Below are 519,173 nucleotides of genomic sequence, written 5' to 3' on the forward strand. Positions count from 1 at the left end.
TCCCCACTGCTCTTTCAGCACTGGGCTCAACCCTTGCCGACATCCGGACACACCCCCTTGTACTAGACCACGCCTCTGTGCCATCTGCGGAAATGATGTGCTGTGAGTTTGCACTTTTTTAGTACATTATTGTTTGCAAAATGCTGTCATATATAAAAATATTCCAGCTCAGGCTCTTTCTACCACTTAATGACAGTAAACATTGTTATAAGAACACTCCTCAATGTTAGTATTTGAAAATGGCTCACTCACAAGTTACGTTTTTCTTGAAACTGGTTTTTTCAACCGTCTGAGACTCTTCCATGGGTGCGAATGTCCCTGGGCCGTAACAAGTCACTGGTTCTAGGGGAGAGCTGGTCCACCGGCAGAGCTCCTCAGTAGGATGGTGGCAACAGGTACATTGTCCCAGGTTAACAGAGTACCTGCCTCTGGTTTCCAGAAACGTCCACCACATAGACCACATTGCTCTGTACCATACGTAGATCCGTGCGGGTTCCACTGCAGGAGGCTGTGAACTCAGCTCTGTTGCTTGTCTCCTCACCAACCCAAGAGAAGATTTCCACCACGTGAGCCGCTGGTTTATAACGTTTCCTCAGGGGGACTGTTTGGACTGTGAGTGACATTTTCCTCTTCTTTACCGCACAGACCACACATGCATTCCAGGGGCAGGGTAGGGTGGGAGAGAGAGGGACACTGGTGTTTTGATCGAGCACAGGCACCTTCCTGTACATTCTTCCCGACACACACAGCCTGGCCACTCAACACCACAGCTCCTTCTTCTTGGGTTTCTCTTGGGGGTCTCTTTCCTTCCAGGGTACCTCTCCAGTCTATCCAACAGATCTGCACACAATTGAATCCTAGGTAGGGATAAACTCAAAGTCTCTGTCACAGAGTTCCTGGGCCCCATAACAGCCTATTTTACTTTTTTGGGGGGTGGGGGGCTGAGTGGGAGTTCTTTTTATTTTTTAAATTTTTATACAATTTCTAAAGTTTACTTTCCACTTAACAGTTATTACAAAATTTTGGCCATATTCCCATGTTGTACAGTACATCCTTGAGCTTATCTTACACCCAATAGTTTCTGCTTCCCAAACCCTGTGTTGCCCCCCCACCAACTGCTAACCACTGCTCTGTTCTCTACATCTGTGCGTCTCCTTCTTTTTTGTGTATTCACTAGTTTGTTGTATTTTTTAGATGCCACATATAAGTGATATCGTACAGTATTTATCTTTCTCGATCTGACCTATTTCACTTTGCATAATACCCTCCAAGTCCATCCATGTTGCTGCAAATAGCAAATTTTATTCTTTTTATGGTTGAGTAGTATTCCATCATATGTATATACCATTTCTCCTTTATCCATTAATTAGTTGATAGATACTTAGGTTGCTTCTATACATTGGCAATTATAAATTATGTTGCTACAAACTTTGGGGTGCATGTACCTTTTTAAAGTAGTGTTTTTGTTTTTGCCAATATATTCCCAGAGTGGAATTGCTGGGTCATGTGGAAGCTCTATTTTTAGTTTTTTGAGAAACATCCATATTGCATACTGTTTCCCACAGTGACTGCACCAACTTACATTCCCACCAACAGTGTAGCAGGGTTCTCTTTTCCACATCCTCACCAACATTTGTTATTTGTGTTCTTTTTGATGATAGCCATTCTGACAGATGTGAGGTGATATCTCATTGAGGTTTTGATTTGCATTTCCCTAATGATTAGCAATGTTGAGCATCTTCTCATGTGCCTGTTGGCCATCTGCATTTCCTCGTTGAAAAAATGCATGGCAGCATTTTTAAAATGCCCTGGACTTCCCTGAACAGATTAAATTCTCTAAACACAATATAATAGGGAAATAACCTGCACAGAATATGGGGACTTCTAAGGAAGAATATTCTCCATCTCTACAAACCCACCTAAATGAGCCAGCTAAAATTCCCTGCTACAGATGGACTTGAAATTTTGACACTCACTACAATCATAACAGATATAACTGATATTCACAGAGCTTAAATAATTTGCTCCAAGACAGTGAGAGACAAAGAAGGATTGAGACCCAGACAATTGAGCCTTATAAGCATTATAAGTTAAAAGCATGGGTCTTGTAATCAGATTGGCATTGGTTCAAGTTCCAGATATACCAGTTACTACTCAGGTGATTCTGAGTGAGTTTTACTTTCCTTATCACCCAAAGGTTGGACCTACATAAAGTAGTTGTTCACAAAATAGGTAAGCAGAGTATGAAGCTCAAAGCTTGTCACAAAATATATATCCAACAAATATCACCTATTCACATTCTTCATATTTTAAATCCTTTGATTTTACAACATCAGGAATTCCATTCCTGTAAATTTAAGGAGCCAATAAGGGGCAATTTGTCAATTACTGTTGACAAATATAATTTTAAATGGACTCTTACTGAAAACCTTTAACATAGTTTGGGTTCTAAAGATAGAGTGGCAGAAACACATTTCATATAGTCAAGTTGTTTACCAACCGGGGAGTTCACTGTCAGGTTGGGTCATTCAACAATAATTATCTGCTGTGCCAAGATGAGCTGTGTACTAGTGCCCTCAAGAAGCTGTCTTTACAGTTTAGACTTGAATTTACAAATTCTTCCCTCCAAAAAAAAGAAGTCTTTGGGAAAAGGTGCTCCAATTCTGGACTGAGCTTTGAATACCCTTAATAATATAATCTGGTATCTGAAAATAAAGAAATTGTTTCATGTGTAAATGCCTAAATAATAATAAAATAATAATAATAATAATAATAATAATAATAATAATAATAATAATAATAATAATAATAACAACACATTAATTTGCTCCAACTAAAATTTATGAAGTGCCAACATGGCACAAAACACATATCAGTTCTAAGTTGAGAAGAAATTAATTCATTGGCAAAATCTTATCATTCTCTAACTTATCTGTTAGAAGCTCTGAGCTTTGTAATTCAGAGAATCAATTATTACACTTCAAAGCCACTTTTGGACTTTTATTTTTCTATTTATATAAACTAAGATTGAGGCATTGGGCTTTGAAATTGGGTTTCAAATTCAATTTTTGCTGATAACTTGCTTTGTGGTCTCAGGACAAATGTTGCTCCTTCTAAAACCCCATTGCTGCTTTTAATCTATAACATGGAAAAAGCATGGTAGCGAGGTTCAACTTCATCAGGTTAGTGAGGCTCAGAGGAGGCACTGTGGCTGGTCGATGGCAGATACTCAGTAAATGTTAGTATCCTTGTCTGTTTTTATAGCCCTGTTGTCCCTAGTGAGACAAGACATTTGGGACTGGCTAGCAAATCCTCCTGAGGTTTATTTTTTGACGATTCTCTAATGATATTTTAAAAGACCTACAATTCCAAAATCACTAGTTTTTTTCACAGATTTTCAAGCCAAATGTGTGGTAATATTGGGGAAGCAACCATGGGACAGACTTTATCTATGGTCTATCTTCTTTGGAGAATATACATTTAATAAACCCCTGCACACACTATCCCACAAATATCACAATCACAATGGCCGCTGCTAATTTATGAAATATGATACTGAATTAGTCAAACGAATTTTTTAGATTACACAAAAAAATTTAGTTGTAAAAGCAATTCAGTTGTTTGAAATAAATCTTGAAATTTTACTGAAACCTAAGATGACTATCATCAAAAATTGTATTAATTGAAAGTAACAAGCATTTATTTAGTCCCTACTTTCAACAAGAACTTCACATACACTATGTCTTTGGATTTCCGTAACTGTCCCATGGGTTATATAGAATCACTACATTGCACCATTCAAGGCCCAATTATATTTGAAGAGACAAAGGCTAAGATTTTCCAAAAATGAGAAACACTATCAGCCCACACACTCAATAATCTCAGTCAACCCTAAACACATTGAATACAAAGAAAACCACATATGATCATCACATACTCAAATCGTTAAGAATCAAAGATGAAGAGAAAGTCTTAAAAGCAGGAAGAAGAAAATCACACATTATATTCAGGGAAACAATATTAGAATTGATGGCTAGATTCTTATGAAAAATAATTAAAGGCAAAAAACATCTTTAACGTGCTGAAAGAATAAAAAAAATCTGTCAACCTCCTGTACCTAATAGAAATATCCTTCACAAGTGAAAGTAAAATTGGGACACCTTAGACAAATAAAAGCTGAGAGAATTTGTCACCCAAACAAAACAAATAGTAAGATGACAGATTTAAGCCTAACCATAATGGCACTAAATATAAATAGATCCACTAATCTCTTTTTGAAAGATTAGATTTAAAAAACAAGACCCAATTATGTGATATTATTAGAAGTATATTTTAAGTATAAGGACTGAGAAAGGCTGAAATTAAAAGGGTGGGAAAAATATAATCTACCAAAACCAACATAAGAAAACCAATGTTTATTTTGCACTTGATTAACATGAGACAAAGTCAATTTTAAGAAAGGCACACAACCAGAGATTATTAAGATATTTTATAATAACAAAAAATAGTCAATTCATCAGGAAGACAAAATACTCATAAGCTGGTGTGCACCTTGTAGAATAATTTCAAGTTATATAAGGCAAAAATTGAGAAACTAAATTTAAAAATGGAAAAATTTACCACCATAGAGATTGTAAAATACCTCTCTCATTAGTTAATGAAAAAAATAGACAAATTAATCAGTAAGAACATAGAATATTGAATAACATTAACCAATAAAACTAATCAATATTTGTACAACACATCACCCAACAACTAAAGAAAATCCGTATTTTCAAGTAGACATTGAACATTCACTAAAATATACCATACATTAGGTCATAAAGCTAGTCTCAATACATTTTTAAAAACTGGAATTATAGAGAATATATATCAAATTAAGCTAGCAATCAGTAACAAAAAGAAATTTTTTTAAATTCCCAATATTGGAAATAAAGCAACACTCATCTAAAGAAACTGTATGTCACTGAGGAAATTACAATGCAAGTTAGCAAATATTTTAAACTGAATAGTAATGAAAACACAACATGTTAAAATGTGTGGGATGTAGCCAAAACCGTGTATAGAGGGAAATATTTAACATATAAATGTTTATGTTAAATAAAAGTAAAGGTTTAAGATCAATAATCAAAATTCCCTATTCAGGAAGCTGTAAAAAGAAGAGAAAGTGAAATACAAAGAAAGTGGAAGTAAGGAAACAATAAATAGTAGAAATCAATGATATGGAAAAATGTGAGCAGGGTGGGGTATAGCTCAGTAGTAAGTGCATGCTTAGCATGCATGAGGTCCTGGGTTCAACCCCCAGTACCTCCATTGGAAAAAAAAAAAAAAAAGAAAAATGAACAATAGAGAAATTGCAACAAAGCCAAAATGTGGACCTTTGAAAATAACAATGCAATTTCTTAATCTAAAGAGGGAGAGAAGTCATTCACCATCAACATCTGGATAAAAAGGTAGACATTACCACAGACACTAAAGACTTTAAAATAAAAATCAAAGAATTTTATGATATCTTTATCACAATATATTTGACAACTTAGAAATAAGGATGAATTTCTCATAAATCACAACTTTCAAAAATGACATTGGAAGAAATGGAAACTATGAACAGTTGTATACCTATTAAAGAAATTGAATTCATTATTTAAAACTTTCTACAAGGACAACTCCATGTCCAGATGGTGGAAATAATATCAAACCATTTAAAACATAAAGAGAGTGAGAGAGAGAAAGAACGATTTCAGCAACACTACTTTTAGGAAAACCTAATCATAGTGTCTCCCTTCACTTCTAGACTGCCGACTCGAAAGTCATCTGCGTATTCTTTTTTTAAAAACTTTTCCCTTCTTTTTATGACCAAATTTATACTTTTACATTTTATCTACTAGACTCTTATTTCATACACTTAACATTTTCTTTCAAGTAATTCAATTTTTTTCCCAAGTTATAATGTTAATAATTCTTTTGCTCATTACTGTATACCTGCATTATGTTAAGCATTTTGCATATATTAATTGTTTATCCTCATAAGTGGATTCGGGTACTATATTTACAAATGAGGAAGCAGACTCAGAGTTTACTAACTTGCTCATAGTCCCAAGAACTCAAATTCCTCCTCCTCCTTCCAACACGTCACTCACCCAATAACAGTCAATGATTAATGGATCATTCTCAATCACGCTGTCGAGGAGAAGTGCTGCGTAAATTCTGTATTTGGTAGTGTTTTAATAATTAATTAAACCAGAAAGAAGAAGAGAATTTCAGAGGGAATATTTATTCAGCTGCTTTTATTCTTGAGAACCAATCTGCCAAGCTTCAAACTACAGGACTTGTCAGATGGTAAATAAACTCTACTTACTTTATCATTTATAAACTTTCAGGGATTGCTGAGTGTGGATATTCTAGTCCCATATGTTTTTATGTAAAATATTGGGTTAATTTAAAACAGAAGTGAGAAATCTTGCCTTCTAAAATGGTGTGACTTCCCCCACCGAGCCTCTGCTGGCTGCCTAGTCCAAGTCATCTCCACCACTGCTCTGGGCTTAATGTTTTTACTATCATCTCCTCCACCAGCTTGTAAAGTCCCCTTTTAGAAGCATTTATAACAGTGTGGTCAACAGAAAACTCCTTGAAGGCAGAAACTGAATCTTGTTCACTGCTGTGTATACTCAGTATGCCTCATGTCTGGGACATAGGAGGTACTTATTAAATATTAGCTATATGAATAAACAAATAAGATATTTTAATCTCCAATTATGTTATTAACAACCTGCTTTGCATCCTACCTTTAAAATTTCCATTTTGCTCAAATTAGTTTTTTCCTGTCTGTTACTGTAACTAAGAAAAATTTGAAATTCTAGGCCAGTTTGGTTTAACTCACAATCTTTTGTGTATCTACCATTTTCCGGGTCTTTGAGGAAAAGCAATTTCTCTTAGAACAGCCCTGTCCAACGGAAATATAATGCAAAACACAAATGCAATTTAAAATTTTCTAGTATACACATGAAAAAAATTTTTTAATGAATTTAATTTTCATAATGTATTTTACTTAACCCAATAGACTCAAAATATTATTTCAGCATGTAATTCGTATAAAAAGTTATTGGGCTGTTTTACACTCTTTTGTTCATACTAAGTCTTCAAAAGCGTATTTTGCAATCACAGAACATCTCAGTTCAGACTAGTCACATTTCAATTGCTCAATAGGCTCATGAAGTCAGTGGCTACTGTTTTGAACAGCACAGAGTTAGAATTTATCAATAAGACAATTTTATATAGGCAGGAATGAGATTTCCTGAAAAAAAAAATTAAGTGGCAGTCAAATGTAGAGAAGTGGAAATTACTTGCTTCTGATTGGAAAAAGACATCCGTAGTGATTCACACTGAAAAGAAAACAGAACATGCACATTCTCTCTTTCACCTCGTGCCAGGAAGCACGCATAAGGAGAGACCTCTAAAGAGATTGGCACAGAGATATCTCTGAAGAATTGACTCCAAATTTAAATGAGAACCTGACGCTACAATTTGAGGCGTAGTGAACATTGTAACTACCAGGAAGAAAGAGAGACAGAGACCTTCACGTGTTCATCAGGATGGAATGGAAACACCAGTGCTGCCCCTGTTCCACGTACATGACGTGGAAAATCAATCAGACCCCAGAGATCACCGGATCACAACTATGTTGAGACTGAATAATTCAAGGTAACTGAGGTTTTTCTGAACTTTGAAAAATAGATTGCAGATTGTTGGGAATTTGTTACATATGTGCCATGAATAAAATTGACAGAATGAAAGGTATTTTTACCTTGAAAAATCATTAACCTCATAGCTTCCCATAAGAAGCTATCTTTGGAATAAAATTTGGCATATCCAGCATCTCACAGTGTGTCTGGTTTCCTCACACTGCTCTGATCTAATCCTGGGTTTAAGAATTCACACCATGAAAACTAAATTACCATAGATGATTACAATTTGAGCAAATTACCCACAATTAAAGACAGAGGGTTTTATCTGTCTGCAGTAAAAAGGAGGCAATACTTCAAGATCCACTGATTCTCACAGGCCACCGGAGAACCAGCCTATCCAAGTCCTCAAGAAGATCGATCGGTCAGGACCATCAGAGAGAAACTGCATCTCTCAGATTCATGCAAACCCTGATCGAATGTCATCTCACTGGAACGTAAGTCTAGATTCCCAGTCTACTATATCTGAAGCAGAATCCACATGCCCAATCAAATCAGTAAAGGAAGATTTCCAAGAAATGTACTGTTTGGTCTCTGAATTCTTCTAAATGTCACTAAGTTAAAATACTCTCCGAAGTCAATGCAATGCTTTAATGATCATTTAAGAGTCACATTACTCCTCCTTCTACTGAACTGAAATAACAAATTGCTGTAGAAAGTTAGTATTTTCAACATACAGATGATGACCTTAGTTAACTCTGCTGTATGACACATATGAAAGTTGTTAAGAGAGTAGATCTTAAGAGTTTTCATCACGGGGAAAAATTTTTTTTTTTTTTTTTTTTGCTTTTTTGCTTTTTCTTTTTATCCTGTCTATATAAGATAATGGATGATAACTAAAATTATTGCAGTAATCACTTCACAATATACATAACTCAAACCATTCTGCTCTGTACTTTCAACCTATATAGTAATGTATGTCAATTATGCCTCAATAAAATTGGGGGGGAAATCATTAAAAAAATAAAGTTAATATTTAGACAAACAATCTCTTTACTCAGATCAACAATTATCAAAGTATCCTCTGAACCATTTTCCCTGGAACAATTATCTGTCTATTAAAATGAGGCATAAATAATAGTATAAAATATCAAAAGGGATGTCAGAGAAAAACATTGCCATCTCTGAAATAAGTACTGCCGTGTGAAAATGCTTGAAAGTTAAGTTTCCCTAGTGAGTTTTCAGGCATTTCCTAAACCACCCAATGATTGTAAAATGTGTCTCTAATTTAAGAGCCAGAACCAAGGCAAATTTTTAAATTTTCTCAGAACAAGCTAATTTGCTCTGCTTTTTCTCATATTTCTCAAGTCAGTTTAAAAGTTAGGAGTCTTTGCTTGGCTTCCACACATGGACTTCTAGCAATGTGATGTTTTTTAAAAGTACGGTTTCTCTTACACTGGTTTCCATTGCCATAAAGGTCAGTTTGTTCACTGCGGTGACAGCCTGCACCTCGTGGCACAGACTCCATAAATGTCAGGAAGCGAACAAAGAGAAGAGATACTGGAACACTCATAGCCTTAATAGACTGAGGAGGTAGTGGTGGACTGGAAGTTAAATTCATTCAGAACAAAAGAGGCCTTTAGAGTCCTTTTTTCTGGTTGAAAGATCAGAGCAAATGAAGCTAAAACCTAAAATAGAAGTTATTTTATTCTCACGGGTTCTGACATTTTAGTGGTGAGCTGCAAGTTGTAAAAACTGCTACTAAAATCCAAACTGTTAGCACCATATGGAAAAAGATCCTGCAATGTCTTTTATCATTATATCATACATGTGTAGAAAGTCCTTACACTTGAATTATTTCAGAATGTTTTTTTTTAAATAAGCACAATGGCAGGAGGGTTGAAATATTGAGAGGCCAAACAGACTACTATAAATAAAGGGATAGCCACAGACCTTATGCTAGCATGGGATGTTTAAGCGGGCTGCATCCCTGATACTTAGTGACGGTGAGTCTAAGGAGACGTGTTACATCGCTTAACCAAGTATCTCATGGCTGGCCTTGTGGCAGGTCACTTAGGAAGAATTTAAGGAATTTGAGCCTTTATTTAAACCACTATCAGCTGAAACTGGAAGTAGATAAATGGTTCATGCCAAAAGGGGTTTGAATTTTCTTACCAAATAGAAAATATTTTGAAAACTAAATATATATATTCTCCTTGCCTTCCCTTAGAAATGCAATAAATAAGGAATATAATCTCAAAATCATTGAGATGCTGAAATGCAACTGCACTTCAACATAGTCAGGAAAATGATGCGCAGAACAGAACTGCAGAAAGCAGACAGAGGCAGCAGGCGGAAGTGTGTCCATTCAGAAACCCCTCTCGATGTTTCTTCTCTTTCCGAAGTCATAGCATGTTATTCCTGTATTCCTGTAAAAGGTCTTAAATACTCTGGGAACAGCTCCTCCTAACTTAAAATATACTTTGGGCTTTACCCAATCACGGGTTACAAAACAGTTCATTCTGTTACGACCGGAAGTGACGGCTTAAGCAAAGGATGCCCATTGCCTTATTGACGACCATCCTCTGGCAAAAGGATGGTCGTCAATAATCTTCACACGCGACAGAGACCCATCAGTGTTTTGAAGTAGACAGCAGTTTTCTCCTATAAAAGGAATTCAGAAAGTGACTCAATTCTAAGATAAGAAGCATGTTCTTACCTTCATTTCTCTTAGATGGAGCCACATATTTAAATCCCGCCCTGCCAATCACTGACTCATCCTACCATTTATACTTTTGGCTCGGTGGTACACTGCTTCTGTGATGTTTTAAGGAAACCTTGCTTCACAAAACACCCTGATCAACCCACCAGAAACTCTAAAATGAGACAGAATGCTGACAAACCAACATCATTTATTTCCACATTCACTACAATAATACAATTCAAATAAAGCCTCACATCTTTGATATTCATGAAATTGCAATTAATCATTTAATCACTTTTTAAAATAATTGTTTCTTCTTAACTTCTTTCTGTAACAATTTAAATTTCAAATTATCACTCCATTTTAAAATTGGCATGGGAAAACATAATTTCTGTCAATCTTTCCCACTTCCTAATCCAGGACTCTGTCTAAACGCTAATTTTATCTTTGAAGAATCTATAAAAAAAAAAAAAGTTTGCTAAGGAAATTAACAGAAGAATAAAACATGGAGCTTATCCTACTTAAGGCTTGATCTGCTAATCTAAATTCATTTCTGTTTATCCATGAAGATGATTTCTGAAAGACCGTAGTCTATCTTTGTTAATTCTTTGATAATTCTAGTTCTTTGCAATTCCAACAACTACATTTTCTCAGGAGAAATAAAGAGCCAGCTATATTCATTAATTTCATCTACTAGTGTTGTAATCATGCATTTCAGTGATTTTTCCACCACTGTTTTGAACCAATGGGTTTTATTACAACAGCCACTGCCATGATTGTGCAGTGATAACCCCTCAGTGAGCCCATGAGAAGTGTACTCTTAGATCACAAATGTTATGTTGTTATTTCAATAGACCTAAGTCCTCACAAATCTTACTACATTTCCAGGCACATCAAGAACGTACAAACAGCATTTTCAAATCAATAAGGAAAAGACGAATAGCCTATGTCTTTTTTGTACTTTTTTGGGGGAGGGGAGGTCATTAGGTTTATTTATCTATTTTTAGAGGAGGCACTGGGGATTGAACCTAGGACCTTGTGCATGCTAGGCATGCCCTCTACCACTTGAGCTATGTTCTTCCCCCATCCTATATATTTTTTAAAACGGGCCAATTGACATGCAAATAAATATCCAGCTTCATAAATAATGAAAGGGATGCAAAAATTAAGATGCAGTACTATGTATTTTTTTGCATAAGAAAAATGCATTCTTTCAAATGATTACATGCAGTGTTTACAAGGATGCAGGGGAAAGGGGAATCTCTGACATTGCGGGGTTATCCATAGGTACAGACCTACTTCGGAGAATTTAGTCAAAGATCTCCAAAGGTTAATGCCTTGTACTCTATAAATTTCACTCTTTGGATCTTAAGACAAGATCTTGATGTGGAGACAGACTTTATGGCAAACTTACAGTAGCATTAATTATAATAATGTCAACTTGAAAATGAGTTAAGTGCCCAACCAAAGAAAATTGATCAATTTCATTTATTTAACCAGTAAATTGTGCCAGTCACTGTTTTTTGATCACTTTCTCTGCCACCCCTCTGCGCTGGTTCTTATGACACAGTGAGGGGTTCCCATAAGACAGTGGTGATTGGTATAATCTGCATGGAGTCAATTTGAATTCCCACCATATTGCTCATGATCCACAGCTTCTATGCTGACTCCTTTGTGGCAGAAGGAGGTGTGGGCTAAATGGGGTGGTTTCAGAACCATTGCTTCGTTGTAAAACTATCCTCTTGATAGACTGAAACTCAATCAAATAAAGATTATCAACACGATAAGATGACTCTGCTTCATCACTGCAGTTAATTACACAGTTTGGCTTTCTTTCTGAAAGTGTCCCCCACTTCTCCTTTCTCCTCCTGGGACTATCTTGTACATCTTGTGCTTAAAATAGTTTATTGAAGCATTTGAGGCATGTGGCTGGATTGATGGGAAATCAGGGAGCTTTCCCGGGCCTGATCTGTGAACTTTCCTTGCTCTCCCTTCTCCCTTATTTAGCAGTCTTTACCGTTTGATTTGTACCAGGCTTCTGGCTATTCCTCTGTTTTTCCATGTGCTCTGACGAATTTTACAGGGGACTAGCTACACAATTGCCCTCCACTTTTATGAGCTCAGTCATAGCATTGTTAGGGCCAGGTGCTTTTCCCGGCTAACTTTTTTTTTTTTTTTTTTTTTTTTTTTTTTTGCTGTGGGTTTTTAGATGTGGTTTCAATTTCTTCCCTAAGGCCTCAGAGGCAAAGTTTCTTTCGGTGTGTTTAACTGCCTCATTACTGATCATTTTCCCTGGAATATTTAATATCCTTTTCTAATGTCAATGGGTTTGGACCATTCTTTAAGGTGTTTGCTTTCTTAAATATAAATATCCCTTTGCCTTCAGACACAGAATTGAAATTTATAGAATCTGACACTCGACATGTCTCAGAAATGACGGCCATCCACTCCCAGACGCTCTTTCCTGGAGTCTCATGTGTAATGGGAGAAGCCAATCTAACCAGGATATTTGGGCGAAACTGGAAATGTCTTTTTATTGCACTTCAGTGGTAACATTTTATATAATTGGTATATATAAATAGACAGACCTTCCACATGGGATGTGACTTGGAAAAAAAGTTTTGCTTGAATAATGACTCCTATTGAGGATGAAATATTAAAGAACAACTTAATCTCTTTTGAGCCAACCATTTTTAAAATCTCTCTGGTTGGACCTTAAAGGACAGATACTGTACTGAATACTGGAAATTTGCTGAGTAGATAACATGTGCTCTTTTCATACACACAAAATGGTAACAGTGTGAGAGGAATGTTAATTAGCTTGATTACAGTGATCATTCCACAATGCATATGGATATAAATCATCACATTGTGCACCTTAACTATATATGACCTTTGTTTTTAAAATAAAATTAAATAACTAAATAAAAAGGCTAGGAAAACACTTCTGTGGGTTTCAGACTTGAGAACTCATTTGTGGGTTCAACATGCAGTAGGAGGAAGAGAGACCCGGAGTAGTTGTTCAAATTAAAACACAAAGTGAACTTTAAAGATTTAGTCCTGTAGAGATAATATGTATTTGATAACTTTATAAGAAATAGAAAATTTTAAACAGAAACTTAAGACATTATGGATTCTCTCACCTTACTAAATAGCTCCCCCTGGAATTTCTTTAAAGTGTTTTTTAAACTTGAAACTTCGTATCTTAGCATGTGTATAATATTCCTTTACCTTTATCACTTACTATTTCCTAATTTATGGATATAACTATTTCTCTGAATCATTGATTTTGTGTGAATGTGTGAGGATATTGATGCATGAGGAGAAGCAGCTGGAAATATTTTACTTAAAATGTTATAAAGCTACTTACATATTTCCACAGGAATGCTTCTTTTAAAATAAATACTTTGAAACTGTGAACCAACTGTATTGATAACTGGTTTAAAAACAATAAACAATAGATGGAGAAAAGAGGAATTACCAGTGAAAAGCGTTCACAATCAGATCTTCTAAAGACAGGCTTTGGGACTTTTCTCAATTTCATTTTTAGAAATGATTTTAAAGAAGAAATGTATAGTAAGACCTGCAAGTTTAGAGAATAACACTGAGATCTTCTAGACCAAAGCTATCTTGCTAATATGCAGGTTTGATTCAGTGGGTCTGGGGGGGGGGGGGTCTGAGATTCTACATTGCTAACAAGCTCTTGGGTGACACAAAAGCTGATTATCCTCAGACTCTACAATGAGGAGCAAGACGTCTAGAGCAATTGCTCTCAACGCTGGCTGCACAAAAGAAGCACTTAGGGAGGTTTTTTAAATCTCAATGTTCAACCCACACCCCAGAACAATTAAATCAAATTTTCTAAGGATGGGATCCAGGCAGAAGTATTTTAAAAATCTTTTTAGGTGATTCCAATATACAATCAAGGTTGAGAATCACAGTTCTAAGTAGTGAAGGAGGAAAGGCAACTCAAAACACCTAGAAAAAGGTAGAAATAGTCCAAGAAGTTTCAGTGTAGAAAAGTGTAAAGTCATGTGTTTAGAGAAATGTGCTCCCAATCCCACTGACAAGATGACAGACTGTAGACCATCAGTTTTGACTTAGGAAAGGGGCGTGTACGCCCTGCGTGGTGTCTACAATACCACTTACACTATAGCATAATTGCATATTCACTTGTCTCCCCCACCAAGTGCTAGCTTTCTGAGGCGGCAGGAAATAGCTCTTGTTGACCACTGAATCCTAGCTCTCAACAGAGTACCTGGTATGCGGTAGATGCTCACTGAAGAGTTGTTGAGTTCATGGATGGATAGTTACTGAGTGCTTATCTGATGCCAGGCAGTGTGGCAGGTGGTCTGGTTGTAGTAAGAAGTCAGAGACAGGGTCCCATTCTGGCAGGATAAGGGAGAAAGAGGCAATATGCAACTAAGTAAATCAACAATAACTTATCAGATATGGAGAAACGCTGGGTGGAGAATCCAAACCTGGTGATGTGACAGAGAATAGATATGTGGCTACTCTGAATTGAGTGAGGTTATACTCAAACTGAGAACCAAATGACAAGATAGAGCCACCGATAGAAGATCCAGAGGACCCAGTATAAATGCTCACAGGTAGGAAGAACTTAGAGTTCAATGAATAAAAACAGATGACTTTGAAAGTAACAGCAAGAGAAATATGGTAGGAAATGAGGTCAAAGATGCATGTAGAGAGAGGTCAGATTCTGCAGGACTTTAAAGGCAAAGATAAGAAGTCTGAATTTTATTATAAACACAATACAGAACCATTCAATGGAGGACTTTAATCCAGGAAGAACATCTATTGATTTATATTTTTGAGAGATCCCATTAGCAGTTGAGGGAGAAATGGATTAAAGAGGAATCATTACTGGATGCTGGAGACCAGTTAGGAGGCTGCTACTGCCGTCCACGTGAGAACAGCTGTGCCATTTTCTGAGATGGGAAAACTGAAAGAATAAACCATGGGGGAAAAGGTGAAAATCAAGAATCCTGCTTTGATTATGAAACGTCTGTTAGACAGGCAAGCAGAAATACCAAGAAGGGAGTGTCATATACCTTTCTGGTGACCAGGAGAGGGCTCAAGGATGAAGAAAAATATTGGGGGGGGTTGGCAAACATAGGCATTTTATACCAAGGGGCTGGGTGACAACACATAGAGGAACTATACAAATCTAGAAGAGAAGGAACCCTAATATGACCCTGCTATGAGAATCTGTTGGGCAGAAACAAGACAGCCATCAAAAGGTTTAGGATACCAGGAGAGGGGGCGGGTTCATTAAAAGCAAAAATCAGCTAAATACTGCAGAAGGAGTATAGAATACTAGACAACTCAGAGCACGTTGCTAAATTAAAGGTACTTCTTATGTTTTATGTAATATGATTTTATGTAATATGTTTATTTCAAGTTGCTTCTTCATTTATATATAATTGATACTTTAAATTTTGTGAAAGAGAATAAATTCCTTTTGAAACTCATTCCATAAAAAATTTGAGGTTTAAAAATAATTCATGGAGTTAAATATAAGAAAAAAGGAAGCAGTTCTAAGAAGAAAGATGGATTTGGGGGCCATTTTTTTCATATAAATGAGAACTGAATTGTATGCTACCAGAACAAGCTTAAGGCAGGAGTTCTCCCCGGGGTTAGGGGACAGATGGGGCAGGCAGGCTCTCCCCCTTTGGAAGCATCTCAAGATCACTCCTCGATGTGTTGCACCTACAGGAGACGCAGATGCTTCGCATCTCCCTGGTCCACCTGTGCATCGCTGTTGCGGTGAGCAACTAGCACTTCTTGGAGGATGCTGTATTCGTCAAGTGGGTTACAGTGGAAAATCATTGATAACCACCCCCTTGAGGCATTAAAAGATAATGAAGCCTTCTCTGGTACCTACTTTTAAATGTACAGCGAAGCATTAGGAAGAATGGGTTTAAATTTTTTCTAAGAATAACAAAGTCATAATAGAGTCACTATGTTCTTAATTTGTATTTCATTTAAGGATAAAATATGTTTTTAAAACTCTTACCCGCCTGAACTGTTCTCATAGTGCACCGTCTACAACCTTTAATAGAGAATCACTGAAATGGAAAACTTTACCTCAAGGAAAAAGACATAGCACAGTGCCACGTTTAAAATAAACAAACAAACATGGGGATGTTATGGGTCAAACTGTGTCCCCAGAAGACGTACTGAAGTCCTAACTCCCAGCACCTCAGAGTGTGACCTTATTTGGAAATGGGGTCTTTGTGGGTGTAACTCATTAAGATGAGGTCACGCAGGGGCTGGGTGAGCCCTTCATCCGATAACTGATGTCGTTAATGGAAAAAGAGAGAGGTGCACAAGAAGACGGGCGGGTGACGGTGGAGGCAGAGATTGTAGTATTGCATCTACAAGCCGAGGAACAACAAGGATTATAGACGAATGTCAGAAGCTTCCAGAAGGAACCAGGAAGGAGTCTCCCCTGCAGGTTTCACGGGGAGCTTGGGCACCTCGATGTGGGACATCTAGCCTTCAGAACTGGAAGCAAAAAGTTTCTGCTGTTTTAAGCCACCCGCTTCCTGTTACTTTGTGACAGTAGCCCTGGGCAACTAATACAACCACAGCTCTGTCCCTTCCTAGCACTGTGACCCTGGGAAGTCCTTTACTTCTCTGGGCCTCCATCTCTTGTAATGTGAAACGGGGAAGATAGTAATAGAATTGTGGTAAAGCTTAAAGGAGTGAATGTATGTGCAGCAGTTAGAAGAATGTTAGGTTCTTAGTTAAGTTTATATAAACCTTTATTACACTCATAGGAATATGTAAAAGACCTACCACGGTACTTGATCCACAGATGGCATTCAATGAACAGGTTGTTTCTTTTCTACAGTTGTAAGTTACTAACCATTACTAATTTTAAAGCATGGTAGCCTTTATAAAATAATAGGCAGCTTTTTACTATATCAGATAAATCTGGTAAAAGAAAAAAGACTTTTGTTTCAGAAAAGTCTTTTGCAAATTAAAAAAAAAAAAACTAGGGGGGAAATTTTGAATCCTGAGTTTATCTTTGAAGACCGCCTTCATCCCCACACTTTACTACCCAGTTCTTCAGTACAGGGGCATGGAATTGACTCGGCTACTAAACAAAGAAAGTTTTGATTACATAGATTACTTTTCAGCCCCATAACCACCCCCAAATAATATTCACTTAATTTAAATCTGTGGAAGCCTGGGAATTTGTGCTTTGAATTTTGAGTTCCTGATCCTTCCATGCAGACATTTGAAAGCTGACAGAATTCTTAATTTGTATGAATACTGACTTGTTTTTCACCACATATTAAGAGCTCTATGATTTCTTTAAACATTAAGTATGTTTTGATAAATTTCAGAAAGTAATTTCATGTTACACATAATATCAGCCACTAGGACATTAACTTTATATGCACTATTTCACACCCCTAAAATTCATTTGACACACATTCATTCAGAAAGCATTTATTGAATTATTTTGTACAGATCATTGTAGAGGAAAAAGGAAATAGAGAGATGTAAGAAACTAATACACAATACAAGGAAAAATAAAATGCATCCTATAGGAGCATATACATGAGCCACCAATTCTTCCCAGGCGTTCAGTGAAGGATTCATCGTAGATGTAGCATTTGATGGAACTCTTGAAGGATACTGATTTTTAAAACTTAAATTTTTCCTTTTAACTTTCATGTTTTCATAATAATTCCACTGGCTGCCAAGAACTCCAATAAAAAAATTAAAACATCAATAATCCAAAATGGATGAACATTTATCAGTGGTAAATCTAAAACATTTGTTAGAATCCTACTGAGAGCCTTTGACCTCAGAGCACAAAAGCAAAATCCGTTCCTTAAAAGATCAAGTAAAGGACGGTGAAAGAGAGAAAGATGTGCCTGCATGTGCCCATGAGACCACGGTGGCCACCGGAGTCTTCTGACATGTCTTCACGTATCACCTGGCTGAGCTAGTGATCCAAAGAAAAGGGGACGTTTATCATTCCTTTAATTCTAGCAGTGTTTGAAAACTTGAGGTGAAAGACACCATTTTATATAGTCTTCCTTTTGGAGTTTGGCAAAACAAACCCATAAGAGAGATATTGGATTTGTTTTCTTTGGCAGAGAGGCGCGGTCTAAACTTCTTTCAACTGAAGCTCATTACCATCTTTGGCGGGAGAGCAGCTGAGATCATGGCCAACTTGTGCATCCTCTAAGGGACCCAAAAGGAAGCTGGAATCATCTCTGAAAATACTGATATCCACCAGGAAGCTCCAAGAGCCACTACCAAAAAAAAAGAGAGAGAAAGGAAAAAGTATACAAATATATACATTCAGATACATTGGTTTATTGACAAAAAGCCTTTAGCTTGCCGCATTAGTCATCTAAAAATACCAGAGTATAATTGGAGCCACAGAGAGCCACTAACCAACACCAGTTAGGTGCTTAAATTATGAGCTCACAGCCAACCGCAATCCCCTCAAGGGAAGCAGACAATGCTTTCACAGGACCTGAATTTCACACAGGCAGGACTGAGTAATGAATTAAGACCCTCGTATACATAATTCAACACACAAACACCTAGCTAAAGGGTCTCGCAATCTGAAAATCCCATTTTGTCTACCTGTATTTACCTAGAGATACTGACTTTCGGGTTCCATTTTCTATGTTATTTTGAGTTTGGATCTGATAGGAGGCCTTCAAGAAACAAGGTCCTGGGAGCACCCAGGCTCTTGTATCAAACGCTGACTCCACTACATGCTGACCGTGGAACCTTGGTTGAGGCCCTCTGAGCCTCGATTTTCTTGTCTATAAAATGGAGTAAAACAACACTTAATTCCGAGAAAGCTGGTGGGGCAGAGCACATCGCGGTACTGAACGTACACGAGAGAGCTCCGTCCTTCCCACGGCCACTGGAGCAGTTTTCAACTTCTCAATTCAAGTACCGCTCAATTCAAGTTGAAAGTAATGTCGTTTGCTGTGTGTCTGGACTGGTTTAAGTGGGCAACAGAAGAACGTGTTTCAGTTACTTGTCTAACGACCCCCTAAAGCCCTTGGAAAGGCCTCTCAATGCTAAGCTTGAAAAAAGACTTTCTTTAATAACAGAAAGTACATGAAAATGTCTCCCCGTCATGCGATCTCACAGGCTTCTGCAGGCACCGATGACCCTGGGAAGGTGCACAGGCTGACACCTGGACTTTCTGCACTTTGATCCGACCACCCTCCACCAAGAGCTGCAAAGACTGGGAAGAGAAGTGTCAGGTCACAGTGAGACAGACCTGAGAGCCTCTCAGACATGGCATTGCCCCTCAGTGGGACATGGGAAGTCAGAGTTGAGCATTCTACTCCTTGGAGATGTTGGAATGCTCCCACAGGTGAAGGTTTTAAATTAACTTCTACGTAGGTTTTTGACAAGAAAGCTAGGCACAGCTCTTTTTGAATCAGTTTGAATAAAGTTCCCTGAAAAGATACAGGAAGGACGGGGTTACTACTTGTCCCTTCTGATACAACACCCCATAAAGGTCATTCGTCATAGCTTCCTTGGGCTGATGGTGTTGCCTTGGATCTCATCCAAAAATGTCCTTTTCCCAGGCCTTTCCTGTGGATGGCTAGGGTGTACATGACTGTCCACTCTCCCATGGTGTCTTTTGACTTAAAAGGACAGTGAGACAGAGACCAACAGAGTGGGATAGAGTGATGCCACTCACTTTGGAGACCATTGCAAATACTGAATTATTACATGTTTGTACCAATCTTGCAGAAAGTTACCAGTTGCATTTAAAATTCCATATAACCAAGGCGTTGGAGGAAGTTATAGAGTTAAAATGGTGAGCAAAAACCTGACCAGCATATGCAGCTTGTGCACCCAAAGAGCAGTGACCCATCCCTATCTCCAAAAGACTGGAGCACGCTCCTTGGTGTCAGTGGTACAAGGCTTGCCTTTAATGATGCAACTCTTCATGGTTGTGATGAATCGGGGAAAATGTGAAGACGACAATCCTAGCTTCCTCACCATCATGAACGTCAGACCAAATGTTTCCAAATATTCAGATGTCCATGGAAAAACATTTTTAAAGTAAGACAATTTCTAATCAGTACGGATTCTGATCCCCATAGTTAGACAACTTGAGGTTTGGGAAAGGATAGTACCATTTTCCATTGTACTCTGAAACAAAAGGAACTTTTGCTCAAAAAATTAACATTTATTGAGTCTTCTTTAATAATGCTCTATATTCTTACCTCTAAAACGTCTCAGTAAACAAAACAAATAGAAAACAGAATTAGTGATTCCACTGGCTCTCTTCCCAGGCTAAGTACTCACAGCAAATGAGATTTTTATATTTCTAAACATCTGCATTTCATTCACATCTTCTCCCAAGTAGAGAACTTGAGACGGGATAAAGGAGCCACTCTGCCTCCACGGAACAAGGGTACCCTGGCTGAAATGGGCCAAATGTCTTTGAAAGTCCATCCACTGAGGGGAAAAACTGTTAACCACACCTCGCGTTTGTGTATAGTCCTGTGTTTCTTCCTACTCAGCAGATTGTCCCGGGGAACTGCTTAAATTCTTTCGATTTGGTAATAAACAGTTGCCATTTTGACCATTTCCTTTTGTAGACCCACAAACTACAGAATAAATGAATAGCTCCTTTCCTTTGATGGCCTTGCCCAAGGGCCGTTTTAGAACCCCATAAATCCTGTAATTGTATAGGGTCATTTGGCAGTGTGCAGATTTCTCTGCTGAGTCACAGTGAGAAGAAGATCAGGAGAAAACCTTAAAAAATAAAACATCACTGTGGCATTAGAAGATTTACAGTGGGAGCGGACAGCACTGGCAAAACCCCAGCAAGGTCTTCACGACTGGTAAGGAGAAGGCATTGTTGGCAAGGCTGAGCATTAAGCATCCATCTTCTGTATTAGCTGGGAATAAACCTTAGAGCTCCATCCAGTTCTCTTGTTTTTCTCCTGCACATGGCTGATGTCAGGGAGGGTGTGATGAAATTCCAAAGTAGGCTTAGCTGTCAAGGATGTAGACTGAGTAATTTTATGTTCTTTTATGTAGATGGCCGGTAAATGGACTTATTACATGGTAGTGGGAAGAAACAGGCATGGGAAACAGAAAGCACTTAACCACTAGTGCATATGTTGTTTTTTGTTTTGTGTATGTGTGTGTTTTCCCCGGAGGGTCTCTGTCAAATGAATGTGTGTAAAAGCGTTGTAGTACTCTGCCAATTTTTTTATAAACTGCATTTTCGTGTCTCAACAAGAAATCAACATGGGGTTGAAATGCTTGGGGTTTACTAAGCTGTACCATGCTTGTTCTTGAGGGGCTGCTGATAATGGTTTGGAAATCCAAATTATACCTTATTTAATAAAATCTGTGCTAGTCCCTGGATAAGAAACTCCAGTTGCTGTGTTTATAAATGCTTCGAGAACAGGGAAGTGTAAAAACACATATAAAGCATTTCCCGTAATGGTATCAAATTTAAAATGTTGTCTAGCAAGTTGAAACCAGTAATAAAGCTTCAGTAATTAACAGATTAAGATCTATCGACAGACTCTTCATATCATAAATTAAAAGGAAAATTACAGGTCTCTTAAGAAGTTAAGGTTTCTCATAAAGCAATGGCAAGGAATAACTGCACATCTTAACAGAGATTTTTTTTTTTTGGCAAAATAAGCAATGCTAAATTATATGGAACGTGTAATTCTTTTGAACTCTCTGAGGCTGGGAATCCTATAAAATAGAAGCTCCAAGTTTTTGAATGTGATTGCTAATACAAAAAGAAACGTATTAGAAATAACCGATAATAAACGTTGCCTGTGTTGGAACTTCCCGAGGGTTTAGACCAGGGACTTCTTCCTCTCCGTCTCTACTCCTTCCCCTAGGGGATCTCAGACCTTCCCAGTCCTCAACGATCACGTGTGTGCTGGCGAATCCCAGACGCAATGTCCCACTTCTGAGCTTCTACCTGAGATCCAAACTGGCGTAGTCCAGTTTTATCGTGGACTAATGCCTAATTTATCATGCAGCTCAAGGTAAACTTGTCCAGAACAGAACTTTTGATTTTTCAACTTCACTATACACATGTTCACACCACCCCCTACAGCCCCCCAGACACACACACACACACACACACACACACACACACACACACAAATTAAAATAAAAACAGAGCTGTTTCTGTCTTGGTCTTCCCCATCTCACCTTCCTCCCTGTCGCCCAAACCGAAACCTAGGAACTACCCGTAATTATTCTCTTTCTATCACCTTGCGCATATAATCCTTTCAGCAGGACCTGCTGGCCCTCCTTCCGCAACATATACCAAATGGTCCCCCTCCTCTTCCTTCCCACTGCTACGACCCTATTCCAAACCACCATCTTCTCTCTTTGGCACCTTAGAGAGTCTCCTGTTTCTATTCTTGTACTCAGTGCAAGAGAAAGGACTTGGACAGTATTCTGTAAGACTAAGGAACCGACGAAAGGTGCTTGAACAGCAGTATAAAAATTGACCAGCTGGTAAAGTGAATTAGCCGATGAGAGGAACCCAATGTGATACAGGACCATTAGGAAGATGGGTGATTGGTAATTAAATCATTGCTAACAAAGAAGAACAATTTCACTGAAACAAGAGGAGATGATCAAGCGAAGACAGTCACAGACATTAAGGCATCTCCCTAATTCTGAGCCAGTCTGTCTTGTGTCTACAATCAATGGACATGCATTGCAAATCCCAATGGAACACTGTGCATCAATGCATTCACTGATGTAGACAGTTAAGTTGTCAGTCAGCCAACACTCATTGGCCAAGTCTACACCCTGAGACTTCATGTCCAGGATTTTTTCTGGACGGTTGGTCCCATAGGCATGGCTGAGTGCCCACAGGGCTGACGACAGTTACTCGGTGTCCATTTTCTCCAGAGCTCAAGCTCATATTGCATGTCCCAAGGCCCCCGCCACAAATTAAGTTGTTACTGCAAACTCTCTAGCACAGCCCAATGCCTCAGGTAAACAAGGACACTCTTAATAGACAAGATATTCCAAGGTCTTAGAAGTTACCTCCTGGGAGATGGGCAAGGACCAAACTTTTCTTTGGAATATGGAGAGTTGAACAATTCAGATCTTCTGCGTTCATTCTTCACTCCAGCCCCAAACTCACTGGGTGTAAGAAAGTCCTCCCTGCCCCTCAGCACCCATATCCAACTGGTCTCTAAGCTCTGTTTATTCCACCCCTATAGAGCCGTATATCCATACGCTTATCCTCGTCCCCAGCACTTCCTTCCCCAACCCCAAACTAATCAGTTGCAAAACTTACTCATTTTTTCCATAAAGGTTACCCAATTTAATCACTTTTTTTCTTTCTTACTCCTACTGTCTTAGTTTTGAGCTCCGCCAGGTCTTACATTGTCCCTGCTCCGCATCCTGACAATCATCTTCCATAGTGCTTTCAGAATGATTCCTATAAAATAGGGACTTGGCTGTACCATTCTGCTACCTAAAGTCTACTAATAAGCAACAGTAACATCTCCATTTTGTCCACATTCCTTAGCAGAGCCCTGAATAAACGACTACACATTACCTGTCCAGACTCACTGTTTATTGTGTTCCAAACTAACCAAACTGCTTCTTGGTCTGCATACCTGTACATGTTCTGTTCTCTCCATCTGAATTGGTTTTCCCTCCTACAATCCACCCCACATCCAGTCAGCTATTTCCCAGGAGAAGTTCTACTTTTCTACACGAATCAACTCAGGTCATAGTTGCTTTAGAAAGTCTTACCTCCCTTTAAAGTTTGTGGTCAAGTATCTCTTCTCTGATTTTGGAAACATTCTGTGCCTCCGTCAGTTCATATCTCAGCTGACTTCATTCATTTATATCCTTCTGTCTCACTCCCTGGATGGGGAGACCCTCAGTGGCATCACTGATAATGTGTTTCAAGTTGGCATCTCCCAAACCCAGTGGCTGGACCTCAAAAGACATGAAAGAGATGGATTTCTGAAGAGCTGGCATAACTCAAAATTGCTGCAATAATCAAAATAATCTTAACAAAGGATAACAGATATTTTTGTTTCCACACAATGTATCAATAGCATAAATTCATTTTATCCACCCCTTAACTTTTGTAAATATACAATATTTTAAAGAGTTTGGGAGGATTCACATAGTTTCAGTTTTGCATAAAGTGGAAATTTCATATGCATATCATATCATTTCAAATTCACATAATTTAAATTCACAGTAAATGTAATGCCCACATCCCAACACCTTATTTATAGTCTGTTCTTAAAGCTTATTTCCTTCCCAACCAGTCCTGCCTCCTGGTTGTCATTATATTTTATTTACTTTCTTAATCATTTTTTTACTCATCACCATAGTCATCACCAGTATTATTTCCTGAGATCAAATAAAACTGAAAGATATAGCCTTTCTCTCCTCTTTTCCAAGTTATTACAGTTTTTCCCAAAAATATGATGGCAGGAACGCAGGCAAAAACACTTTATATCTCACGTTTTTAAGAAACAGGCTACTTGTCACTCATTTATTCTGTATGGAATATTAGTCGTTTGGAATAACAATCAGAGAGCATACTTTCAAGTTCTATAACTAGCATGATACCAGATTGAATATAAAATATAATCTTACTTAGTGAGATCACACAATTAAGTAATCTAAATTCAGATAAAGCCATCTCTAAAAAGTGGGTTTAAAGACCTTTGGAATTCCTGCTACTGTTTGCATTATTTTTACTGGTTGTGGAGTCCAGAGTTGTTGGAATGTATCGTAGCAATGTTAGTAATTTAAAAAATAATAATAAACTTTTATCATCAAGAGCCTAGAAGTGTATAGGCCTCTTCAGCTGAAGCCTGAAATTTTTCATTTGCATTATAGCCTCTTAAAAGAAAATGCAGGATTCTGTTTTAGCTTTATTGGCTGTCTGGTAGAGCAGCAGTATAAAAATTGGAACAAAGAAACAAGGGTGTTTTTTAACTTTTTTAGCATATAGATTAGTATTAATTACCATGTAATGAGCTGAAAATTCCTGCCAAGAAGCTGAGGTTTGTGGCTCCTTTAATGAGTATTTTCTTCCCACTGGGTGAAGTAAAATTTTTTAAGTGTTAGGGATTTGCACTTGGAAAACATCTCTAAGCTATTTATATAAGCAAGTCAATAGGAAAAGCACATTTTCCATTTATAGCCTTTGTAATGCATTCAGGGGTCTGCATGGCCGTGCGTTGCTTTAAGCGGTGGCACTGGGCGGTGGCACCGGGCAGACTTCAGCACAGCAGCAGTGAGACCAGCGTTCTCCACCACCCAGAATCAAGCCTCCCCAGTCAGCATGGGGGCGGTGGTGGTTTCATCTGTGTTGAGAGTCCTCAGATTCCATTTATTTTCCAAACTGGGAGAAACCACAAAACTGTGCTTTGTTACTGTCACCTCCAAAACGGATTCAGCCTCTAACAGGTCCCCCAACCATTGAGGGACACTAGAAACAAGATGCCACCAATGACATCGTTTTTGATTTTGCCCCAATTAAAATGTTTTTTGGACAGTTTGCCACCACGGCCACCTCTGAGAATATCTTTTGAGGGAGGAGGCGTCTACATAGAAGCAAACATGAACAAAATTTGGTTTGGGGCCCCTGGAGGCCACGAAGATGAACCTCAACCCGCTTCTGCTTAGAAAATACAGCCAACAAATGCCCAGTTTCTGTGCTCTGAACCCACGCTGCACACACTGCTCCAAACCAAGGACGGAGCACACTGCAGATCCCAGCCTGAGAGACGCAGGGCACCTCAGCTTTGGCCTGGCCGAAACCTGCCCTGCACACTGAGACTGCCTGCAACCCACTCCCCACCTGCTTTCCTCCCTCGCTTTCCAGGGCTGTCCTCACCACCTCTGACTTTGTCCCCTTTTTTTTCTTCACAGACCTTGATCTTCCCCCCGGTAAATCTCTTACATGCCCAGTCTTGTCTTGATGTCTGCTTCTGTGAGGCCTCACATCCACGCAGCCATTGTTACCAGCTGTGATGATGGCACCTTGAGTAAACTAGAAACCCAAAATAGCCCTGTCTCAGCAATCATCAAATTTTAATTCTCTCAAGTCTTGTGGTAGAAAGTCCGTTACTGGTGTACCCAAGGAGTCGTCTACCTTTTCGCTCCACCATCCTAAGGCAGGCTTTCCTCCTAAAGGTCACCAACAGGTACAAAACAGTAGCGAGAGCTCCAATCATCCCATCTGCTCCAGGCAGCAGGCAAAAGTAATGGCAGAAGGACCGAAATGGTAATGATCCAGCTCCCTTTAAGAGCCTTCCTAGAAGTTAGTTCCACACAACTTCCCCTTTTGTTTCACTGGCTAGAAAATAATCACATAATCATGTGGCCATGCCTAGTGGCAAGGAGGGCTACAAATACTGACACATTTTATACACAGACCAGTATTGACATCCAGAATAGCATTGGATGTTCTATGACTAAAGCAAAATGAAAGAATAGATATTTGTGGCAACTCACTGTCTCATTTCATGTGGACGTTGAGAGGCAGGGTGATGTCTGGGTCTCTGTGAGGAGGGGGAGGGTCCTGGCCATGAGCCCTACGCATCTTTGCCCAGGAGGGAAGAGCATGACCACGTGACCCCTTCCTTACTTAGTTCTTTACAGACCTAGACTCAGGATTTTAGGGCATAAATGAGTCTTTAAATCATCCTACCTAAAGACAAGTATACAGTCTACGTGTCTTCAAAATTACAGCGTGGTGATTTCATACAGATGGATTTGGATGTCGGAAAGAATTAGAACTAACTCCCAGCTCTTTTGCCTCCTCATGATATGAACTAATGACCAAGCAATTAAGACTTTCTGCCACATACTGAGTACTCAGTAAATGTTAGCTATTGGTTTGATATTTTTACATGAGGTAAGGACTGAACACTTAAAAAAATGGGGTGAGGTGTAAAAAAAACCCTAAAATCTCTTTGGTTTTTAACTTAACCCTTCCTGAATGTTATACCCTAAACACCAAAGCTGTCTCTCTTTTTTAAAGTTATGGTTACCTTTCCTAGCATTTCTATTTTAAATATTTCCAGTCTTCTTATCTTTTTTCTAGATCTATTCCATCAATCTCTCCTTGAGTTTTGGTTTCAATGAGACCTTTTTTCTGCCCTTATTTTTTTTTTCCTTTTCTAGATTCCCAGACCTTTTAGGATGTTCACCAGGTATGCTTTCCAACCCCCACTAACGCTACCGTGCACTCCTGATTTTCTCCTGGCACCTGAGCCCAGTGCCACGATGTGGTAGCAGATACTTACGTGGCCTCCAATGCTATTTCTCTAGATCATATAATACTGACTATAAACCACAACTGTTTTTAAATTCTGTTTTTATGATTTTTTTTCTATCCACTGGCCCGATGCCTCCACTCCGCTAGCCCCTTCCTTTTTATTCCAGTTAAGGCGGCTGGACCTTGCCCCTTCTCTGTCTCAGCCCTGTAATAAAATTAGGGCAAGAAAAGGCTGGCAATGAAATTTTGCAAATCATCACTCATTTCACGTGTCACTCTGTACCCTAGCTCCTTGTGTGTTCTTTCCTACTTTTTGAAAAAGCTAAGAGGGATGAGCCCCACACGGTGAGCATTTCAAGTCTCGGGTGGAATTGACACTAAACTGCACAGCACTGTCATACAGCAGTCGAAGCAGGTCAGGAAGTGGAAACGGTACCAGCGATTGTAAGGGGTGCCGTATGGGGAGCTCTGATTGGAAGTCAATGTCATGCAGCCCATGGTGATGTTCTCCCGAAGCCCCTGGTCACCAGGCCAAGTAATTTACAGCAAAAATTGAGCCCATAGACAGAGCTTGAGTAAATACACTTTGGAAAGTTTGTTTGGGTAAATAGACATTATTAAATTTATAGCTAAATTAGCTCTTTGCATTCTCCCACACTGGAAACCAAGGTACAAATGTATGTTCTGTTATAGTTCTTAGCATCTACACTCCTCTTAAGTTGCCCTGCTTCTCACAGAATAGCAATAGCTTCCAGCTCAACGATGAAAACCAATCCCAACTCAAACCTGAGACAACATGCACTTCATATCCAATTTTCAAACATAAAACATAATTTTATCCAAGCTTATTTTCATAAACAAAAATAGGCACCGAAAAGCATTCTGAACCAAATTAATTTATAAATGTAAATCCTACAATACATTAAACATATTTAATCAACCGAGCTGAGTTCATTCTAAGAGGAAACGATACAGTACCAGGCTTTGATAGTCAACACATGGCAGGATGCTTTAATGACAGTATTTTCATAAAGTCCAAGTATGAGTTGCTAATCTATTTGCCTTGGAGGGAAATGGATGAATAGCTGAGTATGTTATAAGAGTTGACAGGGCTCTGGTCTAAGCATACTTATCATATAAAGAACAAGATGGAAATAATTCTACATTGAAATATCTGCTTTGTGTTGGGTAGTTACATGAATTCCTTCTCTGCTTTCTATATCAGCGTCTTAATTACCATGATGAATTCCTGGCACCCCAAGCTATTTTGTCTTTTTTATTTTATCTAGAACAAGAATTACATGGTGAACTTTTTCATTTTTTTAATGTACTACATTAGTGTAATTTAACAAAATTAATCTGACCAATCCTATTTTTCTTACAATGTTCCATCCTTTTATTTATTTTTTACTAGTCACAATCTTTTCATGTTTAAAGTCCATCTTTCTAAGAGGTAAATGATACCACTTTAGTAACATACATACACACACAACTTCCTTAGGTGTTTTTATCCACAAATATTTCATTTTCTTAATTGGATCAATGCTTGTAACATAAAATCTGCTCTAGTAACCATGGAAAAGAAGAAACAGAGTAAGAACATTATATCAGTTTAGACTAAGAAAAAAGATACTTATTTCACAATGTGGTACCCACCTCAAAACTTCATAGTTTTATTCAGTTTAGGATGAGGATCACATGGGTAAAATGTGTAGCCTCCTTTGAGGGGAAAAATCAGGATCTCTCTAAATTATTTTCTGGTTTAGAGAATTACAAAAAAATGATAGCTTCAAAGAGAAGAACAATTGAATAAAATCAGTGTTGCCATCAGACCCAGAAAGAGAAGTAGGAGTGCTTTAGAGGGCTCTGCATATCACAGACTTATGCACAAAATAAATTTATTGAAGGACACACGCACATCTCTGGCACTCACAATCCAAGCTCAGAGCAGCCCCTAACCAGTGCTGTATGATGTTTACGAGTCAGCTCACAGTGGTAGGGAGAACCTGATTTATAGTATGTCTTTGTTCCCAAGGTGTAAATGTTCCCCCCCCATGGCAGGTTTCAGGCTCCCCATGTGATGTCACTGACCTCAGAGTTGGAAAAGATGCCACCAATGGATTCTCTCAAGCCCGTGTGAGCTGATTCCAGCCCAGCACTGTCTGTGCCTCTGACCACGCCCTCTTGGGACTAATACAGCCAGGCTGTCTCCATATCTCTTGCCTTCTGTCTACTAAACAAAAGATGACTGTGTGCAAACGCTTTGAAGTTTTCTGTGTTGAGCTTCTGATAATGTCAGAGATAGGCCTTGACTTAGAGTGTGGGCAAGATTTGAAAGGTGGAAACTTTTAGGTAAAAGAAAGGACAGATTAATTAGCTTGTCAAATCTGTCCTCTCTGATAGCTAGAAGGCAATAGATTCTCACATAAGGAAACTTCATAATTTGAGCAAGAGTAACATGTTACCGATGTTGCACAAAGAAAAGAAAAAAGAAATCATGTGGATTAGGTTTTAATAATTTATGAATTGTGTATCTTTTTATTTGATCATTTATCCAAGTATCACTATCTCATCAACAGAACATTTAGTCAAGTACGAGAATAGATGCTATCTTTTATGTATTTTGCCAAACTTCAGTCATATTAATCATGTAACTTCACATATATATTTTGTTATATTAAGTCCTATTTGTCAAACCAGAAGGCTAGAATATACTTAACAGGCTAACAATTTAATTTATAACTTTAAATGTTTGGACATTACTAATTAACTAGCTATGTTATTTATGAAATTGCTTTTCAGTATTATCACATTCAATATTATATTGCTAACCAAATGGACCACAAGTTAATCCATTTGGAAAGTTTTTAAACTTATCAAGTATTGTGAAAATATGTATAAAAAATTTAGATTTGAATTTTTAAAGCAAGTTTTTTCTCCCACAGTAATTAAGCGTAGCTAGTGACTATAAATGCAGTCATTTAAGCATTTACACAGATAACATTTTGCTATCTGGAAGCAGATTAAACATTTTGAAGGCAGTAAGCAGTATTTTTATTTTCTTTAACGGTTTTCTGAAAGCCCAACTCTTCTCTCTTGAAACCTTTTTTTTTTTTTGCCCAAAGAATATGGATTTTTCTTAATTGAAACAAAGTCATTCATGATTGTGCTATAAAACCCAAATAGAATCATTGAATTTCCCTGAGTCTTAAATATCTTATCTCAAATAAGAATTAAGGATAGTGCATACATATCACACCCATGTTGTGGTTTTGGGTGTTTTGAGAGACAACACACTGCAGCATGTAGCACAAGGTGGACCTTTACTAAATGTTTCTTGCCTTCCCATCTCTAGATTATAGTTTCCATGGCAATCATTTAGCACATCCTTATAGTCCCATGTACTGTTTAAGTAGATTTTGATCCATGGAGGACAGAGACTATGCCTCCTTCCCTTTTAAATGTCTAACCCTAAACTTGAGGTCAGGTACATTTCCTAGTGTTGAATGATGTCAACCCCTTAAACATAAATATTATTACACCGTATGTTTGTGCTGTGGAACCTGAAATACCAGCCTGCGTGTAGGCAGAAGAAGAGTTTACCTACGTGATGCAATGTGATTGGAAGCAATCCGGTTTTTAAAAATTTCCAATTCTGCAATTCCCAAATCCACAATGTCTCATGTTCCATTTGTAGAATTTAATCACTTTGATACTTCCTTGCTTTGGTCTTCTTTTAATACAAAAGTAATCCTAAGAACTTTAAAACAAATGCGTTCTCTGTGGGGATATGAAGGCAGAAGTACCGTAGGCTGGCAGAGAACTAAAACTGAGGCAAAGAAGAGATTTTGCTAACATTTTGGAAGAAATAACTCTAGGGCATTTACACGGGATGATTGCAAATAGTCTATCGTACAGAACTTGCGCAGTTGGTAACATTGAAATTTTTTAAAAAATAGATATTACACTTTGGAAGTCATAATATTTACTAGCATCTCAAACCAAAACGAGTCTTTTATACTCTTTATTTTTGTTCCCACACTATAACCACTCTACGTGACTCCTTCCTTCCAGCATCGTAAAAAGAAGTTAAAGGAAATAACTTCATCCTCACTCATCACTCTCGTGCTCATCCTGTATAGAAATGCAAATCAGACAGGAAGATGACAAATGCAAGCTATAGAATATCTGCCAAGATCTGGAAAATTGCAAAACTTACATGGAAAAGGATTTAAAAAAGTAAAAATAAGTGAAGTTCATGCAAAGCTTCTTTGTCTTGGTGAAGAAGAGGTGGCTGGAGCAGAAACCCAAGAAGAGGTGGAGTGGGGGAGGTGCTGTCCATTAGACACATATGTTACAGAAGAAGCCAACGTACTTAAAATCAGTGAATTTAAACTCAGGTATTACATTGTGCTTGCTTCTTTGTTTTTTAAGTCGTTGATGTTGTTTTTTAAGCTATTTAAGGCAGTCATTAAAGGCAATCTCTGGTTTATTCTGCACAATGAGCCAGGAAGTTTTGGCAAGGAATTGACCCATTCACGTCCTTGGAAGTGGAGTGTCTTGTAACACGACCATGTTGAGTCCTCTGAATGGAGCGATCGTCTGGAGTGAAAACATGATGTTCGCCATCTACATTGTGGCTGTTCTGTACACACAGCCTATTTATCAGTTAAGTGTCTGCCCAGGGAACTATTCTCTTTGTTTTGTTTCCCTAACAAAAGCCCAGTTTTTAGAGATTGTTTCAAGCCCCTAGGCACAGAATACTTTAAAAAATTCCCTCTCTGGGGATAACCAGGAACAAAAATGTAGAACCTGGTGGGATGCTTCCTCTTAACTTCCTTACTTGCCTCACAAAAGTAGATAATCTAGAAGAGCCACTAGGAACTCCTCAGAGGAGGTTGTGTAGTTACTTAGCATAAAATATTAAGTACTGATGTAGCACTTGTGTGATTCTCAAGGCACTTCCACATACATTGCCTTAGTCAGTCCTCACCACAACCCTATGAGGTATCAAGAAAGGTTTTATTTTGCAGAGATGAAAACAGAGATTTGAAGAAGTGATCTGGCTAAAGCAGAATGGTTAATGGGATTTGAGCCTTGCCTCTGCGTTTCTCAGTCTGCTCCTTCTGCCATATTGTGGTACCGCATGTAGAAAACCCAAGTCATCCTGTAACTTGGGAGCTCTTGGGAGCTTTGTCTCCTGGCTTCCTTTTACATTTTAAAGTCAACTTTAAACCTCTGTTTATGATTCCATTAGTCCTTCATCTTTTCACTTCCCTGTTTTCATGCCTCACTCATATTCCTCATCTAAAAATGTTCTCATTATATCAAAGAATTTTAGGGGGTGGGTAATAGCTCAGTGGGAGAGCACGTGCTGAGCATGCACGAGGTCCTGGGTTCCATCCCTAGTACCTCCAACAGAAAAAAAAAAGGAAGGATTTTCTGTGGAAACTGTAAATTAGTGGAAACTGTAAATTAGTGAACTAAGAAGAGGCACACAATTATAAATGTTCCTTTCATAGTTTATTCTTTGATGTTTCATTCATTGATAAATGTATGGAGCTAAAGAACAGAGCTCTTTGACCCTCTTCATTGCCCAGGGGGACCAGGAAAGCAAGGATCCTGCTGCGTAGCCCACAGTTACAAAGAGGAGTGTGTCCCTGCTTGCACAGGGCAGTCCCAGGTCTGTGTAAGTAGGGACAGTCTCCCACTCACTCTCAGAACTGTGCCCATCTGAACAATAAATTGTCCCTCAGGACCAAGCATAGCAAACCACCTTTAGGACAGACAGAGAAGGGGTTCCTTCTCCTTTACACAGTCCTTCAAAGAACTTACCTTTGGCAAAGTTCTACCAGCCTCCTGGTCACACAGGTATCTGCTCTCTGATCTGAAGCTGCAGTCCTGATCTGCTGGAATATGCTTGTTTCAATTGGATTAATTGCAACCATGAAGAGGGGGAGTGCCCACATGACAGGATGGCATGTTTTCCAAAGGTCATTTATATTTGATTTTGGAGTGCAACACAGCTATTTTTGCACTGTTTTTCTTTGACAAGAATACCCAGATTCTATTCCACAAAAGCCCAGAGTTCAATAACACGTTAATAGCTATTCTTTGAAAGTTGTTTCTTTATTAAGCTTGAGAAACCCCAAGTTAAACAAGTTTTAAAATAAATATTTATAAAAACATTTAATATTTTAATGTGCACTGTGCACCTTTGGGCTGGAGAGATGGGTTACATGGGATGTTTACCAGTTGACTTGATGGTGGAAGACAGTTGGGAAACCAGTGGCATATATGCTTAGATTAGGACAATATGAAAATGGTTTTAATGTGCTCAGCATATGATGGTAATTAATAAATGGTTTAATTGATTTCAATTTCCCAACCATACACTAGCTTAGTGATGAGGAATAACCAAAAATTAGGGTGAGTAACAGTGTTTTCAACTAAAGTAGAAGATCTGCCCTGTGAATCCCTCCTAGATAATCTTAGGAAACACTAGGAAATCTTCCCAGAAAGAGAAGTCATCAGTAGTCACCACATGAAGAATTCATTGTTCCTCACAAATTATTCTGCTAATATTAACTGTTATATGTAGGACAGTAATTAGCTGAAAGTACTGAGAAGTGGAATTTTCCACATTCCTCTCAAATTCGTGAATGAAGTCAGAGTCAGAACTGATATAATTCAATTGCACCTATATGCACTTCTGTGTGTGTGTGTGTGTGTGCGTGTGTGAGACAGAGACAGCTGTCTGTAACTGCTTCAGTTTTGTAGCACTTACCACACTTGTGATTGTTGCTATTTTGTTGTTGTTTCCAACAACTCTGGAATAGATTGTTTTTTCCATCTTGGCATGCCTCAGAACCTCCAACAGTGTCTTCTGCTAAAGCACATAAAGTTGTCCCTCCGTATCTATGGGTTATTGGTTCCAGGATCCCTACAGACACCAAAATCCAAGGATACTCTCATGTACCTTACACAAAATGACTCGTATTTGCCTGTAGCCTAGTACACTCTCCTGTATACTTTAAATCATCTCTAGATTACTTCTAATACCCAATACCACATAAATGATATGTAAATATAATGTAAATGCTATGTAAATAGTTGCTAGCACACAGCAAATTCAGATTTTGCCTTTTGGAACTTTCTGGAATTTTTTTCCAATATCTTCCAACTGAGGTTGGTTGAATTCGAAGCTGCAGGCCAACTATGCATTCTGTGCATACACCAATAATCTCATGAGCAATTTTGAAGGCAAATAATATCCCTAATCCTTGTTTGTTTGTTTTTAAAAATGGCACCATCTGGTCACAGTTGAAGATGACACAAATCTTTAATAAGTGCACAACTCCTGCTTGTAAGATCTGTTTTTATTCATCTGGTAAAGAAAACTCATCTTTCCAAAATATTTATCACATCGCTATCTCACTTATCTGAGGGTCTTTGCTGTTGTACACTTTATAGTGAAGTACTTTGCTGAAATTCCTTGGTGTCCAGGAAAACTATGTCTTGTTCCAAATTAAATTTTACAGCTGCAAAGCTAAGAGAACTTTGTCAAGAAAGATGCTCGTTCAGTTTTTAAGTTTAATTTTTCCATGGAAAAATTCAGCATATCTTAGCCTAAGTCAACTAGAACTCTTCATGTTTTAGATTTAGAGTTCAAGTGTATTTTCCATCTCCTATCCTTTCTCTGCACCACATCTTATTTCTATTTCCACTGGTTATTAAGTTTAACTAGCCAAATTTTAATCTTCTAATTACTACCTCACATTATTTTTAGAACGAGGCTAGACATAAATAGGTGTATAAATAAACAGAAGAACAGGTAAATATTCTTAAGTATTTTTCTTATTAAAACATTTTCCAACCAATTATGAAACTACCCTTGTTTCTCTAGGCCAGATATATGACGTAGCTTTCAAATTTTTCTTTAGAAATTCACAAACGTATGGTGACACACGTAATAAAAAATCTAAATGTGAAACATTTAGCCATATGTGACCATTCCAGGTATTTTATAAGAAAAAAAATACTATTGTGTCCAGTGTACGTTCAGTTTAGCTTAAAGAGATTATTTTGAGCTTTGACTTTCTAAGGTTTATAATATTCCTAACTAATTTTCTGCTTTCTTAAATTGATAACAACTGTAGTCATGAGGGTGTGGTACTTTTTAAAATGCCAATTGCCTACGTGTACTCTTTCAATTCACAGGGCAAGCCAATGAGATAGATGATTTTATTTTTATTTTATATATAAGGGAAATGAGGCCATAAGAATTTAAGTACCTTTCCCAATGTCACCCAACTTGAAAGTTATGGGGCCAGAATTTGAATCCCTGACCCTAAAGCTTATAATCATAACCTTAACGTGTAATATATTTATACAGATTCAAGTACCAACAGCTATACTTTTTAAATAATCTTTTAAAGAAGAATTTGTCAAGTTTAATTTTACTCTTTCAAATATAAGACTCTTGTCTCCAAAAAAATAAATAAATAAAACCATTTATTATCTACCAATGTGAGGGAAATATTTGTTTTAATTAGCAAGATTCTCTTACTAAACAGAGAAACCAAAGTCAAAATTTCTCTTCCCAAATGAAAAAGTCATTAAATTGAAAAATTATCCTTCCATGAAAGATTAAGAATAAAATGGCTCCCAAGAACTTTATTAGTACATTGTTAAATTGGCCACTAACAGAATTTTTTTGTTTCTACTCAGCTGAGAACAATTTCATTTTTCCATCAAACACTAACGATGTTAGCTAGGTTTGAACTTCCTTCCTTTGCTGAGGTAAATGGATTAATGTGTTAAAGCCCAGTGGTTTGGCAGCAGGTAGATTCACCATCATGTTTATACTCGAGGCCCTTGAATTTCATTTTGAAAAAAGGAAAAAAACCCAAGGTGCTTAGATCTGGAAAACTCCTGCAAACAGAAGTAGTCCAGCAAAATCAAATCCATTCGTATGAAAAAAAAATCCTCTATAATCAAAAGATATCATTTTAAGATCTCAAAGGTACAATTGTGTCAAAGTGCCTCCCACCTAGGACCTTCTGCTCTATCTCCAAGTGGACAGTACCCTCTATGTTAAAAAACCTGGTTTCCTTATTTATTTTTGCATTCGGAATAATATGTCTGCCCATCTGTGACTTAGGCACTTTAAACGTGAAAAGGAAATTGGACAGAAGCAAAATTTGTCAGTCTGTAAAATTAAACAATTCTTTCATTAAATTCTGATGGAGCATGCAACATTATTTATTATGCAGTTTACTTTTAGTGACACGCTCATCACTGTTTCTTTTGTGGTGCTAGAATGTTGTGGTCGGGTAGCAAAGGCAAGGGTGTGGGGAGGAGATGGATGGGATGTCTGGATTTGACCATTTTAACCAATGTTTTATTCTTGAAACTCTCCCACACTTTCTAACTAGGAACATTAAATCTTCGTGCTCTGAAGGAACTAAAGTTCATTACTCCAACTTCATGGACTTAAGAGAAAATTTCCTATTGATAGCCTAAGAGAACTGCCCAGAGTCAAACAGCTAAGAAATGGCAGAATCAGGATCAACTCAAAATCCAGCCTGCTTGTCACTATATCTTTCTCTGACCACTATGCCTCTTTTTCCATTATTGGCTTCTCTTCATCTTTATATCACGTGACTAAGACTGGCTGGAAAATTCAGTTCTGAGTCTTTTCTTCAAAGATGATTAGATAAGCCTGGTTGTTTTCCTTCACCCCAAATCTGTATTTCTCATGCTTTTTTTGCACCTGCATCGCACTTCAATTGAATGGTATATATCAATATATGGAGCCTAGCACGTGGAAAACACAAAACATTATTCTGCTCTCCAAGTCAGCATTCCTTCCCACTGCTTTTTACTGCTAGTTTTATCAGTATTTCCCCAGTCACTTAAATTCATAACTGGAAGATGTTAAAAAGTGATGCTATTTGGGGAATCACAGCATGAGTTAAAGTTTTCAAAGAGCAGCACAAGTTTAGTCTTTAAAATATTATGTTACAGATAATAGCATCACAATAAAGTTGCAAATGGTTTCCCACATGCTTCAAAATAATTCCATAATAAAATCTTTCCAAGTATTTTCCATAATGTCTCTCAAATTCAACCAAAGTATTGAGAATTTTTTTCCATCCTCACAGTCATTTCCCTTGCCTTTTCAGATTTTCATGCCTAGCTTATGACAAATAGCCTGTTTTTCTTTCCTTTAGGCCAAGACCTAACTGGTGAGATGACTGTTCTTAAAATCTTCTATTTCATCACTTCTTCATTCAAGAACTTGCCCCTGGCTACGTTGTGCTCACCAGATCAAACTTAAAATTTTCAAACCTCCAAACTAACAACCTACTAGGAGAGCAGAAGGTTTACAGTCAGACAGACCTGGGTCTGAATCTATATGTATCTATATGTCTATATATACGTGTGTGTGTAGTTTCTGTAAAATCAGGATAATCATATTAGCTGTACAGGGTTGTTCTGAGCATTAATGTAAACCCCAGGCACATAGTAGGCACGAAATGATAATAAAAAACTATTAGAGTAACATAAACATTAAAAACATTCCCTTTATACAAGGCACTATGTTAAGTATTTTTCATGTACTAGCTCAATTAATCCTTAAGACAACCTCTGCAGTGGATAGGAAATACTGTTCATTGTTCTCCAGCACCCATTCTCCCCTCTTTCATTGAGTAAGAACCCCTCCACCCCAAGTATTATCCAGGCACATGGGCGCCCAGCTTCAGAGCATACTTCCCAGCTTCCCTTACTCCTGGGTGCAGCCACAAAACTAACTTCCAGCTAATAGAATATAAACGGAAGTGATATGGACAACTTCCTGGTCACATTCTTCATAAAGAAATTCTTTCCTCCCTACTTCGTCTTCCACAATCTCCAGTGAGCTGGAGCATGCCATGGCTATTGTTGGTCAGATGAGGGCAACATTCATGATGATGGTAAAGCAACAAGAGGAAAGAAACCTGGTTCCCCAAGACGTCCTCATGGAGCAGAGCTCCTTCCTGACCTCGGCTACCTCCTACCTCTAGCCTGCTAAACGAGATAGAGGGAAACATTATTGTGTGGGAGCCACTGTATTTTAGGGGGTTCCTTTGTTATAGAAACTTAGCCCATGACCTCCCTAACAAAGGTAAGTACTATTATTAACTTTAATTCACCAATAAGAAATCTGAAACCAATGCAAGAAACCTTGGGAAAGAAAAAGACAAAGCAAAGTAGATGTGGCTCTCAGAAGAGCACTCCTGAATCTGTGGGCAGGGTGAATGCTGAGACCCACCCAAACAGGGCTGATGGAGTCCAGCCAGGCAGTGAGGGGACCTGAGAAGCTGTGGCAGGAAGTCAGCATGTGGACAGCTCGGTGGAGAAGGAGACCTGAGAACCTTCGTTGAGGGCAAGTTTCACACAGTGATGTCACCCATTAAGTGAAGCAACAAGCTTTTAGTCGCATTCGTATTTAGCATCCAGGTTAGTTTGAGCATCTGCAGCTGCAATGGTGAGATTCAGCGGGAGGATTTAACATCATGCCTGCTAGCCAAGTTCGGTCCTCACCTATACTTTGGTTTTGCCAGTTTCTCTTATGTCCCTTTGTCTTTCCTCTGCCAGTCTGAATCCATCAGTTGTCCAGACTCACCTTTCTTAGCAAGCCTGATTTGCTTATATTCAATTCACCAGCAGAAGATTTAGGTCTTTAGTGGAGACGTCAACAAGGATTGCAGGACAATTATAGAAGACTGTCATTCAATGCCATCTAATACAAAGTGAACCTCATTATGCCCAAGGAGACCTGCCGCCCTGCAGACCACTCATCACCTGTTCAGCAGCAAGCCTTTACTGACTGGCAACATCAACGTGTGTTTAAGAACAGGGAACTCTTCCAGTAACACTGCATCCTTCATAGTGTCCTCTGGGGGAGTTATCTGCCTTTCTGTGACTCGGTTTCCCTATTTGTAAATTGAGAAGTGTGCAGATTCACACAGGGCATTTGTGAAGAATGCATGAACTATGTAAAAGCACTTAAAACAGTTCATAGCACGTATGGAGCTCTCACTAAATGTTAGCTACTGCTGTGATTTATTTATTGAGCACCTGCTGTGTGCCAAATCCTAAAGAAATATGGTCATATCCATCATGGAGTGCACAGTCTAGTCAGAAAAGACAGCTACATCCACAAACGTAGGAAGGAATGCGCTCTGGGTGTGGGGATTCCATACAGAGCCTGGGCATCACCGATGGCCGATCACCTCTCTTGTGTGAAGGTCATGAAGGGCCTCAGGGAGGACGCGCATCCCAAGCAGACACCACGGGGCCCCTGGGGAGTCTTCCTGGCTTCCTGACTTATTTGCCAAGTATGTTTATGAGGGCAAAGGTGTCGTAGTTAGAGCACTCAAGTCAGAGTTTATAAAAATGGTTTCTACTCCCAACTGTGGTGCACACTAATGACTGCGGCTCTGGGGGAGAGAGGAAGCTACGCCAGGTCCCCACTGGGAAGAGGGTCCTGATCGGCAGCAGGAGCCCCGTTGGTACAGGCTGGACAAGAAGGGCATGAGTTGTCTTGTATTTACGGCTTTGCTTCACACAACATCAGGGTCAAGGCAGGTAATTGCTTCTGCGTGAATGTAACCTGGCAAAGGAGCCCAGGTTCACTACAGCATTAAGTGATCCCAGTTGTACGTGTGCAAAAAACAGCTGAGTTGTTTCTTCTTAGTAAGTGATTGATTATAATAAGTAATGTAATCTTTTAAAATTTTTTTATTGAAGTATAGTTGGTGAACAATATTATATGTTACAGGTGTGCAATATAGTAATTCACTACTTTTAAAGGTTAGATTCCATTTATAGTTATTATAAAATATTGCCTATATTCGCTGTGTTGTACACTACATCCTTGTAGCTTATTTTATGCCTAATAGTTTGTACCTCTTAATCCCCACAACTGGTTTTTAACGGTTTCAAACTGTGATTTGCTAGAAGCCAGTAAAAATTTCCAGGACCCAAGTAAACTCTGTTGGTTTAAAAAGGCTGAACCTTTTCAGGATCATTCACAGTGTGACGAAGTACCAACTACCCGGTACTGGTCACAGGCTGGGAGGGGGTCAGACACCCTGCACTGTGACATTCTTTAGTTGTGGCCTTGTCCGTCCAGTGCATAGGCGGCCTGTGAAGGAGGGCCACCAGACAACACAAGAACCAGGCGGCAATCAAGGCTGCAGAAGGTCGGGCAAACTGATCTCTCTAGAAGGTTAAGTCAAGGGACAAAGTTACTGCCAGTGGTCAGGAGACAGGGAGCAGTCATCAGGTCTAAGCATGAGAATCAGGCCGGACACGGGAAACACGAGGGTCCAGACTGAAGGATCCGAAGCCCCAGCACAGCGAAAGGAACCTGGGGCCCAGGCCAGGGCTCTTCAACGCATCGTCTTTCATGCTTGCTGCCCGGGAGGGAAGGCCATCTGGATTCAGGATTAAGCTGGGAAGAAGTTCCCTCTTGTAAGAGAGTGAGAACAGTGTCTGTTGGTAAACCCAGAGATCCCGGGAGAAGACAGGCAGCAGAGACCACGATGGATCAGTTCTAACAGATAATTTGCAGTTTTAAAAGTAGAGGCAATGTGCCATGATATAGACAACATTGTGCTTGTTTGTAAAAAAAAAAAAAAAATTGCTGGTGAATTATTTTATCTTTTCTTTTTTTTCCCCCAGGGGACCATGACTACTGCTTTGATTGAGCATGACCTTTTATTGATAGAAGTCCCCTAGGGTGCAAGTAATGGTACCTAGGAGCCATTTAAAACATGTGTACTCACATTTGGCTACAAGAAAGGCACGGTAGGATAGAAGCTCATCATTTCCAAGAGGAGCTATGTGATTTTCCTCTTCAAATAGAGTTCCAGCTTTTCCACGGGTCAGGTGCACTTCTGTGGGGCTGGGTTATCCAGTTTCCCTTCTTGCTCCTAAAATGATAAGCACGTAATATGTTCTTTGGAAACAATTTGCATAATATCTGCTCCCTGTAGTTTTTTCTGTCCTGCAGGAGACTATCTACCTAAGAAAAGAAAATAAAGAATTAAACAAGGGTGTTAATGTTGACCATTCAAACCCACAAGAAGTACACTTTTTCTCAATTTTCAAGTGATTTCAGGTGAAAATTGAAATCTACAGGCTATATACATTGTCACTCAAACAGGGACACTTCCGAGAGTGAAAGGGGGGAGCTGTTGATAACTATGCTGGGTGACAGGCAGATAAACCAGGATTAAATTAGGCAAATAGGATGCAGGCTCACCCCACTCACAAATCAAGAGAAGTAGTTCAGATCTTTCTGTGTATAATAGGAAGGCATCGAAGTGTTTTAAGTAAAGATGACATGATCTAATTTCTACTTTAGAAGGTTATTCTTGTGGAATGGGAGATGCCAGAGTGGAAGAACAAAACTAGACCTCAGACTTTCAATTTATCAGTTAAGTGATAATAGTAGCTTTGATTAAATGGTGATAGTGAAAATGGAAAGAAGGGGGAGGGTTTTCAAAATGATAAATGAGGGGAGAAAGAAAAATGAAACCTAGGTTTGTGGCCTGAGGTGGAGGATGGTGCCAGGAGTTAACGTAGAGACCACCGGAAGAGGAAGGGGTGAGGGCAGAGAAGGAGAGCAGAGCTGTACACTGGACATGTCGGCCTTGACGTGCCCATGTGACACACAGGTGAACCTACCCATTGTCAGTCAGACAGCAGATCCAGACCTCAGAGGTGATGCCCACACCGTAGATACAGAACTTAGGAATCATCAGCCTTTAGCTGTCATTTAAAGCCCTTCTTCTATCTGAAATCTTCTAGACACAGGAAACTGAAAAAGGAAAAGAAGGGAGATGGAAGGAGAGATGGAGAGAAGGAGGGGAGACGAGGGCTCAGGACTGGATGTCGAGGTGCCTTAAATTTTAAAGGCTGACAAAGGTGGAAAAGCCATCAAAGGAAAGTGATCAGCATGTTCGGTCAACAGAGGGCTTGTTTTGTTTGTTTCGATTTTGTGTCTGCTTTTTGAGATGGAGGCACAAGCATGCTGATGGACGTGATCCAGCAGAGAGAACACAGGCGATGACTTAGGAGACAGGGAAGTAAACTAACATACTTAGAAAAGCAATCGAGTCCCACCAGACTCTGACGCACTGTGGGTCCACTGGATGTCTGCGTTGCTGGGGCAGGAAGAAGGCTGCATGAGGATGGAGTGGCAGTAATTAGCAGACACATTGCATGTGTCTCTATTCACATACAGTCTCCACTGTTCCTTACAAAATACAAGTTCAAATGTAAAATTATTAACAATTGCAAGGTGGCAACAGCAGAGCACCAAGCCAAGAGCTTCTAAGAATGAGGCCCCAGGTAACCGCACAGGTCGTGTACTCATGAAGCTGGACTTAAAAACAGATGTGGCCACCCACGGAAAGTACTGGCCATATGGTTCTGAATCGGCCCAAGACATGGCACGGTTGGAAACCTTTTCTCATCTTTCTTAGGATTCCCATGTGGCTTCAACAAAAATACCAGACACACCTGATGAAAATGTGTAGGCTGAAATACAGCCATAAAATATACAGGTCAAAAATACACCACCTACAAGCTGCGTTACAAGGAGTCCATGGTACAGCTTCCTCATAAAATACGGCGTATGACATCTCACAAATATATCTTCTGTACTTACGGTTTTAGACAAAATAAAAACAATATCTTGCATGGCACTCACGTGATAATTAAATGGCCTTAATTTTTTAAATGCGCATTTTTATGTCTCATCTTTATTTCATGGGCAGAAAGCTCATCCAGACGGTCAGCTTCCACGCTGGACACCTGGGAGCCCTAACCTTTTCCTTCACGACCCTGCTGTTCTGTTTCAGCAATTTCGAAGTATGCGTCAGCCACCAACGGTTTGCCCAGCCAGCCCCATCTGTGTTGTGGTTTCTGAAGTTCTTCCCAGTGTCCGGCCATTCATCTTCTGATATTCCTAGTTTCCAGCGTTGCTGAACCTCTGCATCAGTTTTTATGCTTCCAAGACTATTCAGTGGGAGGGGCAGGAAGGGCAAATCAGCGAGCTGCCTCTGGTGCCAATAAATCCACCTGCTATGTTGTCATTTAAAAACAAAGTCACGGATTTTCTGGGGTCAAATAAAACGCACACTGCATACTCTGTTAGAATACTGATTTGCTACACACACACACACACACCACGCACACAAATTAGATCTCACGCTTGTGGGTGACACTGACTCAAGGATACAATGAGGATTATGCTCAAGTCACCAACCTCACCAGCCGCTACTGTGTGTTGGTTCTACAGTAGGAGTTAAATTCCCTGCTGTAACGCAATAAGACACAAATATATTAAAACATAGCGTGCCAGGAGTTGGAAGTGTTATTAAAAATTAAACAGGGGTGAGGGTTAGAGGGGATTATGGGAGGCGGGGTGCTCTTTTAGGTAGAGTCACCATGCACATCCATTCTGAAGGGGTGGCATTAGAGAAGAGACTGGAAGGAAGTGAGGAAGCAGGCACAGAGGCATCTAGGGGGAATGAGCTCAGAGGGAAAGAGGGCAAAGGATCGGAGGCAGGAGCTCAAGTGTCTGAGGAAGAATGAGGAAGCCAGCGGCCCTGGAGGACAGTAGGAGGAGATGGGGTTTGAGGTTTCTTTCCATTGTGATTAAGATAAGAATCCATTGGAATATTCACAGCAAGGAGAGGTGTGATCTATTCCTCCTGAGTGAATGGGAGGCCAAGGGCTGAGGCAGGGGGACCACCAGGAGAAAGCTGCTGCAGTGGACCAGGAGAAAGACGATGGGAGCTGGTACCAGGGCAGCGGTGGGGGCGACAGTGAGGTGTGGTCAGATTTGGGATGTCACCTGTTGGATTTTCTGATAAATTAGATTTGAGGTCTGGGTGAAAGAGAACTGTCAAGGATGACACCAAGTTTTCAGTCCAAAGAACTAGACGAATAGAATCACCAACTACTGTAATTGTACAATTTTTCCTCCTATATCAAGAAATTATGTCATAATGTGAGTGAGCATTTGGTATGATGATAATGGACAACTTGAAGTTAATTCTAATTTACAAGATAAAAAGCATTTTAAAATTTTTATTTTCTTGACTATGAAGCATTAAAGTACACATAATATACCTCACCGTTGACAGTTGTCACCCCAGTGGACATAACTCCACATTTAGGTTTTTCTGCATGTTCTTTTATTCAAAGACTTAAAGAATAAACAGGCATTCTGTGTTTCCCAAATGCAAACTTATTTTAAGCTATTGTTTTAACTGGAAACTAGTTTGGAGAACACTGAGTGTGTTTTTGTAAAGATACATAACCAGCCGAGATTTATGAATAGAGTGATCCTGTGATTCATCATCCAAACGGACATTTTTAAGTATGAAAGCAGGTGTCATAAGAATTACACTGTAATACTGGACATAAACAAGGATGGTCGCAGGCAGTCTGGTTAAGGAGTGTGGGCAGAATAGGCCCAGGAGCTAACGAGGTGGTAAGTCGGTTCCAAAAGGGTGATCTGCTGCAGGGGCCGAGGTGTGTGACAAGCCAGACTTGGTCCTGGCTGGTTTTGCAGCATGAGGTGATTTACCGTAACGGTGGGGCCGGGCCAAAGAGTCTCTAAGCGGAGGCAGTCATGAAGATCGGATGGCAGGAGAACTGTCTGGTTCGGTGCAATACGGCGTGGAGCAGAGAGAACGGAAACTGTGATATCAGCATCTAGCTAAGAAAGCTAAGATCCAGGACAAGGCTGCGTCCCTGCCGCGGTCAGGGAACCCGAGAAGAAGTGCAGTCCCGGCCGCTGTGCACCCGAGGGTTGCAGCCCCATGAGGAGCCCCCCATGTGGCCTAAGGCACTTAAATTGTCCCAAACCTCACCTAGTTATGGGAGGTGGTGACATTCTTAGTGCTCTATTTTCCAAGTCTCGAGGAACCTTGAGAAAGATGGAGGCTCGAAGAGGAATAATGCCGGAAAGAGACCCACCATCTACACCATTCTACATGCAAGGAAATAACAAGACGTGGATACATACCTATGAAACGTCAAAGGCTGCCATCAAAGAGCAGTTAAAATTGGTGTTATGATTTTCAAACAAACAAAAAGCATAGAGAAAAAAATAACACCAATCAGTTTTGCCAAATATATAGAGGTACATTTTGCAGTGTTTGCTTTAAATCGCTTATTTGCCTCTAAGAAGTAAGACATGACAGAATGCAGCTAAATTCCGCTGTTTATCCACCCCAACCCATCATATTTCCCTTCCTCCCGGCCCAGATGTAACCACTATCCAGAACTGGACGTTGCTTGTTCCCATGCACATTTTTTATGCTAAGTATGAATTATACATTAAAATACACTAGTGTTGTACAAGTTTTAAAACTCTATTTAAATCATGTCATATTATTTGTAGTACTCTGCAACTTGTTCATTCTTACCACATTATGTTTTTGAGTTATATCCATTTAGATGACATAACTCTCATTTATTATTTCAATATCTGAAAGTTCATTGTATGAGTACACCAGACTACACACACACACACACACACACACACACACACACACACAGATAGATGAGAGCTAGATATAAAAACTATTGTTCTGTCATTGGCTGTTTAGGTTGTTTCTAATTATTCGCTATTACAAAGAATATTGCAATGAAGATGTCTTCATGGTTCTCCTTGTGCCCCCAGGAGAGGTTTTCTTAAGCAATATTTCCTGATGGGGCAGGATGGCCCCCAGGAGACCATTCAACATTTTGTTGGGATTTTGGTTGTCACAATGATTGGGTGGCACTTCTGCCATTTCCTGGGCTGAAACCGAGAGAGCTCAAACTTGTTCCATATCCTCGAGCAGGACTTTTGTGTAAATGAAAAACCCGTTTATAAGTAATCCGTGCCTAGAACCTTACTCCACGGCATACGTATAACTTTTCTGGGTGTTCCATAGAACTGCTGTGTAAAGTGAGGAAAGGTTATGTTTTGTTCACGGCCTCATTCATAGTTGCTTGCCATTTCGGAGAATTACGTCACCCACAGTAACGTAACTTTTGAGCAGCCAAAACAGCAGCCTGTGTTTTTAAATGTCCCGTTCACAGCATGGAGGAAGGCACGCACCGCCTCATTATTTCTTTCGGTTTAGTGGTTCCCAAGCACGTACCTAATGAAATACACATTTTACTGTGTGACTTTAATTGTCCTTTACGTTTACGTAATAGCATTGTATTCACTTTTATCTGGAATCAAAAAGAGGATGAGGCTGAGGGTGCTACAGAATGTTTGTTACAAGAAGACAGCGTTGGATCTGACAGGCAGAGAGTCATTACCACAGTGTCTATGCCGCACCGTAACTACCAAGGACACCCTTGGCCTTACTGTTCTTTACCAAGTTTCCTTCTAGGGGGATTCTGCTGGTTTTTTGTTTCGTTTTTAGTACTTATTTATTTGTTTGTTTGTTTGTTTTCTTCCAGTTGTCTTGAGACACAGTTGACCAGCAGCCCTGCGTGAGGTTAAGCGTAATGAAGTTTGGTGACTCTGTCTTCTCGTATAGACACAAAAGAAAAGGAAAAGAAAGAATGTTTTTTCCTTAGAATGAGAACTTACTCTCTTGACAATTTTCTTATCTAACATACAGCAGTGTTCATGGTATTAATAACGTTGTACATGACCTCCCTGGTACTAACTTATCTTCTAACTGGAAATGTGTACCTTTAGACCCCCTTCATCCAGTCCCCTCCCACCCCCGCCGCTGGGAACCACACATCTGATCTCTCTTTCTGTGAGTTTAGGTGCTTGTTTGTTGAGGAGTAGCTGACCTACAACCCTACTTTAGTTCCTGGTGCACAACCCAGTGATTCGACATCTCCATAAATTACAACACGATCACCACCGGGAGCTGGGCTGGTTGACAACCCCACCAGCAGAGGTTGAGATCTTTGTTCCATAGGCTTGACAACTCCTGCATTGCCACTTTCTAGAAATTACTGCCTACCTAATGGGGACGACATACACTCTGATGTTGGTTAACTTGCATTTCCCTGATACCAGCAAGGCTGAGAATCAATGACATATGTTTGCGAGCCTCTCGGGGTTCTTCGTCTGAGAATCTCTGGTTCACATCATTCACCCACTTTTCTCCAACTGTTTTTATACATTCCAGACCTAAGCGTTTTTTCATTATATGCTTTACTAATGTCCACCACTCCCTGGAACATCTTTTCACTTTGATTCGGATGGCTTTTATTCTATGCAAGTTTTTCATTTTAATGAAAACAGATTCATCAAAATACTTCTTTTTCTGTCTCCTTTTTTTAAATCTTTTTTTACTTCAAGATTAAATTTCTACCCAAAGCATTAACACTTTGCTTTGTACATACATGTCTTGAAGTGGCCTGGGGTTTATTTTTGTGATTAGGATGAGGTAGGAATCTAATTGTTTCCTGATAAAATAAATAACTCTCCCCAGCATTATGTATTGAATCATCCATCCTTCCCCATTTGTAATACTTCTCCTGTCAAACATACACAGATCTGTTCCTGAACCCTCTCTTCTGTTGATGAGTTTGTTTTTCTAGTCCAGAAACAATACCACCATCTTATTTGGTTCAGCTTTATAACACTTCTCGGTACTTGGCAGGACAAATTCCCCTGCTGGTTCTATGACCCATCTTCAAAATTATATAGGCTCTTCTTAATTCTTTGTTTTTCCATATGAATGTTAAGGTCTGCTGGTCACGTTCCATGGGAAATCTGTAGGAAACTTCATTGGAAATGATAAATTTGGAGAAAAGTGACATCTTTGTAAAACTAAGCTGTTCCATCTATACATTTGTACCCCTTTCCCTTCAATCAAGTCTTCATTTACATTGTGGCAGGTTCTGCTACTTGCCTTCCCAACAAAAGTCTTTCTTCTCTTCCTTAGTAACAAAATACAAATATTTTTTAGAGACGACACCAAGTCTAGGCTCAGGTGATGAACACCTGGTTGACGTTCACCCAGTGTCACCTACCTACTCTCATCACCCCGTGGTCCACCATTTAGTAACCACAGCAAAATAAAGGTCTATACAGGGGTCAGCAAACGATGGACCACAGGCCAGATCTCTCCCACTTCCTATTTCTGTAGAGAAGCTTTTCTTGGAACACAGCCATGCCCATCTATTTACAAGTTGTCTATATCTATGTCACACCATAGCAACAAATGTGACCAGTTGAATCAGAGTCTGACCAGAGGCCACCGAAGCCTATCTCGCCGTTTTATGGAAGAAGTTTGCCAACCCCGGGCTTAGAGAGCATCCATAGTCAGATCTTGGCTTGGCTGGTTCTAGCCTTTTTTCCAGATGCTTGATGTTCCATTCTTTTTGCATCTTAAAGTATCCATGGGGCCCAAGGTTGGCTGAACTCTTCTGGAAAGACTTAAATTCCTGATAAAGGCGATGACTGTAAAAGAAAAGCTTGCTACCACCAACTCTTCCACCTTTTTTCTGCCTCATCTATGGACTTGATGCCTGGAATTTTGAGAGCAATCTTGTAGTCTGGGCAACTGTTACTGAGGGAAGGATGGAGGGCAGGCAATGAGCTGAGAATGGCAGACAGAGACAGCTTCAGAATTTCCAGGTCCCCTCGTTCAAAAAGCAAGGATAAAGTGCCATTAAAGGTACTAAAATATAAAGCTTTTCCCTTTCTTCCATGTCTCTCTCTTGATTTGCCATGATATTTTTAATTTGCGGTTTAATAGAATTCTCAGTTAAAAAAAAAAGAATTTAAAACCTCAGATGGTTAGCATGAATTTTACCATTTTCTTTATATCATGCAATGCCAGTTTTAAATGCATGTGTAAAAGTATTCAACTCATTTGCAGAATCCTGAAATTACAGAATTTCTATTTCGTAGCTTGGACATGCATATGTATTTCATTCTTATCAGGACAGTAGAAATGCTGCACAAGATTAACTTGACTGCATTTATTGTGTGTCTAGAATTGCACACATTCAACCAACACCCTCTACATTGGACTTAGTGATAAGTAAGGAAGGACTGAAAGGGGAAGATACCATGGGTTGCCTTATCTTTCCCTTTTCTTCTCTATGTCATCGTTTCCAGTATAATGAAATGGTGGTATAGGGAAGTGACCTAAGTAAGAGAGGACATGAGAGGGATCCGTGTGTCTGTGTCTCTTAGAACGTCATTGCCTCCTTTCTGTATCGGAAGTAAGGTCTGGTTTGAATGGAAAATGCAGCCTCTCTGGGCTGTTATCTCCCCGACTTAGCTGTAAGACGCCTAAATGGTACTTGCTTTGAGTCTGTGAATGCCCGTCCAGCTTGGGTCAACCAGAGGTAGGATGTCACAAAGGCGATGTGCTGGAATGAGACATACAAGGTACCCTTATTTCCTCCGCTCAAACACATGTCCTGTTGGCCCACTGGACATCATTTACTAAACACAAATGCAAACAGAAAATTATCAAGATTTTCCAAAGACAGAACAGCAGAGCACTCAATCAAGCACAGAACCCTTCTGAGTGTGGAGCCCTGTGCGACTTTACAGATCACGTGCCCACGAACCAGCCCTGATGGCTGAGCAAACAGGCACGAAGGGCCCAGAACAAGTGAATGTTGTTGAGATGCCAAAACTACCTTCAGACTGTTTCTTAACTAAACAATAAATGTCCTCATGACTTAAGTCTGATTTTCTTTTTCTCACAACTGAAACCACTCCATGTCTTTTGTTAGATTCACTCGTAGGCCCATAAGAGTTTTTATTGCTATTATAAACTGTAGCATTACAAATTATATTTTCTGATTATTTATGGCCATGGTAGGTTAACACAATTGATTTTTGTATACTAGTATTTTATTCAGAATCTTTGTCAAGTTTGCTTATGAGTTCTAATAAGATTGTCTTGGATTTTCTTAGATCCCTCTTGGGTTTTAATCACAAATATGTAAATATTGAAAGTGTTGCTTTGTTTTTCCAATTTTTATGCCTTTTTTCCTGGTCTTACTACAACTAGCTTATACCTCCAGTATAACGATGAGCAATATTCCAGCTCTTGTTCCTGACTTCAAAAGAAATTCTTCTATTCATCATTAAATGTGCTACTTGCTGTAGAATTTTGATGAATCCTTTTTATCAAGTAAAAGAAATTCACTGCTATTTCTATTTGACAGAGTTTTTATAATGAAAGGAAGCAGAGTTTTATCAGATGATTTTTCTGCGTCTATTGAAATAATCCAGTGTTTAGCATCATTTAATATTTAATGCAGAGAATTCCATCAAGAAATTCTTTAATGTTAAGCCTTCTTTATATTCCTGAGCTAAACTCAACCTGATTATGAAGCATTACTGTATTATATACACACACTCAGATACACATCCATGCACAAACATGAATAGATGAATCTAATTTGAACATCTATTTCATGAATGTTATTGGATCATAATTTTCCTTTCTTGTTCTGTTCTTGTCTGGTTTTGTTATTAAGGTTATATTAGCCTCATAAAAAGAGATGGGAAGCATTCCCTCTTTGTTTATTCTCCTTATTTATTCAGTAATGCATATGTTTAACAAATATTTATTTATAACATGCTGCAGGAAATGCACCTATAAACGACCTGGATCTTGAGTGAGCTTTTTCCTTAGTTGGTTTTCTTGTTGTTGTTACTTTGCTGTTGCTGTTGAATTTTTAACCACTGATCCAGTATGGTTTATTTCTTCTTGATCCAATAACAGTAAGTTATATTTTTTCCCCAGTAATTTTTCATTTCATTTAAGTTTTTAACTGTATAAATAAGGTCCCTCGTAAATCCATCACAACAATGAATACATGTCATATGTGTATCAGCTTATAAATGTATATTTATTGGGGTCCATGTTTGTCCAGTGTTGATCTAATGTTGATTATAAACACCTTCAGGCCAGGCACTAGATCTAGTCTCCTCTCTATGCCTGGAATCTAGTACATGGTAGATGCTCATGTACCATTTGTTGAGTGAGCAGGTGAACAAATGAATGTCTACATATAGAAATCTATGGAAAGCTTTTCTGTCTCCAGTTCACGTGCTGTTCTGCTATACTTTTTTTTTTTTTTGAGGGGGGAGGTAATTAGGCTTATTCATTTATTTCATTTTAGAGGAGGTACTGGGGCTTGAACCCAGGACCCCGTGCATACTAAGCATGCGCTCTACCACTTGAGCTGTACCCTCCCCCCGCTATATTTTTCTATTTCTATTATTTACCATCTTGTGTTACAATGCAGGAATTAAAACAACTAATTTGAGTAGCAGATTTAGGAAGATTTTGTTTCATTTCAAGAATAGTTCAAACTCACTTTAAACAACCATTTTATCACTTTATGTAATTTTTAATATTTTTAATGACCACTCAGTACACTAAAACCAGATTTCACTGCAACACGTTCTGAAAGTTTTCTTCCTTTCATGAAAATTAAACCTTCCTAACCAAGTAACAGTTGCTAAGGGATTTGGAATGGAGATTAGCATAGATTTGGGTAGCACAAATGATCCTTTGTGCATGGTAAACAGTCTACTTTTCATTTTAAAAATTAATATCCTTTTCTGTGATGCTCACTAAGACTAGTTTGAAAATAAGCTAAATATAATCCTCTTCTTTTTAATTTCCACAAGTCCAGCACCACTTGATCTGATTATGAAATGTCATAAACTCAAGTTTACCGTCTGAGAGCGTAGCGCCTCTGTGTCCTTATGCTGACAGAGTCTTAGGCAATCGGTAAACTTCTATCTCTTCCAGGAGTGTCTGAAAATACACTTAGGGACAAGCAGTCCAAAAAAATCTTAATAGAGAAATATTTTAATTTTGTTGCCTTGGAATTTTGAAAATTACTCAAAAAAAATTTTTTTTTGGTTATCATTTTGTTTTATAGTTTCCCACACCCTCTACCAATTTCCTTCACTTTCGATCCTTATCCCCTTTTCCAAAAGAAGCATCTTCACTATCCTTATTCTCACTGACTGCAAATGTGTTGATACTTGCCCAGGCCCAGATGCAGCTGGGGGAGTCCTACCCGGCTGCTTCTGCTCCGGTCTTCCAACAAAGAAGTCAGCTTCAGGACCAGGTCACCCATGGTGCACGGCCCATGTCTTCTCTCCGGGACAAATTTCCTAGGGTTCATTGAATACCTCTGACTCTCCTCATGCTCTGGGGATCTTCCAAGCTCATAACAAATCTCCAAATCAACAACTTGACTTTACCAGTAAGATCTTTTAACAATGCTCCTCAAAAACTGTTTTACTGTAGCCACAAAGGACAAGATGTGAGCTGTGGAACTTCATAGTGTTAACCAAGAGACAATAAAGCGATCTCAAGATGCAGAGTGAGAACTAAGAACCCACAGCAAAAACACTGGTCAAGATGAATTGTTGATCAGATAGCACTTAATTTATCACCTGAATGCATAAATATTTAAGGAAGAGTAATCTTAAATATTAAAAACCTGAAACTCTGTAAACTTGGTGATTAATTCAGCAGTATTTATGGAGCATCTGCTATATGGTTAGCATTCTAGTAATTCTTGGGAGGGCTACAAAAATTATGCTTTTATGGAGTTTATGATCTATTGAGAGTGATAAGATCTTTCCTATAATCATATTAAAAAATATAATCTGAACTACTTTCAATTCTACGATTTATCTTTCTATCAGAAAAGCAATTATACACCCATGCTCCTATATTTTTCACAGCTCCTACATTTGTGGGTGCTTTTTAGGGTGGAAAAATTTATATACATTTCTGTAAAGAAAACTGTAAGCAACTAAACGACAAAAAAAACACAGTAACACTGGAGACCAAGTCAGAGGGGGAGAGAAATTCATACAATTTTAGGGAAGGGTTCAGCCAGAAATTGATTCTCAAACTTGACTGTACATTGGCAAGACTGGCTACATAATTTGTGGAGCCCGGTGCAAAATAAAATGTAGGAACCAGTGTTGAAGCACAGGAAAAAAAGGCACTAAAGCATTGTCTTTTTCCACATTCTCTCTCTTGACTAGTAAAAATGCTTTTTGTTCAGTATTTAATGATGTTCTAAGTAAAGAAAGTTTTAAATCCCAAATTACTAATTTTTTTCATTTTCTAGCATACAATGCTAGGTTTAAAAGCAAATACAAGACCATTCAACTCATTTGTGGAATCACCAAAATTACCCGATTTGTATTTCATAGTTCATATTTTGTTCTTATTCAGACAGTGGAAATGCCACACAAAACTAATCACTGGTCTTTATTTCACTTTTTGATTCATACACATTCTAACAACACTATCTCTGGCTTCCTGATGACTAAGGAAGGTCTAAAAAGAAATGTTTTGCTTTATCATTTCCTTTCCTTCCATGTAAGAGAAAGTTGTGGTACAAATGAAACAGCTAATATAAGGAAGTAGGTAAGAAAGGGTGTGATAGGGTTTCTTGGTCCTCTGCAATTCTTAAAAAATCACTACCCTGTTTATGTGTTTGAAGCACGTTCTATTTTGAATGGAAGGAGTAACTTTCCTGGGCTGTCACCTCCCCCACTTGCCCAGCAGTCTCTGTAACATGCTGAGCTCACACGCACTTTGTATCCCACGTCCCACTGAACTCCCCGACGTCCACATGCCGCGGGTCCACCAGAGCTCAGTGCTCTCACGGAGCACCTAAGAGTATATACATGAAAGGCATGCCCTGTGGTCCCATCAGACTTAACATAAAAACACCATTTCAAGATAAAACTGTTACAAATTTCAAGACGGTGACAGCAGAGCCTTGAACCAAGCCTGGGTGCCTTCTGAGCACTGGCCCATGAAGCCAACCATGCAAGTTGGACTCGTCCAAGGAGCTTAAATCCCATTCACGTCTGAGAGGAGCCTCTGGGGATTGTGATTTAATTGCAGCCTTGGCCTGCACATCAGAGATCTTACAGATCCTCTAAGAGATCTGATGTGCAAGTAAGGTGAAGAACAACTGGGATTAAAAGGTTCTAGCATTATTGTTCAAAGTGAATCAAAGAACTCACTAAAATTCAGAGAAGTACATATTGGGACTGTGAGTTAACTCTTTTCACTTTACCATTAGAAGGATTTTTTTTTCCATTAAAATCATCCAGCGTACATCAGCGTGTTGAGGATGCACCTTCACAGAGGTTTCACTGCAATGGAAACTGATTCCTATTTAAAGCACATACTGAAAGACTTCAAACTTCTAAATGTTAATTAAAATAACATTGCATGTAAATAATAAAAGAAGGAAGAGGAGGGAGGAGAGGAGGAAGAGAAGAGGAAGGGGAAAAAAGATAGAGAAAACAAGTTAAATGTCCAAAATAAGAAAATGATTAAGTAAATAATGATACATCGTGTAATGAATTACCAGATACCTTCCCCTCCAAAAAAGAGACGCAGCTCTAGGTATACTGACACAGGACAACAAAAAACAAAAACCTCCATGATATATAGTCAAGGAAAAAAGTTTCAGAACTAGATAGGAGCTCATTTATATAAAATATAAGTAAATAAGTCATTCATATATCTGTGTTTGAATATATACGGTAGGAGACAAATCTGGACAGATATCAATTAAAGAGACAACAGTTGTTAACTCTGCATAATGAAGCGTGTGTAACTTTCACTTTTCACTTTATACAATTCTATTTAATTCAATTGTTACAGTTATATATTAGCAAAGACTAAGAAAAGAAAAAATGTTAATGGAAATGCAAAAGAAGTCATTGAATTTGGATTCCAGAAACATATATAGTCACACATTTGTTTTCCACAGGTTATGAAAAACATCACTCCCTATGTTTATGCTTTAGTTTCTCCATCTGAAAAATAGGAATGATGGTTCATAACTCTCACTTCTCAGATATAAGTCAAAGTATCATGTATAGTGCAGGCACTAAATATGAATTCAAGCTATTATCATTACAAACATTTAGTATACATCTAGGCTTTAAAATAATATATTAATACATAAAATATTATAAAACATAACAAACTAATATGGGTTTCCTGATTTGGTTATCAGACAGAATCAAAGTCATATTTCTTGGGCAAAGGCCGCCATCAAAGACCTCATGGGTTGCACTGAAAGAAAGGGGGGGGTGGGGCAGGGGTGATATTTTAAGAAATTTAACGTGAAACAATCTCACTCAAGCTTTGCTGTTGTTCCCAAAGATGTCCTTATTCCTTCAGAAGAAGATAAATGGTTGCAATTGTCCCTTTTAAGATGGAGAATAATCAAAAGGAAAGCACTTCCTCACTAATTTCCATCTCCATAGAAACCACCCAGCTCCCAAAGCCTCTTGTCTACAGACATCAGTCCACAGTTTTCTGATATTAAGCAGTCTGAGCCCAAAGTCTGCCTTCTTTCACACTGTGATACCTTGAAGGGTAAGTTGAAAGAATAGAAAGACCCATGCCAAATTTTTCAAGACCCCACTGCATCCCATTTAAATCCTTCCTGTATTTTATTTTCAAGTTTTGAAGAGACTGTCCTGAACACACGTTAAAAAGGCTCATGTAAAACGTGCCTGTTATCAGAGTGCCCTTAATCCTGAATATCCCCTTCTGTTATTTACACTCAAACGGTGCATGGATAAGAATTTCCTCTCTTCCCTAGCTTTTTTTTTTTTAATATGTATATCCAGACTGTGGGAATTTTTACCTGCTGTGTGAATAAGTCACTTTGATGAGGAAGCGATGGATGAGCGGTATTCACTTCCCAGGTCCCTTTGTTCCTATTCAGATCACAGGTTGGGGGATGTTATGGTAAATAGCCTAAGGCTGATCGAAAATAGTTTAACTCAGTGGCTAATTGGATTTAATAATTACACCAGAGCCTTAAGGGCATTGAAGTCCACTGACCTGAAAAGAATTATCAAATTCAAATTCAGGGGTTAGTTGGACTGATAGAATTTTAGCGATCATTTAAGTCAGGATTCTAACCCTAGCTAATTGCTGGCATAAACTGGAGCACTTTAGGGAAAAAAACAGAATCGGGGCCCACCCCCACCCCTCCCTGCCCCACCATCCCATATCCACTGAGTCAGATTCTACACAAGAATTTGTATTTTTATTCACTTGCCAAATTATTTCTGTAATCAACTAAATTTCGAAATTAATTTTCGAGTATCACCTGTCACACTCTCCTCTGCCCATTTTACAGATGACAATACCGATACACAAATGTCTAGCTCAGAGATGTCAGTGCCTTCCAGACACAGATAATGGCTGAAAGAGATGGACCATGATAAGAGTAAAGAGTGGTGAGGACAGCGGCCACCAAGATGGCACGAAGCTCAAGGGGATAGTGCTGCTCAGCTCTGGTCAAGCGTCTCGGAAAGTGCTGGCCCAAGAGCAACTGATTATCACCCTCCTCATTTTTTTTTATTTTCAAGAGAAACTGGAAATCCAGATTTTTAAGAGGAAATGCCGTAGGGAAAAGAACACATATGTTTGGACTGCATCTTGGTCTTTAACTACCAGTTACCACTCTTCATAGAAGAAAAAGTGACTTGCCTAACATCGTGCAGACAGGTGTGCAACACAGGGCATAACTGAGGTTTTTTGGGATTCCAAGACAAAATTATTTCCTTTACCCTCTGCTCCCATTTCTTCCAGTGATAGCAACTTGTAAAAGTCAGAGGGAGAATGATCTTTAAATTGCCCCCCAACGCTATATTCTATGATTTTATCCCAGTCAACATCCCAAGGTCTTCTTACAATGATTTGTGCATCCCTCTTTTTAAGAGATTTGCTTGGCATTTAAAAAGGCATCGATTGCACGACAGTTAAAAACAACTAATGGCTTACTGAGAATTTAGAATGATTTCCCAATAGTGTCCTCCACTCCAGAGCAACAGTCAGAAGCTGCCCAGTGGCTTTGTTTGTGTTAAACCTGAAATTTCATTTAAATTCAACAGTGAATTTTTAAGTTTACATTAACAGCCTTAAAAATGGGTTTCACGGAATATTGTTTACAACCATAGACAAAAAAACTTAAGTGCCAACACTAAATAGGATTAAACACTGCAAACTTCGTTGGTACACCGACATTATTTTTACCACATGAATGTAACCATTTGCTACCAGCTCTGGCCCTACCAGCCCCAGCAGCATTATTTCCTCCAGTCCCTCCCACTTCCCCGAGTGCTGGGAAACCCAGCGGCCACAGACCACTGCGGAGAAGTGCCTGAATGACGAGCTAACGACAAGACTTCCAAGGCTAAAAGTGTCCTCCTCAAGAGGCATGACATTTCACACTTCACTCTCTCACATCCCTTGAAATTCCATCCCTTACAAATGCATTTTGGTTAAGTAGCTGAACTCTTTTCAAATGTGAAACCCCTGGGAGGGCTGCACCCTAGGGTGGATTTGCTTAGCTGTCTGTTTTAGCCCAGAGCTGCTGAAAAGCCACCAGGTTGTTACACAGAGGAAAAGGAACTTAGGGGCCTGGGTCACGTCAGAGGCTTGAGACCAGGGGAGAGTGGGGAAATCGAACAGCAAACATATCTGGACATTTGGATGTGAAGGAAAAGATAAGAAAGGGACCTGGATATAGTCTAAAAGCAAACTTAATCTTCTGCCAAATCTTAGTGATAGTGCACGGAGGCGGCAGGAAGTCGGCCTAGACACACTTGCTGGCCATACTGAGGATGCTTCAAAGGCCCCAAAGCTTGTTCTTTTCTTATACCTGTCTCTTTCGGCCCCCTCCCACCATCTCCGTTTTCTATCATCTTGAGTCTGTCATTACTGTTTAGTCATTTATGTTGAAATTTTATGACGCCTACTAGAATTTATTTCCAATTCTTATAAAGACCAGTTACGGTTTTTCCATTAAGACCCAAGCCAAGAAAAATCCTTTTATTGACTGCATAGGCACATTTAATTCACTTTTTAATTAGTTAATGATTTTTTTTTTCTTAGGAACATCTCTGTATTATTGATATGTACTAGAAGAAAGAAAAGATTGACCCTTTGTTGTTTTACTACCAATAAATGTTGAAATCACAATTGTTAAAAGTTGCTGACTTTAAAGAGTGTCTTCTTGCCTGGAGTGCCAGCTAAGCTCAAATTGACCCTTTGGAGCAAAGTGTTCCAAGTGCCTATGGCCTTTTTCTTTTTTAATTTAAAAAAAGATGGGCTGGTTTGTTTCAGGGAAAATGAATTAAACAATAATAACTTTAGCACTTTCTTTCTTTCCTCCCTTCCTTTGTTTAAAAATAATTTATTGAACACTAAAGACAGGTCAGGCATTGTTCTAGCCTCTTGGGGTACAAAGATTGAGTAGAACACTGTTCTTGTTCTTAAGGAAATAAACATGTTGATAAAAATCCAAGGCCATTTGTTGATCCCAGAATGAAGGCATCAACAAATCACTAAATCAGAGGAGAGAAGGGTGAGCTTGCTCCCCGCTAGAGTAGTCAGGACAGACGGCAGAGAATACAAGAGAGTCTTGCTGAATAATGAGAGAGTTTTGCTAAGTCAAAAAGAAAAAGGGTATTTAAGCAGGAGGAATAAGCTGTGCCGTGGCATGGTGTGATCGAGGCAGTGTGCGCTGGTTCCCTGTGATTAGAAATGAGCTGTAGACAACAGGAAGGTGGGTTGGAATAGCAATTGTAGCCTAAGAAAGAAGCTAGGGTGCACAGAGGGTTATGCCGTGCTCATAAATCTGGGCTTAACTCTGGAGGAAAGTGGGAGTCCTCGACAAATGTTAAGTGAGACCAAAATTGTGTTTTATGGGTTCAACACCCAGTACCTCCTCTAAAGATAAATAATAAAATCTAATTCCCTGTCCCCTGCCAAAAACAACAACAGCGACAATTTGTGTTTTAAACAACATTCTTTCTAGATGCTAAGGGGGTAGGGGCAGAGATAGGCTAAGGGCAACATTTTCCCACACGTCTATTGTAACCCACTAAGGAAGCCTGAGGAAGGCACGAGGCCATTGTTTTCTCTGCACAGGTATGGCCTCAGGCTGAAGAAGCTCAAGTTACTTGCTCAAGGCAGAGTGGTAAACCCAGGACTCAAACCAGGTCCTTCTGATTCCCGTTCCAATGAGAATCCACTGGCTCCTGCTGGCCTCTCCTTCTCAATGTGCCACCAAGGGCTGTTGTTTGAAGGACACTCACCGTTGGTCAGGCATTCTACCAGGCACATTGCCCTCAATGTCTCAATCCAACCTGTGAAATATAAACTATTAGCCCCCTTTTATAAGTTTTCAAAAAAAAAACAAAAAAAAAACCTGAGTCCTGGAGAGGGGAAGCGAGTATACAAGGACACATTCGTTCGTCACAGAGCTGGGACTCAAAAGTGGACCTGTGTGATCCCAGAGACCTGCTCGGTAGAGTTCCTCCCAACACTGAAGAAGAAAAGCAAACACACACCATCAGCTGGCCACGAAGGAGACACTGACAAGGGCTGAAAAAATGTTGAATGAAAGTTGGAGTCACGTGGCAAATTAGTGGCAGAGCTGGACTTGGAAAGAAAGCAGGTCTCTCCCCAAACATTCTTCCCATGACCACACTTGGCAACAATCTACTTCGGACCGAATTTAGACAGACGATGTTGTCAGACTCACACAGAGAGAAGTTGCAGAATGTCTGACATTGGGTTGAAATCTCTGGCCTTTGAGATAAATCTTTCAAAACCTCATCTCCTTTCCGGTGTGCAGCCAGCCCCATGGGATGGCTCAGTCAGGAGCTGAGCATTTAAATGGCCTAAGAATCAGACCTTGAAAAGTCCCACAGTAGCTTCGGAAAGCTGGGTGAGACAGGAATAAAGACTTGTCGCCTTAAAATAAAGAGCCTTAACCAATTTTTATTTTTTCACATAGAATGAGCTCAGCTAAATAACAGACTATGAAAACACTTTGCAGAGAGAGCTCTGGTTTCAAACCAGACTTTGACCATTCCCTAAAACGCAATTTCTCAGCAAAACAATCCAGAAAAATGTGATTACACCAGAAAGAAAATGAAGGTAGATACTGAGGAGATATTTGTCTTTAGGAATTTAACTACGAAATAATTAAATTCAATGGAGTGTGTAATTATACCAAAACGCAATCTGATCTCCCTAGAAATTTCCCCTCTATTACCTCAGGGGAATGAAGCCAGACCCTGTGTTTTTTCTTGTTTGCATTTTCTGTATTAATCTTGTCATGATTTATAAAATAAACTTTAAAAAAAAGACAATCCCCATATTAACTTGAGGTAGATTTCATATCTTCTGGAGTTCCCGCAGGGGGAAAGAGTCTGTGCTGTCATTGCCAAATGGAGATTTGGGGGGACCTCAAAGCAGGCAACGGTGGCCAGAGGCACAGTGACCTTGGCTGTGGCTTTTTGCAGAACAAAGGCCTTTTTCTCATTACAGGTGCAGAGCTGATAAGAACGGCCTTTTTTTTTTTAAACAGTAAAATTCAGATAAATCTCTTTAAAATGCTCAGGGGCTAACCTCTTTAACTGACACAGAATATGTCTTTTGAAAAGTATATTTTGAGATAACCTTGTTTTATTAACATTTAGTGGCTTATTAAAACTGTACGGAGATAAGGAGAAACTGCATTTTTCAGATTCCAGCTGGATTTTTTTTACCCTTCTATAAACTATGTGACCCACAAATGTTTATTTATTTTTTAATTTTTTAGCTGTTATATAAAGTCGATGCACAGCATTATGTTAGTTTCAGGCATACTACTTAATGATGTGACATTTGCGTACGTTATGAAATAATCACCATGATAATTCTAGTAACCATCTGTCTCCACAGAGAGTTATTACAATATTATGGACCATATTCTTTATGCTGTATGTTACATCCTCATGACATTTATTATATACTGGAGGTTTGTACCTCTTAATCTCTGTCCCCTATTTCATCCACCCACCGTCACACCCCCACACATATTGAAATTATATTTAAAATTATAACTTGAGGGGGAGGGTTAGCTCAGTGGCAGAGCATGTGCTTAGCATGCACGAGGTCCTGGGTTTGATCCCCAGCCCCTCCCTTTAAATAAGTAAATAAAAAAACCTAATTACCTCCTTCCCCCACCACAAAATAAACAAACAATTATAACTTTATCTGCTTTTTCCTTCATGTTTTCATCAGTACTTTGAGAAAGAGCGTTGGTCAATATATGATACCAACAATTTTCCTGAATCTAGTTGTTTTGGTTTAGTTTACTACCTAAGGAATTCATATTTGGGCTAATTTTTTTTTTCCAGCTAATGTTCAGTTGCCACATGGGGAAGTGTGCAGCCTCCAAGACATAACTGTTTCTCTGGGAGCCATTCTTGGTTATATGACAGCAACGGGTTTAAAAAGAAGAAACAGACCTACAAACGCTCTTCTCTCTGCCAGTATCTTTCCCCATCTCTTTCCCAGGCCCTTTGCAGGCTTTGAGCAAAGAGAACCATGAATTACAATTCTAGCAGTAACTCCAAACACTCAGGTATCACTTTCTTGCCTTGAATCTTTTGTCAGACTAAGGGGCTGGTGCTATAGCAAAAGAGGCATCAGTAACACAATGTATCTATTTTCCTGGTTTTCTTGCTGAAAACATTACGGCAATTTTGGAATTCTAGAGGCTGCTGCCCTCAAACACTGAGTCCTCCCAAAGACTTTGCCCTCTTCTCCAGAACTTTCCTCTGCTGTCAGGGCACCATTTGCTTTCCAGGATCCTAACTCGGCCATGACAGCCTGAATCAGAGGTTATAAACTCAGAAAAACATGAAAAGCTCCCCATTTTTCCCTCCCTCTCTGAGATTAACAGAGCAATGCTACTGGCCCCAGCTAGCTGCTTCAAGGATGTATCAATTCCATGAGAAACAGATTTTTTTTTTTTTTTTGGTCTTTTGATGTATATACTTTAAGGCAAGAATTGGGAGTTCTCTGGAGTGAGTTTTCACATGGATGTTTTAAACCTACTAGAAACATCGATTGACATAAAGCATTGGTGACTGTGCTCCTATAAGTAACACCGAATCAAATTCCTGCCTGTCTGGTGGAGTTTGCAGATTAATTCAGTTGCAGAGTTAGTCAGGACCTTTACTGTGATCCTCTTTGGGGAAATAAAAAAGGCAGGGGCCCCGGCTTAGCCTCTCCCGAGTGGGAACAATAGGTCTTAATGAAGTTCTTTTTTTTGAATGACTCCTTTTTATTTCAGTGCAGGAAGGTTTCATGAAGCATAAGGGGGAAAATTCCTTGTCTGGTGTATGTATAAGCACGTGTACTTAATGATTGTGGGTCAAAATATATCACAACAACTTGGTCTTTGAGGAAAGGGCTGGATTTCAGTCTAAAAAAGACAGTTAAGAGACATAGAAGGAGGTGGCTCAGCTGAATCTTTCTGCTCAGGTTTAGGTCCTTTAATCCACAACTTCTCAAGAAGTTGTACCCACGGTCTTCGCAGCCTGAACATTCGTCTGAGCTTCCAGCATGGAAAAAAAAATAATTTGTTTTCTTCCTCTTTTTCCCTGCTCTTTTTTTGGGGGGGGGGGGGTAGGGGATAAAGAGTGAAAATAAAGTGAAGTTTCAAGTACACAGTGAGTAACTGCTGCACAGATTTCAACTGACATTTTTCTGCCTACAGGATGTCTGTGGGCTCCAAGCAATTTAAATTTCAGTTACTCATTGCATATCCCCTCCATTACAATGTCTACATTTACCAGTTCCAAACAGACCATTCCTTATGCTACTTTATGGTTTTCATACCTGTAAATGTATCTATTAACAATTTTTCATTCACAAACATCACTGGCTGGAAACAAAATTTTCTCACAGGGTTTGATGAAGCTAAATGTTACATTTAAATGATTTGAACCTAGATGATCAAATCAGTAATAAATTAATTTTAAACTATTTCATTTTTGGACACTCTTCTAAACATAAGATTTTTGTTTCTCTGTGTTTTCAGATTCTCAAAATATTGCATTCTTCTATTTTCTCTTTTTCATGATTGTATTTACAAATGGTGAAACTTTTGGTCAGAAAATGAGCGTCTGATTCTTTTAACCTTAAGAAATTAGCTGTAGGTTTTCAACAGGAAGTAGTCACATAGAAAAAAGTAATAATAATCCTTCTTTTTTCCTTCTTACTGTTTGATTTAAACTGCTAAGAGGCTGAACACTTTTTTTTCTTTTAACTGACTAAAGCCTCCTACATTTGGTGTAACTTTCAGATGTTTGTTGATGTTGATTAAACTGAAGAGGGAAGAAGGAAGATACTGATTTTAGGAACTAGAAATGAGCTGTATGGGTAATGACTTCTGCTGCCCCTCAGGGCCCTTCACAGGTCTGTTTGCCGGAGTGACTATGCACTGGGAAAAAGAAAATAATCAGCCCTTTATTGGACTCCTGGTCACTGGCTCTGAACTGACACTTATTCCTGGAGACCCAGAACATTACAGTAGTTCTTCAGAGTAGGGGCTCATTGACATAGGTGATCAATGGAGTTTTAGCTCAAGTCCATCTCACAGTGGATCCAATGGGTTCCCAAACCCATCCTGTATAATTAGCAGCTGGAAGAACCCCCACATTGGTTCCCTGACCTGTGGAGTGAGGGCTGTTAGGGTGGGAAATGCCATTAGAACTGCCTCTTCCTAAGAAAATGGTAAATCCAAAGCAATTCTGCATCCGTGGAGGGACCGCAGATATTTGAAAGATGCAGACCCCTTTTTCTCCGTATGTGTGGACAAGGCCCACCAGAAGCTGAAGAGGCCAAGACGGTATCTTCACTCTCCTACTGCAGGGGTGTATCAGGTATCCTGCAATGTCAACATCTAGATGGCAGTGTGAATCACACTGGTTCACTACATGGATGACACTGTGCTGATGGGACACGGTGAGCCCGACGTAGCGACTGCTGTAGACTTACTGGTAAAACATTCATGTGTCAGAGGGTGAGAAAGAAATCCACTTACAGGTCAGAGGCTTTCCACCTCAGTGAAATTTCTGGGGGTCCAATGGTGTAGGATTTGTCAAGATAATATTTTCACTGTGAGAGAGAAGTTGTTGCATCCGATCCCTCCTACAGCCCAGAAAGAGGCACACCACCCGGTGGGCCTCCTGGGACTCACGAGGCAACGTATTCCTCCTTAGCTGTGTTGCTGTGACCCGTTGACTGAGTGACCCCCAGAGTGGCTCGTTTTGAGCGGGGCCCAGAACAAGAGGGCTCGGCATCGGGTCCAGGCTGCGCTTCCCGCCACCCTGCCACGGGGCCGGGAGAGCCGGCAGGCCCGGCGGTGCTGGAAGGGGCAGCGGCAGATAGAAAGGCTCCCTGGAAGTGCTGACAGGCCCCTGCAGGTGATCACAGCGCAGACCCTCAGGATCCGGGGATGAAAGCCTGGCATCATCTGCAGATAACTGAAACCGTGTCCAGGCCCCTGTCCCCCTGTCCTTTGAAGTAAAAGCCTTTGCTTTAGTCTCCCCAGCCTCCCTTGCGTCTCCAAAGGCTGGCTCAGGAGCCAGTGATTGGGAATGTGAAGACATAGACACAAAGGAGAGCTGCTGGGCCGGCAACCATTTAGACTATAAACCAGCCAGAAAGCAGAGTCACCGAACTCCCTGGTCCCCGAAAGATCTAGATAATGGTCTGACACACATTCCTAAGTTGTTTGGCAGGCAGCAGACCCCCACCAGGCGAAAACTGCTGAGTGCGAGCACATAGACCCCAGACCGGCTGGAACCAGAAGGTGGATGATGCTCAAAACTTCACCTTGAGGCCCACGATCAGAGAAGGGCGCACAAGCTGATCAGGCACCCGCAGCCCCTCCCGCCCACGGCCTTTAATCATCACAGCTCTTCAGCCCCCTGGTCCCACAGTTTCAGAATCAGGCACATTTATTAAAGGAAGACCCTTCTATGCTTTTGAGGTGGGCTCACTCCCGTGAGTTTAGCTTCGTTTCTTAAGCTCCACCAGATTCTGGAAGATGTCCCTCCATCTTTTGGAAGCCCTTTGCCGAGTTCCTGAGCCTCTTATCTGTATCTTCAAGCATTTGAGACTCTAAATTTCCTGACATGACTGGCAAAAGCCGAAATGCCCCCTGGTTCCCTCAGTAGCATTCTCCTCCTGTGCCGAGCCCGGTGCTCAGTGTGAGCCCAGAATTAGCAAATGTCTCCAGGAAAGAAAAGGCCTGGCCATCTCCAGCTTCTTGCAGAGGGGCCCCTCCCTCAGGAATGCCAATCCATCCAGTACTTTTCGCTTCCTCAGCTCTCTGCTGTCTTTGAGAAGTTTTTATCTTTGTTTGACTCCTGTAATTGTAGGAGAAACATCTGGGCTGCCATAAAGTACTACGTTCTACCCTAAAGGAGTTGAGGGTGATCTTTTTGGTGTACACATCTGAGCACATCATTCTCCCACTTGAATCCTTTAATGAGTCTCCATTTCTCTCGAGATAAAATCCAGAATCTTTAAAAGTGCTTAGGAGACCTTTGATGATAAGACCCTTGTTTGAATGTGCCGTATCCCCTGATATGCCTGGCCCTTCCCGTGGCTGCCTGCTCCTGTTGACATGTTCTGCCTTCCTGATCCCCTCTTCATCTGACCAATTCTTACTTGCTCTTCAGGACCCAGGTCAGCCCCTCCTTCTTAAGGGAGGCTGTTTAGAACCCTTCAGGCTGATTTAGAGGTTCCCGCTGAAATTCTCTTCTCAGCCACATTGTAGTTACCTGTTTACTGTTCTGTTACTCCCCACTAATCTCTGCCCTCCTCTCGCGATGGGGAATGTATCACATTCATCATCAGAGGTGCATCTGAGAGTAGAGTTTAGCAACCTGGGCTCAGGAGCCAAACTGCTCCTGCCAAATGTCCACTCTGCCCCTTCCCAGCTGTGTGAGCTTGGACAAGGTTTTGCATCCTAGATTCATTATATAAGTGGCAATAACAAAAGTGCTTATCTAGTAGGGTCAAGTTGGACAAAAAGAAAGTAAACCCTGTAAAACAGAGTGTCCTGTGCAATAGCAGAGTCTCATAGAAAAAGAATCATAACAAATAAACACAATGCAAAAAAAAATAAATAAAAAAGAGCACAGGAATTACTGACCCATGACCTCCCCTTACAGTTTAGATAGACGCAAGTTAGTAGGAAACCCATGAGGCAAGGGTTGGGGGTCCTTATAATGTAAGCTAACTCCAGCCAGGGTGTTGTCTCCACCATTCTACCAAAATTGGTCTGGGCGTGTCACCACGCACCTCTGCATTGGTAAATCCAATGGCCAATGCTCAGGATTCACCTGAAGGGTCTATCAGCAACATCTGGCCCAGATAATCACTCCTTCTTCCTTCCTCTACTTTGCTTTCAGGACACCGAAGCCTCTGGGCTTTCCTCTTCAGTCACCCTTTCCTCCACTCTGTGTCTCCTTTGCAGGCATCCCCTCCTCCCCCTGCGTCTAACCTTGTACTTCCCGGGGCTAAGCCCTGATTCCCCCTAATGTCCTTATACTCAGTCCTATGACCATCTCATTTGATTTCCTCACTTTAAATATCATCTAAATGCCAGGGACTCTCAAAAATACCCACTCCCCACCCCCTGCCAAGCCCAGACCTCTCTCCAGAACCCCAGGCTTATCTGTCAGATTGCCCACTTGCTTTCTCCACCTGCCTCTCAAATATCCAGCTCAGCAAATCCAAAGCTGAACTGACGTTTCTCCAAACCTCCGCCCACAGCCTTCCCCATCGCAGTTGCAGTTGGTAGCATATGTGTCCCTGTAGTAGCTCTGACCAAAACCTATAAAGTTTTCCTTGGTTCTGCTCCTTTTCTCACACTCTTCAACAAATCTGATAGCACATCCTTTTGGCTCTGTCCTTACAGGTAGCTGTAAGAAAGTCATCTTTTAAAAATGATTTCCCAGAGGACACACAAAGTAACTTCCATTTACCTCTCACTGTATGGGACTTAGTCACACGTCCGTGCCTAGCTTCAAGGGGGACCAAGAGATGTGGGCCTCGTTGTTATCTGAAAACAAGTCAGGATCTTTTTTTCCTGTGGAGGAGAACAGGTCCTTGGAGTCCACCCCATCACAGACTCTAAAGGACCACTATATATGATGCGTAGGCTGATCTTTTCTAGAAAACTAGCATTAAAACCATCTTCTGAATTCTAGATGCTCTCTATGTTAACATTACTGCACACCCGGGACACGACTTTCCCTCCGTCAGCCAGCCAGCCTTCCCATCTGTTTCAGTCTGGGATCTGTTTCAGAGAGCAGAGTCTCTTTTAGCTAGTATATTAAAGAGCTTGTTGGAAAATTGATTAGTGTTTATTAAATGGCTTATGGAATCTCTGGAAAGGCCAGAGACACATAGGTCTAGACGGGCAGGTATTCCTTGCAATCACGCCACAAAGTGGGGAGCTGTCCTCTATGATCAAGAAGCCACCTGAAAGAATGGAAAGCTCTAGAACCACACCACTACTGTGACGATCAGGAAACTGCCAAAGAAACGCCAGTCAGTGCTGTTCAGGGTCAGCTAAGAAACAACAGCAGAAACAGTGGAAGGAGTGATGCTGCCTTGCTTCCAACTTGAGGCCATCTGAGCATCTGATTGATATACATCACTGACATCCAGAATCCCAGCTGAAGAGTCTGGAAAGAGGTTGCAGTATACAAAATGAGTAATCCTATGTCAAAGATCTGATTTGCGCGTTTACATCTATTACACAAGAATCTCATTTATTAAGCATGGAGAGCTCAAACAAGGTGGCATGGATAACTGAAGTCTGCAGGTAATTGAGGGGAAATTATTTTAACTAGAACTTGCATCCTCCTCCTTTCTGTGATCATTTTAGTGGAAATGGTGTTCAATCAGTGGCAACGTGTTTTTGAGTTTCATTTGTGTTTCTGCGTGCCTCCACCCACGGCGCACTAACAAGGAGGAACAGAGCTGAAAGGAGGAGAGCTGTCAGAATACTTAGCTCACTCAGTTACTGGGTAATCAGCCAAGGGAAAACTGAGCATTGGCTGACCGTTTCCATACTGCGATGTTTACACCAACAATAAAATATTTGAAAATATGGGGAAAGACATGCCAAGCATTCAAAACATTGAGGCTTTTGAGTAAAAGAGTTCGAAACAAATTTCTCAATAGACATTCTAAAGCATAAAGAAAAAAGAAGGGGAGAGGGCCACAAAGGCGTATTTTAACGTGAACACAGCATTGGACTGGAAAGGTCTATAGTGGAATTAGGTTGGGTTCCCGCCCAAAGCGTCAGCCAAGGGGGATCTAGCCTGTCTTTGCTTTCCGGTGAGCCTTGCCTGCCCCTTTGACCAGACTATACGTAAGGCAGGGGTCAGGGGTTAGGCCTCCTGCTAGCTGAGGCCCCAGTTTCTTTCCTTGAATGAGGCTTGGCCCTCTCTTCTCATCCCGCCGACCTCCTGGGATCAGCTGCTTTCTCCCTCACCTCTCAGTTTAGGCACTGACTCCACTCCGAGTTCTCCCCTCCCCTTAGACTGGCACATAATTGCACTCAAATATTTGCTGAATTAATTGATGACTTAACGATTAAGCAGAACAGACTCCCCCACCTGCCATTTCCTTGCTGTCCCCAAAATTAGACAAAGTGATCTTTCAAAGATTAGTGTCTTCAATCATTATAGCAAATGAGGGACAATGACAAGGTTCTAGGTTCTTAGTCAGTTTACTCCAGCATCGTCTCTACTCTCTAATTCCTGAATTCCTTATTAGCTGATACCCAGTAGCCCCTCAGCTAGAACCTTCTCTCCTTTGATGACGGATTTGGGGCTAAGTGGCTCAGACCCATCTCCAGCCCAGAGTGCAGAAGAGCAATGTTAAGAGCGGCAGTGATAACCTAGATAAAGAGGGGACCCTTTGTCTCACTCCAAAGATTCTTCCCTTGTGCTTTGGATCTCTCCAGACCAACGTTAGAATCTTGCTCCTCTCTAGCACCCGAAACTACTACCACTGTTATTTTCCAACAACGCCTGCAACGGTATTTCCCATCACACATGTTCTTCTTACAACATGAGTCTGACTCTTGTGGGGTGTCTGTGTTCCCTTCCCTCGAATTTGTGATTGTGGTAGAAGTGATGTCCTATGCCTTCTGGGGCTAGGTTGTAAAAGGTGATGGAGCTTTGCTTGGGTCCTTGGGTTGCTTGCTCTTAGGAGCCGTGCCATGGGGCAACCCAAAGTGGCCCCCTTGCACAATCACATGGAGAGACCAGGCGGAGTTTTCCAGTGGATAACTCCACATGAGGTCCCAGCCAACAGCCATTTTTAGATATAGAAGTGAAGACACTTCCAGATGATTCCAGGCTCTACTTCTGAGTCACCCAGCCTTTGACAAGCCATTCTCACTGTGGCCAGCCCAAATTCCTAATCTCACAATCCATAAACATAATGAAATGATTGTTTTATACCACTGAGTTTTAGGGGCATTCACAACGTAGCAATAGTTACTAAAACAATCATTCATCTATTTTTTTTTTTTTTTTTACCTTATTGATTTCCTATGATGTGCTTAACATGCATTCTCAGCCCTTACCCAGGTCTACTGGTCCTTTCCTGTGGAGATCTGAAGTCCTCTCTTCCTGGTCTTCAGAGAGCTTGCAGCTGCCTCCTCTACTGCTGCTATACGTCTACTTGGCTCCGGTCCTCAGAAGGCCTTTTCCATGGCCCAGTTCTCTCTGAATTATGTGCTGTTTGTCTGCAGCACAACAGCTAGGCAGTTGCTAAGGCTGGGTCCACCCTTCAGTAATGCTGAGATTTTTCACCTATTATTCTAAGCTGAGGTCTAAGTGTTAAGCTTCCTGGCTGCCATTTGGTCCAGATGGGGACAGTCTCCTCCCAGTAGTTTATTTATCCAGTGTGTTGCCTCCCAGCAGTTCTCATCTCATTGCCCCTCTTTGGCTACATTTGGGGGTAGTTACAACTACACTGTAGGATTATTTTGAGAGGTCAATAGGACACATGTGTCACCTATAATGTTGTCTAGCACACTGTAGGTACTCCATGCATAATAATTTTCCTTGACCCCTCTCTCTAGTTCAAAACTTCTTAAGTTCACACAGGATGTTCTAGCATATTCTTGCTTCTAATCCAAGAAATAGTCCAAGTTCAAAGTCCATTTTTAAAGCCAAAATGATTGTCATGTCCAATGACTAGTATTTGATCTGGATCATTTTTTTAACCCAAGTCGGGGTGGTACTTTAGACATATTTTCAGGAGCCCACAAGTTTATCAACATTTTAAATATTGATTTTCATGATAATCTTATAAATAAAATTCTTTTGCAGTGTAAATGCAAAATTCAGAAAATTTTTCGTAAATTTAATTTTACTTTCTTCAAATTATGTTTCTCGCATCGGAAGTGCAGACATGTTTCCAGTGCCCTAAAAGAATTGTTGCTATTGTTTTAAAATGGACCATGAATATTTAAATAAAATTTTAAAACAATAGATTCGAATCTATAGTCACCAACACCTAAGAAAGCCATGGCAGGGCAGTTCTTCAATCTACAGATCCCTCAAGTTTTTTTAGATTGAATAAATGACATGAACTTTTCTGTTATTCCTCAAACGTGTGTACATACTATTATAATTATCGATTTATTTTGAAGTTCTACTAAATTCATTCATACTCGTTTTTGCAAAATTTATTTCCTCAATCAATGGTTATTGAAAGTATAACTATAATATGGGAATACAGGGAACATTCTCCATGTTAAAAGGGTTTTTCTGCTCAAAAACATTCAAGTGTCAGTTCTACCCATTTCCTCGTTCTGGTGTTGGAGATGATAGATTCAGAAGACCACCGTGGGGAACTAGAGGACATTTTAGGATTGCAGCTTCTAATATGAAGATTGCTTAACAGTACATCATAGCCATAATTTTCACCAAGGGAAAACACAGGTTATTTCATAACATAGGCCACATTATAATGCAGGAATCCTACTGGGGTGTGTATGTGGGCGCATGAGTGTGTGTGTGTGTGTTTCATGGAGGACAATAGCTGTGTTTTTGCACAGATTTCTGATGTAGCAATATACAATATGATGGTGAAATGACTAGGGCACATTAATCAGTCTGTGACAACAACTCAACCCTGAGTCCATCAGGATATTCTTCATAGAAAATATTCATTTCTAAAAAAGAAAAAAGAAGTATTACTGTTAGAACAAGCCCACATTTCAAACAGTTTTCATTTTCCCACCCTTACATGACAATGAATAATTTAGCTAATCTTTTTCTATGGTATTTCTGGCTTATTTCTTAAACAGAAAGATTCCTGTTTCAAAAAAATCTATTAATGTCCACTTTCCTTTCAAAAACCTGGGTGACCTCTAATATGATTTCAATCTCACAGGGGGCAGAGGGAGGGGCTGGCGGTGGAAAACACGTAAAAGTTATTGGTTCACTGCCATTATAATGAAAACCATGTGTCCAGGGAAATTTACAGCCATAAATCTCTCAGTGCACATAACTTCTAATTAAAACCTCATAACAGTCTTTTCCAAATAGTGAACACAATTTTGAGATCTAGTTTTATTTCATTATTTCAGGAATGGATGTGAAAAATGTGTCTGGGGATGTATTGCTACAGTACCATCACTGAGATACCAGAAGAGAACAACAGAGCCACCGTCTCTCAGAAAGATGTGGGAGGAGGGAGATTGTTGGCTTTAAAAACAGAATTAATTTCCAGTGGGTCTCTGATTTTCTATTCGATTAGGAGCGCATCAAATTCAGATCAAGTAGTCCCTCCAGGAAGTGAACATGTATACCCTAGAGAGAATTCATATTATGTTGAATAAAAATGATCTGAGCTATGCCTAGAACACAGCTCACCGTGTATGCTGCTTTGTTGGTCCAGGGGATGGAGTGAATGTGTTGAAGAAACCGTGATGCCATTCTTTGAATCTTCACATTTCACACAGCCCAGTCTGCCTCTTGCCAACTCCTTCTGGCCAATTCAAATAGTGTTAACAAATTCCAGGGAAGACAAGTGTTTTCCCAGAGGAAGACAGATTGCATTGAAGGGCATACAATAGTCAATGATTCCAGTTTAAGCCAAATCTCAAAAACATTCCATGAATGACGAAGAAAATATTTCCTTTCAGTTAGAATCATAAAGAGAGAACAATAATTTGGCCCTTAAAATTGCACGTTAATTGCCTTCTTTATTGAGAATTGTTTCTTGTCTCAGCTGGACAGTATTGATAACGGTTATAAACGTATTTAATCTATTAGTTTAAATGGAGACCTTATCCTGCCCTAAGGAGCCCTCTTTGAACTCCTTTTCCTTCTCCTGAAACTCACGGCTAATCAACAATCATAAATCACTATTAAAATACAGTAAATCAAATGAGCGTATTACTTGCCTTTTAACATCAAGTTGATTCATCAATGATGAATATATTGTAATGCTAGTTGATAGAAATTATAACGGTACTTTTACGGAAGCAAAATAGCATTTAACTATAGGTAATGCAGGTGACAAACCTCCCGCACCAGCTCCACTGCAAAACACACACAATTACCCCTGTGCCAGCTCAAATGGGGTTCCAGTGACTGCACCTAATTTAAAGCGCCCTTTCAGCTTTCCCTTCTAACAGCTTCATAAAAGAACCAGTTAGAGTCTAGCCAGCTTGTGCATATATGTTTAAAATCCCGAAAGCTACATCAGGCAAGCTTGTCAATTTATAGGAACTATCAGAAGCAGCATAACATGGATTTAATGTTTTTTTTTCTTTAAACTATTTTTAAATTAACCCGGCCATTTGTCGTAAATTACTTTCACAATCTGCTTAGAACATCTAAGGCGCGGCCTATCAAAGGTTTCCCAAGACCCTTAATTCAGGCCCGGCCTTGGTGTGAAAGAGCTCAGGCTGCGGGCGGCGGCGAGGAGTCCAGGACGACGGCTGAAGGAGGCCACCTCCGAGCGATCGCTCTGCACGAACATCTGCGGCCATTGAGGTGGCGAGGCCATTACGGCCTGGCCTCTGTGTCCCCGCTCAGCTGCCAGCCTGCACAAGTGCCAGGTGCAGGGGCCTCGCTCGAGAGGAGACTATAGACGAGGGTAATGGTCACAGCGATTACGAACTGATAATTATCCCCTCCCTGTTTCCTCGTTTCAACCAACGGGTTGCTTCACTGCTTATTTTCTCTTTATGACTCAAAATGGGATCCTATGGCTCAGGGCTGATTATATCTTGCTCTCCAGCGAGACTTTTATTTCAAAATTATGTCACATGTAGTTTGTTAGATTGTACCTATTAGCCACACATCTGAAGAAATCACCCTATTGAATATTTCGCCGTGGAAAGTTGGAGGCTTAATGCAAAATGTTATCCTCTTGATATTCCTTTAAAAAAATACATATATATATATATATATATATATATATATATATATATATATATATATATATATATAAATTCCATATGTGGTCCACTTGATTCGTTTTTTTAGTCTGTTTGTTCTAGTTGAGCAAGTTCTCAATTTATCTTTGTCGAGTTTTCCTCTTTTTCACTGGAATAGACTTTAGAAGCCGTATTTTATCTCCATGTACCCATGAAAGCGTGCCACTGGGCTCACATTCACAAATGTGGCACGAATTTTACATGATACAATAAAATCAGCATTTTTATAGTCATGTGCTATATGGCCAAACACTAATTAAAAACAGGATGGAGTTTTATTTCCCCCATTAGTGATAGGAGGGCCAGTGTTTTAGTTGAACAATGGTTTTCATTGCTATGCAACATGGTTATGAAAGGCTGAACACAAAAATATTGTGCAAGCAATAGGGGCGACTCGCGATGTGAGCCTGTGACTAACTGCCAAAACTGAGTGCCGTGAAAGAAAGAAATTTGGATTTAGACGTTTAAAAATTAAATAATTGAAACAATTATAAAATGGGCACCACACTCTCATACAAGTGAATATAAATCCCTTTGTCCATAATCTCAAAACTAAACGAACTTGCCAAGTTTTCATTAGAGTGGGCAAATCCCAACTCTTATAAATAATTGCAACCAACATCGGTGACATCTTAAAAAGAGATTTAACATTTCTGGAAATTTTGAAGCCATGAGGGAAGAAATTATTTTCCGTTTTTTTGTTCTTTCCCTAGAAGGATGAAAGAATAAAAGAAACCTAGTGGGAATATTAAAATCATGCAGAGAGTCAAGCTCAGTTTCTAGATCTGAGATAACTGTGATATATTATGAATACTTCGTAGATTATGTAGAAATTGGTTTGCTCACAAAATTATCATATTTATTGTATTAAATTTTAAAATAAATCTTATCAAGTGTTGTAAAAGTTATTACTGGATTTTTTTTTTTTTTTATAAATAGAAGCTCTTGCTGTTTGAACTTTATGGAATCTAACACTTCTCTCTTAACTTTTTCTAGACTATGAGAAGCAGACCAAGACTGTAAGGAGCTGAGTCAATATTTTTAAATGTAGCCCACAGTGTCAAAGGGATTCAGAAAGCACTTTTTTTAAAGAACCGGATTTGAGAAGAAAAAGGGAAGAGAGATACAAGCTTCACTGACTATTACTTTTGCCATATGAAATATTACCTTGCACTCTCCGCTGGAATTGTATATTCCATATGACATTATTTTGAAGTCACGTTCTTTCTCTCTTGCAGTGTGGAAATGTTTCCATATGTCAGAAGTTGGTCTCACCATTTCGCTGAAGGAAATAAATGAAACAAACAGAATTTTGTGGTCAACTGGAATATAAACACCAAGGAACCAACATCAGGTAGGAATCCAGTACTGGTGGCCCCTGGGAGTTAACCGTCTCCAGTTCCCCAACTCTCTAGGCTCTGACTTGGTTAAGACTGGCTTGTGAATTTTCCATGCAACACTTGATTATTAGAGATTCCACTAGGATTTAGATGTGACTTGTAAATAACCACCTATGATTGAATCGAATACATATACTGTGAGTGTCTAATTCAGATATTGTATCTACTTTGATTTAAGTATTTGGGTGTTTTCACACACCTATTAGTCTAAAGTTGAGAACTATTACACCATTAGCCAAAAACACATTTTCTTTTTTCTTTATTCTTTTTAAAATTAAAAACATAGTACGTTTTACAAATACCAGGTCACCAGGCCAATTTATCTTAATATTTGCTCTTATTTTTTTGCCCTGTTCATTTTCAGCAAACAAAGCGAGATGTTTTTCGTTTGGCTGGCTGGCTTTTTAGTTGAAGTATAGTTGATTTACAGTGTTGTGTTAATTTCTGGTGTATGGCGTAGCGATTCAGAGCAAGATTTTTTTTAATTTTTTAAAATTTTTAAAAATTCTAATTTAGGCTTAAGAATATATACTTGTCATATTTCTGGCTCTAGATCCAAAATGGCAACATCTATAAGTGCACTGAATTCTTGCATCTTCCTTTTACAGAGTCATATGCGTGTCACCTCTAAGTGGAAATACTTTGGCTCTGGCAATCCAGTAATGTTAATGCTGTAATGTTAATAGTCCTAACATGTAATATTTAATGACATGAAACCATAGGATATTTTAAGAAGGTGGCTTCCTAATGCACGTCTTTTGGATGTATTTGTTCTTTTCTCTCACTCTTTTATTCTCTTATTCTCTCATTGGAAACCAAACTGGAGATAATAACATTGAATCTATTCATTTTGTCAATAGTTGTTTAAAACAGCACAAGTAGTTATCCTAGTACCTCCAAGCGCCTGGCATGTGATTCTGTAACCAGACAAACTGCAGTAAACCAGGCCAGCTGAATCTTACACTCAACCTCATGCACTTAGACTGAGCAAATTTGGCTCCTTTTGCTACCCACAACTCCACTCCTTCATAATTGGACAATTACCCTTAACTACTTTTTAAAAGAAGTATATGCCATCTGTCCCATCATGAGGCATGATTTTTGCTTCTTGTGATCATCTGGGGAATGCCAGAGGTGGGGGATGCCAAACACTTTAAAGTACGGAAAATTTTCAGAGGGAAAGTCTATTTTCTCTTGTTTGTTGTGGACATGTTCACTGGTTAAGAATGCTCATAATAGGGAAAGAATTCCCAGAAGTTTTTGGTGAAATTCCAGATCTATAGGGGTTAAAGACACTCAGTTGTAGGGGTCAAGTACAGTTCAAAAACAAATACTGTGGCTGTGGATTTGAGTTAGCTGGTCTTTAAGGGAACAGTGCTAAGTGGTAACTAACTCTTCAATTTAACCTCTCTTAACCTTCTGTGTGTGACTTACAATTTTCTTAGTCATAGTGATGTCACAGTACATTTTTGCTCTGAATTGTCAGACCCGGATGCATAATTAAACTACAAGACCTTCTCTCTCCACCCTAGAAACACCCATACACTACCTCATTTATGAAAAACAGAATAATTATTTTGCTTACTTTTTTTAAATCTTAACTTGATGTCCTTGATTTTTATGTTTTTTTTTTTCCTGGAAACTCAGTGAGTTCTTCAGATTCCCAAGATTTTTATTTTTCCAAAAAGGATGGATTAATAAGGTACATTAATAATTTTACTCTATATTTTTTGGTGACCAAAATTAGAATTATCTTAAAATGTGAGACTCTGGTGTTGCAGACATCTACACCACTGTCTGACCAGCACTGTGTTTTTTCTGGAGCTAAGTCTTCCCCAACTGCAACCATGAGCAGTGGTCATCTTACAGGACTCTCTACCCATTCCCCTCAAACACAGGGCCAATCACATTCTTCCCCAGGCCTTTTGAGCTGAATCCAGTACAGAGAGTTGGTCTGTCTCTAGTGGTGGGAGTCACACCATGATAAACAGTTATTTTTAATGTTCACGTTCCCTGCCCCATAAAGGAACAGAATCATCCACTAGAGGAAATGAGCTGGCAACAGAGAAATTAAAAGGTGAGAGAGAGAGTGTGAGGCAGCTGTCAGCGTTCATGTCCCAAGTTCCAGTTGTCCCTAAAACCCAGACATATCTTAACCCTTCTTGTGTTTTACCTCTTCAATCCTTCCCTTGAGTAAATCCCTCTGCCTGTCTATGCACCTTCAAGATGGCTTTCTGTCACTTACAACTAAAACAAATGGAACTAATACACTTGTGCTAAATCCTAAGTCATGTAGATTTTGAAAATAAGAAAATTATGATTAAAATGGAAACTGAAACTCCTTGGCATTGGTATTTATTTTCATTTACTCTTAAACACATTAATAAAGGAAAAGGCTGTGTACAAGTCCCAGAATTTCCAAGGAGCCCAGCCCATTTTGCCCTCACCTCCAAAATCCTGTATCACACATAGTGAGGTCAACAAATCAACGATTATTTGGTATTTTCTGTTTTCTCAGCACAAAGCAGGGATATAAGAGAAGAATAAAATGTGTCCCATTTGATTATATTTGCCTTATATTACTTTCTTAGTAAGGAGTTACTGCCTTAATAATTTGGCTAAGGTTACATGGGTAGTAAATTCAAATTTATACCAAGATTTAAATGTAGAAAATTATTCAAGTCTAGATTTTTTTTTAATTTAAGCACCAACTCTGCATTATCCCCTTTTAACCAAGAATATTTCCTTCCTCTCTTCCTCCATATTTTATTTTGACAAATTTTCAACCTAATGAGAAGTTGAAAGAATAGGACAACAAAAAATCCATACACTTTTCATCTAGATTTACCAGTTCTGGTACCTTTATTCATTCTCATGATTGATAGATAGATGATTGATTGATTGATTGATTGACTGATTGATAGATACTAAGCCATTTGAAGGTATCATAACACTTCATCCCTGAATATTTTAATATGTATCAGATCTGAAGAATCTAGGCAGACCACATTCTCTCTACCTGTTTGCCTTTCTTACATTTACATCTTTGAAAGTCCTAGGATAGTTGTCTTGTAAAGTGTGCTATCGTCTGGATTTGTCTATCATTTCTTCATGATTAGACTCAAATTAAACATTTTGGCAAGAATACAGCCTGGGTGATATTATAGGCTTTTCCCTATATCACCTCAGGAGGCATATAATTCCATTTGTACGATAGCAATGGTACTGAATTTAATCACTTGGCTAATGTAGTTTCTGTCTGCTCTTCTATTTAAAGGTACGTTTATTTCTTTATAATTAATAAGTAATTTCAGTGTTAATTGCTAATCCTTGCCTGAATCAATTATTATACTGATGATTGTAAAATAGTAATTTTTCTAATTTTATTAGCTAGAATTTTTCTACAGAGAAGAGTTTTGTCCCTGCCTCCCCACCTGTTTTTCATATCATGATAGATTCATGAATGAATGTTTATTGAATGTGTTGTGATCTCTTACTACTATTAGTCATGTTGATGCTTGAATTATTTAGAATTTGGTCAGTGGAACTCCCTACGAAGCCAATTCCTGTGTCCTTTTGACATGTTCTCATTTTTTGAGCACTTTTTTTTTTTTTTTTTTTTTTTTGCCACAAAGATGCTCTAGGCAAACCTTGCATTTCTTTATCCTAGATCAAGATGTAAGTGATAATGGTATTAAAGACCAAGATGGCATTGGAGACCAAGATGTAAGTGATGTAATGATATTAGATCTGATACCATTAGATCTAATACCATTAAGTGATCTTTACCATTAGATCTAATATCATTAAATGATCATAAGTGATCTAATGGAATTACAGACCAAGATATAAGGGACAGCTATGCTCATGGCTTCTGGGGTGTCACTGCCCTAGTCTCTCTCAATGGATTGAGCTGTGAAATACATTTTGTTAAAATGAGTTGATAATTACATCTCCAATTCAAATTCTACACCTCAGGATTTTTCCTTTCCCCATTGTTTATTTGTATGTCCTCCCAGAGCCCTGGTTCCCAATAATATCAACATTATTTACTCATTCACTGCATTCTACCATACATATAAAATCAGTTGATTTCAATGCCAACAAGAAACCTGTTAAGTTCAAGTTTTCTTTGCAATTCTCATCTTAGAACACATACTGTTAATAGTACAGGACTAGAATTCTGTGCATCCAGGGTGGTCATGTTCTCGTTGTGACATGCTGTTGGGTTCATGTGTCCATCACAGTTCTTTTACATAATAACTTCATCTTGAATTCTGAACTTTCAACTGTCTTTATTTTGGCTAAATTATGTTTCTAAGTAACTTTTTCAGGGTGATTTTCTGAGACCTTGCCATATCTCTGATTTTTTCCTGCTGTCTTTATGCATGAGTGAAAATCTGCACCTCCTTGTCCATTTATTAAGTTTATTCCAAATATGTTATAAATCTGATGCTATTGTGAAGTGCAATTTTATCCTATTGTTTTTCTGATTATAATAATAGAATTGGTGTATTTATTTTGAAGAAAGCTACATTGTTAAAATCATCATATAGCTTAAATAGTTTTGATTTTTTTTTTTTTTTTTTGCTTTCCTGAAGGATAAATATATCACCTAAAAGGCCAGACGCTCCACTACTTAAGAACAGATCCACTTCCAAATAGTTGTGCACTATCCCAAACGTTTGCTCGTCCAGAACGACAGCACATGGACAATTGTTACCAGCATCCAATGTCGGCAGGAAGAATTGATGTACTTTTGTTCAGATGTATTAAAGTTATGTAACCTATATAGCACTAAGTTTAAGTATATGTTATACCTGCAGAAACAAAGTCAAATGCAAATGCTAGTAATAAAACTTGAGGGCAAGATAAAATTAGATTAAGTTAATTATTTAGTAGCAATTGCGGTGTCTTTAATAAATTAAACACTGATAAACTACTGGAGTTCGGGAGGATAGCAAAGTAAAAGCAAGCCAAAGGATTTTCCAAACAATACAGATATATTCTTGACCTTGTTTATTAAAGAAATGTAGGGTTAAGAGTCTTCAACTTTCCCATCATTGCCAATGCCATTGTAATGTGTGCTTACTATCCTGGTTGAGAATATCCAACTCTGCTGTACAAAACAAGCACAAAAAAAATGAGATGAATAAAACTCTTAGAAGGGTTCAACATAGACATTAAGCAAGCAGTTTATGAGACACAGATGAAACTCACAGGATGTATTAAGTGTAGATAATGAGTAAGCAGGAAGCTTGAGAGATGTAGGCGGCATACCCAAGACTGATTAAATATACAGGAAGTTAGCAACCTCTAAGACATGTTAAAAATACATGAAATAATTGGAACATATGATGAAACAAACAGGAATGATACTTACAAATAGAAGGAGATGAAAAGACCAAGGAATAATTATAGATCATGTCCCCTCTATGCTGTCAGCCAGGCCATCTATAAATTGGCCACCCACTGGTAGGACCCATCATGGTCTCATTCTGGCCCTACTTGTGCTTTGCTCAAGAAATTCAGATAAAACCCAGAGTTCTGAAAGCTAACTGGCAAATCACAGCAGTGGCCAGGCATATTTACCTGCTTCTCTCAGATTCAGCAGGTGAGTATGTTGACCCTGGGTAAGTTCCATCTGCTGGGCTCCCTTAGAACCACACCATCAGCTGAGAGGACTTAGAGTCAGAAAGAAAGGATCAGGGACCAGGCAGCAGGGCCCCTCCACCCTGCTTGCATGTTCCGTGTTAACCTCTCCCTTCTCTTTCCCCTTACTTCTCCTATGTGTCTTTAAATGATTTAATCCACCATGTTATTTGAGCATTTTCTTTTGGTCTGTGAGCTTCTCTGTCCCATGACCACTGAGTTAGTTTGAGTTTGCCTAGCTAATATATTTCACGAATATTTTCACACAAGGGTAATTTCCCATGTGACAGCAAAATGAAGAACAAATATATTAATCTCTCTAATTATTATCAATCATTTAAAAGGCAAAGTCTCAACAAAGGTCCATTTAATTTCAAAATCTAGTTATTCCCTTTATAAGATAAACAAATTATCCTAGAAAATTAAAAGTAAATGCTTGGTCAAACAAATCAAGTAAACATCAACCAAAGAAAGCATGTTTGTAACATGGATGATAAATTTACATACCAGCAAGTTGACTTCAAGAGTTCCGCAGTTCCCAAATCCTGCGTTTTGTGTCCCCTACACACAGTGTCCCCAGGGCACTGAGGGGAACCTCTGTTGAAATGCCTATAGAAGCAGGGGACTGGCATCTGCTCCCACCAGGATGCTCACTAAGCCTTAGAACCTGACCTTTTGTCTGTTTCTCATCTTGGCATCTCTGGAAGCCAGAGCCTTACTGGACAGCTCACTGCTGCAGGGCAAGAAAAATGTCCAGGGTGTCCAGGAAGAAGATGGTCTGACCTCCTTCCTCCTCTTGGGTCTCTGTGCCCTCAGAAGGTGGGTTCCATGGGTCCACAGGAGAAGTACAGATGGTAGAGAAGATGCCTCTAGTAACGGATAGACCTGAGCCAGCCATGGTGAGGCTGGGGAATTCTCCCTTCCGCTGAGATGGTACCTTGCCCACAGTGGGTGCCCTATGTTCCTTTCTTTCTTTCTTTCTTTCTTTCTTCTTTTCTTTCTTTCTGAATGGAGGTGCTGGGGTTTGAACTCAGGACCTCGTGCATGTTAAGCATGCACTCTACCACTGATCTTTTACCTCCCCACCCACGCCCTATATTTCTTTAATAATAAATGAATGACCAGGCTATCAAGTCACTTTTTGATACACCTTTTGTGGGACTTATATTTCAAGATGCATTTTAATTTTGTGTCTATTTCATTAGCTCTCCTCCTACTTTATCATTTTCTTGAGACTAAAGTCCAGGTTCTAACTCATGACTGTATCCCTGATGAGCATCTTAAGTTAGAGCTTTGAACAGAGATATGAAAGAAGTGTTTCTGAATCAGTAAGTAGATGAATAAATAAATTTTTATCAAAGAGCCAACACAGTTGCCTGAATTAACTTCTACTAATCACTGGCTCTCCATTCCCAACTTAGAACTCAATACTGCCATTACTACTTTTGGTTTTATCTGATAATCTTAGGATGAAAGTTCAGAGAAAAGACCATTATTTCCAAGTGGCAATAAGGTCCCTCTCAAACCTCTTCTGTTCCTATATCTCCATTAAGATACTACCCCATCTCTCACCACTTTTGTACTGTTGATTTCTCAAAAAAGAGTTGTCCACACTTGGATGAAGTGGTGACATTCACTGTGATAGCAAAAAGAAAAGAAAAGAAAAGAAAAGAAAAAAAAACAACGCAGAGGAGAAATAAGTTGGAGTGAGAAAGTAGGGGGACCAAAGTAGGCACAGACCACACACTGGGGATGTGCTGGATTTGAGACACCTGTGAAACTCCGGGGAGAAGATGCCATGTGGGCTGCGCCGTCTTTTTATTCACCTCTTCTTCACTTTTTCTTCTCACTACACCCACCAGTGTGGGTCTATCCCTATTTCCACCTGCATTTCTACGTAATAGACATCAAACAGATGTTTGCTGAATCGGATAAATTAGCATGTCTTATTATTCCCTCTTCTAGTATCTTATTCTTTTCTTCTTTTTGTTTGTTATTTTCTCTTTTCCTTCCTTCTTTCCTTTTCTTCCCCTTTCTTCCTCCTTCAACATATATTTAGTTGAGCACCTATTATATGCCAGAGGCCATGCTGGGCCTCAAGAGTATAGTTTTTAGTAGGTAATTTTCCTCTCCTCTTGGAACTTAACAATACAGAGACTGACACTGATCAGATAAGCCCAACAGTAACATTAATAATGAGCAATGCTGACAAGTGCTGTCGAGCAAAAGCCCACAGTGTGTTGTACCGGGTGTGGTTAATGTAGCCTCGCCAGGGTGGGGGGTGAAGGGAAGGTTCCTTGATAACATGGGCTGAGAGCTGAAGGAGTATTGATGTGAACTTGGGGCCCAAGGGCAAGAGCCAGGAGGAGCCTGGTCGGAGGACGAGTGGTTGGAGCGAGGGTGTTCAAGGCACCGAGAGGTGGGCGTGGGTGCGCACCGAGGGTGAGGGAAGAGCGCCACAAAGGGAGCTTGGCTATCTGTGCATTTGTATTTAATTTGTCAGCTTTTTCTTGACCTTTCTCTCTTCTGATTTTCCTTTCTTGGTGTGTTCTTTTGTGTTTGTTATTTAAGTTCTATTTTTAAATAGCCCAAATATTGGAGAACCAAGATAAGATCAGTGCATTGAATTGCCTTCCCCAGGTTTAGATGTGTACCCTAAATGAAGAGTCGGGAAACACTGGAACTTGGAGAAGAGTTCAAGGGGGTTTATGCTCTTAAAGGCTGACATGACATTAAAAATATCTAAATAGTTCATACCTTAACGAGGAAGCTTTTAAGAGTATCCAGTACCTATTGAGTGAGAATGCATAGTGAATTAGTGAAGGAAAATTTTAGAATCACTTATGTTTTATTCTCTTTTTGGATTTACCACCCACCTACCATGGAGGCTTTGATGATTATGCAAGTTTTTCTTGTGTTGAGTTATGGTATGTATTGTTCCATTTATACCCGTAATGGACGATTGAATAAATATAAGAACTATAAGGAGCACATGTTCAAACACAGAACATTAACAAGGACCATAAAAATAATTAAAATTCTGCATAATCACCTCAGTATACTATTCATCAGAATACAATGCATTCATCTAAGCAATTTTTTTATACCAAGTGCCTCAGAACTAGGATTAAAAAGAGTAAATCTAGTGATTAATATATCTAAATTGACTTTACATTCATTGTAATAAAAATGATATATGTGCACAATATATAACTTGCGGATAGGTGCTTGCAAATGCCACACTTGCATATATTAATCTTTCTAAAACCTTTCGAAAATTGTATGGGTCTGATGAATAGTATATTGGGGTGATTGCTCAGAATTTTTATTATGTTGTATTATGTTCGTTGACAAATCACTCTTCTTTCATATTTAAATTAAATAGCATGGGTCATTTGATAAATCGGGCAATTTTGAAATTTACCTGTATCTTATGAATATTATTAAATGTTCTATCAAATAAACTTTATACATATATTTTTAATAGTGGGATGATATAATTTTACATAAAATAGTTTCTTTATAAATCACTTCATAAAATGGTAAAATGATTATAAAAATTCATGGAGGGGGTCTATGAGATTATTTATTACAACAAGAATTCACTAATCAGAAGAGTTGGAAAACTGTTTTAATCTACTTTAATTATTTCCCAAAGAGTTCAAGCACACATAGCAGATGCACCATTGAAGGAACAAGCACACTAGCTAGGTACCATAACAGTCTCCTCTTGTTTTCTCACCACAATTTGTTTTATCTTGTATAGCATTTTAAAACATACATGCATATACACCCACACCCAGGCAATCTGTGAACATGACATGTACAGATTTCACTGATCAATTGCATATGCACATAAGTAAATGAAAATAGCTCCTAGATTTTTAAGAGAAGAAGCATCTGGGAAATCTTTAACAACTTACAACAATTACCCAAAGAATTGATTTATGCTCCTGGTATTCAAACCGCCAAGGTCAAGGTCAGCCTTGATTGGCATTTAGATTTTCATGTATTTCAAAAAGTATATAATTTTAATTAAGTCCTAAATCACTTTGGAGGAAAGTATGCAAAGAATATTATTTTCTTACTACAAAATCTCAGGGATTTAGCTGGACTCCCTGAGGTCTGTACAAATCGCTTAATCCCTTTTCCTCAGTTTTTGGTTGGGAATTATATCCCTACCATGTAGAGATGGGATGATCAAATACTCCAACATCTATAAGAAGCTTTGAAGTTTGGTAATACGGATGTGCGGGCTGGGGGGCAGCGTTCTTGTTCTCATTGTGCTTCATGACTTTCCTGACCCGGGGTTTCCCTTGATGTGAGCCCACAACAAAGCCGTCATGGCGTTTGTGTGTTTCCACCTGCCACATTACTGGCTGCTTGTGTTTACACACAAAGCATTCGCTCATTGGTAAATCAGTGTGAGCTAAGATTATTTGATATTTTTCAACTTTTCCATTCTTTTAACTTACCTTCAGAGTCACCAGAATTATACAGGTCAGAAATACTCTTACTGCACACACCTTGCCCTGGATAACAACGCTTATTTCACAGATAATGATTTTCACACACATACACACACACAAAGTTGTGGAGTTTTATAGCCCACTTAAATGAATAAGTGACCAGAAGGGCTAATATTTAAAATATGTGTATGTGATGAGATCAAATATTGCCAAATCAATGTGACTTCCTGAAATTCCAGTGAAAATGAGAGCAGGAAGACGATTTCATTGACATCCATTAGAAGAAGTAGCTTTAATAAAATAAGATGTATTTCTCTTTTCCTTTGTCAGTTTTCACTTCAGAATCATGTAAAGTCTTATATTCCAAACTGAAGCCAAGAAACACCTCTCTATTACTATTGAGATTTAACGGATTTTGCCACCCTTTCATAGAACTCATTTGCAAAAAAAAAAAAAAAGTAAATTTCATAAAATGAGTTTGTCACATAAGTAAGGACTCACTTGAAATATTAATCTATTTAAATTAATACTTTTTCATACCTATACATTTCTCTAAAATATTAAACGAAGGATAATTTAAATTGTTTTTAGTTACAATGTGCTATGTGATTATGAGAAGTGCCAATGCAATAATATATATCATACTGAATGCTCTCTACATTAAAAAAATGAACCCAGTCACATCAGTGTAATCTTATTAGGAACTACACATGTATTCAGTTGGTATACTTTGAAAGTTTTGCAGCTCTTTCTTTGTGCATAGTAGGTGTTCATTACTTGCCAAAGGCCTAAAACACGAATGAATGAATGAGTGGACAAATGAATGAATTGCCTTCAGAGATCATATAATATTTTTAATATAAAAAACAGTGATCAATATTATTCTGATCCCCAGCCCTCTCCTCCTCCATTACCATAGAAATACATTTTAATAATGTTTATGTATCATTTGACTGAAGAAGCTAATTCATGCCATTCTGTTAGTTGGGGCTACAGGTGAATAAGATGATTCTACAGAGGCTAAATGAATTGAGGATTTAAAATGCTTATGGGGGAGGGTATATAGCTCAGTGGGAGAGTGCATGTGTGGTAGGCATAAGGTCCTGGGTTCGATCCCCAGCATCTCCATCAAAAAAATTTAGGATATAGCTGATATTTTATAATTTTTTATAAATCCTTTCCTCCACTATTCATTCCATGTTCTTTTTCTGTAAAGTATATTTCTTGATTGATTTCTATATTGATTTCAGAATCAATATTAAGTGATTCACTAAAGTGTCTTATTTATTTGATATCTTATTCACCGTGACAGTGAAATAGGATAAGCAGTGATTTTTAAAGTCAGAAGTATCACAAGAAGGGAACACGAGTGCATGTCTAAAAGAAGTACTTATTCTGGTGAATACAGTCCCTCCAAACATAGCAGATCCAGCCCAAGCCACCTTCTGCCAGAACATGATGCCCTGTCGGGAGGTCGGCTTTGATATTTGCGACAGACCAATGGTGCATTAACTGGCAGTAGTTGGATCCACCTTCATGAAAAGGAGACCAGATCCTTTAGTCTCTGTCCCTGCTGCCACAGTGCTTGTTGACAATCTTGAGGCAGCTGGGGAGGAGACGGCCACCCACAGAGCAGGTCATTACGGCCACTAGATCTTTGAGAACCTCTTCACCAAGGAACCCTTATGATGAACATCCATTTGGGGCAGACATATCCACCCAGTCTAAGAGGTCTAGTTACATACCTCTTCCCCAAACTTTCTTTTCACCAGTCATCCAGTTGTGGCCTCCCCAAGTCCCTGACCATCTGATCAAACCACTCATCACTACCCAAGAATCAGTGGAGCTTCAAATCAAAAGCAAAATCTTCTTCCGGGCCAGTGGAGTGGCAGGTGAAACTCTCAGTGTTCCTCACTTGGCGGATCTGGCTTCCCCAGTATCCCTCAGAGACAGGACGGGCAGGCTAATGCTGCAGCAGTCTCCTGCTGGCTGGTGTGGGCCCATCATGCTCGACCACTCAACTGGCCTTCGCAACACCCCATGAGGAACGGATATAGATTGGAAGATGGCAGAGGAGCAGGCATCCTGGCACCGTGAGCCACCTGTTCTTAGAATAAGTTTGTACCTTCAGGACCTACTCAAGCCACTCAGTGATAACATGCCGCCATGTAAACCCAGATAACAACACATTCACAGTGTATTTTCTACCCAAAGACCTCATGCACTCTTTTGTCACTTCAAACCATATCACTCATAGAAATATCTAAAAATTATTAAATTTTGGATAGCTCACCTAGGTTTTTGTGCAGTCAGAACTTATTATTCTACCAAAAATAATAGTTTTTCACCTAAGAAGATAGTCTATAGTTTAGTCTACTTGTCTTAATTGACTTTATTCTAACATTCACTATCAAATACATTATTATCTTTATGAAACCACTCTCGACTCTAAACCTTTTTTATTGCTTATATCAACAGATAATTTTATATAGATCATATGCCACACCTTCATTTAAGTTTATTCATTTCCATCTCAGCCACTGCATTCGCCTCTTTTTCACTTTTGTATTCCGATCAGACATTCTTCAGCCTGTGCCAAGAGCCGGTTTTGTGTTAAGTATCCTCATCAATGTCGACTTGATTTTAGCAATTTGGCTACTTACACAGCACTTCCAGATTGTGTGAAAAAGTACTTTATCTTTTGCAAAGTACTTTACATGCACGATTTCAGTTTCGAGTCACAATAAATCTAGGAGGTGAGGGAAGCAGCGAAGGTATTCATTCTTTCTTTCATTAATTTAACTTTTTTCACTTACCTTATCAATAAACAAATTTTAGAGCAGTTTTGGGTTTACAGAAAAGTTAAGCAGAGCATTCCCATGTCCTCGCTCTCTCACATACAGTGTTCCTTATTACTGACATCTTGCACTAATGTGGTACGTGTGTTACCACACTTTCTATCACCTACAACTGAAAGAAGGCAGGGTAATATATCTATGTTAATTTTCATTAAAATATATAAAATCGGCTTCAAAATTTTATTTGAACTTAACTGTTGAAGGTCTTCTGTCAGCTGAAAGATACGTAAGTTGCTATTTTTAAGAGACCGTCACTAATTAGTAAACCCTACAATTATAACCCACAAGGGGAAATCCACATCAAAGTCTGAACTTAAATGACCTAGCCCTAAACATCTGGGCCTTTTCATTCCTGCAGATTTTGTAATAAAAAAGAAAAAGGGAGGGAAAAGAATTTTATAGGAAATATACTCTTTAAAATATTTGGATAAATCTATTTTATTTTCACACTTTTGTTTACACAAGCCACAACTAAGAACGTCAAAGCCTAAATAATATAAAGCAAAGGGCAATACAAACTCGATATCATTAAACACTACTTATGGAATATTGAAAGATTCAAATAAAATGACAGCTGTGAGTTTTCTATCTGCTTTTGTTTATCAAAATGCAAATGGAATCAAGTCACTGATAGTTCATATTGTATAATTTATGAATTTACATATAGAAATAATTCATGTTACCAAAATTGAAATATAATCATGATATAGCAATTTGATTTGCAGTGCAAGATGATTTCAACATTATAAAAACAGAATTTAATTGGATTTGAGTAAAGTTATTTCCAAGATATGTATGAGATGACTTCAAAATTGAGGGACAAGGGAGTACAACAAATGTTTCTTCAACGATGTTTTCCTTCCAGCACTCACAGGGATGACGTGAAGCCTGCCCTCTGTAAATGGTGCCATCTGGTCCTCCCCAGAAGAGGCCGCTGACTATGGGGCTGCCCCTGGTCCAAGGCAGGCTGGCCCTCTCCTCTTCAGGCCGATTTTCTGGTTTGAACGCACGTGCTCTGAGGCGTATAAACTGCTTTACTTCCCTTATTAAGACATTGACATAAGTGTCCCTGGCGTAGTGAAGAAAGACTTCAGAATTGAAATGAACCACCCTTGGGGTTTAATGTTCTTGTCATGTAGAGTTTCTTCTTTTCTTTCTTCTGTTCCTTTTCCCTTTCTCTTTATTTTAATAAAGACTATAACAGCAGGGAATACACAGACCCTGAAATCACCAGAAAATGAAATGTTTCCGCAGCCCTGAGATGCGTTCAGTGCCAAGACAGAAACTTAGGTTCCTCTATTGTCCTTTTGTAAAAAAGGAGTTTTTTAAAAAAACACCAATAAAATAGGAATAATTTCAGGGTGATGGGAGACCCCCATGCTTCAGGACACGCTACTCTCTATCATTTGCAGGGTGTTTGGTGATAGAAGAAATTGAAGAAAAAGAGAAAATTTCCAAATCAACTTTCCATCAGCCGAGTGGGTACACTAGAGAAAATTGCAATGGTCGGTTTTGTGTTCATTAAAGTGACTTTTCAAAGGGAGAGACTTCAGACTCAGTGACACCGAGCATCTATTGCTAAATTCATTGGTGATTTTTGCTTGCAACTTTTTGTTTTATGTACTTTTTTCTATTTCTTCTTCAGTGACATAGCTTCATAATATAAACTTACATATGTAAACATACATATACACTTACATACATATATACATACATAGTTACGTCTTTTTACTTCTTTGAATTCAAATTGCCGATGTTTCATTATTCTGGAAAACCTCACTCAAAAGAAATTTAGGGTTTTTAATTTTTAAAAAGCAATGAATAGTTCAATAAATATATACCTATTTCATTTAAAAACTTAAAAAGTAAGCTATCTTATTTATACATGTATTCTTTTTCTCCTTAAAAAGTTCTTTGATATTTTTCAGATGATAACAGTATAATATGATTGTTGTAAACAATGACAGTAAATATAATATAATGACATAGAAATGCAAAAACAATCCTTTCCCATACCCTCCCAATTCTTCAGGAGAACAGTAAACCAAAATTCCTTGGCTGCTATAAAAAAAAATTGCATAAACAGAGCTCTCAGAGTATAGGACAGGGGTAGATCTGCCTAGCAGTGTCTCAGAAAGCTTCACAGAGGTACTTTGTCTAGGTCTGAAAGGGGAGATTATGTAGAGTTTGAATTTATTTTGTTGGTTTCCTAACTAATTCAGTATAATGAGTGTTACGGAGTTTATCTTTGTGCAAATCACTCCACTGGGGGCTGCAGGAACTATGAAGGTGAGATAGGATAAGATTTTCACACTCATGAGGTACAAAGTATAAGAAGGAGTAGGGTAAGCACTGATGCGAACGTCCAGAGGAAGAATCCAGAGTTTGGAGAAAGCAGTCGACGCCACTCTGGAGGTGGGACCTGCTTTACCATCTGTCTGCTCCACTGAATTCCAGAAGAACATTTGCTTTATCTGTTCACTCCTTGTTCTTTCCTTCATTCAACTGCCCTTTACGGAGCACCGACTATCCACCAGACATCGGGCTAAGTTCTGGTTACACGAGATGTCCGTGAGCTTAGGTGAGGGAACAGATCCTGAAACAGGTTCAAAGAAAGGAGAAAAGCCCAGCCAGGTAACCAGGTAAGGGTATAGGAGGGAACTGGGTGGGGAACCAGCAGGGAACAGAGGAGAGGTAGCCCAGGAGAGGGAGTCAAGAAACTGTGAAAGGAAGGCTAGGCTGTGTGATAATTCTCCCCTTCCTCCTTTATTTTTTCCAATGCTTTCTAACCCCTAAATTATTCACCGCCAGTTTTAAGGCATTTTTAAAGCATTTTAAAGCACTTCAAAGTGACAATTCAAGTGCTTACAACGAACCTATGCAGAGCAAGTTTGCTTCTCTGTTTTACAGCAGGAGCAGCTGACGTCCTTCCGGTGCCGATGGATTACCCCATTCGCACCCTAGAGTAAAGACACCCTTCCCGGATCCCGGGCCCGTGACCCTTGTGTGACATTCTCCCACTCCCCTGCTGATGCCTTCATTCTTTCTAAGGACAGGAGTGGAAAGTTCAATATTTCAAGTTCATCTGTGTTGTAGCATGTTTCAGTACTCTGTTCCTTTTTATGGCTGAATAATATTCCACCATATGGATTATAGCACACTTTGCCTATTCACTCACCTGTTGATAGTCATTTGTTTTTACCTTTTAGCTATCATGAATAGTGTTGGAAACATTCATGTACAGGTGTCCCTAGAGACAGAAATCAGATTCGTGGTCACCAGGGATGGGGAGTGGGGAGTAAATGCTTAATGTACTCTTTTTGGGGTGATGACAAATTTCTGAGACTAGCAATGGGATTCCACAACATTGTGAATATACTTAATGCCACTGAATTGTGCACCTAAAATAGTAAATGGCATAGTGGGTGTGTGTTACAATAAGATGAAGGAATAGCTTACTTTTTCATTTCTCTGGCAGAAGTCCCACTTCCTTTCTCCCTCCCATCACTTCTCATTTGCCCAGGCACCTTCCTCCTCTTCCCATTTTTACTCAAGCAGAGCTTTGATTCTGGGCAGCACTTAGGCCTTTGCTTGAAATTGTAGGAAGGAAATACCCAAAGCAGTCTATTCTACAGCAGAGCTTACCTGGCCTGGATGGTCCAGAGGAAATGGCCTTGGAAGACCCACTCAATTCCACCTCCACATCTGCTCTTGTTCGTCTCTCGTCACTCTGCTGAAATCTTCGTTTCTGTTAAAATTGCTCCTCAAATACAGACAACGGCAATCCCACCCCAATTCAGCCCCTACCTTAGACTTCAAGCACAAACTCACCCCGCCTGCACTTGAAGCCCTTCGTGCTCCTTGCTTTGGGAAGAGGAAATGATCCACATGGCTCTGTGTGCTGCTGGACACATGCATCTTCATCAGGATGAGCAGGGAGGCAGAAGGTCCAGGGGCAAGACTCTTGAGGATGAGTGATTTCTTACATGTGATCAGCAGAAGTTCCCGGGAGTTAATAGTACATCCGAGCCGGCATCCAGGCGCGGAACTCCTCCCACGCTACCTCCACCTCTAGGCTTCTTGAGTAAAGGGACAGTGAAACTACTCTGTTAGCACTCTGTTTCTCAGTGTTTGCCTTCATCTGCCAATTGGATGAGACTTATTATGTTTCTGAGGAGGTTTTGTGGTTGTTTTTTTTAGCCACCATGGGTAAGATTTTCCAGCATGCCTAATAATGAGAACTGAACTAGTGCTCGGAATTACAGAAGGATCTTCAGGAACTTAGCATTAATGAACAGGTAGATGATTTGCAGTTACCTGCTACACACAAATAGACAGCCTCAGGTCAAAGTGAGTCTCTAGGGTGGGTTTGCCAGACAAAACTATATTCTAAAACAGAAGATGGGGGTCCCAGCATTAAGGGAGGGAGGAGGGGAGGGATAACCATTGCCTTATAAGCTCGTAGATTGGTTGGTCCTACTAGGAGAGAATTTTGTCTTTAGGAATTACAATAAAGTATTTTGAAATTTTAAATTTAATGAAGAGAAAATGTAAAATGATCAGAATCCTCAAACCAAATTTATTTTCACTGATCTCTAGGGAAAACTTAGCAAATGACATGGATGTGTTTGGCTATTCACCTTCAATTTTAGGGTGAAAGTTTTGATTTACCATCTACTTTATTACAAAATTCAGCTGCTGACACTCTTTTCTATTTGTCTCCATCCCCTCTGAAGTGATTTCTTTCCTCCTGAATAGGAGAACGCCAAAGATAGGTCCCTGACTCAGTGTTGACTGACTGACATTTTTAGACAAGCTTGTTTTGAATCACAGGAAGCTCCTTAGACGCTTACCTAGAAGATAAATGAGTTACCATCTTGTTCTCTGTATCTTTTTCAAACAGAATTTTTTTCAAATAATAGATTTATTGAGATATAACCCATATTCTATACAATTCACCCAGTTACAATTTATACCTTTGGACTTTAGGTGACAGTGATATGTCAACGTAAGTTCATCAGTTGTTAACAAATGTCCCACTCTGGTGGGGGATGTGGATAATGGGGAGTGGTGCGTGTGTGGGAGCAGGGGGTACGTGGGAAATGTCTGTACCTTCTGTTCAATTCTGTGAACCTAAAATTGCTTTAAAAAATAGTTAGTTAGTTACAAAAATTTTAATTAAAAACTAAATTAAATATACACTTTAAAGATCTTCAGTATATTCACAGATTCGGGCAACAACCGACACAATAATTTTAGAATGTTATCATCACCCCCAAAAGAAACTTCATTCCCATTAGCAGTCACTTCCCACTCCCTCTCCCCACCCCACCCCAGCTTCCTGGCAACCACTAATGTACTTTCTGTCTCTATGGATTTGCTTATTTTGGATATTTCATAGAAATGGATTCATGCAGTATGTGGTCTTTTGTGACTGGCTTCTTTCACTTAGCATAATGTTTTCAAGGTTCAACCACACTGCAGCAGTGTCCGTACTTCATTCCTTTTTATAGCAAAGGAATATTGCCATATATGGCTATATCACATTTGAGTTCTCACTCGTTGAATGACGGACAGTTGGCTTGTTTCCGTCTTTGGCTTATTATATGTGATGCTGCTCTGAACATTGGTATGCAAGTTTTTGTGTGGACCTATGTTTTCATTTCTCTTGGGTTCAATATAAATTTTGATTTAATATAGACTAGACCTGACGCTCAGTTACCTGGGTAGATGCTCTGAGTGCTTGAGTGGGCGGGTACCGAGAAGTGTGAGAAGAGGGAACAAAAAAGAACATTAAGGAGTAAGTGGATGGGACTTAGTTCACTGGTTTCCCAATTTCCAAATCCCTCTAAAATAATACCACCTAATATCATAACATTTTAGAATCATCTCACTTTATGTGGGAAGCTGAGAGCCCAGTAAAGTTAAAGAACTCTCTCAGTGATGGTTGAACACCAAGCAGGACTCAGGGCCTATGGTTTATAGTTCTCAGGACACCGCCTTTTGTACCATTTGCAGCCACATTAGCATACTCCGTGATCCGCGAGGTGTCTAATTTGAAAAATTTGCCAAGGACCCTATTTTAAAAAAGTTTAGAATTGACTTGGATTGTCTTCATTTTACTGGAAAGGGACATTCAATCTCTCTGCTAATCAAAGATAATGTTTATGGAGAGTTTACTGCGCACCTTGTACCAAGCTGAGTGCTTTGCCTGAGCTACCATATTTAATTTTGAAAACAACCCCTATTTCACAAACAAGGGAACCAAGGCTTAAAGATAAGAATTTACACAATATAATACTTGGTGAAGAAGAAAGCTGAAGCCAGAAGCGTCTCACTCAACAAGACTCAATTCTTAAGTGTTCTGCTGTGCTGGTAGAAATACCTAAAACTTCCTGTCTCCTTCCTTCACCCTCCCACTCCCAACTGCTGTTTTCATAGGTTATGAGTTTGAGACAACAGACAACCTACGAATGGGACATTCATAAATTGGGAACGTCTTGTCTATACATTTATAACTGTACTTCAGCAAAAATATGAAATCATCCACTTATAAATAAAATCACATATATTCTTCTCCAAAATTATCCACAGAAAGGCAATGTTCTTCATCTGAAACCAGATAAGCAAATGCCTTTTGAACTCAAGTGCAAACTTCAATTGTTAGTGGCTCCTAGAATATTGTGTCCAGTATTCTATAGATTATTATGAAGCCTTGACCAGATTCAGGAGAAGATTGCAGTGATCTGGTAATGAATTGGTGTGGAAATGGGGTGTGAAAGACATGCGTTTGCTTTTCCTTAGTGTTTAAAACATTCTCACATCAAATTAAAGATCGTAGAATGTGTCTGTGTGTGTCCCTTCTAAATGTTAGTTTTTCCATAGGTATGCCCACTTGTTCTTTTTCTTAACTTTAAAAAACAAGATTCTGTTAGTGTTTTATTTAGGGCACGTGGTAGCTAAATAAAGAAGAATAAGAAAATCAAGGGTTCTATATAAACATTATATTAAATTTAAAATCCTTCAATATAATGTTTGGATAACTTCTATGACCAAAGAAAGTTTATGAACTAGTACAGTGATCATATTTTTGAAATGTAAATTAGAACATACAATTCCATAATGACTTTTAAAGGAATGACTACCTTTATTGGCATAAAGATATTTTGCAAAGATATTCAAATTAAATAGCATTTAAGGATGTTTTCAATAAATCACCTTTATATTAAAAGTGATATGTAAAAGATACACAAATTCATTCTATCTGGGAATGGCCCCAGAAAATATAGGACTGTTGGTTTAAACAGCAGGAAAAGAATTTGAGGGCTGCCACTCTCTGATTTCCCCAAAGAAATGTTCTTCCACCTTGCCAGACCCATCGCCTCCTGAAATTCATTCACCTCCTTTAGCTTCTGGCTAAGATCCAAAAATTGGAGATCAACTGTTCTATCAGCAAGGAACAGACGGTTCTCTCCAGAAGGAGCGAACAGCCTTCAGAGCAAACTCAGTCAGGCTCTGAGAGCGCGGTTCCTAGAGGAAGAAGCGTGCCACTTCCTCTACGAGCTGTAATTTCAGGGTTATTCACATCAAAATTCAAGGTTCTCACCCTTTCATATTCCTGAAATCCCCCATTCTAATCATTTGCTTACTAAGGGTGACTTCGTTTTAGCTTTGGTTTTTGTTTTCATTTTCGTTTTCCCTGGTGACTAGGCAATCTGTTATTTTCATGAGTGGTCCAGGAATTCCTTCGCAGAGTATGAATTCCTCCAAATTCCAGCTCTATTGTCCTTGCTCACGACCTTTAGCCCCAGTTTAAGACTTTTTTTTTTTTTTTGGTCATCTGCATTTAGCTTCAGGACATTTTGCCAAACCCAACAGGACAAAGTCTTAACTTTGGCATCACTTGTCAGACCCTGGATAAGCCTATTTCTCTTTTTCCCCCATAAATATAAAAAATGGGTGCCAGCATATTAACTAAGTTGAACTTAAAGGTAAACCAACTTCCCTTCTTTAATGCTCATCAATAATCCTTTCACTTTGTCATGTTTTCTTGCCTCTTCCTACCCTGTTAGACATTTGTTCTTAGAGGTTAAATCAAGCTTCTTCACTCCTGGATTTTTATTCCTCCCATTCTTTGATCCTACATTGAAATCATAATGCTGGATTTGTGACATCACTCTCAATTGTTTTCAGATGGTTTCTCAGGCTGATCAAAAAGAAGGTGAAGCCAGTATATGTTAGTAAAAAAGTAGACCTTCAAACAGGAAGATGGTTCAGAAAAAATATATATATAGGTAGAATAATAATGTGGAGAATACAAAACAACTATAGGTAAATTTCCTTTTCTCTGTATCTTAAATTAGTCTGATCAATTGCACCAATGTATGAAAATTTGAACTCTAAAGAGGCTGGGCAGCTCTCTAAACCCAAACATCAAAAGCTTTGCTTTCATTAGAAAAATTTAAATCCATGATACTTTGAATGGATTTGAAATTCTCTAAAATGAGCTCTAATAATAACCTTTACAAACAGGAAGGAGAAGAACAGTAGGTTACGTGGCTTCATGCTACCATTTTCTCTGGTACATTAGTTTTCCAAAGATGGCATTTTGGCTTGTACCAAGTAAAAGGGCAAAGGTTACCAAACACAAGCCTGGGGAAGCCAGAGAGAGAAGAGCTGTGACAATGGAGGGGGAGATCCAACCTGTCAGCTCTGAATGGATAGAAATAGCATGTGTGAAATGGACAACGAGCCACAGCACGGCACCTGAAGAAGGGCCAGGAAATGAATTCCACCAGCACTCCTGTTTACTGTATTAGAGCTGCAGGTCTTGGGGGTTCATTCAAGATTCATAGAGACAAATGCCTGGGTCTCTGATAACTTTGGTGATATTCCGTCGTTGTTCAGAAAGAAATTTAAACAAATAAAACATTAGGGTGAGAATGGTAGAAAAATGATGCAGAAGAAAACATAAAGAAAGAATAAAAATCACCCGTCATCCAACCTCTCAGGAGGCACTGTCAACAATTTGGTTCATTTGCATCCTCTCACACGCGTTGTTTTACAAAGGTGAAACCAGCTTGCATATGTAATTTTCATTTCTGCCCTTTTTATTTAGTATTATAACCCAAATATTTTACCGTGTCATGAAAATGTCTCTATAACCAGTGTTGTTAATGTTTGTAGAACATTCTGTCATGAACACACAGCCCTTAATTTACTTAACAGTGATTAATTCAACAACGAACTCTTTCCCCATTCCTTTGTCCTATTCCAATATATTTTCCACTGGGCAACTAAGAGTGAGAACTTAAAAACTCAGAGTTGATCTTATTACTCTCCTTTTTAAAAAATTCATTCACCAGCTTATCGTTGCTCATAGAAAAGATCACTGTCCATAGCAGGCTTTTCGGGGTTTTATATCCTTGCTCCTACATCACCGTCACATGGCAAATTCAAAATGCCAAACCTCTACCTCTTCCCAAAACAACTGAATCAGAATCTGCATTTTTATAAGATCCTGAAGGACTCCCACGCACATTAGGATTGAGCAGGGTTGGTCTTCATGATCTGATTCTCCTGTCACTGCACTAGCCTCACTGGGACCAGGCTCCCCAGGGTCCCTGTGGTCCAGCAGCAGGTACGTATCCTCAGTGCTTCACTCACCATGCCCCTTCCCCACAGAGAGCTTTCACAGGTGATATGCACTGCATGTTTTTGTGCCCCAAGATGCATACGATGAAGCCCTAACTCCAAATGTGATGATATTTGGAGATGGGGACTTTGGGAGATAATTCGGTTTAAATAAAGCCTTGAGGTTGGAACCGTCCTGATGGAAATAGTGCCCTTATAAAAAGAGATAGCAGAGAGCATTCTTTCTCTCCCTCTTCCTCTTTCTGAAAACACAAAGAGAAGAAGGCTATCTTAGGCAGAGTTCTCATCAGCACTTGACCATGCTGGCACCCTGATCTCAAATTTTCAGCCCCTCAAAACTGTGAGAAAATATATTTCTGTTGTTTAAGCCATCCAGTGTATAGTATCAGTCTATGGCAACATGAGCAACTAAGACAACAAGTAGGCAGTGTGCTCTCAGCCTGGAAAGATCTGCCCATGACTCTTTACCAAAGTAACTTCCATTTTCCCTTCAGAGTCAAGTTTAAAGGGGGAATGGGGACAGGTCTAGTATCCTGAATACATAATGAACTCTTATAAATCAACAACAAAAAATAAGACAACCCAATTTAAAGATGAGCAAAGGACAGGAATAGACAGTTCTCCAAAAAAGATACATAATTTTTCAACAAATATATGGGAAGATGCTCAGTGTCATTAGTCATCAAGGAAATGCAAATCAGAACCACAATGAGACACCACTTCATGCCCACTCGGTTGGCTGGAGTAAATAAATAAATACCAAGCTTTGGTGAGACTATAGAGAAACTGGGACCTCATACATTCCTGGCAAGAGTATACAATGGTGCGGCAACTGCAGAAAACCAGTTTGCTGGTTCTTCAAAAAAATTAAACCTAGAATTACAACACAACCCACTCACCAATCCCACTCTGATGAGAAATAAACTTATGTCCATGCAAAAACTGGTACACAACCTTTCAGAGCAACATTAACCAGAAGGTGGAAAAATCCAAAAGTCCTCCAATTTATGGATGGATAAATAAAATGTTTTAGATCCATACAATGCAATATTAGTTGGTCATAAAAAGTAATCTAGTCCTGATACATATGACAACACGGATGAACCTTGAAAACATTATGCTGAGTAAATAAGCCAAGCATGGAAGACTGAGTATTGTATGATTCTATTCATACGAAATATCCAGAGTAGGCAGATCCTTAGAGACCGAAGGTGGATTAGTGATTGCCAGGGGCTGGGGCCAGGGGTGGGGGGGACGGAGAGTGACTGCTTCGTGTTATTTTGCTTCGTGGGTGTGTGGTGACCTTTGGGGATGGTAAAATAAGAATATTCCAGAACTAGTTGGTGATGATGGCAGCACACTATTCTGAATGTAGTTAATGTCACGAAATTGTATAATTTTAAATGGTTAAAATGAATTTTGTTATGGGTAGTGTACCAAAATAAACTTTTAAAGAAGAGATGGAGAAGCAAAGGAACAGAAAAGAACCAAGCTGGGACACAAAAACGAAGAGAGGGAGACAGAGAGACCAAGATAAAAGAGGGTTCTTTTAAAAAATGACTTATTTACTGTGAAACCCAACCTTTTTTTTTTTTACACTTAATATTTGATGCTATTGGTCATCGGATCTACCTAAAACTTTCCTGGATTCTCCCTTGCCAGAAAGAAAAATGCTTCTTCCAAACTTAGTCACTGGGCACTGACCTGCAGTTTACATCCTTTCTTTCTCAGAAACTTCATCTTTCCACGTGCCATCATCCAGTTTGTATTTTTAGTCCTCATTTCTCCGCTGAACTCCAGGATGGGTATTTCCAGCTCTCTCACCATCACCTCATACCGAACACATTCGTAATTCCTCCCTGAGAACATCTCCAGTCTCCACTTTTCTCTTGCACCCTTTTGGTCAATCATCTGAATTTATAGAATCCAAAACCCAAGAGAAGTGAGTGAGTCATGACTCTGAAAGGTTACACAAGTCTTCCTTCACTCAGTATTTTCCTTCATCCGGGATCTCCCGTTAGTCACTAAATTGTGTTGACCTTTCCTTCAAATGGTCTTTGTATCCACCTGCACCCTTCCATCCACACTGCCAACCCCCAGATTCGGGTTTCCTCCCTGGCAGGTCCCTGCAAAGCCATCATGCACGGTGGCCTAGGAAGCACTCCTGAATCCACAGAACGTTTGCACAGAAAGGTTTGAGGAGATCATTAAATCTGTTGCACGAAACAGAGAGAATGTGTGAGCCAGCGTGAAATTCTATATCCTGTCTCGGTCTGTGAGGAAGCAATATAGGATGAACGTCAGGATCCTCATGGCTCCCCAGAGATTGTCAGCAGGGCTAGTCTCATGCTTGAAGGGACCAAACAGGGGTATATTCTCATGGAATCTCACCCCAGGGAGCTCAAGGACAACCCTGTGTAGGGTTTGAAGAACTCCACAATCCAGGTCTGTCTGTCTTCCTCCTACCACATGGGTCTGTGCCATCAACACCAAGGAAATAGAAGATTGACCAACAGTGAAGATTCCCAGGATTATTGCTGGGGTATTTCAGAGCCACACTTTTATAGTATGTGGCTGCCTAGAGGAGGGTCCTGGAGGGCCACGGGGGCAACAGAGGACTCTAAAGTGGAACTTGAGGCCTTCTAATGTTCTCATTTCATGGATGGCAGACCCACATCCCAAAAGTACACAGGAACCCATCCAGGAATGCTGAAACAAAGGGGAACAGAGCCAAAATGGAACTAAGATGATCTGCCTCCTAAATCAGTGCTCGTTTCCCTTCCAGTACATCTGACATCAGCCTCCCCTACACAGGACACTCCTCCTAACAGGAGAGCATTTGACATTATTCACAATGTCCTGCCTTCCAAAGCCCAGGGTGAGACAGCTGTGCAGGGGCTGCCACCCTTTTAGCCTTGGGATCCTCAGAGGGTCCCTGGAGGCGGGTATCATGGGTATTCATTGCCATGAGTCCCGAGAAGCCCAAAAGTGTAAGCTCCATCCTGAGCTCACTGTCTTGGTAGAGGAGACAGTGATGCCTACGGATCATTACGTTAGCCTCATTAAGCAGGACAACAGAGGTAGGAAAGAAGTGGGTGAGTAGTAAAAAGAAAGGCATGATTGTCTCTGTCTAGGAGGGGAGAAAATATTCTTAGAAGCGACACCCGAGCAGGACTTTCCAGGATAACTAGATAATGACAGGAAAGTGTGTATGTTCTGCCTACGTGCCAGTGTTTTAATGTTGGCCCTCACTCCCAGCTCCTGGAGTCAGGCTTCCTGGGGAACAGTACTTGCTACTCTGAGCAACTTCTCCTGTCCAGGAACATTGCTTCAGTCTGCACAAAAATACCCAATCCTTAGTCCTTATCTGCTCTTTCCAGGAAAGTCTTCAAAATCAGGGCAGAGAGAAGAAAGTCTCTTATACTGATTAGGCAAAAGAACACACCTCTGTCCAGATTCTGCAGTGGTTTTCTGTTCTTCTGGCCTAAAACAATTTTTTTAAATTATTTTTTCTTTCAGTCATCATGCACTCCCAAATCCAATCCAAGCCTCAGTCTTACAACTGCGTTCCCTCTGCCTAGTTCAGACCTCTACACCGCCATGATGCCTGACCTGTCGCCAATCCACTTGAATTCTGAACCGTCTCCAATTAGTAGTACTTCAAACTCTGATTTCTCTCTCTTCCCCTCTCTCTGGCCCGCTTCCCTTTCTGTTTCTGCTTCATGACCCCACTATCTAAGCCTTCCTCCCCATCTTGACTCTTTCCACCTGTCCTTTTCCTCAACGGCATAAGGCCTTGACCAGCACTGACCATTCACAAAGAGACCCAGATTCAGACTTTTGATAGTATCTCCAAATTTGATTGCATTTACAGACCCATAACTACTCTAAAAGGATTTTAAAAAAAAAGATGTTTGTCATTCGACTTAAATCCATGTCCCATTTCTGGTCCATGTTCTGCTGTATCCTAGGAATTACTATTTTTAATATATCTTATAATCATGGTATGAATGGTACAATTATATTGCATTATGTATTTGTGGGTTACAAGCACAAAGTTTTATATGCAAATATATACCACAAGGATGTATTAAGTTATAGCAGTCTCACTATTTTTTTTAATATACCAGAAACTTTCCCCCAACCTTATATTCTCCTAGACAATAGTATTACTAGCAGGGGGCTGCAGAATTTGGTCCCAAAAGCCACTGCAGTGGATGAAAGAGGGTGAGGGTGAAAGAAGGAAGAATGGCGGAGCCCATTAATTTTCAAAGGTATATAGGAAGAAGCTGGGAACTGCCTGGATGGTTACAAAATAAGTGTATTGCTAACATTAACTTTAGATTAATTTACATTTTTAAACTTTCTATAAGTAACATATAGAAAACACAGAGTGTCCAACTCACTTTGGATTCCTGGTGTCTGGAAACTTAAGAAAACATGTCCCTGATGATACGATGCTATAAATGTGGTTATCTTTGAGACAAGGGTCAGAAGCCTAATTGATGTGTATTTCAACTAAATTATACTGCACGGAGGAATCTCACTCCCTAGATTAGTGAAAGGTCAGCGCTAGGCACAGTTTTGAAACAGGCAAGGATTTTATTTGATGTCTTCCCACCCCTTTCTGTCCTCCCGGCCATATCTCCTACGCAAACTCCAATATCCTCATCATGAGCTGGCAGATTTTTTCTCTGAAGAATAAAGGGCAGATGGTTTTTGTTTTTTAAACTACACCTATAAAACCAGATAAATCTCTATCAGAGGAATTTCAGATATGAGAGGTCAACAGGGCTACGAGTTTTCTGTGAGGATCAGTTCCCCTAAATTTCCACTTTATAATGCTCAGGTTACGTGTAATTCCAAGGTTTTCACAATGGTTCTCAGGGCTTAGAGGGTTCTCGGGGTTATGGAAGTTAGGAGACTTACAGGGCAGTGGAAGTTTGGGTCGGGGGAAGCATTGGGTCAATTTCAGACCCCCAGTGTTCCTATGTCAAAGATTGTGGAAGCCATCCTCTCATTCTTCCCTAGAAGACTGGGCTTCTGTGTTGAGTCTGATATGATATTGAGTTCATTTTAATGAGGTTCAAACAGCAGAAAGAGAGCCTTGATGAGCTCTTTCTTTCTTTCTTTCTTTCTTTCTTTCTTTCTTTCTTTCTTTCTTTCTTTCTTTCTTTCTTTCTTTTCTCCCTTGCAACCACTGCAAACCATGAGGAAAGTATCCTTACAATGTGAACTTGGTTTCTAATACTTGTAACTGCATAATACTATGAGTATCAGAGAACAGTAGCATTTTAGGCAATAATAAAACACTTTAAGTTGTCCCTTTTAAAGACTTTGCTTTCCAGGGCAACAAAATACACATGGTTTGATTGACACATCTGTTCTAAAAATTGATCAGAAGACCAAGATTAGGAACCTTTCCCTCTGTTACTCTCCGTGGGTGTGACATGTGAAATGTTCTGCTAGTTGATGCCCTACAGGGGCATTTGTCTAAAAACAAATTTCTCTTGAATTCAAGTCTTTCCATTTTTCTTTTAATTTTTAAATTACCTCCTCAAAAAAAGTACCTTGAATTTATTCAGGAGACTCTTTCCAGAAAATATCTTATTAATGACTTTATCATCAAATGCTAAAATGTACCTTCCCAAACCCATTGACATACTTTGAAAATCAAGACCCAGGTATATTTTTTCTAGGAAAAACTTATCTTCTTATTTAGTCAATAAAGAAGCTGGAGGTAAATGAAGTATTTTACTTAGGAGTTGGAAATGATTGATTAAGAATAATATTTAGAGGAGGGAGGGTATATAGCTCAACAGTAGAGAGTGTGCTTAATATGCATGGGGTCCTGGATTCAATCCCCAGTAACTCCATTAAAAATAAACAAACAAACAAACCGAATTACCTCCCCCAAAACAAATGAAAACAAAACAAAAAACCATTGATCTAAGTTGAAAAAAAATGGTATTTAATGACTTCCATGAGGATATTTAGCATGTTTTTTAAAAAATCAAATTCATGTGGCTTCTAAGCCCTGCAAAGAATGTAGAAGCTTAGAAAATTGAAAGGCAACCAAGGATCTGCAACAGGGAATGCAGGTACAAACAGATGCACGTACCTGCCTTAATGTTTTTTAATATCACCACAAATAGTACCTTCTGGGTCCTGAGTGCTCCATGTCCTTGGGTGGGAGAATGAGTCCAGCCCACTGAATGACAGAGATGGATCATTCATTGCAGGAAAACTCTTTTTTAGGGTTGTTTTTAAAAAAAAATTCAGCTGAGTACATTTTTAAGGTTTTATTGACTCTATTAAAAAATTCATGAATCAGCCAGCATCCAATCTAGCAGATAAGAAGGAGCTCCAAGGAGCTGTACAAAATGAAAGACTTATCAGCAGAAGGGAGTATAAAGAAGTTACACTAGACAGAAAAAAGAGGATTGGTTATTGCAAAGTCAGTTTCCTTTTGGGGATGGCAGGCGTTTGTCAAGCAGATCACCTCACTAGCGCTGATCAAGCAATTTCTGATTGCCTGGTTTAAGATTCCATTCTGAGACAGTGGAAATGTAATTAAGTGTTGGTTTGGTGATGTGGGGCTTAGCATAAGTGACTCCATTTGGGGCCTGTTGTCTTGTTTTTAAAAGGGTTCACTTGTGTCTCTCATTTCAGAGCAAAAATGGGGAGTAATTTCTCCAAATTGCAAAAACCTCTCCTTCTAGAAGGTACCCTTACACTTCATAAACATTTACATAAACATGAAGACAATTGGACTTGAAGACAATGGGGCTTTTGCAAAGTTGTAGAGACTCTTGAGGAATGACCCTGCCACCTTAAAAGACTCATAAATAGAAATTAGAGAGTCAAAACAAGAACAAATTCAGTAGGGACATAACCTCTGAAGAAAAGAGTTCAAATCCAGGATCTGCTTTTTACTGGATATCTGAGCTTGAGTCAAGCACTTTATGTTCCTAAACCTCATTTCTCCTGTCTATGAAACATAGATACCAATAGGATCTTCCTCATTGGAGTATGGTGATGGTTAACTGATTTAGCCTGGGGTTTATATATTAAAAAGCCTCACTGATAATGAGTGTCCCAAGACTATCAGCTATTATATGATGATAAGGAGGAGGAGGAGGAGGATAAAAATTTGGAACCAGAAACAATTGTTTTAATGGTATAGGTCAGTGGGAAAAAGGCAAGACTAAAGATCATTATCTTTAAATGAAAAACTATGTCAATACTGGCAAGGCTTACATTAGCAGGAGAAAATTAAATACATTTTAAAAATAAAATACCAAAAAAAAAAATCCTTTCAGAGGATAGATCTTTTTTAAATTAATCATGTTTGTTTTTAAAATAAATGAGAATCATGGTAATGAACCTCTAAAAGTGTACTGTTTTATAGCTTTTGGCTTTAATATTGTAATTGATGACATTAGAGGCAATTAAGCCATTAATTAGAAATCTTTACTGATGCAAAGCAGAGAAGAAATAAACCACTTCAACTTCAGCTCCTGACATATTTACATTTGAAATCAAAGCTCTTGTTAAATTAAACCAGAAAGAGCTATTTAGCATAAGAAAGAGTTAACATTGGTTTGGGGATGTTTTTAAAAAAAAACAGTTTGTTGGAAAATACTTGATAAGTCTGCCTTTAAAATCAACTGCAAAAATATTGGGAGCGCTCTTTTGACAGTCTTCCTAGGAAACTTAGCTGATGCGAGAGAAATCATGGTTGTCAAAATAATAAGCAAACTACATTTACAAATACGGAGAGAAGAAGAAACAAAGTTTCCTATTTTCTATGGTTGTGTTTTTTGCACATCCTCGTGTGTGATGACTAAGAAAGACCAACAAAAGGATAGGCTAATAATGTCCATTTGTTGAATATCTTTTTAGAAGAATCTAACAAAATCCAAGCTTTTATTTAGCTCACAGAAATTCCATTAACTTATTGAATAAGGAATGAAAGAAGGCTGCTCACTTAACCAACTTGATATTCTATGGAAATGAACATTTTTTCAAATTAACATCTACAAGCTTTGGTTTCTTGGTAAAGACTGTAACAGTAACCAGTGTGAGTGTGCAACTGTTTTTCCATCAATTACTCAGAAACTTTTACACAAGTACCTACTTTCCAGGAGTGTTAAGTGAGCATTAGAATAACCGTATAACCTGCTGGGAAATGGAAAAGGAAAGTATGTCAGGCGACTATATTCTGCTTTTGAATAGCTATGTATTCAGCAGGAAGTAAGGACCTTCAAGCTAACTACTTAATCTCCCCAGACAAGCTTTGCTATAAGATTGTCCAAGAAGCAGCATTTGCAAATTCTACCAAGACAAGCAACTCACGAGCACTGGAAATTTTTATTGAAAATCTGTTTCATAAATGCATTGTGCTAAATTCTAAACAGAAGGGATATAAAGATAAGACTTTCTAATATTTTGCTCCCTAAGACTTTGTGATGTTAAAATTGATTGGCCTGTGGGCCTAAGAGAAGGAAACACTCCCCCTCTTTTTCTTTTTTTAATTTGTTTATCTTATGGAATTATTTTTGCCCTATGTATTCATTTTTCTATGGTATCCTGTTGTGGTGTTCAGTGATTACTGTTTGGCCACTCAATTTTTTATGTCTTCAACTTGTCTAAGGCTCAGTTTTGTATTTAAAATTTTTCAAATAAATATCAGAAAAGCCATGAACTTGACTTTTTAAAACATGATCCTGGTTGGTACATAGGACAGTATATCTTGGTTAATTTCCTACACATTAAGCAAATACCTGGGACAAATTCCTGCCCTATGTCCAGTTCTTATGGTCCTACAAGGAAAAATTTCAGTTCAGGGCCTGATATCCGTTTCTTCTTAAATCAATACAGCATTAACCTTATTGAGATAGCCTCAAACCTCTAATCCAGTATATTGAAAAAAAAAAAAAATGAAAGTAAGGAAGGTTGATAATGTGTCCCCTGGGATCTATCCCACTTTTTTACAATAAAACATGACCACAAGGAAAATCATTTTATCCAATAATTATTAAGTAAAGCTCTGTGGCATTCATGATTATACCTACTACCAAATCTCATGCCGTTAAGAGCTCTGGGGACTTAAAGAAGAAATGCTGCAGGACCAAAGGTATTTTGTGCATCTGAAGTCCCAGTAATTTAAATTATGTGACACCAATAAACACACTTACTCCAGTTTAAGAGGATCTTTGCAGTTACAGATTTTGTTTCTAACAAAAGTGCATGTGGCTACTGAGAGCAAAAGATGTGAGCTAATAGATTGAATCTTGAGATTTATTCCCCGTTCCACCAATGACTTCCCATATGCTCTCTTGGCCTCACTTTTCTCATCTCTAAAATAAGGGCATTCAATTTTATCTAAAATTTCTTCCAAAAGCAAAATTCTCCTCTATTCTCCGGAGGTGAGTGACGCCCATCCCCGCATCCTGTTTTCTACCTTCATTCACACTATTTACCTTAAGTGGGGAAGTACGTAATACAAACGGAAGACAATCATGTGAGTCTCTAGGTCTAGAATACATCCCGTCTCAAATAGCCCAACCCCACCTCCAGGTGGATCCAATAAGACCTCAAGTTCTTATCACCAAAAATTTTCTCTTACTTGATATCTAGACTTTCTGATATGTCTCATGAATTGAACTGTCTGCTCCAATGAGGACTAACACTCAATGTCTCAAACATTGATTTCCACAAATATGGATTTCACATAGGTTTTAAAATTTTTTACTATCCTATTTGCCATATTTTATTGACTCCAGTGTCTTTTATTAAATTACCCCACTTGTGGGTCACTGTTTTGTCCTGAGTAGTTTAATACCCCACCTCATCCTCCCCAAATTATTCATAGCACAGCAACTCACTCCTTCTCAGCACACTAAGGCTTGTACTTCCTGGAGGGACCATAACTTCAGTGATAAAACCATCCATCTGATATGAAAGTCACCATGGGATCCAATGTCACCTCCCAAATAGCTATGCAGTCATTGAAAACACGAGCAAGCTTGATGCTTGTTGTGTACCGTGTGACTTCATTTAACAAGCAATAATTTCCCCTCTCTTTCTGAGAATGATTTGGTTCAATGTGAATAAAGGCAGTAAACTTTAGCTGCAGGGGAAAAAATGAATGTCTGAAGCTGTGTAGCTCTGAGTAATTTAGGAATACAGGATGTTCCAAATTACAAGATTTATTGTGTGTATACAGACACTTTATATGATATGGCTAGCAATGGGCTAATTATTATACATGGGATTTTAGAAGACATTTGCCGTTTGTTTTCAAGGAAGAAAACCTAAAGGAATGTTACCTTGAAAGAAAAGAATTCATCTGCATAAGGAGTTTCACAGACCCCATAACTGATCACATAAAACACTGGTGATGAGAAATTTTTTCTTTTCTAATACGTAGATTAAGGTGACCTCAGAACCAACCTCTGAAACTACCTTAAGAACAAAATGTTTCAGCAGAATCGGGGGAATCTTAGCCTCGTTATGTCAAAACAGGTGTTGGAAAAGTGGTGGCCCCCGAGTTAACATGAAGTGGAGAAATCTAATGCTACAATTTTGACTTACTCTTAGCGGAATTAAACCCAGCCATAATGAAAGAATTGGCTTCTAAGCTGTCAGCATCATCTCAGTTCTTATAGGAAAGTAGAAGTAAAGTGAAAAAGAAATAAAGTCAGCACAAATTACGAGTGCCCTTGTCTTGGTAAGTTCTCACAATTTCAAGCCTTTGCTGAAGGTCCTCCCCGACTCTACGTGGAATTCTTCTGTAGTCACGCCAGCTTCCGGGGGCCTCCAACAGCATCACCCTGCCGCAGTCCCATGGCTCAGGGCAGCCTGTGGCAGCCAAGATGCTGCAGGTCCCGGTTACCTCCCTCCCCACCAAGCGTCTGGAGCAGCAGGCTCATTCACCCTCACTGATCATTTGTTTACTGAGCTCAAGTTGGGATCCTTGGCCAACTGGCTGCACAAGGGGGAAAGAACCATGGTGTCTTAAGTGCATTAAATCTTCATACAAGCCTGGCTTGGTAAACCTTTACTCTGCCTTTGTCCTCCTTTTTTCAGGCATGACAAACAAGTGGTTTTTCTCCTTCACTTTAATGATTCTTTAGACAAAAAGGAGTCTTTTAGGGCTTTCTCCGAGGCTGATAGGTGTTTCTGTTTAATGAGGTTTTTATTATACTGCATTGGCTTCCCTGAAAAGAAATGACAAGCAGCAAACAGCTGATAATAGAACAAGCCTGGAAGAAACAATAACCAAGTGGGGGAAAAATTAGTGTGGCAGCAGATACACGCGCTGTAGCTCAAGGATTAAATGCCACTTCCATTCTCCCTCGGCCACCATTGTACCAGTAATAATGTAGACGTGGGCACTTATGTGCGGGTTATGTGCGTGCAAAAGATATAGACCCAGCTGAACTGCCATCTGCGGAGGAAGAAGGGTGCTGAGCTCAGTCTAGACAAAGATGAGTGAAGCTCGGAGTGCGGGTTTACAAGGGCTGGTCGGTTACCATGGCAACTAATTGGCGCTAATAAGTAAAGGGACATTTTAACTGTGGGAACAGAATAGGAGGGGCGATTTTTCAATATCACCGTTACCTACAATTAATCTTTCATTTTAGGAGTGCTCCTACTTAATTCCTGTAGTGAAGCTGTACCCTCTGCACGCAACCTCGCCCTGATCAATGTTATACTCAAGTGCTGAATATCATCTTTTAGAACGTGTCATGTTTTAAGTTTGGATCTTTCAAGACAGAATCAATTTCACTTTTTTTTTTTCTTAAAAAATAAACTGTTTGCAGATGGCAAGGAGAAAGGAAGGGAGGTAATGGAAAATTCTTCACTTCTAAACTGACACTGCTGAGCAGGGAAGCTGGTTACAGAGAGACAGGGAGCTGGGATCTTGTCCTGTAGCACCAGCTTCAGGTCTTTGTTTGAGTTGATTTTCCCTAACAAAAGCATTTCAGAACATCAACCAAAAACTGCATACTTGTGGACTCATTTTGCACAACTTTTGAACGGTAATGTTTACAGACTGCACAGAGCGAGAACTAAGCTCACAGCAAACGGGCAGGATCTGTGGCTCCACTTGTATTTTTTATTTTAAAGCAAGTTTTAAGTAGTATAAATAACTGAAGTTATCAATAAAAGAGAAGTAGGGACTGAGATTTAATGAAAAGATTTACAATTGGGAATAGAAGAAAAATGTTTGTGCTAAAAAGCACTGTCAACAGTAAGTGTGGGTCAGAGCCAGGACCACTTGGGAAATGTCTCGCAGAAGGTGTGTTACAAGCACAGGGTTGATAAAACGTGATTCAACACCTTTACAGTTTCTTAGGTTTTACTTTTGAAACTCAATTTACAGTTTAAGAGAACGCAAACCACCTTAATAACGTCTCCAGGGTCTTCCACATCTATGCAGCTGAGGTAATTCAGATTTCCAGACGTGAGTCTGGTTGGATTAACCAAAAGAAAAAAAAAATTTTTTAATGAAAAAAATTGCCCTGCAATAATTGGCACTATTAAGAATTTTATGGTGCCCAAGGGAAGTTTCAGCCCCGTGGGGCTACTTGCCATTGTTGAATGTTTCAGGGTTGATTATGTATTTGGATTTAGCTGGTTAAGAGCAGTGGTTTAGTGTATCTACTATATATTGTGAAACGGACACCTCATAATCACTTCTGGGAAGAAACTGAGCAAATGAATCAGGAGTTCAACTTTTAATACTGTTCTTTTTCCCTTTCTTCTCTGCAGCCCAGTTGTAGGAAAAACTCACTGTGAAAATAATAGTTCTCTAATCCTGTGCTTCAGAAGATTGTACCAGGAGTAATTTTTAAGTATCTTAGTATACTATCACACAGAAATTCCTGAAAAAAAAAAAGAAGTTAGTCAAGTAATTTTGCTAGATATTAAAATAATTCTTTGTAATACAGGCATTCCTAGTATTAGATACCTATTTACAGTCTAAATTTTCATGCTTTAGGCAGATTTAAAGGATTTGTGTGTGTGTGTTTGTGTGTGTGTGTGTGTTTTGCCCCCGTGATCTCCCTCCCAGTTCAAAGAAATTCAAAAAGTGCAATATTTAAAATGTTGGTTTCCCACAGACACTGTCAGGGAGTTGATAAGATTTCAAATTCTTATTTTCTATTTCAGGTTATCAAAATTTCTTAGAAGTCTGATGGAATTTTTTAAATGGTGGTGTTTGTAGCAATTAATTTATTTCCAGATCTCTTTTTGAAAGTATTGTAACAAGTATAGCCATTTTCTGGGTTCAAACTGCTATCCAAGTAATTAGTTCTATAAAACAGTTCAGAGAACTCAAAAAAAAAAAAGAAATGCACACAAGAAGGAGGTATTGAAATGGCCCAAAATTGAAAACATTTCAAAGCAAAATTGTTAATGAGCTGTTTGAGCTATATGGACATTATAAGTGCAATTAACTAGAAGCCAATAAAAATAATCAATGACAGAGTGCAGCCCTCTGGTACCCAGTGCTTTTTACAAAGAGATGTCTGTGAAAGCTGCAAGTGATTAAAAAAGCCACCTTTATCTATGGGAGCGCGTGCTATTTCACATGAGTAGAAACGAAAATGATTTTCATTGACTGTTTCTGAAGTTCAGCCCGTGGCAAACAGTGAAGAGCTGTATGTGGGAATAGAGAATTTTCTGCTTTTAGCTGCACCCCCCCCTTCCTCCTAGGAATGTTGGAAGCAGCCACAATCTAATCAAAGGAAGGTAGGAGTTTAGATTTCAAAATGTAGATGTCACATTTCAGTGCAAACGACTCCTACATTAACACGCTATCAGTATGTCAAGATGAATTTTTTATCTCCTTGGTCAGGGGTGGGGGGTGCCTCGCTGAGAAGATTGCGCTCACTAGGTTGGCAGGAAAAGATTTTGAGTGTTTCTGTGCATCCTACAGAGGTCCCCATCATCCCCCAGGCAGGATTGTGGGGGGAGGGTGGGAGGAGGACAAGTTGTTGTGAAAAGTAACTCACAACTGGCCACCGGAATAATTCATTCCCTCCACCTTCTCTAGAGCACCTCCCACTTCTTCTCTCTTTATAGCCGTTCTTTCTCTCGGAAAATCTCAGGTTACTTGACTGGGAGTTCTCAGACCTCCAGTTTCAGTCCTGCCCTCAGCCTGCAGTCGGTGAGAGACACCCAGCCCTAGCAATTGGATTGGGCAGCCTGTCTTGACACACCACTGTGCTGAGTGCTTGAGGACGTGTTTCACCAGATGGTTGGGGTTAGTGTGTGTCATCACATTCGAGTGGGGATTAGGAGCAGGAAGGCTGCCTTGCTGGAGCTGTGTGGTCTCCTCCAAGGGAGAGTCGCAGGCACGAGAACTCCTTTGCTTTTGGAAGAAGAGGAGGAATTCATTTTCTGCAGCCGCAAGGAAAGCAGTTTTTCCAGGTAAAGTAAAAGACATTCAATGCTTCTCTCTCTCCCTCGCTCTCTCTCTCAACAGAGTTTTGAATGGAATGCTAGCACAGCACACTTGTCAAACCCAGTTGTTGCTCTCCTATCAATGCTGCCATTGTACGGCTGACAGATAGCAGTGAGCGTAGCTTGGTGCTTGGCTGTCTTTGGAGAACTAACACTCCTCATGCCTTGCTCTTGAAGGTGTAGCGAAGAGAACGTCTCTGGAAGCGGTGTGTGAACCCAGCCTTTAATATCCTCATTACAGACTCAAACCAGGAGCTATACGTTGTTCACAAAGGATGCATAAGCCCAAGAAAGCATGTATCTTAGCGTCCAAAATTAAATTTCACTTTCAAACTGTTGCATTTTACTCCTCAATTTGTAAAGGTTCTTTTAAGAGTCTCTCACGGAGTGAGGGGCTGGCAGAGACAGAAAAGCTTTCTTCACTGATTTTTGCAGTGTAGATCCTGTCTGATTTGGGATGGACCAAAGCGTTTCTAAAACAAAGTGGAGATTGGCTCTAAAGTTGGAAACTCCTTAAGAGAAGGGGCAGCTGATAGAGCTGCTTTAAAACAAAAATGCTTAGAGCTTGAAGAAAAGCCGAAAAGGAGGAAGTAAGGAAATGCTCTTTAACTTAGCCCTCTTGCAGCTGCAGGGGAGCAGACGGAGGTAATTCATTTGCAGATCTGTTTGTGAAAGTTTTACAAGTCACTGAAAACTAAAGTAGCATCTCTGTAATGGGTCATTAAAGTCACTACATTTATGGGTTTTAAACAGGCTAGCTCAAGTGTTAATTAAATGTAAATAGATTTTCTGGCTTGGTTATAAACAAACTTTAAAAAAAAAGGTTTTAATTATAAATTAGTCATTGGAAATTCATGGTCATCCAGTGCCCGAGCAACATGAAGTGAGTTGTCATCATATATGCAAGTAGCCGTTAACGTAACGGCTCTGCCAAAAACACAACCAAAATTAAATTGAACCAAATGCAGCAATGGGGTTTAGAGGGAACGCTTAATTTGTGGTATAACAAAGGCCTTTCAAGTGGATGCTCTGTTTTTACAGGGATCCAAAAATTTTTTTTAAAGTTTTTAAGTTTTTGATCAAGCGAGGTGAGTCAGTGAGTCATTTCTGCACCCTAGCAGACCTGCCCTCCTTCCTCAGTGCTCAGATACCTGTGGTGTTCCCAAGAATTCTTTCTCCAATGGGACTTTCACATTGGGTAGAGAAACCCAACACTGTCCTCACCCCTGGAAGGTGAGAGATCCTATGAATAATATTGTATATAAGCTATTCTGAAATAGGGGCTGTTTTGTACATTGAAGGACAGGATTTATGGCTAATGCTCTGGGATTTTTGTATTCAGTGGCATAAAGATGCCTGCAAAATTATGTTCTGAGTTGCATTACATATAATTTTTGCAGCAAGAGAGTTGGCTTTTTAAAATCCTCTTTTAAAATTTTAGAATTAAGATGAAAAGAATTTGTTATTAGCGTGTCCAGTTGTCCTTCAGAGTGTTCTCTGAAACAGCCTCAAAAATCTTCTCCAATGAGAAAACATCCTTATAAGTAACCAAGCGGTTATTACGACTGAGTATGATCCGATTTCCAATATTACATAACCCAAATAGGACTAAGTTCATAAGCTGAAGTCTTTGGGAATTCCAGTCATTCCATTTCAGCTTTACAATGGAACTGGGGTTTAAAAAAAATACAGACAGAAAGTCAAACCAATATGTGGCATCGTGTCAGGGTTAGGACTGCACGCGCAGCCTGTGGCAGGGATGGTGCTGGCTACCGATGCCACTCCTTGATCACAGAGATATTTCAGGAGAAAGTAAGAACCTTCTTGCTGATGGCTCTGCCTCCCTGAGCTGTGGGTGATGCCATCTAACAAAAGCAAGTGGCTGTTTAGCCACGGGAGCCCCACAAGCACATGGTGCTAATGTTACAGACTGACAACCAGGCTGCCTGCCCAGGATTTTGGCAACATGGGAGAATTCTGCACCCCTTCCCGCAAAAGTCCGTTGGACGCAGGATTTAGGCAGGATGGAAGCAAGAAAGGAAGTGTTGAGAAATAATAAATTCACACCTTGAGAAGGCAAAGTAGTGTGTTTTTCCCCCTAACAGGGCTAAGGTAGGGGGCAGTTACTTAGTGAACTGAAAGGGTCTGCTTCAAGACGGTGCCCTCAGGGCACTCCCAGCTTCTTGTCAAAATCTAAAATCCACTGCTCCAGATGGTAAACATTCAGAGACATGTTTATGGCGACTTCCACATAGCTCAGTTTGACATTTGGTTTCTTCCTGGCAGCACTTGGGCCGGTAACACACATGAAGTTCCCATCAGGAGTCTAACAGCTGTGGAAGTGTCTGGGCTCTGGGTGCCCCTCCCAACGAAGTGAAAAAAATCCCTGTGGGGTGGGGGAGGTCTCTATGAGCACAGTGGATGCATCCTGTGATCTAGGCACCCAGTAAGGTGACGAATCTCAGAGGCGAAAAGCAATCAGAACACTTGATCCATTAACTGCCAAAACCCGCTTTGAGAGTGGAGTGGAAAACTAAAAGACATGCATCCAGATAGTCACTGAACTCACGGCAGATGATGAGCGAGAACCTTCATCACAGAACTGAAAAGGCTCCACTCTTTCCCCCTGAGGAAGCTGATGTGACTTCAGGCAGAGTGTCGTGCTGGTTTCTGTTATAACAGTAGAACAAGTGTGACACTGCATTTCGTTCTTAATTATATCCCCATATGGGAATGGACAGAGGCTTGGTTCTTTTCTGTTTTAGATTTTAAGTGGTTTATTCTTTTTTGTTTCAATTTGTTTGGGGGCGGCTGGTATTAGATTTATTTTAATAGAGATATTGGGGGTTAAACCCTGGAACTCATGCATGCTAAGCTTGTACTTCACCACTGAGCGATACCTTCCCTCCTTGATTTATTCTTTAAAAAGCCATAAAGCAAGATTTCTGACACTGAGTATTGAGATTTTGCCAACAATTGCCACGTGGATGAGGCCAACCTATGGGTCAGGTCAGGACATCTGGTTCTTTTCTTCCCCTGAGCAATATTTTTGTGTGGAGAGCATTGAGTAAATTTAAGGGGTTTAAAATGTTTAAGGAGCTAACTCTGAATAGATTATTCTTTTTAATCATCATTATTGACTTCAAGGACCAAGAGGCTTATATATGAAATTAAGTCTATGATCATAGGGTAAATTTACCTTTACTTTAGGTTAGATCCATGGGGGACAGGGAGAAGATATTTGAAAGACAATATTTTATGGGAAAAGTTTGTCCTGAAGTATGTTTCCTATTTAAAATATTTTCAACTCTATCTCGATGTGCTGAAAAAGAGGGGAATTAGCCTGTGAGCATTTTCCCCTCTCTAATATTCCCCTAACTGCCATAGACATTCTACCACCAAGCTCTGTGAGTCCTTCCTTTAAAGTGTCACCCACATCTGGCCCACAGAGACCACACAGTGCAGTGATCACATCACACGTGGGTCATTACAACCACCTCCTAACTGGTCCCCTCGTCTCCACTTCCTTCTTCTGTCCACCAGTTGCGGCTAAGCTTCCTAAAACACTGCTTCCGTCAAAGCATTTCTCAGCTGAGAATCACCACCTGGACTTTCGTCGTCCACAGGATGACGTTTGAATTTCTCAGTCTGATATGCTGGCCATCCGCTAATCACTCTAGTTTTCCATTTCGTTGTCTGCAAAATGAGTTTATCATGTGTGCCATTCCTCTGGTTCTATGTGTATAAGCCTGCATGTAAAACACCCTCAGCACCTCCATATACTCATCCTTCACAGCTTCTGCTTAAGTTCTGCCTCCTCCAGGAAGCCTCCCCTGACTACCGTATCTCCCAGTGATGTTTTCCTTGCCTTCAGGCTGACCATTAGTTATCTACGGGCTGCACTTAGCACAATTACTTTATTTTTTTAATCTTACTTCTTGCTTTGCCTTTTTATCCCTTGACTCCTCAGGTAGAGTAAGATCTCTTAAGACAGGGCCTGGCCTGGTCCGCTTTTGTGCCTTAAGAAGACACTCATAAAGGTGTGTTGACTAGCTCACAGGGACGTTCAAACAGCCAAGGCACTTTCCTCTCTAGTTACCCGACATTGGCCATTAACTGGCTCTAACGGCCTCCTCTCTACCCATAAGAGGAAAGGGGGAAAAATGGTGAAACTTGAGTGGTTGTATTTGGGGACAGCCAAGGAAAAAAATGCCACTTGGGCAGAATGTGAAATTACAGCCTAAAATTAAGCTTGACTATTATATGAAAAATCCTCACCTATGTCAGGTTTCTATAATTATATTAGGAATTACATCTATTAACCACCCCTCTATGGTATAAAATTTCAAATATGACTTTGGAAGCAGGAGAGTACAGCCTTTGGGATCAGGCAGACTTGTGTTCCAGTCCAGGTACCACCTCTCACTAGCTGCGTGGCCTTGGACAGGTGGCTTAACAGTTCAACTCCCTCCTCTGTAAAATGAAGGGAGGGGTTCTCACTTTGGGGAGGTTACTAAGAAAATTACAAAGCCCCTAACTCAGCGCATTTGAAATAAATGGGAGAGAGAGAAGCTTGTAGGTGCCTGTGTAGATATAGTTCTGGTGTGCATGAATGTGTTCACCCCGGACATGTCAGTCATTCATATTATCTATTTAGAGTGCATCTCCTTTTAGCCTTTTTCTCTGCCACCAAAGGTGGGGGGGTGGAGAGAGAGATAGGGGGGAGAGAGAGAGAGAGCAGAAGAGATGCTTTTGGCATTTAGGGATTTGGAGCAACTGAGTTAATGGACCTGCAGGGACAATAGTGACAGATGAATACCCTTTGCAGGGAGAAGGTAGTCCTTGGTCCTGTATTAAAGGATAATCAAGAGCAGATGCTGGGCGGCGGTGCTGGGGGAACAAAGGGCCCGAGCAGCGGACCCCAGCAGGGAGCTGAATTCACCTAAGGGTCATGAGCTCCTCTTCCTCCTGGTCCACTGTTTAGAAAGAAATAATAACTTGGCAAAACATTGTAGAGAGTCAGGTCAAGCTTCCAGAAATAATTGGTAAAGCAAGATACCATTTAGACAAAACAAAGGGCTGGGACCTTTGCTGTCCTTTGACTTTAAACCAAATTTAACAAAAAGCTGAAAGCAATCAGCTCGAGCTCTCGTCTGTTCCAAATGCCCACCATAGAACCCTGAGCTGTCTATCTGCACCTTTTCCCCAGAAGGGCGGCTGCCCGAGGAATTAATCTCACAAAGCAATAAATGCCACCTAGCAAATACATCGTTGGACACTGGTCATTCAGTCTCAGTTGTCGGGACCTTGGGATAGATCAAAGGAGATTCTTTCCAATCCTGATCATCTGGTCTGCACCTGCCCTGGACCGGGGAGAGGAAAGAAACAGGAACTCCTCTCATGAAGAGCAAGGCAGTATTTCTGGAGATGCGTCCCTTCTGCCCAGCCAACACGTCTATAGAACTTTCAGAAAGAAGCATTAACAGTTACACAGTGCGACCTCATCTTCAGTGTAGCAGATAAACTATCTCCTCAAAATGTGGGATTCACGTACGACTGCCCAACAGTGTGTCCAAACTTTGTTAATAAAAAAAAAAGAGTAGCTCTCCACTTGACCTTCAAAGAGAAAACCTTTTCTTATGCTCTGATTTCCCCTTTTCACCACACAACTACAAATCTGTAGGAAGCTGTTCTTGCATTTTCAAAATTGTGACTGTAAGAAACTTGGACATGCCACCATTAACTGTGGCGGGCAAAGCTGGTAATGGACTGTTGTGTTGAATAAATGAGCAGATGCAATGTGTTTCTGGGTGAAAAGGTGGAGTCTCCCAACAGCAATCTACAAATTTCATGTAGTAATAATCAAATTCTCACACAAGAGAGCTGGTGATGGGAGCAGCATTTGGGAACAGGCAAGAGCCCAGATGGCTCTGGGGGAAAATAAAATTCTAAAGTCCACGTGGATAATAAACTCATGAATAAGACTGGACACTTTTGTAGGAGAAGAACCACAGTAGTATGGCGACTTGTTTTATCACATAGCCAGTCAGGTTATAAAATGATAATAACTAGATTTTCTGTTCCTAAGCAGCTGACTCTGATGCAAACTTTTCACCTTCCTCCATATATTTCTGCTTTTGTTTTATTCTCCTCCGTTTTAATCTCTATTCCGTTGTTGGATTGTCCAAATCTTCAGCTCAGCTACAAAGTGGTTGCTAGAGAGAAATTCTGTTGCTACAATTAATTGAAACATTGAACTAGTTTTTTTTGTTTTAATCACTTTGTTCTATGGTTTTTCCCATCTGCAAATAGAATGCAACTTTTCCACTTCATGGAATAAGTTTGTTGCAAGAACTTGGGAAAATCCTCCTCTATTCCTTCCCTTGACAGAGGCCCCAAATACACCAATCGAAGCATCTTCCCATTTTTCTGAGCGATAACAGCTCATTCCTAACAAAATGGAAATCTGAATTAGAGTTCTGTTTACTGACCAATTTTGCAGTATGGTGTTAGAACTCATAGGCAACACCTGCTATATTAACTTAAAATAAAACTGAGGGTTAGACTATTACAAGATATTAGCTCTACCAGAGTCCTGGTGAGGAAAGATGAAATGTCCAGAGGGTGCACGTATTGATAAACTAATTTAGAACCATGCACCTGTGGGCGTTATCTTCAAACTCACATCACTAATATGGCTTAGCATTAAAAATCACCTTTCTATATTATAACACGTCCTCTGAATAGACTTCCTGCCGGCTTAAAGCCTCCTTGTTGACCTTCACCTGCTGATAATCAATCTTCCCCTGAATAGACTGTCCGAGTACACAGATGTGGTTGGCGTTGCCTCCAGAAATTCTTGAAACTTCAGCTTTTAACTTTCATCTACAGAAGTACAGCCTCCCCAGAAGAGACCCCTGCAAATCATGTGCTCCTTTTTTCCTCTAGAGAGCTTCATGCTGGTAAGAAAAAAGAAAGAGTTCTGGAAATAGCAAATGAGTCAAAGCAGAGGGTATGCCGTATTTTTTACTTGAGACACCTAGAGACCTCACATCTGTTATCCCCTCCTTTTCATATATGACATCTATATTTAGTAAAAGAGATCTGGGAGCTATGCTCAATATCAAACAGCTTCAATTACTTTCTGGCAGTTGAGCTGAGGTCCTGAGGAAGAGCCATGAGGTGTCTTTCTCTAATTAGAGCCAAAAGGAACAGGCTTAAGGAAGCTGCATCAGTGTGTTCATTCATGTATTCCACATGTATACAAGAATTTCCTGTGTGTGTACTTCTATCCTAGGGCAGAAAGGAACACAAAATAACACAGGGCACCCTCCTTGCCCTGGAGGAATATCTGTTAAACTGTGAGGGGAAGACATGCACACACAGAATTTTTAAGTAGTAATTCAAAGAATTTGGTGGTTAAGTACCAATTATTAATAGTCACTAAGTTAAAGGGATGTCAACAGAGCCCCCTGTTGGAGGAGTTGGAACTTGAGCGGGGCAAGACTTTGCTCCACATCGTTAAGCAGATGAATCCGAGTGGTGATTCATCTCCATTCTTTTCAAACTCTGCAGGGACAGTTCAGTTACACTCGTTCACTCAGTTTCCTTCTCTATGAAATGGAGATATGGTGATCACAAAGATTTGTTACAAAGGTTAACTGAGAAAATAAAAGTAAGATGTTTAACACAGTGCCTAGAGCATAGTAAGCATTCAGACAGCTATATATATACATTTTTTTTCCAAGATGGCAAAAGGCATCTCTGGAGTTAAGGCTTGGAGTTCAACTGTGTATATCGTTTTTAAACCAAGATGTAGTATTTTTGAATCAGAGGATTTGCATAGATGCAGGTTGGGAATCCAAGAAAGGGAAGCACTGGGCAGAGGAGAAGGAGGAAAGGGGGAGAAAAGAGGAGTCAGAGAGGAAGAGAGAGAAGACGAGGAAGGAGGGGGAGGAAGTATGGTCCTCGGTTGCCTCTACTCAGCACCCTTCTGTTTTAAGCATGTCATCTCAGCTACGTCAAGCCAGATTTGAAAGTGTTGTGACACATCGGGACATCAGGTAGAGGGGCCGGACTTTATATTAAATAGATGCCTTGGGAAGTGTAAGCAGTAGGGTTTTCAGGAACAGGGAGAGAGACAGAGATAGAAATGGGGGAGGGACATACAACTGGGAGGGTGCCGGGAACCCAGAAAAGGAAAAAAAGTTGCCTGTCCCCATCAGCGACACTGTGAAGAACTAAATGACAGTATCAACAACTTGGTGGTTGGTCAAAGAGAGGAGAAGGAAAGACATGTGACAAAGATGACACTGGGGTATCAAGCCCAGGAAACAAAAGAATGGTGACATTGCCTAAGGAAAATGGGGGTGCTGGAAGTGAAATTTCATTCTGAAACACCATAAATATCCAAAGCTATAGTTGGGATAACTTTACAATGCAAACACAGGTAAATATATGTGCATATGAATGTTTAATAATATAATTTTAAACAGATAAAAGCTAACTTTCTGATCATCCGTGGACATACTGTGATGCTTTTTATGACATATTCCCCCTTATATAAAAAGAGTCTCTTCTCAGATTAAAAGTGTTTTTAAACTTTAGGGAAGTGATGAATTTTCAAGTCAGAACAACAAACTACTTCTGCAAAAGACCTATCATTCTCTTCTTTCAACTAAGAAAATGTTGGTGGAGAGGGATATATAATTTTATTAAAGAGAGCCTAGAGTCAAGAAGAGATGAACTATTTAAGTTGCTTCTGCTTACAAGCCTTCAGATTCCACCTTGGTTGACATCCTTTTGCAGAATGTATGAACGACTTATTTTACAAGTGACATAGACACTCTCTTTTTCACTCACGACAAAGACAAATCATTCTTAATTTTAAGGTTTGGGAAAGATTTTCCCACCCACCCCCCTGCCCTTTTTACTAGCTCCTCTTGCTTTACCGTTTTCTTTTATGTGTTTCAGCCACACTTCATTTTAAGCTTCTCTCCAAAACAGGAGAACAATTCTACAGTCACGTTGTTATATTAAACCCATGAATGGTTTTCAAGATCAGGTATAATATTATTCGAGGCAGAAGACAGCGTTTGCCATTTCAAATTCTTGTAATAGACGTTGGGGTCCAGAGGAACGCAGCATGACTGAAAGAATATGTTTCTTGAGTCAGCAAGATTTGGAATGAAAAATGTAGTCCTGTTGCTAGAAATCTGTGGGAATAACACTGACCTGGGGAGACCTGACAGCATTTTGGTTCCTCAAAAGAGACTTGGGTTCTGTTCAAGTTTTTAATGAAGATTTTGGCCAGTTTTATTTTATTCATCTGGGTTTTCTGAACCATGCTCCCAGGTTCCTATGGGAGAAATGCCAGGCCACAGAAGTACTTGTAATATAGTTCTTTGTTAGGGTTGCCATGCATGAGGGTGGCATTGGCATCTCGGTATATATTTGGAAGTTATTCATGGCTGATGACTGGATTGGTCATTCTTGACACATCCATTTCCATGGACCAAAGGGAAAAGATACAACACACTAGAGCCATATTTGGAGCCACACACATCATCTGCAGTGAGCACAGAAGTTGGGTTTAGCTGCCAAGCTTAACACTAGACCTCCTCAGCTGGTATCCACTCAGGTCAGGATGAGCTTGCACGGAGATTAGGGTATGGAACGTGAGCTGATATTCCTAACCTTCTTAATTTCAGGCTGTCTCATCTCAGATTTCAATTCAGGATTCCACTCCTCCATGTTCAGCTTGTCAACCATCTCAGCGGTGCAAAGACTTCTCAAACTGGCGGTGTCCCTGTAAGAAAAGAAAAATGAATGAGTGGAGAGGAAGGGGGAAAAATACCAGTCAAAACACATTCCATCACAGAGTTATGTTTTTTGACACAAAAATAAGGACAGAAAACAGAGAGGAAATAAGTTTTAGGAAACATTTCATGTAGAGAGATTGTTATTCTCATTAGTTATTTTGCTCCAAAATCAGCGATCCATTGAACCGCCCTTCTGGTCAACCACACTAGTAGTCTCGCTGGTGGCACTGGCGGGACTCCTCCAATCCTTCTAACCCCTTTGGAAGTTTCGAAAACTCCAATGAACTCCTTCATGTTTATTTGGCTTCAGGTAAATCACATTTCATCCTGGGCAAGTACTAAATTAAAATGTTACTAGCAATTAAATAAAATGTGCTGGATAGTGGCAGTAGTGTTACAGCTAGGCAAAAAGCAGCATGGTGGTACAGTGGAAAACACATGGGACACCTGGATTCTAGAACCTGACCACCATTAATAATGAGATATTGAGCAAAATATTTAACCTTTCAGGAGCACGCCACCCTCAACCTCTTTACCTTTATTCCACAGGTCCCTCCGTCTAGATTACATTATTCTCCTTAACTGGCTGACTCTGCTCTTCCCTTAAGGCCAGTCTAATTAAATAAAACATTCTCCTTGAAACTAAAAAGGGTGGTGGTGGGGAAATGGGGAAGGACTTTAATCCAGTTCTGCATCACCTCGTACTTCTAAATGGAGCTCCATACTTCATCTCTTCCTTATTCCTGCTCATCTTACGTATCACTGTTAAACTAATCTTCCTTTGGCACTTTTTATCGTGTCCTTCCATGACTCTAAAATAGCCATCTTCCAGTTTTCAACAGCATCTAGTCTGAACAAAGTACGAGCGTCTGAGGACCTGCGTAGTCTCTTCCACCAGACCCATCCCGCTTCCCCCATGCACTTTCTGTTCTTTACTAAGCTGGTCCAACATCACCTCAATTTACATCACTGACTTCTACCACTAAGGATTTGCTCATCCTGGTTTTCTGGGTGGGGGCTGCCCTCCCATCATTTGAGAATGTCCAAATCTCCCCCATCCTTGAAGAAAAATTACCCCGTTACCTCCACGGAACTTTGTTTTTCCAACTATTCCCACCATTCATAATTTCCTTCTCATAGGTGATCTCCTTCATTCAAAATGCTGCCATGTAATTTTAGCTCTTAATTAAATATTAATGTTGCATTTATTGCTATTCTTCATAGATCTTTAAATAGTTTCCTCTATTCTTAGAAACATTGAGGCAGAAGTTGAGTTTTAAACCTCTGCATCTCTCAAACCCAGCTTCAAGGAGCTTTATCTAACATTTGCCACAGGTCCGTATTACACGCTCACAGTCAGGACGGTCAAGGGCAACTGGGATGGAAAATTGCATGTTAGTCACTGAGAAATTCTAGAGAACTAATAAACAGTAAATCTACAGCTATACCAGGCAATTCTTTTGACACTGTGGAAAGCACTATCTCATGCACCAGTTTGCTGCTTAAATTTTTTCTTCCATCTTGTGCCACATCACTCCCAAGACTGCATTTGAGCCAGCTGGATTCCATCCAGAAACAGATTCAAATAGACAATAGGCCAACTAGAATTCCCATCTTCCTTGATTAGATGTGAAATTGTAGAGCTGGGTGTCACTCACATGCCAGCCACTCAGGAGTCTGTTATCAATTAATTTCTCTGGAGAGCTGAACTGAGGGGACTGTGACAAGTCTGTTTTTAAAGGCTCTGTAAAATTATGGCCAGACCAGAATTTTAGAGATAGTGCCAGACAGATAGACCTGTCCTACCTGAATGAAAGTATTCACTATCTGCTGCATGTCATAAATTAAAATGCTCTGTAAACTCCATAGTAAATCGTATTTTTTTTGTACTGGGACTTGATGGTTAAGATTCTTTGACTCGAAATCACATCTCCAAATTGTAGGACAACTTGCTAGTGAGATGTGAGAGGTTTTACCATTTAGAGGAAAGAGGAAATTATCACACATTCTGTCAAAGCTACTGGATCTTATTTTTTGTAGTTTTCTTAACTAATCAGAATTAAGGGTAGAATTTCCAGGAAAGGCATGTAAGATACCACAGAAGCACAGGATGTTAGAGGTATACCTTAGAGATCATCGAAGTAAAATCCCTTATTTTACATCTGAGGAAACTGAAGCCTGCCTGAAAAATCGTAAAACTCATTCTTACCAAAGACAGTTCTATAAGCCAGGCTTTATCAAGAAGTGCGAGGCATTAAATTCCACAAAGAGCAATGGGAATTCATGTGTCCATTATACACTAGAACTAAGGAGAACGTGAAAGTATGAACCCAGCTCTCTTTTTGGACCTTGAACCCTCTTGCTAGTGCTATGATGAAAAATCAAGTCCTGCAGAGAATTCTAGGGACTGGAACAAATACCAGCAAAAACATTTACTGTTCAGATGGAGTCTTCGCGGAAAATCCATTGTAACAGAAATACCCAAACCCTGATCTGAAACCTTGTTTGTAAAGGCACTTTGTAACCTTTGCCAAAAGAATGCCACCCAGGGGGTGATGACAATATTCACCACCACTCCTTCACAACATTTTCACTTGAGTTGAATCATTGGCACTTGCGGTGTTTGAATAGGCAAAGTAGATACATCATTTCATCAAAGTAGATACACCAGAAAGCTGCACCTAAGGAGCTAGTGGGTGGAGTAATGAGCCTGAGAACTTGTGTATTTTAACTCCTACTTCTAACTCCTACACAGCCTCATGCTTCAAGTGATTCAAAATACATTACACTAGGGAACCCTACTGTATTACTACAGTTGGGCTGTCCCTCAGTAACGTCACCCCTTTGAGAAATAAACATTTGTAACACATCCTCATATCCTGGAATTTTCCCAAGAGAAATTTAAGAACCATACTCTTCAGAGCTTAATAAATTATGTGAGTGTATATCCCATTATATACCTACATAATTTATGTTTAAAACTGATTTATTTGTAAAGGAAGTAAAATGAATCATTATTGGATTAGAAATGTATTTCATGGTCATCAACTTACATTCTTCATCTTGCACTATAAAGAATAACAATTTAATAATTCAAAATAGAAGCTTAATTTGGCATACTTAAGTGTGGTTTTGAATTGTTTTGAAAACATAGTTTTGTTTTTCAAACGCGTTCTAGATTTCTTTTTATTGTTGTATCTAAAGAAAGCCATTATGATTTTCAGAGCAAGGAAAGAAATACGTCACAGGAAAAGTTATTTTGTATTTCCATTCAGATTGTTAAGTTACTGGCTATTTCAATCCACTGGAGAATGTGATTGAAAACCTGGTTAGGATGATAAAGTAATCAGGCTGACCAGTACGACATCTGCTGAGGAAAGGGGGAATTCTGTTGTGAATGTGAAGGTCATGCAGCAGAATAATTATGTTTGTCATAGAGTTAAGCCTTAATTACAGTGTGTGCTGAGAAAAGATTCTACAAAAAATTATGTCTTTGGTCCATGAGAACACCTTTGTTCATACTATTTTCAGTTAAGCCTATACATTGACCGTTTCTACAAAACATGCTTGAGTCTCCATTATTGTCTATAATGAAAACTTCACTTTCACTCGCAAAGGGAGTACCAGAAGAAGTAAAGCTGAGCGCTTACCAAACTCTTTACGGTGCCGGTGTTCTGAGATTGGGCAGAAATGGCCCCTGAGTTTCTAGGACCTTTTCTTAAACATGCTGATAATCTCCACCAAAAGAAACAAAAAATGGCAAACTGTTAGAGTGAAAAACAGCACACAAAAAGATGCAAGCCCTTGCAGAAGGACTGTATGTAACTCACGAGCGTCTTTCTTGTTTCCCTCACTCATCACAGAGACTCCTAAGTTAGTGCTCATCTCCAGCTTCTTATGCACACAGACAATGGACTTCCTTCGTTTGTACTCGCCTACACTTTGTAAGTCCTCTGAAGTTTTATGTCATTTGATTTCTCCCAGCTTATGAAACTTTTAATTTTATATAACAATTCATACTTTCTAAAGTGCTTTCAAACATTTCATTTGATTTTGACAACTCTGTGGAGCACGTCACACGACTAAGTACCTGTGCCCCTTTTAAACAATAAAAACAGATCTACGTTCTTAGGTAATATACACCAAAAAATATTTAGGGTTATAAGGCCATGATGTATGCAACTTTCATTGAATTCAAGGAAAACAACCAACCAAAAATATATATTAATGTAGATACATACATAGAAAAAGAAAGTGAGTGACCGATTGACAGAAGAAAGGGGCAAACTGTTAGCAATAGATAAGTCTGAGTAAATGGTATGCAAGTGTCTTTTCTATTATTCTTGTAACTTTTCTGTAAGCTCAGTTCGCCAAACTTAAGGTTTTTCGGTAATTATTTTCAAATAAAAACTTTTTTGTTAAAAGATAGAAAGACGAGGGAGTTAAACAATTTGCATATGCTAATAGAGCTGATTTGCGACAAAAGTGAAGAATCAGAATTCAGGTCTTCTATTTCTCCACATTTCCTCCAAGCCTATGATCTATTTCTGTATAAGCTGAAATGTAATTGCCACTTAAAATATTTGTAAACCACCATTACACCTTTAACCAATCAGTCATCAGTAATCAGTACCAGAGCCCAGGGACAATTCATAATTATTATTTAACTATTATTTATATATCACATTAGCCATTTCAATCATTTTTACAATCCTGTTTTATCTGACCCTCATACCTCTGAATGAAGTAGATAGAGCAGGCATTATTGTACCCATTTTACAGATTAAGAAACAGGATGTGAAGGTTACTTGTATCATTATTATTGTTCATAGCTACTAACTGGCAGTCATATTCTGCAGACAGTACCAGAACCAGTACCCTCTCCAATATATCCTCTTGATATTCCAGTGTCTTTTCATACCCCTAATGACCGTATCTAAAACTTCTAAGGCTTATGCTGTATTCAGCAATAGAAACACAACATTCTCTTAAAAGAACAAAATGACTGAGAGAGATGCCTATGTTTTATTTACTAATATTATATATAATAACAGCAAAGACTTACTGAGTATTTACCTGCTGTGTGCAAGTTAAGTGCTTTATATACATTACCTAATTTCATTTTTTCAGCATTTCTATGACATGCAATTCTCATGGTCCCCATCACACAAAGAAACAGGGTCTGAGAGTTTGACTAACTTGATTGATGTGACAGAACTACGGGGGCTAAGGCAAGACATGGGCCACTACGAGCCCCCTACCATTAATTAAATTGTCCTATTCCACATTTTCCCCTTCTTTCTGTAAGCTCAGTTGATCTCTTAGCCAATTTCTTTTCCGTTTATTCAGTGATTTTTAATTTCTGCAATCAAGAAAATTCTTTCCAGGAACACAGTTTGTATGGAAAGCATAGGTTTGAAAAAGCAGGTCCCACATCTTAATTTGCAGCAGCAGCAGCCCCTGGCATACAGTAAGCATTCAGTAAATGTTTGTTGAATGTATGATGTTTGGAGTTCTCTATTAAAATGCTTTTAAGATGTTTTGATCTAAATACTTAAACACAAGACCTAAAAATTGAGCAGGTTCAATTTGCCAAACCTTGGATTTTACAGCAAAGCACACAGTTTCAAAGCCGGGGGTGGAGGTGGGGGGAATTGATAATAAAAGAAGAAAACAAACTTCACTTAAAAATTTTTTAAGCCAGCCCTTAAAAAATGCTCTGTCAATAATCTGACAGTTTTGACTGCCTGGATCATCTTTTGTAGATAACCTCTTGTCTCTATGAACAAAGGTGATGCTCGTCTCACCGCTGGTTGGACTCCATGACTTTTCCCTTCACTGTAACCAGTCAGGATAAAAGGTGACCACAGCTGGCTTACTACAGCGGCGCCCTTGCAGATGCCGTTCAAGCAATGACACAGGAAGGGACCAGCCAGGGAGCTCAAGATAAGCAGCAGGATACACGGGATACACTTTTCCACCTCCGTTCTTCCAACTCACGCTTCCAGCTGCCCTGGTTGGGTTTCTTCCCACTCCAGAGTTTCCCATTACATTCACTTGCATCCATTTTTCCTCAGACCAGAACAGTTAGGTGAGCTAAGAGGACCACACTCTGCTGCCTCCCTCCTGCTTTATAAGATGGCCTTTGTCCCACCTCGTGCATTCCAGCCCAGCACACAGACACCGTAAGCGCACGGCCTAACCTGACTGCGATGTAAGGGAATTTCAGGGTAAAAAGGGCACTCGTGGAAGTCAGTCACATTGCGTCTCAGGTTTCTCAGCTTGGCACCGGTTTGCAGCATTAAAGCAATTCCTTTCAGGCCTGCTATCACTCCCCCGCTGCCCATTACCCTTGCCTCCCGCTCAGGCTCTTAGCCTCTGGTTCTTCTTACTAATGAACCTGCCAGCCCCGGACACGGGTACTTGCAGATTCTGCAGAATGAGGCTTTTTCCGCCCTCGGGCTCAGCATATCCTCTACCATATTCCCTCAGAGACTGCACCCCCTGCAGTCAGCTGTGTCCCCCACACCTCCTGTCTCCTCATCTGTGCGCCGTCTGAGCTCCGATGCTTGGCCCATCCTTGCTCTCTGACATGTATATTTTTGCATTTGCCATTTATTCCTCCACCTGCTCACAAAAAGGCTGGAGGGGACAGACTGGATTTGGCACTTCTGAATTTCTTGGATGATGGTTCCCTGCGATCACTTTTTAAAATGCATCTGTAATCCACTGTTTTTCAGGCAGAAGCTTGCCTACAATTTCCCACACCCATCCCAACACCTTGATTTTACCGGATCCCCTGAATAACTGTCCCCAGGGCTGCAGTCACAACAGTAACATTCAGGTTCTTATTAATAATTATCACCATCTTTTAAAAGTGATCCTTATTGTTATTGCTTCACATCATTTAACATTTATATTTAAATACAGAAAAAGGGGGAGAGTATAGCTCAGTGGTAGAGTATGCTTAGCAGGCATGAGGTCCTGGGTTCAATCCCCAGTACCTCCTCTAAATAGTATATATAAGTAAGTAAACCTAATTACCTCTCCCTCCAAACAAACAAACACACAAAAATAAATACAGAAACTGAGGCAACTGTGGCCAGGGTCATCCCTTGGCTCACTAAATAAAGGAATGGGTTTTTTACTTGCTCAGGGCAAATAATACAGAACCAGTGCTTAGGACACAAACACGCTAAAAGAATCAGAAAAGGAAGGAGAAGCTGAATGATACTGAGTACCACCACATGCTGGACACTGCTGTTCACTTTCAGACTTCCTTATTCTGAACTAGTCATTCTAGTTATAAGTAAAAGAATCAGACTTAAAAAAAAATTTTACACACCTGTAGGGTTAGGATTTCGACCCAAGTCATTTTGTCTCCAAAAAATCAATGCTATCTCTCAAAAGAAACTTCTATATAAATGCTCAACAGTAAAACCCCATCATTAATTACATGGAAGGATTTTTCATTTGCCTGCAATTTACATCTTTTCTTCCCCCAGTCTAATTACATTGCCAATGCCAGTAAAGGGCTTCTTATCATAATTTATTAGGCTTTTTGGTAAAGAGCTAAATGAAGGTTTGCTGTTAAGGTGGCGAGGAAGAGAAGACTGAGATTCCAATAAAAACTTGCTAACTGGTGTGCAATACCATGCCCATTAAATGGGGAATAACTCTCACAGAATACAGACTGGTCTCTACAGCACTCGTTAAGGGCCGGCTTAAATTTGAACTGTGGGCTCACACCCAAGCCTGCCCTGAAAGGCTGAAACAAACCCCCATGGAAGACACTATTGGTTATTTAGAATCTAGGGCATCACGAAAAACACGCTGTTCAGTGTTGTCCGTAAGGCATCATTACTGTTGTTCCAAATTAGCAAGGCATCCATGCACTTGCTTAAAGTGTTTTCCCTTGATTTATGCGCCCTTGCTTCTTAAATCATTTCCAGAAATTCTCAGGAAATGTGAAAGGAATTTATCAAATGAATGTGTTATCTTTTTCTCCAGCAGAATGTCAGATCACTTCTTGAAAGATCTTCTCCAAATTCTTTAGCTCAAACCAATTTTAACAAACTTGAATATACACCCCATAATTAGGAAGCCAATTTATTCCGTTCATTTGCATCAGTCTAAATAATTTTTCCTGACAGATGACTTCCGTTCAAAGTACCAAGTACTTTTTAATCCTAGGCAGGTTATTGCTAAGGATAAATGATTTCACATTTCTCATAAAGATGCCAGTCATTAAGAATATTAACGCAAATTCCTTCCCCTTGAATAGAAACGAGCTGTCATTTTAGCCATGGTGCTGTGTCAGCCTTTCTATTGTCAAACACAACAAATGATGAGAAAATCAATTTATTCTTTAGAATTAGTCAAGTGAGGAATTCTTTGAAGTGGGGGGGGGGGCAGGGTTTTGCCTGAATTCCATAATCACATAAAAGCGAGCACGGTATATATATTGGTAAAATGTGAAATTTAAAGAGGATTGTTTGCTGTCATAGACCTTCCAGACAGAATCTATCTCTGAAAAAGAATTCCCTACTCCGAATATAGAGGTTTGATGAGCAACAGATGTGGTTTAAACGAATTCTTGTTCAACTGAACTAAGAATATATTTTGATCTGTATGAGGAACAGTCCAGAGAGCAGGGCAGTGACTTGGGCACAACCGGTGTTCAGGTTGGTGGTTGGGGGCGGGGGCGGGGTGGAGTATATTTATTTACTCCGTAAAGCTGCTCTCACGAGGCAAAATGCAAATGAGCTTTTAATGAATACTTTCTACTAGTTGTATGATGCTTATGAAACAAGTTACAATTTTACTTTGTCGTCTAAGATGCGTGGAGGAAAGCATTTCAACGGGTGGCCACAACCTTTAGAATGACCTGTGTCCTGGCGTTGGTTTGCAAGTTCCACAGCTTAGTTTCTCCACCCATAAAGGGAAGATTAGATCATTGTTCAAGAATGACAAGCATTTCATATTTGGAAATGACTGAATAATGAAGTGCTTGGATTCTATAGAAATGCTGAGGAGAAAAGAAGACTAATTTCAAGCCAAAATCCAGTACAAACATGACTTTCCTATTGTAAGCCTTATGTGTAGGGAAAGAAATTACTTCGAAGGCTTTGTTTCTAGGGCTGCGAATTTGGAAATACATTAATATCAGGATGATTCCGATTTTTTTAAAAGATCTGTGTACTATCATCTCTTGTCTGTGGAGATGAGAAACATTCTTTCTGCTACCCTGTCCTGAAAGAATGTAGTTGCTAAAGATTTAAATGACAGGAATGGAAGGGTCATCTTTTGATTCCTTTGCCTTTGGGCAGGACTACAGTTAAGCCGTCTGAGGAAAAAGAACAATGCTGTTGCTCCCAAAACTCTCCAGGTGAGAATAGTAAAAATTAAAAAGAGCAGATGGGAAAGCTCAAGGGCCTTGAAGTTAATAAAGGTCAGTTCCGGATGACATAATTTCAGTTAAAGTCATTTCTATTTGCAAATAGCCTGACGCTTAGCAAAACTCCAAAGGATATGATATTTGGCACTAGTTCTCTGAAAATTCCACTTAATATTAGCATTAATGTCTGGTCATTGTTTTGTTCGCCTCCATTTCACGGGGTTGATGAGGGAGGTAGTCCTGCTCTACGGTGCTGGGATGACCAAACACAGGACATCCGACTCAGGACATGGGGGATCAAGGGCATTGATTAGTCACATATACTAACTGCCCAGGGGAAGAAGACACTTCATGCCATGCAGGGCAACACAGAGGCTGCATTCAGGAACAGCGTGAACAAGAAGGGAGCTGTGGGAAGCAGGCTCTGTAGTAGTAAGACGGTGAGGGGGTGCCCTGATTCCCAGGGGAGGATGTGATTGGCTCGTTGCAATGACTGTGTGGGCTGGCAGGAAAATGAAACTCATTAGGTTGAGGACCAGTTGGAGTACAGGTGTCTAGCTGTAAGGGAACTAGCCAGTGAAGGAGGCTTTCCCACTTGGAGGGAGAGCATATCAGGTAAAAGTAGGGGGAACTCACAGCCCTTTGAGGCCCTGTGAGGCTCAAAGATGTCCAGGCAGTGAAATCTTAGACTTCATGCACCAGTGGTCCACACAAGCTTTGTCAACTTGTACGATGCTCACTTCCCCTCGGCCATCCCCACTGCTCTAAGAGTAATAACTCCACCACACCTACTGCGTCTCATGTGAAAAGTCACTTTTGACTAGATTGATAAACATGGGGGTGTAAACAGTTTTCCAGCAACAGACTCAGGCCAAGGTGACGTTAAGTAGAGGATTCAGGTGGAAGTATCCTCTACTACTCGCTTGGATTTGAATAGAAAGAGGAGAGCCCTGAATCATCCAGACAAATTCCATACTTCACTCCTCGCTTGACTTTAATTTGCCATGAGGTGAATGTTGACCAACTTTAGACTTGGAGCCAAAGAGACAAAAATGGTCTAGCTTGCCAAAATGAAGAATATGCCTGCCTTCATTTTTCAAAAGGAACACTGTCAGGAAACAGTCAGGTCACACTCTCTCTCACTTTCCCTGCGACTTAACGACTGAGGAGATAAAGGACACTGAGGCCTGGGGTTTCAGGCAGAGCTTGGACATCTGAAGTTAAGCCTGAGCCTGCTATAAAATCTTGGGCAAGGCATTTCATCTCTATGGACCACACATTCTGTAGCTTTTTAATGAAGAAGTTAAACTAGACGGAGAGTTTAAAAATACTTTTTTAGTAGCACGACCCTTGTTTAAACAACGTCTAAAGACACTTGATGAAACAGATGGAAATGAAGCTTCTCTGTTTGAATCCAACGAATGGAGCCCAAGCCCAAGTGACTTGGTCTCCCTGCTACCCAAGATTCCTGAAGCACTTCCTTGGAAGTCTAGTGCTCCCTGGAACCCAGTTTGAAAACCAGCAGATGATTTACTATCCAAGGTTCCAGCAGAATGGAAAAATCATAGACTATGGAGTCAGACAGACTAAGATTCAAATCCTAGATCTGTCACTTCCTAAGCTGTATGACCGGATTTCCCATCTGTAATATGAAGATTAAAAAAAAAAAAAAAAAAAAAAAAGCTCTATTTCAGGACAATTACTATGTTAAGAATGCATGTAAGGCCTTTAGCCAGTGCCTGAAACCTAGTGGGGACTCTTCCATGGTTGCTACAATCAAGGTTATGCCTCTGACATGAGCAGACAGGTTACGCTTCTGACATAAGGAAAGATCCTATCCGTGAACTATTAAACTGCAACAGGATCTCTATCATTCCTGAAGCCCAGACCTCAAGAACTGGAGGCTAAAATTCCTCTTTAGAACCTGAATTGGTTTCTATTGTTCCAAGTTAGCAGAGGCGGGAAAATTCTTCTAATTCACTGAACATTCTGTATGCGTGGCAGAGCATGGACCGCATCGACACACCCCGAGTATTTTCAATGACAACGCAGTCAATCCAGCCACCACAGATGGCATTTAAAGCACATTGCTGTCACCAAAGAATAACAGGGGAATGTCACTAAGAACACTTGAACACTAAAGCCACAGAAATCCAGCACCTGACAGCCCACGTTCTGAATTTTGCCCTGGATCATAAAACAGTGCACCAGAGAGCTATTGTCCTCGCGTTGAGCTGCTGTTATGATAGTCCGCATTCTTCCCATAGCAGAGGAATGCCCTCATAAAATGCATCCCAGAAGCCTGCGATTTTGGAAAGTCTCACCTTTCGGTAATTTTCCTGGCATTCTGTGAAGTAAGCGCCACCTCACAGGTCGGACGTGCAGTAGGTGAGGCTCAGTGGATGCCAGCATCCCTGGTATCCCGACAAACACACGTTCTGAAGGAACTGGACTCACGTAAGTTTATTCCCTTTTTAAATGTTGTTCCCCCTTTTCCTTAGCAGAGGCACTAGGGATTAAACCAGAACCTCATGCACGCCAAGCCCGCGCTCTACCACTGAGCTCTACTCCCACCGCTTCACGTGAAGTTCAGACACTCCTCCCCACGATCTATAAAGCTGTTTTTTAATGTATGAAAATTTACAAACATACACGTGAGTAAAGGGTATCACAAACCCTCGGGGGCCTCCTTCACAGCCTCCAGCATCAGTGCTTCCCCGCCACGTGGCGGCGTTCATCCGCGTGCAGGGGGGTGACACACGGCCACTTGGCTCCGAGACTGATGGCCCAGGTGAGACCAGGTCGGCTGCCAGTTAAACTCAGTGAAGTGCCTGTCCTAGGCCACCCCGAAGAAGCACACGAGGCCCCAGACGGATAAAGTCAGACTCACATCAAGAATTACAACCAAGAAGGCAGAGCCAACAGGTAGAAAAGAAGGGAAATCTGGTAAATTCTGTGGGGAAGATGAGACTGGCCCTGAGCTTTGAAGGGAATGGGAGTGAGGACATTCCAGGCTGAGGGGGAGGATGTGAGTAGGGACAGGGAGGGAAGGAACGGAAAGGCCTCTTTAGAGAATGATTCATATTCCAATGCGCGGGAGTAGGTGAGGGGAGGTGGGGCGGGAAGCGGGAAATTCTCGCGGAGACGTGTAGGAGCCTCACGCGCCCGCCCGGATGAGGATGTTGCTCGCCTGTGGGGCGCGGTGCCAGGAATCCCGCAGGAAAACTGGAGGTAGCAGGTGCGGGCACGGAGGGTGGCAGGGAGGTTTGGTGCCCGGACTGAATGAGAACTTGCTCAGACCCAAGCTCCGGCCTGAAGAACCCTCTGGCTGGGTGTTTTGCTCCCACAGGGAAAAGAGCTGAGCCCCACGGAGATCTCACATAGACGGTTCAGCCCTTGGCGCAGGGAACTCCCTGCAAACCATCACTAGGAAAACAAGAGGCCAGGAATAAAGAGAGGCAGCAGAAGCACCTGGTCCGAGGCTAAGAAACATTAGTGTTTACTAAGCACTTGGTCTCTGGAACGGCTGCCTTTCCAAATACCACACCTTCCTCATCCACTCCATCCTGCCACAGGCGGCTACTGTGCCGGCTGCTGGGGAGGGGGAGCCGGCACCGCACGCCTGGGAGCCCTGCCTCCCGGCCCTCCCTCCAAGGAGCCTTCCCGCCTCGCCGGCGGCCAGCTGCAGCTCAGTTTGTTTGCGGAGGTTTGCATGCACATACTGAGTTGCCTTTTTTTCCAGCCAGTTCAGCAGTGTCCCGAAATTCACCCCCAGTGTAACTTCTGCCTCTGCTCCTCCTCTTCTTGGAACTGCCTTTTGTTTGTCTGGCAGCCTTGGTTCTATGGGGGTGTGTGATGATAATAATACAGCGGGCTTATGTAACCCTCTTCATCTCCAGCAAGCACTTCGCAGACAGTTTCGAATGCATCTCCGGGTCGGGATCAGGCCGGGCGGCTTGAGTGGCCGATAGGAAATCCCCACCCGAGGCGCCGAGGCCAGGAGGGAGGGCAGAGGGGGTCAAAGGCCGGGCCTTCGTGGCCCCCTCGCGCCCCCGGAGGTCAGGGAGATAAGGAACAATGACTCGCCCCCAGGAGGAGGAAGGAAGTCCCTCTGCCCCCTTATCTCTGCTCTGCCTGCTCCCCGTTCCCAGAGCCTGTCTCTTGAGAAGACTGTGAAGGCGGCTTTGTAAGTACGATGCGCTCCTTTTTTCTTTAAAAAGAAAGGAAACAAACTTTCCTTACTGCCCTTGTCCATTTCATCTTGTTATTCCCAGGACTGTGTTGCCACTTTCAGATTCTGCCAGGATAGAAACAGTGTTTCTGGCCCAAGTCCACTCAGTTGGGACCCTCCTGAAAACAATATGAGGGGAAAGGTTTCTGTTGATAATTCACTTAACAAAACAGCACCCAGACCAGGTGCTGAAATTGCCCCCCTTTCTCTGCTTCCTGGTCCTGGTCCTCGTGGTGTCTGCCTCTTCTCCACACCTAAACACACCCCACCCTGCAAAGGAGCCCTGGGTATTCCCTGCTTGTTAGACACAGAGAAACGATGTAGCAACTTTGAGCTTCAGTTTCTCTGCTTTCAGTCCCTACAATTTCAGGCAAATATAATTGCTGGTAGTTTCTTTTCCCACTATGAAATAAATCCCATTTTTCAGTATAGGCTTGAAACTTGCACTGGCTTGTATAAACTTGATGAAATACTGTAGACATGTGAATTCTTAAGTTTTTCACTGCATAGCTGAAGGTTCTAAATAGTAAAGGAAAGTGGACACAAATGTCTAAAAGCACTGGCAAAACCCAAAGCCCTGTAATTAAACTACGTGTCCGCGAAGGATCCTGAACTGACAGAGTATTTTTCTCAGGGATGATGGTCAGGGCTTTGAGACATTGTCTCTCAACAAAAGGTGAATTTAAAACTGTAGGGTGACACTAAGATCCAATTTCAGAACACTTAGAAAGTACTAGTCGCTAATTGAGTAAGCCAAGAAAATAAAGTTCTATTTTGGGTAGTTGTACAATCTGCATTTCTAAAACCATGATTATAAGTTGGGGTATTATGAGACATGGAGCATTATTGTCTTTATTTCAGGTAAGAAAACTAAGAAATATAAATTGACAATAATATAGAAGAGCAAGACTTCTCTGCGTGAGTGCTGTGATTAATCCACTGACTTGATTGCCTTTAGATAAACAGATATGAAAACCACATATCATGTGTGTATATGAGAGTGTGTGTGTGTGTGTGTGTGTGTGTGTATAAGAGTTCAGGACACTTAAATGTATGGATTTGTTTAATTAAATGTAAATATATACATATATTCAATCATCCTGAACTCTTACATATCTGTTTTAACTATCTAGTGTTCAGTATTTACATGGTAATATAATATCCAAAATAGACCGAGTGGAAAGATTTCATATCAGATTTCGGAATGCAACAGAGCTATGTATTCATTATTTATTCAACAAACATGGGAAACATAAAATTATGTCCATTTTTAAAATTCCCTTTAAATGCCATTTCCACTTAAAATTCCCTGTGGCTTCTAAGAAAATTTAAGGCATAATTGAAGTTGAAAATAAGACTGGATTCTTGTTGCTTTTATCCCTAAATGTAAAAGTGAGCTGTCAACAGTGACTTCTATACTCTGGTTAATTTAGTTACAAAGATCAGTCACATGATCTCAACGTTAGCCTCAAAGGCGTACTCCATCACAGTGGAAAGAACACAAACTCTGATGGCATCCGGATTTGAGGCTTGGTTTTCCCATTGCTTGGTTATGTGACCAGCAGCAAGATCTTTCAAATTCTCAACCTCAGATTTCACATCTATAAAATGAGACCAATACTACTTACCCCAATGAGAGGATTGTTGAAAGGACTAAAAGAAATAATATATGTAAAATATCTATCACAGTGTCTGAAAATAGCAGTGTTTCAGTCAATTTTAGGGCTTTTCCCCTTATTTTTTTCATCTTTGATTCAGTTCATTTTTTGAGCATCTGCTGTTACCAAGTCCAAACTCATTCTACTCGCCACAACAATAAATCTGGAGACAAGATGTTGGGGCAAGGAATAATGACTTTACCTGAAAAGCCAGCAAATGGAGAAGATGGCAGGCTAATGTCCTAGAGAACCATCTTACCCAAGTCAGAATTCAGGCTTCTTCTATACTAAAAGGGGAAGAGGTGTGGCTGGTTGTTGTAGACTTCTAGTGTTGGAATCCTTTGTTCTGTCAGCTGTCCCCTGTAGGTGAGGTCAGGATGTTCCTGTAAACCTCTAACAAGATAAATGTTACTCTCAGTTCTGTAAATTATCTCTATGTGAATGAAAAGTATTAGAAGCTTAACGGTCAGAGCCTTGAGAATAGGCTACACTGTCTATTTCAGGCTACAGGCAACATTCTTTTACAAAAGGTGCAGAACCAGCATGACTAAGCAGAAGAGACAGAGCGTGGGGTTAAAGCTAAAGGAACAGATCTAATATGGAGACGGATTTGCTTTTCCCTGTTACACTGTTACGTATTGCATGCTCTGCTAAGCACTAGTGATCCCAAAGTGAGTAAGAGTAACATCCTGTCCTGGAAGAGATCATATGCTGAAGAAAAAGACCAAAACAACAGATAATTTTCTTAACAGTATAACACCTGCAAAAAATAGAAGTGTATTGAGATTAAGTACAGAACTGAGGCCAGAGTAGTTCTCTCTTGTGAAAGTCAAAAGAACATTTACAGAGATGATGTTGATTGTGTGAGTTTTAAAGGATTAGCCTGAGGTGTGGAAGGACATTCCAGAAGGGGAGAGCACTGGAGAACAGAATATGTGAGAAAACCTGGGGAACTGGTTTCAGTTGGTGCTGGGGTGTTGAATCTTGGTGGGGTGGCGGGGCGGGGCTAGAGATTTAGTCAGGGGCCCAGTCATGGATATTGTGCTGCTTCGTGCTGAGATGTTTAGACCCATTACTCAGGTAAAACTCAAACTCGTGCTCATGAGTTTTTGGGGACCAGCTCAGGATCCAAACAAAGTTCACTTTATAGGTCACGTCAATATAAAAAGCTTAGGCTGATATGTAAGTCAACAACAACACAAAGACATTATTTGGTTCAATAGACTATTTTTGTTTATTTGGGTTTTTTGTTTGTAGCAATCCCACCTCAGTGATGGATGCACTGCAACACAAGGTCCTGACCTCACCCAGATCTGGCACTTTCAGGAATACTCTGTAGTCAAGAGAGAGGCAAGGATGGACTTTGCTTGGGGCTGAGAAGGCAGAGGGTAGACGTGACTTACATTTTAGGAAGATTTTATATAGGTTGCCTACTATCCAGTATAGAATGTGGCTTGAGCACGAGCCTAGGGAATGATAATGCTATAAACTAGGAGACCAATTAAATTCTCACTGTACAATTGCCTTGTACAGTGAGAAACGTGGAGGGTCTGAGCAGTGTGGGTGGACAATAGGGCACAGATTCCAGAGATATTTAGAAGGTGGAACATTCTCAACTTGGGGACCAAATGAAGGAATGAAGAGAAAGGAAACATCTACAAAACTACTTTTAAGCTTGGGCAACTAGGTAGCTGTAATGGAATACCATAAGACAAGAGGCACAAGTTAATAGAAGAAAATTGAGTTAGCTGGGGTAATGTTGGATTGAGAGGTTAAGCTACTACATTAAATAAAATACAAAGTCATTTTTGAAAAGTATAAAATTGCCAGATTTGTCTTGGAAATTTAGCAAAGGACCATAGAACCAGGCTCTCCCCATTATGCTCAGTTCCCAGAAGAAAGGTCAGCATCCGGGCTCAGGGGGCTCTGAGCTTTCATCTCGTATCCCTGCGGTTGAGTGAAATGCTTTCCCATTCACTTTCAATAGGAAGGCCGTGTCTAGCGCAGGCTGGCCGGTAACTACATATACCCCCCCAAAGAGAGAAACGTGTACTTCCTCTGCACCTTTGGAAATGAGTGGAGACTTGGGAAAAGGTCCGTGGGTGAGTAGCATATTTATTCATAAAGAACACATATTCATGAAGAATTTATACTTATCAAGAAGCCGCCCTTTCCTTAGAAAGGCTTTGTCACTTCCCTTGAACTGGGGACCCACTCAGAGACTAGAGGAAAAGAGGTCACGTCTAAGACTAAAGCAAAGGGGGAGATTTCTTACCTGGCCATGATTTACCCTACCAACATTTCCTCCCCCTTCAGGCTCAGCGAGAAGTTCTTCCCGTTGACTTGAATGGAAAGGAAAGGTGCATCACGCTGGTAAATTTTTTAAAGATAACAACTGGAAAAATCTGAACATTGAGAATGAATAGAAAAGAATCTGATTAGCAGACAGGAAGCTGCGACTTAAAGTCTTTGCGGTCTGATTACTTGATAACCTTCATTTTCTTATACCCGTTCACCCTTTCTAATCTTCTGTGGCAAAGCCTCTATCGGATTTCCTGGATTTCAGAGCTCTTACCCCACCTGAACTTCAGAGCAAAGGCCATTTACTACGAAAGGGGCTTAGGCCCAGCCTTCATGGCTGATCTCACAAAGTCGTATAGTATTTCCTCCTGGTGGGTAAACTGTATCAACACATTTAAAAGCAGGTTTAAGAAACTCTTTTCACCTCTAAATAGAAAGAGTTTTATCACTCATCAGGAAGATAAGATTTGGTTATAATCTGAAGCCCTTCCGGCTTCTGTTAGCTCATTTCAGATCCCCCAACCTCAGAAATTAATCTTTGGTTTTTGAAATGATGAGAAAGGTTTCTATTTCTGCTAAAATGCTTCCACTATTAAAAAAATAATAAGAAAAATAAGGAGTCCCCAGAAGGAGCTGTTACTATCTCAGTTATACAAAATAATCACCAAATATATTTAGAGTAAGATGAGCTTGCTTCATGGGAAAGTTTATTATTTAAAGAAGGAGCAAGATCTATCTGGGGGAATTCCTATGAGCGCAACTGAAAGTATGAGGACCATCCTGAGCTTCCATACATGGTGCTGGCCATTCTCCTTTTAGGCTACTCAAGCCATTTAAAGTCTTGGCTTCACAGGGAAGGGCTCTAACTTCACAGTCTTTTTGGGTTTGCTGACATGATGATTTACTCCAGGCTGGGGGCTGCCCTGAGCCACCATGCTCTCCTGCACAGCGTTTGAAGAGTGGACAGGGTGCAGCTGTGCATCCCCCAGACGCCTGAGGCCAGAGCAGCGCTGCTGAATTTCAGCTTCATTTCTGTGCTCCGTGGAAAGCTGGAAGCGCCCCAGCTCTCCCTTGGGTTTGGCTTCCTGTTCACATGTTTTCTGGTCTCAAGTCATTGTACATGAAGTAACAGCCCCACGTGCGTGCACCGTCCACAATGGCAAGACTTGTGTGGTTCCTGTGTAAGTTTTCTAATGAGGACATTTTGAACCCTTCAATAACTCCTTGGGGAAAGCAGCTTGGAACCAGTTACAACCTTCCAAGGTGCAGGAAGCAAAGAGAAAGACACATCAGCAACAAGACTAAAGCCACTTTTAGGAGACAATTAAAGGACAACTGCTTAAGGAGGATAAACACACATTTGACACATCTCTCTGAACACATGCACATACATATACAGTATAAAGAAATGCCTCCAATGCATAGGTTGAAAATATCAGTTACTGTTTCAACATTTCACTAACTATGAATGGTACTAGTGTTTTCCACCGAGGACTGTTATTTTAATGACATCTCTCTGCAGCAAAATCTGATGAGTTTATGAAGTTTGAGAGCCAGGAAATGCAGGCTCCGTTTCTGAACAACTGAGAAAGCCAGGAGAGTTAAGTTCAATCATCTGCTTGCTTTCCAGCATGGATTCCTGGGCGCTAAGTGTAATAACACACTAATACAGAGGGGACACCAAACCAAACTTTTAAAGTACAGCTCTTAAACTATCGAGCTTAACTTCTTGACATATTACCAGCAGGTGGAATTCTGGCACACACCCACACTCATTTGTGGATGTTAATGTCAAATTAATGGACACATGTACCAACGTTTTATAGAATTTTAGAGCAGAAGGAGATTGGGAAGTCTTCCAGTCTTACCTTTTATTTTACGAACAGAGAAACCGAAATTCCTCTGCACTCTCCCTAAACACACACACGTATATCTGAGTCTTCCTGCATTGCTTCCTCGAAATATTATAATTCTGACTTAAGAACAGGAAAGGACAAAATGACCCAAAGCTGAGGCAAAGGTTCCCTGCTCCATTCAGGTTTGTGTGGCCCAGCTTTAGGGCTGTGAGCTGGCCATTTTTTCTTGCTTCAGGAGCCTTTCAGGGTCTCAGTTTAGATGTATTTAACCAAAATTTGGGTAAACTCCCAAGCAAACCAAGGGTCAATGTGTGACTCAGATCCTGACTGCACAGCGATGCCCAGTCAGTGCACAGGAGCTCTGGGGCCAAAGGATGACCACTGCACCGAATGTAGACAGAGCCCGAGGTACAGCTCTCACTCACCTTCAGACCTGACCAGAGAAATGACAAGGTCACTGGTCTAGGCAGCAGCGGAGACTGCATAACTAAACATTGCATTGGGGGGCACAGATTTTGAGTGTACAGGAGTTCTGGAAGGAGAGAGAAATGAAAACTGAGGTCATCAGCTGATCCTGAAGGGGCGCTTAGAATTTTACTATGTGGAGGGAGTTAAAGGTAAACTTTTCTAGCAGAAGTGAAAGTATGAGAGGATCTCACTCCAGGACCCCGAGGAAGCCAGGCTGGTGCATGCTGTCCAGAAGCACTTGTCCACCTGAGCAATGGACCACGGAGTCCCCGTACTGATTTCCATCATTATCTACTAAACTGTTACTGAAATAAGTAATGGTTATTTCACCCCCCACCCCGACGGTTATTTATACCCCCAAAGAACCAGATATAAATTACTTTAATTATATTTATATAACTATAAATCCACAATAATACACATACAATTACATCATTGAAAATCCAAAATAAATTGCCGCTTAAATGTAAACAGAACCGTAAACCAGTAATGTTCTATTGGTGGGAATAGAATGAATTGGTCAAAACTAGAAATATTAATTTGATTTTCCAGAGGATGCTGTTTTGCTGAGTCTAAAAATATAAGTTTGTTTTAACCAAGTGTTCATTAATGAAATTGTAAAAGAGAGAGAGAGAGAGGGAGGGAGAGAAATACTTTAATTAAAAATTTCTATTGCACATTTCATTCTCCACTTCTAATGAATTATTACAAGTTGGCACATATAAAAGAAGCAAGGATCCAGGCAATCCATCTGCTGGTGTCAAGATTATGGAACCAAGAACTAGGGCATCACCCTGCTCTCCTCTGGCAAATAAAACTTTATACGGCACAACAGAGGTATTGCTCTCTCACATGCATACACATACCACACAGGTATAAATGCCTGCCTCTGTTCTTTCACAGCCTTTAAATTATGACACTAATTTAATAGCACTTAAATATTTCACTATTTCCCACACATTATCATTTTAATGATGACAAAGCAAAGTCTCCATTTACAAAATTTATGAAAACTCTGGTCTCGTGCCATGAAAATGTCTTTTGATAGCAAATTACCACTGCAAGGAAAATTATATCTTTATTAAGGGCTTTAAAAAAAGTCCTATGCAAGTAATAATGATTGCCATGTTTATTGAGTGCTTGTGATGGGCCACGTACTCCTCTGAATTTTTCACATGGATGTTTGTATGTAACCCTCACATCAGCCCTATGGGATAATCGATACTCTTTTTAATCCTCACTTTCTCAGAAGGGGATGCTGAGGCATATTCTCTATGAAGTAGCTCGCTCAAGGTCACACGGCCAGTGGATGCTGCAGCCTGGAATTCAGGATATGCAGATTCCAGGGTCCGCTTCTCCTAGCAGTTAGATTCAGAACAACCGCGGAAAGGATGTTGTTGTTTTGACGTTCGGCTAGTCCAGCATGACCACAGCTAGATCCTTGTAGCCTCACTTTCAAACGTCAACTTTTACTTTGGGAGATCGCAAGGTGCCATGCATAATTATAAACAAACTTTTCTATGTCTTCCCGGCATATTGAGAAAGTGGAGATCTGCATAATGCTTATAATCATTTGTCATGTTATCAGAGACGCAGAAACAGAAAATATCAAAGTTCTCGAACTCACCAACTCCCAGGATGAGTACAAGGGAGTGGTCAAAAAGCCGACTGGTCAAAAGTGTGCCAGATCACGGAGGGTGGCGTCAGTGGGTGGAGGAGTTGGTCTTCTGATGGGGATGGAAAGAGATGTGATAAGGGAAAGGCAGCTTGGGAGGAAGAGTCCTGCAACGGAAGGCCAGCTCCGGGAAGGTCCTGCGGCAGCAGTCTCTGTGAGAGTGAAGCTTCCAGAACAAAGAGAGTCTGGGACTGCCCACATTTAACCAGAGTCAAAAGGGCCAGTTCCAAACAAGGAGATTCCAGGTCTATTGTATTGAAGTAATCTGCACCCGTTACCTCTGAGATTCTGAGATTATTTACTAGTGAAGAGGTAAGAAAGCTCCGAATGAAATGCCTTACTATTATATGGGCAAGAGAAATATTCTTAAATGTAAAAGAGATTTTTGAGTTGTTAAATAGGGTGCATCTTTTTCCTGTTCTTACAGCTTCTATGTCTTATAACTTATGTTTCCTTGTAAGACATATGTACTAGGTCTCTTTCTGTTTCTATTTTATGTATCATATCCGCATTTGTATGTAGTGTGTATACGTTAAAATGTGCTATTCTTGGCAGCAAGATTGCTTCATCAAATACTTAATGCATTAAAATGGGTGTTTCCTCTTATTCAAAGTAGCTAAGTTGATTTTAGTCACTTACATTTTTTCAACTGTCATAAATGCAGAATAGAAACAAATTTAACCACTTTGCTTACTTTGCTGCTCTTCAAATAATAGCTTGCAGTCACTTGAGAAGATTTTATGATTCTGCACATGTTCCTTTAAAATAGGTCTCATAACCTGAAATTAGATGTCATTCAACTTTTAAACTCAAAACACTTTATACACCTTTAAAAAGAAACTCTTTTTTTATTGGCTTTATGAAATCCAGTCAGAGAATAATGTGAAATGACCCTAATGGAGAGTCTTTTCCTCAATGAAGAGAAAGTCAAATGGAAACTTCTTGGAAAGGACCAATTCTTCCCACAATGGTTCAAAGTCTCCTGGAACAACTGTAAGAAACTCAATCAGGATGAAATTTGGCGAAAGCTATTCCTAACGCCGTCCTCCTTTGAAGGTGTGAAAGGGCGTGATCTGAAAGATAAATCACTGATAAAATGCCGCTGATGGCACCTTTGCTGTCTTCTGTCTTAGGTGCTGACGGCCAGCCACCATCATCTGAGGACAGTGAATTTAGCAAATGACATGCAGGCTCTCCAAGGCAGAGTGATTGCAGAAAATCTTCAAAGGTACTCGTATCAAATATTTATCTCTTGATTAAACTTGATTATCAGGTAATTAAACCTGAGTGCTCCATGTCACTTGAAGAGGGGGACGGTTCGTGGATGGGGAATTATGAGAAACTGAGAGCTAAAGGGGACCTTAAATGTAGCAGAGCCATTTCATGAAATTAGTCTTCAGGATGATGAAAGAACCAGCAAAAGAATCGTGTAACTTTATCAACATGTCATGGGCTATTCAGGAAGCTCAGGGATTTGAGAGATTGTTGATGGCCGGCCAGCTATGCCCAGACATCCACAGTTTCAGGCATGAAAACTGCAGATGTCAGCTGTCTCATTCACAGTTTGACTTCACAGTTTCTTGCCTTGGCCAGATACATTAGTGCCAAGAGTGTTGTGAGGCCAGGGCGAGCTACCGAGACCCACCCCAGCAATACAACATTGGTTGCAAAAAACATCCCAGGGGTGTTAATTCATAAGCATTTATAGACCCCATGAGTCTCTTCTTAAATGTCAACATTGAAAGTTGTTCCACTTTGCCCTCAACCAAAACAAACAGGGAAACTGTTGAGTTCCTCCTGGTTTCAAATTGCAGCTCTTCAAAATCATTGCCCTTTGCTTGACTTCCATTCTGAATCTTGTGTTAGCCCAGGTTGCCTTGGGATAAGTCTTTTAATCACCAAAAAACTCATGAACTTCAAACAAAACAGAATCTTCCAAGTGTGACCTGAATTTCAGGTTTGTCTTTTGAGGGTTGATTTCTCCAGCTTGTCTTTCTAATACTTACTGAATTAAACACTTTGTCTTCATACTACAAATGGCCAGGGAATAAGGGAATAGCTAAAAGTGTATGGGAGACTGGGTTAGCTTAGTTCCTTGACAGAAAATCATGAGCACTGGCAGTTCTTCTATAATTTTCAGAGCTTTGTCTGCAGGTGGGTCTGGGGTCTCACCAGGAATGTATTGGATGCTGGTTATTCATAAGTTAAATCAACAGTAAGAGAAGACAAATTGAAGTTTAGGTCTCCTTACTTCAAAACTCCAAATGGGAGAGGAAAATATTCCCCCAAAACTGAAAAAAGACATGTTTAGGAGTAAGTTCAATAAACAGTAGAACCGTGACTTCTTAAAGCTTCTTCATCTTCTTGAGTCAGTTTGCGAAACCTTTTTCTGTGAACGTCTAGTCCAATGCATCAGTTTTTCTGTAGGAAAGAAAGAGATTGACCTTGAGTAGCATGCCATTCAAAATTAACTATAGAAGAGGCTGGAAAACCTTTCATGCTGGAGGCCACCCTATGTCTTCCCAAGAGGTCACTGAAGACCTGATTTTGCAAAGCGTCCATCTCAGACTCTTTTGTGCTATGAAGAGGCCACTTTTCGGGGAGACTGAGTTGTTTATTATCTGTCCTGTGATCTTTCATTTCACACTTTTTCTCCCTTTAACGGGTAACTTCACCACTTTAGTATTATATCCTTTTATTTCTCAGCGTAGCCTTATTATGAGAAAATAGAAATGTGTTGACTCAAATACTGGATCAAGTTAGAATTACTTGCTCAGATTTAACATGTATGACACTTACTTCCTCTAAATCTGCAGAACCCCTGTTAGAGCAGGCTCCAGTCTGCTTTTTCTGTCTTCGGACTGGAAAATTCAAATTCAAAGTCTGACTGGCTGCCGGCTTCAGAGATCTGTGCCCCTCCTCCTCCATCATTTGAGCTGGATTAGGTTGGTAGCTGATCACTTCCCGTGGCCGCATCTGTATTCACCTGGGCACAGTCCTCCCACCTGGCAAATTTTGTGGAAAGAAATAGGTCCTTTCTGTATGTGTGCAAGCCATCTGGTTTAGAAAATAAGGACCATTTTAATGAGTCTTAGGGCTTCAGAATGCTGCCCTGTGCACTTTTGATGGCCTCTCTGTTTGTGTCATTGGGGTATAAAGTCCTTTCATTTACTATTTTTCCAGCTTTAAGAACTGCTTACCTGCAGTTCATTGAATTTGGCATTACCTCCAAAGCACATAATGCAAGAAACAGAACCAGGAGAAGGTAGAAGCAAATCTCAGAGGCTGCCCAAAGCATCTTCTGGCTGTCCGATTGCCGGAAGATTTGCTCTTTTTCCAAGGAGAGATAGGTTGTATTTACATATACTGAGACACCCAAAGGACAACTTAACATCACAGCTTGGGGGAGATTTTGAGGGCTCTTTTCACAAATGTTCACACCTGTGGAACAGACTGTTATTTTTAGTGGAGCCTGGTTTTCAGCTTGAAATACACCTGCCAAAATCTGAATGGCCACTATTGTACCTTCTGGACTCAAAAACTACGCTGTCAGACCAGGTTTGGTGCACACAGATGGGATAACTTAGAATGGCAACTGTGTTGTTTGGAAGGAAATTAAGACCTTTCCTAGACCTCTTGATGCTTATTTGGGATGGAAAATGCTATCTCAAGCATGCCTTAGCTGTGCCTCCTTGGCACTTTGTTGTTTTTTTTGTTTTTTTTTGTTTGTTTGTTTGTTTGTTTTTGTTTTTTCAGTTATACTCAGTATCTTAATTTAAGTATTTTTTAAAAATTGTCCATAGACTGTAATAGTAAACAATGTCTTTTCAAAGAATCAATTTCAGATGTGGACCCTAAAAAAACCACTAAAATGATCCTCGTCTTGGTATCCAAGAGCATTTAAAACTTGCTGCAGATTATAAAGAATTTGGGCATGCTCAGAAGCAGACTTCCTTTGTGACCACTCTTACCCTTAACATTTCTCATTAAAGAGGGCAATTTATTACACAGAATCCTAATGTCAGTTAAAACCATGTATTTGTTGTAAATGCAGTATAATGGCTACCTTAATAGGAACTTTTTTTGAAGTTAAAAAACACACACATGCTTAACCCAAGCCCATAAATCTTTTCTATGTGAATATATGCTATGTGGAATCTTAGAAAATTGCTGCTATTGGACTTTTTCTGACTACAAAGGCAGCAATTTTGTACGGTACTACCTAACATTTATGTAGTTGGAAACTTGGAGAATGTACAATTTTATTCTGATTTTTTTTCACCTACCTTTCTACCCAAACAGTTTAGTTTCTGCCTTGTCTTCATCATTAGTTTAAATTCATGCACCACGTTCCATTACACGGAGATGGGCCATCAGTTGATTGTGCTTTTTTCTCTATAATAAAGAAGTACTCAAAACACTGCAGTCAGTACCTTCCTTCACACAGCTGCTCGCTCTGGTTGCATTTCTCACGCCTGTTTTTAAAATGGTGGCTTCCCCTGCATCATCCTTTCATCCATCTGAAACTAAATACTTTCACATGTGAGTCTTTCAATACACATCAAAGTGACAAAGCCAGTGTTAGTGTGTACAGATATACAAGTGTGCACACATGGCATGTACGTAGTTGAGTGGATCTGTTTAAGACAATACATCCTCAAAGCCGGCAAGTTTGTGTTTAAGGAAAACCAAGCTCCAAAGGGCTGAGAAACGTTCTGCCGCCTTCAGCTGGCTCGTCTCCATTCCCATCTGACTGAGAGCTGTCCCAGCAGATGGCCCTCGCAGTGTGCTTTGGCTGCCAACAGAATAGTGCTTTGTCTCGTACAGCAGAGAAGCAAACTCCAGCACTGTTGATTGACCAGAGGGAAACCCTGGGCTCTTGCCGTAGTGATACATTCAGGCAGGAAGCTAAGAGCAAAAGAGCGATTCTCATGGGGATGAGGAGTGAGGAATGGGAGGGGGGAAGCAGTTTAATTATGATGAGGGTCAGGGCTGGGGGACGGGGACAGGCACAAGTGACCATCAGAAAGAAAAAGAATAGGATGATGTCATTCTTTACTGGGACATTCGCTGAAATGAAATCAGGTCACACACAATGGTCTTGTTCTATGCCCAGACCCATAAGTGTTACAAGAGATTACTTTGTGGTAATGCTTCTCAGGAGGGGTCTAAGGACCCTGTTCACATGAAGATAGCCCCCAAGACATCTTTGAGACAGATAAGAAGGGCAGAATCATTTCAGCCAATGCTAAAAAATGGCTTACACTAGGTTCCCAACATTTGTGTAAGATCATTTAGCCACAGTTTAGAACAGAAAAAAAAAAAGTCCAGATATTTACAACACAGTGAATTTCAAGGAACAAAGTGTAACTATGCAGCTTGGTATCAGGCCAGATCTCTTAAGCTGGTGTCCTTTTCTGTGGGATAATTTTGAATGGTGTTCTGAAGTTAAGACAGAATGTATTTCTCAGCATGAAGTTGGCACTTCCTGAAGAGAGATACTGCCTTGTACCATGCTAAGACATTTTTAGGACTGATTAATTCTGCTTACAGAGGAAGCATTTGATCTAAGTGACTCTTGAATTCCTCATGCCGCTGGTGGCAGATACATTCAATTTTAGGTTCACTCTCTCAGTGGTGTCCTAACTTAACCTCATTCATCTGCTTGGATCTCACAAGAGGGCATCACAATTACAAATGAAGGTTAGAGTTTCTAAGAAGTCACCCCTGGAATAATTAGGTGATAGGGTCAAATCCTGTTGTATTGCATTAATAGGGCTTAAAACAAATAAGTCATTGACGGAGGCCTTTTTTTTTTTTTTTAGGATATTTTTGCTGAATGAGTGTTTATAATAGAACTGGAACACTGTAACCTTTTTACACTGGCATTTGCAGTTTAGAGACTTTGCAAAACTTAACGTTCAGTTTTACTAAGCCACTGGTCTTCAGGTGCATGGAGACAGTCCAGGACAAGGTCTTTCTGTCTCTTGTAGAATATACAAAGATGGAAAAGTAAAATTGGGTTACAGTGGGAGTTCGTGTTTGTTTTACGGTTTTGCTCTCTGATTACTAAGGAATCTCGTGTGGCAATCTAGGGAGCAGGGGAGGTGATGCTACAGACGCCACAGAAGTGTTTGGACGCTGCTGTGGGTTGTGGCTGTCGAAATGGAAAGAGGCACATTTTGAAAGAGTTTTATCTGGGGCGGATTCTAACATGAACTGAGGTGATTTCTGCTTCCTGTATTTTTAATTGGAAGGTAATTAGGCTTTAGGGCCTTTTTGAGAGGGTATCATTATTTAAAAATGTTTGAAGTAAGCAAAATACTTCCAAATAAATGGTCAGCACCATCCGAAGTTCCCAAGTTTTCAAGACAGGGTTTTATTTTCTGTTTATTTTCTAGTAGGTTTAAAAAAAATAATTTAAGTCCATTCGGGATAGCCAGTTGACAGTGGCAGCTAAAATGCAAGCATTTAAGCAAATCCACTATTTACAAAGCAAGCAAATCAGGCATGGCTTCTTACAAGAGGATTTACCATAGCATTAATTCAAACATTATTTGCTTTGACAGTTTTACCAAGAAAAGATTGGATTCATTTTCTGCATTAAAATATATTTATTTATTACATGAAGTAAGAATGCCCCAGCAGATAAAATCCATGCTACAGTATTTGTAGGAGTCTGGTCTGGCCAGACAGGGCGATGCCCAGCAATGACAGTGGCCATGGGAGGATCAGCAGCCAGTCCAGCGCAGTCAGTGCATAGAAACTCAGAGTATCTCTCCTGATGAGAAGTATGCCGGAGTATAACTCGTCGCAAAATTCTGCCATCCAAAGGATCCTGCGCTGAGAGTTGGTTCCCATTATAGGCATTTTGTTTACCATGTACTTTCCACACAGTTAGAATATCCTTGTCTCCCTTCCCTCACTGGGCTGCTGTAAATACGAGATAAAGGATGTAAAAGTGCCTTTGGAGAAAGCAGATGTGCAGAATCGCTCAAACACAACCTGCTGCTACTGCCGTAATATTAAAATGCTAAGGTATTGCATGGTCATCATTAGTTCCCAACAGAATGTGCTTTTCCCAGCCCCTTATTTCTCCCTCCTTGTTCTTTTCGTTTTATACCTCTGCCAGTAGACTAATCCCAGTGTGTATTTTTGATGTTTGGCAAGAATTCAAAAATGCTTTGCAAAGATGGAAGGCTATAGAATCACTCGGATTATGACTACGTATTCAGTGCATTTTTTAAGAAAAGCTTCAAAATGAAGTATCTTTACAGGCTGAAGCAGTAAAAGTAGAAGCGAAAAAAAATTAGCTCCTACTGTGTTATGCACTTATAGTTGTTGAAATTCAGCTAAGGATTGACTCCAAGTAATCTTTATGATTGGAAAAAAAGATGTGTAAGATGAACTCACTGGGGATGGGCGCTATTGCTTTTCATATCTAGTTAATTGGCTCCCGCTTGTACTGAAATGGATTGAGAAATTGTCATCATCTGCATTCCTCAGATGGAGGCCAGGGAGAAAAAGATGACATCCTCTGCCCTCTGTCAGGACTTGTCATAAGACTGCCCTTCTCTCAGGGAAATGCTCAGTTTTCTCGTTGCTTTTTCCACTCCTAAGCATTGATTTATAGAGGAATTTCTTTCAAATGTCAGATACAGCATCAGCTTAGTACTTTGTAAGTGCTGAAATGTTGCTTCCGGGTGAAAGGAGAGGAACGTCATTTACATTTCTCGTTGGGAAGTCCATCTTACATTAAAGAGCTTTCCCTCTGGTTATGGAAGTACTGAGACAGAGTCTGTATGGTGTGACTTGTGTATATATGTATGAATAGCTGTTCCAGGGACAACCAACTCCTAAATGAGACAGACAATGATTCTAACTATCAAAACATTGGGGTTTTTTTCTTCCTGACTCATGTTGACAGTAAGACAGTGCATCTGCCTGGTACTCACTGGGCTGAGCTATTTGGCCTTCGTGGGGGTGAAAATGTACACAGTGATGTGTGTCAGAGTCATGTACAAAGAACCTTTGGGAGCCGGTGGGAAAAGTTCGAGACTTACCACCAGCAAAAGTGATCTTGTCTTCTTAAAATGGAAAACTCTCTGTCTTTTTCTACTTTATTGTGGCATGGGAAAGAGTGTCACGTCGTGGGTGGAAAGAGTGTCACGTCATGGTTGGAAGCACAGATCTGGGAGCCGGGCAGCCTGGGTTTGAATCCATGCTCTATTGTTGGTTAACTGTGTAATTTAACATCCTTGTGTCTCAGTGTCCTTATCTGAAAAATGATAACACTGCCCTTGTTTAGCTGTTTAGAGAATTAGATGATTCCATATGTATAAAGGGCTTAGAACAATGCCTCCAACTCAATATAGTACTTTATGCATGTTAGCTAGTACTATTCATGAAAATTTTAAAAAAACCAGAAATGCATAAAGTGGGTAAGTTCCCATAACGTTAGTCTGCCTCTAGTTCCATACACTTAAATACAGACCACACACACACAACCAACACCCACACAGTCAGTGTACCAGGTGCCATATAGAAACCAGTCATGGACCACAGCACCTTGTGAAAACTGGTGCCAGTCAGAAGTTGGACGTGCACATATACCTCACAAATAATAGCAGTAATGATACCTCATTTACATACTTAAAATGTACACTGGTGTACTTGTAACAGTTGTCAAGAGAGTCGGTGACACAATGAATGGAAACATGCTTTAGGAGTATTATCATGGGAAAAACTTTTTTTTAAACTGAAGTATAATTGACTTACAGTGTTGTGTTAGTTTCGGGTGTACAGCAAAGTAATTCAGTCATACATATATATCTATAATTTTTCAGATTCTTTTCCATTATAGGCTATTCCAAAGATATTTAATATAGTTCCCTGTGCTCTACAGGGACCTTTCTCAGGCTCCAATTACATGTATGTTATAGACTCCTTGATGTGGAAATTGTTCCACAGATCACAGAGCCAGCATTTACATTTCTGAAAAGCCTTTCATTTCAGGTATTATGGTTTTCAGTTCTCAAGATTCTATTTGGTTCTTTTTAAATAGTTTCCATTGATCTCTTCATTATGTTCACACTTTCCTTAACATCCTTAAGCATATTTACAGTAGCTAATTTAATGTCCACATCTACTAATTCCATCATCTCTGTCTTTCTATTGACTGATTTTCTCCTGGTTAGAAGTCACATTGTCTGGCTTTTTTACATGTTTAGTAATACTTGATTGGCTGCTGGATATTGTGAATATTGCACTGTTGAATGTCTGCATTTTGGTGTTTTCGTTTAAAGAATATTGGATTTTGCACTGGCAGACAATCAGTTCACTTGAGGATTAGCTGGATCTTTTAAAGTTTGCTTTGAAGTTGTGTTAGGTCCTATCTAGAATGGTCTACACTCACGGTTAGTTGAGCACTACTCTGAAGACTTGACCTTTCTGAGGTCCCCACTGAATGCCCCATGTGTGTTCAATGAGTACTTTCCACTATGGCTGGTCAGAACTTGAGTATTTCCCAGTCACATGTAGTGTTCATCTTACAGCCCCCTAGTAATTGTACATTGTCTGATAGTTGTCCTTTGCCCAGCTCTGTGGAGCTTCACCCCACACACCTGTAGCTTAGTGGTCAGCCAAGGACTCAAGGGAATCCCATACAGATTTCTGGAGCTCCTTCCCTTTGTTGCCCTCTCCTCTTTTACTCTACCCCACAAATTCCACCTTGCTTCCCCCAAATAGTTTTCTATCCTCAGCTCTGCTTGGGTTCCCCTCTCTGTGCTGTAGTCCACTAAAGTGTCTCTAGTGGGACATACTTTAATTCTGTCCCCTCCCTTCATGGATCACAGCTCATCGTCCAATGTCTTAGATAGTTGCTGCATATATTTTGTTTTCTGGCTCTTCACAGCAGGAGGATTAGTCTCGTACTAGCTACTCCATCTTGACTGGAAATAGGAGTCCCACCACATTAGTATGCAAACTTGACTTTTTGGGTTGTTTTGTTTTGTTCTGTTTTCTCTCCACTAGTCAGTGAGACCTTTCAAGGCAATGAGATGGTCTCATTCAATGCTTAACATGGACTTAGGACAAAGCAGGCACAGTAAACACTGTTGCATGAAAGAATGAATGACTATTATTAAGTGGACCCACAATATTTAGGGTATCTGTATCTAGTTGAGACACTGATGTAAATAGTTGAGGGCTTCTGTAATGTGCTTTTTTAAGCAACAGAGGAAAATCTGTCAAACAACCAATTCCATATAAGCTTTCAATCAGTGCTTGGGTAAACTAGTCCTATGTTAAGATTACTTAACGCTCTTTACAGCTATAACACGCCAGTATCCAGAAACAGGGATCACATGTTCTCAGGTACCTTTAGGACAGTCATGACAGGTTATTCTAGAATTAAGTAGTGGCGGCAGGTTTTACCGTTTGGTCTATGAAGTTGGCAAATGCAGTTATCCGCATTCAGGGATTTTTTTCTGCCTCCGAGTCTATGCCAGGATTATAAATACCCAGACTGTAGTTTCCTTTACCTTAATCTTTTGAAGGGACTATGGTGGTTTTTCATTTGTATGGCAAGATGCATTGAGTTAGTCTTTCAAACGTCTATCTGGCTTTCTTTCTATGATCAAAAAGGAGACTTATAAATTAAGAGTTACATTCAACTGCTATAAACTGCACAAAATTGGGCAGGAAAAGAGTTCTGCATTTTCTTGTTACAGATTTCTCTCTGAAATTTTAATACAATCCCTGTACAAGAGGTTGTATAGAATGAAGTATCTGTACCTGGAAGAATTCAGGATTTATGAAAGTCTCTTAAAAATCAATGATGCTTAGACAGAGAAAGACAAATATATAATATCACTTATATGTGGAATCTGAAAAAAATGATACAAATGAACTCACTTACAAAACAGAAGTAGATTCACAGACATAGAAAACAAACTATGGTTACCAAAGGGGAGAGGATCAGGGGGAGGGATAAATTAAAAGTTTGGTATTAACAGATACACGCTACTATATATAAAATAGGTGAACAACAAAGGACCCACCATAGAGCACAGGAAACTATATTCAATATCTTGTAATAACCTATAATGGAAAAGAATCTGAAAAAGAATACATACATATGTGTGTGTGTGTCACTTTGCTATACACCAGAAACTAATACAACATTGTAAATCAACATACTTCAATTAAAAAAAAAACCTCAATGAAAAAATCTGTGATGCTTAAAATCTCTGGACATGGGAAATTTCCTACAGTTAGAATAATTTTACCTGATTATTTAAAGGGCCCTTAAAATTCAGAAGTATTGCAATCTTACACACACACACACACACACACACACACACACGCATGCACACATACAAACCACATTACTGATAAATTATTACTATTCCATAGGTCAGCTCAGGTTTCATACAATATTGTTATTATCAAAGCCACAGTCTTTTAATTCTCAATCTCATGTGATCCACAGGATTCTTAAAATTCCCTTTTGCTTCTTTTTGACTGTATTTCTGGTTCCCTGCAATGAAAGGCAGCAGTTTTGTGGGTTCAGGGGCTCAGTGGTGAACATGATGCTGGCTCATTCCTCCAGTTGCCTTTGGCACGTCACCTTTTCATCTTTGTTCTTTGCTTACACAACCTACCAGATGGAAATAATAATTTGCTCTCCACACACATGTGTAGGACCCCTGAAATTCTAATATAGGATAACAAAAAGCTGCTTCACTGTTGAGGGAAATTTTTCACAATAATAATTGTACTTGTTTAAAGCCTGAGTGAGATGACATTTAAAGAGCAGTGATTTAAGTTTGTGGTTCCAGAACTGTTCAAAACCGAAGGTTTTATTTCACTTTGTTTTTCTCCAACATTTCCCCCTCTTGATTTACATTCCCCAGTTAAGAATTTAACATGAACCTTTGCCAAAGCCTCAAGTTCCACCTGGTTTGGGGTTGAAACCACATGAAGCCACTGAATTTTGCATAGTTTCCATTTGAAATGATGTATCAGCTTAGTTTCTCTTTCCACGTGAGCCCGGTTTAGAGGAAACTTGGCCAGGCTTTAGATGAACCTGCTCTGAGTTTTGATTTTATATCAGACCCTGAAATGAGGCCATTCACTTAGTTCCGTCTTCCAGAAAGCTCTTATTATAATGTCCCCAGAGCATGCGTAAGAGCTCCTAGTGGACGGCGCAGTCATGCCTTGTTTTACTATAATGTGGGGGAGGATTTCTCAGCTTCTTGGAGCCCATTCTAATTGGGAAACCAGTCAGACTCAATACCAGAGGCTTTTAGTGTCAGGCATACCACTTTAGGGAAAGAATTTCTTTTGAAGTCTCAGCGAAAGAGTTTTCAAGTAAGTAGCTCAGGGAGACCAGGTAAATTCACTTTTTCTTTTGTTCCTTCCTTCACTTATGCATTCATTAATCCAACAACTTTTCACTGAGCACCTGCCATGTGACATGCTATGCCCTGTTCTAGGTACTTGGGATCAACCATGATGATCTAGTACATCCGTGAGCAAAATATTTAGAGAGCCTGATGTCTGTGGAACTTACATTTTAGTGGCAGAAGGTAGAAGATAAAATGAAGCACAATATGTAGGTCAAATACATATGGTGAGTTAGAAAATAATGAGTATTCTGAAATAAAAGAGAAGTCTGGCGAAATCAGGGTAGATTGAAGCGTTAAGGAGAAGTCACAGGGAAAGCCTTACTGAGATGGTAAGACTGAACAGAGACTTGAAAGTAGCAAGGAAGTAGCACCTAGAGATGTTGAGGAAAAGCTTTCCAGACAGAGCGCACACCTAGGGCGCAAGTCCCAAGACATGTACATGCTGGAGGAGCCACAGCGAGACCAGGGGGACAGCAGCAGGGAGAGGAAACAGCAGAGTGGTGGAAAATGAGGTCCAACAAGTAACAGTAGATCAGCACGTGACCTGGGAGCTGTGCAAAGGATGTTGGCAATTTCCCTGGATGAAAGGGAAGAAGCCATTGCAGGATTTTGTACAAAGGGAGAGGGCATTCTGATTTCTGTCTTAAAAGGCTCTCTGTCTGTCACGCTGAGAGTAGATGACGGATGGCAAATGTCAAAAGAGACTTATCACAAGGCTACTGAAAGAGATAAGAGGGCTGCAGATTTGATGATAGCAGTGGAAGTGGTCAAAAGTAGTCAGATGCTGGCTATTCTTGGAGACAGACCTAACAGGATTGCCTGATTGACTGGAAGTGGTATTGAGGGGAGGGAGAAAAGAGAAGGATCAAGGAGGCTTCAAAGGCTTTGGCAGAAGCAACTGAAAGGATAGAGTTGTCATCAACTGAAGTTAGAAAGGCTATCCATTTGGAAGAGTTGTAGGGAGGAAGTTTTGGAAATCAAGTTTGAGGTGTCTGTTAGACCTCCAAGTGGAAATATCACTGAGTGGGCAGGTGGCTGGATTTAGTCTGCATTTGGGAATAGAGGTTTGCATTTGGAAGTCATTAGCGTGATACCAACAATGATGCGAGTATAAACAGAGAAAAGACGGAAAGACTAGCCTCTGTGGTTCTCCAGCATTAAAAGGGCAAAGAGAAGAGGAGAGAGTAATAGAAGATACTGAGAAGGAACCCAGTGGAATGAGGCAAGAAAAAGGGTGGAGGAGTTCCTGGTTTCCTGGAAACTGAATAAGGACAGTGTTTCTAGGAGGAGAGTGAATAACTATGTCCTGCAGGTCCAGCAGGATGAGGATTGAGAACTGACTGATGGATTTATCTCCTTGGTGTGCATTGGTGGCAAGTCTAAGAACAGCTTTGGTGAAGCGGAGGGAGAGAAAGCATGATGGTAGTAGGCGTAAGAGAGAACGGGAGAAACGAAACTTAAGACAGAAATATGACAACTCTTCCAAGGAGTTTGCTTCAAGCAGAACAGAGAAATGTGGGGCAGCAGCTGATGAGAGATGGAAGGTCAAGAATGTTTTTAAAAGATGGGAGAAATATACACACTACTATATATAAAATAGATGAACAATAAGGACCCCCTGTATAGCACATGGAACTATGTTCAGTAACTTGTAATAAACTATAATGGAAGAGAATCTGAAAAGGAATATATATATGTGTATAATTGAATCACCTTGCTGTACACCTGAAACATTGTAAGTCAACTATACTCCAATTTTTTAAAAAAGATGAGAGAAATAGAGCATGTTGATAAGCTAAATGGATTGATGTCATTTTGGGAGGAAGAAAGAGGATCTGAACAAAAGAGGGGAGTGTTGCTGGAGCTAAGAGTTTTTTGAATAGGAGAGAAGAAATAGAAGCTAATGCACAGGTGGAAGAGTTGGCTTCAGGCTGTGAGGGCACGGATAATTCATCTCCAGTAGCTGAGAAGGCATTGTGTCGGGGAGCAGCTGCTGGTAGGTGAGCACCCTGGGGGGGTGCGGGTGGGGGAAGGCCATGGAAGTTCTCTTCTGGTTGCTTCTGTTGCTCAGTGAAGTCTGGACCAAGGTGATCTGCTTGAGTAAGGGGAGGAGTGCTGAGGATGTGAGGAGAGAGGTGGCAGGAAGGACATCTGAGAGAATGGAAGGGCACCTGGACAAGGGAGGATCACATGTGTTGCCTGGCCACGCTTGGGGCCATTCAGGCCAGTACCTTTTTTCTAGGCATGTCAAGTTGCACAGGTACAGATACAGAGCAGGCAGGGAGTTGGACTCGACAAGGGTTGCGGTGTGCCAAGTAGGGATGGCGAAGTGATGGAGGAGGAGGTGGGTCAAGAGTATTCCCAAAGACTCATGGTGATGACTGTGTACAATGACTTTAACCTGGTCAGGCAAGGAATGAGCATGTCAAGGAAGGGAGGGCTGGTCAAAGAGTGGCTGGGTCAAAGGGCTGAAGAGCCCTAGCCAGGTCAGAGAATTGTTGGGGTTGGCGTCGTGGAACGATGAGACACATCAGAGGAAATTGAGACAATCCCAGTACTGCTAAGGGCTGGGGATTGGCCAGACTGGCCCAGGGAGCAGAGAGGGTAGAGGAGAGGTGGTCCAGACAGGTAGAGGTGCTGGTAACTCACATCATGGACTTTGAAATTTCCAAGAATTCAGCAAGTATAACAGTGGAGAGTAGAGAGTGAAACAGGAGCTCAAATCACTTCGAGAGGAGGAGGAATGTCCTGGGGTCAGTTGATGACTGTGGAAGTAATAGGATATGTAATCTAAGAACAGGAGCTAAAATTTTTCATAAGATGAGAAATAAGAAAGCACACGGATTTAAGGAGGAAAGGGAAGAGAGAGAGACTGGCAGGCTTTAAGAAAGATTTTAGCATGGCACTGAGTCAGTGGATTCACCCAAATTTGCATTGAATTTTCTAGAATTTATATTATTCAAAGACAGCATAGTTACCCACAAGCCTGGATAAATCATTATGTTTCATATAAAGTAGCATTTTGCCAAAATGAATTTTTTCCCCTTTCCCTGCCAGAAATTATCAAGTTGCCCAGTAACTTGCTGCTTCTTGTTTTACAGTGAAATAAACAGGAAAGTCCCTAGAAAGGTGTCAAACAATAGAAACACAGAAGAAAGAATCCAGTTTAAGCCTAGATGGTCTAAGCCTGCTTTATGGCAAGAATAAACCGAGTATCTTCTCTGGGAAAAGGAACTGAGATCTCTGAAGGATGGTGGATAGTGCTTTACATGTGCAGTGGTGGTTTCATTACCCCTTTTTACGGCTTTGCATCTTCTTATTTTAACAATAGGTCATTCAGGTGTGAATTTATTTTGATGAGATCTGTACGATTTTATGCCTAGAGAAGTAACTCACAGTATTTATCCCCAGTGATGGCTTCGAGGAGATGATCAAATTTTTATATTTTCATCGTTAAGCCATATTCCATTCTTGACACACAGGAATATTTCCAAAAAAAACTTCCTGGAAGTCAGGAACGGCCCCTTGGTCAGATTCTGTATGAAGCTGAGCCCACAGAGGCTCAGGAAGTGCCCCATGGGACCACGTCACTGGGTTGTGAATCCCATTGTAAGTTTCATTTTGTAGTGGAGATGAATCCTGTTTTCTCTGGAGTGAAACCGAGAAAGATGACCAGGTGGAAAGTTCCCTGGAGTCATTTTCCTTTTCATGTTTATGGGTCACTTCTTTGCCTGCAGTGAGTGAGGGCAAGGGTGACACCAGGTGACTCATTTTAAAAATCAGCAAAGCAGAGGAAACCTTCTACCTTGCACTCTTCTAAGACACCAGGTAAGGAGACAGAAATCTTCAAATGGGAAAAGAACATGAAGCAGAGGATTTTTAATCAATTAGGGATCTTGCTTATACTTTACTGTAAATAGCGTTTATATTATAAATTGCTAAATAGGCTCCCCAGGCAGCCAAAATCCACGATGTGAATTGGATTTTTTTTTGGACTGGTGAATCTCAACCATTCATTCTTTTGATAAATGGCAACGCGTACCTTACATATGCAGGACATAATGCAGATGTAATATTGGGTTTGCCCTGCGGGCTCTGTTCTCAGGAGCTTATGGTCTAAGAGGACCACAAGACTGCCAGTGTGAGCTAAATCTCCCTGCCAGTGCAATTGCTGTAATCTGCATCTTTAAAGGGGTAATGATTGGTCTTCAGCCCTTGGTGCCTGTATCTTAAAACTCTTCAGTGGATAATAACTGCATCTCCATTGTTTGTTAGAATATATTTCAGAAAAATAATTAAGGGTTAATAGTGAAGATTTGCCAGATCCTCTCAAAAACTGCAAAGTTTCTAAGTACAAACTGCTAATGCCAGGCTTCTGCCCATGCTTGCCAGCTTAAGGATGCTCAGGATGGTGGCAGGAAATAGTTCCACAACTTTCTCACCAACCAGGTGATCTGAGTGCAACAAAATCCCCTTTTCATATTAGAAGTGCAGTTACTATGCAGGCAGAGAGCGCTCCTCAAATACTTTCAACAGAAAGGCTCCCTCCCAGAGCTATTGCCTTGGGTTTTAGTGCAAAGAAGAATTTAAATTTATGGACTTTTGCTCCCAGAGATCAACCTGTCTTTTCTTATATTTTACTTTATTAATCAGTCTGTTAAAATCATTTTTTTACCAGTCAATTTTTAAAAATGCTTTCATTTCAAAATATTTGTTTCCTGAAGCTTACTGAGAGAGGTTACATGAATTCCACTCAAGTTATAGGATTTGCTTCATGAGAAAAATAGCAAAAAATATTAATAACCATCTCTTGTTAAGTGTCTGAAACATAATACCAATCCAAAAGTACTTTCAATACTCTAGAAATACCCATAATAAAATGTCAGTGTGAACAGTTCTCGTTTGGCTTCAGCTGGTAACTTGGTGATGGTCTTGAGAACGCCCTCCAGTTTGCTGATGGCTCTGCACCCCCCCGCCCGGAGATGACATCCCAGGCAGGCAGAGTATATAAGCGCTCTTCAGGGCAGATGCAGGCAGTGCACAAGGAGCTCGTATTCAGAGCTTCATTTTAACAGTTTGCAATCATATTCTCAATTTGTAACTTGTCTGTGCACAGAAAAGATGTAAAGAGAAAATAACGGGGGGTGGGGGGACCCGCTAGCTGGCAGATTGTTCCATAGAAGGCCTTGTAGTAGAAACCAGAATAACACAAAACCCTTACAATAGCCATGTCATGGGGGGCAAGTGAAAAGACAAGGTGAATGACCACCAGAGCAAGAGGAAAGAACTGGAGGTCAGAAGGACAAAGGCTCTGCGGAGAGGACCAAAGACGTCATCCCAGATGCTCCAAGCGGAGGATGGCCGCTGTCAGCAGGGTTTCTCGGGCAGCTTAGGGACTGGCAGGCACAGGCTTTTGGTTTGCTTTAAACACCAGTTACATAAAAATCAGAACTGCAGGTGTCTCCTAAGGATGTTTTTCTCTACACATTCCTAAGTGAATAGAGGATGGACAGAAGGATAGATAGATGGATTAAATGAAAAATAAACAAGCATTATCCATACAGATTCAAAGGCTTAAAAATGAATGAGATTCTCATGGTGTGGTTTCTATCCATGTAGTGCGGGCACGTGTGTGTGTGTGTGTGTCTTTTTCTTTGGAGTTGCAGGAAAAATGCATGATGAAAAATAATGCTAGAAAAACAAAATCCAAATATGTTTCACTGGGTTTGGGCAGACAGAGACAAAGTGGAGGGAAATGAGAAAGAAAATTTATAAATAGTCTGATTAACCACTCTCCCCACACCGTATGCTGCAGTAAACCAGAAGAGGGCTAGTTTTGCTAGATAATTTAAGCTAAGTAATACAAATGTGATCTATCAAGCCAGTTTCTTACTTTCCCACTAACTCTTTTTATGTCTAACCCCACAGCCTCTATCTTCTTCTAATCCTTTTCAGTCTTCTTGCCCTTTGCCCCCACATGACCTTTGGCACATTGCCTCCTAACCTTAAAAATGAGGAGTTCAGAGTTTCAGGGAGATTTTGAGGAAACCACCTGCTGTTCTGCTCTGCTCTTCCCCCCACCACTGAATGCAAAGAGAATGACAGAGCGTAGAAATCCGCCAATTTTCTGAACCTCCCTAAATCCCCAGTTCAACAATTCCTGTGATATTGTCATGACTGGTTGGATTTAAAAATTCTCCCACCATGACTCAAATAGAAGAGGAATGAAAAATCTTACAGTCAGAAGTGGATCCTGATTTCTTCTCTCAGACAGAAAAATCAGTGAAGAAAAAGACCAAATTCTCAAAAGAAGAGTCAGTTTCAGATTGTGCTTCGAAATTGAGGTGATCCTTGATTATTTTTTCTTAAATACTTGGTTTTCTTTAATTATGTCACTGGTAAACTTTGGCTTGAAAACTGGAATATTTAGTTACCTAAAATTTTCTTCTAAAAATCCAACTTTCAGATACACAACTCTTAGAATACAGAGTCCTGTCAATGTAACCTGAGATAGGGTGTCATTTAGGTCTAGGGATGGGGGTGAATTAAGACCAGCACACATGGCTTTGGGGCATCAGCCCTGGCGAGACGCAGTCTCGCTGGGGAAGGTGGGGCTGTGGGGAGGCAGAAGGCAGGCAAGGCAGCTGACCAATCGTAGTGGTTCTCTCAGACAGCACTCCCTTGTCTGCTTCAGGTTTCTAACTCAGTTTGGAAAATATCTAGTTGACTAGATGAGGGGCACATGAATTCATGGATCATGGTAAAAAGAAGCAGAAACTGTGACAGGGTCATATGATGTAGGTTGTGAAAATAACTTGATGTTGAAAATGGTAATGACTCCAGGGGCCTTCTGTGTACTAGTCTCCTGAGAACTTCACATGTATTAAGTTTTTTAACTGTCACAATATCCATGAGGTGGGTCCTATTACATCATCTCTACCACTGAGGGAACTTTGGTCCAGAAAGTTTGACTTGTGCAAGTTCTCACAGCTAGCACACAGCAGAGCGCAAATCAAAACCCAGCTTGTCAGACCCCAAAACTCATGCTTACTCTAAGCCACTGTGCTAGATGGGGAAAGAGTGCTTGGGTATATGAAAAGGAAAAAAGAGTGAGGATCTTTGGAAAAAGCCATTAGAAAATTCCTTTGAACTGTCAATGACAGAGCTGATAAACTTTCCAGACACCTCTACTCTCTGATCTTATGAATTATTAGTGGCTACTGTAACTCCAGCTACAAAACTGAGAGGGGACTTCAGTCACTCATGAGATCAACCTTCTTTAGAAGCCTATTAGTTACCTATTGTTGCATTAAAAATGACTCTGTATGTAAGTTGCTTGAAACAATCATCAACATCTTATTTCATATAATTTCTAGGGGTCAGGAATTTGGAAGCAATTTAGCTGGGAAGTTCTGGTTCAGAGTCATTCGTGACGTTGTGGTCCAAGGCCTTACCAGGCCTGTGGTCATCTGAGGAGCTGACTGGGGTTGGAGGGACCCCTTCCAAGACAGCTCACTCACATGGCTGGCACGTTGCTGCTGGCCGTCAGCAGGAGGCTTCAGTCCCTTGCCAGGTGGACCTCTCTTTGCAGAGCTGCTTGAGTGTCCTCACAACATGGCAGCTGGCTTTCCCCAGGGCAGGCGATTCAAGACATCAAGGCAGAGCAGCAATGATTTTTAGGACCTAGCCTCAGAAGTCACACTCCATCATTTCTGCAATAAGCTGCTAGTTACCTGGGTCGGCCCTACTGAGTGTGGGAGGAAATTTCTAAAAGGTGTGACTACGAGGAGGTGAGAATCATGGAGAAGTATGTTGGAGGCTGGCTGGCACACAGTATCAGTTTATTAACGGTACTGTTTGGTGATTTGGGCTCAATTTTTTCAACAGAGAGATGAAATACAAGCAGTAAACACATTCAAACAGTTAGGAATGCAGCGGGCAGCCTGCCCTCCATCTGTCCCAGGAGGCCTAGAGTTTGAGGGTGTCTTTCTGGGCTAGCAACTCATCATCCTCTTGCCCTACTGCTGACATCAAGTGTAGGACTTGCATCTGAGTATAAGTCTCATCAAGACACTCAGCCATCAAGCAGACAGAAAAAGTAAGCATGTTTAAGGCCACTCTCCATATTCAATCATTTATTGGATACATATTAGTGGTCAGAACTACAGTCTGGGCAGAATCTTAGACATAATGAACCATCGGGAGGGCTCAGTCTGTTATTCTTAGGGATCCATTGCTAAAATAAGCCCTTAGAGTTAATTAAATAAAACCACCACCCCTTATTGCAAATGAAAAAATTGACGTCTCCAGCCCCCTCTGTCTCCATCCCAGCCCGTTGAGGCTGCCTTTCTACTGGTGGAGAAAAAAGTGACTCCTCATTTTTAAATATCATGTTCTTTCCCCCAAAACTTGTGTATATCATAAGCCCTAAAAAAGTCTTTCTTTGTCAACACATTTGTCTGCTTTAGAGTTACAATTATAGTAGTTAAGGTGGATGCTGAAAAGTCAATTGTATTGTGACTGAGAGAGGTCCCTCAGAGGATCCTAGATCTTTGTGCCATCTTAGAAGTATTTTTATTCTGGAATTTTTTTTTTTAATGTAGGCACATTGTTTTGTAATTTTTTTTTTAATGTTTCCAAAACAGGCTATTTATTTCCTCCCGATAAATCAGTTGGCAGTGACTAAGAAATCGATGTGACCCGGGGGCTGTAATTATAATCAATGCTTTTTATTTCTCCTTCTCTTCCTTTGTAATTGCCAGGAAGACTTTTTTCTCTTTTTCTGCTTGTGTGGTGGCTTGGGTGGTCAGCTCCGGGTCACTGCAGGCAAGAGAGGCAGTTCTAACCTGAATAAATTACACCACCATCCCTTTACAGAGGGAACGCTTTGCTGCCAAGGCTCAAGAATTCACATCCTTTACAGCAGTCTCAGCTGAAGGCCTGAGACTCACTTGCCAGCTAGTAACCTACTAGAGATAACTTCTAGCTTTGCTGACACTCCAAGAGGTACACAAGTTAGTCAGAAAGCAGGAGAATTAATGAAGTCACCACCTCTCCATTCAAGAACACCGAGGCACAAGCCCTTAGGTAAAAGATCAGATCCATTTATGTGATGAAATTGCTCTTCAGGCCATCATATAACCTCAAACTCTATCTTTTATTTGAAAAGTCCTTTTTTTTTTTTTTTTTGGCCCAAGGGTCTTGTAAGGAAATAAGTCATTCTATGTCTTAAAATAAGTGTTTCAAAGCAGACCCACGAGAAAGCTTAAGCTTCAGTGAACCTTAAAAGAATTTTCAATATGTAGGGGGGAAAAAAATCTTCCATTCTTAAAGACAACGAAACCGAAAAGCTGGATAGCAATATGAATAGCATGGATTCCTTAGCACTGTGAAAAACAGGTCACTAACTCCTTTTTTTCCAAAACAACAACAGATACTTCACCGCTATTGTTAACTTAGAAAGTCAGCTCATAACAAAAAGGAATAGTGCTTCCACGCATCTCTGAGAGAAGAGAATGTAGCGTGCGGTCTTTAAGTGCATTGGACAGTAGGAAAATGAAAACGGAACGCAAGCGGAAAGTGGGCAACTACCTGCTTGACCTGCAGATATCATAGATTTATTAGAATCACTGTACAAATAAGATTCAGGTGTGCAGATTGATTAGTCTGGATGTACTAATATAAGAAAATCACAGATCAGACCCTGAATGCCCGAGTGATTATGAACACTTACTTGACTCTTACTGTTTCTATTACAGTTTTCCATGTGCTTGATTTTATGCACAAGTTGTTAAAAACCTGATCACGGATGCCTACAGTCCCAGCAAGGCCAGGGTGGTCTTGGGCTGTGGAGAGTGGTGACACCTCACGCTGAAGGCACGTGGGCCATTGGGTTCCAAAACCAGACAAGTTGGAAAGAATGTGGTTATTTTTACCCCTAATCTGGCACTATTATGATATGAAAATCAAAGGCTGGTTGTGAATCGCTTAAAACTCCATAAACAAAGTTAAAAGGCAAACACAGACCAGGAGAAAATATTTGCAAGGTTCAGCTGTAAAGTTGACTATTTTCCCCAGCTTAAGGGAGTTTTCTTCTTACTGCTTATAATGACGAAGACCATGACATGGGATGGAAATGATGAGGAAGCTGTCAGTGGTTTAAGAAAATCTCCTGTTAATGACTTTAGTGAGGGCTCCATGACCCAAGCTCATCTTGACGCTGAATGTACTTGATAATGTACGTTTCACATTTTTAAACCCTTAGGTTCGCTTACCTGCAGTTCACGCAGGAAGAAGCTACTAATTAAACAGGCAATTTCCAAGGACCAGATGAAAATTGAAAAATTCAGGAAGCATTTGCAAACACTTTGTTGAGATGTCTATAATATTATCCTACATCTTTGGAGCTCTTTGGGAAACTCCTAAATTAAGAGATACACAATGGCTATTTTCGCTACATCGTGACTTACTGTTAACTCAGTGTTTAAGGGAATTACTTGTATGACATAAGAAACAAAAATGTAGTGCACTTGGAGATGCCAGCTTTGAGGAATAAGGATATATTTCTAGAAGCATCACCAGTCACTTGAAGTTCTATCATACTGAAGAACAATGGCCAAAAAAGTAGGAATATTACATTTCTTTTTACTTATATCTGTTTTATTACCAATTCAAACTTCAGCTTTGATAAAGTCAGCTTGATCTTCCATATGTCATGGACTGCATTTCTTTGATGAATGAATGAATTCTAAGACTACCTCCCTACTCTTTTGAGACTTAGAGAAATAAGACAAGGTAGCAGAACCCACAGGCAATGTGAGGAGGTTGGCGAGATTACAAATTTCCCAGTCCTGTGAAATGAGAAGTACATTGATACAATTGATGTCATACATATTTAATAAGAACTGTATCTTTAAATTGTCATAAGCACAAAAGTCACCATTCATAATTAATTCTTAAGCGAAAAAAGTATAAATAATTCAGATAGGAATGTGCTGATTGGAAGGGAAATAATAGACTCCATAAGGATTGTTTTAATCATAAAAGCAAGCTGTTTTTTAAATTAAAGTTTTACATGATATACGTGTATGTGTGTGTGTGTAATTTAGAATGCTTTGGGTTGAAATAGAAAAAAAATCCAGCTCAAATTGCTTTAGGCAGCAAGAATGTTTGGGTTTCCAAATGATAATTCCAGGGATCACTGCTCACTGCAGCTGAGGCTGTACTGGAGCTTAGTTAAAGTCACCTAGTCTATTTCCTTCCCTACTTCTCTTGGCTCTGCCTGCTCTATGTTTCAACATGTTTATGTCCTCATGTTTACAGTATGGCTGCTGTTGCTCCAGCTTTTCATCCTCAAACTCTTAGGTCAATGAATGGCAGAGCAGTACCTTTGTCTGCAGCTCAAACAACACAGCATTGGAAGTGAGTCTTACCGGCTCTGAATGACTTGACTTTGGTCAATGATTAGCATGCACAAGGTTCTGGGTTCAATTCCCAGTACCTCCATTAACAAAAAAAAAAAAGATTAAAAAAAAAACAAAACTGATGTCTTGCCATTACTACTACATATCAGAGGACATTCAGACTCTTTTTGCAGCTTGCTATTTATGTTTATAAATATCTGTGCTAAGCAGGGCACCCTGCTACTTAAGGTACATTTGGGCGGGGGAGTGGCAGACTGTAATCCATTAGCCACATTATCTGGGCTAAAGGGGGTTGCATTTTAAGATAATCACTTGGCAGACAAAATTACTGAGGATGGAGCCCCAGGACACAGACACTTGAGGATGTTTCCTTTTTCTAGGGATAGTCGGGATGTTGATTCACTAGGTAAGATTCTGTTCATTTAGAGGAGTGTGGTGGATGTATTTTCCAGTTTTTATGCCAGTAAAAGAATAAGCTGCCGAAACAGGACATAGAATGGAAACTGCCAGGAAGTCTGGTGAGGTGGTAGAAAACCATGTTCCCATCCAACGTGGCCCTCCCAGGGAGGCAGTGTGACTGTCCTGGCGCACGACTCACGATGAACCCTGCAGCCGCTAGCCATGGAACGATGGAAAAGCTGTTTAACCTCTCTGGATCTCAGTTCCTTCAGCTGAAAATGGGGAAAATAGTCCTGCCTCTCTGGTTTTGTGGGGAGTTACCACACTGTTCCTGGCACATACCATGGACTCAGTCAGTGTGAGCTTTTATCATAAGCATCTCTGACTCTTGTTGTGCACATCCTTGAGGGCATCTGGGAAGGCTCTCCCTGCGGAGAGAGCAAAACTCTTGAGTTGGGACTTTCAGAGCACCCTCTCTGTTTCTCTCTGCAAGTGGAAGGAGATTAGCTCGCAAACCAGGTGCAAATACCTGGATTTCTGGGCACCCCTGACAACACATGGTACATGGGACAGAGCTTCAGAGGTTTGTTGAATGAATGCTAGCACCCTGGCTGAAAACTGCTTCTCACCTCCCGAGGTATCAGTCGCTTGGTAGTTTCATACATTTCTTTGTAATAACCTCAACTGAATGTCCCGTGAATGGGTTTTTGTTGCCAGAAATTATCATTCAATGTGTATAATTTTGTTAAAAGAGTTTCTTGATTCAGCTTCTCCAAGAGTATTCCATGAGTACTGCAAGCTCTTGTCTAGAAAGTGAGGGAGGAATACGTAGTAATGTTTCCATGGAGAGAAGTTTGGAAACAAAGTAAGGAGCAAAAATGAGACAAAGAGAGAAGACAGAAACCCCTGTGGTGTCTAAGCCTTCCCATGCTTGTCTTCTTCCCGCTTGCAACCCCCAGGTTATTTCCAAAACAAAGTGAGGTAAGCCAGGCCTGAGCCTGCAGCTGGAGACCGGCTAGTGTCCAGGGCTGTCTCTGAAAAGAACAGGGGCCCACGTGTCCGTGAATTCTTCCCTCAACTCACATGCTCACCTCCCTGTCGCCTCACTTGCTGAAAGGCTGAAGGGGCTGCTTCAGAATCCAAATACCTGAGCCTTTATTCTGGGAAAGGACAACTTAAGAGCTCAGAAATGCCTTTTGAATTGATTGGAAATAAAGTCAGACATTCACAGCTTTTCGTTCTTTCTTTGAGTCTACTGAGTAAAAATGATCTTTTCGAGAAATTGAAGTTCATTGAAAAAGGAAAGACTTTTAAAGATGAAAGATCTTGTTGTTTGAAAAAGAGATTTAAATATCCAAACTTTCTCGTTTTACAGCTATGATATGCAAATAGGAAAAGATCTTGTCCTAGGCAGTTGCTAACCAGAATCTTAGGTGTGATTGAAGATACCCAAGTGTGAGATAATCAATTCCTTTTTTAAAAAATATTTTACATTTGGGTTGAAGAAGCATCCATAAAGGAGTTACATTATCATCTAGACATTCATTCTTTTATCCCACAAATATTGACCAAGCCCCCGCGGTGTGCTAGGTTCCGGGTGGGCTCCAGAGGGACAGTGATAGTCCATGTGCACAGGATGTTACTAGAGTTCAGAAGAGGGATGCAGAACTCCTGGGGAAGGGAAGCCGGCGTGTGAGTGGCTGCAGGGAGGTCAAGGAAGTCTTCCTTAATGTCAGAACTTTCTTAGTGAGTAAAAAAGGGATCAAGCATTTTGGTGGGAGTGGAGTGGGTTGGGCAGATGTCATGCTGGTACTTGAATCTAGAAGGCATTTTTTTTTCCTTTTTCCATTTTTTTTTAAATTGAAATAGCCTGTTTACAATGTTGTGTCAGTTTCTGGTGTACAGCATAATATTTCAGTCATACATATGCATACAGATATTTGTTTTCGTATTTTTTTCATTATAGGATACCTCAAGATAGTGAATATAACTCCCTGTGCTGTACAGCAGGACCTTGTTTATCTATTTTAGATATAGTAGTATCTGCAAATCTTGAACTCCCAATGTATCCCTTTCTACCACCTTTCCTTCCTGGTAAGTTTGTTTTTCTATGTCTGTGAGTCTGTTTCTGTTTTGTAAGTAAGTTCATTTGTGTCTTTTTTTTTTTTAGATTCCACATATAAGTGATATCATATGGTATTTTTCCTTCCTTTTCTGTCTTACTTCACTTAGAATGATAATCTCCAGGTCCATCCATGTTGCTGCAAATGGCATTATCTTTATTCTTTTTTATGTCTGAGTAGTATTCCACTAGGTGTGTATGTGTATGTATATAAATATACCACAACTTCTTTATCCAGTCATCTGTCAATGGACATCTCAGTTGTTTCCATGTCTTCACTATTGTATATAGTGGTGCTATGAACATTGGGGTGTGAGTATCTTTTTGAATTAGAGTTCCCTCTTAATATATGCCCAGGAGTGGGATTGCTGGATCACATAGTAAGCCTACTTTTTGTTTTTTGAGGAATCTCCGTACTGTTTTCCATAATGGCTGCACCAACTACATTCCTGCCAGCAGTGTAAGAGGTTCCCTCTTCTCCACACCCTCTCCAGCATTTATCGTTTGTGGACTTTTGAATGATGGCCGTTCTGACTGGTGTGAGATGATACCTCATTGTAGTTTTGATCTGCATTTCTCTGATAATTAGTGATAGCATATTTTCATGTGCCTAGTGGCCTTTTGTATGTCTTCGTTGGAGAATTGCTCGTTTAGGTCTTCTGCTTATTTCTGGATTGGGTTGTCTGGTTTTTGTTGTTGTTATTAAGTTCTATGAGTTGTTTATATATTCTGAAAATTAAGCCCTGTCAGTCGCATCATCTGCAGATATTTTCTCCCATTCCATATGTTGTCTTTTTGTTTTGTTTATAGAAGGCATTTTTAATATTACAGCCATGTTTGGGAAGGCATTGAATTTTGAACAGGGAAGAGACATAGGTAGGCCAGCATCTAAGAAGATTGCTCTGGTGCCTGGGTGAACTGAAGATGAATCTAAGAGGAAGCAGACAGGAGACAGACAGACCATTAGAAGCTGTTACTGTGATCTGGAAAAAGAAGGCATAAACTATGGTAGTGATGAAAGAAATAGAGAAAGGGGAATAGAATTGAGAAATATTTAGTTAATAAAATCAGCAAGATAAATCATGGATCAGGTCTGAGGAGTGGGGAAGGTGCCAGAAGAGATGAAGAAAAGGGAAATGTCCGGCCTCCAGATTCATCCGTCACTGATGGAATGACAGTTGTGCCACGGAGACAGAGACACTGCTGAGACCCAAAGCCGCTTCCCCCTCTGGCGCAACAACGTGGATTGTCTTCTGTAAACAGACACCAAAATATTAGACCATCTGATAGACACAAGGCATTTCGTGTTTAGCAAGTGGTCCACTAATTTTAAGTCATTTGGAAGACAGGCAGAGCCACTGCATTTTAGAAGTGAGAAACTCCTGATTCAGAGAGGTTGTTGACTTCTCCAGAGTCACACAGCTAGTAAGTGAGACAGCAGAACTTCCTTCCGAATCCATCTGTCCGTCTCCCCTTGCAGGCCGAGTTCTATTTCAAGGAGCTGTCCCCACGGCAGGACAGAGGCACAGGCTGTCCGTCTTGATGACGGTGTTTTCCAACCCTCCTGCCCAGGTTTCTGTGTTTGTGTTGCTGAGCATGGTTAAGAGTGCACGTTCTCGCTGTCAGGTGATACCTGAGCACTCCACCCTAGGTAGATACTTACTGTGCCTTCTTTTTCCCTTTGCCAGATAGAATTCACAGCTGAAAAACCAGTGATAAGCTCTTGGATGAAATGTACTCCAGGTAGCTTTCCCAGAACCTGTCACACAGGAGACGGTGGCAAGCATTTCATGAATGAAATCTGTAGGGGCTCATTTACCTCTGTTAGGATCATGCTAAACTAACCCAGATTAACCGAAGCCAAAAATAAAACATAAACTGTGATTTCAGTATGAATCTATAATCTGAAAAGCTCATAACCTTTCCTGTATGGCACAGCTAAAGGATTCCTGAAAAGGGGAATTCCAGAAAGGAGAAGGGAAGAAACAAAGTGTGTATTTGGGGGAAGGGAAGTGGAGAATGATGGAGCAGGAGTGGAGGGGTTGAGGGCAGGGCTTACAGGGAAGAAAGGATAAAGTCTCCAGGTTTATACATTCATTTCTTATTGAACGCAATGAATGAAGTCTTGGTAGAAACGGCATCCGCATTATACAGAAGGATGACGGTAAAGCATACTGAGAATGACTGCCAATTGTGAGACCGGAGCACACCCCATCTGGTCTTAGCCTAGGTGAGGGCAGCTTGGCATTTCCTCTGAGAAGCGCGATGCCAGCTAGTTCCGCCCGGTGTCACTGGGGCTGTGTGAAAGGTTCTCTAACTTTACCTGTGTCTCTACTCAGAAAACTGAGGCAGTGGAATGAAGGGAGATGCATTCTCACTTTTTATACCCCTTGTTCTCCCTAACATGCAATTTGAGGGTTGACTATGATAGATTTACTCTCACATGGAAGGGGAGACATAGATTCGGCTCTGAAGAAGGAATATGGGGCGTTGGTTTTAATCAGGTGTAATGAAAGGGAAGGAAGGGAAAGTACAAAAGAAAGGTGCCCCCTTCTGACAGTAACATTTTTAAAGCAAGCACAGTGATCCCTGAACATGTATTTGAAAGCACAGCTGCCTTGTTTCATCAGGGTACCTCAAAATCCCAAAGTTCTCAAAGGGAGGAGAACCTCTAAAGAAAGTCTTTCCTTCTAAATATTTCTTAGGGAGAGCAAGCCTTTTGATAAAATATGTGGGTACTGTGAGGACAAGCATGTATGGCTAAATAGTGACGTTTGTTTTGTCGTCCAGAGCAGGGGATACAAGACTTACTTTAAAAAAAACCCAGAAAAGTACAGATGGAAACGTTCTAAGCTCAGAATTGTGGACCCACCAATTTGCAGATCACTGAAAACACTTTGAATTTCCATTCTCTTTTCTCAGTGCTTCTGGATCCAAGCCATGGATGGGGAGGAGCTGGGGGAGGAGCTGGGGGAGGGGCAGAGGAGGAGTCGGGGGAAGAGGTGCCCTTCCTTGAACTTGGGGCTTAATGACCTGGAGTTGGGCACTTTCTTCACAACGCAGCACATCAGTGGAAGGGCCAGAGGATACACAAGGTCCTTAGAGCCTTCTTCCCAGAGAGCTGAAGACATACAGTCATTTCCTTTTCTTCCTCCCACACCTTCCCCAGTGGCATAACTTCTCCTGGGAGTCACCAATTTGAAACCTTAGGGGTTCCGCATACCCTGAAGAATGTTGGAGAGGGTTTCACAAATTTAGATGTGTGGGTGGGGTGGGGGCAGAAGACATTTCTTCAGGCTACAAATGCAATTGACTCATTTGAGCAAGTCCCTTAATCTGAGACAGAACTGGCTTCAGGGAAAATATTCATGAACTCACAGGAAACTGCCTTGAATTAGTATTGCATTAAGTGCAACCTGTAGCTCAGATGTGGAAGATTCAGATTAGAAAAGGTATGCGACATCTTTGAAGAGTATACATTTGATGCAAATGGTATCATTGATTATTTGAAGCCTCAGTTTCCACAATTTTAAAATAAGTTAAATAAGATGATTTTTAAAGCCCATTCTTGGCCTTGGGAGCCCATGAGTCGATGAGTCTAGGACTTCTTGAGTCTGTGCTTCTATGAGGTGGAGCTTAAGTGCATTGTCCCATTGATTCTTCTTCTTGGTCAAATCAGACTACTTCTGTTTTTACTCTAAAAACACCACCATATATAACACATACTTACAAATATAGAAATTAAGCCCCTGGTTTTTTTTTAATCTTCTATTTTCAGTAGCTCTACATAATATTTTTTGGACAAATAGCCACATCAGTTTGAGGATCTCACAGCCCCGTTTGACTCTCTGAAGCACAGCATCCTAGGAGCTCCTCTGTGTCGGCAGTGGGTGTGTCGAGACATCCATCTCCTCAGTCTCAGGATGGATAGGAAGGGCCAGACCGGCCAGAGTCTCCTCATCTGCTCCAAAGCACTGTACATAATTGATACTATTATTTTCTTTGTGTGCCATGACATGGAACAGTTTGGGGAAACCAAGCTAGACTAATCAAATTTACCACATAATTTCCATTTCATGGTAGCTAAACAAAACTCAAATTGAATAAGGTATTTGTGTATTCATATTTTTTCCTTCCAAACTTCGCTAGTTTATTAATGGTAATGGTAGATTAATCATTAGTAATTGTTACTGAATCAGTCTTACCAGTCTAAGAAGAGTGTGTCACTTCTGTGTATTATTTTGAGTTTATGAAATCCTAATCTGAGGTATAACTGACAGATAACTGAGACATATATGAGGAACAAATCATTTTGTAAAATTCCTTTGAATCATAAATACTTTGGGCTTCAGGAATTTTTTTTTTAGAAATTCCTTTCTATTCAAGTTAAGGCAGAATTCCTATTTTCAACCAAAAACAAAAGTTATATTTGCAAGAATGAGAAGGGAAAAAGGGAAAAGGTCTGCAGGTGAAGAGAGATAATTGATTTTTTTCTCATGAATAAACATATCCCAATGTTCCTTCAGAGGGGTTGTTTCTGTCACCATCTTTGTATCCAATAAAATTTTTCAGTAAGGTAAAAGAATAATAGAACATCCTAAGCAAATTTTCTAAAAATATTAAAATTCCTCCTTTGGATATGACATAAGAAACTCCATCATTAGCAGGTTACAATGTAACTTCTTTTAAGAAAACTCAGGTAGAGTATTGGTATATTGTCTACAGAAAGACTTTGGGCTTTTTTTTTTTTTTTAAGACACTAAAGAACAATTCATATCATAATAAAATCCACCTGAAGCCCAAAATTACCAAAAGATAGAGGAGTTCATTTCTGCTTTTCATTTCCATAGCTAATAAGAGATTTCTAACATTCTTTAATTGACCCAGAAACCTTAAACTGTCTTAAATATTAGTTTGGAGCTTAAAGCCTGCTGAGAGAATTTCGTGTTCCTTCTTGCCCGTATGGATTTCATAGCACCTACATAACTTGTAATTACACATTTATTTGTGTAGTTCCTTATGTCCTTGAATCTCTCATTAACCACAGGTTTCTTTTTTTCCTATTTGGAGTATAAATCAGACTCTTCTGGTTCGATTTAAAAGGCCATATTTTCCTAACATTTTAAATAAAAGATGGTGGTAGAATGTGGATAAAAATAGTCATGTCAGTTAGAAGATGTGATTGGGAATTTTGACCACACGTAGCAGAACTTAGCCATGATAGGTTTTGTTCTCCCAAGGAAAAGAAATCCAGAGTCAAGCTGTTGAGGCTGGGATAAGTCACTTGGGACCCAGGCTTTTCTTCCCTCTCTGTTCTGCCATGGAGCATTCCATCACTGAGAGTGTCTTACTTTTCAAGATAACTGCTGGAGCTCCGGCCATGTTATGCGACAAATTGACACTCACACTTTTTTATGGAACCATCACAGAAGTCACACGTGATCCTTTCATTACATTTCACTGGAAAGGATTCAGTCATGTGGGCACATAGGGCTGTAAGGGAAAGTAGGAGATGTCACCTGAAGTGGGGCCCCTGCAAATAAAATAAGAATCTTGTTATAAATGAAGAAGGTATTAATAATGATGAGGTAGGCAATGAGCAGTCCCTGCCATAAAATTTAAAATGATTTGCAACAATCAAAAATGAAAATGTATTTTTCCTTCCAATCAATGGTAAGAGAAATTATAAGACCTCAGAATTTGTCTGGAGAAAAATAAGTTGTTGCCATTAGGCAAAATAAAGGAAAGTTATCATTGTATGGGATATTATTTGGGGCTCTCCATTCATCCCCATAGTCAGGCAAAGCAATGACTCAGGTGATGTGAATTTTCAGAAATCACTGGTGGGTCCTGCTGCACACCCCCCCACCCACTCCTACCTAAACAACTAAAAGTTTTCCAGCCACTGTCCACTGAGAAGGTGCTAACTTCCTATAAAGCGGTCCTTTCCTATTTAGTTGAGTTTCATGTCACCTACAAATGCATTTTCAGCAGTGAAATCAATCTAATTTTCTAGTTTGTTTTTGTTAGGACGTTAACATCAATATATCTTCAAGACTTTCCTCAAGTTATTAATCCTCACATTATTTACTCCAAATTATCTTATAGTCATATTGTTTTTACCAAAAAGTTGTTTTTCCCAACTTTTTAACCTAAGATTCTGTTAAAGATACTCTAATCAACATAATAATATTGCTGAAATTATTAGAAAGGAACATTAGCACTTTAAGTCACTGTCTTCCCTTTACTAGGGACATTATTGCATCTTTGTATTTTCATTGGTTATGGGTTTGTGCAGAAAGAATAAATAAACCTAGAACCAATATTCTGCTTCCTTGAGAGTAAGTAAACCTAGAACCAGTATTCTGAGTTGTAGTGAAAAGTTATAATGAAAAGATTTGAAATTGACACAAATGCATGCTTTTTCTTTTGCATGTTTGTGCATTACATTAGTCTGTATATTTTTCACATTTATGTCCAGGGATGATCCAGTTGACAGTTATTCACAAAATAATGGGATAAAATGCAAAAGAACTGATATATTAAGGGAGGAGAAAGCCACCAGCCTCAGAGTCAGAAGACCTGAGTGTGAGTTTTGGTTTCAGCTTTCTGAATTTCCTGGAGGGGATGGCGGTGGATTGGTGAAAGAACAGTAACGCTTGCTCTAGTTCCCTCTATCAAAAAACAAATTTGATAGTTTGTGCCAAAGTCTTTCCTGAATTTTGATGTATTGTGAACATAGAAGGAGTTATTTTTCCACAGAAGAACAGAGATACAGATGGGATTTCAGATGCAGGGAAACACCTGAGGGTATGAAAACTCTTGTTCGTGGTTCAGTTACTGTCAGTGTGAGATCAGGCTTTCAGACGATGACTGTGTATCAGAGGAAGGTGCCAGCTAAGGAATAGTTGTTCACCAACCAAGTAGGAAATATCTAATTTTCATCTACTTTGACTGCGGCTCTTTGGGGTGTGTTTAAAAAAGATGAACATCAGGCTCCACTATGGTCTTCAGGGTGATACCGAGCCACAGGGAGCATTGTGTACACATCATAGGAAGTCCCGGGGCCTTTCAAAGTGTGCTGTCCGTCCAACCTTTAGAAAGAGGTATAATGCCATTGCCAGCAGATTCTGGACCTGGAGTAAACCTCACATTGCGTATAACTATCCATTCGAAAGCAGAGCTCTTTTCCCATTTGCCCCTAACCTCCAGCTGTGCCGCGGTGTGCGTTACCCCGGTGCCCTACAAGACTGCTCGATCAAATGTGTGTGGTCATTAAAGTAAGTGGAATTGAGCAAGAAATGACAGGTAGTTTCTGTGCTTAGTCAACTCTCTAGGAAAGAACATAGGAAATGACAAAGTACTCCCATGGAACTGCACTCCAAACCCAGTCTTCCCTGACTTCGCTTATCTGACAACCTCAACCAGCCAGAGACGGGCAATAAGATGGAATCTAAGAACCCCAGGAAGCGCTCACACCCACACACTTGTCCCAGAGTCCATGCACCAAATCCACCCATGTATCGTGCTTGAGAGAGACCCTCGTGTCTTGACTTTTATTTTAAAGACAGATCTAACCAGCCATTGGGCATCCCCCTAGCATGTTAGCAGAGGAAGGTGGAGTTGAGAGAGGTTAATACACCTGTAATAAGTTGAAGTGATGATGGAGAGGGAAGGCGGAGTTGAGAGAGGTTAATACACTTGTAATAAGTTGAAGTGATGATGGAGAGGGAAGACGTGAAAACAACACTAGGAGAAGTATTCACGAGGAATTCCAAATGGTGCTGGGCCCTGTCACTGATGTGTTGGGCAGCAGCTCTCCACATCACCGTACCCACAGGGAAAGGCGGAATTATTGAAGGCAATACTGATGTTAACAATGATGACCCAGGGCCATAAAACCAAACAAAACAGCGCCACCATTCCCAGTATTCTTTGAAGACTAGGATATACAGGATTAATTTTTGAAAATGCATATCACAGATTAAATCATAATCCTCAATTATTGCTGCCCCTCCCTCAACAGAGAAGTAACCAGAGTTCGATGTCCCCAGCCCACCCCGGGTTCTGCCATGTGTCTTGCTTTGGCCAATGGCAGGTAAGCAGGTGCACCAGGCACCCTGTCCAAAAAGATGATGCTTCGAGCGACAGTCCAGGTTCCTACCAGCTCTCCTGTGCCAAGTGTCTGTCATGAGAACAGCGTGTCTCATCTGGGGGCTGCTGCCTCGGCCAGAGACCTGGACAGGGTGGACTCAGAGAGCCACCGCCTGGGGCAGGGCTGAGCTGCCACCCTGCAGCCTCCATGTCACACAGGGAGAAAGGACCCTTTCTTTTCTGTGATAAGCCTCTGAGCTTTGGGAGGTTTTTGTGCAAATTCAGTGTGCTTGAAAATAATTCCTTTTTGTTTGTTTGTTTGTTTTCAACTCCTGCCTCTAAATAAGTGAGGTATCATAGAGAGTCACATATTAGGAGACCCTCCTTCCCCTGCTGTGACAGATAATCGAGGTGCTGTTGTGACTAGCCTCCATTAAAACTGCACTTAAGGAGCTGCTGGGAAAATAGCCACAAGCAGCTTCGTGCTGTTTAGGAGCCAGGCTGTACCTCCTTCACCCAGGAAGTCGGGGAGGGCTCCTATCAGCGCGCCTCCCTCGGGCTGGGGAGCAAGGCCTGCTGGGCTGAGGGGGGTTCCCAGTGGATGGAGTCTCCGTGGACGGGTGATGTTGAGGGTGATGTCATGAGGGTGTGGTTTCAGGACAGCTGGCAGCCACCTGCCCTCCTTGTAGTAAATATCAGGGGTTGGGAGGGGTAGATCTCTCGGATCACAGTCACAAAGCAGGGAGTCAAGTCCAATCTCGGTGTCTCTGGAGAACGAAGCCCTCCAGCGCTAACTTGGAGCCCGGGAATGACCAACTTCGTGAGTGTGCACAAATTATTTCACCTCCTGCCTCGGCACCGAGGATTAATTAATCATTGCAAGTTACCTCACGACTCCACAATGCTAAATACAAACAGAGGAGACCCCCAAATTCATGGAGCTGTGACTCGTGGTCTTGAATAGTCATGTTCAACCACGCCAGTCCACTCTCTCCCCCAGCAACGACTCTGTTTCACTGAGCTCCGAGGGGTCCGCTTCTGTTCGCAAGGGGAAAGGGGCCCTGTGCGGGGTGCGTGGCTGCAGTACTGATGCCCCGTGGTGTTCTCTGGGGGAGATGCTCGGAGGCACCGTGACAGCTGCCTGGAAACATCCTCAGCATCTGACACCCCTGTTTGCCCCCAAATTTCTCCTCAGCAATTTGACCAGTTCACAATTCTTTAGGCTCCCGAGATCTTTGTTAAGTCAAAATGCAGCCCAAGAGGCAATATAAAAACAGAACAGTTACAAACAAGGTTTCTAGGGTGGGGTGGCCCTGGTTCTTCCCATTGCTGTGTAACCTTGGACAGATTCCTTAACTTCCCTGAATCTCAGTTTCCTCATTTAAGATAAAAACTAAAAATAACAAAGCAATAGTAATGCCTGCTTCACAGGTAAGGGATGGGATTAAGGGAGCTAAGGGCAAGTTTAGTGCATGGCACGTGCTCAACAGATGTTAGTGAAAATTGTTCCTTCTTGATAAAAGGTAAAGTCTGATCCACATGGTGGAAATCGTGGAAGGTTGGAGACCCAGGAAAGCAAGAGGGAGGAGGGTGAAGGACTTCCCGGGAGCATATGGGGGCAGAAGTATTTGAGGAATGAAGGAGAAGTAGACAATAAAATAAAGGGTGAGGGGGAAGGGAGATGGGGAGAAGACCGCAAATTCAAGATGTGTCACTTCTCAGAAGGGTCCAAGGCCCCACGGCCGCCCACGTGCTGCTAGACTGTACACCCTGAAATCCAACAACTGGAAAACCTGGACTCCAGAATCCCTGCCCCTTCTCGAGCGGGACAGCTCAGTCTTCTGAAACAAGTGGCTGCTACAAGATGAAAGACGCACAAAGCAGCCTGGAAGGTTGCAAACTTGACCTCCGCTCTGTCTCGCCCACTGCTCTGGCTCCTAGAAGTTTGGTCCAACATTTCGGATTCCCTTACAAAATGTGTGGCCTTGTCTCTTTCCCAACTCTCGCACGGTGTGAGAAGGAGGATTCAGCTTGGGCTTCTCCAGAACACCGAACGTGTCTTGCACGTCACAGTGCATTGATATCTTCTTGGATCGGATCGTGGCGTTGAGTCAGTTTCTTTTACTGCATCTGTATTTATCTGCCAGTGTCTCAAAGAGGAGAAGACAGATGGGGGTGGAAGGCCCAGAGATGGGCAGAGTCAGCTGGACAGAAGTAGCAAACTGAGGAGAGGCTTCATCAAAACAAGAGAAGTGACTCGCTCTGCTGCCTGACTAGGAATAATTTACCTAAAGGTAGAAAAAAAAAAAAGTTGGTGTTGCTAAATCCATCTTGGTGCCTAAGGATCGTTCAATAAATGTAACAAACTTCAATGCTGCACTGGTCCACTGCCAGACTTCACTAGTTCATGTATCAGGGATATTGGAGCCTAGTTTCTTCAGATGTTGAAAGAGAAATGTATAGAAAGGGATATTAGAGGGTCTTTTGAAAGCTACTCCAATGGACCCTTCTGGGTATTTGCCGAGGAAAGTTTAACACTTTCCAATGGAAAACTCTGTCCATTGTCCATGCCTGGTGAGTGCGTTGGAATGTTTGCCTTTCGGCCACTCTGCAAACGGTCATCTTACAAAACAAACAAACAAAAAATGATCAGCTATGAAATAATTAGCAATATTGAGAGTCCTGTTTTGCGAATGGTCAGCTGTCCCAGCCAATGCAAAGGCTGAGAGATCAACCTGAGGGCACTAATCTCATTCATGGGGGTTCCACGCTTATGACCTAATCACCTTCCCAAAGACCCCACCTCCTAATACTATCACACTAGGGGTTAGGGTTTCAATATGCAAATGGAGGCAGGGAGCATAAACATTTACATAAACTCAGAGGTGCTATGATTATCTTTCAAGAATGCCTCCTTCACATGGCCTCTCTAGAGTGGAGGTTGTTCCCCTCTTTTCTCATCTATGATCTAGTCTACGAAGCTGTGTTCCAAGGAGGAAGAGCAGATTTTCTGTGTCACAGTGTTGCTATTTCACTAGTTTTGCGAGCCCATTCAGTGAACACGTACCTGTTTCTTTCCGTGTGAGTTTCAAGGACATGATGCTGTGTGCAGGAGATCCTGAAATGGTTGGACCAGATGCATATCAAATCTTATCCTTTGTATTTTCATCCATGATTGAAAAGAAATACAATCAAGAAATAGAAAAAGCATCAGGAAAAATAAATAAATGAAACCTCCAGAGATTCGTACCAGGACCAGAAGTCTTGGTAAACTTCGTTGGCAGCCAGACTTACTCAACTGTAAGAACCCAGTTCTCCTAATGAGGACCACGAATATTTTGAACCTGTCATGCTGTTATGTGACACATTTTGATAATGTTTCACCATAGCGAGTCAAAAGAATGATATACTTAGAGATTCACAGCTTTATAAGGGATTTTCTGAACAATCTAAGCTCCTCACTTTTTTTGGTTATAAATACTTGCTTAGTTTTGCTAATCTGTCCATCAGTGAAAACTGTTTTAGTTTCTCCTCCAATTTTATATGCAGATTTTATAGATAAGTCCAATTCAGATAAAAGGGAAGCATTCTTTATTTTTTTTCCTTAATTAATAAGTAAACATCATGCACCTTTGTATGCATCATGTTTTAGTAAACTTACAAAGTATAACTGAAAAATGCTTTCTTTTTGAAGACCTCGGACATTAAAATCAGCCCAAACGTGTTGCATTATAATCTCTAATATCACATCAGGTTTTAATAAGCCTCCTCTTTGCAGCACACATGTGCTTAAGACTTCATGGAAACCAAATCTGTGGAGAGAAGGGATTACTTTAGATTACTTTGAAATATGCATTGTTTGGAATGGCCCCTGGTGACCAGCTTTCATGAATGGCTGATTTTACTTGTGGGGCACATCATCTGGTTTAATTATATCAGCCCCTTTGTGTGACGAGTGCTGCTCTTGTGTGTGCTGAGAAATGAAGGTTGAAAACAAAGTAGTGTAGTTAGTGAGAAAATAAATTCTGGAAGTGGAACACCATTGGGTGTTTGTAGTATCGAAGCCTGGATGAGATCTAAGAACTTGTCCAACTGTAAACCTCTATTTATAAAGATACTCTAGTGACAATAAATATACATTTGCCCCAAATGTCCATAGACATAGACCATAATCTAAGCTTTTCAGGAAGATTATAAATACAACAAATCATAGTTTAGGGTGATGACAGCTCTTAATATTTTCATTCTACAAATTCTTCTGCTTAAAACTTCATGGAAGTCACTCTCTTGTAACAATAGAGTAAAATGTTAGCTTTCATTAGCTAAAATGTTTCCCAACTTCTGTCCTGGAAAAAACTAAGACAAGTCATATTTTAAGTTTCAGGTTGCTGCAGGCCTTCAAAACAAGTACCATCATTTGAATCAGTTTTAGTGAATTTATGGTTTTAAAAATTTCCTACCGTGTCTCTTCAGGTGCTAATTCTTCTGAAAACTTTGATAAATATCTCTATGTCCACGTACTGATTTGAGGGTAGGTACATGAATTTGATTGGACAAGAATGCCATAAATCAGATGGATGTCAAGGAAAACGGAGGAACAATTTATATGCATTTCATGCTTCATGTGCACTTTACGGTTAAAATTAATAAATTAGTTTTCCTAGAGAGGCCTGCTAGTTACTCAATTTGTCGACTGTAATGATATTTTCCATGATTGCAGGCCTGAATTTCTCTTGCAATTTAAGTACAGTGGCTTTTTTTTTTTTTACTTGATAAATGTACAGCTCTGCTTGTTAGTCACTGGGAGATAAGTTTGCAGCTAAAGGAAAGATGACAGTCTGGAGACAGCATGGGGAATTAGAACATGTAAAGCACATGTCAAAGATGATTTTTTCACTAAACACCTGGAATGCTATATTTAACCAACAATACAAAAAAAAAAAAATCAAACCAACATTTCCCAGTACGACTTGCAAAAGAAGTATTTTTGAAATATCAATACGTGAGCTAATCTGAATTATAGGGCTTCCTTGAAAATGGGTCACTGAGCAAAGGAGTTGACTTAGATATAGATGTTTGATTCTTTTTTTTTTTTAAGATTCTCCTGTAAGTGATACATTTTGGAAGGAAAAATCAAACAAACAAACAAACAAACAAACTGGGCCATTCCGCATAATTTGCCCCTAGGTCTTGAGCTGAGGGCTACAATTTGTTGTCTTTTGAAATGCGTGTTCATCTTTCACACTCTGTTTCCCCGGACCTCCCTTTCTTGGTCATGACTGTGTGAGGCCAGCGGGCTCCGTCAGAAGGAACGTGTGTCTCCAACTCTGCTGTGTTTGAAGCCTTAGAAAACGTTAAAGAGCATTGTATTGATAGTGAGCTTTGCAGTGTGGGAAGCCAGTGGGAACGCTCTTGACTGTGGCTTAATTTTTAAAGTAAAATCAGGTGTTCCTCTTTCCCTAATAGATTTGAATGATAAGAAAGTATTTTGAGAAATGTTTCTGAACTACAAATACAGCCTCTAATTGCCATTTTAAAATATTTTCTTCAGCCTGAACGTATCACACAAATTGTGGAAGTTGGGAATACATTCATATTGTGCCGGATTATGTATATCAGAGAAACAAACTAAAATGAAACATATCCCAAAAAATCCCCAAATCTGTTAAAAGATATATTTTTAGTACCTAGGAATGGTAGAAATTTAAGTTACAAAGAAGACTATGCTTTCTTTATTACTTGAAATGGTGTCTGCCTGTGTGAATATATTTATACACATATCTTAAGTATGTGCATGTACATGTGTATCTATTGAGAAAAAAAGATAAATACATAAGGTGCTGATGAAACTTGATGCTTGTGGTATAGACAGGAGTGCTCAGCCAGCACTTCATCTGCACCATCAAATTTCCAGCCCGCTTGTACTTGGATGGGGTCACATGACCGTTTACAGCCAATAAAACACTAGGAGTGATCTGAGTCACTTCCAGGTTGAAGCCCTGAAAGGCTCTCCTGCAAGATTCTCCAGTTTTCTTCTTCCTCTGCTTCTTGGTCCAGTTATTGCCACAAAACAACAGCGCCCCCATCAGCCTGCATCCATGCGTGACTGGGCAGAGCAAAGCTCCCTGTCAGTCTGTCTGTGACTGGTAGTTTAGGTGAAGCCATTGATATTTGCATTTTTTTTTTTTTTTTGTGGTGGTGGTTGCAACAAACTATTTCTGCTGACTTATGCAGTCCCTGAAGATACTTCAATAAGCTGCAAATATATAAAACCAAAGGCAAATTTAATGTAAGAAAACCATATACTTTAAGACGTAGCTAAAATTTTGAGGTCTTTTTAATCAATATACTATCCTTTCCCCAGACCCGTTTTAACTGATGTTTCCAATGCCCCCTTGTTTAAGAACGTCAATAATGTTTTCCTTATTCTCTTGGATCTCATTGCCACCATGGAAACTAGTGACCATTATCAGACCCTTTTAGACACTTTGTAGCATCTGCTTTCAGGAATATCAGGTCCTTCTGGCTTTTTTCATAATTTTTTTAGATAACTCTGAGTTTTTTTGTTTTTTGGGTTGGTTTGTTTGTTTGCTGCTAATTTCTGTTTGAAAGAAGCTGGACAGACCTTAGTCTTGCACTTTGCATTCAATGCTCCTGGTAAGCTCATTCTTATGTTCTTAGTGCCTGCCTTTGTGGGGTGACTCTCAAAAGTACATTCCTTGCTGCAACCTCTCACTTTGTTCTTCTCACTACTTACCTCTTTCTGTCTATTCTCTTCCTCCATGAGAAGACAGAGGGAAAGCCTAGAAAATTTAAATTTCCTTATTTCTATTTTTACAATGCAACAGATCATTGAAAAAAAATCCAATTTAGACATGAATGAAACAAAAACTAAAACCTGTCCCTCCCCCCTCACCGTGCCCCAGGGATAACCAACAGAAACGATTTAGATGACTTTTCAAGGTTCCTTCCAATGTCAAGATTCACAGTGTTGGGAGAAAGAGCAGAAAGGGAGAAAGGGAAGAAAAGCAAACATTGTTGACAGAGGATCTCATCAGTTAGCCAAGAATTTTCCCAAAGGTGTTCCAGGTCAGAGACACACACTTTTCAGCTGTCGTTGGTGGCTGGAAGAGATTTACTACTAGAGGGGTGTAAAAATGTTACTGCACCAGAAGGACACTGCTGTCTATCTTCTTTGCTTGGAGTTGTAATAAATTCGATGGGAAAATAGGCTTTCTAGGGATTAACAGTAGATGAACTTTGCCAGCTAGGGGGTTTTTTAAAGAAGAAATTAGCTCCTTCATGGTTTCACCTATATCATAAAGAAGCTAGCACATCCTAAAGGCTTCCTCTAAAGAAAAAAAGTGGTGTATGGGAAACTTGAAAGTCAAAATTAAAGGAAAAGGGCCCTGTAAACTGACCCAAGGAAATGTGAGAACTATGTAGATTGGCATGGGGGTGGGGCAGGGAGGGCAAATACCGCCTTCTTGCTGTCATAATCCTGTTTTGCTTCACTCTAAGGATAGACTAAGTGTATTCTGGCTAAATTTGGCTTCGAATAATTGCATGCTGCTGGCCTAATCTGCCCTGCTGCTGTGAGTGGTAGCGCTGGCCCTTTTTTTCTCTGTCTTAACCATGGAGTGGCCATTCGTTTGTTCTAGAAACGATTTCTTTGCCCCACCCCTGAGGGATTGATTTCTGTGTTGAGTGGGTGGTTCTGTCTCTCACATACTTCGAGTATGTGGGCATTTGTAAAGTTCTGTGTTATCTTCAGATTAAAAAAAAAAAAAAACCCACAGAACATCATCACTCAACGACTCCTATGTGATCCCAGGCATTTAGAACTTAGGACAGTTTCAAGACTTTAAGAGGAAAAAAAGTGAATTAAGTTTGTAACAAGGGCCTGTGCCTTAGAGATGAAAGGCAGGCTTAACTATGGAACCAGGTATACTAGAGGGCAACAGTTCTCCAACCCTTTGGGCTCGAGATCCCCTTATATTATTAAAGTTGTGCTTTTAACCCTTTTAAATTATTACACGTGTGTTTATGGGGATTTATAGCTATTGATACTTAGAAATTCAAACTGAGAACTTTGAAAATATTTATTAATTAAAAAACAATAAATCTATCACATGTTAAATGATACATTTTATGGAAAATAACTATATTTAACAAAACAAAAAAATATTGGTGACTAAAGTGAAATTGTTCTACATTCTTGCAAAGCTAATATTTATCTGAATAAAAGAATACTGGGTTCTTACATCTGCTTTTGCATTTAATCTGTTGAAAGATACTGTTTTGTTTGAAGTGTAGGATTAAAATTCAGCCTCACGTGGATAAATAGTTGGAACAGGAGAAGAATTTCAAAGGCTTTTTCAGATACTTGTAAATCTTCTTTGATACTATCCCAAAACTTGACAAGTGGTGATCTGTTTTTTTTATTGAAGTAGAGTTGATTTACAGCATTTCAGTGTTCAGCAAAGTGATTCAGTTAGACATGTATATATGTTCTTTTTCAGATTCTTTCCCATTATAGGTTATTACAAGCTATTGAATATAGTTCCCTGTGCTCTACAGTAGGACCTTGTTGTTTATCTACTTTATATGTAGTAGTGTGTATCTGTTAGTTCTAAACTCCTAATTTATCCCTCCCTCTCCCCTTTTTCCTTTGGTAATCATAAGTTTGTTTTCTATGTCTGTGAGTCTGTTTCTGTTTTGTAAATAAGTTTATTCGTATCTTTTTTTAGATTCCACGAATAAGTGACACAAGTGATATTTGTCTTTCTCTGACTTACTTCACTTAGGTAGGATCATCTCTGGGTCCATCCATGTTGCTGCAAATGGCATTATTTCATTCTATTTTATGGCTGAATGTTCCAGACAAGCGGTGATTCTTAAAGGCAACCTGTAATAAGATATCTGAAACTGTATCAGTAAGCTGTTCGTATTCTGTTATACTAAAAACCAATGATCATCTTTTACTTTGAATTTTTTTTACTCATGTATGATTTTGTAGCATTATATTTGGTCTTTTGGGAAATACTGGTTAATTGAATTATGCAGAGTCTAAATGTTAACAAATCTCATTTTAAAATATCAAAAAATAGCACTTCTTAATATCAGCATCGACGTCATCAGAAAGAAAGGATTTACGTATTAGGAGGCTGCCAAGCTCACAGTGGCAGACACCAGTTTTACAAAAATTCTGCTTTTGACTTGAAAGCTAGATTTCTATCATTGCCAACAAATACAACAAATAGCATCAGCTGTTTTCCTTGAAATGACAGTCTCGTTCCATTCATAACTTGAGAAAATGTCTGCCAAAAATCCAAGTCCAAAGAATGCTTTCAAGTAAAAATAGAAAAAAAAAATGTGTTTCGTTCACCTTGCAACTCAAATCACACAAGTACTTTTCCTCAGCAGGCATCACACTTCCGTAGGCAGCAGAAACAGAAAATTTAAGAGAAAAGATGTGTATTCAAGGGTTAAGATTTAATAAAATGAATCATTTTATTGCCTCATCTTAAGTGAAACTGGCTTTTTTTTTTAAAAAAAACTACAAGCGATGCTCTGGACATTCATACAAAAGCAGTCTTACCCACCGTTGCTCTTAGACCATCAGTGCAAATGTCAACAAAGTGAAAAAAGGAAACGCAGTGTCAGTATTCTTATCAAAATCGTCCTGGTCTTATGGATTCCACCTCCCCAAAAGGTACCCCCCAGATTACACCCTGACAACCACTGCGGTCGATAAGCACATAGTCACCATCCCCTTTACCTCGGCACCGGCTGCCCAGACACGGGGACCCCTTAAACCTACCGGGGCAATGAGGGCTTTGATTTGGCATAGGGTTTTCTAGACGAACATATGTGAACTGGACGTTCTGTCCAGTTGGCTTGAGGTCCCCAGTCTTTTCTTTCTTTTATATGTGACTTGAAACTTTGAATGTCACATTCATAGTTGGCTTGACTGCCCAAACCAAATGCTGTAAACTTTCCACACCAACTGGCCATAGCTACAATAGGTGTTTTCATTTTAGGGCTTGAAGAAAAGGCAGCTTGTGTTCTGGTCCTGATTCATGAATTCAGACCCATCCCTCAAGCTCACTTTCCATGTGTGAGAAAAACCTCTTCTGACATTTCTCCCATTTTCAGCTATTCCTCAGGACAAATCGTTAGTCTCTAAGGATGCTTGTCATCTGCCACAAAGTATCCGATTCAAACATTGCATCCTTCTCTCCTTTGTCAAGGTCTGCATTTTGTCTGTCAGGTTTTTTTTTTTTTTTTTTTTTCTTTTTTTCTCCACTTCTTTTCCTTCTGGAGCTGAAAACCAGTCAGTGAGAGGGTGACAGGTTCTGAAAGGTCATTTTTATATACAGAATTGTCTGTGCACTGTTTTCTTCAGCCTGGTGTGTTCTGTGTGTTTTAGTGAAGGAAGATAGGATAAAAGGGAGCGCCCCTGCTGGCCAGAGCTGTCTGAAAGTTTAATTTTCTTTACCACACAATTTCTCAGCTTTTTACATATAAATCCCCTGAATTGATAATACTTTGTGGCAGGAAAAAAAAAATTGTTCTATTCTGCACCTTTAAGTCTCCAGAAAGGGAAGCCACTTTATAGGTAAAACAGGCATCCTCTCCGCTGTCCCTTTTCTTTCTTGGGAAATGATTTTTAATGTACTTTATACAAGGTGCCATTCAGGCTAATTTTCTTTTTCCCAAAGGAAGAAGTGAAGTAAATAAGATTTGAAAATAATAATAATAATAACCAGGAGCATTGAGTGGGGTCCAGGGAATGTTACCAGCATCTTAACTGTCCAGAATGTTCAGTTTCACGTGTGATGCCGTGTTCTCTACGCAGTGAGCCTGACTCTATTTTCTGGGTCACCCTTGCCAGCGGAGATTGCTTTGTACCACAGCAGATGCAAGCATCCCGGCTCACTCTCTCTCCCCACACCCTTGCCGGCTTTGAGAGGTGGGCAAAATGTTGCTCCTTAAAGAACCAACCCTCTTAGAAACTTCTGTGTGTAACTCTTTTCGCCCGATGCACGCTCTGTGGGAGAAAGCCATTGTTTCACTTCTTTCTTTCGCTTTCCTGTCCTTTCGTGCTCGTATCAGTTTTCTCATGATTTAAAACAAATGCCCAGAAACCAAACAGTCAGGGCAGAACAATTGCAGGTCCAGCGTGCAGAGCAATCACTGCAATAACCCCAAGTTATTACAAACACACACAGACACACACCAAACCCTGTACTGTTGACTTTCTCAGAACCACAGGATCCATCAGAGGGGGCTTGCTTGCAGCTCTGCGGATAACGTGGTCAGGGCTGCCTTGCTGCAGACACTGGATTTTTGTTTTAAAACCTAGTTCTTGTTGAGTCTCTCTCTCTCCATCCCGCCCCTCCCTCTGGAAGAATAATTACAGGCTGCAGAGTGAAAAGCATTAGAACTGTTTACAAAACAGCTCATAAAGTTTAAAATAATAGGGGTGTGTGTGTTTGTGTAAAACACAATGTGTATGGCAGAGGGGAGGGGGGAGACAGGTACACCGTCTTTCTTCTTTCTTCGTTCACTGCCTCATGTCACCCTCCAGCATTTAAGGCGTGGAAGTGAGCGATGGAGTCCCGTTCCTTCTGCTTTGCAGTCCTCACCCTTAATTCATTGTGCTTATTTATCTGATGCCGGTTTATTGTTGAGGATCAAAAGACAGACCTTCAGGTGTGTGGGGGCAGAGTGGCTGCTGGAGCAGGCTGCTATCTAATTAACTTTAGGGCAGCCAAAATTCCCATACAGATGCTCCCTCATGACATCCAAGAGGTGGATTTTTTTTTTTAATGAGCCCCTTGCTATCTTTCAGACATCCAAGAGAAAAGCTTTCAGCAGGTTAGCATTCTAAAGTGGAAGGGGCAATTTCCCAACCCTTTCAAAAGTCTCCTCCCATGCAGATTTGCAAAGATTTTACAGCACTCCCCTCTAGATTTGATTTATTTATTTTTTTTAATGTGGAAGGGTCGCCTCTAACCTTCAGCCTCAGAGCCAATCAATCATTTTGCTTTGCAGGTTGAGATCTGCTGCAGCAAAGCCAAACCTCGGTGCTGGCGGCGCTGCACCAGGTCTGGACAGTAGTGGGGCTGGTGCTGACAGTCGGAGGAGGGCTCTGTCCCCTTAGGCGCCGACGCGCTGAGGACGTGGGCTGGACCTGAGGGACCAGCCTAGCCCAGAGGAAGCGTCCCTTCTCCTGGTGATTGATGGAGGACAGTTAGGAGCTTTTTAGAGGCTGGGAAAGGTTGCCCTCCCAGTCACTGACTATGAAGTCTTTGTCAGCAGAAAGAACTCTCCTGAGTAGTGAGTGACATCATGCAGATGACAAATGACAGCTTTGCGTTTCATTCTGCTTGATAAGTACTCAGTAGCCTACACAGGTGAGTCAGTGCTCCCCCAGCACGCCCCTCGTGCCAGCTGCTCCCCGTGCAGCCACTCCGCCGCACTGTGGTGTCACAGGCACTGTCAGTCACTCGTTTCGGGGGGGATGTTTAAAGTACCGTTAAAGTGTGAGCAGAGATGATACTCATATCGCTGTCTTTATAATTATGAAGTGAAGATATTATTGGAGTCATCTGTTAGCAGTTCTGGTTGCTGTTTCCTTGCTTCTCCCTTTTGAAGTACAGATTTTAAATTATATATATTTATATGCATAATTATACATATATATTTATGCTATTTCAAGAAAGTTATTTCAGACCAAAACTCTGTATCAAAATCCTTGACTGACGTTTCCTTTGTATTTTTTTTTTCTCCCCCTTCCAGGACCCCATCTGCAGATGTTCTGAATACCTCTGGGTATAGAAACTGATTATTCAACCAGGATACCCAATTCAAGGTACGGGCTCTCATTAGAAAGCTTTTCCATCTGAGCTCCGTGTTGGAAATTCTATTTTGGCAACGAATTTTGAAATCGGAAAAGTTGGAATGGGAATAAAGGACAAAAGTGAATTTGCAAAATAATCAAGCGCTTAAAAAAAAAAAAAAACACAAAAAAAGACCCAACGCCTGGGAGGGTTTGCTGCTGCTTCTGACTCACGGGCAGCCCTTCCTCTGCCAGGTTATGCGCCAGTTCTCACTGAGTGCTTGTAGCCCTTTCTCTGCAACTGTGTTTGGGGTTTGGATTTCATTTTAGTCTCTCCCTCTCCCTTTTCCTCTGACTGCCCAGACCTGCAGGAACCAGGAGACAGACATTTTGTCAGTTTTGCGACATTGGACCAAACACAATGAAGTATTCTTGCTGTGCTCTGGTTTTGGCTGTCCTGGGCACGGAACTGGTGGGGAGCCTCTGTTCAACTGTCAGGTCCCCGAGGTTCAGAGGACGGATACAGCAGGAGCGCAAAAACATCCGACCCAACATCATTCTTGTGCTCACCGATGATCAAGACGTGGAGCTGGGTGAGACGCTGGATTTTTCGCTTGTTAGTCTCTTTTGCTGAAAGAATTTGCTGACCTTCTGCCTTGTCAGTGTCAGCGAACATTTGGGGGTTTGGCAATTAATTGTAGAACTTTAACCAACAGCCAAGGTCATAAAAGGTACTTGTATTGGTTATAAGGCATTTGGTTTGTGTTTCAACATTACTTTTCTGGTCTTAAGTTTTTGTAGCAGTCTAGGGTGGGGGGCAGGAGACTAGGACGGAGGGCGGGAGTAAGCATGAGACTGTGGAGGTCAAGGATTTGGATTGTGCACCTTGGAAACGTGGTCAAGAAATTTTTTGAATAGGTGGGCAAAGCTGTTTGAAAGAGTACAGGACTGTGAGTGTAACTGGGCGATGCATATGAACATAGGTGGATACAAAAGAAACTTTTCAATTGTCATTGTTATTAAGGTGAATGGTTTATTCACAGCTTGGAATTGTCAGGGAGTTGAAAGTTAACAACATTCTGCATATCTTCAGGGAGTAATGCACCACCACCACCTTCGATAAGATGCTTTTCTGAAGAATTTGCTCACCTGGGTTAATTCTAGAGCACTTAGAAAGCCTGCCAAAGTTCGGTGTTTCCAGCTTAGCTTCGGTCTCACCTGGTGGGTTTCTCACCTTCGCACCTTCTCTATGGCTTTGCCTGTAAGCGTAGGGTCAGGTTCTTCTAGGGTCCCCCAGGACAGATAAAAAGCTTGCCTTTACAGATTGTTGCCACCACTCATTTCCATTCCTGGACCCAAATTCCTCCCTCTCAGGAACCACCCAGCTAGGCTTACCCATCACACTCAACTTGACCGTCTCTAGTATCTTTTAGATCCTTTGTGCCAGCAGAGCATGCTGGGCTTCCTTACAGAGCTCCTCTGGCCAAGGTTTTTGAGGCTAAAACCCTCCAGGCTGGAACCTGATCCTCAGGGAAGGGGACTTTGAGTTCCAGTTGGAAACCACACCACAGAATCCCGACAAAGTGAGCTCTTCAGGTTCAGCTGGAATCAAAGGCACTAAAAGCCAGCAGAGGTCATGATTGCTGAAGGCGATTTGCAGAGTCTGCTCTCTCTCTCTCTCTCATTTACTTTTGAAACAAGACTATGGATTTTCAGGCAACATGCCAAAAATGAAAAGTCTTGTAGGTATGACTTTGTATGTGGCTGGTGGCTGAAGTTTTCATTCACTTACAGAGCAAGTAAAATGAAGCGAACATCTTTGAAGTCACCTTTCTTAACATGTCTCAGATTCGTCCCTTTCAACGAAGTGGTTCTCTTCTCTCCCAGTTTTTCCCTAACTGGTTGGTCACCTGACCCACCTGTCCCCTCTGGTCCCCCCGCCCCCCACCTATTTGCTTTATGCAAGTATCTGATTAAGTCTCTTCTGCTTAAAACCTGCCATGGCTTTCCTTTGCCAAGAGGATTAAGCCCTCTCCTCTGCAGGCAGATGAGCCCTGGACCATCACCCCTTCTCCTGCATCTCTGTAAGTTTTCTTTCCTTTCCCCCTCTTCTGCTCTGTGCTTTGTGGAGACGCCTCCCACCTCCCTGAAGATGTCCGATGGTTTCATCTCCCATTCCTGTATTTTATGCCTTTGTACATCTCATCCCCTCTGCCTTTCCCCTCTTTCTCCACCCGGAAAAGCCCCACCTATTCTTCATGACCCAGTTCAGATGCCTTGCCCTTGGGGGTCTTCCTTCACCGAAACTGTCCTGCCCTCCAGCAGACGGATGGAACTTTCCTTTGCACCACCTTGGACCTGCCCCCAGTATGACACTTAATCCACCTGTCCGTTCCACTTGACCGAGAGCCACTAGAGGGCGGGGAGTGTTTTGTTTATGTTGCAGGTCCTGACTCAGACTGTCTGGGAATATAGCAGGTGCTAAGTAAACTGAGTAAAGTTGACAGGGACCCCATAAGGGCCTGAAAAAGCCAACACAATTCCCAGAAATAAATACAAGTCTCCATCATGATCTGCCTCTTCAACATATAGCCCTTGTCTTTAAAATAAATTAAGGAATTGTTTGATAAATGTATTTTTAATAGAATTCAAAATTTCACCATTATCCTGCAGTTCTTTCATTCATTCAGTAAATATTTACCGAGCAATTACCAAATACTGACTTCTGCTGGAAGCACATGGATATGATGGTGAAGAGTCACAGACCAGGTTCCATCAGCTCAGCTCTTTCCTGAATATTTGCTTTGACTTCCTTCCTTGATTTTCCAGCCAGATACCATGCTAAACATTCTCTCACCTAATCTTCACAATCTTCACAATCTAGCTCCATGAAGTAGTTGTTATTTCTCTCTCCAGCTTATGCTTACGGCAGATGAGATGTAGAGAAGTCGAGCAGGTTGGGATGAGCTAGGAAATGGTGAACCCGGAACCTGGATTTCCACAGCTACACAGTTAGCCGTGACCCCATTCATCAGTCCTCTTTCAACAAATATTTGTTGAGACCTTCCTAAATGCAACCTGTAATTCCTAGGCTCTGAGAAAACAGAAGCATGAGATGGGTCTGATTATCCCGTGGGCAGAATAAGTTGATGGCGAACCACAGTGAGCCATGGGTTAAGAGTTTAGGGAAGACCTCTTTTCTCGGCAGAAAACTTACGTTCTTGGTAGTGGGTACTGTTCGAATGGAGACTTGCCTGGTTGATTGTAATGTTCTCATAATTCTTCCTGAAATTTACTGTTCTAGACTTTAGTTGGCTTTTGGTTTGGGGTTGGGGTTTTTTTTTTTATCATCTTAACCATTTTTGAGTGTACAGTTCAGTAGTGTTAAGTACATTCACATTATTGTGCAACCAGTCTCCAAAACTCTTCTCATCTTAATTAAAACTCAGTAGCTATTCAACATTAACGCCCCCTCTCCCCAGCCCTTGGCAACCACCATTCTACTTTCTGTCTCTATGAATTTGACTGCTCTGGGTACTTCATATAAGTGGAATCATACAATTTTTGTCTTTTTGTGACTGGCTTGTTTCAGTTCAGGTAGTGTCCTCCCTCACTGTTCATCTGTGTAACAGCATGTCTCAGGATGTCCTTCCTTTTGAAGGCTGCATAATATTCCATCGTGTGTATATCCACATTATATTATCCATACATCTGTTGATAGGCATTAATGTGGCTTCTGCTTTTCAATTATTGTGGGTACAGCTACTTCGAATATAGTAGCATTAACATAAGTATCTCTTTGAGGCTCTGCTTGCAATTATTTGGGGGTTTTTACCCAAACATGGAGTTGCTAGATCATCATACAATTCTATTTTTAATTTTTTGAGGAACTGTAATACTGTTTTCCATAGCAACTGCATTCCTACCAGCAGTGCATAAGAGTTTGGGCTGGTCGCGACCTCAATTTCTCCACATTCTTGCCAACATTTGTTATTTTCTGGTTTTCTGATAACAGCCAGCCTCATGGGTGTGTGATGGTATCTCATTGTGGTTTCGATATGGTTTGGGTTTGTTTTTTTTGTTGTTTTTTTTTGTTTTGTTTTGTTTTTTACTTACATGTAATTGTGTTTGCCAAATATTGAATAAATCTTTGCCTAAGCAAAGCTTCTGCACCTGTAATACTGCAGGCATTTTTGGCTTCTGTGCCTCCAGAAGGATATAACAGACCTAGGAAAGGCTTAGGAAAACCATTACAAAAATCGTAGTAGAATACATTTCCTTTTGGGTAAGAATAAAACAATTCTCTCTCTTTCTCTGGAAAGACAAAGGCTGAGAAGGATTGCAGTCCAAGTTTATAAAATCAAGCTGGGAAGGAATGCTCTTATTCTGTAGGGGGGGCCCCTCCCTCAACTTGGAGGACAAATAAAATAAACTTTTACTTCGTGAAGGGAGTAAGACACATAAGGAATTTATTAATAAAAGCACTAGAACCTTATGTGTGGATAACGCTTTGTCTTTTTCTAAAGACCATTTATTACAATTGCATTTTACTGTCACCCTACCCATCTTGGGTGGGTAGGACAAAGATCGTTATCCCAGGAGAAAACTTAATCTGTGCAAAGATTAAGTAATTTAACCAATGGTCCCCAGACTTCTGGATTTGTTTTTTTCACAACTTATGAAGTAGTTCAGATTGTGCCTCTACCTGTAAATAGGGCAGGTTCGTAGACTACATTAATGGGTGGGAGATTTACAGTGATTTTTAAGAGTTTAGGAAAACACAGACAGACATGATGAGCATGAAGTTTGGGCTGATGGTTACCTCTGGGGAAGGAGGGGGAACCAAGAACATCAGTGGTATCCACATTTCATTTTAAAACTTTAAAACTGTGTCTGAAGCAGCTGTGATCAAATGTTAAGCTTTGATAAAGCTAGGAGACACGTTCTTTATTCTGCTTTTCCCTGCATTTGAAATATTTTACAAATCAAAAAGAAGCAAATCAGAAATGCTTGTGGGACTCCCCTAACTAAGAGATTGGGCTCTAAATCTTTCCCAAACGGTCCCTTGGTGCCACTCTGAGAATCCAGGTATTGAGCTCATTAGACCACTGATCTGACTCAATTCTTAAATTCTTAGGAAATGGCTCTGGTGCTAACCTCTCAGTGACGCTGACCCCATGCCTCTCTTAGAAGTAGAATTAAGAAACCTTCAATACATGGAAATACTTCATTTAAAGCAGAAGCCACAGACAGCATCCACAGTCCAGAATGAGCCCACAGTGGCATTTTGCTTGACCAGCACACGTTTTCAAATCAACATTTTAAAAATCAGGTGATTTGACATGAAAAGAAATAAAAATCCAGATTCTGACTTTTCTTGAAATTTCAGAAGAATGAGGGCTTACCTTCCCGTGAGGCAGCCATCAGTTAAATGCTTAAAGGGTGTCAAAGCTCCCCTGTTAGGTGGGACATGGCCTTCCCACGCCATCACGGCCCTCACCACTCTCCACTGCTCCCCAAAGCTTAGGCCAAGGGGCAGCTGCCATCTGCACCATGCCCACGCTGCTGTTTTTCTAACAGTCAGGGGAAAGCTCTCTCTCCCCACATCTCTATCAAATGTGGAAAACTAGAAAGACAGAAGCCCTGTGATTTTTTCTTATACTTGGCTGTCTTCACTTGCCTACCTTCTCTGTCTAGCCCTCGAGGCGTTTTTTTCCTTCCATTCCCGAAAAACTAGTCTCCACTTTTAATGGCCTTTAGCTCTTAAGGGGAAAAAAATAATGAGTCCTCGTGACCTGGAAACATTCCAGACAGATTTATTATCTGCTTCTCGGTTCCCTCTTCCCCCAGCTTGTTTTCCTTCCTCTGGTTTTAGCTGAAACATATGGGCTTTTTTTTCCTACCAATGCCATCATTTGGGTAGAATAAGGTGTATGTTTGATCATGTTATTTTTTTCCTGGCACTTTCGGAATTAAAATATTCAGTAGACCAATAAAGCCATTTTTAATATGGGAAACGTCACTGTTTAGGGCTCCATACTTAACTATTGGTATAAGAAAACAGCAGAGATGTGTGTAGCCCAGGGCATTTATATGTTTAAAGCACAGATCTTACCTTATCGTAAAACAATGGCATCCAGAAACAGCCTGCATGTCTAATAAGAGCTGTGTTTGCTTGTTGCTGTCACTTACCAAACCATGAATTGCTGCAATTCACACAGAGTGTGTCTCTCTATGAAGCCAGGTGTGTGTGAATCCCACATACCTGGGACTTCCTTAAGGGATGCTGATGACAAAGTGTATTACTGAATTTCTGGTTTTGTGAGTTTTTCCGTACATGATAAACAGCCTCGATGAAAATTCTAATGTTTGATAGTGCAAAATATTGAATAATCAATTGCTAAGGTATTTGAATCAGGAAAGACAAATCTTTGTCGTCAAGTTTGACATGTATGTGACATAATCTAAGCTCTCTGTGATTTTGGTACAGTCGTTCCGATTAGTGGGACATTTTCTCCCCCTTGTCCTTTTTCACACATGTGATTCGGAAATAAATGAGTTGAAGTGTGTAGAATGATTTAAATTCCTGGCTTTTGGTAACCTATCACATCCTCCCTCCAAGGACTGTTCCTGGAGCCTTGATTTTTAACTCCACCAAAATTGCACACCTGGCAGACCTTGCAGAATCCCCGAAGAGGGCCACTTCTCCCCTCCTAGTCACCACTGACCTAGCTGCCTCCTGGTCCACAGCCGACTGCTGTCGTAGCATCTCCTGCAGGAGCAATGGCAGATGTCCCCTGTCCCAACCTGGAACTCTGGCACTGGGACAGCTTTTCTTGGCAGCCCTGTGACTCAGCTGTGGCCTGGACCTTCCTTGTCCTCATGCCAGCCCAGTCAGCAGTGCCCCCAGGCCAGCTACTGGACTTAATTACAGTCACTTCACAGCATCCTTATCAGGCTGGCCCCTCAAAGGACAATTTTAAATGATAATGAAGTCAGGCTTTTTGCTTAAGTGGGATGTGGGGAACAGCGTGCGATGGGTGGAGGGGAACTGATGTCTTTTGGCCAGCATCAACATTTTAAGTCTTGAAGCGTAGACGAGGTAGTTGACCTCTGTCTTAGTCCGTGACGACGGCTATTAAAAAAATACCATAGACAGGTGGCTTAGTGGCTTAGAAACAACAGACATTTGTTTCTCACAGTTCTGGACACTGAAAAGTACACGATCAAGGCTCCAGCAGATTCGGTGTCTGGTGAGGACCCGCTTTGTGGTTCATGGACAGCTGCCTTCCTGCTGTGTGCTCACATGGCTGAAGGTGTGAGGGAGCTTGTTGGGGCTCCTTTTTCAAGGGCACTCACCCCATTCCTGAGGGCCCCACCCTCAGTACCTAATCACCTCCCAGAGCCCCCCCACCCCAACATAGCACCTCAGGTGTTAGGTTTAAGCCTGCGAGTCTTGGGGAGACAAAAACATTCGGTCTGTGGCAACCTCTGTATTCTTATCATAGTTTTTGGAATTCAGATGTGATTGCAGAGAGGAAGATGGGAAAGGCCAGAGTCAATTAAACGTGTCGGGGCTGAGGTGGCCACCAGGTGAAATCACAGCTCGGGCCACTAGCTCCTCAACAACCCCGGGAACTAGTCCAGGGCGCCAGTGTTAGCTCCACGTTACAGCAGAGAAACACACACCAGAAGAGGGCAAACGACTTGTTCAAGCTCATCTATGACAAAACCCCAGAGGTGTCCCCACAAGGTCGAGTCCAGGGCTCGCTCCTTCCTCACTCTCATCCTTCTCAGCCCTGCCTCATGACTCTTGTGAATCTTCAGCCTTAAGCTTCATACCATCCCTAGGAAATGACTGTTCTGATAACTGAGAACCAGCACAACTGGCATTTTATTGTTTTATTTTTTTAAACTGAAGTATAGTTGATTTACAGTGTTGTGTTAGTTTCTGGTGCACAGCATAGTGACTCAGTTATATATATATATATTTCATATTCTTTTCTATTATAGGTTATTACAAGATATTGAATACAGTTCCCTGTGCTTTACCGTAGGACCTTGTTGTTTATCTACTTTACGTATAATAGTTAGTATCTGCAAATCCCAAACTCCCAATTTATCCTTCCCCCTCCCTTTCCCCCCCGATAACCATAAGTTTGTTTTCTGTGTCTGTGAGCTTGTTTCTTTTTTTGTAAATAAGTTCATTTGCATCATTTTTTTAGGTTCTACATATAAGTGACATCGGATGGTACTTATCTTTCTCTGTCTGACTTACTTCACTTAGAATGATCATCTCCAGGTCCATCTACATTGCGACAATTTGCATTGTAGACACCAAAGGCCTAAAACCCAGAGAGGGGAGGAATTTCAGATGAACACTGAGCCCTTCCAACCATAGGACAGGACATTGTCCCATGCCCTACTCCCAATAGCTGTAAATACATAATTGTGAGTTTTATTTATGCAAAATAGCTTTTGATAGAATTTCCTGATGAACCATCAATGGTGCTGCCCAGTCACCCACACCTGGGCCCGAGCTACTGAAATCACTTCAGCTCTTAAACAGGCTTTAGTGTCTGTTAGCATCTCCCCTAAGAGGCCAGATGAAGTGAAATACGAGAATGGAGAATGAGACAGATCTTAGCTATGAGCAGACATCATTTCTGTATCTCAGTCTTGAGAACATCCATGTCACAGCCAGTCCTCAGCCGAGACGGAGCTTAAGAGCGTGGACTCTGGAGCAGACTGCCTGCATTTGCATCTGGGCTCCGCTGCTTAGGGTCTCTGTGTCTCTGGGCACAGTGCCTCACCCTTCTGCACCTCAGTTTTATCATCCGTGGTATGGGGATAATAAATAATAGCACCCACTATGAAAGGTTATTGACAGGATTAAATGGGTTGCACGTGTGGAACACTGAGAAGTGGGAACAAGTATAAAATCAGTGAGATTAAATATGAGTCAATATTTTCTCTTCCTGTCTGCCTGTCTTACAGCCTTCGAAGCGATCTGAGCCACTTCGCTCACTTAAAGTGAGGCACCCACTAAAGTGTCTTCCCTGCCTCTGTGTCGGGTCTCGAATACTTTCCCAGGAGCGGTCCACGGACAGGCAGTGTCGGCAGCATCAGGGAGCTTGCTAGAGGTGCAAATTCTCAGGTCCCTCCCGGGTCTTACTTAATCAGCAGCTCAGCGCGGGCCCTCGAGTCTAGGATTTAAAATGCTCTCCAGGTAATTTTTAAAGTTGGGGAAGCATTGCCTCAGAATCTTCTCTTTACTGAGAAACTTCAAGCCAGACACCCACGTTGAGGAATCCCGCCAGTGGAGCGGCCAGGGTCATAGTACCTGCAGGGACCAAATGTCTCCATTGTTCCCTTTGGCCTGGGGACTGGTTGGAAGCAGAGCATTTGTGGGGATTGTTTAGTTCCTCAACACAACCAGCTCGGTTAATTCAGAAACCAGTGATACTTTGAGAGGAGAGTCGCGGCTGGGGCAATTCCAGAGATTATGCCTTGAGCACAGTTTTCATCCTCAGTTTTTATATTATTTGACCTTAGCTCAGATTTCCACCTACCACTCCGTGTTGCATTCCAAATGAGTCTGTCAACTGGAGGTTGCAGCTTTGTGATTCGGGACCTTGGAGGATGGCTTCCAGCTACTTTTTTTTTTAATTTGAATCCAATGAGGCTTATAAGGAAACTCTAAGAGGTCATTCGTTGAAATGAAGAGACTGATAAGCAACAAAAATTGGTCAACAGTGTTTGCTGAGTTTTCCGCAAATTCAAGCCATTACCGTAAGCAATCACTGCAGGTCTCTAAAGAGGAGCGAGGAGTAAGTGAATGGAAGTCCGCGCCTGCTTCGGTCTCCCTCCCCACGCTTGTGTCTCCATCCATCTGTTTGTCTCCAGGATCTTTCCCCCTGGATGACCAACCAACACAAATATGAAACACATTTCTACAGTGCGCTTCTCTGATCTTCTACAGGGCATGTTTGTTTTTAGTTAATTCTTGAGCAACAGTGAAACCATTGCTTTTCCAGTTTTCTTCTCTTGCTGAAAATTGTGAGGTGTTAGTCAGCGCTCAGCCTTCTGATGGATCCCTGCCTCTCTTGGGTCTGATCAAGAGTCAGTCCACCTTAGAGGCACAATCCAGGGGGAGGGTATAGCTCAAGTGGAAGAGCGCATGCTTAGCATGCACAAGGTCCTGGGTTCGATCCCCAGTACCTCCTCTAAAACAATAAAACCTAATTACCTCCCCCCTACCAAAAAATAATAATAATAATTATAAATAGATAAGTAGAGGCACAGTCTGGTTCAAGTTCTTATCATGTGTTGGGTTCAGCGCCCCACTGGCTGTACCACTGACAGGCCAGTCTGTTCTCCCCTTCATGCACATACCCCCATTGCCACAGCTACATCTCTCAAAGACCTTTTTTCTAATCATGTCCTTCATGCCTTTGACAAAGCCAGATTTAACATATGTCTATTCTGTTAAATCCACATATCTCTGCCCAGCCTCCAAGCCGTGTGCTAACTCTGCCTCCCGTTTCATCCAGAGAAGGCTTCATATTCATTTTCATTCCAGAAACCCACGTGCCGTTTTCATCACTCCACTTACTTCTTCCCACCTCCGGGGCACCGCAAGCACCAACCTCCCTGTGCCACCAACGCTGCACTTGGCCCTTCCCATGTTTTTCTTCCTCCTTTCCTTCCATTGGTCCTCGTCTCCGGTGGTAGAGCTCTTACTAAACATTGCCTCCGGTCCCCCCTGTCCTTGTCTGTGCTGTTACTGCTGTAGCCACACTCACGGGGACCTTGCTCTGCAAACATCCCCAAGCGATTTTCCTTTGTAAATTCTTGTCTAGAGAGTTTACTTCTGAAGGTCAGAGGCAGCAGGGAATTTTCCATTTCTTTTGTTAAGGCTGCACCTGGAGGGATCAGCCGGGAGAGCTGAGGTGGATAGAATGCTTGGCACGAAGTGGGCGCATGCCACGTGGTGATCACTGACTACAAAAAGGTTTCTCGATTCTCTGAAGACGAACAGAGGAGGAAAAAGCAGTTTGGGAAGCCTCCTAACTGAAGCATATTTAGGGAACTCTAATGAGACCCGATTAGAAACCATCTTTTCTGTTTCACGTTTCATGTGAACGGTGAAAACTCAGGCTAACCGTGGCCTTTTGGACGGTTGCAGGCCTCTCTTCTGCTCTGAATACTGGCCTGGTTTGCATGACGATTTCCTTTCTTGCTGGAAAACTACACTTTCCCCCTTTCTTTGGAAGAAGCAGGACCAGTTGGAAATGTGAAGCTGCAGGATTCAAATGCGGTGGACTTGGCTGGAGCAGCTCGCAGTGCGTTTCTTGACAAGTCCTGAAAAGACCATTGAATTCTGGTGCCTGAGCTTTTTTTTTTCCCCCTGCAGTATTTGGATGCGTTTCAGCTGAAGTGTTTGGCTGGATAGGGTAATCGAAATGGATTTTTTTTTCTTCCTCAGCAATCTTAGGTACAGTTTCATCCTTTACAGTTCAAATGGAATATTTTGCTACTATGCAAATACTTTTGAGTGCAACGGAATCGTGACTCCTTCACCAGCAAACAACCTATCTTTTAACCTTACATGCAAACAGGTAGAAAACATAAACTGAGAGTGCTCTCTGGACAGAAAAACTGGCAGGTATTTGGTGAGTTTGCTAGGGGGTATCAAGTTACGCTGAAAATCTTTTTTTTTATTATTGTTATTAAATACAGGCATTTTGGAAGGACTTTTACTTAATTGGAAAAATTTTCCCCTCTTTAATTTCACATGATGAAAAACCTATCTAGTCATCTCTGCGGTGTCGGTAGCAGTGCGCGTGTGTGGTGGGCTAGGGGTTTTGATGCTCTGTTTTGATGCTCTCTGATCATCTTCAAAGGGCTGCTGGCCTTTGAATCTGCTCCATAGCTAAAATTCTAGCTTTAATTATCAGATTAGCCTGCATTTTTTTCCCCTCTGTGATTAAGGAAGGGAGAAGCTGAAATGTGTTTATTATTCTGCAATATACTTGAGATGGTAGGATCCCCAATGTTGCATTTTGTTCTGGAAACAAGAGCCGGTCAAATTACAGACTTCTTCAAGCCAAGGGCGGAAAGTGAATAAGTCGGGGGAACAGAGTCATTGAGCGACATGACAGACGCGGGGGTCCGTGTGGTGCTCCCCGCTAAACAGTGCTGGCATCGTGCCTTTCAGGGTCCCTGCAAGTCATGAACAAAACGAGAAAGATTATGGAGCGTGGTGGGGCCACCTTCACCAACGCCTTCGTGACGACGCCCATGTGCTGCCCCTCCCGCTCCTCCATGCTCACCGGGAAGTACGTCCACAACCACAACGTCTACACCAACAACGAGAACTGCTCGTCCCCCTCGTGGCAGGCGGTGCACGAGCCGCGGACCTTTGCTGTCTATCTTAACAGCACTGGCTACAGAACAGGTAAAGGGGACCTTTCCAACCCGTGAGCCTCTGGGAATGCATCTCAGACCCAGGAAAGTGCACTGCATCATGAAATACATGAATTTCCAGTAAGTCCTTCATTGGAAAGAGTCTAGGCTTTGCTCTCCCAGTATCTCCCCATCCTTTGCTTTCCAATGTACCAGTGAGCGATCCCTTAGAGAAGAGTCAGAATGACTCTCAGTGGACATGTTAGGAAAGTGTTGCCCCCATCAGAGCACCCAGCAGTTGGAATTTTCCAGGAGAACCTACAACAGAAGAGTTTTCATCCCGTTAACCTGTGATAACACCTCAACCTCCCAAATCTCGGGGCATCACCGCACAGCTTGGGGCTTGTCCTAGCTGTTGGCAAATGCTGGCTGATCGCGTCGATGAGAAACCAGCAAGTGCTCTGAAACTGCTTAGCACCTACCCCAGGATCAGCGACACAATAGATTATCATAAATAACTGAATGGATAAACCAGTGAGGTGCACCTTATTAACTCATCCATTTACTTACTCGTAACTGATAGGATTTGGAATTTCTGTAGCTTGAATGGGGGTTACTCTTAGGTCTCACGTGTGTGCCTCCATCTTCCTGGAAACGGGGGGCATATCCCAGCAGCTGCAGCTGCTATTTTTGTTTAGCCCACACAGAAGAGGGTCTGAGCTACTCGGTCCTTTGAAAATTGGGGACCTCCTTCAATAGAGGTCTTGGACATCATGCCAGTTTTTCTAAGAAAGAAGCAAAGCTCCTTCCTGTGAGGTCGTGCCCAACGCAACGTTTAGATGTTCTCCTTGGGTTTTCTGAGCATTTCTTCATGAAAGAAAACAGAGATATTGTTAGAGGGGCTGTAATGAAAAAATCATTTTTTCAGAACCCCATAGACTTGCTCATGAGAATTAAGCGGCATCATGCATGCTTGCTGAAAACGGTTTTCAGGTCTAAAGAGTCTCTATTCTGAAGATTTAAATGGGGAGGATTTCAGATTAATGTATTCTCTCAGATCTCTTTAAACATGAAATTAAACTTTCCCACTCGACTCAGGAAATATGTGGCCATTTGCCTCTTTGCAGAGCACCCTGTGGGCACGTCATACTTGATATTTATGGATGAAAATATCGATTGTGAATGTGACAGCACTGTCATTCACACGCTCTCCACTTAAGGGAAACTCCTCCTGTGAAATTCAAGGGTGTCTGCTTATGCTTAGGGGAGGATCTAGGTTACTCAAAATGCCTTATCCTGAGTGTGTTTTCTCATAGAAGTGATTTAGATTTATAGCAACTTTCATCTGAGAGCTCTAAAGCAATTTGCAAACCTGTCAAACATCCCTGTAGGATTCCTACACAGCAAGTGTACTTGGCTCCATTTTATAACTGAGCTGGGGGTTTCAAATATTGTGTGACCAGCTCAGAAGCAAAATCAGAAATGGTCCCCTGATGCCTGGCTCCTGATTCTGACCACCAAATTGTGTTTTGTTCATAAGAAGCATTGTGTGAAGTCAGTGACTTTCAACTTGCAGGCTCCCTATAATGTAGCCCCTAGTAGCAGACAGAGACAGACAGAGAGAGTTGGAACATAGTTAGAACTCTCACCGTATGCAGACCAACGTGGACGGTGTCCGTCGTAGGAAATAGAGATGTGGGTGACCCGGAGAACCTGCCGGGACCTAGAGCTGTCAATGAGGACTTGCTAATTTGTTTCAGGGCTAAATCAAGAAAAGGGAAAAAGAAGATAATAAATTCTGGAGAATTAGGGAAGAGCAAGCAATGTGGCCAGAGCTGACCAAGTTCTGTCGTGTACTTGAAATTTGCTAAGAGGCTAGACTTGGATGTTCTCGCCACAGGGGAAAAAAATGGAAACTGGGAAAGGTGGGAGGTGATGGACATGCTGATGGGCTTGGCAGTGGTTAATATTTCACAGTGTTTACGTATCACAGGCCATAAGCCTTAGCATTTTTGATTGTCAGTTAGACCTCAGTAAAGCTGGGTGGTCGGGGAGAAAGGGAGAGAAGTGGGGGTTAATATTTGATGCTTACCGACTCTGTACCAGGGTCTTTAGCAAAGTTTTCTCACCTAATTCTTCCTGCAATCTGGAAAGGATTTGCCCGTGTTACTAGTGAAGAAACAGAAACTCAGGAGAGCTGATTGTCCAAGGTCACAAGCTAGTCAGCGGCAGAAGGAACCCAGCACAGCTGACTCCAACGTCTTTCCTCTTTCCCATTGTCTTATTTCTTTACATATCTTTCTGTCATGCCTCATTCCAAAGTGCCTGACGGAGACACAGAAAACATAATAGGGTACAGAGCCATAAGGACCCTGTCAATGGAAACCAAGAGCAGGGCTAGTTAAAATAAGGCAGAGGTTAGTGTACAAGTTGCAGGCACACCATGGAGTTGTAGGGAAAGGCTGCCTAGCTGGAGCTCAGCTTCCAAATGGCAAAAGCCAAAAAGGAGCCACCATCCATTACAAAGTTCATGGGGTCACCAAGATAAAAACAAACCAGTTGCTTCTAAGAAGCGCAGTGTATTCTGGGACTTGCCCCAATTATACTGTGCTGATTCCACCCTGCAGTGGATTACAACAGCTTGAATAAAACTCCGAGATAATTCAGTTCAGTTCCCTTATTTTCAGATGAACAAACTTAGACCCACAAGATAAAGGTGCCTTGTTGAAGTGACACATCTGATGCTCTGATAAGAGTGGGCATCAGGACCTAGGTCTTCAGGGGTTTTTGCAGGAGGCTACCCCAACCCCATGGCGCAGGTCTAGGATGAACCTGCAGACTCTCAGGCTTCCCTGGTAACAACTGTCCATCCTTCGGTGCAGCCCAGTGGGGCTGCTTTTGTCAGTTGTCTTCTTCAGGGAGAGGAGATTTGCTCCTGGAAACAAAGTCAGATTCTGAAGCCAACCTTCTTCCCAGGGGTCTAGACACTTAGGTAATAATGGAATTTATAGTGAGTCATCCTATAAAGTAAAAGGAATTCTTTCAGGGAAATGGGATTTTTCCAAACACTTAGCTAGGAAGAGAAAACGGATGATATGCACTTAGGAAAATAAATTTTGATGTGCCTGTTAGTTAATCAGAAAAATTAAAAGCTAGAAGTCTAAACTGCCAGCGATAATGAGTTATACAATTTAAATTCATCTTTGATGGGAAAATATTGACATGCCTCAGACAATTAGGAAGTAAAGATGTCACTGTGACAATAATTATCGATCCAACCAGGGACAGAGACCCATTTGAAAATCCACAAATAAGCACATCAGGCTGACGGACATCTTAGGAAATTCAGAGAATTAGTGAGCAGTGATTAAACCAGCATCATTATTTATGAGCCGCTAAACTAGTGGGAAAAAAGCCAATATATAAAGATTTTATTGTTTTCCCAATAATGAATACATTATTTGCAGTATTTAGCTGGGACCTAAGGAAAACAATGACGGAAAGTGAACTATGTATTATACATAAATATCCACCTAGAGAAAAGCACAAAGCTGCAATCAGTTTTATGAAGAACAACTCAGAGAAGACAAATTACTAAGAGGCTTATTTTGGGAGGCGTCCAGAATACATGGATTTAAATGAACTAAATTGATCCAATATTGTATTTACCATCATATGACATGATTTTTCTTTTTCAGAACTGAGGCATATTTTTGGGGCTGGCTATAACGTAAATTTTTCTGACGTTACTCATGGAAAATATGACTCTACAGCCACTTGAGTGTTTAAGAAGGGAAACTACAGTAACGTGTCTGTTGCATTTTTATGTTTTAAGTGAAGTGAGAACAGTCTATCATAAAGAGAAGTATTCTGCCTATATGCTCAAAAATTGTTTTAGTTTAAATTTCTGTGAGGGTGTATATATATATATATATAGACATGAATGTAAAACCTGGCATTCATTTTAAGGTAAGAGTGATAATCCATGTTTGAGAGTTGACATCGAGTGTTAGTATAAAACCCTGAACCAAAGATAAACAACAAGGTCCTACTGTACAGCACAGGAAACTGTATTCAATACTTTGTAATAGCCTCTAATTGAAAAATAATATACAAAGGAATATATATATGTATGAATGAATCACTAAGCTGTACACCAGAAATTAACACAACATTGTAAACTGACTATACTTCAATAAAAAAGAAGACAAAAAGGGAAAAAAAAAAAAGAGAGAGAGATTCCGAGTTGGAAACAAGAAAATAAATATATTAAAAACAAACAAACAAACAAACAAACAAACAAAAACACCTGAACCAAGACAGAAGAGAACTGGAGTCATGACCTCACTCTGCCTTGAACTTGTTTTGAGAACGTGCCCAGGCCAGGTTTCTAACCTATGTAAGGCAGAGATAGGACCAGACTGATTCCTCAGTTCTCTTTCCTGTCCAAAATTATACTATCATTTTATTACAATCACTGTAATTACATTGATTCATTTAAAAATGGTAGTGTTCAAAGTGTAATCATAACACAGAATATATAAAACCACGTGTGGATTAAATTGTAGTCATACTAATTCTGCTTCCTACCACTGGGGTGGAAGGGCCAATATTTATTATTACCTGCAATAAAATGTTTTGCAGAGAATTCTTTTCGTAGCAAAACAAAGTAGACAAATTAATCAGTTTTCTAATTGGTCTTTTTGCATTACAAAATGTATGTTACTTACAGCAGGTGTATTTATGTATTCTCTAATACAGGATTTTTTTCATTGTAACCTTTTTTTATTGAAGTATAGTGAGTTTGCAGTGTTGTGTCACTTCCTGGTGCACAGCATAATGTTTTAGTCATACATATGCTTACATATATTCCTTTTCATATTCTTTTTCATTATAGGCTATTACAAGATTTTGAATATAGTTCCCTGTGCTCTACAGTATAAACTTGTTTATCCATCTTACATATAGTAGTTAGTGTCTGCAAATCTCAAACTCCCAATTTATGCCTTCCCACTAATATGGGATGTTTTTTAATGTCGAGTTCACTTACAGTAAGACAAACACATATTCTGATTTTTATGAATTGTGATATTATCGATTTTTGCTGAGTACACAAACATGAGGGATAGCATGCCGTAGGATGCCGTTTACTGAGCCACAGTGTGCTTGGAACTATGCCAGACATGGGTCTATGAAGAGATACGAAGTAACACCCCTGTCTTCCCTCCTAGACTTACAACCCAGTGGGAGAAACCAGACTCATGCGTCCAAGGTGACAGAAGAGTAAATCATAATTTTAACTTGGTTCAAAATTATGTACATTTTAGTTACTACCAGTGAATTCCTGCGACCCCAAATCTAAGAATTACGTGGAGTAAAAGCTCAATAAGTATGTCATTTGTTACTTTAAATGAGATACGACTTCTCTACAGCGTCAGGAATCTTTTGTAGTTTCTCTTTGCCGACCTAAAAATAAATGCCTTTGCCTCAAATGGTTCAAGGAAATTTTTCTAAGTATTATGTAACAGGTAATCCTGGACAGAAGCGGCGTGGCCTAAAGTCAACAATCACTATAATCAGGTCTTTCTGACCTTTCTCCCTGTCACCCAGCCCCCCTCCCACCTTCTTAAACAGCTGTGAAGGGAAGTGTTTAATGGCTCCCAGAGAAAAGAAGGACATGGAAGGAGGGGTGGATGGTGTGTGAGGGATATGTTCAGACAGTGGTTAGGTTGACTTGCCAATGCCAAAGGATAGAAAAACTTCAAGCCACACGTAATATAAAGGCAATATGGGCAAGAAAAGGAAATTCACCTTAGGGAGCGGGAAAGAGATCCAGTACATCTGGAGGGAAATAATTAGAAGCCCAGATAATCAACTGCAGGGCGCTACCAGGAAGCGTGATGTTGAAAGAGGCCAGGGGTGATTACAAATAAGCCCCGGCGTTAGGAAGCAACGAGAAAGGCTGAGTAACACAACGCTGACAGCGCTGGGGTGCTGCCTCATGACGCACGGGGTCCTGGTCGCTCTTGGAACCAGTGTGATGGGTGAGGGCACATCTGGAATACTCAGTACATTTTTTACACCCCATTAACACAAAGACACCGAAAACCTGGAGGGAGTTCTGAAGCAAATAACACGGACTATTAAGAGACTTGAAGGAATGGTTTATAAGGGGAGGATTAAGGGAAAGGGCAATAGCCATGGCAATGGGTAGAAAACAGTGCTAAATAATCTAAGGAGTGAAACAATGAGGGAAGGGCAGGAATGACTTGGTGTGGCTTCCCTGGGAGGAAAAAGCCCAGAGAACACAACTCAGGAAAGAAATCCGGAAACTAATTAAGCAGGAAATGTCAGCCAGTGGGGAGAGAAGTTGTTCAGACTGGGGAAGAGAAATACGTAACCTCTTAAGAAAGGTTTTCAGATGCACAAGTGCAGAACTCAAGAGCAGGATTTCCTTGCCCTGCAGAACGATACAGTGTTTCAAATCAGAAGGCAGAATTGAAAGGCTGTTGATAATGGTGATGCTAACCGTAATGTAAGCTCGCCAAGTACTGTTTTCAGCGATTTCCATATATATTATTTTAATCCTCATGACAATCCTACCAGGGTTATTATTACCATCTTCGTGGTTTCACAGAAGGGGAATTGGAGGCACAGAGAGGTTAAGTAACTCGCCTCTGGATGGATAGCTAGCCAAGAACAGAACCAGAATTTGAACTCAGGCAGGCTGGCTCCAGGTTTTATATTCCAAACCACTGTGATCCTTCACTTCTTTGAAAATAGAAAAAGAGAAAAGGGGGGGAAAAAAAACCCTGGGGATGAGGAGCTGGCCAGGGGGAGGAGCTGGGCTGGAGGTTAGGAAGTGGAAGGCTCCGGGAACCAGTCCCGTGCTGAGGTCGTGTTGGTGGGGTGTGGCCTTGGTCTGCTGCCTGTGACTCCCAAGTCGTGTGGCCTTTTGTTGAAAAAGAAACCCATCTTGTGGTGCTGTGTGAAAAGACGGTTGGTCTCTGAAGATAAAACCCCTCACTAGAAGAATTTCTACTGCTTGCGGTCAGTTCAGAGGGAAATTCTGAGTCACATCTGACATAAGACCGTCTGATATTTTGTCCCACTCCAGCCCATCTGCTGGTGGCGGGGAGGGGATCCTGGCCAAATCCTCAAGCAGTGGGTGTTTGCTAAGTGACCACTTGATTGATTCACTCATTTGCAGATACAATATATAAACATTCATCCAACAAATAAACTGAAATTGCTGTGCTTCTCAGACTTGAGTCAACTCTTCAGAGAAGCTCAGTCTGGTGAGGGGGATGCACTTCAGCAACTCGGACACTCTGCTCTCTGAAAATATTTAGACCAAATCAGCCTGTAAAAGATTAGAACTTAAAGGAAAACACAAAATTTAAAAAATCTAGAACTTGAATCCGCAGACCACTGGCGGCTCATGAATCCCAGGTCAAGATGGGGTTCAGAAGAGAAGGATTTTGTCCAGACACAAGCTATCCAACTAAATGGGATTCTGCAGACCAGGAGGGCCCATCCAAGGTTGGGAGAAGGTGAAGTGACCGGAGCTGGTCTTCAGGAAGGTGGCAGTGAGAATGGAAAGACCCTGGGTCTGGACAGGAAAGCTGGTCAGGAGACTGAGCACATGTGAGGGGTGTCGAGTCATCAGAAAGGGAGGGACGGGTTCCAGAGCGCTTACCCCAGTGGAAGCTCCAGGCCATGGTCACCGCTCAGCAAGGGGACCCAAAGGGCAGGTAAGGCAGGGAGATTGGCACACCTGGTGCCACTCTGAGAACTGAAGGCTACCTGAGGAGAGAAGTAAATTTGGAGGGGAAAATTATTCATTCCATTCTGAATGATTGCATTAAGGAGCAAGGAGAAACCTCCAGATGGAGACGCCCTACAGCCAGTTGTAGATCAGAGATGAGAGCAGGCTGAGGTATCCCACGAAGACACAGAAATGATGCGCATTGACTATGCTGGAGATTCAGAAGCGTGTGCTTTAAGAGCAGTCCCGATAAAGTGCCGGGGTTCTGGGAGCTGTTTTCATCATCTCAAGCCAGTCATCCAAGGACTGTCTTTCTTCATGTATATGAGTGGAGGCATCTGTAAAATCTGCTTAATGAAGCCGGAAAGTGGTTTTGACGTGGAAGGCATCTGGCTGGCCACAGGATGTGGCGTCTCCCTAAAACAGAAGATTGAAACCCTTTTAAAAAATCAGAAAAATTAAAACTTGCATGCACATGGGTATGCTTGTATAGTTATAGGTGTGTATAAATATATGATAAATTCACACACATGTACGTACACATATACACGTACCTACATATATGTATATAAAATAAAGTTCTCCTCGTCCTTCCTACTTGAAGGAAAGGCTATGAATTTGGCTAATGGGGTGACCAGACATTTAGGTTTACCCCAAATGGTGACTGTTCTCAGGATATAATTATAGAGACCCCAAAGAGCACCCTCTTTCTCTCTCCAAATTGTGCCAACAATTTACTGCTAACCTTCTGATGGTTATTAGGTAATTGATTGGACTTCAAGGTCTAACCCATTTTATTCCTGAAATCCCAACCTCCCTTACTTTCCCCTCCACCCCCCTCCTATGTCATCTTTGGTGGAGGACAGATTTGTAGTTTCTGTCTTTAAAAGGATCAGTAAGCTCTGTTGCCCAGTGGCCCTTCTTGGATGTGACCATGCCAAAGCTACAGATGTGAAGTCCTTCCCATGGGCTCGTCAATGAGCAGTGCAGTTTCGTGGCACGTATATGTCTATTACACACCATTCTATGAAAATTAGTCATCTGGGTTGTAACTCTACGTTGTCAGAATTTTTGATTTTCAGTAATAAACGTGCATCTGTAAAATACACATAATGCAGACACCGATGACACAAAATACGTGACATAAAAACCCCAACCCCTTCCCATCAAAACGTATTTTACTACAGTTCCTCAGCTGGGAAAATTTGTACTCTCCTGATAAGCAAACACAAAGATAAGCTTTTCAATAGTGTCTTTTTAATAATTCACAGCTCTCAAACAGTAGGTTAGAAAACTTACTTTATCACAAAGGCTGAACTTTCAGTATTCCAAATCTCACCTTGGCTACTTCTCCGATTGTTACATCAATTTAACAAAAAGATATATTCTGCTTTTATCCCAGCTGAACCACAAAAAATACATCCCGGGAAAACTCTCCCACATATCATGATCATTATGGTGATTTTACTGAACTGTGATCCATGTACTTGGGTGCGACTTTTATTTATTCAGAAGGGAAATATGTATGTTACCTTGCCAAATTTGTATGTTACCTTTGGCATCCAGTGTGACCTGGGTTAACTTTAGTTTCATTGTCCTTTTTTCAAGTCATAATTTCATATTGATGCATTTAGTTGTGATTAATCATTTCATCTGAGAAAATAATCCTGTCTTGCCCATTGCAGCCTTTTTTGGAAAATACCTCAACGAATATAATGGCAGCTACATCCCTCCTGGGTGGCGAGAGTGGCTTGGATTAATCAAGAATTCTCGTTTCTATAATTACACTGTTTGTCGCAATGGCATCAAAGAAAAGCATGGATTTGATTATGCAAAGGTAATTTTCAGGCACTTTTACACTGCATCAATTTACTTTGCGCGTAATGGGGAAAAGCCATTTTCAGCGTGTTAGCCTGTCCGCAAGATTGGCTTTCTATGTTCTCACAGTATTAGAATGAGAAATTGTAAGGTAATTTTAAACTCTGGGCAAGAAAAAGACTCTCAAAGAACACTGACTTTGAATAGTGATTTTTTTCCCCCTTCATTAGGATGAAAGGCAATCAGCCTTCGGTGAAAAGTATTATCAAGAAAATCATAGATGTCTCCACTCTGTCTTGTGATAATTTTTGGTTTTTCCTCCCTCTCAAGGACTTGTCCACGTAATCAAATGTTCATCTTGTACTGTTTTGCTTTTCAATGGGGTGAAAGTGTATTTTGTCTGTGCCTTCAGATTTAGATACAGGAGAAAGAGCAGATAAGTGCAATGATCAGAAGTTGGGAAACCGCATTCTTTGTTTTCAGGCTTGTCTGACCAGGCTTTGATATTAACAAGGGCACCTGCCCGATGGCTGCTAGAGTCTGCAGACAAAAGTCTGCAAGGCTGTCAGTCCTAGGATTTCTAAATCAGTTCGTAGAAACTGAAATCAACAAGCCCCGTGGTTCAATCCTAGGATTTCCAAATCAGCTTGTAGGAAATGAAATGGACAGGCATCTCTGACAAATGGACCCTAGATTTTTAGTCTTTTTAAAGTTCATGCAGGTTTTGTGATTGCCAGCTTAAAATAAAACTATTTCCAGATTGCGGGAGTGGCAGGGAAAGTATCTTTGAATTTTGCCCCTGTTAATTAGCCTAAAGTATATCCTCTTTCCTCTAGCCATATCCATCTCTTCCTCATTTACCTAAAAGAAGCTGAGAATCTGCTCTATCTAGCACAGATCACTATGAAAAGCCACTGGTAGGAATCAGAAAGAGGGGGACTTGATTTAATTTGGGCACATTGCTGTCTTTATGCTTGGCCTGGTTTGAGCACAAGGGACTTGGGAGGAGGATAAGGTTAAAGTCTTGTTCTTTCATACTCTTCAGAAAACAATGAATGCAAATGAATTCACAAACATCGCTAATAGGTTTCCAAAACTCATCAAAGTTGAGAGCTGGCAGGGACCTTGGAGGCAGATTTGAGCAGTGTCCTACAAAGTGCACTAATTGTCACTGCTCTCATTTTTTCATCTGTGGGGATGCTTGTCATGCTCCTGGTTCAAGCTATTAACCTTTCTTTCCCTGTTGTCCTAAGGAGAGGAAAGTAATCAAGGTTCCCTCCAAAGAGTAAATCAGTGTAACTTGCCCATTATCACAGCTGATTAAGTGTCAAAGACAACTGTGTCGAAAAGAATCCAAATCTTTTTTTAGGAAGGAAAGGAGTGAAACAGACACTCCCATGGAAGGAGGTGATAGCCTGTGGACTTGTCCCAACAATGACATGTGACACAGATTGCGTTCCTCGGGTGCTGCTTTTGCAGCTGTGCGGGTCTTTGAATAGACATGTGATTAGTCATGCCTAGAAGCCTCTGACTTTTGCTTATTGCTGGGGTGCTTTCTGAATAAACTCTAGACGGGAGCTCCAGGCCAGTGATACACACTTCCAGGAAGCAGGTGTTTTAATTTAAGTTTTCATCTTTTCTTTCTTTTTTATTCCATTTCTTCCCTCCCCATTAGAGTCTTGCATCAGCCCCTCGGACTGCAGGTTAAGTCATTTTGTTAGCAAGTCAGGCTTTAATCCCAGCAGCTGGATCATTTTAGCTGTGCAATTAACAGAGCATCATCTGCAGGAAATCAACTGCTCCCCATATTCAGCGTTTCAAATAAATTAACTGATAAAATGTGCCCGCTTTTCACTGTGCACCCAGATTTTGACCACCACTTTCATTAGTAATCCTCACAGGTGACTTTTTAATTTAAAGAAAAGCTCTTTCCTTTTGTTTGCACATTTATGCATGTGTGTGTGTGTGCTTATGTATTCTGCAACTGTGAATTTGTAGTGGGCGTGGGTGTTTCCTGCCCTTGAAGTAATTAAATTTTTTGGTCAACGAATTACATCAGCAAAACCTGAGAATGAAATATGTATCCGGTGTTTCATGTACTCCAGCATTTGTATTGCCAGATCTGATCATTATCTTGGGTAAATAGGACTGGATTTTTTTTTTCCTAATTGCTAAGTTGTACATTACTTTAAAAAAAAAAAAAAGTGCATGTTACCAAGCTAGCAACCCTGGAAAGTTACTGGCCAGTGATTTTCGGATTACAGAAGAGGCTTTGCTGCTTTGGAAAGTGCAGTTTCCCTTCCTCCTTAAGATCTTACCTCCCCATTCAGTGAGTTGCTTCTGAGGGAAAGCAGTATTCAGATATGATCTGATGAATGTCACCTTTTGTAATTTTTGTTTTGTGTCAAATGTATGTTTCAGGACTACTTCACAGACTTAATCACTAACGAGAGCATTAATTACTTCAAAATGTCTAAGAGAATGTATCCCCATAGGCCCGTGATGATGGTGATCAGCCACGCGGCGCCCCACGGCCCCGAGGACTCAGCCCCACAGTTTTCAAAACTGTACCCCAATGCTTCCCAACACATGTGAGTAACACCTCAGCTCTGGGACCTGCTGAACGTGGCCCCTTCCTGTGCTGTGCACCTCGCTCCTCCTTTTCACCCTTTCCTTTCCCCCTGCATCTCCACGAGGCAGGAACACCGGCTTCTGCCCGGAGACTGTAGAACCAAGGGCTTTGTGTAGGTGGTCTGATTAGGAATCACATTTCTATCATTTGTAGGCGGCTAAATGAAAAGAGAAGCACACTGGGGAGTGGGGGTGATTTTTATCAAGGGTTTCCTTCTGTTGTCTTAAGTAATATGCATGAACATGATCTAATAATAATAATGGTCAAATGGTATGGTTTTGATAGCAGCAGAGTGGCGACCCTGGTCTGGTTTTAGAAACGTGGGTTAATTTCCAGGGCACGCGCTGCCGCAGATGTGCAATTGGAGTTGCTGCAGAAGGCAGCTGGGGAGGGCTGGCCTGAGAGGCCTTTGCAGGTCACGGCTTTAAAATAACCTGATGTTTCTTTTTGAGAGGCAGGAGCCTGGGGGAGGAAGGGGTGGGGAGGCACAGAGGAGAGGGCTCATGGCACATGGGGGCGAGACAGGGCAGAGCGCTATTTTACCCCAGTCACTCTCACTAGCCTAGGGTGGAAAGGTCTGGATCTTAGGCAGCAAAGGACGTGCTTTTGTTTTGTACTCCATCGTCACACTTTCTTCCCCACTGCAGTAATACACAGTCTTCCACACAGAGCAGCTGGCTGTGTCCGCTGAAAATTTGACCGGCGGAGGAGTAGGGAACAGGGAATTGATGTGTTTCCTTCATCACTAAACCTGCACAATTCATTCTTAGTCTGTGCTTAAACATCATCCTTTTCATCCACACTGATTTTCTAGCTATGATCCCAGAGAGAAAAAAATTTGAAAGACTAAATACACTTCCTTATGAAAAGAGATAAGTAACTAGTTGCTGGCTACATATCCCTGGAAAACTCCCTCTATACTTATTTCTTATCTTATTATAAGTAATAAACTGATGGCTCCTGGTCACTGGTGTTTAGATCCTCTCTATCCTATCAAGTGACTGAGAAAGAACGAAGGACAGGAACTAACAATACTTAAGAAGCCAGGATGGAGCATGCCTGGGAATTTGGGGGATGGGTGTGTTTTAATGCATAAAATACTGTCAACAAATAAAGGAGGTTGCCCCAGCACCTGGGAGTATGGCCTAGATGAGCCATTGTGTTTTGGAACCAACCCCATGCATGGGTATACAAGCCTCTGAAAATCAACTTGAGTGTAACCGTGCAGCTGAATTCCTGAATGAAGCCCATGAGTGGCCAGTGGCTCTCCACTACAGATCCCTGACACGTTTAGTGACCAGCTGGTTCAGTGTGAGAAAAAAGTCTTTGCAGTCTTCTTCTGTACCCTAGGACCCACCTTTCTTTTTTCTTTTGAGTCAGAAATCACCTCATGTATCTTCCCTTGTTGCATTAGCAGAATCCCAGCCTAAGGTGACTTTCTACAACCGTAAACCTCACCAGTGTTTTCCTGAGTTTGAGGAGTAGAGATTGACAAAATGAGGGGTTTTATGACTTGTTAGAAGTCAGCCTGCCTTTGAAGCTTCAGGACAAGGTCCTGAGCCTCCAGGAAAATATGCCATTAAGAGGTTCTGACACCTCAGCGGCATGCACAGACAGCAACGCCAGGTGAGGGGGATCTGTAGAGTTCTTAGGGCCTCAGTGATAGCTTAAAAAAAAAAAGCATCTCTGATTCCAGCAATTAAAAATTCTGTTTAGTTCCATAAATATTGGTGAGTATGACCTGTGACATTATACAGCACAGCAGGGATGTAGGCATGAGGAAGACAATTGCTAGCCCTGAAGAAGCAATGACCTAGGACAGAGGTTGGCACATGGGGGCCAATCCTGGCTTGCCACCAGTTTTTATCAATAAAGTTTTATAGAAACACAGTCACGTGCATTCATTTAGGTATTGTCTGTGGCTGCTGTCGCAATACAGCTGCGCAGCTGGGCAGTTGTGGCCGAGACCTCAAGGCCTGCCGTGTCTGAACCATTTACCGTGTAACCCTTTACAGAATAAGTTTGTCCTGGGCCCCTGCTCTGGGCGGGGAGACAGGCAGTTGTCCAGACAGCCTCGTCAGCAGTGGGCCCAGAAGTAGGGATCAGGGCTGGGACGCCAGGGGCCATGGGAGTCTGGAGGAAGAAGCAGGCACGTCTTTTGGAGGAACCAGCAAAACTTCAGAATCCAGGAGGCATTCAAAGTGAGTCTCAAAGGACAGGCAGAATTTCTGCAGGTGACCCTCAGAATTTGCAGTGATGATTTCAGGAATAGACTGTGGCGTGGAAAAGTGCTCACCATGTAAGTGACGCCATCTGTCTTGTGACCTGGGAAGTGGGGAGAGCGATGAGGGATAAAGCTAGAAGGAGCAACTCAGAATATTGAGGATTTGCGTGAATTTGTACATAACCATAAGCGGAGAGTCACTGGGGGGGCACTTAGTAAAGGCAGAGTGACATCCCACGTGACTCGGTCATTTTCACATGCCGTCGTTGGCGTCACTCCTTTCTGGTTCAGATGAACCACCCGCGTGCCTTCCTAGCGAGTCCGTAAAGCGGAATCTGCACGCGGCAGTGGAAAGTGCTCAGGGCTCGGGGGCGAGCAAGTGTTGGGTTCCTAGCTCAGCTGTCCTCCCTGAGCTCGCGGGCAGTTTCTTTAACCTCTCAGAACCTCCACTGTCTTGCCTGTAAAATGGGGGTAACACCAGCACCTGGACATGGTGTCATGAATAACAGTTATGAGCGGCCCCACCTCGGGCCAGGACACAGAAGCCACTGCCTAGATGATAATTTTCATTGATCCTTTCAATTAAGACGAACCCTGTATGACTGTTCTTTCTGGATTTGCTCTTTGTTGACCTCCAAAACTTGCCATTTCATTTGGTTCAACTTAACATGCAGGGGAAGCAGCTAGAGAAAGGACGAGTTGATACTTGTCTGTCGTGAGTTGACAAGGCTCTTGACGAGCTAAGACCCGCGTTGTGACGAGGCCCGCACACCTGGCTATTCAAAAACACAGACAAGAGCGGCACCCACCCGGGCAGGGTTATCTTTTCCAGGTGCAGAATGTGCTACGGGCAAGCGCCGGTCTGCAGAACACCCTTAGCCACAGAAAATGAACATTCCCGCAGTGGGCTGAGCGATTCAGCTTCTGTCCGTGGCTAAGCCCAGGGCTTGGGTGCACCTAGAATGAGGAGACCTGCTGTGTCTCCCGCGACCTTAGAAGCCTTGAATTCTGGGCATCTTTGCTGCAAAGGGCCAGACAGAGACCATGTGCATCTCTTGTCATTAGGAGGGCCTTCCCAGGTTCACAGTTCAGTCCACAGACAAAAGGAGTGGGACAAACTGAAGGCAAGCTTTGCACTGTGGTGCTCAGGGCTCCTGAATGGCTGGCTGCCCGAGCAGGAGCATTAGGGAGGCACTCAAGCAAAGGGATGTGAGCAGTTAAGTACTTTGCAGAGATGTTTGGCAGGCCGTGTGGAAACACAGCAAGAAGCTGTAGACTCTCCCCTGGCCGGGGGATGCAACGCTTTCCTTGAGGTCACCTTCCTTGGTGGTCAAGCATTATCCGGATGCCTTTCATCCACCTGGGGTTAGAGGGGTCTGACCCGCTCAGCCTGGAGCCAGTGGATCATGTTTCCACAGTGTTTGCCATTCCCGACAAAGGAAGGAAGCCGGTCCAGTACCGGCTTGTTGGCTTTACAAACTGAGGCTAGAGGTTACGCCAACCAGCGAAGGATGAGAATGGATTACCAACCACTCGGGAGGGGCGGGAGGCAAAGTGGCTCAGCCACTCATGGCTTCTGAGAAATCGAAGGGGCCTCCTTCATGACAACACAGATCATCATCCTTGTCACAGAGCCCTTCCCTCTGGCAGGGACCCTACTGCACTTCCCAGTAAATCATCTCCCTGGGGTCCTCATTGTAACGCTAGATCCTCATCCTTGCTGGGCATCACTTCTCCCTGCTGGCCTGGGTGAAGTGAGAATGTACACCTGTGAGCAAAACACACACACACACACACACACACACACACACACACACACACAGGTTTAAGGGAAATCTAAAATCTCAATAAAACAATCCACATCTGCTAACTCGCAGGCATTGTTCTGAAAGTGGAGTCTTGAGATAAGCATAGCCCGTCAAAGGGAAACCTCAGTGCAAGCCTCAGAACAAAGTTTTGGAAACACCTTTGTTACCTAAAGTTGGAAAGAAATTTCTTGCCTTAAAAGGAATTTGCCCATTCTCACTTCATTGCTTCCACAAATGCATAAAAGGAAATGCTTTCAGAGATGAGAGGATTTTAAATTCTTCATAAACATCTCTGACTTGGGCAGAATTAATCGCTCCCTTTCCTGCGTTTCCACGTTGTTCTTCTGTCTGTCATTTACTGCACAGCCCATTGCACCGGATGTTTGCCCAGATCTCTGAAGTCAAAATGCACAACTCTAGGGGGCAGTGTTCACACTGAAGACCACGTCAGTGGTGCCCTGCTGGTATGCAAAGTGGCACTTTCCTGAAGGCAGGACGCGGTGTTGCATCCTTACCTCCTTGTGTTTGGTGAGCACGGCTCCCACGGCCTTGGTCCTACAGTCCATTTTTGTTCAGCAAATGAATAAATATGTTCCTCCACCAACTGGGTGACATTAAAACCTCTTTTAAAATAGTATGAAAATAGTTGAACAATCGATTTTATGAATTAAAAGGGCACCTCAAGATAGTATAATTCCATAAATTTTTAGATTAAAAAATGAATATCCAAAGTTTATGTAAAAAAAAAAAAGGCCCAGTGGCTTTGCCCAGGTCACCTAAGTATATAGTCCTGGACCCAGGTGATCCTCCAGCCACCCCAGTACTGCTCAGTACCCATCACAGTCACAATTAACATTGCATGTCTTCCCTGTGAATGTATTTGCACAATTCTCACTGGCGTTTGCAGCATCATTGGAAGACTCTTTAAATTAGTTTTCTGATACACTTTTTTATTTTTAAGTGTTACGATAAACCTATAGTCAAGAGCATTTGGTACTATCCTGAATGTGTTCAAATGAACTCGGGGGTGTGGGGGTGGGGAATAGCTCCACAAAGTCAATTAAATTAAATAAGTTTAATTTTAGTGAAAGCTGAGATGGTGTGGCTTGGGAGATTAAGTATAGAATTTCCAATTTAATGCTTTGAGCGTGTGTGTCTTAAATCTGTACAACTAGCTTATTCTGGGAGTTGAGATCTGTTTCTCAGTGAGTGATGGTCCTGCTACCAATAAGGGTCTTAGGAGTTAGGGGTTTGGGGGAGGGCACAGCTCAGTGGTGGAGTATGTGCTTAGTTTATACAAGGTCCTGGGTTCAATCCCCAGTACCTCCATTACAAAATAAGTAATTACCTACCCCCCACCCCATGTAATAAAGTTTAAAAAAAGAAGTTTTTTCAAAAAACAAAAAAAGAGGGGTTTTGTTGCTGTATGAGACTAAATAACAAATGAAGAAAACACATGTTCAAATATATAAAAAGCTTGAAATACACTTATTTTCTCCAAGGTGACAGCAGAGGCCACCAGCGGTAAAAATGAACTGCTAAGTTCCTTGCATTTCCCCAAGTATGGATTTAATATACAACACATGCATTTCTTGAAACTTTTTCTGTGCTAGTAAGAATTATTCTCCTAAAAGATCCACCCATCAAAATGCAAGGTGACATGCTTGATTTTCAGAATTCTTGTTCCCGTTCTGTCAGTAAGCAATACTAGCAAGAAGGCCAAAGCCTAGGGTGAGTTCGCATCAAGGCCAAGGTGGCCCTTGTGGCTGCAGAGGTCTGAGGGGTCAGAGAGATGCCGTGCTGAGCCATAAATCTAAGCAAACAATGACTAGAGAAGAGCTACCTGCAGGGAGGCCCTGCCGGGGCAAGTGCAGGTTTTCAAGTCTTGGAATAATCTGTTGAGGGTCAAGGTGTGTTCCTGAGAGGGTAAGGTCTGGTGTGCGCGGTTCTGGGCAAAACACGGATCTGAACAGACAACAGAAAGTCTTACCAGGCCAGGCACGTGTGACTGGAACTCTGACACGGATTTTGGGTTTTTGAGGTTTTTGGTTTTGTTTCTAAGAAAGCAACAGAAACTCAAAAATGACAATTTGGTCCTTTGTTCTCTCCATTTGAAAGCAAAGAGCCAGCGTTGTTTACCTTTTTGCTGATGCCTCCGGTGTGCCTGGAAGGGTCAGACTTGATCCTGGATTTGCAACAAATGTAGCCCCTCGGCAGCTGGTGGGGGGCATCTGAGTGGGAAGCAGAAGCCGCTAATATTTTAAATCAGGAGGAAGGCTAAGCCTTCCAGGACTTTATTTTCAGAGAAAGAAATGTATGTATCTGTTCTCCTCCTGCTGACTGGGATTTTGAGGTGCTTGTTGGGGACGGTGGTCCAGGGTGACATCATGGAAGGAGCAGGGGTGCAGCACCTTTTCTGAGCCCCCTGTGTGCACTTTACCTTCTCACTTGTAAAGCGGGGAGGAGGCGCCCTGCCTGCTCCTCGGGGCTGCGCAGCCAGCACATGGGAGCTCCCTGGCCACCCGTCGGTGCAGGTGTGATGTGGTCCCAGCATTTGTCCTCTGGAGTCACTAGAATCCCTTTGGGGCCTCACAAGAACTCTTTGAAGTTGTTGTTCCCATTATGGAGACGAGGAAACAGAGGCTGAGAAGCAAACAAGTGGCTCCAGATCACACAGCCCAGTAAGGAGGCTAGGATGACAATGCAGGTCTGATTCTGAAACATTCTAGAACAATCGGATATGCAGTTTTGCACAGTTTCCTAAACAGCTACCTGCTTCTTTGTGGCTCGTGTTCCAGCTGACAGCTCTGAGTCCTGTTTGAATCATTGTAAGTCAATTCTGAGTTAGGGAAGCAAGCTTTAATTATCGCTGGGGGACAGAAGGCTGCATCTTCCAGGAATTTGGCAGAGCCCAGCAGGAGGCAACTACAGGTCTTCAGCAAAAGATCACTTTTCAACAAGGTTGTCAATCCCAGCGACCCCCAACCTTCCACCTGCAGGTCCCTGAACAGCTGCTGTTCTGGGGGCCGCAGTGGCAGCCTGTCTTCCTTTAAAAGGCAAGTGCTCCCCCCCTCCTCACCCCCTGCTGAGATCCCACCTGGGGTTTCATCCCCAGAGCTGGGAGGTCATCTCCTACATCTAGAAATTAAGAAAAAAAAAAAGGGGGGGTGGGGAAAGGACAGCTTTGACAACAGACACGAGCTCTCCCTTTTAATATAAGCCAGATTTAACAGATGTCATTCTGTAAAGCCGGGAGTCCAATTTGAGGCTCGTAACTCACAGCATCCTTCCAAACTCTTCCTTGAAGCGAGGGGCAGCCCCGCCGAGCACTTCAAGGTAACTGGTGGAAGAGGTGATTTGCCCACTGTGAGCCTGTGTCTTGATTCCCTGTTGTCATTTTTATTTGTGTTGAGATTTTTGTGGTTTAAAAAGTCAACTAGATTTATTTTAAAATTAAGGCAAACCAACATCAAAGGCAGTAAGAAGAGGCTGGTTAGGTACCTTTTAATAGCCGTGTTCTTTTTCAGGGCACGTATCCGTAAATGGTGAGGGACCTTTCGTGACCAACTGGCTATATTTCTCCGACCTCAGACTCCCCCCATGGGTGAAAATCCATTTCTGCTGGGATTTAGAAGCCCCCTCCTCCACCTCCTCCTCAGCCTCTTAATCTAATCCTGTTTGTAACGCGACATGCTGCGTGAAGAATGAGAAACACAGGCTTAAATCCTTTGCTGCCACCCAAGCTCCTGAGATACAAGCGTCTGATCTGGACCGTGGTTCACTTTTAGATACAAAGAAAGCTTTCAGGCCAAAAATGAGACCATTTGGTTCAGGAGTCGTTTACTTGGTAAGCAGAAGAAAGTTAATGTTGGAAGTTTCTCTGAAAAAGAATGGCAGGTGACACCTGAAAGTTTGTTAGTTAGTTAATGCCACAGGATTTTTTTCAAGCCAGATCCTTATATAGAATATATTTGTTTATTGGCTCATGTAGGCAACACAGGTGCCTCCCCTGTTCTGGGCACTTTAAAGTGACAGATAAGGAAGGCAGGCAGGCAGACAGGAAAGAAGGAGATATGGATATATAGAGATAGAGTTGTTGTTTCTCAAGACAGCTTTTTATGAGAGGTTCTTCTTACCCCACTTACAGGTGAGCAAATTGGACTACGCATGCTTTTCCCACTAGACAAATCTGTCTCTTTAAAGGGGACTTGCACTTCTGAGCATATCTTGTACACTTTCAGGGACAGTGTCTCCTGTGCTCAGTGCTACACTGGCATCTGTGCTGTGGTACTTCTGCTAGTTAATCAGCATCCATACAGATCATCAGGGTAACTCTTGGCACCCAGATGGCCAATATGAAGCAGCATTTTCCCACTATCAGAAGGGAAGTTCTGCACATCCACTGGCAGAAGAAAATGTGTGGTAATAGGTGGCATTTATACAGCCCTGTGTTCATGGGAACACCCCTGTGTACAGTCATGCATCTCAAAGACCCCAGGTTTCCCCCATGGGAAATTCACCCCACAGTGGGACCAGAGGAACACGTGGTCACGGCTCCTGGACTCACCAGGCTCACAGCGACTGATGGTTTCTCTAGTTTCTTGGTGTAAATGATGCCACGGGGTCGCCCTCAGTCATCCTTATCCACAGTCTCTCACTGATAGAATCCTCCCCAGAGCAGAGACTGGCAACCAAATTTCTCAGTCAACAGTGCCTGATGCTTGTTCCGTGAGACGGGCTGTTTGCCACGTTGTGGTTCCTAGGAAGAGCAGTCTCAGATGCAGGAACCCCTCGCTTTACTGCCCTTTCATTGTGTTAAAGCAAGTGGACTTGGAACCAAGTCCTGGTTCTACCACCTGCTAACTTTGTTAATCTGAGCAAGTTATTTAACTTCACTAAGCCTCAGTTTTCTCAGCTGTAAGATGGGAATGATAAATCGATTTCCCAGAAGAACTGAGAGAAGTAAATGAGTAGATTTGTGGAAAACACTTAGCATGACACAAAATGATACCTGACATATGGTGACTACTTGCTCGAGTTTTTTAATACTAAACAACTTCCATATGCTTACCGGCTAAGAAGGTGGTTCAGGTACATTACAGTCTGGTGGAGAGGTCAAATGAAAAACAAGCAGTGTCAGAGTGAGAACTGTTCTGGCATAGGCCTGTCCTTTGGGAGTATGATCTGGCAGCATCTAATGGTCAAGGGAGTTGGGTAAGACTTCAAAGAGAAGGTGACACATTTTGTGGGTCCCCAAAGGAGAGTGTGGACACCACCTGGATCCCTGCAGTAGAATATGGGCTTGAGCCACCTGTCCTACAATAGCACTCACCTCCCTGGAGTTAACAGAAATGATGGCCTGCACTTATATTGATCTGTCTGTAATGAATAGCTTTATTGGTAAGCATGTGTCTTGTGCAGAAGTAGACTTGGTTATAATGCCAGCAAATCCAGTTTTATTACTGGTATCTATATGCAAAGTTAGGGATGTGAAAAAGTCATAGAAGCTAGATACATAAGTAATCAATAAAATACCCTAGTAAACTCAAGAGGAAAAAATGTGTTGAAATTCTGATTCGTCATTATTCCACATAACATATTTGTGATTATATTTAATAGCCTAATTAGCAATAAAATTTTATGAGTTAACATCGCTGTGGGAACATTCCCTTCTACATTACTGAGTTTTATCTGTACATCTGTAACATTACCACAATCAGCTTGATGTGTTTTTACACACTTTACTCAGTGAACCTAAATGAATTTGCACTAATTAGATTTTTAGCTGCCAGTCTTGGTTTCCTAAGTTTGAATCCATATACCTTCAGAGGACTTGTGCTGTTTGAGGTGGTGACAACTTCAGATCTCTTCATAAACACAGAAAGATGTGTGGGAGAAAAAAATTCTTTAGCAATGTCTGCATTATCTTTCCTAAATGGTTATTTCACAGGCTTTAACTCGAGCTATTTCTCTAAATGACTAAACAACATATATAGTAAGACTCCTTTCTGGATATTTTCAGAACTCCTAGTTATAACTATGCACCAAATATGGATAAACACTGGATTATGCAGTACACGGGACCCATGCTGCCCATCCACATGGAATTTACAAATGTTCTGCATCGCAAACGGCTTCAGACTTTGATGTCAGTGGATGATTCTGTGGAAAGGGTAAGCATGTGAACTTGCCTCAGTGATAGGTCTTGGTCCAGCTCACCTTGTATAGACCCATCCTGGCCAATCCTATTTCCTGTTGTTGTTGTTTTCTTCATTTTAAGAGAGAGAGAATGTGTGTGTGTTCAGTGAATTTGTCATCCCTCCCTTATCTTGTCCACTACCTTTCCTAGTACCTCTCCAGGCTTGATTCTTGTGGAGCCAATAGCAAGGAGGAAATAAGAATCAAGATATCATTAATTAAGGGCCATAGCCACAAATACCATCAGGAGTTAAACAAATAATGTAAATAACTAAAATAGATCCAGCATAAGGCAATAGGGAATCGTGGGGATTGGGGTGAACTTGAAACTAAGTGCCCCCATCTAAAGCAGGGAGTAACTTCTAAGCTTCAGCAAATTTTTGTCATGTAGAAATGAGGATCCAGTATCAAGTCTTCTGACTTTTAAAAGAAGAAGAAATAAAAAAAATTCATTTGAAATTTCCTGAATTTTAAAACATAACATAAACCAAACAAGACATGCCTAAAACCTCTCTAGCTGGATCCATCTCAGAAGTAGCCTTTTTTAACCCTTGATAACTAGTTCTGAGTGATGATAGTAAAATTTGTATTAACATTGCATTTTTCAAAGTAAAACCTTCAAGTTTGATGGTGCAAGTTGTTTTGCATTTTGTTTGGGTTTTTTTTTCCAAATGGACAAATAAAACCTTTAAGTAGAATGTGCAGATTCAAAAAAGTTACATATTATATAAAGTCAACTATTCTTGGACTTTCTCCCTCCAGAATTGTAAGCAACTAGTATATGGCTAATGGACATGTTTGTCAGCCTTATAAAAGCAACTCTTGCCTTGGAAGAATAATGGGAAAAAGATTTGGGGGAAGTCATGGCAACACTTCTGTCATCCTGCGTCATCACAATTGCTTCTGACCGGTCTCTGTGCTGTGTTCCAGCTGTATAACATGCTTGTGGACACCGGGGAGCTGGAGAACACTTACATCATCTACACCGCCGACCACGGCTACCACATCGGGCAGTTTGGACTGGTCAAGGGAAAATCCATGCCATATGACTTTGATATCCGTGTGCCTTTCTTTATTCGTGGTCCAAGCGTAGAACCAGGATCAATGTACGTAGTTCTCTGTTTGCAACACTCATCTGTCGTAGCTCATGTCCGTCTGAGATAATTCGATTACCAACCTCAGTGTCTGGTTTCCTTTCATCCAGAACCAAAAAGGGTGCATGTAGGTTGGTAATTTAGAAGATGAAAACCTCCTCCCGGCTCTGCCCCTCCCCTCTCCCCACCCCCACCACATATTAAATTAACTCAGGTCTACTATTTAAAGAGAAATGAAAAATAACTGTATCAGTGATTAATTCTCTCAAATTGACCAGAATTCATGTCATGTGGGGCTGTGCACAGACACAGAATGTGACCTTTAGGAAAGTCATCTTTACCTTCTTTGAATTTTGTTTTAAAATCAACCTATGCCATCCTTTTTGGTTTATTATTATTATTATTATTATTATTATTATTATTATTATTATTATTATTACTACTACTACTACTATTATTATTCAAGAAATTTTTAAGAAAATTAAATTTTAAGAAATGCATCTAAATTTTAAGAAACCTAAAGGACAAGAGTTGTATTTCTGTCACCTTCAGCAAGTCACTGCATCCCTTTGTAGCTTGATTGTCCCATTATAAAATGGGTTTCATATGCCCTACCAACCGCAGCAGGATGCTTTGCATAAGATGAGATCACGTACATGAAACAGTTATGGAAAGGGTAAAAGGAAAGAGAGAAAGTAAAATGCAAAAGCTGGAGTGGCCCTTAGAGAGAGTCTAGCCTGGACCCCTGGTTTATCAAAGAAAGAGTGTACATTCCTCTCTCAGAGTCCCCGAGCCTGGAAACAGCAGCGTCGGGGACCAGATCCCAGATATTCTGCGTTGCATCCTTGCGCCTCATCCACTGCTGCATTCCGCTGCATCTTGGGGAGAAGGTGATGCAGCAGGACAGGCTTCTTTGGGGAATGTTACTATGTCTCTCCAGCTCCTTAGAAACACCCTGGAAATGGTCAGATCCAAGTTAGAAGGCTTTATGTCTGAAAGACTAGGTAGCATGGAGTGGATTCAAATATAAAAAGCCTGTGTCCCTTTTCAGAGGTTAGTTTCAAAGCCTTAGGTCAGCAGAGGAGTGGTGGATGGTCAGGTTTCAGAAGAAAGCTTGCATCCTACAAAAACGAAACATCAGGCCACAATTTGTCTGACAGTGTGGCCAGAGGTCAGGGGTGCAGGCATCTCTCCAGCCCAACCTCTGTGAGAGTTGGCTGATCTTGCTCTGTACCATGGCTGCTGGCCACTCAGGCGCCCTCCCAGATGCGGCCACCCGTCCCTAGGTAGACCAGATGAGAGGCAGAGAAGCAGTGAAGGCCACTGAGTCATGGGGTGGAGAAAGTGGCCCTTGTGGCCCTCCCCGCTGGTGCTGGGTCTGGGGCGTAACCATCTGTCCCTTTTCAGAGTCCCACAGATAGTTCTAAACATTGACCTGGCCCCTACCATCCTGGACATTGCTGGGCTCGACACACCTCCCGACGTGGATGGCAAGTCTGTCCTCAAACTTCTGGACCTGGAAAAGCCAGGTAACAACAGGTGCGTCATTTTTCTTCCCTTCAGCCAGCCCCGAGCCCCTGGTGCCCAGAGCCAGCCAGCAGCTGGAGGAAGTGGAGGCAAGATACACTTTGCCGGACAGGATCTCCCCAAGCTGAGTTTCTGTGAATAGCATATTGATGGAAATGCAGTCCGGTCTGAGGGAAGAGAGAGGTGTTGCTTTAAATAAACTGTTAGCACAGATCTGTTTGGAAAAATATCCAAATGCCAACAGTAAATATTATTATTTTGCTTTCAGGTTTCGAACAAACAAGAAAGCCAAAATTTGGCGTGATACATTCCTCGTGGAAAGAGGGTAATTATTGGCTCCTGGGGTGCTTCTGGGAACCAGTCTTAGCGGGCAGCTCTCCCTGCTGGGAATGTTCTTTCCCTTATTTTGGTTTATGAAGCGTGCAGATTTCGCAAACCTAGTCGTAAGACCGAATGGCTTGCTGCTCATCCTTCGCTGGCCAGCAGAGCAATAATTGTTGCGTCAGGGTTGTAAAGGAAATTAAAGACCAAAGCTTGTACGTGGCTGTGGACTTCCCGTTGCATTTCTCAGCCTTAGTTCCTAATTGGATCAATCGATTGACTTTCTCAACCATCCTTCCCAAGTTCTGCCTAACACTTTTCTACGTCTTTCCCCTAGGTGCCTTTCCTTATTTTCCATATTTTGAATATACAAATATATGAGACTGTAATTGTTCCCAAGGTCACTTCTAGGTTTCCTCTTTTGAATTTGGGGGGGGGTGCTTTTGATTTATAATGCCCGTTGTCTTTGTTTTTCTCTATCCATACACTGAGCAAGAGAAAAGCATTTCTTTTCTATCATTGCTTTTTAACAAAAAAGAACTTTGAGCCTGTTGAGCTAAACATTTATGCCCAAAGTTCTGAAATTAATGCTTCTTGGGGGAAATGATTCTTCCTCTCCTGTCCTCTCGTCTTCATAGTACCCAGCTTATAATTTTCACAAGGGACTCGAGACGCTGGACTCCTGTGGACGGGACCTGAGCATCTGTCTGTCTCTTACTATTTGGAGAATATGGAGTCATGCGACAGGGAAGGAACAAAAGAACAAGCAGGTCGAAGCGGAGGTAACTTCGAATCACTTCTCACTAAGAAGTCTTTCCCTTTCTGCCAAAGGAAATTTCTGCGGAAGAAGGAAGAATCCAACAAGAATATTCAACGGTCCAATCACTTGCCCAAATATGAGAGGGTCAAAGAGCTGTGCCAGCAGGCCAGGTACCAGACAGCCTGTGAGCAGCCCGGGCAGGTGAGTGACACAGCCTCTCTGCATGGCCACTCATGTGCTTTTCTGTTTCTAATTTAAAAGATTTTCAACGGGGAGAATCAGGTGCATGTGTATGTCAGTAAGTCTTCGGTAGAGGTCAGTAAGTGCTCACGATGGCTGTTCCCCGGACTGAGCTGTCTCCTTGGTCCAAGCGGGGCCTCCTCATTGCCTGGGCTTCCTCCAGGTAAGAGGTGGTTCTCTCAGAGAGACTTCTAGATATCTACCCAGTTAGTCAACATCAGTTCAAGATAACCCACATATGAAGTGGACAGTCCTGTGGGAAAGATCAGAGACCAGTTCTATCTGAGGAGAACGCACCATCCCTGGGGCCCCTCTCAACTGGTCGTCAGGACGGGTCGAGAGGCTCCTTAGTCGAGGTCATGAGTCGATGCTAAGCCTCTGGGCAGTGAACCACCCCGAGAGAGGTCTTCCCACGCCGGACGGGAGTCAAATGTCATCTCACCCAGAGGGGAGGACAGAATCTGTGGCCAAGGTCGGGGAAGGGAAAGGGAGACCAGATTCTGTTTGTCAGTTGCTTCTACTGAGCTTGCAAAGTTTCTGACATCCAATATTTCATTAGAATGAATCCTCTTCATGAACAGACATATTACTAGAGAATTCAGGGCTACCCAGATTACCAGCTGTTACCAAGAAGAGCTAAAGAATTGCCATGTGATGAATTAACATAGACCTGTTTTTAAGGAAAGTGGGAACATAGGAACACAAACTATTTGGAGCACCCTCGACTGAAATCCGCACTAGCTTGGAGAGATAGACTGTGTCCTGATGAGAGGGACTGAATTTCTGCCTGAACCATTGCAGCTTAGAACAAAATTGGAGGAACAAGAAAAATAACATTTATTGAGCACTTGTCTTAAGTCAGGCACTGTACTTACTACATCTTAGCTCAATTAAATCCTCACATCCATTGAGTGCGGGAGGCAGAGTCATCCCCATTTTGCAAACAGACAGGGCCGGGAACCACAAGTTGTCTGCTTCAAAAACTCAGGCCACTTGCTGCCTTCCATGGTAAAGTTCATTAGCTGGGTAGAGAGAAGTTCAAGTCTTCTGTGAGTCTTTTTTTTTTTTTTTTTTTTTTAACATATCTTACCTTTAGGTAGCCACACAGTGAGCCAACACCAGTCCAATGTACCCGACAGCCCAGCTGTTATTAAAAAAGCCTCACTATTGCGCTCTTCTGAGACGGCCTCTAGCTTATCGAATAGATGTTTGTAATAAACAACTTGGCCCTCGTACTCTCTGTTAGGTCCCCCTGCCTTTTGGTATACAGGAATCCCTTTGAGATGGAAAAAGGTGAGGAGGGAGGGCTAATGAAGGAAGGGATAAAACCAGGCCTTTGTGGCACTCTAGTAAATTTTAATTTTCAAGTGCTTAGTGGAGAAGCTTAAATCTATTCGTTACATTTTAATTGAAAGTCTTCCAGTCCATCTTATGGAAGCTCTAAGTATTATCATGACTAAAACCTCAGCATTGTTTTGTAGCTCTGAAGGGACTTTTATGAGCCAGCCTCAGTAGACTAATTGCACTTCTTCTGTTCAGGAGTTGCAAATGTTCACTGTTAAATATATCTCATGCAAATTGGTGATCTTGTTACTATTTCGGCCTTCTGAGTGGCAGGACTTATAATCCTTTGAGAATAAGGTACCTGACCTACCTTTCAGTATACAGTTTTGCTAACCTCTCCATATGGCTTGCGCTGAAATTTTAACGTATGTCCTCAAGGGCAGATGCAGCAGGAACTAGATGATGGCATTTGGCACAAGCTCTTCACTCATGAGCTGCATGCCAACGATGTTCAAAACTTCACTCTGCTTTTTTATGGTTTTCGAAACTTGTTTTGCCCCCCATGAAATGCTTTAATATCTGGCTCCCTGGAATTTTCCTCTGCTGCTTTATGTCTATGCTAATCAGCCTGAATTCGGATTCTATCACATAAATACATGAGAATGTTAGCAATAGTCTCTATGAGAAGTGCCCGAATTTATGGAGCAAAGAATTAGACTCTGCCTCCATGGTGGTTTCTTTCTATGGGTGGTGCTCAAAGCATCCCTTTAGAATTTGAGAACTTTGAAAACAATTTTGAGCCTCTTCCAGGAGGTCATCACGTCTGTAGGTGCAACCTGACCCAGCTTAGTTGTATTCTCTAGAATCTTTATGCTTTGGTCTTTTGCTCTTTATCTCTGGCTCTGCTTTGAAGATAACTTTTTTAGCTACAATATCACTGACTTTTAGAAGGGAAGAATAAAGTCCAGAATAATGAGATGGTTCGGGATCAAGGCGATAGCTAAGGCTGGAACTAACTTGCTTGGCTGGTCTTCTGGGGATGCGGGTCTCACACCTAGCCTGGCCCCTGTGTCGCTTCCTCGAACCGCCTTCATTCAGAGGCAGCCCAGTCTTCTCTTTGGTTGGACCCTGCACGGGGTGTAGAGGAGGAATCAGCACCCTTAGCCCCATTCTCTTCACTCTTAGTCCCCAGAGAGACGGCACGTGGCCCCCTCCCACCAGCCCCCCATGCCTGGTCACCGCAGGATTGTTCGAGTCAATGTGGATGCAAGAAGTGGAGTCAACAGAGGCAAGACAAATTTGAACTTAAAAGGTTTGGGTTAGAATATTGGCATCCACTGCTTTTCAGTTGCATCTTCTTGGACAAGACAATTTCTCCTGGGTCTCAGGTTTTCTATCATGAAAATGAAGGAAATTGAGTCTCCGTCTTGGGAGGATGAAGTGTTACTGTGTGTGATGTGCCAGAGGCGCTGTGAGGCAGTGGGCAAGGGTTGGGTGTTTGGTGTTGCGGTGGTTCCAGGCCGTCCTACCTGCTCTTTTCATTCCCATGAAGCCAACAGGGAATTAAAATGGGCCGGAATCCCAGACATTTGGCATCCCTTCACCATGTGAACAGAACGACCATCAGGGACTAATTAAGACAGCAGGGACATATGTGTTTGCATTACTTCCACGTTCGTGAATTCGCATGAGGCTGAGTGTGAATTCCCACTGCTCTCTCAGCTGGTGTTACACCCCCAAGCATATTTATGTAAAGACACACACACACCCCCACACCCACACCTACACACACTCATGTACAAACTCAACTTCTGTCTGAAGACTTTGGTTCAACAGAGAACATCAGTCAGTGACAGTCAGTCAACTCTATCTGCACATTGGAATCACCTGGGGAGCTTTTGAAACCACCCATGGGCAGCCTTGCCCCAGGCCAGTCACGTGAAAATGTCCGGCGGTGAGGCCAAGGCGTCTGTACTTCTTAGCTGGGTGAGGAATCTCAGGCCTGGAATCAGAGGAGGGCAAAACTGGAAGGAGACTTTGAAATCTTGTGGTTAAATGATATCCTTTTCCTAATAAGGACATTTAGGTCCAGAAAGCTTAAGCTACAAACGCAGCATCAGAACCTGCACGTGGGGGCTTCGTGTGCAGTCGCTTCTTCCCCGGAACATGCTGCCTCTGCGAAAACGTAAGATGGTAGATTTCCTCTTTAAAATTGTAGATAGCACTGGCCTCCCGGGATCCCTCACAGCATCTAGCCCTCACCATGACCACATCTTGGAATCTCTTAGGCAGCTTTGGAAATGTGATGTTCAAATTCCAACCCAGACACATTAAGTCAGAACATCCGGGGATGGGGTTCAGGCAGCAGTGTTTTGGTTTTGTTTTTGTTTTTTCCAAACTCCTGGTTGGTTCCTATGAGCAGCCAAGATCAAGAACCATTCGTGTTGGGTGAGAATTACTGGGGGGAGTTCCTCTGCGAGGTATAGATAGTGATTCCTTAAATAAGAGCTATGGAAAAGAGGAATCCCCTGGGCATTCAATTTGGAAGTACATTTTCTACATTCTCTGTCCTTTAAGAGGAAAAAGCAGCTTTTTTTCTTTTTACAGAGCAAATATGTCCTTGTGTAGAGTCACTGAATTCCAGCATCTTTGTAATTTAGTTTGCTTTTCTCCTGTGGTATCAATATAAAGTCAAAGGTCTATTAAAATTCTAAAAGGACCCCAGCATCAAGCAAAGGAAATGAGAATGTGGCTTGTTGAGTGCACGCTGGTTTAGCTCCAGGATTGATGTTGTCATCCAGAAATTATCCCTCTGACCATAGATCCTTCTGACCCTCTGTGACCAGCTGCAGGACAGGAATAAAAAGACATTTACTGGTAAGATCTGGCTAGAATTGTTAGTGTGCCAGAAATGGGCTGCCTGTTTCCAGAAACTCACTGAGCCCTGGTTAAGATCACAGCATGGCTCATAGCCATCTTCCCCCTGGCTCTCGTGGTTCCAGAAAGCCTGACCCAGGGACCCAGTATGGAAGGCTCAGCCTCTAAACTTGGCCTCCTCCTCTCTGTATCCTGCACAGAGGAATGAGTCTGAACAGTTGTGCATCTACGTAGATGTCTGGCTTCTTTGCATTTTCCGAAATACAAATCACAGGGTTAAGCATCAAGCCGTATTTAATCATGTTCCAGACAAGTCAGCAATGGACAAACGTAAGGACAGACACTTTGTTCATCATCTACATCATGTGGCCCCGCCTGATTTAGTTTATATTCTCTCATTTCCCAAGACACCCGCCCTGGTCAGGCTCCCCTCCTCCCATCTCCTAAGCATAACATTCTCATTGGCATGTAAGCTGTTGCCTCTGCCTCCCCAAGTGCCATCCCCTCCACTGAGGCCCACGTGAAGCCTTGCAGTCTGTCCCAAACCACTCTCCTTTTGCATCCATGTCCTCATTAATTGGCATCCTGGGTCCACTGTTTACATGGTATGTGACCAGGGGCAAGTTACTTAACCTAACTCTGTCTCAGTTTCTTCACCTGTAAAATGGGCACAATAGTCATACCTGCCTCTGAGGTTGCTGTAAAGATTGTAGGAGTTAAATGCCTTAAGCATGTGGAGCAGTACCAGGCACATAGCAAGCACTCAACAAATGCTAGCTGTTGATGGCTGGCCAAGGTCGGTTCACAGTTTATCATCAGCCCTGACCTGCAAGACCCTTACCTCTTCCAGCATTCCAGCGCTGACTGTTACAAATGGTCATTCAGATGCAAATCTAAAGGAGGTTTTCATTTGCTCTCTCTTGTCCTTCTTTCTCTCCCCTCCACCCCCTCCTATCCCACCTCACCTCATCTCAAAGGAAGCAAGAGATGTTTCCTCAGCACAAGTAACTCTGTTTCCTATTTCACATTTGTGTGAAAAATTGACAATTGCTTGAACTAAGTAGCCATTTGAACAAGGATATTTACGTGGCCTTTTTATACTCCCCAGTGTTGAGATGAAAATTCATCTTCTCAATTGAACTATAATTGACATATAACATTGTACGTGTTTCAGGCATACAACATAATGATTTGCTGTTAGTGCGTATTGTGAAATGATCACCACGGTGTTACTACACATCACCACACAGTTAAAATCTCTTTCCTTGTGATGAGAACTTGTCAGATTTACTCTTTTAGCAACTTTCAAATATGCAATAGAGTGTCATTAACTATAGTCACCATGCTGTGCATTATATCCCCGTGACTTATTTATTTTTTAACTGGAAATTTGTATCTTTTGCCCACCTTCACCCATTTTGTCCATCCCCACCCCAGATGAAAATTCTAAACACATATCCATATTCAGGTAACTACTTTCCATGATGATGGCACTAACCTAAAGGATAATCAGGTTATCAGAAAATTACTGTGCGGTTGTTACATTTCAGAGAACATGATTTGACCTGCATAAGGGCCAAATCCATGTAATAAGACATATAATAATAAGAACTCATTGTGTGTGTGTACGTATATGTGTGTGTTTAAAATTAAGCTTTCATTGCAGTGTACCTTTGAAACAGTTGTAGCCAATTTTTTTCTTATTCATGATCATGGGCATAAGTAGGTATAAACAAGAATACAGTGGGGAGGGTATAGCTCAGTGGTAGAGTGCATGCTTAGCATGCACAAGGTCCTGGGTTCGATCCCCAGTACCTCCATTAACAAAAATAAAATTAAAGTAAAATTTTAAAAATAAATTTTAAGAAAGTGTAAAAAAAAAAAAGGAAAATTCCATTAAAAAAAGAATAGAATGATATCTTAATACATCTGAGAAATATACTCAGTTCAAAATGTGGAAATCATAATAATCACCCAGTGGCTCCTTCTGGGAAAGGGAAGCAACCACAGCTCTGTCATCATCTGATAGGCATTTTACATGGAATATTTTATACCTGAAAACTCTTCTATAAAATAGATACTATGCCCATTTTAAATATGAGGTTCAGATGGGAAAGTAACTTGACCAAATCACACGGTGAGAAGGGTGACAGGGCTGCGTTCAAAGCAAGACCTGTGTGATTCAAAGCTCACAGTCTCCCCACTAAGTACTAATTACTGTACTTAAGACAGGTTACAGCCAGGGAACGTGTCTGCCTGAGGACTGGACAGCCGTGTTTCCAGGTCAATTATAATAGTTCTGCTCTGGAGTCACATACGTAGTGCATCCTTTCCTCAGAGCTCTGAAAACACTCAATAGTTTATCCTCATGACATATCCTTGAGGCCAGGAGGAGCAAGTGTTAGTTTACCAGATGTGGAATCTGGAAGAACAAAGAGATTGTGCAGTTTGCTCCAGGCCATAGAGTTAGCAGCAAAAGAAAATGAAAATTGAGGTCTTCAGATCCCTAACCCAATACTTATCTCCGTTAAAAATGTCTGCCTCTCACCAAGTCTACACCAGGTCAGGTTCTTTAAATAAAAAGCTGTGTGTGTGAAAAAATGTAAAAAAATATATATATATGTATAATAGCAGCTGCCTTTGTCGAGTATCTGCCAGGTGCGAGTCCTTCCTTCCTGTGTGTCACCTCTAACGCTCATGACCCTGCAGACACATAGATTGCATGGCTGACTTGCTCCACGGCCCGTGGTCATGTGATAAAGCTGATATTCAAATCCTGGCTTTTCTAACCTGAAAGTCCAGGTTTTTTCCACTAAGCCACATCAGCACGGGTATGAAATGCCTTTCCCGAGTCCCAGGCAGAATTAGGCGGTACTCACTACTACAGAATCCTACTCCAGTAGATGAATTATGGTGGCACTTTGGGTTATTGTGAAGATTAAATGGATAACATTTTATATCCAGTACTTGGGCTCAGCTAAGAGTTCAGTAGGTGAGGATAATGTGACACACCTGATTAGGTTTGATTCCACCGGAGCAGCTGCACACATGAATCCTTGTACCAAGATAGCCAGCTTTCTCCTCTTCGTCAGGTGTTATTTACCTTAAGTTATGTATAATCCATCAGAACCGTAATTACTAAACAGAGTGATTCCATGCTGAGCTAACCACAGGGAAGGATTCAGGGGTAAGAGGCTTGGCCCTTGGTCCTGAATCCCAAGTTTCAGTGTAGTTGGAAAGGCTAAGATGCAATGATAATAACTTCTGAGTTACTGAAATGGTTTTATCTAGCACCTCGCCTGCAGTAGATGTGCAGAAATACTTGTGGAATGAATGCATGCTAAATTACAGCCAGAGACTAATATGTCAGGGAGGCAGGAGGAGGATTGAGATGTTGTCCCAGAAAGCAGGAAAGGAATTTGCAGGAGTGAGTGGTCAGGGAAGACGGGGAGAATTGTATTTGGCCATTAGCTGATTTACCGACAAACTCCAAGAGCGCAGATTAAGAGCAAGGCAGTGTGACATCCACCTGTATTTCAGCCAGCGCTCTTGTGGAGCAAAGCCGCTTTCTGAGGCTGACTCCACCTCCCATTAGCCTCACCTGAGCTCATGCTTTTATCCAATTCTTCTGCAATGCAAAATTATGTCATTATGTGAAGCACGTAAATGGCTTGCAGCGCATTTCAGAGCAATTCTTTTAAAAATTCTCCTTCTTCGCCTTCCTCTATAAACCCTCTAAGTAAGATGACCATTTTAGTTGCCGCTGTTTCAAGGTTTTATTGCTCAGCTGTAAAAACTGTCATGATATCGAACACTAAAATGACTGTGGCAAATGTGTGGTAATTACATTGCATTAAAATTCCTGGTATCCTTGCCACTAAGAAGATTTTCAAAGCCTCTAGCTAATTAGTCAACCTAATAAGGTCCAGGACTTGTTGAGAGAGTCCATGGTACAGGAAATAGTTGGCATTTTTGTCAGTGACTCCTGTCTTATACAAGAATGTGTGTGGGTGGATGTCTACATGTAGTATCTGTGGGTGCATGTGTGTGCATGTGTGTACATAGGCATGTATACGTGTGTGTATGTGACTTTGTATGATACATCCGTCATTCATGCCAGGGACAGTGCCCGACCTTCGCTGTGGTTAAATTTGACTCTTCAGTAAAGAAAGAGCCTTTTCCTTCATCCCTGGTCGATAGGACATCACCAAGGAATTTGGCTTATGGGAAGGTGCAGACAGTGCTTCCAACAGGCTAAATCACTGAAAATTCTGCCTGCATTTTTGTGTTCTACAGGAATCTACTTGTATCCTCTGTTCTTCCAGGCCAAAAAAAAAAAAGAGAGAGTTTTTTTTTTAATGCAATGTGGTTATAAAACCAAGGAAGGTTTTCAATGTAGTTGTGCGCTTTAAAGTTTAGTATTTGTAGTAAAGTTGATATAAATTGGAACACAAAGAGACATAAGGCTATTATTCTTCAAGAATAAAGTTAGATACGTTTTTCCACCTGGTAGAAAACAGAGCACTTCTTAGGCTTCTGCTTGGCTGTGGATGGAGAATCCGCTGACCGTTTTCTCTTGCTCCTGCAGACATTAAGGCGTCCACTCTTAGGTTTTGAATGCTTGAGGCAGCATTCCAGGGGGATGGCTATGTCTCCAGCCATTTGGATTTAAGACAGGTTAAGATACTCACTCACCATTGATTGCCACACCTTTCAGAGCTATGAAATGTAATCATTTATTTTGGGAACACTTTTCACCAGCAAGGATTCTACATGGCATTTAATTATTTCTTAACGGAGTTGCATTTGTGTTTCTGAAATTTTTTTGGAGTATTTCATAGCACCTCCTCAAGCAAACTGGCCGCATCTCACAGCCCTGGTCACTGGCCTCCAGGTTAAATGGCTGACCCGTGGAGCAGGCCATGTGCGGTTCTCAGCTGAGAGTGTACGAAGACTAAGCCTGTCAGTTGTCAACTAACTGTGGAGAGACAGTGAGGAGGACTGGTCACTCTTAAATAGAGTGCACAGTCCTGCCAGCAGAGCAGGGCTGGAAGTGTTCATCTGTTCAAATGGAGTCATTTTCTGACCCGGTTACATCAGTACGTTTCCAGACACAGATTTGTTTTCACGCTCACACCCAAAAATACATCCCTCCCTTTCACAGACTCATCCATCCGAGCTACTTTGACCTAAATACAACCCCTGTGTCCTCCTTGTGGGATCCAGCCGCAGAGAGGTCCAGTAACCAGCTGTGAATCTAAAACATGGTCCATTTTTTTTAATTTTTATTTTTTATTGAGATGTAGTTGATTTATAATGTTAGTTTCAGGTGTACAGCAAAGCAATGTATATATATATACACAAACATATTTATTTTCAGATTCTTTTCCATTATAGCTTATTACAAGAAATTGAATAAAGTTTCCTGTGCTGTACAATAGGTCCTTGTTGTTTATCTCTTTTATATATAGTAGTTTGGATCTGGTAATCCCAAACTCCTAAGATCTCCCTCCCATTCCCTTACCCTTTGGTAAATATAGTTTGTTTTCTATGTCCATGAATCTATTTCTGGTTTGTAAATAAAATTTGTAATTTTTTTTAGATTCCACATGTAGGTGATATCATATGATATTTGCCTTTCTTAAAACAGTGGTTCTTAACCCAGCTACACATTAGAATCACCAGAGTAGCTTCAGACAAATCCCAGTGTCCACCCTCATGTGAGAACCGCTGATCGGATGGAACTCCCTTATAAAGCTGAATTCACTTTTTTGTTGTTGTCATTTTGGTTTTTAGTTAAATCACCTCTCATATAGTTAGCCCTCAGATGATTCTTGCCTGTGCTATGTTTTCATGGCTTTGTGACTAGGCAGTGAGCTGCCTTCTCTCTTGAGCTCCTGTTTCTCTGGATGGAGAGGTGAACATTCAAGACATTCCGGCCAAGCCACCAAAGAAGGTTGTATCCTGAAATAATTCAATAGCACCAAGAGTGTATAGGGGCCAAAGTGAAATTACAGAACAAATTCTGTACACCGGGGATTTGGGAACAGAGGCAGCTGTGGTAATTCACTGTCTCCTGAAAGCGTGTGACTCCATGAAGAGAAAACGAACTCAACATCGTGGTCCACAGTGAAGGGTCGCACACCATTTTGTACACGAGTATCATTTGTCTGTTGAGCAAGTCATCTGGGACCCCTGGCCAAACTACCTTGCATTAGGATACTTCAAAATCAAGAGGCTTCCCCAGAGTGTACAGAACAGGTGCGATGAGGGAACATGTGAGTTCATTTTACATGGTGCCTGAAAGAACAGCTTTTATTTAGTAATTTATTTATTTATTTTAATGTATATTGGAAAATATATAACTGGCACAACAATATAATTTTACAAGTATTATTACTTTGGCCACAGTTTAGAAATGTATCGAGGTAAAGTATCAATAAATAATTGTACCCAGGTGACATACACGGAAGGGAAAGAAAGCTTGCTGACACTACATTGTATGCTGTTCTAACAACCACGACCGACTTAAAATGAAGGTTATTTATTCTTTTATTTTTTTAAACTTTTTTTATTGAGTTATAGTCATTTTACAATGTTGTGTCAAATTCGAAGGTCATTTATTCTTATCCTAACGTTTGCCAAATTACCATTTTAGGGAGGGAGAAAGGGGGAAATAAGAAGTAAAAGGAGGTTTGATCAGGTCTTTAAGGCGGATATAGAGGAGCACATGAACTGCCCCCCAGGAGAAGCGCTGTTACTTGAGCCAGGTGTGACACCCACGGAACAGGCCGGGGGCACGGAGCCCGATGCTGTTCACACTCACCCGGGAGTAAGCCTGCGGTGTCTGTACTCCCACTGGAAGACGCAGGGCCAGCTCCCCGCGCGTGTGTCTTGGGAAGGTGACGGTTCCTCTCCAGCCAGCAGCTCGCTCCCTGGGGGCGCGGTGTTTGCCGAAAGCTAAGGCAAAGCCGGCCTGGCACGGCTGCTCCTGTCTGGGGTGCAGGGGAGCTGGCTGGCCCGGGATGGGCTCCGATTAACCTCAGCGCTGTCCTCCTCCTGTGCCGCTCTTCCCTGGCTCGCGTTAGAAATTCAAGGGCAGAGAACAAAGCAGCCGAGTTTGTTTTTTCCAGAGATGGGGAATCTGGGGAAAACAGCCCTGATGGCCGTGATCTGTGCCTTGGTGAGTTAAGAAAGGGCTTTTCCTGTTTCATTCAAGACTCTTGTTTAGTCTGTATGCTGAAGCTTTATCTGTCAGTTTTGGGCTCTGGTGTCGTGGGGGGAGTTCTGATTTCCCGTGACTTCGTGGTCATGTGTATTCGCCTGCAGTGAAGGAGGTGACTAAGAGAACGGGGAGTCGCCTCATTCCAGGGTCACTTAAAAGCAGGGCCCTTTTCCTTTGGCTCTCTTGAACGGTGTTGCCTGTGTCCTAAAAGCCAAAGCGTCAGTCCTTAATCAGAAACACCTGGCTCGGATGTAACCCGCTCTCACGGTGGCTTTTGCAGAAGTGGCAGTGCGTCGAGGACACGTCCGGCAAGCTCCGGATTCACAAGTGCAAGGGGTCCGGCGACCTGCTCGCAGTCCGGCAGAGCACACGGAACCTCTTCTCTCGCTTCCACGATAAAGAGTGCAATTGTGGGGAGCCCGGTTATCGCACTGGCAGGAGCCAGAGGAAGAGTCAAAGGCAGTTCCTGAGGAACCAGGGGACCCCAAGTAAGCCAGACCCCGGGACCCTCATGGTGGCCGGCTGAGGCCTTCGGGAATGGACGTTAGGGAAACAAAAAAAGCCTTGATCCACCTACACCTTAGATGTTATCAGTGTCCAGTGTTTAGGGCTAAAAGCAAATAATTATTCTGTTTAAAATATGAAAGCTAAGATGCTTTGAAAGTTTGCTCTGTGACTCTTAAGCATAGAATGAAAATCTATGCAGTAAAAGCACCAGATGCAAAACATACACATACTTATGAAAAAGAAAGAACAAAATATCCAAGATTTCAGTGCTTTTGCATTTAATAGGAAAAGAATACTTTTTCAAAAGGCCTGTCAGTTTTAGGACAACGTATTTTTCTAATTCCTCTTGCTTTGTCTGACAAGGTGAACCCAGCTGAGTTCCGTGTGAAATGCACTGCCTATCATTTTCCTTATAGAAACTATCAGGCAGCTATCAGATTCCTATCATTACAGAGAGGGGAAAACCCACAAGCTGCACCTTCCATAAAAGAATGAGTCTAGTGCCATCTCGTGGCTTAATGTAAAAAGTAACATTTCTGTGATGATGCCTTTCTGTACTGGTTTGGAAAGCAAGAAACATTAAGATAAATTCTATCAAATCAAGAAATCAAATCATTCACTGGAACAGTGGAAGCCCTTAGAACAGGATTTTTTTTTATTGAAGAGGAGTCAATTACAATGTATCAATCTCTGGTGTCATAATGCCCCAGTCATGCACACACATACATATATTCGTTTTCATATTCTTTTTCACCAAAGGTTATTACAAGATATTGTATATAGTTTCCTGTGCTATTAAGAAGAAATTTGTTTTTTATCTATTTTTGTATACAGTAGTTAATATTTGCAAATCTCGAACTCCCAAATTTATCCCTTCCCATTCCCGTTACCACCCCCCCACCCCCGCCCCAGTAACCACAAGATTGCTTACTTTATCTGAGTCAGAACAAGCTTTTTTACCCTTGACTCCACAGATGAACATTATAGGCTCATGAGCCCCCTAGCATTTTATCCAGATTTCTAAGTATATTCTATGTGTATAAGAACATGTTTCTGGATGTCCATAACTTTCTAACAAATTCTTAAAGGAATTCATAACCCAAGAGGCTGAGAAGTATTGACTTGGGAGATTTTCCTTCTTCCCTGAGAGAAAATGCTGGGTAATCATTCACACAAAGATTTCACCAGGGCCCCCCAACACTCTCCCTTAGCAGAAGCAGATCCCCAGTGTCCGGCTTGGAGGCAGGGCAGCCTCTTGGCTCCCAGGAAGTTCTGTGTCACTTCCCTGGCACTGACCATCACGCACACTGGTTTTCGTGTTGAGCACAAACTGAAGCCATGTGGGGGCATATTTGAGAACAGAAGTGGGCACACCTCTTCTCTGAAGTGATGGAACTGGTGAGCAGGCTGAGTGATGCCGCACACAGAGGCATCTCCTCTCAGAGGAGGATCCCTCAGAGAGCACGACGGTTCTGATTCTGCGGCCAGTGTGCTCCCCTCCGTCCTGCGTTAGCAGCAGGCAGGCCACGTGAGGCGGCTGTGCCCCCGCAGAGCCGGAGTGCACCGGATCAGCAGGGGGCGCTGTTTGCCCCCTGAAAGCTCATATCAGGCCCGCAGCGAGCCTGGCAGTGGCCTGTGGTGACCAGAAAACATGTTGGCTTCTCCCTGGCTTTATACTCCATCTGCTGGGGATTTTGTCAGTTGGCTAATCTAGCATTTGCAAAATTTAATTTTTCGTAGAGCAGCCTTCTGTTATTTGTGCAAACAGAAGGTGGCTGGCGCATTTACCTTTTCAAAAAAGCAGCCCAGTGTAGTGGGAAGGCTTTGTATTCTTTGGAATCTGATAGACTGTAGTCGTAGCTCCCACTGCTCTTGGCTGCGTGCCATTGCAAAATATATGTAACATTCAAAGCTTCAGTTTTGGGTTTTTTTTTATCATAATATAAAGATAACACCAAGTTCATGAGCCTGTTTTGGTGATCTGATAAATTGTTAATGTAAGGATTTGTTATAGTAATTCCAGTCTTTCGTGGTTGTGCATTAGAGATAAATACAAGGTGAATATATGTAACAAAAGCTCAATAAATTATAGTCAATACTATTATTAATAGTTTTATCCAAACAAGCCACCTTGCAGTTCACATTGAAAACAACAGAGAAGTTCAGAGCCTGCCCTAAGTGGAGAGGGTCTTAGCATCACCCAGACCTACCCCCTCATTTAAGGGGTGAAGGGCCTGAGGCCCACAGAAACATACCGTCCATCACACAGCTCTGTGCGGGCAAAGCCAGGACCAGAGCCTGCCTCTCCCGGCAGGAATCCCGTTGGACTGGCCACAGCGCCATGTGTGCCCCTCAGCAATGCCGTGTGTACTGCTCGCCCCTTCCCAAAATGCTCACCCAGCCAGGGGACCATTCCTTCCCTCCGAAGCTGTACCTGGACACCCACATTAATGCATCTCCCCTTGTTTCCAGAGTACAAACCCCGGTTCGTCCATACTCGGCAGACGCGTTCCTTGTCGGTTGAATTTGAAGGCGAGATATATGACATAAACCTGGAGGAAGAAGCCTTGCAAGTGCTGCGGCCGAGAAGCCTGGCCAAGCGTCACGACGACAGTCCCCAGGGCCCGGGGGGCCGCCAGGCTGCCGGCGGGGCTGCGATGCCCGCGGACGGCGGCAATGCCGTGGGCCTGCCCGCCACCGTCCGAGTGACGCACAAGTAGGAAGGCCTCGTGTTCAGAGGGTTACGTTCAAAGCCGTCCCTCCACATTGTCACGATGTGGCCCCTTTACAGAAAGGCAGCAGGACAGTGTCCCAGGGCTGGCCGATGGGGTAACTGGGGGTTAAAGGAGCAACAGAGAGTCCAAACAGAAGTGGGTTTAGAGTGTGCTTTGGGTCAATTTCCCGTGACGGCCGATCAGCCGGGCATTTAGCCAGAGAGATGCCGTCACATCTTGACTTCGCAGGCGTGGAGTTCTGCCCTGAAGCAGATACCTTTGTGGGGTCTAGAAAACATGTGGAGACCATCACGGGGACTGGAAAGGCTCTCCGTGCTGCCTGGTCACTCTGGCTCCCAGCAGTCACACAGTCACGGCCTGAGAAATGAAACACAGCCCCAGGGAGGACTGTGGCACCTAGAGAAGCTTCCAGAAAGATGGCGTAGGTTGGGTATGGTTGTGAGATGCAGAAACACCTCACCTTCCAGATCCCAGAGAGCACAGAGGGCCCTGGGAGTCACAGAGACGGTTGCGGGGAGGTGATTCTCTCAGCTTTCTCAGAACGGACTACCCTGGTTCTCAAGTTCCGTCCAAAATTTATGTGCTCTCTCAGTAGAGAAGTATTTTCTTTCTGAATTTGTTAGCAAGATCTTTGTTTTCTCTTCAATTTCATCACTTTAGGGAGGAGGGCTCTGGGAGCTCTGCCAGGATTTTTATCTTTGGGATGAGTCTCCCGGTGCCTGCATCCAGTCATGGTTACACGCTAGAAGACGTACACCAGGATTTCTCGTCAGTATTGACTGACCACTCCCATCCCACCTGCTGTCCATCCCTGGGCTGCTTCTCTGCTTCAAACTTAATGGGGCAGACTCTTTGTAACAAAATGAATGGGATGAATACCCCGCTTCTCATCCTGTATTTCTTCCAATCAGCCATTTCCAAGATAGCTGTGAAAAGCTCATTTTCTTCCTACATTCTTTGGAGGGGCTTTCAAAACTGGAATTTGGGGTGATCTTTGTTCCTGGGGACATGACTATCGAATGTTGCCTCGATCTTTGCCTCGACTCCCTCTGACACCATCCTCTGTCCTCACCAGTAACCAGGAAACATTCCCACTTAATCCTGTCTGAGGCTCAGCTCCAAGTTACTGCTCACATCCAAGTTAAGCATTTAGAGGACAGTGAAGTTCCCTTTGCTATTTCTTATGTTCTTTAATATTAGAATATAAACCTGTTTCTAATGGGTTTTCTTCGTTTGTCTTGGCAGGTGCTTTATTCTCCCAAATGATACGATCCACTGTGAGAGAGAACTCTATCAATCAGCCAGAGCCTGGAAGGACCACAAGGCATACATCGATAAAGAGGTGAGCGGTGGCCGTGTGGGTGGAAGGTGTGCTCCTGATGCAAACTCGCCAGCCCTGCTGTGACTGGTGGGACGTACTGTGTATACGCTCATCGTTTTCCATAATTATGTGAAACATAGAATAACAGAGTATCTTTCTCCAGTGACACACTGATAGTTCTGACTGAAAACAAAACAGAGGGTGAAAAAAGCCTCACCTTTTAAAATCTCTGTGAGCAAAACGATCCAATTAGAAAAGAGACAGCTGTTCGCATTTATTGTAACACATTGGTTGAAATGTGGAGGTAGACCTAGTCTATGGCCAGCCTGTTTCCCAGTTAATTAACATCTCAGATGAGTAGCTGTAATTATAGACTGCGGAAAATAAGGTGAAAAGAAAGGTACCTCATATAGAAAAATGTTGACCTTAAAATGTAATTGTTCACATGCGTGTTTTCCAGATTGAAGCTTTGCAAGACAAAATTAAGAATTTGCGAGAAGTGAGGGGCCATCTAAAGAGAAGGAAGCCTGAGGAGTGTGGCTGCAGCAAACAGAGGTGAGCGTGTGACTGTCCCGCTGCCTCCTCCCAAACCCATCCTCACGCCACAGCAATTTGCTTAGCACTGGGCTTGTGCAATAGAAGGCTTAACAAGTTGAACTCACTTTCACATAGTGTTATGATCTAAACCATTTAGGTCAAATTAAATATGTCATAAACCCAAGCAGGAGATAAAAATAAAAGCCCATTAAGCTAAGATAGTTGCACACGAGAAAGTTAACTGCCTGCCTTCTAGTTTGCTTTCATTCTGTACATCAACTATTCGATCGGATGCACGATGATGAAGACTCACTTTTTAATCTTCTTGCCTGCAGTTATTACAACAAAGAGAAAGGTGTGAAAAAGCAAGAGAAATTAAAGAGCCATCTTCACCCCTTCAAGTAAGGAAGTGTTTGCCACATTTGTGGGGAGGGAAGGAACTTGGACCCGGGGCGCTTAGGAAAGGCTGCCGGGACTCCTGGGTTCCAAGGGGTACTGCCTGGGGAACGCAGATGCAACTGGGAGGGCATGAAGTGGAAAACAAGCCCGCACCTTGCCAGGGCACCGGGGCGATGTGTTTGGAATCGGGGGTTGGGGGGGGCATCACGCGGAGCTGTGCTCTGATTCTGGGTGTGCTCTGTGCCGACGCAGGGACTGGAGACTGGATTGTACTGCAGGCCCTGCTCCCTGTGGACAGAGGCTAGGAGGTGTGAACTCCCTGAACTAGGTCCGTGTGTTCTGTAGATCCACCTGCAACCGTGCTGAATTCTGAATGTTGGGAGTAGACACCATTTTTAAATAACAGTAGAATTTGCACATGAAGGGGATTTAGGATTTGAGCCTCAACAAAATTTGAGCCCTTTATGGTAAAGGCAAGATACTTTAAAAAAAATTTTTTTTCATTCTTTCTAAGCCATATTTGTAGGATTTGTCAAGAGAATTTTAGAAATATTCTAAATTCAAGTCGTCTAACCCAACCAGCCATCGACTTCAGGGCCGATAGGTACTGAGTTGCCAGGAAGTTAAGCCCTTTGCCCATCGAGCGTGGCTAGCAGGGTCCACAGATGCCCATCAACCTGTGTTTCCATCAATATTTGCATGTCAGCAGATCCACAGTACTATGCGTAGCACAGAGAAACAACAGGGTCCTACTGTAGAGCACAGGGAACTATATTCAATAGCTTGTAATGACCTATAATGGAGAAGAATCTGAAAAAGAATAGAGATATATATGTGTGTATAACTGAATCACTTTGCTGTACACATGGAACATAGTAAATCAACTGTACTTAAAGGGGAAAAAAAAAGTCAGTGTTTTTCATGTCAGTAAGGAAGAAAATGTTGATCCTGTGACTACCCAGTCAAATTCTAAGAGCGTTGTCACTTAATGAGCTTGTCTTCACTATCCCCAATTGCATTTTGAGGCCCTCTGAAAGATTAAGACCATTTATTATTGTGTATTGATTACCTTCTGCCTAAATATGTGTGAGAGATTCAGAGCAACGGTCCTTTTTTTTTTTTAATTGAAGTAGAGTCGGTCGGTGCACAACGTTGTGTTAGCTTCTGGTGTACAGCGTAGTGACTCAGTCACACATATTTGCTCCTTTTCACATTCTTTTTCCTTCTAGGCCATTACAAAGTCCCTGTGCTACACAGCAGGACCTTGCTGTTCATCTGTTTTATATACAGTCATTAGTATCTATGAATCTGAGTCCTATATTTCATGGAGAAAGGAACTTTCTGATCATTAAAACATCCCTTCTGTTGGAACAGAGAAGCCGCTCAAGAAGTCGACAGCAAACTGCAGCTTTTCAAGGAGAACCGCAGGAGGAAGAAAGAGAGGAAGGAGAGGAAGCGGCAGCGGAAAGGCGAGGAGTGCAGCCTCCCCGGCCTCACCTGCTTCACACACGACAACAACCACTGGCAGACGGCCCCATTCTGGAACCGTGAGTGGCCCGAGATCCCAGCGCCGCTCCCTGCACAGCAGCTCATGCACCGTGACTTAAGCTAGGAATTCAGCAGCCCCTAACCAGGAGTCTAGAAAGATTCCAGAGGAAAGCATCGTGTCATTTCCTATACTGACAACTAGAATCATTTTGCCCAAAATTCACCTTTGTTTAAAAAAATTTTTTGGAAACATGGGGGTAATTAGGTTTATTTATTTAATGAAGGTACTGGGGATTGAACCCGGGACTTCATGCATGCTAGGCACTGTGCTCTGCCACTGAGCTATATTCACCACCCCTGCCCCCAAATTACTTTTTTTCTTTAGAAATTCTTTTTTTGGTATTTTGTTTGAAAATGCCAAGCTCTCCGAGGTTTTCTTCCCAGTGATATTTCCCACCGGACCCAGCCCCTGACAGAGTCTGGCCCCACAAGACTACTCTGTCACCAAATAACTCAATAAACAGATGGACAGTTTGGCCCCAAATATATCCGTTCCTGCTTTATTTCAAGTGCAGACTCTACATATAATAGAAGGAAGTCAAAACTCCTTATATGCAGGGACTGTGTCCTGCTTCTTCTCAGTCCCCTTCAATACCCAGCCCTGTGCTTGCAGAATTACAGGGACTGCACGATGTTGGGTTTTACACAGAGTCGCTGGGGTGTGGAGTGATAACCATCATGCACTTTTAGGGGGGTGCTCATATTTGCCTTAGTGGTCTGCACACAGGATCGACTGAGGCCACATAGAAGCAATCCCTCAGTTCTTGTGGCTCCCCCGCTGGTGGAAGGCTTGCCGTCCCACGGGGTGGCTACCGCACCGAATCTTCTAGTTGAAGGGATCACAGGAGACCACTTGGGTCAGTGCTTCTCAAACTGGGATTGGAGATTCACAGGAAGCCACAGACCACTCCTGGGGAGCTTTAGGGCCTATTCGAGATCATTTCCCTTCTCTTTCCATTTGGATGCATCTTGATTTCAGCATCCATGTTTGCATTTAGGTTTACATAATGTTTACATAGTTGAGGCTGAGTGAACTGAGACGTAGTGTTTAGCTTTGGGGGCTGAGGGTCACTGGGCTTGCGGGGGTTGGGGGTGGTCTGTTCTCCATCAGGCCTTGGGCCCAGCACGATGAACACACAGGGAGCCAGACACACCTCATTCTCTGCCCTCAAGACACATATTCCGAAGGTGGGTAAAGAAAGAAAGTAAATGAAATAAATAAAATAATTACAAGTTGTAAGAACGCTGTGAAGGAAAGTGTGGTTCGAGTTTTTTAAAGGGACCCTTTTAGTGAGGGTGGGCATGACCAGCCTTTCTGAAGAGGTGAAATTTAAGCCGAATCTAAGGGGTGGAGAGAAGAAACCATGTGAAGAGGGGGTGGTGGGAAGGATGGGTGAGAGGGGCAGTGCCACAGGCACGGGGACTAGCAGGAGCAGGGGTCCTGAGGAAGTGATGAGCTGGTTGTGTCCAGGACCAGTAAGCCCCTTTAAAGATGAAGTATTGAGACACATGAGGTTTAGTTTGCTCCCAGCTTATAGAAGGTCCCTCAAACCTCTGTCTGCTTCCCCCAATCTGAGCTGAGGCCATCCTCCCCAAGACATTACCATTTCTCACCTCTGCCACTGCCGACCCTCCGTCCCTCTCCAGACTCCTCTCTTGCCACTCTGTGCAAAGAAGTTAGTGGTCATTTCATGACAAATGTTTCTTTTAGGATAAAAAGCAAATTCCCTAACAAATCCCGCAAAGCCCTGTGTGCCACGTTCCTGTCTCGCTCTGGTCCTATTTCCTCCCACTCTCGCCCTCTTTGGCAGCTCAGCTTTTCTCTGCCTCAGGTGACCTAAGCTCCCTCCAGCCTCAGGGCCTTTGCACATACTGTTCTGTCCACCTAGAAGGCTTTTGACCCTATGCCCACTCCAAACCCTATGCCTATCACAGACCTACTCACCCTTCAGTGTTCAACTGTATTGTTGCTCCTCCCGGCGACCCTCCCCACATCTCAGACTAGGTTAAACCCCTTTGCACATTCTTCCAGCATACTTTTTCTCCATAGGACTTACCACATTTGTAATTACATTGGGTGGTTTTTTATTTCTTTCTTTCTTTATTTTGCTTTTGTTTTTGCTTAACATTTGTCTTTTCCACTGGACTGTATGTTTCTCAAGATAAAAGACCGTGTCTGTGAGATACCGAACCCTCTGACCCAAGGGAGGTGCTCAGTAAATATTAGGTGAATAAACAGGCAAGCAAGCCACCTGGCCCAGGATCAAATCAATGCATGTCAGTTTAACTTGTGAGTGCCTGCCGCTGGGTATCTCAGTGCTAGTGACATGAGGAGTGGTAAAGTGAGTGAGGGAAATGGTCTCCTGCTATTAAGGATCTTAATTTTAGGGAGCTCCCTGACTCTTTGAGAAGCAAAGAGGGGACGGGATCTCAGTAGCAAATTGGATGCTCTTTCTAGTATACAGTGTATTACTAGCACTCACGATACTGGTGTCCTAGCACAGGGGTTTTCAGAATGTTTTTCCCAGTGAGCCACTGTAAAAAGTAGTTTCTGTTAGGATCCTGTACACATATGTACACATATGTGTGCATCTGTGCATGTGTGTATATGTGACCATTTGTGCCCCGTGACCACCTGATGTTCAGAACAAGCTAAGGCACCAGGTCTATCACTTTATTAAGTAACCAATTTTCCCTTTAAAAAAAAAAGATTAAAATAACCATAAATAGAAACCCTGATGTTTTCCTTCCCCTTCACCAGGCAGACACCCTGTCCTGGAGCCCAGGGCCCCGCAGAGTTAAGGGGAAGGCATATTAACGGGCCTGAAACGTCACCTTCACCTTCAGCCTAAAATCACCTTTGTAGATCACCATTGTTTTTTCCATCTTCGCCTAATTTCACAGCAAATTTGTATACAGAGGGGGGTAAATAGAGTTATTTTTAACATCCTCCCACATAGTACTTACAAAAAAGAAAATGTGAACTTTAAAGTGTAAAGGTAAGGAGACGTCAGAATGGCGAGGCTGCTCCGTTTTTTCATTCTTTTTTCCTTTTGTCTTTCTTTCCTATCACAGTGGGTTCTTTCTGCGCTTGCACGAGTTCCAACAATAACACCTACTGGTGTTTGCGGACGGTTAATGAGACGCATAATTTTCTCTTCTGCGAGTTCGCCACTGGCTTTTTGGAGTATTTTGACATGAATACAGATCCTTATCAGGTAAGTCGTTATGTTTTCGTCTTATGAAGGTGATTGAAAATGGAATAACCAGGACACGAGCTTTAAGATCTTGTCCCGGCCTCTTCACCCGCAGCTCACAAACACTGTGCACACGGTGGAGCGGGGCGTTTTGAATCAGCTACACGTGCAACTCATGGGCCTCAGGAGCTGCCAGGGGTATAAGCAGTGCAACCCGAGACCTAAGGGCCTGGAAGCTGGTAAGGAAAAAAGAATGTTGCCCTCTCGTACCTGGAAAATTCTTTCTGTTGTCAAGTTTTCTGCCTTTGAAATACACAGTTGGGCATAGAAGACGTAGAAACATACAGTTTGGTCTATTTACAGGAGAAACTCTCCGGGCAATTCCAAACACACTTTGTTCTCTAAATTTAGCTCTGGGTGCACTAATGAAAACTTTTATGCCCCCCAAAGATCTGGTGAGTGTTTCATTCCAATCTGTCCTACCGTTGCGTTCTCTTAGTAAACCTCAGTGGCTGACAGAAACATCCACTGGAAGATGGGATGAAAGCATTGGGGGGTCTATTTGTCATTGCTGTCAGCAATCGTAAGATGCTGTCTCGGTAAACCAGGATATGCTTTTTTTTTTTTTTTTTTAAGAGAATTTGGATGGAAACACACAATGCCCTATTTCTGCTTATCAGAGTTTGGAACTATCCCAATCGGATCCCTGCTCGTGACACATGTAATTAGATTTCTTTTGCCAGTATTTCCCATCTGAAACTGGCGATGTTTGAGCGAGTCGTTGTCTTGAGATCTGAAAGCTTGAGAGGGCCTGTATGGAGCCAGCCAGACACTCCCTTCCTGGTCTGCAGCCTTAACTCACTTGTTTCTCCTTTGGCTCACGGAGAGGCAGTTCTTTTCAGCATCGCTGCCAGCTCTTGCCAGGTTAATGAGAATTCTTCTTTTCTCGTAATTCCTATAGAAATGTAAACACCAGACGTCCATAGAAGGAAGGAGAGAAGCCAAAGCTAGCCGAGGGCATTGGCATCGGCACAGCCCGCCAACCCACAGGGGCAAAGAGCTGGACCCGCAGGCAGCGGGGAGCGATTTGCAGGAAGCCTCTGGTGTGCAGCTGGGTTTTCCCAGTGTCCTTAAGAGCCTGTGTCTCTGTGGTTCCCTGCAGAGCCAGCAACACCAGTGGGCAGCTCCCCGGGGCCATGTGACTTGATGGGGATGGGAGGGGGTGGGAGAAAGGCATTCTGAATGATCAGCATCACCCCTGTCATTTCCACCACTGTAGGACCCTGAAGGCTTTCGAGCTGGGCGTCCCATAAGAAATTATAAATCCCGTGGGAGTTCCCATCGCAGCTGTCAGTCACCACCCTTCAGCTAACACCTTAGTGGATTTCATCACCAGCCGCAAAAGTCATCTTGGTCACTGACCCCACCCAGCTTCCATCTTTGCAGATACCCTGCTTATCTGTTGACCTTTTCCTCAAATCTTACCCTCCCCCCTCCAAAAAAGCCCACTAAGGCCTGGAAACTGAAACCATTGTTAGAGGCACTAGAAATATTACACCCAGATATTCCCCCCCAAAGAACACAGCAGCCTCGGTGCTGATGACAGGGAAGCTCAGCTTAGTGACATCTGACAGAGCCTCCAGATGGGCCTGTTACAGCCGTTAGGCTTCAAGTAGTCCTGTCTACCTTCGAGGCAACTCCTGAGGGAAATGATGATTGGTCCTTTCTTCCAAGCATTTGGTCTAAAATAACCAACATTTAATTAACTATTAGAGACTTACACGGGCTCTTGGAAGTACCTGTCTTACTACTTTTAAGTGGGCTCTCCTCTCTCACCCCCACCCATATTTCACGTGAGCTCTTCCATGGTTTATCTGAAACCTTTTTATTTATAGCTTTCAATCCTCATTTTGAACCTGTCTAATAGAAAAAGTTCTGTTGGACTCCGGCACTGTCTGTACTTAACCCAGTATGTTTCCTTCTAGGATTTAGACATTGTGCATGAAACACTACATAGTGGATGGTTTGACGAGTTCTAAAGCTAACATAAATTACTCTTATATTTTCCTATATCAGGAAATAAAGATGGAGGAAGCTATGACCTTCACAGGTATTCACATTTTTTATTCTCCCCGGCAGCTTCTTTCCCAATAATTGCATGATCCAGCCATTTTAACTAATTTCTGTTTCTTACTTTGTGGCCCAGAGCATAGCTTGGGGTGCATGCATGTTCTAACAGCCTTCTCCACCGTATTGTGTCATTGGGTACTGATCTGTCATTTTGCTTTTAAATCAGCTTACTGTCATCACAAGATGTCTCGAGCATTTACTCACTCCCATGCTTGTTTGCTTGTTGGACGGTGCTTTTAAGCATGGAATGATGTGAAGGGGGGAAAAACCCCAGAATAACCATTGGGAGCCCTGGGGAGAAGATGGGAGAATTATTTTCTCAGGGGTGCTTACATGTTGATTTGGTGGAGAGACGTGGTGGAAACTAGAGATTTTATGAAACAACGTCAGAATCACAAGAAGAGTGATGGGAATTTTAAGGGCATTCTAGGCTGAAGCTGGAGGAGAAAGAGGAGCTTCCTGGTTTACAGCCCTTAAAAACTTTGCTGGTGAAAAGCAAGGGTGATAGGATTCGGAAGAATCTGCCGGGCAGCAGTAGTTGAAGAGGGGGTGTAGGGGTTGGGGTCAGGGCATCTGGAGTCCAAATGCACAGAAAGGTCTCAACACAGCGCGAAGACAGTAGCACCTGACACAGGAAACCTTTATGAATGGCCCTCAGCCCGGTATTTTTATCCCCTTCCAGCCCCCACCCATCCCTCTTACCTGTCTGTGCTCTCGGGGAAGGGAGTGGTACCCAGAACGCCTGGTGGGCGTGTTGGTCCTTGCTAATAACCTCCTCCTCCGAGCTTAGACCTCAGGCAGGTCTGTTAAAAACATGCTGTGTGGGGCAGGAGGGGACTGTCCTTACCACCTTACTACAAGGAAACTGAGACACAGATGTATCAATGCCTTAGTTCAAGAATCCTCTTGGGAGAACATCCATCAGAGGAAGTTGGACTTAATCCACGTCATCTGCATTGACACTGTCTCAGAGAAACAGACTATCGCCACTCCAGGGCACCCTGGCTGCCCCCAGTCACCCTTCCAGCCTCCTGAGATTTGGTCTCCGATTCCTCCTTTTAGAGGGCAGTTTATTGGTCCAGGAGAAGCAAAATGAGTGTAGGAAAGGGGATGGGAGAGGCGTAAGCAAACAAACAAGACAAAGGCAGCTGGAATTTTGAGGATCCTTGACAACCATTTCCGTATCTCTTCTTTTCCTCTTCCCTCCTGTCTGTCTTCTCTCCTTTTCCCGCTGTGCCCCGACATCGACCCTGTGTCCTTCACCCCCTAGCACATGTAGGACAGAGCAGAAGAACCCTGTCTTAAGCTGGGCTCACCCGGGACGTGGGTGGACGAGGTAACATCTCATATGCCAGGACTGTTCTGCCTGCTTCTCAGGGGTCACGTTAGGACATTTCTGAAATGTGACATTTTAAGCAGACTTAACACTAGATATTGACTTTACAGTTATTTTATGATGCACTCAGTTCTGCAGCCCAGGGATTTTCAGTCTGGCCCTCTTTGATTTCTGTCATGAAAGAGGTCACAGGCTATTAACAGCTTATCTGAGACACAAGTCTGGTCAGAGCTGAGTCACAGCATCCATCAAGCCGTTCTTCCAGGACAATGTGGAGATGAAGACTGCACGCCAGTTGCAATTAAATGGCAGGGACCTGGGGCTCCCCGTCCCTGATCCCTGTCCCCAGCCACTGAACGGGGCCAAAGCCATCATTTCTGGGACCGTTCTGGCACACCCTTGGTAACTTCAGTTGTTGATGGAGTTCCTTCTCTGACAACGGGGCCAGTGAAAGTGTGTGTGCAGGGTGATCTAGTGTTACCTGTTGCTTTTTTTTTTCTTCTTCTTCTAAATTTCTTACCAAAGGACAACAAACCTGAAGAGCCTCTGTAACTCAAAATGACTGGCATTTTTAGCCTCCACCATTTTATAATCTATGAGGTAAACTCTCTTTCAGCCGATAGCCATGGAAATGATCAAGCCAAGAGCACTTACCTGTCACACCTGGGCTCTCCCTGGATGCTCAGGGGCAGCGTTCAGTGTGGCCCTCCCTGCTCACGGCATCCTGTTGGACTGTAAGACAATAGTTGCTAAGCAAGCTGCCAGAAACACTGCTGCCTCAGTTCACCAGTCCACAGCCCTCCAGGGAAAGGCGCCCCTCGTGGGATTTTTGGAAGCCTTGATGCTTTCAGATTTTTATTTATTTTTTTTAAGAAAACTAATTAAAATAGGTTTTTAATCATGAAATTTGATGACACAAGACTTTGAGAAAAAAGATTACAACCAAACCTGAAGAATTTGGAATTTGAAAATCCAAGGGTATTCTAGCGGAGAGGGTATATAGCTTGGTTGTGGAACGCGTGCTTAGCATGCATGAGGTCCTGGTTTATTAATAAATAAACAAACCTAATTACCTCCCCCCCAAATTTTTCTTTTTAAAAAAGAGTATTCTAGAAAATGCACCTTGTATCAAATTGACTAAATAAGAGTTTTTAAACTGCCTTCAATTTTGTGGACCTTCAATAATTAATCCTTAGACTGATTTAGAAGATCTTTTACAAGCAAGCCTGTTTCCTGTTCAGCTTTTTTCCTTTTTTTTCTTTTTTTTTTTTTTTTTGGCGTGGTAGGTGCACGAGGCTGGGGCGGCTCAAATGCTTTCTTATTCACCCTGGTCATTTTCCAAATGGGACAAGGTCAGAGTCAGAACACGGCCCGGAAAGTGACCCCCATGACTCAGGAAATAATTGTTGGCTTGAGTTGCAAGTAATTATTTCTGTGCTGCAAAATAGGATAGGATGCACAGGTTGATGGGGTGTTTATTTTTCCCACCGCCTATGAAAGCTGGTGCCGCTGTCCTTTGATGAGCTCTTGGCAGTCGTGGTGTGTGTCTGGTGGTGGTGTGGGCTAGACGGTCAGTTCTTGGCAGCCTCAGGCTGGCGGGGCTGCTTCCTGACCCTTCTGCCCCACGCCTTGCAGCCAGCAGATCACATCGTGCCCACTCTCAACAACCATGCTTCCGTCCACATTGCTTTTGCTTGGGTTTTTTTTTTCTTCACACGCCCTCACCAGCCTCTTAGAGCACCATGTCTGCCCCTGTCAAAGCACTTCACATCCTGTACTGTAATTATAAGGTGTCACCCTGTGCTCCTTGAAGCTGTCACCTTGCAGAGAGGTGGTCATATACATTCTGTCCTTTCTTTGTTGAGTGGATGAAAGAGGAGTCCTTTCCCCCTCTCGCTTCCCCCTGTATATTAAAGCTAAACAAAGGTACGTGCCGTTCTTCGGTTTGGGGAGGATGTCAGAGTTCTGCAAATTCAGCACTTATTTTCTTCTTCTGCAACACGAGAAACAGGCCACCTGGAGAAGAATCTCTGTTAGAAAAGTCAAAGTTATGAATGTTCTCTGAGAGCTTAGATTGATCCTGAGCAGGGTGGTCGTTGCGGTGCAAGGAAAAACTTACCCACCTGTTGGCATGATCTGTCTAGCAGGGCTTTTGCTGGGTTTTGGTGCCTACCTGTCCCCCCATGGCACACTCCTGTCTAGGGTGCAAACTGCACAGCATGCACAGCGGCCCTGGCCCCGACCCACCCCCTAACAGCCCTGAATGCAAGTCCCCTCACTGTCTTAGGAAGCCAGCCTCCCCTCCCGCCCAAACCCTGGCCTTGACTCATCTCTCGGCCAGGCTCCTTGAACAGGAAAGTCCAACAGTGCTAGTGAGGCATCTTGAAAGGAAAACAGAGCCCTGAGAGGTGACTGAGAGAAGAGACCCAGGGAAGGGGAGCCCCAGACGCCAGCCATTAGTCACGACTGGAGCGCGGTCACACAGTCCTCATCTCCAAGTGGCCCAGGGCTGGCTCGCTAGCACTGCTGAGCCTGGGGAAAAGCAAACAGATGTATCAGGGCAGATGCACCTGGCGAGGTGCCTACACTCCCAGGGAGCAAGTTGTAGGTCAGCCAGAAACCCATTCAGCATGGTAGTTTCCTTGATCGCTGAGAACTGGCAGGATGTTTTAATTACATTTTAATACAGCTCTTCTCCCCACAAGTTCCAGTTCTGAGGGCGCTCATTTGATTTTCAAAGCTGAGATGACCTGAGCAGAGCATCTGTAATGGCTTGAGTTTTAAGTTTTGTATGTTTCAGTGATTATTTCTCCCTCATCATTTTCTATTTTGTATACTTGAAATTTCTCCCCTTTTACTTAATTAGGAAAGCTAGTGACTGTTTGATACTTTTTTTTTTAAAGAATCAGGATTTTGACTTATTAATGGATAGGTCGTTTTTCTGTTCTTTACCTCACTGATTTTACTTTCATTTTCATCACTTCCTTCTTTGCACTTTCATTTGGTTTATGTTGTTCTTGCTTCAGCTGTTGAGTTTGGGGCTTCAGTTCATTTACGTTTTGTGATAAAAGTGCTTTGAGGCTATGAAGTTTCCTCTAATTACTGCTTCAAATGTATCGTAAGGTCTTAACTTGTGCTTTCGTTAGCATTATTTTTAAGAAATTCTGTAATTTTAGATTTGTATTTCCCTTTTTGTCCAGAAGATGTTTAATAGAAGGTTTGTTCATTTCCAGGTTAAAGGGCTTTTTTTGTTGTTTTAATTGTATTAATTTCTAGCTTTATTGTATTTTGTCAAAGGGTTGTTTATAATATTTCTACTTTATGCAACTTACGCAGTCTTTGTGACCTAATATATAACCCAATTGTGTGAATTCCCGTGTGTGTTTGAGAAGGTGGAACCTCTGTTCTCAGAGTATGTTACTATTGGCTATGTATTTGTGAGAACTATCTGACTGATTATATATTGAGATCGTCCATATTTTTATTTATTTTGAGTCCATTTTACCTCTCTTGGCCGGAGTATCTCTCATTACTATGTTTCTGTGTATTTCTCATTGCATCTTTTAAAAAATATTTTCTAGCTTATTATTTATTTGGGGGGAGAAGGTAATTAGGTTTTTAATTAACTGATTAATTAATTTTAATTGAGATTAAAATTTGCCGGGGATTGAACCCCCTCTAGCACTGAGATACAGCCCCCATTGCATCTTACATAGACAGCTCCTTCTTTATAAAGATGGTTGCCCTTCTCCCCCACTTTTGAAATGTAGTAGGCTTTGTATTTTGTTCTGTTGGTTGCCTCTGAACTTACATATTTTTTAATGCCCCTAATCCCTGCTTCTCATTGATCCTTTATTACCTCGCTGGTCCATTTTTGACGGTGTTCCGTGGCTCCCAACTATCGCGTGAACGACACTCAGTGACCTTACTCTCTTCCAGCTTTTCCCCTTCTCCCATTTTTTTTCTACTTTATTTCTACATGAGCTCTACTTTTGTACTTATTGTTTCTTCACCCTTCCCCTCTCTTTGTTTTACTCCTGAATCTGGCAAATGTTTTCACTGCTCACCATCCATCCTTTTTGCTGAAGTTTCCCCAGTGACCTCTTGGCTGAATGAAACCCATCCTCTAGAAGACTGTCCTAGAAGAGCTGATATGTGCCGTGTTCTCCGCACCCTTACGTGTCTGGAACTGTTTTTCTGTAGCCTTGATACTTGAAGGAGCGCTTGGCTAGATACACGGTCCTTGGTCCGTACTTTAATTTCTGATTTAAGATGGCTTTCGCATCCTCCGATGCTTGATTGGGAAGATTTAATTCACTTATCAGTGTTATGTTGTGCTTTCCTCCACTTTGTGGTTTATTTTGGCAGGGGCGTTTTTATAAGATGACGGAGTTTTCATTCTTATTTTCTATTTTCTTTTATAATAACTGTGTCTATATTTAGACTGCGCTCATTGATTTCATGGACTTCCGGTATTTACAAGACACATGGTGTAAGAGGCTCCTTTTCTGCCAGTGTCACCAAGTATACTTTCCTTTTACTTTCTTACTTTGTTATTATTTGGGGATGGGATTGTAAGAGGCTGTGTGTTTCCTCCAATATTTTGTTTTTCCTTTTTTCTTACAGGACCTGAAATGTCCTCTCTTTGGCTTCCTTTTTGCTTTGTCACCCCATTTCCAAAGGATGTTCCTCTCTTCCTTTGTATGCTTTTCCCCCTGAAGGGATGCATTTTAAGACTGCCACCTCAATCCGTGTGCACCTCTGAGCCTCTCTCTCGTCAGTACCGCAATTTACCAAGAGTCTGCACAGCATTTTACCCTTCAGGTTGACATCCTTTCCAGCGATGGTTTCAAATCAGTCTGTGACTCCATCCTCAATCCCTTCTACTCTGTTCTGCACTGGTTTCCTAGGGCTGGTGCCCAAAGTGGGACACCCAGCTCTACTGGGATTTCGTATTAAATCTCTTTTTCACTTACAGGTGATTCTGAAGACTACAGCATTCTCTGCCTTCTGGTTACACTGAGGGTGTGGGTTTGTGTGGTTCTGCTGACTGTTCCTGCCAATCTGTGTTGCTTTGTGGGTAGTTTATCATTTTCACTGAGGGCATCTCTTTCTAAATGGTACTTGGACACATCTGGAGGAAAGATGTTGTTTCCTACAGAACTATAGTCATCTTGGTGATGTAGAAAAATATGAGAGAAAGCTGGTGTATTGTTTGCATGCTGTGAAAACCACTCAATGATTAATTTATCTAAAGGATAGAACTTTTAGGGCAAAAAAAAAAAAAAAAACCCAGAGAAACAGATCCATTTAATTTGAAGAGCTTAATTGCATGCAAATGTGTTTTTATGCTGAGTGCCGGGGCATATGAAATAAAAATATCTTTCTAAGTGTTTCCTATTACATTAAGATACTTTGAAATCCATCATTCACCCAGCAGCTCCATAAGTAGTAAAGGTTTTTTTTTCATACAGCTATTCCCATGCTTGACAGATGAGGGATCAAGACTTGGGGAAAGTCACTCACACGATTTCCTGGGTGCAGAGGTGACCTGAGTAAACCCAGGAGTAACACACAAGCCCCCTGACTGGTAACGCCAGTGACTTCCAGCACCACCTGAGCCCAGTCGTAGAAGTTTTCACTCTTTCCATCCTCTTTCCAATTTTCATTTTCATTTAATCACTTTTGTCATCCAAGGCCATGCCTTGATAACAAATCACTAGGGGAATATGCTTTTTAGTGTCATATTTCGAACAGATTTGCACCATAAAAATAATATAAGCTGCATCTCCAGTAAATAGGAAATACTTTCTCCACTAACGATCCACCTTCATCTCTTTTCACAGAGGACAGCTGTGGGAAGGATGGGAGGGCTAACCTGCCCCGTGTCACTGCAGATGTCACCTGGCAAGGCCTGGAGGATTTACATAGCATGAACGGAAGTGTCTCTGAGGACAGACAAAACTATAGACCTAGTGTGGCTGACTGGACTAATTACTTGAAGGATGTAGATAGAGAATTTGCACTGCTGAACAGTCACCATGAACAAAATAAAGCAAATGAGACTAAAAGTGCTCGAAGTGGTGGGTTCCTGGCTGCATCTGCCAAGCATCCCCTGCCGGCAAGGGTGGCCTCCGCTGAGTCGGATGAAGACCCCAGGCGCAGGGCTGGGGAAGCACGTGCTTTGCCCTTGCCAGCTGACCTTCCAGCCCTGCATTCGAACCGACCAACATTCAGTCCAGACAGTAAACTTGAATGGAATAATGACATTCCGGAAGTTAGTCGTTTGAATTCTGAACACTGGAGAAATCATAAAACTGACCAATGGATGGAGCATGAGGAGATCAATGATGTTGAAACCGATTTCAGCGGCGACAGCCTGATGGAGCTGGGGCAGCCCAGGCACGGGGACCTGGAAGGAACTTCGCCAGGACGGTCGTCCCGAAGAAGACGTTTTGCAAGATCAGCTGCATCTTCCTGTGCATTCTGGTGTTGATTCCACGCATCATGGGATCCAAGTGTCCACCGTGGAGCAACCTGACTCCTCCAGCAGCACCGAGAGGATGTCAAACAAGGTGGAGAAGAATCACAGGAGGGGAAGCTTCCAGAGTCTAGAAGGCAGTGCCTCCTTTCCACTCTCCTCTGATTAGATGCCATGTTACCTTACCCTAAACACAGTATTGTTTTTTTTTAACTTTTTCTTAGTAAACTAGCAAAGGCAATCATGACAACCAGCATTCCAATGACCCCAGGTACACACGTGCAGTCGAAGTTAGTGCACACGTGAGCGGCACACACACACGGGAACTCGACGTCTGAGTCGAGTCGAGTCGAGAGTAAGGTGGATTTGTGGGGTTTTGTTGGTTTGTTTGGGGGTACTAAAACAGTATTATCTTTTGAAAGTTGTAGGGAGGGACCTGCATATATAAATGGTATCCAGTCAAGACGGCTAGAACTGTGCCTTTCTGAGTTTCTGAAACTTGACATCCTCCGTGAGCCTTTCAGCCCACCTCCCACTGCCTGCGTAATGTGGTTTTGATTCATTTTTTAACCACTGGAATTTTTCAATGCCCTCACTTTTAGTTCAGCGATTTTGCACTTTGAGATTGGAATGCCACGTCTCTTTGGTTAGTCTTATTTTTTTTTAACAGGCTTGTCACAGTCTGACTGCCTGCTGTCAGTGTGGCAAAGTGAAATGGACCCCAGGATGACACACAGTACGGATCACATATTGTTCACTCTGCGCTTCTGCCAGAAACTGATGCGTGTGTTTTACCTCGACTTGCTAAAATTGCTTAGCAGAAAGGCATGGCTAAGGATGTTGGCAGTAAAAATAAATAAATAAACAAAATAAACGTTACCTGCTCTTTCTGCACCCAGCCTCAAAGTGTTCATCTGCTTAAGATTTCTAAATTTTTATTATTTTCTTAACAGGATAAAAGGACTGAAGACTTTTTTTTTCCCCATCTTTGTTTTGTTTTCTTGACCTGGCTAATAAGCTTAAGTGTTGAGAAACTATGTTTAGTTTTGAATTTATGTAAAGAATTTTTTTCAGTAAAACAAACTCATGAATGTTTCACAATTTAAATACAACATGTGCGTGGTATGATTATTTTTAAGGCCTTCACAAGTTCTGATTTTTTTAAGGCATAGTGCAAAACTGCATTCGAAATTTTGTATCCTCAAAAATATTCTTGTCATGTATTAGATTTTTAAATACCAGCAGAAGGATTATTACCTCAGTAAGAGTTATCAGTATCCTAGCCAACTTCCCAAGAAGGTTTTTTGTTTGTAGCTTAATAGTAATTTTCATTTTATTTTTAGAGAATTCAAACGCATAGGTAAATTATGTTTTCTTTAAGTGTTTAAGGTAAACTCTTTTAAAGAAAATTTAATATGCTATAGTTGAATCTTTGATAACTTTAAGTCTTTATCATAGACTCTGTACATATGTTAAAATTAACTAGCTCTTTATCAGATAATGTGTGTCACCGGCTGAATGACAGAAGAAACATATTTATGGTTGTGAATGATGTGCTTTGTAAAAAGGCTTCAAATTACTAGGAAGCATACTGTGTTTTTTTTAATCTTGTGTAATATTCTGTGATACTTTTATAGAACAATTCTGGCTTCAGGAAAGTCTAGAAGCAATATTTCTTGAAATAAAAGGTGTTTAAACTTTACCTGTTTCAGAGAAATGAACTTGACCCAGTTTTTGTGGTACGCACCCATTCCTTGCGAGTAAAACTGAGTCCTGATCTCAATTTGCATGATTAAACATTAGCCGTATTTGTTAAAACTGACCCAAAGTCAGTGTCTTATAGAACATTCTCAAATTAACATGATTTCAACACGGATGTGCCTCCATGATGTCCAGGGCAATGTGCAGACGCAGCCCCATGGCAGCTGCCTGGGTGTGCAACCTGGGCGGCTGCACTGGGCCAGCTGAATGCTCTACTATCGCCATCTTGAAATGTTCAATCATTTTTGAACAAGGGACCCCACATTTCTATTTTTCATTGAACCTACTAATATGTATCCAGTCCTGGGAGTTTTTCAAAAGCAAGAGGACAGACCCATAGAATGCAGCTTGGGTTCTTTGGGGACCTCACCACCATCTAAGACCTCATGTTTTCTGACAGACAAGTTCTGCACACTTTCTTCTGCACCACGTCTCCTGAGGAGTTTTCTCCCCTTCAGAGAGAGGGGCTAACAATCTTGAAATGTCCAGAGCTCAGAGGTTAATAATAAAGGAAAAAAGCAAAGGACTTTGGGATTTGCCTGTTCCATCTTTGGATCGTTAAGGAAACCATCTGCGCTGGTTCACTAGGGCTGCCATTACAGAACCACAGACTGGGGCTTACACAGCGGGAATTTATTCTCCCAGTTCTGGAGGCTGGAAGTCCAAGGCCGAGGTGTGAGCGGGTTTGGTTTCTCCCAGGGTCTCTCTCTTCGGTGGGCGGAGGGCCACCTTCTCCCGTGTCCTCACATGGCCTTTTCTCTGTGCATACACATCCCAGGAGTCTCTTCTTATAAAAACACCAGTCGTCATATGGGATCAGGGCTCCACTCTTATGACCTCACTTACCTTTACCTCTTTAAAGGTCTTATCTCCAGGTAGAGTCACACAGGGGATTGAGGCTTCAGCGTATAAACTTCGAGGGGACGCCCTTCAGTCTGTAACACCCCAATCTCATCAAGAGAAAAATCCAAGATAGCCATGCTGTCCAAAGACACATCACTGCATCACTGTGACCTGCTCCTTGTTCCATTCCTGTAAAATGTGATTAGGCCAAATGTTGCTACCCTGGAGAAAATTCCGCTTTAGTTCAATAACTATTTCTGGAGTAGCTACCCTGTGTAAGGGGCACAAGAAAGACTATTTCAGGTCAAGGGCCCTTGGAGACTGGCTGGCCAGTTGGTCTCATTTGATCCATAAAGAAGCTGACGCCCAGGACGGCTGGGCTGATTTCCCATCTGCACATGCCCCGTGGGTTTAGAAGATGAAGAGGTTCAGCAGAGGTGAGGGCCAGCCCCTTTCTACTCTCTCTGTTTGAATCCATGCACACGCACATGCACACACACACACACACACCCCACATCAGTGAAGAGAGGCCACGGTGGCCCATCTGGTAAGGAGTAGTGGAAAGAAACATTGACATGAAATTTCAGAAGATCAACCTCACTGCAAACTCTAGTTTTTAATCTCTGTATGGACTTGGGAAAGTCACATGCCCTCTCTAAAACAGCTTCTTTGACGATAAGATACGAGGTTCTAATTGAGGATGGCAAATGCATAGCGCATGGGCTTCTTTTCCCAAAATGTGCCCCGGAAAGACACTGCTGATTCATCGAGACACGTCTCCGTTAATCCCAAGCGTCCGTGCCCTTAGATCCCCCAGCGCAGCCAGCTGCTTCTCCAGGCAGCGACTAGCCACACTGCTGAACTGGTGTTCCTACTGGCCTGCAAGACAAAAACCTAGTTGCCACATCCAAATTAGATAATACCTGAGGCTCCTCTGAGTCTTCTTTTTAAAAAAATTCCTGTGATTGTAGCATCTGCAGGGAGTTTTGGTTAAGAGAGAAGGAATGAGGACTTCACCCTCCCACTCCATGCCGGACATATCCAAACATGCTGACCTCCCAAAAAAGATTTTTAAATGCTTTATAAAAGAATTTTATTCATTTTTTTTTTAAATTGAAGTATAGTCAGTTTGCAATGTGTCTGGGGCCAAAGGTGAGAGAATAACTGGCCACATTCATACCTTGTTCCTTCCCCCATTTCTGACCAAGAAACTCACCTAATGTGCCCACTGTTGGCATTGGTCTAGTCAGCTCACCTTCCTCCCAGTTATGCCATGGTCATTGAAGACTTCACCAGCACTGAGGACTTCACCTTGGGCCCAGCAGCAAGCCCGCTGCTGAATGAAGCTGGTAGAGAGAATGACTTTCAAAAGTTAGATTTCTCCTTTTGGGACTAGGGTGTCCCTGCTGCCCGGTGTTAGGGAAAGCACTGTGGGGACAAAGGGTGCTACCGACGCTGAGGTCTTCCGTGCTCAGCGTTGCCTCACTTTTCTGCTGTGTCTACCTTTGGTTCTGCACATCCGGCCCCCACACAGGTGGGCAACCCAGGACTCCAGAATCTGCATTCTTGCCCCACAAACCTCTCCCCCGATGTTACCTCACTTCCCAGCCCCAACAGCACAGGTGACCCAGGGCTAGGGTGGAACCGTTCCAACCACTAACAGGTTTCAGCAGAAGAGGAGAGAACATCAGCCTTGCCACCCTAAAATGTGTCTGGTGGCTAGAAGCCCACAACTCAAACCAGGAACCAGAAGGGCCGAGGGATCAGTAGAGCATGTGTTTTCCGTAGCGACCATTAGGTGTCACGCTAGTGCAACTAGAGACCTCTTTGCTGGGAGCCGGGACCCGGGCCCTGGCAAAGCTGCTGTAAGGCTCCCAAGGATGCCATTTACATTGATTTCTAAAGTAGCAGCACGACCATTTCGACAAGGAAGCATCTAGAACAACCAGATCCATGGCAGGCTCACTCTTTCTTCAGTGCCTAGGCTCTTAGCCATGCCAGCACACCAAAGAATGGTTCAGCTTTCTACTGATTTTTGCTGGTATTTTGAGTTGGAACTGCATCAAACTTTGACATTTAAATTCAAAAGTGAGCGCCCAATATTGATCTCCTCGCTTCCTAATGACTCTGCGCAATTAAAAATGGTTTTTTTTTGGCTCCCATTTGCTGAAGCTACAGAGGCCATCTCTGCCCAGCAGGCAATTTTAAAAAGAAGAAAGGAACTGGATGCTCTTGACCAGCTCTTGAAATGCTGAGGTTGTACCAAGCTGCGACTAGAGCAAGGAAGATGAGTGGCCACATTCCTAACCTTTCTGCTCCCTTCATTTCTTCAAGAGAAAATTTTTTTCCCTCTGTTTCAAATGGCACAATATCCAAAATGGCTCTGCCTCTCCCTTGAAAGTGTGGGATACTGAAGAGATTCAAGAGAAATCCTTTTGCTTAAATGGCACACAGAGTTGAAGAGAAGATGGTAGCGTTGGGCGGGAGTTACTATTAGCTCTTTGCATAAATGGCTCCCTTTATAAATGCACAAAGCCATGGAGGAAAGTAAAGGTTTGCCCAGAAGTCAGCACAGATGCACACACTCCTGCCAATAATCCATGTATCTTGGGCCACTGTGACCTTTTAATATAGGTGTATGCAAGGGAGTGATGGAGTGAGAAACGGAAACCAGTTGCCCTGTGTTCCACCTGGAGAGTGCTCACGGCTGGGTTCTAAATGAACCACTTTGCACTTCAGTCTTTGAGTCATGCTGGTTTGTTGTTTTTTTTTTTTTTTTTTTTTTTTTTATGTCTGTTATTTCCACAGCTCCTTCTGCCTCTCACTCAAAAATTTTAGGTGCCAATGTTCTTAGAAAATTTTGCTGACCATCAGAGGAGACCTCAAAATCCAATGCTTTTTCACCGTGGTTGGAGTCTGAGCAGAAGTTCTCCCTCCAGTGTCAGGCCAGTTCCTGGGCCCCTTGAGTAATGAGTAGCTTCTTTTTCAGTAGACTTTGGGGAAAGGCAGTCTTTAACGGCTTTGTTGACCAAGTTTTAATAGTTACTCCTTTGGAAATTATTCTTTTTTATGCTTGAGACTTTCCCTTGTTTTAGAATAATGAGCTGGACTCCTTTGGAAATATCCTTAATCCATCATGGTCAACTGTGTGGCCAAGAATAATAGCCATGAAACACCTGCCATCCCCCCCCCACCTCAACATTTCCAAGATCCTAGCAGTTAGGCAACAATGTGGCACTAGTTCAGACCAATGCATTGTGACAAGTGTCACTTTTGGGCTGAGGAAGGAAAAAACCCTTTACCTTTCTCTGGGCTCTTACTTTCCTTATCTTAGCAACCAAAACCAACTCTGAAAGTTCCAGATTGTGTAGCTTCAAGATGGGGGAGCCTTGTCAGGCTGGGCCCCTGAGGGACTCTGTGGAACAGGTCCACATAGACATGTCCTATAAATGAGAACTACACCTTTGTGCTATGAAGCCACTGAGATTTGGGCATTGGCATTACTTAAGCATAAATCAGCCTATCCTGGTTAACATCAACCATATGCAAGGCACAGAGTTCTGCCACCCCAAATTCTGTTTGAATTTAAATAGATAAGTGGTGAAATATTTAAAATTATTCTCTTTAAGTGACACAGTGGACAATGTGCAACTGCAGGCTCCTAAAACTAAAGTCCTAATTGTTTACATGTAGGACATTTGGCTTCATGGCAGAGTTATCAGTTACATAAGGAGTTCATTTCTGCCATTTTCCAGAGTTAAGTTGAGGCCCATTTATTCCCATCAAACCCCTGTGTCTTTACAGTGGGAGATCACACTGGCATCATTGCTTCATCTTTTAAACAATAAAAATCCTAAGAGACAAACTAATTTCAATCCAACACACTTTATTCTTTTTTACTTTTTTTCTGAATTTTCAATGATCAAGTATTCAAGAGGTTGTAAACCAAAGTTTATTAGTACATTGACAATAGATTTCATTAAACGCAGGAAACTATACATCTTTTAAATTACCCTAAGAGGTCTCCAAATAAATATTCATTTTAAAAATCACAAAATCAAAGTCCTTTATGCAACAATGCAAAACACTCTTTCATCACAAGCACACCTCTACACACAAAAACACACACGCTCAACACACACTCCACTAGGATCCTAACGCCAGTTTATCTGACACAGTATTACATTTCCTTTAACTCAAGAGTTAGAGGCTGACCTGTCTGTTTCATGCTTCTAAATTAATATTTGGAGTTTGGGGTGGAGGTATGTATTTTAAGAAAAATGCCCACTGTAAAGTCTTACCAATTATTCTTCTTTTTCATTTCTACATACAAACTTGAAACTTCTTTTGTTCACCCCTTTGGTTTAATACGTCCCTGCAATGACTTTAGTTTTCAATAAGATCTTCAATTTTTAACATGTAATAGTGGAATACCAGAAAGAGACAACACCTTCAAAACCTCAACATTAAAAAACACCTAACATGGGTGTAAGGTTTTTTTGGAGAAGAAATAAGAAAAGATTATCTGAAATATTTTCCTCCTCTCTGAAAGTATTTTTAGCATCCGATTATTCTTGCTAAAATAAATATCAAAAGCGCTGAGTTTTCCATTAGAAAAAAGCATTACCCCTTACACTCTTCATTTTTGCAGCGTAAAGTTCATGGATTAATTGTAATGTAATGAGTGCTTGTTTTCTGAGAAGTTCTCCAGATTTCCAAAAGCAAAGCACATGCAGTCCCTTATTGGTGAAATGCTGTGAATTCAGTGGTGCATTTTCATGGTGAGCATGCTTCATCAAATACTTTTAGCACCGGGGCATTTAGTTTTTAATGTTGCAAAAGCAAATACCCAGGGAGGGTCTTCATCATATTTGACCCTTCCAAGGCCTGAGTGAAAACGAACTGCTTAAAATAACCTCTTCAAATATACACAGATCTAATTCCAATGTAGTAAGGAGTCTGGGACAGACACAGCCAGCAGCATCCCAGAAGACAAGGAAAGGAGAGAAGACAGAAAAGATAAAGTGCGTGAGGCCACTGACTCTGCCTTGCCAGTCATGGCACTCCCTTCCACTCTATGAAAGAGGAAGTGCAGACACATGTGTGTGTAAAGGATAGCTCCCAGTTTGCATAACAGGATTAGCAAACCTGCAGACTAGGCAATTCTGGGATTATGCAGTATTTTGATATCTATCTGCTACTTAGAATATTCAGTTTGAACCTATATATCAATAGTTATATTCATATTTCTGTACCACTTACGATGTTTTAAGTACACACAAAATCACAAAGTGTAATTGGCTACCGTCCTAGGCTTAGGCTGTCCAGCTAGTCCTGGGCACAACTAGAGAATTTCTGCAAATGCTTCAGGTCCATTCATGCTATGAAGCTTCTCCCTGGTGCACCTGTCATTGATAACAAACAGGCTCCAAAAAGAAACTTTCTGACTCCAAGTCCACCAAAGAATGCAAGAGTAAGGGAGAATTTTCTGGCCAAATACATGTAAATTTACCCTGAAAATCTAAACATGAAGTTTTGATGTTTCCTACAGCTTTTTTTTCTATTTTACGCGAAGAAATAATAACTTCCCTACATTCAGAAACATAACCCTGCATCAAAAACTGAAATGCTGCACCTCACTATCTCATAGTCACACCTTGCCTGTGTTAACTGAAACTACTGTACATGTTACGTACTGTAAGCAGTGAGCAACGAGACAGAGAAATGGACATCTGAACCCTGACTTGGCCACTCTGTACAATCCTAAACAACTTGCTTTACCTCTCTGAGCCTGTTTTCATGATCTCTTTTAAAAACAATAAAAATAGCTACCTTGCAAAGTTATTAGGAGGATTAAAGTGCGTGATGTACATTAACTGCTTGACAAAATGCTCTGAAAATAGTCAACATTCAGCTAACGCTGAATGTTTCCTCTCTGGTGTCCCTTTCTTTCCCCTGTCCTAGTTCTGAATGACTTTGGGCTATTTTCAAGAGTTAAATCCACCTGCAAAGGATAACGATTTCAAGCTAACGAAGATAACCAAAGTAATGTGCACAAACGCCCACTCCACCCTCTGGGAGTTTCTAAATTAATAGGCTAGACTCAAGGATGTTATATTTGCATATTAAAGCCAAATAATACATTAATCTACAGAATTTATAAATGAACAAATGGCCTTTCCAAAAAGCAACTAGAAGCCTAAGCTCACAGAGAGTTATAGTAGGAATTGTGACTCTAAAGTAACATGGCCAATTTGTTACCAAGCATATAAGGACCTCATATATACAATTAAACAGCGTCATCTATCAAATGGTCACTTTAGTTGACTGTAATATCCCAATGATGCTACCAGAGCCCAAAGGGTTTTGGGGACAACTCTTAATTGGTACATTTTTCAAATCTTCAGTCCCCCATGATTTTTACTACTTATTCTACATTCACCAACAATATACGAATGATACATCTGCTATCTATAATCACCAGATACTTGAGAAAGTGCAATATTAACATTGCAGTGTACAGTTTGGGCCAACTTCTTTGAATTTTGGCCTACTCAACCCAAAGGATTGCACAGAGTGGCAGGTGGTGACTGGGCAAGAGGGCGCCTGACAGAGAAGTGGCGCTCAGTCCACAATGGCTGGACAAGGTGGGGGAGGGGAAAGCCCCAATTGTGCCTGGTGAGTGAGTCCATTTCCTATCCCAGATTTCTAAGAGCCTCTCCTTTCCACAATGTGCTACCAAGAAGAAAGGAATTCTAAGTGTTGGAACACACAATCTTGGCTACAAAAAAAAAAAAAAAAAAGAAAGAAAGAAAAAGGGCCAATCCCACTAAAACTCTCTCAATACAGGATCTAAATGATCAGAGTAAAATTACAAAAACACCACCTTTTCCCAATCTACGTATCTTTAGCTCCAACATGAAAGGAAACTTTCTCTTCTGAAGGATCAAAGATCTCCCACAAAGAGTAAAGGGCATCACTGAGGCCCCAGAGTGGACATGAAGATGATCAGCAGTATCTCTGAAGACCTTCAGCAGACACCACGTTGACCAAAGTTGGACAGACACAGTGTAACCATAGGCAACGGTGGTTCTTATGACTTAGCCAAACGAGCCTGTTCCAGAGGAAGTACGTCCTTGTCACCTGAGACCACGGACTCCACCCCTTGTAGACATTGCTTAGTTTAACAGCAATTACTCTCTCCATAAACCGCACACAACCAAGAGAACTGTCTGACCAAGGCCATTCCCAGGTAGAGAGGAAAACAACCTTGAACCCGGGGATAGTCACACAACCCTGCCTGTGCAGCCATGCACGGAGGGCAAAAAGCCTGAATCATGGGTCAATTGCATCCCTTCTGAGGGAGAATGTCCACCAGCTGAGGAAACCGTTCCCCAAGTCAGCCTGACGTAAGCTTAGGCTCCTTGGTGGTAACAGTTCACGATCACATTGATATCTGTACGTCATAGTCCCTCCCAAATCTGAGTTGTCATTATGCTTTTTCTGAGCAGCCAGAGGCCATGAGTTAACTTGCTATCAGTCCACAGTGCTGTCAGGAGGCATCGACCTTAAGAACCACATGGAAAATATTTTGTGTGGCATCCAAGTCAAAGTGATGTGCGGGGGGTGGGGACTGAAAGGATGATGGATAATGAACCCAAAGTGCAACAGGAAGAGAAAAATCCTCTCGGAACCACTGCAGGAAGGTTACAGTGGGAAGCAATTAAAGGGAGGGGTAAAACCATCCTAACTCTGATAAAGTAGGATTCGGTGTGACCAATCAGTTCAAGTTAAATAATTTTCAGTCATTACTTAGGATCATAATCTAGGTCCAGCTGCTAGGTTTCTCCCTCCTGCTGTGTTTAGAGTGATTTTTGTATCTCAGGCACAGCTTTCCTGATGAAAGGACTCCACTTTAGGAACAACCACAGCAATCTGCTGTTCATAAAAAAAGAAAACTGCAGAGCTGCTCACACTTCCAGGTGTATAACCAAAACGATCAGGTGAGACTCAGTCTTATTTCTGTGGGGTTTCTCTTTCCAACTCTTCTGAGTGTCAGGGTTGCAACTATTAACCACCCTTAAGGGGGCCCTTAAAAGCTCAAAGGATTTCTGCAACAATTCTCTTTGGAGGAGAAAGCCATCCATTTCTTTCCTTGTTATGCATCTCAAACTACAGTTCCCAGCCATATTATTTAGCATGCTAGTTTTAAAGCCTCTGATGAAAGAATCCTGGGGTTTCTATTCAAGCTATCAGGTTGATGACTCAGTAGCATCTTTAACCCCTTTATGGTGGGGTGGACAGACTGAAAGAGAATGTGTTTTAATGAAATGAAGTAGCTGTTCCCTTTGTTACACTATGCACATGGTTCCTTTGAAGCGTTTGAACAACTCTACCTGATTGGTAACTCTGCTATGGCTTAAAGTGCAATTAACAGTACTTTAGGGAGAGTTTAGCTTCCTCTTTTAGTACCTGCTCTAGTCTCCAAAAGCAAAAGTAACACGCTGCACTTACATTTTCCCAATCGGATTGCATAGTTGAGGCAAATTCATTTGTGCTTTGTAGCAGAACTCACAGTAGGTGTTCGTACCTAGAAACTTTGATTTGTAAATGCAAAGTCACGGTCAAGCTCACCCTCATCCAGAGTGTATGTTACTGATACGCACCGCCATCACACGTCCCACGATTCTGTTAACCACGCACCCAGCCTGATACCACATTGGAGCATGAGCATCAAATGAACATCTCAGAAATGGTAACAAATCTATCTAAATGCCTCCTTCGTGGAGAGAAGGCGGGGGAAGGCTCAGTCTTGTTGAGGTATCCAGCCCTCAATCAACAGTGGCTGTGTCTACTGAGTTTTGTTGGTTTGAGGATTGTGTCTTTAGAGGTTAAAAAAAGAAAGAAAGAAAAGAAGGCACGGGTGTTTCTCAAGTCGCCATATTCAACTCAACCAACAAAGCGAAGTCTTCCACTTTCAAGCTTCAGGAGGGAGGCTGCAGAGCAGCAGAGCTTTCTTCCAGCCCTGGGTCTGGGGAGGAACTTATTGCTTCTGGGAAGGGCCCTGGATAGGTCTGCGCTGTGTATTGGATCCCTTTTTGCAGACCGGTCTCTTCATGGAGTTCTCCCTGGGTGCTGAAAATCGGGCAGGACCTAGTCCGGGCACACTTACTGGCACTGGCAGTGCGGCCCACCACCGCGCTCACGGTGCTCAGTGGGAATTCTCTCCAGCTCCGCCTCTGCATTTCTTCCTCCTTGTATTTAATGGAGTACCAGGCCAAGAAAATAAAAACAAAGCCAACAAATTTGAGGCCGGCTGCCAAACCAAAGTAGACAAAACGAAAGGACGTGACGTTGTATTCCCAGCAAGAGCCTTGCACGCCACACTCCTGTTGCCAGAGCATGCAGGTGGTGTCAATAACGGCTCCAAAGTAAATCGGAGTAGGAATGTACGCTAGAATTGTAGGGGCAAAGAAAAGGAAAAACAACACATCTTAGGAGAGGACACCGATCTGTAAATTAACAGGATGCTTGTTTGCTCTAAAGCCCATTCATGATTTATTAGCATTTATTATTATTAGACATATTATGATATAAAAATGTCTAAAAATCAATAACACATTTTAGGCATAAACATTTCTATTGATAAAAATGCAATTAGGGAATCCTTTTAAACTTAAAAATCAGATTTTGTCATTAAATACACAAATGGCCATATTAGAATCCTTTGTGATCCACAAAAATTCAGTACACTTAGTTCTTGAGGGTTGAGTTCTAGTCCTTGGATGCAGGAAGAGTATGAGGAAAGCATTGTTCCCTGAAAGTCGGAAACCACATCAAATGGCAACTTTATAAAGGCGCCTGGAGTACAGAAATAATTAAGGCATAATATTCACCTTTAAAGGTTATGAAACATCTGGGATGAGTAATAGCTTCATTGTTTGGGCTGTGCGATTCACATTCCTGCACTCTTTATCCAAGCAGACTTCCTTCTTCACATGCTACTCCCTTTGGTGAAGTCAGTCCCTATCCCCAACTTGTTCACCTTGCAAATATCTGCGCTTCCTTTAAATTCCTAACTAGTTCAGATGCTACTCTACTCCCATTGCACTTTGTGTATAGTTCCATTTTCTCCACTATCACCCAGTATTTTAACAGCTTGTAAGTCTGTCACCCATAAGCTCCTTGATGGCAGGGTCCATGCCTTTTATTCTTTGCATCCCCAAGGACCTTGGATTCACAATAAGACAGCCCATGGATTCACAATAAGGGTTTATGAAAGGAAGTGATCAGTGGCAGGAAGGGAAGAAGAAGAAAAGAGAGAAGGGAGGAAGGGAAGTAGAAAGGGAAAAAGGGGGTGACAGGTGGGCTGAGCCCAGGAGGCTGTGATACATTTTTAAACACACCGTATTCAATTAAAATGAGATACAGTCACTACAATTAAAATGTAGCATTGTTGGGGTGAAATAGGTGAAGGGGGTTAAGAGGCACAAAACTTATATATATAAGTCACAGGGATGTATTATACAGCATAAGGAATATGGCCAACAATATTGTAATAATATTGAAAGGGGACAGATGGTTACTAGACTTTTCACAGCGATCATTACATAATGTATGCAAATGTCAGATCGTTATGTAGTACACCAGAAACTAACATAATATTGTATGTCAACTATGTTTTAATTTTTTTTAATTTAACATTATAAAAAAAAATACTTAAAATTTTCTTTTTGCTTTGGAACTTGGAGAAATTGGCTGGTTGGCCTAGCTATACTTTTTCACAATCAATGGAACTTAAGGTAAGGCTGAATTAAATGGTAAATGCCTGATATGTCTGTTCCTTCATTTTTCCTCATGCTGTGGCATCCTTCTGCTGACTCACCTTTACCTCCAGATCCATATCAAATCACCCAACGCCCTGGCATCACAGATAGGCCAAGCAAAAAGGAGGAAGTATTTTTTTCTTTTCCTCTTCAGTTACCCCTTTGCTAAGCAAATTTCCTTCTTTGAAAAATAACTTGTTTGTTTTCAATGAGAAGTAGAAGTCAAACTTCTTAACTATATATCAAATTATGCCAGGATTTCATTGAACCAGTATTCTTTGCCAAATGGTACTTTCAAAGTGTTAATGGCACCAAAAAATAAGGCACCCAGTTCAATGCAACTGGAAGCCTTTGATGGTCAGTGACAAGTCCTTGCTCTTGGTCTGAGCCATCAACCACAACATTTAGACAAAATGAGAATTCCAGAAAGGATTCATGTTTCCAAGGGTCTGATGGTACCATTTTAAAGTGTTTCCTCCTTCAAAACTGAAATAAACAATTTGAATCAAAAAGTAAACATTTTTTTGACAATGATACTGACTACTGGGGGAAATAAACAGCTGAAGAAAATGACAGACTGCCACTTAAGAAAGAAAAAATATGATTGATGATGAGGGATCCATATAAAAATATACTGAAACTGATCAAGGGAATGGACCACTTCACATGCTGTGTCCGTCGTGCCCCAAGACACCACAGGTAATGCAGTGTTTGTAAAAATTAGAATGGCATCTTTCATGTCCAAATAAACTGTGACTTCCCACACTGACACAGTGCTGATGAGCTTCTCTTATTAATGAGTAAAGCATAGTCCCCATATATAATTTGGAAATCTTTTTTCTTTTTAGGATTTTTTATTTCTTCCCCTCAGAAAACTTGATATTATCCTCTTTACCTAGTCCAATAAAATTACTGGAAAAAAGTAAGGAATTGAAATTTTCACACACACCAAATGAGCACCAATTCCCATCACTTTCACATTATAAAAGGGACAAAAAGAGCCTGGATCATATGTCCATAACACTTGCTTGGTCGAATATTTCTTACTATACAGAACTCTGGGGAATTTAGCCCAAGTTTATGCTCACAGTGAGAAAGAAACAGATCTAAAGTCAGTTTTGTTTTGTTTCATCTGTGACAGAATTGGTCAGCTTTTAGACCAAACCAGAAAATGAGGAAGTTGCGCCCCCACCACTAACCTGTAAAATCCTAGCTACTACTAACGGTAACAAATGACTTGACTTGCCATTTTTAAAGGGCAGTGAAAATTTGCCACCAGCAAAGAGGAACTAAGAGGCACTCTTGGAAATTCAGGAACATACCAAGTGTTCGCAATAAAACAAACTGCATTCCCAGGGCAAAAGGTCTCTCCTCATCTTTTACAGACCTAAGATAAAGAGGAAGAAAGAAACATTTTAAAATAGTGATCTGAAGAAAATGAATGTCAAACAAGACTGCTTAGTTGTAGGACTAGGGACAAAAGAGATGCTGTTGGGCCCAAATGGCTAATTTGCTAGAATTTACTAACAACAGCCGAGCAAGACTGCTTATGGCTAAATCAGTGAATAAAGGTCTTCCCAGTGAAGACGCCAAAGAAACTCCGATTAAGTCTACTTGTTTCTGTGTCAGTAACGGTGCAGGGACAAAGATTCAGAGCTGAAGGAACAGAAGTGACTCTGGCTGAGCTTGCAAAACCAGTTCCATTAAAATATATATACGGCATTTTATCCTAACGACGGCTGTTCTTTTTCTCTGCCTGCACTTTTTAGAACGGTAGGTGTGCACACTGAAAGTTACTCCCGTAATTTCTCAAGGAAAAGTATAGAGAAAAAAAAATTTTTTAAATGGTCTCAATACTTCAATAATAATTAAAATTTTTTTAAAGTGAAAAAAAAAAAGCCCCAAAATGTATAGGAAACAAGTCAAAAGTTAGAAAAAGAATGAATTCCTCCCAGCCACTTCGTTTTTTCTTCTTTTCATAAAACTTATGCTCCAAGTAATTCCCCCATGGCAGGAAGATTGCAGTCTACTGATTTTGTAATTAGTAAAGATTAAAGGGCTCCTTTTCTTAAGTTTTCATTTGGAAGCTAACTGGTGACTGGCCACGTTTGAACATTATAAAATGCGCAGCCTTTATCTGGGTTATTTAATAGCTCATGTAGAGTATTAGATTATTAATGACTCACATTTTTTAATTTGAAGTACTTTATCCTTTCTATCCCATACACAGAGGGTTCTCAGTATATAATGTAAAATTCCCAAGGACCAGTCATCGTTTCCCCCAATTTCTTTATTTTCTCAAAGCCATTTCCCCAGTGCTGCAGACCCTGCTGCTACATAAGCATCTGCGATGGAGGAACCAAGTGAGTAAACCCAGGAGACTTTCAGGTGCTGTTTTCTTACTGTCAAGGAACAAACTGGCTGGGAATCGTCTAACTCAGCATCCCATAGAAGGGAAGCCAGAATCTGCAGAATTGGCACACGAGCAGCCCAACCAGCCTGCTCAGAATGACATCTCAGCAGGTGCTTCCCACCAGGTGCCCAGCATTGTGGGGTACTGAGGAGCCAGGGAGGACAGAAAAGGGAGGAGAGAGACTGAGACCCCTCACTCCTTCACTGCACTGCATCCCAGTCCCCCTAAAGATGCTGTGAGCATGCTCTTTTCTTCACCAAGCTGTCCCCTTCCTTCCTTCACCCACTGCAGCCTTTACCTCAAATATGAACACTCTGACCTGAATATGCTAGTGTCATTTTAAACAGGACTTCCATTAAGGTAACTTCCACGTTCTCTCTTATAAGCAAAAATAACACAAATGGGATATATAATATGGCAAAGAAAGCACAGCACGAACAACTCAAAAATTACATTTCCCAGTCTGCCCTTTCCTTGATTCAATTCCAAAATTTTATATGATAGTGAAATTAATGAAATCAGCATTCTGAACTGCAAGCCCAGCATAAGCGGTCACTGCTCCTGGAGGAAGTAACTCCCTGCAAGGCTGGAGATAATATTCCTCACTGTGTGCACGATTTAGCAACTTCACCAAACAACTTCCTGCCTCCCCCGGGGCCAGGCTGCTTGTCGCTAACACGGGGATGGCTTTCGGCTCCTGAAATTGAACCTCTTATGGGAGAGACTTCAGGAGCCAAAGGCATCCAAACGAAGTTTCACTAAACAATTGGGATGGAACTCATCTGAATAAAGAGAGTTCTGGAGTAGGAAATGTTACAAATGTCCTCTCCCTTTCTCGACATGGGAAAACTCCCTTCTTTCAAGTTCACCAGGAAAAGGAGCACTTTGCCCTGTGCAATCTCACTTTGCCCTCCCCACCGCATTACCACATCAGTCCCCAGTCTAGGATGTGAATTCTGGCCATTCTGAGTGTAGAAGCCACGCTAGAAGCTGAACGCTTACCTGAGTGTTACTATGATGGCGGATGGCTGGGCACACGCTGTGATGAAGGTCACTATGAAAAGGAAAACTAAGAATGGGATGAGGGTATTGCAGGACCGTTTACACTTCCCGGACACAGCATAGCCGTTCTCGTTGAGATACGTCTTGACAATAACCACGCGGAGCTGACTGCGCTGTCCCACCGTGGGTGGAGTGATCACCTGCCGGCTTTGGACACAGGTGCATTCTGTGTAATTCCTTATCTAAGGGGGAACAAAGATCCGCTGTATGCCAGTCAAAGGCGAACTTCAGCATAGGAATATTAAGATAAAGTCAAAGTGCTCTAAAATAATTCTAGCATTCAAAACTATGCAGAATATTTCAATGAAAATATCTTCCTCATTGGTAACAGTAAGGGATCCAAAGCGTGCCTCTTACAATGTCAAAACCTGCTGGTCAAGATGGTCTAAACCTCAACTTTGATAAGAAGCTCTCAACGCTCAATTCTACTCCATTCACATTTTTGGTTGTAACCATATGCCCTTTCAACTGCTGTTTAATTCTTGGGCTCTCTGATTAGCGAAGTCCCTCAAAAATAGGAACTAAGCCTTATTTTCATTTATGCTCCCCAGAGCGCCTAGCACAACCCTGAACACAGTGCAAGGCCTAAAGTAAACATCTGTTAAATAAATACAGAGAATTCACGCCGCAACCGTGAGGACTTCAGTGCCAATAACAGATCATTGGCTGTTTCATTTGAAACCAGCTAATTCAATGGACTGAAAAGGTGTTTCAAATGAAACAGCCAGTTAACCTTCCTGCCTATGACATGGCTTTTACTGAGTGGACGTCAGCTGAACTCACTGTCATTGTGACCTCTGGGCCACTAAGAGAGGCAGGAGGAACAAATGTGAAGACGGGGCACTGTTTGGCCACCTGTGTGCCAGGGGCTGCTGGCCTCCTTCTAAGAATGCGGGCTGTGCCCCAGAGGACTCGATCACTCCCAGGGAAGGACTTAGCTACCGAGCAGAACAGATCTCATTGTCCCCTTCAATTCGGTCACACCAATTATATAATGGGGAGCCAGCAAGAGGAATTCTGTTTATCACAACAGTTTAAAACTCAGAAATCAAATATGACATCCACAAAATATACAGTCAAAGGAATAATATCTCCTCATCTGCACAGAACAAGCAAACTCACCTTAGCCTTTTCATTAAAGCAGCCCCTACAATCCGTTCTTATGCAAAGCCTGAAATCAGGCTCAATAAAGAACAGAGTAGAATATGAAAAACTTCTCCCACAGTATTACAGCCTATTTATAATTTGCGAGGAAGGGAATTCTCAAAATAGCCTATTCTTGAACTGACAGAAATATCTTTACTCTGGAAGAAAGTCTGAACTGACAGTCTATGAAAAATTGTCACTGCCCATCTTCACAGACTCTGATCAGGGTGGGTGCTCTCCAATTCTCTTCTGTCAGCACCAAATGTGGTCACCTTGACCTTCAGGTCCATCACAAGGGCCCTGTGAGGGTGACCAGGGAGAGATCCAGCACTCAACTTTATCAAGTTTCGCTGGGCTGGCACCAAATGTGAAGAGAGGGGGGCTGAGGTGGAATCAGATTACTACATTCAAATGCTCCAATCATCCCTAGGAGGGTAAAATGATAGCATGGCATAATTTTCTTTCCTCTGGGTTTTGGTCAGAAGGTATTCTGTAGACTACTTGAAGTTTCTTGAAAAAGGGAGACTAAAGCCAAGTGTTTGCATATGAAATCTAACGGCAGCACAGGAACTTGTGAAACATACTCACCCCAGTGCTCATATTGCCACTGTTAACACAGCCAGCCAGACAAGGGTTAAAGTATGTAATTCCATCTGATCCACAAACTGGCTCATACTCGTGGATTTTACAACCACAATTAACATTGCAGCTTCCCGTCAGATTCCTGTGAGGCATGGTCAGAGAAGGTCTAAGAGAAAAGAAGCAGGTCATGAGCCACACGTGCGAAAAGGAAATTCACAGGACAGTTCTTGATGTTAAGTAATGTGTCCACTGAGGAAAAGACACCTCTGTGAAATCAAAGCTATGGTACGATGAAGTAGCATCCTAGATAATTCTGTTCATGACTTTGAAACAAAACATAAAGAGAAATGTTTCAGTTTTCCAGTCCGAGAGATTCAGTACATTTGTAGCACATTGTTTAGCATGCCTCAATTCTCCCCTCCATCTCGGTGCTGTGGATCTGGACTCAGCAGTTCTAACCCTCATACAACTACTTACTTACTATAGACACTTGGCTCTATGTCTTAACAAATCAGGGTCTCAATTTCTTTAACTGTAAAATGGAGGAGATACTTCTCTGTGCCAAATTAATAATATTGTTATGAAGGCATAAACATGGAATCTATCCATCACAGTAGTCAACACAGGCTCCTTTGACCAAAAATCTTCCTTGCCCTGGGATAAATGATCAAAGAAAGACATGAGACTCCAGAAAATCAAAAGGAAGTGATTTTTTCAAAGACCATCAGGAACCACAGCACTAGTTTGACTCAGACGACCAGGGAAGGACGAGGCAACTTGCCTTCCCTCAGGACGCCCGGACGTGGATTCACAGACAAACGTGATGCGTTCTGCTTTCACATGAGATCACAATATAATACGGAAAACTCGAACAGAATCACAAGCACTGTAGAACACACCTGTCCTTGTGCAAAGGGACAGGACATCATCTTTCCAATAAACGAAAACATTTCTGACAAGTTAGCCTTGCAAATAGAAGCTCATGTTCACACAGAGTCAATGTTAAGTGTTAATTCCAAGCGAGGAACAAGGCTTCACTAACTAAGGCTTCTAACTGCATGGTCTAAGCTGCAAGCATGAGTCACACAGAACATCTCACTATAAAAATCATGCAATTATAGAATTAGAGAGATGAAAGGGGTCTCCGAGGTTAACCAGCACAACTAGCTAATTTTAAAGACTAGGAAACTGTGAGCAGCGTAATGACATGCCCCACAATCCTTGAGGCTTTAAGGAAACCAGCCACGGAGAGACCAAATGAGCAAAAAAGGGATTAAGAGCAAATCTGCTGTCTAATCTTCATTAAATCAATTGCTTAAGAATCGATGTTTATTTGAAGTAATACACAATAATAAAACAGATGGTGGCTTAACATAAGTAAAAATCCCTACTGTGGAGCCATCACAGCTGGGTATGTAAGGACACAGTTGCTCTCCAATCACACACACACTCACATACACAAACACACTGTGTCACACCACCCCACCCCAAAACCTAAAGAAGGGATGGGCTTCCCCATGTGACACACTCCCACTGGCCTCCACAAATCAAAGAGGAGACCTTAGCCTTCTTTCTTGCTCCTCTTCAGTCTCTCCCTGCTAAGAAATATGACAGATAGGAGTCCATTCATCTTATGTTCAAGCCGCATGGATTAAGAGGATATGACTCGGACAACAAAAAACCTTTTAGGCAAAATACACTAGTCAACTTAAAAAAAAAATGGTATCTTTCTCATAATTGTTTAAATCTTTACCAATTTATCTGTCTTTAAGGAGACTTCAATTAGAATGTTTCTCTTCAATTCTACTTAAGTTCTTGGCTTTATAGTAAAGTCCTTCCTTGGCCAGACACAGCTGTGCAGCTTCAGGTTTATAAATATTATCATCATCACAATCATCATTATCACTTAGAACTAAAATTGACCGAGTCCTACTTTTACTCCAGGACTTGGGCTCTGAGATCTCTATGTGTTACCTCACTTATTCCTCATGAGAACTAAAATTATTGTGACTGTGCCTCCAACTTTCAAATAAGGAAACTGAATATTTGAGAGGACAAGGTAGGTACTGTCAAAGTTCACAAAGCTAGTAAGACTCAGAGCAGGACCTAAACCTAGTTATCTCTCTCCGTAGTGTGGACCCTTAGAGCCCTCCAGCAGGGGGCCAGCTCTGTGTAACTCTCCATAGTTTTGCTTTCTCCAGCACGCATCCTCTGGGTGTTCATTCTGCTCCTTCTTTTTCCTCTAATGCAGCTTTCCTGGGACCCAGCTTTCACTATCCCTGAGCATCAGAATCAAAGAGCAAGTTCAAGGCCACATCTACAATTCACAAGGGCCACGGACAAAACCTAGAGAGACCTCACATTTGTAACTAGAGATCAGAATGTCTACATCACACGGTTGTTGGGAGGATGAGATGAGTAAATGGATATCCAGGGTCCGGCGTGTTCCCAGCACCGAGGCACTAAGACATCGGTGTGCTCTCTTTCTCTACACAGGGCAGAAGCAAGAAGGAGAAAAAGTAACACAATCACAAGCACAAAGAGCACAAAAGGCCTTCATGATGGTTTTCCTTTTGAAAAGGAAGATGACATTTTCTGAGTCTCCTACAGAGAGTAGTGGGAAAACAACAAGATGGGGGTCCAGTGTCAGGCCCGTCATTTAGTAGCTGTATGACCCTGGGCCAAACCTAACAGTCTATGGCTGTCAGTGCCCCTCCTGACATGAGCAGAGAGAAAGCATAATCAATGCAGGGGAGAACATGATGACACAGGTGACAGCTCAGGCTGACCCGAGGACTGCCCTCATGAAAGTTACGGCTGCTGCATCCAGCCATTCACTTACTGTTAAAGCTTCTTTGGGCTTTGCAGTCAACGAATTCATACCAGACAGAACTTGAAATTTATATATGATAACCTCCAACTTATACAAACCATCTCTTTAAATCCAGAATCATTTTAATAAAATGATGCATCCTTCGTACAATGTTTTGAAATGCTTTTATTTATTACTAACATAATACATACTCATTGTGGAAAATTTGGAAAATACAAAAAAGGACAAAAAATCAAATTGAACTCACACATAATGCTGCTACCCAAGAATTTCCACCATTATGCTTTTAGTATATTCTTTCCTTTGGGTCTTTTTTCAATAGCATATAAATTAACGTTAATAACACAGTGTTGTCAAGACTTTACAGAGAATCCTAAATTCTATTTTTCCTGCTAACATTAGATGATGAACATTTTCTATTGACTGTGTTAATACAAGGCTACGAATGGCAAATTTGGTCCTGAGCTTACTAATATTCATAGGTTCAAGGCTCATTATGTTTAAATAGACATTATACATTTTTACAGAGTTCCTCTGATTTGTTTAGGTATCAGTTACAAAATGTAAAACTTATTGGAAAGAAACTTTTCTTACATCCCCTCGGTATTCCTAAAATAAAGCAAAACAAATTTTGTTTGCATCTCCCAACTAGAGCCAAAAATAGACTGAATCATATACTTATAGCTAGAAACGAACTGTAAGCCAATTAATAAAAATAGCCAACATAATCCAAAAACACACATACCTAAGCTCCTTAAAGTAAACTGTTTTTCCTCTACTTTTCAGGAATTTCCTTTAAAATTAGTAATATCTATGATGAACTAAAAGTCTTGAATGGCATCAAAAAAAATTAAACAATAGGAAAAAAACTTCAGTAGGTTAAACTGTCTGCGAAACATAGAAGAGATGAATGATTTAATTAGGGAGTTTAGGAACAATCTGGCCAGAAAGGCTAGTTGCCCAAGGGCTGATGGTACAGTACTAACTAAACAGTGTCAGGATGGCAAGTTCAGGAGTGGGGACAAGAGGATGAGATGTACCTTTGGGAAACTGCAGCAAAGCTCTGAATTAACAGGCTGTATTTAATTTCTACAGTCTTAGTACCATGGGGGTAATAAAACTATAACAAGGGAAGTAACTTCAGGAGAAAAGCACAACCTCTAAGATTCTGGACTTGTGGACTGGTGGACCCCTCCATCCAAGAGTCAGTGATGAACCCAGAAAGCTGAGAGAAGGTTTCTTTGTCATTTCATAGCTCGAGAAATCATCCCCAGAAAAGATCTGCCCCAGTAATTCAAGTCTCAAAACCAGAAGAGAATATAATAGATTTTAGTTTTAAGTTCAAAGAGATGACACTTGATAAATGAAAGATAATACAGCCAGAATTATTAAATGATTTATCAAGACTGAGTATACTGCTGAAAAATTCTGCACATGGACATCAGATTGAACCCCATATGAAAAAATTATTTGAAGGTGAAGAGCAAATAACTCACAGTATACAATGTGTTTATATAAAGTGTCGCTTAAGCTACAATTTTCATGGTAAATTCTGGCTCCTTTGGCTGCAAAATGATTAGGACACACCTGTGTGAAATACAGTTCAGCAGACACAGAGGGGAAGCAAAACACATTTCTTAATTAAAACTGCAGGGAAACTATGGGTGCTGGGGGTGTAATTACTCGAGTTGGAAATGGGCCAAGATATTAACTAGACTTCGTAGGATCTCTCAGAATGAAAAATCATTAGATTCTCAAATCTGAATTTCTTTTTTTCTTTAATTTTATTTTATTGTGGTTAGAACACTTACCATGAGATCTACTCTCAACAAAGTTTTCAGTGCACAACACAGTGTTGCCGACTATAGACCCAAAGCTATACAGCAGATCTCCACAGCTTATTCATCTTGTTTACTGAAATGTTGTTCCCACTCTAAACTTCCCCCATCCCCCAGCCCCTGGCAACCACAACTCTGCTCTTTGACTCTATGAATTTAATTATTTTAGATTCTTCATATAAATGGAATCACGCAACATTCGTCTTTCTGTGACTGGTTTATTTCACCTAGCACAACGTTCTCAAGGTTGATCCATTTTGTCGCATATTACAGAATTTCTGTTTAAGGCTGAGTAGTAGTCTATTATACGTATAAATGACATTTTCTTTATCCATTCATCTGTTGATGGACATTTAGGTTGTCTCCACATCTTGGCTATCAAATCTGAACTTTCTAAGGGAATCACTATTAACACATCAGGTTCATTCTACAAAAAGAAACTGTGACTCCACTTTGGCTCAACAGGAGAAGTGTATCTTCCTAAAACATCCCAACCCCATTCTAGGCACTAAGGTGTCTCCTGAGTGACTTAAAGATGGGTTAGTCATTAACTCCCTGCACGTCGGAAAATTCACCATGCTGGTGAACCCGGAGCTTCTCACATAAGCTTTAATAAATGGAATCGGCTTACATATTGTGCTTCCTTCTCTGTGTTTCTTGTCTCCTTTTGAGACAAGTTAATAATCAAAAGTATTGCACGCAAAGTCAGAGAAACCTGGGTTCCAATCCTAGCTCGATCATTTTCTAGCTGCATGACATTAAGCAAGCTATTTGATCCCTCTGAATCTCTTTCTCCTCATATTTAAAATGAGAAAAATAGCATTCAGTAGTGATTTAACACTTGCTTACCATTTGCGGGTTTGATCCCATGTTATCCTCTCTATAACTCTAAGGGATCAGTACTATTATTAACCCACCTCAATGATGAGGAAATTGAGGCACTGAGAGGTCAAGGAATTTGCCAAGAACCTTATTCAATCTTCGCAGCAATTCAACAAGATAGATACCATCAGTGTCCTCACCTTAAAGATGTGGCAGCCAAGCTCAGGAAGGTTACATCATTTGCCCATACTCACACGGCTAACATGTGGCAAGGCCAAATACCAGTGCACTACTGGAAGAGATGGATGCACTCTCTACAGCTTTCTAAGCAAGGAGGTGGTGCGTGCACTTAGATGTGTGCTTATATGAAATACAACACATAAAACAGGACCACAGTGTAGCTCTCAAAAAGAACACACACTCTAAAATAGATAATCTGGGCTTCAGTCAGTTCCACTCCTTATTAACTGATGGCTTTGGGCAAATCACTTACTCTCTAAGCCTCAGTTTCTTTAACTGAAACATGTGGCTAATAACACATACAGCAGAGTGATGTAAGCATTGTATATAAAAGGTATACCCAAGTGCCAATCACTATACCTGAGCCAAACAGGCGTCTAACAAAAACTCCTCTCTTCACTATTACTCCCTTTATCTCTCTCTTTACTAGCTTTAAAGGTGAAAAAAAAAATCCCACATGCAAGTCTCAAAATCATGCTGAACAACAGTTTTTACTAGGCTGGCCAACCATATACTGATGAGCAGGTTGTGCACTGCACAAGAGCACCCAGCCAAGGCAGCAAGGAGAGGCTGACATGTACCCCATACCCTGCTTAGAAAAGGGGCCCCATTTTTCTTCACACAATAGTAACTGCTACTCTAAAAGGGTCAAACCTGTGCAGCTCTACCACCCAAAAGTGCTGCCCATAATTCAATTTTAGACAATCTTCCTAGCAGTATTTGGAGAGCTAGAGAATTTCCCAAGGAAACTGGGGTTTTCTTTTGCTAATTTATAAACGGTGAAATCTGGCTGCAAATACTAGAATGAATGAATCCCTCTGGCAGCCTCCGGCACTCCTAATCAAGTTTTTTCTTTGTGGAATACAATTAAATGAAAAGAAGTGTACCATAAATCATGGATTTTAGATCATTACAATCGTCATTCACATCAAGTCCTTACTAGTTTCAGCATCACTAAGTAACAACCCAGCGCAGAGGTAGACGCCAGATATTAATCTTTTTAAAAAGAAAAAAAGAGTTGCTTTGCAGGATCTAGAAGGGAAGGGAGTAGAAAAAAGAAACTCACTTTTTTCAGCACACACGAAGTGCTAGACTCTGTGTTAGGGAGTGTCAGAAGCCATCCATCAGGGAATCCTCAAAGTCAAAGCTCTAAACATTTGCCTCTAATACCTGAATTCTTCAAACTGGAGGTTGAAGACCGAGGAAGGAGAAACTGACTTTTCATTTTTCACCTTTCTGCCATATTTTAATTTTTCCAACCACATGTGTTTTACTTTAACTATGCCTGTGACCAGGTGTGACTGACACTCCTGCCATCTTGTACATGAGGAAACCAAAAGTCAACGACACTAGATAATTTTTTGCAAGGTCACACAGCTAGACAAAGAGGGTGCTAGTACTTGCTTTTGAAAATAATACCATCTTCAACAAAGGAGCTTGAGGGGAGAGGGAAGAAAAGTCCAAGGAATTCTTTGGGGATCTCTGTTTTCTCACTGATGAGGAATACTAGGTTGTCCCACAAGAAAAACAAGACTAGTGTAACATCTGAAAAAAAAAACTTGAAGAAAGGTATCTTTTTTTTTTTAATGGAACAACCAATACAAGGCATAGGAAGGGAAGCTGACTACGGCCAAGTAAATGGACTGCTCAGCAAAGATGAGGGCCTGCTAAGGTTGGAACTCATAAATCTGTAATGGAGCCAATGAGCACAATTATATAATTTTTTCCCAGTAGTGCTGGGGAGTCCAGAATCAGTTGATTCAGGGTTGGCAAGACTGATGCAGTGTTAAGCAAAAGCTTGAGAAGTCTGAAGGGGACTTGAAATTTAAAAGCAGGTAAGACACTGAGTCTGCCTTCCATCTGTGAATAAAAAAACATTGCCTGCCGAATCAGTCAACACGGGCTGTTGCAACCAGCAAGCCACCCCCCCCCCCACCCCGTGCTGAGCCCTGAGGGGACTCAGGATGGAAACCGGAGGCCCTACCATCAAGCCTTCAGTCTCTGCAGCCGCCCCCAACGGCGTCCCCTGAGGGGACTCATGATGGGAAGGAACAGGATCCTGGCCCCAGAGAGGTAAAGTGCACTTCAAAAGAACGATTTCAATGAGCCCAGACCCTCGTGTCTTCTCACACACAGAAAAGCGCTACACGCATTGACGTGAGAGATGTCTGGTTTTCCTTATTTAACAGTAATCTCTTGATGCTCCGACTACCTGGTGTTTGTTGAAAAACCCCCTATATATCCTGGCTCCTCCCCCGCCTCTTCAGAGCAGTCCCTCAGAGCGATCTGAGAGGCTGTCTCCTGGGCTTGAAGTCCTCACAAAGTCTGCCAAATAAAACATAACTCTGAACTTTTAGGTTGTGCATTTTTTTCAGTCAACACAGCCCTTCTGAGAATACACTTAAAATAAACGCGAGTATGAGTAAAAGGAATAAAGCTAGAAAAAAGAAAGGGCACGAGTGACACCAAACCCCGTGAAAATGGCAAGTGGGCAGGCAAGGGCGAAAGCGAACGAGCAGAGGCCGCCTCGGAGCAGCGGAGCAGCGGAGCAGCGCAGCCCGCCCCCCGGGGCCCCGACGAGGCGCGGAGCTCGAGCTCAGCAGGCGCAGCGGGGGCAAAAGTGAGCGGGAAGCTGAGAGTCACGGGGCTCACGGGAGACCAGAGCAAGAGAAGGCTGTCCCGGTGGACCCTTCCATTCTCTATCCACCCACTTCCATCCCCAATTCAGAGCCCCGAAATTCGTCAGAAAGCTCTTCCCTAAAGAAACTGGAGTGGGGGAGGGTACAGCTCAAGCGGTAGAGCGCACGCTTAGCACGCAGGAGGTCGTGGATTCAATCCCCAGTACCTCCGATAAAAAAAGAAAAAAAAAACTAGTAATAAATAAATAAACCTGATGACCTCTCCCCCCGAAAAAAAAATAATAATAATAAAAATAAATAAATAATTTTTAAAAGAGAGAGGGAAAAAGGAATTGAAAAGAATTTTAAAAGCTAAGCGTCTACCTTAGATGTTGACAACTCAGAATAAAACTCCCTCATTCTTGTATGGGGGGTGGGGAGGGACACATAACCTGAAAGATGCTAGACTGAGAATCGTCAACCTGTAAAACCCAGAGTGAACAGACAGAAAAATCGACCCTTAAACTCAGATGATAAAATGTGAGGCACAGAAACAAAGTAAAAACAAAATTTGAATTATATGCACAGAAAGATCTAGAAGACATTACTCCCAAGAAAACAACATCATGGTGTCAGGAAAAGGGGACACTCAGAATACAGCAAAGAAAAAAAAAATCATTCTCAAAATTTTAAATTTACATAAAGAATAAAAAATCAGGTTTAGAAAAATCTCTTCTCATGGCAAAGGATGTATGAAAAATGAGAGAACAAATTAAACACACAAGCCACCTGTGTATAAATTCCAACGTCTGAGTAACAGGTGTTCTCAAGAAGACAGGGATAATGAAGAGGAAAGAATGAGTAAAGCTATAGGAGAAGAAAGTTTCCCTGGGGTAAAAAAATGTGTGTGTGTGTGTGTGTGTGTGTGTTAAATTAAAAGGGTCCCAAGAGGGTCAAATACGATGAATGAACAAAGTCCTGGGCCAAAACATTCATGCATCCATCCATTCATGCATGCAAGAAGCATTGTTTTAGAATGATGACGGAGGATTAAGTTAAAGTCTGCAAAATGAACAGTGGGACCCAGGCCCCTTCCGGCCACCACCCCCCAGCTCTAGAAGACCAGCAGCCACGCTTCCTACCCTAAAGCCACCCCAACATGGCCCGAGCCGAGAGACAGGAGCACCTGAAGCACCTCATAATCATAAACTGCGAACATCAAAAAAGGATTTGAGCACAACTTGTGAAGCAAATGCTGAACTCCTCGTTTACCGAGACGGGAAGTCATAAATACGATCCCAACTTGGTTCATTTATCTAGAGGTCAATACTAGAAGAAATAACTACAAAGGATTTTAAATTATTACCCCTGGGAAGCAGGGTTCGTCAGGAGACTACTGGCTTTTTCATACTTGTTTATTTTTAACACTTGCTCTATTTTATTTTATTTTATTTTATTGGAGGAAAGAGGTAATTAGGTTTGTTTATTTAATTATTTTTTTAACGGAGGTACTGGGGATTGAACCCAAGACCTCACGCATGCTAGGCGTGTGTTCCACCACTTAAGCTATATCCTACCCCACTCCTACTAACTTTTAAAATTCTATTTATGTTTTCCAGTTATAATAAAAAACAATTTGATAGAAATCGAAATTATTCTTAATGTATCAGTGATGACTAATAGCAATGCTAACCATCACTGGGCACTTCCTGTGTGCCAGGAGAGCCGGGAGTTTACACATGTTTCTGGTGTAACCCTTTCCTGCGACCTTCTATAGTCATTAACTACTGCAACAGACTAAATGTTTGGGTCCCTGAAAAATTCGTATGTTGAAAGCTAATCCCCAACGTGACGGTACTCGGAGGTGGAACCCTTGGGAGGTGATTAGGTCATCAGGGTGGAGCCCTCAGGAATGGGATCAGAGCCTTTAGAAGAAGGACCCTAGCGGGATGCCTCACCCTCTCCACCTTGTGAGGACACAGCAGATGAACCAGGAAGCAGGCTCTCACAAGACACCGAATCTGCTGGCACCGTGACCGTGGACTTCCCAGCCTCCCAAACTACAAGAAATAAATTTCTGTTCTTTCTAAGCCACCTAGTCTGTAACTAAGATCTGATATGTGTGATCTGTATCTCAGTTTTGCCATCAGTAAAATCAGGATAATAATAGTACCTACCTGATAGGGCTGTTGTAAGGATTAATGAGTTAATGTATGTATAGCATTTAGAAGAATGCTTGGCATGCAGTAGTGTTAATATAAGGCTTAGCTATGCTCTAAATATTAAGATGATGATGATGATGATGATGATGACAGAAAGATCTCCAACCTATATTGTTACACTTAAAAAAAAAAAAAGCTCAGTAAAGTAGGTATGGAATGCTGCTATCTTTTGGATATAAAACAGGGAACATTGAAAATCCATTATTCATTGTTTCTTGTATACAGAAGCCTTGGCAGGAGATACAAGAACTGAATTAAAGTGGTTACCTGGTTCATTTTTGGGGAGAAGTGGGGTGGGGGACTTAGGTTACACCATATTTTCCATTGAATTTTGTTTTGAAACTATGCGAATGTATCATCTATTCAAAACAGTACACTAAAGAAAAAGAACAGTTTCCATTATGCCAACAAGCGTGTCCTCCTCACGTGCAGTAATCCAAGTGTACACTCTGTGAGGGTCAAAAGGGACATAGTCAAAGGAGAGACCCCAAGGGTGCAGCCCCACAGGGAGGGATGAGCACAAGCCGGACCCTGGGATCCAAACACCGCAGGGCTTTGCACTTAAATCATGATCAGGATGAGATGAAGCACTTCCAAGATACTTACCCCGTCGTGTAAGGGATGTTTATGCCCCCTAGATTAATACTTTCACATCCAACAATAAACAGGGTTGAAAAGCACAGTAAAGACACACCACTGCAGATCATTGCTAGTTTTGCAGACTCTCTTGCACCAAGTTTCAATTTTTTTATGATGTAGCCTCCCAGGACAATCCCAACGCCAGCACTGGGGACAATGATAACACCTGGAGAGAAGAAAGAAAGGACGGGGTTAATATGAAGCAACGCAAACTCATTCGTTTTCTAATTATTCTGTTACTACTTACTTATTAGCACTAAGGTAAAGAATTTTTTAAATACTGTAATTAATAAATCTTCAATGTTTGTGATTTTACGGTATAATTTATTTTCAACCCATACAACCAACAAAGGACTCACATCCAGAATGTGAAAACACTTACAAAGTCATAAAATGAAGACAAGCAGAAAGCGAGCAAATCTTAAATGGCCCTTCGCTCATGAGGAAATGCAGCTGATCCATTGAGACAGAAAGGGGCTCAGCCTCCTTACGATGAGGGAATACAGATTCAAGCCACGCTGAAATACGGCTCCATGCCAATGATGTCGGTAAAAACTGAAAAGTCTGACAAGACCACATACTGGCAAAGATACAGAGCAAGGGGCACTCTCCACACGGCTGATGGGATGTAAATTGTGGCAAGAGCTTTGAAAGACAGTTTGGCATCACCTGGTAGAGCTGAAGAGATACATGCCCTGTGACAGGCAATTCCATCCCCAGATCCACACCCTGAAGAAACTCATGCATGTAGGGACCACCGGAAATGTACAAGATCCCCAAAGCACCACAACAGCCCCAAATAGAAACAAACCAAACGTCTATTAATAGATGCATTACATGCAGTAAAGTCACGTAATGAGCAGTAAAGTCACGTAATGAGATGCCACAATACAGTAATAAAAATTAAGAGACGTAATTACATATGAACCCAATGTCGGATGAAGGATGCAAAACACAACAGAAAACATGACCTGACAGTATCTGTATAAAGTTCAAAAACAGGTGAAACTAAATGAGTTGTTTAGAAATGAATATACAGGTAGTGCAACTATGAAGAAAACCCAGGAAGTAATTACCACAAAGTCAAGATAGTCGGAGGATGGGTGGGATCAGGAAAGGGTACAGGGGGCTCCTGGAGGGCTGAAAATACTCCATCCCATGACCTGAGTAACAGTTACACAGTGTTCAATTTATGATTACTTATTATCTCTAAGTTTTGATTAATGCACTTCTGTATACATTATATTTGACAATAAAAAAGAAAAAAGCAAAAGAAATAGTCACATTGCCTGCCCCATGAACCTGACAATCTAAAAGAGAAACAAACAAAACAAATTAGAGTCTAATGAGACAGTTATACCAAGGGCAGGGAGAATACAGGGAAAGAAGCACCTAAGTCTTCCCTGGGAGAAATCAGGGAGGACTTCATAGAAGAGGCAGTATTTGAGCTGACACTCAAATAATGAAGCAGAATCTGTCCAGTGCACCAGCACAGAGAGATATCCTGCACAATGGGAATCCGTGCAAAGAGGCATGAGATAACAGAATTGAAGATTCAGAGTAGCTCAAAGCACTGGAAGTGTGGAATGCAAGCCCCTGGGGGACATGGGCAAGAGACACAAGGCAGAGTGAGACCATGAAGGATCAGGGAGAGTTGCCCAGGTCGTACCTCTGGGCAATGGGAGGCCTGGAAGAATCTGAGCCAGGGTCTGAGAGGACAGGAGGTGGGTGTGACAATGATCGTTGCCGGTGGTGAGATGGAAGACAGCTAGATGGAGTCAAAACTAGAGTCAGAGATGTGGTCAGGAGGGTAACTACAAAGGAACATGTGAGCCGTGGTCAAGCTCTACCCTGATAGCACAGTTCATGAGCTGGGAGGAGGAGGGGAGAAACCCAGAAGGCGGGAGGGATCCAGAAGCAGCTCACAAATGCCATGGCAGACGCACCGAGTGTGACGGGCCTGTGGTCCCATCAGGGAGCCAGGCCTCACACAGCTGTCTCTGGGCCCCAAGCCCAGGAAGACCAGGTCTGGGGCACTTACAGCCGGTGGTGGAATTCATGGCATAGACAGGACGTTCCAATAAGACTGAAATCAGAAGAGCAGAGTCAGATGAAGACAGAAAGGAGATGACTCCATCACTGGAGAGCTTGCCAAGAGCAATGTTCAGGGCGTTGTGAAGCTAGAAGTCAGACTGCCATGGGTTGAACCATCAGCCATGGGGATTAAGAGACTGGAATTCAGACTCTTTCTACAACAGACTAGAAAAGGAAAAAATGGGTGTGGGTCTAGAATTAGAGTGGGACTAAGGTAGATCTGGAGCTTTGGGAGTCTGTTTGCTAATAGTATGGAGGGGATTTAACCATATTTATATGCTCACAAAAGGGGGGCTAAAAAGGAATGAGTGGTTGAATGTGCCAAGGCAAGATCCTTGAGAAGTCAAGAGAATATGGAATTAATAGCACAGATGATCACACTAGCCCTGGAGAGGGAGGAGAGATGCCTGCATCTGGGCTGGGAATAAGATTCGGGAGGGGTGGGTGTGGGGGATACATCAATGGGTGGGTGGTGGTGCCTCAAATGGTAGTTTTTCTGTTTTGTTGTTATTGTTATTTTGAAAACATCATGCAATACACATTGTAATAGAACACTTGAAAAACACAGAGAAACACAAACCGCCAGCTTACATTCTGGTATATTTCACTCCAGTCTTTTTTCTATGCTTTTTTTCCACCTCAAGAATTGATAACATGCTGTAGATTCTCTCTGTGTGTGTGTGTGTGTGTGTGTGTGTGTGTGTGTGTGTGTGTATGCATGTGTGTGTGTGTATATATATATATATATATATATATATATATGTATATGTATATGTATATCTGTATCTATATCTTTGGGTTTTGTTTCTGTTCTTTTCTGAATAATTGAAAACAAAACTAACTCCCAGAGAGAAGGGAAATGGAGAACTTTAAATACAGCCAGAGGTTGGAATAATCATCGTAGAAAAGCCAAGGGAGCATTAAATTAGAATATGCAAGAGGCTTTGCAAACAGAGAGAACTGTGGGTCCAGATGATATTAAATTCCAGAGTCTGCAGCTGCATTGATGTGCACGCTCGGATGATTTGTTCCTGCGTGTTCAACGACCCAAGTGAAGGAGCAGAGACGGAGCGTTAGATTAATCTAAGTCTGAGTTTTGCCTGGGTTGCTAGCGGGGGAAAAACAGTATTCATCTTGTAATCTTCACCACGGTCCTGATTTTACAAAACCAGTAATGGCCCTTTTACAGACAAGGAAGTGACTGGCCCCACAGTGGACACAAAGGAGGGAGAGACAGAAGGAAAATTGAGGCCTCTGATCCCCAGCCCAGCGCATGGTCCTCAGCACCGCAGCTGCCTCTTAGAACCAACCGGTACCTGGAATGTTTTAGGGAAGCTGACCAGAGCTCTAGGCTTAGATAAGCTGGTTAAGAAAGTACCCTCCTCATTAAGGAACCGTACACATCCCACCTGTATGAATAAATAGGCAAAGCTTTACCTTTAGAGTGAAAATGGTCCACTAATAAAATTCCTATTTCAATTCAACAGTTTGTGTAATTATAGTGACGGTGCTTGACCCCAGGATCTCCACACTCACAGCTGAATCATCATTTAAAAGCGGCATTAATGTATTTGACTCTACATCCTAATTAGTATTCAACTCTAAAAACAGAAAATCTGTCATTAGCAAATATGAGGTTACATCAAACACAGTGAAGATCTATTAAAATTTTCCCCCGATGTCCCCGTCATCTCCATGTCACAGCACGATCAAAACAGAAAGATTCTGGCTACTCGTTCATGCTGATCAGTACAACGCTCAGATCTCCAGCTTGAGTCAGAGACCCACATGTTTCATTGTGGGAACTGCAGGCGTATGGAATTAGGGAAGATTTGGTGCTGAGTGGAGGGTGAGGCAGGGATAGGGAGACAGCAGAATCTTCTTACGTTCCCTTCTCAAAGCCCCTGGCTCTGCAGAACCCAGCTTCAGTTAGCTTGTGGAGAGCACGGATGGGCTGGGGGTCAGCTCCTCCACCCACCACCCCGCGGCCATCCTGCTGCTAGCCCTGTCTGAGCTCAAATTCATTCACCTCCTTGGTTGGTGCTTTCCTGCCCTTCCCAGTGTCCCCTGACCCCAAGCAACCCTCCTTCAGCCTCCCACCTCTGAGCCTCTGCTCCTGATCCAGCCCCTCTCCCAGCCCCAGCCAGACAGTTCTGCTGCCCTGAGTTTCTGTTCCTGGCATCCTCTACTGGCCAAGACCCAGGGAGGGCAGGGGACAAGACAGTGGGGAAAAGGCATCAACTGCACCCAAGGACGTGTGTCTGACTGATGGGGAGAGCAAGGACAGAGCAGCGTGGAGAGATGGGTACCTGGACCATGCCTGGGGCCCAGCCTAAGGCACAGGTGGTAGAGGATGGAGGTCAATGCAACTGCAGATGTCTGAGACAGTTCCAGGTAAGAGCGTGGGGCCGTACAGATTCCCTAAGTTTGAATCTCTGCTCTGACGCCTACAAGCTGTCTGTCCCCAGGCAAGTTCTGAACATTCCAGGCCCTGGATTTTTCTCATCTGTAAAATGTGGTTCAGAATAGTTTCTTCCTCATAGGTTGTTAGGACTAAATGACTTAAGACCTATGAGGTGATAAAACAGTGTCTCACCCATGGCACACCCTCAATAAACGTCAGAGAGCATCACAAGTATGAACGTCCTTATTATCTGCCTACTATTAATGAGTTTAAAATTTGCACAAGTATATTGGAATTATAATTAGGCAAATGTCCATATGCTATTTAACCTATAGAACTGAATTTAAGCTACTACTTAAATGGTCCAACATAAACCTGTGTGTGTTCTTTAATATGTAAGCCTTTGTTTGATATCTAGCTACTATGTCTTCTTTTTATTTTTACTATGTCTTCTTAAACACATTAACCTCTGTTAGCTTTTCAGCTACTGTGTGTATATATCTGAATGTAAAGAACTCATCACTGCATTAAGTATTGACAAAAGAGGACCCTGCTCTGTGCATAAGACGTCTGTGAACATCCTACTGCTCAACCCCAGGATCTCCTTTATCTACTCATTTATCCAAGCAAATTGATGTGTTAATTGTCCGATTTCCTTTCTTTCTCTTATTTCAAGCACAACCCCGTGACATTCAATTTTCAAGTTTTTCCTCTGGGTCACAATACCACTTGCCCTTCTAAAGCATGGCTGGACAGAGTCAAAAGGTTTTTATGAAAAATGATATTCAGTGAATTACCAAATATTAAAGCTACTGGTGGAATTTTTCCCTTTCTTAATTTTTGTCAGTTTGTGGACACTGTCTGTATGCCTAAGCTTAAAGCAGCATTTAGATCACAAGAAAACCTTGAGCTGGAAAAGAGGAGGACAAAACTTGGAGACCCACTCACCATCAAGAATGTTTTGGGCTCAGGGAGCTGGAATTGCACTGCTTTTGCTGTTGTTAAGAACCACGATTTGCTTTCGCAGTGCCCAGTGCCAAACGCTGTCACGAGGCCAGCCAGCCACCACCTATTTGGTTGACTTCCCTCTTTCCTACTTGACTGTAAGCTTCCTGTGCATGATAATAAAGATAATAATATCTTTATTATCTTCACACCTTTCTGGCACTTACCAAGGCCTGGTGAACGTATGGATGAATAAACTAATTTTGTTACTTAGAATTTATTACATAAAATCTTCAAATGACTTATTCTTTTTCATTTTCAACTATTCCTTGAAACAGGCTGTATCTTGTTTTACAAACAGGAAATCTAAGATCTAATTTGGAACTAACATAACTTGCTAAAACTGGCAGGCACTAAATATCCAGGCTGATGCCTGAAAAATCTCACTGTTACCAAAATTCTGATTTGGGCATTATTAGCAAAAGCTTTACCGCCAAGCCACGATGGGTGACAAAAGCATGGAAGGTCAGCAGCCCTCAGACACCTCTTTTCTACTGTGAGGTCACAGTGGTGCAGCATGTCTGAATTAAGTTAGCAGAGTCTGAATCTCAGAACCTTAGATGTCCGCATGCTCTTTTCTCTAAATTCACTGACTCTTTCTGTGTATTTCAGAATTTTGTGTATCCAGAATTTTCTTTAGTTAAGTTGAAAAATAGATGGTTGGCAAACCTAAGACTACGAATCAATACAAAACATCATTATAAGCCATTATGACTTCCGGGTTCTGCTGCTGTCTTGGGGGAAGGTGGCCGGACACAGGGGAGGGGAGGAGAAAGAGGGGGGTGGTGAGCATCTGGAAAAGAAGGAAGTACAATGCATTCTCATTCCCATTCTCTCTCTTTTTTCTTTCCCTCTCTCCCCCTTCTCTCTCTTTCCATACACACACACACACACACACACACACACACACACACACACACACTCATGTTGGCTATATGCCCAATACGGTGATAACTAACTGTATGTATAGTATTTCATTTAATTCTCAAAATAATATGGATTTTGAGTTGCTGTGAAATCAGAATGTGGCTTACAATCAATAGTATCTCTACCCTGCGTCATAGCCTAATTAGAAGCATTGCTGCTTTCATAGTAACTCAAAATCATGGGGTACCTTACAGTTAAGGAGTATATAGGAATATAGCTTCTTTCCACATCACAGGTCCGAGGAATCGTCAAACAAGTGACAGAGCAGGGAAATCTATTTAACTTGTTTTCATCTGATTAACAAATGTATTTAGCTTTTCCAAAAACTATGCTTCTAACCTTATCATACAAAAATGTTTTCCTGTCACCCAAGGCTAATTATTTTACCCCTTTTTAAGCTTCCACTTTACCGTGCAAATATTTTCTTATAGGAAAGAAGTAACAATTACTGTCAGAGGGGAATAGAAGAGAATATTTTTCAAGTTCAAACCTTGAAGCTAGCAAATTTTAAACGAGAATTTAAATTTTATCTGAGAATAGACAGTCTAGCAAGTACACATTTTCACAACCTATATGTACATCCAAAAAAGTCACAAAAACATAATATAACTCTTTCTCTTTCATATACATATCTCAATATCACCCTTGCAAAAAATCTCAGAAATCCCTTCCCAAACTAAAAACGAGGTCTAAATAAGAATTAATTTATAGTATCTTTTTTTTTTTTTTTATAATTCAGTGGCTGCTCTAAGACAGAGATCAGACTATTTCTTTGAATCCGTAACATTTCATAGCACAACGTCGAGTCAGATTGTAAAGGAGAGGCAGCAATGTGTTGATCCATGCCCCGATTGATTGGATTAGGAGAGGCAGCCCCTGTGTGTTCAATGGACAGCCTGGTAGGCTTCTCTACCAGCACCTGGAGAGAAGCCTATAGGTTGAGGGGAAGGATCTACAGGGGTTCTTTTAGGAATTCTGCTGCCCCTCTCCAGCTTTCGTTAGAGGACACAGTGCCCGAAGCAGATCTGTCGGGCCACAGCATCCTGTGGCAAAGACCCCATGATGGCCACAGTGTGGCTCAGATGGGACCACCCGCTGCTCATCAACAGAGCATGCTCGGAAATGTCTATCATGGCGCTGCTAAGATGATTAACAAAGCTTTCCAAGGAATTACCCACTTCTCAAAACCATAGCCTCCTTAGTCACCTCAGCATGGAGACAGCAAACAAAGCTCAAGCTGAACTCCCACAAGGGCAAACGGGTCTCATTCAACCACAGTAATGCTCTCTTCAACTCTGCCAAACCCGGCAAACACCGTGCGGTGGGAGAGAAATATGAAAACCCCAATCTCAGGGATTCAAGGCCTTGAGAGCACTGGAGGAAAGGTAATAAAAAGGTACACTCAACAGACAAAACAACCCCACTTTTCATTTCAGGTTTCTGCAAAGCTCTGGCTGAAATAATACATAAAATCAGATACCAAGCTGGGCTGTGAAAGGGATTCAAAAATCAAATCAAATTAATATTTCATCCTTTATGGCTTAAAAATCTCAAAGAGTTTTCTGCCTCCAGGCAATAAAACCACAGAGGGCAAAAATAACTTGAAACGATGAGATGCAAAAAATCAGAGTGTTTACTTCCGTTTTTCACTGGCTCTGGAAAACTTAAGGTGAAACAGCAAAAGCTTTAAATAAATTACTGCAAAAGAAGCAGGCTGGCAGGCGAGGGGAGCCTTCTGTAGAGGAAATTTCACAGAAGACTAAATAGGGTCTTATTAACTTTTTCAGTTATCAAAATAAGCTCAAAGGAAGACCTCAGGTATTAAGTTACTGTACGTAGTTTCCGTTCATAGAGGCAAGGCCTGCAGATGTGGGCCAGTGCCAATTGCAAAACCCCCTTGGAGGTCCTTTGGGTGAGATCCATTTTCCATCAGCAGTTTTCAATGTCTCCCCTCTTCCCTTTTTGTCCAAATCCAGCAGCCCTCAAACTTTTCCCATTGAAGAGAATTGATCGTTATTATGCACATGAATAGCTCAGCCACAAAACCTGACAGAGCAGGTCAGGTAGTAAGTAAGCAGATTTTTCAAACTCCATTTATCCGAAAAAATATTTCTGAGACAAACTTCTACACACTTCAGTTATACTTTGCTAGAGTGTTCTTGCCCCACCAGGGCCAAGTGGAAATTCATTAAAAGCTGTCTGAATTCTGCCAAGTGACTGAGGAGGACCTGAGCAGCCATTCTATACAGGTCATCAACTCACTAATCTAAACACGCTGTGTTTATTTTTCTTTCTTTCTTTTTTTATTGATGGCTTCATGGAGCTGTAATTTACATACCATACAACTCACCTACTTTAAGGAGGGTTTTTTTAGTATATTCACAGAGATACGCAACCATCACCACCATCATTTTTAGAATGTTTTCATGACCGCAGAAAGAAACCCTGCGCTCATTTGCTTTCACAGTCATTTCCTCCCAAGCCCCTCCCTCAGCCCTAGACAACCACTAATCCACTTTCAGTCTCTATAGATCCGTCTATTCTAGACATTTCATGTAAATGGAGTCATAAAATATGTCTGGCTGCCTTCTATCACTTAGCGGAATGTTTTCAAGGCTTATCCACGCTGTAGCATGTCAGTACTTCATTCTTATTTGTGACCCAAAGCATAATCCTATTGTACTAATAGATTATATTGTATTTATCCATTCATCAGTTGATGGACATTTGAGTTGTTTCTATTTCTGGCTATTAGGAATAGTGTTGCTATGAACATTCATGGTCAAGTTTTTATGTGGATGTATGTTTTCATTTGTCTTGGATATATGCCTAGAAATGGAATTTCTGAATCACATGGTAATTCTATATACTTCAGGAAGTGCCAAACTGTTTTCCAAAACACCTGCACCATTTGACCTTCCCCCTGGCAGTGTGTGAGGGCTCTAACTGCTCCACATCTTCACCAGCATTTGTTATTTCCACAAATCATATTTGATTATAAACATCCAAGTGGGTGCAAAGTGTTCTCACTGAGGTTTTGATTTGTATTTTCCTGATAACTAATGAGGTGGAGCATCTTTTCATGTGGCCATTTATATATCTTCTTTGGAGAAATATCTATTTGGACCCTTTGCCCATTTTTAATTGGCTTATTTTTCTTTTTATTATTGAGCTTTAAGAATTCTTCACATATAATAGTGTTCTATATATAGGATACAAGTCCCTGATCAGATATACGTTTTGCAAATATCTTCTCCCATTCTGTGGGTTGCTTTTCAACTTTTTTGATGGTGCTTTTAACATATAAAAGTTTTTAATTTTGATAAAGTCCAACAGCTGTTTTTTCTTTGGTTGCATTAGCTACTTCAAGGTCACAAAGATTTAGTTTATGTTTACTTCTAAAAGTATTCTAATTTTAGCTCTTACAGTAAGATCTTTGCTCCATTCTGAGTTAATTTTATATATATACGGTGTGAAGTAGGGGTCCAACATCATTCATTTGCATGTGTCTATTCAGTTATCCCAGCATTATTTTTTGAAAGACTATCCTTTCGTCATTGAATGGTCTTGGTATCCTTGTCGAAAATTGGTTGACCATAGATGTATGGTCAATTCTATTCCAATGACTTTTAGATCTACTTTAAGTCAGTACCATACTGTCTTGATTGCTGTCGCTTTTTATTAAGTTTTGAAATCAAGAAATCTAGGTGCTCCAACTTTGTTCTTTGTCAGGATTGTCCTGGCCATTCTGGGTCACTTGCATTTCTAAATGAATTTTAGGATCAGCTTGGCAATTTATTCAATGAAACCAGCTGGAATTTTGATGGGGATTTTGTTGAATCTATCTGGGGAATACAGCCTTCTTAATAACACTGTGTTCCAATTCATGAACATGAGCTGTCTTTCTGTTTATTTAGGTTTTCTCTAATTTTAAAACAATATTTTGTGGGTTTCAGAATATAAGTTTTGCGCTTCTCTTGTTAAGTCTATTTCTAAGTATCTCATTCTTTCATGCTATTGTAAATGCAATTGTTTCCTTAATTTCCTTTTTGAATTGTTCATTGCTAGCATATAGAAATACAATTGATATTTGTGTACAAGCATATTTTGTTTTATAGTGCTTTGCCTTATTTTGCTTCCCAGATACTGCGTGTTTTATAAATTGAAGGTCTGTAGCAACCCTGAGTCAAGCAAGCTTACTGGCACCATTTTTCCAACAGTATTTGTTCATGTTGTATCTCTCCACATCACATTTTGGTAATTCCCACAATATTTCAAACCCTCCACCAGCAAAAAGATTATGACTTGCTGAAGGCTCAGATGATGGTTAGCATTTTTTTAGAATTTTAAAATAAAAATATTTTATTAATGTATGTATATTGTTTTTTAGACATAATGTTATTGCACACTTAATAGACAGTGTAAATATAACTTTTATATACACTGAGAAACAAAAAAATTCATATGATTTGCTTTATCACACTCTTTGCTTAATTGTGGTGATCTGGAACCAAACCCACAATATCTCCGAGGTATTTCTGTATTAATCTTGTGTCTTGCAACCTCACTAAACTCATTTACTAGTCCTGATAATTTCTAGGGCACGCCTTAGAATCTTCTCTATACCAGATTGCATAATCTGTGAATAGAGAGAGTGTTACATCTTTCTTTCCAATCTAAATGTCTTTTACTTCATTCTCTTGCCCAGCTTCCCCAGCTAGAGTCTCCAGTGCAATGGCAAATAGAAGTGCCAAGAGCAGACCTTGTCTTGTTCCTGATCTGAAGGAGAAGGCATTCAGTCTTTCAGTAAGAAGTATGATGTGAGCTGCAGATTTTTTATAGATGCCCTTTATTGCACTGTTTTTAATTTCCCATCACTTAAACAGTAGTTGAGCTAAAATTCATTTTTGTTATTTACAAACATGTTGTTAAGCATAACTTTCAGAAAGCTTAAAAAATATATAATTTTAAAAACATATATTTAATTCAACAGAAAACATTTTTTTGAGAATCAACCATGTCCTGGCTCTACTAGACTCTGAAGACACACAGTGAATAAAGCTGACAAAAAAATCCTGCCCAGGCTGAGTTTACAATCTACTGTGGGGAAAAGAGACAATACACAATAAACCAATATCTAAGCAAATCACACTGAATGTTAGAAGGTGAAAAGCACTACAGAGACAAGTGTTCAGCCTAGCAAGGAATATCAGGAGTTCTGGGAGAGGAGCTACATCTTTAGATGGGGCACACTGGTCTCACTGATGAGGGCCATTTGAACAAAGATGTAGAGGAGAGGAAGAGCAGCACACACAGAAAATAAATGATCCACCAGTTGCACCATTTTCATCTATCAATTAAAATGAGTTCACCAAGGCTCCCTTGCAACTAAAGGTCGCTATGTGATAAGTTCTGCATAATGCGATATAAGCAACAGGAGTCCATCCATTCATGCCTTTCTTCACCTTTCCTACAATCCTGATGCTTGCAATACAGAGATAATGGCTGGATCTCTCCTTTGGACCAAGATTCCATGATGAAGCAGAAGCTGGAAGCACTCTGTGTGACTATACCAACTCTGAGTGCCTAACAACACATTGATTATGTGAATAACTATCTCTGAGAACAAGGCTGGAATAAGAACAGCAACAAAAAACTTGCAGTGTCACAAATACAGATGTCCTATTGGAAAATCTTATCAAAGGACACGGACATTTACCCAGCTGTCCTCCTCTCCTCCATCACTGACTGACTGCACCAAGTTCAACTGCCTTTCCAAAAGGGTTTGCTACTTATATAGAACATATTTCAAACAAATCTAAGGAAAGTGTTGCAAAATAATACTGAACCACTCTATATAAAACAATTATACACACATTGTTCCTTGCCTAGGTAAGAGAAGCATGTGCCTATGTTTCTGAATATCCACTTTAACAAAAAAATTATATTCCTCTTTATTGCAAATAGAGCTATAAGAAAAATTTCAATAGCGTGACTTGAAAAAAATTAACCATTAGCCTGAAATCTAATCAGTCTAACAGTAACAAATGCAAATAACCCCATGTTCTAGCTTCTGGCCGATGGAAAGATGCCGCAACAGGAAGTTGAGCCTGGCAGCAAAGCAAATTTTCCATGGTCCATCCTGAGGTGGTTCAGGTTTCAAGAGGACATCACTTCAGCTTCTAATAATGTCTAAGCACATGCTTCATTATTTAGTTGAAAAGAGTAAGGTATTTCCTGCCTGTGTGGTAATAACCATATCCTGGCCACAGTTAAGGGCCAAGATATTCATTAGCTCTGGATGTGATTTTTATGAGTTAACAGCATCTCTGAGGAAATGAGAAATAGTAGCATGAACTGGGAGTCAGAACAGTCTGTCTCCAGCCCCAGTTTGCCACTGCCTTGAGGCCTGAATCCTTCCATTAGTGCCTACACCTTTATTTATCCACCTACAAAACTGGGATAATATTATACTCCAGCCCCTACTTTCCTCCCTTCCTCAGCTCTTTCAATAATAATCTCATTTCCCCTCTCCTATTATGGAGGACAGAATATTTGATGAATAGAGATGAAAGCCAGTGTCATTCTCATTAATAGTTAATATTTATGTTGTTCTTTACACATAATAAGTAATTTTTAAACTTTCTAAAACTTCAAGAGCCCTGTAAAGTGGATATGGTTACACCCTTTCACAGCTGGTAAAACTGAAGCCAGAGAAATTAGTTAACTCACCCAAGGTTCTGTGGCCAATAAATGGCAGAGGGAGAGCTTAAACCGAGACCTTATGACCCCTAAATCCATCGATTTTGTTAAAATATGTTGACTCACTACAAAGCAAGCAGGGATCACCCCCATGTTAGCAGGACATAGACCCGCTAACATGGGACCATGCCCAGTAGAAAGTTCCTGAGTTCTTAAAAGGAGAAATGTAATCATCAAGTGAACGTGCTCCTTGATGGTCCCTCCAAAAGAAAGCAAGTAGTGTAGCAATTCAACCTCGGTTCCATCTCATGCACCAAAGGAAAAAAAAAATCAATATGTCTATAAAAGAAATTTAAAATGCCAAGGAAAGCTATTATATATATCCAAAGTGAAATAGGAAGACACTGACTAACATGAATGCCTCGAAAAAGAAGTTGCTCACAAAAGATCAGAGGATTTTGTTGGGTTGAGGATGTGGGGGAGACAGTGGGATGTCTGTTAGTTGATCTTCGGTGAAAGATTATCTAATTCAATCGCTCATTTCAAAGAAGAGACTGAGGACCAGAGAGATTCATGTTTACATTCGTTCATTATCAGATCTGTTGGGTGAATCTTGGATACTGATTTAACCAAGGACATCATACATTCAGTAGAAATGCTCTTACATCTGCTCCTGACACTTTATTCTTTCCCTTGGGTTTTCTGTCCTTTTGAAAACCTCCCTAATCTTTCTCAACTCAGCTTTATACAAAAAAATGCATCCTGCTCTGCGAACAGAATACGGTGTCTTTGATGACTAAGTCTCTCCAGAGGGCTCTGGGCCATTCTGAACCTCAGAGATCATCAAGGGGCAATAAATGTAGATGTAGAAATCTGTAGAAATCTGATCTGAATGTCCTCTGAGCCAGAAAATCCCTTATTAAGTGATGTTTGCCATTGGGGGGCTGTGTGTGCACGCATATGCATTCATGGGAAACATATCCCAGATAGAAGGACTCTGCTATTGTAAATCATCAAAGATGAATGAAATGAAAACACTTCATCTAATTGAGAGATTTGGCCAACTGACATTTCACTATACTGTGCTCAAATATATAAAAATTAAAACATTTAAAATGTATTTTTCCCTTCTAAGAGTTGTTAAAAATAGACTTATTGGAGGTCGAACAATAAGGGAGAATAAATAAATCAGAGATACAAAGATTTAACCCTCATTCAACACCAATTCAACTGAAATCAGGTTCACATATAACGTGTTACACTGCACATTTATAATTTCTATTATATATATCTCCAAGCCTCCTGCCGTTCAGATGAAATAATCCTTAACCTGCATGTTAATATCAAGTCTCTTGCCTTCTCTTTCGTTTTCCCACTACCTTTGGCCATTTTTAATCTCTTCTTACTCTTGGAGTTAATTTCTCCCAGATAATCTTCCCGATGAATGTTTCCCCAAGTCCTAAGTCCTAGCTTCACTCTTCTGCCTTAGGTTCCTTTTTCTGAGAGTATCATTAAGCTAGTGCTGCGGTTGCTACTAAGAGCTCCTTTCCAGGCATTATGTTAAGCATACCATCTACATCCCCTCACTTATTCGTCACAACCTCTAACTCTCATAAAAGTGAAAAAACTTGTCCAGGGACACAGGCAGCCCACTAAGGTCACCATCCTGTACGGTCCTGGAGGGTGGGGCCCCTCGGTGTTCTCATCATGATTTTTCTAGCACTTGGCACACTGTGTCAGGCCCCTAGCAGAAACTTTATAAATACTTGTGCATGGACAACAGATGGATGGATGGATAGATGGAGAGGAAGAATAAGAATTTCAACAAGATCTGTCTCCTTCCAAAATTGACTCTCTTGACTACTGTACTGTATGTCTTACTCAACACATTCAAGCTGGAGAGGAAATTAATTGGTTAATGAACAAATAGGATCTGAGTATCTCGACTGATTGTCCACTATAACCTTCTACAAAAGTTCTAATTGACATTGAAGAAACACAAGTGTAATTCAGAGTGATAAATACTTCTCTGCTCAAAAGATACAGAACCTATCATTGTCACTCTTAGCTCCTAACATAACTGTATAACACTGTACAAGCAAAAGACTCCAGCAGCTTCTGCAGTATGTCCGTTTGCAGGGAACGTCTCTTCTCCCCCAGAGCACATCCAGTTTGAGTGTAGTGTTCACACATCTCACAGTCAGATGTCATTATCTGACCTTGGAAATAGCTTGTGATGTTACAGTACATTCACACCTGATACAGTCTACTTGCATTTAAAAGGTTAATTTAAAAAATATTTGAATACATTTGTAAACTTAGTACAAAGTGAATTTCAAACACTACTCTCCTAAAATTAAAGAACCGGCGTAGAAAAGCTGTTAATGCTCTCAGAAGAACGAAACCAACCAAAGCATGTTCATGCCTCTCTTGCATCGAAAGATGCAATGAGTCTCAAAGGCTGCAATTTGCATTCAGTGGCACTACCTTGAAACGCATCAGCAAACTCCAAATCAGTGGTTGAAGATGGGTGGCGAATATTTCGTTAATTAGATGACCATAAAAACTACAGTAACTTTTCTTCAGATAATAACACCCTAACCTAATCTTCTTACTACAGAAATAAGTATCTTGATTATTCTCCAGTGAAAAACAAAATAGAGTTTTCCAGAGCTACTTCCCTTGTAAAAACGAACACATGTCTAACTCTTTATAATTCTTCACGCAAAGGGCAGAAACCCAGGAAAGCAAAAGTGATGCTGAAAGACTACAGTGCTCTGCAAACGAATGCTGTGGACCCTGGTTCAGTGGCAAAGGCTGCGTAGAGTGAGTGGAAGTAGAATCTTAGAATATCATTTCTCTGAAAATAGTTTTTAAAAGAAAACCTAACTGGAAGTGATGACAGTAGAATATGCCTGTTATAATAGTTCAATAAAAGTCATATACGAGTATTTCTATACTCCAAGGAGTAAGACTCCAGCCTCCTGGCTCTCACTTATATTTGTGTGTCTTCAAGCAAGTTATTTAAACCTCTCTGGACCTTTGTTTCCTCATCTGGAAAATGGACATAATCAGTAATACCTACTGTATGGATTAAATGATGTTTTCTATATAAAAATACCTCAGCGAATAGCATCAGTCATTTTATTGGCATCACTATTATTACAGAGGCTTCATTCTCAGACCTGTTCAAGCTGTTGAACTTCAAATGTACGGCGCTACCACCATCATCATAAATAATAACTTTGTTTCCTATAATATGTGATCAAGTTGTACTTTTCCCATTTCTGTTGCTGGGCCTATTTAAAGTTAGGTAAGCTTCAGAGCAAATCACTATTTACTACTTCACTTGATCCGCGCAACAACACTGACACAGAGAAAGACGGGGAGATACTGTCCTTATCACACAGATAAAGTTCAGGGAGTTGAGGGACTTGTCCAAAGTCACAGGGCGAGTAACCAGCAGGGCAGGGTTCACCGCCATTCCATCTAACCCCTCCTGCAATGGCTCTTCCCCTAATTCCAGGCTCTTCCAAAATACTAACTTCATAATATTTAATTTCCATCAATACATGTGACCCTAAGAGGGCCAGTAGAAAGACCACGAGCAGGGAGAGTGTAACGCGAACACAGATTCACAGCTGCACACACACAAACTCCAGCGGGATGAACTGGAATTGGTGAAGGTGTTTCAAGGATCCTCTCCTCAGTGTCACCACCTCCTCCCAGGGCACAGAGGCCCCCAGTGTGATGATAACATGAGCCCAGTGGTGCTGAAGGTCCCAACCCCAGTACCAGAAAGCATTCACCTCCCCCTCACCGCCGCCCACCCCACCTCCCGCCCACTTGCCTTCAGAGTCCTCTCTATTTCTGTCCTAGGCAAGCCTTTTTTTTTTTTTTTTACCAGAACAAAGCTTATCCTTCCCTGCTCTTTACTCAAGCTGCTCCTCTAAAGAGTTAATGCCTTTCCTCCAAACTCCAAATGATCAAATTCTGCTTTTCCTTAAAAGCCTAATTAAAAGCCATTTTAAGGGATGCCATGAAATGCAACTCAAACACACCACTCCGCCAGGCAAAATAATCCCTGTAACACCAAGCTTCTATTAATTTATTTAAATATCTTTTTCTAAACTTATATTGTAAGCTTTCTCTCTCCTCTTAGATCTGTAAGCAAGTAAGCAGGGTCCTGGTATGAGTCTTTATACTTCCCCCCGCCTGCCCCCGTAAACACACACAAACACACACACACACAACACAGCACAGTGCCATGCACGGAACTGGTGCTCATGGCTCTGCGAGAGGGCGGGTGAGCAAAGGGCCCATCTTTTGCTGCATGCATGGAACTTCATCTCTACCACATAACACAACACAAGCAAATTGTTACGGAGGTTTAGGTAATTTTTTAAATGAAAAAAGAACTTTTAACTCGAAAACTATGTCAGATGAGAAATTAAAACTATTTTTTAATTCTTGTTCAGATACATTTCTTAATTCATGTCACTTACATGCATAGAAAGCACTTTAAATACAAAAGATTAAATGAAATTAAATAAGTCCTTCAAAAATACAAATCTCTGCTTAGAGAGGAAGAAGGATTCAACTGACACAGATTCAAAAAAAAAAAAATCAAGGCGAGTTTTAAAAAGAATTTGTCATCCCTGTTTAATCTTACTGTGATCTGACAGACCACCCTCTACTCTTCATCAATCTGAGTATTTCTTGACTATTAGTATTTGTTATCTGTCTGGAAAGGAAGGAAAAACTATGTGATCTGGGAATGAAAGGCCTTTTATCAAAACACAGGAGACTACCATTGTATAAACTGCATTGGCAGTGATTAACAAACAACAAAAACAACAACAACAACAAAACTGCTGGTGACAAAACCAGAACAGTACTGGGCGCTGTGTGATAATGTTTCTCTAACCCAGATGTCAGAAAGTGGGATGAACAAACTCCGTGTGTTAGATTTACTCAATCCTGCCCCTCTTCACCAAGGAGGCCACGTTCGGTGCGTACTGCCTTAGCCACACCACAGAACTCTGCAGCCAAGCACCCAGGTCCAGCTGAAGTCTTTGTTCCATTTTTCCACAAGGAGCTGTTACTAGCCTCTGCCTCTACCAGTAATTAAGAGATGGCCTTGGTCTATATACATTCAATACACACTGATACCCACCCAGCTCGGCAATGTACCACTCCCAGCAACCCTCGAAGTCAAAATGGCGATGACCAGACAGCTCTGCTCCCGAGTCTGGTTGGAACAGGGACACACAGGATGGACTAGCAGTGTTTCCCAATGTGGTCCCAAGGAACACTGTTCACGAGAAAGAATGCTTTAAAAAAAAGTTGGAATTCATGGTTAAGTAAGTTTGGGAAAGACTGCACTTTGAACCTTCCTTTGGGAGTTCCTCAATGCACATTGGCATATTAAGGGTTACGAAAAGTCCTGCAGCAAAGATCTCTGTAATATTGAAACTTAATTTGGGAAAAGCTGAGACTACAATGGACAATTATGTGGCATCAGATTGAGCCACAACTCTTGGTTTCCCCATCCAAGAATTGTCGTTCAACAAAGCTTAGTATAAGAATTAAGCTAGAAATGGGATGTTCAGGATTTCTCACACCCGAACTCTAATGTAATCTGTAAAATTTACCAATTTTACCTTAATATAAGGAAAACATGTATTTTTTTAAAAACCAACAGAGAAAACCTATTTTTAGGTGACAATTACAAGGTCCACAGCAGGACACTCTTTATAAAAAGATTTGCTATCATGGACCCACAACCCAATATGTATGTCTTTTTATGTGCAAAGTGAAAACAAAATGATAGAGAACAAAATGATTACCCAGAGATTTCAAGTCAACTTCTCTTTCTACAATAATAGTTTTGTGTGTTAATTGTCAGATAGTCCGAGCTTGCTGGGTTTAAATGTGGACGTGGAGGAGGAAATGGGAGCCACGGCCATCAGGAAAAGGTCTCATAATTCTCCACTTAACTGTTTATATTTTATAATAAATTGAGCCTTAGGAAGATACAGTCATTTGACCATCTTGGAAACCACTAATGAAACATCCAGAATATTATATGAAATACACTGAAAATCCCAATATCTGAGAATTCATGTTGCCACATTTCTGAGCACCCGATTTATTATGAAAAAAAGATCTGAGCACTAAGCACCATGGGCACGTGGACCAAAGTCTTCGAAAACTCAGTTTTCTCAGACAGAAAACATCAACCAAAACAAAATTCACAGACCTCCTTTCTAACTTCAAGCATCTCCAGTAATTCAAATAAAATCTGTTCATATTTATGAAGAGAAAATCTTAACGCTATGAAACTGATCTGTATTTCAGGTTACCAATTATTTAAAATTTCTGTATTTCAGATTATCAAGTTTTTAAAATTTAACACTTTGAGACTCAAGTCAACCCATACAAATATTTATTCAGATTTAAGTTTAAATGCCTTGCCTGTCTCACCCTTTTTAATTGAGAACCATAACAACACAAATATGCAAAGTTCTCCCTTTTCCAAGACACCATCGGGAAAAATGTCACACAGATAATTCAATCAGAATCAAAGAGAAAACCTTCAAAGACTTCCTCCTCCCAAAATCTGAGGAGGGAAGGTTGCTGCTAATGAAGTTTTTAACACTTTATGATGTTAGAATGAACTTTCTCCTCACTCTTGGCATTCTCGTTTAGTGGACAGAAATGACCATGGTTTCAAGGAGTTCTAACGGCAGTGCCTTACCAGTGTAGATGCTGGCATTGGAAGCTGGAATACCAAACTGTGACTCGATGAACTTGGGAATGAAGGTAATGAAAGCAGTTACAATGGCACTCTCAGCTGTGTATGACAAACTCACAAAAAGGAATGTCATGTTGCTTAAGATCCTGACAGCTGCTCTTGGTAGGTCTACAAAATGACAAAAATGACAAATGAATGTTATAAACAAGGGATGGAAAATAAAATAAAATTGAATTGCTTTTGAAATGAACTGGAAATAGCCATTCAGCAATACAGAAAACCCTAATGACTGATTAGAACTTATCCCCTTTATGAAATAGATTGGGGTTTTCTTTTTAATTTTTCAACTAGGATAAGGAAATTGAATAAAGAATCTAAAAACATACCCATACACAAATGTCCTTATCAGAAGTAATCAACCTATGACTCCTGTTTCAAAAATTGCTTAAAATAAATGACTTGCAATCATTATTGATTAAAATGATGCTATTCTTTGATGAGACCCTAAAGTCTACTAGTACATGTGTAAAGTTACTGCAATATAATCTGTAATTACGGGTTCCACTTCATCCCACTAACACTTCCCTGAGAAGGCGCACTTCTGAGATGCCACCTCCCTGGCCTGACACGGCAGACGCCCACAGCAGAGGAACTGGTCCATGATGGTGGACACCTGTTCTTCCAGCCTCTTTGTAAAACAGGACAGAATACAGCTAAAGGGCATAAGGGACAAGGCCACCGGGTCAGACACTCCCAGGGACTTTGGACTGGGGAACAGAAATGGTCTCCAAAGGAGCAGGACAGCCCAATGAAGGGAGTCACGTCTCATTTTTGAGTCTAGGAATTTATTTCATAGAACTTCCACACACATGCTTCAAGATGTATGTGCATTTTCATTGCAGTGTTGTTTACAACAGCAAAAATGTAGGGGAAAAAGCTAAATGTCTATCAATGGGAAATGTTTAAATAAACTATAGCATAGCCATGTAATGAAATACTATGTAGTAATAAAAAATAAAATGGAGCTATATGTATGGCATAAGAGGAACTCCAAGAAATATTTTTATTGATGAAAAAAGCAAGAAATATACATATACATGTGTGTAAATATATATATAATATTTAGGTAAAAATCAAACCAAAACAATGTATTTATATACAGTCAAATGTATTCTTTTCAATATATATAACACCAAGAAATTCTGGGAATGGGATTAAGAAGATTGGAAACAGAAATTTAAAAAGATTATTGGGTAGATGCTGTTGTATTTTTTGCATGTTTGTAATGTGAATTAACTCACATGTGTGTGATTTTTACATGTCTTCATAGAAAAGGTAAAATCTGCATTACTTTGACATGCACAGTCTCACTTATCAGAATAATTATCTCCTTATGCTACAACATATTAAAATCATTCCATAGAAATTAAGCAACCACTGTTATTAAGGCTATAATTCATAGCCTATTCACCAGAATCTAAGATTTCAGAAGTCAAGACTATTTGCAATGATCATTGTAAAGTGTAAACTAACTTTAATGTTCGATAGCATCATTTAATTGTTTCAAGTTAAAATAAGTATTTTAAAAGAAACCTTAAGATGCATACTTTACTTTCTTAACATGGATAAACACACCAGAAAAAAAATATATATATATATAATCAAAGTACTTCATAAAATTACCCAATATTCTCTTGTAAACAGAGCAAATCAAAGTGTCATTTCCAACATTAAAAATTAGAAAGTTCAGAAGATTTCCTATCAACATTTAAAGATTCAAATTAAGTTTAGCTGGTCTATTAAAAGCCAATGTTTTTAATCTAAAACATCTGGGAAAAATATAAAATAAAATGTTTAAATCCAAGAAGATAACAGATGTATCACATGAATATTTTTAAAGATACTAGTCATATAAAACTGGTTTTTCTTTTATACCCATTTGGTATGGTAAAATAGCCTTCTAATTTCAAAGCTAACTAAAAATACACATGATGTTTCTCTTCTTTTATTACAAAAAAAAAATCCCTATTGTTATTTAAGGACAATTTAGCAAAAGTTTAGACTTTCTACAACTTTAAGTTAGCTTCCTTCTATCTTCCACCTTCCTCTTCCCCTTTTATTGGAGCTAAACTTTCAAACTACATGCCCTGCAGGAGTGGGGGGCCAGGTCTCCAGGGTTGTGTCTTTAGCTGGTGGGGCTAGTTATTTGTTTACATACAGGGGTAGGGGAGTGAGTAAATCAGTAAATACACTGAGACTAATGGGAGTCAGTTTTCTAACCGCCAGAGAGGAGAGTTACAAATACAGAAAGGGGACAGTTACATTGGAAAGGGAGATAGTGGTATGAATTCATGAGCTGATAGATAGACAGATAGATTGTGTGTGTGTGTGTGTGTACACATACACTTCCTGTTACCAACAGGGCTTAGAAGTAATGACACCCTGGTAGCAATGAGCCCACCTAGCACCCAGTTCTTGTTTGCTAAATGCCATTTTCCACTGAAAGGAATCAGAGCTCCTTGAAGAAATGTCTAATACACAGTTAGGTAAGCTTCCTTCAGGCATGAGTGATACAACTGTTGGCTGTGGGTTCAAAGTTAAGGAACCAACAATATATATTAAATAAGGTGTCTTTGAAGATAAACACACCTGAAACAAGGTTATGTATTGACTGATGATTACGATTTAATAGGAATCGAACCTGGATCTCCCCCAGAACAACACTCCAGTTTTCAATATCTTGTTTCCCATGACTTTATAGAACACAACTACTGCAAATAATAAGAATCAACTGCATTTACAAAACTATTATCCCACAAAGTATTTTTAAGTTACATACAGATTTATGAAATCAATACACTTAGTAACTTTCAAGTACAGAAACCTGGCAGATCCAATCTTACCCAAGACATAAGAATGTACCTAACTGCTAACAGGGTAAATTGACACTGTGTGGCTTCTATGATGAGGCACCGAGCACAGCACCCTTTCAGTGGTATGTCTACAAGGGAGACATCAGCAAACCCAAATTGAGGGACATCTATAGACTTACTAGCTTATACTTTAAAAAAAAAAAAATCAAGATCATAAAGATAAGGGAAGATGAGGAACTGATCCAGACTGAAGGAAACTAAAGGACACCACAGTGAAATACAACATGTGATGGTGGACTGGATTTTGGACATTTTTGTTGGGATAATCAGCAAAATTTGAATGGGGCCTGTGGTCTAGAGAGTGACCCCTGTTAATAGGTCTCATAATTTTTCTAACATAGATATTTTGGGAAATAATTTCTCTTCTTGTGAAAAAAAAAAAAAAAAAGATTTACCTGAAGTTCAGTAGCCCATTCAGTTGATTTTCCTTATTTTTAAATGCCAGTAAAATAAGCACCTTTTAAAAAATAATTTATTGAGGTGAAATTCACATGATGTAAAACTATTTTAAAGTCAACAATTCAGTATAGACACAATGATGTGCAACCACTATCTCTATCTAGTTTCAAAATACACTTTTTTATTATTAAAAAATTTAAGCATTGATGCTCAAGAATGAGGTTGGAATTCACTTTTATTTTATTTTTTATATTCTTAAATACTTTCTAAATGTACTACCATGAACATGTATGGCATTTATATTCCAAAACAAACAAATGAAAAAAAAAACTGCAATTTTAAAAGGAAGCAGAAATATGTCATCTTCCAAGAGAAGTCATCCCTGACTCAGGCAGCTAACTTAAGAATTCCTTCTTCCTCCTCCTCCTGTAATGGACATACTTCCTTAAAATGTACATACCTCTATTTTAAGACATATTTTATTAGGTTTATTTTCCTTTCTGCCTCTGTCCTGAGTTCTTTGTCCTGTAGTGGCTCAATAAAGACATTTGTAGAGGGAAAAATAAAGCAAAGAGAGATGTTTTCTTAAGATAGATACTGCCAGCCATCTCTTTCAGTAATTAGAATGATACTTGAGAACCAGTCTAGTCACTTCCTTAAAGTCTTAGATAATATCAAATTCTTAGATAAAAGTAAAATATGAGGGAAATATCAACTGAACAAGCAGATAAAGGGGCTTGAATAGACTAAGTCAAACCAGGCATAGAATTCACATTGGTCACAAAGAGACCAGGAGTAAAAATGGAAACACCAGAGCGGGGGTCATTGTTATATAAAAGGTTGGGATTTCTATTGATAAGTTATAAAATAACATGACATGTCCAAAACACAGGGTGCTTTTCAAAGCACATGGGCAGGAGGGCTCAGCTTCAAGGGCTCAGAAAAGGCCTCTGGAGGGTGGGGAGAGGGAAGGTGGTAGAAAGAACTCCATGTGATAATTATAGTGGAAAATCGGGCCAGATGAGAATGTGCTCTGGAGAGGTAGGGGGTATAGCTCAGTGGTCAAGCACGTGCTTAACATGCACGAGGTCCTGGGCTCAATCCCCACTACCTCCATTTAAAAAAAGAAAAAAAATTGTGAAACAAGAATGTGCTCTGGCTGTAACACATAAGCTTTTATAGCAATCACTTTTTTTCATATTTTATAACACTGACATCTTTAAACCCTTGCTGGCTGGGGAGAGACTGGACAACCAATTCTTAGAGATAAGCAAGGGCTCAACTGGGAGCACAGTTTTTGTAGGGAAACCAACCAATCCTGAGTCTACAGCCCCAACCGCCTCCCTAGCTAACCCTCACACACCAAGCCAACCCTCACACACCAAGCCTGTATTTCCTCTGCCGTGAACCACCCAGGGCCAGGAACCAGACAGCTAGACATCATCCCTACAGCCCAGGGCCTACTGGAATTACTCAGATTAGCCAACAGTACGCTGTTTACTCTGCCCTACCTGGCTTTCCCACGGAAACCCCGATAAAGGCTCTGTCCTTGGCCTTCCCCTCGCTCCTGCTTTTGCTTCCTGACTAGAACCTGGTGCTTTCCCTGTGGCCCTGCATGGCATGGTGTGTCCCCATCTCTTGGGGAATGTAAGTGAAAATTCTTTTTTCAATGGCGTTGACCTCCTCATGTGGTCACTTGGTCACCTCCATAAAATATAATCCTACAGGTACAGGAACTGCTTCCTTTAACATCTCTCCACAAAATTTCCTTTACCTCTAATCTTTTAGTTCTTATTATTTGTATACTTTTAAGCCTTCAGATGCATCAAAAAGCTGATGGAAACATGTCACTACCATGTAGTGAAAACCTCAACGACCCCCTTTAATAGACACAGCTTTTCGATGCCTGTTACCCTGGAACATCGAACTATTTCTGGTCCTGTCTCTCTGTAAAAGCAAAACCATAGTTGCTCTTCATATGAAACAAGGCCAACGCAGGACCCACGTGCCCTCAGCTCCTGTCCATTTTCTCTAAAACTAATAACCCCCTGGGCTCCCCAGTCACTAATCCCCATGAAAGTGTTCCAGTTTCTCATCCTCATCAACAACATACTGGCAAACAGCATTCCCTGCTTGCCAATAAAAAAGCAGAAGGAAGTGGAAGACCCTGGCACACCACAGTCACCACGGGGCGAGCACACAGAGCTCCTGAACCACTTGCCGGCAGACAGTGAACAGAAATGGTGGCCAGCAGAGCCCAAAATCATTATGGTTCCTGGCCACAGTACTATCCTGCTTGTTTAAATCAACACTAATGAGTATTTTTACATATCTTTCTAAGTAGATGCTAATCTAATGAGTAGTAGCCCCACAACTAATTTGCACTGAGTACTAAAAAAGTGTTTTCTTTTTTAGAAATTCTTCGCCATACCTGTTACCATTTACATTTTGCCTCATAAGCTGCAGGTCCAAATCTAATGGCTCGGCTTACCATAAGAAAATATGCGTACAACAAACTAAATATAAAAGAGAAATGAAACAAAGGGTTAGAAATAGAGAACATGAAATGAATGGATAAAGATGTGGCATATATATATATATAATGGAACACTACTCAGCCATGAAAAAGAATGAGATTTTTGCCATGTGCAACAACATGGATGGACCTAGTGGGTAAGATAAGTCAGACTGAGAAAGACACACATTCTATGTTATCACTTATATGTGGAATCTAAAAAATAAACAAATGTATATAGCAAAACAGAAACAGACTCACAGATACAGAGAACAAACTAGTGGTTACCAGTGGAGGAGGGAGGGGCAAAATAGGAGTAGATGATTAAGAGATACAAACTACTATGTATAAAATAAATAAGCAACAAGGATATATTGTACAGCACAGGGAAACAGAGCTATTATTTTGTAATAACTTTAAATGGAGTATAATCTATAAAAATATTGAATCACCATGTTGTACATCTGAAACTAATATAATATTGTAAATCAAGTATACTTCAATTTTTAAAAAGAAACTTAAATAATAAATTCATCATATTTCCCTGAAAAAAATGAAATAAAGAAGATGTAAATAAAGCAGAACATCAGAGCCAAAGAAAGGAATTAAATTCTTCAGATTCTTCCTGGGCTTCAAATTTGACTCTCAGCATTCCAGCCACCAAAAGCAAAAAGTTGTATACTCATTATTAGCAAAAACATTCCAATTTCCCTGTGGAATACAGAGCTTTTCCTAACTACGTTCTAGAGCAGTGACTGTCACAGTGTGGTCCCTGTCCCAACAGCATCAGTATCACCTGGGACTTGTTAAAAACACAGAGTCTGAGGCCAAACCTCAGGCCTCCTGAGTCAGACACTCTGGGCTGGGGTTCAGGACTCTGGGTTCTAAGCAGCCCATGTGCTTCCTAGGTGGGCTAGGTCTGAGAACCACCATTCTCAAGAAATAGAATTTTACATAAAGGGCACTGAGATATGCTCTTAGGGCAAACATGGGGAGTTCAAGCAACAGTTTTCAATAAAAGCTGCCAACCTGAAACTAAAATGCAACGCAGCCAAAAATCAAAGGCAAAATGCAAGAGGGCTAAGACGGCATGGCCCAGGGTCATGGCTTTTGGTGATCCCTCTCTGCTGAGTCAAGTATTGCCTCTAACATACTCCATGCTACACTGGGTTTTCAAACACCTAGCAAAGGGCCACACGCTACAGTTCTGGATATTCTTAGGCAGCTCAAATTCAGAATTTATTTCTTCTGCCCCTCTATTCTCTCCATCATCTGAGGTTGAAACCCTGAACCATCTTTGGTACCTCTCTCCCCATCATTCCCTGATCAGCCGCCACATCCTATAGACACACCTCTTCCTTCCCTCCTCATCATTCAATAATTCATTCATCAAATATTGACTGAGCGTCTACTAGATGGTATGATTTCATCAGGGAACATGATGAGCAAAAAATCCCCTTGCCTTTTTGGAGCTTACTTTCTTATTGCTGAGGCAATAAATAAGACAAATAAGTAAAATGCACAGTATGTTAGATAGTGATGAGTGCCCAGGAGAAAAATAAAAGAGGGAGAGAGAAGAAGGTAGACATTTTTAAATAGGGTGGCCAAGAAAGGCTTCATTGAAAAAGGGCCATTTGAGTAATATCCTGAGGAAGTAGACTGGGGAGAAAAAGTTCCCAGCAAAGGAATGGCAAGTGCAAAGGCCCTGAGGTGAGAATGTGCCTGGCACATCTGAGGACCAGTGATGAGCCCAATATGGCTGAAGGAGAATGAACAAATGGGACTGCAAGAAGGAGATGGGGTCAAGCAGGTAACCAGGGGTTAGATCGTGGTCCTGGTAGGTCACGTAGGGAGGGGACTCTTCTGTAAGATGGGAGACCATAGAAGCTTGGAGCAGAGGAGTGGTGTTTCAGCAAGATCCTTCTGGCTACAGAGTTGAAAGCAACTGAAAGGGGACAAAGGTAGAAACAAGGAGACCAGCTGAGCAGGCTACTGTCTTTTCCTTCTCTACAGGCCAAACCATCATCACTTCTCCCTTGGGCTCTGTCCATAGTATTCTACCTGCCCCACCCCAAGTCCATTCCACTCCCTTCCCTCCCTAATCTAACCTAATTAAGCCAAATGCTGCTCAAATCTCCCCACTGCCCAGTGAGGGCAGATTCAGTTAAAGGTGAGAACTCTAGCTCTCTACGCACAATGTGGCCCTGCCTTACCTTCCCAAACTTACCTCCCAGGCCTCTGCCATGTATCTCTGACATACCGACCACAATACACGTGTTCAGCATTTTCAAATACATCTCCACAGTCTGACCTTCTTGCCTGTGCTCTCTCTGACTGGAATACTCCCACTAGCCCACCTCCACTTACTGAAATTCTCCAGGTCTTCCAAGGGACATCACAAATCCCACCTCCTCTAGGATACCTGTCCTCATCCCTCAGCTAGACACTCACTCGCTGCCTTTCACCCTCACACCACTGTGTCTCGCCTTTTTTTTTTTTTTTTTTTTTTTTTTTGGCTGTTGGTGTATTCTTATCTGTACTTGTCCTGTCTCCCTCAGTGTACTACAAGTCTCTGAGGGCAAACTACAGCTTACTCATCTTCACATCTGCCCACAGCTTGGAAAACAGCAGCTTCTGGAGAGTGAATAGTCATTGAGTTAGATGATGACAACATAATTCTCTAGTGATCAAAATTCTGTAAGTTCCAATGGGCTCTTTAAATCAGTTCTTCACCTCGGAGTAACTACTTTACTTAGTTAGGGTTATAAACATAGCATACTCAAGAAAGATTTGTTTGATTTTTGTTCTGAGATTAGGAGTTTTGTGACCCAATAAGGTGAACAGCTATCAGTCTGTCCAGGACTTTCCTGGTTTTAGCACTGAAAGTCTTACATCCTGGAAAACCGATCACTCCCCTTGCACACCAGGTTGGCTGGTCAACCTTGAAATGAGCAAGTAATCTGTAGCTTATTCTCTTTACTTATCAAATATGGATATCAATACTTATCTCCATGAGTTGTTGAGAGGATTAAAAACAATAAAGTGTAAAGCCCACAGCACAAACCTGGCTCATAGGAGAAACTGAAAAACACTGGCTTCTGGTAATAACTTTTTCCTGGCTGTGAGTACGTGGAATGCGAGTCTCCTTAGACCAAAAGCTGTGACAGTGGCTTCAGGAAGTGCCTATTTTGGTCTGACAGACTGTTTGGTGATGACAAGGAATAATGGTTTTTCTGGACCAAAGGACAGTTCCGAGCATTTGCTAGTTCATTCTTAAGTCTTCTAGGGATGAATTTTGGGTCTTTATTGGATATATCTTATGAACATAAAACTTAAGTTTATAGGAGTTCTCTGATAAACCTACGCACACAGTGGCCTAATGTAAGAAAACCCAGTTGGAGAATTCAGACTGCAAGCAAATGGATTTGGCCGTGTTTATTCACATCCTGAGGAGCCTCCCTTTTATTCATCACAGGGTTCCTTTCAATTAATGGAATTTCTCTCATCGCAGCTTTCTGCTCTGATGCAAATACTCTGTTCTGTGCTGTCCAATATGGTCCCCTAGCCACGTGTGTCTGTTGAGACTTTGAAAGTGGCTATGGCAACTGAGGAATGCGATTTTTAATTTTATTTAATTTCAATTAACTTAAATGTGGATTGCCTTCCTGTGGTTAGGGGCTGTATTGGAGAGACGGGGTCTCCAGTACGTTGGAGAGCACTTATGGTAGCCAATTAACTGAGAAGCTAAGAAGAACGTGGGCGGAGACACCGATAATTCTATTTTAATTCAAAGGCAGAATGAGCTGTTTCTGAAATTTTGTAATTCAATGGACAAATAAAGATTTATTGACCAAAAAAACACACAGTATTCTCTACCACAGACGAAAGCCTAGCGGAGAAACATCTGTTATGCTTTATGCTACTTAATCATGCAAGGCAATGAAGCTTAAAATGTTAAAAGCGGACACAAAAATTTAAATTCTCTTATGATTAACTGCTACCAAAAGTTTTCTATGTAGGAAGATACCCAGTTAAATTCAGAAGACTTTTATCATGCTGGACCTCAGACCTCAGGGAAATTGATCCACTTAAGTATTTTAAGTGTTTCTTTTTATTAGTAAGATGTTGATGCAGTCAACGCTAATCTTTTTCTGGAAAGGTGATGCAGACACACTGAAAATTCTACTTTGTCCTTTGTGGTGTTTTAAAACAGTCTTATTCCTGCATAATTTATAATAAGAAACACTGAGTCAGATTTTTCCCAGTGTCTATCATTAAAATGTGGAGGCAGAGGGTGGGAAGTATAGTGTATTTTCTTCTTGTATTCTCTGCAATAAAGCTTCCCAAAGAGCACCATTCTGTATGACCCAAATCATTTTGTTTTAAGGAAATAAAATATTCTAACTTAGCTATGTTTCCACCTTCTCTTTAAGGAAGCTAATACTGATTTACAATTTTCAAATATAGAATAAAGACTAAGAGGAACCCTGCTCCTGAAAACAGGACAAAGAGAAAGAAGATCTGGGAATCAAACTCAGATTTAACTCAAAATGATATCTTAACAACCATTCTTTAATTCAAGACCTCAGTAGAATCTCAGCTTTGTAATACAAATTATGTCTAAGGTAGAATGATTCCCAAAGATTTAATTTATCCATTTGAAAATCAGATTAAATATTAGACTGTCACTTCCAATAAATAATAGGTATCAGAAATCAATATGTGCCAGATATATATGGATTAATTTTAAATATCAGAGTTGAACATTGTTCCAACATCAACATTATTTGAATAATTTTTAGCAAAACATTCTCACTTTATAATCCCATTTAAACAGGATTCTTCTCTAACAAGAGGAAGCATCTCTTGAAGTCGAGATAAAATTAGAGAATCCAGTGCAAGTGGAAGTAATAAAAGGAACCAGCTCTGGTCCTAACCAGGAAGGCTAGCTGTAGAAGTGAGACCAGTCATCATAATTAAGGCATAGAATAAAACAGTTGAGAACTGATCAGAAATACTGACAAAAAAATCAGAATGAAAATGGATTTTATAAACTAACTCCCCATCACTGTCAAAAGTCTCCTCTTATTCTTTCCTTTAACAGAAAATATCCTGAACCATCAAATTGAGCATAGAAAAAAATGGAGACGAGCAACCCCTAGCAGCACAAGAAGGGATCAGATCAAACAGCGAATAGATTCAATTTTGAAAAATAATTTTAAAATGCATGACAACTTTAAACACTTGAGCCTGCGTGCCTAAGTGAGCTTCCCCCAGAAGCAGCTCCTGAGTCAAGGATAAAGTGCATGTAGTTTAGATTCGGAAAAGGCTGGACCAGGACTGCGACGCGATGCATGGGAAGAAAGGGCAGCTTACAAAGGAAGTAGAAACATACCTCGGAACTGTCTCACTATGAGGGGGTGGGGCTGGGATGTTTATCAGCCATTGATTAAGTCAGTTTTAGCGGTGGGAGAACAGGGTGTTAATTCCTTGGCACTTGAAGAAGCCAAGTGGTTTCCCAGCCTACAAAGAAGACCTTCAGGCAAAAGAAGACCTTCAGGCAAAGAGGACCCGCAGACCTTCAGGAAGTATGCACAGAGACAGTTCCCCACCAGGAAGACTATAAGGTCCCGGGTACAGATGGGGCACTGAAAGCATCGTTCACACTGCTTCCTCCAAAATTTCACATTCGAGCCACCTACTCCTAAGCTATAAATACGCAATTTTAGCTTTGCCCTTACTTCTCCCCTTGACTCTACTTTATATTCTCCATAAATTAAGACTCTTAGTCTATTCTCGCATATTAAATTCTTTAACATCAGCTTTGCTCTCAATTGAGTTATTAAAAAAAAAATCACTCCTTCAGTAGTATTATGGTCTGTAATATGTCCATGAAAAATGATGGACTGGTCCATGGGGTAAGACCTCGGGCCACGCTAGCATTCAGAGAACCTTTTATGTTGCAAGAGCAGCAGAAATCACTGTGGCAGTTGCAAAAGTACACATCGTCCCAAAATAGTGGGGAGGGAGCGGGGAAGGCAAATCGAAAACTTAAGTGGGAAGAAGCATTTCCAGTGAAAGGTCACTTCACTGCTTGGAACACATATAGTCTTAAAAAAAAAAAAAAAAGCCCAATCTAACTATTCTTAGGCTGCAAGGACAGTTCACAATATATCAGCAGCTTCCTTCTAGGTCTGAAAGGTTCCTGTTTGCTTTTACTGTGGATGTAGTCAAAGTAAGAGGATAATGTGCCCAGGTACATTTTACCCAAAACAACCTCGGCTGATGGAAGCATTTCATAAATATTATGCTTCACAATTTAAAAAAATCAAATCAGAGAATTTGGGAAATAGGCAGGAACTAATGGGACAAGGGCATTATAGATTTCTTGGATTAAAGGAACTTATTGCCACTCAACAGAGGTATTGAATACGGAACAAAGACGACCTGGTTAAAATGAGATTAAGTTGTGTAGAACTGAGATTGCCTAATCTAGCTTTAGTAACGTCATTATTTTTAAGAGAAATAAAAACGAAAAAGTAGACCAGTACACATCACTGAAAATTCTCTGGATGTTTTCACGCCTGGTTTGGAGACCCATCCCCCGGCTTCTCCTTCTCCAAGTCCACTTACAAGCATTTGACAGAACCACTGCTGAACGAGGTCCGTTCCCAGGGGTAGGTTTCATATTTATGTAAAAATCAGGCCACACTACCAAACCCACCATTCCCTGAAGCAAACCATCCATTGTACAACGCAACAAGTATTTTAAAAATCAGACATCTCTAATTACAGTAAATGATAGATACATGAAGTCTGTCCCTTTAACATCTAAATCAGTGCTTTCTCAAGCCATCTGTGATGAAGGACCATTTTTTTGTTATTACTTCTACTCTACTGTTACTGATACTTTCACAAGATGCATTCATTCAAGATGAGTGAGTAGAAAGTGAACTTTTTAAATGTATAAAATTTAAGCCCCAGTTATTACTGTCATTATTGGATTCAAGAGACACAAAATCACTCTGTCAAATTTCTTTTTAAAAGCTTCTCAGCACTTACTCTCATTTCAGCCTTTATCTTGTCACAGACCAGTAGCTGCTGGTGGGCAGCACTGGCCTGGCTCCACGCTTTTGAGTAGCACTGACCTGAATAGCCAGGCACATACTTTTTCAAAAGATATACTTTACCTCTGACATTCTTTCCAAATCCTATAGAAGAAACTTTTTTGTCCACTTGTTCACAGTTGTTTGGTTTCTCCTTCACAACATCATCATCGCCGACAACATCAGGAGAATATTTTTTCTTTTTCTTTTTCTTGTGTCGAGGTGGAAGCTTTTTTGGAAAAGTAAACATTGGGAATATCACAAGAAACATTGCAATGGCACAAAGGAGGAATCCACTCCACCTAAAAAATCGGGAAATGTGAATAGTATTTACGGCTTTTGTATCATGAGTGAGAACAAATTAGCAAAGCAGACGTTTATGATGATAAATTCCTCCAGAGAAAACTTTTTACCTTCATCAATTGTACAGCAGTAAGAAGTTAGGAAACCTGAGAAAATACAGGAACCCTCCCTTTCTGCAGTATAAATGAGAAATCTACCCAATGACCATACCACTACTATAATGAATATTATCATTAGCAGCCTGACTGGAATTTCATTCAAGGGTTTTTGAGCACATACGTTGTTAGTTCTGCTGACTAACACTGTTAGTTCTACTACAATGTGCATTTTATTAGAAATCAATGGCTCATAAATTTAATAGAAAAATAATATAAACTGCATAGCATGCTTTATGGACCAATACAGATACTTTTTTCTCAAGAGAAAACCATTAATACCTGGTGTGAAGTCATTTCAATTGCTGATGGCATTTAAATATTTTTCTGCAAGCACTTGAGACGGTATTGACCCTTCTGAGCTGGCCTTCCCCAAACTTAAGCAAGTGAGAGTGCTGCTAAAGACATTTACACTTGCTCTTTGCCATCAAGAACTTACAACCTAGTTGTAAGCGAGCTAAAGATACAAGAAAAAGTTCCCAGAAATGCAAGAATGTCCATGATTAAGTGTTAGATCATGTTAGATCACAGAAGATGAACGCTATACAAGTTTGGAGGGGAAATCAATGGGTCAGAAAGCTTCTGAGGCAAAGTAGACCTGGAGCTACGTAGAATTGAGATTCTGTCTTTAAACTCATCTAAGGTTGCCATGCTGCAGAGGTTAGGAAGTGAGTACCAGCGTAGATCTCAGATTCTAGTCTTGTATTAGAACCATGTGGTAAGGCCTTGGGCTTCTTGCCTGCATAATTCCCCAAGGGCAGTTTTTCAGTCTCCTTCCAGCCTTTCCTTAGCAAATAGAGGTCCCTGGTCATGCCTGAGATGGCCTAACATGCCTTTCCCACTAGGATTCCTCAGCTCCAAACTCTGCCTCAAAGCTTCGAAGTTCATAAATGCTCAGATTCTGGCCTTGGTATCAACATGTTACCATCGGTTGTTATCAGAATGCAAGCAGCATTCTGAGCGTTCATGTTGACGACAACCCAGTGAGAATCCAGATCAAGTGCAAAGTGAAAATTCATTTTTTAGAAAAATAAGTGTTTCTATTAAAATGCTGTTATCAGCTGCTAAAGGTCACGGTTTGGCTGAGAGGATGATTCCTAGAACCAGTCATTAACAATCCACTGTGCTGTTTTCAAAGATACTTAACATTATATCCAATTAAGATATTAAATAATCAGAAAAAGGTTTTATTTTGAGAAGACGGCTCAAGGCAGACTTCCAGCAACCTCAGTTATTCAGTATATAATTACGAACACAGTGCCTGACACAGGTTAGGTACTCAAAAATTTTCCTAAATAAATAAACTGAATGAGATAGGTTTTTAAAAACCAGAGTCATCTGTCTGCAGGGAGCAGAGCTATAATAATATCTGGCCCTGTTTGTACTTGGCTGCATACAAGGCCTTTACTAACCCAGCACTGCTGTTACGGTTCTTGAATTGCTTTTTGCAAACTCTGCATTCAAGTCCCCTGAACCCCTTACTTCCCAGGATCTGTCACGCTCTCTCCAGAAGAGAGCAGGCAGCCGAGTGTCAGGGGCAGTCTTGAGCTGTGGTTTCAGACAGACTTGGGTTTTTATCCTGTCTTTACCACTTACTAGCTCTAAGATCCTGAAGAAATTAGTCAGCTTTTCTTTCTTTCTTTTCTTTTCTTTCCTTCTTTCTTTCTTTCTTTCTTTCTTTTTCTTTCTTTCTTTCTTTCTTTTTGCTGTACAAATACTAGCTAGGTTTTGCTGCTAAATAGTTATAATGCTTATCACTAATCATACACAATAGGAAAAAGACAAAAGAAATGGAAAACATTTGCAAAATATTATTAGTGAGAAATTAGACAATTCAAGAAAAATCGAAGACATTTTATATATATATATAGAGAGAGAGAGAGAGAGAGAGTTAGCTTTTCTGAATGGGCTGTCTCATCTGAAAGGGGGTAATAATAACTTTGGGGGGGTCATCAAAATTAATAAGACAACATATAAGACCTAATAAAATGCCTAGCCTCAAATCAGCAATCAATTCATAGCAGCTAGTTTTGTTTTTAATAACAAACTCAGGGCCCCCACCTCCACCCAGAGCCACTGACTTAAAATTATAGGCAAACATTAAAGACGCCCTCAGAGTAGCTCGAAAGGAGAGCAAATAACAGAAGAAGGGGGAGAATTACAGTGAATAAATAAAAATAATGTAAAAGTCTGGGGCCTTTTCTAAGCAGAGCAAACCAGCCCACATTCTTCAACATTCTCCAGGAACATCAAAGTTAACACATGATACAACAGTGGTACTAAAGAGGATGCTGAGAAAAGCTGAGTCAGGCAAGAAAGTGTGCATTATATGTGGGAAACAGCTACATCAGTCAGAGCTAAAATTGAAAAGCCACGGCCCTGACTCCCTCTCATGAACCATTGCTCAGAGACACTCCCTATTGAAGGGAGGACAGATAAGCATATTGTCTAAGACCTCCCCGCTAGACTCAGTTCCCTGTCCATCTCTCACTGATTCTGTGGCTTTGGGCAAGGTATTCAAATTGGTGAGCATCAGTTTCCTCATCTGCATAATGGGCATACCATTAGTGACTACATATGGTTGTTATAAGGCTTAAATGAAAATGCTTGTAAAGCATTTAGTGTAATGCTTGACGCATAGTAGGCACAGAGTAAATATCAGCATCATTCACTCAGTCTTTCCTTCACTCTTCCAGCATCTATTCACCAAAAACCCTGTCATTACCACTAGGCATCATAAAAAATAACATTGTATCAGATAACACTGTCTCTGTTCAAGGTAGATGTCTGTTACAAACAGGGCTGCTCAATAAACAAAAATTCATTTCCAAAGAGACCCCTATTATGCATTTCTAGATGGACAACTTTACTGTTTGCAGAACTGCTATGGAGCCATTGAAATGAATAAAACCACTTGAACACTGATTAAATCCAAAGGATTGACTAACAGCAAACACACATTATGGAGCAAGAACTATTTACAGCTCCACATACATAGACTCATTTATTCCTTACAGCAACCCTACTGCAAGTAGGTACTGCAACTACTTCCATTTTATGGATTAAAACAGAACAAAACCTGAGGCTCAGAGAAGTTAAGTAACTTCCCCAAGGTCACACAGTTACTAGGTGGCAGACTGGGGTTTAAACCCAGGGGAGTATAGCTTGAGGGTCTGCACTCAGTCACTCCACTTTGCTACCAATTGGGTTGACGTCCATTAGAAAACTTCTGGAAAACAGCGTAAGGCCTTGTGTCCTAAAGCTCCTGCCTTCTCCCTTCTCCCTGCCCCTGAGCTGGTCCCCCACGCCTCTCTCTCCCCCTCCAGATGTTCCCTTATTGCCCTGTTCTTCTCATGGATCCTACAGAGAACACAGACTGTACATGGGATGTTCACAGACACATTTGAATAATCTAGTTTTCTGGGAATTTTTTAAAAAATCCTTACTTTGAATTATTTCAAAGAAGTGCAAAGAAGACAGCCATTGAGACCAAAAATTTCACTATGGATCAAGACCTTAAAATTCCTGTGTTATTCCCCTACTGCTGACAAGGGAACTCCCTTTTGAACAATTAGAAAATTCTACCAGGCAAGGCTCATCTAGGTCTCAGCACTTCCATTCTCAAAGAGTATTTACTTATGAAAATAAGAAGTGTTCTATAATTTAATTAACATTTATTAACTGCTTAGAAAATACTGCTAAACATTATGCCCACATACCTCAAGCTATGGGGTTATTATCTTATGATGAAACACAGAGAGAACACAAGTCATCTAAGAAACTCTTTAGAAAGTAATTACTTGGCACTAGTTTCTAATAATGAAATACTCTCTCTGTTTGAAAATGAACACTTCTTTTCCATGTATATCTACTACTAACCCATGTTAAATGAATTCGGGATGCCGACACATCCAGTTAGTGCTTGCAGTCATGAAAAAATAACTTCTTATGTTCAAATTGAGGACTGAGAAGAATTCAGATGCAGCCCTGGGTAGATGGATAAATAATCTACCATCCAAAGTTGGAGCTCTCATTCTAAGTCCTAAGCGTACTGATTTAGCAAAACAGTTAAAGGATACTAAGGGAGAGAGCAGCTGAATCTCCAGCACACCCAGGAAACAAACAATTACTGAGTGCGAGGATTCACTAAGAGTGTGGCAGTGGACAGTGGGGGAAGACGAAGCAGAAACACAAATACAATGAGGAAGTGGGGAGAAAATACTTTTTTAAAGGCACAGAAAAGATAATGAAAGCTATGATTAAAGTACACAGGAAAGTCCCAAGACAGCCACGTTCCCCTTTTCCTTTACTCGGCTATGAAGAAAACAGCTGTCTGAATCCCAAAGAATGTGGATGAAGCCCTTGCTCTCAACTCTTCCAAAAGAGTTTCTTAGGTGATAACAGATCACCACACCCTGCATGGCTTAGAGCAACACAAATGTATTATCTTATCATATTATCTTCTGGAGGTCAGATGTAAAAAAGTGGATTGGCAGGGCTGCATTCCTTCTGGAGGCTCCAGGGAAGAACCAATTTCTTTGCTTTTCCCAGCTTCTGCAGTACCCCTTGGCTCGTGGTCATTTTCAAAGCACATCACCCCAAACTCTCCTTCAATCATCATAACTTCTTCTCTTACTCTGACCCCCCTGCCTCTTTCTTTCTTTTATAAGAACCCTTGTAGTTGTATTGGACCCATTTGGATCATCCAGGATAATCTCCCCATCTCAAGATTCTAAATTCAATCACATCTGCAAAGTCCTTTTGCCCTGTAGAGGTAGCACATTCACAGGTTCTGGGGGTTCAGATATCTTTGGGGATTATAATTTCCACTATCTCTGTAAAAGGCATGAGTGAGAAGGTCCAAATGGACATGGATATCTTTGAGGATTATTATTCTGCCTACCACCCCTTCCTGGGTGACATTTAGCTATTTTTTGTCTTCTCATTCTGGAAATTTTTATTTTAACCACAAGGGGTCTATGACTCTATCATAGTAACAAGTGAAATAAAAGATTTAGCAAACAATTCTTACCAGTTTCCAATGAAACGAGGATCATTCTGATTAAGATGAACGGGATTTCTGGGGTCAACATAAAAACCAATAAGAAGTCCACCTAATAAATATCCCACTGCAGGACCAAGTGCGCCCATGACATACATGATGGCTGAGAAGACAGAAGGGGAAATGTGAAATGTAACATCGTGTTATTTGTTTCAGTAGCTGTCTAATGTCAATCACACCGTGCATAGGTCACAGATAAATCCAGTTAACAACTTCCCAAAACAGAGAACTTTAGCAGTTGTGTCTGTGTTAACATTGGAGTTTCAAGCTGTATCCTTTATTTAACTGTTGCCTATTGTCCTCTTAGAACATCAGAATCACCTGGAGAACTTTTTTTGGTTACTTCTGAAAGTAAAGATCAGGCTAGTTAATGAGGCAGTCACTGAATAACCAAGAGAAGGTAACAGGTAGTCTCTCAAGAAAAAGAATAAAAGTAGATGTCACTTGTCACAGCTAGAAGATTCTAACAGGTTGAGGGAACTCAAAGGACAGTTTTTCTGGATTCAGTTGAATTGGCAAAGCTGCTTAAATATCCTCAAATCACTAATATTTTTCAAATCACCACTTTAGAATCAAAGAACTCACAATGCATTAGGGTTATTGTTAATTGAGAAATCTTACTTAAAGATTAATCAAGCTCCTTAAAAGTTGTGAGTGAGAAGGTCCAAATGCAAAACACCAACCCACAGCTGAAATAGAAAAGTTTTTAAAGCACAGATCCATGGGGGAGCTTACTGTTAGTAGACCAGAAAGGTGGTCATTCTATCCAAAAAATGTGGCCATCAAAATGGGCATTATAGCACAAACAACAGCAACAAATTCACTGTCATTTCTTCACATTGCTTTCACTGCTGTAATTAAAATTTTTTAAATAAATAATATTTTGCCAAGTTTTAAATTTTGAGGTAGGATGTAAAATTCCTTGAAAGTCACAGAAAAATCCAACCACCCTCCAAACTCACTTTTCCTCCTTTTAAGACCCAGTTTGGGGACAAATCCATAAACATTTCCAAGAGTTTACAAGGCATGAAATAAACTCAGGTGATAACTTGCTTCTCATTCCTGTTGCTGTCATGCATTTTAACCAAAAATTAAATAAATGATTTGTCATATCTTTAAATAGTACCAAAAAGCAAATTGGACTTATCATAATAGCTTCACCTGACTTCATGCTTTGCGACCTAAATAAACGTTGAATAATCTTGTCCCTCCTGTTATAACTGCAGACGGTGATTTAACACCTGCTCTCACTCTCCTCAGCATTTCCAAAGAGAAAGTGCAGTGTTTATTTATTTTACAGAATCATCTGCTTGTAACAGCAAGACATTAGGTTCTTCTCCATCTGTGTTTGGAAATGAAGAACAGAGGCACGGCCACAAGTGAATGGCATTCTTCAGAAGCATGCATTTAATAATGTAAAATTAGAATTCTGATAAATATCTTGTTAACCTCTTTGTTGATAACCTAAAACTGAACTCAAGATTAGAAAGTATTTTTTTTCAGCTCCAGGTTTCCCATACGCATATGAAGATAAAATTGATGTTTACACCTCCAGGCAAAGCAGCGCCATCTACAACTTAAAACTGTAATGAGGCCAAAATGTGACATGAATCATCTTCCTGAAATAGTTCTTCTGGCGTGAAAGGGACTGTCTTACAAACACAGATGGGGAAAGGGTATTTCCACCACACTGTTTATGCCCGGGGCACTCGAGCGCTGCATCTTGGAGAGCCAAGAAGTGACGTGCAGGATGTATACTGGCAGGACCACGCGATGAGCTGGTGAATGGAAAACCAAATAAATAACATTCACCGAGAAACCCCAACTGCTTTAGGACAAAGAGACAAGGCTTTTTTAAATTCAGCTATACATAATCAGAAAAATTCATTTTTATTATATAGCAAATAATTTTAAGTCCAATGGAATCATTCTCACTGACAGAAATCTACATGTACAGCTACGTAAGTATATCTACAATTACACTACACGCTATACTATGTAACAGAGTGCAACCACTATGCTCTAAACAGAAACACGCTTATATATGTATGGATATATATCAATAGCTGTATGTGTATGTATAATAACTTACTGATACGGTCTCATTCAGTACATAAATCATTCTGGCCACTGAGTTAACATTTATTAATTCGGTAACTAATGGCCTTCATTCAGAGCTTATCAGAGGAGCAAACTGTTGAAGTACATTCAACCACTAACAGTCCCATTCAAAAAGTCCCCATCACGCTTCACTGCCCAATGTAAAAATTCTATTTGGAGTTCAAGGGTGGGACAAGTTGGCCAATCTACTGCCTGTACTCAGGGCTCCACGTGGACTGACTCGGAACAGGCCTGGGCAGAGCCACCTCCCTTCCTCTGTGGCTCCCACGGTGCAACCCCCCGCCCCCACCTTTCTGTCTGAACGCTACCCAGTCCTCCAGGCCCCACCACGTCCAGCACTGACCACCCTCCCCTGAGTGCTCTCTCCCTCCTCAAAATCCCTGCAGACAATATACTGTCTATGCCAGTGGCCTCCACAACTTTTCACTGCACATCCCACCAGTAAAATGTTGTAAGCCTGGACCCCTGGTGTACTTTTCAGTAAAAGACTGTGTATGTACCATTCGTCTCCGTCTCACAGCTCAAATCTGCATCAGTAAACCCTGCTGGTTCTACCAGCAAACCATGCCCAATATGCAGCTCCTTCTCCGTGCCTTTACTGTGGTCCAAGCCACCATCATCACCCATCTGGAAAACTGTTCTGAGTTTTCCAGTGGGTAACATGCCTCTGTCCTTACTTCCAACGTATTTCCAACACAGCCATCTAAAGGAGCCTCTAGAAACACGAGCCAGATCACATCACTTCTTTGTTCACCCGCTCCAGTGTCTTCCCATTCCACTCCCAGTAAAAAGCCAAAGGTCTTTTCTGTGGCTACAAGGACCTCCCACACGCTTGCCCCACACCTATTATCCATTTGGTCTCCATCCCTCTCCTGTTCACTGGGCTCGAGGTGCACTGACCTCCTTACGCTTCATCCTTCCAGGAGCAGTGCCACGTTAGTGTGTTAGTACTTGCTCTGGGTGGGGGTTTTTTGGGGTGGGGAGTGTGTGTGTGTGTGGGTACTGCTCTGCCCCTAGATGGCCACATGGCTCATTCCCTTACTTCCTCTAGGTAGTAACTCTGTTCCTTCTCACCGAGGCCCTACTGGGCGATGCTATCTAAAATCTACGACTCTTTCCCCGACTCTGCTGTATTTTTGTTCCCGGCATGTATCACTCCCTAATATACCATACATTGCCTTGGTTCATCTTATTTGTCACCTGTCCTCCCCGACTAGAATGGATGCTTCACACAGTGTCCCCCATACCCAGGAGCGCAGGAGGCATCAACCCCGTTCACTCCCATTGTTCATGACCTTCAACTCTCCCAGTGAGTCTGAATCATCCACCGTCATTAAGAACAGCGGATGTCAGTGACACAGTTCTCCCTCAGTGTCTATCATCTCTTGAGACACTAGCTAATGACATAGATGTCCATCCATATTTCATACAGTGAACTTGATTAATTCCATGGTTTTTGACTGTGTCTCATCAGATGTGACTATTCCATCACTGGTTTTCTCTGGGAGGACTGGCTGTTCAACGAGCTAGCAACAGACACACACACGTGTAAGTTCCAATCCTGTCTTCCTGCCTGCCTCCCCACCTGAACGGTCTCACATACCCCCTAGGTTGTGCACAACTCCCCTTTGAGGGAGCACTGGACCATTCCATTCTTCTGAGATGAAATGTACCCTGCTCTTTACTTCCACTTCTCCCTTCAAATATTTGTCTTCTCTTTTGAAGTAGCTCTTCCTCCTTGACAGGAGAAATCATATCATGTATAGTACTATGCAGTAGTTAAAACACAGGCTCCAGCCTTCTGGAGTTTATATCCCTGCTTCAGTTCTTCCTGTGTGACATTAGCCAGTTGCTTAACCTCTCTGAGCCTCAGTTTCCTCATCTGTAAAATTGGGATGGTAAAAGTACTTACTCAAGGGGCCGTTATAGGCATTAACTGGGTTAATTTTTGTACAGCATGTGGAATATCTGGCACATGGTGAGGGCTATATAAGACTATGCTGGTTTCATTGTTATTATTTTATATTAACTGATGCACATAGTTTAGTGTTTGGGCATGGGAGGCATTCAACAAATATTTATGGGTTGGTTACATATCTGTATCAACCATGTCTTTTATTTTCTGTATTCTTACATTTTGACATCTGAGGATTTACAGACCCCAGAGGGACTGCCCTTCCCAGGGTTAGCCAACCCCTAGGATGGCAAACAACTCTAACAGTGAGAGTGCACTTTTCAAATACAAGCCAACCAATCCGGAGCCCCAACTCAAACTACCTCTTTTACTGACTTCCCACTCCAGGCCACTATCCACCTCCCTAGTCCCCCAGAGGCCAGGAACCAGAACCAGGGACAGCGCCCGCACCCCAGAACCCGCTGATATTCAGACTAGCCAGTCCTAAGCCAGCTCACCCGCAGGCCTCACCCATTCCTCCCTGGGGAAATGACAATATAGGCTGGAGCCCACAATCCCTCCCTCTCTCTACCTGCAGCTGCCCCTGCTGCTTCCTCGTGTGGCCCCACGGTGTCATGTGCCCCTTCTTGGCAGCCGTCAGCAGCAGACTGTCTTTTCCCTGGCAATCATCTCCTAATCTGTTGGCCTCGCTAAACCTCCAGTTTTCTATTCATACACTGTGTTTTAGAACGACATCACGGCCACGGTTCCTCTAGTGCAGGACCTGCTTTCTCAGTGACCCACGTGGCGGTGAATGCTGCTGGGAACGGATGCTGACAGGGGTTTAGATGACAAGTAAAATTTAGGCTCAGTGTCAGGACCTGGGATTGCCACCAGGACGGTCCTGCAGAGAAACGTCTTGCATCCTTGCCTCACATGACTAAAAAACCCACCTGGGACACAGGCAGAGGAGGTCGCCCTCGAATGTGTCTCACAGCTACTACGCAGACCAAGAGGATGTGAAACTCAAGCCACATGTCACCACAACACAGTAGCAATGACACCAACTCGCATTCAACTTGCATTGTTTCTTGAAAATGAGCCAGGGCTCTTCCGAGCACCAGGGCACCATGCGGCAGGGAAATCGTCCCTGGCGCATTCCTTCACTCACAGGCACAGGCAGATAAGAGACTTCTGATCTCAGTTATTTTGAGCAGCAAACGTTTTTTTTTTCCTTTTAAGTGATTCAGTTATTTTGACACAGGCCTGACAGCAAAGGAACAGCTGCCACCACAGTCAGGGAAGAGTCTATCACTTTGCTGAAACATCCTGGTAGCATCTTAGGTCACAAATGAGAAAAGGATGGAAATGGATTTGAGTAGATTCAGAATATTTTTTCCTCACTACCAGAGCAAGCAATAGTTGTTCTAAACTCACTCTCTTCTTTTAGAAATATTTTCAAAGTAATTTGTATTCCAAAAGGGAACTCACAAGTATACATGGAGGTAGTCGGTTGGATTTAATACCTGGGGCATGGGAGGCATTTAAAACGTCAAATTGGGTACCTGTGAGTGACCGCTATCTATAAACTTAATCCAGTCCTCAGGAAGGACCGTAAGAAAAGCTACCATGAAAGCATGAAAAAAAAAATTAGGTCAAATTTTTAAATAAAAACTTCTATAATTTATAATTTTATTTATAATTTATATTATTTTATTTATAATAAAATAATAAAAATAAATTTTAATTATAATTTGAGGGCAAAAAATGTTTTACTAATAGTTGAGAATGGAGTCACTTAGAACACAAACAGAAAATGCGTTAAGAGAATGATCAAAATATTAATGACCTCATGACAAACTAACTTTACTAGTTATCCAAAAAAATAGAAGCCATGAACCATGAACCATCCTAACTAAATAAACTAGCAATGACTGGAACATGACAGCACTCAGCACAGTTACAAAATCAGTGAATTGGTTATTTTCACCCATAGCTGGAGCAGAGCTACACAACTGGTACGTGCCTTCAGATAGCAATTCACCATGTATATCATGATGACATGAATCACTGCATTCAGTTTACAGAAAAACAGAAATGTTAATAACAGTGATTGCTAACTACGCTTTGATACATAATGCAACTATTAATTTTAATGTTTACAATAAGTTTTTATACTTTGAGGACATACTCATTTGTAAAATTTAAGTGAAAAGAATACAAAATTCTGTTGACAGTGTTATGATTATGTCAAAAAGCATACACTTAAAAAAGGCTGTGTATGAAAAACCTACTAGGACTTATAAGTGAATTTAGCAAGATTGCAGAATACAAGATCAATACTTTAAAAATCAATCATATTTCTATATACAAGCAACAGTCAGAAATTAATACCTTTTACAACAGAAACAAAAAAATAAAATACTTAGAAATAAATCTATCAAAAGATGTGCAACATCTATACACTGAAAATTACAAAACATTGAAATTTTAAAAGATCCACATGTAACCAAGCCATTCTCCCAAAATTGACCTGTAAATTCAATCCAACTCCAATCAATATCTGAGCAGAATTTTTGGAGAATGTGACAAATTGATTCTAAAATTCTTATAGAAATGCCAAAGCCAAAACAACTTTGAAAAGAGAACAAAGTTAAAGAACAATGATCACCTGATTTCAATACTTATTTATAAAGATTCTGTAATCAAGACGATGCAGCATTGGCTTAAAGATAGACAGATCAATGGAATAGAAAAAAAGTCCAGAAACAGACCCACACATATATATGGACAGCTGGCCTTTGATAAAGGTGTAAAAGTAATTCAATCAAAAAAGGATAGTCTTTTCAACAAATGGTGCTGAAACCAGTAGATATCCATATTAAAAGTAACTGAAAATAGATCATTGACCTAAATGTAAAACTTAAAACTAGAAAACTTCTACAAGAAAACAATTAGGGAAAGTATTTTTCAACAGACACTTTACCAAAGAAGATCTGTGGATGGTAAATCAGCATCTGCAAGACGTTCAGCATCAGCAGGGAAGTGCAAATTAAAACCATGATGAGATACCACCAAACTCCTACTCAAACAGCTAAATTAAGAAGACAAATTTTGCCAAGTATTGTTGAGGACGTCAAGCGACTAGAATTCTCATGCGCTGCTGATGTGAAACGTAAAATGTTACAGACACTTTGGAAAACAGTTTGGTAGCATCTTAAGGAGTTAAACATATAACTATCATACAATTCAACCATTTTACTCCTAGATATCTTCACAAGAGAAACAAAAGTGTATGCCCATACAAAGAGTTGTATACAAACACTCAGAGCAGCTTTATCTGTAGGAGCCAAGAACTAGAAACAACCAAATGTCCATCAAGAAAGAGGTGAATGCATAACCTAACTGTACTGTATGTATATTCATACAATGCAATCCTGTTTAGCAATACAAAGGAACTATTGATACCCGCTAAAACATGGGTAAATCTCAAAATAATTATGCTAAGTGAAAGAAAGCAGATATAAAACAGTACATACTGTATGATCCAATTTATAAAATTCTAGAAAACACAAACTAATCTAAAGTAATTAAAAAAAAAAAAAAAACAGTCTGTGGTGATTGGGGACGGATGGGGACCAGGCAGAAGGGAGGAATTACAAAGAGGTTCAAGGAAGGTTTTGGCAATGTTGAGTATGTCCTGCAGTCTTGACTGTGGTGATGGTTTCATGGGTACATATATACGCCAAACTTTATCAAATTATATACTTTAATTATGTGCAGTTTATTTTATGTCAACTTCTCAAGGGAAAAAAAGACAATTTTTCTAAAAGTGGGGTCTGGTAATGGTTACACAGTTCTATAAATTTACTAGAAATCATTGAATTATATTCTTCAACTGGGTAAATGTTATGGTATGTAAATTATGCATCAGAAAATCATTTAAAAAGACAGACAAATATCATATGTGGTTATATGTGGAATCTAAAATATGAAACAGTACACCAGAAACTAACACAACATTGTAAATCAACTATATTTCAATTAAAAAATATATATATCATACAAATGAACTAATTTATATAACAGAAAAGAAAGCCATAGAAAAGAAACTTATGGTTACCAAAGGGGAAAGTGGTGGGTGGGGGAAGGATAAACTAGGAGTTTGGGATTGACAGGTGCAAGCTACTTTGTCTAAAACAAACAACAAGGTCCTGCTACACAGCACAGGGAACTACATTCAATACCATGTAATAAACTATAATGGAAAAGAAAAAAAAAGATGAGAAGGAAACACACTATATACTGAAAGTTGTTAGCTCAGGGTAGTGAAATTACAGTGGGGTTTTTTTGCACTTTCTTTATAACTTTCTGCATTTTCAGTTTTTCTAACTGAATACAAATTTTAATAAGCCAAAAAAATTTTTGAATATGTCTTCTGGAATTAGTGCTTTTATTTCTTTAAGATACTAATAGCTAACAAATGCATCATCTTTGTGTAAATTTATGATAAATATATTTTTAAAAACTGGAAGGAAGCCTTTACAAGTTAATGGACTTGTATTTGTTGTTATATCTGCAGCACCTCCCACAGGAGCGCCTGACACATCATGAACACTGAGTGCGTCTCTGATGAATGAGCACACAGTGTTTTTAAAGCAATCCTCCAATTTTTCTTATGACTGATCTGCCCAATACTTCATGGTGACTTCTCCCAGGCTAAATTATTATATATATAATTAGGGGTCGGCAAATCCAGTAAACGAAGTTTTATTGGAACACAGCCCTATACATTCATTCCCATATTGTGTGTAACTACTTTCAACCACAGCAACAGAGTTGTAGTTGCTGCAAAGACCCTCAAACTGAAATATTTACTATGCAGCCTTTCAGAGAAAAAGTTTGCCTGGGAGAGTGGGAGGTACAAACTGATGGGTGTAAGAAAGGTTACAAGGATGTACTGTATGACACAGGGAATATAGTCAATATTTTGTAATAAATGTAAATGGAGGGAAACCTTTAAAAATTATATAACAAAAATTTTAAAAGTTAATTTTTTTAATTAAAAAAGGAAGAAGTTTGCCAGCCACTGTAGTAAATAATGACAGTCATTTATTGCACATTTACTATCAGCTAAATGTTTGCATATAATTTTTCTTTTTAATTTTCACCTCTGAGGTAGTTATAACTATCTAAGCTATGGATATAAATCACAGAAGTATGGGTGAGATTTTGTTTAAATGCACTTCTGGAAAAGCCACTTTTCTATATATGTTTTATTTTATTTTTAACCAATTATCTATGTAGATTATAAAAGTAAAGGTAAGTAATATTTATATAAAAAATTCATTTGTAAAGTCCATCTTTTCAGGGTTGGCAATTTATCAAAGATTCAACTTTCTAAGAATATAAACCCCAAGTAATATTTTAGTTGAACTATAATTCATTGTGAAGTGGAATAACTATCTTACAGAAACTACACTAGACACTTGACATCTTTTGGCCCATTTGACACTAACAACTTCATGGGGGAAAATATTTTTTTTTATTCCCAATTTACAGATGAGAAAGCTGAGTCCCTGAGCAGTTAAGTTTAAGGAGCCAGAAATTAGTAAGTGGTAAAGCCAAAATTAAACTTTGGCTCCATCTGAAACCAAAGCTTATCTTCTCTCCATTTATGGACACATGTCTCCAAAATACAAAAAGAAAGCAACAAGAGTTTAATTATAAGAATTATATAGTTCTCTACTGCTGAAGAAATGAATCCCATTAGAGCTGAAAATCTCAAATATTTTTGAAACTGTTAGTAGCAGGAGTTTTTTAAACATTCTAAATGAAAAAGAAGCTCACTATTTAAATTCCCTTCTCCAGTTTCATCCCAAATTGGCTGCCGTTAAGGATGGCAGAGAAATGTACATTAGCTGAGAAATACATTCCAAAGATGTCGTATGACATTTACTTCAATAGTTACAGTGAAGACTCAGAAGAGGGTACCAGCTGTTAAGAGCAGATTAAATTTACCTCATGGGAAGGGGAAGTCACTGCCAAGAAACACCTTCCAGGTAAACAGCCATAGGTAAGACACAGCCCCAGTTTGCTTTCCAGGCACTCAAATAAGCATGACTTCTGTAGGAAAGATCCAAGTCTAGAGCAACACTCAGACACAAGTGGAATAATGTCATGTGCAAACGTCCCTGCTGTCACCAACATCATCATGGCCATCCATTGGAATTCATAGACATTCAAATGATATAAACTTTTTAGGTCACCTTTAATGCTACTCTCCCCACCCTCCCCCATCAATCCACAGGAATTAGTTCTATCACAGTCAGACTGCTTGCACTAGGGTTCACTATAAAGCTTATTCTTGTATTTAGAGAAGGGTTCACAAAGTCTACAGTTACTGACAGGAGAGCTAGTACCAAAAGATAACACTGGGCATTTATTGCATGTAAGATGCTGTGCTAAATGCCTTTATATGTATTTTCCCACTTTATCTTCACAGCAACCTTATGAGGTAGGTACTATTATTGCCCTAATTTAAGGCATTCTCCTTTGTAACCATCTTATGGATGAAATGTATTCTAATAAATTCATCTAAACTAAAAATAGATACTCTCTGACTCTCTGTTAGCTAACAATAATGAAGGCAATAAATTACCTAAGGTGATATGCCTAAGCTTTTTGTGTTTCTTCTAACACACAGCACTTTTTTTAATCTGTAAAGTTTGTTTTCTTAGATTATCTACATATTTTTTATTGAAGTATAGTCAGTTTACAATGTTGTGTCAGTTTCTGGTGTACAGCACAATGTTTCAGTCATACATTTCAATATGTATATTCGTTTTCATATTCTTTTTCATTATAGGTTCTACTACAGGATATTGAATATAGTTCTCTGTGCTTTACAGTAGGACCTTGCTGTTTATCTGTTTTATATACAGTAGTTAGTATCTGCAAATTCCAAACTCCCAATTTATCCCTCCCCACCCCCTTCCCCCATTGGTAACAGTAAGTTTGTTTTCTATGTCAGTCACATAGTACTTTAGCTTAGAGTAGTCAATTCTCATTGGAAAGCTGGTCTACAGTTTACTTTTATAAGAAAGAAATAGGACAAATGACCAATCTAACATGAGGCATTCTGTGTTAAAATAAAAAGTAATGTTCAGTGTCATTCTCTCGGGGCAATTATGATTCAGCTCAATATTCGGGCGGTTTGTAAAAGATGGGCTTCAGCATGAGTGGTCTGTGTAGGTCTCTGTCAGGGGCTGACTCTGTGATCTTAGGCAAGATACTCAATCTCACTGGACAAGCCTCTTCATCCATAAATAGGGGATCGTAATTTATCCACTCCCAAGAGTTAATGAGGGGCTAAATGAGATAATGCACATAAAACCCTTAACACTTGCTAAGCACTCAGTCAGCATTGGCTGTAACAATTATCAGCATTATTACTTCTATTATTATATTTAACTTCATACTTAAAATCATTATTCTGAGACAATACAGGACTTTAAAGTATCTTCAGAACCACCAAAGGGTGTTATATTCAGTACCATTTTAGTGTTAAGTATATTTTATTGTTTCCAAAGTGTTCGGTTATGGAATTCATACATCTGGTTATCAGATCATCAGAATATTCAATTACCCAAAACACCTTATTCCTTAATCATTAATCAATCAGTAGTTACTTGTTGAAATTATATTGTCTGAACTACCTGGTGTTAAATATTATGAGTGAGAGAACTATCATGCCCTTTCTCCAAAAAATGTTAGTGGGAGCTCTTTTGGGGAGGAACAAAATGCACAAGAAAAGAGAAGTGGCAACATAAGACATTCTGTTAGTGCTACAACGTGGGCCCAATAAAAACTACAAGAAGATATAAGGAGAGAAATGGAAGAAAAAATCTAATGCTGATTAAGTGCCTCCTCCTAGATTTTTAAACACAATAGATAATCTTCCCAATGAAATATCTGAAAGGTAAGTTTAATTAGTTCTCACTTTACAAAAGGAGTCTGACCTTTGACACGTTACATACCCAAGCCACAACACTAAGTCAGCAAACTAGAGTGGCAGATTCCAGCCACAGTCTGACTCCAAAACCCACGTCCACTGCACCAAACGGCCTCCCATGCGATTTAAATGAAGTCACATTTTACACCCAACAAATACCAAAATCAAAGCATAAAAACATTAAGCTATCCTTAGTGTTCTCCCAGAAGAAAAGATATGATTAATTTATACAACAGCCATATAATACATAAGAAACCATAACACTAAGTTCTAACTTTTAAAAAGAAAATCCTGAATTGTCACAGGAGCTATTATAATTTTCAGAGCAAAGTTATCTTAGAGATGTTTTCATGAATTTACTACGTTACATTTTTAAATTTATTCATGCACTTTATCAAGCTCTCGAGGACATTTCCAGACTAATCTCACCACTTACGGAGCATTAATTCTGAGACTTGACTAGAGATAATATAGCTACTATGTAATATTGAATAGTTCAAAATGAGAAGTTAATATACTTCTAAAAATAGCAAAGAAACTAGCATATAAAAATGTCAACTGTGGTCATCAAGAAGGCTTTGAGTCCTAATTCTCTAATTTTGTATTAGGGATGTTGGGAATAAATAACATCATTTTATATGTGGCAACTCTGTTAGATTTTAGCCCATTCTCAGAGACACAGATTTATCACTAACCTTATGATCCATCCAGTCCCTCAATTTTCAACTACTCTCAGGAAATTTCACCAATAGGCAAATATGCTGAGGGGGGGGGGGGGAACAGATACTTACTAAAAGCATCTTTAAAAATCAGAATTCTTTTAATAAATAAAGAGGATAAATTGGGAAAAAATTAGAATTCTGAGCTGTGCCTAGCAAGCTTCAGGGCTTAAACTACAACATTTAATTAATATTATACACCAAGTTTTCATAAGTGTCCTGCATCTTTGTAGCTCAGCTAATGGAGTTTTGGTAATGCTATTAAATAGTAAGAAGCCCTAAAAACAATCAAGTATTTTTGTTTGTTTTTTAATTTTTTTTAACAAAGGCACCGGGTATTGAACCTAGGACTTTCTGCATGCTAAGAACATACTCTACCACTGAGCTAAACCCACCGATCCCCCCATTTTTTTTTTTTTTTGGTGGGTGGGAGTAGTTAGGTTTATTTATTTTTTAATGGAGGTACTAAGGATTGAACCCAGGACCTTGTACATGCTAAACATACACTCTACCATTGAGCAATACCCTGCCCCCCAATTATTGTTGATTATTGACAATTATTGAGAATCTCTAATCCCTCTAACAGGAAAGGCAGTGCTGTTCTGGATCAACTCATGCAGGGAGCTTCCTGCCCAGGTGTGGGTATCAAACTCCAGCCCTGGAGAATTCATGCACTATGATACATCCACCTCTTCTTGTAAAGAGTAACTTTATTCTTTCTGACTTCTGATACATTTCTGATAAATTGAAATTCAGACCTATGCATGCCCTAAACTGATGTACCATTTCCTCCAATTAGAAGTTCTGGTGGTTAATTTTGTGTGTCAGCTTGACTGGTCTATGGGATGCCCAGACAATTGGCAGAACATTATTTCTGGATGTGCCCATGAGCGTGTTTTTAGAAGATTAGCATTTGAGTCAATAGGCTGAGTAAAGAGATCCACCCTCACCAATGTGGGTGGGCATCACCCAATCCTATAGGCCCTAATAGAAGGAAAAGGGCGGGCAGGCAAATTCTCTCTCCTCTTGAGCTGGGATAGCCATCTCCCCTTGCCCGCAGACATCAGAGCTCTCGATTTTCAGGCTTTCAGACTCCAGGACTTAACACCAGCAGCCCCTCAATTCTCAGGCCTTTGGACTTGAACTGACTTACATCACCAGCCTTCCTGGTTCTCCAGGCTGCAGAGGGCAGAGGGTGTGACTTCCCTAGTACCATGTGCATCAATTCCTATAATAAATCTCCTCATGTACATATAGACCTCCTATCAGCTCTGCTTCTCTGGAGAACTCTAACACAGATTGGCTTCAAATATCTTCCTTCATGCCCTGTGATTATCATGATTAAGTCATATCCAGCCACTGACCTGCCTATGCACCATGCTAATTAATCAAAATTGTCTGTGCTAGATAAGAACGTGAATTCAGGTCCATGGGCCACAGCCCAAACCCTTGAGGCTGGATGTGTCCTGGAATTAACACTTTTTCACATTTTACAAAAGTAAAGGGTGAGTGATGCTCTATATTATGTAACTCCCCCAGCAGAGTCTGGAACGGTGCTCCAAAATCAGACATGTTATGACTTCTGTGACAAAATAAATGAACAGTCATACTAAGCGTGATTTTAAAACTAGCCCCTATCAGATCAGGCTGGGATTGGCCACGAAATGAGATGCAAAGCTACCTTTTGGATTTCAAAGATTTTAATAGAATGGAAAGTTTTAGTAGAGGAGCAGCAGCAGTAGAAAATGCTTGAAATTACCACAAAAACAGATATGAGGCACCAGCTTTACATCCCTCAAGAGTGTTTAACTAGACCGATAAAAGATTCCTTCCTGAACCATGAATCAAGCCCAATATTGGTATTAGCCCTTTATTTCCTCCGTCTCCTCCATCTGAACATTACTTCTATGTCTCTTTGATTCTAGGATTTCAGTATCATTAGAAATATACATATCAAGTCAAGAGGTAGATTTAAAGGGGAAAAAAAAATCACATAATTTCAAATTATTTCAGGAGATTCGGACAGCCACAGGATCAACCCTTAGGTTACTCACTAGTTCTGCTCGTTCAACCAAAATCATATGCTGACAAACATCCCTTTCAGGCGGCTTCGCTTCTTTTAGTGAATTTCCCTATGATCACCCCATAATTCTGAAATTTGTGTCTATTCTGATTACCACAACAAGGAAAAGCTTGATTTAAAGCATAAAAGACAGTAAAAGAGCTCAAAGTATTCTTACTGGATTGGACAGTGACTTACTGAGTCCAAAACAAGCATAGAGTCCTGGGTAAATCTCATTACCTGTCCTAGGTCATGGTCACCATAAGCAGCTTAAGTGACCTGGGCTTCCTAACTGTTTACTCCACATTTACCCTAGTAATTTGGATTAGTCTTCATCCAAACCCTGCCAGGTCAGCTTGAAAAACACTGGCCTACATCGTATCTTGTGGAATTTTTGTAAATGTGAGACTCTAAGGGTCACAAACATTGTCATGTGTGAGACCACATTGATGGTGGTAATCCCCTCACATCTGGTGAATAGCTCACAATAACAAACCTGGTATAAATTGATTACACATGCAGTTATCATTTTCAACATGCATTTAATTCAAACAATAAATCAGACACCATAACAACATAATGTATAATCATTTTCTTCCTTAAATAAGATCCTTCCCTACTGTGCATCTTAATCACAGAACAAGGGAATCATTCCAACTAAAATCATAGCCTTGGTACAACTTAAAATTATCTTCTCACTAATATGAAAGCTGCTGTAGCGAATATCTTAGGTTGGATTCCCCCAGAAGCAGACGTTAAGATAAGGATTTGAGTCCAAGTAGTTTAGCGTGATTCTGGAACACATGCATACTGAGTTTAGGGATACCACACACAGTGCTGGTTCATCTAAATACCATCTGTCTCCGAAATACCCTCAAACATATATATTTATTTATACACACATAATAGTCTATTTCAGTACAGTGTGTGCGTGTGTGCGTGTGTGTGTGTGTGTGTGTGTATGTGTGTGTTCCTTGCCCCAAGCAACACATTCTGTTTTCCAGCAGTAGAAATTGGCCTGGGACACAACACTGTGCCTCTTGGCCAATGAATCTCAGCCAATGACTGGGGTGAATACGTCTGCCCAGTGGCTGGCTTCTCTTTTGTCCATTTATGTGTGAACAACTTTGACCCATATTGTCCAAAAAAGAGTATACAGGTAACTCATGCTGGACTTGTGACCCAAATAGACCTAGAAGGAGAATTAGCCTGGACATGGAAAGGCAAGGACCTGTAAGTTTCATGTAATCTCGAGAGTCATCAAGGACATGGTCAAGGATACAGAGGGCGAAGCTCAGCAGGCGAGTGGGACTGAGGAAGGAAGCCCTGTGATAGTCTGAGGGCGTCATACACAGAACTGCAGCCCAGAAAGACTCAGGACAGAACTAAGGCCAGCGGCAGTCACAACTTCAGGGGATTTGAAGAGAACTCAAAGCCATTGCCAAGGCTGCCATTACATGATGTATGTTCCTTTCAAATGTTACTAACATCTTTAAAAAAAAAAAAAAAAAGGAAAAATAGCAAAGGGCTGGGATCTCCCTGTTTCGCTGGCATCAAATGGTCCAAGCTGAGGCTTCCTATTCCTGCCCTCCATTCCCCACATCCCAGAGGTTCTCTGATCGCATCTGCTCACTCTCTCGCTCTCTGCTCACTGGGAAGGGCCAGCCTTGGGTGTTGTGGGGTAAGTTTCAAGAAAGCACACACTGGAGGTGAGGACACACATACAGCCAGCTGGCATTATCACTCTGCAGGAAGGGAGAAAGGGGAATGTGAGCTCTCTGCAAAACCAGGATGGCAGCTGTCAGGATAAAACAAGTGAGTGCTGTAAGTCCAACCCACGGATGTACCGAGTCAGGAGATGTCCTTGTCTGCTCAGGCTGCCATTGCAAAACATCACAGACTGGCTGGCTGCAGCAACAGACTATTTCCTCAAAGTTCCGGAAACTAGAAGTCCAAGATCAAGGTGCCCTCGGAGCTGGCTTCCAGTGAGGGCTCTCTTCTGGCTTGCAGATGGCCGCCTTCTCACTGTCTTCACATGGCCTTTCCTCCATGCACCTTCCTCTTCTTTCAAGGACACCAGTTTTACTAGATCAGGGTTCCAGCCTTTGACTTCATTAACCTTAGTTATTTCCATAAAGTCCCTATCTCCAAATACAGTCACACTGGAGGTTAGAGCTTCAATATGAATTTTGGGGGGACACAATTCAGTCTATAACAGGAAGTAGGAGTCTTTTTTTAAAAAAAATCATTATATTGTTAAATTACAGTCATTGAAAATTGTGCTCTGGGTGGGGCAGGGTATAGCTCAGTGGTAGAGTGCATGCCTAGCAGCTACACGGTCCTCAGTTCAATGCCCAATATCTCTCTTTTTAAAAATAAATAAATTAAAAACTTCAAACTACCTCCCCTCATTTAAAAAAACTGTGCTCTGTTTGTTCACTAGAAGAAAAGTATTCAATTTATGACAAAGATTCAATACATTAAAAAAAAAATCTGGGATGAAATTCTCCCCTCCTTCCACGTCTGCAGTGCTGCTCTGCGGTCTTGCACAGAACACACAGCCAACACTCACTATGTGCCAGGAACCATGTGAGGTCCTTGGGCTCATGGAAGAGGACAGAAGCAGTAACTTCCACAGGGAGCTCACGATTTGGTGGGACAGCATCTGGGTCATAAACAACACAAGCATTTGCTTCCTGTCACTAAGATTTTACTAGCTGGAGTTTATTTCATTTAAAAATATCCTATCCTCAACAATGTAATGGCTTTCTCTATGTAGTGAATTACAGAAGGTTCACTTTGGGAGATATTCAAGCAAATATTGATCTGACCATTAAAGGAAGACTATCAGGATAAACAATACTATAAATAGCAAAGTTGAAAATAAAGTCAACAAGGAAAATAGCTAAATTGAAACTCTGTCTTTAATTGAAGCCTTTGCATTCATACATCTATTTTTATCAAGTATTAAAGATACAAGAATAGCTCAATCAACAACCCATAGATGACCCATCTTCTGCAGGACACTGGGTGCTAAAAAATGTAAGCACTCTCAGAAACATTACAATTTAGAGAGACAAGGGAAGCAGGTGCACTGTTCAAAGGCACAGAGACTAACACTGTTTCAAATACAAGAAAAGCACAAGCCAGTGATTAACCGCCAAACAGAGCTACTGCAATTTACAAAAGCAAAACTGTGAACACTTTGGACAAAGATATTCAAGGATGAGTAAAATTTAGATATAACGGGGACAGAAGAGCACATGAAGAAATATGGTTAGAAAATTCCATAAATAAGGTAACGAGTAGAATATTTGGGAGAGCCGGGACAGAGCCATTGGGGAGAGCCTTCAACATCACGCCAGAAGATTAGATTTTATCCTCAGTAATGGGGAACCTGAGGAGCCCCTGGAAGTGTTCTAGCGAAGGGATGATACAATCGAAGTATTATTTTAAGAACATCCGTCTGGCATCACCATGTAAGGGTTGAAAGAAGTCTGTAGACAAGAAAACTCCAATAGTCCAGGCGTGAAATGATAAGGATCTGAACTAGGCTGGGTGGGGGAGGGTCATGTGAGAGGGATTTAGGAGAAAGAGAATTTATAAGACTTGGTAAGTTATAAGAAACCAAGAGATTCACTGGTCTTCACAACATGTGGGCAAGAGATGGAAAGAATCATTAACAAAATTAAAAAGTCAAGGTGGAAAGCTGGTTTCAGAGCAGGTAAAATCCAACAGAAATTGATCACAAAATGGTGAGGCCAAAACAGCAATCATAGGATTTAGTGTGGACACAGGCACATACTCTTTTGGAGAATAATCATAATAAATATGTCATTTTTACAATAGTATGAAAATATTTTTTAATAGAACTTTTTCTGATCACAAAGCAACTCAAGTTCAAAGAAAACACACTTGGTACCAAAAAAAAAAACCAAAAACAAAAACAAAAATACAAAAATCGCTCAGAATCCTGTTACCCAGAGATGACGATTCTAACACTGTGTTTTCCTTTCAGTATTTTTTTTCAATGTCAATAACAAGAGACAAAGGGAGGAGACAGAAAGGAAAACATGGCTAAGATTTATTGACTGCCTAGTACATTCCAAGCATTAGTCCAAGCTCTTGACACACATAAAGGAACTTATTCTTCACAACAGCCCTAAGGAATAGGTACTATTATTATCCTTTTTTTGCAGATGGAGAAACTGGAACCCAGAGAGTTTGAGAAAACTGCCCAAAGTAACACAGAATTGGACTCTGAACCCAGGTAACCCAGCCCTACCTACCACGTATATTGCCTCTTGCACTATGTGATTTTATAATGTATATCAGTTTGGATACAGAATAACAGAACCTATGCTCATCCATTCATTCTTTAACCAAGCCTGTAAACTCTGCTGTTCATAGGAGCAGCAGAATTCCTTAGGCAAACGCCATTAAAGGAGGGGCTGCCAACTGGAAACCTCTCCTAAAATAATTATTTTCCCAATAGCTGGTCTTCCTGTAGTCTCTTGAGATTTCCCCAGTTCACTGAATCCAGTAGTCAGGATTGGCTACATAATGTCGCTGTAACAAGCATCCCAGAACATCTTAGGGCTTATAACCGCAAAAGCTGATTCCTTGCACACAATTCATGATCCATCAAGGGTCATCAGAGAGATATGCTCCGTGACTTCTGGCTCCAGAACCCAAGTTGACGGCACCAGAATGTTGCCACTCTGGTGACAGAGGAAAAGAAGGTTCCTCAGGATCTTGCTGTGGCACTTAAATACTCTGGCCTGGAAGTAGCACCCGTCACTGCACATGACTCATTGGCCAGAACTCGTCAAATGGCCCCACCCAACCACAAGGAGACCAGGAAGTACACTCTGCCCAGAGGGCCAGAATGGGGAGGAACACCTCTGACTTCACATTACCTGAATGCAGTTCACACCGAGTCCCTGGAACCCTCTGGTTCAAGCCACACCTTGACAAAGACTCTATTGCTAATATCCTTTTAAGGCAAAAATGGTCAATATAGATTGAATTAGCTGTAAAGGAACCTTTATGGCACCAGCTTAAATTCACAGAGTCATTAAAGAGTATCCAGGCCCCTTCTATGAATGTAAAAAATGAAGCCCAGAGACACCAGTCCAAAGTCACTCCAACAAGTAACAGACTAAACTTCAAGAGTTTATTCTTTTTATGATTCCCTCAATAATCCTTCACAAAGCATGTAAGGAAAAGGTATGTTTCACCTGTTGAGAGATGTACCATATGTACTGGAATCAACCACAAACTTCATTAAAATTGAAATCTGTGTTAAAATATTTTTCAGGAAAGTACATTATCATAGATCTTACTGTTGATAAGTTTCTTATTTTCCTTACCAACATTTTATGATTCAGTGTTTTAAATTCTCTGACAGATTTTATTTTAATTTCTAGTCCGGGAAGTGTATTCATTGGCAAGCAAAAAAGAATCTACATGGCGGTATTTGATGAATAGATCTTTATATGTCTTGCAGTATCTTTCCTTTGCTTTTACTTAGCTGACACAAACTCAGTAGTCAAACAAACAAAAAAAAAGATGAAAGCAGGACTCACTCCCCCACAGTGGCTCCAGGGTCATGGGAAAGTAGACAATGCAGTCCCTTCATTTAGTGCAGAAAACTGACACCCACAGAGTTCAAGCCACGTGCCTAGTTCCCCCACTAACACCGAGTTAGAGCAAAGTCTCATCTCCAGGCTTCCAGCTCCAAACTCAGTGTTCTTTCCAGCACCCCATGTTCCCCCAAGCTTCCTTGTTTTGGACAAGTCATTCCATTTCTCTGGTCTTCAGTTTCCTTCACGGCAATGAGGGAGAAAGACTCACTAGATCAAGATTTCCCAAATGGGTTTCAAGAAGACCAGCCTCTGAGATGACTGTGGAATTAAAAGTTCTTTGGTCACACAAGTTTGAGAAAGACTAGATGCCTTAGTCCTCTCCTGGACGGCAACAGAGTAAAGGCTATAAGGAATTCTGCAGTCAAGAAAAAGACGGAATGTTGCTGATGCCAGGGCTTCCCCAATGCATTTGGTAACAGGAATGTTTTCGTGTGTTACTGTCCTCAGTGTCCTGACTCCCTCTCTGATCACTCTTCCTCCTCTGCTCACTCTTCTCCAGTAACATGAGCCCCAAACACCGCAACCACTTCCAGTCTCAGGCCTTCAGACCTGCCGCACCCTCTGCCTGGTGGGCTCATCTCCCCAGGAGATCTTCCCTGGTCACCGTGCTCCCACGCTGTCCTGCCTGGCCTTCTTCATCTTCACGCCTCCTATCCCTGCCTAGAGTTACAGGGTGCACTGTCAGCCCCCTGCCCTGGCATAGAGGCTTCCGGAGAGCAGGAGTTGGTCTTGTGAATCGCTGTAAACCCAGCACCTAAAACACTGTCTGCAAAGAGGAGAGATGCAGTAAATATTTCTTGAATGGATAAACCAATGAGCCATTTAGTGAAGCCGGGGCAAACAGTGTTGTGTAGAACAAGGGGAATTGTTGCCAGACCAGGCACCGGCATCACCTGGACACTTAACAGAAATTCTCAGCCTCCACCCCGGACCCACTGAACTAGACCCACTGGGTGCAGTGGGTGGGGGTGGGGTGGGGGTGGACAGCAATCTGGGTTTGAACAAACCTTCCAGATGACTCTGATGCCCACTCAAGTTTCAGAACCACTGGTCTAGAACATCTTTAAGATCAACCCCTGAAATTCTGGAATTCTATGATTTGTGAGCAATTCTCTTAAGGTCCTTTGAGCATTTTACAGGGGAATAAACTAATTTCTCATGTTTCCTGAGAGCCTTAGAATTATCATATATGGTAACATACTGGCTTTTCTCTCCAGTAGAAATAAAGCCCTAATTAACACACAATGTCCCACTGAGAATTAATCAGTTTAACAGCTACCCCAACGCACTTGAGGGTCATTTTACCATCTGTTATAACAGAAAAACCAGTTGCCCTGGAACAATTAAAGCTCTCTCTAACAAAGGTTGAGTTCTTCCCCCAAAATAAGAAATATTCACACGCACACAACACATACACACACAGAGAAAGACATTCTTATTATGAATCAGTCCCTTGATTACATTCCCAATGATAATGCAGAAAATCCAATTAGTTTTAATACTGAAAAACACTCCAGAGAATAATTTACATGCTCTCATTTCTATCTGTTGTCCCTTTTCGTTAACTGAAAATGGACAGCAGGGTAATTTTTGATAAAAGTTCTACTAGATGTAAAAGCAAGCAAGCATTACTGAGAGCAAAAAGCCAGGGGTGTAAACCTCATTTACAAGTCACAGCACTCTCTGGGCCTCCACAGTCTGGCCCAAACATGCTAACGTGCTCACCCAGAAGCTCTCTTCCTGCCAGACTGATAGACTTGAAAGCTCCTCACCATGCTTTTCACACTGCCCCACCTGCTCTGTGTGTATCAGACCCCCTCAGCCTCTCTGGCCCGGCTCCATCCTGCCCTTCACTCAAGGTGGACCCCTTTGCAGACCATGTCTGCAAATCCAGGCCAAAAGTCTGGCCGCACTGGATTACACCATTCTCATCAGATGTGAGTGTGTTTCATCTCCTCTTATGATTAGTATCAATGAAAGAAGAGGCCCAGGACATACACATTTCTGCGCTCTCCCTCACCCATTCTCCTCCTGAACCTGCCATCTGGCATCTTTGGTTCATCTCTTGGTTTCAACTTTAGCTAAAAGACTATCGATCTCTACAGCTCTCAAGGGATTCCAGCAGCCAAGTGAGTCCCACCTCCCCTCCTCACTTCCTCACCTCCCTGCGGGGAAGAGAGGGAGAAATCTGAGCGGGTAGCCAGGAGGGAGTCCTGACTGGCAGGAACCGTGACTACAGGATGAGGGGGGTGGTTATGAGATAGCGCCTTCCTTGTGAAGGAGGGCGGAGACCAGGGTAGACAATATGTCTGGCATGGTATATGAGAGTTTGTCCCTGTCCAAGACTTTAGAATCCCCAGGAGAAGATGTAAGATAAAGCCAGGCCTGAAAGCAAGACATTTTTGTTAGGATCTAAAATCTGTATCTTAAAAATCAATCAGAATTTCGGCTTCCTGTATTTTGTGAGTTTATTTTCCTGTGGATCTCAGGATTTGTGGAGTCTTTTACAAGTTTCAGCTTATTTCAGTATGCCCCAAAAAAAACAAAAACAAAGGAAGGGGTTGTCTGTCCCATAGTTATTACCACATTAAACAGGCAGCTACCCACCCCATCCCTCCACTTCAGGATGAGTGTGGAAATGATGCAGAAGCAGAAGTGAGACATCCTCAGGGAAGATAGACAGGCATGTCGGAGCCCCCTGGTGAGTCACTCACCCCACCTGCAGGGCCTCCTGCCAGAGAAACCTTGAAGCTTCTGAGTTCTCAAGGCAGCGATCACTGCACACGAAAGGTGACTTGAGTTTACACCCCGAGACCACAAAGCATCACTGCTCAGGACACGCTGGGTTCCAAAAGCCACACCCTATGAGCCACTAAAATTCACTGGACTGCAAGCAATCAACCTGTTAAAAATATAGCTTGGCACACAGGAGGGTTTCTAAAATAAACAAATTTTGGAAAAAGCCTCTCATGGGTAAATCCCAGTGGGTACTGTATGTTCCCAAACAAACTGCTACCCGCCTTTCCTGAACATCCCCAAAGGGAATGAGAAAAGAAGAAGAGACTCCAGGTTCCTTTTCTACAAGACTCAAATTGAGCTTTGCTAGACCTGAGGATCCCAACATAAGAGCTAGTTCCATATTTAAAACCACTCAAGTCAATAAAAAATAACAAACATAAAAATTAAAAATTAAATACACAAAATAACACAAAATAAAAATTAAAAATAAATAAATAAGATAAAAATTAAAAAACACAAAATAAAAATAAACAAAATAAAAATTAAAACACAAAATAAAAATTAAAAATAAATAAATAAAATTTTTAAAAAAGAAAAATACCATATGAGATCACTCACATGTGGAATCTAAAAAAGAAAAAACAAAAACATAAATACAAAACAGAAACAGACTCATAGACATAGGATACAAACTTGTGGTTGCCAAGGGGGCTGGGGGTGGGAAGGGACAGACTGGGATTTCAAAATGTAGAATAGATAAACAAGATTATACTGTATAGCACAGGGAAATATATACAAGATATTATGGTAGCTCACAGCGAAAAAAACATGTGACAATGAATATATGTATGTTCATATATAACTGAAAAATTGTGCTCTACACTGGAATTTGACACAACATTGTAAAATGACTATAACTCAATAAAAAAAAGTTAAAAAAAAACAAAAACCACTCAACTATATTTTATATATATACATATAATCTTCATATATATTATCTTTATATATATATAAATTTTTTTATAATATATAAAATCTTAAAACTAGGCAGGGAGGAAGTACAGTGAGTTTTGCTAGGAGGGAATCTCAGCCATTACTTCCATGGACTTCCCAGTATGTGTCCCACTGGTTTGCATTCAGATCCCCAAAACAACCCACAACAATCTACTTAACATACAGTATTACGCACCAGAATTCCAATATATGCACCAGGAACAGACCTCACTCCCCCAGCTTAAAAAGACTTCAGAGGTTTCCCCGATACAACACATGTGCTGGGAAATGGGGACCAGCTCATGGGGACCAGGGCTGGGGAAGCCCAGGGCTCAGTGTCACATAAGTTTCAGAAATGTGAAGATTGAAGTTGAGAAGCTACACATGGCAGATGGGAAGCCAGAAACAAGAAGACGAAGCCGCAGCCATTTCTTTGATAGGTAATCGGTTCTGTCTCGGATTTCTCCAGAATAGTTTCCAACCCCAACGGTTCAAAACAGGATCATCTAGGAAGCTCTTAAAAGATATAGATTCTAGGGCCTGACCACAGCTCTGCTAAATTAGACCCCAAGTGCTGGGTCCAGGAATCTGCATTTTTAAGGATGCTCTAAGAATCCTGCTCTGGGGTTTTGATATTAGAATGATGGACTGACATTTCACATGTCACAGCTCTCCAATATCCCTTAAGCCACATTTTCCTCTAATGGATTTTAATTCCTATTTACATACCTCCTCTGCAAACGCAATGCCATGTGGTTTCCTTTATGTATAGCACTTACCATGATTTTATTTATCAGTTACTTGTTTATTGTTTGTCTTCTCCACTAGACTAAGTCCCACGAAAGGATTTTGTATTCGCTCATTTCATTTCATCTTATTGCCACATCTATAATGTCGACTGAGTAGAATTACTTCCTTAGATCTTTGGGGAGTTATTGTGTCCTTATTCCTAAGTCAATGAGATGGACCAGAGCAGCTGGGTGGCCCAAGATCATGTGATAGTTAAGCGGCAGGGCCACGTCTCCCACCAAGACTCAGGTTCCACCTTCACCCCCTTCCACTCTCTCCATGCTGCCATGCTTCAACAGATATCACAACTTTATTCCAATTTATTAATTATCAAACTTGCTGACGAGCTGGCCCATGGGTCTCAAAGTCTCATGTTTATTTGCATGACAGGCAACTGTGCAACTCTGAGACACATATGCCGCTGGGAATTTATGTAGAAACCTTGAACTCATTCTACACATTTAACAGAGAAACAACACACATAATGTAAAGTGGGAAAATGAAAGTTCACTGGAAAACTCTGGCATAATACATTCTAGCTCTGGTAAAAAGAAAAAGGCATATTATGAGAGGAAGACTAGTTAGCTACAAAAAAAAAAAAAACTCACAAAACTGATAGTAACAGAATCCTTTGCTAGAAAAAAAAGCACATTTAATGGAAACCTGAATATGGATGGAGGTTAATGAATAAAATAGCATGAGTTTATTCTAACCTAAATAATTTATAGGAAATTAAAAGGAATATCTAGGAAGAAGAATTCTGGAAATTAAATGGATGAAAATACAATAATAATGTTGAAATGACCTAACTGGTCATTAAAAGTCTGATTTTAACTATAATGAAATTAGAAACTCAACCATTTGGGACTAGTAATACTTTGTTAACACAGACTTTGACATATTTATCCTATCCTGGAGAAATGACATTTAATCATGACAGCTGGTTGAGACTGTACAGAATCACAAGGGAAATCAGCTACTGAACCTATTAACACATTGGCAATTTTTTTTTTTAAGAAATCAGTGAATTTTTCAAATTAAATATTTACACAAAGTATTTCCAGCAAATATCTCATAAAAAGAGAGGGCAAATCATAACAAATTAGGTAATAAAATCAGTGGTAAAATATCTAGCCATTTTAGAAAAAATTGATTTTTTATTGAGTCACTAAATAAGCATAGTAATCTTGGTAAGCATTTAACCATAGGCCTCCTAGGGTTCTTCCTGAAACATTAATCTTGATTGAGTCACATTAGAACATTCAAAAGACTTTAAATCATCAGTAGGAGTAAATTGAAGCAAAGGGTAATAACTAACCAATAATGATTTAGAGTTAGGGAAGGTCAAAGTGGAAACCCAGAGACCTGGTAGTGAGCTTGAATTGTGACCAATGAAAAGGTTAAAAGCCCTCAAATTAAGAATCAGATACCACATTAAAAAAAGAGAGAGAGAGAGAGAAGACTCAAAAGAGAGAGAACCATTGATTAGCCAGATTCTGTGATCAGTGAAAAATAAACATCTGGAATTAGAATATACATGTGTGAGATTTTAATCTATGGATATGCTCCTAAAAGCTACAAAATATATTTTTTATAATCATAGCTAAAGGAATTCATAACAAGCAAAAAACCTTATTATAATGAGAGAAATATACCTTCCCACCTGAAAAAAGGATGTATTCTAAGTTTTTATTTTTGCATAGAAGTTTTTTTTTTTAAACAAGACAAACCTACAGGCTCAAAAATGAGCCAGCATAGTTTGAAATCAACTCGTTAAGAAAATGTGCAATAATCAAATGTCCTTTTTTTAGCCTAATAACTCTAAGTAAAAAGAGTAACAGTATATCTTTTAAGTATATAAAAAGATATCAAGACCAAAGAGGAAAAAGAATACTTTTTTAACCTAAACCCAATTGCCAATGAGATTATGAATATTTTGTTTGACATACAAATTGGGGGGGGGGGGGGGCGGAAGACAAGCAACCTATCAGAATATAGTCAGATATGCTCTCTCGTATCCTCACTTCCAAGATGACCAAGAAAAGAAAACAATGATCGCGCCAAAAAGGGCTGCGGCCATGTGCAGCTTATTCGCTGCACCAGCTGTGCCAGATGCGTGCCCAAGGACAAGGCCATTAAGAATTTCATTATTGGAAACATAGTAGAAGCCGCAGCCGTCAGGGATATTTTGGAAGCAAGCGTTTTCAACGCCTATGTGCTTCCCAAGCTGTGTGTGAAACTACATTACTGCGCGAGCTATGCCATTCACAGCAAGGTAGTCAGGGATCGTTCTCGTGAAGCCCGGAGGGACCGAATATCTCCGCCCAGATTTAGACCTGCAGGTGCTGCCCCACGACCTCCACCAAAGCCCATGTAAGGAACTCAGTCCTTAATGACTGAAGAAATATTGTTCTCTGGAAAAGAAAAAACTCAATAAAATGGAAATTATACTTAAAAAAAAAACATAGTCAAATATGTCAAAAGAAAATTTGAAAAGACGTAGGATCATTGGAGTCCCTTAAAATCAGCTTGGTTAGAATATTTAAACACCCTACCTTCCTAAGGCTACTCACAAGATGATTATTATAATTACCATACCATCATTATTATGATAAGGTGATGGTAATTTTTAGTATACATTTTCCATATACTGAGATACAGTTAATGACCTGAGATAGTTTTGGGGATCTTTTTTTTTTTGGAGGGAGAGTGGGTTTTGTGTTTTGTTTTCGTTTGTTCTTTGCAGTGAGGATGGGTAAGCATTGCTCCTATTCCCTGCCTCCTGGAGGTCAGCAAGTAACTGCATTTGCAAGTTGACAGGACAAGGTGCGAGCAATGCATTATGGAACAAAGTGACGGTGTCTGACTCACATGGAACTTACAGTCACAAGCCTCATTAACATTGGGCTCTGCCTGCCCAGTGAGTTCACCAGCTGCAGACACAAGGTAACCCCAACCGAGAGGCATAGCCGTGTACAGTGGAGCACCTGTATGTGGCTGAAACGTCAGAATTCCACCCTGGACAATGGAGTCCAGTGCCCCAGACCTCAGTGGAGGCTCTGAGAGCTTGCTTAGGCACTCAGCACACAGTGAAACTGCCAAGCCAAGAGAGAGAAAGCTCAGCATCCTGGTAAAGCCACAATGAAGAGCCAAGGAAATGGTCCACTGGAATCCACAGGGACCGAGCAGATTGAAGGAAAGGAGGTCCCGGGCAATGAGCATATACAGGAGGTGCCGGGCACAGCAGGCTGGCTGAGAATTCAGGGTAGGAAATAGACCCTGCGGAGATTTTCTGAGCCACTTGCCAGATGTTAGTGTAGCCTAAAGCCTTAAAAGTGGGTAGGGAGGGAGAGGGGGTCAGTCCCCACAGTAAAGACAGAAGGAAGCCAAATAATAACAAATACTTATAACTCAACCATTTCCTGTGACATCATGACCTGAATCACATGGCTTGTTGATATGAATCCAAACTTTGCTTCAGAGATCACCCCCTTCAACTTTTTAGGCAAAATAAGTAAAATTAAATATAGAAAATCAACTAATTAGGCATTTGCTCCCTTTCTTTGCCCAGGCAAACTCTGAATGTGGCCCCACAGGCAGTAAACTCACTAGGGAGAGAGAGTGAGAAGGTACAGGAGGCTTAAGCAATAATCTATAAAATATCATTTGACCATGAAAAAATATGGATTAGAGGAAACGCAAACATTCTGAAGCCAGCAACAGCAAGGTCAGGTCATGTTTCTGGGAGATGGGATGAAGCCATTCCTTTATGTCACTATTTCTTCTACTCATTTTGTTTTTCTTCTGCTCCCCCAACTCTAATACACACACACATACATGCATGCGCACACGTGATCGCAGATTGCCCTCTATGAAAGGTGCGCAAGAAGGTCCCGTTCTATGTTTCCCAGGCAGCTCTCTGCAGCTTCACATAATCCATCCCACCTTCCCGTCTATAATAAACCACAGGAGCCAAGACGTGAGGAAGTGGACCACCAAGGAGAGTCACAGGCCCACTGCAGGAACCACAAAGGCTGTGAAGTCACCAGACCTCGCTGGCTGAAGACCTGATCCGAGATTCTGAAGTCTAGAATAGGACAGAAAAAGCACAAAGACAGCCCATGAGCACGTGTTTAGGGCTACTTCCCTACACCCCTCGGCAATTACATTTGATCACAGCCTAAATCTTCCATCATAAGTACCAGAAGCTCAGAGCAAGAACATCTTGTGAGAAACTATTTATAACCCAAAGGCTTTGTCTTCTTTCTCCCCGTGGTCACTCCTTCCTTTGTAGGGGAGATTACAGACCCTCCAGACCCAAGAAAGCCCAGAGTCCAAGCATCCTGATGGGGGCCTGGGAGAATGGAGTGGATGCCTCCGGGGGAGGCACTGCCCAGGCAAGAGCACCCCTGATGTAATGGAACCACATGCCTCGTTCCACTCACCCAGGGCCTGCCTAACACACCAAGACCCAAGCCGGGGCAGTCAGCACAGGCAACCTGCTCAGAAAAGCCACAAGAGGAGCTGAGCCCTGCCAGCTATGATGAAAGCCAACCCCACTCTCCTCCCGAATAGGATGAATTTTTTTTAATAATGACAGCCCACTTTCTAAGTGTTTAACCACGTGCCAGTGTAGGTCCTGTTTCAAGTGCATCACATTAACTCTCAACTAGCCCAATGATCCCAGGCTTAACAGACGTGGGATCAGGCAGAGAGAAGCCACAGAACCCGCCCCAGGTTACACCCCTGGCCCTGGCCGAGCTGGGATTCGAACCCAGGCAGCCTGGCTCCAGCAGCCACAATCTTAATCCCAAAATTCAACCAGCCTTGACTATGCTAGCTTCTGGATCTACGCCACAGGAGGTTCAGAGAAATCAGAGTATAGTTCAGGAAGACCCTTTGAGACACTCTAATTCAATTCCATCAGTTTATAAATTTGAGAACTGAAACCCAGAGATGTCAAGTGACTTACTAGAGGGCACACAGCTCACACAGAATATTAAATCATCCAGAATAGATGGTGCTAAGTAAGTAGTCAAATGAGACTGTAAGTTCCTTGGCGATCAGGAGCCACTTTTCAGGGTTCGTTGTAGAACTACAGTATACAGTATACAATGAATCTTCTCTTCCACTGTTCCAAACCCTAATTCAGCTTTGGAAAAAATCACCACAGATTAGATTAAAATCCAACGATTAATGGAAGTAGCACACCCATCAATCTTCCTTTCTTGCATTTAGCCACCACGGCCTTCCAACAATTCAATTAAAGAAATTAACACTAATTTCTTTTGAGAGTTTCACAAGAATGAAATAACCAGAGACACCTTAAAGACCAGCAAAACCAAATTTTAGAATCATTACCCTAAGATTTATTTTTTTCTCATAGGAAATGTTTCAGATTTATCTCAGAAAGTTTTTGCATCTTGTTAAAAGCTGCTGCCCTTCCACCTAAAGGAAAGCCATTAAAATGCAGTTCAAATCAGGAAAGGTTCCCCCTCCAGCTGAAATTAAACACCAGGGACATAAGCATATTTCTAGACAAAACAGTGGCAAATATCTTTTACCCAGTAATACAAAGACACTTTGCAAACTAGGACTATTGGTCCATCTTTATACATTGATCAGAAGCTAATTTACAGCCAGAACATTAGGTCTAGAATTCATTACACACATTCTTGTTCACCTAAATTTCCCTGCCCACCTTTCTTTAAAAAAAAAAAACAAAAAAAAAACAACTTTACTTCTATGTCCTTCATAAGAACTCAAAGCCAGAAAAATAGGAAAACATCTGATAAGACCAAAAATCTATTATTATTATTATTATTATTATTATTATTATTATTATTATTATTATTACTACTACTACTACTACTATTATTATTATTACTACTACTACTATTATTATTATTATTATAGTTAAGAATTCTCACATGCTAGAAAGTCAGGAACTGTACAATTCAACTTCAGACACTTGCAAATTATGTCATTTCATCCTGCTGAAAATATTAATTACATGAATATGCTCTTTACTTTTAAGCAAGAGTAACCTGCACCTGCCTTTCCCGGTTATATTAGGTAACAGGGATTAGCATTTTGCAGGGTGACAGTTTCACAAGCCATCGTAACTTCCAGGAGGCGAAGAAGAGTCTGAATTTACCATCAGGTAATGCACAGCTGCCAGAAAAAGGAGCAAAAGGAATGTCTGACTCCCAGGGACAGCTGTCACATGGCGACATCACTCAAGCCACCAGCGTGGGGAAGAAATGCCCAGGACACTCGCTTCTGATGGCTCAAGAAAAGCAGAAGAGGCTACAACTCCTCTCCAGACCCGAGTCCTAAGCTCAGGAACAAGACCATACCAAGCCAGGCTGAACAAGGAACAGAACTAAAGAACTTGAGGCCACAGCATCTAAGAAACCACTAACCTTGCCTCCTCGTCTCCTCTAAATATAATAAAATCAAGAAACTCAGCAAAGTCGCACCAGAAGTTGATAAACTTTTCCCTCCCCTTCTCTCTCCTTATGTCAACAGTTAAAGCTCATGCTTTGGACGATGACCTTGAGTGCTGGTTTTGTCACTTTTTAGATGACCTTGAGCACATTTATTTAATCCTGTTTTTTTTTAACTTTTTTTATTGCATTATAGTCATTTTACAATGTATTTAACCCTGTTTTTCTCATCTATAAAACGTGAAAAATAAAAGTAGCTGCTGATTTTTGAAAATCAAACAATGGGAAAAGGAAAGCCTCATCTGAAAATGGTTTTGGAAACTGGATCCCCACGTGCAAAGGAGTGAAGCTGGACCCTTACCTTACACCGTATGCAAAAATTAGCCCAAACTGGATTAAAGATCTAAATGTAAGGCCTGCAACTATTGAATCCCTAGATGAAAACATGGGGGGAAAGCTTCAAGACATTGAATTTGGCAATGATTTCTTGGATATGACACCAAAAGCACAGGCAACAAAATAAAAAAATAGACAAATGAGACTGCACCAACCTAAAAACTTCTGCACATTTCAAAGAAACAATTAAGAGTGAGAAGGCAACCTATTAAAAGTGAGAAGGCAGCCTACAGAATGGGAGAAAATAAATGCAAACCATATGCTTGATAAGGGTTTGATATCCAGAATATATGAAGAGCTCCTACAGGTTGACAATAACAAAAGATAATCTGATTAAAAATGGCAAAGGACTTAAATAGACATTTCTCCAAAGAAGATATACAAATGGCCAATAAGCACATGCAAAGATGTTCAACATCACTAGTCATTAGGGAAATGCAAATCAAAACCACAATGAGCTATCACCTCACACCCACCAAGATGGCTAGTGTCAAAAGAACAGAAAATAGGAAGTGTTGGTGAGGATGCAGTGAAGCTGAAATCCCTAAATCCATAGTGCAGCCACTATGGAAACCAGTATGGGGGGTTCCTCAAAAAATGAAAAAGAGTTACCAGATGATCTAGCAATCCCACTTCTGGGTATTTATCCAAAAGAACTTAGATCAAGATCTTAAAGAAATATTTGCACACCCATGATCTAGAAGCATTATTCACAATAGCCAAGAAGTGGAAGCAATCCAAGTGTCCATCAACAGATGAATGGATTTAAAAATGTGATAGATACATGTGATGGAATATTATGCAGCCCTGAAACAGAAGGAAATCCTGTCACATGCTACAACATGGATGAAATGCAAGGACATTCTCCTGAGTGAACTAAGCCAGTCACAAATGGACAAATACTGTGTGATTCCACTTATGTAAGTATCTAAAGTCATCAAAACCACAGAAACCGAAAGAAAGGTGGCTGCCAAAGGCTAGGGGGAAAATTATTATTTTGTGGGTACAGAGTTTCAGTGTCATAGGATGAAAAAGAATTAGAGATCTGTTGCACAACACTGTGAATATACTATTAAACTGTACCCTTAAGAATGGTTGATGGTTATTTTAATGTTATATGTTTTTTTACCACAATAAAAAAGGAAAAAATACAGCTGGCACACAGAGTTGTTCTGAGGAGGAAACAAGATGATAAAGCATTTAGCACAATGCCTGCCATATATTAAACAGTCAAAAATACTTGCTTTTAAAAATAGCCTTTGTTAAGCCCCATGTTTGAAACTGTACCGCAGGTTTTTTAGTTAATTAAGCTCTTGATTATTTTAAAGAGAAATTCTAGGTCTTAAATACCTCATTAAATCTATCTTACATCTCCTCTTGAAGTTCAATTATTTAGCTGGTGAGCTCAGTTTTAAGATACTGATTAATTGTGTTTCCCAGAATTCCTCATCTTGATGTCTTCTTTTACTAAAGACACCACCACTAACACAGAGCTCAGTTATAGGGGGAAATGACCTCCCACTCCCCTTATGACACACACGTGCACACACTCACACATCTTTCCCTCCTCAAGGGTTACAACAGTCCCAATTACGAAAATATGCCTAGAAAATCTCCATGCTTAAAAAAACTTTTAAGCTGATGGGAAGTGAAGTCACAAAGAAAACCATGAAACCCTTCATACTTTTACACCCTCTAAAAATAACCTACTAAGGCACACTACAGTATCTCCCATAACCTACTAAGAATACAATACAGTCTAGATACCAGGCTGTCACCTGGGTAACGACAAAGCAGTGAGTAATGCACAATTAATCTGCATTTCCTATCACTTGTTTGCTAGAAGGCTTTCCTATTTATAAAGACGTGTTTTTCCTGGGTCTCCTCCATCCAAGTGTTCAGTGCTTTCTAATTCTATGACCTAGAGATTTCTACTTCCAAGCCCAAGATCTAAGAAGCACAAAATAGCAGAGTAACTTGAATGCTTAAGAGGGGAAAAGGTCAGAGCATCACCAGTGACCATGTATTGCAGGGTGATTCCTTGTTGTGGGATCCGTCCTGTGCACTGTAGGACGTTTAGCAGCCACATGGGCCAAAATGACACTAAATGCCAGGGTTTGTCCAATTTGTGACGATCAAAATCGACTCCAGATATTAACAAGTGTGTCCCCTGCGACTGGGGAGACTTGCCCCTAGTTGAAAGCCACCATTTCAGAATGACCTGTAACATATGCAGTTTTCCAAAGGGAGCTGAGGTTCAGAAATGCCACGTCAGGACACTGAAAATGGTCTTAGAGGAGGACCAGGTGGCTGCAGAATCTGCCTTTTCCCTGGAATGGGAGACGGCAAGCACAGGGTGAGAGCATGAGCACCAGCAGGAGCACCCAGCACAGCAGAACACATCGGCAGGGACCCACAGCCTCCATGTCTGAATATTCTAGCCTCCTTCCTCCAAAAGACACACTAGGACAATCCAAATGCCCAACTGTGTTTCTTTACTTGCATTTCACTCCGAAAATGCCTACTCTAAAATCCATTTTGCCTCTATTTTCTTTTCCAAAATCCCTATTCCTTCTTTTCAAAATTAAACCCAAAAGGAATGACTTGAAACATCCACACATTTGAAAAAAAAATTCTTATTGTTGAAATACAGACATGTGCCAATCAACATTTGTGCTAGAACGTTGCAGAGTTGGGGAGAAATGACACTACCATGTAAGGACCTGAACTCCTCCAAATTTTCATTTATGTGGTATAGATTTTTTTTAAGCAGAATTGTTTATAATCTATAAACCAGTTCAGGCTCAAAACAAGTTGGCTGCATGATTTGGGCAAATCCTTTAGTGTTTTTTTCAACCATTAACCATTTTTAAGTGTACAGTTTAACAGTGTCAAGCATATTCACATTGTTGTGAAACAAATCAGAATTTTTCATCATACAAAACCATAACTCTATACCCATTAAATACTAACTCCCCAGCCCTCCTCCCCTCAGTCCCTGGCAACCACCATTCTACTTTCTGTTTCTATGAATTTGACTATTTTAGATTCTTCATATGAGTGCAATTTTACAATATTTGTCTTTTTGTGACTGTCTTTTGTGACTTCACTTAACGCAATGGCCTCAAAGGTCACCCATGTTGTAATGAATATCTCAGAATTTCCTTCCTTTTCAAGGCTGAGTAATATTCCAGCATATATACCTACCACAGTTTTGTATGCATTCAACCATCAATGGACACTTGGACTGCTCCCACTTCTTGGCTGTCATAAATAATGCTGCTATGACTATGGCTGTGCCAACATCTCTTTGAGACCCTGCTTTCCCTTCCTATGAGTCTAAACCCAGATGTGGGGTTGCTGAATCATATGATAATTCTATTTGTCATTTTTTGAAGAAATGCCACACCGTTTTCCATAGTGCAGATCCTTTCATCTTTTGGAGTCGGGGATTCCTCACCCGTCAAATGATCATGTTTACAAACGGGGCTGAATGAGATGGTCTTGAGGACACATACTCGCTTGACTGTGACTGCTGGAGAGATCTCAGCCAACCAGTCCAGCCTTTTCTATCTGACCACCTTTTGCCAAGGAAAAACTTCTGACCCCCTCAGTCTCCAAAACCATTTCCAATATGCCCAGATCTTACGTCTGTCTGCCACCAAACTCCCAATTCACTGCTAAAATTTCTAGATCGTTTAAAAAGCAGAGCCAAGCGTGTGGGTGTATTTGCTTCCCCCACCAAAGGGTTTATAAGGTGAGCTCACCTGGGGTTACAGAGCTCACAGATTTACCTCTGACGTGCAGAGTTCCACCACCAGAGAGAAACCCACCAGCACAGAGCCTGTAGGGTGGTGAGAGGAAAAAGAAAGTGCTGCCTCCTTTGGTTAATAGTAAAATGAACACCTTTTGTCCAAAGCCACTCTCTCAGTAAACTCAGGGCAGTGATCACGATGTCACACAACTGTGGAATTCAAAAAAGGAGCCATGGCTTATGAAACACCCAGAACTGACATCCTTCTTTCAAAAAAGCAATGAGAGATGGTGGGGCTCTTCCTGATAAAGTAGAAGTTCAATTAGCAGCAGTGGCCCCAACCCCAAGCCCAGAGACTTTCCACCTGTCAAAAGGGCCAAAGATATGTGGTCTTTAGCCCCTTGCTGCTCAAAATGTGGTCCTTTGGGCTTGCAGCACTTGCTTTGCCTGGGAGGATATTAGACATGCAGGGTCCCAGCCCCAGCTCAGACTTCCAGAAGCAGGATCTGCATTCTGAAAAAATACCCTGGTGATTCACAAACACACACATACACCCCTTAGAGTTTCAGAAGGACTGTCCTGATCCACGTAGATAACTAAACTGATAGCAATGTGAAAGATGTATCAGAAATACTACGAAAAAGGCTGTTCTCTGCTATTTGCAGGCGGGCTGAATAGATCAATGCGCACTCAACTGCCTTTTCCACAGTGAGACAGGAAATCCTTTGCTTTTCAGTTAGAATCTGAAGTTTGTTGGTTTACCAGCCTCTTTGACTACTTTGTCTTAGAGGCCAAAGGTATTTATATATAAACATATAAATTCAAGAATTGTAAGGGTACGGAAGATGCACACATCCTGACACAGAGGAACTGTCCCAGGTATACATGAAACTCATCAACATACCAGCAAGCGGCTGCCACAGGCCACTGGCGCCCAGCTGTCCTCACTCTCTGCACTGATCCAGCCCAGCCACTCCTCCACGTGTCCGGGATCATTGCCTCAAATCCCTCCACCATCGCCCTCCCTCCTATTAGTATCCAGGGGAGATTTTATTTTTATTTATTCATGATTTGTACAGAGCCTACTTCCCAAAGGAATTGTATGTGGCTTACAAAGATGAACACATTGTAAACAAGATGAGCAAAAGGAAAGCAGAATAAATACCCACTTAGAAGGCTTAGAAGAAAATGTATGTTCCACATCATCTTTCTTTTCTTGGCTCGCCCCCTACCCCCATCACTGCTCTTCCCTGGGAAGGCAGAAGGGGGTTAACATGACGGATGAATCTGAAAATGAACTGGGGTGCTCAGTTCCTCTCCTGCACACAGGGAGGGAAATTCTGCTCCTTCTTGGCACAAGTCTGATCCACACACACCCTGGCCCCAGGCCACAGAGGGAGACCCAGGGCTGCCACCCTGTTGAGGTCCAGCATTGCTGGTGGCTGCATGGGTAAGTCTATTTAATGCTGGGATTATGGGAAAGTCCATTTGCACAAAGATACGAGCTGTATTTTCAACCTCACCTCTATCAGTTTTAGAAAGTGGTATTTTGGCTCCCATGTGTTTATTCCTCTGACATATTTTTCACTTAGCTCAGAACTCAAGTGAGGGGAAAGGGTGCTATTTATTAAGCCCTTTCAAAATCCCAACAAAAAGATCCAGAAAGCTCACACTACAAGCCAGGGCAGGACAGAGAGGAAGCTGGCACCACAGAGGCTGGACCAGCCCTTGACCACCTACCCTGGCAGGCTTGCTGCTCAGGATAACTAATCCCTAACTTGTCAGAGCCACAGATACACATGGTTATATGGTCCTAGGGAACTCGGAGTTGAAAGACACGTAAATGTATCTTTCTTTGGTTTTATTACTATAAATAAAACCTTATATATACAGATACAGATTGCTCTATATAACATTGCAAAACACCAATCAAGATTTTCTAGGCAGTTTTTAAGCGACCTCTTTTCTTAAGATTCACATATACTGACTAATATATATAAAATAGATAAACAAGTTTATACTGTAGAGCACAGGGAACTATATTCAATATCTCATAGTAACTTATGGTGAAAAAGAATATAAAAATGAATATATGTGTGTTCATGTATGACAGCAGCATTATGCTGTACACCAGAAATTGACACAACATTGTAAACTGACTCTACTTCAATAAAAATACATATACAAAAAAAGGAACTTCTTTTCTTTTTTCTAATTACATATAAAATATGTATGATGGGGAGGATATAGCTTAGTGGTAGAGTGCACACCTATCATGTATGAGGTCCTGGGTTCAATTTCCAGTACCTCCATTAAATAAACAAACAAACCTAATTACCTCCTCCTATTAAAAAATAAGAAACACTAAAAAAAATTTTTTAAAGGTATGTTTAAGTATTTTCATACTCAGAGCAATATATGCCAGATAGATGGATAGATTGCTGGATAGAGAGAGAAATAGTCATATATGTGTGTATACATATATACACAATGTTTATACTACTATAAAATCTTGATGAAATAGAACTTAACTTACTTCAAGCTCATTCTACTTTTAAAAGGCTGAAGAAATGTTAAAGAAGAATAAGAAAAAGAAGAAGTTGTCATCAAGAAACGATTTTAAAAGAATAGTGATTACTTTCTGGCTTTCTTTTTTTTAATTCCTGATTTAGGACCAGTTCTTGCTCACCAACATCCTGCACAGTCTATGTGGACAAATGAAGGCCCGCAGTGGTGAAGCTGGGACACAAACCTCAGAAGAACTTATGTTACATTACACTAGGTGCAAATGTACATTATGTAAATGTTCCTCCATTAAAGAAAGGTGTTCATCAAAGGTTGACAGGTAGAAAGTTCTGGTAGTAAAATCTTGAGGTCTCAGAAAATTCAGTTAATCAGAATATAACATTGCTGCAACACTGATCAAGATTTCCCTGTACAAAGAAAAGGGAACCCTTGTACACTGTTGGCGAGAATGTAAATTGGTGCACTATGGACAGTGTGGAGGTTTCTCAAAAAACTAAAACTGGAGCTACCATATGACCTAGCAATTCCACTCCACTATAAATCTGAAAGAAACAAAAACACTAATTTTAAAAGATACATGCACCTCAATGTTCATAGCAGCACTATTTACAATAGCCAAGATATGGAAGCAACCTAAGTGTCCATCAGTATAGGAATGGAGAAAGAAGATGTGGTGTGTATATATATGTATATGTACCCGGTGGAATACTACTCAGCCATAAGAAAGGAATGAAATTTTGCCTTTTGCAACAACATTGATGGATCTGGAGGGTATTATGCTAAATGAAATAAGTCAGACAGAGAAAGATAAATACTGTATGAAATCACTTAAATGTGGAATCTAAAATATACAACAAACTAGTGAATATAACAAAAAAAGATCACAGATACAGAGAACAAATTAACTGTTACCAGTAGGGAGAGGGGAGGGGGAGGTGCAAAATAAGGGTAAGGAATAAAAAAGGTACAAACTACTATGTACAAAGTAAGCTACAAGAATATATTATACAACACAGGGAATAAAGTCAATATTCCAGAATAACAACAACAACAACAACAACAACAACAACAACAACAAAAAAACCATGGACAACTAAATATTCAAAATATATTAAAAAAAATATTTTCCTTATAATGTCTAAGGAGTGTTTCCTATACAATGTTTTAATTTCTTACATAATGCTCCTTTTCTTCTCCCCAATTATTAAAACATATGTTTAAAGGTTTTCATACTCAGATGGAGTAAAATATCTCCTGCTCCTCACTCTGTCTGCTCTCTAGGACAAGTCTGAGTTCGGCTTTAACAGAGCAAAGCACTGCCTCCCACAGTTGGCCCAGTGCTTGCACACACATAATCCCGTTTGGTCCTCAAAACATTACAATGATGGGAACAAATGTAATAATGCCCATGTGGAAACAGAGGCTGGGAAAAGTCAAGGGATTCGTCAAAAGTCTCATGCCCAGTCACTGGGAAAGTTAGACTTAAACAGAGATCGGCTGCGTCAAGAGCTGGTGCTCTTTCTAAGATGCCCTGTCGATGCCGACCCTTCTCTGTGGTGTGAAGTGAGGGTGGACACACCAGAGGGGTGGAGTGGCTGCCCCCACACCACCTGGTCAATGGCCAGCCCATTGTTAATCATTTTGAGAATCACCCAATCGGAGTCGTGGCTTTCTATTCTAGAAATGTACTTTTTTTTTTTTCTTTTTTGCCTTTTTCCCACCTGGTTAGCCCTTCTTTCTTGTTTCCTTTCCTGTTGGCTCATGAATTTCTTGTTCCCCCAAAAGGTCACATTTTCTCCCTCTCCTTGAGATACAATTACAAATCATGGTTCCGTTGCCAACCTTACTTCTTCATACCTACAAAGCTTTCTCTGTGCACCGGGTCGACACTGAACCTCTCTCCTTGCAGAAAGAGTTAGGGCATTTAATGGGTGTAAAGGCAGCTCTATCTCATCTATACCATATCTCTTTTACACTGAAAGCGGCTGGAATGTTAATACTGGAACATTCAAAAGATTAAGATATACATTTACATTCCATGTCAATGGTTTTTACATTAATTCAGATATTTGTTCCTGCCTGCAATTACTAACCTGCTACCTGCTTTTTTATTTCCTTCTTCTTCTGTGGTTGTAATCATTTAGAAAGACTGACAAAAAGTTAAGAAAAGGGTGGGGAGTGCACAAGGTAATATAGAAGAACAGTTTTGTGGAAAATAACAAAGATATATCACCAATTACTCATTAGGAAAAATGCCACATCATATTAGGTTAACACTGCTCATGTTCTAAGAATATATTGGTCTCTCTAATCTGAACTTGTACACAGGTAATCTGTAAAAAGCTCCTTTAAAAGGTCTAAGGTCTACAGAACGATCTTGTTTTGATCATGTTTTGATGGCTTTAGTTCAGTTCTGCACCTTCTGCACCATATTCAGAATGCTACTGAACATGAGCCATCCTTTGGTTTCAGTTGGCTCTCAGATCCTCTTGCCAAAGAACATAGCAGCGTGGAGGCAAGTTCAAGGGCTCTGGGACTGGACAGGTGCTTTATTTGAAGCCCATGAGCAAGTCACTTAAACTCTCTGAGCCTTGGTTTTCTCATTCATAAAACAGGGGAAATCTCATAAGGACATTAAGAACATTAAATAAAATAATATATGTGAGATTCGTGGACTCAAACTACTGGAGCTTTTAGTGAGATCCATTTAATACAAAGCAGAATTCTCCAGAGTTTTCCAAAGAATGTGTCCTAAGGCATCCATCAAAATATTTTCCAAAAAAAAAAAACCACAATTATTAGTCAATATCTAAAAGAAGATGAGGAGGAAAAGGAGGAAGAGGGGGTAAGAGCAAATCTCATTTGAGGAAATTTCTTCCCCTTTCACAGGTCACTTCACACCCTTAACTTAAACTGGAAATATTTCTTCATTACACTGGAGGGACCTCGGATGCTGGGACTACGTCTCGTTTCTGGTCTTCCCATAAGTAGCACAGAATATGCACTTGCTGGGCATATTCTTGATGGGAAATCACCTCCAGAAAAGTTAAACCTCATGGCTCTAACTAGTGGAGGTTCTCCCTTTGTGTAGGGCTCTGCCCGGGTTTTTCATGAAGCAAATTTGTATCACTGGTACCCAGGAATGGAATGGAAGGGAGATTCAAGTTTTCAAAGTAAATGGAAGCAAAGATCAGCAAGAATACAGAGAACAATTGGGATGTTTACAGAGTCACTCTAAAGATGACTTATTATTTTCAAAGTGTATGTTCACAATGGGAAGACCTGGCACTCACCAACTCAGTCAAGTGATTAAACTCAATAACACTAATGAATGGCCAGATGCATGTAATAGAAAATACACAGCGTCACCTACAAAGTAGTATAGCCAAACGTGTTTTGTCTGAATCGAATCACGCCTTTAGACTGGACTGGCAGTTTACAAGAAACATGGGGAATGGAGGAACAAGGTAAGTGACAGCATGAGGAAATAATCGGGTAAATCTAGAATGAGGAATATTCCACAAATCAACTAGTTTTGTCCCTTCAAAAAGTCTATGTAGTAAAAAAAAAAAAAAAAAAAAAAAAAAAAGTTGAAGCGCTGTTCTAGATTACAAAGTGCGAAGAAGGTTAGCAGCCAAGTGCAATGTATGAGTGAATCTTGACTGGCTCCTGATTTGAAAAAATATATAGTTATAAAAGACACTGGGTAGCCAATTGAGGAAATCTGAATATGGACTGGATATCTGGTAAGATGGAATGGTTATTAACTTTCTTAGAATGTTTAAGCTCCTGAGTTATATAAAAGAATGTCCTTATTTTCAGAAGATATGGCTGAAGCCTAAAGGTGTCTGCAATCACTTTCAAAGGGCTTAGCCTCCCACCCAAAATATATATATTTCTACACACACACAACACAAACAGGTTGATAAAACAAACAGGACAAAATGAACAATTATTGAATCCAGGTAGACTGATGTTCATTGCACTGTTGTTTTAACTTTTCTGTTTGAAAATTTGTCATAATGTTAAAACATGGAGGCAATGTAACAAGCAAGCTATTCCTCTCTGCCATAGAAATTTCTTTCTCTTGCATTTAATAAAAAAAAAACTAAGTTATAAAATTCTCATTCTAAGGAGTCTGGGCCAGTTACTGAGGACTATAAATGGCTCAGACAGCCTCTATAACCAATTCTGGGGGCTGCAGTTGTACTGGGGAAAACATAACCCTCTTACTTGAGTATCAGTTTCACTGCCCTTTCACTGTCCAAGAGCCACCACTTTTCAGAAAATAGTAATGATTCTTCTCCCAAGTTCAAGTAATTGAGGGTCTTCAAAGCAACAATAAAAATAGCTTTGGATAAACTTTACAACCTGTGATGTTGCTTCTGCATAAAGATAACTTAGTCACTTGATATCACTCAAGTTCTTTTTTAAATAGTGATCCAGATGATATGCAAACAATACAGACAGGGAGGTGATAAAGCATGTTCAATGTAGTCTGGGTACTCCATTAACCCTGCTGTTGGGGCAGGAATGAGAAGCAGCAGTGGATGAAAGACGTAAATAACCTCACTCCACACACCAGCTACTTCTGTTCCTTCCTGAGCCCTTCTGGAGGGACATCTTTGAGAAGATAAACCTCATAAATCAGAGCTTTTCTAAAGACAGGCAGCAAGAGAGAAAAGCACCGCCCCACAGTTTAAAAGTCTGTATCACTTGGGAAAAGACAAATGTGAAGTGGGAGTCTGAAAATTCATTCAAAGAACTCTCAACTATTGGATTCTTTCCCCAACAGAAAACACACTACACTAAGGCAAAAAGAAAAGAAGAAAACAAAAAATATACTGAAGCTCAATGTTTAAACACATATACAAAATACATAACATTGAGCAAAATGTGTTTCCTTGTGACTTTTGAGTTCAAGCTTATCTAAGAAGACAAGAAACTCTTACCTAAGTACAAGGATGCGTTTTCTTTCTTGACATTGTCATCTAAGTAGGTTGGTCCCAGGGTATAAATAGGTGTGGAGCCCATTCCAATGAGAATCTGTGCGCAAACGAATAAAGCCACATAGACCCAGTGATTGTTTCCTCCCGAGTCCTTCAGGCAGGTGGGTGGCTTCACAGTGGGCGAGGAGTTGCCATTCTGACACAGGCCGTCGTTGGAGGCTGAGGCGTTCAACTCTTGGATCTGGTATGGGGGCGAGATGAAGTGAGGTAAAGCGAAGAGGGCGGCCCCCACGGCGATGAGAAGACCCCCCACCGCCAGCCACAGGGGCCGCCGCCCCCGGCCGCCAAAGTAGCTGACGAAAACCACCACCACCAGGCTCCCGATGTCAAAGCAGCTGACCAGCAGCCCCGACTCGGAACTTTTCAGGCTGTAGCGCCTTTCAATGGTGGTGATGACGCTGCTCAGGTACCCAGAGACCATTAACGCCTGGATGAAGGTCAGAAAGCACATGCAAACCAGGAAGCAACGGGAATCAGTGAGGACCACATAGAGGCACCTTCTCCCCTGGAGCATGGCCAGAGTGGAGGACACCGACATGGTTTTGCTGACTTCCACCCTCTGGTTACATTCCACCAGCCCTGCAGTCTCTGCCGAAGTAGACGGGGCGGACGGGCTGGGGGCCCGCGGGCTGGAGCGTGGCTTCAACTTCTGATGGCGGGAAGAATCTGTACAGCCTGAGGCGGGCTTGGCGCCTACGCTCGCGGGACTCAGGTCTGGCCTGCAGGAGGTGCTGTTCAGAGCCGGTAAACTCTGGGACCTAAAGGTCTCTGGTTCGCACTTTTCTTGGACAGCTCCTACTCTGGCCGGTGCTTCCAGCTGCTCTCCCGCCTGGGGCTGCAGCCCCGTGCCCTCGTCCATGGCTCTTAGAATTCAGATTCGATCGCTGATCGCATTCAAAGACCTCCGGCGCTTTTCATCCACCCGCACGAGGGGCCAAAGCCGGGCCCAGACAGTCGTGCCCACCAGGGACCGGGGCTGGGGATGCAGAGCCGCGCAGCAGGGCATCCTCACCAGCAGTGAGGTGCCCACGGCATCCTGACCGCAGCCGCGGCCCCGAGGCTCCGCAGCCGCGTGCCCCGGAGGGCAGGGGTCCGCGCGGTCCTGCGATGAGCCCTACTTAGGGTCCACCTCGGGTTGGTAGCTCGCGGCAGGAGCCTTGCGTGTCCCGGGCGCATCCCCTCCTCAGCCGCCGCTCCGCCAGCCGCCCAGAGCGCGTACGCCCCGTGCCCAGCGTAGGGGAGCTTAGCGCTGCTGCCCGCGCCGCATCCCGCGTGCTGGCTGGGCCAGAGGCGCCCTGTCCTCGCCGCCTCGGCTCGCGACACCCTCGGGCGCAAAGCTGCCAACCTGCAAAGCAGAGAGAGGGCAGTCAGCGAAGGGCAGCTGCGGCTGGCGCCCCAGCGCTCCGGGGAACAGCGCTGGGGGGCTCTGACCGTTCCAAGTGGGACCGAGGAACGAACGAGGAGCGAAGCCCTGGAGGAGGAGGCATTTGCAGGCTGCAGTCCCCAGTGCCCAAACAATAAGCAGCAGGCGGTGGGCAGAGACCCTCCCTCCTTGTCTACTGTGGACCTGCCCCCGCCCCGCCCCTTTTGCCTTAAACAGCGCATCTGCTTTTATATGTTAATAATTATCAACCTGGCAGCTCTGACTCAGAGGCAGTGTCTTTTATTCGAGTGAACTAATTGCAACCTTTAGGTACTCCTACTCCATTACTCAAAATAGAAAAGGCTCAAAAGAACAAAGGAAAGTTTTTTTGTTTGTTTGTTCTTTTGGTTTTACAAACACAACGCACCCCCCCGTCCCGATTTTTAGAAAGAAAATAAAAGAAAGGAGGAAAGCAAGGTGTGTAGAAATGTGCGTACACATTCGTGCGCAGGCACGTGTGCGCGACTGGATGTGAATCCGTCTTCCTCATCAATTACAGACCCTTATTCAAAGCCCAAGGCAGCAGCAAAAAGGTCAGCGTGCTTGCCTCTTTATTCCCAACACTAAAAATAACAACCCTGCCCTCTGCCGCAGGAGAGAACTATTCAATTACAAATACCAGGGGCATTCGAGGCTGCGGCCCACTCCAAGTCCCAGCGCGCGGTGTCAAGAAAAACCGAAAATCAATTTGCTTTGCAGAGGGGTGGGGAAGCCACGCCAAACAAAGAGATGCCGGCGCGCTATCACAGCGCTCTAGGAGCCCACGGAGCTGGCTTGGTACGCGCGGGTCGGTAAGGAGGTGTGCTATTTACATCGAGCGCACCCTGGGAGCGCGGGCCTGGGGCGCGCGCACACATACACAAACACACACGCGCGCGCACACCCCGGTGCGTATGTGTTGGAAACCCTCGCGGGATCCAGCACCCAGTTTGAACTCAGCACGAGCCGAAAACAGGTGTGTCCCCAGGGTGAGCCCGGGCCCCTGATCTCCGGGACTGCCACTCCATTTCTCCCGCCCGGGGGGATGTGTACCAGGTGGGAGAGGAGAGCCGTACTTAGCTGCTTTGGGTCTCATTCTGCGACGCGCTTTTGTGATGCTACTGACAAAAGAAAGGAGGGAGGGTAAGGGAGAAAGGCGGAGAGGATGGGATCCAGGGGCGGCCGCTCTGTCGTCTCCCTCGGCTCTGCTGTGCCAGACCCGCTCCCAGATTCCTGGCCTGCCAGCCGCTCACAGCCGGGGCTTCCCCGCCGCCTCCTTACCCAGGCGCCTTCCCGGGGAACCCCACCGGCGGCCGCGCGCCGAGCCGGGGAATCCCGGCAAACTCGCTCTCCGCGCCCGGGGCTCCGAGCTCCTGCCGAGGCGCAGCCACGATGGGCACCCGGACCCCGGCAGGGGGCTCTCAAAGCCAGCGCGGGACCCCGGGGACACCTACTGCGCGCACGCAAACACACACACACACACACACACACACACACACACACACACAGCCAGCGGGAGAACAGGACCGCCGAGGACAGCTGGCCAAGCTGCCGGGGAGCACGAGCCGCGGCTACTCACTCGGGAGTCTGCGTGTCTGTCTGTCGGTCTGTCTGAGAGTAGAGAGCCGGGAGGTGGGGACCTTGAAGGTGCGGGAGTAGTTGGGAGCCTCCTGGCAAGACAGCGTCAAGAAATCAGTGAATGAGACTGTGACTCAGGCTGAACTCTTCCCCCCACCGCTCGCCTGTCCCCCAAGCCTCTCCAAACAGACACACACGCACAGACGCGCCCGGAGCGGAGCAGCGGACAGCGCAGGCGCGCGGGCAGCCGCCCAGCCCAGCCTGAAGGCGGCGAGCCGCCCTGCTGCCCTTCACCTGAGCGTCGCGGGAGGGCGAGGAGCCTGAGGGAGCAGGTCTCCAGAAGTCAGCTGCTGAGGCAGAGAGCCCACTCGGGAATAAAGAAACTATTTCTGTTTGTTTTATTCTGTGCCGAGGCCATTCACCGTGTCTGAGGGACCATAGGAGGTTCTGGGGACAAAAGATGAACAGGACAGGATCCCTGAACTAAGGAAATCTCTGTCTTGTGGAAGATATACCCCTGTAAGTAGCCTAAAATAACACGATAAATTTTATACAAAATAGATACGGCAGATACTGGAGAACCTAATGTCCATTGTTAACGGATTAGATCTTCATTTCCAGGCAGAAAGAAAGGCATGTGCAAAGTCCCGGGGGCATGATGCTGCAAGGAAATAGGTAGATGAGTCACAGAGTGGTTGCAGGGATGGGGCAGAGGGCTGGGCCGCAAGAGTGGCAGAGCAGAAAAGGGCTTCACTGACTTGCTCACCAGAAAGCTGGTTCTGGCAGTGATGGGTGAACTGAGGCCATGTGGAGAGCATGGAGACAAGTTAGGAGGCAATCTCTGCACAATATGTGATGGGGGTTGGGGGTGCGGGGTGGGTGCGGGCAGCAGGGGAGGAAGGAACTGCTTGAAAACACTGACAAGGTAGAAGTGGCCAGCCTTGGAAGCTGATGTAATCTGGAGGCTGAGAAAACAGGCCAACGTAGGCTGTCTCTCAAGTTTCACACTTGGGTGACTGGGTGGGTAAGATCCAAGAAAAACACAGGAGGAGAAACATGCTCTTAGGAGAAAGATGTTTGTCCTTTTATATGTGTTGACTTTGAAATGCCTTTGGGACATCTGAGTGCACATGTCCCATAAGCCACTGGGCATATAACACACAGGCAGTCGGGATTAGGGATGTGGATTAACAGGCATCAGCCCAAAGGCAGCATGAGGTGAATAAGGCAGATCATGCAGGAGATGTGAGGAGAGGGAGGCTAAGGGCTGAGCCTTGGGGACACCATGACCTAAGAGACGGAAAGAGAAAAAGCTAAGGAGGGAGATGAGAAGAAATGTGTTAATAATCAGAGAACAGTGAGTGTCACAGAAGCCAAAGGAGCAGAAAACTTTAAGAAGGGGGTGGTCAGATGCCAGAACACCTGCAGAGGAGTCAAATAGCTAAGAAGTTAGAGTCCATGCGCTACAGCAAGTAGGAGGACCCTGAGAACTTGACAGAGAGAGATAGTGACCTAATGAGAGTGTGTGTGTGCATGGGGAGGGGGGTTCCACAATTACCAGTGACTATGCTGGCCATTGCTGAAATGTCAAAACCACTTCAGCAGCCCTTGGCTTTATCCAATAAGAGCACTGTGTCCACTTTACAGCATGAGGAGGAAGTGTAGAGACATTAAGTAACTTGGTAAAGGCACATAGCTAGTCTCTGGATGATAAAAAAAAGTTCATGCTCCAGAAGTCCATGCTCTTAACTCTGACTCTACCCTCTCTCCCTTATCATCTGTAGCAGCCTGACTTTTCAATGCAGCTTGCATCTGCTAATTATCTCACTTTAGTCCAACAACCATCCTATGTACAGTCATCCTTAGAGAACAAAATAAGTCAGCTGACACCAAAGAACAGTTGGTTCATGCTCCAAATCCATGTTGAGACAGCACTAATCTGGCAACGGCCAAACTGCTGATCAAACAGGCCGAAGGCGTTTATTTCTCATCCCCTTGCCCCTGTCCCCTTTTCTTGAGATCTCCATCAAGCCCATTGTCACTTTTCCACAAAGAGGAAATATGACTCCAGTGCCAGCCTTGCCCAGATCTTAGCTATGTGGCACTTCCTGTACCTATTACTCCTCTGAGCTTATTCTGGATCCAAACAGAATTGATCTACCTCCTATTACATCCTTCCAAGCTCTTTGGTCCATCCTCTCATTTCAGCCTCAGCCCCAGACATCACTTTTCTACACCAAATTCAATCTGTCGCATCAGGTGCCAGCAGAGGGCTTCCCTGCTGAAAGTCAAATAATCACGTCCCTGCCACACACTGTGTTTATTCATGGTCAATTACCATAGTTACACTAGAAACAATGCTAAGAACCTATAGATTTTTTACTCCCACTAATAGAAAGATCATGATTTATAGACAGAATTCAAAAGGTCCGATTAACTACCCATATAGGAAACAAAAAGAAAGCATTTAGCAAAAGACATTTCTTACATTCTCTTTCATAGTAAATGTGACTTTGGAAAAGGCCAGGTGCACCTCCATCAGCCCTCATCTTTCAAGTCAGAGAAAGAAATGGATTTATATCATGGGGTTCTGCTACCCCCATGACTTATTTCACAGTCGCTGAGACTGGACTATCTGCCCTGCTAGGCATATTGGGAGAGAAAGCACATGACTATAAACTCGCTTCAAATTTCCAGGTGTGCTGATGCTTCTTCTAAGTCACTAAGTCAGTCTAACTTACACATAAATTGTTTCTTTCTCAGTCTTCACATAATAAGATGGTAGCCTTTGGAATTACCTAGGGCATCCTATAGGTTTAAAATCTAGCTGCTCTGGAGAATGGGGCAGGGAAAGCAGAGTGTACCCTTTCCTCCACTCTCTTTCCTTTTTCCTTAAGAGGGTTCAATTCAGAGGTCTCCCAGACACAAGAAGAAGAACTGAGTTTTGGTCCAGAATATTTTCTGGGCTTAAAATATAATACATAGTTGTCACTGCTCTAATTGAATTAGGTATTGGTTCTTGAAGAAGAGATAAGTTATATCTTTAAGGTAACCTTTTATATATCATTGAAATGTAGATTTATTCACAGATCCTGAAGAGGTAGATAGACTATTAACCTGTGTGACATAATTAAATTACATCTCTATTCTTGATTCAAAAAGGTGGTTTATGGTATGACTGATTGCCTCAATATCTTTTCTTTTTTATTTAATTACCTTTTTTATTGAGATATGATTGACACATAACACTATTAGTTTTAGATGTACAATATACTGATTTGATATAGTATGTATTTATTGCACAGTGATCACCACAATAAATCTACACATGGTTACAAAGCTTTTCTAATGGGGGAGGTAATTGGGTTTTTCTTTCTTTCTTTTTTTTTAATGGAGGTATTGGGGATTGAGCTCAGGACCTCCTGCATGCTAAACATGCACTCTACCACTTGAGCTATACCCTTCCCACCTGACACACGAATTTTTTTTCTTGTTATGAGGATGTTTAAGATCTACTCTGTTAGCAGCTTTCAAATATCCAATATGATATTATTGATTATAAGATTATAAGGTAATCTCTTAACAGAACTTGGCATTTATACCCTTACTTAGGAAGTAAATTTCAAGCTGGGTAAAACAGAAGAGGGACAGATTTGGCCCTGGGGGAGAACAGTGAGTTCAGGCAATCACTCCAGCCCTGTGGTTTGAGTATGGCAACCAACCATGTCAGTTTTAGCACTGCAGGTCTCCAACCCAAGAAACCACAGTCTTATGAACACGTGGACACTTATTCACCCTTTAAAAGAGCCAAGAAATCAGGCAGCACCATTGGGAAGCAGCCAGGACAAGAAGACAACACTCTACCAACCTTCTAGAAACTGCCACCTCCCTTAATAAAAATAGGCCAGTAATGAGAAGATGAGACATTTGTCCCCAGAGATTCACATTCCCTTGAAAGATTTTTGTAATTACCTCCACTGCCACCTGGGCCTGGGAAAGGAAGGAGGCGGGACAGGAAGTGGGAGGAAGGAGAGAGGAGAGGCCATCTGCGTGACCCTAAGCATCTCTTCATATGTCGAAAATCAGGGCCCTGACCACTTTTCACCCAGGCCATTTCTCATGGTGGTGTTTGCAGCCAGCGACCTTGAGGGGTGAGGTACCCTTTATCCCTGGAAAAAGAGCAGTCTTAGTTCTGCTGACTCTGGGCAGCACCCCCAGCTCAAGGCTCCTCTCCTGTAAGGTGACTGCCCATGTACACAGGCATCCGCAGTGGGCTGTGCATCGCCCCGTGGGGCCCAGGGCCACGGGGGACTGGAGCAGACATCAGCCTGACACTCGGCCTGCTGCTTTTGATGTGAAGAACAATGCCCATTGCCTCTGACTCTGCAGCCTTTCCTCCCCAGGACCCATGAAATAGAAGCAGGCTAACTTGTTAGCTCAGAAGGAGGGTGAAATCCGAGACCCTACACAGTCCTTGTGAGGTCTCACCTGATTTTAACACCCTGACCCAGATACTAGCTTCCCTTTCACTGTGCAGGACAGCTGGGCCGGGGCCTGCGCCTTTAAACAGAGCTTTCCTTAAGCCTAAAGGCCAATAAAGGAAGTAACTACACAGGATAACATGTTAGATGTGGCTGACGGGCTCTCAGCATGCAGCCCCAACATTTCTGTTCTATCTTGAACAACAGAGTCTAGAAAGCAAGCAAACAAACAAAACTACATTTCCCAGACTCCTTTGCCAGTCAGGTCCTGGAGAAGAACTGATACACTCTTGTGAGTTTTAGAAGTTGGTATGAGGCATAGGCCGCATCTTTCTGGCCGTCTTAGGCCAGCAAGCAGGTCATGGGGACATAGTGTATTTCTGCTTCAGCCGTCGTTGTCCAAACTCCAGCTTCTGGACATCAAGAGGCAGTTACAGCCTTGGACCTCAGGATCCAGACACAGCAGGGTGTCCTGAAGTCAGTAGACCATGGAAGGCCTTTAATTCCACCCTCCAGACTGCAGCAGATGGACCAGCTTTGCTGGAGGGACAGACCTGCAGTCCTCAGGGTTGTTCCTGGTCATCCAGCCTGAAGACCAGCCCTGCCAGAGACTGTAAGCTCACAGTTTCCTGTAGGGCGTCCCTTTCTGCCTAAAAGCCCGGAGCGATTTCTCTGGGCAAAAAGCAATACGCTAGAGAGTCAGCTTGTAAATTAGGGCTACTCCTCCACAGTCTGCCCCCCCCCCGCAGCAGATGCTCCTTGGGGATCTACCCTAGGGATGACCCTGAACTCTCTGGAGATGACTCAAAGCCTGGATCCTGAGAGTAAAGCCAAGAGAAAGCTCAAACTCCTCTTGCCTTCCTTCCTTCTAGCTCCCCATTTCCTGGCTGAGAGCCTGCTTCTTCCCTAGGTGCCCGGAAGGGCTCACAGATGTGACCTCAAGGAGGTGGTCTTATTTCAGGGTGTAGAAGAATAATTAACACAAGATAAGATGAATGCCAAATCGCTGCAGTGACACACTGCTGAGGCCCCCTACACAAGCAGGTGGGATGCAGCAGGCTTCGCTGCCTTCCACTTGTCTAAAAGGCCTTAGACAGCTATAAATAATCCTTGGTATTGTCCTGCTGCTGGCAACAGGCAGCCTGGCTGGGGGACAGCAGAATCCTCATGTCCCCTCCCCTCTTTTCCAAGGTCCGTGTCCTCTGTGGGACAGATAGAGCAGAGTGGGTCAGAACAAGGACACCATGGGAAACTAACACTATTCCATCTGTGTGGTGAGCACATGGGGGTCCCTCGTACACACTTCATCACCAGAAGCAGCCCCGATTCTAAGATGCACTGTTATTTTGCATATCACCAAAAAGGAAAAAATACAGCCTGCTAGACTCTGACACATCTTAATGTGTCATTTAACCTTAATGAGTCAAGAGAGAAAAAGAGGACTCTTGACAAACTATCTAAATTTTAACTCTGGCTCTGCCATTTCTGCCAGTAGAGCCTTGGACAATTGATTCAACCTCTCTGCCTCAGTTTTCAAGTCGTGGTTAACCCCAGTGTCTATCTCGCAGGGTGGTGATCAGTGGATAATGAGATAATGTACACAAAATGCTTACAGCAAGGCTGGACCAAGGTTGGGGCTAATGAACACAAGCCCCTGTCAGAGCTATGCGTTGCTGACTTTTGCAGTCACCACATCTGTGTTTTCCTCCCTGGCTGTCAGAGAGCAGGGGATCCAGAATCTTTTATTTCATACACACCACACACTTATCTAAGATTGGTTCCTATCCGGGAAATTATGTTTAGACCGATAAAATCTCATATATCCTTCTAAGGACCATTATTTTGCTGTTTTTGTTTTTTGTTTCATTTTCCATCTTCCAACCAGAGGAATTCCTTCCTCATCAGTACCTCACCACCACTCAAGTATTTACAGAAGTTAAAACATCGTTATCCTCTCATTTATCATATTAGGACTGACTGCATATTTTACAGACATTATTCGTCTTCCCTCTCAGATATATATTACCAATCCCTTTTATAGAGGAGGGCGCTGAAGTTCTGAGATGATCATCAATTTGCCCTAAACCATTCAGCTTAGAAAGTGTGGAGAGAGATGCAAACCCAGATCAGCCATGTTTCAAGGCTTACACTCCTCGGGGAGGGTATAGCTTGGCGGTAGAGTGCACGCTTAGCGTGTGTCCTGGGTTCAATCCCCAGTACCTCCATTGAAAAGGGAGTCGGGGAGAATAAAATAAAATAAAAACAAACCTACACTCCTAGCCACCTTGCTATATCTTCTAATTGGGCTTTACATAATTTTTAGGAACTCACCTATTGATGAAGATGAAACATGTCTCATCAATATAGAAACATTTAAGTGGACTGAAGGATGGAGCAGTCTAAGTACAAACGATACATGCTATTGCTTCAGAATAAACACAGAAAACAAGCTACCCAGAGAGCCATGACCTCTGTAATGACTGGGATTCAGGTTTTCCAGGGCTGCCTAATCTTCCAGTCACTAACTGTGGTTTCATTCCCAGCTGGAGACTCCTCCCCAGCCTGCTCTGCATTCCTTTTCTTACTAGGGACCTTGAGCATCACGGGACAAGCTTGCCATGAAGCCCATCCCTCAGAAAGCAGCGGCCCACCTGCCACCACATCCCACCACTGAGTACCACTGAGTCTGAAAATAGCGGTTCTCTCATGGGGAGAGAACCCAGCCTCACTCCCGCAGAGCCAGTCTTGTAAAGACAGACGAGATCAGTCCTGGCGTCCTGAGATCCTGAATCACAAACACCACAGAGCAGCATCCTTTTAATAAAAAAATACAGAAATGTAGGGGGCTGTGCAGAACGATCACGAGCTCAGAGCTGCCTGTCTTGTCAAACGTTCTTTCCTCAATACGACACTCGAAAAGAGCTCTTCACAAAGTTCACTCAAATCCCCTTCTCTCCTCTTTTGTTGATGACAATTTTGATAATTATCTGATTGCACAAAAACTCCCCAAATCCAGGTTGAGGTGCTATATGATTTTTATTATTGTTACTGTTGGCTTCGGCACATTGTGCGCTTGTGCCTGACCTGCATGCTCCATTCTCTCTGGATGGCACTGATACCCTGATAATCGTTCTGTTTCCCTTGCTGTAATTAATGACCCCATATTAGCAGAATGTACCACTTGGACCATCAGGGGAGTGGTTTTAAAGGATTTAGTGTTCCATCTGGGGACTGCAAAACCTGTCATCACGGAATGGGATGCAAACGACAAATGAGTCGTCTTATGTCATTCCCTCTGTGAAAATCAGAGCTGTCAGAGTCTAAACTTAGTTCACCCACACTGAGGGACGACCAGGGGAACAGGCATGGAAGCAGTGGAAATGTAACGTCTAAACATCGCAGTCTTCTTTCCTTCCTTTAGCTGGTTTTGTTGGTGCAATTTCACACCAGAGGAAAAAATGTGACTTTTCCCAACAGAAAAGAACTGTTGTGAAAGTTCACCCATTTTGGACCCAGGATCCATTTTAAATGCCAGTGCAGAAACAGAAAAGTGCTCCAGAAGAAATAAGAGATGTACAGGTACATGAAAATAAGCATTTCTCCCTGGATTCGTTCATCCTCTTTGGGCTTTCCTAAAGGGAAAAAAAATAACTTTAGGAAGAAAAGTCTGAAGCCCTGTAAACAATTTTCACTAGTCTTAGAAAATGTTTTTTGATGAATATCTTTTATACATGTAACAAAAAAGAAAACCAGAGAACAAACAAAGTAATCCAAGCTGTTGAAAAACTAATAAAATTAACTCCCTCATATGCCACCAAGATAGAATCTTCTCAGTCTCCTGCAATTTAAAGATCAGAATCCTGGGTGGGGGAGGGGATAGCTCAGTGGTAGCGCACATGCTTAGCATGCACAAGGTCCTGGGGTCAGTCTCCAGTACCATTAAAACAAGTAAGAAAGTAAGTGAATAAATATATAAATCTAATACCTCCCCACAAAAAAAGAACTTTAAAAATTTTTTTTAAAATAAAGACCAAGATCCTGATGTCTGCCAAGTGCAAAGCCCACAATGGGAAACACAGTACACAGGAGGGAGGACCTGAGCTGGACCAGAAGAGTTAGCAGAGCTGTCAGATGTGTAAGTGGGACCGGTGGCCTCTGAGACACCTGAAGAGGGAAACTGAAACAGAAACACTCTGGGGCAGGACATCTCGAGGATGGAGAGTTTGGGGGAAACCTGGGGCACATGAAGGGGAAAACAGGAAGTAAGATAAGAAACCTGGTCACCTCCCAGCCGAGAAGTTTAGACTCTACTCTGTAGACAAATGGAGATTCACCAAAGGTAACTAAGCCTGAGCAGAATTAGGCAGAAACTATACAAAGATTAATTTCTCAAAAAGAGGTGGCTGGAATTGGAGTCGGGGAGAGACTGCAGTTAGAGACACCACCCCCAAAGCACTCAGTACAGGCAAAACCATGACCCCGGGTTCTGACAACTAAGTAAAGACCAAGTATTGGCCCACCCTTGTTTTATGACATGGGAGTGGGTGACTTTAGATTGGAAGGATCTTAGGGATCATTTAGCCAAAAATTCACAAACCTATGGCCAAATTAAGCTGCCGCTAAAGCCCACACATTCATATGTTTTAGTTTTCAGAATTAGTTGCCAAAACTAATTTTAAAGTCAGGAGATTTCAGATGAAAGATTCCAGATTGCTGGCATTTATCATATTGGATTCAAGGCCCTCAGTTACCTGCTTAACCCATATGAGCCTCTAAGTTTGAGATCCTTTGATTTGGGCCAATTCCGTTTTAGCCTTCCTTACCCCAACCTTAAAAATGAAGAAATGGAAACCTGAGGAAGGAAGGTAAATAAAATTTCCCAAAGTTTCATCAACAGTTGTTGGCAAAATCAATGAGGGATGATGTGGTACCCTGACAATTCTACCCCCTGCAGCAACTGGATATATGTGGTCTCTGGTCCTCACAAGCCTTAAAAAGTAGACATCATTATTCCCATTTCATAGGAGGGAATGAGCTGAGAGAGAGAGACTAGGTAACGTGTCCCAAGCTGGTGTGGTGGAGACAGTGTTCAAACCTAGATGCACCCTAGTCCTTTTTATACATAATTAGTCTGAGATCCTGGAGCCAGGAAAACCTGCTCGAAATTTGGACTGGCCATCAGCTGGCTGTGTGACAACAGGCTGTCACTCAGCCCATCTGAGTTTCAGCTTTTTGGTCTCTAAGCTGGAACGAACACATATTGAACAGCAGTGAGCACATACAGTAGGAATCCCAGTGTTCACTTGTGCCATATGTTGTGCCAAGATCCCTACACTCCGTGAAACTGGTGCTGTCATCCACATGTCAATGGAAAAAAAACGGATTTTGAAAGGGTGCCACGGCCCTGGGTAGTGAAGAACAGTCTGGATCTGCTCTCTGGTCCAGTCACCCACACCCTCCACCAGCTTCCTGATGGGGCACCATATATCCAGTAGGTGCTCAGCAACTCAGAGCTCCTCCCCCTGCTGTCTCTCTTACTCCACACAATCAGACCATTGGTTTTTCTGCCCTCTGGTACCTCCTCCCTTCCAGTTTTTCAAGGAAAATAAGATTGTTTCTCCTCCACTCTCAGTAATGTCGACATGCTTTTAGAATTGAACTTGCTATATGTGTGAACAGTGTACACTATGGTCCTTAAACTTTTATTTAAATGCTGTCATGGTGAAGAAAATGTGGTATATATACACATTAGAATACTACTCAGCCATTAAGAAGAATGAAATAACGCCATTCACAACAACATGGATGGACTTGGAGAGTATCATACCAAGTGAAGTAAGTCAGAGAGAGAAAGACAAATGGCATATGATAGCACTTATATGCAGAACTTTAAAAAAAAACGATACAGATGAACTTATTACAAAACAGAACAGACTCACAGACATAGAAAACAAATTTATGCTTACCAAAGGGGAAATTGGGTGGGGGAGGGATAACTTAGGAGTCTGGGATTAACAGACACACACTACCATACATAAATTAGATAAACAACAAGGTCCTACTGCACAGCATAAGGAACTACATTCAATATCTCATAATAAGCTATAATGGAAAAGAATCTGAAAAACTATATATATATATATATATATATATATATATATATATATATATATACACATTTGAATCACCATGCTGTACACAAAAAGCTAACACAACCTTGTAAATCAACTATATTTCAATTTTTAAAAATTGATTAAATAAATAAATAAATAAATAAATATCCTGTCCAAAATTCATATGCTGAAGCCATAATCCCCCATATTCCATACTGTGACTGTATTTGGTAATAGGATCTCTAAAGAGGCAAGTTAAGTTAAAATGAAGTCAGTAAGGTGAGCTCTAGTCCAATATTACTGGTGTCCTTAGAAGCGAAGGAAGTTTGGACACAGACAGGTAGAGCGGGAAGACCATGCGAAGACACAGGGAGAACAGCGATGGCTCATCTCCAAGTCCAGAAGAGAGGCCGCAAGAGAAATCCCCCCTCCTGACACCTTGACCTCCACTGTTTAGCCTCCCAAATTGTGAGAAAATAAATTTCCCTTGTTTAAGCCAATCTGGGCTCCTTCACTATGGCAACGCTAGCAAACGAATACAAATACTGATGAAAACAAAATCAAATATTTAAAAATAATAATAAAACAATAACTTATTTTAAAGTTCATTCTTAAAGAAATTCCAGGACTTTAAACATTTCTGATGGTAAGAAAAAGTTGTAAAATTGTTCAAAATTCACTTTTCAGACTAAACTGGAAGAAGAGGACTTAAAACACCCCATGGTGCCTGTTACTCTCCCATGGGGTGCATTTTAATCCGTGAGGAATGTTACAATGATTGATAGGGAAAAACACTGTGATTGAGACATATTAAAAAATAAAAGCAATTTAGACCAAAATAATGTAATCAGTAAGTGAGCAATATAAAAGAAGAAAAAAAAAGTCAAATATGTATGCCCAATTGGAAAAGAAATGAAATATATTGTACCTGTGTCTAAAATAGAAATGCTAATCCCAAATCTTAAAACATCCCTAAGATCTGAAAGTATATGAGAAAACACAGATCTGACAGAAAGTGACAACCCATAAATAAACAAGTGGTTGTGATATCCGTGCGTCCAGATTTTTCTCAAATCAGGCTTCTCAAACTGGGGCTGCGTGTCCCCAGGGGCCCTGGGCCACCTGCCAGTAATAAAGTCACACAATAAACATGGAGCTTCTTCCTAGAAAGTCATCTTTATTAAGTTTTGGAAATATGACAAACAGAGATGTCTTAAATAGAAGAAAAATTCAGATATATAGTTTTATTCTTTTTTTAATTTTTTCAATTGAAGCATAGTCAGTTACAATGTATCAGTTTCTGGTGTACAGCATAATGTTCCAGCATGCATATACATACATATATTTATTTTCATATTCTTTTTCATTAAAGTTATTATAAGTATTAAATATAGTTTCTTGTGCTATACAGAAGAAATTTGTTTTTTATCTGTTTTTATATATAGTGGTTAACCTTTGCAAAAAAAATTCAGATTTATACTTTTAAATAAAATAGGACCCTTTTAAGAAATGTAGTTCTTGCTTAAGGTCACTTAGGGCTACTGGCATCCCAGACTCCCTGGGGTATGTCGCCACTCCCTTCAGTCCAGCCACTTTTGTGAAAAGTTTAAAAAGTACCTTTATCTGGTGCCAGTTTTATCCTCAAGAGATATGTATTTTATTTAGAGGGCTCTGGGAAAGAAAAAATATATATATCTCAACCACACAGTTTTAAATTCTCTTAAATTGGCCACACAAAACTTTTTCAAACAAAACATGCCTGAAGGATCATGCTATCAACCATCCACACTTTTGTATGGATTACATCATTCATATCTTTCCCTCAATAACTGAAACCAACCACCTTTAGAAATTGGAGGTGGGGAGGGGAGGTAATCAGGGTTCCCATGGGAAAAGTCACCAACTCTACTAGGTTGTTTGAGGGGACTGTTCACCAAGATGTGGCAAAGTGTCAGGGAGCAAAGAGGGATGTGCAGTGCCCTGGAGATCGTAACAGGGGGATGCTACACTATTCCCACACCAGGATTGAAGGGGCAGAGGGAGGGGGGCAGAGGGAGGGAGGCAGTTTTCAAAGTCAGACAGAGAATGCTGCACAGGGAAAGCCACAAGATGGGAGCCCTTGCCTTCAGGAGAGGCAAAGGCCAGCCTGCAGTGACCCTGGGTGAACAAACGGTCTTGGGTCCTCACTCCTCTCCCGACCTCTGATCTCCGACTGGTTGGAAGCCACTGGAAGCCGAGGGAGCAAGGGAGACCACAGAAGCCATCTGTACAAGTCAGCCTCCAGACACAGAACGGACTGCAGGGCAGTGGAGCACTGATCTGGAGCGAGCACGGGAGGGCTGAGCAGAGAGGACTGACTGGGCATGGAGGCGCTGGCAGGGGACCAGAAGCACCGAAAGGATGAAAGCTTTGAAAATGTTTCGACAAGGAAAGACCTCGGATTCTGTTTTCAAAAACTTAAAGATTTACTATAGAAAAAGATTTAGAGTATATGAATGTAGGTTTCTGCTGAAAGTCCACAAGGACATTTCAGATGCTGGAGATGAATTAAAGGGAAACAGGTTGCTTTACGAGGCAGTACAGTTAGCGCCTTGTGTGGCAGATAATTTCCTTTGACCAACACTCTTTCACTGACCATCTTCCACCTCCACTCCCAGGAGCCTACCCAGCCCGGTGGCCAGAGGAGCAGGCATGTGTGGTGAGGAACCACATTGTCCCGCCAGTGACTGCTCCAGGCCTAGGCATGGGACCAGAAGGGCAGCCAGAATCCTTCCCTGGGCTTGTACCAATGGAAGCTGAGAGAGAGAGAAAAAAACACTATTCCTTTTGCACCACCGTGCTGGACTGTTGAAAGTCTGGCACTGCCTGAAGCCATGTTCCACGCCACGTGGAACATTCCAACCTGCAGTGTTAGAGAATGAGGCCACACATGGTGAGGAGTGATGGAGACAGAGAAAGATAGTCCTGACAGGAACAACTGGGTCCCTCCTTTGAGCTGTCCCTGAGGTGAGTGCCTTCTGTCCTTCTCTCTTATGTGAGGCAATACATTTCCCCGTTTACAAGACTGATTTGAATTTAGTTTCTGTCACTTGCAACCAAAGGCATCCTGACTAATGTTATGGACTTAACTCTGTACCCCCCCACACACAAAGAAAGATCTGTTTGTTGAAGTCCTAACACCCAGTACCTCAGAAGGTGACCTTACTTGGAAATAGGGTCTTTATAGAGGTAACAAGTTAAAATGAGAACATTAGGGTGGGTCCTGATCCAACATGACTGCCGTCCTTATAAAAAGGTGAAATCTGGAGACAGCCACAAAGAGAAAACGCCATGTGAAGAATGGAATTATGCTGCCACAAGCCAAGCGACCACCAGAAGGCAGGAGAGAGGCCATACCAGAGCCTGCCTTCCCTCCGAGCCCTCAGAAGGAGCCAATCCTGCCGACACCTTAATCCAGACTTCTGGCCACCAGGACTGCCAGATAGTCCATTTCTGTTCTTGACGTCACCGAGGCACTGTTACAGCAACCCTGGCAAGCTAACACACCCCACAGCTAGGGTGCGGCAGAAAGGGTGCGTGCAGAGAGCTGAACAAGACGATTTCCAAAGTCTTCCAGCTCAGAGGTGAGGATTTCAGGTATGGATAGTTAGCCCCCAGGAAGCAAAAGCTGAGTCTCTTTTCACTGGGAGTGGTGTAGGTATAGCTGCTAATTCAGAGCCTGCCTCCATAGCCCACCAAAGCACCCGCACCTGACCCAGGCAGCCAGCCGAGCAGTGTTTTACTGCAGACTTGCTTACAGTCATCAAATACAAGCACTAAAAAAGAAAACAAAATAATACAAATCGTTTTGGAGATCCTTGTGAATTATATGGGAACAAATATATAATAGATAAACATAAAGCAGCTGATATAAACCAAGTTATCAGACAGTGCAAACCAACACCCATGACTCATCACCTCCAGTGAAGCATCTCTGTTGACTTCCTGTGCCCCAGTCTACCACTAGGACAGAGTCTATAGGAGCCTCATTTTCACGCCTTTTGTTTTATTTACATGGAATAAAAGTGAACTCACCTAAAGTAGGAGGAAATCTTTGATTATCTGTCTTGTTGTTTTAGTTTTTTTTTTAATGGAAGTACTGGAGATTGAACCCAGGACCTCGTGCACACTAAGCACACACTCTATCACTGAGCTACATAGCCACCTACCCTGGCTGAAAATCTTTGTTTAAATTGTTCCTAAGGCCTACAGAGTTCTCCAAATGTGAAATACTACAAAAAACTGAGAAAATATTATACCAATACCAAGTTTATTTCTTAATGAATTTCTAGTTTCCAGTTTATTGGCTTGGGAGGCCCCATGCTTTTTCCAATAATAGTTTCATCGCTCATTTGGAGCTTGGATTGTCAAACAACCAAATTCGCTATTGCTAGTTTAAGTAGTAAGGAATTGATTGGAGAGTATTAGCCACATGTGGAATCTCCAAGAGGTCAGGAAAGCAGACTTGGTTATTACACAGCCAGAGCCAGTATCTGGAAGAAGGATTATGGGACACTCCCAGTCAGAACCCCAGTGCAACCACCTCAAGTTACTTGGCACCTCCAACATTAGGCAGCAGAACCTTGAACCTCGGCAAGAACTGCCCCAGAAGAACCAAATTCCTCCTCTGCTGTTCCCTCCAAGAGCAACTCTCTTCCCTGCCTGGCCACCAGCTCTCACAGCTCACTCCTCCATCCATGTCCCTTGCCGATGTCCTGGGTCAGCAAAACCAGCCACATCTGGACCCCCAGCTGCAAAAAGGCCCGGGAAAGACAGATTGTAGCCTCCCAGCCCCTCCTATATAGGAAAGCATGAAAGAAGTGTGGACTGATCCACAAAACTGCCTTCAGAACTAGTTTGTCAACTGTAGGAGAAAACCGTATTTCAGGATCCTACGGTCACAATTTGGTTTGACAAAAAATACACTTAGTGGATTTGATCAGACACTATATTTTCACTGTTGACTCTGAAAATCTTTTTGGTTTCCAAAGAATATAGTCCAGTCCCAAATTCTGATAGTTTGAATCACTGAAGGCATTCAAAGGATTTTGCCATAAGGTCTGAACCTTTTACCAGAAAAGTCCACAAGAATTTGGCTGATGGTGGCAATATTGAAAGCAATTTTTAGTATCTGCAAAATCCTACTATGGGTAGGGGCAGCACTCATCGGGATGGAGACATTCTGAAATGTTTGCTTACTAATCAATCCTGTTAGTAATAGACACTCCTCACTGAGTTACCCTCCAGCTTCCTCCAAGGAAGGCTGCCAGAACACCTGGCAGCGAGCAAAGCTCATCAGCATTTGACCTCCTGCCAGAATCTCACAACCATCAACCTTTCAAAAGGAGCCTCTGGTTAATGGGTCTTGCAGACAACAAGACCGCAATGACTCAATACCGAGATGGAAGGCCTCTCATAAAACAAACATGCTTCAAAAAATCATATTACCATTTTCCCCTTTGGTTGAATTGGCCTCTTTTTAAGGTTCTAATGACCTAAAATCAAGTTTTAATTTATAAGTTCCACTGCGTGTTCTTAGACAGTATTTAGAGCCCGTGCAATTTTGCTGTGCCAATGCAAAATTCTGGACAAGAGCCAAACCCCTACTTAGAGTTCAGACTCAGTTCTTTCAGGCAATGGAATTCTCCTTACAAATGCAAAGGTGAGTGGCTTTGCTTTTTACGCTTAGTGTACACACATTCATTCTTGTAGGCACCCATCAGACTGATATTGGGAGGGAATCAGGAGGAATGAGGACTATTCAGATCACACTACTTGAAATGATTTAGAAATCATTTTGCAGATGTGAAATGACAATGCACGTCCTCCACCAGGTGGTGTCCAATCACAGTCAGGACCGAGATGGACAAGAGTCAAAAGAGCCACAGCTCACGACTGGCTCCTGTGTGCGCTCCTCCAAGACATTTCTTTCGCCGCTCAATAACACAAGGCTGTTTCATCTTCTGACCTTTTCCAATTTCACCTCGCACAGTGTTACTCTGTATCTACAATGCCCCTCTCCAGTGAAGATTCTCAGTATATACAGGGCACAATAACCCTAAAGAAAAGACAGGCCTCAGTCAGGTGCACTGCAAATCCAAGGAAGCTAAGCCTCAGGGCCTCTCATTTGCACGACTTCTAGTAATAGCCCAGGAGGGCCCCTACACATGCCCTTAAGTGTTCATATGTTTTTACAAAGTTGCAAAGGCAAAGTGTTTTTAACTATAATCCAAGAAGACCTTGGTCGCTCTCCAATGCAACTTCCCCTCCTACCTGTTGGCACTGGAATTGACATGGGCATCTGTGGGATCCAAGTAAGGGGAAACAGGGCTCAGGAGTCTTCTTATTTGTAGCACCAGAGGTGCACAGTGGGACACTGTGCCTGCCAACTTACAGAGAGTGGTGAGAAATAAGGAAGTGTGCTGTAGCAGCCAGGGTTCTCCAGAGAAACAAAACTAATGAGAGAGAGAGAGATGATTGATAAATTGATAGATAGATAGATATGGACCTATTATAAGGAAATATGGAGGCAAAGTCTCAAGAAATACAGCCAGCAAACTAGAGACCTAGGGGAACAGCTGGGATAAATTCTAGTCTAGAAGCCAGCAGGCTCGAGATCCAAGGAAAACTGTTTTTTCAGTTCATTCCAATGGCAGGAAAAGGGCCATGTCCCAGCACAGTCAGGCAGAAGGAGGCCCTCTTATCCAGCCTTTTTGTTCTATTCAGATCTTCAATTGCCTGGATGAGGCCACCCACACTGGCAACCTGCTTTACTCAGTCTACCAATTCAAATATTAATCTCACCCAGAAACACCCTCACAGACATACCCAGAATAATGTTTAGCCAGAGGTCTGAGCATCCCATGACCCAGTCAAGTTGACACCTAAAATAAAGCATCACGTGTACCAAGCCAGAAAATCCTGCCAAATCTTACAGCTCACATGTGATGGCTTCTTACTAGAGATTTTCTGAAATTTGACAACAATCCTAAAACTCACATAACATGACCAATAATGAACTGTGAAGCTGAAACAAACCTTTCCAAACTATCCAGAATAAAACCAAATGGATCAGTTGCAAAAGAAAAGATTAAATTTTTTTATTCTCTCCATAGAATATATTACAAATTTGCTGTCAAATGAAGAGGCAATCAAAGAGTATGCAGTCAAGAAATTTAGAAGAAAAAAGTATCCAATGTGTATGTTTGGCAGTTAATTAAAAAAATATTATGTTATTTCTCTGGTTTATTTTTATGTCTGTGGTGTTTGTTAGCTTTTTAAACTTTATAATTTGTTGGAATTTCTTTTTCAGTCTAAATAAATGTCCTTGGGGGAGGGTATATCTCAACTGGTAGAGCACATGCTTGGCATACACAAGGTCCTGGGTTCAATCCCCAGTACCTCCTCTAAAAATAAATAAGTAAACTGAATTACCTCCCCCCAAAAAAAAATTTAAAACAAAATAAAAAAATTTTTAATAATTAAATAAATAAATGTCCTCTTTCACACCTAATTTTGTGTCTGTGATTTTGTGTTCTTTTTCTTAGAGATGGTCTCTGACATTGCTTAAGACCCAGGAAACATGTCACTTGGCAGGTCTACATCATTTCATAAAATAAAAATTTTTCAACTTGTTATGGCCCTTAGAGACCTTTCCGGTTAAGCTGTTTAATTCCAGATGCACCTTTAAATCAAGTGGGGACCTTGTCCCAAAAACTAATGCCTGGGCCAATTAAATGGGCATCTCTGGAAATGGGGCCTGCCATTGCATCTTTTAAAAGTTCCCCAGTTGACTCTACAGCACAGCCAGGTTGAAAACCACTGTTTTAGCCTGACCTCTTCCTATTACAGATGATGAAACAGAGGTCCAGGCAGAGGCAGGAGCATGCCGCAAGCCACCATGCTAGTAAGTGGCAGACTTGAGCTTAGACCAGGAAACTCCTAGCCCAGACTGGAGTACAACACTGGTACACTCCTTATTTAATCACAGGAATGCTTGTACATAAAATTAGTGTGGATCACCAGCAGTGCACACTCACAAAGACTTGCTGGCCAGGTTGCCCAAGAGATTAATGTTTTGCAATCCTTAGGTAGAAACGTGCTGTTTTCATTCTGCCCTAGCAGAGAGGCGAAGCCCATTGAATGGTTCAGAGACAAAAGGTAGAGAATGGAGGTTATAAACAGACTTAAAACTACTGTGTTGACTTAAATGTCAAGGTCATGCCAGACTAAAAGCTCCTAAATATAGGTGTTCTATTTTAAGCAAAATAGCCCCTTCTGTTTCCATGGCTTTATGTGAAGTTTGCCCCACATTTTTATTTTTTTAAGGCCTTGTTTAGGCCCTATTTAGATAGCAAAAGTCACTAACGCATCCTAGGACTTTAATTCGCATTTAAAGGCTCAAGTGAGAAATCATAGCTACCTCTCCTTGCCTGGATTTCCATGGTTGGGAATGATCTTAATAACTCTTCCAGCATAAAAATTGTTTTATTCAGTAAAATAATACAAGCCTATCATTTCCCTAGTGTTATTATTATGACTTGTACTTACGGGAGTCTACAATGAGTAGGCACAGTGGGTTGAGTTTTTTCTTTTTTTCTTTGTTGTTTTTTAAATGGTTTTAAATGGTTTCTTTATGGTACATGGCAATATTTTAAGAATATTTTCATATATATTGCATTTTGATAATTAATCCCATACCATCTCATTTCACAATCTTAGAAGATTATCTATTTATGCCTGTTTCCACCATGAGATTGTAAACCTTCAACTTTGCATCTATAACAGTATTAGGCACCTAAAATAAACTAGCTATAAATATTAGCCAGATTGAATTAACAGAAGCCCTAATTTTTAAAAATTCTATTTATAAAATACTCTCTTTTTTCTGGCACTTTTTCAAGTCAGAGTGAAGAGCTGTCGACCTTTAATGGAGATATACTACTGTCTTAGTCCATTTGGGCTGCTCCAACAGAATCCACAGACTGGATGGCTTGTAAACAACAGAAATCTATTTCTCACAGTTCTTGGGCCCTTTGATAAGGGCGCTAATCCCATTCGTGAGGGCTCCACCCTCATGACGTAACCGCCTCCCCAAAGTCCCACCTCCTAACACCGTCACGTTGGATGCTAGCTTTCAACTTTCAAATTTGGGGGTGGTGGGTAGGGCATAACATTTAGTCCACAGCAACCAGTGATCCTGTCACCTGGGAGTTACAGTTGATTTTTACTCTTCCTTAACCACTACCCTCCCTCAGACATCCTTACCCCCACACCATTCTTCAGCCTCAGTATCTCATATTTGTCACTTATTTTTCTTTTCTACTGCAGCTGCCTTAGTCTGGGTTCTCATAATCTCCCCCTGTATCATTACAATAACTTCCTCCTCCTTGTGTTCTCCTCCAGTCTTTTATCATGTTGGTAGATAAACTTTTCTAAAATAAAGATCACTTCTTATTGCAGTCTCCCCTCCATCATCTGCCCACCACCCTCCATGTCCCCCACTAGCTGACAGTGCAGAATATAAAGTTGTCTACCTCATCACCTCTCCTCCTTCTGCTTCAACAGCAACTCTCCGTCCTCCACACACGCATGCCTCCCGTACCACAGAGCCATATTTAACTGCCTCCAGTTCTTTATAAGTTTCAACCTGTCCACCTAACTAACTCATTAACATCCTTTAAGACACAGCTCAGGAGTCACCTCCTCTCTGAAGCTTTTTCTAGCCATAGCCCTCCCAGCAACCACAAAGAGGTTATTCTCCCAACATGTACTATATGTACGTTGCATAATACCTTATTTTCTCATTTGTCTACTGTCCAGTTTCTCTTCTTTGAGAAGCTGATTTATCTGATTTATCTTTACACCCAGCACACCTAACTCAGGACTTGGCATGCAGTAGATGCTTCATACTTATTGAATGAATAAATAAAACACAACAGAATGAGATAAGGGTCTAAAGACCACACTAGACAAAATTCTTGTGTAGTCAAATTGCTCCTTACATCTCTAAAGTGATTTTAAAGGATGGCATATGTGGTTTTAGATACACCAGATCATCTTTTAGGAAGCCAGTTTTTTCCCAGCACTGGAGCAAATAACTAAAGTTTTGTTTACACTATGAATTAAATATTTGGCTTGCATTTTTAAGCCATAATGTTAAAAAAAAGTGGGGGGGTAGGGTATAGCTCAGTAGTAGAGTGTGTACCTAGCATGCACAACGTCCTGGGTTCAATCCCCAGTACCTACATTAAATAAACAAACAAACAAACAGACAAACTTAATTACCTTCCCCCAAAAATTAAAAAATAAAAATTAATTTTTAAAAAAAGAAAAAAATGTGGGGATTTGGTGGGGTGGGGATGAGGATGATAGTGGTAGAACAGAGTATGCATATTTGAATTCAGCTAAATGTGTGGAATGTAAAATTCTATCATAAATCTTACTTACAAAAAAACAGATACCAGCATAAACTAAAAAAATCCATAAATCCAATGCACAACAAATGCTGTCAATAAAGCAGCATTGCTTAAATGATGGGTCAGTTATATTTGTGGATAAATAGAATATCCAAATCCAGGATGCCTAAAGACAGACAAAAACTCTTTCTGTTCGCAAACATCCTCGTAATTGACCAACATTCCCGAGAAACGGAGCATCTAAATCAGAAATATCCCACACGCTTCTCTCAATCTCACTCAACTTCTAGTGGATGCCTTGAGCTCTGAGTTAGAACAATTCTAAGGCCATGTGTGAACTCAGAGAAGAGGATTAACAGTGACATCAAGCCATCTTCATATAAAGTGTGACCCATAAATCGTAGAAGACCTGAGCAAAGAAGCTTGGGGGTAGGGGGAGGAGAGGGACCTGAATTAATTTCTCAGATTAACATCAAAAACTTCCCAGGTCAGGCCAGACTCAGCCAAGTACACAATGATGGGAAACAACAGTTGCTAGAACTAGGGTGGCTCCCCTCAGCGAGCAGCCAAATGAAGCTGGCTGATAAGGAAGTCATGGGGACCCAGGGGAGCCACAGTGAAATCAGTATATGGGTCTGATGCTGGCTGAACCAAAGTCAGAGTTAAGAGTTAAACTTATAATATATCTATTTTTAAGATGATGATGATGATGATGATAATAATAATAATAATAATGGTAATAAAAAACCTTTTTTTAAGAGTTAAACTGGTTCTGGGTGAAGCAAGATGGGAAAAGAGGTCAGGCAGGGACCAGGTGGATGGAGGAGGGACCAGACATTGAACATCTTAGATGCAGAGACCAAGGCCTCCCTCCTGGAACTGGCATGCAAAGGCTAACTGCCCACAGGATGAGGCAATCTTGGCCCTCAAGAGTAAGGCCCTGAGAAAATGAGATTCACTGATAGGAAAAACTCAGCTGAGAAGAGAAAAGCTGGGTGTGTGGGACAGAACCTGTAAGGATCTGAATGGGGTACCACAGTCCATGGCCAGGAGGGGACAGCACGGAGGTCCTGGGTGAGAGGAGGTGAGCCTGCCTAAATGAGGGAGGTGCAAAGAGTGGAGACAAACGCAGGCAGGCCGCTCTGATTGCCGTAGACAGTCCCTGAATCTGACAACCGGTCCCATTGTCCAAACTCCTGCAGAAAAGCAAGGAGATAAAGGAGCCCCGGGGATTTTCAACCATTAGAAGGTGTTGATCCAGGAGACATGGATACAGTAGATGCTGGAGCAGCAAGAAGGAGAAAATGGAAATTAGCTGATTAAAAGTCCTAAAAGACCAACGCAAAGAGGAAGAAGCTCTTGAAAGAAACTCACCGTATTTTTAAACATGAAGGGACAAGGGAATCACTGAAAACATGGGACAATATCCTCTGAAGCTGGCAGTTAGGAGTGAGGGCAGAGGAAACAAAAGAGGTTAAACTCAGCTTCATTCGTGGTGCCCATTCTTGCAAGCACTGCTCATAGGAGACTGGGTGAAGGATAAGACTGAAACTAGAGGCTTAAATGGACCCTGGGGGATTATCAGGTAACACTCATTAGCATGGAAAATGGAGAGCCGGTTACAAGAAGCAACGGAGTCAAGAAGAGTCTCAAAATCACTTTTCTGTGGCAAGTGGACTATCCAGGCAGCTGGGAGGATTTTTTTTTTTTTTTTTTTGAATCGTGAGAGGAGAAAATGTCACCATCCCACAGTAATGATAGAGCAACAAAGGGAAACGACCTCTCCAGCTGTTTTTAAAGGGCTGACAGTGCCCTTCAGCTCCATCTAGTTCCAGAAATTATACACCCATGATAACTGCGAAGCGGCCCCAAACAAAGGAGCCCTATTTTCCATTCTTTACCTACTCCTACTCTTACTCCAATCTGCAGAGGCAAAAATAGAATGCTGCTGCTCTAATACGGGGCATAACCAGGAGGAGAATGCCTCCGGCAAGAACATCAATGGAAAATATACGTTACTTTTGGATTATAAAAAAAACCACACCCAGTGCTTTATACAACATCAACAGAAAGAAAATCATACTTTAATCAACTGGCAAGTGGAACGAACTATCCCTAAAACAAAGCTTTGTAATGATACAGATGAATGAACCTTCATTAAGACAGAAATATCCCACATGATTGGCTCTTCACTGTAATTAAGAACACTGTAAGCAGGTTTTCACTTATTTTTCAGAATAATGACTATGGTTAGTGGACTACCATGGTCATCTCCCAATTAACGGTTTACACAGTGAAAAGCAAAATTGTGAAAAGATTTTACAAATTCTTAGGTCCATGTGTGAAATGGTTCATCGACATTTAGACATACGGGTAAACTAAGAACTGCAAAGCCGACATTCACTGTTCTGCTGTCTATTATTTTTAATACCTGCAATTATAAAAATTAAGAAGATTTTGAGTGAACTAATATTTAACAAGGGAGTTAAGAATACTGAATGGGGAAAAGAGTCTCTTCAATAAATGAACCCTTGCTATTCCCATACAAAAGAATGAAACTGGACCCCTATCTTACACTGCTCACAAAAATTAACTCAAAATGGATTAAGGACTTAAATGTAAGACCTGAAGCTTTAAAATTCCTAGAAGAAAACATAAGATAAAAGTTCCTCAACATTGATCTTGGGAATTATTTTTTGGCTATGACATCAAAAGCATGAGCAACAGAAGCAAAAATAAACAAGTACATCTACATCAAACTAAAAATGTTCTGCATAGCCAAAGAAACAATCAACGAAATGAAAAGGCAATTTATAGAATGGAAGGAAGTATTTGCAGACCATGTATCTGATAAGGAGTTAATATCCAAAATATATAAGGAACTCATACAGCTCAATAACAAAAATAAAAAATCTGATTTAAAAATGGGCAAAAGACTTAAGTAGACATGTCTCCTTCAAAAGAAGACCTAAAATTGCCAACAGGTATATAAAAGGATACTCAACATCATTGATCATCAGGGAGATGCAAATCAAAACCACAATGAGATATCACCTCACACCTGTTAGAATGGTTATTAAAAAAAAAAAAAAGATGTGGTGATGGATGTTAATCATACTTACTGTGGTGAATATTTCACAATATATACACATACTGAACTATGCTGTACACCTAAAACTAATGTTATATACCAATTATATCTCAATTTAAAAATGAAAGAAAAAAAGACAACAGATAACAAGTGCTGGTAAGATGTGGAGAAACAGAAACTCGTATGCACTGTTGGTGGGAATATAAGTTGGTGCAGCCACTATGGAAGACAGCGTGGATGTTCCTCTAAAACTTAAGAATAAAATTACCTTATGATCCAGTAATCACACTTCCGGGTATATGTGCAAAGAAAGTGGAAACACAATCTCGAATAGATATCTGCATGCACATGTTCATTGCTGCATTATTTACAACACCCAAGACATGGAAACAACCTAAGTGTCCAACAACAAATGAATGGATAAAGAAAATATGGTGTATACAATGGAATATTATACAGCCATGAAAAAGGAGGAAGTCCTGCCATTTGTGACAGCATGTATGGAACTAGAAGACATTTTGCTATGTGAACTATGTCAGACAGAGAAAGATAAGTGCTGTATGTTTTCGCTTATATGTGGAATCTAAAATAAAATAAAATAAAAACAACAAAACAAAACCTGAGAGTAGATTGATTGGTTGCCAGCAGCAGGAGTGTCAGGGAAGGTGGCCAAAGAATACAAACTTCCAGTTATAAAATGAACAATTTCTGGGGATCTAATGTGCAATATGATGACCATAGTTAACAATGTTTTATTGTATACTTAAAAGTCACTAAGAGAGTATATCTTAAAAGTTCTCATCACCAAAAAAAAAAAGTGGTAACTATGTGAAGTGATGGATGTGCCAATTTTACCATGGTCATCATTTCTCAATATACACATATATCAAATCATCACATTGACTATACACCTTAAACTTACACAATGTTGTATGTCAATTAAATATCAGTAAAAAAAAAAAAAAGCTGGAAACAATTTTTAAAATAAACTTTTACAAAGATTTCAGACAATTTCCTTAGTGTTCTGAAAAATTTAACAAATTCTGTCAACTAAATTAGCATCAGAGGCATAACTGGCCAGAGGCCAATGAGCTAATCCATGCAGAAACATTTGTGAACATGTCATACTGATACAAGGCACCTCTGTTCGGATTTGTGTGTGTATGTGTGTGTGTGTGTGTGTGTGTGTGTGTGTGTGTGTGTGTGTGTGTATGTATGTCAATATGTATTTTATTCATTTTTAAAAGTCTTTTCCAGTTTTATGAAATTATAATAACAAATAGAGAGTGTATATATTTAAAGCATGACGATTTCATGTATAGCTCCACTGTTACTAGTATTGTGGCTTTAAAAATTCTTCTGGACTATAGGGATTAAAGAAGAAATGGAGACCCCAGAAAAGAGGTGTATCCTATATTGTCATCCTTCAATAACTAACCCAACCCCCAAAAACATCTTCTCCTATTTAACAAGGAAGGAAAATAGGACAACGAGAAATGCCTTCAAACTAAGATGTGACTAGACTCATTATGTAACTATCTTTCTAAAAATAAGAAATAAAAATAAGCTTCAGTGTACTTTCTACAGATTATTTAGATGCCTAAGATGCTTGTGTTATATCAAAAAAGAGCTTTAAGCCTAAAAAAGACCACTAAATTGTGTATTTATTTGTGTGTGGATGTCGTCACCTCACACTTACCAAGGAAAGATATTTAAAGGAAGACTGGGTGTGAGCTGAGCACTAACCTCCTCCCAATAGAAATATTCTGTTAGACAGATATAGACATGGAATAAATTATCTCCACACTGTGAACCATAGATATGATGTTGAGTGTAAAAGGAGTGGAAAGAAGAAGAAGAGAATAGAGGAGAGAGATGCTTGCTCAGGTAGGAGGCACCAGCCACACTGAAATGAGAGGACAGGACAGCTGGACAGAGTTTTCCGAGCGCCGCCACTGTGGGTGGTGGTTGAGGACAGACATAAAAACCATGGAATTAACTAGTCTCAAGACTCCGAATGGAACTCTGGTGTACAGTTGTTGGCCCCAGAACTGACTTAGCCTTCCAGGTGCTTAGAAGGATGTGATTCTCGCCTGCAAACAACTTCCAGTGACTTTGGGAGGTCCGGAAGTGAATCAGGACTCCAGGGGCTGGAGCAGGCTGATTCCTTTTTAAGAAATGACCAATGTCAACAGATTAATTGGTCAGAATTTGACCCATCCATGAGGTTTATCCCACACTTTTTTTTTTTTGCCTAATTTGGATTTTTTTTTTAATATCCCACACTTTGAAGTGACAAAAGATGTGATGAGTAATTAGAATTGATTATATCTAAACATGAATATGGATATATCTTAGGAGGGAATTTGCGAAATAAAAAGTTCTGTTGAAGTCATATAAGACTTTTTTTCCTTTGGCAATGTTGCTGTATTATTTTTGCAATTTCAAAAGCAACTACAAGGAAAATCCAAAAAATGATGATTTGTGAGACAATATTTACAACTTACATCACAAAGAACTAATATAGGAAAAATTCCTTAAACTTGAGAAAAAAAAGATTAAAATCCCTATAGAAAAGAAAAGCTTAAAAAAGTTTTCAGAAAAAGCAAGTTCATTTGCTTGTTAACATATGAAAAAGACGTTTAACCTCGACTCAAAATAAGAGAAATAAAAATTAAACCTGCACTGAGATATAGTTTCTCAGATGTCAGATTGGCAAAAATCCGTAAGCTTGAGAATGCACCTTCCTGGTGATGCTGCTGGGAAATCAGCACTCCCGTACATTACTGGTGGGATACAGAAAAGGGCTTCAAAATTATAGGCTCTTTTAAGTATCTAACCCTCTGCAGTAGAAAATCCAGTCTCCCCCATTCCCCTACTCCTATCCCTTGGCAACCACTAATCTATTTTCTGTCTCCATAGATTTATCTGTTCTGGACATTGCATATAAATGGAATGGCATAAATATGGTCATTTGTAACTGGCTACTTTGACTTAGAAAAGTATATCAAAATCTGTGCTGCTTTCCTGTGGCTTCCATAACAAACAACCACAAGTTGGATAACTTGAAACAACAGAATTTTATTCTCTCATAGTTCTCAGGACCAGAAGCCCAAAATCAAGGTATTGGTAGGGACAAGCTCCCTCCAAAGGTTCTCAGGGACTCTTGGTTCTCTCCTCCAGCTTCTGGTGGCTCCAGGCATTCCTTGACTGGTGGCCACACCACTCCAATCTCTACCACCTGCCTCTTCTCTTTCTGTCTTCTGTGTGTCTCTTATAAGGACACTTGTCATTGGATTTAGGGTCCACTCTAGATAATTCAGGATGATCTCATTTCAAGGTCCTAACCCAATTACATATGTAAAGAACTTTTTTCCAAATAGTCATTCACAGGTTCCAAGGATTAGGACATGGACATATCTTTGTGGGGGCTCATTCAACCCACTACAGTCTGTTCTCAGACACCAAAAATTTCACATCCATCCACATGCAAAATACATTCACCCAATCCCAACATCACCAAAAGTCTCAAACCATTGTAGCATCAACTCTTAAGTCCAAAAATCTGGTCTAAATGTCATCAATTCATAAGTCCCAAGTTTTTATCATCTAAGTCATCTAAATCAGGTATGCTTGAGACTATGGGTATGAGTCATCCTGGGGCAAAAATTCTTCTCCATCTAGCAATTTTGAAATCCAGCAGGGCAAGTTTTGTTAGGTTTTAAAACCTAGGTGTAATCCTATGTGTTCTGTCTGGTGGCTCCACTGCCCTCTGCCTCCATGCCTTTGTCTCCACACTCAGGGCCCCAGGCTCTGCCCTTGGAGTCATTCTTCCTTTTTTTTTTTTTTTTTTTTTTTGAGAGTAGCACATGTTTGCAGCTGAGTAGCTCTGTCAGCCATTTCCTGCCTGTAGGATATTGGAAGTTCAACAGCCTTCTTTCTTTGAGTCCAGCCTCTGTCCCTTTCAGTCCGAGCTAGCCATGTTCCTGCTGATATAACATCCTCAAAACCTGTGAGTCTCCTGTGTATGTCATGGAGCAACACATCATAAGATAAGAGGGTTTTCCATAGATCCTTCTTGGGTAATCTCATCTCAATTCCTGACTTCTATTGAGATGTTTGATGGGATCCATGAGTCATACACGTAATATTTTCAGCAAAGAGTTGTCCAGCCAGCCACACTCTAACCTTTTCTCCAGAGCATGCTTTCCTAATAGTGAATTTCCCAAGTTTAGCATCTTTTGCAATCGGGATAGGCTGAGAATTTCCCAGTCATTAAGTACTAGTTCCATTCTGTCTAATAGTTTATTCCTCAATTTTTTGCTTTCCTTTGGCATTTTACTATAAGCAGCAAGAAGAAGGCAAGCCACACCTTCAACTCTTTGCTTGGAAATCTCCTTGGCTAAATACCCAAGTTTATCACTTATAAGTTCTATTTCCTACAAAACTGCAAAACACTATTCAGCCAAGTTCTCTGCCATTATAACAAAGATCACCTTTCCTCCAGTTACCAGTGGTGAACACACTTCATTTCCCTTTGAGCCCTCATCAAAAGTGCTTTCAGCATCCAAATTTCTATCAACATGTGTTCATGATGATATATGTATCTCTAAGATGATAGATGATATCTCTGCCATGCTCTCACTTCTTTCTGAACCCACACAAAAAGCACATTTAATGTCCGTATTTGTGCTAATAGTCTCTTCAAAGCAGTCTAGGCTTTTCTATTATGCGTCTCAAAATTCTTTTTTGATAATCTCTAGCCATTACCCAATTTTAAGCCACTTCACATTTTCAAGTATTTTTTATATCAGTACCCCACTTCCTGGTACCAAAATCTGTATGTATCAGACTTCATTTCTTTTTGTTGCCAGATAATATTCTATTATATGAATCTATCACATTTTCAATCCATTCATTAGTTGACAGACATTTGGATTGTTTCTACTTTGGGGCTATCATGAATAATCCTGCTGTGAATGTTCCTGTACAAGGGCTTTCTGTGGATATATGTTTTCATTTCTCTTGAGGATAAAACTGGAGTGGAATTGATATATCCTATGGTAACTCTATTTTAACATTTTGAGGAACAAACTGTTTTCCAAAGTGGCTGCACCATTTACAATCCCACCAAAAATGTATGAGTGTACCAGTGTTCCAGTTTCCCCACATCTTTATAAATACATGTTATTTCCTTTTTTTTTTTTTTTTTTTTTTGACTCTGGCCATCCTAGTGGGGTTAAGTGGTATCTCAGTATGGCTCTGATTTGCATTTCCCTAATAACTAATAATGTTAATCATCTACCTTTTAAGAAGAAACAATGCATCCTCAATCAATGATAGAAAGCTCCCTTTTTCAGAAGAATGCAATATAATAAACATACAATAAATATAGGAAGAGAAATACAATTGAAAATTCACTATTTTCCAAACCTTAATAAAGACATTGATTCCAGCAAGGATCATCAATGAATGCTAAAAAATAAAAAAATAAAAAATCAGCAAGTGAGGATGATTGTGCAATAGGATAGTCACAAGGTACAGAAGTATCACCCCACACATTCCTTGCTGATGCTAATTGGGAAAGTACAGTTATAATGGTAAGATCTGCTGATCGTCACCTTCACCAAGTGTGATGAACTGAGTATTTGTGTCCTCTCAAAATTCATACAGTAAAGCCCTAACACTTAGTAAGGCTGTATTTGGAGAGGGGACCTCTAAGAAAGTGATTAAGATTAAATGAAGTCACAAGAGTGTTGCAGAAAAGTGTGTTACAGCTCAGTTGTGACAGTAACCTGGATCCGGGCAAGAGAACAAGCGACACTCAGAGGGTTGGAAAACTCAGGTTTATTATACCAGTGGGCCCAGAGGAGTTAACACTCCAAGCTCTGGACCCCAGACTGTAGGTTTACACAGGCTTTTATAGGCTGCCAGTTTACACTTTGCAACATCATATGCAAATAGGGTATAACAAGAGTTGACTAATTAGGAACAAGCTTTGTAGAAATGGACAAATCAGGAGTTCGCTCAGGGAACCAACAGAATTTTAGGGGTAAGTTCCACTTTCCTAGAAGTAAGCCATTTCCGAGGCAAAAACTGAGATAAAGCCACTGGGCCAGGGAACAACATGGTGCTGGCATGAGAGTAGTGGCCCTGCCTGGGGGTCCTGCTGGTCTTTTTTATGGGGCTTCACACCTCAAGAGTGGGGCCCTGATCTCATAGGACTAGTGTCATAAGAAGAGATACCAGAGAACTTGCTGTCCCTCTCAACACACACACCAAGGAAAGACCGTGTGAAGTCATGGCACGGGGGCAGCCCTCCACAAGCCAGGAAGAGAGCCCTCCCTGAGAACCGACACTGCTGTATCTTGATGACAGACTCCTCACCTCCAGAACTGTGAGGAAATAAATGTCTGTTGCTTAAGCATCCAGTCTGTGGTATTTTGTTACAGAAGTCTGAGTGGACTAACACTCCAAGTAATCAAAGCTAGCATTGCTAAAAGCAAAACAACTTGCAATATGAAATACATAGCATGACCCCTGAAGGGATTCATGCCAAAGCTGTTTACCCTGAATCTAAATAGGCCATTCAATCTAACTGCCAGTTTATAAAAATACACATCAATGTTCTGGAAGGTAACAGTAGGCTCAAATTACTACTTAAAAAATACTAAGGGGTGGTAATTTGGCTTCTGGTTAAGATGGGATAGCAAAGCTCAGATTTGTCCTGCTTCCTGAAAAAAACAAGCAATGGACAAAATATGTAAAATGAGAGCTTTCATTGCCTGGACATCATTTAAGTTTTTTTTTTAAATGTCCTGATATGCTTGCCTTTTAAAAAGCATCAGCCATTTAGAGGAACACACAATGCCTCTGGGATTAAATTTATCAGCTGTAAAAATGATGCTGACTCAGCATGGATTTATAGGAGCTGATTACATTTTCTCTTCTCAACTCCCACATCTCTAATCTGGGAGCTGACCTGATTTACAGTAGAAACACTTTAGAAGGCAATGGAAAACAAAGGCAAGAGGAAGAAAGCAAAGGGGAAAATCACTGTAAACCCACGTTACTGATAAAAATACAGCGGTAGCCATAAAGTGATTTGGGAACACAAAGTGCCTGAAAGTATTATATGCATTTAATCAAAGTCAACCTCATAAACAATAAATGATATCCCCAAATATTTCACTAGCTTAAGGGATTTTTAATGAGAGAAAACATCCTAGTTTTCTCTAGGATGATTAAACCTATGAATAAACCATATGCTAAACCACAAAAAAAAATTTTTCACTTTTATCAGCCTCCTCTTGAGTTCCTCTTAACTGTTATCAGAGTTTAGAATGATATGAGTCATCCTAGAAAAGGATAAAAGCCCCAACCCACTCACCATACATTTGAGCCTGAAGGCTTTTGGCAGAAGATTCCCAGAAAACTGTTCAGCTGACCCAGAGATTAATCCATTTATAAATGCATCCAGTCATCACTGAGTATGCTGGGGTTTTATTCTTTTAATGAATACTGGTCTAATGCAAATCTGTATGTAGTTAAAAATAAAGGACCCCACTGAATCCTACTCAGGACTTTTTATTTTGCTCCTCAGCACAGGACTGCTATGGGTATGTCATTGTTATTTCCAGAATGATAGATCCCTAGACAATAATTCAAACATACTAATGATGATAGCAGGAGAACTCCACACACTTTGCTCCAACCCCACTCATTAGGACTCTTAAGGATGGAGGAAAAAAGAAAGAAAGAAAGATACAGTCTACATACACAATTGACAGTGGTCAAACATGCAGTTCTAAGCAAGACAGTTTTTTTTTTTTTTTTTAAAGCCAGTTTGGATTGCAATTCCACAAAGCTGGAAAAGCCATCAGGAGCCATCAAAAATATAAGATCTCAGACTTTGAATTGTATCCAGTTTATATTCCCAGTGTTTAGCAAGGTGCCTGCCACATGGCAGGAGGCTGAACAAATAAATAAATGAGTTAATGTTCTAGACTGTGCTATTGACACCCTAAGGTGCACACTCATCTTCTGCCATAGTAATGAAATACCAAATTTTCAGCTGGGTGCAGGAATGCCCAGAATCAAGACAACTTTTCCCAAGCTCCGTGGCACCTAAATGTGACTGCATAATTAAGTTCTGACCAATGAGATGCAAGCAGAAGTGGAAAACTCCATTTTCTTTCCTGCTTCCTCTTTTCTACTGACTGGAACACAAGCATAAATCCTAGAGCTCCAACAAGCATGCTGTATGCCAAGAGGTGACCCTGGGAATGAAAATAACCCAGCATGGAGCCACAAGACAGAATCTGGGTCTCTGGTCTATGGAATTTCAAAACACTCTAAGACTGATGACCTTTGAAATTCCTGAATGTGAAATAAACTCGTATTTTCCTTAAGTGACTTTGAGAGGGTTTCCTTTATTTGCAGCTGAACCTAATCCTAAATACAGTTGACCCTGAAGAACATGGGTTTAAAGTGCCTGGGTCCACTTATACACAGATTTTTTTCAGTTAATATATTAGAATGTTTTTTGGAGATTTGCAAGAACTTGAAAAAACTTGCAGACAAACTGGGTAGCCTAAAATACTGAACAAATTAAGAAAAAGTTAATTATGTCATGAATGTATAAAATATATATAGATATACATGTATTGCACAAAATATGTGTTAATCGACTGTTTATGCTATAGGTAAGGCTTCCGTCAACAGTAGGCTATTAGTACTTAAGTTTTGGGAGTAGTTGAAAATTACACATGGATTTTCATCTGCGGGGGGAGGGGGGACTGTTTCTCCTAACACTTCGTTGATCAAGGGTCAGCTGTATTTACTTAATTATTTCCTATTGTGTGTTTAGCTAGTTTTTCACTTTTAGCCTCTACACATAGTACTGCAGCCATGTTCCATAGCAGGAGCCAATAAAATTTTCTGAAACAAAAAGTTCACTGGTATCCAAAGACATAAGGGAGAGGGAGACTTGATCTGGTCAGGGGAGGGACATGAGAGCTAGAACGCCACTGGTTAGGCTGGATATCCTCACCTCTGATGCCCACCTTCCAGCTCCCTAGCAGGGCTTCACCAATGCACGACGCTCCCTGGAACACAGTTTGAAACCTACTGACCAAGATTTAGGGGGCGTGGTCACATTTTTAATATTAAAGTGGAGGAAAACCCCAGAGACATAGAGTACTTGAGAGCATCTAAGCAGGTACCACTTAAGTTACACATATAGGCATTCTCTTTAATGTATTTTTTCCACCAAAAAAAGTCATTGTTTTTATGTATTGCTCTGAAATATCTTTCCAAATTAATACATATTAATCTCACATTCTTTTTAACAGCTGGTGCAATATTTCACAGTTTGATACAATATTATGTAAATGTACCACAACAAACTTGACCGTTTCCATGTTGATCACCATAAGTAGTTTCAATGTTTTCATTATGTTGAATAATGCTACACACACACACACACATTCCCATATCTAGACCGGACACCTAAAACCGCTCTCTCCACTTGACACATCGAAACCAACAATTAGTTCTCTATAGACTTACTGAGCTTAGACTTTCAATGTAAACCATTCTTTTGAGCTTTGATTCTTTGCTTTCCATTATGGTCAAAGAAAGGGATAAAAGTTACATAAGACAAATCAAAGCTTTGCCCTCGCAGTCCATAGGCAAATCCCATTTATGAAATAATCATTCCTTTTCTTACTGTTCATTTCCCATTTTTTTCTTACATGTAATTGGCACTCTCGAGAGCCGGCACTCTTGGGGTGCTCCTGGTGGGTGGCGGTATCCGGAGGCTGGGGAGGTCAGGGTTGTTCTGCGGGCCTTGCCAACGCGCCGCCGGCTACTCGTACTCCAGGAACTGCTTGTGGTAGAACAGCAAGTATCCCTCGCTGTCCAGCACGTCGGTGATGCCAGCCTTGGTGATGATGGCGTCGTCACACTTGAACCACTGGTCCTTGTGCTGACGGATGAAGCTGGTATAGTGGCCGCTTTCCAGGGTCCCCTGGTGGTTGACCACCACAAACAAGGAGTACTTGTTGTCGTTACTGAAACCGTCTGTAGGCGGCTGGTGCTGTCCATTCATCCGGCTCTCTTTGCTGGAGGCCATGAAGGGGGTCATGTCCAGCTCCAGGGGGAAGGACACGTAGGTTGTGATCTTCCGCCGGAGTTTGGCCGAGTGCTCCAAGCGCTTGAGGTGGAAGCAGGCCACGATGGGCAGCTTCTTCATGGTGAGCTGCTTGGTGGACTCCTGGTAACTGTGGCAGCCACTGCACTTGATCTTGGCGCTGCTTCATAAGTGCTCTGGCCTGGTAAACCTCAGCAGGCAATCCGTGAGGGTCGTGGTCCCCGCCACGTGGCTCTCCCCGTTCACCACGCTGCCCTCGCTCCGAGGGCTCAGTGGCCAGAAAGGGGTGGAGGAGCCGGGCAGGTCCAGGCTGATGTCCCAGAAGGGGTCGATAGTGGTGGAGACGCCATGGCACACCTGGCAGGTGACGTCCGACTGCAGCCCGCCCGTGAAGATCTGGTCTATGATGCAGCTGCAGTGGTTGGGGTTGTCAGCCTTCTTCCCACTGTCATCACCTTTGCAGTGCCAGTGCAGGACGTCCAGGGCCGCGATGAGGAACTCGTGCGCATCCTGCTGCTCGTACCCCGCCAGGTGGCGGGCGTGAGTCCACACCAGGTGCAGCAGCTTGTATGGGATGTGGGGGGCCCGAAGCCCGGAGTAAAACTCCTGAAAGAGAGATGACATCTCGCAGACCAGGCAGGAGCCGGGGCTCTGCATCTCTCAGCGGTGCCGGTCTGACAGGAAGAAGTCCCGCAGCAGTGGAGTGTGCATGAGCGCCTGCACGATGCAGTTCATGAAGCACGTGTTCCCCAGGTTGATGAGCCCGCGGAGACCCATGGTGCAGTTGGAGGTGATCTTCCGCTGCTTGGGGTTGTGTTTCAGCAGCTCCAGCTCCCGCTTGGTCGGCTCCCAGGTGGAAAACTTCTCCCCAACACCTTGCATTTTCCAAGCTTTCCGCTGCTTCTCTTTAGCGATGATTTCTATGTCCTTGTAGATGTAGTCCTGACAGAGAAAGCAGTAGATGCCTCCATACACCAGCTCTATGGCCAGGTTGTGTCTCTTCACCTTGGCGTGCTCATGGATGTGCTTCTTCGTGAAGCAGCCAAAGAAGACGCAGTGCAGGCAGGAGTGCAGCCTGTTCAGGTGGACGCCACACACGTGACAGACGCAAGACTTCGCCTTCGGCTTGCCGGCCTCCGCCGAGCCGCTCCACACGAAGCACTGGTAGATGGCGCGCAGGTTCTGCTTCCAGTTGTCCCCCTTGAAGCTGCCCAGGTGCGCGCAGCCCGGGGGCGTCACCACCAGCTCAGACTCCATGGCCTCGCCGTCCGGCTCGGGCCGGGGCGCCGGCGGGGACAAGGACGACGCCAGCGCGGCGCGAGGCTGGACGGGCCAAGGACAAAGCGGAGCCGCGCGACGGGAGTGGCGGGCGCCGCCCGGGCTGCGCTAGCGGGTCGCCGAGGCCTTTTTTTTTTTTTTTTTTTAAGAATAAAACGCAGTTTTATTATGACAAGGAAAGACTACAAGCCATTAAGGGGGGAGAAAAGTCAACAGGTAAACAGAGAAGTCTATTCCTGAGCCACCTTCTGCTTCACTAGTATTTATTTCTACTGAGGCACTAGTCCAAGTTATAATTAAATATTCAGTAAGGCTAGTCTTCTTTCAGTGACTTTTTTTCTAGAACATTTACTCTTTGCTATTTTTCTTAATTTATTCTTTAAACTGAATGATATAATCTTTTTGTCAAAATTTTTTTAATTGATGTCAAATTTTTTTTAATTGTAAATTGGATTACATTAAATCTGTTATTTAAATTTAAGAGACCCATCATTTTACAGTTCACATTTGGCATAGAAAAGTAAATACAAAGTACTCAATTAAAAATGACAAGCAACAGGGAAACAGCAACATGAGTATAGAATCAGCAGGGAGAAAGCAGACAACACAAATAGACTCACAAAGACTACAAATGCTGGATTTACAGACAAGCAGTTTTTTTTAACTATGCTTACTATGTTTACCAGCTTTTTCAAAGTGACAAACCACCTAAAACTCAATGACTTAAAACAACAAACATTTACTATTGCTCATGATTCTGTGACTTAGGTGGGAGGATTTTCTGATCTGGGAGGACTCAGCTGGGACTGGACGGTCCAGGACAGCCTTTCTCACATATGTGGGCCTCAGATGGGATGGCTGGGGTGGCTGGGATGGTTGAAATTGGTGGAGCCTCCCTCCACGTGGTCCTTCATCTCCAAGGAGGCTGGCCGAGGTTTGTCTACATAGTGGCAAAGCGTTCCCAGCAGCAGCAGAAGACAAGCCCTAAAGCACTGGCACTTTTCAAGCCTTTTCTTAGGTCAAGTTTGCTACTTTCCCATTAGCCAAGGTGAGTCACATAGCCAAGCCCAGAGACAGCAGGGACAGCAATACCTACAAGTGTGGTAATCACAGTGGCCACTTTGCAAACAATCTCCCTCACTGTGTTTAAAGAAATGAAAGAAAATCTTGAAATGTGAGAGAAAATAGGAGACTAGAGAAGAGATCTAGCAGAGTGTACCACTCTAAGATCCAGGCAAGAGGGCAAACAGGGTCCTGCTCTTGGCCACACACTTTGGAGCCCTAAATACCACACATAAAACCAAATATATTAAAGAACACAGGAGCATCACTGTCACTCAGGATCTTGCACTTTTCATTTTTATAACTAACACCCTTCAGACCCCAGAAAAAGCATCTCCATATCACTTTCTTTTTGTCATCAACAGTCAGCTGCATCTGAGAGCTCTGAAGCCTTTTGTGTTCTTCCCAGCCACCATCAGAGACAAACACTACTTCAGAATAAGGGGTGGGTTTAAGGGACAGAAATGTGCTAGGGTAAGAATAAAGAAAACTTGTTGCACCCTTCCTCTCAAATAACATAAATGCAACAAGTCCATGTGAAATGTAGTGTAGTGTCCCAGAAATACCAAGAGTCCATTCATTTTCCTTAGAAGTAAGCCTGCTAATAGACTGAAAGCAAGTAAAACAAAACAAAGGAAAAACTGAACTTTTAGAAGTAGAAGCCATAATAAGTGTTTAAAACTTGCTGGATATGTTTAAAAGCAAATTAAGAGACAATTAATGAACTAGAATTTGGATCAGAAGTCAGAATGCAGCTAAGAGAAACAAAACATATAAATATTAAAGAGAGGGGAAGAGAGTGAGAAGGTCTAACGTACATTTGATCAGAGTTTCAGAAGGAGAGAAGATAAATGGACCAGAGGTAATATGTAAAGATAGAATGAAAACGAATATATGTGTGTATATGCATAACTGGGACATTATACTGTACACCAGAAATTGATACATTGTAACTGACTGTACTTCAATTTAAAAAAAAATGGTTAATAATTTTCCAAAATAATGAAATATACCAATACACAGATTCAAGGAACCCAATGGACTCCAAGATGGATAAATAAAAACAACAAATACACAAATAAGTACATCATAACAAAAGACCAAAAAAGTCTTAAAAGCATCTAAGAGTAAATACAAATTAACTTCAAAGTGTTAGACTGACAGCCATCTTTTCTACAGCAGTGAGGGAAACCAGAAAGCAATGGAATAATATCTTCAACATTCTGGAAAAAAAATAACTGCCAATCTAGAGTTCTATACAGACCAAAAGTAGCCTTAAGAAGGACAAATAAAGACTTTTTCAGATAACAAAAACAGAGCCTGCCACCAGCAAATCTTCATTAAAGAAAATTCTCATTGTTGTACTTCCCACACGTAAAGAATGTGACACCAGGTAGAAGTCTGAGATACGAGAAGGAAAGGAAAGCAAAGAACTTGATGAATACAATCACATATCTAACCAATTAGTAACTGGATGAAACAGTCAGCAAGGAATGCACTGGGCTGTGAACTGAGGAGCGTCCCTGAGATACCACTGTCCCTGGCCGCAAGAAGCTTTACGCCCGAAAGAGGAGGCTACCTTTTAAAGACCTGGAAAATAACAGAGTCACTGATTAAAGGACAAAGACCCCCTTCCAGCCCATCAACGGCCAGAAATGTGACAAAAACACAGGAGCAGACAAGGCAGGGCCGCAGGTGGAAACAGATGGAGAGGAGCTGTGAATGGCCACAGCTGAAGCTGCAAATTCAAAGACAGGGCATAAACCCCCAAAAGGAGAAGGAAAGGAGCTAGAGGGGCTGGGAGTCTCCCTAACAACACCAGGAGGAGGCTTGGGGCTCTAATCACCATTGCAGTTGTTCCCCAGGTTTTGACAAGACCTTAGGAAAGTAACCTGAGGAAATAAGGGCCTCAGTAATATCTTCTTTTAGCATCTAAGAAAACCGGGTTAAAGAGGCATCTCACTACCTTAAAAGCTCAAAACCCAGCTCTGTTGTGTGTTATATAAACCCTTATATGTAAAGTGGAGACAGTCCTACTCTGCTTCTTAATACATAAGATTTATGTTTTGTTTTGTCTGTTTGTTTGTTTTGGTGGGGGGAGGTATTTAGGTTTATTCATTGATTTATTCTTAGTGGAGGTACTGGGGATTGAACCCAGACCTCATGCATGCTAAGCATGCTCTCTGCCACTTGAGCTATACCCTCCCCCCTTAATATGTAAGATTTAAAAGCAGTGGATGTGAGTTTTTACAAGACAAGATACCACAATCATGCCTCTGGAGCATTTGCTCATTTAACTGACTAAGTTATGGCAGAATTGAGATGCTTTCCAGTCCTGGAATCTCTCCCCGACACCAGTGTTGGAACAAAATGTGCACAATATCACACATACACTTTCCACAGACTTCTCCTTAACAAAATGAACCCATAAGTTTTCTATGAATAGCACATATTTCATACTGTGTCAGTATACTTGGAGACAAAACATAGCTAAAAACAAAAATATTTCAAATAAACTGTATGAATGACTTAACATAGGAAGAAAATCTCTTTCAGCTTAATTTCCTGGCTCTCATTTAATTAAATTTGCTGTGTTCCTGCTGTTGACATGAAGGTTTTTGCAAAAAATTTCCATGGCTAAGGCAACAATACATAAATCCAAGGGTCTTCCTCCGAGGGACCAATTTCTCCTCAGAAAATGTCAACACACATGCTGCTCCTTGTGGCAGTGAACCCTAGAGTACCTTTGGCTAACATCCCATTATTTTTGCCACTTTCTGATTTACAGATACATCATACGATGCCAGTAATTTGAAGTCACATTTCAGTTCTTTTCCTGGAATTCAATATATACAGAAAATAATATTTCCTAGTTTCTTACCTGCCTATTTGAAACTTGGAAAAACTCTTTAAGCTCAGCCACAATGGTGATTTAAAAGGTTGAAAAAAAGATTCAGAGAGACAGTTAAAAGGACTAAGATTATTCAAACTGAAGTAGAAATAATTAAAGCCATTCCCAACAGTATGAAGTGTCCTTTCCCTGGGGCTTCTGACATGCTGTTCTCTCAAAATCGTCACACTTGTAACTCTGAGCCTCTGGGTGAAGTTTTATAAAAACCGGACCTCTGAGCAGATTTTTGTCAGGCATCCAGGCAGACACTGGTGGTTGCCTATATTCACAGTTACTCCTCCACCTTCTTCCTTGCTAAGAGAAGCTTGATTTTATTCTGGTAACACATGGCCATTCACTTAAGAGGATTCTGGACCCTTCCCCAGTCATGATTGGTTTATTCATACTCTTACTTCCTTCATCAATAATTAGTTTAGACATGAGCATGTTACATGATTCTGGCCAATGAGACATGAAAAGAAGTCTGTTGGGGGAGGAAGGAGGGTTTCTGATGATAGAGAGAAATGGTAGAAAGAAACAGCCTCTCTTCATCCCGTTAGAGTTAATATCTGCATCTCACAGGGAAGATTAAACTAGAGCAGCCATCTTGGAACATAAAGAAAACCAACCAAAGCCATATTCAGACGCACCAACTCACTGAGGACGGAAGAGAGTGAGTCTTTGATGTCACCTTTGACGCTGAGCTATTGCATTAACCAAGCCCAGAAACACCTTAGACTTACTTTTATTTGAGTGAATATATTTTTCTTATTGTTTAAGTCAGCTGAGGTAGTATTTCTTGTTAATATCCCCAAATGTACACCCAACTGAAAACCAGAGTCCCAAGTAAGCCCTACAACTTAATCCATCACGTGTATTGTCAAGTCTTCTTTTTAAATCCTCACACCCATCTAACCCTTTCCCTACGCATCCCACTGCCAGTGCAGATTCATATAACACTCCACCTCTGGATTAGTCACTAATGTGACTTCTCAGCTTATCTCCAACCTCCAGTCCCATTGGCTTGATATATTTCTCAAACACAGTGGCACCCTGCGGCAAACATTTGAAGGTTCTCAGTTTTGCACAGCCAACATTGGCTAAATTCTTTACCTGAGATGAAGAATGATTGCAAATCAAAGGGGCCCTTTTCACCAAACTAAGTCAACACTCCCTATACACAGATGAAGGGAACAACAGAATGGTGATGAGTGGGCCTGACGGAATTTGCTAGACATCATCAGAGGAGTGACAAGAGAAGTGGCTGGGCATCAGAGGAGGGTGACACCACTCCAAGATCCATGGGCAGGGGCCATGCCTGTTTTGTTCACGACTGCTTTCCAGTGTGTAGCACAGTGCCCAACACAAGGTACCTACCCAGAAATATTTGTGAAATGAATGACTCTAGCTGGGAGGTTTAGGGAGGTATAAGAAATGTATTTTTTGAACTGTATTTTAAACAGAAGATATCATTATTAAACATTGTTTGAGACTGTTCTGTGATTTGCTTTCATGGGTCTGGATTTCTGATAACAGTTGATGACATACATACTGCTGTGTTTTAAAGGTGTGGTTTGTGACAACTGCCACAGAATCAGCTTGGCTCCCTGGTTCCCTCCACACCTCCCGAATCAGAAGCAGGCTGAAAGTTATCAGAGTTTGAGAACTCTGATGATGTAATGGGTTTCCAAACAGTTTAAGTTCCATTTACACAATTTAGTTATGTCACCAGGATTTACGTAAGCGCTGTGTTTCTAGTTCACACAAATCATTCACAAATTGATGCCTTCTGGCGGAGCTTCATAAACAGTTGGAAAAATTTTTAAAGTAACTCTTATTTTTATTACCAGTGAAATGTGTCCTCACAATGGAAAATCTGTAAAATACAGATAAGCAATAAGAAGGAAGAAATAGGGGGGAAGGTATAGCTCGGTGGTAGAGTGCATGCCTACTGTGCATGAGGTCCTGGGTTCAATCCAGGTACTTCCATCAAAATAAATAAATAAGCCTAATTACCTCCCTCCACCCCTAAAAAGAAGGAAAAAATAATCAAAGATGACCACTGTTATAAAGTAGATAAACAACAAGTTCCTACCATATACCACAGGGAACTACATTCAATACCTTGTAATGGCTTATAATGAAAAAGAACATGAAAAGGAATATATATATACATGTATAAATGAATCACCATGCTGTACACCAGAAATTAAAAGGCAACATGCTAAATCAAAAAAAAAATTAACAAGAAAAAAATGACCAATGTTAACTTTTTGGAATATATGTGTTAAATAATTGTAGGCAGATATAAAATATCATTCTTATAAAACTAGAATCATGTTATATATAGTACGCTGCAACCTGGTTTTTTTTCCACAAGTCAGTATATCTTGAACATTTTCCTCTGTCAGTAAATATTCTTCCATAACATCATTTTAGTGGCTGCATAGTATTCCTTTATATAATAACTCATCAATATATTTTATCCCAGAGGATCTCAATCCTACCTGCATATTGTAATTAGCTACCCAAGCCCTGCCTCAGAACAATTAATTATAAATCTCAGAGGGGGTTCCAGGCACTAGTATTTTTTCTGAAGCTTTCCAAGTAATTCTAATGTAAAGGCAGGATTGAGAAACAACAATTAAATAAACATTTGGAATTCTTCCAATTTTATTCTTGGACATCAATAAACATCTTACAGCTAAATCTTTGTCACATTCATAATTATTTTTCCCTCCAAACATCTAGAAATGCTCAACACCTGCTGGCAGCAAAGCTTACAGATTATTATGGTCAGCACCTAAACCTAGTTAGATATCCAGGTATTTACTGTAACACTCTTCAACTTTTCTCTATATTTGAAAATGTTCATAATAAAATGTTGAGGAAAAATAACACTTAGGAGTTTCTTTTTTTTAACATTTTTTATTGATTTATAATCATTTTACAATGTTGTGTCAAATTCCAGTGTTCAGCACAATTTTTCATTCATGGACATATACACACTCATTGTCACATTTTTTTCTCTCTGAGTTTTCATAACATTTTGTGTATATTTCCCTGTGCAGGAGTTTCTTAACTAATAAAAAAAAATGTGTAAATAAAAACCTATTAGTAAGTAACTGAACCTCCAATTCTCTACAACAGAATTTTTTAAATAGTAAACATGCTCTTGGCATTGCATTTGATTTGCAGAATTAGCATCTCCATGTGGGCTGGAAGCCCCAAATAATAGCAAATTCTTCAGGGGAGGGGAATGGTTTTTGCAGCTCTGAAGCCAGAGAAAATGCTCTCTATGTGGGAAAGTCCATCAGTCTGTGGACCACAACCTCTGTGCTGTGCCGATTAACCCTGTTGTCCAAGGAGCACACAACTCCAGCTCAGCAGACAGCTGTCCACCGGGAACTACATTCACAGGGCATGAGCAGACAAGAGCAGGCAGGCAGAATGAAATGTGCCTAGTGGCTGGAGAGTGAAGGCAGGCCCAGAGTCAGGAAGGTCTTCCTAGCAGAGGTTTGTCTGAGGCTGGCCAGGGCACCCTCCCCAAGACCTAAACAAGTGGTGCCCACCAACATTAGCAGTTCACACTGGAGACAAGGACATTCGAGGTCATTCCTAGCAGAAGAAAGGAGTTCAAGTTTAACATCAGGCGAAGTGAGATTCAAGTCAAAAGTTTAAGGCACACATTTGCAGCAACATGGATGGACCTGAAGATTGTCATTCTAAGTGAACTGGAGAGAGAAAGAAAAATGCCGTATGATGTCACTTATATGTGGAATCTTAAAAAAAAAAAAAACAGGACACAAATGAACTACTTAGTATTTATAACTTATATGATTGACTTCTTGAATATGTGTAAGCACATGTGACTGTCCTTTATGACTGGATTGCCACATTCTGTTGATTCTTATTTTGTGGTTGGCTTTATTCCTTTGATAACTATGAGAGTTTAAAAAGCTAAATCTCTAATCTGTTCTTAGAAATAATGATCAGTGCATAGATGTAAACTAAAAAAATGTGCAGTATATTGTATATATGTATTTACATGCAATATAATGTATATGTACAAACTGTAATAACTCTACCTAACAAAACTGAAAAAGGAAAAAAAAAGTTAAAAAAAGTTTAAGGCACACTTTATATTGACAAAATGTGTCACCCACACAGAGGAAAGAATCATCATCTCACATCTTTAAAAACTCCACTATATGGCAGTTGAAGATAAAAAGCAAAATTGTTAGAAATACAAGGAAAAGTTAGGGAGCTATCTGTGGCCCCCACATGGAATTTTTTTTCATCCTGTGTCTATGACATTGCTTCTTGTTAAGTAAACAACTAAACATAAAGAAACCTGCCTTCTATATTTAGAATTCTTAATGTCCAATATGTGCAAGATTTAGGAAGCTGCTTCCTTAGAGTCCTGTCTTCATGGGGCATATTTTTGTCATTAAATATTTAAGGTCAAAGGACTATGAAGTTGCAACCAGACATTGAACAAATGCACTCATGCTTTGACAAAATGGAAATATAATAAATCCTAGCAGCACTCTCTTAACAGATTCAAATAAGAAGAGGAAGGAATGAGGGAAAGAAGGAAAGAAGTCAGGAAAGGGAAAAGGAAAGAAATGAAATAATGCTTTACTGAGTAGCCAGTACTGTGCTAGGTGACTTCACAAACGTTAGTTCTAAATTACGTGGCTGTTAAGTCAGAAAGAGTCTCCCTGACACTAATCTCCAGCAGGGCCAGAATTTTTTTTTAAAGCTCTAAAGCTTTGAATATGAATTAATTTGTCCTCTAAATCCAGGTCTCTCTTAAACAAATGATATTAATGCTCAAGGGGGTTATGAGATCAAGATCAGATAAATTCCTCATCCTGCCTCAATTTCAAAATAGATGTCCAAGTATCTAGCCTTCAAATCTGCTTAAAGGGAAATGGCTTTTTCTCCAGCTTTCTGTTTCCTGTGTGTAGGACTAGACAGCAGAATAGATACCAAACACCTACCTCCACTCAGCAACTGAAGGTCTGCTGCATGACTTAAAGGACAGTGACCTTAGGATCCTTCATTGCACATGTGGTTTGTTTCTATCTTCTGAGTTTGTACAGAGTGAAAATTAGTTAAAGGAGCTAGAAATGTTTGCCCTTTGTAAAACATGGACACGAACGGTATCTTTTGATGTTTGAAAGGCTGAGATGCTGAGGACAGATTAGCTTTACTCTGTGCACCTGCAGAGGGCGGGGCTAGGATGCAGAGGTGGAGGGGAGTCCACTGTGCATTAGTGCTCCCCCACAGCAGCATGCACTGCCTAGGGAGACGGCGTGTTCCTCCACAGGAAGTAATCCTGCAGAAGCCAGAACCCCTGTCACGGATGCCGTAACTGGGATTTCTGCCTAGACTGAAAAGACAAACTAGACCAGTGGTTCCTAAATACCTGTCCAGCTATGACAAAGTTTCTACTGATTTGAGACAGAATAATAGAAAATAAGAGGACAATGTCATTATTTTTCCCAAAGCTCCCTTTATTGAATTTAAAAGATTGCTCTTCATCCTGAGATTATGCAAAATTAACCCTTCCTACGTTTTCTCTGTTAGTCTCCACTCTTCTATGAAACAGCCATCTGGAGATGATGGTAGTTGCTACTTTTGATTGTGTGACTTCCGTGGCCGAAGTACAAAGAACATCACTATGCTGGCCACCCCTAATTTTCCTTCTACCTTAATGGTTCATAGAATTTAAAAGTCAGGGAACTACTGTTCAAGCCAAACCTTGGGGTAGGGTCAATGTAAAACCTTGGGTCTTCCCAAGTCCCTGCATTCAACATTAGCATGTCACATTAACTCTAGGTCCACGTGTCCACAAAGGGACCTTCTCCCCAGCATGGTGGCCCTCAGCCAAGCCCCAGGCCCTCTCCCACTAGACCCTGCAACAGGATCTTAGCACTCCCTCTGCTTCCTCTCCAATTCAGTCTCCACTCAGCAACCAGGACAATTAAAACTGTAAATCAGGTCATGATCATCCCCCCCTTAAAGCCCTCAAATGGCTTTGCCTCCCATGTAGAATTAAAAGTGAAATTCCTTACCCTGAGAAAAGGCCCTACAAGATGTGGCCCCATCTCCCTCTCCAGCCTCAATTTACCCTTCTGTCCATATGGCCTTTCAGTCCTTGGAGCAAACCAAGCCGGTTTCCACTTTAGGTCCTGGCGCTTTCATCCTTCCTTCTGGTTGGAACACTCATCCCCCAGAACTTCCAGGGCTTTTTCCTCCTCATCAGTCGGGCCTCAAATGTCACCTCCTTCAAAAAAATCTTCCAAGACCACCCAATCTAGAGCCACCTCTCCCCCAGCCCAGTGCCTTTTTATCAACATGCCTGATTTGTTTTCTTATGACAGGTGTTTAGAGTTAAAACTGTCTTGTCTGCCTGTTCACATCTTTACTGCCTGTCTTCCCCTCTAGAAGGACAGCTCCCCGGAGGTAGCAGCTGCACTGCTTGCTCATCTCTGTTCCCAGCTAAGGGAACAGCACCTGGCAGTTGCATGAATGAATGAAAACCTTCCAGCTGCAAGATTCCAGGACCTATTTCTCTCCCACAAATATCTTTCTGTGAACATATATGCTTAAGGAAGCACTGTGCAAGAAGAAAGAAAAGAAAAGAAAGAAAGAAAGAAAGAAAGCAAAGCAAGAAAGAAAGAAAGAAAGGAAAGAAAGAAGAAAGAACGAAAGAAAGAAAGAAAGAAGAGGAAGGAAGGAAGAAGGAAGGAAGGAAGGAAGGAATCGAACGGAAGGAAAAAGAAAGGAAGAAGAAAGAAGAAAGAAAGAAAGAAAGAAAGAAAGAAAGAAAGAAAGAAGAAGAAAGAAAAGAAAAGAAAAGAAAAGAAAAGAGAAAAGAAAAGAAAGATAACCTCTGGCTCTGATCCAAATAGAAATATAATTTGGAACAATGTTGCTGTTTTGTTGTGTTTCATTTCACAATAAGATAAGGATCGTGGTACCTTTTGCCTCAAGAGAAAAAGTAGAAGCAATGCTTAAACAGAAGGAAAACAAAATGCTGATGTCTCAGAATACACTCGGAGATGGACAGAGAAGTAACAGTAATAACAATAATACTCATCTAGCTAGCACTTGGATGATTCAGCAGCAGGCACTCTGCTAACTTGCTAATCCTCACCACAACCCTATAAGGAAGATACGATTATTATCCTCATGTTATAGATGAGGAAAACTGACCAATTTAGCTTTCCATCAACTACAGAAAAAACGGCCAAGGCTCTGACATTATTTCTTGCACTTAGTAATTTTCATTAGTTGGTTTAACACTCGTTCAGATTTTTTCCTGTTTCCAGCGTCTCTCCGCATGATTTAGAAAGTGGAGACAGAGGAAATCTTTACTCCTTTCTCATGCAAAGATTAACTCCAGTAACACATATAATCTGTCGGGTCCTGTGATTTTCCATAATGGGATGACAATTTTTAATTTTTGTGAGACAAGTTATGCAAATAAGCACAGCCAAAGAGAATGCACAAAATAGGATGCAGGAGCAACAGAAAATGAGACAACGATGGCCCTTCCATCTTCTATTCTGGCAGCAATCTGCTGAAAAGAGCCTCTTCCATAGGCAGAAGGTCAGGATTTTGTCAGTGAGAATGGCACAGCTGCTCCTGATCTGGCTCCAAGTGCTCACTCTCTGGCAAGAGGCCAAGAGCTTCCTTTAATTGACTCTCTCTTGCCCCATTTATTAACATATGTCCCTCCAACACTGCAATTTGGAAATGTGCCTCTCCACTCAGAAGAATGGCCCTGCGAGTCCCGCCTGGATAACGCTTTGCATGTGGCCGTGAGCAGCAATATGGCCAGCTAGCACCTTCATTCAGAGCACCATCAGCATATGTCTACGTGCAATTAAAAACATGATGGTCCCAGATTAACCAGCTCATTTGGTGGGAGCGACACCTGAGGCAAGAGGAGAAGGGGACTGGAGACATAATCAGGAGGTGCGAAAGACAAATTTCACCATTAAATTCAATAACATTAGAATAACTTCATCCAAAAAATACAAAGCTCTGGGCCTTGGACAACTCCACACAGAAGGTCACAGCTACTAAGCAGAGGGGGCTGGCGTATCCTCTCATCCTAACGGGAATGAGGGGCGGAGGCCACAGCTTGACTCTGAGCTCAGGCTGAATCTGAGAGTTTAAGAACCAGGTTTCAGATCAATCTCCAAATGGCCAGATTTAATGTATTGGCATTTAGAGCCAAGAAATACATTCCTTTTATAGAACGCATTTGTGTTCCAGAAAGACACTATGCACATCAGCTTCAAATTACTGACTGGCTTTTGCTTCTCAGGGATTGAATGCACCATTTTAAGCTGATCTCTGTTTTTGAAAAGACAAATTGTACCATTTATTGCAAAAAGTAAATGGTCAGTGGTGATGGTTGCATAACATTGTGACTGTGCTTTAGTGACACTGAAATAGACACGCTTAGAAACAGATAACCTGGTTTTATGGTATGTACATTTTACCACAATTTTTTACATTTTTACTTAGAAGCAAAAGTAAATAGAGACATATTGGAAAGTTTCATCATTAATGATAAGGTTAGGAGACACAAGGTAATGCTGACAACAGTCATTTACAAGGAAGAGAATGAATAAAACCAACGTGAAATGTTTTGTCTTCAGGCCTAATGCTCTCATGGGAGACCACAATTTTTCACAAGCACAAAGTGGAGGCATTTTTGACTGAAGGTTGGACTCAAAACATTGAATTTATCTAAAGGTCTCTGAGGAATTTTAACAAATCAAAAATTAAATCTCTTAAAATTCTGATTATTTCAGTCATCTCACATGATAGGAAACACTGTGTATAGATAAAATTCTGAATCATTTTACAAAAATTCCTAAATAGTTATCAGATTTACTTGGCATCACAAGTGGAACAGAATACAGTCTAGAAATAAACCCAAATTCATTCAGAAATTTAGTATACAATAAAGGTGGACTTTCAAATAAGCAAGGAAAAGAAAGATAAGCTAGTAAATAATATAGTGACAAATGGGTAGCCATCTAAAAAAAATACATACCAAACTAAATTCTAAGTGAATCAAAGATTTCAGTGTAAACACACACACACACAAACACACACACACAAACACACACAAGTATGAGATGAATACATGGGAGAATTTTTAAAATCTCAGAACTGGGGAAGCTTTAGTAAGATACAGCACCCAAAAGTTGTGAAAGAATGTATTAATGAAATCAAAAGAAATGACAAAATATGAGAAAAATATTTGCAACAAATATCACAGACAATCAACAAGTAGTTCATTAACATATAAAGAATGCCTAAAATCAGTAAAAGACCAATCACCAAAAACAGGTAAAGGGTAAACAGTTCATTCAGAAGAAATACAAAGATCTTTTATACACATAAAAACATGCTCAATTTTACTTATAAGAAAAATGATAATTAAAACTACAGTGAGAGGCCATTATTACAAATACCAAATATTTGATAACACACTGTGTCGGTGAGGAAATGAGCTAACTAGCACTTTCCTGTCTTGGTGGTGGAAATGTAAATTTACACAACTTCTTTGGAGGAGCTATCTGGAAATACTTATCAAAACATTTAATGCATGAATATATATATAATTATGCATGATTGGGACATTATGCGATACACCAGAAATTGACACATTGTAACTGATGATACTATAAAAAAATATTTAATTCATATTCTCCTTGGTCTGGCAATTCCATATTTAGAAAGTGATCCAACAGTTATGCTCACACTTGTAACAAATGCTGTCTGTACAAGAATTTTCACTGAAAACAACAAAATGTCAGGCTAAAAAACTGCTTAGGTAAATGGAATACTATGTAGATATGGAAACAAATTAGGTGGTTCTAGCTGCAGTATACCCAATAAATGTAATTCAAAAAGCAAGGTGCATGCACAAGCCATCCTTTGAGTGTGTGTGTGTGCAAATTTTAAAGAGATACACAAATACACACTCTGGCACACACACACTCTGGGTGCTGTAGAATTCTCTGAAACCACACACAAGAAACAGTGTATCATTTCCAGGGCCCCTGTGAACAGGAAATGAACAGCTAAGGAAATAAGAGGAAAGCCTACTTTTTAACCATAAACTCTCAAGCTCTTTTGAATTTGAATTCAATAATATAGAGTAACAGCAATGAAAACTCAGTTGCATTGGGAATAGTCATGGGAAAAAAATTTTTTTTAAGATTGAACCTAAGTAAGTGGAATTAAACTCTTCTTTTGTCAGGTGTCTCAAATACTCCAAGATTTTACAAAGTCCTTGGAGCAGGAGGATAAAAGAATAATAATCCACATTTAGGAAATGAAGACTTTTAAAAGTATTTTCAGATAGAAGTGGTACATAATTGGATTTAAAGTACAACTCTTGGGTTTTTCTCCCCACCAGCCCCTGAGCTGTCACCCCAATATAAACCTGTGCAAGCATCATTCTAATCCCAGGCATGCACCGTTATCAGTAATCAGAATTTATCTGCATGGGCAGGCCCTGTGGCAAGTAGCTAACAACCCTCCCAATGTGGCCATTAAGGATATGAGTTTTGCTTTATTGTTTACAGGAATTGTTTTCTGTAACAGAAAGCTGGAGCCCAGACCTCTTGCGGTGTCACCCAGGGAAGCAAGGGAGATGCTGGCAGGTCCCCCTCAAAGGGGCTGCTGCAGACCCAAGCGCTGCCAGGGCAGCCTGCATCCCCTTCACGTCACCCCGCCTGTGCCGCACAATAGTGGGACAGGCATAAGGAGGTGGAAGGAATTTTGTCCTTGAAAGAGCAACGGAAAGCACTTGACATGGTTCAGACCCAAAGATAAAAACTCTTGGAGAAACGAATTTTAATTCCCCGGAAAACTTTCAAGAGATTAGCATGGCGGGGGTGGATATAGCTCAATGGTCGAGCACATATTTAGAAGGCATGAGGTCCTGGGTTCAACCCCCAATACCTCCATCAAAAAAAATAATAGTTTTTAGAAAGAAAATACATGATAGAAAAAAATGCCTCTTTAAAAAAAAAGATTATTATGCTATAAGGATCCATAATTCACTGCTGTTAATTCTAGATGGCTTTTTATTGACATACATGACACTGGTAAACACAAGTGGAAATAAAACAACAAATTGGTTCTAAGTCCTTTCCCCAACCAACCCTTCCAACTTCCTCTCATTCCTCTCCCGCAGGAACTCTGCGCTTACCCACTTCCTCGCCTTGCTTACCCCATTCCGCCTTCATGAGATGCTCCATTACCATTCTGTTGAAGCATTTTATTGAATTGCTTCCCATTCTTCAAGGTCAATTCCCCCAACCTCCACTGAGTACCCAAGCCTCATGAGATAACTCTGAATTCTAAGACATTTAATATTTTATATTAAATATATGTACACCTATATACATATACACACAAGTATCTATGGATCATTTTTAAAGGCAATTAAACATCACAATTAACCATAACAGGCAATTGAACATCATGGTTAAGATGGCCCTGGGGTCCTGGGGCTAGAATCCCTGTGCCATCTTTACTGTGTGACCTTGAGGAATTAATTCACTTAACCTCTAAGCCACAGTTATAAGATCCAAGTTTAAGAAACTACAACTCATCAGTCCTTGCATTGTGTCCATCAAGTATTTACTGAGTTGATTATGTGCCAGGCCCTGGGAACAAGATGAACAAGGTCTCACCTCTGTAGCACTCTAATGTACAAGCAAGATCAGTGGAATCTAAACATGGTAAAATGACTATAACTCAATTAAAAAATGTTAAAAAAAAAAATCAGCAGAGTCTAGATACAGTCTAAGTGGAATCTAACTCATCATAAAATAGCCCACAAGTAACCAATAAACAATTCCAGTGAGAAATGACTTTAGTCACTGGTCTTCCAGAACATTTGTAATGATGTCATCCAGCATATGGTAAAACTATGATTATGAAGAATATTTTGTGAATGCAATTGTTTACATTAAACTTCTAGTGACATGAGCATACATCCTAGAGCCTGAATTTATTTTTTAAAGGTTTTATTTCCTTAATTGTGGCCAGTAATTTATTTTTAACATAAACATTTCCTCTTGACTAAGTATCATACAGTGCTTTTATATTAGTAACATATATATGTGTTCAACTTTCTTCTATAACTAAGGATATGGCCAGACCAGACCTCAGCCATAGTTCTAGACATAGTCTCCTTGTATATGCCCCATCCACAATGCTACAGCTGAAAAAAAGACAAACACGCAGAACTGAGCTGAACGTATACCCATCTCAGGGTATCCTTAAAATTGTTTGAATTTATTTATTTTTGATGAACTTACTGTGACTTTTTCTTAAGGGTGGTTTGTTTTCGCTAAATTAACACTCAACAAGTATGGAGTATTCACTGAACAATGCTCTCAGTGCTAAGAGCTAGAATTGCAGGGGGGACGAGTTTGAAGATTTCAAACAACTGGTTCATAATTAATAGAAGTTCTGCTCTAGTTAAATCACCAACAATACAAACAATAAAAAACTGATTGTCTCTTCTACCTTTATGACAATGATGTAAAAATGATTTCCTCTCATTAGCAGAGCAACCTGCCTGCTTTTTTCTTGCTTTGTAAAACTCTGCCAGGTTACAGCTATACAGGATTCTTTTCTACCTAGCAACCGATAAACAACAACAAGAAAACAGAAAAAAAACAAAAAAACCTTTGCCATTGGCCAGATCTCTTTTTGGAAACAAGCATAAATTCACTACTCTTAATTTTAGCTACTGGAATTTGCATCTTAGCAGAGAGAGAAGAAAAAGAATGTAGCTTTTTTTTTTTTAAGCTCTTTTCTTCTTTTCATTGAAGTATAGTGGACTTACAATGTTAAATTAGTTTTATTATAACATAGTGACTCCAGATTCTTATAGATTGCACACCATATAAAGCTATCATAAAATTATGGACTATGTTTTCTGTGTTGTACATTATATCCCTGTGATTTTTTTGTTAACTGGAAGAATGTAACTTCTTAGAGCACTTTAGCTTCTAACTTGGGTGAACTCTACAGAAGACAGTCCATCTGTAAGTGAAGAGGAAGAAAAAGGACTGAATGATGTATTTAACCCTGTCATTAAAAAGATCACCTGCTACTGGCCTGGTTCACGTAGCTCATGATGGGAGCAGGGATGATGGACGTGAAAAAGCAATAACACTTTGGTGGGATGTTTTGTTTAAGTCAGTGATGTGTGCTGAGTGGGAAAGCTAGCAGAGAACCCCTCAGGTGTGCCTCCCGCTGTCCTGTGCAGCCCAGGCCCAGAATGAGAGGGAACCAGCACCAACGCATTAAGTCTGCTTGTCTAGATTTTTCTAAGTAGTTTCACTCATACTATATCCATCCTCCCAACAACCCTATGTACGATTCACACCAGGGAATTGGCCACAGAGGAATTTAGTGACTTATCCAAGGTCATCATGAGTTTTCAACAAGTCCAGGAATCAAGGCCAGGTTTCCAGCCTCTAGTGGCTGATTCCTCTCACATGTTGGAAAATATTCTTTCCCTCACTCCATCTCTCACCCTCTTCTATTCTGAGACAGTGTTGATGCCCATGCTGAAAATAGAAACCCACACTACTGCCAAAAGTTCCTCCCTTCCCTGCCCAGCGGAGGGAGAGGCAGAAGATAACTGTGGCCCTTCATGCTGATCTCCCCATGTCCGCTGCCCCCACCCCTCTTCAGGCTGCCAGGTTTAGCAAAACAATAATGTAAGACATCCAGCTGAATTTGCATTTCAGATACATGATAAGTAATTGTTTAGTGTAAGTATGGTCCATGCAAAATTTGGGACATACTTATACTAAACATTCATTTGTTCCTTATCTAAAATTTAAATTTAACTAAACATTCTAAATTGTATCTGACAACCCTGCACCCACTTATCTCCAATTCTAACCTTGTGCCAACACACAGGATCTCATCAGGGACAGGAAACTCATCCAGGATGCAGGGAACAACACACAGATGCTTGAGAAGGTTGCTTTCAACACAATTATGCAAAATGGTTCTCTAATCTGAACCCCAGGTAATTAGGCTCATAGGTATTTTATAACAAGCTTTTTTTTTTAAAAGCAACAATATTTATGGAGTTTTTTCCCTAATTGCAAAAGTAAGATGTGTGCAACAATACCTCCCACTATGCTTTTCTCCAATGTGACCAAGAGATGGTGTCTCTGTCTTGCCCCCCTTGAATACAGACGAGCTTGTGACTCCTACTCAGAAGTAGCAGAGGAAACCGTAATACAACTTCCAAAGCCAAATCAGAAAGGGCAGTGGAGCGCCTGCCTTGCTCACTGTACTCTTCACACTTGGAGCCCTCAGCCACCAGGTAAGAAGCCCAGCCATGTGGAGAGGCCCCCTGTAGGCGCTCCAACAGAGCAGTCTTCAGATCCTCCCAGCCCAGGGGTCAGGCATGCAAATGAAAGTCATTGGATAGTTCCAGCCCCCAGCTGTGGAGGCACACTCCAGACTTCAAGTCCTCCCAGCTGAGGCGTGAGAAATGACAAAGCAGAGACAAGCTGCCCTTGCTCTGATCTTTCCAAATTCTTGACCCACAGAACTTGTAAACATAGGAAAATGACTGCTGCTTTGTGCCATAAATTGACTATGGTCTGTCATGCAGCAATAACAACTAAAACGGAAGACATGCTCATTGCAGAAAAATCAAAAAGACCTGTAATTCTACAGGCCAAGACAGTTGCTTCCAAATTTTGAGCTCTGTGCTTCCAATATTTTTCTGTGGCTATATGCACACTTTTTCTTCTTAAATAAACATAGCATGGGTCTGGCTTTTTGGCTTCAATAATATCACTTGAAAAAACTTTTTCCATCTCACTGAACAATGTTGTCTTTGCTAATAATCACTGTAATACCTATTACTGCATTTTTAGGTTGTTTCTCATTTTTTATTATTATAAATCCAGCTGCATGAACATCCCTATACATACACAGCTTTCCACTCATCTAATTTTGGCCTTAAGATATTCTTAGATGTAGAACTGTTAGGTCAAAAGGCTTGCAAATTTTTAAGGCTTTGAATACATACAAACTTTCTTCTAGAAACAGCTATTCTTATTAACGGATTATATCATTTTATGCTGCCAACAATAGTGCACAATTGCTCAATTATAACATGCTTGCCAGCAACAGATATTCTGATTATTCTAAAATTTTGCCAATTTTATGAACAAAAATGATCACTCATCATTATAATGTTACAGAGTAAAACTTGTTCATGTTTATTAGCCATTTGCATTTCTTTTTTGGCACGAACTGCTTTATGTCGTTTGTCCATTTTCCTGTTGGAAAATTTGTTGTCTCTTAGTGATTTATTAAAGTTCTTTGGATATTAATTCCGTAAATCCTCTGTCATATATGTACAAAAATGTTCTAGTTAGTCTTTTGTCTGCTGTTACTATGCATTTCAAAAATCAAATGTTTTTGAAAGATAGAAGAGCATCTATGGAATTGAGTGTTTCTGCATGCTGGGCCATTCCCTGGAATGTCAGCGTATTGTCCCTAAAGGTGTTATTTGTTGATGTTTCTCGAGTTCAATGGGAGACACTAAACCCAAGAAGTGGAATTAAGAAAAAAACAACAACAACAACAACAAAACCACATATATTAAAACCAAGTATAGCATTCCAGTTGAAACAAAAAGGGAAGTGGATAAAAGCACAGGCCTTAACAATAAAAATTATAGTAGTGTAGCAATCTCCAATCATTCCTCATTTTGCTTAGTACATTATATATGTTTTCTCACAAAATTCTCACAATTATCCTTTAGTATAAGGGTTATACTAAATAAATAAATAAATGTATAAACAGTACTTTAGAGAAGTACTATTAATATTTCTAATTTAGAGTTGGGGGTGGTGGGTATAGCTCAGTAGTAGAGTGAGTTGGTTAGTTGGTTGGTTTGTGCAAGGTCCTGGGTTCAATCCCCAGTGCCTCTATTAAGGGGGAAAAGTTTTTTTTAAATAAAAAATGTTTTCAAAAAATTAAAATAATAAATTAAAATTGAGGAAGCAAGGCTTCGCAAGGGTCAAAGGACTGGTAAATGCTATACTTTGAGAACTGGCCTCATGCCTCAGCCTGAGTCTCAACACTGAACATTGTTGTCTCCCCTTGACTACTCTCTAACCTCCTCAAGCTGCAACTTCCATTCTTGGTCCTTTGCAGATTAAATGACATTATACATATACATGGTGTTTAGCACAGGGCCTGGCACATGACATGCCCTCAATAAAAAGCTATCATAAAAGACAAGTGTTGACAACGATGTGGAGAAATTGGAACACTTGTGCACTGTTGGTGGGAATGCAAAATGGTGCAGCCACTATGGAGAACAGTATGGAGGTTCCTCAAAAATTAAAATGGAATTACCATGTGGTCCAGCAATCCCATCTCTGGGTATTTATCTAAAAGAATTAAAATCAGGATCTTGGAGAAATGTCTGCACCCCCATATTCATTGCAACACTGTTCACAGTGGCCAAGATAGGGAAACAATCTAAAAATGTCCACTGATGGATGAGTCAATAAAGGAAATGTGCTACAGACATACAATGGAATATTATTCAGCTTTTCAGAATAAAATAAAAACAAAGAAGAGAATGAAAAGAACAAATAAAACCATCTTCACTAGAGGAATCCTGTTAACTCACACACACACGCACACACACACATCCATATGGGCATAAAACACACAGGTAAGTGGACGTGAGGTCATGCTGTATTTGCATCCTCTGTGTTTGACTTAATAGTGAAAAATAAGGATTTCTTAGGCAATTATTACTTGAAATACATCTGGGATGAGCTGGGTCAAATACCAAAGATTTGGAAACTAAGATTGGAAGAAATAGAGTAAGACAAAGGTCAGGGCAAACCCCAAACACACATGTTAATAATTCCACAATTTTGCCTTGAGTTAAGGCTGCTTTTGTGCTCTTTATGCATATAATTTGTGCCAATTTCTAAAGCAAAGTGCCCTATTTTACTTAATGAGTTCACAAAAATATGAAAAAGGAAGGCGAGTTAAGAAACAAAACATGTTTAATTAAGCAACCAAGGGTTGCAGATTCTAAGATAATAACTGAAGTTAAAATTTCTACATTACCAGAGAAACTCTCTTCCTGTACATGAGGCAGAGGGGCATTATTGTTAAATTCTAAATATAACATCCTGCATCTCAGGGGCCAGACCTCTGCTGGGTGAGAAATGTTATAGCTCTTTGGGGAAAGGAATTGACTGTTGAGCCCAATACTAGGTTTACATTTTTGGATCTTAAATGCAAAAATGCATCTAAACTGGGTTCTGTCTTTTAACTAGAGGCATCTGTTTCTGCAATAACAGTTGTGTTCTTCCAGCAAATTCTTCTAATGCTATGGATGTAGCAATTTAATTTAATTACCTAATTTACTTCATTCTTACTTTAATTATTTTTCTCCTATCAAGTTTAGGGAATTGGTTGTTGCTTTGGCATGAGAGCAGTGTGTGTTTCAATGAATTATTTAGGTGAAACTTTTATTTTGGGGCCACTTAGACAAATATGTATATAATTTAAAGTCTTTTGAGAATGATCAAATTACCCTCTATAAAATTTTTACCTACTGGTAGCCACCCCAATAATGCATGAGAATACTTATGAGACTGTAATTTGCCCAGCATCAAGAGTGCTCCCATACACTGAGAATCATAATTTCTTTAAATATTTACCCAGGTGGATAAACGAAATGTGGAATCACCCTGTCATTTTAATTTACATTATTTGATCACATTGAAATGAGTCTTTTTATATGCTTGTTTTTGCTTGTATTTTTTCTTTTGTAAACAGTATGTTTACCAGTTTAGTTAGGGGTGGGGTTTAGCCATGGTCATCTTTTCCTAAACAATTATACGAGGCTTTTAAATATTAAGTGTATTTACCTTTCTGTTCTTTGTTAGAAATACTTTTATCCAGTGACCAGAGCTTTGTGGTAGCATTAAATGAAAAATTTAAAACCAGGGTGATAATAAAATAGACACATTATTGACTTGAAGCCCCAATATCTCAACCAAAGTTTTATGAAACATCATGTGATTATATAAACCTCAGGTTTTAAAACAGTATCATAGAGGTAATACGAACCCTCAGCAAAAAATCTGGCATTTATCTCCAAAGGAGAAAACTGAGTTTTGAGGTCCCCTGAGTTTACTTTTTCCTTCTGGTAATAGATTTTTTAAAATCTGAGTTATTCATGTGCGATAAAGATCCTTGTGCTTAAATAGGCTACGTCCTTTAAACAGTGTTTTGATTATATTTTTTAAGATTCCACTTTTTTAACTTTTTTTTTTTTTACTTCTTTTTCATGGGAACCAAAAACCTAATGAAGTGTGTCTCCAGGTTGTGGAAGAGTGAAACAACACTAAGAAGCAACTTTCTTGAGAGCAGAATGCCAGAATATTACAAGGTGAAATCCTGACCGATCACCTCTCCAAACAAAAGGAGACAGAAATAAGGAAATGAGTGCTGACGTCTTCTTTAGTCATTTTCAAATGTGTGTGTATGAATTTATATATTTACATATTAAAAAAAAACCTGATACTATACATTACAGAAAGTATAGAGGGTTTTTAAAGCCTGTATTTGTATACTTTTTTTAGGGGGTTGCATTTCTGGTCCATTGGATAAAGTAATATTTTTAAGTCAAATCCATTTGCCTGCAACAGTCAAGTAGTGACGTTCACAATGGCCTCATCCAAGGAGAGGCTTTTCATGTTTTCCAGAGGAATTGATGAACTTTCCATCATCTCAAAACTATTGCGACTAATGAAAGGCAGACATTCTAGTTTGAGGCAGTGATTCCACTCCCTTGATAGATGAATAGAAAGGTTAGTTCATCACTTCCACTGACAGCAAGAAGGAAATGTATGGCCAGTTCAGAGACCATGTCCTGGGCATCATTCTCCTCCATATGATGGCAGTAACACTTTGCTCCCCGTGGTGTCCTATTTCAGTGCAAGGAGCTTTTGAAAACAGTGACAGACATGCCATAATCTATACATAGTGATAACTTATTGGTTAGTATTTTATTTTTAGTAAAACAGTTCACTGTTTCCCCCTATTCACATCTATTACTGTTATAAACATTATGAAGAGTCATAAGTTATTGCAGCAGCAAATAATCTAATGATTTTTAAAGAAGAGCTCTGTAAATTTTACCTTCTTTACCATTAGTGAAACAGAAGGCTTCTCTCATGTTAATATGTTTGTCCTAGAGAAATAGCTTTGGTTTGGTGTAAGAGGATGAGTCATGGAGTCAGAAGACCTGGGGAAAACCCTGCAGCTTGCTTGTATTTTTAACCTCTTTATTCCAGAACTGTCACAGCTAAATGAGTTAACTAATGTTTGTAGACATGCTTAGTACAATTAGATTTATCACATATCAGTAGATGTAATTCTTATAACTCACTATAAAAGTGTTAGAAAGGGAGAATATTTATGGAATATTATCAGGAAAAATTTTTTTAGGAAATTTACTCTGTCCAAATATATACAGAGCTAAGGCTCTTACTGTGAGGGGAGCTGTATAGTTTAGATATCAGAAGTAATTTTTAAGTGTAGTCAGATTTATTAATCTTTTATTTTAAGCCTTGTGGGTTTGTTGTAATTCAGAGAAAGGCTTTTCTAATTCTGAGCTTCTTAAAAAATCTCTTGTGGTTTCTTTTTTACTTTCATGGATTCATTGTCTTCAGTTAAATTTTTCAACTTTGGGAGGATTTCTGCTTGTATAGTTTGAGACGTGTATCCAACTTTGGTTTTTCCAGTTGGATGTCCGCTTATTGCAAGCTTTTCATTATATAGACATAGAGATGAGTCTTTCATTCCAGAGAAAATTGTGATGTGTCAGTTTATTAAGTACTAGCTAAAAGTCTCCTTTGTTTTACTTAGGTTTCTCACAGTCATGACAAATTGATAAAAACCAATTGTTGCAAGAAGAAATTGCCATGCTGAAATGAGAAAGAAAAACAAACAAACAAAAAAATCAGAACTGAGAAAAGGAAAATAACTGTTTTGTGGACATGGAAATTATGAAGGAAAAGAATAATGATCTTCAGAAGGCAATAAAATGGAATGAGGAAACATTTATAAAAACAATATTCCAATATAGTGGACAGCTTAATGGTCTGACAGCTGAGAACTCAATGCTAAACACTAAACTGGAGAAGGAAAAGCAAAGCAAAGACAGACTGGAAACAGAAGTTGAATCATACCATTCTAGACTGACTACTGCCATCTACGGTCATGATCAAAGTTAGCAGAGAGCCCTGGAAATTGCCTTCCAGAGAGCAAGAGATGATTGCTTTCACTTACAGGACAAAATTATTCTTTTTTCTTTTTTTTTTTTTCTTTTTTTTTTTTTTTTTTGGCCAACTTGCTTTATTTAGTAGAATTTTACATTATGTAAAACATAAATAAAAGCATATTAAAAATATTATAGTTCTGTTTTCATTATTTAATTTCATTTATGTACACTATAATAATAGAGTTAGGAATTTGTATGTTTACATATCACTAATAAGCTCATTTAATCCTTTAATTTGCTATTTTTGCAATCACCTAATATATGTCTAGATCGCATAATTTAAAATTACATAGTAACTTTCAGTAGAGTACTGTTTTTTTAATCTCAATATTTTTGGAAGTATTTGGCAGTTCTTTCAACAAATTATACTATTTATTATACAATTAGTAATTGTTTAAACATAAAGAAAACTGTAATAATTTCAAAACCTACTAAAGCCTCCATATGCTTCTTTTTGCACATAGAATGCCAAAATAAAACTTATGACTGAGTACCATAAAAGCAAAACAGAGCCCTTAAGTCACATAAGAATCAAGTAAAATTTGTTTTCTACCAATGGATAACAAAGGCAATCAAAGTTTGGTTTTGATTGGTTTTATTTTATACTAGGTGTTTATTTTATGTCACCAAACTCTAATTCAGGTATAATGTTACTTCATACTTTAAGATCTAATCTGAAAGATAATGTAGTGCTTTCTCAGCAACTTTCTAAAGCTGAAAGTCAATTCAAAAGCCTAGAAATTGAGCTCCATCACACTAGAGATGCTCTCAGAGAAAAGATTGTGGTGCTAGAATGTGTACAGAGAGGCCTGAGTCAAGCATTAGTGTCCAAAGAAGGAAACTGAATATTTATATCAAAGCGAACAAGGGAAAGTGAATAGATACACTGAAAAGCAGGAATCCTTTGAGGAGAGACAATCTCAATCACACAGTGAAAACATTTTGCTTCAACAATTTTGCTCAATGGAGATTGCATGGGAATTTTTCAAAGATTATTTTATTTATATTTATTTATTTTAGGATTTTATCCTATAGATTTATTCACAGATATAGGTAATGACAAGTTCACAAGGTTACATCCTGCAGCATTTTAACTTTTTTTATTGAGTCATAGTCAGTTTACAGTGTTGTGTCAATTTCCAGTGTAGAGCACAATTTTTCAGTTATACATGAACACACATATATTCATTCGGTTTTTTGTTGTTGTTCCTCTATTTATTTATTTAGCGAGTTAGTTAGTTAGATACATGTCCTTAACTCTTCTTCAGATGAAAATAAACATACTTTACAGGTCTTTTCCCTTTTTAATTGAAACCATTCTTCCACCACCATCCTTTGAGTCTCAGTCAAGCCAGCTCCTCATCTTCACAAGCATCCTGGCCTCACTCTGCTCTTGGTAGTGGGATTCCAGACAGATGTCTCCCAGTTTCCCCAAAACACTCCATCTGTGGCCTGAGGGCTACTTCTCTTCTTGTTCAAGGAATGTCAGAAACATTTCAAGATTCAGTTAAAATTCTTTTGTTTTAAAAATCCTCCAGGGACCAGTTATTCTGTTTCGAACTTGTGTACTTAATTTCTTTCCTACTGGCCCCTTGGTTTGTTTGAATTTTGCCTCCGACCTGTTTCCTAGGGGCTATGGAAGTTATTGATCATTCTGGTCATGCCAAACTGCTTTCCCTCATCTCACTAATGTGTCAACTTTCTGGATCAAAAAATGAAACCAAAATAAAATACTGTTTTCTTCTCTTCTATTAATTAATTTATTTCTCTTCAAATGATATCACATCCAAAGCTTCTACATTATGGTTAATATCTTCCACATGAAAGAGATGATAGAGAAAAAAAGTGGAAAATAAAAAGGTAGTATGGTTTTAAAAAATTAAGTTTTAGAGACAAAGAGGAAAAGACAGGTAGAAAGAAGATGGAATAGCCTTAATACTTCCCTACAAAATGGCCTTAATAACAAATAGATCAAAGTAAGGCTAATAATAGCTACCCCAAAACAGAGGGGAAACAAAACCTAAAACTCAGTATTATTTTCATATTTAATCATTGTTATCATCAAGCCACAGTAGGGTGGGAAATAAAATCCAGAATTCCTTTAAGCAATTAGTAATATTTCCAATTAATACATGTATAAAAATAATGGAAGTAGAAAATCTTTTTTGGCATATACCACTGTAATAACTTTTGCAGGAAAAAAACCATCAATGGATGCCAAAATTTGTGGCCAAAACTTCTGTATAATGGGAAAAAGGATATTTGCACATGTTTGTGTCTCCCCCCAAAATACTTTATAATTATAAATAGAAAAGCTAATTTTATAGTGAAAAAACCTACTGGATATAATTTTAGTCAAGTTTTCATTTAACACCACCAATAATGAGACATATCAATGTCATATACGCCTCAATATAAGGCACTGAGGAGGGCACAGAGCCATTTCTCTGGTGTTTTTGCAAAAAAAAAAAAAAAAAAAGGCAATTTAAACATAAAACTGAGGAAAAGTCAGACAAACCCAAATGAGGGAAAATAGACAAAATGGCCTCTCTTCTTCCAAAGTGTCAAGTTCGTGAAGGACAGGAGGGCTGGGAACCGCCACAGATTGGAGGACACTGAGGACAGCTGATGACTAAACCCAGTGTGTGTCCTGGACCAGAGAAGGGACACTGGTAGAATGAAGGGTGAAACTTGAATAAAGCCTGTAGGTTAGTTAGTGACGTCTTGTTACTGTTAATTTCCCGGGTCTTGATGACTGCACTATGACTTTATAAGACATTCGTCTTTGGAGGAGCTGGGTAAAGGATATATGGACAATATTTGTAATATTTTACCCTTTTTGAAAGTCTAAAATTATTTCAAAGTAAAATTAAGGAGTGGAATAATGGAGAGTACAGGTGACCTCTAATTAAGAATGAATGGTTAAAGATAAATTCAGGATCTCCAAATAAAACTTTCAGAAGTGGCCTCTTTCTTATTTTATTACTTACAAAGTAATAAAAGACTTGTCCAGTCAGCAAAGAACGAACTCTTTTGGTGTGTATTTAGCTAAAGAAGATTATATGGTTTATGGGGTGTCTCTGGAGCTGTAATGGTCTTGGATGACACTTGGTCAGCCTTCTATGTTTATTTTGAGGTTATTTTATTTTCTGCATCTAACACCAAATTAGAAGTCTAAAATTTCATTTTCATCCCAGAAGGAATGACACACTGATGTGCGACAACTCACCTGTCCTTTTAATCTCTTCCTAAACTAGAAATACACACAACATATACCCCAAACGTCCAGTTGCTTGGTATCCAAACTATATTATGAAAGGTGTGACCCTAGATTTTTTTTCACTCAGACTAACTCAAGAGGAAGATAACAGCCTATTTGTATTCAAAAGGACACTAAATATTTTTAAACTTTGGTAATTACTTCCAGAACCTAAAATTTAAATTGTGAAAAATCCTACAATGTAGATACAACCAATAGCTTAGCTTTTTATAAGTCATCTGTATCTAGGAAAACTCTCCAGGGTATTTCTTAAACCTGAGGTTTAAAATTTTATTTATTTACTTTTACAGTTTGAGCACTGTGATTCAGATTTCATAAGAGTGAGCACAAGGACCCTGCTGAGCCTCCCACCTGCAGGGCGGGTTTAGGATGGCCACGGTTGTCTGGCCATCCCTCCAGCAGGACGGGGCGTCTGTATGCCGTTTCTCCTCTCTTGCATTTGAAGGCTTGTCATGTCAGTTTCAAAGTCTGATTGCTAAGAGCCCGACAGTTTCCCCTTTTGCAAGGATCGCCCGCTCTGGGCGTCTAAGCCACCAGGTAGGAGAGCAGCTACCTGCCGGGGAGACTGTGTGGAGAAGCCCTGAGAATGCATGGGGAGGGACAGCACGCCCACTCAGCCAACCTTCGTATTGTGCCCACCAGAGTCTCGGGCACGTGGAAAAAGCCTTCTCAGACTAGGGACTGGCTGCTGCGAGCTGAATGCCACTGCGTGACCCCAGTCAAACCTAGGAGCAGAAGCATCACTCAGCTGAGTCCTAACTAAAGTCCTGACCCATAGATCCTGAACACAGAGAGGATTATTGCTTTGAGATGGTTTAACACGCAGCCATAGGTAACCAGAACATATGATGTAAGGAATGCTCTTTGCTGGGCGTGTTTAAGACTGCTCTTTCTGAACTAGTCTCACCTCACCTTTAGAATCTGAATCTCAAATACAAGTCTCAGTACACCCAGTTTAAGACAGAGAAAGACAAACACTATATGACAAATACTACATGATATCACTTACATGTGGAATCTAAAAAATAATAGAAATGAAACTATATACAAAACAGAAAGAGACTCACATAGAAAACAGATTTATGGTTACCAAAAAGGGGGATGCAAATTAGGCATATGGGGTTAACAGACACAAACTACCGAACATAAAATGGATAAGCAATGAGAAATTACTGTGCAGCATGGGGAATTATACCCAATATCTTGTAATAACCCAGAATGAAATATAATCTGTAAGGAAAAAGCCCAGCAAACGGAATCACTATGCTGTATGCCTGAAACTAACACAATATTGTAAATCAACTCTACTTCAGTTTTAAAAAAAGAAATCATAATTTTCAGACTCCTTTGAAGGTCTCTGTATGTGGTCAAGTGACAAAAATTCCCCCAGAGATAGAAATGGAAACACCGTTTGCACACTCGGGAAAATGTCCTTAAACCATCTCTTCTCCCTTCTCCGGGAGGAGTGTGGATGGGATTATTGGTGTCGCAGCCTCGTCAGGAGTTCTGAAGAGGAGGACTTCACCCTCAAGGTGTGAGAACTTAGTGCTGCAAGGATCACGAAACTTGGCGAGTTCAAGAAGCTAGTGCAAGACGGGAAGCTCGGTGCCCCAGAGAGCTCAATGTGTCTTCAGATGAGCGGCTGCGCCAACCGCGAATGGATGTCTGCGGAGAAGGCACAGGCGATATCCCCGAGCTGAGAGCATCACCCGATCCCGAATCCTCCTTTCTTTCCTCTGTTTTTTTTTTTCATTTCCCCCTTCCCCCCTGCCTCCCCCTCCCCACTTCTTTCCTCCCCTTCCCCCCTCTCGTCCACGAGGACTGGCTGTTGACCCTGCTCAGGCCTGGGTGCGGATGCGGGTGGGACCGCAGCCCCGCAGCGGCCCAGCGGTGCCCTCTGGCGAGACGGCTGCCTTGCGCTCTGTGAAAGGGTGGCCCCAGGCTCCACAGCCCAGCCACACGGTTCTCCCCATCACTGATGGAGATGAAGGAGAAAGATAGTGTCCTTTTCCTGTGGTTGTTAGCTGAGACCACCGCCCAGGGACACAAGAGGAGCTCCGCAAGCGAGGGTAGACTCCGATGGAAAGCCAGCTCCCAGCTGTCGGGGGCAGCGGGCAGCGCGCACCTGTGACAAGGAGAAGCCGAGGGACAGCTGGCCCAGGCTGCAGGTTGAGGTGACTGTTGAGAAAAGCATTCAGGTGCTGGATGGGGTGTCCGTGCCCACCCTGCCTTTGTGAGTGGACTGTGCTCTTCCTCAGCCTTCCTGCCCCCAAGGGTGTTGTTCAAAGCCGGAACCGCCTGAGGTGGGGGTGAGTGGGTTGTGCTACCTGTCAGCTTAACCGGAAGAGACAAAAGTTGAGGGTTCCCCCTCACCCTGCCCTTTTCAGGGAGTCGAACAGAAACTTTAGAGAGGACAATCTCTGTCCTCAAGAGATTCGGGGAAGCACCACTAAAGAGGTGGGGATGAGGCCCCCCCTTCCTGATAACAAAGCTTCCTACTCCGCTACGTCCTTCTCGGGCAGCAAAGGAGAGGGGTCCTAAGCTTTTAGGTCACCCAGCGATCAGCTCCATACAGTTCTTGTCACCAAATTCCGTTCGGGACTGTGGAAGGACAGTCTCATTTTCTCCCAGCAATGGAAAAGCAGGCCTTGCTGCCGCTGCCGCCTCCAGTTTGAGACCCTTGACTTCCTGGCAGCTGCGACCCATCATTGGTCATTTCTCTCTGCACCAGCCAACCCCTGGTACCAGGTGTTTTGAGTGCTTGGGAAGTTAGGAGTGTTCAGGGACACACAGCAGTGACTAGCACGTGGGCTCTGTAAGTGAGCTTTTTGGGTTCTGTTCTTAGTTCTTCACAGGTGTGTTAACTTAGCAGGTGGCTTAACCTCTGTGTCTATTTCTTTATCCCTGCTTGTTGGGGGTGGATAAATGATAGTCTCTGACTCTCAGGTTTGTTCTGAGGATTAAATGAGCCAATCTATGAAAGATTTAGCAGTTCCTGGCACGTAGTAAACAATGGTCACTCAAACATTAGTAACCTTAGGAGCTTGGTTATTGAGACAAGAGTCGTTACAGCAAAAAGTCATGGTGTAACACTTCTATGTATAATTCCATTTTAGATTACTTTCAATGCTTAGTTTTAGAGACATTAAGGTATGGCTGTACTTTAAAAAGTTAGGTTTATTTCTGAAAGTTTTTAATGTCTTTTTATGAAGTCAGTGGATGGGGGAGCATTTCAAAGCAATGAAATTACCTGGGTAATAAACAGGACAAAAATATTAGTGTTTCTCTTATGCTAGGCATCTTCTACTTCACTCTTAAGATCGGCATTATGGTGAAGAAGAATTTGCACTGCCTGGCTATAAAATAAATTGTAAGGAATGGTCATCTAAGAGGTTTGTAGTTAGTTCTGCTTTTGCAGTGTCTGATTTTAATTTTTTCTCATTCTAGGCTTTTGGTTACTCCCCTTCCACCCTATCCCTTAATTTTATTTTTTGAAAGAGTCTGCATTTCAAGCTGCTAGGGCAAAGAGTGTGATTACAGAAGGAAAGACTCCTCATCCAGGTACCTTGCTCTCTAGCTGTCACTAGGAAAGCCAGAGTCAGGATCTAACATGAGGAGCCCGTGCTCACTCTGCAGCCAAATCATAAAGCTTAAATCAAAAGTAGCTATGTTTAGGCAGACCCTAAGTCTGAACGCCTAAACTTACAAAGCCAGCATTCTTTAGAGGTCCTAAAACTTGCATTACCTTTCCATTTAATTATGCTTTTTAAAAGCTATTCTATGAGGAATAAACCTATTAAAATGAGAGATTATGTTTTCATTAGGTCTTTGTTAAGCCTTCAGTAAAAAAATAATGGGATGCAGAGTAATCAGTAAAATATATACAGTACTTTTAATGAGTCTTATTCTGTATACTGTAAATATTTACGTACTTTTAAGTCCAGAGAAGTAGTAACTAACTTTCAGTTTATAGTTTATTTTTCAATGTTAACACACAGTATTTGGGATACAGCAGAATTCTGTGTCTTGCAAAACCTTGAACTGTGTTTGTGTGTTTTTGACATAGCTCATCAAACAGTCTCTAGCCCTGAAAGCAGCTTTCAGATGTATAATGGTGTCAACAACGAGTGTGTCTAATGACAGCAGGCAGCAGAAAGCTAAAAGAGATTCCGGGATACTGTATCCATGAAAGGAGTTGGTAAATTTTAGCCCCATCCTAGTTTTGTAAATAGAGATGCATTGGGACACCCCTGTGCCCATTCTTTACCGTATTGCCTGTGGCTGCTGCCACAGCTACAAAACTGAGTGGTTGCAATACAGACCGTGTGGCCCCATAGAGTAAAAAATATTTACCGTGTGATCCTTTAGGGAAAAGTTTGCCAGCCCCTGCCATGGGACCTCGAAGTCCCTTCCTTAAAAATACACTTATGATCTCTTCATTATTTCTTAGTCCAATGGTTCCCAAACTGTCTTCTGCAGAATATTAATATTGTCTAAGTTAATAAGTGTTGTGGGAAAAAGATCCATGCTAACAGTAATTTTTCCTTTGTATTTTAAAATAAAATTTAAGACTACCAAACTCATTGCTATGGCTTTTATTTTTATGTGGTAACCTACCTTTAAGAAAAGGTGTCCCATGCCTGAGAGCACCAGGACGTCGAGTGAGAGATCACCTGATACATGAGCGTGCGATGCTCCACCTGCGCCTTGATGCCCAGGCAGCACTTAACACAGTCACTGATGAGATGCTTGGCATCATCTCTTTGATGATGGCTCATCTTCTGTGTCCTGACTTATAATTTCAACACATTTGTGATACTCAATGTTTATTCTAAATTAACCATGTTTTGTACCACAAACACATTGCCTGTGGATCTGTTGCTGAAACAAGGAAGACTTAAACAAGAAGTAGAATCTTTTTTGTTATCAAATTGTGTCTGAATCAAGTGATCAAAAGGTCAGAATATTACAAAGTAAAGATGAGCACTTGCAGCCTTCCGTTTCTAGAAATTCAGGAAGTGAGTTTTCCAGGGTCAAGTTTATGTCCAATTCCAACAAAATAACAACATTTAGTAAGAAACCACTAAGAAGAAAATATGAGGAAAGTTATTTGTTTTTTGGATTTACTTCCTTTGGAAATAGATTTGCACCTCATGCTCAGTGTGTGTTATGTAAGAAAATTTTATTGAAAAGCTCTTTGGCCCCTAGTAAGTTTTGAAGACATTTGGAAACTAAACATGCTGCATATAAAGACAAAGACATTATCTTTTTCAAGCAACATCTTGATTCACATGAAAACAATAAACCCCCAGCACCTAAAATTGTCAACACAGTTCATGGAAGCGCTAGAGAAGCATCATGCAGTGTAAGTTACAATGCAGCCCTGAGTGGAGGCTCATACATCAGAGAATTGCTCACCAAGCCTTGTGCAAAAGACGTTGTGATGTGGATGTGTGACGAACAGTATTGTAAAAACAAATAGACGCAGTGCAGTTGTCAGTATGGCTGCTGGTCGAATTAAGGCTCTAGCTGCTGCCACTGAAGAAGGGCCTGTTTGTAGACGGGAAACTTGTGGCAGGTTCTCACTGCAGCTTCCAGATCCAGCCGACGTCTCAGGACTCGCTGTGCTGCTCGTGTTTGCTTGTTGCAGGTTTAACAAGTCCACTGAGGACAACCTGCTCTTACGTGAATCTTTGCAAAGAATGCCGTTGGTGAGGACATTTTCAACTGCGTCCACAGCTTTATGCAAAACTGTGAAATTGAATGGGGAAAATGTGCTGGTGTTTGTAGTGATGCTTCTAGGGGGGTGGACCGGAAAATTGCTGGGACTGTCACCTGGATAAAATATGTGGCTCCCGAAAGCACCAGGAGTCACTGCCTATTACATAGACATGCACTTGCAGTTAAAATAATGCCTACATCTCTGGAAAACATGCTCGATCAGGCAGTCCAAATCATCAATTATATTGAAGCTTGGCTACATCAGCCCAGACTACTAAAAATTTTATGTGAAGAATTGGGTGCCCAGCACACAGCACTTCTAAATACAGAGGTGAGGCGGCTTTCCCGACGTAAAGATCTTGTAAGACTTTTTGAGCTTCGTTGTGAACGATTGGTTTTCATGGATTCTGCTTTTTGAAGATCTGATTGTTTAACAAATTCATCGTGGCTGCTAAGACTTGTATATCTTGCAGATATTTTTACTAAATTAAATGAGGTTAATCTGTCAATGCAAGGGGAAAATGTGACAGTTTTTACAGTATTTGATAAAATGTCATCAAAAGAAAACTTTGTTTTCCTACACTCAGTGACTTGACTGAAATTAATCCTATGGTTGATGGAGATACTTTCAGGGCCGCTGTGCAGCACCGCAGGGGTTTGCATTCTACTCTGTTAATATTTTCCTGTAACAAAAGGTAATAATGCTTGGGTTAGAAATTTATTTACAGTAACCTAACCCAACCTCATTAGTGTCATGGGACTATGAGAGCCTGATTGATTTAACATCTGATTCCCAGGTGAAGCAAAATTTCACTGAACTTTCATGAAATGATTTTTGGAGCAGCCTGAGTCAGGAGTAGACAAGCGTTGCAAGGCGTGCAGGTTGTGTACTGCTTCGTTTACTACCATGCACCTGTGTGAAGCAGGATTTTCCTATTATGCTGGAAAAAAACAACTAGATGTGGATCTGACTTAGCAACACCACACCTAACATTAAGCAGATATGTGACAAAAAGACACAGAAGCACTGTTCTCATTAAAATCGGAGGGTTCTGCGTGCCTCTTGATAACCAAATATAAGATGCAAATTTAAAATGATTTACTTCAAAAAAAGGAAGCTAGTGCATTTATTTTTCATGAGTGAAAGCATATGATGTGGTATATTACTTTGCAGGTTTTGGTATCTGAGGCTGACTCACCAAAGCAGTGGGTAATTCAGTAAAGCAGGAACATGGGGAGGCAATCATTTATTTCAAAGAACATTAAGGTAGGAACATCACATGACTGGGCTTCAAGATGCTCACATTCACTTGTCACACCAGGGAATCCTTCATGTGTCCACTTCCATCATTAGCCAAGATCCAGGGGGTTCATGATGCACCCCAGTGTGTGTGTGTGTCACCTCTCAGCCATTTAACTTGCCTAATTGTCATGTTTTCTATTCAAAAAATAAATAAATTTCAGTACATAAAAATGAAGAGGAGCATAACAAATGATAATATATCCAACCTGACCAAAGAAACAAAAAGTACAAATGGAACAAACACACAGTGTGTACCTCTTCCCAACTGCCAGCTTGTGTCACCTGGTGGCCCCACATGGAGCATCCCCTACAAGGCACTCTACTGGGAGGGTGTGTGTGTGTGTGTACGCACGTGTGTCAGTGTGGGGTGGCACGTAGACCAGAGAGGTCCAGCAGTCATTCAGAAAGCACACAGCTGACCCAGGCAGGGGCCAAGCTTTAGACCTTCCTGGCTGAGCCTGTGCCCAGGGAGGTCTGCAACTCACACTGGCTAGGGGAGGCTGGGTCACACATGTCCCTCCATCCCCAGCCCAGCTGGAAGCCAGAAAGAGGCCCAGGTCAGCCTGTGGCCCATTTTTAACCCTGCCCCACCCTGGCCTGTCCAAATGCCACAGGGCCACGTCACACATCTGGCTGACAAGCGTTCCTTGGGCTAGAGCAGCTATCCCCTCTTTTCCACATTCGCCCCTTGCCTGGTGCCCCTCTGTAGCTGCCCTCCCGCTCCTCCAGCCTCTCAGCACCATCTCGCCTCCTCCTCCCCATAGTGTCTCAGCGTTTTCTTGCCTTTGGTGAGATGGGGCCATTTCTCTCAAGGGTCGTTTTAAATGTTCAGGTTTTTAAATTTTTATTTTATTGACGTATAGTCAGTTTACAATGTTGTGTCAATTTCTGGTGTACAGCACAATGCTTCAGTCATACATGGACATACGAATATTCATTTCATGTCCTTTCTCACCATGAGCTACTACAAGATACTGACTATGGTTCCCTGTGCTGTGTAGTATAAACTTGTTGCTCTATTTTATATTTACCAGTCACTAACTGCAAATCTCAAACTCCCAGTGTATCCCTTCCCACCCTGTTCCCCTCTGGTAACCATAAGTTTGTTTTCTATGTCTGTTTAATTTTAGATTCCACATGAGTGTTGTCATATTGTGTTTTTCTTTCTTTCTGGCTTACTTCACTTAGAATGACGTTTTCCAGGGCCATCCATGTTGCTGCAAATGGCATGATATTATTTTTTTGGCTGAGTAGTATTCCATTGTATACATGACACGGCTTCTGTATCCAGTCATCTGTTGGTGGACATTTAAGCTGTCTCCATGTCTTGGCTATTGTAAATAGTGCTATGAACATTGGGGTGCAGGTGTCTTTCTGTATTAAGGCTCCCTTTGGACATATGCCCAGGAGTGGGATTATTGTATCATAGTAAGTGTATTTTTAGTTTTTTGAGGAATCTCCATACCATTTTCCATAACTGCTGGACCAAACTGCATTCCCACCAGCAGTGCACAAGGGTTCAGTTTTCCACACCCTCTCCAGCATTTCCCATTTGAATATTCATGTTTTAATTATTTTATTGCAGCAGCGACATGTAGGATAATGAAAAAGTGGCATCCTGGCGGCTGGGGGATGAGCCTGTGTGTGTGTCCCCATGCATGTGTGTGTGTTCCTGTATGTGTGTGCATGTCCCTGTGTGTGCATGTGTGCCCTCCATGTGCCTGCATGGGGGTGGGGAGTGGGGCTGGAGCCTGTGTGTGTGACTGAGTGACATCTCAGGCACGTGGGCCTGGAGGGGTGTGCGAGGCTGTGATGCTGGGCTGAGAGGCTGTGACCTGACCAAGGCCACACAGCCCGTCTTGGGGCTCAGGGCCCCACCCTTGCTTCCAGGCCTGCCACCAATCAGCTGGGGTGTTCCCTGCCGTGACACAGGGCTTGAAGTCCTGACCCTAAGGGCCCCACAACTTCCCTCAGGAGGAGGGGTCGCTGGGGCAGGAGGAGGCTGGGCTTGGCATGGGGAGGGGGGAGCAGGGAATCCAAGGGGGTGAACATGGCCCTGGAGTTTGGGTGTGACCAGCAGCAGTGAGGTGAGGGGAGTAAGAAGGGCCTCCTCACCAGGACTGAGTTTGTCATCCCGGCCAGGGGAGCTGCTCTTCTGCACAAGGACCAATTTAGAAAAATGTGGAAAACCAAGTTTCAGGCTCCATGGTAGATAAGTCCCATTCCAGATGGAAATAGCAGGATGTGACCCCATAAAAAGTGGTGAGCGCACATGAGCCATCGCCCCGCCCAGAAAGGAATTCCCCCGAGAGCCAGAGCTCACCCCACACCCAACCAGGGCCCTGGTAGGCCTGGAGTGATGGCCCTGCTGGGGTCCCACTTCCCAGGAAAATGGGGAGAAGGTCCGCTGGTCATACAGTCGAGGCCCAAGGAGGGGAAGAGACCTGCCCAGGTCACCCAGCACAGGAGGGCAGTCGGGTGGGACCCAGGCCTTCGGGCTTGTCACAGCCCCCCTTCTTAGGACAGGGGCACAGGCCTGCCTGGGAAAGAAGCATCGGGAAAGTGAATAACCCTGCAGACAGGGCCAAGTTGGCTGGCTGGCCGAGCCTCAGTTTCCCTTCTGTGGAACGGGGGACGGGACGGTGCCTGATCACAGGGTCTCTGTGAAGCTAGAGATGGTGCTGCTGTGGTGCTGGGGAGAGCCCTCCTGGTCCTCCTTACCTGGGAAGTGGCCGGAGGGCCCTGGGCGCGGCTGTCAGCCCCGTCCTGAGGGCCGATGGTTCCTGTCTAGCTGGGCGGGCTGCTGGTCCCTGCGGCCCTGACGGTGGCAGCTGCACGGCTTGGTGAAGGATGGGCCAACTCCCCTTCCCAGTCACCCTGGCCCATTGTCCCCCACCATGCACCCTGGGCTGGCTCCCTCTTTCCTTCCTGCCTCCTCTTGTCTCTGCTTCCCCCTACCCGGTGTCCCTCTCTTGTCACCTCCTGTCCCTCTCTAGGACTTGACCCCCACCTTTCTCTCACTCACACACTGTCTCTCCCTGCGTGTCTTTCTCTATCTCTCCCCCAGGCCCTCAGGCCCTGAGCTCAGGTCTAGCCCTGTCCAGGGCCACAGGGCCACATCTCTCCCAGCCCTCCCACCCTCACAGTGATGTTCCAGCCCCAGCTCTGCTCACAGTGGAGGCCGGTTACAGAGCTGCTCCTGCTGGCATTTACTGCTGCATCGCTGTTCCCCCCACTTCCCAGGCAGCGCAGCAGTCTCACCTTGACCTGTTTGTGGCCCAGCCTGGACCCCAGAGCTGCTGCAGGGCTGGCTGCCTCCCCCACCTGGAAGGAGGGAGGGCCCCGTGGGCTCCAGGGACAGCTGGCGCAGAGTAGAGTGGACTCTTTTTATACCCAACACCTTCTCCCTGGCAGTGGTGGCGTCCCACCCACTGACCCTGCCCCGCCCACCTCAGAGTCAGGAGGCTGTGGGAGGATGAGGGTGCTCACTGGGGCTCACTGAGAGCACTGCCGCCCTCAGCCCGCCTCAGGGCCTGCCTGGAGCCGGGGCTGCCGGGCAGCTGACATGGGGCGGGGGCATGGGCCTGGTCAGTGCAGGGCCTCTCGCTGGACGCCCATGGCCCCTCCTGCACCTCATCCGTTCCTCACCATGAGACACGGCCACTTCATTCTGGTCATCTAGCTCACGACCGGACACCCCTGTGACTGACAGGCCCCACATGCCCAGTGAGTGTTTACAGACTGAAGCAGCACAGCCATCACTAGATCTAGATACAGGCTGTACCCACCACCCAGGAGGAGCCCCAGGGGCCCCTGCGGTCAATGCTGCCCTGAAGGGGTAATCTTGCGTCTGCCCTGTCATCTTAGTTCCTGCTGGTTTGTGAGTTGTGTGCCCGTAAATCACTGCATGCCCTCAAGAGGGTGTGACCACTGGTCCTCCAGGAAGCAGACACTGACACAGAGAGAACTGTGACAATTTCATTAGGGGTGACAATAGGAGAGAACAGCAGAGGGGGCAGGTTGGAGCAGGGAAACATTCGGCCATAATGCACCTCTGACATCTTCTCTAAACACATCATTGCCACAGCTGAGGGGCCCCTTCAGTTGGCAGACTGTGCTGTAAGGCAAAAAGAGTTATTTATTTTAATAGGATCTTATTTTTTCCCAATTTTGTCTTCTCTAATGTATGTAAGGCCTCTGACGGACACTGTAGTCTGTGTGTGCATCTCCGTGTCTATACAGAATGAAAATAATTGTTTTCACATCTCAGACACAGATGTCAAAATGTGCACATTCTCATTATTATATTTCCTTCTTTAACTAGTAAGACCTAATATTTAATAGAAGAAAGGGACCTTTCGCCTTATCTTTAAAGCAGAGAGTGGTAAGCTCTGGGCCTGAGCTCTTATATCTTCAGTTTAATTTAATGTACTTCCTGAGGTCTCTTTTGATGATACTGTGTGCAGACACTTTCTTTTAAACAATGAGAATGCTGAGTGAGAAATATGTCCCAGTCATTTTGCAAAACAATGTGTGTGCTTGACCCAACCCTCCTCACAATGACGTCAGGGACCAGCGTTACCCCCCCGGCTCACAGACAACAACGCTGAGACCCTGTGGGGGCCCCACTGAGTCTTGGTGTTAGGGGATGAACTGCAAGAACTCAAAGAATCAGAAATTGGATCTTGTGACATAAATGTGGAGATGCCAAGCTGACAGTGGGCGTGGTGATGAGGGAGCAGGGGTGTGGGGACAGGGGTCCTACAGGGGGTCTCCTGATCACCCCTGACTTCCCCCAAAGAACCTGCCTCATGCTGAAGGGCAAGGCACCTGCTCAGCTGATCTAAATCCTGCCTGCACTTTTCAAATCAAAAGAAAACTTCAGCCACACAAATACCCTGAAAAAAACAAGCTAAACTTCAGTTTCTCTGATATCCACAGATTTCATCCAGACCCAGAACTTTCAGAAACCCAAGAGAACAATTATCTTTATATGAGGTTGTGAACTGAGGGCTTTCTGGAGGCAGTGGGTTCTGAAGGGGATACGTGCATGGCTGCACTGAGTCCCCTGCACACACACGTGGCTCTGAGTGGACCTCACGCTGCATTCACACGGCCCACCTGAACTGCCCACCCTGCCGGGAGTGACCTTCCAGCTCCATCTGAGTGAACCCAACAAACGCCCACTGGGCAGCCCCTCAATTTCTTTCTTCCCCTCCACACCCTCCTATTCACTCCTGTGTGGCTCACGTGTCCTTCTTCTGCACTCTGAGGCCCTGCACGGGCACATCTGCTATGGTGACAAGCTGTCTGCTGTGAATGTCTCTCTCCCTCACTCGCTCCCTCACCCCTCGAGGCAACCCCGTGAGCCCCTGAAGTTAGGGGTGTGCTTCACCCCTCACAGAGCACATCACATGGTCCATGCAAGAGGCACATCGGCCAAACTGGGACTTCAAATTCACTTGATATTCTGTCAAAAGTCTCTTCTGTTCTATACAAGAGACGCCTGCTTCCCAGGTCAGGACGGGGAAATGACACAGTCCATCAGATGTGTGTGCTGGGAAGCTAGACAGACGTCACAATGTCCCAAGTCAGATTTCCTCAGGCATCGCAAGGCCCTGGAGTGCCATCTCCCCTTCTGCAAAGACTCGACAAGGGAGCAGAAGCACATGCTCTCATCTTAACGAGTGCTGTAACTGGTGGTGGGGGGGGTGGCGGTGGCTGAGACCGCATAGGCCACAAGGGAGGTGGGGGTGGCGGTGACGAATAGCCTCTGAGAAGTGACACTGGGTGTCCCATCGGGCGAGGCACACCAAGTGGTCCTGGACAAGTACTGGGACCTCTGGAATCCACAGTGACTTGCAGAAGAGAGAGCTGTGTTGGATGACAGACAAAAGGAACAACACCTACAGAACCTGAAACCCAATGCAGCAGCTGTCAGCACCGGGCACCCTCCCCTCCACCGGGTGCCCAGACAGCAGCACAGGGCCACACACTCGACCTTGGGGATAAAACACTGTTGCCACACGACACCGCCAGTGTCTGTAAGTGGAGGAAGGCGAGAGTCCTGCCTGAGACGATGTACAGAGGTTCCAGCAAATTGATAAACTAGGGCCTCCCAAACAGGAAGCCTCTCTGTGCAGGACAACCCACCCTGACACCTTCCCCAGCTCCACAGAAGCATGGTCTGCATGAACCAGAAACACAGAGAAAGAAAGGAACCGAAGGCCTGGTTTCCCACACATAGAATGAGAGCCGCACCTGGGTACTTGCTCTGTCTGCAGGACCCTGCCAGACCCTCTCTACTCCCTGCTCACAAAGGGCCCTCCTCCGCCAGCAGGAGCTGCCCCTGGGCGCAATGAGCTCTGAGGAGCTGGGCACCCCGCAGTCCTGTGGGGGAGCTGGCAATGTGCTTCTGAGGGGACAAGGCTGTCCTCAGAAGGGAGTCGGGCTCCGCTACAATCATCCTTATTCTCAGGGAAGTCTCAACATTAACTTTGCTATGCAACACACACTACATTTTTCCTATGGGAAAGTGAAGTGGGAGATCTCAAATCCCACAGCTAAAACCAAAGGGATTTTACCTCACGCAGAAAACCGCACGGTGTTTGATGATATACAGGAGCATCACTGAGAGCTTCCGGGGGATGACCGACCTGGCGCTGGGTGGAGAACACAAAGTCAGGGGTTTTGTGCCAAACAGAATCCCCCTGCAAGGAAACAGACATTTTCACTGCTGGCTTTTTCAATTCCAGCCTCTGTTTCCTACTACAAATGCAACACCTCTGAGAGTCGGGCTTTTCCTCCCAGCGTGCAACTGGAGGGAGCGTGCAAGGCACGTTGACCTCTCAAGGACAGACCGTGATGGGTTGTGACATTTACTACACCCAAGAAGACTCAAACTTGCACAAAGCACACGGCATAAAGCTGGAGGGAGGGCTTTGCTCATTTCTCACTTACGAGGACTTCAACGGACATTCTAACCAGGAGAATCCCCTAGCCTGAGCCAGGAAACCAGTCAAGGAATGACGATAGGAATCTGTCCCAATGACCCAGGAGCAACCCCAAGAGGAGGAGGTCAAAAAGGAGCCAGCCGAGCCAGAAGAAGTCAGTGTGGAGCGAGGGCTCACCCTCCTCGTGCTATTTCGAGAAACACACCCTCAAAGTCTGCGCTCCTCAGCTTCTAAGCACTCCCCCATGGCTTCTGTAGGCACCACCCAAGGTGACTGGGGCTGAGGGGAGACGGCCACTGGCTCCTGGGCAAGAGTTTGAATTTGAAAAGTAATGGCACGCCAGACCCGTCGCAGAACACACAATCTGGGGACAAGGGCAGGAGAGGTTGCTGGGAAAAAAACAGGGCACATTTCCCAGACACACTTCCAACCGAGAACGACCACCCCATTTACCTGGGCCTCCATGGTCCCCTCACTTCGGATGCAGCTGCGGTGCCGCACTGGAGCTGCACCACATGCTGAATCGAAGAAAAACCACAGAAAGGTTTGAGGATTTGTCTTTTCTGCCTTGACTTTTCTTAAGCATTACAATTCTCCCAAGCATTACTTTATCGTATTGCACTCTTTCCCACAGCAGAGCAAGGTGGTTGCAGTTCCCCTGACTCTTCCTGTGTAGATCACATTCTCCTTATTGTGGTATTTTCATTAGTAATCATCCATTGTGCAATGTCATGGCTCAAAGTAGCTGGAGAAATCATTAATGTACTTACTCCTAACATTAGGCTCTTCACATCCCCTGGTTTCTAAAGACTTCTATATAATATTAAAACTCATCTTAGTCTCCCTACTGCTGTGATCCCCCTGGTCTCTTAGCTCAATAGATGTCAACTTCCTCTATGATGTCATTTAGACACCATCACAGGAGTAAAATTTTCAAGAGTTAAGAAGTCATTTAGACATCAGAAGTCATTGTGTTTATTCTTAGTTGAATTTAAACCCACATCACATCCTGGTATTGAGAAAATATTACAAAGATAACTAAAATATAGTATCTTACCTCTTGGCATTGTCATCTTTTTTACCTAGGAGAGGCAGAAACATTAAATTTGAAGTCAAAACATATAATTAGTAAATATGTGGTTTCTAATAAATTATCAAAACAGTAATCCATAGAAATTACCATTATCACTTTGGTTCAGCATAACGATTTATATGATTAAAAATCAGGAAAAATCAAAATTTCCTACTTAAGGCATGATCTTTCACTAACACCATTTCTGACAGCACACTTGGTCAACAGCTTATATTTAAGCAAAAAAATCTGTCTACATTCTATTAAATAAACACCAATCTATTCAATTTTCATAATGTATATTCATGTTCATTAACACTGAACTATATCATTTTCATAGTATGTTGTAATGCATCATTTATCTGTTTTTTTGTTTTGTTTTGTTTTGTTTTTTGTCAAACCAAACATCCACACTTAAGTCCAGAACATGGATTGTTGTGTAACCTTCGAGAGAGGGAGAGAGACAGAGAGAGAAACTAAAAGAAAAATAAAAGCAAACTCCTTATACTAAGATGCACCCCTTCCATTCAATGAAAGGTTTTCTCAACTCTTAGAGTTGACTGTTGAGTTGATAAGCAATTGTAACATATGAGGTCATAAGATTTGTCAAGACCACTAAAAACATACGGACATCAAGTGAGACATCAGAAGAGAATGAAAAGTGAGCAATGGCTGTAATGAAAGCACACACAGCAGCAGGAAACACAGTGACCATTGTCAAGAAGCAAACGTGCTTCCTGACTCAGACATGAGTCATCATCTGAGGAATAGCAGCTCAGTAAAATGCAGGCAGGACTCCACTTTAATACTATGTAAACACACATTTTCATGACCTTTAAAACGTATTTCTTCATTCAAAACTTTAAGTGATATCAGAGACTGAGGCCAGCCTATAACCTTGCAAAGATATTGGAATATCATACAGTGTCAAAGCTCCAGTGGCAATAATGTGGCGATAGAAGAATGCACCCACAGAGGGCAAACAGGAAGCCACAGATGTTCCCTTCACTTCACACTTGCTCAGGGAACACTGAGCATCCCTGTCCCCTGTCACCCAACACACAGGTGGGGCAGGTGGGGAGAGAGATGGGCTCACCAATACTTAACCTTTCTGTTTTGTTATTGAAGAGAAGAGTTTATAAATTGTCATTTGCTCATTGAGAATATATTGTTGTCTTGCTCAATGAGTTCTTACTATAAAGATAGTATTTTGCAACAAATTTCCATTTCAAAACTAATTTCTGTTCAAGTTAGTAATCTAAAAGGTAACAAAGAAAAGACTCCTGGATTCTGGTCCAGGCAAGGAAATAAAATGTTCAGTGACTATAAAAATTCCTGTTAGGTGTGATTAAAAGGACACTGTCAGGTAACTTTAGTAACACTCACAGCGAGGACAGTCCTCCAGACAAATACAAGAAAAACAAAAATTCCCCAGGAACCAGCAAAAACAGTTAGCTTCCACAGAATTTCATAAACATCAGGCCCAGGATGGAAAAGGTCAGGCAGAGTGTGGAAGACCTGAAATAATATTGGAGATAATGAGGAACCTCAAAGACATTCACAGTGTATCTGTCACAGAGAATCATCTTTAGAAACCATCAACCACACCCCTCAAATAGCTCCTCAGAGAGGCGAGAAGGGATACTTGAGTTCAAAAGGATTGGGAGGACGCTGTATTGTGGGTATGTTTACTGCCTTCATTTGGTGATAGTTTCATTGCTGCTCCCATATGTCAAATATCAACAAGCTGTATCATTGAGAAGGTGATGATATTACATGTAAATACACCACACTAAAGCTTCAGAAAAATATGACGCACAAAATGTTACAGATTTGACTTTGCTGACAGGCACATTGCAAATATTTTTAAAACAGTTAACAGAACTTAACTTATGAATGCAGAAGCCAACTTGAAATTGAAAATAAGTAAACACAAACCTACAGGGCATGGGAAGCCTACATCTTCTATTGTATATTCATGAAGTACCTGGACAAACTCCTATGAAATATCTCCAAAAATACACCCTAAACATATGGGGGGAAAAGCGAAGAAAATATGTGTTAAAATACAGAGAGATGTACAGAGATGTATTTGTACGTTTATAGATTAGACATGAGTGAGAAAGCAGAGCAGCTCTTATAATAGTGCCAAAATTACCATTCCAGCAAAAATCAATGATTTATTTCAGCCCAACTTTCTAAAAACCATGGAGGTTTCCTTCAGTGTTCAGTTTGATTCTGAACCAGAGCACGTAATGTCAGACTTCTGAAATAAATAAGGATTTGTATAGTTAAGTAATCTTGTATAATATGATTAAAACTCTAAGAATAAAGTTACATAAAAAGAGAATTCAAAATAATCAGTACAAATAATTCACATGCATATTTCACAGTACTGCACCTACATCCATTAACAGCCACCATGAAAATCAATTTGTATTTCTGGAATGTACTGTCACCAAAACAAAAGGCAAACACATAGTTTTGTAAAAACCAGATTTATAATATAAGTCTTATAGGAGGGAATAAATGCGCAATGTAATTTGTACTAATCTAGACACCAAGTTTCAGTCTTGTGCAAATAAAACCTCTCTAGAAAGCAGCCTCTGAAATCAGTAACACTGTCATTGTCAGCTCTCACAGTTGGGGTCAGTAAAACATGTGCTGCTGGAAAACATGCACTGTCTTTGCATAGCTGCCATCTGAGAGAGCAGTGGGTCTCAGCACAAAGGAGAGACATGCAGATCAAAGGCACAAAAACAAATACCATCTAGTCACTAACTGGTAAAACCCCCTCCATCGTGGGCATGCTTGTTACACATGGCACTGTCTGAGCACTGACGTCAGTAGCTGCCTCCTACCTAGAGTCTATCCACCAGGGCCGATGGACTCAGGTTCTGTCAGCAGCCATGAGCAATGGTGAAGGACAAGTTAGTTTAACCAAATGCTCAAAGATGTGGTAGGGAAAGAGGGCTTAAGTAACCTATGAGAACTCAGCCTCATTCCCTCTGAGGGAAAAAATTCCAACAAAGATGACCTAGAAATGCCCTCCTTAGTAGGCTCAAAAGACACAGAACAGACTCTTCTTTGGGTGGAGTGTTCATGTGGCGTGATTCTGCCTCAGTGCAAGGATTGTTCCTGACACTCAATTTTTCCAGGTCTGTAAGAATCTGCTGCAAGCCTATCAGAACAAACCCACTTAAATCCATGAGGTGTTCTTTTTTCTTTTTTGGGGTGTGGAGGTGATTTTTCCTGATAAGAGTGAAAATTTCATAGCATGTATCTGAATTTTCTTTATATTTGGACAATTCTAAGGACATGAAGGACCCTTTCTGCTTTGGGAAAAATCAACACTCTGCACATGGACACTTCACTAAAGAAAGGATGACAACTCATCCACCTCCTGGTCATGTCACTCCTAGGCATTTCCCCATTATAAACATCCCAGCAGGTTGCAGCCACTGATTTTCACATCAGCTAGGATCTTAGGGCTCCCACCAACCTAACTGGACATAGAGTCCCCAGGGGTAGCCTCCAAGAGGAGAAGGAAAGGGATGACTCAGAAGTTGCTAGATGTCCAATAGAAATAAAAGCAAAAATAAACAAATGAGATCTAATTAAATTTAGAAGCTTTTGCACAGCAAAGGAAACCATAAATAAAACAAAAAGACAACCTACAGAATGGGAGAAAATATTTGCAAAAGATGAGACTGATAAGGGCTTAATTTCTGGAATATATAAGCAGCTCATATGACTTAATAAGAAAAAAATAAACAACCCAATCCAAAAATGGGCAGAAGACCTACACAAGCATTTCTCCAATGAAGACATACAAATGGCCAATAGGCACATGAAAAAATGCTCAGTATCGCTAATTATCAGATGCAAATCAAATGCAAATCAAAGCTACAACGAGGTATCACCTCACACCAGTCAGAAGGGTCATCATTCAAAAGTCAACCAACAATAAGTGCTGGAGTGGCTGAGGAGAAAAGGGAACCCTCCTAACACTGCTGGTGGGAATGTAGTTTGGTGTAGCTACTATGGAAAACAGTATGGAGATTCCTCAAAATAGACTTACCATATGATCCAACAATCCCATTCCTGGGCATATATCCAGAGGGAACCTTAATTCAAAAAGATACATGCACCCCAGTGTTCATAGCAGCACTATGTACAATAGCCAAGACATGGAAAGAACCTAAATGTCCACTGACAGGATAAAGAAGCTGTGGTATATTTACACAATGGAATACTACTGATCCATAAAAAATGATAAAATGATGCCATTTGCAGCGACATGGATGGATCTGGAGAATGTCATTCTAAGTGAAGTAGTCACAAAGCAAAAGAAAAATGCCATATGATATCACTTATATGTGGATTCAAAAAAAAAAAAACTTATTTACAAAACAAAAACAGACTCACAGACATAGAAAACATGATTACCGGGGGGAAAGGAGTGGGAAGGGAAAAATTGGGAGTTTGTAATTCACAAATACTAATCTATATAAAGTAGATGACAACTAGTTTATACTGTACAGCACAGGGAACTATATTTAATATCCTGTAGTAATTTATGTTAAAAAAGAAAATGGAAATGAATATATTTATGTTCCTATATGACTGAAGCATTCTGTTGTACACCAGAAACTGACACAACATTGCAAACTGACTATACTTCAATAAAAATGTTTTTTAAATTATAGGGCCACTGAATACTTTTGTTACATTAAAATGTCTCAAAATACACTTCAAAGAAAAACAAAAGTTGCTAGAAGTTAACAAACCAGAAAGCACAGAACAAATGACATTTCACTGTTCAACAGACCAGCACCAACCCAGTGCTGAGACACCACAGCTCCCAGGGCTGCCACACATCACCACTAGGAAGAGTGTACACACAGGAGAGCACACTTCACAGGGACTGCACCCAAACATGCACAGCTTGAAGCAGGATCTTGACAAGATTTTCAGGAGCCAGTCTAACTATGACTTGAGTAAGTAACAGTTTCTCACTTTGTAAAAAACAGCTTTATTGAGATACAATTCACACATTCTCCCATTTTAGGCATACAACTCAATGGCTTTTAGTACATTCACACTTCCTTCTTTGATGCAATAAAGTAACTATTTCAGGTTTCTTCCCTGTCAACCTGCTGTGTTTGGTCCAAGAGGTCGTGAAAGGACCCAGATCTTGATGAGGATGCTGGTGGCCATGGCCACTCCAGGCTGGTCAAGAAACCTGTCCTGAGGCCCTTGGTCTTCACCAATGATGCGTTCCCATCAAGGACCCCATGAGAAAGCAGCTATTTAACCACAGTGTGAGAGCCCAGGACTAAGGAGGTAACCCCTGATGCCTGATGTTTACTCACAGTTGTGTTTTTATATCCACTACACTGCCAGCACGTGGGGCCAGGAAAGCAGCCCCATCAGCTCCATGTCCGGGTCCCCTCAGGGCCCTGGCAGGAGGTGGGGTGGGAGGGGAGGGGAGGAAAAGGGATGAGGAGGGGTGGGGAGGGGTTGGGGAGGGAGTGTGACAGGAAGAGGGGTTGGGCACTTGGGAGAAGAAGGGGGTCACGGAAAGGATGACAGTCAATCAAGCTCTTGAGGGGAAGAAGGAGGGTTCAGTCAGCGGAGTAGGTCAGCAGGTCAGGAAAACAGCAGTTCAAGTGGACTCTCAGGAGCAGTTGGAGACTCCAACTGCCTACTCCAGTTTGAACGATGCCTTAGCAATGCCATTGGCTTTATGCCCCCTCTAGACCAATCACCTGCCTTTGCCCCTGGCATCTCACAGTGGACATTCTGGGTAACCTCACTTTTAGAATACACCCCACCTAACTGATCCCCCCCCAACCAACTGCCATCCAACCCTGGGGTCCTCTCTGCAAACTTTCCTGACCTTATGCTTTCTGGCCCTGCCCAACCCAGGTTCCCTGACCCCCAATTCTGGGTGCTCCCTTCTCCTCCAAATTCCCAGGGTTTCCCTTGGGCAGTGGCTGTAAAAGATGTAAGGTAAAGAATGACAGAAGTCCAAGGGAAATCAACTACACAAGTAGAGTGGGAGGTCTTCACTCCCCCTTACTCAGCACTTCATACAAAAGGCAGACAGAACAGCCACGAGATGGAAAATATCTTAACGACAAACCATCTTAATCACATCACCACACCCATATGGCCGTCCTTATCTATAGTAAACCTGTAGGTGACACATTCATTTCAGGTACATGCAATACATGCATAAAAATAAACCCTATTATTTTTGCCATATATATAACTATACAGTGTAATTATATATTGTCACACCCTGTACTCTGCACTCGGGTGACTCACGTACACCCAGATCCAAGGAGGCAGAAACTACCCGGGTGGGACAGAAGCAAAGTTATGCTTTGGGGCAGTACTGGCTGTGAGGGGGACAGAGAAATCCTTCTGGGGTGGTGGGAAGATTTGGTATATAGATATGGGGATGGTTGTGTTCATTCAATCAATAAATACTGAGCACATGGGGCCTGCCCATCACAAGGGTCAGAGAGACCCTCATATCTGTCCCTGTGAAGTGACCAACTGCTGATGGTTAGGAATGGATGAGGTGCCAGGAGTGGCCGCGGGAGTCCAGTGAGAGGGCCCTGCACTAATCCAGGCTTTGTGCCCCAGCCCTGCCCTGCCAGCTGCCCCAGGAGCCTCAATTCCAAGCAAACTCTGAGGAGGACTAAGGGCAGCAGCTCCCTCTTAAGTCTCAGGAGCTCAGGAGCTCTTAGTGAGAAACGGGCATGGGACAGTCAGTGGTTTGGGACTCTGTCACTCACAAAGGAGTTGGGTGAAAATACCTGGCTCCTTACATGTCCCTCAATCCAATCCCCCAGGAGCCCCTTAAGCCCACAGGGCCCTCCCTCCTTCCAGGTGGGGAAGGTGGCCAGCCCTGCAGCAGCTCTGGAGTCCAGGCTGGGTCCAAATCAAGCCACCAACAGGTCAAGATGTAACTGTGCTGCCCAGAAAGAGGGGGGAACAGCGGTGCAGCAGTAAATACCAGCAGGAGCAGACTCTGTAACTGGCTCCTCCACTGTGAGCAGGGCTGGGGCCACAACTTGGCCGTGAGGGTGGGAGGGCTGAGAAGGGTGGGGCCCTGTGGCCCTGGACAGGGCTGGACCAGAGCCCAAGGCCTGAGGGCCTGGGGGGAGAGACAGAGAAAGGGACAGGCAGGGAGAGAGACAGCGCATTGAGTGACTGAAAGACAGGTGGGGGTCAAGTCCTAGAGAGTGACAGGAGGTGACAGAGGGGGACCAGGTAGGGAGAAGCAGAGACAAGAGAAGGCAACAAGGAAAGAAGGAGCCAGCCCACAGTTGTCGGTGGCATGTTATCATGTACACACAAACACCGTGCGGAGAGAAGAGAAGCAGTTGTCTGTTTACTGATTCTTGTAAAAGGGTTTATATACGACGTGCACAATGCCTCACATACCACCTAGGTTACAACAATGTTAATAATCTTAAGCTATTTAGGATCCCAGGCTCCAGGTTCCCAGGCTCCTGCAGTAAGCACAGGATGTTACATGATCAAGGACAGATTGTTTTAAAGTTCATCACAAAACTTCATTAAATAGGCCATCTCTGATCCAGCCGGCCGTGCCTGTCTTAGGTTGTCCTCCTCTGAGGATCTTACCCGTCACTGGCTACCCAGCCATCCATACTGGACACATTAGGCCATCTCTGATCCAGCCGGCCGTGCCTGTCTTAGGTTGTCCTCCTCTGAGGATCTTACCCGTCACTGGCTACCCAGCCGTCCACACTGGACACATTAGGCCATCTCTGATCCAGCCTGGCTGTGCCTGTCTTAGGTTGTCCTCCTCTGAGGATCTTACCCGTCACTGGCTACCCAGCCGTCCATACTGGATACATTAAATAGGCCATCTCTGATCCAGCTGGCTACATGACATTTCTCACAGCTTGTTATCAGGTCAGCCCACAGCTTATTCTCTAGAGCCTTCAGGCAGGGGCCTACAACAGTGCATGCTGGGGGACAAAGGGCCAGGGTGGCCTGACTCTGGTAAGGGGCCCAGAGTGGAGGGTGCAGAAAAGGCAGGAATCCTGGCCTCACAGTCCCTCCCGCTCTGAGGCTCTGACCTCCCTGGAGCTGAGCTCCCCAGTGGTCACCATACTTGCAAAGACCGGTACCTCCCATTTTTCTTGGGACTGCTGGTTCCAGCCTCTATGTCTGTCCCTGTTGGGGCTGACTTCCAGGAGAATGGGCTACCCTTGGGGAGGAAACTGGAGCCTGCCCTGTGGGGAGTTGACTCCGACTCCTCACAGACCCAGTGGTGTTGCATTTCCAACCACTGCTAGGCCTTCCTGGCTCCACAGCCAGGCTTCATGCACTATGCTGGCCTCAGGATCCCCCGGCCTGGAGGGACTGAATCCCATCCAGGGTGAGAAGGCTCAAGGATACTGGATCTCCTCCTACTGTCAACCAGAATTCCTTTCAACCCTCAGGAGTTGGGACCCCCTGTAAATTACCAATTAACATCAGGTCAAAGGTATTGAGGTCTCACACTGAGCAATAAAATGTGCCAACTGACCAAATTCAAACTGCAGTGTTCCAATTACACAACACTCTCAATAACCCATTTTATGGATGAGAATTCAGAGGGGTTGTGAGTTAACTAAGGGTCTCAGGGGTGACGAGTGCTGTAACCTTACCTTGAACCAAGATCTACCTTGTAAAGCGATTCCACCTGGAGCCCATCCTGTGACCTGCTCCCTGAGGTTCTGAGGAAGACCACTGGCACAAGTTGTCTCAGGAAAATCCTCTTTCAATGACATTAAGTCATGCATCAGTCAGGACAAACAGGGTGAGGATGTGTTCACGAGTGACCCTGACTCCTAACGAACAGCAAGTCAACTTTATCTCAGGAAACAGGTCTTCTATTATCATTAAGTCAGGCACCAAGGTAAATGAGAGTAAAAACAGGCAGAAGAGAAGCAAGATGTCACAGTAGAAGGAGGCTCGTAGCTCACCCTCTCCCACAAACACACGAAAACTCAGATCTACGGACCTACTCAGCCAGCCAGAGCACCTACCAAACTTCAACACTACATCACCCTCTTTGAAAGACAAAGATGCCAAAAATCTTGTAGGAGAAAAGGAAAAAAAAAAAAAAAGAAAAAGAAAAACAGTGCAGGAGGGAGTGGCAAAGGAGGACTGGTGCTCGTTCGCTGGGATGTTCTTCACTTCCCTGACAATCAGAGGAAACATCAGAGGACCCAAAAAAGTAAGAATGGAAACCCATCGAGATGGAGAAATCTGGCTCATTGGACATGAGGCTCCAAGGACACACAGCGCCCAGGAAGCCACGCCATCTCATCACACAGTCACCAAGAGACACTGACCAGGCAGGGCCCTCAAAGACTGAAAGAATGAAAAAAAGCTGGAGGACAGGACCAAAGGCATTTCTTCCCAAATTCTATCAGCTCTGTGTTTTGCCCACAACCAACCAAAGTGCCCCCCAAGACCCTACCACAAACACCATGGCCGGATGTTGTACCACCTTTCATGGGAGGTCACGGGGCTGGTTTGTGTGTAAGGAATTCCATTCACCAACGATATGGTTTATAACAGGAAATTCAATTTTCAGTCCATTTCACCCACTAATTAGGACTTCACTGACATTGTTATCATTAAATTAACCAGGAGAAAACAATTCAGATACTCTGAGGTAGGAGGGAAAAACACCTCTCAGCCTCCTGGAGTCAAGTAAAACTACACAGTGTTTGTTGCAGAAACCACAGGTCTTAAAAGTTGAGTTTAAAACACACTGCACATCATGACTTTTTCTATGACCACAATCCATCAGTGTGCGCGGAACGGAACCAAAGCAGAACAGATGGATGGTGTCAACCAGGGACAGGCCCTGAAACATTAGCCTGGGCTTGGGGGCCAAAAGGGGGCATCCGGGATGTGCTGTGGGGCTCAGAAACCCCCTGCCAGAACCAAACGGCTTAGTAACAGCACCCCATCCCACCACCTCCTGGGAAATGTCCTCTGAGTCTGGACATCTGAGTTGGGACCTCAGCTGTGCCCCTGACCATCCACACCGAGCCCCACAGGTAGGAGTCGCGGTACCTCATGGTGTCGTGACCCGAGTCCTCCCTATCCTCCTCAGACAGCTTGACGCACACTTTCTTCATGCCCCCGTGGTCGGTCCCGTCCGTCTCACTGTCTTCACTGATGAGCGGGGGCGGCGAGGCCTCCTCGGCCAAGCGGGGATCGCAGGACCCACCTGAGGTGGTCTCCGTGATGGTGGATGGCAGCCTGTGGGGGGAAAGACTTTGAACTTAAAGGCACAAGCGCGTGGCTTCACTCACTCCCAGGAGGCCCCGGGCAAGGCCCTGACCTCAGGCCACACCTCTGACCCTAAGCAGACCCAAAGGCTCTCTGTCTCTACCCTGAAAATCCTGCCACCAATTCTGCAGATGCGCATACACCAGCCCTCCTGCAGGGGTTGTCAGATGCAAGGGTCTAAACTCATGGCCAAGTGACACCAGGCTCGGGAGGATAGAAGGCGACTGGGGAGCGTGGTCTCTCAGGGCTGCACACGGTCACGGTTGCCCACGACTCAGCTCTGCCACTGTGATGTGACAGCACCAGACACTGCGTAACGGACTGGGCATGGCTATGTCCCAGTAAAACTTTATTTAAAAAAAAAAAAGCCATGGGCTGGATTTGGCCCACAGGCCTTAGTGTCAACCCTGGCATAGAGTGTAGCAGTTAGAAGCATGGGTTTTGAACACAGACAGACCCCAGATTCAAATCCCAATGCTACCGTTTCCTAGTTTAGAGACCTAGGGCTAATTATTAAACCACTCTTGAGACTCCATTTCCTCATCCATACACTGGAGTACGATCACTATGTCCTAAATGCCACACAGATTAAGGGACTTAAAATGTGTTAAGTGCCCAGAAGAGTGTCTGGTGCCTCCTAAGTGATCAGTAAACCCTAGCTGGCACAATCCAACTACATCTCAATGAGGTCAGTACTATGACTAGCCCCACTTCAGCAGATGAGAACACTGAAGTTCAGAGAGGCTGAGTGACTTGTCCAAGGCCACACAGCTAATAAGCGGCAGGGACAGCAACCTGGCGCGGGACCTCACATTATTTTTTCATTTATCATGAAGAATTTCTGTCATATACAGAAGAAGAGGGGACAACATGACAAACCTCACGTACCCAGCTGCCAGCTTCAACAATGGCAACTCAGAATCCACATTTCTTCCCTCAATCTTTCCTATACCTTCTTCTCCTTCCAGAGTAGTATTTAAAACAAACCTGAGATACCATATAATTCCCCTGAGAAACACTTTCATATGTCTCTCTAGCACAAAAATACATTTTTTCTAAAGCAGTGATTCTCAACCCGTCCCATCCCCCCCACCCCCACCAGGAAACATTTAGCAGTTTAGTGAGTCTCCTGGCGGGCAAACAGCACCGTCCAGAGACATTTTTAGCTGTCACAGCCGAAGCAGGGTGGGGGTTGTGGGGAGAAACTACTGGCATCCAAGGAGCAGAGACTGGAGTGCCACTAAATACCCCACAGCAAAGAACTGTCCAGCCCCAAATGTCCATGGTGTTGAGGCTGAGAAACACTGTTGTAAACATAACCAGTCTGCTATTATCAAACCTCACAAAATTAATCATCCCATAAGACCCTCTAGTCCCCGGTCCGCGTTCAAATGCCCCTGATGGTCACAAAGGTGCCTTCGCACAGACGGTATCTTAGAAACCGAACCCAAACCAGGCCTACTCACTGCGTTTGGTTGATACGCCTCTCAAGTCCCTTCTCTACCAGTTCCTCCTCCTCCCTGAACCTGCTTCTCCCTTGTCATTTATTTGTTAAAGAAACTGGGTCACTTGTCATCCAGGATTGCCCACCCTCTGGATTTGGCCCATGGTGTCCCTGAGGTGCCACTTCACTTTCCCTACACCCCACATCCTCCAGCCCAGTAGTGAGACCTAAACTTTGAGCAGAGAACGGTGCAACTTCTGTTGGTAAAAACACTTTGTAGGGGATGCTGTATGTGTGTCCGGACACAAGGTACCAAAAGGCACATCACGTCCAGCCATCTCTTTCTGCAATGTTTAAATGATAAAGTTCCCCCAAAACCTTTCACCGAACAGTTCTACCCTCTGCTGAGGATGCTGCCTACATCCATCCTTACATCAGAGCAGCAGTTCTCAACTGTGAGTGATTTTGCCCACTGACAGGGCATGTGACAACGCTTTGAGACATTTTTCATTGTCACAACCTGGGGAGGGTGTGCTGCTGGCATCTAGTGGGTACAGACCAGGGATACCACTAACAGCCTATTGTGTGCAGGATACACTCCAAACAGTGACCCTACCCAAAATACTGACATTGCTGAGGTTGAGAAATCCTGACTCTGAGATGCCCTGCCATTCCCTCCTGGCCCAGGGCTCACCTGTCGATTTGAGTGACATATTGCTTCATCTCCTTCACAGACACATCCAGTTTGGTGAAGAGCTGCAGGTAGGCGTCCTGGATCTCATGGTCCTCCTGCTTGAGCTCAGGCCCCGGTCCTCCTGGCTGAGGACTCCACTGGCTGGCTCAAAGATGCTGTCATTGGGACCTTGGCTTTGGGAGTCCCCATCCACAGCAGGTAGGCACTTCCAGGAGGCGGCAGGCATGGTGCTGATGCAGTGCTGGGTGTTGGACATGGAGTTCAGGTGACCTGCAGTGGAGGGAGAGAGAGCTCACTTACAAACAGCCCCCAGATACTCACAAGCCCCTTCGACAGAGCTATACAAACCCATTTTAAGGATCCCAATGAATGAGGAAAGTTTCCCTTTTAAACAATCTTTCAATACATTAAATTACTTCAATTAGAAAATACATTAAATTACTTCAATTAGAAAAAAGTTTCCATTTGGCGTTAATATGCTTTTAACTCCTGTGATCTTTTTCCGGCCTAGAATGTAGAAATGATGACTGGTAATCCAGCAGCCATTCTATACCATGAGGCATCCTTCAGGATAAAAGCAACCTCTAGAGATGATGTCATAGAAAGAAGGAGGCTTCATCCCTGATGACTGTGGGGCCACCATTCCAGTCTTGGGCCACTAGCCTTCATACATGCTTCTGTTTGAGTATCTGTAGCGTGAGACCTGACCACAATTTCTGACAGACCCAGTCACCTTGCTCTGGGTCAAGGTCGACGAGGGAGGGTTTGTGACCAAAGCGGACGCTGAAGCACCTACCAACCAAGGGCATGGTCTTGGGGTAGCACACTTCCAGGAGGCTGATGTGGCAATTTGTGGGTCAAAAAGTCCAGGCCACACAGTGGATTAACAGCTACTGAGAAAGGTGGGGGACATGAGGTCATGATGCAGGGCTCTGGGAATTCTGGCCCACCCCGAGTACCCACTTTATCCTGGCCTAGGCCAGACATTCCAGAATTGGACAAAATGCCAAGAGTTCCAAATGGAAGAGTGAATTCCCCTACACTGCCTTTCCCTGCACCCAGATTTCAGGGAAGACCTGGAGAAATCTGAGGCCTCTGGCTACCTCTCCACATTCATTTCCCCACTTTTGCTGCATCTGGGCTGTCCTTCAGGAACCAGCTCTCTCTGACTCACAGTGCATGGGGTTCAGGTAAGACTGCACCCTCTTCCCTGCAGACACTGGTACAGTGCTGGGCAAGGGACCCAAGCCAAGCCACCAAGAGTTCTCATCAAGTCCCCTTTCTACTGGGGTTGCTAACACTAGAGCTCCCGGGGGTCATTCTGTCACTACATGAAAAGAGTGCCTGAGAGCAAAGCCAACACAGAAGAACACAGTCAAGAGAAGGAGGGAGACCCTATTCTTGTGCTAGTGTGAGATCTGTTTGAGTGCCTGGATACTGCCATGCCTGAAGTTTACCTCTGGACTTTTCAGTAATACAAACCAGTAACTTCTCCTGTCTGTTTAAGCTCAGTGGGTTGGGTGCTGACACTTACAACCACAGTAACCCCCGCGGAGACCCTGCAGGATGCGGGCACCTCCTGGCTGCAGGCGGTCCTCTGGCCAATGCTCTCCAGCTCGGTGTCGCAGGTGGCAGAACTCGTAGTGGAACGTGGTCTTCACGACGATGCTCAGGGCTGTCAGCCGTCCACAGTCCTGCACAAAGACTCTGTTGTAAGCGGGACAGGCCTCAGGGACCTACAGAGACATTAACAGCTACTGAGCACTCACTGTGCCCCAGAGCGGGTGTTCAGGGGCTGGTGTGCGGTGACTACTGTATGCCTCGTAGTACCCCGTGAGGTCAGGTGTCTTACTGGCCCACTTAGCAAATGAGCAAACTGAGCCTGAGAGATAGGAAGTCACTCTCCTAAGTCCCACAGTTACCAAGTGGTGGGGCAGGGACTAGAAGGGCTCCAGGTTAACTCAGGATGTGGGGAGAAGTCTGCTACACCCCCCTGGGGAGGACACCGCCCAGCGAGACCTTGGTGGTGAGGCTGAAGATCCGCATGGCTCCAAGACCTTCTCCAGCATGAGGCACTGGACACCTGCTGTGCTCATGCACTCACGCACCATGCCCTGCTCCAGGTGCACGCTGTCCTCGGTCAGGCTCACCGCAGGGCTGTCCTCATGTGGGCTCAGCTGGAGACCCAGGGACAGCAGGGGGAAGACTGGAAGCCAAAGGGACGGGCAACCCTGAGGACGGGGCACCAACCCACACCAGGCCAGCCCTCCGACCCAGCACCGAGGACGGCTCATGTTGGATAGATGGCAAGACCGAAGCCTGTGCTGTAGCTCTGTTCACTTTTGCCAGCCCACTATCACTCATTCTTTGTTCTAGAAGATTTCCCTTCTAAGAACCAACCCTTGAGCCCCATTCCCAGTCTATGTGGCTCACAAAAGCGGGCCCCCAACACACCTTCCCCTAGAGGCGAAGGCCTGGCCAAGGAGGATATTAGATTTGCCCTATTCAGTTCCCCTGTTGGTTCAGGAACGAGCATGTGACCCAAGCTGGACCAATGAGAGTCAGTTCTGGGGCTTTGGCAGGATCTACAGAGAGGAGACATTCTCTTTCTCAACTACATTCCCAGTTACCAGAGCCACCAGGTGCAGAAAAATGCATGTGAGGAGGAAAGCGACACAGCGGGAGCAGAGCTGAGAACTGGAGAAAAACAAAGAGCTTCCTCACTATATGAGGTGCTGGATTGAGCCAGACCTGAAGCTTGTTGACCCTACTCATACTTTTCAGTTTGCTGAGCCAATGTTTCTATGTAGCTGAAGTTAAGTCTAATTACCATAAGCCCAGAGAGACTGTGGCTCCTTAGTGGCCACATAGCTAGGTAGTGACATATCTAGGAAGCAAGCAGGCACCTTCTTGGAGTGAAATGCTTTCCCCCAACCTGCTCCAAAGAGAACCTCTAAACCCACACACCATCACTCTTCCTCCCCTCACCCTCACGCTATGTCACCACTTGTCAAGTTTTTCTTCTTTTGTTCACTGTCTGGTTCCCCTCACGTCAGTGCCCTGAGGGCAGGAACCACGTTCCCCTTGCTCACTGGTGTCTCCTCAGCTCCCAGAACAGGACCCGGCACATAGCAAATGCTTCTACTTGTGGAACAGAAGGACAGAAACCACCAGCTCCTCTTAGCGTGGTTTACCACCATCATCAGGGGTCACCGATGTGCCGGGGAAGGAAGCCCAGAGCCTTTCCTGTCAGAGGGGCATAAGCTGAGCTCAGAGCTGCCAGCTAGTCTCTCCCCTGTCCCCATCAACCTGTCCGCTTAGGATCCCTCTGCCAGGCTGTGTGTGTTCCAGCAGTGGGGGACGGTTCCCCAGCCACCCCTGTACACCCCAGTTCTTTGCTAACCCCAAAGTTACCAGCAAGGAGCCCAGAGCTACTGGACACAGAATCATCCAAAGCCTCTGGTCTTTCTACAGCCTCTGTCCCCAGCCCAGCCCAGCCCAGCAGAAGTACAGCACAGAGTCCAGACAAGTGACTGCAGAACAGAGGCTATTTTTCAGACTACAGGTATTCACTGAGTGCCTACTATATGCCTCACACAGTTCTAGGATCAGTGGATACAGCAAGAAATAAACAAAACCTCTGCCCTCAGGAAGCTTATGCTCTAGAAGGGAAAATAAAGATAAGCAATAAACAACTGAATGATGTATACTAATTCATACACGTGGTGAAAGAAAATAAAAGAGAATAAGGAGTCACCGAGGGACAAAAAGGGCTTAACCACAGCACTCCATGTGGTCTCTCTAGGTAACATCTGAGCAGAGAGCTGAGTGAGGTGAGGAGTACAAGGTGAGAAGTACTTGGGGGAGAGCAGTCCAGGCAGAGGGAGCTGCAAGTGCAAAGGCCCTGGGGCATGCATCCATTTGGCATTTAAGAATAAGAGGCTAGAGTGGATGGAACAGAGAGGGCAAGTGGGAGTGATGAGAGGAGAGGCTGGGGAGACTGGTCGGGCCTGGAAGACTATGGGGAGGGCTTGGTCTATGCCCTACATAGGGTGGAAGCCATTCCAAGGTTCTGTTCTATTTTTTGAGAATACCCCACAGAGGAAGACGTAAGGCAGGACAAGGAGATGAGTGAGCATGCTACTGCAATAGTCCTGGTGAGAAATGGTGGTGGCTTGGACCAGGCACAATGGAGGTGATGGGAAGTGGTCAGATTCAGGTCATGTGGGGATGGCACAGCTAACGAGGTCTGCTGCTGGAGCTGAGGTGGTGGGACAGAGGAGAAAGAGAACAGCCAAGAAGGACTCTGAGTTTGGGGCCTGAGAATCTGGAAGGATGGAGACCGGACAATGAGGGGAGGAACAAGTCTCAGAGGAAGGTGAGGAGTTCAATTCTGGCCACACTAAGTCTGTGATGCCTGTTAGACATCCAAGGGGTGTCGGGGAGAAAGACAGGACTGGGGTCCGGGGCTGTGGCTGGGCTGGAGAGATGTGGGAGCCCCTGGTGGGCAGAATAACAATCCCTGAGCGATGCCCCCATCCTATCAAGACCCTGTGAGTACGTGGCATTCCCAGGCTAGGAGGAAGTATGGCTGCAGCTGGAAATAAAGTTGTTAATCAGACGACTTTACAATGAGGAGAGTAGCCATGATTATCCAGGTGAACTCAGTGTAAACACAAAGGTTCTTCTGTCCACTTACCTGAGTTTGGCTGGTCTTCCTCTCCGGCACCCTCGTCATTGGGGTCCTCACGGTGGGCCTCCCAGGCCTCCTGCACATCCTTGTGTGTCTGGTAGGCCCACTGGTACGGTCCCTGTGAGGGGAGCAGAGTAAGAGGGGCAGCCAACATGCCAGGAGCCCAGGTGCACACTGTTCCCCGATTCCAAAACTCAGGCTTTTAGCCTGTCGGCGACACCAACTTTGTACGCCCTCCCAGACTTTGCTCTGGAGCGTTCCTGAGGGACTTCCAGTCACAGTCAGTGCTTACCCTCTATAATCTACACTCTACACAGAAGTGAGGGAAGTGAGGAGCATTTGAAAATGTAAATTAGATCCACAGGAGGAGAAACCTTGTCTCCCCTAGGGCCCCAGGGCCGAGAAGTGTGCCAGGCATACAGTAGGTGCTCCATAATCACTTATTAAGCGAACCAGTGATGGAGCATGCCACATAGAACCCTGGCCCCAACCCAAGTATAACATCAAATTTTACCATTCACATGACTATTTGCCCAACGTGCCTGCGTGGTAAGAAAAGAATGTCATATTACACCCATTTCACAGCTGTGAAAACTGAAGCCAAGAGGTTTAGGGAGGCAAAGGGATCATAGAACCCAAGCCCAGCTCAGCCCTGCCAGGTAGGCAGGCAGCCCCACCCCACCCAACATATTGTGGCACCTTCCATCTTTTCCCCTGAGAAAGCTCGGTGGCCCTCACTACCCCTCCCCAACAAACAGGGCTTCCCTGATCCCCTTGGCCTCTGGGTAGCTCACCAGGGCCTCTTCCCAGTGGCTCCGGAATGCCTGGAGGTGTTCCGGGACCTCTGGCGCACCGTCACTCATCACATTGTTGCCGTTGGCCTTCAGGATGCACTGGTCAGGACAGAGGCCTGAGGCCGCAGCCTGGGAGCCTGAAGGGGATGGGAGTGCTTGAGGCGAAGAGAGCCTGAGGCAGCACCAGGCAAGGGCCAGTAACCACGTGAACGCTGTCTCCCAACCGCCCCACCACCACAACTCCCCAAACACCACCCTGGAGCCATTCTCCACCCTACTCCAGTGGGCACGGACACGGACTGCTGTTCCCACTTTGCAGAAGAATCTGAGGCTCAGAGAAGAAGCAGCTTGCCCCAGGTCACACAGCCAGGAAGGCAGGACTTGAACCCAGGAACATCTCACTCTAGGGCTTTCTCTCCATTAAAGTCCCACATCCACCTGTCATCCTGGAGTCAGCATCAACCCCATTTTGCAAACAGGGCAACAGAGGCTCAGAGAGGCAAAGGGACTCTCAAGCTCAGGCACCTAGGACAGGCCAGGTTTCAAACACAGGTTTCCCAGACCCCAAATGCGTGTTCTTTCAGCTGACCCCCTCGCCACTCATCCCTCACCCCACCAGGGGTGGGGCCGTCTGCGCTCAGCTCACCATAGTGAAAAGCCACCAGACAGCGGACACACAGCCCAGCGTCCAAGGCTCCTCCACGGCGTGATGGCCAGGGCTGGAGGCCGTCCCAATTCCCGCCTGGGCACAGGCCTGCGCCCCAGCCCCGTGCCCAGGGCCTCCTCTGAGCCGGGGGTCAGGGTGGTCCCAGGCTGCAGGCTGCTCGCCAGTGGGCCTCGGGTGGGTGATGGCACGCATGGTGATCTGGACACCGAGGGTGGGAGGCCCTGGGCACGGACGGCAGGCAGTGGCACCAGTGGTGGGGGAGGAGGGCTGCCCTGGGAGAGCCAGTCAACTTGCTCTGCTCCCATCTACTCCGCTGCCTGGCCTGCAGGAGGCCCCTTCTGCCCTAGCTTCACGAAAGCACTTCTCCCGGTCAGCCTGCTCCTTGGAGGCAGGCGGGGGCTGGTCACGGGGTGGCAGTGGTGGCGACTGCGGGATTGGGGCTGCCCTGTGTGACCACCGGGCATTTGCTCCCATATCCCACTGTCCCTGCCGCCGCCCCCACACACTGACTGCACCATGCCCGCCTCCCAGGAGCAGGCTGATCTGTAACCTGTGTCCCATGGACTGCTGCCACCCCCAGGCCAGGCCGCGGGGGAGACGGGAGAAGACAACTGGCTCCCCTCGCCGCCACCGCGTTGCCATCCTCCCAGCCACGGCCTGACCTCACTGAGCCCGTGGTCTTACCAGGGTGGGCATACACGGAACCTGTCTCAACATGAGAAAAACACATTTGTGACAAACCTACAGACACCGAGACACTCTACCAAGAAAGGCTGGAAGCTTTTCCACTAAACTCTGGAGCAAGACAAAGATGCCCACTCGCACCACTTCTCTTCAATCTAATATTGGAGGTCCTGGCCATAGCAACTAGACAATGAAAAGACACAGAAGAGATCCAAATTGGAAGAGAAGGGGTAAAACCGTCACTGTATGCAGATGACACGATACATTAAAACATCTTAGAGGCTCCACGCAAAAATGACCAGAACTAATCAAAGTACTTGGCAAGGCAGCAGGATACAACATCGACCTACAGAAATCAGTGGCATTTCCTTCCTCGAGTGGAATAATCTCTTTTAAAATTGCATCCAAACAAGACAATATTTAGGAGTAACTCTAACCAAGGACACGAAAGTCTTACACACGGAGACCGATGAAACACTAAGGAAATTAAGGAGGACTTAGAGAAACAAAAAGAAAGCCCATGTCTCTGCACTGGAAGAATTAATATGGTTGAAACAGCCACGCTGCCCAGAGCAATCGGCAGATTGAATGCGATCCCTATCAATTCACCCAGGACATTTTTCACACACCTGGAACAACTCATACCATAATTTACATGGAATCACAGAGACCCAGAATTTCCAAAGCACTCCTGGAAGAAAAAGAACAAAGCTGGAGGAATAACCCTCCCAGACTTTAGACAACACTGCAGAGCTACAATCAAAACAGCATGGTTTTGGTACAGAAACAGACATATGGATCAACAGAACAGAACAGAGAGCCCAAGAATAAACGCACGAACGTTTGGTCAATTGAGCGTTGACAAAGGAGGCCAGAACGTACAAATGGAGGGACGACAGTCTCTTCCGCAAATGGTGTAGGGAACACTGGACAGCTGCCTGTTAATCAATGAGGTTAGACTACTCCCCCACACCGTACACAAAAATTAATTCAAAATGCCTTAAATACTTAAACAGAAGACTGGAATCGATAAACCTCTTCGAAGAAAACACAGGCAAAACACTGGACATACACCTCAGCAATGTTCTCCTGGGGCAGTCTACCCAAGCAATGGAAATAAAAGCACCAAGTAACAAACAAATGAGACCTGACTGGACTTTCAAGCTTTTGCACAGCAAAGGAAACCATCAGCAAAAGAAAAGGACAATCTACGGAGTGGGAGGAAGTATTTGAAAAAGATGAAACTGACAAAGGCTCGATCTCCAGAATATAGAAACAGCTCGTACAACTTCCTAAGCAAGAATCTAACAACCTAAAGCAAAAATGGGCAGAAGACCTAAACACGCATTTCTCCAGTGAAGACGTACAAATGGCCAACAAGCACGTGAAACAAAGCTCAGGATCTCTCATGATCAGAGACATGCAAATCCAAAACGACAATGAGGTATCACCTCAACCGGTCAGAAAGGCCATCATTCAATGAAAGTCCACAAAGGACAAACACTGGAGAGGCTGTGTAGAAAAGGGAACCCTCCTACGCTGCCCGTGGGAATATGTAGTTTGGGGTAGCCACTGTGGAAAAGCTTGAGGGTCCTCTAAAGACTAAAACGAGACTTGCCAAAAGCTTTTGATCTTGGGGGCAGGCCCACAAGCTTTTGCCAAAGGCCTGGGCCTCCTCGCCTGTTATTCCATAATTCCTACCCAGAGGGTCCAGGGCATCCTCCACTCGCCAGGCAGGTCCACCTCTGCAGGCAGGCCACGGCCTGAGAGCCAGTCGGAGGTGCTCCAGGGCCTGGTGGCGCCCTCCCACCTCCCTGGGCTGCACTAGCTTGCCCAAAACCGCGTGTGAGTGGCGATGAAGACACAGAGTTCAGTGACTACTAACGCTGAGGAGGGGCAACCACAAACCATGGTGACAGTCCTGGACCCACCTCCGGGTCCCAACGGGCTGCACGGCCCGGACCTCACCTACACACCCCTACCTGTGCTCCTCCCCGACGCATCCCAGGCCTCACCCTCTGGCTCCCAGACCTGCGCGCCCCCACCAGCGCCCCTTACCTGCCAGGTGACGCCAGCAGAGGTGAAGGCACATGGCGAGCTACATCCCAGGTGCTGTTCCTCCTCGGAGAGCCGGCCCAGGAGCACTCGGCTCTGGCCCAGCTTCCACACGCTCTGGGCGGGCTCCTGTGTCCGTCCACAAGTGTGTATCCGTGGGCACGGTGCCCTCAGCTCCTCCTGCGGGTAGTGCAGACGCTGGGGCTGGGGCTTCTGCGGTGCGGGACGCTATGAGTGGGGCCGAGCCAGGCCATGTGGGGCTCGGCGGTGGGGCTGGCCCACCCCATGGCCCGGGACTGGCTGGCCATGTCCCCAACACCAACAGGGTCCCAGCACCCTTTTAGAACCATTACCCTCCCAGGGCGAGGCCACAAACCCCACAGTCCCACTCCCCACGCTCGCTGCCACACAAACCCCCCAGCCCTGTCATGGCCCCCACACCCCCCAGCCAGGCCTGATCCCCGATCAGACCCCCACGACAAGGAACAAAGGAAACGAAAAATAAAAGAAAGAAAGAAAGCAAAGAAAGACAACAAAAGAACAGACAAGGACAAATGAGCATAAATGCAAGAGAGAAACAGACTCATAGTCATAGAGTACAAACTTGTGGAAACCAGCTCGGATGGGAGTGGGAGACGATGAACTGGGAGTTCTGAACTTACAGATACTGACAGGTATAGAAAGAATAGATAAAGAAGATTATACCGTATAGCACTGGGAAATACATGCAAGATCTTGTGGTGGCTCATGTTGAGAAAGAGTATGGAACAATGACCATATGTATGTTCATGTGTAAGTGAAAAATTGTGCTCTACACTGGAAATTGACACAACATTGTAAACTGACTATAACTCAATAAAATAAAATTGAAAAATAGTAAGTGAAGAAAGGACACTAAAATGACACATCCACCATCAGTCATCCACATGGAAAAAATACAGAAATCCCTCTCTTGATCTGTTTACAAAAATAAATTCGACAGATTAAAAGCCTAAATATCAAAGCCCAAACTATGAAACTCATGTAAGAGGACATCCTTCATGCTATTAAAGTAGGAATGGAAATAAAAGTCACACACATAAAATTTTCACTTTAAAGGAAATGACTGAGGTAGCCCAACTGTAATAGAGGAGAACAGATCTGACTCTATATTGGATCTGTTCCTTTAAGTTTTAACCACTGTGCCCTGTTTTCTAGGCTTCTTGCTGGCTCTGCACCTTTTATGAAACAGTTGCCTTTAGCCTGAAACATACAGGAGAGCCTATTCTTGGGTCTCTGACCTTTAAGGATATTAACACTTCTGCACTTAAACAAAGATAAAAAGTTGCAGTAGAGAAACTAACCTTTCTTTTGTTGGAGGTTTACAGAGACCCCATGGCCTGACCCACACGGACCGCTGCAAGAACAAACAATTCCTATAGCATGAAGTTTGCGACAACCAACCACACCCCCTCCCGTTATTTTGTAGAAAGGGAGCCTGTATTCTAACTGGAGCAGAATGGTTCCCTAAGACATTAGCCTGCCATCCTCTCGGTCGGCCAGCTTGCCGAATAAAGTCACTATTCCTTGTCCCAACACCTTACACCTCCCGATTTACTGGCCTGCTGTGCACCGAGCAGAACAAGCTTGGACTTGGTAACACTATGAGTCCATTTTACACATGAACAGACTGAGGCACAGAGAAGTCAAGGAACTTCCCAAGATCACACAGCCAATAAGTCGGAGTGCTGGGGTTCGAGTACTGGCCATCTGGCTCCAAGCTCAATGCTCTCAACCAGTTACAGTTTTGGAAAACAGGACAGGCTCAGAGCCAACCCAGACTTCCAACTCAGAGGGTGCCGTTCCTGGGGTCACGGCCCTACGGCCTAGCACCTCCTGCTGTCCTGGACAAACGCCTCCCTCGCCTGTAGTCCCAGACTCAAATTTGCCAAGAGCCACGCAGGTAACTTAAGGTGCACAAAGCAGACCCCAGGCTACAGGGCGGGGTGGGGACTGCGTGGACTGGAAGATATTCCCTCCCGTATCTACAGATGGCCACCACCACTCATCTCCAGGCAAGTGTGAATTGCAGTCCTATTATTGCCAGATCTTCTGCTCTTTCAAGACTAATCAGAAGTTGAGACCTTTATATGGGATCTTGGGTTATAAATGCTGGCAGCAGATTGACATTTTTTAATGCTGTTACCTCAAAACCTATCTGTGAGCCCATCTCTGATTAGGGCCCCCCTCCCCACCTCAACTTGTAAGCTTGATAATAAACAAAAGGAACTGAACTAAATCCACAATCTTGGAAGCAGAAAAGGGGTAAGTTCAGTGTTCTCCGCCTCCTGACTGTGAGGAAGCCCCAGGCACCCAAAATCAGCGGTTCCCTGATCAAGGGTTTACTGTCCCAGGGTGCTGACACAGCTGAGAAAGGGGTCCTCACTCTTCCTGTCCCCTCCCTGGGCATGGAGGGACATGGAACCTGGGGATGGACCCATTCCGGATCCAACCATGTCCCACATTAAGTGCCAAGGGCCACAAAACCTCCACGTCACATCCTTCCCTGCCCAACTGACTTCCATTTGTCTCTGAATGTTGTCCACCAGGGTCTCGATGGAACTGGGGATGTTCCAGGGGGCCTCCTGGGTGCTGACCTGGATAAAGCTCCAGCCACAGAGTGTACACATCTCTTTCTGTTTGAACTCTGGGGCAAGGAAGTGACATGAGGGCAGCAAAGGGACAGTTAGGGAGCTTTGGAAAATGGTGGCACAAAGGTCCGACGCTAGATTCCAAAGCTCACAATCCTAGACCAACGATGCTGCCAGGACTCGTGGGTATTACTTGGTACACGGAAGGTACTATGAACTGGTAGGACACTTACCATGTTATTTCCCTTCTTTGGCCCAGAAGCCACCCCTAGCCCTGCCTGGGAACGCTTCTCTGCTCAGCTTGTGAGCTGGAGCCCATGGGGTAATGCTTGGTCTCTTCAGAAGCCTTGCTCATGACCAGCCCTTTGACGAGTGTGTGGATGGAATCCCCCTGGTTCGTACGAAGCTCTGGTCAGTCTGGCCCCCAGGGTCCCCGCGGTCCCTGCCATGGCTCCTGGCTTATGGGTTCTCACAGAGGGGATGGGACGAACTCAAGGTCAGGCCAGGGTTGGGACACAGGTCCTACCTGGTTGAAGAGATGCTCCAGGCAGCCGTGAAGCTTGTCCTGCTTGTCCGATGGGATCCTCATGGCAACAGGGCAGCTCGTCACCTGGCACAAGGAAGAAACCACCGCCATCAGCTATTCCTGCCTCATGTCACACCTTCCCAGCCTCTTTCCCAGGAAAGCAACATAGCTACAGAGCTCCACAACCCACAGTGTGTTTGAGCTCTGGAAGACCCTGGCCTGGCTGTATGACACTGCACAATGCACTTGACCTCTCTGAGCCTACGTTTCTTCATCTGCAAAATGGGCAACAGGAACTAAAACATTACACAGTTGTAAGTCATCGTGGATTTTTCCACTCTACAATCAAGGAGACAGAGAGAAAGAACTACATCCCAAGTCTCCTATTCACCCCCAGCTGTTTCAGTTACATCAGCTGTCATAGGAAAGTGCCTTCCTAAAATCTCTGCAGGCACCGTTTTCACAGGTAAATATCTCATGTGATGAGATATTTAACTGAAGTTCAGTAGTAGCTCTGATTTTACTTGAGGTTCTTTTTTCTGTTAAATTGAAGTATGATTAACAGTCAACTTTCATGCACAGACCAGCTCTGGTGGGACACACAGGTCAGTAGTGACAGTGGGAGTTTGGAGGCCAAGTAACAGGCATGGGAGGGTGGTTTTAGAATAATCTTCTTATCTCTCTGAAGCTAGTTTGGATTGAAGAAAGCCTCAGTTTTCCTTATCTATCTTCAAGTATTCTAGGCACTATTTATCATCCTATATAGACGTCCATCCCAGGCTAAGGGAACTTTGACATATATTTTCCTTTTAAGACAACTCTTTTGTAATTAGTTGGTATGCATTTTACTAATATAAGGCCCTAACTTTATCATAAATCCTCAGAGAATAATTTTTATTATTGAATATTTGCTGAGACACAGTCTGAGCTCCTGATCTTCTGAGGTTAAAAATGTGCTGAATTTGGGGAAGTTGAGCATGGGCATAAGACGGACATGAGTGATGGATGGATGTCATCTTTAAATAATAGGAGCCTGAAGATCTGCTTGGAAATCTGGAAAAAATAATGTATTGCCCTTGTCCTTTCAGGCTGCTATCACAAATCACCATAGACTGGTGGTTTATAAATAGCAGAATTTATTTGTCACATTTCTGGAAGCCGGGAAGTCCAAGATTGAGGCACCAGCAGACTCCATGTCTGGTGAGGGTCTGCTTCATATTTCACACTGGCTGTCTTCTTCCTGTGTCATCACATGGGGGAAGGGGTGAGAGAGCTGCGTCTCTTTTATAAGGGCTCCACTGTCATGACCTAATCACCTCCCAAAGTCCCGCCTCCAGATACCGTCACACTGGGGATTCGGTTTCAGCATATGATCCTGGGGGAGAAGGACACATTCAGTCTGCAGTATCCTAGTAGATGGACAAATAATCTTTATTCACGGCAGCTCTTTTTTACAGAAAAACTCCAGCGAATGAATGTAGAAGGGAAAAAAGAAATAGAAAATCACCATCTGGTAAATACCATAGTAGGGAATACTGCAGGCAATATCCAGTGATGGGCATTAAAATTAGTAGCCAAAATTTTGAGTAAAAACAGAGTATTTGTATAATTTCAAAATATCTTCCTCAGTATATTTATTAACTATAAAGAGGAAAATAGCAACTTCACAGTCACTTAGTTATTGCTAAGGGATATTCCATTGTATAAATATACCACTTTGGAGAAGTGAGTAGTATACTGAGACATCTTAATCAAATAATCAAGTTGACATCACCAGGAATTGACATTGTGTGCCCCTTGACATCATGTACAATATTGACATTAGGTGTGTGCATTTCCCCCTCAGGTTTATTGTCATGTGGTTAACAAATAAAAATTGTATATATTTAGGTTGAACAACATGGTTTTTAAAAGGTATGAAATGTCACATAATAAATGTATGCACTGTAAAACATTAGTGACAACACAGATGTAACTGAAGGACATTATGCTGTGTCTAGAAGCTAGACACAGAAAGTCAAATCCTCTGTGGTCTCACTTATACGTGAGAACCCTAAAAACATCCTCATAAAAGCAGAATATAGAATGGTAGTTGCCAGGGGCTGGGGTGGTGGAAATGGTGAGATGTTGGTCAAAGGATACAGACTTTCAGGTATAAGATGAGTAAATTCTAGGGACCTAATATACAGCATGGAGATTATAGTTATTAATACTATGTTGTTTACTTGAAATTTGCTGGGAGTAGATCATAAGTGTTCTCACCACACACACATACAGAAAAATGTCACTACGTACTACCTGATAAGATTTACTGAGGAAGGAGCAGCATAACCTTGTGGTACTCTTAATAAAGATGCACAGATTCTATTTCCACATGGGAAATCTTCAGTCAGACCCAAACTGAGGGACATTCTACCAAATAACTGATCAATACTCCTAAAACTTTCTCAGTTAGGCAAGATTGGAGAGAATGAGGAACTGTCACAGGTTGGAGGAGACTAAGAACACAGGACAACTAAATGTAATGTGACATTCAGGACTGGATCCTGGAACAGAGAAAGGATATTTGTGGAAAAACTGATGAAAATCGAGTAAGATCTATCCTTCAGTTAACAGCATATACCAATGTTAATTTACTGGTTTTGACCATTGCATTATGGTTATTCACAGTGTTAACATTAGGGTGAGCTGGGTGAAGATTATGGAAATCTCTATTATTTTTCTATCTTTCTAGAAGTCAAGAATTATTTCAAAATAAGAAGTTACAGAACTTTTCCCTAGACTGTCCACTTCTCCATTGCTACTGTCTTTGATCAAGTTGCCATCACCCTTCATCTGAACTGTGACGAGAGTTTGTTACACTCTGGCACCTCTAAATCCATTCTCCACACTATCCCAAGTGGTCTTTTCAAATCATGGATCTCACTTCCATGTTTAAGACCTACCATTTGCTTCCTCTTACAATCAGACTGAAATCCAATCTCTGTCCTGCAATCACTTCCCCTTCCTCCCTAAACTCTAGGTACATGGCATCTCTCTCTCTCTTTTTTAAATGAAATATTTCAGGTATTAAAAAAGTGCAGAGACCAATTAAAGTGAACATCAGTTCCCCCATTCACTTTGTGGAATCTTAACTTTCAGCCGTCAGATATGTTGCTTCAAATCATTTTCAATAGAAATGAAACATTGGCACTACAAATAAAAAGCCCTGATCTCTGTTCCCGTTTCTTTCTCCGGAGTTATTTTTTCTTATGGGTGGAGGGGTGCTTCACATGGTCTAGACAATAATTCTTTGTCAGTTACATACACTGCGAATACTTGTTGCCAGTCTGTGGTTTTGCTCTCTGCCTCTGTTTATAGTATAATTTGTAGTACAGACGTTTTACATTTAGTGCAGTTAAATTTTCTGTGTGGTTTGAATTTTTTATGACTTGTTTAAAAAACGCTTTCCAACTTTAAGATCATACAGACATTTTTTGACATTCTCTCCCAATAACTTAAAAAAATTTTTTTTGTACCATAATGCCTTTGCTGTTGCAATTTCTTATAACATCCACCACCCTATCTCAGCCTGGCTGGCTCTTTCTTGCACAAATGTTACTTCCTGATCAGACCTCTCAATCGAAAAATAACCCCCACACAGCTCTGCTTGCTGCCTCAGATTATCCTGTTTTATTTTCTTCACAGCACTGATTACTCTCTGCAGTTATCATGTTCGTCTATTTGTTTAGCTGTTTAGTTTATGTTTCCTCTAAACCAGATGTGAGCGTCAATAACAGGGGTCTTTATCTCATTCACCATGGTGTCCTGGACTTTTAGAAGAGAATTGTTGCAGGTGGGGTTTTCGGGGAGTAGACACTGAGGCAGAATTTAGGGTGCAGTCTGATTATCAGAGCAAGCCCTTTGGATGGACCCCTGTAGGTAGAAGGGACGAAGCAGAAGCAACACCAAGCAGAGGGAGGAGTTGAGCTGTGATGCTGGCACTGCTGCCTGGGCTTGCCCAGGAAAAGGACCTGCTGGAATCATGCCAGTGGTGCCAGAGTGGTTGGGGCATTATAGCCTGCCACCCGCAGTCCTTGCGGTGACCCACCCAGGGCAAGGGGCTCTGCAGATGAGGCCACCCCTGCAGGGGCTGACAGCTGGAGGCAACAAGCCCTTTCTCACAGGGCCATCTTGGTGACCCAGCTGTGTGCCTGGTCACAGGTGCCTGGCATGTAGTTAGCACCTGACAAATATTTGTTCATTAAGCCTTCCCATGTATCCTGCAACTTTTCCTGAGCATAACGTAGAATTTCTGAGTAAGAGGATTTAAGACATTTCAACATGAGGACTGCTGCAATCCCTTCTAGAAATTTCTTGACAAGTCCCCCTCTAAACCTTGGTGTGATCATTCCTCCTTCTGGTGTGCCAGTGCCCTTCTTTCTTGGTTAAGCTTAGCCCACAAAGAATATTGTTTATGTTTTTATCATTTATTTTCCCACTTTTAAGTATTTCTTAGTAGAAATCTATGTGTTAAAATTTTTGTTTGCTTGTTTGTTTTGTAAAAGAAAAAAGATTCTGCCTCTCCAGGGCATTATATTCCCTTCTCTGAAGTTTTGCTTTTTTACAATTCCTGAAACAATCCCGACTTCACACTGTCTAAACACATAGAAGTCATTTTTCGCCTTACTTGTCCTGGTGGACCCTCAGCTGGCCATCCAGTGACATCTCAGTTATCATTCTGCTTCCTTGAATTCTCCTGCCAAGGGATTTGATGGAGACGCAATGAAAAAGAGGCATCCAGAATGTGAACAGAACCACACCTGGGTTACTCACAGGAAGACAATGGAAGTCACATCAGGTCACCCTGGAGGTGGATTTCTTTTTTCATTTTACAACTGTACAATATATTAGTGTAGGAGGTCACATGGGTGCGCAGGCTGGAACATTTTTAAAGATGGGGTGCATATTCACAAAGCAAGCTACTGGTTACCTCTGCCATTTCTATTCTTTGGTTTGGTGTCATCTAATAATTTTTTATGCTTATTGAATTTAATAATCTTAGCACTATTCACAGAGCATATGATATCCTCCGTGCTTATTTAATAAATAAGTGAATGAATGATATTTGGTTATTTTCTGTACCAGAAAACTCATGTCACCATAGCAACACATTCTCTCCCTGAAAGTAGATGTTTATGGCAAGACATATTCTAAGTAGAAGCTTGTTTGATGAACACAGCATTAGAGCAGGAAAGGCAATGATTAATGTTAATGTCCATGGCTACATTAACTAGATTCGGTCATTTCCAGAGTGAGATTCTTGCCACAGGGATAAGGATGATCAGATCCATGGGCCTGTGGGTTGACTTTTAGTCCTTTGGGCTTTCCATCCCTTCACCATGTAAACTGTTTTCTTTTTTTTTAACCCTAGGTTTGGTGGTTGTTCATAATTTCTGCTTTCAATTCTTAGGCATTTCCCAGTGCAAGAGTGTTTATTTTCTTATGGTGCCTTTATAATTTCATTTTGTGATTAAATATTTCACTTACTGACAATTTTGTATGATACGAGGTAGGATCTACAACTTTTTCTATATTGTCTTAAATAAGTTAATTACTGAGTTGTGATGCATGCTCTTAATCTTTTGTACATTTAATGAGCTCCAAAAAGAACTGAGAAAAATGTCTGGGAAATAACTTATTTTGATGAGCTAAGGATAGCATCTTATAGAAATGATTGCACCTATTGTTGTGTTTATTGGGATGCTGAGAAAATTGCATACACCTCCTCTGACTCTAGTTTGTCTATACGAAGTAGGCACAATTAACTCTGTGATGATGACTTTCTCACTAATTATTTCTGTACCAAATTCATGTTAAGTGCAAATATTCAAGGAAGTCTAAATGTTTTAAAGCCCAGTTGACTTGCATGAGTTAGAGCTAACTTTCTGCTATTTATTCAGTTTTCTGTTTTGAGTTGTAGCATGAAATCCCAAGAATGAAGACCTTATTGTAAGGTTTCCTAGCTTGAGTTTGGTTTGATTAGAAATGGCGCTGAAAATTGGACGATGTGAGAGTATAGAAACATTTCTATCACAGAATGAAAGAAGCAGTGGTAAAGGAACATAAAAATGAAACCACAGAACGTCATCTGAATTTTTGAATATCCCCCTAGAGATGTGTTTAGAATGAGATTTTGGCACGATGTCAGGATACTTTGATATTGAATTTTGAATTGACTTCTTATTCTGATGGCGTGAAGAGGGATTATCATTTCAATAAACTTCAATTATGGCTTTGTGTGCCATTGAGTCTTCTACCATATTAGGGAAAAAGGAAAATGAATTTCAATTCTGAATCCAGTTGTAAGAAGCAAATTGATATTGATTTTTCCTTTTCCAATGAATGTGTGAGGACTGTTTAAACATCTACAAAAAGGGTAGATAAAGACTTTATAGAGTTGCAAAGGCATTTAAAATATGTCCTTCAGATATCTTACAGCTGATGATGGGAAGGGAAATAAATATCTATCCTTTCTATGTATCTTAATTTTCCAATCTATTTCATATAATATGTGGAATAGATTGATTATAACATATGGAAATTGTAATACTGCATAGAGATTTACTATTTTAAAAAATCTGAAATTTCAGAAAAAAAAGCCAAGATGTAAAATGCTCATTTTTCTAAACAAAGGAACAAAAGAGTCTAAAATGTAAGTTTAGGTTTCATAACATTTACTGTTCTTTTTCCATACAGCAAATAGCATTATTTAGTATTACCAATAGGCCATGGGTGCATGTAAATCCTCATCAACAATGTTCTTTGAGAGCTTGTCAACTATATAGACAGGAGTGTTTTGTTTGTTTTTGTTGTGGTAAACATTATATGTGTATAAAATATAAAATTTACCATTTTAACCACTTTTAAGTGTCTCAGTGAAATTAGGCACATTCACAGTGTTGTACAACCATCACCACCATCCATTTCAAGAAATCTTTCATCTTCCCAAAGTAAAACTCTATACCCATTGGACCATAACTCCCCATTTCCCCCTTTTCCCAGTCCTGGTAACCGCTATTTAGTCTCTAAGCATACAATATTTGTCTCTTCTGTGTCGGGTTTATTTCACTTAGCACAATGTGCTCAAGTTTCATCCATGTTGTAGCATGTTTCCCAGTTGAACGGTTTTGGTATCCCAGAGGATCATCTGAGCATATCTGTGAAGGTTTGTCTCTGGTCCTCTATTGTATTCCATTGATCTGTATGTCTGTTTTATGCCATTAATGTACTGCTTTGATTACTGCAGATTTGTAATGAGTTTTGAATTCTGGAAGTGTAAGACCTCCAATTTTCTCCCTTTTCTTTAAGATTGTTTCAGCTGGCTATTTAGGCTCCTTTGAGATTCTGTGTGAATTTTTCTATTTTTGCAATAAATGCCATTGGGATTTTGATAGGGATTACATTAAACCTGTGGATCATTTCGGGTAGCATCGACAGCTTAAAAACATTAAGCCTTCCAAGCCATGGACATGGCATGTCTTTTCATTTGTTTGTGTCTTTAATTTCTTTCAGCAATGTTTTGTAGTCTTTGTAGTATACAAGTCTTTCACCTTTGTAGTTAAATGTATTCCAAATATTTTTTATAATACTACTTTAAAAATAATAGTATTGTAAATGGAACTGCTTTCTTAACATTCTTTTTGGGTCATTCATTGTTAGTGTACAGAAGCACAACTGATTTTTGTGTGCTGATTTTATTATCTTGCAACTTTGCTGAATTAATTTCTTAGTTCTAACAAGATTTTTTTGTGTGTGTGGAATATTTAGGGTTTTCTGCTTATATAAGATCATGTCATCAGTGAACAGAGAAAATTATACTTCTTGCTTTTTGATTTGGATGCCTTTTAATTTTTTTCTTGCTTAATTGCTCTTGCTAGGACTTCAAACTCTATGTTGAACTGAATACCATTTCTTTTTTATTATAAAGGCCTGAGGAAAGTGTGGCCAAAGGAATCAGGAGGCTGAAGAAGAATTTTTACATACCTGCTAAGTGTTATACAGGAAAAGGGTTATGTGAAAGAACAGATTTTCAAAGCTGGTGAGACTGGCTTGTTTTTCAAGGATGTGGGCAAATGAACCTTTATAACACAAATGGCATTTCAGTTGATGAAAACATTGTGATGAGAGGCTTGCAGGAACCTAACCTTGCATTTCCCCTAAAAACAATAGTTCAGTGTTCACTAACTTAGTGCTCACAGCAAATTCAAAGAATATAACTTCCATGAATAATGAGATAATGATTTTGCTTTCCACTATTACTTCCGTATGGACAGAAAAATTCAATCAAAGGTCTATGTGTTATCAAATTGTATCTGGATGCTTGGTATCAGACAAAACATCTGGTCGACTGCTGGAAATGGAAAGTTTTTCATTGGAGAGTTAACATTGTTCATAAATAAGGCCTAAAGTCAATGATTTGGTCTATGTTTGGGCATAGAAATCCTCTGTTTGGTAAAGTGGACCAGATTGATTTATGCAGAAGCAGATTAGCTGCTGTGTTAAAGGCTTTGTAGCTCTGGAAGTAGGAGAAGAACCCCTTACCACACCCCACAAAGACACCCCTCCAAAATCCACTGTTGGTAGTAGATGACTTCCTTTTTTGAAATACAAATTTCCTCTTTTAAAACACAAATATGGCTGAGGTGGTCACAGCACTTGGTCATATAAATACTTGAAAATTATTGAAGAAATGATGTTTATGTGTTTGGGTAAGCTGGAGCAGGCTATGAACAGGGAAATGGAATAATTAGACCATGGAGAGGGAAGAGGCAGTTTCAAGGAGTGGCAAAAACTCCTTAAATTAAGTGACACAAAGGTCTCCCAAAGCTCTTTGCTTCCCTATGCAAATGAAAACTTACTTTTTTCCCCTAAAATGTGTTTTAATTAAACAAATGTGCAAATGGATTCTGGAATTCCTGAGACACACCCCCTGACAAAGAGGAGAATCTTTTTTCATGATAAAAGACTCAGTACACAAGCTATGAATAAGAAAGATGATCAACATGACTTTTAGAGAAAAAAAAAACAAACACTGATTTTCACATGCTTATTTGGGCCACTTTTTTATATTAAGTATTTTACTGCTAGCCAATGATTTCCACTTTTTAATGTTCTGTCTTTCACAAATTGATAGTGTGGAGAGGCGGTGGCTGTGATCGCAGCTACATATCTCCTCTCCAAAGCAAGGAGTCCTGGGTCCACTTCAGAACTGTCTGTCAGTCTTGTGCTGGCCTGATGGCAACTGCTTTTGTCTTGGGAAATGTTGCTGCTTCATTGCCTCACAATAGGATCGCAAAATACTCCAAGGTCATGTGCCGTGTCCTCTGGAACCAAGTTGAGGAAACCCCGTTTCCTGTTATAATCAGTGGAGCTTCTGGTACAAAAGGTCAGTATTGGCTACCACCTCTTGTGTGGCTTGGACCTCCCTGAGGGAACTGGGCCAGGCAGACATGGGTGTGGAGCAGGAATTGGCCTCCTGCTCATTTACTTGGCCTCACACTGATGAATACTGATGACTTACATGTCCCAGATCTTTATCTAATGGGAGCATGAGGGGTTTTAAAACCCCATACTCCCATCAGCTGCCATGCTGCTAATTGAAACTTAACTCACAGGCATTGTTCCTACTCTTTCTATGTTGCTTAGGAAGGATATTTAATAGAAATGTCTGGATAAAGATAACATTTCAACTCACTTGGTTATACTCAGATTTCTGCATCTAACATCGCTTCTTTCAAATCACTGAGGATGAATGTTCAGAATGATAGTTTCACATCGTATCTCTCAGTGTGGTCAGTCCAATCTCAGTGAGTAAGTATTGAAACTCCAGGAGACCCAGTCCTCATCCACCTCCCCCTATTTTTTTTTCCTTATCAGCAACCCACTGTTGGTAAGCTGGTAAAAAACATGTTAGTATAATCAGCAGGTTTTTTGTAGCCAGTGTCATCATCAATTCCCTTAAGTCATGAGTGTCCTGTTACTTCTGATCTTCAAACATCAGTGATGCTATCACCCATACTGATCATTTGACGTTCTGCTTATGTTGGGAGACACAGTCTTATTGAGCTTCTCAGATTCCTACGTGTCTTGCTGGGTGTGCCGAGACTGCAAGGCCCTGTTACCCAGGCCATTTTCTCATGTTTGTTTATGCAGCTGGTAGCCTGTGAGATGAGGTAATGTATCACCCTTGGACAAGGAGCAGGCTAGCTTGCTTCTTGCTGGAAAAGCAGTGGATTCCCGAAGGTCCACTGATACTTGCTGTGCTGTGAGTAACAAAGTCCTTTGTTTCTGACCCAGGATCTTGTGTCTTCTTCTCAGAACCTAGGAAACTGTTATAGGCTAATTTTGTAGCTTATAAGTGGGATAAAATGAAATTCAGACCTGACAGTCTAGAAAACTGGATTGCTTTTATATATGTGCCATTTTCCCCCAAATAGAAAGTACATAGAGATCAAGAATGAGTATTCTTTGCCTTTTCTTTGGTAAGCTTACACTGAATATTCAGTAAGTGTTCACTGGCCGTGACCACATCAGCTTATATACCATGATGAGTGCAGCTTTGATATCAAGACAACAAGGGAATCACCGTGACAACTGGCAATGCTGCAATAGAACACCACTCCTTGCTCACCTTTACTCACCCTAACTTGTGAAGGACGGTAATGCCACACTGGGGAGAGGTTTTCCTGTAGGAAACAGATGTGAAGGATTCGACTCTAATGAAGAGATGCTGAGAATATGGCAGACGTGGTTAACTCCACCCTTCTGTCCCCACCCTAGTGACAAATAGCACCAGGCAGAGCAGTCATTTGCCATGAAGAGGAAAAGCTCACTTCAGGAAAAGTTACAAAAAAAAAAAAGTTGCTACTTTTTTTACATGAACTGCCTTACTTTTAAAAATGGGAGTATAGTTGACTTACTGTATTAGTTACAGGTGTACAGCATAGTAATTTGATGTTTTAATAGATTATACTCCATGTAAAGTTATTACCAAATACTAATCATATTCTTTGTGCTGTACATTACATCCTTGTAGCTTCTTTATTTTATATGTAGTAGTTTGTACCTCTGAATCTCCCCCTCAGTGTGTTGCAGTGTTTTCTACATTATCTCAATGTATTCCCCCTCTTACTGGACTTGTTAAGGTCCATCAGAATGATTTACATTTTCTTGTGTGGAGAAAATCACCTTTCACTCCCCTGGTATTCACATCAGTTTCCCCTGTCTTCACAAGCCTTCTGCTATAGTCATGAGAGGGTGAGAGATTTAGTGTCTGAACTGCTTTGAAGTAAGAGCAGAGACCAGGACCCTCCTTTCCTCTTGCCATCTATAAAGCTATGATGTGAAGAGAGAAACTCCTGGCCACCTCCAAATTTTTATTAACCTCCAGTCCTACTCTCTTGCCTGTATTATGTGTCAGATTGTACTAGAGATATAGAAGGAGATTAGAGAATTTATTTGCATATTAGAACAATGTCTTGAATGATCATTTTATGGCTTTGTAAAAGCATCACCTGAAAATGTTGGTGTTCTTTTAAAATATCATGATTCGGCCCTGTATAAATTCATTCAGCTGTATTCGGTTGGTAGCTGCAGTAGAATCATTTAAATTGGCTGATCTTTCCAATGAGACAGCAGTGGAGTTTGGTGAGAACTTCCATCCACAAGGTGAGGCATGGTGAATATAATCTTCACCTGTGTCACCTTTATTCTCGTGAAATGTAATAGTTCTCGGTTGATTGTACAAAATTTTCTAAGAGTAATTGAGTTTGCTTTTAAAGCCATTGTAATAGAAACTATATCCTTAGGGTGATTTGCAGTGTTCCATGTCAGAAGTTCAGCAGCTCCCCATGCCCTGTGGGAGGGAGGCTCAGCGGTTATTTCTGAAGGTTCTCTCTGGCCCGTAAGTCTGTATAAATGGTACCCTATGTCGCCCTCTACTCTACTGTTTTTCATCATGAAGATGCATGAAACTTTCAGTGGGTCTTGTAGCCTCCATGACTAGCCAGGTAGGAAACATAATAGTCCTCCTTCTGCTTTCAGATCACCCAAAGATAGAATTTTATCTCTCTCTCTCTTGCTAGAAATCAGCCTGGAAGTAAACAAAGATTTCCTTTTTCTGGGACCCTCCCTGATCTAAAATCTCCCCTCTAATTTCCTTCCTCTGTCCAACTTGAAGCATTTTGTGAAGCATGCTGGAAATGGTGTATGGTGGGTGACAGGGAATGTAAGCTTTATCTGATTGAAACTTCCAATTTTTCTTCTTTTATATCGGAATCTGGTCTTTTGCCTAAACGCCAGAATTATTGTTAACTTTCCCCTCTGTTTCCTTTGTTACTCTCCCCAGTTTAGAGCAACCATTGATGCCCCACTTGTCTCAGATATTAAATCTTAGCAGTCTTTGTCAATAGCAACAAAACAGAATCCTCTGTTCTCACAGAGGCAAAAGTCTTTGGTCAACTTCTCTTTCTCTTTTTTGTCTGTGTAAAGTTGGTAGTAGGAGCCACTAATACTTTTCAATAATTACTTTATTCGGGCTTGGGTGAGGACTAAAACTTCATAACTGTAGAATACTTTCCTTCAGGAAAATTTGAAATCCTTGGACTATATTCTGTTTCAATTTTTCCTGTCATCTTAACCTTTTCTGGAGAATAATGAAGGTAATGAAAGTCATGAGAAATAGTAAAAAAATCAAAACCAAAACCAAAAAAACCCAATAACTAACATTTTTATCCACTTACATGGCAACTGACCAACACGTTAAAAAAATTTCAGGAATGTGCCTCTTGATGTGAATAAAACCTTATTTGTGATTTGCAAATTTTTTTTGTTGGAAATAAGTTATTTGTAAGTTCATGTCTGTGGAATCATGAAAGTCTTCATAAATATGAAAGTGGTACCCTGGGGATAAAAATAAACCCAGAGAAACAAATGCAGGCACCTCACAATCCCAGATGGTCTCTCAGTCTTACACTCGTTACCGTCTTTGAAAGCAGTACCTCAGGAGCCTGAAGGAAGGAGGAGGAGGAGAGATACATGTGGAGTGAGACAAAGTATTTATTGTGTCAGAAATTGGGTGGGGAGAGATAGGGGAGAGTGACCTGGATTAGCACTAGGAAGAGAACAGCCAGGATGAGCATAAAGGAAGGATGAGGAAAGAAAGATGAGCACTGATACATGGGGGCTCTTGAAAGACCCACGTAGAATGAATGGGTGAGGGCGGGGCACATGGGCCTCTCTTACGTGCTTTCGAATGGCTGGAGTGAGCGTTAGCAGCGTTAGCTGACCTGGGTCTTTGGTTTTTCAAGACTGCTCCATCACTCTGCCACTTGCATGGCTTTAGCAGCCTCCCCACCCTCCAGAATCTATAAGCATTCATGTTCCTGTTCTAGTGTCTGCTACAAAATTGTTGAAAACCAGATGTGGGGGTCCCTCTATATTCTAAGAAATTGAAAACACCTCAGATCCACAGGGATAAGGAGCCTTCGTAGCAAGTTAACATTCTGGAAGACGTTCTAACTGTTGCAATCCAAACTGCTTCATCAGAAGCAATTGACCAGTTTGACCCTTGCTATAAATGATCGTCCAATAAGGCTGTTATAGGAACAGTGTTTCATCTTTGACTTCTCCATCCACTTACACAAGCCCGTGCTTTGTAATGTGTAACCCATCTCACCTGATGAGTGCCTAGTTAAATGACTTTTCAACATATCTTGAAAAGTTGTATTACTTTTTAGACAACGGCTCTTTCTTCCCCCAGAATCACAAGATTTTTGCCACAAAACACACTGAATAAACACGCAATACAAAGTGGTATTTCAAAAGTATGATTTCAGGCAAAGCTATGCTTACCAATTCACTCAAAGCAAGTTTTCATCAGAAAATAGCATGCAGAACAAATTTAAATTGCACACTGGGAAGGATGCACCCAAAATGTTTTCCTTTGTGTACGTAAGACAGGCACGAGGATGAAAGGCAGCTTCTCCAGCTAGTTATTCACGTGGGCTCTTTTGAAGTGTTTTGAAGTGTTCTCATGGTTATTTAGTCTTTATTTTGCCCTGAAGGTACGTTTCTGTGCTATAATTTCAAGCGTAGATTTGAGTACTGGGCAACCAAGAGCCCCAGAATGGTTAAAAATTTGTCAAAGAGAATGATGCAGGAAGAATACATCTTCCAAGGAATATCTTTCTCGCACTGTTCCTCTACCATCCACCATCCACTAGAAATCTTTGATCACATTACGGTACATTTTAAATGTAAAGTATTTACTTACTTTAATCTGTTTTTTTTTTTAAATTAATTACAAGAAGTTATTTTTTATTGTTCCATTCATATTTTTCCAAGAATACTTAGACTGGGTGTCTTGGGTTTTGGTCTCTGATAAAAACATCATAATTTTTCGTATTAAACTTAATGAAATTTTATTTACCTTGGTCAAGTTACTTCATTTCTCTGAGCCTTCCTTTCTTTTCATAACAGGGGCTAGTAAAAATCTGCCCCTGTGGATAGCATGAGGTTTAAAAAATAAATACATAAAAATAATAAACTCTATGAGTAAATAGTTTCAAGCACTTCAGCAGCATTTATTTATAAAATGATAAACCTCACACTAAGAATAAAGCATTCTTATTGTATGCATTCAGTCAGCTCTAAAATATATGAGGTATTAAAACTATTCTTTGAAAACAAAAAAATTAAATATAATGGACTTTCCCCCCCATTTATTGGCTCTTCACTTGATGGCAGCATTTCACAAATGAATTAAAGTCATTAAGCAAAAGTATACATCTGGTGTCATAAAAGGGATGAGTAAATGACAGTCCCAGCCTTGAAGGAATTTGCAATCTTTTAGAGGAGATGAATAGATTCGTACTTCAGAGTATGCAACATGTAAAAATTCATGCAAACTATAAAGAAACAGGACAGATTTTTAAAAGTAAGCATGTCTGAGCTTACACATCAAAACTAGTATTGTCTCCTTTAAGAAATTTCTGGAAAGTATACACGGTCATTTCTCAAAAGCTTACTTGATTGAAAAATGAATTGTGCTGATAAAGTAATGGGAATGGGGTCACAGTGAGGCACGGGGGTGTGAAATCCCAGGATGTAGATCATTGGTTTCTCTAAGGGGGTGACAATCCTCAAGAGACACTTTCCATGATCTGCTTAAAGGAGGATGTCCTCCCTCAACAGTTGCTACTGAAGACAATAACAAGACTCAGAATAGCTGACAGAAAAGAGCATTTGATGGCTAAAGCTTGCTCAGGAAGTTAGGTCAGGCCCAGACCCCACACTGTACACATGTTCGCAGTAAGACACAACCAAACACAGAAAGTGACTTTGAATAATGAGTTGAACAGACTCATTGCAGAAGATGCATATTCCTTTCTCTGCTGAAAACTGTTGTGAGGGTGGTGGTGTGGCAGTGAGGGGTAGTCTAGTATCTTCTTATTCAGCAAAAGCGAGCATTTGCAGACGATGTTCGTGGGCATTCAAGAACATTCAGGGGGACTTAGATGGCAACAGCAGGAAGGCTGGTCAACTCTGTGTGCTTGAGGGGGGTCTGCAGTCAACCATAAGCATTGCTACAAGTCAACGGCCACCCTGTATGGACCAGGTCGAGATTCAAAATAAGTGAGACTGAGGGTAACACTGAACCAAGACACGACAAGGTTCCAGATGGGTTTACTGGTCCTCTGACCAGGCTCTGCAGCCTGCCCTATGGTGATACATGGAGAGTTAGCACTAGTGCCGTGTATAGACACGCTCGTAGATTACCTGTGTACTTTGGTATGTTTATTCTATAATATGAGTTGACTTCTATTTCAACCATTTATCCTTTTTTTTTGTCCCAAGTTAAAAAAAATACCCTATAGGTTTGGTTAAGGGGAAGTTCTTGAACTGAATGGACATCGTATTTCTGATCCTAATGGACATTGTATATTCGTACATCCTTCTTTGATGGTAAGCAGATATAATATCGATCCCTTTATAGAGTGAAAAGACCAACTAAGTAAAAATTCTTGTATTAGTCAGGTACCATTACACCAGGATTGTCCATAGTTAGTGATTAAATTTTTTTACCCTCAAAATTGATATAGGGAGATTTCTTTAGCGCTATACTGGCATATACCTCTATTTCAACATATAACTTCAGTCCTAAATTGATCACGGCAGGGAGACTAAGATTCTGTATGTCCCCGCTGGGGCTGGTTGTGAGTGTGCCTCTCCTGACATATTGCTGGCCCTTCTCCATCCTGCTCCATGCCCCAAGAAAACCTGGAAAGACTGCCATATCCAGGCTCATCCGCCCTCTGGCATTTAGTTGGGTTTGACAAATGCAAATCAGGGGATTGGAGAGGAGGAGGAGGTTAGGGCCTTTACCCCTGCCGCTCCCTGCCTGGGTTCGCAGTGGCTGCATTCCTTTACCTACTGGCCTCAGCAAGTGTCAGGTGGCTTCTCTGCCAGGGTTACAACTCTTCCAGGGTTACAGCTCCAGGACAGCTCCCTCCCCTGCTCCTTCAGGTCTAGGAGTAGCACAGGACTTCCTGCTGTTGCCTCAGCATCCTTTGCTGGTTCCTTATCCTCTGCAATCAGTCTCTACATCAAACTCTTTTCAATTCCCCCTTTTGAATGAACCATAGGTTTCCTGCCTGAAATACGTGTCTCCCATGCATTATTTTCTCATACGTTATTGTATTTAATTCCCACAACACTGTGATGAGAGTTATCACTCTAAAGGCCACAAAACAGGATTATACGACTAAAAACTTGGAACATAGATTTAAATCTAGATTTGACTGACACCAAGCCCTTGCTCCGTCCACTGTATGTACTTCCCTCCTAGAGGGTTTGTTGGTACTTACTTAGCACCATCGTATATAAACTTACAATAATGTTCCCATTTTACAAATGAGAAACAGAATCAAAACCACCTATTCCGAACCCCTTCCCACTGACACACACACAAATACATTCTACTGTCCACGTTATCATGATTTTACTCTGTCACTGTCTTCACCACAATGTCTCAACTATTGTAGGAAATTTTTGTCCAGAGAGATAAAAACTTAAAAATGACTTCAATGTTCCTTTCAGGAACTTCCTGAAAAATCCATTTATAATGAACATAACTCTGTTTGGCTTTTCAATAGATATATCAAACAACTCTTTGCTAAGACTCTTACATACCCTTGCCTCGAAGCCCTCATTTTGCAGTGCTCACCAATCCGCAAGCGTTCTACTGCGATTTTACGCAATCCTAGTCCCCCACCCCTTGCATTGGAAGACTTGCCTTAAACCAGCCTCATAAACACCACAACTTTGCTCTCTCCCCTCCAGTTGCTACTACTGCATCATCATCTCTCCCATCTTACTGAGATAAGCAAGAAACTCAGATTTACCTTTTAAATAGGTTATTTTGTTGACATTTTCAAGGATCTAGCCTTTGACAGCACTAATATTTATAAACAACTAGTTGCCCAAGTTCATCAAGATAGGAAGAGGTGGGCCTGAGGTTCAAACCCAGGAGGTCTGACCCCAGAGCCCTGTCATAAACAGCACATTCTTTTGCCTCCAGTAGGCCACAATATCAAAGGGAAATATGTCAAATTAGCAGCACAAATGTTACTACTTGGTCCCTAGAGTGTTTAACGCAGTCCTTGGTGGCTTGTCTAGTAGAGAATTATTATTATTTTTTTAGCTATTCAGAAATAAAATGACTAAATAGTCTTTTTTTCCCCACATTTTCCAAAGCTTGAATTTATTAGACCTTTGTCACTTAGATTTACAAATATGTCATATAGGTAATTAGCAAAAGTGATGGCATTTTTTTATAGCATCACCTTGTCCCATGAAAATGTTCAGTTGTGTTTTATCATTACAGAAAAAGTTAAAAAAGGGATTTTCCTTGACATGGTATTATTAACCCAAGTGCCCACTTCTGAGTTGTTTTCACTGTGAAGCACAGATTATTTTATCACCTAAATAGAAGAGAGAAGAACCTCACTTTTTCTTTAAAAAAAAAAAAAAGCCATTATAATAAAAATGCACACTTTAATAAAGCAGTATATGATTTTATTCTTGAGATATCAAAGGGTGTATCCCAGAGAGACTAGAGTGAGAATTAAAAATTTTTAATTACACATTTGAAGGCAATCATATAAAAGGAACCCGTGAATATAACCAAAAGGAATCAAGAAAGTTTCTAGAAAGTTCTGGAAGTGGATCCTCTTCCTCTTCTTGTTTATTTTGTTTTTCATGGTGATCTGTGTTCTTTGGGGACTTAAATAAACCTGGTGCAAAAAGATGTTAATGCTTAACGTCCTTTTAGCCTGATGATAGCAGGGAACAGTCTCTAAGCAGACTACCACTGAGCTGCCCCTCCCAGTTGATCGAGCCTCTCCCATCTGTCTGTGACCTACTGACTGACTCCCACAGCAACCTGACCTTCTCTACTGCTGCACGGCTCCGCCTTCTGCCCACGTACTTGTGCCCCCACCGGCTGAACTGTATGCTTCCCAGACTCAGTTGTGTCCCATTCCCAACCTTGTTATTGTAATAACATAACAACTATGTTACACAACTTGACAACTACGTACTACACAAGATGACTAGTTTTAAAATAAAAATGCTGTTGCTATGAAAACTAAATTAAATGCTTCAGAAAGCAAATTGCTCTTTAAAAGTGAGATCAGATCAAATTAACTATAAAGAATTGGGAGAAAAAACTTTAAAGGTCTAGAAAAATTTTTGCTCTTAGATGTAAGTTCCTTCTTCACTTAAGGAAACAGACACTAGAAAATGTAAAAGGTGAATTATGAATATAGTTTTGTGAAAAAGACCATCTGGAACTCTAATCACCAGATTCACTCAAAGAAAATGCTTTGCGTCTACTACAAAAGATAGGTAAATGTACTTTTATGTTAGATGTGAAATGAAAATTTCCTGTTCTCTATGTATTTCTTTTATGATTGTCTAATATGACTGACATTTTTTGATTAATCAGCTGTGATGGTTAATTTTATGTCAGTTTGACTAGGCTATGGAGTGCCTAGATATTTGGTCAAACATTATTCTGGGCATGTCTGTGAGGATGTTTTTGGATGAGTTGAACATTTGATCAGGTGCATTCAGTAAAGCAGAGTCCCTCCCTAATGTGAGTTTATTGTCCTATCAGTAGAAGACCTGACTAGAACAGAAAGGCTGACCCTCTGATCAGTATTGACTACTGGAGCTGGAATATCAGTCTTTCCTGCCTTCACACTCAAACTAAAACATCAGCTCTTCTTGTGTCTTAAGCCCGCCAGCTTCTGGACTGGAACTTACACCATTAGCTCTCCTGGTTCTTAGACCTTTGGACCGGCACAGGAACCATCGACTCTCCTAGGTCTTCAGCTTGTTGACTGCTGATCTGGGGACTTGAACATTTGGAGATGGCAAAAAGAAGAAAATCAAGCAAAAAAGACTGAAGACTAGATGATGAAGAGAAAAACCAGGAGAATATGGTATTATTCAACCCCCTCCAAAAGAGAATTTCAAGAAGGAGTGGCCACTTGTATTAAATGTTGAAAAATTGAAGAGTAAGAGATCAAGGTATTTTCCCAATGTATATGGCAGCATAGAGGTTGGTTGTGACTTTTATATGAGTAGTTTCACTGGAGTGGTAAGAATGGAAGAGAGATGATAAGGATTGAAGAGAGAATTGTAATTCTGGTTAACAATGAATACTGGGCACAAGTCTTACTTGTGCCCTAGTTTATAACACCACTGAAAAGACAGCAAAAGAAAAGAAGCAATGAACCCAGATGACCAAAAGAGCTACACAGAAGACAACAGCAGATAAGAAACATCGACAAGCTTTTAAAAGAGAGGAAATGGGCTGACCAAGGGTAACTGACATAGTCTAGAAAAAGGTAAACGTGAATATAGTAGTGTGAGGGGCAGGCAGACAAAGGACAGGATGATTCATGACTCAGAACTCTGGAAGAACTTGGAAATTCAAAGTATTCGAGAAAACAGAAAATGCAAGAAGGGTCAAGAAACTTTAAAAATATTTTAATAGTATCCTTGAAGAGTTACAAGATGATGTTGCATTCACAAAGCAAGAACAGAATGTTGTAAAAAATGAATTATCAAAGCACAAGAATATGTTGTTGGATATTTAAAACATACAAGAACTTAGCAAATCAATAGAAGACCAAGTCAAGAAAATTTCTGAAAACAAATGGAAAAGAAATGGCTAAAAGGAGAAGAAAGTTAAAACAAATTCAGAAGATCTGAATACTAAGAGTTCTAGACAGGAAAGAGATAGGAAAACATGAGAATTTTGGGAACTGAAGGTCATGAGTTTCTGGATTAAAGTGACCCATTCAATGTCCAGCCATATACATAAAAAGACAGTTCAAAGATGAAAAAATAATCCTAGAAGATTCTAGATAGAAAAAAACCTGGTCACATACAGAAGATAGATTCTAAATGTCATTCGTGGGGATTCTGAACAGCATTAGGAAGCCTTGGGTTGTAGGGAAAAGCACATCCAATGTAGGGGAAAGCCGAAGAGAATTCCCAGATGACAGAGAAATCCCTGCATGACAGCTGTGTAGCAAGGAAAGAGATGTGGGATGAGTCAAGAGCCTTGATGCCTGGGAAACCTGATTGAACAGGACTGAAAGGCAAGAAGAACTCACTACCAGCAGGAAGGTGGACAGTCATCCTGGTCCTGACTTAGCCCTGGGGTCGGGAGCCTTGGCCAGCTGCTGCTTGCTCCTGCAGCTCTACTGAGGCAGGCAGGTGAGGCTCTAAGCTGGTGGAAGTGTGTGCCTGGGCTACCCAGCAGAAGTTAACCCCACCCACAAAATACAATCTTCTCTCTTGTCTTATTTATTTACTTTTTGAAAGCTTACTTGGATGTAACCTCCAATTTCACTGAGAATTTTCTAAGAATTTCATTGAGAATCAACTACTCTACAACAGACTTGACTCTCAGTAATTGCAGGCTACATTGACTGTGACTATCACATGACCAGAGATTTTCAAGCACTTGGTGATTTTCCTCTGAGACTAAGTCACTCACTTGTAGTACGTGTCTCATTTAGGTACTGGATTTATATTTTTAACAATTGGCACCAGAATGCCTTTTGGGGAGGAAACTGTCTTTGAGGAAATGACTTGATTAGCCCCTGGGTAGAAGGTGGAGCCCTGTGGAGTGCGATGTTTAACAAGTCAAAGCGACAAAAGAGTTTGGTTAAATTGCTTTTAGGAGAGAATTAGGAGTTTCTTTTGTTTCTGGGAAGGCGAGGTGGGGAAGAGAGGGAAGCAATGAAGGGAGGAAAGAAAGCGGAGATTAGGAAAAGGGACTTATGGGATGTGCTGAGGATGGGAGGTAAGCGGTCAGTGTTCTGAAGAAGCAGGGCGCCTGACGGATTTTCTATGAAGAGAAACTGCATTTCTACCACCAAACACTATTCTGCTGGTCCATCCGTACTAAATCTTAAAGCATCTCACACTCACAAATGTGCATGCAAACTGGCTTGAGGATAGAGATGATTTTTATACCTCAGTCAACTGGATGTTAGAGACAGCAGGGCCCAGAAGTTTGAACCCAGAAACCCAGAAACCCAGAAGTTTGACCTTCAAGATTGTCCTTGAAGAATGGGAAGGCTTTGGATTTCTACACTGTGCAAAACAAGAGTTGAAGCCTGGACCTGTTTAGGTCTAAAAATAGTAGGAGAACCCAGCTGATATGTAGATTACACTTCTATGAATACCTCACTAACTGGACAAAGTCTTAAGTGTGCTTTTTTTTTTTTTAAGTGGCTGGTTTCCTCTCATATTATTTTAACCTAAAGCGTGTTCAGTACAAGCCACAGCTTGGTTTTCATTTAGTTACTTTCAGAAAACCCAGTGTGAAATTAATTACATTTAATGACTGGTATGCTTTTTTGTGAGTTTCCCATGCTTCAAAAATGAGGCCAGTTCCTTATTAAATAAGGCTTTAAAAATCTGATTCTATTCTGCACAGTGTGCAGTGTCTCCCTTATTTTGTGATGCTTGGTATCACTTAAACCCTGTTACTATGTTACACGTATGTGCTAGATTCGTTCTCTGTCCACTCTGTCTGTCTGTCTTTTTGTCTAGCCATCTATCCATCCATCATCTATTATTATCCATCTATCATCTATTATCTCTCTCTCTCTCTATCCATCTAATTTTTCCTGTTACCTGTCCATTATCCAGTTTTTTTTCTTTGTAGTTAGAAATTCCATTTCTTGGCAGGAAGCCTTCAGAACACAGAAGTGAAATTATAGCTTAACTGATCTTGCATATCCTTTTCCTATTTCTTTTTCTTCCCTGTCATTTTTTTACTAGACGAATTTTCTTTTCTGCTGACTCTCATAGATTAATTTTAAAGACGCCTCTGTGTTAGTTCAAAGATCTTCTGTAGCTAACATTGCTTCCCTGTGCTTCTGATCAAATCTGTCTCCATAATGAAGCCCATCTCTGTTAACATTAACTGATTAAAAAAAAAAATACCACACAGCATTATTTTACTTTTCTTTATCTCCAATACCAGGGCATTTTTTTAAAATAAGCTGATACATATTACTGCATTTATCAGTATAACACCTTCTTTTCTGAACTAACCCATCATTTATTTGGAATGTTCCTGTCTGACTTCTTGACTTGGAAGTTAAACAGCTAGTGAATCTATTCCTGGAGCAGAATGAGCTTCTGTCAAGCAGAGTTTCTAGCCTCCCTTTATTTCCTATTCCTCCCTATTTCAAGGTTTAGTTCATTTGCAAAACAGAACACAAAAATCCTATTCGACCACCACCAGGTAATATTGTTAAATAGCTAGTTAATGATTAGCTGGGATAATCAATGATAAAGAAGAAGGAAAGAATAAGAGTAACATTACCTCTCCTCCAGTTCTTGCATTGTCAACAGATACACTTATTCTCTATTTTCTGGAAAAAAAAATTGAAGCTGCCAGAGGAAACGCCTTCCTTTCCCCATATGAGCAATAGACCTGCCAGCCTCTGCCCCATCCTCTCCTGCCTGTTCCAGGAGTTCCTTTTTTCAAGGGCCAGCATCTCTACAGGTACTTGGGATCCCATCCTTGCTCATCTAAAAAAAGTTACCCTTCTGATTGTTTCCTCCTCCTGTATTTTTAGTTTTGACTCATCCCATCAGCATTTCAACATGTTCTAATCTTTATCCCACCTTAAAAAAATTCTTGACCCGACACCCACTTCCTACAACTATTTCGGGGCTGTCCTGCTTTTCACAGCCAAACCTATCAAAAAGTCCTCTATGTTCATCGCCTCTGCTCTGCCACATTCTGTTTGTCCCTGCGCACCCTCCATCTGGCTTTGAACCCATGATTCTACCAAAATGAATCTCAAAAATCACCAGACATTTGTTATTAAGCCATACGGACACTCTGGTGCTTTTATTTCACCTAGGGTCTCACTCTTATTGGACACAGTTGACTGTATTTCTGTTACGGAAGTGACAGGCCAGTCAAGAAACAAGCACCACTCGGAGGGTTGGAGTAGTTGGAGTACTCAGATGTATTACGCCGGTGGGCTCAGAGGGGCTTCTGCTCCGAAGCGCTGAGCACCTCCAAGACGTGCGCATGAGGTTTCATAGGGTAAAGTACAAGCTTGGGGTATTCGGCCAATAGGCATGGAACAGCTTTAGCAGCATTATCATCACAAAAGTGGAGGTGGGGAGGCAGCAAACCAACATTCCAAAGCCAGATATGTATCTTTGAAAACCCAGCTGGCTAGCAAAAAACATGAACAGCAAACCAACACTAATTAACTTAGATTTACAAGTTAGTCCAGCAGAACTCAGATCAGTATTCCAATACTTAGATTTGTGAGTTATCTTGTTAGCCCAGCCCGGCTTTTCCTTCACATTTCCTTCTGTAAAGCACAGTACCTGTGGCTTCCTTAGCACCCACTCCTCTGCTTTTACACTTATGTCTCTGGCGTCCTTCTCAGTCTTCTTTTCTAGATCTTTCTTCCACTGTTTGATTTCATCTCTTTCTGGCAGCTGCTCAGGGCTTGAGCCATCTTCCTCTCCTTATTCTGTTTCTTTCATGCACTCACACATTCGCAGAGGTTTTACTTCCCATATTTTCCCCAAAAGTTTAAATGCCACTGAATGTAAGGAAGGTTCTGGTGGTTCCTATTTCTCGAGAGCCTTTCTCTCTCTGCTTGAGGAGAGAGCTTCTCAGAAAGGGGTGTGTGCTGCTGCTGAAACTTTGTCGTCTGCACGTGGACAAATAAATTGAGGACTTCTTTAACAGATCGTGAGCTCTTTGGCGAATTTTGATAGATTCATAATTGAGTGTGATAGCACTCAAAGCTTCTTTGGTTTGTTTTTAAAGTTCTTATTTTAGCTTCAGAAAGGCTAATTCTTATATTGGATCGTTGCTTATTTCCTTCCAAGGAGAGGACAATTTCTAGGCCCTTGATGATATGACTTATTTTTATTACCAGGATACTTGATAACCATCTTACTTTTTTTTCAGGCATTACTTAATTAAGATTAGCTCTCTGTTGGAAGAACTATCTAAAGTATTTACTCTAGGGAGTGGGGAGGGTATATAGTTCAAGTGATAGAGCGGCATGCTTAGCATACAGGAGGTCCTGGGTTCAATCCCCAGTACCTCCTCTAAAAATAAATAAATACACCTAATTACCCCTCCCCAATAAAATATTTACTCTAGAAAATCCCTTGAAGCTTTATAATGCAATGTAATATTTTGTAGTTGAATGGGCAGATGGTTACTTCAGGCAACATGGCTACTTCAATTACTTCAGAAAACTTTACCTGAGAACGTTCTCAGGACCCCGTGTGCTCGCATACTGAGGTGTGTCAGGGGTGTGAGGAGTCCTTCTTTAATGAGGACTATTTGTTGCTGAATCAATTAGGTTGAAAGTCCTAGTTTTATGGCCTGCTAACTCTATATCTGATTTGTTCCTTGAAGTGAGGCGATTTCTTGAAGGAATATTGACTTCTTCAATTAATCAGTTTAAAATCTTCCACTATAATGAGCCGTTATGTAGAATAAAAGAAAGGCACGTGCTTTGGAACTAGTCCAGCCTGGGTTCAAATGCTGACTTAGCCACTTGTCAACCATGATGTTTATTAGGAGATGATTTAACTTTCCTGATCCTCACTTTACCACCTGTATTTTAATTTTTTTTTAAATTTTCCTTTGAGCAGTGTTAGGGTTAACATAAACTGAGAGGAAGGTATAAAGGTTTCCTATATACTCCTTGACCCCATAGAGGCCTGCGCTCCCCCAGCATCAACACCAGCCATCAGAATGGTACATTTTACCAAGGAGGAACCTGCACTCACACATCATAATCACCTAACGTCCCTCCTTTACCTCAGGGCTAACTCTTGGTGGGTATATTCTGTGGGTTTGGACAAATGTATAATGACACATATCCATTAGTACAGTAACATTCAGAGTACTTTTACTGCACGAAAAATCCTCTGGGCTCTGCCTATTCATCTCCCCACCTCCCCCAACACTGGCAACCACGAATCTTTTAGTTATCTCCATAGTTTTGCCTTTTTCAGAATGTTGTATAGTTGGAATTACACAGTATACATGAAGGCTTTTCAGATTGGCTTCTTTCACTTAATAATATACTTTTTGTTGTTGTTGTTAATGGAAGTGCTGGGGATTGAACCCACTCTACCACTGAGCTATACCCTCATTACCTTATCATATACATTTAAGGTTCTTCTGTGTTTTTTCCCCCAATGATTTAATCGATCATTTCTTTTTAGTGCTAAATCATATTCCACTGTCTGGACATAGCACTGGTTTTCATTCATTTACTGAAGGACATCTTGGTTGCTTTTAAGCTTTGGAAATTATGAATAAAACTGCTATAATCATCTGTATACACATTTTTGGGTAAATACCAAGAAATGTGATTGATGGATCATATAGTAAGAGTATGTTTAGTTTTGTAAGAAACCACTGAACTGTATTCCAAAGCAGCTGAACTGCTTTGCCTTCCCACCAGCAACGTATAAGAATTCCTGTTGTTTACCAGCTTTTGGTGTTGTCAGTGTTCTCGATTTTGGCCATTCTAATGGGTACATAGTAATAGCTCATTGTTATTTTAATTTCCATTTCCTTGATGACATTTGATGTGGATCATCTTTTCATATATTTATTTGCCAACTGTATGTCTTCTTTAGTGAAGTGTCTATTAGGGTCTTTTTTAATTGGGTAGTTTGTTTACTTATTGTTGAGTTTTAAGTGCTCTTCATATGTTTTATATGAGTCCTTTATCAGAGGCATCTTTTGCAAATATTTTTCCCCAATAGATGACTTGTCTTCTAATTCTCTTGAAATTGTCTTTCACAAAGAAGAAGATTTTAAAACTCTAGCTTATTAACTATTTTTCTCATGGATCATGTCCTTGGCGTTGTATCTAAAAAGACACCACTATACTAAATGTCATTCTAGGTTTTCTTCTCTGTTATCTTCTAGGAATTTTACAGTTTTGCATTTTACATTTAGGTCTATAATACATTTTGAGCTAATTTTTGTGAAGGGTGTGAGGTCTGTGTCTAGTACATTTTTTTGCATGTGGGTGTCCAGTTGCTCCAGCTTCATTTGTTGAAGAGAGTCTTTGCTCCGTTGCCTTTGCTCCTTTGTCAAAGATGAGTTGACTATTTATGTGTGTGTATTTCTGGGCTCTCTATTCTGTTCCATTGATCTACTTGCTGACTTTTTTCACCAATATCACATTATCTTGATGACTATAGCTTTATAGTAAGTCTTGAAGTTGGACAGCATCAGTCCTCCAATTTTGTTTCTCTCCTTCAGTCTTGTGTTGGCTATTCCAGATCTTTTGCCTCTTCAAATAGGATCAGTTTGTTGATGTCTATAAAATAATTTGCTGGGATTTTGAATGACATTGTGTTGAATCTGTAGATCAATTTGGGAAGAACTGACATCTTGACAATATTCATGGACATCGAATATCTCTCCATTTTAGTTCTTCTTTAATTTTATCAGAATTTTATCATTTTCCTCATATAGACCTTGTACCTATTTTGTTAGACTCATATCTAAGTATTTTATTTTATTGAGTGCTAATGTAAATAGTGTTGTATTTTTAATCTTAAATTCTACTTGTTCATTTTTGGTTTGTAGAAAATCAGTTGACTTTTGTATATTAAACTTGTAGCCTGCAATCTTGCTGTATTCACTTATTAGTTCCAGGAAATTTTTTTTTTTTTTACCAATTCTTTTGGATTTGCTATGTCATCTGTGAACAACAACAGTTTTATGTCTTTCTTCCCAATTTGTATAGCCTCTGTTTCCTTTTCTTGCCTTATTATATTAGCAAGGGTTCTCAGTACAATGTTGGAAAAGAATGGTAAGAAGGAACAGCCTTGCTTTGTACCTTATCTTAGTGGGAAATCTTCTAAATTCTCACCATTAATTATAATGTTAGCATTGGCTTTTTATATACAGTATTTATTAGATTGAAAAATTCCTCTCTCTCCCTAATTTACTGAGAGGTTTCTTTTTTTTTTATCATGAATGGGTTATTGGATTTTGTCATATTCCTCTTCTGCATCTACTAACATGATTATGAAGTTTTCTTTTCTTGTCTGCTGATGTGATGGATTATATTAGTTGACTTTCAAATGTTCGATTAGCCTTGCTAACTGCGATAAACTCCACTTGGTCATGATGTATAACTTTTCTTATACTGTTTTTGAATTTGATTTGCTAAAATATTTTGAGGCTATTTCATCTATGTTCATGAGAGATATTGGTCTATAGTTTTCTGTAATGTCTTTGTGTGGCTTTGTTATTAAGGTAAGGCTGGCCTCATGGAATAAATTAGGAAGCATTCCCTCTGCTTCTATCTTCTGAAAGAGGTTATAGAGAATTGGCATAATTTCTTCCTTAAATGTTGGTAGAGTCCACAAGTGAAACCATCTGGTTCTGATGGGCTTTCTGTTTTGGATAAATTGGTTTTAATTATGCTGATGTTGTAGGTTTATTGTGATCATTAGATGAAATAATGAATGGAAAATAATCTGGTAGTGGTAGTAATAATAAGGATAATAATAATAATTCAATTCCAGGTCGGATTCAAAAGCTTCCTCTAGATAGCTATGTGTTTCTGAAATGGATGTATTTCCAGTTAGATACAGTAGTAATTTAAATGTGGACAGGATTTGGCAACTCTTTTTACATTATTATTATGTAGTTTTATCTTTGAAATCACCATTTGCTTGCAGGACTTATCCCTATTTTGATGAGAAGATGAAGTGTGGGAATGGCTGGGTATCTCCTTCAGGCTCACACAGCCAGCTTAGTGTCTGAGCCTGATGGTGAAATCAGAGGCGTCTCATTACCTCATAGTGTATTAATTGGACCAGACTTATGTAGATTGAAATGAATCTTAGATCAAATATAATAATATTCAGCATGATGATTCACACATAATACATTTTTCATGGTTGTCAAATGAACGGGTCCACTTAAGGTATTACTAAGTGTGGCAAAACCTAAGAATTCTTTTACTTTTTTATTTATGATAGTCAAAGTAATTAAATATTAAACCTATTTGTAGTACAAACTGAAGGAAAGCCGGAAGATACTTATAGCACTAAATCATTTTTAATAGAGTTGGAAATAACTTCTTTTAAGATAACAAAGAGAATTTTGTATTAATCTCTTACGTGATAAATGCTTCACTATAATTTAGCTTTTCTAATATTTCACATGGAGTGTTTTTGAATTTTGATGGTTGCAATATGCCAATTTCACATCCTATTCCTGTGTTAGTATTTTTAATATCTAGTGTGTAATCAATTTCTTTTTCCTTTTACCCTCAACATGTACACACTTGCTCAGAGTTTAGTTTCTCATCACTTACTTGATGGAGCTTTAAACTTTTTGAACAGCACATAGACATTGCAATAATTTAATTACTGTAATCCGGAATTATTTAAAATTTATAGTGTTCTGTTTGAGAAAAAATTTTTAAAAGGTAAAGTCATGACTCTCATACAAATATAAAATGAGCATATGCCAAATATTTTATCTCATCAATTAAATGAGGAAACAAAATAACTGTTTCAAAGCAGACATTTACAGATCAAAAACAATGAATATGTTAGCCACTATATATAAAAATAGACTTAAAACATTTCTTCTGTATAGCACAGGGAACTATATTCAATATCTTATAATAAACTTTAATGAAAAAGAATATGAAAACAAATATATGTATATCTATGCATGACTAGGACATTGTACTGTACTCTGGAAATGGACACATTGTAACTACCTGTACTTCAGTTAAAATAATAATAATGAATAAATGTGCAAATGAATGCAATGCAGCCTCCCCCCAACTATGTCCTCTCTTCTCTGGGAGCAGAGAGTTAGGGAGGGACTTTCCTCTACTGGACAATATTTATTTGTACGTCTATAGACAGGAATTATTGCACTGCCACCAGTGTTCTGTAATTTACAGAGCTGTAAAATATCTCAAAGACAATGAAGGCACAGAGTCCCCACAGAATCAGTTGGCCCTTAAGACTGTGCTCTACAGTTTTAAACAGTGCAGTTTTCCACTAAGGCACATATTTTGCCTTACACCTGGAAATGGTGATAGGACCTTTCAGTCTATGAAACATTGTAGTCAGGTTGTTGTGAACATTCACTGTTTTTGTTTTACTGTAGCTTATCTTGAGACAGAAACACTTGTTCAGTTCTTAGAGCAAACCTGAATATCAAAAGAAGTCATGGAGATTGCATTTTGGCATGAGAGAATGGGCGTGGGGGTAATTTCTAAACTTGCATGTTTTAACAAAATCATGGAAAAGTGAAATAAGCAATCTGGACCTTTGGAAGATCTTTATGATCTCTTCTGAGTCTATCATTCTAAGAATTTCTTGCAAAGAAATAATTTCTTTGTACCCCAACACCACCCATCTATTGAATCAGAGTCTTAGATCTGAGTGAGAGCTTTCTCGAATTGGGCTCTTCTCCAGCCCTGGAAGGAGAAGTGACCTCCTGCAGAACTTGCCCTGATGTGCACGTTGCTCCCTGCTCTTTACAAACTTGGTGTAGATATCTCATCTTGAAGCTTAGCGAAGGAACACGGCTCCGATTTTAACAAGTATCAGTGACTGGACCTGGTAATGGGGGGCCCAGAGGCATCCTTAACACCAGGGACCACTCATTGCTGGTGAGAGAACCTCCTTAGCGGCCCTTGTTTGCAACTTGCCGATCAGGAGGAAAGCAAACAAATGTGAAAAGGAGAGAAAAAGGAAAATGGAGATTTGTTATTTTTTGGCACCTCTGTTATATTTGAGGAATGTTGGTATCTTCATTTTTGAGGGCTTTTAAAATTATTCTGTTTCTTTCTCACTATGATCAATATGTTTGGATAGGTTAGTGTATAGCATTTGGTGGAGCTTTTATTTTTCTCTGGATGAGAATGCAGTTCTCATTGGCATTAATGACGATTCCACGTTGCTCATCTCCCAATTTGCCAACTGTCTTTTTCCTTTGGGAAAAATGGATATTTTCTTTCTGCCTCTCCTAAAACTTTTCCAGTCTTAAGCATTTAGGTAGATTTAAAATGTGCTTTAAAGCCTATTCCTCTATTTATAGCTTCCAAATATTTGCAGTTTTTATCCTTGGACAAGTTACTTGGTGCACATATAGGAGTAAATAAGTGATGAAAAAAATGTATTAAATTAAGATTTTAATTCCTTTAGTAGAATGCTTAATCCATCCTTCATTAAGAAAAAATACACATTTGTAACAAACTCCTTGTGTGTGTGTGTGTGTGTGTGTGTGTGTGTGTGTGTGTGTGTGTGTGTGTGTGTGTTCCTGCATCTATTATAGACTCATGAGATTATTTTGGTCTAAATTGTAATTGTCCTTTTTTGGAAATCAATACAGAATAACAAGGCATATTTCCTCTAGATAATAGTAAGTCTTTAAAAGGAAAGTACCTTTGGCCATTGTTTCATTTTTGGAGGTTCAGATTACTTTAGCATGATTAATGAGAGCAGCAGTTCCCTGACATTCTTAGTAATCATATCCTGTTAGATTAAGACCTCGCTTTACCCAATTTTTGGTTAAATGCTCTAATTACAGATAGATGCAACACAAATAGTTCTTGCTTTTGACTGTGGCAGAATCTGGAAACTGTAGTTTTGATCAAACCATGGAGATTAGAGAGACTAAATAAAGTACAAGTCTAGCCACCTCGTCATCCAGCTTTAGTTTCAATTTCATTGACTAATCTCGGGTTGTTTTATAGTTTATTGGGAACTCAAAGAAGCCTACCATACAAATCAATTACTGATAGAATGTTGAAATGCCCCAGTACTACTAACTTGCTTAAGGAGAACACCTCCCCAGCTTGTATTCCCTTCATCCTTTTTCTTAACGTGGCTGATGGCTCTGAGGAGGAAGAGAAAGAGCCTGATCAGGTCACGCCAGGACCTTTGTACCCTCTGCCCTTGCTGGTCTTCATGGTCCTTATATTCTTGGAGCCGTAGTTTTGTGCTGCATTTAGAGTCCCCTCTCTGGCCCCCTGGACTCAATTTTGCAAGGTACTCCTCTGGTTTCCCCCCAAATTTCAAATCAGAGTTTCTCTGTCCTCCCACCACCACCCGCATCTTTCCCCTGAATTACTATAAAGGCCAAAATTTATCTTCAGTCTGGCCATTCTCCATTATTTTCAATGCATCCAGGATAATCTTTCTTAAAACCCAAATTTCAACTTGTCATTCTCTGCTGTCAAGGCTTCGGTGATCTCTTTCCTCTCAGCATCTTCGGGAAGGGACAGAAGCCCAGTGTATGGCTCCAGCCACGGCTCGTGCCAGGCCTCGCCTCACACACTGCGCTCCAGTCCAGGGATGTCAGAATGGGATCCTCTGGCCAGCAGCTTCAGCACCACCTGGGAACTTGTTAGACAGGCAGATTCCTCAGGGTTCCACTCCAGATCCGCTGAATTGGAAACACTGGGATGGAGCCCAGCAATCTGTGCTTTAACAAGCCCTCTAGGGGTTGCTAAGGCAGGCTCAAGTTTGAGAACCTTTGTTGTCATCCCAAGCACTTGGAATTCTAAAGCCTCCTTTTTCTTTCTCACTTCCAAGTTGATTATCCCCTCACAGTTCCCACCATTCCACCCCCATCATCTTCACTGGGCCACCTCCTGTTTGTCCTTCAGTAGAAGATATAATCTCCTCTGGTTGTTCTATAAATCCCCAAACTAGGTCCCACATCCCTTATTGGTGTCCCCATGGAGACCCTGCGGTTTTTTTTTTTTTTTGCTAGCCTTTCACCTAACGGCCTGAGATTTCTCTACCATGTTCCCTCCAACACCCAAGCCCGTACGTACCACAAAAATAGGGCAATAAGTGATAGTTCACACAATTCCTTTTTTCTCAGCTGAGCATCATGCCCAAAGCCGAACAGGTGAGTTAAGTGTAAAACAAATGTCTGTTGAATGAATATGTTATCTATTTGCTTTATATCAGCTTCTAATTGTCATTTAGGATGACTGATACATGGTCATGATGTTTCCTTATTTGACTTTAAGATTGAGAAAAAAAAATCCCTGGGGGTATGGGTCATTCTTTTGGTATGTCTTCCTTTTCTTTCAGCAATGCTAAACCCACATCTTCTGCATGCAGAATTTCATTTCAAAGCATTACTTGAAATGGCACAACAGTAAGTGCTCAGCATCACTGATTATCTTCAGGAGGAGGATGGGGGTGTGGGCAGGATCATATTTATAACCAGACTAATTTTGAATGAGCCTTCATTAGTCATTTTGCTTCATGCGTGTTAGCACGTGGTGATGAATAGTGCAGAAAGTCTTCTGGAGTTTGCCTGGAAGACTGGCCTTATTTATTTATCTGGATTTTGAAAGTATGTTCCCATATTGCCAAACATGTAGTCTTTTCATATAATTAAAAGCATTTATTCCAGAGGAAAAAATAATTGCCAGCAGATAATCAAAAGCGAATGAATTCCTTCAAATCACTGAATGATCTCTAACAGAGTAATTCCACCCCAAATAGCACCCCGATGGGTAACTTGAAAGAATAAACAAGGAAGCCTTTAAGGTGTATCTTAATCGTTTCCAGGTTCATGCTTAATAAAATCAGTGGATGAGTTGAGTCAGGGTCCCATCTTACGGAATAGCTTCTGAGACTCCTTTAGAGATGATTAGTGAAGATAATCTGAACGTGATTTCAAATACAGAGTTGATGGTAACGCCAATAATGCCAAATATCATCAATTACTTCACTTCTAACATGAAGCAAATAAGAAGTAAACATTGAAACATATACCTTATGTGGTCCAGTTCCAGCCTTTGGAATATTCTGTTCAGTGTGTGAGAGAATAAACTCATAAGAGCAAGGGGATTTTAATAGGATTGAAAGGTCTTAATCGATTCTTTCTGAAAAGAATTGTTGTCTCCTTACTGATATTTATAGGCTACTGTTGAAGTTCACGTGGTGTAATATAAAGCCAACTCATTGAAATACTTTCTGCAGAGACACGTGCCCTAGAAATACAGGTTTTGTTGTGGATCAGATGACTAGCTATGCATCTTCAAGGGCAGTGTTGCTTCTGGGTTTTGTAATAGGTGCAGCAGTTCCTAAAGATGGTCTAGGTGATGAGACGTTGGGATTGTGAAATTGGACCACGGTCCTCAGATCTCAAATGAGTGTATTGGACATGGTGATCTCCAGGGATCCTTGCTACTTTTCTAAAGTGGAGGCTTGCCTAATAATAAAAAAAAGCCTTTGTAGTCAGACAGCCCTGGAGTTACCATCTGCTGACTGTGATCCTGGAGAGTTTTTCAGTCTCCGAGTCTCACTTTGCACACCTGCAAATTGAGAACGCTAGTGCCTGTATCATCGAATTACAATACAATTTCATTCATAGTTACTGAAACTAAATTACATGGTGTGGTGCCTGGTGTGGCGAAGGTGCTCATTCGTGAGAGGCCTTATGGATTAAGTATGGTTCTACCTCTGCCAAGAATTGTGTGTAACTTTAAAAAATCCACATAAACTGAAGTTGTTATCACCAGTCAAACCCAGCCTCTAAGATCTAACAGTAACCATAATTGTGAGGCTCTCAACAGAAGGGAAATGCCTTTAGGTGAGAGTATCAACCATGGTCAGGCTGATCTATTCCCACTGGGAAAAATGTCCTGTGGTCATTATTTTTGGGGGGTAATTTACTATTTAAAAATAGGTTGCCTTGAGAGAGAAGGGAAAGTGCTGAAAGGATAGATTTTCATAAAATTTGGAAAACAGTTCCATAGCTCTACGCATACTCCCTAAAGCAGTTGCTAAAAATGGTGCTTAGTGCTGTATTCCCTTGGCTCAGTGCCACGAACTTGCTATGGGTACATTGAAAATAATACAGGAAATACCTCATTAAGAGAAGTTAATTTATCCTTTCTTCAGGCAGCTTCATCTGTGCCAAATCTAAACCACTCTCAAAGGTCTATGCCTCGGTTGAAAAGAAATATATTCCTTTTGGGGGGAGGTACTCCAGGTCACAACTGTTTGCAGTTGAATCAACTTTAAAACTAAAGTCAGTTCATGCCATCCCACCGCTCAAAATGTCCCAACAGCATCCTAGCTCACGCAAATCCTCACTTTGGTCTCCACAGCCCTACACAACTACTGGCCATCTTCCCCTCTGACCTCATCTACTCTCATTCTCTCCACCCTTCAGCTTTAGTCACATCAGCCTCCCAGACAGCCTCCTGCTTCAGGACCTTGACACCTGCCCCACCTCTGCCTAGAAGCCTCTTTGCCCAGACACCATCAATCTTATGCTTCCTTCCCTCACCTCCTTCAGGCCTCCTGACATTGTCACTGTCTCACTGTGGCCACCCTTTCTGTTTCTGCAAGACTCCAATTCTTTCCCCCTTCCATCAGTTATTTATTCCCCCTGAGTAACTGTGGTTACATAATGTTCCGTACATTTTATTTATTTATCTTGTTAATTGTCTCCACTACCTTGTGAGTTACAGGAGAGCAGGTGTGTGCTTGTTTCTAATCTGTTGTATTCACTGCTTAGACAGTATTTAAAACAGGACCTGGTCCAGGATAGGCTGTCAACTCATTTTTATTGAGTGAATGAATAAATGAATGTTGATAATCTGAGGAGAGATGACTCACTGGGACAAATCTTCAGAGGTCTTAGAGCATAAGCTCCCCAAAGAAAAGATGAAGACTTGCTAATTCTCTACTGCTTCTTTAGAGCTTTGCAAAGCTCTGGAAAATAATGGGCATGCACTAAATATTTGTTTTATTTTATTTGTTTGTCTGTTTATTTTTTAAGCCTCCTAATCATCACTGAATGTCTTGAAATAAAACATCATGCTTTGAGCAACTGGTTTCTTATTATAATTTGGCTATCAATTTTGTTTTAGGAGTTTAAATAAATTCCTTATTTCTGAGCCTCAATCATCACATCTTTGAATGGAAGCAATATTATTTTTAGTGTAATTACCTAAGAATTAAACTGACTAAACTACATACAATGTATATAGATGGTAAAATTGTAATAAACATCGTATGTTATTTTTTTCTTTTTTGAATATCATTCTAGTTCTAAAATGGTTCTTCTGATACAATTTACATTTGCATTGTTCTCTTTGAGGAAGAGTTTAAAATCTCAGCTACAACACAACCATCTGTAACAATCAAACAAATCGTAGATACATATTCTCAAGGTCCTCTCTAAAGTTCAAGCTACACCTGTGCAGGAAGCATTATATCACATAAACAAGATCTCAATCATTGACTACCAACAAAAAAGAGAAAAGAGGGGGAGGAATCTACAGCTTCCACAGGAAATTTCAAGCACAGATTCTCACAGTGGCTTCTATTCACTTGTTGTTACTGCTTTGACCATTGTTTTAACTCTGGCTCAAAGAGAGACATTAGTTTCATGATTCTTTTTCCTCCTTAAAGCAGAGTCCTGTCGCTGCTCTTTAATCTTCATGATTGTAATCCTTGCACAAGTCAGTCCTGCTGAATTCAGCTAGGGAACCTGGGAAGCCAAACATTAAATTCTGGAAGTAAAATTTAAAGTGGAAATTTTTTTATTCCAAGTGCCATAAAATGTGTATATAGTTCCTTCAACTGTGGCCCCAGAAATCAGTCTCTGTTGGAAGGCATGCTTCATTAACTTTCAATTTATGTAGCCCTGGGCCAGACTGGAGCACCATCTTATAAAAGTAATAGTATTATGTCTATAATTTTTCTTCTTATTATCAGGAGTAGAAGATTTGTAAGAGGAATTGTTTTAAGGGAATCTTGATAAGGGAACTAATAGAATACTTCAGAGAGATTTCGAAATTTATCCCAATTGTGAACTTGCCCTATTTGTCTAAATTCCAGGAATTTATTTTTGTTTTGTGCTAAATAGCCTTTGACTCATTTATCTCATTAGTCCTTCTTTGTTAAACTTTAATTAAGTTTTCAGAGAGACCAGGATTAGAAAATAGCACTAATTGTATGTGGTGTAATTTGTTGTCTGAGTTGGTAAAAATGTCTCTGTTTTGGCGATTTTTAGTCATTTTCTGGCTCTCTTCAGAGCAGTTAAAACTTTAAACAATTTTTTTTTTAAGTAACTAGAGCAATTGTGAAGTCACAATTCAAATACGCGTGGAAATACCTTTAGAATGTTATACATACATTTGGGGTGATTTCCTTGAAATAATAATATTATATTTAGATTGCATTTAAATCATGATCTACAAAGTTGGTTTTGAAAGATCCTGAAATTCAAGTAGAATGGCTCCTAGTTTCCATCCAAACTAAATTTGAGCTTAATGCAGCAACATTTTGTTGAGCACGTGTTTTAGTCGAGATAACATGTTGTTCCTCTCATCTCTAAACTGATTCTTGATTCCTCTTCAAATCCAGTGGGGAAAAATAACAGCATAGTTTTTATTTTCTAGATCCTCTTGGTTGATTTTCAAGATCCTCTCCGTAGTCCTTTGCCTTACATGCTCTGCTACCTCATGCTCTTAGGAGGAAGATGTGTTATTTAGAAAATGTATGGTTGAGGTAATATGTCTAAAATTTTCATTTATTTGTTCAACAAATATTCACTGAGCACTGCCTCATTACTTATTACTGAGTTAACAAACCACCTCCAAACTGGGTAGCTCAAAATAACAATCTTATTATTTCGTGTGATTCTGTGGGTTGGCTAGGGCTCAGCTAGTGTTGTTCTGCTGGTCTTGCTTGGGGTCTGTCATGAGATTGCAGTCAGATGGCAGGATCATCCAAGGTGACCCTTTACTCATGCACTGAACACCTAAGGGCTCCTACACGTGACTTTTTCCTCTAACATGTTGCCTAGATTTCTTATATAGTGGCTCAGGACTCTGAGAGGCAGTTACTGGAAGCTTCCACTCTTCTGCAAGCCTCAAAATCCTAAGATATCACTTCCATTGTATGCCACTGGTTAAAGCCAATCACAAGATAAGACCATTTTCAAAAGATTTTTAAAAGAGGAAATTGAAGGTTTCAGCTTAGGTTAGAGAGCTGGATAAAACATCTCTTCCACCTCTGCAGCAAAACAAAAGCAGGAAAACTACATACTAATGACATTTTGGGAGCCCTTCCAAGAACTAAGGTCACTGGACAAACAATTACTTGAAATCTGGAGAGAGAGATGCACCTGCTGGGAGAAATAAAATCTGAGCATTGCTTACCTTGGACAGACATGACCAAACACTAGCTAAGCTGGTAGGAATATTCAGCTAACAACTTTTAATGAATTGCTAAAGGCCAAGTAGAGGCTTGAAGGAAAGTGTGAAGCCCCTGGAGGCTGCACACATGGTGGGGATTACATCCTCTTGCAGGTTTCCTTCCAAGGACTCCTCCAGGTGCTCACAGGAAAGACCAAGGAGAATCCGGAGTAAACTTCCTGAGTGCTGGCTCGGGCAGGGAATAGCAGCCACTGCCACAGCTCTGCTCAGGTCTGTCTCCCCATCTCCTTTGTGGAACAAAAGTCTTAATCCATAGGGGCAAAGGCAACAGGAACTATCCCTTAAGGGTCCTGGAGGAAACCCAAGAAACGAGCCCTCCATCACCACCATCACGCTAACAAGTGTTAAGTACAAATAACAGTGGAATGTGCAATGGGAAGACCCAGGGCCATGCAGAGAGCAGGTGCTGGGAAAACCCACTGGCAAACTAACTAGACAATAAACACAAGGTATTATTAGAGGAACTTGAAGTTCTTGTGCAATGAGGATAATCATAGCAACAACGAACTTCAGACTCAGCCCAACTTCTTTCTAGATTAACACAACACTCTATTCTAAACACCTTACAGAAGGAAAGGTAAGCTCATCTTCAAACTTTAAAAATTATTTACTTCAGTATCCAAAATCTTATGCAACATGGCCAGATTTCAACAACAAAACAACAACTTTGTTGTTCAACAAAAACAAAATAGAAGGTATTCAAAAAGGCAAGGGAAGAATAAAAGTTTGAAAGGATAAAGCAGTTATCAGAACCAGACCAAGATATGACACAGTTTTTGGAACCATCAGACAGAGAATTTAGAATAACTATGATTAATTTGCTAAAGACTCTAATGGAAAAGAAATATGCAAGATAAGATGGGTAATTTCAGCAGAGAGATGAAAACTATAAGATAGGATCAAATGGAAATGCTAACCCTCGAAACCACAATAACAGAGATGGAATGACTTTGATGGTCTCATCAGTGGACTTGACACAGCCTAGAAAAGAATCAGTGAGCTTGAAGATGGGTCAATAGGAACTACTCAAATTGGAAAACAAAGAGAGGAAAATAAATAAAACCAAACAGAACATCTAATAGCTGTGGGATAGTATCAAATGATATATCGTATGCACAATTGGAATCCCAAAAGGAGAAGGCAGGGAGGATGGAGTAGAAGAAACATTTGACGAAATAAAGACCAGAATAGTTTCAAAATTAGTGACAGACATTAGACCATGAATCTAAGAAGCTCAAAGAATACCAAGAAGATTAAATTTTCAAAACAAACCAAAAAACAAAAAAGAAACCTAGGCACATCCTATTTAAATGCTGAAAACTAAAAACAAAGAGAATATCTTGAGAGACATCAGAGAAGACATCTCCACAGGAACAGTAATAAGGCAGATTGCAGACTTGTCAGAAACCATGCAAGAGTGATGACAATGGAATGTCATCTGTAAGGTGCTGAAGGAAAATCCATATCCAGTGTAAGTAAGCCTTCAAAAGTGAAACAAAAATAAAATCTTCCTCACACAAAGGGAGAGGAAATAAGCTCCACTGCTTGATTTGAGGAGTGGCATGTGCATATAGGGAGAGAAGAAATTGGTTAGAGGACACCTTTGAAGGCTAGATACAATCATCCACTGCATGCAAAGTAAAGGCTATGCTGTTTGGGGAAAATCCATGTTGTCTCATTGGAACTAATATTTTTTTTGAATTTACAAAATGCTGACATTGGTCTGCACGATTTCCAATGATTTCATAAAATTTCACTATTCATTTTTTTCATAGTAGTTGTACATTTTTCATTCCTTTATCAATCTGGGGGTAGGTATTCTTGTGTGTGATATATAAAAAGAGTCTATTTTAATATATAGTAAATATAAATAAATGAAAAATTTATAATGCATAATTAATAATATAATTATGTAATGATATGTATTTATAATGTATACAATATTTAATGAATAATAAAATAATATAATATAAATATGAATATGTTTAAGAAATTTTACAGTGATTGGCTACATGATGTGGTTATGGCTGATTACAATCAATTTATGGAGACTTAAACATCTACGCGTAAGCTGATGTCAGTACGTTAATAAAAAATGGCAGTCAAGTGTCAAATTGATTAACCATGGTCAACAAATACAATTTCAATTTCAGAATTACTGTTCATTAAGATTATCTTTTAACTTTTAAAAAATCTTATAACATATTAAAACAGAAAAACCCTAGATAATCCAAATCAATTTTGACAAACATGTATGAAGACAGTCTCTTCACTTTCTAAAATGCTAATAAGAAAGACTGGAATCGGTTATAGAGTTGGCATTTTATTGCCACTTACAAGGATCTTTCTGATGTTGTGTAAACGATGACTAAGCTATACAACTTCTAGACAGAGAGCTTGAGTCATGCCTAATACATTTGTGCATATTTGTTATAGAAAAAATATTTTTTAAAGA

General features: G+C 41.3%; 5 protein-coding genes and 2 pseudogenes across 20 annotated transcripts; 4 read left to right on the top strand and 3 right to left on the bottom strand.

The window, feature by feature from the left end:
* The first annotated feature begins 112,297 nt into the window (after nucleotides 1-112,297).
* On the top strand, nucleotides 112,298-261,254 carry SULF1 (sulfatase 1). Of its 8 annotated transcripts, none has more exons than XM_032470251.1 (23): nucleotides 112,298-112,600; nucleotides 139,728-139,842; nucleotides 145,174-145,268; nucleotides 191,296-191,368; nucleotides 191,699-191,928; nucleotides 203,556-203,795; nucleotides 213,197-213,348; nucleotides 215,751-215,920; nucleotides 226,016-226,166; nucleotides 227,122-227,297; nucleotides 228,693-228,824; nucleotides 229,081-229,137; nucleotides 229,965-230,094; nucleotides 241,800-242,007; nucleotides 244,499-244,742; nucleotides 246,007-246,103; nucleotides 246,543-246,637; nucleotides 246,955-247,020; nucleotides 248,393-248,565; nucleotides 251,642-251,784; nucleotides 251,879-252,002; nucleotides 253,840-253,873; nucleotides 261,076-261,254. In XM_032470251.1, exons 5-23 carry the CDS (start codon nucleotides 191,757-191,759, stop codon nucleotides 261,104-261,106), a joined length of 2,595 nt encoding a protein of 864 aa, XP_032326142.1. In that variant the 5' UTR covers nucleotides 112,298-112,600; nucleotides 139,728-139,842; nucleotides 145,174-145,268; nucleotides 191,296-191,368; nucleotides 191,699-191,756; the 3' UTR covers nucleotides 261,107-261,254. The 8 variants fall into 8 exon arrangements, with proteins under 8 accessions (XP_032326142.1, XP_032326140.1, XP_032326145.1 ...); XM_032470250.1 differs by lacking the exon at nucleotides 112,298-112,600 and adding an exon at nucleotides 135,728-136,037; XM_032470249.1 differs by lacking the exon at nucleotides 139,728-139,842.
* A 6,932-nt stretch (nucleotides 261,255-268,186) lies between these two features.
* Nucleotides 268,187-376,251, bottom strand: SLCO5A1 (solute carrier organic anion transporter family member 5A1). 2 transcript variants are annotated; one of them, XM_006193729.3, is made up of 10 exons: nucleotides 376,012-376,251; nucleotides 372,974-374,375; nucleotides 329,888-330,020; nucleotides 324,482-324,699; nucleotides 311,448-311,612; nucleotides 291,523-291,721; nucleotides 280,350-280,509; nucleotides 278,556-278,797; nucleotides 276,463-276,527; nucleotides 268,187-273,768 (listed from the first exon to the last, which is right to left on the bottom strand). In XM_006193729.3, exons 2-10 carry the CDS (start codon nucleotides 373,887-373,889, stop codon nucleotides 273,299-273,301), a joined length of 2,568 nt encoding a protein of 855 aa, XP_006193791.1. In that variant the 5' UTR covers nucleotides 373,890-374,375; nucleotides 376,012-376,251; the 3' UTR covers nucleotides 268,187-273,298. The 2 variants fall into 2 exon arrangements, with proteins under 2 accessions (XP_006193791.1, XP_032325796.1); XM_032469905.1 differs by lacking the exon at nucleotides 311,448-311,612 and having other exon boundaries at nucleotides 376,012-376,250.
* LOC102515404 (40S ribosomal protein S26-like) lies at nucleotides 354,492-357,358 on the top strand. The gene is made up of 2 exons (XM_006193758.3): nucleotides 354,492-354,547; nucleotides 356,937-357,358. Exons 1-2 carry the CDS (start codon nucleotides 354,492-354,494, stop codon nucleotides 357,271-357,273), a joined length of 393 nt encoding a protein of 130 aa, XP_006193820.2. The 3' UTR covers nucleotides 357,274-357,358.
* A 33,675-nt stretch (nucleotides 376,252-409,926) lies between the features above and the next one.
* On the bottom strand, nucleotides 409,927-411,577 carry LOC102515652 (ubiquitin carboxyl-terminal hydrolase 22-like). Its single transcript, XM_032470013.1, is given in 1 exon segment — nucleotides 409,927-411,577. A coding segment is annotated over 1 exon segment (1,542 nt). The 5' UTR covers nucleotides 411,563-411,577; the 3' UTR covers nucleotides 409,927-410,020.
* Nucleotides 411,578-435,568: 23,991 nt separating this feature from the next.
* Nucleotides 435,569-436,817, top strand: LOC106730848 (annotated as a pseudogene).
* A 7,196-nt stretch (nucleotides 436,818-444,013) lies between these two features.
* On the top strand, nucleotides 444,014-446,422 carry LOC116656639 (annotated as a pseudogene).
* Nucleotides 446,423-452,849: 6,427 nt separating this feature from the next.
* Nucleotides 452,850-476,752, bottom strand: LOC106731135 (phosphatidylinositol 3,4,5-trisphosphate-dependent Rac exchanger 1 protein-like). Of its 8 annotated transcripts, XR_004315990.1 has the most exons (11): nucleotides 475,665-476,752; nucleotides 472,256-472,392; nucleotides 471,468-471,579; nucleotides 468,877-468,974; nucleotides 468,303-468,462; nucleotides 466,769-467,038; nucleotides 464,412-464,600; nucleotides 456,231-456,317; nucleotides 454,278-454,302; nucleotides 453,674-453,738; nucleotides 452,850-452,929 (listed from the first exon to the last, which is right to left on the bottom strand). XR_004315990.1 is itself a non-coding variant. In XM_032469996.1 (7 exons), exons 1-6 carry the CDS (start codon nucleotides 475,696-475,698, stop codon nucleotides 466,803-466,805), a joined length of 777 nt encoding a protein of 258 aa, XP_032325887.1. In that variant the 5' UTR covers nucleotides 475,699-476,752; the 3' UTR covers nucleotides 464,409-464,600; nucleotides 466,769-466,802. The 8 variants fall into 8 exon arrangements, 1 of the variants encoding a protein (XP_032325887.1); XR_004315986.1 differs by lacking the exon at nucleotides 456,231-456,317; XR_004315989.1 differs by lacking the exon at nucleotides 456,231-456,317 and having other exon boundaries at nucleotides 453,426-453,738.
* Nucleotides 476,753-519,173: the final 42,421 nt, after the last annotated feature.

This window comes from Camelus ferus, chromosome 29 (genome assembly GCF_009834535.1).
Source record: "Camelus ferus isolate YT-003-E chromosome 29, BCGSAC_Cfer_1.0, whole genome shotgun sequence".
Classification (NCBI taxonomy): domain Eukaryota; kingdom Metazoa; phylum Chordata; class Mammalia; order Artiodactyla; family Camelidae; genus Camelus; species Camelus ferus.

Excerpts from the sequence above, each read along its gene's own strand:
- SULF1 (XM_032470251.1), top strand. The coding sequence starts at position 191,757 with ATGAAGTATTCTTGCTGTGCTCTGGTTTTGGCTGTCCTGGGCACGGAA. Across the intron at positions 246,638-246,954 it reads TGTGGCTGCAGCAAACAGAG|TTATTACAACAAAGAGAAAG; the intron begins GTGAGCGTGTGA and ends TCTTGCCTGCAG. Across the intron at positions 252,003-253,839 it reads ACCTAAGGGCCTGGAAGCTG|GAAATAAAGATGGAGGAAGC; the intron begins GTAAGGAAAAAA and ends TTCCTATATCAG.
- LOC102515404 (XM_006193758.3), top strand. The coding sequence starts at position 354,492 with ATGGCAGATGGGAAGCCAGAAACAAGAAGACGAAGCCGCAGCCATTTC. Across the intron at positions 354,548-356,936 it reads CGCAGCCATTTCTTTGATAG|AAAAGAAAACAATGATCGCG; the intron begins GTAATCGGTTCT and ends AAGATGACCAAG.
- SLCO5A1 (XM_006193729.3), bottom strand. The coding sequence starts at position 373,889 with ATGGACGAGGGCACGGGGCTGCAGCCCCAGGCGGGAGAGCAGCTGGAA. Across the intron at positions 330,021-372,973 it reads AAACGCATCCTTGTACTTAG|CCATCATGTATGTCATGGGC; the intron begins GTAAGAGTTTCT and ends CTGTCTTCTCAG. Across the intron at positions 278,798-280,349 it reads GTGGCAATATGAGCACTGGG|ATAAGGAATTACACAGAATG; the intron begins GTGAGTATGTTT and ends GTTCCCCCTTAG.
- LOC106731135 (XM_032469996.1), bottom strand. The coding sequence starts at position 475,698 with ATGTGCCTTCACCTCTGCTGGCGTCACCTGGCAG. Across the intron at positions 472,393-475,664 it reads CTGCTGGCGTCACCTGGCAG|GCTCCCAGGCTGCGGCCTCA; the intron begins GTAAGGGGCGCT and ends CATCCCCTTCAG. Across the intron at positions 468,463-468,876 it reads TGCACCTGGAGCAGGGCATG|GACTGTGGACGGCTGACAGC; the intron begins GTGCGTGAGTGC and ends GTCTTTGTGCAG.